At 46.7% G+C, this 440754-nt stretch overlaps 10 protein-coding genes and 2 pseudogenes across 18 annotated transcripts; 9 read left to right on the forward strand and 3 right to left on the reverse strand.

Annotated features, from left to right (window-relative positions):
• Window positions 1-1685: 1685 nt before the first annotated feature.
• On the forward strand, window positions 1686-2636 carry LOC102281237 (olfactory receptor 1A1-like). Its single transcript, XM_070388875.1, has one exon. It carries the CDS (start codon window positions 1686-1688, stop codon window positions 2613-2615), a length of 930 nt encoding a protein of 309 aa, XP_070244976.1. The 3' UTR covers window positions 2616-2636.
• A 10862-nt stretch (window positions 2637-13498) lies between these two features.
• LOC102270266 (olfactory receptor 1A1) lies at window positions 13499-14437 on the forward strand. Its single transcript, XM_005910506.2, has one exon. The coding sequence runs from the start codon at window positions 13499-13501 to the stop codon at window positions 14435-14437; it is 939 nt and encodes a 312-aa protein (XP_005910568.2).
• Window positions 14438-22459: 8022 nt separating this feature from the next.
• LOC102272252 (olfactory receptor 1A1) lies at window positions 22460-23398 on the forward strand. Its single transcript, XM_014476820.2, has one exon. The coding sequence runs from the start codon at window positions 22460-22462 to the stop codon at window positions 23396-23398; it is 939 nt and encodes a 312-aa protein (XP_014332306.2).
• A 12698-nt stretch (window positions 23399-36096) lies between these two features.
• On the forward strand, window positions 36097-37152 carry LOC102271973 (olfactory receptor 1G1). The gene has a single exon (XM_005891196.1). It carries the CDS (start codon window positions 36097-36099, stop codon window positions 37150-37152), a length of 1056 nt encoding a protein of 351 aa, XP_005891258.1.
• An 8059-nt stretch (window positions 37153-45211) lies between these two features.
• LOC138992033 (olfactory receptor 1468-like) lies at window positions 45212-79135 on the reverse strand (annotated as a pseudogene).
• LOC102270840 (olfactory receptor 1D2) lies at window positions 61367-62320 on the forward strand. The gene has a single exon (XM_014476819.2). It carries the CDS (start codon window positions 61385-61387, stop codon window positions 62318-62320), a length of 936 nt encoding a protein of 311 aa, XP_014332305.2. The 5' UTR covers window positions 61367-61384.
• On the forward strand, window positions 71965-72924 carry LOC102271684 (olfactory receptor 1D5). Its single transcript, XM_005891195.2, has one exon. It carries the CDS (start codon window positions 71965-71967, stop codon window positions 72922-72924), a length of 960 nt encoding a protein of 319 aa, XP_005891257.2.
• Window positions 79136-84723: 5588 nt separating the features above from the next.
• Window positions 84724-301220, reverse strand: RAP1GAP2 (RAP1 GTPase activating protein 2). 4 transcript variants are annotated; one of them, XM_070390220.1, is made up of 26 exons: window positions 301088-301220; window positions 292049-292165; window positions 265497-265532; window positions 190382-190466; window positions 147007-147042; window positions 141764-141808; window positions 141014-141046; window positions 140389-140601; window positions 139074-139177; window positions 131173-131251; window positions 130345-130398; window positions 127319-127402; window positions 122388-122488; window positions 119615-119744; window positions 116285-116440; window positions 110852-110923; window positions 110253-110339; window positions 108755-108889; window positions 99851-99988; window positions 98007-98125; window positions 94935-95048; window positions 94534-94651; window positions 93912-94038; window positions 90325-90401; window positions 89877-89915; window positions 84724-89028 (listed from the first exon to the last, which is right to left on the reverse strand). In XM_070390220.1, exons 1-25 carry the CDS (start codon window positions 301135-301137, stop codon window positions 89907-89909), a joined length of 2319 nt encoding a protein of 772 aa, XP_070246321.1. In that variant the 5' UTR covers window positions 301138-301220; the 3' UTR covers window positions 84724-89028; window positions 89877-89906. The 4 variants fall into 4 exon arrangements, with proteins under 4 accessions (XP_070246321.1, XP_070246319.1, XP_070246320.1 ...); XM_070390218.1 differs by lacking the exon at window positions 89877-89915; XM_070390219.1 differs by lacking the exons at window positions 89877-89915; window positions 141764-141808.
• Window positions 301221-312228: 11008 nt separating this feature from the next.
• On the forward strand, window positions 312229-335811 carry CCDC92B (coiled-coil domain containing 92B). Its single transcript, XM_070390222.1, has 4 exons — window positions 312229-312433; window positions 324176-324328; window positions 328942-328989; window positions 331962-335811. The coding sequence occupies exons 2-4, from the start codon at window positions 324199-324201 to the stop codon at window positions 332555-332557; spliced, it is 774 nt and encodes a 257-aa protein (XP_070246323.1). The 5' UTR covers window positions 312229-312433; window positions 324176-324198; the 3' UTR covers window positions 332558-335811.
• Window positions 335812-345132: 9321 nt separating this feature from the next.
• CLUH (clustered mitochondria homolog) lies at window positions 345133-366306 on the forward strand. 4 transcript variants are annotated; one of them, XM_070390226.1, is made up of 26 exons: window positions 345133-345354; window positions 352696-352898; window positions 353854-354025; window positions 354992-355135; window positions 355341-355465; window positions 355547-355701; window positions 355785-355910; window positions 356177-356324; window positions 356488-356580; window positions 357696-358390; window positions 359067-359290; window positions 359390-359491; window positions 359628-359728; window positions 360505-360657; window positions 360763-360825; window positions 360904-361148; window positions 361278-361362; window positions 361482-361635; window positions 361738-361877; window positions 362684-362764; window positions 362843-362968; window positions 363051-363172; window positions 363455-363548; window positions 363629-363763; window positions 363840-363913; window positions 364812-366306. In XM_070390226.1, exons 1-26 carry the CDS (start codon window positions 345255-345257, stop codon window positions 364996-364998), a joined length of 4047 nt encoding a protein of 1348 aa, XP_070246327.1. In that variant the 5' UTR covers window positions 345133-345254; the 3' UTR covers window positions 364999-366306. The 4 variants fall into 4 exon arrangements, with proteins under 4 accessions (XP_070246327.1, XP_070246326.1, XP_070246325.1 ...); XM_070390225.1 differs by having other exon boundaries at window positions 345134-345354; window positions 359387-359491; XM_070390224.1 differs by lacking the exon at window positions 345133-345354 and adding an exon at window positions 348904-349470.
• Window positions 366307-371759: 5453 nt separating this feature from the next.
• PAFAH1B1 (platelet activating factor acetylhydrolase 1b regulatory subunit 1) lies at window positions 371760-440170 on the reverse strand. 3 transcript variants are annotated; one of them, XR_011468024.1, is made up of 12 exons: window positions 439796-440170; window positions 408774-408994; window positions 389710-389794; window positions 389353-389427; window positions 388268-388474; window positions 383307-383475; window positions 381295-381397; window positions 380355-380583; window positions 379073-379174; window positions 376595-376751; window positions 372275-375693; window positions 371760-372107 (listed from the first exon to the last, which is right to left on the reverse strand). XR_011468024.1 is itself a non-coding variant. In XM_070390229.1 (12 exons), the coding sequence occupies exons 3-12, from the start codon at window positions 408803-408805 to the stop codon at window positions 375620-375622; spliced, it is 1233 nt and encodes a 410-aa protein (XP_070246330.1). In that variant the 5' UTR covers window positions 408806-408994; window positions 438968-439241; window positions 439796-440170; the 3' UTR covers window positions 371760-375619. The 3 variants fall into 3 exon arrangements, 2 of the variants coding, with proteins under 2 accessions (XP_070246330.1, XP_070246329.1); XM_070390229.1 differs by adding an exon at window positions 438968-439241 and having other exon boundaries at window positions 371760-375693; XM_070390228.1 differs by having other exon boundaries at window positions 371760-375693.
• Window positions 430041-431147, forward strand: LOC138992129 (protein transport protein Sec61 subunit beta pseudogene; annotated as a pseudogene).
• Window positions 440171-440754: the final 584 nt, after the last annotated feature.

Raw genomic sequence — 440754 nt, forward strand, 5'->3', positions numbered from 1 at the left:
GTGATCTGTTTCTAACTCTCTAACATATTACATAGATCTGTTTGTCTATTTCTATGCCAGTTCCACTCCACTGTCTGAATTACCACAGTAAATCATTTTGATAACTGACAGGTCAGTTTCTTTCTTATTCTCATGCCTCAAACTCTTTTAGTTCCCTTGGCTCTTTATTCTCAGACTACATGAATTTTTGGATCAGTTTAGTAAATATCATCTTTTAAAGAAACCTATGGTATTTTGACTGGGACTGTGACGAACTCATAAATTAATTAGAGGTAAACTGACATTTCAATAATACAACACTGACACTTCTGTTAATATTTATCTCCCTATTTTTTTTTATTATTTGTTTCTTCTTGTTTGGAAAAGTTTTGTAGCTTTTCACAGCCAGTCTGGACCTCCTCTTTTTTAAAGAATTATTTCTCTATTTCTTAAAATTTCTCTTGTACCATGAATGGGAATAATTTTTAAAAATTATAATTTTGAATGTATAAGACAAATGGCTTGGGAAGTGCTGCTTAGGGGAATAGACTTAGCAGTCCCTGGGTCTGGAAGGTCCCCTGGAGAAGGAAATGGCAACCCACTCCAGTATTCTTGCCTGGAGAATTCCATGGATGGAGGAGCCTGGCAGGCTACAGTCCACAGGATCGCAAAGGATGGGACATGACTGAATAACAACAGAAACATAAGACAATATCAGTATTTTAATATTGATTATTATTAACTACCTTGCCTAAATCTTTTAGTATATCTAGAGTTTCTCTTGAATTTTCCTTGAAAACAACTCTGAATTCTATCTACTTTGTTCTTTCTATCCATTTCTACTAAGTAGTAGTTGAAAGTCACCATGAAATTGGATGAGTCACCAAAGGAGATAACAATAAAAAAAAAAAAGATAAGGAAGGTCAAAGAGAAAAACATGATGATCACATATATTTAAGAGTTTGGAATATAGAAGAAACATATCAAATGTGAATGTTTACTTTAAAAATGAGATGCCCAAGAAGTAAATTCGCTGATTTCACTTTGCTGTGACCTAACCCAGATGGTCTTTATGCTCTGCAATGTTCTGCTGGCAGTGTAGGCAGCTGTGATGTTCTAGACTCTGGGGCTCATTCTCAGTTTAGTCATTGGACCACTTTCCAATTGTTCAGGGTTCTTCTTGTACTAGCCATCCTTGCACTGGAATGCTTTCTCAAAGACTCCAAAATATTATCCTTTGCTTTTCATCTGTGATAAGATTAGCGTAGGGTTCTGGCTTCTCCATTAAGTTCTAAAGTCCTTGAAGCAGACTTGCCATATATGAATAAAAGTGGATAAGTTGTGCTTTTCCCATATTTATGCTTTTGCCTCAAGAACTAACAAAGTTTCTAGCACATCAAATATGAACTTAATTGTCTGTTAAATAATTAAACCCTAGGTGTTTGGATATGGTGCTGGGACTGGGGAGGATGGGCACTTCATAGATGACTTACTTCTTAGAATGAGTGTCCAGGGCTAATTGTCAGCTAGCCCCACAGACCAACAGGGATGTTTTCCCTGCAATGCACTACCTATCTCTGGATTTGGTAAACCCAGGTATTGACACAGCAACTACAGGAGTCAAAAGTAGTGGTTTAAAAAGAACATTATACATAGAATTTCACTATTAATTCTGGATTCCTCTCCCCTTTCCTGTTGAAGGATCCATGAGAGAAGACAACCAGTCCTCTACCCTCGATTTCATCCTCCTGGGAGTTAGCGGTCAGCAAGAAGAGGAAGATGTCTTCTTCATCCTCTTTCTGTTCATTTACCCCATCACACTGATTGGAAACCTGCTCATCATCTTGGCCATTCGCTTCGATGTTCGCCTCCACAACCCCATGTATTTTCTCCTTGCCAGCCTCTCCTTCGTTGACATCTTCTTCTCCTCTGTGACTATCCCTAAGGCATTGGCCAACCATCTCCTGGGCACCAAAGCCATCTCCTTTGGAGGATGCCTAACACAGATGTGTTTCATGTTAGCTCTGGGTAACACAGATAGTTATATCCTGGCTGCTATGGCCTATGATCGAGCTGTGGCCATCACTCGCCCACTTCATTACACAACAATTATGAGCCCACGGACTTGTGTCCTGCTAGTCATTGGGTCTTGGGTGATTGGAAATGTCAATGCCTTCCCCCACACTCTGCTCACAGCTAGCCTGTCCTTCTGTGGAAACCAGGAAGTGGCCAACTTCTACTGTGACATTGCCTCTTTGCTCAAGCTGTCCTGTTCTGACATCCACTTTAATGTGAAGATGATGTACCTGGGGGCTGCTGTTTTCTCTGTGCCATTACTATGCATCATCATCTCTTATGTTCGGGTCTTTTCCACAGTCTTACGGGTTCCATCCACCAAAGGTGTGCTCAAAGCCTTCTCTACCTGTGGCTCCCACCTCACCATTGTTTCTCTGTATTATGGGACAGTCATGGGCATGTACTTCCGCCCTCTGACTAGTTACAGCCTAAAGGACGCTGTGATAACTGTGATGTACATCGCAGTGACTCCAATGCTAAATCCTTTCATCTACAGTCTGAGGAATCAGGACATGAAGGCTGCCCTGGGGAAACTCTTCAGCAGGAGAATCTTCTCATAACCAATGTGAGATAATGTTAGAGACTGCACTAAACCAATTAAAATTATACTTGAAAAGTCAGACTTAAGAGTCTCCGCCTCCAAGAAGCCACCTTATTCTGTACAGACCTTAAATTTCTTTTCTCAGAAATCTGGTAACGGTCTGATGAGACATCCTGTTATCCATTTATACATGTCATTGCTCCTTTTGGCAGAGTGGCAGGAAGGTTATTAGATCCTGTTCCAATGAGGCTACTGACTGGCAGAGTAAAGTTGAGAATGTCTGTTGTTGTTGTTTTAATTGCTAAGTCCTGTCTAACTCTTTTGGGACCCCATGGACCACAGCCCTCCAGGCTCCTCTGTCCATGGGATTTCCCAGGCAAGCGTACGGGAGTGAGTTGCCATTTCCTTCTCTAGGGGATCTTCCTGACCCAGAAATTGAACCTGCATCTCTTGCATGGCAGGTGGATTCCTTACCACTGAGCCACCTAGGAAGCCTTGAGAATGTCTCAATCATGGCTTAAGGTGTACATAATATAAATAGAAAAAGTCTGCCTTGTCTCTGTCTTAGGAGGTAAGTATCACAGTATTTCGGAGAAGGCAATGGCACCCCACTCCAGTACTTTTGCCTGGAAAATCCCATGGACGGAGGAGCCTGGTGGGCTGCAGTCCGTGGGATCGATAAGAGTCGGAAACGACTGAGCGACTTCACTTTCACTTTTCACTTTCCTGCATTGGAGAAGGAAATGGCAACCCACTCCAGTGTTCTTGCCTGGAGAATCCCAGGGACGAGGGAGCCTGGTGGGCTGCTGTCTACGGGGTCGCACAGAGTCGGACACGACTGAAGCGACTTAGCAGCAGCAGCAGCATCGCAGTATTTCATGCTTTGGAGTCTACAAGTTATTATTTAAACATCAGTTTGGAGAATTATTAGGTTATATCACCCCTACTTTGCTTGAAAACCTTGAGGACAAGAGTTGTCTCAACACTTTGCTCTATTTCTACAAATGTTGGTCATTGCAATCAATAATTATTTGTGAAGGTAGAATGGATGAATGTAAGTGAATAAATGTAATCTGATAATGATTAGACATGAACAGATTTGACATTATTTACCATCTATCCTATACTGGACATGTTATAAATTAATTTTGGAACCATTCAGGAAGCAGAAATTATAAAGACTTAACACAAGGAATTAGATACATAGATGCATTCTGAAAGTGACTAAAACAAGATAAAAGATGAATACTGATATAATCCAAAAGTTACTAACTGCAAAAAGAAGCTGTTTTCACTAGAACTGTGGGAAAGGAAAGGGATAGGTGGTGTTACCAGAATCTAGGAGTTCAGTAGAGGGATGACCACATGCCTGAAGCTCACATCTCTGAAAGGAGCTGCCAAGCTGCTTTTTCTTGGTCCTCACCTGCGGAGGTGACGCAAATGTTCATTCCTGGGGCTCTGAATCCTCATGAGTGTGTGCTAAGTCGTTTCAGTCGTGTCCAGCTCTTTGCGATCCCATGGATTGTAGACACCAGGCTCCTCTGTCCGTGGAGCTCTCCAGGCAAGAATACTGGAGTGAGTTGCCATGTCCTCCTCCAGGGGATCTTCCTGACCCAATGTGTCTCCTCAATTGCAGGCAGATTCTTTACCACTGAGTCACCTGGGAAGCCCCTAGAAAATGATGCTTTTATTGAAAATAATGAATAAGAGAATAATTTTAAGAAAACCAGTTTTATTTTGGGCAGACTTTAAAGGTTCCTGAGGAACACACTCAGGGAAATGTTCAATAAATCATACAATGAAGATATGAAGCTTTGCAGCAAAATTAACAGAGCATGAATCAGAGTGGCACTGATAAGTAAAGTTTGGGAACAGATAAAATTATCTAAGAGCCTCTGTAGAATGACTAAATTTCAAGAAAAGGGGGGCATAATGGAGAATGAGGATTCTGGTTGGAGGAAAAAGAAATTTGTACAAGTTTGACTTGATGTTCCTATGAGTCAAGCTATGTGTCTCTCAATTTTCTATTCATCAAACCACACCTCACAGTGTATTTTTATTGTGTTGTCATAATAACATTGAGTGGGCCTGCAAATGCTTGTTTTAGAAAAAAGATGAAACAATAGCCAACACAAGGAAAACAGTGATAAGTGCAACAAAAGAAGCTCCAAATGCGCCATATAGTTTCAGAAAAAGTAGATCTTTCTTTAAAGATCAAATATATTGGGTTGGCAAAAAAATCAGCTGACACACATACATTATTCATACTAACATAGGTAACTAATGAGAACATAGTGTATAGCGCAGGGAACTCTGCTTAACTCACGGTGGTGACCTGAAAGGGAAGAAAGCCCAAAAGGAAGGGGATGTAGGTATATGTATGGCTGATTCACTTTGCTTTACCATGGAAACTCACACAACATTGTGAACAACCCTACTCCTATAAAAATTACTTTTTAAGAGTTCTTGATTAAGATCTTATAGAAAAACCTGAATGAAATTTTTGGCCAACCCAATACATGTGTGTGTGTAAGTTGTCTTACTATATCACATACATTATTGTCTCTTTACATTTTCAAAAAGCCCTGCAGCACAAAATTGTAGCCCTCTTATACAGACAGGAACACCAAACCTCCAAAAGGTGAAATGACTTCATTAATGTGTTTCAAGAGGAGGGTGGCTCAATGGTAAAGAATCTGCCTGCAATGCAGGAAACCTAGGTTCCATACGTGGGTCAGGAAGATTCCTCAGGGGAGAAAATGACAACCCACTCCAGTATTCTTGCCTGAGAAATCCCCTGGACAGAGGAGCCTGGTGGGCTACAGTCTACAGACTCGCAAAGAGTCACGACTTAGCAACCAAACAACAAACAACAGGCAGATGAGGATTCAAATTCAGTTTTCCTCATGACCAGCACATTCCCCTGGCTAAGCTGACCCACAGAGGAGACATAAAATAATAAGGATAGATATATAAGCAAGTCAGAATGTGTGCACTGGCAGAAGACGGCTAGAATTTTTACAATTAGAGAGGGCACTGCGGACACAGCGCTAGTGGAACGATAGGACAGAACTGGGAAATATGGGCGCTCATAGAAGTTACCAGCTTTAAAGCAGTGAAGTGATCCTTCTAGTCTCAGTGTCTATCCTTACACCATCGTTCAGTCCATCTAAATATATCTGGTGTCACAAAGAGGATGCCAAGGAAATCCACAAGGAGAGAATGCTAGTAACGTGAACCACAGCTGTCACATTCATTTACATCTCTGGTTTCCCAGGAAGTCGTGTAAATTGTTCAGGGGTGTGACACTGGGCCATGGGCTGGGGTAAAAAAATAAAAGCAGAGGAATTATTTTTTCTCTAAAATCACGGGTTTTTGTTTTTAATTTTTTTTAATTTAATTTTATTTTTTAACTTTACAATATTGTATTGGTTTTGCCATATATCGAAATGCATCCACCACAAGTATACATGTGTTCCCCATCCTGAACCCTCCTCCCTCCTCCCTCCCCATACCATCCCTCTGGGTCATCCCATTGCACCAGCCCCAAGCATCCAGTATCGTGCATCGAACGTGGACTGGCAACTCGTTTCATATATGATATTATACATATTTCAATGCCATTCTCCCAAATCATCCCACCCTCTCCCTCTCCCACAGAGCCCAAAAGACTGTTCTATACATCAGTGTCTCTTTTGCTGTCTCGTATACAGGGTTATTGTTACCATCTTTCTAAATTCCATATATATGCGTTAGTATAAGAGAAGGGGACCAAGATGGCATCACGCACAGACACACCAAATCTATACCTATTAACACAAACACAGCAATTCCTTCCAAAGAGCTGAGGGTTGACTGAGTGGCTTTTACACACAGACGGACCACCCAGCAATGGGTAGGAAAGGGGCTTCCCTGGCAGTCCAGTAGTTAGGACTTCACCTTCCAATGCAGGGAGTTTGGGTTCCACCCCTGCTCAGGGAGCTAAATCCCACATGGCTCAAAACCAAAAAAAAAAAAAAAAAGGCATAGAACAGAAGAAATACTATAGGAAATTCAACAGAGACTTTTTAAATGGTCCATTTCAAAAAACAATCTTAAAAAATAAAGAAATGGGGAGCTTCCCTGGTGGTCCAGTGGTTAAGAATCTGCCTGCCAATGCAGGGGACAAGGGTTCCATCTCTGGCCCAGGAAGATTCCACATGCCATGGGACAACTGAGCCCATGTGTCACAGCCACTGAGCACACACTCTAGAGCCTGAGAGCCACAAGTACTGAGCCCACGTGTCACAACTACTGAAGCCCATGCACCCTAGAGCCTGTGCTCTGCAACAAGAGAAGCCACTGCAATGAGAAGCCTGCGCACTGCAACAAAGAGTAACCCCTGCACGCCACAACTAGTGAACACCCGTGAGCAGCAATGAAGATGCAGCACAGCCAAAAAATGAATAAAGAAATCTTTTAAAAAGAAAGAAATGGGTAGGAAAGATGGAGACGTGGTACCCACAGGAACCCCAACCCCTATGCAACAACCTACAGGAGGGAGGGATGTTACTGAGGAGCCTGAGCACAGACTCACCTGTCCCAGGACACAGTGAAAAAGCAGCCATTTAAAGCATGTCTAGACTACCTTGGGGGCTTCCTTGATGGCTCAGTTGGTAAAGAATCCATCTGCAATGCAGGAGACCCAGGTTTGATCCCTGGATGGGGAAGATCTCCTGGAGAAGGAAATGGCACCCCATTCCAGTATGCTTGCCTGGAAAATCCCATGGACAGAGGAGCCTGGTGGGCTATAGTCCATGGGGTCGCAAAGAGTCAGACATGACTTAGTGACTAAACCACCACCACCAGTCTACATGGGAAGAAGGTTTTTTGAAAATATAAATTTCTACTCTTTCCTCAGATAGAGTTCTAGATAAAGATGAAATAGAACTATATTATGTTTCACACTTAACACCAGAAAGATTTCTGTGTAGGCTGGAAGTAAGACAGGAGCTTAATTGTACCATAATCTTTACAGCTCCCAAGGGCTGGTTCCATTTTGTCCTGAAGCAGAGAATAGGGGCCCACTTTCCAACAAAGAGGCCAGAATAGGTCAACCCAGGGCTTTGACCCTGGAGACATACTCTGGGAAGATGTTGCCCATCCTTTTTTTCTAGGGAGGAACTCTGAGATCAATTACTCCTGAGAACCACTGTGTCCCATTAGGGCACAGCTGTAGGAGCACGCAAGGAGTCTCCACAATTACTCTGACTGGTTGGAATGAAGGTCTGAGTGAATCATGTTTCAGGAGACTTTAAAACCTGATGCATAATTCCAAATGTTCTCCTTGCTGTGAACACCTTGCTTCCTTACAGAGGAAGCTAGAATCTTCATCACCAGTCTCCATCCAGGACATCTCTTCCCACCCCTTCTGCTCCACAATTAGGAAACTTGGGGTCCTTCTCTCCAAACCACCCTGGGCCTATCTCCTTTCCCACAGGAAGAGATGACCATCTCTGCCAAGCTACTATCAGTACTTTCTCCAGCACACTTACTCCCCAGGAGGAATCTGCTAGAACAGGTGGCTGTAAAATTCCCTTCTGTGGAAGAGGCCAGAAGGCCACAAGACCAGGACCCTTTTTGAACATTATCTGAGCTGACTTCCCAGGCAGGGGCTTTGGATATTGAACCGACTCTCTATCACAGTGACAGCATGAGATAGATAACCTGCAACTGCACTACATGTATTATCTCCTTTGAGTCTCATAAAACCCTCAAGAGGTAAGTAGAATTATTAGATGAAAAAACAATTAACTGAATCACCTAAAGTCAAATAGAGATGGTAGCAAAACTAGGACTCAAGAACCAAAGTTCTCAAGATTTGATGGGTGTGTGTGTGAGAAAGAGAGAGACAGACAGACAGGGAGAACATGCTTCTCTTCTGATAAAACTTCTCCTTGGGCTTTCTCTAAAAAAAAAAACAGGATGAGATGGAGTAGCTCTGACTTGGCTGTCTCAGTCTTGAACTGTCCACTTTCTAAAGTAATACTGTTTGTGAGTGCACATACTAGCGGTCACACAAGTGCATTATTTTAGAAAAGAGCTGAGGAAGGCAGTCCTTTCACCCCCACATTCAATGGTGCATGCTAAGAAGCTCCTCCAGGAAATTATGTTATTTCATTGTCAAAGCACTGATGCGCCGGCCTATCGGGGAGTCTCAGAGCACTCAGAGGATGCCTTCTGGTATGTTTCCTGCATCATACAACAAGGGGAAGCATTTGGCTTCTTCTCAGCATCACCACACTCATGCCACGGATATCACAGAGTCTAAACATCTTCCATGAAAGCAGATTTTAGCAGGCAGCATTTCCTGGGACTCTGGCTTAATTCCAGGGAACTCGAGGCTCTTACTCAGCCTGTAGCTTCATGCTGATCCCTGCCTGCCCCCTTTCTCCCATCCCTGGCTCCTCTCTGTGGGGGCATATGCTTTTTTACCTCTTTCTCTAGGGTTTCTGTGGAGAAGGCAATGGCACCCCACTCCAGTACTCTGGCCTGGAAAATCCCATGGACGGAGAAGCCTGGTGGGCTGCAGTCCATGGGGTCACTAAGAGTCAGACATGACTGAGCGACTTCACTTTCACTTTTCACTTTCATGCATTGGAGAAGGAAATGGCAACCCACTCCAGTGTTCTTGCCTGGAGAATCCCAGGGACGGGGGAAACTGGTGGGCTGCCATCTATGGGGTCGCACAGAGTCGAACACGACTGAAGCAACTTAGCAGTAGCAGCAGCTAGGGTTTCTGCAGAAATCATTTCTCCCCATGATGACACTGACATCCACCACTGAGGATCTCTATCATCAATCCCTGTGCTCAGAAATCTCTCTGCTCTCGTCCCCTGTTTCTTTGGTTCCTGTGTTGATTATACCAACTGCTTCTTTTCTGGCACAGCCTTACATTCTTTCATTATTTATCTTTTTATTTCCTTGTGGTTGTTCTTGCACAAGATAAGCATTCAAAACATTGCCTTATGAATCAGTCATTTAATATATATGTCCAAATTTCTGTTTACGTTAAATAAAAGGTTGCATATCTGTATTATCAGAAAAGGTTAATTGTACTCACATCCACTATATTATCTTTGTACCTAATGAATAAAGTACAAATTACCTGTGTTGGTCAAAACTCCTCACAATATAACCCCAAATTTCTTTTCCTGATTGAATTCTTCTTATTCCCGTACCTGAAGCCTCAGCTTCTGATAAAGATATACATGTGGTTCTGCCTGAAGGTACCCTTCACTGTCTAAACAATTGGTCCTTGAGATTTTTTCCGTAAGAAACTTGGACTTCATCTCTTAGGTGATATGTAGAAAATGAGTGGTTTTAAAGAGATAGACAGAATCCCATTTGTATTTTATAATATAATTGTGAGTTCAATAAGCAGCCATCTCTGTAAGTAAGCCTAGATGAGCATTGTATTTGGCCCCTGGGTCCCCATTCCCAGTCTAAATAACTTCCATTTATTTTTAACCTCTTCACAAGGAACATTTTGTCTCCTACATTGACTGAAAAATAGAATAGAACCATCCAGCTTCATGACTACACTCTAGACCCAGTTATCATCCAACCTGTGAAATGTATATTTTAAGTTAAATTTACTTATTATAAAATTATTAAAACATCATAATGACAAAGAGTATAACATTTAAAAAACTTATTATCTAGATTTAACAAATATAAGATTTGGTCAAATTTACTCCAGTTTTTTTTTTTTGGAATATGGTTGATTTACAGTGTTGAGTTAGTTTCAGGTATTCAGCAAAGTGATTCAGTTTGCTCCAAATTTTTTAAAGAAATAAATATTAGATACATTCAAAACTCCATTTATTCCCATCCCAAATCTCAATTTTTTTCTTTTCATTCCAGCAATAACTGTAATTCTAGAGTTGATAATATACTCCCATTCAGAATCTAGACTTATAAATTATAATGTATCAGATAGAAAATTATGGTTGTCAAAACTAAAGCACTGAGTCTCTACTTCTGCTTTGTCAATAAGTTCATCTGTACCATTTTTCTAGATTTCACATATAAGCGATACTACACTATATAAAAACAAACTATGGATACCAATGGGGGCAGGGGAGATGGGATAAACTGGGAGACTAGGATTGACATCCACACACTACTATGTATAAAATAGATAATAATTAATGAGAACCTACTATATAGCACAGGGAAATCTACTCAATGTTCCTTGGCAACCTAAATGGGAAGGAAATCTAAAAAAAGAGGGGATATATGTATGTATAACTGATTGACTTTGATGTACAGAAGAACCTAACACCACATTGCAAAGCAATTATACCCCAATTAAAAATTAATTTTAAAGTACAGAGACAATAAATAGAAAGGTTAGGTTATAGACCAATTATTTGAAATTAAATCAACAAGATCAGATGAAGAGGTGAGGGAAAACTGGATGAGCGTGCCCAGGAGTATGCCACATGTGGGGAGCCCATATAATAAACCTGGGTATAATTCAAGAAATACTGAGTGTAAACTTATTGGTACACAAAATGAACACCATTTAACAAGAATCTCTCTGGAAGAGATAAAAATAAAGAAGGTTTTCCTTTTCAAAAAACCTTGCCAACTATTTAGGTTGCATATGCAGTGTATAGGGATTCGTAGACATGTTACAGGACAACAAATGTGGCAATAAAGGGAAGAGAGATCAAGTGTACAGATGTAGATCAGTCTACTAAGCACCAGCTGAAGCCACAATGGGGTTGAATGAGTCACCAAAAGAAATAACATAGCAAAGCGAGGGAAAACAGAAAGCGTTGAGCTTATATATAATTAAGGGTGTGGAAAAGAGGTAAAACCTACCAAGAGCTAGTAGAAAATAAATACTTTGAAAATGGGACATCTGAGGAGGAATTTTACTAGGCTTGCTTTGCTAGGACCTATTCCCAGTTGTCTTTCTGATCCGCGTACACGTGTGCTCAGTCACTCAGTTGTGTCTGACTGTTTGCCACCCCATGGACTGTAGTCCACCAGGCTCCTCTGTCCATGGAATTTTCCAGGCAAGAATATTGGAATGGGTTGCCATTTCCTACTCCAGGAGATCTTCCCCACCCAGGGACTGAAACTTCATCTCCTGCATCTCCTGCATTGGCAGGTGAATTCTTTACCACTGAGTCACCTGGGAAGCCCGTCTTTTGATTTACAATCTTCTAACACCAGAGAGTTCCAGAAAAACATCTATTTCGCTTTATTGACTATGCCAAAGCCTTTGGCTGTGGGGATCACAATCAACTGTGGAAAATTCTGAAAGAGATGGAAATACCACACCACCTGACCTGCCTCTTGAGAAACCTGTATGCAGGTCAGGAAGCAACAGTTAGAACTGGACATGGAACAACAGACTGGTTCTAAATAGGAAAAGGAATACGTCAAGGTTGTATATTGTCACCCTGCTTATTTAATTTATATGCAGAGTATGTCATGAGAAACGCTGGGCTGGAGGAAGCACAAGCTGGAATCAAGATTGCCGGGAGAAATATCAATAACCTCAGAAATGCAGATGACACCACCTTTATGGCAGAAAGTGAAGAAGAACTAAAAAGCCTCTTGATGAAAGTGAAAGAGGAGAGTGAAAAACTTGGCTTTAAAGCTCAACATTCAGAAAAGATTACGGCATCTGGTCCCGTCACTTCATGGCAAATAGATGGGGAAACAGTGGCTGATTTTATTTTGGGGGTCTCCAAAATCACTGCAGATGGTGATCGCAGCCATGAAATTAAAAGACGCTTACTCCTTAGAAGGAAAGTTATGACCAACCTAGACAGCACATTAAAAAGCAGAGACATTACTTTGTCAACAAAGGTCCATCTCATAAAGGTTATGGTTTTTCCAGCAGTCATGTATGGATGTGAGAGTTGGACTATAAAGAAAGCTGAGTGCAGAAGAATTGATGCTTTTGAACTGTGGTGTTGGAGAAGACTCTTGAGCGTTCCTTGGACTGCAAGGAGATCCAACCAGTCCCTCCTAAAGGAGATCAGTCCTGGGTGTTCTTTGGAAAGACTAATGTTGAAGCTGAAACTCCAATACTCTGGCCACCTGATGCAAAGAGCTGACTCATTTGAAAAGACCCTGGTGCTGGCAAAGATTGAGGGCAGGAGGAGAAGGGGGTGACAGAGGATGAGATAGTTGGATGGCATCACCAACTGAACGGACATGAGTTTGGGTAAACTCCGTGAGTTGGTGCTGGACAGGGAGGCCTGGCGTGCTGCTGTTCATGGGGTTGCAAAGAGTTGGATACAACTAAGCAACTGAACTGAACTGACTGAACACCAGTGCAGACACCTGATACCACCTGGGCTCTGGGATCAGTCAATAGAACAGTTTCTAATTATCCAGGATGCTCCATGTACGACACATTCTTTGTACTGAAGTTTTTCCTTCAAATACTCTAGAATGCTGTCCTTTTCCTATCCTGTACAATAAAATTCCTGTGACAAATAGGATTCCCCATGAAGTTATAAGGTTCCTAAGAGCAGAGACTATGTCATATATGTCAAATAAATAGACAACCATATTTTCAACATGCTCATGGTTTTTCCACAAGGCCTTACAAAGTATCTAGCACACACAAATTGAAATTTAATTGCTGAATGATTAAATCAAAGGTTTTTATTCAGGAGAACGGGCATCACTGATCTTCTTAGAATTTGTCAAAGGCTCTCTGACAATTAGATTGATGAAAAGGGATCATTTTCCCAAAATATTAATCATCTCTGAATTTAGCATACCCAAGTATAAATACAGGTAATCCAATGTGGTGAATAAAGAATATACTAGACACAGTACTTCACTAAAAATTCTGGTTTCTTCTCTTCCCTTGCTAACAAAGGAGCTATGAGAGATGAAAACCAATCCTCTGTCCTGGATTTCTTCCTCCTAGGAGTTAGTAGTCATCAGAAACAAGAAGACTTCTTCTTCATCCTTTTCTTATTCATTTACCCCATCACATTGATTGGAAACCTGCTCATCATCTTGGCCATTTACTCTGACATTCGCCTCCACAACCCCATGTATTTTCTTCTTGCCAACCTCTCCTTCGTTGACATCTTCTTCTCCTCTGTAACCATCCCTAAGGCGCTGGCCAACCACCTCCTGGGCACCAAAGCCATCTCCTTTGGAGGATGCCTAACACAGATGTATTTCATGATTGCCTTGGCTAACACAGATAGTTACATCCTGGCTGCTATGGCCTTTGATCGCACTGTGGCCATCACCCGCCCACTTCACTACACAACAATCATGAGCCCACGGACTTGCGTCCTGCTAGTCATTGGGTCTTGGGTGATTGGAAATGGCAATGCCCTCCCCCACACTCTGCTCACAGCTAGCCTGTCCTTCTGTGGAAACCAGGAAGTGGCCAACTTCTACTGTGACATTGCCTCTTTGCTCAAGCTGTCCTGTTCTGACATCCACTTTAATGTGAAGATGATGTACCTGGGGGTTGGTGTTTTCTCCGTGCCATTACTATGCATCATCGTCTCTTATGTTCACGTCTTTTCCACAGTCTTACGTGTTCCATCCACCAAAGGTGTGCTCAAAGCCTTCTCCACCTGTGGCTCCCACCTCACTGTTGTTTCTCTGTATTATGGGACAGTCATGGGCATGTACTTCCGCCCTCTGACTAGTTACAGCCTAAAGGATGCAGTGATAACCGTGATGTACATCGCAGTGACTCCAATGCTAAATCCTTTCATCTATACTCTGAGAAATAGGGTCATGAAAGATGCCCTGGAAAAACTCTTCAGCAAGAGAACGTCCTCACATCCAAAATGAGCTCATACACTGAAGACTGCAGTCACCAATTAGGGTATACCTGCAGACCCATCCCCAACGTCATCCCCTCCAAAAAGCTGCCTATATCTTTCCTTCTGGAAATTCCTCCTCTCAGAAATCTTATAACAGTTATGAACCACATTACTCAAATCACCACTTTGTACGTTTTGTTTTGCTTTGGCAGGACTATTGGGTTCATGTCCCAGTTAAACAATTGACTGTGAGAGGACAAGTGAGAAAGACTGAGGTTCAGCCTCTACATCCACATGTAAAGAATAATAATACCTGCCCAGCCACTGTCATAAGGTACAAGGATCACTATGGCTCAGACTACGAAGGCTGTAAATCACTATTCAAGTGTCATTAGATTTTTTGATGATTATGCTAATTATTAGATTACTACATTTAATCACCTCTACTGTTTGCAAGCCTCTTAAGGCAGAAGCTGTCTTAACATATCACCATACCTTTCACAGTCTTGGTCATATAAATTGCATCCAATGAATGCTGGAGGAAAGCAAAATATATGACGCTGTTAGTCTCTAAACGTAATATAATCATGATTATATGTAATCATAGTGGATATTGCATCCATTATGTACCTCGAATGTCAAAAAGGATTCACTCTGGGAACAGAAATCATAACAGGTATGTTTAAATAAGAAGATTTACCTCGCACAAAATGGTTGATATCACTTCAATGTGGAATCTAAAAAAAATCATCCAAATGAACTTATTTACAAAACAGAACTAGAGTCACGGATGTAGAAAACAAACACGGTTAACAGAGGATAAGGAACGAGGGATAAACTGGGAGATTGGGACTGGCATACACATACTACTACATATACAATAGATAACCAGGGGCTTCCCTGGTGGTTCAGTGGTAAAGAATCCACTTGCCAATGCAGGAGATATGGGTTCAATCCCTGATCCAGGAAGATCTCACATGCTGCGGAACAGCTAAACCAGTGTGCCCTAACTATTGAGCCTGTGCTCTAGAGCTCGGAAGCCACAACTATTGAGCCCACATACCACAACTCCTGAAGACTGAGTGCTCTAAGCTCTGCAACAAGAGAAGCCCCTGCAATGAGAAGCCCACACACCGAAACTGGAGCGTGACATGCGCTGCAAGCAGAACAAAGCCCACACAGAAACAAAAGACCCAGCACGATCAAAGAAATCATTTTTTTTTAAAAACAGCTAACTATTAAGAACCTATTGTATAGCACAGTGAACTCTAGTCAGTACTCTATAATGGCCTATATGGAAAAAGAATCTTAAAAACAAAAAAAGTATGTATATGTAAAACTGATTCGTTTTGCTGAAACTAATACAACATTGTAAATCAACAATACTCCAATAGGTTCAGGATGGGGAACACATGTATACCTGTGGCGGATTCATTTCGATATATGGCAAAACCAATACAATATTGTAAAGTTAAAAAATAAAATAAAATTTAAAAAAAAAGAAAGAAATTTAAGAAGCACAATTGAGAAAGCTTTTCAGAAGAAATCATAAGACACTAATTCTAGGGAAAATATCAAACAGCGCAGATGGTGGATTATTATTATGAAAAGAGGCACAGTGAAATGCTTCCACTTGCCAGGCAAGTAGATTCAAGATTTTTCTTGTTCTCATTATTTACTTCAGTGTCTACCTTGCATGTCTAAAACTTTAATTTCTTTTTAAGTTAGATATGACAGTCTTTTCCTTCTCTACATGACCTCTAGTTGTCTGGCATTACTAGATTGAAATAATTTTGAACTTCACTTATAAAACTTTAAATGTATAATGAACATTTTTAACACTGCAAATTCAACTGCTTTGCTTCCACTTCTGACAATTTTTAAGCCTATAATTTCTGACCTCCAGGGGGACGTTTTACTTCTTTTTCTATAATATCTATTTCCTTTCTCCCTTCTTTCCTTTCTCCTTCCCTTCTTCTCTTTCCACTGTCTCCTTCCTCTTCCTCCTCTTTCATCTCTCTGATGGCTACTATTGGCAGACTTTATTTCAGAATATCCTTGATTAGAAACTATTTTTCAGACTGTTTCCTAAGTCTGTGCTTTTCAATCACTCTGAGATAAAAGCCAGACATTTATGTCCAAACCTCACTTGTTCCTTGGGTAGCTTGCTCAAATTTTCCTTTAAATTAATCTTACATTTCACATGTCCTAAAGCTGGGTAAAGCGTCTGCCTACAATGCAGTGAGACCCAGGTTCAATCCCTGGGTTGGGAAGATCCCTTGGAGAAGGAAATGGCAACCCACTCCAGTAGTCTTGCCTGGAAAATCCTATGAATGGAGAAGCGTGGTAGGCTACAGTCCATGGGGTTGCAAAGAGTCAGACACGACTGAGCCACTTCAAAGCTGAGTCCATTAGCACACTGATAAACAAATACTTCTCATACATTTCTTTTTTTTTTTTTGTTTTTTTATTTTTTATTTTTTTTACTTTACAATATTGTATTGGTTTTGCCATACATTTATTTTTTCATCTGTGTTTCAAAACAAACTTGATTAAATATAACTTGTGAGTATTAAGCTGACAAATGTTTTTCTCTTGAATCCTTCATTTGATTTATGGCTTTATCAACCATGCAGTCTTCCAAGCTGGAAAACTTTCTCATCTCTGTCCACTACATTGCTTGAATTGAGATTGTAATTGTGTCCTTTATCTCTATCTTATGGACCATAATGAAACCTTTACTATTGTTTGCTTGAATGCTATTCTTGAGTAATTGCTTGTCACTCATCTTGTATGTAAAAGTTAATTTATTCACTGCTTTATTATATTCCTCATAAAGCAAAATTGATATATTACTTTCTTATAATTTCTCTTGGCTCAGTAATAGTTAACTCTTAAATGTGCAATAAATATCTTCACTACTGGGCTCCTAACATTCACTCTAAATTAATATCCTCCTACTGTTCCCATTATACACCATTTTTGCCTCTCAAATGTCTCAAAAGTGAGAAATCATTATATCAAGAGCAAAGTTGTCTCAAATCATTTTTATGGCATCTCATTTATTTCTTTGTAATAGCATTTATTAAGTTTCATTATAATTTGTATGTTTTTATATCTCTCTATGATACTGGCCTGGAGGTTCTTAGAAATTTGGGAGCTATGTTTCTTGTATTTCTATTCTCAATGCCCAGAATATCCCTTGAAACATAGTCAACACTTATTAGATATGTATTAACTCAATTATTTGTTAATCGTATTAATTAAAATAATAAATTCTGATTATTAAAAAAAAAACAGCTAACTATTAAGAACCTATTGTATAGCACAGTGAACTCTAGTCAGTACTCTATAATGGCCTATATGGAAAAAGAATCTTAAAAAAGGAAAAGTATGTATATGTAAAACTGATTCGTTTTGCTGAAACTAATACAACATTGTAAATCAACTATACTCCAATAAAAAGTTAAATAAAAAATCAATAGCAAGTTTAAAAAAAGAAGATTTAATACAGGGAATTAGATTGTTGTTGTTTCGTTGCTAAGTCATGTCTGACTCTTTGCAACCCCATGAACTGCAGCACACCAGTCCTCCCTGTCCCTCATTATCTCCTGGAGATTGCCCAAGTTCATTTTCATTTAGTCAATGATCCTATCCAACTATCTCATCCTCCGCTGCCCTCTTCTCCTTTTGCCCTCAATCTTTCCTAGCATTAAAGTCTTTTCCCATGAGTCGGCTGTTTGCATCAGGTGACCAAAATATTGGAGCTTCTGCTTCAGCATTAGTCCTCCCAATGAGTATTCAGGGTTGATTTCCTTTAGGATTCACTGGTTTGATCTCCTTGCAGTCCAAGGGACTCTCAAGAGTCTTCTCCAAGGCCACAGTTTGAAAGCATCAATTCTTTGGTGCTCAGCCTTCTTTATGGTCCAACTATCACATCCGTACATGATACTGCAATTAGATATATAGTATTAATATATTAATATATCCTAAAAGAGACTAAAGATGAAAAAAGAAAATGCTGAGCTAACCAGAGTGAAAAATGCTGAGTAACCCAGAGTAAAAACTGCAAGAAGTTACAATATCTCAAGGGAGCAAAAGGCAAAAGGTGGTGTTACCAGAACACTGGCACTCAGAAGAAGGAAGACCACATATCTAATGCTCATATCTCCAAGAAGAGCTGTCAAATAATCCTCCTGGACAGATGAAGACAATTTCTGGATTGTCCTGAATACTGCTCATTTATTTTCTGAAATGTTGTCAATTCTGCCTAAAATGCCAAGTACAATCATGTAGTGTTCCTCATTCACTTCTGTTTGCTATTTCTATGTCAATTTCATTTTCATCTAAATTTATTTGTCTCATACTCTCTTATTTTAAAGGTCTTAAAATATTTTAAAATTAAAAAAAAATTTTTTTGTTCCCTTCTTTAGAGAACTTTCTAATACAATTTTTCATCCAAGTACTTAAGGTGTTTTTCCTCTTCTGTTATTCTGCAAATATATTGTATAGGTCATTTTTTAGTATCTTTAGAAGAGATTTAACAAAGTTTGGGATTTTATAACAGACAGTAAATTTTAGCCTCTGTGACAATCCACAGGATTTTCTCTTTAGCACATGGGAGGTAAGAGATTCCTTTTATAAGCTAAGGAAAGTTGTAGACACTTTACATAGAAACAGTTGTAATGTTTGAGGTTAAAACATGGTTTTCTTCATAGTTCTCTCTGATGCCATTACACAATTCCTTGCCCCTAGTGAGCCCTCAGAAAATAAAAAGTGGAATTAGTAAGATATTTTTAAAAGGACATAAAGAGAAAAAAATTACTAGGATGAAAATATTTATCATGAGATGTTATATTATCCACGTCTGTGAAGCCCAAGTCCTAGACAGTGGGCTGTGATCTGAGTAACAGTAACAACAGAGCAAATACGATGGCGTAACCTGAGACAACTCCAAGGGAAAATGTGATTCAGCAAATGTTTCAAGATCGGTAGAAGCTGAAGAAGATTTTGGAGAGTCATCCAACAGCTACGTGGCTAGTAGTAAAAGAGGTTGTTGATAGGAAGTATTATAGGAGGAAAAAAGTAGCACAGAGATAATAAAATAACAGCTAAAATTTGCTAAGTGCTAACCATATACCAGGCTCTGGTTTAAGGCCTTTTCAGATATCAGTTCATGTGATCCTCATAACAAATTTCTGAGAATGTTGCTGCTGCTGCTACTTTGTTATTTCAATTATACAGATGAGTGCATGCATGCTAAGTCGCTTCAATTGCGTCCAACTCTTTGCGACCCCATGGACTGTAGCCCTCCAGGTTCCTCTGTCCATGGGATTCTCTAGGCAAGAATACTGGAGTGGGGTGCCATGCCCTTCTCCAGATCTTCCCAACCCAGGGATTGAACCCATGTCTCTTATGTCTCCTGTATTGTCAGTCAGATTCTTAACCACAGCACCACCTGGGAAGCCCCACAGAAATGAGCAAGTACATTTAATAACTATGCAAAGTTACTTACAGCTCGAAAGAGGCAGAGCCTGGACTGAAACCCAGTCAGAGCTCAGAGCCTTCACCATGGTCCTCTACAGACTGCTACTACAGAAGGGGCTAAGATATAGCATCAGATCAGATCAGATCAGATCAGTCGCTCAGTCATGTCCAACTCTTTGCGACCCCATGAATCGCAGCACGCCAGGCCTCCCTGTCCATCACCAACTCCCGGAGTTCACTCAGACTCACGTCCATCGAGTCAGTGATGCCATCCAGCCATCTCATCTTCTGTCGTTCCCTTCTCCTCCTGCCCCCAATCCCTCCCAGCATCAGAGTCTTTTCCAATGAGTCAACTCTTCACATGACCACTAATCAGGGCTGTTACAAAGGTGATACATACATGAGGTGGACTAGATAACATCTAGAACCTTTTCTTCTCTAAGAATCGAAAAAATTCAGAGACTTACTATCAAAGCACAAGAAAAAGGAAAGTTTAATTTCCCTCATAGCCTCCCCTAAGACAAATCACAGATAAAAGATGAAATATAATTACTCTTCTTTGCACATTTAACATCAGAAAGGCTTCAGTGTAGCCTAGAATAAAGCCCAGGAGTTCAATTTTACCATACTCCTTGTATCCCAAGGGATGGTTCCAGTTTGTGCTAAAGCAGAGGACAAGGGTCCACATTTCAACAGAGAGGCCAGAATAGGTGAGCCCAAAGCCTGGACCCTGGAGACACTTTGGGAGACTGTTGCCCATCATTGCTTCTAGAAAAGAACTCTGACAAAATTACTCATGAGAATGACTGTATCCCCTCAAGGCACAGCATGTAATGAGTCTCAACAATTACTCTGACTTTGGCCCGAATTAAGACACGGGAGAGTCATGTTTCAAGAGACTTTATAACCTAGTGAACCACTCACCGTTTTCTCTATCATATAACCCATCATGCTTCCTTGAGGAGGAAACTAGAGTCCTCATCTTTAGCCCCCATCCAGGCCAACTCCTTCTGGCTCTTCTGCTCCACAGTGGAAAAACTCAGGGCTCCTCTTTTCAAATCATTCCAGTCCTGTGTCTTCTGCCTCAGAAACACAGGACCAGAGACCCTCCTCTAGGACATACTACTAACACATTCTCCAGCATGCCTGCCTCCAGAAAGGAAAGCTAACGGGTACTAACTGGACCCGCTGCCTGTAAACTCTCCATTCATGGAAGAGGAGTGAAGGCCACAGGACTAAGTCCCTTTTGGAAGCGTCTGAGCTGACTCCCCAGGTAGAAGCTGTGGATGTTGGAGAAGAAACTTTTTACGACAGTAATACCAGGGGATTAAATAGCCAGTAACTACACTACACACATAATCTCCTTTGACCCTCACAATCCCAGGAGAGGTAAGCAGAATTATTGCCATTTTACCAGATGAAAAAAATGGTGTTTTGAATTGTCTTCACAGATGTAGAGGCAGAACAGGGACCCAAACCTTGGCCTGAATTCAGAACCCAAGGTCTCCTGATTGGATGAAGAGAAAAAGGGGAAGGGAGGAGAGAGGAGAGAGGGGAGACAGAGAGGAGAGAGGGAGAGAGACATTCCCCTTCTGACAATGGTTATTCCTGGGCCCTTATCCATGAAAACAGGGTGAGGAAGGGGTAGTTTTGATTTGGTTATGCCATTCCTCAGCTACTTCCTGAGATAATACTCTGTGTGTGTACATATGCATGCATGCAGACGAACCCACAAAAGCCTTTTGCCTCTGGGAATAGCTACAAACCTTGCACTCCCATATTCAACAGTGCATGTTAACAGACCCCTTAAGAAAAATAAGTTATTTCTCTGACAAAGCAACAATAGGTCAAAGCACTTAAGAGGGCATTTCTTTCACCTGAACCCCTAATACCACAGGGAAGAATTTGGCTTCTTCTGAAAAACTGTCTTCAGCATCTTCACACTCATGGGACAAGTATCTTAGAACATAAACACTCTCCAGGAAAATGGATTTCAGCAGCCCAGCATTTCCTGAAACTCTGACTCATGGTCTCTGTTCATAGCATTCATGCTGATGAACCTCCTGGCTCCTCTCCCGGGGACATATGGTTCTTTTATTTCTCCCTTCAAGATTTCAGCAGAAATCATCTCTCTCTGTGATCTGCGATGGCACCTTAGCATCTAACTCTGTCTTCTGTATTGAATACATGAATGAAATTCTTATACTTTTCACATTTTGTACTTTTTCCAAGTCTAACAAAGTAGCACATGCAATATAAAAATTAGTATTTGTTAACTCATTAAATCCTAGAGATGTGATGGTTCTGGGGTGGAGGAGGATGAGCACCTCTGATTCACAGATTGCTCAGTTTTTATTCATGAGTGTCCAGGGGTAATTCTTGATTAGTCCTACCAATCAATAAAGATATTTCCCCCCAAATATAGGTTATCTCCAGATTTAGTTAGCTCAGTTATAGAGACGGTTGGTCATGTGACTCAAAAACGGTGGGTAAGAAAGATCAATACACACAATAACCACACTAATAATTCTGGATTCCTCCCTCCTTTCCTGCTAAAGGATCCATGAGAGAAGACAACCAATCTTCTACCTTCAATTTCATCCTCCTGGGAGTTACTGGCCAGCAAAAACAGGAAGACTTCTTCTTCTTACTTTTCCTGTTCATTTACCCCACCACATTGATTGGAAACCTGCTCATCATCTTGGCCATTTGCTCTGACATTCGCCTCCACAACCCCATGTATTTTCTCCTTGCCAACCTCTCCTTTGTTGACATCTTCTTCTCCTCTGTAACTATCCCTAAGACGCTGGCCAACCACCTCCTGGGCAGCAAAGCCATCTCCTTTGGAGGATGCCTAACACAAATGTATTTTATGATTGCCTTGGGTAACACAGATAGTTACATCCTGGCTGCTATGGCCTATGATCGAGCTGTGGCCATCACCCGCCCACTTCACTACACAACAATCATGAGCCCACGGACTTGTGTCCTGCTAGTCATTGGGTCTTGGGTGGTTGGAAATGGCAATGCCCTCCCCCACACTCTGCTCACAGCTAGCCTGTCCTTCTGTGGAAACCAGGAAGTGGCCAACTTCTACTGTGACATTACCCCTTTGCTCAAGCTGTCCTGTTCTGACATCCACTTTAATGTGAAGATGATGTACCTGGGGGTTGGTGTTTTCTCCGTGCCATTACTATGCATCATCATCTCTTATGTTCGGGTCTTTTCCACAGTCTTACGGGTTCCATCCACCAAAGGTGTGCTCAAAGCCTTCTCCACCTGTGGCTCCCACCTCACCGTTGTTTCTCTGTATTATGGGACAGTCATGGGCATGTACTTCCGCCCTCTGACTAGTTATAACCTAAAGGATGCAGTGATAACTGTGATGTACATAGCGGTGACCCCAATGTTAAATCCTTTCATCTATAGTCTGAGGAATCGGGACATGAAGGCTGCCCTGGGGAAACTCTTCAGCAGGAGAATTTTTTCACAACCAATGTGAGGTCATCCTGCATTGGAGACTGCCCTCAGAATTTAGGATGCACTTGGAAATCCATCCCCAATGTCATTCCTCTCCAAGAAGCTGTCTTTGATCTTTCCAGCTAGAAAGTCCTCTTTCAGAAATCTTATAACAATTTATGATAGATCACTTTGTACTCATCATTGTCCATTTAGCAGAGTGGAAGCCCAGGAATATTTGATTCTTATCCTAGCAAAGATACTGATTATCAGAGCAAATCTGAGAAGGTTTGAAGCTCAGCTTCTACATCTACATATTAGGAATAATAGAATCTGCCCCACCACTGTCACAGGTGTGAGGATCACAGAAGTCCATGGTTTGAAGGATATAAATCAGTATCTGAATGTCAGTTTTAATTGCACTATGATGTTAATCAGCCCTACTATGCTTTCAAATCTCTGAGGCAGGAGCTGATATATCACTGTACCTTTTACAACCTCGGTTATATAAAGTGTATCCAATAATTCTCGGTAAAAAGTAGGATGAACAAATGAAAATATCAGTCTCAGAATCATAATCTAATAATGATAGACATGGGGCTTCCCAGATGGCACTTGTGGTAAAGAACCTGCCTGCCAATGCAAGAGACATAAGAAATGCCAGTTCAATCCTTGGGTTGGGAAGACCCTCTGGAGGAGGGAATGACAACGCTCTCCAGTATTCTTGCCTGGAGTATCCCACAGACAGAGAAGCCTGGTGAACTACAGTCTATAGGGTAGGGTCACAAAGAGTCAGACATGACTGAAGAGACTTAGCACGTATGCACACAATGATAGACATAATCAGACTAGATACTATTTGTTGATGTTTAGTTGCTCAGTCGTGTCTGAACCTTTTGCAGCCCAGAGACTGTAGCCTGCCAGGCTCCTCTGTCTGTGGGATTTTCCAGGCAAGAATACTGGAGAGGGTTGCCATTTCCCTCTCCAGGGGATCTTCCCAACCTAGGGATTGAACCCACATCTCCTGCACTGGCAGCAGATTCTTTACCACTGAGCCACCAGAGACACTATTTATCCAACCTTTGAAATCTTTAAAGGAAATTATTTGAGTGGATATTTTTGTTCTTTCTGTATTGTTAATTAAACTAGACTGTTCCAAAAGAGTATAAGATTCTCTCTAAAATCTTACTAAAATGACACTCATCAATAGAGTCATTGCATCTAAAGGTAATAAATATTCTGGTTTAATTAATATAATAAAGTGCTGACTTAATTATAGCATGAAATAAAGTTACAGTGGCAAGAAAATTGAGTGCCAAATAATAAATGGAAAAAAAAAAAGAGAGAGCAGTATTGAAAATGATGTGACCATGTCTTTCCAGCATGACTTGGGAAGGATGAGGCTTCCATTCTGGATGACCAGCTCTCATCATGTAAGTAATATTCCTCAAAAACAGACAGTTAATTCAGCAGGTCAGCAAGTACCACTAAGGAACTCTACTCTCTATGATTTGATTCTGTTCATGATATAATTATAAAACTTTAAAAAATATTAATAACATACAAATGATTGTCCTCAAATATAGTATGTCCACACAGGATAATGTTTTAAATAGTTAGATTGAGTATCTCTTGGAACAATGTGCAAGTTGTTTTGTATCTACTATATTAACTGCCAGTAAACATATAAAATTATCATCTTCTGTAGATCATTCAGATCACCAAGAATTTGACCATGGGCATTGGATAATGACGTTATTCACCTTTCAATGCTTTCTGGGTCTCTAAAACACCAAGGATGAGATTTACCCCAATTATCTTCTTTTTAATCAAAAAAGATTTGATTACAAATACATATGAATCTGTGTGAATGAATGACTAAATCATGGAAGGAATGAAGGTATTTAATGTAGAGAATTTTCAAGATTGGTCAGTAAAAATATTACATAATCTTTTTACCTGTTATTCCCACACTAATGCGAAGATTTGTATCTTCAACACTTAGGGCAGACATCCAGTAACTGCTTAATAAATTTATATTAAATGAATAAATGATTACTGCAATATTATGTTTAAATAAAGAATGCAACAATTTTGATGACTGCATAATTTTGCTGTTATGGGTAAGTGGATGTAGACTCTTAGGAGAATCCCATACCACTTAATTGCCTCATCTTTCTCATGTTATTCTTCTGTTTGAATTAGACAAGGCAAGTTGATCTCCTCTACTAAATTCTCTACAACAATCATAAGAATCTATATGTATGTTTATAACTTTAAATGCAACTAAAAAACATTGCATCAACATGTCTAGTCACTGTCCTACCCAACTCCCTTTGATTTTGTTCAACATGCTTTGCTGGGGTAATGTTAACATTGCAATTTAAATTACTTCAAGTTCCAATGTCTTGAGATTGATTGTCCGGAAAAGACTGCATAGTAGATATGGCAATTCAGGCAAATTAGGGTCCATTCAGAAAACAAAAGTCACACTAGGTATTTTTGAACCAAGAAGATTTAAAATAAGGAATTAAATACACAGGTATATCTTGAAAGAGACTAAAGGAGAAAAAAGATGGATGCCAAGGTAACCCAAAAATTATTAACTCAGGAATTTAACTCTTGTATGGCTAGGGGAACAGAGGGGAAGGTAATGCTCTCAGAACCTAGGAGCACACAAGATGGAATGACCACATATCTGATGCTCAGATATCTGAGCGGAGGTACTGAACAGCTGCCACTTGGTCCTCCCCTGATGAGGTGACCAGAACTTTGGTTCCTAAGGGGTCTGAGTCCTCAATAGAACTGCTCTTTGCTTTTTTGGTTGACACAGCTGCTAGTAGTCTCTGCTACTGGGTATGTAAATACAAAAGGCATTCCAGACAGAGTTCTAGACAAATTGTGGCAGCAACACAATGTCCTTGGTAATTGGATTAGTCACTCCAACCGGTAGAGAAATCTCTTATTTTCTAGATGACCCACACAGACGTGCTACAATTTGGCTAGATCTTAGTAATATTTGCACCACACTGGTGGCTTAGACGGTAAAGTGGCAATCCACTCCAGCACTCTTGCCTGAAAAATCCCATGGATAGAGGAGCCTGATGGGCTACAGTCTATGCTGTCGCAGAGTCGGACACGACTGAGCGACTTCACTTTCACTTTAATAATATTTAAAAATATATATCCGCAAAGATTACTATCAATATCCTTCTATAAGATTATAAACAGTTAAAGAAATCAAATAATAAACTTTCTGGGAATAGACATATATGCGATAAAACTGTATTAAAAACAAAAGCAAGGCAAAGATAAGCATAGGATTCAAGATGGGAGGAAATTCAAGAGGGGAGAGTCAGGAGAATGCAACTGGGGGTACCACACAGTTAGATGGAAAGTGAAGTCGCTCAGTCGTGTCCGACTCTTTGTGACCCCATGGTCTGTAGCCCGCCAGTCTCCTCAGTCCATGGGATTTTCCAGGCAAGAGTAGTGGAGTGGGTTGCCATTTCCTTCTCCAGGGGATCTTCCCGACCCAGAGATCGAACCCGGGTCTCCCGCATTGCGGGCAGACGCTTTACCGTCTGAGCCACCAGAGAAGCCCTGGTTAGATGGAAGTTACTACTAAAATCCAAACTCTTCAGTTGCCAGGTGGTCCTAGGAAGATTTACAATGCTAGATAGATGGAAAACACAATCTGCATGAAGCAATGGTGAATGTTTTATTTAATTAAGATTGAATGGATAACAGTAAGAAAGCAGGGAGGAGTGGTGAGACTGAAGTTTAATTAGGCAGCTCCTAGAGCAACCTCGGAGAAGGTGATGGCACCCCACTCCAGTATTCTTGCCTGGAAAATCCCATGGACAGAGGTGGGCTGCGGTCCATGGGGTTGCTACAAGTCGGGCATGACTGAGCGATTTCACTTTCACTTTTCACTTTCCTGCATTGGAGAAGGAAATGGCAACCCACTCCAGTGTTCTTGCCTGGAGAATCCCAGGGACGGGGGAGCCTGATGGGCTGCCGTCTATGGGGTCACACAGAGTCGGACACGACTGAAGCGACTTAGCAGCAGCAGCAGAGCAACCTAAGGGCTTCTCTGGTGGCTCAGCGGGAGAGGGAGAGGGTGGGATGATTTGGGAGAATGGCATTGAAATATGTATAATATCATATATGAAACGAGTCGCCAGTCCAGGTTCGATGCACGATACTGGATGCTTGGAGCTGGTGCACTGGGACGACCCAGAGGGATGGTATGGGGAGGGAGGAAGGAGGAGGGTTCAGGATGGGGAACACATGTATAACTGTGGCGCATTCATTTCGATATATGGCAAAACCAATACAATATTGTAAAGTTAAAAAATAAAATAAAATTTAAAATTTTTTTAAAATGTAAAAAAAAAAAAAGAAAGAATATGCCTGCAGTGCAGGAGCCGCAGGAGATATAGATTCGACACCTGAGTTAGAATGATCCCCTGGAGGAGGACATGGCAACCTACTCCAGTACTCTTGCCTGGAGAATCTTGTGGACAGAGGAGCCTGAGGCGGGCTAGAGTCCACCAGGTCACAAAAGAGTCAGACACAACTAAAGCGACTTAGCATGCACACAGAGTAATCTAGAGGAGAGACAGTAAAGCCAAAGATAAAAGGTCTAGATGTAAAGGGCATGTGGAAATAAAGACAAAATGTGTACTTTTATGAAACTAGTAAGTAAGCAGATGTCTTCAAGACTTTGAGGTTGAGCCACTAAAAGGAAAATGATGCCTTTAATGAAAATAATTAACAAGGGAGCAATTTAAGAAAAATTAGTTCCATTTTGGGTGTATTTTCAAGGGTTCCTGTGGGACTTAAAAAAAACCATGGTAAGATCTACAAAGGAAATGCAAAACGTGCCATGCATGTTTAGAGAAAGTAGATATTTTATTAAATATTGAATATGCATATGTATATGGTCATGTGTATTTACCACATTACATATAGTATTGTCTCTTAATTTTCAAAATAGCCCTGGGACATAGATGGAAATAGTCCCCCTTTACAGATAGAAAAGTTGTATGTCTGAAAGTTGAAGTGACCTATTTACTAAGTGTTATTTATTTTTGGCTGTGCTGGGTCTTTGCAGGCTGTGCAGCCTTTTCTCCAGCTGCCCCCAGTGGGGCTACTCGCTGGTTGTGGTGCATGGCCTTCTCATCGTGGCGGCTTCTCCTGTTGTGGAGCAAGGGCTCTAGGTCACCCAGGCTTCAGTCGTTGCAGTTGTCAGGCTCTAAAGCACAGGCTCAGGAGTTGTGGCACACACGCTTAGTGGCTCTGCAGCAAGTGGGATCTCCCCAGGCAAGGGATAGAACTTGTGTCTCCTGTATTGGCAGGTGAATTCTTATCCACTGGACCACCAGGAAGCCCTAAATACCTTTTAATTAGTATGATGTTGCTCTAGAATCTGACTCCAGTTTCCTCATGCCTAATGCTCTTCTTTCAGAGAAGGCAATGGCACCCCACTCCAGTACTTTTGCCTGGAAAATCCCACGGATGGAGGAGCCTGGTAGGCTGCAGTCCATGGGGTCACTAGAGTCGGACACGACTGAGCGATTTCACTTTCACTTTTCACTTTCTTGCATTGGAGAAGGAAATGGCAACCCACTCCAGTGTTCTTGCCTGGAGAATCCCAGGGACGGGGGAGCCTGGTGGGCTTCCATCTATGGGGTCGCACAGAGTCGGACACGACTGAAGCGACTTAGCAGCAGCAGCAGCAATACTCTTCTTTAGACTCTACAGCTAACCCACAGAGGAGATATAAAATACTCCTCTTAGACAGAGTAACTGATGGTTGTGATTTTTAATATCTAGAATCTTTCTAATATCAAAGGTATTACATTTATCCTGTGTAGCTCCAGAGGACAGGTTTATGATTAATTCCACTTAACTAATATATATATATTGCAGTCTATTAGGTCCTATGCTGTGCCATGGGGTTTTCATCCAGGATGTCACCAAGCCATGTAAATTAAAACAGCAACGTGTGTTTTTATTTCAAATAACTGCAATTTTCAGCTCTAGAGTTTCTTTTTTTAAATTTATTTTTAATTGGAGGCAAATTGCTTTACAATTTTCTGTTGGTTTCTGCCACACAACAACGTGAATCAGCCATCAGCAGTTGGAGAATGTCTATTTCTTTTTTGTTTTATTTTAGTTTTTCTGCTGAGATTATAATTGCATTTATTGGTTGCCTATTTTCCTTCACTTCATGGAACATAGTTATAATAGCTGGTTTAAAATCCTTATGTGCTGAGGTGGAATCAAAACGGTAAAGTAAGAAGACCCTGAGCATACCTCCCCCCCAAAAAACACATCAAAACTACAAATACATATAGAATAACTCTTACCGATAATGACCTGAAGACTAGCAGAATGGCTCTTCTGCAACCAAGGCTGTACAGAAACCCACACGGAGTCTGGCAGGAGGAGAAGGGAAGCAATCTAGTCAAGACCCACTCCCATAACGAATGAACCATAGAAGCAGGGGACATGGGCTCAGTGATCCTCCGTGGGGATGGAGGGGTTCAAGCCACATATTAAGCAACCCAGACCTAGGATCCAACACCCAGAAGACAAGCCCACATATATGGCTTAAAAAACAAGAGGGGCTTATCAGAGGGCTATGAGAAACTGACACTGCTCTTAAAGAGCTTGTGCACAAATTTGGATATTCTCAATCCCAGTGAGGAGGCAGCAGATAGGAAACCTCTTGGTGCTCTGGCCAACCTGCCAGGAAGACTCCAGCACATCCCTCAGCCCACACCAGACTCCTGCTCCAGCACCGCTCCCGACTAAAGAGGCTACCATTGCCCATGCACGTGAGCATTCACCAGGGAAGGAGCAGAGCCAGGTCAGGACCCAGCCCTGCCTCTAGCCAGACAGAGAGTGCAATTGCCAGTGCATGCTGCACCGTGGAAAAAGTGGAGATGGTTCAGCAAGGCCCTGCCGCCAGCCAGCGTGGAGACCGCAGTTGTTAGCAGGCACATGCGCATGTGCAAGAAGCAGAACCAGCCCAGGTCCTGGCCGATCCTTGAGCAAGGGTGAAAACTGCCATAACAATAATGCACATGCATGCATGCACCAGGGATGGAGCAGAGACACCTCAGTGGTGCTGCTCCAACCCCTCTGCTCAACCCCACTATATCTGAAGTACCCACACCAGGGGAGAAAGCAGAAACCAGCACAGAACCACCCACATCTCTGTCTTCCCAGCTCTGTCCACTCAGCTGTGCTAGTTGCCATTCCTGCGTGGTCAATGGAGTCTGAGCATCAAAGACCACATGTTCCAAATCATATTACATCCCTTATTAAAGGATCAGTTTACTAATTAACTTTTGCCCATGGTAGAAAAAAAAAAGCAGATTTTTCAGCATAGAATTATGTGGTTATTTTATTCAATACAATGGAATAATGTGTTTAAACCATTAAATTACTGATTTAAGGGTGTATCATGCCAGCACTTCCAGCACACACATGAACTGGTTGTCCATTTTTCTAAAGAGACTCCAGTTAAGTTAGTCGCTTGTTCATGTCTGACTTTTTGCAACCCATGGACTGTAGCCCACTAGGTTCCTCTGTCCGTGGGATTCTCCAGGCAAGAATACTGGACTGGGCTGACATTCCCTTCTCCAGGGGATCTTCCACACTCAGGGATCAAACCCGAGTTTCCTGCATTGCAGGCAGATCCTTTTACCATCTGAACCACGAGGGAAGCTCCACTTTCTAAAGAGACTCCCAGAATAACCCATATTCCCAGGTCACCCATGTTTGGTGTTGCTTTATTCTCTGTGTCCTTAATTAGGTGAACTTGGAGAAGATGGACTAGGAAGTGACCATTTCTAAAAGAAAGAAGAGATGTCACTTGCTGGGTGTCATTTCAGCTTCCATGTGCCCCATAGATCTGCTTATGCAACTTACGCATGAACAGGCTGCTGGTTACCTGCCATGATAAGGCATCCCAGCTTCTCACCCCTGGTCTCTCCAGCACAAAAGAGGGATAAATAGAACAAGTGAGTCGACACCAACTTAGCCTCACCTGGACTAGAATGATCAAGTCTAGAAGACAAGATAGTAAGGTACTCTCTGAGTCGAGAGTGGTTCAACTCATCTGGCCTTTTTCATGGTGCAGGAGGCCTCTGTCGGCACCTCCAGGAAAGGTTACAGAAAAAAATCACAACAGTAAACATACTTGGTTTCTTTGCCAGCGAAAGGAATGTTAGGATCCTGTTGGGCCCACAGAGGTGTCACAGACAGATCCCTCATGCTTTAGCACCCCCCCCTCTCTTTTTTATTCTGCCTGTACCACACAGCACATGGGGTCCCAGTTCCCCAACCAGGGATGAGATGGAACCCTTGGCCCCTGCGTTAGAAGCTTGGCGTCTTAACTCCTGGACCACCAGGGAAGTCCTGCCTCAGCCTCTCTTGAACCAGTATACAGCAGGGACACATCAGTGGGTTCTCAGTTCTCGTGGCTTCTCAGAACCACACAGAATTAATTAACTTCAGTTTAACAGATCTTGAGATCAATATAACCTACAGCTAAGAATGTGAAAGTCGCTCAGTCGTGTCCAACTCTTTGCAACCACATGGACTATACAGTCCACGGAATTCTCCAGGCCAGAATACTGGAGTGGGTAGCCTTTCCCTTCTCCAGGGGATCTTCCCAACCCAGGAATCGAACCCAGGTCTCTCGCATTTCAGGCAGATTCTTTACCAGCTGAGCCACAAGGGAAGCCCACAGACCATAATATGTTCCTGCAATTTCATCATCGTCCCTGGAGTATGAAATTGCAAGAACACATTTCTCGTGGGGCAAACATGAGCAGAAAATTCTGAAATAAATAGAAAAGGGATGCTCTGATGCTATGTGCTTCTTAGGCTCTATGTGGTATTCTGTGAATGCAGATTTCTGGGATGTCATATACTGGTATGATTATAACCTCAACCCAGAGCTATTGTCTTTCATTCTCAGAACGGACAAAAATTAAAAGTTCTCTAATACTGTGAGACCAAAGAGAAAATTTGAGCAGATGAAGCAATAGCAACAATCATTATTTAACACACCCAGAGCATGAAGCAAATTTCCTCTTCTGCCTTTAAAAGCAGTTTTTGTCGTCTTCTGATGATCCACTGTAGGAGAGATGCGTGTGAAGCAAATAGAAGCCTGCCAGTAACACCCTCAGTGATTGGCAACAACAGCCAGGTAAGGATTAGAAAAGAAAGATACACGACTCCATGTTGCTCCTTTTTTCTCCCCCTTTCTCCTCTGTCTGTCCTACCCTATGGTCATTTGGGAACTTATCTCTCACAAACAGTCCTGAAACAACAATGATATGCTGCTTTAGTGGACAAAAGGGGCAGACACCTGGGTCCTTAATCTTACAAGCTGAAAGTCATCATGCTATAAGAACAAAGCACGGGAATTAATGGCAACTTCTCTCCACAAATAATTCAAGATGATCCTGTTAACCTCCAGCCTCTGCAGGAAACACACATGTACCCACCCACACATATGCACAAACACACAAACATACACACTCATGCTCACACACCACATTAAGGCATTAAAAGGACATGGCTCCAGTAAGACAAGTTTCTCTGCTATTCATGGAATCTCCATCAAAGAGTGGCTGCATATATACTGCATTGTCTCCATTTTATAGATTTTTATGGTTTGCTTTAGGGGAAATTAATTTATTAATTGATTTATTTTTCAGTTAATTAATTTTAATTAATTAAATTTTCAGTAAGTGGTATGGTCACTGAGTGGTTCAAACCTCAAAATATGCTAAAATATACACATGAAAGGGTTTCCCTGGTGGCTCAGATGGTAAAGACTCCACCTGCAATGCAGGAGACCCAGGTTCAATTCCTGAGTCAGGAAGATCCCTGGAGAATGGAATGGCAACCCATTCTAGTATTCTTGCCTGGAGAACCCCTTGGACAGAGGAGCCTGGAGGGCTATAATCCATGGGGTCGCAAAGAGTCGGACACGACTGAGTGACTAACACACACACATGAACAGTTCCTCCCTCCCCTGTGTCTTATTCATGCAATTCCCAGACCTCCAGCAAGTACTTACTCTTATTGGTGTCTTGTTTATTCTTCTAGAGACTTTTAACAAACATACTAGTCAACCATTTACTACTGCTTATTTATTATCTATTTACATATTATTTCTAGAAGTGGGATGAAACTATTTATATTTGGAACCACAATGAGAATGAGTTTGAGGTGTGTCCTAATCACTCTAATCCTCCCCACCACCACCCAATTCTCTCAGTTTTTAACCTTATATCTTTTACTCCACTCCTCCCTGGATGCTTCTCTTTTTTTATATACTTTAAAAATTTTTTATGATTTATTTTCGACTGCTCTGAGTCTTCGTTGCTGCACATGGGCTTTCTCTAGTTGCAGTGTGGGGACTTCTCATTACAGTGGCTTCTCTTGCTAGGGAGCATGGGTTCCAGGGTGTTCGGGCTCAGTAGCTGTGGCATGTGGGCTTAGCTGCTTCCCACATTAAGGTTGGAACCCATATCCCCTGTACCAGCAAGTGATTTCTAACCACCAGCCCACCAAGGAAGTCCTCCCCGGATGTTTCTTTCCTTATCGATGGGGAACCTGGACTCTTTAAATTTCATTTTCATTCTCAAACTTGAACCTGAGTCCAGAAGGCATTCAAGTTAAATTCACCAAGAGTGCCTTTGCTTTGTTTGACATCTTTATATCTCTGTAACCATAATGTTTCCTACATATTCCTATGGCCAGTACTTTATTTAATCACAGCTAAGGATGAAACCAGTAACAGAAAGGTTCAGGCTGCTCCCTATGACTGATATTATCTCTCTACAATCTCCCTTTCCATTCTTTCTACTCTTTGGTGTTTATTTATTCACATTATGGGTACTTACTAAGTACCTATGTTGTACTAGGCTCAGGACTAATGTTAGAGTCTAAAGAGGAACAAGATAGACATCTCTGCCTACTCTCAGTGGTGCTCACAGTAGAATGAAAGACAGAGAGAGGTAAATAGATGGTCACAATCCAGAGCGACACATGCTGTGATGGGGGAGGCACCGGGCCAGGAGGGACTCGGTGAGCCTGAGTTTTTTGTGTGAGGGTAAGGAGGGAAGATTTCCTGGTGGCTGAATTGGTAAAGAATCTGCCTGTAATGCAGGAGATGCAAGCCTGATCCCTGGGTTGGGAAGAGCCCCTGGAGAAGGAAATGGCAACCCACTCCAGTATTCTTGCCTGGAAAATTCCATGGACAGAGGAGTCTGGTGGGTTACAGTCCATGGGGTCGCAAGAGTCAGACACAACTTAGCAACTAAACCACCCACCCAAGGAGGGAAAGCTTCCTAGTAGAACTAACATTTAAGCCGAGATCTGAAGTTTGGCATGTCTGATGAATGAGAGCGAGAAGACTATTCCAGCCCAAGAAAATAAGATGGGCAAAAGTCCAAAGTGAGACTGCATCTGGGTCTTTTAAAAAATTCAAAGTATAATTGGTACATAAGACGTGGAGTGCAGGAGGGAGGTTCATGATAACTGGAAACATCTATAATAAATACCAGTGGACTCAAGGGACTTCAGGCCATGTTAACAAGTTTAGAGTCTATCCTGAGAGTAAAGAGGAGCCCCTGAAGGATTTCTCAGCTGGAGCAATAAAATCAGCTATGATGTGTTGAAAGCTCATTCTTTCTGTTGTGAGAACAGATGGCTGGTGGGTTTGCCTGGAGGCAAGGAGAACAACTGCCAAAATCTAAATAACAAATGTTACTGTCCTCGATGATGGTAGTGGCAGCTGGGCCTGAGGGAAGTGCGTAAATAGAGATAAATAGGTAAATTTCAGCTATATTGAGAAAATAAAATTACCACGATTTGATGGTACCTGAATGCAGACAGGGAGGAAGGAAAATGGGTCAGTAATGATACCCAGGTTTCTGGCCAAATGAGCTGTGTGGATAGTGGTGATAATGATTTCAGTATTGTTGTTTAGTCGCTTTCAGTATTAGATGTGCTTTTTTACCAATTCCCAAACCCGTTCTCCAGCAGCTATTCTTTTTGAAGCACTGGGAAAATATGTTAAATACTTTTCTGACTCGTGAAATCCCAGGATGGATTATCATAATGTCCACACGAATACCATAAGAGTTAAGCAAACTAACATGTCCAGCCTACTCCCCCAGATATATGTACTGGATTGAAAAGTGAAAGTGTTAGTCATTCAGTCATGTCCATCTTTGCAAACCCATGGACTGTAGCCAGCCAGGCTCCTCTGTCCATGGAATTCTCCAGGCAAGAATACAGGATTGGATTGCCATGCCCTTCTCCAAGGGTCGATCTCAACCCACGGATCGAACCAGGGTCTCTGTCTGCATTGCGGGCAGATTCATTACTGTCTGAGCCACCAGGAAAGCCCATATTGGATTAACACTTATATAATAAAGTTTTTTCAAAAACCTCTTCTCCCACTGCAGACACATCTTCAGTTTTCCATGGCACCAAGCACAAGCATTTGCAAATGGTCAGCTGAACTAGATGAAACTGGTATTTCTGCAGGTGGCATCACCAATTCAATGGACATGAACTTGGACAAACTCTGGGAGACAGTGAGGGATAGGGAGGCCCGGCAGGCTACGGTCCATGGGGTAGCACAGAGTCAGGCACAACTTGGTGATTGAACAACAAGCAGTTAAATATTGGAGATTTTATATGATTCAACCCCACCCTAGAATATCAACGCTGGAATATCTCATAATTTTCAGAGCTCACAATCCAGGGCTTACCAATCTCATTCAATTAACTCTACTTTCTGCTTACAGACAAATGGAATGGGAAAACCTGACCAGTGTCTCAGAATTTTTCCTTCTGGGACTCTCCCAACAGCCAGAGCAGCAGTGGCCCCTCTTTGGTCTGTTCCTGTCCATGTACCTGGTCACAGTGACGGGGAACCTCCTCATCATTCTGGCCATCACTGTCGATGCTCAACTCCACACTCCCATGTTCTTCTTCCGGGCCAACCTCTCCCTCACTGATACCTGCTTTGTTTCTACCACAGTCCCCAAGACGCTGGCAAATATATGGGCCCAGAATCAGGTCATCTCCTACACAGGGTGTCTATCACAACTGTATCTTTTCTTGATGTTTGGGATGCTGGAGGCATCCCTCTTGGCTGTCATGGCCTATGACCGCTACGTGGCCATATGCTACCCACTCCATTACATCATGGTCATGAGCCCTGGCCTCTGTGTCTTCCTAGTGTCTGCATCCTGGGTCACGAACGCCCTCCACTCCCTCCTACACACACTCTTGATGAGCAGCCTGTCCTTCTGTGCAGACCAAGAGATTGCACACTTCTTCTGTGACATCAACCCCCTTCTGAGTCTGTCCTGCACAGACCCCTTCATCAATGAACTGGTAATCTTCACTGTAGGGCGTCTTATGGGTCTGGTTTGTGTACTTTGCCTGGTTATCTCTTATGCATACATTTTCTCGACAATCCTGAAGATCCCCTCAGCTCAGGGGAAGCGGAAAGCCTTTTCCACCTGCAGCTCTCACCTCTCTGTGGTCTCTCTATACTTTGGGAGTTCCTTTTGTGTTTACTTCAGCCCCCTCTCCAGCCACTCGGCACAGAAGGGTGCAGTTGCATCAGTGATGTACACGGTGGTAACCCCGATGCTAAATCCCTTTATCTATAGTTTGAGGAACAGAGACATCAAGTATTCCCTGAAAAAGCTAATGTGGGCTAGGAAAATTCAGTCCTTTTAGTGGGAATGACTTCACATCTGAGGGTTCCTACCCAATTACATTCACCACAATTAAGCAGGGAAGAATGAGAAAGGGAGAAAAAGTGGGGAATCTCACTTCTAAGACCTGTGATCTGAAATTGAAATATTCATGCCTAAGCTACAGGAAACATTAGAACAAACCCATTATCAGGGCAATATCATCAGCTTAAGTTCTTACGATCATAATGTTCTAGAATTATAGCCATCCAGTTGTATGATATCATAAAGGATGTGCTTGAATCTTTTGAAACCACATGAGATAGTGCACGGCCAAAATAAGGGAATATTTGGTTGTACTAGTGTATGTAGCCAAGAATAAACTCCAGGAAAATATAACTTTTTCCTGCCATCACTGGGACCTTGGTGACTTGGACCCCTACCAATAGCATTTTAACTCTGAGACTCCCCGTGTCTGTGACACCCCTAGGCTGAAAGAACAGACACTGGGACTGGGAAGGGTCTGATGGGATGGAATCTTTAGCTAGACCTACTACAACATTTTACCAGGCATCCAAATCCCCATCTCTCCTAACACCTTAAATTTCACTTGAAAACTTCATTTTTATCTTTGGGGAAAATTTTGCAAGTCAATTTCACCCTTGCATCACTTGGCATAATGCCTGGCACCATTAAGATGTGTTAAATCCCACTGGCATAGTTGCAATCATAACGTTAGGGATCAGGAAAGAATGATTTTATGACTATTTCAAATCTCTCACCTGAATGATTGAAACCCCTCCTAGATATTCTCCAGTCCCCAGTTTCTCCTCACTCCATCCATTCTGTACACCACAGTCAGATGAATCTTCATAGAATATGATTATACCATCACAACCCTATTAGAAAACTCAAATGGTTTTATGCTGCCTACAGAATAAAGTTCAAATGATTTACCCAAGCATTAGGTCTACCATCACCAGTTCATAACTTATATGACCCACAGAGGGCCCACTCTGTTCTGTATTCAACTCAAGCCAGTATCTGCATTATGCTGATTGTTATTGATGGTTACCAAAAAGCTAAGTCAGTAAACATTGGAGCAAATATACATGCAGTAAGGTGCCCCAAGACCAGTTAGATTCTATAAGAAAATGAAAAGTTACTACAGGGTGATATTTTTCATTCTCTTTAGGTACCTGGCTGTAAGCGTCCATAACATAGATCGTGATTTCTGTTGATAATATCTTTTCCAGTGGAAGTCAGTTGTTGATAGCTTGTGCGTGCATGCTAAGTCACTTCAGTCATGTCCGACTCCTTGTGACCCTATGGACTGTAGCCCACCTGGCTCCTCTGTCCATGGGATTCTCCAGGCAAGAATACTGAAATGGGTAGCCATTCCCTTCTCCAGGGGGTCTTCCTGACCCAAGGATCGAACCCGTGTCCCTTACATCTCCTGCACTGGCAGGCGGGTTCTTTACCACTAGCACTGCCTGGGAAGCCCCTGTTGATAGCTCACCTACTCCCTATTCACCTGAGAGTAAGTTCCCACACTATCTTCTGTCAATAAAATATAGTATAGCAAAGTGGTAGACAGCACTAGCTCCAGAGTTAGACAAGCAAGTTCAAAGCTTAGTTTTGCCACTTGTAAGCTGTGTGACTCTAGGAAGTTCCTTAACCTTTCAGAGCAAGTATAACTTACCTCGTTGTGTTGTCAGGAAGTTTGAATGTGGTACTGTCTGTAAAGCATGGTTTGTAATGAATTAGATATGAATGCAACCATGTACTTCCTAGAATATAGTTATATTTTCAATAAATGTTAGCTATTGTAGTAGTAGTTCTTGTTAAAATGAAAGGTGAGCAAGCATCAGATTATGTGAATTCACTCTCAAGCACTGCTGCTAAGGACTGCCTATGGCCTGCACTGTGAAACCAGAAGGCATCCTATCATTATTGTGGAGAACATCGTGGGATTTAATGCAGGATTTCTCACTTACTGGGATTCACATGCGGGGAAGATTTCTGTCTACCTTTGAAATCATGCTTGTCCTGGTAGTTCAGACGGTTAAGAATCTGCCTGCAATGCAGGACACCTAGGTTCAGTCCCTGAGTCAGGAAGAGCCCCGGGAGAAGGGAATGGCTACCCACTTGGGGTGCTTAAATTTAAGGTGAAATTTTACCTAAATACACAGGTTTGCACCGTCCCATATTCCCACCTAATTCATTGACAGTTGTGCATCTTTCACTGTTTAAATTAACATTCACTAGTATTTTTAGTGCTACCTTTTAACTTAAATTATATGTTACTCTTTCACACTGACATTTTGTATGTGAATTTTCATGTAACAACAGTTTTCATGTTTGAATTATAATTCATAATTATATCTTTTGAGGTGTGTCAACACACTCTTACACCATAGTTTTGTCAAAGATTGTATAGTTTTGTCAAAGATTTGTTTTACTGTGCTATTTGAAGATTAACTCACATCTTTGAATATGAAAAAAAGATCATTTCAACAAACATTACTTTATTGTGTGGTTTATTCTCCTAGCCTAGAGTCCTAAAAATAAATACATCCACATATACTTATTACTTGTTTTAAAGCTCATATTCTATACTGCCAAATTGCTACCAAATAAAACTGTTTCTGCAAGATCTCACCAATACTGCTTCACTATTGTTATTCATTCTACTAGCTTAATAAATATTGTTCAGTCGCTAAGTCGTAGCAGATTCTTTGCGACCCCATGCACTGCAGGGCCCCAGGCTTCCCTATCCGTCACCATGTCCCTGAGTTTGCTTAAATTCACACCCATTGAGTTGGTGATGCTATCCAACCATCTCATCCTGTTATCCCTTTCTCTTACAGCAAAATAAAATTATTGGTAGAGTTACTGAAAATGGAAAATTATTTCTGTCATCTATGATTATAGCAAATCTTCTGCATTGTCACTTCTTACCCACAAAAATATTTAATAAGGAGACATTTGTAAATGAAGCATATGGTTCCTTTTGACGTCACAAAAGTTCAGGGCCATTTTCAGAATTTATGTCCCATGGCAAAGCATGTAGCCTAGTCATGTTTGCACAGAACAATGATTACCTTACTTTTTCTCTTCTCCTATTACCTTTTCCCACTCTCCCCATGCCTCAGCTTTATCATGTAACTATCCCAAGCCTTTAGCCTTTAGGGGATACAGATTTGACATTTGTTCTTCTCACTTGGCTGCCTCATGGATAAACCGTTTCTCTGCTGCAAACCATGGAATCACAGGATTTAGCTTGCTGTAAATCAGGCAAACGAATCTGGTTCAGTAAGATGTGAAAACAACCTGTGTCTGTTGATGCATGAATGGATTAAGATATTGTGGTATAAACACACAACGGAATATTAGTTGGCTTTAAAACAGGAGCTCCTGCCATTGTGACAAAACATGGATCAACCTGAAGGATATCATGCTAGATGAAATAAGCCAGACACAGAAATAAAAATACTGCATGATCTCACTTACATACAGACTCTAAAAAAGTTAAATTCATAGAAGTAGAAAGCAGAATCATCGCTACCAGGGTTGGGAGATGCGGGTAAGAGGACATGTTTTCTTTTTTTTTTTTAATTTTATTTTTAAACTTTACAATATTGTATTAGTTTTGCCAAATATCGAAATGAATCTGCCACAGGTATACCTGTGTTCCCCATCCTGAACCCTCCTCCCTCCTCCCTCCCCGTACCCTCCCTCTGGGTCGTCCCAGTGCACCAGCCCCAAGCATCCAGTATCGTGCATTGAACCTGGACTGGCAACTCGTTTCATACATGATATTATACATGTTTCAATGCCATTCTCCCAAATCTCCCCACCCTCTCCCTCTCCCACAGAGTCCATAAGACTGATCTATACATCAGTGTCTCTTTTGCTGTCTCGTGCACAGGGTTATTGTTACCATCTTTCTAAATTCCATATATATGCGTTAGTATACTGAATTGGTGTTTTTCTTTCTGGCTTACTTCACTCTGTATAATAGGTTCCAGTTTCATCCATCTCATTAGAACTGATTCAAATGTATTCTTTTTAATGGCTGAGTAATACTCCATTGTGTATATGTACCACAGCTTTCTTATCCATTCATCTGCTGATGGTCATCTAGGTTGCTTCCATGTCCTGGCTATTATAAACAGTGCTGCAATTTATCAGAGAAATGCAAATCAAAACCACTATGAGGTACCATTTCACGCCAGTCAGAATGGCTGCGATCCAAAAGTCTACAAGCAATAAATGCTGGAGAGGGTGTGGAGAAAAGGGAACTCTCTTACACTGTTGGTGGGAATGCAAATTAGTACAGCCACTATGGAGAACAGTGTGGAGATTCCTTAAAAAACTGGAAATACAACTGCCTTATGATCCAGGACATGTTTTCAAAGAGCCCAAAGTTGTAGTTAGGTAGGATTAGTAAAGTCTAGAGATTTAATTACAGCATAGTTAATAATACTGTATTATATACTGGAACTTTGCTAAGAGAGTAGACCTCAAGTGCTCTCATCATGAAAGAAAATGCTGGAGATGGAGATGTTAATTAGCTTGATTGTAGTAATCATTTCAGTATGTACATGTATATCAAAACATCATGTTGTACACCTTAAATACATACAATTTAAATTTAATAAAAGGCAATGAATACACAAAAATAAATCTAGCAAAAGATTTGGGAGCTGTTTACTCAGAAGAATGCAAAGTGTTATTGAAATAAATAATAAAGAAGTGGAGAAATACACCATGTCTAAGACTTAGAGGACTCAATATTGCAAAGAAACCCATTCTCTTCCTAATTAATCTAGTTTCAATGCAATACAATTCAAAATCCTAGCCAGTCTTTTTTTAGAGAAATTAACCAGCCAAAATGGAAACGGAAATTGAGAGTAAAAAATAGGCAAAGAAATACTAAAGAAAACTAAAGAATTTAAACCATGTAACAATGCCATTAAAAGATACAGTAATTAATGAGTGGAGTATTGACGCAAGGATAAACAACTGAGAAATGGAACAGAATAGAGTCCAGAAACAGATTCACAGAGGTGCAGTCATCTGACTAATGGGAAATACAGCAGGAAAAAGATGGTCATTTCAACAAATGGGACTGGATTAGTTAGATATCAATATTTGTGGGGAGAACATATCTTCTTGACCTCTACCTCACCCGATATCATAACCAACACTAGATTAATAGCAGATCTAAAGGTTAAAGGGAAAGCAATAAATAGTTCAGGAGTAAAATATAGGAGACCATTATTAAAGTTTAGCGAAGGTTTCTTAGAAAAGATACAAAAAGGAATAAAGATAAAATGATAAATTAACCTATACTGACATTAAAATCTTCTCTCTCCATCATTAATTGAGTAAAAACCAGTTGTATTCTTACTACAACGTCTCATGAATTCATAGCTGCAACATATAATTACAAATCAACCTAAAAATATCCATAGAAAAATGGGCTAAAGGCCTGAAAAGAGAATTTACACCACAAAATATACATATTAAAATAGTAACCATATGAAAAGACACTTGACTTCAGTAGTCATCAAGGAAATGCAAATTTAAAACATACATACTAACACTACACACAGACTAAAACAGCTTAAATAAAAGGATGGGAAAATGTCAGATAATTAGGAACAACTGGAACTCTCATATGCTGTGAAAGGGGAGGAAAACTGGCACAAGAACTTGGGGAAACTGTCTAGAACTATCTACTAAAATTAGATATATGACAGACAAGAGTATAAACAACATACATTCATTGATATAAAGTATAAAATGGGTAAAACTAAATTATACTGCTAGGAGTGATTACTCATGCAGGAATAATGACAAGATAATATGAGGGGTATTACAGAGTATGGAAAATGTGTTTGTTATGTGAGGACTGGTTACTCATATTTTTCAGTTTGTAAAAATTCCTGCCGAAATTTTCAGATTTGGTTTCATTTCATAAGCTTTGCAAACGTCAATGTTCACTGTGTCTGATTATCATACCACCTGGAGTCCTTTTCTGTCTTTCATCTGCTGGTTCTTATCTTTGATACCTCATTTCCTTGTGTATCTGCTTCTCTTTGGTCTTGTGCTTGATATTCTGTTTGAAAAAATTCTTCAGAGAAATAATTTGAAGGCTACAGTGACTTTATTTTCCTCTAAACATGGGTTTTTTCCCATTACTTTTACTTAGTATTTGGAGTCACTAGCAATGTGGGCTTATGAGTGTGTGCTCAGTCACGTCTGACTGTGATGCTATGGACTGAAGCCCGCCAGGCTCCTCTGTCCATGGGATTTCCCAGGCAAGAATACTGGAATGGGTTGCCATGCCAGATCCAAGGGATCTTCCCAACCCAGGGATCGAATCCGGGCTTCCTGCATTGCAGGCGAATTCTTTACTATCTGAGCCACCAGGAAATATGGGCTCATTCCGATTCAAATTTCATACTTAAGACTTTCCATTCCCCTGGTGACTCAAAGCCAGGAAGGAGCACATGCTGGATGTCTTCTTTAACTCTGGTGTATTCTTAAACTTCTAGGAACCCTTTTAAGAAGGCTTCCTAAAAGGAAGACTTCCCCATATGGAACTTGTTTATTCCTTGTAAATAAAATTCATTTCCCAAGACCTTTTCTTATAGATATTAACACTGGAGCAATTATCCAGGTTCATCTCAACAAACTGTCGTGGGACTGCTTCCCCAAGGCCTCATCAAAACTGATAGTAGCATGCTCCTAGTACACTCCTTTTTCTTTGAGTGTGAGACTGAAGCATCATTTCTCAGATCATCATCCTCATCAGGGCATCCACAGCCTTCCATTCTGTCTCCTCTCTCATAGGGACAGAAGATCCAGGCACTAATACCTTCTTCCCATCTTTAGCCAGTAGGACAAGTCACTAAGCCCTATTGACAAAGCAGTGTCTTAGGGTCCTCTGTGTCCTGACTGAATTTTCATCCTATATAGGAGGAAACTGGAGGCAGCAGAACCAAGAGACTCTGAGAGCCACACGAACAGAGAGTAAGGTATGGACATCACAAGCTCATGTTGTCTCTTTTCTACTTTCCCTGTCTTCTTGTTTCTCTGTCTCAAAAACACAGTCACAAAATTGCAAGAGCATTCATACAATCCAATTCCTTAGTATTTAAAGACAATATAAAATGTCATCTAATTCTTATAGCATGCTATAAAATGCTGTCACATGCCTTGCTGCACCTGCTTCTCAAACTTGCAAGAAAGTCCTCATGGACGAGATGAAGTGGCTCTGGGAAGATGTAGAACTGCCTATCTGCGTGATTAACTGGGTCTTCCCAGGTGGCACTAGTGGGTAAAGAACCTGCCTGCCAACGTAGGAGACATAAGAGACACAGGTTCCATCCCTGGGTTTGGAAGATTCCCTGGAGGAGAGCATGGCAACCCACTCCAGTATTCTTGCCTGGAGAATCCCCATGGACAGAAGGGCCTGGCTGGCTACCGGCCATGGGGTCGCAAAGAGTCAGACACAACTGAGCGACTAAGCACAGCACAGCACAACAGTAATACGAGAATTTTGTAGCATAAGATTCTTCAACTTAGGCTTTCCAATGGCTAAGCAGGTGAAGAATCCACCTGCAATGCAGGAAACACAGGAGACACGGGTTCAATCCCGGGTCAGGAAGATTCCCTGGAAGAAGAAATGGCAACCCACTCTAGTATTCTTACCTGAAAAATCCCATGGACAGAGAGGCCTGGAAGGCTATAGTCCAAAGGGTCACAAAGAGTCGGACATGACTGAGCTACTAAGCACACAGCATGCATCCTTCAATTTACCTGACCACAGTACTACAATGCCAAGAATATTTCTTTCTGGAAAAATACAGTATTCCAACATGTTTAGTAAATAAGCAAAATGAAACTGTGTCAAAACTATTTTACTTTAAGCAAATCTTACAATGACCACTGTACAGAAAATTTTGACATGAAAAATTGAACAAGCAGAAACTAAAACTAAATGTTTAAATGGTTTATTTTTCCATATAATTATAAAATGAACAATGATATTGTGAAATTCTGTTGTATTAAATGAAATAATTGGGCATCAAATCTTTTAGAGATTTTTGAGGATCTTTAGGATTTAGCAAAAATTCTGTGCTTCAAACACAGACAAGCATTCATATGTCTGTTACCACATGAGAATACAGGCAAATAATACCACTCAATTCACCATATTTGTTTGTGTTGTTGATGAAAAGTTTGATCATTCCTCAGAAATTTTGGCTAAGACTCTCCTAACAGGTTCAATATTAAGATATTAGTTGAAAATACGTTGGGGGAAAGAAAAGCTTCATATTTTTAATGTGAGATGGTTGAAATTACTGGCTACAAATTGTATTCTGGCCATATTGGTAATAATATCAAACATTTTAAAAAATAAAATCCAAAGTGGCAATATTTTGCATGACACTGAATATGAGTTTACTTTTTGAAGTGATTTTTCAATGCTAAAAAGTAAAAAATGAAGCCCATCACAGAACAGTGATTAATATCATAAGTTGAATGTGTTCCCCAAAATTGAACTGGTCATCCAACACTCTACATAATAACTTGGATACACAAGATGGTGGCCTTGGGTACTGCATGGAGGTTAGGCATCATGGGGCCAAAAAGTCTTTGGAAATGTTTAAAGAAAATGAGTTACTCATGTGAGGCAAAAGAAAATATTTTAACTTTAATATTTGCAAAGCTTTGATTAAATACACGGCCTCGGTTTGACACTGAAAATCATGTAACCACTCTGAATATTTCTCTGCAAAGGCATCCACAAATAATTAAACAAATAAATAATTCAATTGACTGATTCCTTTTTCTTAAACTGTGTCTTTGCAAACTTAATTTGGCAAAGAATAATGCAAGCTAATTGCTAAAATGCATTTACAGAAATGAAAGTAATAACCTGTCTAGATATCTAAAATTATAGAGTTGAAGAATGAATTATTTTAAAAGATTTCTTTATTACCAATTATATGACAATAAAATAATATTATGTGTTATATGAACATTTTAGCTCACCTCTCTCAATAGGATGGTGTAAATAAAGAGCAAAAAAAAAAACATTAATGATATAGTGCAATGTAATATTGAAAAATATATAGCAACCTCAGATTATCAAAATTCTATTTATATCATCAGAAAAGCAACTCTAAATATAAAAATGCTTGTGCAAAAATTTGACCTATATTCAAAGACCTATATTCATTTGCAAACAGCTCTTATCTATTATTAAACAGGAAAAAAAAACTCTAAATATCACTCCTGGTTATTAGACCCAAGTCTGAATTTTCTACTAGGTAATTCAAGAGAAAACAAACGATGTCACACTAGTCAGAAAGAAAACTGCCAGATTTTGTTTCTAAATCAAAGGAGTAATAAGATACAATAATATATTTCATGATTAAATATTTCTATTTTCAATTAGAATTTATTCAATATGAAAGTTATATCATCTCTAGTAGCATAGATTTTTGAGTTATGGTAGAGGTATATATACTCCATGTATTCATAAAATAAAATATCTTTGACCATATCCCTGCAGTTGAGTTTTCTTAAATCTGATACACTTTACACTCATCATATTTCTTGCTTGGCTCCCAGGAATACAATTTACAACTTCTGTTCTATAATTTCTGGTTTTGTATGAAGAAAATAGCAATTCAATGCCTCAATAAGAAATATGAAGAGGACATGAAAAATCAGCTTGATTGATTGACAAGTGATTGGAACTGGACAGAATCCACTGTTACAACGGAAGGGAGTAAGATTCTATAGTCTGAAGATGCAGTATTGTATGGTCATGGAGATCTAGAGCTGTGTAGCCAAACCACCTGTGTTCAGATCTTAACTCCACCACTTACTTCTTATGTGATGTTGGACAGTAAATTAATGTTTCTATCACTTTGTCTGTAAAGAGGAAAATAATAGGAGCAACATCATAGAGGTGGTAGATTAATAGATGGGAAAAGTGCGTGACACATAAAAAAAAAACACTCAGTAAGTGTTTTCTATTTATTATCTCTCTTAAAGGAAGGTTGCTCTGATCTGGTCCCAAAAAGTAATATTAAGAATAAAATGCTGTAAGTATATGCATGGAGATAAGGTAGTAACAAATGCTTTTAATCATGGTGATAAAAGTGAAGGTGTATCAGAAATAGAGAACTCCAGGAGTCTCTGTGCTTCTGTGACCCAGAAAGCGTACATTTCATTCTTTCTTCATTTGCGAGCATCATTAAGGATTTTTGAGCAGGAAGAAAGCAATGATTTCAGTGATGCTTGAAAAGCTAATTCCTGAATTGACGTGGGTAGTAAACATTCTGCACAAAAAATATATAAATCTTATTTTCAAACATGAATCCCACCTGGGAAGAGGAAAATAAAGATGCAGAGCAGATGGTTTCCTGACCTCAATTCCACTTCAAACAAAGATTCCTGGTCATCATATTTTCATATTAGCCTTTATTGTGAGGTTTTGCTTGAATAAAAAGGTTAATGGCTTTAAAACTGAAAAAAGAAAGCTACTGATTTAGAGTAATACTCCACTGGCAACATTATCATAACCACTGAATTAAATAGTGTAAAAATCCCAATTGTTACCATTTTAGAGAGAAAGATATTTCTTTTTCCAAAAGACTCTTCCAAGGGCTCTTTTCATGTCTCTGTTCTTCAGGCTGTATACGAAGGGGTTCAGTATGGGGGTCACCACAGTGTACATCATGGCCATCACGGTCTCCTCAACAGTAGAATTATTAGTTGATGGGCACAAGTAGAGGCCAATAATTGTCCCATAGAAGAGAGACACCATGGAGATGTGGGAGCCACAGGTGGAGAAGGCCTTGTGGATACCCCTGGCAGAAGGAACTTTGAGGATGGAGGAGACAATTCGTGCATAGGACATGATGATGAATAGAAATGGGATCACGAGAATGAGTCCTCCCATGAAAAGTATCACCAACCCGTTGACTCGAGTATCAGAGCAGGACACCTTCAACAAAGTAGATGTGTCACTGAAAAAGTGAGGAATCACATTGTCAGCGCAGAAGGACAGCCGGGCCATGAGCACGGTGTGCAACATGGCATGGGCAGTGGTCAGCACCCAGGACAGCGCCAGCAGGGGGAGACACAGCCTGGGGCTCATGATGGCGGTGTTGTGCAGGGGGAAGCAGATGGCCTTGTAGTGGTCATAGGCCATGGCCACAAGCAGGAAGCTCTCAAGAACTCCAAAAAACAGTATAAATACATCTGGGCCAGACAGCCTGCTAGGGGATGGACAGGACTTGGCTCTTCACATTCTGCAACAGCTTAGGCATTGTGACAGAGGAGAAGCAGAGGTCAGAGAAAGACAGGTTACTGAGAAACAAATACATGGGTGTGTGGAGGTGGGAGTCCAGTCAAATCAGGAGCATTATGAGGAGGTTCCCCAGGATGGTGGTAACATACATGGCCAGGAACAGAGCATAGAACAGGTTTTGATGCTCTGGCTGGATAGGCAGGCCCAGAAGGAGGAACTCTGAGATGATGGTTTGGTTCCTCTTTGTCATTTGATAACTCGATTATTTATAAAAAGTCACAGACCTTAAATCCAGATATAAAAAATAAATAATGCGTATAGCATGTGGCTTATTGTCAAATGGTGGATGACTGAGAATTTAGGCACAGGCGGCCGGTGATGCTACTGAAACTCCCCCTTCAAAGTCTGCAATAACATTCATGTCTCTAAATTCAATAACATATCCCATTCAGTACTAATGATCACTTTTCCCTTTGTAGGACTCTCTCATCTCTTGGCCATGGTGATACCTCATGCTCCTGTTTTATTCTGGCTTCCATAACAACACCTTCTTCACACAGTCATTAGAGAAGTCTTTGTGCCAAGTCATCCTTTGAATATTGGGGATCCTCAGTGTATTGTCCTTCTACTCTTATTCAGCCCACAGCATTCTTCCGAGCTACAGACCTGGGTGCTCAACTCCCTGATGACCATCTTATTTGCATGTTTCACCTTCACTCCAAGACAAATCTTCCCGAGATTAGGCTTGTTGTTTCTTCAGTCCCATATGTGCTTCACTCCCAATGTTCTCTACCTCAGTGATTGACAGTACCACCTACAAGATATACAAGCCAGACCTGAGAGCCATCCTTGACTTCTCCCTCTCCTCATCTCTCCTTGTTCATTTACTATGTTTCCAGTCCCGCTTTCTGAACATTTCTCATATATGCCCTTCTTGACATCCTACAGCCACCATTAGCTCAGTTACTATTCTCACCTAAACAATGTCAACAAATTTGGACTCTCTCTACTTTCACTTCCCTATAATGCATTGACATTATCCAGAATCATTCTTTTTATAACTCAAACATTTCCATGTCACTATTCTAACTGAAGAGTTTCCCCTTTCCACTAACACAAAGACCTTATTTTATCAGGGTTGACATGGTCCACAAGACCTTTATTTCATCAGAGCAATGAGCTCATGGCCAACCCTCTCTCTACTCCAAGTAGACCAGGTATCTCTCATTTTCTCAAAGGTAGACTACTTTTGCCCATCATAGCACATCATGCTTTCATTACCTGAATGCGTGCTATCCCCATCCCACTCCATTCCTTCTCCTAGGAACTCGTCTTCCAGATCATTTAACATGGATTATTTGCTCTTTGATAGATGCTAAAGATAAAAAAAGTTCTACTTTGTTCACTGATGAACCTTAACATCTAGGACAATGAGAAGTACAAAAAGAAAACTTTCAGGCCATCCAAGAGATCACTGAATTGTTTCAACAGACACCAAAAATACGGAAGGTAGAAACATCCACTGACAGCCTTTCCAAATTACAGCTCCCTTATCTAAGTCATTTGCGTTGATTTCCAAATACTGTACTGTAGACTGTCTAGAATTTCTCTCCCCAGGTTAGAAAACCACCCCATCTCAAGCTATCTTATTATGTGGCTTAACACTAATGTACCCAAGCAAGGCTGTCATTTTTTCCTTAAAATTCAGCCCACACAATGTCAATATTGATGTGAGATTCATGTTGAAGTTTAGAGGTCATACGTGCATCCATGCTAAGTTGCTTCAGTTGTGTCTGACTCTTTGCAACCCCATGGACTATAACCTGCCAGGTTCCTCTGTCCATGGAATTCACCAGGCAAGCATACTGGAGTGGGTTGCCATGCCCTCCTCCAGGGGATCTTCTCGGCCCAGGGACTGAACTTGCGAGTCTTGCATTGCAGGCAGATTCTTTAAAGCTGAGACAAATGTCATGAAAAAGCAAATAATAATAAAAATAACTTACAATCTCTTGGACCCAGTGCCTGGTCTACTCCTGATACATTTCCCCACAGTGTGAATCAGGATTTGACCAAAAAAGAAAAGAAAAGAAAAAAACAGGAGGAGCACTTCAGATGAGGGAAACTTCTTCTAACCCCAAAGAGATATAGAATAGTACCCTCACTGCAGGATACTCACCAAGATCATAGGGTTTAAACCAGGCAAATGTATGTGTTTTCACACCTGGACAGAAGAAAGATGTTTGTTATACATTAGTGAACTAAAGGATGAATTTCTGACTCCTCATGAACTTCCATTCCTGGGAACTAGGTGGGATCCATCTATTGTATAAAATGCCTGATTACGGAGTCCAAATCACTCAGATATCATCTAAAAATGCTGCCCTTGAGGAAACCCACTCCTAATTACCTATTCCTTACACTTCTCTACATATTACCTTCTTCAGTTTTAAGATGATAATGCTGACTTGTTCCTGCCTATCTTTCAAAGCTTCTGTAAACTTGAAATCTCTTTTGAGAATCTCTTGCAAAATATAGAGGAGTCCATTATGAAATACTTAAAATTACTATATTGACAGAGAAGAGAGGTTAAATATGGTAGATGCTAATCAACACAGACTTTCTAGAATGTTGAACAGGGGTTTTTTAGACAGCCTGAAGAAAAATCCCATAGAATCGTATCATAGAATCTCAGTAGTCTGGATACTCAGGCTGAAAAATCCCTAAGGCCTGGAGGAATAAATGGCAACCCACTCCAGTGTTCTTGCCTCGAGAATCCCATGAACAGAGGAGCCTGGTGGGCTACAAGTCCATGGAGTTGCAAAAGAGTCAGACATGACTGAGTAACTGAGCAAAGGCATGGACTCTCCAGCCTAACTTACCAAGTATGTCTGAGGATGACTTCAGGGCTTTGACATGGGGGTATTCACTCTTTTACTCATTATAGGCATATGGAGATAGACTCTGCAGTCATCACCTGCTTCTACAACATCCCTTTTGTCATTCTGTCTTCCTGGGCCTGAGGGACATTGGGTCCCAACGGATACTAGGACTTGGAAAAACTCATTAATAACAAAGTAAATTTTATTGCTTCTCTGGGACAAATCCTCTAGGAGGTCTAAGGCAGATATTTCTTAATTACTAATCATCTTTGGGTAGGGGAACAGGCAACAGAGGATGCAAGCTCATGCCCTAATCCCACAGGAATACTCCTCTGGCTGTGCTAAGTCGCTTCAGTTGCATCCGACTCTTTGTGACCCTATGGACCGTAGCCCACCAGGCTTCTCTGTCCATGGGATTTTCCAGGCAAGAATACTGGAGTGGGTTGCCATTTCCTTCTCCAAGGGATCTTCCCAACCCAGGGATCGAACCCGCCTCTCTTACCCTTCCTATATTGGCAAGTGGGTTCTTTACCACTAGTGCCACCTGGGAAGCCCACTCCTCTGGCTACCATAGCCCAAAAGAGCTCTTTCTTCTCTAGGTTCTATATTATTTTCACTCCTAAAGTATTTGCCTTCCTCCTTTAGAGGAAAATATAGGAGAACATTGACAAAGACATAGCAAATGTCCTTAGACACTAATTATAAAATAAATATTGCTAAATTGGACTGTTTTGCAATTTGTTGTCGTTATTCAGTCCCTAAGTCATGTCTGACTCTTTGCAACCCCATGGACTATAGTACATCAGGCTTCTCTGACCTCCACTATCTCCGCAAGTTTTCATGTCCACTGAGTCAGTGATGTTATCTAATCATCTTATCCTCTATTGCCTCCTTCTCCTTTTGTCTCCAATCTTTCCCAGCATCGGGGTCTTTTCCAATCAGTCGACTCTTTGCATCAGGTGACCAAAGTATTAGAGCTTCAGCATCAGTCCTTCCAATGAATATTAAGGGTTGATTTCCTTTAGGATTGAGTGGTTTGATCTCCTTGCAGTCCAAAGGACTCTCAAGAGTCTTCTTCAGCACAATTCAAAATCATAAATTCTTCAGTGCTCAGCCTTCTTTACAATCAAACTCTCACATCTGTACATGACTACTGGGAAAACCATAGCTTTGACCATGCAGACCTCTGTCAACAAGTGATGCCTCTGATTTTTAATATGCTGCCCAGGTTCATCACAGCTTTCCTTCCAAGGATTAAGCACCTTTTAATTCATGACTACAGTCATATCCACAGCGATTTTTGGAGGCCAAGAAAAAAATATCTCAATACTTTCACATTTTCCCCTTCTATTTGCCATAAAGTGGTGGGACCAGATGCCATGATTTTAGTTTTTTAAATGATGCATTTCAAACCAGCTTTTTCACTTTCCTCTTTCTCTCTCATATTTCTAAATACCCACCATTAATTGAATGAAAGTCAACTACAAAGTTGAAGATTACATACATCTGACAAAGGACTTGTAACCAGAACATATAAAGATCTCCTACAAATCAAATGAAAGAGACAGATAACCCAATAGAAAAATGGGCACAAGATAATGTACAAAGAGGATATAGCTCTGGAGAATAACCATATGCAAGGGTGCTTAACTTTGTTAGTCAGCAGGGAAATAGAAATGAAAACCACAATGTGATACTACTATACACTTAACAGAAAGCTCACAGGAAAAGGATGGGAGAAATACCAAACCATGTTAAGAATGTGGAACAAGAGGATTCCATTGTTACAACGAGGGTAAGTGTGACTGGAGACTGCTCAGTTCTGTCTTCTAAACTAAACAAGCACCTGCCCTATAATCCTGGAGAAGGCAATGGCACCCCACTCCAGCACTCTTGCCTGGAAAATCCCATGGACGGAGGAGCCTGGTGGGCTGCAGTCCATGGGGTCACTAAGAGTCGGACAAGACTCAGCGATTTCACTTTCACTTTTCACTTTCATGCATTGGAGAAGGACATGGCAACCCACTCCAGTGTTCTTGCCTGGAGAATCTCAGGGGCAGAGGAGCCTGGTGGGCTGCCGTCTATGGGGTCACACAGAGTTGGACACGACTGAAGCTACTTAGCAGCAGCAGCAGCAGCCCTATAATCCAGAAATCCCACTCTTCTGTAGAGATGCCCAGGAAGAACAGGGAGCTTCAGGATTCATAACAGCCAAAAACTGTTCATCAGTGGTAGAATGGATGTTGTTAATGGCTTACTCACACAATAGAACTCTACACAGCAATGAAAATGCACAGTCTACCACTGCAGACAGCAACGTGGATGAATTTCACATACATAACACTAACTGAAAGAGGGAGACAGGAAAGAGAACAAAAGGTGTACTGCCATTCAGATAGGCCCAAAAACAGGTAAAATTAATGTATGCTGTAGATTAATTATTAATTATTAACAACTAATATTTAGATAGCTAATATATTTATTATTATTAAATTAGCTAATTTAACAGCATAACTTAAATTAATGCTATTAATTTAATAGCAAGAGAGTGACTGCCCCTGAAGGAATAGCAACTAGCAGAGACATGATAGGATTCCTGCAGGGCTAGTAAAGTTTTTGATCTGACTGCTGGTTACGCATGTTTGTTCAGTTCATAAAAAGCCCTGCCAAAATTTTCACCCTTGGTTCTGTATCCAAAAACATCCTAAGCATCATTGGTTTTGCAGTCCATGTCTGATTATTATGCTATCTAGAGTCCTCAATGACTTAGTAGATAAAGAATCTGCCTGCAATGCAGGAGACACAGGTTCAATCCCTGGGTCAGGAAGATCTCCCGGAGGAGGGCATGAAAACCAATCCATTATTTTTGTCGGGAAAATCCCATAGACAGAGGAGCCTGGCAGGCTACAGGCCATAGGGTCACAGAGAGTCAGGCGTGACTGAAGCAACTGAGCACACACACACAGACTCCCTGTAGGCCTTCAGCTGTTGGTTCCTGCTTTAGCAGTCTTATTCCCTGACGTGTTTGTTTATCTCTGGGTTTGTGCCAGATACTGGGTATTGAAAGGAAAGCACTTGAAGTCTAAGATGGTATTATTTTCCTCCAAATATTTTTTTTTCAATTGTTTTTCCTTAGTACTTGGAGTCACCAGCAATCTGGAATCATCCCAATCCAAATTTAGTTCTCGAGATTCTGTGGACCTCTGCTGACTCTAACCCAGGCTGCAGCATATGTGTGGTGTTCTCTTCAATTATGGTTTTCTCTTACACCTAGGGCACCTATAGGACTACTGCCTGGTGTGAAGTTGATTTACTCCTTGTAAACAAGACCCATTTCCCAAGACCTTTGCTTATGGATACTAACTTTGGAAGCAATTATCCAGGTTCATCTCAACAAGCTGTCTCGGGATTGCCTCCCCAAGCCGTCTCCAAAACTGATAAATAGATCTGATGTGGCTCCAGGTCAGCTCCTCTCTTCATGAACCCGGTATCCAAGGGTCAGCTCTCAGATTCCCCAAGCTCATCAGAACAACCACAGTCTCTTTCTCCTTTTGTGCAGGCACTGAAGTTCCAGGCACCGATTCCACCCTTCCTAACTTCAGTGAGTGGAGTGAATCACCAAGTTCTATTCAGAAACAGTGCCTTAGTGTCCTCCACGTCCTGACTGAATTTTCATCCATCTAGCAGGAAAGTGGAAGCGGCAGAAATAGGCAGCCCTGTGACCAACACTGAACAGGTCTGCACATTTCAGAAATATTCATATCCTCTGCCTCTCTCATCCCTTCCTTATTTTCTCTTCTCCATTTACTCTGTCTCTCTCACAAATATACTCATATACTTTGAAAATCTTCATTATCATCCAACTCCTTAGTATTTAAGGTAATTAACAATCCCTCCTATCTTGCTAGCGCTCTAGTTTTCAAAGTGCTATCACTAGCCCTGTGGCACATGATTCTCAAACATATAAGAAAGGCTTTACAGGTGAGATGAAGAGCTCAAGGAGGTTTCATGCCCTCCTCGGGGTACTTCTGCTGAAAAGCAGCACCGGAGGGACAGAAGGACAGCTTTCTAGGGCTGAGTTTGGAGCCCTCTGCAGTAACACCTCAAACTATCTCCCCTCTCCACCCGGCCACACTGCAGAGGAGTTTGTGTCTCTAAAGTCAGCTGACCACACACATGCTCCGAATCCACTGGCTCTTACAAAAAGAACAGTGTTTCCCAAAGGGTACAACCAGAACCATCAGGTGATTTCAAAAAGAACTTTGTTCACAGAAAAAGAGCCAGTATTTCAAGGAAGGAAGCCAGAAAATGGGCTTTTATTTAGTTTTAAAGCATCATGGGTGACTCTGATGGACACTAAAGTGTAGGAGACTCCTGTGTTGAGGGCTGACGCAGAGGTAGAGATTCCTTGGGTCCTCTGAGTTTTCCCAGCCCTCATTCCTGGCTCCCTCCCTCTCTCCTATCAGAAAGATGCCCCAGAGGATCCTGAATCCAAGCAACAGGTTGTGAAAGGAAATCATTTCTGATGAGGTCTAAGGAGGTGGAAGACCTCTGTCTTCATGGCAGAAACAGGTGGTGGCCAGATGTGCTTAGGGTTGGGGTCACCGGGGAGTCACCATGGTGCACCTTTCATTCTCAGGTCAATTTGGGGGGTCTTGGGATGAGCCCATCAGTTCCTCCCTTCTCACTGAAACTCTGTTTTCTGATAGACAAGCATCCTCTTCAACTTGAAGCCTCACTTACATACTGTGAGAGATAAATGAGCTCATTCACAGTATAGAACCATAGGTGAATGACATGAGTACCAAATAGCAGATGTAGGAAGCTGTACATGCAAAAAAGTCTCTAGAGAATGCCCTAAGGATTACTCCCACTTTACTCAAACACCAAAGGACCACCACAAGACTACTCTATAATTTGGAATCTTAATGGTAAAAGAGAAATGAACCATCACTCACCTCCACCAAATCTTTGAATCACCTCTGAAATGATCACTGTCATGCAGCCTGTTCAAAAGCCTTCTGTGAATTACTTTCCCTCTGCCAACCCCTTTGTAGGCAGAGCACTTAAGTCTTCTGGAATATAACCTGACGTTTCTGCCTCTTTTATGTTTTCTAGCTCCTGAACTGAACAATCCACAACCCTTTGCACGTGAAGCCACAATAATACCTTCTTTACTCTTCTCTCCTCCATGTAGATAGCACCAAGAGGACAGCCGCACATGAGTCTCCACCTTGATATTCTGGGTCATTTCCTTCAGACAAGGTGGGCTGAGGCTGTACCTAGGTGAGTGGGCACAAAAGCCATGTGCAGGATGGAGTCAAGACTGGAGCCACTGATTCTTCTTAGTTCTGAGAGCAGGGTTTCCTACTGAGCCGGGGGAGGGGGAGGGGAGGTGTTACTCAGAAATATTGAGAAATGGTAAAGAATAGGACTCCTTTTGAGCGCCACCCCCCCCCAATAACATCATCTCTCCATCCACTTAAACAGGGCTTTAAGGATGGCGGAATGTTCTGACATCCAGCGTTTCAGATCTTTTCTAAACGCACAGTGAGGTAGGCATTTTTTGTTTTGGCTGTTCTGGGCCTTCGTTGCTGCACACGGGCTTTCTCTAGTTGAGGCAAGCAGGGGTACTCTCTAGATGCAATGCGCAGGCTTGTCATTGCTGTGGCTCTTGTTGCAGAGCACAGGCTCTGGGCACACAGGCTTCAGTAGTTGCAGTATGTGAGCTCAGGAGCTGTGCCTCGAGGGCTCCAGAGTGCTGGCTCAGTAGTTGTGGCACACAGGCTTAGTAGCTCCTGCCATGTGGGATCTTCCTGGATTAGGGATCGAACCCATGTCTCCTGCACTGGCAGGCAGATTCTCAACCACTGGACCACCAGGAAAGTCTGAGATAGGCATCTTTACTCTTGTTTAATGTGTGGTAGAGTGGCTAGGCTGTGGACTCCAGAGACACAGAATGGGACTCAAATCCCAACTCTGTCACTAACTAGTAGAAGGAATCTGGGAAATTCATTAACCTTCTAAGTCTCAGACACCTCATCCACAAAATGGGTAATAAAAACAAATAGTATTGGTGTGCAGACTAAATAGAAGAGACAGATAGATAGATAGTCACAACACATTATCTGAGCAAATAGGCTAGTGGTTTGTTTGTTTGTTTTTAAAAAAAGAGTCGTATGTGTTACTTGGGGTTTAGACATAAACTTCTGACTCAACATCTCAAAATGACAGTGTACGTATGTCTATGTTACTTTCTCCATTTGTCTCATTTTTTCATTCGCCCATTTTCTCTCCTTCCCCCACTGTGTCCACAAGTCCATTCTCTAGATCTGCGTCTCCTTTCTTTTCCTGAAAATAGGTTTTAATGCCATTTTGTAGATAGCTGGTGAGAAATTACTATATAACACAGGGAGCCCAGCCCGGGGCTCTGTGATGATCTAGAGGGGTGGGAGAGGGGAGGGGAGGGAGGCTCAAGAGGGAGGTGACATATGTATAATTACGGTTGATTTGCATGGTTGTATGGCAGAAACCATCACAACATTGTAAAGCAATTTCCCTCCAATTAAAAAATAAAAAGTTTAAAAAATCTCAAAATGAAATGCTAATTATTACCCAATATGTAGGATAAGTTCCAAGAAATGCAGCAGAAAAAAATAAAATGAAGGTAGATTCTCATTAAATGATGTGACACATAATTTTTAAATTGGAAAAGACATTACAACTCAGATAAATCAACAAAGGAGAAACATCCTTCACGTTTCAAATTTTAAAAATAGCAAAATATGAATAGATGTTATCTATCTTCCCATAGTGGAATACAATGTAGTTCCTAAACAGAGTTGGTAAATTTTAACTTTAAGAATAAAGAAAAAATTATGCATGTAGAAATATAGTTTATTTAAGGAGGAAAAATACATAATAAATTACAATTTTGAATTGGAGAAAGCTTTTCGTCTCATTGTCGACTGAATAAAGATGACTAGGAAAAAAAAGTATGCTCACTAAAAACGTTGACAGTAGTTGCATGGCAGAATTTGGGATGATGTTTACTTTCTTTTGATTTAAATTTTTCTGTATTGCTTGACTCATTCACACCAGAATTTTTGTTTATAATCAATAGACTGCAATGTATTAGAAACTATTTTGGGAAAATGAATTCCATGGGACTTCTTTTAAAATTTACATCTGAAATTATTGAAGAAATTTCAACAAATTCCAGATAACAGAAATAGACAATAAGTGAATATAAGTTTAAGGTGGAGGATAACGCAAACAAATCATATCAAAAAAACCCAAATCATACAAGGATGGCATATAAAAAAATAACAGAATAATAGATAAACCTCATTTATAAATGTGACTACAATGGTCTAAATTAAACAACTAGAAATCAATTTCAGTATTTTATACCAGGATTGGAAGTGTTTCAATATTATCAGAGCTATTAATGTAACAGACACTGAAAAGTCATTTGATCAGAAATGAAAATACATAGATAACTATTAAAATAATGTTACCAAAACACAAATAAAAGCATAGTTGTGAGGGACTTCCCTGGTGGGCCATCAGTTAAGAGTCCCCACTCCCAGTGCAGGGGGCATGGGTACGGGTTCAATCCTTGGTCAGGGAACTAAGATCCCACAAGCCAAATAGTTACTAAATATATACATCTTCCTGTGCTTAAACATTTTAATGATCCTCACTGCACTTAGAATAAATTTTTAAACTCGTACTAAGGCTCTGAATGACCTGACTCCCTGCTTACCTGTACAATCCCATATCTCACCACTCTGCTCTCCAGCCAGCCCGAACTATATTTAATTCCTTAAATACAACAAAAGTACAGCTTGGGTCCTTTGCACATGGAACTCTCTTTCTGCAATGCTTGCAACATTTCATAGACTGACTTTTTTTCACCCTTCACATCTCAAATAATAAAAATATCAAATATAAACAGTTGTTATCTATCTCCCTAAAGTATAATTCAATGTATCTTATTTACAAACTCTTATTTTTTGAATTTTAAAAATTTTTATTTCTTACATATTAAGTTTTCAAAAGGAAAAAATACCCATTATGCTATTTTCATCCTCAGTATGCCTGAAAGGTATTCGGTAAGAAGCAAAACATTGATCCCATGTGTGTATGCTCACTCAGTTGTGATTGACACTTTTGCGATCCCATGAACTGTAGTGTAGCCCACCAGGATCCACTGTCCATTTCCCAGAATACTGGAGTGGTTGCCATTTCCTTCTCCAGGGCACCTTCCCAATCCAGAGATCAAACCCACATTACCTGCATCTGCTGCATTGGCAGGCAGATTCGTTACCACTGCACCACCTGGGAAGTCCATTGCTCTCACATTTCCCCCTAAACAGACAATTGTCTCAATGCCATTTACTAACTAATACAAAATGTATCTCCTGGTAAAAGTGCTCCCATAATAATCAACTAAACCCTCCATGTTATTTGGCCTGCATTTGAGTTTCTGTCCAATTCTATCAATCTGTTTATTCCACCAGTATCACACTATTTCAGAACCTTTCATATTTGGCAGAGGAAGAATCTCCTTATTATTCTCTTTTCCAGCATTTTCCTTATTCTCACACTTACTTTTAGATTAAAGTTAGATGAGAATTTTCTTTCTCAAAAAAACTGTTAGAATTTTGACTTCAAATGAGTTAAAATTTACATTAATTCAGTAGAATATGTATCTTGGGAATCTTAATATGCTTACCCATTTATTGATTTTTATCATATGCTTCTCTGGAGAATTTACAGAACTTGACTGATCCTTGTTAACATGTGGGGGGGTAGTGAAGGGTCTTCGTTCACAGGCTTTCCTCGAGTTGAGGTGAGTGGGGGCTCCTCTCTAGCTGCAGCGTACAGACTTCTCATTGCGGTGGCTTCTCTTGCTGTGGAGCACCGGCTCCAGGTGTGCGGGCTTCAGTACTTGCGGTTCTCAGGCTCCAGAGTGCTGGCTCAACAGCTGTGGTGCACGGGCTGAGCTGCTCAGTGGCATGTGAGATCCTCCCAGATCAGAGATAAACCCGTGTCTCCTGCATTGGCAGGCGGATTCTTTACCACTGAGTCACTAAGGAAGCCCTGATTCTTGTTAACATTTTTACACGTGGGTTTTTTCAGTTGTTGATGTGGATTTCACATTATATTTTAATCTTATTATTCATGAGTATTGTTATTGTCGGAGAAGGCAATGGCAACCCACTCCAGTACTCTTGCCTGGAGAATCCCAGGGACGGGGGAGCCTGGTGGGCTGCCATCTATGGGATCGCACAGAGTCGGACACGACTGAAGCGACTTAGCAGCAGCAGCAGCAGCATTGTTATTGTAAAGCAATAATAAGGAATATTTCTTGAGCATTGACTGCAGGCCAGCTATCTATGTTAAGCACTTCACTAATTTTATTCTCACTGTAACCCATTTTTCACATGAAGAAATGGGATCTTAAAGAGCGAGGTAACTTGCCTGACGTTTCAGAGTTAGAAAGTGTCAGAGCCCAGACTTAACTTCAAGTGTTTTGAAATCCCTTTTCATTTCTAGTAGCATTTCAGTTGATCGTTTTAGATTTCCTGAATATATCATCTTATCAGCAAATAATGGTAATTTTTACATTTCCTTTCTAATATTTTTACCTTTTTCCCCTTTGTCCAATTGTGTAACATCAGTTTTTTTTACTGAAGACACTTGTTTTAAATATCATTAAATCTACAGAATATCATAACATACTGATCTTTAAGCACATCAAGAGAGTTGTAACAAGATGTGGTTTAAAATAAGACATAGGCATTATTCCTATTATATTGAGTATGCCAGGCTAGAACTTGCCAGAATAACTAAATTGTATGAAGATTTTCCATGTCTTGTTTTTGTGTTTGTTACATTGTCTCTGATAGCCAAAAAAAATGTATAAAATTTGGCTTAAGATACTGTTCATGTTAGGAAAACAGTTGATTTTGCTTATTTTAATGCTTGTATTCATTTGAGGGCATATGGTAAACAGCTGTGTTGTGTTGCAGTAAGTTGGGGAAATGGATGGAAGCAACCATAGTAGAGTCTCTGAGTTCCTGCTCCTTGGGCTGTCGGAGAGTCCTGAGCATCAGCGGGTCCTGTTTTGGATGTTCCTGTTCATGTACCTGGCCACAGTGGTGGGAAATGTGCTCATCATTCTGGCCATTGGCTCTGACTCCCGCCTGCACACTCCCATGTACTTCTTCCTGGCCAACCTCTCCTTCACTGACCTCTTCTTCGTCACCAACACAATCCCTAAGATGCTGGTGAACCTTCAGTCCCAGAACAAAGCCATCTCATATGCAGGGTGTCTGACCCAGCTCTACTTCCTGGTCTCCTTGGTGGCTCTGGACAACCTCATCCTGGCCACGATGGCATATGACCGCTATGTGGCCATCTGCCGCCCGCTCCACTACACCACAGCCATGAGCCCTAGGCTCTGTATTTCACTCCTTACCCTGTGCTGGGCACTCTCTGTCCTCTACGGCCTCATTCACACCCTCCTCATGACCAGCGTGACCTTCTGTGGGTCCCGGAAGATTCACTATATCTTTTGTGAGATGTATGTCTTATTGAGACTCGCATGTTCCAACACCCAGATCAATCACACAGTGCTGATTGCCACAGGATCCTTTATCTTCCTCACCCCCTTGGGGTTCATGGTCATGTCCTATGTCTGGATTGTCAGAGCCATCTTCCAAATACCCTCAGCCTCTAGCAAGTACAAAGCCTTCTCCACCTGTGCCTCCCATTTGGCTGTGGTTTCCCTCTTCTATGGGACCCTTTGTATGGTATATCTGAAGCCTCTCGACACCTACTCCATGCAGGACTCAGTAGCCACAGTGATGTACGCTGTGGTGACCCCCATGATGAACCCTTTCATCTATAGCCTGAGGAACAAGGACATACACGGAGCTCTGGGAAGATTTTTCTTAGGAAAGTCTTTCAGAGGTTGACTTGAGGATAAATTTGGAAAGGGCATTACAGTGGAGATTAGGAATTTCCTACACCATGTCCAAGGCATTATCCTATGTGAGATATAGGATAGATTTAGCTCAATATAATCTCATATGTCTATGATGAAAAAATAGACAAAGTACAACCCAATGTCCACCAAACCTGACCAGCTTTGACAATAAATAAAGTACCACTAACGAAAAAATGCAGGTTTGATCCCTGGGAAGATTCCCCTGAAGTTGAAAATGGTAACCCACTCCAGTATTCTTGCCTGAAAACTTCCAGGGACAGAGGAGTCTGGTGGGCTACAGGCCATGAGGTTGTGAAGAGTCGGACATAACTGAGGGACTAACATGCACACACAACACTAATAGTAGAAGTTTGCAGGATCAAATCCTTCAACTTGCGCTAACCTAGGATTACAGTCCCAGCCTTATCCAGATACGCCCAGTTATGGCTCAGTGGATCTCACGTGTTCACTAACATACATTCACTCATATTCTTCTGAACTCTGAACTTCTCTAAGGAGCCTGCTGCCTTCAAGCCATTTATAGAATACACCTGATAATACAGGCACTGTAGGGCCCTGAGTGAGGCCGCCCCTTCCTGATGCTCTCTCTGCCAGACACTGCTCCCACTGCTTCAGTTCTGACCCACAGTCCCTCTGGACACAGCCCCTGGTATTCAGGCAGGAATAGAAAGAGATTTCTCTGTTTTGCTCTGGGCTGATTTTTATCCCTTGGACTCCAAAGCCATACTACATCACTTGCCTTTTTCCTGCATTTTTTTTTTTTTTCCTCTGAGAGAAATGAGACTTTGTCCTCAGGAAGCCCATCCTGCCCCTTATTTCTGCAGCTCTTCACCTTCTATCTCTTCTTCATTACCTCAAAACAAAACTCTCAAACATTTCAACACATGCTCACAAACAGGAGTGGTAGTGGAGGGAGCAGAAGGGGAGGAGGTCATTTTGAGATCCAATCTCTGTTTAGGTTCTATGATTCGGATGCCAATTCTAATGTGTGTGTGTTCTGTCCATACCACTAAGCAATTCTCTGACACCAGACAGGGGTCCTACAGTTCCTCAATGAAAACAGTATGTACCCAGAGATGTCCTCAGATGCCACAAGTTAAGGGCTCACCTCCCCATCCCCACCCCAGCACTTCAGACGACAATCTCAAGTCCAGGTTGTCACCTGTGCTTCTGACTGACCAGCTATAGACAGGAGGTTCCTAAGATCCCTTCTTTGGGCTCAATTAATTTGCTAGAGGTGCTTACAGAACTCAGATAAAACATTTCACTTACCAGACTACCAATTTATTATAAAAAGTCATAACTCAGAAACAGTCAGGTGGAAGAGACTCACAGGGCAGGGTATGTGGGAAGGGGCATGGAGTGTCTGTGCCATCCCTGGGTGCAGCACTTTACCTAAACCTCCAAGTGTCACCAACCCAGAAGCTGGCTGAACCCTGTCCTTTGCAGTATTTATACAGACTTTATTACATAGGCTGCTGCTGCTGCTGCTAAGTCACTTCAGTCATGTCCGACTCTGTGTGACCCCATAGACAGCAGCCACCAGGCTCCCCCATCCCTGGGATTCTCCAGGGAAGAACACTAGAGTGGGTTGCCATTTCCTTCTCTAATGCAGGAAAGTGAAAAGTGAAAGTGAAGTCGCTCAGTCGTGTCCAACTCTTCTCGACCCCATGGACTGCAACCTACCAGGCTTCTCCATCCATGGGATTTTCCAGGCAAGCGTACTGGAGTGGGGTGTCATTGCCTTCTCCTATTACATAGGCATGACTCATTAAATCACCAGCCAGTGGTTATTGATTCAACCTCCAGCCCCTCACTTCCAGAGATTGGGGTGAGGACAGTGAGACTGAAAGTTCCTAAAGGGGAACGAAATCCAAAAAAGAAGGGTTATACATATACACTGGAGGAGGAAATGGCAACCCACTCCAGTATTCTTGCCTAGAGAATCCCATGGACAGGGAAGCCTGGCAGGCTATACAGTCCATGGGGTTACAAAGAGTCGGACACGACTTAGCAACTACACAGATATGCATACATATAGCTGAGTCACTCTGCTATCCAGCAGAAACTAACACAACATTGTAAAGCAATTGTATTCCAATAAAAAAAACTAATTAATAAATAAAAATATTTTTTAATGTGGAACAGGAGGAATCCATTGCTATAGGAGGGTAATCATTACAAGTGTGATGGAAACCTCTTTAGCTCTATCTTCTAAACAAACACCTACAGTATCATCCACAAATCCCACTCCTCCATAGGGATGCCCAAGAGGAATATGCAGCTTCACTATTCACAACAGCCAAAACCGGAAACCACAAATCCCCATCAACAGTAGAATGGATTTTTTAATGGCTTATTCACACAATAGAACTCTATACAGCCATGAAAATGAAAAGTCTACAACCACATACCGCAAAGTGGACGAACCTCACATACATAATATTGAGTGAAAGAGGTAGACAAGAAAGTGAAAAAGGTGCACCCATTTAAATAGGTGCAAAAATGGGTAGAACTAACTCATCCTTTTAGGATCAAGGAAGTGACTGCCCCTGTAGGAACAGCGACCAGCAGAGGACATGACAGGATTCCTGCAGAGCTAGTAATGTGTGTGTGATCTGACTGCTGGTTATTCATGTTGGTTCAGTCTGTAAAAAGTCCTGCCTAGTCTTCCATTCTTGGTTCTGTATGCTTAAACATCATAAACATCATTGCTTCTCATGCTGTGTCTGACTACTATATTATCTAGAGTCTCTGTGGGCTTCCCTGGTGACTCAGACAGTAAAGAATCCACCTGCAATGCAGCAGACCCAGATTCAGTACTTGAGTCAGGAAGATTCCCTGGAAAAGGGAATGGCTACCAACTCCAGTATTCTTGTCTGGAGAATTCCATGGACATACAGAGGAGCCTCTGTATGCCTTTCAGCTGTTAGTTCTTGCTTTAGGAATCTTATTTCTTTGTGTGTCTGCTTATCTTTGGTTTTGTGCCTGATGTTATGATTGAAAGTGTGATGAAGAGAAATATTTGAGGTCTAAGGTGATGTTATTTTCCTCCAAATACAACTTTAAAAATTTTTTCTGATGCAGTACTTGGAGTCACTAGCAATCTGGGATCATCTTAATCCAAATATAGTCCTTGAGACTTTCTGAACCTCTGATGATTCAAAGCCAGGCTGCACTCTATGTGAAGTCTTCTTTATTTCTGGCTTAATCCAATCCTAGAAAACTTTTAAGATTTCTGCCCAAGGTAGAATTGGTTTACTCTTTGTAAATAAGATTCATTTCCCAAGATCTCTGCTTATAGATATTAACATTGAAGCAATTATCCAGGTTCATCTCAACAAGCTGTCTTGGGACTACCTCCCCAAGGCCTCACCAAAGCTAATAAGTCTGATGTGGTCTCAGTTCAGCCCCTTTACTTATAAACTCAGGATCCAATCATCAGTTCTTGGGTTCCCCATCCTCATCAAGGCATGAACTGCTTACCTGTTTTCTCCTTGTTTGCATGGGCTGATTATTCAGACATCAACTGCCCTGCTTCCCACCTTTAGCCAAAAGGAAGAGTCATCAAGTCCTATTCAGAAAGCAATGTCTTAGGTCCTTATATATCCATCCTGACTAAAATTGCATCCTACATAGGATGAAAATGTAGGTGACAGCACCAGGGAACTCTGAGACCAGCAGAGAGCCGTGGGTAAGACCTGGTCATTTCTGGCGTACGCTCTCTCTTTTCTCCCTTTCTTATTGTATCTCTCTTCTCCATGTTCTCTCTCACACAACATACTCACATACTTGAAAGTGTTCATATAATCTAACCACTTCATACTTAAAGGTGATGTAATCATCCCTCCGGGACTTCCCTGGTGGTCCAGTGGTTAAGGATCCGCCTGCCAATGCAGGGGACATGGGTTCGATCCCTGGTCCAGGAAGATTCTACATGCCAAGAGGCAGCTAGGCCGGTGCACTGCAACTACCGAGCCTGTGCTCTAGAATCCTCAAGCTGCAACTCCCGAGGCTGTGCGCCACAACTACCGAAGCCCAGCACCCTAGAGCCCACACACAGCAACTAGCGAGTAGCCCAACTAGAGAAAGTCCACATACAGCAATGAAGACTCATAAATTAAAAAATAAAGTGGTGTGTACATGTCAAAGAAAAATGAACATCCCTCCAATTTGGTACTTAATGCAGGAGATGTAAGAGACAGGGGTTCCATCCCTGGGTTGGGAAGATCCCCTGGAGGAGGGCATGGCAACCCAATCCAGTATTCTTGCCTGGAGAATCCCACTAACAGAAGGCCCTGGCAGACTACAGTCCACAGGGTCACAAAGAGTCGGACACAACTGAAGCGACTCAGCATGCATGCACAGGTTGCAAGGGTTTTCCTGGTGGCTCAGACGGTAAAGAATCTGCCTGTAATGCAGAAAACCCAGATTCAATCCCTGGGTCTGAACAATTGGGACGATCCCTTGGAGAAGGGAATGGCTACAGTTCATGGGATCGCAAAGAGTTGGACATGACTGAGTGACTAACACACACACACATATAGAGGTTTCAAAGTGTCATCACATGCCCTGTTGAATATAGTTCTCAAAACAGCGAAGAAGTCTTCACTGGCGCAATGAGAAGGCTCAGAGAGGTTGCATGTCCACTTCAAGATCATACAGTTGGGGAGCAAGAGAGAACAGGAGGCCAGCTTTCCAGCATCATGTGCAGAGTCCTTTTCCACACTCTCCCCATATTCTCCATTCTCCATCCAGCCACACTGCACTGAAGTGTGTGTCTGTATGACCACTTGACCACACAAGTGTTTAGAATCTGCTGACTCTTAAACAGACTCAGGTCAATGTTTCCCAAAGTGCACAGTCAGAATCATTGAAGGCTTGCTGAAAATGATTTCATTCTCAGAGCACAGTCCTAATAAACACCTTACACATACATATCTATGTTTCCATCTGATTATATTTCAAGATAAATCCATAAAACTGGGTGTCAGTGCATGCATAGTCGTGACCGACTCTTTGCACTTCCATGGATTGCAGCCCGCCAGTCTCCTCTATCCACAGAATTTTCCAGGCAAGAATACTGGAGCGGGTTGTCATTTCCTACTCCAAGGGCTCTTCCCAACCCAGGGATCGAACCCACATCTCTGGTATCTCCTGCATTGGCAAGCGGGTTCTTTACCACTACTAGGACTGCTCAAAGGGATACCCTATTTAAGAGCCTATGACATGGAATGTCAAGTTTCCTTCTAGAACATTGTTCTTAATTATTTCTTTTCATCAGATATAAAACTGCCTATTCATCCCATCTTTTGATAAGTAATGTTTGTTCATGTGTTTAATGACTTGGAATTTCTTCTTTTATGAATTCCATGTTCCAGTGGGGGAGGGGGTGTGGTAATTTTATTACTGACTTAACTAGATCTTTCTCTTTTTAGCATTTAAAGCCTCTGCATATCGCATTCATGGCAAGAATTTTTCCTTTCTGGCATTCTTGTTTGTTTGCATTTTGTTGTTATATTATGGTGTTTTGGTGAAGGAGGTCTTTTACTTTTATGAAATAAAATATGACATAATTTTTCATTGTATTTTTCTCCTTCGATGCCATCCTTTGAAGACAGTTCCCATATCAAAGCTTTTTTTTTCTAACAAAACAACGTAATAGAGAAAAATAGAAATGATATTCACTTCCCTCCTTTGCAAATATCCCACTTCAAAATAATCAAACAAATTTAAAAAGTAATTTAAAAATTGAAAACCACTCTGGCGAACAGGTGACATCATAAATCAAGAACTTAAGAGGAATCATTGCATGAGGTGGAGCAATAGGCTTGGATTGAGGGACAAGCTGTAAGGTGTAAAAAGACCCAGCAGATTTAGTACAAAGTTTTTGCCGGGAAGAAAATGGGTGGTAATTCTCATCAATGCAGTCCTAAAAAATCAATAAGTAAGGAACAGCAAGGACTGGGGATGAAGCAGTCAGTGGGACAGGAAGAAAGACACCCTAAAATATGTCAGGAACTGCCCCAGGCTCAGAGCTAAAAGGCACTGACTACAACTTCAATCTCATGGCTCCCTTTTATGAAGACAATAGGAGGCTGAGGAAAAAGATGAAAAAAGAATCTAAAAGAGAGTGGATATATGTATACATATAACCGATTCACTTTGCTGCGCACTTGAAATTAACACTGTAAATCATATAATTACTCGTATAATAAAAAATTTAATAAAATAATTAAGAAGAAAAAAGTTTAGAATGTTTCCATCACATCCAAAAGAAAGCCTGTATTCTTCAGCTGTCTGCTTCTTACCCATCACCCTTCTCTCGTGTGTAAGCAATCACTAACTTACTTCCTGTCTCTATAGATTTCCCTATTCTGGCCTTCCATATGAACGGAATAATATCATACGTGGTCTTTGGTGACTGGCTTCTTTCATGCTTTCAGGGTTCATCCATGCTGCAGCATGTACTAGTACTTCATTCCTTTTTAGGGCTGAATAATGTTCTATTGTATAGATGTGCCACATTTTGTTTATCCATGCCCAAGAAACAGACACATAGATTATTTCTATCTTTGGAGCATTATGTGTGTATTAGTTGCTCAGTCATGTCTGACTCTTTGCGACCCCATGGACTGAACCCCACCAGGCTCCTCTGTCTGTGGGATTCTCCAGGCAAGAATACTGGAGTGGGTTGCCATGACCTCCAGGGATCTTCCTGACCCAGGGATGGAACCATGGTCTCCCGCATTGCAGGCAGATTCCTTATCGTTTGAACTTGTAATGCTACGATAAACATTCATGTACAAGTTTGTATGTGGACCTATGTTTTCATTTCTCTTGGGAGATACCTAGAGTGGAACTGCTGAGTCATTTGGTAACTCTGTGATTAGCCTTTTGAGGAATTGCTAGACTGTTTCCAAAACGGCTGCACCATTTTTCATTCCCATTGGCAGTATAGAAGTGTTCTGATTTCTTTACCTCCTTGCAAAGGCTTGTTATTTTCTGAACTGTTTATTATCTGAATTGTTCCTAGAGGGTGTGAAGTGGTGGCCTTCATTTGCATTTCCCTGATGACTAATGATGTTCAGCATCTTGCTGTGTGCCTATTGGCCATTTGTATATCTTCCTTGGAGAAATGCCTTCAGAATCTTTGCCTGCTTTTAATTGGGTCATTTTTCTTTTCATTATTCAGTTATTAGAGTTCTTTATATATTCTACATGTAAATATCTTATCAGATATATAATTTACAAATATTGTCTACCACTGTGGAATTATTTGTACTTTCTTGATACTGTCATTGGGAGAACAAACATTTTTAATTTTGGTTAAATTGAATTTATTTTTTCTTCTGTTGCTTTTGGTGTCATATATAAGAATTCTTTGCCAAATCTAAGGTTTGAAGATTTGCCTATGTTTTTTTCTGAGCCTTTCAGAGGAGGCTGGTGGGGTACAGCCCATGGGGTCGCAAAGAGTCGGACATGACTGAGCAACTAATACACAGATATAATGTTAGCTCTTATATCTTTGTCATTCATCAATTTTGAGTTAAATTTTGCATAGAGTGCAAGGTAAAAGTTCACCTCTTTGGCACATGGCTATCCTGGTGGCCCAGAATGGCCCAGAACTATTTGTTGAAAACATCTTTTCCCCGCTGATCTTGACATCATTGTTGAAAATCAGTTGACAACAGACACATGAGTTTATTTCTGGAATCTCAATTCTATCCTATTGATCTATAGGTCTACCTTTATTGCTTTGTAGTAAGATTTGAAATTGGGAAGTGGAATCCTCCAAATCTGTTTTTGTTTTTCAAAATGGTTTTGGCTATTCTGGGTCTCATGCAATTTCACATGGATTTTTGAACTAATTTACATGAAGTTCTACAAAGAAGTCAATTGGGATTCTGACAGAGGCTGTATTTAGTCTATAGATCTAACTGGGGACTATGCCATCTTAACAATATTAAGTCTTCCAATCCATGAGCATGGGGTTTTTTTCTGATTATCTAGATCTTTAATTTCTTTCAACAATATTTGTAGTTTTCAGAGTATAAATTTTGAATTTTTGTTAAATTTATTCCTAAAGATCATTTTCTGTTTGGTGCAATTATGAATAAAATTATTTTCTTAATTTCATTTTCTGATTATTTATTACAAGTATAAAAATGCAATTTTTCTATATTCATCTTGCTCCTGCAACCTTTTCTGACTTCATTTATTATTGTAGTTTTTTAGTAGGAATATTTAGTAAGATTTACTATATGCAAGATCATGTCATCTTTGAAGAGAGATACTATAATTCCTCATTTCCAATCTAGATGTCTTTTAATCATTTTTCTTGACTAATCATCTTGGCTAAATTAAGTTTTCATTTTAGTTTAAATTTTTTGGTATTGCTTGAATGATTCACACTGGAATTTTTTTGGCTTTTAATCAATAAATTCCAACGGAGTGTAGAAGCTATTTTTATTTGGAAAAATAATTCCATGTAATATAGTTTTAAATTCATATCTTAAGCTGTTGAAGAAATTCCAACAAATTCTAAACACTAGAAATGGACAATAAATGAAATCAAGTTTAATTTGAAATCTAATGCACACCAAATCATACCAAAAAGATGATAAAGATGACATGTACAAAAAAGAAACTCTAGGTAAACCTCATTTATATTAGTGAATACCACTACAAAAGCCTAAATAAAACATGATAAGTAATTTAAACCAGGAGTGTTAACATATTTTTCTGTTTCTGCTTTTTGACTGTTCTAGGTCTTCACTGCAGTACATGTGCTGTTTGTGGTGTGTGGGCTTAGTTGCCCCTTGGTGGTATTTTTAAATATTAGAAAAACTATTAACATAGTGTCTCATGATAGGCACTGAAAAGTATCTGGTTAAAAATGCAACAGCTACACCTGATTTTTGAAACACTATTGGTAAAATACAAAGAAAGATGGTTGTTAATATATACATACATCGCTGCTTAAATCTGTTTATATTGGTCATTCTGCTTAAAACTCTTTACACAGTATAAAATTTTTAAAATCTTAACAAGGCTAGCATGATCTGGGTACTTCTTACTGCACAACCTCATAACCCTTTGTTTATTTTCAATGGCATTTTGGTTGACTGTCTTAGGCTTCCCAGATCATTTTATCAGTAAACAGTGATACATTTTTCTTTTCCCTTCCAACAGTTTTACTTTTACCCTCTTTGTCCAATTGTACAGTATCCATTTGCTATAATGCATATACCTGTTTCAAATATTATTTTCAAATTTATGCAATATCAAAATACAGCATACGAAATCTTTAGGCACTTCAAGGATATTGTAAGATGACAGGACTTAAAATAAGACACAGACATTATTTCCATAATATTGAATATGCCAGATCAGAAGTTGCTGGAATGATTAGGCTGCATAAAGATTTTCTACATTATGGTTTTTTTCTCTGGTATTACTTTGCTGCTTATGGGAAAAAAATTCTGAAATCCAGCCTGAAGTATTTTTATTGTTAAGAAAATAGTTGATTTTGCCTATCTGAATGTCCTTACTCAATCAAAGGCAATTAGTAAATATATGTTGGTACTGATGTTGCAGACAGCTGGGAAAATGCATGGCAGCAACCAAAGTGGGGTCTCTGACTTCCTACTCCTGGGGATCTCGGAGAGTCTTGAAGAGCAGCAGATCATGTTTTGGATGTTCCTGTCCATGTATCTGGTCACAGTAATGGGAAACTTGCTCATCATCTTGGCCATCAGCTTTGATTCCCACCTACACACTCCCATGTACTTATTCTTGGCCAACCTCTCCTTCACCGACCTCTTCTTTGTCACCAATACGATCCCCAAGACATTGGTGAACCTTCAGTCCCAGGACAAAGCCATCTCATACACAGGGTGTCTGACCCAGCTCTACTTCCTGGTCTGCTTGGTGACCCTGGACAACCTCATCCTGGCCACGATGGCATATGACCGCTATGTGGCCATCTGCCGCCCTCTCTGCTACATCACAGCCATGAGCCCTGGGCTCTGCATTTTGCTCCTCACCTTGTGTTGGGCCCTCTCTGTCCTGTACGGTCTCTTTCTCACCCTCCTCATGACCAAGGTGACCTTCTGTGGGCCCCGGAGAATCCACTACATCTTCTGTGAGATGTACGTCCTGCTGAGGCTCGCCTGTTCCAATACCCAGATGATTCATACAGTGCAGATTACCACAGGTTGCTTCATCTTCTTCACCCCCTTAGGGGTCATGGTCATGTCCTATGTCTGGATTGTCCAAGCCATCCTCCGAATACCATCAGCCTCCAGCAAATACAAAGCTTTCTCCACCTGTGGCTCCCACTTGGCTGTGGTCTCCCTCTTCTATGGGACACTTAGTATGGTATATCTGCAGCCCCTTAAAACCCACTCCATGAAGGACTCAGTAGCCACAGTGATGTATGCTGTGGTGACCCCCATGATGAACCCTTTCATCTACAGCCTGAGGAACAAGGACATGCATGGGGCACTGGGAAGACTCCTCTTAGGAAAAGCCTTCCAGAGGTTGATAGGAAGGAAACTGAGGCACTGAAGTGGAGTCTGGGGATTTCCTCCATCATGTGCAAGGCATTATCCTGTATGAGATACAGGAGTTAATTAAGACACAGATCCAGCCCAGAATGAATTTGTTGCTTTATAGTAAAGAAAAGACATGTATGTGTAACCCAATGACCCCTAGACTTCACCAGCCTTGGCAATAAATAAGGGCACACTAAGACTAACAGAAGGAGTCTGCTTTTAATCAACAGCAGAAGAAATTCAAAGAAATCGTCAAAGAAATCTTTCAACTTGTCAGACAAGACCACAGTCCAAGCCTCATCCAGATATATTCAATTATAGCCTAAGGAGGTCACTCATGCTAATATACATCCACTGAAATTTCTGAGCTCTGACCTTCTCTTAGGAGAATGGCTTGCAAGCCATTTATAGATGATGGTTTGTGTTACCCCCACTGCAGGTGTCATAGGCAAAACTGCCCCTTACCAGATACACTGCCAGGGAGGGTATATGCCAAGAATTTTTTTTTCATCATTTATCTTTATTTATTTATTTTTGTTTGTTTTTGTTTTTTTTAATTTTATTTTATTTTTAAACTTTACAATATTGTATTAGTTTTGCCAAATATCGAAATGAATCCGCCACAGGTATATCTGCGTTCCCCATCCTGAACCCTCCACCCTCCTCCCTCCGCTCCCCTCCCCTCCCTCTGGGCCGTCCCAGTGTACCAGCCCCAAGCATCCAGTACCGTGCATTGAACCTGGACTGGTGACTCGTTTCATACATGATATTATACATGATTCAATGCTATTTTCCCAAATCTCCCCACCCTCTCCCTCTCCCACAGAGTCCGTAAGACTGATCTATACATCGGTGTCTCTTTTTGCTGTCTCGTATACAGGGTTATTGTTTCCATCTTTCTAAATTCCATATATATGCATTAGTATACTGTATTGGTGTTTTTCTTTCTGGCTTACTTCACTCTGTATAATAGGTTCCAGTTTCATCCATCTCATTAGAACTGATATCAATCTGAAATAATGAGAGTGGTGAACGACGATGCCATCAAGACAGTACCACAGCCTGGGTTCTCCAGAAGTAGGCGCTGAGATGGAGTTTGGAGTACAAGGTGTTTGTTAGGAATAGACATATGTGAAAGAACAAGTGAAGAAGCTCCATCAGGCAGAGGACGAAGTCAAATTACAGGCAAGCCACAAAGTGCTGACCAACCCAGCACGGAGATCTCGAGTGAACACTGACCATCAGAGTTGTCTCACAGCAAGCCAAAACGGACAGGCTTTATAACCCCCAGGTGTGGACTACCCTGGGGAAGAAGCAGCTGCAAACAAGGAGGGTATGTGCAGCTGAAGAAAACCCTTGAGGAGCTGACAGCTAGGCTCTCTGCTGACTGCTGCATTCTCCACAGCTAGAAAGCAAGCCTGTCACTGAAGAGGGATCTGGGAAGCACAGCTCCATTTTTTCAATGCAGAGGCATTGTCTTCGAGGGCCACCTATAGCTAGTTAGAAAGTTCAGGTTTTATTCTGTATACATAAATGCCTCTTTGCATAAACTGTTGTGAAGGACATTCAGGTAACTTAGAAGTTCCCTCTGGATAGGGAAATAGGGACATCAAAGTAAGAAAGAAACTTTTCACTAATTATTCATTTCTGCAGCTTTATTTTTTATCATGTTTATGTTACTAAAAAAAAAAACACTGTCAAGAGTAAAATGAAAAATAAGTCTGCAACCTTCCTTCCATACCCCCATATCTGCTTTGATATCCAAAGAGTAACCCACAGTTAATCCTTTCCTCCATAGATTTTTCTGGCCCAACAATTTGTCTATGTCTACATAGGAACAAACTACTTAAAATTACCTAGACACAGCAATAAGACTCTGTGTTATCTTCATAGTTCAAAGTTCAGAGCAATAGAAGAGAGACCTAGACGGGTAGTGATCAACGCTGCTGGAGTGGTTTTTGCCAGGTTGCCAGTGTGGCAGTGCCCACTACAATAAGCATCTTACCTCCTGACCCAAGCCCACATGATTAGACCACTAACTCTGTGAAAGTGAAAGTCCTTCAGGGTCTGACTCTGCGACCCCATGGACTATACAGTCCATGGAATTCTCCAGGCCAGAATACTGGAGTGGGTGGCCTTTCCATTCTCCAGGGGATCTTCCCAACACAGGGATCAAACCCAGGTCTCCCGCATAGCAGGCAGATTCTTTACCAGCTGAGCCACAAGGGAAGCCCAAGAATACTGGAGTGGGTAGCCCATCCTTTATCCAGTGGATCTTCCCAATCCAGGAATCAAACCAGGGTCTCCTGCATTGCAGGCGAATTCTTTACCAACTGAGCTATCAGGGAAGCCAGAGTAACAGTGCCACACTGGCTTGTAGAGCATTTTCCATATTCAATTTTATTGTTTAGCAAGGATCCTCCCAGTTCCCATTCTAGTGTGCTCCTTCAGCCTTTTATCTACAAACGTCTATTCAGCAGCACCAAGCCCTGGGCTGCAGACAGCTGGGGAGCCAGTTTTTCTCTGAAAACCATGTGTGTGTTTGTGTGTGTGTTGGAGGAGGGTGGAACAGCATCATAATTTTTCCACTACCCACAATAGGCATCCCGCCTTGGGCCTACAAGTTTTCCAAGGACTAATAATTTATGACTGAATCCTATATATATATAATGTATTATTGACGCCAAAATACTAAAACTTCAAAGTTAAAATTACTAATTTTTTTTTCAATGTCTACAAATACAAATGTCTAAAGGGCCTTCAAAAGTATGATGCTCCCATTGGGAGATCCCAGCTGAAGGGAATACCTCCTGCCCAGCTCTGGTAGGAAAGGGTAAGGGCTATCTACAGTGATCTCCTTCCCCATTCAGGACTCTACCCCAGACTCCAGATCTCTAGCTCAAGACAAGACATCCCTTCCCCCGCTCCAGCCATTTTCTACAGGGTTGGCACTGCTGAGCCCCCCAAATCCACAGCGGTTACAGCTGTCTCTAGAAGAGAGCAATAGAAGAGAGACCTGTGTGCCGTGGGTCTGAGGCAAACAACGCTAAAGAGAAATGACAGCCACTCGGAGTGCATCGGCTCCGCCACGGAAGCCGGCTAAAGCGCCAAGGAGAACCTCGGCCACCCCAAAGCGAGAGCCGCCAGAGTAAGGAGGCAGCATCCACTGGAAAGTCTTCAGAGGAGGGGTTGAGCCTCCTGTTTGATAGACCAATGGGAGGCCCTGATTGATTGGTCCTTGTAAACCCGGACTTCTGGGTCTCTCACCCCTTTCAAACCCCCAGGAGGGGCTGACCAAAGACACCGGCCAACAGCCAATGAGGAGATCAGAAAAGCGGGACTCCCGCAGAACCAGCTAATGAAAAGCTGGGAAAAGTCGGCGCTCTATTCATTCCCAACCGCCGCAAAGCGACGCCTGCTGCTTCCGCTGGTTGCGCGCGCCCTCCAGTGGCGGCTGGGCAGAGATCTTCAGCTTCATTACTGTTGTTCAGTCACTCAGTCGTATCCGACTCTTTGCGACCCCATGGACTGCAGCACTCCCGGCTTCCCCGTCCTTCACCATCTCCCGGAGCTTGCTCAAACTCATGTTCATTGAGTCGGTGATGCCATCCAACCATCTTATCCTCTGTCGTCCCCTTCTCCTGCCTTCAATCTTTCCCAACATCAGAGACTTTTCTAGTGAGCCGTCTCTTCGCCATCAGGTGGCCAAAGTATTGGGGCTTCAGCATCAGTCCTTCCAATGAATATTCAGGGATGATTTCCTTTAGGATTGACTGGTTTGATCTCCTGGCAGTCCAAGGGACTCTCAAGTCTTCTCCAACACCACAGTTCAAAATCATCAATTCTTCAGCACTCAGCCTTATATACGGTCCAACTTTCACATCCATATATGACTACGGGAAAAACCATAGCTTTGACTATACGGACCTTTGTTAGCAAAGTAATGTCTCTATATAAATGTCATTATAGAAACTTAAATCTAGTTTCCCATCTTTGCGGTGGTGGTGGTGGTCGTGGTCATGGTGGTGTAGTCACTAAACCACGTCCGACTCTTGCATAGTGTTCAGTCAAGTCAGAGGAAAGGATGTCCCTGCCAGCCCTCCAGGTCCACTGGGGAGCAAAACAGTCCTGGATCCTTTTACCTTTCCTTAAACTAAGTAATGGGCTTCCCAAGTGGCGCTAGTGGTAAACAACCTGCCCGCCCATGCAGGAGATGGAGGAGACCCAGGTTTGCTCCTGGGTCAGGAAGATCCCCTGGAGGAGGGCATGCAACCCGTTCCAGTATTCTTGCCTGGAAAATTCTACAGACAGAGGAGCCTGGCAGGCCACAGTTCACAGGGCTGCAAACAGTCTGACACAAGTAAGACACGAACTTAGCACACATGCAAACTAATAATTCTTTCCTACCAGCACCAAGCACCTACTCCCACTGCCCTGGCTCTGTCTTTTGTCGAGGAATTTGATGCAAAGTTTCCAAATGAAATATGAGCAGACTAAGTCTAAGATTACATTTTTTAAACAACGTGTAATGACAACAATCAGATAGTTAAACAAGCAAAGGCATTTGATAAAATTTAACATCGATCACTGAGTTTAAAAACAAAATATTCTCAGCAAATTAGGAATTCAAAGAAACCTTAATTAATTATTAAAGACTTAGAAGACCACAGTGAATTACAAACTGTATGATACTCCAGAAGCATTCCTGCTAAAGTCTAAATGGATATTAATAGCCCTACTGCCATCAATTTCGTTTAACGTTTTAGAAGAGCCTGACCAAGCTATAAGACTTTAGACAGGGCAGGGCAGTCACGTGGAAAGAAAAAAGACACTATGATTAATTAGGTCAGGTAAAATGATTTATACTTGAAAAACCAGAAAAATCCACTAAAGAATTCAGTAAGGTAACTGGAAGAAAGGCATATTTGTGTATAGAATGTGTTGTGTTTGAGTATACAAGGAAAAAAGAAGGAAAGAAGTAAAAGTAAAGATTTGACCTGTTATGGCATCTGGTCCTATCACTTCATGGCAAATAGATGGGGAAATAGAGGAAACAGTTTCAGACTTTATTTTGGGGGGCTCCAAAATCACTGCAGATGGTGACTGCAGCCATGAAATTAAAAGACGCTTACTCCTTGGAAGGAAAGTTATGACCAACCTAGATAGCATATTCAAAAGCAGAGACATTATTTTGCCCACAAAGGTCCATCTAGTCAAGGCTATGGTTTTTCCAGTGGTCATGTATGAATGTGAGAGTTGGACTGTGAAGAAAGTTGAGCACCGAAGAATTGATGCTTTTGAACTGTGGTGTTGGAAAAGACTCTTGAGAGTCCCTTGGACTGCAAGGAGATCCAACCAGTCCATCCTAAAGGAGATCAGTCCTGGGTGTTCATTGGAAGGACTGATGCTGAGGCTGAAACTCCAATACTTTGGCCACCTCATGCAAAGAGTTGACTCATTGGAAAGGACCCTGAATGCTGGGAGGGGTTGGGGGCAGGAGGAGAAAGGGACGACAGAGGATGAGATGGCTGGATGGCATCACTGACTCGATGGACATGAGTTTGGGTGGACTCCGGGAGTTGATGATGGACAGGGAGGACGGGCGTGCTGCGATTCTTGGGGACACAACTGAGCAACTGAACTGAACTGACCTCTGTATACCCTTTTAAGCTTCCCTGATGGTTCAGAGGTAAAGAATATGCCAGCCAAGGCAGGAGACACAGGTTCGAATTCCTGGGTTGGGAAGATCCCCTGCAGAAGGAAATGGCTACCCACTGCCGTATTCTTGCCTGGGAAACTCCAGAGACAGAGGAGCCTGGCAGGCTACCGTCCATGGGGTCACAAGAGAGTCCAGCACAACTTAGCGACTAAAAAACAACAGAACAATACACTTTTAAGGTTCCAGCAGGTGGGTGCAGAGATCCACTTCTCTAGCAGTCACTCAAGATAACTGTCGTAAGTTTCCTTGCGTATTAAACCTGCACCTACCAGTCTGGAGCGGTCTGACTCTTCCATCTCTCCCCGGGCTCCATGTAGACAGTGCCAGTTTCACACTTCACGGGAAACTCCTGAGGTGACGAAGCAGCAGGTGTAGGAAAGGGGTGCTTCTGGGAGAAGCCAATGGGTGCTCCTGGCCGTGGCACATCGCGGGCCCAGGCACTAGAGAAACTGCGGGAAAGGCCTGGATCGGCTGCCGAGACAGCAGTCGACACTCGGGCAGCCAAACCTGGAGTCGACGCATGCGCAGCAAGTGTTTGCCCAGTGAGGGTTGAGAGCTTGTCGAGCACACGTAGGAGAACGGGAAAGGGCCAGGCTTTGGCTTCAGAAATACACAGCATACTGAGAGGAGAAATTCAGGATGGCCGCCTCACTCTTTAAAACAGAGGGACCGAGCTCTGTGATGAAACTGGCCCAATGGCCAATTCCCCACCTCACAAAGAGAGACCGCACTCAAAAGAAACACCAGATTGCCAACACTACCTCAGAAAGGGCAAAGGCTTTTCTGAGGAGAAATCTGGAATAGCTGGCCTTCTCTTTTGTTGTTGTCGTCAATTCTTTTATTTTTCTCCTGTAGTTTTTTAAAAGAAAGGGGAGAAAACAGCTTCTAGGAAAAAGGAGTGCTGCATAGTGACATAATCTGTACCATATTTATTCAAATAGCTGGCCTTCTAATTCGAAAAGGATAAAGAGATCTGTGCTGGAAAGAAAGATGTGCAGCTCTCTGATTCAGCCAGGGGGACTGCTCTCTCTGAGGTGAAATCCTGAGGCTCAGCCCTACCCCTTGAATAGACAGACATCCCATCAGAGGAGATATGCTAGTTGGTCAGTATGTTAAACAGAGAGACAGTCCTTCAGGAAGAAAAAAGCCCCATGGTCAACCTTCCAGCTGACACAGAAACACAGCTCTCTGAGGAGAAAGGCAGGAAGCTCAGAACTACGGTTCAGTCAGAGACAGCCCTCCAGAAGGTGAAGGGCTGGCCAGTAAGAGACCTGGCCAGCCCTTCAGACCTCCGTTCAGGTGGAGACAGGTCTCTATGAGATGAAATTCAGAAGAGTCAGCAGGTTTTTTCAAACAGAGAAACAGACCTCTCTGAGGAGATAATGCCCGATGACTGGTCCTCCACCTCAGACAGACCATACTCTGAGGAGAAATGCCAGATTGCCAGCACTCTGCCTCAGAAAAGGACACAGCTCTTTCCGAAGAGAAATCTCGAATTCTCAGCCTTTCTTATCAGACAGACAAACTGCTCTGAGGAGAAAAGACAGATGTCTAGCTCCTTTATTTGTACAGGGAGATAGCTGTCTCTGGGGTGAAGTGCCAGAGGCTCAGCCCTCCCCCCTCCACAGCTTGGCAGCTCTGATGGAGGAGAAATGCTTGGTGGTTGATTTTCTTTAGCAAACCACAAAAATAGGAGAAACGCTCAATAAGCAGCCTTCAGGTTCACAAGGAGAAATAGCTCTCTGAGGAGAAAGGCAGGAGCCTGAGACCTACCATCTAGTCAGAGACAGCGCCTCTAGGACGTTACATGCTGGAGAGCCAGGCTTCTTCAGACAGACACAAGGCACTCTGAAGCAATTTCCAGATGCCAGCTCCTTTTTCAAACAGACAGAGCTCTCAGAGAAGTGCCCAATTGCTGATTCTCCCCTTTGACAGGGATTCTCTGAGGAGAACAGCCAGAATTCCAGTTCTCTACTTCAAGCAGTTAACTCCTTATGAGGAGAAACCGCAAATGGCCTGGAGCTAGTGCATGTGTCTCTGCTCTAAGGGTTTTCCAAGTGAGGTCTAAGAGCTTGCCAAGCCTGCACAAGGCGATAGGAAGGACAGGGAAGACTGGCACGCTGCAATCCATGGGACCACAGAGTCCGACACAACTTAGCCACTGAACTACAACAAAACCTGCACAGGTGTACCAGAAACAAAACTCCTTTACCCTTTGCAGTGCCTCTCTTGCACCCTCTACTGACAAAGCCTAACATCATGCCAGCTGACAAAGGAAACAATTCATGACCCCAAATCCATTTCAAGGTCTAGGCAGTGAAGACAAAATGGTGCTGACACCAGCTTAGCTGGTCTTCAAAGAGAATAAACCAAACAAAAAGGCTTCACGTGTTCATAAGGAAGTGACATAACACAACAGGGAAAAAAGAAATACAGAGAAATGCAGGAAGAAGTGAGAGATAGGCATAAGGCCTGATGACCTTTGCTGTCTTACTGTTGGCCTAGTTGTAGCCCCTTCCTTTTGAATCTAGGAGAAATACTCTCTTTTTTTTCCTCATTGTTTTATGAAGTATAGTTGATTTACCATATTGCATTAATTTCAGATGTACGGCAAATTGATTCAGTTTTGTCTTTCAGATATTTTTTGTTATAGCTTATTATAAGATATTGAATATAGTTCCCTGTGCTATACATTAAGCTCTGTTCATCAATTTTTTGTATAGACCCCTATCTTCTTTTAATAAATGTCTCCATTCTTGTGCATTTAAACTAGTTTGAACTGCTTCAAGTTCTGCAACCTAGTCATCCTAGTGTTCATGGGCTAGCATTAGTCACTGAATTAAAATCTTAGATAATAATTTTATCATTGCTGAATCCTTGTAATAGATTCCAGTTGTTTATATCTGCTGGAAATGTATCCTTTATCTTTTTTGGAAACTCTCTTCCTTAATAGAAAATTCTACGGCATTCCCTGGAGGTCCAGGGGACTCAGTGCTTTCACTGCCATGGGTCTATGTTCAGTCCCTGGTCAGGGAACTAAGATTTCCTCAAGCCATGAGGCACAACACCGCCCCACCCCCCAAAATAAGAAAGAAAAAAATATCTATAATTAAACAAGTTAAAATCCTTTCCCATTACATACACTATTATACTAGGTTTCATAGATAGATTTCATCCAGACTTTGTTGTTCATTTTCCCTGAACTTTTCCTCAAATTCCTTATTAGTGATAAATTCTTGTAAACCCACCAATTGATATTTTAGAGCAAGGCTATGAAGACTTCCTTGTTAGTCTTATATATTTTTTAATGTTAATATAATGTTTTAAAGGTGATTAGTAAAATTTATCTGATCCAATACTTTGAGCACATTTTCTCCCATCTTTCTCATAAAGTGTCTGCATTTTTCTGTAACACAATCTAACTTACGTCTGTCTAATCATTTGTATGTCTTCGTGTGGGGTCATTTAGTGGCAGTTTGTTTCTGCTAGTTCTTTTATATGGGCTGTTCTGTGTTATTATTCCCCTTGATGGAGTCAATTCATCACCCACATCCTTTCATTTACCTACTGTAGTTACTAAATTACTTTGCCTCTAACATCATTAGTGACAGGGAACATGTCACCCAGGGGTGCTGTCTTCAGCCCTTTCCAGCAGCTGATATGTCCCTAGATTTCCAGTGGGTTTCCAAAGTCTCCCATCACATCTTTCATCTGATAATTCGTTTTGGTTTGGAGAAAGAGGCTCTAGCTGTATTTTAATTTTTAATTTTAATTTAATTTTTAATCCTCAGGATCTGATTTTTTTATTTCTTTTCACCAAGTTCTTTCTCTCTGCTTCAGGCATGACCTCATCTTTTCTCCCAGTCTTATTACAGGAGGCCCTGGTCATTCACACAGCCATAATGCATTTTCATCTTAAACTATTATTCCTTACAAGCTTCATGTTTTATTTATATTTCTCTATGCTCTTCTAAGTGATTTTCTTTCATTTTCCTGTAAGACCTTGTGTCTTGCTGGGACAGACATTTCTCCCATAATTGTGATAATGATAATAACAATCCCCTTAGGTGGGGGACTGGCATCTCTCAAACCCCCCACACCCTCATCCATTTCTCACTGGACCTGAGACTATTGTAATAGGAAAGGGACGTATATAGAGACTACAAACCAGATCAGTGCATCAGAATCCTTCACAAGCTTATTAAAAATGCAGATTCCTGGGACCAAATCAAATTCGAACCTCTGGAATGATGCCTGATATCTGCATTTTTAACAATCTCGCCAGGTGATTTTTATGCACTCTAAAACTAAAATGCTTGAAAAGAAGCCATCCCTGGTTGGCAGTAGTTTTCTCTTCTGAGAGTAGAGGGAGCTGGTTTGAAGTGGGGATGACCTGATGCTCCCAACAGGTATTATCTCTGCCTGAAGAAGTGGAGTCTGGTGGCCCCCTTCAGTGGAACCCTGCCTTTAGATGTCATAACTCCTTCTCAGAGTTCCTCCCTGAAACTTAACTCTGGTTCCCATAAATAGTATGTGTCATGGGAGCACAGGGGCACCATTGAATGTTGGAGGACAGAGTTTTGAATGAGCCATAGCAGTGATCTGCCAAATCTGCATTTCAAATTCAGAGAACCACTGGATCACTGGAACCAACCATGGAGCCCCACCAGGCTGGCAGAAAGGTACCATTTCATTCGAACCAGCAATAAAAGCAACACCCCTCCTCATTCTCCAGACAGTATAAGAGAGGGATGAAAGAAGGAGAGCATTTGGCTCCATGAAAGAAAGAGAGCATTTGGCTTGTCTCTGTTTAGTCCTACAAGATTGAGGGTCCTCCAAACACATCCCACAATGAGTCATGTATGATGATTGTCTTAACATTGCCGAGACCACTGGTCATGGCTAGGGTCTAGAGAAAGGAGAAGGTAGATGTAGGGAAGAGAAGGAGTGCTGGGATGTGACATACAGCAGCAGATATTGCTACCTGCAAGGGTGGTGAGGATAAGGGGACATCCTGAGAGCCGAGTGGACACCAAGGAAGTAGCCAAACTTGAAATTCTTACACTATTAAGCAAAGACTGTATGCATATAGAGTTCTCTCATAACAAGGAAATTTATAACAAATCAGCAGCATCTGAATACCTGCCAAGCACAAGGAGCCAACAGAGGGTTTATATCAGACAGAGAGGCAGAGAGAACCAAGAGAAAGGAGGCTTTAACCACCCCCTACATCAATGTGGGCCTGGTGGCTCAGTGATAAAAGAATCTGCCTGCAATGGGAGAGGGTGCACAGTCTGCAGGGAGATGGTGACAGAGGTTAGGGGACTCTGCAATAGCCTTGCTTAGAATTTTCTTAGAAATGAACTGGCATCAAAGATGCCTCCATGCCATGTTGCTTCCTCCCATCTCTTCTTCACTCACGGTCAGACCTGCATGGCAGTCGGACAATTCTTCAGCTTTCTTCGGCTCCCTCCCCATTTTCTCTCACAGGTCTTTCTTCTAACAAATGTTTTCTTCCTGTCTTGGTGACTGCTTCTCAGAGTACCACAACTAACACTGTACTCACTCGGGAGCAGTCTCAAAATGAGAGGTCTCTTCTGCCTCCCTCTTCTTCCTACTAACACTGGTGCAGATGTGCAGAGGAGGAGAGGCTGGGTTGGGGGGCAGGGGAGGACAAGTTAGCCACCTGTCAAAGAAAAACTGCCCCAGAGTTCAAAAGGCAAGGAAGACTTTATTTGAGGATTTGAGGCTATTGCAATCAGGGACAGAGACTGAACTCAACTCCAAATACAACAGGGACAAATGGGGATTTCTAGCCAATGGCAGGGTGAGGAATTGGATGGAAAATTATTAAGAGGAACTTGGTTAGGTATCAAAGGTGAGGGAAGAGCAACTTGATTGGCTATTGAGAATGAAGCTGGAGGGTGGGGGGTGGGTGCCGGTGGTCAGAGGGATGTTTCTTGATTAATACATCTACAGGCTAGATACAGCCCATGTGAATATGGATTCAGTCTCTGATGTACTGAAAGATACTCAGGACTGGGTCCTAGGCAAAGAAGTCTGAACACTGATGGACACAAAATATCTTATTTATTGTCAATTTCTGCAAAGACACATTTAAGCAACAAAATATACATTTGTCAACTTTTAGAATTCATTTTATACATTAACAAATACAATGTGCTACCATAGCAATAAATTAAATGTACACTATTTACATTACATAGGCAGTCAGGGGTGGGTGTGGGGGTCTACAAATCACCTCCTCTGAAAGAGGAAAGACAGAAAAGTCATCATCACATGGATCATCATCTCCAAGCTACATCTCCAAGCAGATTCTAGCACACAGAGGAATCTCTTCACACTTAAACGGCGTCACTCCCCAGGCTGGAGTGTGGAAGGGCAACGCCCGGGATAGGGGAGAGCTAACACACATGCTAAGGAGCGGGAAGGAGGGGATTAACCCTTCCAAGTAGAAATGTCACAAAAACAGAAACGATGGCATTTAAATTCCAGTCTTCCAGCCACACACTCTGTCCCTGGGACTGATAAGGACAGGACAGGGCCCTTGCCCCCCAGTAGTGTCTCACTAGGCAGGACTCCACTGTCCTTGGCCTTGGTGGGGGGTTTCTCCTTTCTCCCAAAGAGGCACATGGCCCTGCTGAAAGGAAGGAGCTGTGGGGTTGGGGTAGGTAAGGAACTGGCGATAAAACAGCCATCAGAGCAGAACAGAATGCCCCAGTGGGGGCCCCCAGGTGGTAGGAACAGCCCTGGCAAACTGCTGACTCTCCCTGCTCTGAGAGAGGGGTACCTGGAGGCTGGAGAGGAGCCATGGGGCCCCTGCCAGCCACCGGTAGCCATGAGATCTGTTTGAACCTCGACCGTTCCCCCACAACAGACTTGTCTCTGTTGACTAAGAATGAATGAGGGTAGTGTTTGAGTTGGCACCTTAAACAGTCAGGGTAAGAACATGAAATGGGCTATCATTCCTTGAGCTGAGGTTTTTATTGACTACCTTTGTTTAACGATCAGGGAGAGTTCAAAGAGTTTCCTTTTACCACTTTTCTCCTTAACTAAAAAAAAAAAGGAAAGTGAGGTTTGGTTAACTGCATCTTTGCCCAGGCCTACACCCTCATTACAGATAGGGACTGAAGAACTAATGTCACTGAGGAACAGTCCCTGAAATCTCTTTCCCTCCTTGTTTTCTTTGCCTGAGCTGGAGCCAAACCCCAGGGCCCTCATTGAAAAAAATCCCAAAGAACATCCCTCCTGAAAAGAACAGAGGCTGAGACTGAGCCCCACCAGCACTTGTGGCTGCTGACACCTCCCAGCCAGTGCCGAGAAACTGGCTCACTGGCTTCCTCAGATCTCAGGGCCCCGGTAAATCCAGTCTCTTGTTCCACCAACCAGATAGGTAGTGCCGAAGAAAGGGCTCTGGGTTGTGGATTCTCATCCCAGCTTTGCCACCAGCTGACTATGTGACCTCAAGCAAGCTGTTTCCCTTCACTGGAGCTGAAGGTTCTCATCTGGAAGGTGACATGGTTGGATTAGATGTTAAAAGGGGCCCGGAAGGCTTGGACATGGAGATGAAGCTCACAAGACTGAACCACAGAATGTTTTTCCCATTTCCATCCATTAGCAGCAATAGAAACTCTAGCTAAGACCTTCTCTCTCCAGCTCTCTCTGCATCTGTTTTTAAGCCTTAGCTCGGTAGAGGCATATGGATGCCCAACAGAGCTGAAAAGTATAGCTTCTTCCATGAGGTCCCAGAGCCAAAGTTACGTCCAGGAAATATGTCTCTGATGGGACGCCTCAAATGCCAGCAAGAACACCATCAGGGATGAGTCTGGTCATAAGGACCAAGGAGGTTGGAGCAACCTTTGAGCCTCAAGACTACATGGGGCAATAAAAGGAAAGACCTTCTGGAGCAATGCAAGAGGGGGATGGAGTGAGCAGCCTTCAGGAATCCAAGCTGCCAGTCCCATGGTCCAGAGGACAAAGGGAGACTGGCCCATCCTCGTTCTCCTTCTCCTCCACAGCCCTGGACCTCAGTGGGGCTGATGCGATACACTCTAGAAGCCACAAAATAAACTTCCTAGATGAAGTGAGGGAGGGACATTTCAGGTCCTGCTCAGAGCATCTCCATCAGCACACAGAAGATAGAGGCCACTTCTCAGGTCTGTTTCTTAGGGAGCCCATGTAAGCCTCTCAGTTTCTCTGGACATACTGAGCGATCAACCCGGACCCTGGCTCAGAGGCAGGGGGCAGAGCCCTCCGGGAGCTGGGGGCTGCAGGAAGAGCAGCCAGAGCAGTGGGGGAAGGTGGGTGGAAGGTTCCCAAGTAGGACAGAATGGGGACCACCTGAAAACCCCAGGGGACCCCCAGAGCACGACAAACACAGCACAGCACAACCACCAGGCGGCTGTAAATACAGCTACTCAGAGAAGCCAGCCAGAACCTGGAACAGCTTTTAAAGAAATGGAGTTTGACCTTTCAAGCTCCTTCAGAAGCCCAGCCAAGAGAACTCTGCCAGAATCCATGGGCCTCATTCCAGCCGTGGGCGCTGCTACGGGGATCTTTAATACAAGCTAAACAGACATTGTTGACCTTCTAACCAGAATAAATCTAACCGGACTAGTACTTTGAGCAAACACATTTCCCAGATAGCGTGAAGGGGAGAGGTCCACCCAACCTATAAATAGGATCCCACAGAGTTCACGTGAGTTGAGGATGAAGGACCACGATTTTGCTCTAAAAGCAAAAGCAATGGGGAAATTGTCACATCAGTCAAAAAACAAGTGTAACCTTTTTACGTCTTGCCTTGGGGATAGGCCCAGATCCTGATGCAATCACAGCATTTAGTTGGAAGTCCATGTAATCTGCTCACTGAAACAGGAGCCTAGCGGTATCATCCTGGCAGCTGTGTGTCACTGAGGCCCCATACACACTTGGAGCTGTGGCACCCCTCAAGGGTCTGCTCTTCAGACTCTGTTTAACTTGGAGGACACCTCCTCACCTTAAACCCCACCATGGCCAGTCAACAGAAATGACCTATCACTGACTCAGATGGCTGAGAAGAAAGGAGGGCCCACTTCTCAGAGAGCAAGCCAGCTCAGCCCAGCAAAGGGTGAGGGTGCAGATAACAGGTAGTGTCTGAACTATGCCCAACAGGGACCCAGGTTGCAAGAATCCCACTCACGTGACAAATGCTTACAGACTTGTGGCTGGAGAGGAGAAAAGAAGGATTTAAGATTTAGGGTGGATCAAGCCCTGATAAAACCAAAGGGCTTAGTAGCTGGAAAAAATCCCCCAGGGTGCTGGCGGAGTCCAGACATCTAAACTGCAGAAAGACACCTCCCATCCCCACACCTAAGCTAGACCAACCCATCCAATTGTCCCCCACCCCGCCTCTTGGGCTCCCCCTCTAAGTGGGGGATGGAAGTAACTCTCTTTGCCTCCTGTGAACCTCCATAACCAGCAGCGACTTGGCTCCCAGCCAGCCCTTGGCCCTGAGGTTCTCCTTGGCCAAGGCCCCTGCATGCTCCTGGCTCTCCCTGAATACCCTCCCACCGCCGCTGCCCACCCCTTTGTGGGAAAGGTATCCGCTCAAAGGGGAGAGGCTGACGACTTCCCTGGCAGCTACCGCTTTCCTGCAGGAAGTAAAGCCGTCCAAGAAGAACACGCCTCCCATGCATGCCCAGCTGCGTGTCTCAGCTTCACCTGGCCACATAGCTCGAGATCCCGGGGCAGCAGGGACAAAAGCAGTCTGGCCTGACGTCAGCAGGCGGGTAAGAAACTCCCAGCACAGAAGCAAGTAGATGTTGGGAGCTCCAGACACGAAGGAGCAGCAGAACCGGTTTCTATCAGGACGCCTTCGAGGATGTCTACAAATCTAGATTCTTAGAAAAATGCTCCCTCCGCCACCACTAAGTGTGTCTGCTTCGGGGAAGGGAGACATGCTCAGTGTGGCTGCAGCCTCCTGCCTACCACGTCCAGGGTACGGCGCTGCCCCTGCCTGGGTGTAGTGCCCTGCTGTCAGCCTCTGCTGCCCACCTCACCACTCTCTCTGCCTCTCTGGACTCTGACTGGTACCCTATCCCCCTCTTCCCTTGCCCAACTCTTTCCCCTGCAGACAAAACGAGATGACAAACGACCCAGACACACATCACATAGGGCGGTCAGGAGCACGGGGAGCCTGGAGGAATGAGGCCTTGCCCAGAGACGGGGAGGTACTGGCAGGGACGGGCAAGGCTGTGGCCAGGTCGGGACACTGGGACAGACAGCTTGTCTGGTGGCCAGGTGGCCAGTGGAAAAGCAGGCCTGTGACGGTCAGAGTAGTGGACGGCACCCCCAAACTTCTGGAATAGGAGCCTTCTGCGAGACAGAATCGGGGCTTCCCTGGAAAAAACAAGAAGGGAGAAGATGATCGAATAGTAGGTAAAGGAAGAGAAGGAGATGCTTGTGCCCACACGTGCTTAGGACGGGTGGCTGCCAGATACAAGGGTGCAGAGCTGCCACCACCTGAGAAGTTGGGCACAAACATTACTTTAGTGAATGAGGCATCTGAAGTCCATACTGGAAGTGGGAATCCAGGTTTGCATAATGAGCGCTCGGTTGCGCTCCTCCCCCTGGTTCCAAATGTGACTCAAACCCCTGGGAGCCCCATGGCAGGGAGAAGGCTGGGCAGTCAGATGGGTCTTTAGTAACTTCCTTAGCAGGAGGCCAGGCCTTGGCGGTGGAGAGCTGGACCCATGCCCTGCTCTGCTGAAAACTTCATGAGTCCCTGCCTGAGGCTGGGAGTAGGGTTCCCCTTGGGCTCACGCTGCACAATGCTTAAGAAACCAGGGCATCTCTGGACACACAGGGAAGACATGTCTCATCTCAGAGAACTGGACAAAGACACAAGGAGACAAAGGCTGCCAACACAGGAAGGCCAGGGGCCAAATGAGGAAGGAGGGCTCTGGGCTACTGCCCTCTGCATGCGGAAACAGGCTGCTCTGGGGAAGGGAGACTCAGTGAGCCTGGTCCAATCCCACCAGGCAACCCTTCCCATGGGCACCCGAGGCCGTGTGCCCTCTTCCCCATCCAGACCTGAGTCCCACCATAGAGACTCCAGGGAAGAGGCACTGGCCCTCCCCAGCAGTCAGGATCTCTCTGGCCATTCTCTGGGTATCAGACCACCAGTACGCTCAATCTTAGTGACACACCCTCCCTCGTGGCCACAGCAGGACCAACACCTGACCCACCTTTGACAAGCGAAGGACTCCTCTTTCACATTAGTGACCCTGTTTCAAGAAAAATCCATATGAGAGTTTTAAATCACTAGACCACATAATCCCCAGTGACTACAGCTTCTGTATATTCGGTGCTCATCTCTCCAGAGAGCCTGGGAAGGGACATGAGGCCCAGGAGCCAATAATTTCCAACTTGCATCTGCCTGTGTCCAAGGGTGTGGCTCTGACACAGGAGGTGTGGAAAGGTGGCTGGTGAACCCCAGGCTGATGCCTGCACCATGGGGACCAAGGGGGAACCAATGGCACCCCCAGATCAGACCAGAGCTTCCTCCCTGCCCCCATGTGAGGTGTGAGGCACCCTCTTCCTCCAACCCCAGGAAGGATGTCTGGCTTCTGGAGGAGATGGGCATGTGGGAGGTGGAAGGCTCCCCCTGCTCCCCCGACGTCCCCAGATCCTTACCGCACTGGAGCTGGCATGACTGAGCTTATCAAAGCGGAATTTCAGGTTTGACCTCGGGGAGTTTCTGCTTTTGACATCTAGGAAAAAGAAGAATGCCCTTGAGAGGAGGGTGGGGCTACAGAGGTCACTGGGGCTAGCGGGTAAGAGCTGGATAGGGAGCCCCAGAGAAGCAGGGGGTGTCCTCTCCACTAGGCACTCTAGCTGACCTGTGCCAATTCACAAGAGCCAACTCTCACATTTTTAGAAATGTCATGAGCTGGTTGTTACACAGTTATCTTTTTTTAATTCTACAAGCTTACAATTAAACAAATTATATTCATCAAAGGTAATCAATACTCAGAAGTCACCTAGTTATTTCAGTACATTTTACTATCATTTATTCTCCTAAGATTATTTACATCCATTATGTCTGATGCTTGTGTGTGCTTAGTCGCTCACACATCGCTCAGTCACATCCGACTCTTTGCGATCCTTTGGACTGTAGCCCACCAGGCTCCTCTGTCCATGGGATTCTCCAGGAAAGAATACTGGAGTGGGTTGCCATGCCCTCCTCCAGGGGATCTTCCTGATGCAGGAGTCCAATCCGTGTCTCCTGCACTGCCAGCGGATTCTTCACCACTGAGCCATCAGGGAAGCCCCCATTGTGTCAAGTAGTTCTTCCCAACTCCATGTCACATGGATGCTTGAGATCAGCCAGGAACAGTCACACCACAGAAGTCAGCACACACTACAAATCAGAGCTTAATTTAATGTTTTCTTATCTAGACATAAGAAACTCATGGAGCATATGTTAATAGAATGGATTATACTTGAAAATGTGTTTGTCTCTAGTCATTACATTGTGAATGGCACAAAAAACTGAGAAAACACTCTTTTCGTATTTGAAAACTATTATCTGATTCAGCAGAGAAGCTGCTCACATCACTGACAAAATAATATCAATCAACATTCATGTCAAAACTATACTCATTCATCATCTGGAACTTTATGTTTTCTACAGATACAACAGTTAGGCAAATATCAATAAAAGCATTTTGTGAGAATCAATTGACTCTGAGGAATTTATAGTAAAGAATGTTGTATATTTTGTTAATATCATTATTTATAAATTATGTGCTTCAGATCCTTTAGATCAGTAAAATTTACAGTAAACATATGCCTGTGTGTGTGTGTGTGTGTGTGCGTGTGCGGTGGGACAGCCAGTTGTTAAACGCTGACAGCACACCACTGGCAGGGCACTCCCTTGGCTTTCTGGTTTTCCTCTGGCTGAGATAATCTACAGCTTGGTATACTCCATCTAGAAACTGCTGACTTACTCTTGGTGCTTTATATTCAAAGCTTCCACTCGGTGCTATGACTACCTTTTGGTGAGAGCCGCTAGCACCCTCTCAGGATCCCAGGGAGCTCACGTATGAAATGACCAATGGCCACGGCATTGGAATTATGGAAGACCGATGTCAAGCCCTCCCAGCCACCTCCCTCCCCTCACCCCTGTCTCTTCCTCCAAAACAGGTTTCCAGATCTCCACAAGCCCACCCCAGTCCTACAGGTACAAAGCACAAGTCTTGTGGGGCTGGGAGTGAGAGGCGGCCCCCCCTCAGGGTTAAACACTCCATGGGAGGTGGGGTTGCAATAAGCACAGGCCGGAATCGCAGACCTATTGGAGGTCCCCTTCTGCCCCATGTGACCTTCAGCAAGTCACACCTCCTTTTACTCAAAACCTTATTTATTTTGATATTTATTTAATATCAAGTAGGATCCAGGCTTGGTTACAGATTCAATCATTCCTTCAATATTTAATTAATAAGCCTTGTTGAAAAAAAAAAATCAGGAAATTCACATTACTACCCCACTTTACAGATGAGGAAACTGAGACTCAGAGAGGTGGGCCTATCAACATTGCACCAGGATCAGAACCCAGCTCCACAGCTGCTCAGCCACAGAAGGTTGCCGCCCTAACATAATGATTGTTTACTTGGGAACCATGCCTTCTCTTTATCCCTAACATCGCATGTATTTGTCAACACTTCTTCACCATGAGAACCCCAGAAGCACCGTGGTTTAAATGACCCTGCTGGCCCCCTGGCCTTAAACGTTTCTATCATTTAGACTAAAGTTCCTGAACCCCAGCCTGACATTATGGGCAAGATAACTCTTTGTTGCGGGGCAGGGGGATGGCAGGGTGGGGGGTTGCCTCGTGCACTGTAGGGCACTTAGCAGCATTCCTGACTTCTGCCCAGGAGATGCCAGCAGCACACTCCCCTCCCACGATCATGAAAATCAAAAATCCTCCAGACACTGAAAAGCATGCCCTAGGAAGCAACATCTCCCCCGGTTGAGAACCACTTATTACACTATTGTTTTCTTCCTGTTATTCAATAAATACTTAGGCTAACAGTTCTGCATCTCTTATAACCGTAAGCTTACTTGCTCATCACACAACCAACCACATGAGGTAGGAAATATTCCCTTCCCTCCATTTTTCGTTTGGGGAAATGGAGGCACAGAAAAGACTCAGTAACCTGCCCATTGGCACATCACTAGTAAGTGGAAGACCCAGGATTTGGAGCCAAGCTCCAGAGTCCTCCACTACATAACACTGCCCTCCTCGGGGCAGGACCAACACTCTGATTTCCAGGCACGCCCAGTGCCTAGTGGTGCCAACCACACATGTCTGCTTGGACACCCCTTGGGCTCCAACCCCTTATTCGCTCCCCAGAGCTGGCTCCTCCTTCTCTGCCTGACTGCAGGGATCACAGAAACCTGAAAAGCCCACACTCTTTGCCTTCCCTGAGCCCTCACTACTGAACCTGGGCACGCCTTGAATCCACATCCTTCTCCCATCACCCCAGACACCATCCATGGCCCTGTGACCCCTCACCACTCACAGTGACCCCTCACTGCTCTCCCTCCCTGCATCCACTCCCCACCAACCCTGTCTATTCAGCCAGCTGCAGTCACCAAAACGGTCTCTCCCCTCCTTCTAGTTAAGGACCTTTAAAGACTGAAGGCCCTCCAATGTCTCCCACTGGGGGCAGGATGAAGCAAAATCCTCACCAGGGTCCCCATGGTGCTCCTACTGTCTAACCGCTGTCTGCCCTCTGACACGTCCCCTTGTGCACTCCAGCAGTACTGAGCCACACGTGGGTCCCGTACACGGCCTCTGGGCTCCCCCCAGGCCTCCCCACTGCGGTTCCGTCCACCTGCACCATGCTTCCTGCTCCTTATCTCTGTATTATCAAGATGGTCTCTGTGGCAGAAAGGCCCTGGGTCGGTGATGGGCTAATGGAGAAGTCAGGGGAAAGAGCCTCAGCTTTCCAATCACACTGTCTCAACGCCTCTGGCAAATCAGTGAACTCTCTGAGCCTCAGTTTCCCCATGAGTATGGAGGGGATGAGAACACAGCCTCTGGAGGGTGATGAACAGATGCAGTAAGCCGGCAGAGCTGGAGGCCCTAACACTTTGGGGTTGAAATGGAAACAGGGCAATTCAGTGTGCCTGGGGCTCGAACCCCACCAACAGCGGCCAGGCCACAGCCCCACCCCTGCCAGCCGCATGGTCCACACCGCCCACGAGACACCACCAACCTGTCGGACTCCGGCTCATGATGATGGGGGTGGCGGCTGCCCCCAGGCTGGGGCTCTCGCTGCTTGGGGACGGGCTGTAGACAAACACCTCCTGCTTGAAGGGAGAGGTTGTGGACGGCTGGCTGCTCTGGGGAGAGAGGCTGGGTGAGCCGGGCAGTCCCACCCTCGGCAGGCCTGAGACAGGCTCCTACTACCCCACTTGGACCTGCTCTGTCCCTTTGTTGCCTCCAGCCTCGATTCCAACCTCTCCCCTGCCCCCCAGGAATTGCCTCTGACCCAGCCCCATGGAGAGAGATGAGCCCTCCTTCAGCTGGGAAGCCCACCACAGGGGCACCATTCAGTCTGACCTCTGACCCCTGCTGCTGATACTCCTGAGGGAGTATCACTCTGAGGAGTGAGGGAGTGTCACTCTGGGGGAGGACCCCCCACCCCACCCTGAACCACTGCTCCCAGAGGGTGGACATGGCTGACTGGGCCCTCTCCTGTTTCCTCACTTCCCCTTTTATCCACCGAGCCTGTGTAAGGCTCTGCCCACAGGAGCTATTTTAATGCACAGAGCGGTATCCGCCTGGGCCCAGGGTGCCCCTCGCTGCTCTCCAGGGCTGGACGGGGCCGCACCTACCCCACTGTCACACTCCTCCATGGCCTCGCCCTCCCCAGCCGTGCTGCTGAAGCTGCTGGTGCTGGAGGAGGAGCGGGAGATGTTGGCTCGGCCGTTCTCCTTCAATTTGATGAAGGGCCTGCAGGGAACGGGAAAGCAGGCAGGCCCTGGTCACACGCCGAGACGCCCCCCACAGGCCCTCCCTGAGACTGAGGGTAAGGCAGGCCCGGCAGACCTGAGCTTGCCCACCAGCAGCCCCCCAGCACCCCCCCCTCCAGCAGGCCCCTGCTTTGGTGTTGGCTTTTGTGTTCCAGAAAGTTCCCAAGGCAAGAGAAGCTGGTTGTCTTCCGGCGGGAGTGGAGCACATATTCTGGGGTCCCGGGTGGCTAAAGCCCCCACCCTACCCCACCTCACTTTCTTACTTCTCCTTGTTGGGGCAGATTTCCGGAGAACTGGGGTTGGATGAGGTCTCAGACTTTATCTCCTGAGAAGAGTGTCCGCCCTCCGGGGTCTTGGGGTTGCTGGATGCACTGTCACTGAGGAAAGGAGGATGAAGAGGAGTGAGGCCAGGGGGCCAGTCCACAACCCCCCCACCAGCACTCAGCACCATGGGGACCTGTGGGGTCATAGTGCCCCCCTGACAGCATGGCCACCAGGACCCCCACTCCCATCCAGACCTCCTCAGACACTGCGGCAGACCCCCGAATCCTCTGCTCCATCAGAGGCTACTCCAGGTTCCCGGGTGAGAGTCAAGAGTCATCAAGCAAGAGTTCTAGGCTGGTGCCCCCAAGCACAAGTCCACCATCCCCTACCCCTGGCTGGCCATCTCACGCGGCAGAGCTCTAGGTCAAGAGCAGGCCACAAAGGGAATGGAGGGGGTCTGGGACAACCACACCTCAATGGGAAAAAAAACCCAAGGCACATGGACTCCCCAGGGTGCTATCCAGGCTACCACTGCTCAACTCCAGAGGCTACACTTCACACAGACTGTAAAATGAGCTCCCTGGGTCCAGGTGATGAAGTGGCCCTTGTGCTGGGAAGTGGGTCACTTTCAGTCTGGAGCTCCAGGGTTTCTTCCTCTTCTAGCTTAACAAAGACCAAGTCCTGACACCCATTGCCCTGCTCACTTTTGAAGACATGATGGCCCTGTCTTCAATGCACTTTTATTTGTATAATAGCTTTATTGAGATATAATCCTTATACAATTCACCCATTTAAAGTGTGCAATTCAATGGTTTTCAGTCTATTCACAGAGTTGTACAACTATCACCACAATCTAATTTCAGAATATTTCAGCCTCCCTGAAAGAAACTCTGGATGCACTTACAGTCGCTGCCCATTCTCTCCTCCCCCAACAGCCACTGGTCGACTGTCTCAATGGATTGGCCTATTCAGGATATTCCGTATAAATGGAATCATGCGACGTAGTGCGGTCTTTCTGTGACTGGCTTCTTTCACTTAGCATAGCATTTTCAAAGTTCATCTATGCCGTAGTAGGTACTATGGTATTTCACCACTTTTTACTGCAAGCAATATTCCATGCTAATTTCATTATTTTTTATTGCAAAGTAATATTCCACGTTATGCATATACCACATTTCAGTTATCCATTTTTTGAGGGATGAACATTTGGACTATTTTCACTTTAGGCTATTATGAAGGACGCTGTTATGAATATCTGCACGCTACTTTTTATATAGACATATATATTCTTTCTCCTGGGTACATACCTAGGAGTGGAACTGCTGGGTCATTCAGTAACTCTCTGTTTAACCCTCTGGAGAACTGCCAGACTGTTTTTACAAGCAGTTGCATTATTTTACACTCCCACCAGCTATGCAAGGGAGTTCCAGTTTCTCCATATCCTCACCAACATGTGTTATTATTTGTCTTTTTGTTATTATTATTAGAGCCATCCCAGAGGCAAGAAGTGCCTCAATGTACTTTTAATGAGGTGCTAACGACCTCCTAGGGCTTCCCTGGTGGCTCAGACAGTTAAGAATGTGCGTGCAATGTGGCAGACCCAGGTTCAATCCCTGGGTCTGGAGGATCCCCTGGAGAAGTAAATGGCTACCCATTTCAATATTCTTGCCTGGAGAATTCCATGGACAGAGGCTACAGTCTCATGGGGTCTCAAAGAGTCAGACACAATTGAGCAACTAACACTTTCACAATGATCTCCTGGTTGTCAACCCAAGCGGGGTTTGAGTCTTTGAGTTGGACTTCTCTGTGTACTTGGCAGAGCTGACTCTCCCTCCAGGAATGTCTCTTCTCCTGGCCTCTGAGATCCATCCCCTACCCCTGTATCTCCAGGCTCTCTCTTCTTTCATCTTCTTCCAAATCTTCCTTACTGGCTTTCCTCTCTCCACTTGCCCCTAAATGCAGGTCTTCTCCAGGCATTCTATACACCCTATGGTGTGGCCATATTCTTTGGTCCCTCTTTAAACATCACTTCCACCCCAGGAGCTCCCAGGAGCTCTCCAGTCAAGAGCTCTCTCCTAAGCTCAAGACCTGCAGTCTGATCACTCCCAACTCTGCCCTTCTCTCCTGGGGGCCCACAAGGACTTACTCACATTTACAGGTTTCAAATAGAGCTTTTTCAGCCCCTTCTGTAAACATGCCCCTGGTCCTGCATGCTCAAGCCCAGCGGATGGTGCACCATCCAGGGCTGCAGACAGACACCCTGGAGGCCTGGACACCAAGGCCTCCCTTCCCTTCACAAGATGGTAAGCTTCCACAGGCAAGTTTTCATCTTCTGTAGCTCCTGACAGAGCACGGAGTGCAGCACAGGGCAGGCACTCAATGATGCTGCTTACTGAATTAAATGATAAGTGGGCTCAGTGATTAAATGATCATAATGGCCATTAGCAGGAACAGGTGAAGTATGATGCAATATGAGAGTTATTTTAAAACAAAAAAGAGAGAGAGAGAGCATTCTAGAAACCCAGAGGAGGTCTGATGAACTTTGCCTGTTAGAATCAGGCAAAGGTTTCCATAAGAGCTGATATCTGAGTAAGCACTGAAGAAGGGGGCAAAGAAAGAAAAGAATTGTAGTGACGTTTCTGCATGCGTGCACACTAAGTTGCTTCAGTCATGACCAATTCTTTGCAACCCTATGGACTGTAGCCCACCAGGCTCCTCTGTCCATGGGATTCTCCAGGCAAGAGAGTAGGTTGCCATGCCCTCCTCTAGGGGATCTTCCTGACTTGTATGTCTCCTGCATTGGCAGGCGGGCTCTTTACCACTAGTGCCACCTGGGAAGCCCAGTGGTGTTTCTAGTCTGGGGTCAAAATGCAAATTGTAAAGCTTTGGAAAGTCCTGTGCAGAGATTGCCCAAACCTGCCTTGGTGGATAAAGAGGTGAATGAGTGACGGGGGTGTGCAGGTGTCTGAAGTGGGGACCAGGTTCAACAGGAAGCCATCTTCCGATCTATGCCAAGCCCTCCCCAAGGTGCGCCTCTGACAGCTGCAGCAGTGGTGAGAACTGACAGTTACCATCGTGTCCGGCTGTCCCCTTGGCCTTCAGAGCCCGTGTGCAGACGGGGGAAGAGCCCCGACCTCCGCTTTATGGGGCTCCGTGACTGGTTCTTCGCCGTTGCCACCGCCACAGGAGGCTGCCAATGAAACTGCCAGAGTGAGTGCTGACCCCCCAAACTCAGCCCTCCTTCTCCTCCTCCACCTTTCCCACCTACAAATAGGCCCTGGTCTGGAGGAGATCCCAGCAAGCAGCAAGCCAGCCAGGAAGGTGAGATCTAATAATGGGGGAATGGGAGCTGGGACCCTGAGACTCAAGCCACCTGCAGCCTGTTTTCCTGTGTTCTTAAGCCAAACCTGTTACCCAGCTAACAATCTACCAAAGACCAGAATTCCTGGAGGTCAGGGTCACCCTAAGGAGAGTCCCACATATTTAGAAGGACAGGATGACTCAGACTGAGAACCACAGAGCTGAGAGTCCTGAGAGAGACCTGGACCAGTCTCTGGCCTTCACCAGTGAGGATGCTAAGGAGCCCAGGAATGAGGAGATTTGGCCTAGGTCATATGGCAAACCCCCAACAGACAAGCACACGTGCCTGGGCTCCTGACTCTACCAAGAAATGGGTCCAAGCTGGTGTCACAGATTGGACCCAATAATAAGACTGAGAGCAGCAGAGTCGGGTGCACACACAGCTCCAGGCAAGGGGAGCCCAAGACTGTGGCTCTGCTTCAGCCACATGCAAGGGGACCATGGAGAGCTGGGAGACCGTGGAGGAGGAGATGAGAGCCTATGGCCAACATTTAGAGCCCATCAGGCTCCTAACCCAGGTCCCAGCTTCTGCCCTCCACCTCAGGCAAGTGACAAAACCCTCTGGGCTTCAGTCTCTTCATCCACAGAATAAAGATAAAACGGCCCTACCCTGCTCATTCACGGACCTTGTGGGAGGAACCAGATAATAATGAAAACATTTGGTAAGTTAAATGAATTATGTGAGGGACTCCCCCAGCAGTCCTGCAGTTAAGACCACTTTTCAATGCAGGAAGCATGGAATTAAGGTTGGGGAACTAAGGTTTCACGTGCCATGGAGTATGGCCAAAAAATAAATAAATAAATTGTGGGACATTATTTATAATACTAATGATTAGTATCGTGGTAGACATGTTCTGCAATGAAAAGAAAAAAGTCTAATCCATGCAAATGCAAAGTCACTTTGCTTTTTTAAAGAATTGACTGGCTCCTTGGCTGGCCAGCTTCTGGTGTGAGCTGACCAGACTAAAACCCACAGACCTGCCAGGTTCCTTCCTTGGGAACTGTCTACACAGTGACTAAGAACTCAGACTTTGAATCGGCGAGACCTGCATTCAAATCCCAGCTCTTCAGCTTAGCTGGGTGACTTGTAGCAAGTCACTTAAACCCTCTGGGCCTCCTTTTCCTCCAGGAACTGTCACTGGAATGGATCAGATAATGTTCACGAATGATATAGCTCAGTGCCTAGTGCTCAGCAAAGCCCAAAGCGGGTGGGGGCGGGGTGGGAGACAGCTACTGTTATCATTAATAAGAACAAAGCAAGGACACGCCTCTCACAGTCAGGGGTCCCAAGCCCCGAAGCAAAGAGACTCACTTCAGGCCCATTTTGCAGGGTTGGCTCTGAGGTTGACTCAGTGGTCGAGCAAACTCGGGGAACAGGATGACAAAAGGGCCTCTAGGCCGGGCCAACCCCAGGGAGGCAGGCTCCATTTCAGAGGCCTGGGCTCACTCTCCAAACAGCCTCAGTTTCCCTCTGTCATCCCTGCTCTAAGTTGCCTGGCCCCAGCCTCCCCCACTGGGGCCGGGAGGATGCCACCCCCGGGCAGGCAGCTCTCACCGAGAAGGTCGTCTTGGTGACCTCCACGCTGTTATGGGTGATGCCCCCGCTGAGGCTGCCGGGGATGCCCCCGCCATGCTGCTTCTTCTGGCTGCTCACCATGGTCTCCATGGAGTGGCTGCGCACGCGGATGGCCCTCTGCGGGGAGAGCAGATGACAGAGGCCTAAGGGCTGGAGTCTGGTCCCTTTCGATGACCGTGTCCACTTGATCGGGTCTGCAGACGCAGCCCTCAGCATGTACACACATGATCACACACTCACACTCACTACTGTTTGCAATTTTAATATACTCCATGCTCTGGGCATGGGTGGCTGTTTGCAGGCAGAGGTCAGAGAGGACACCAGCCAGAAGAAGTCTAGGGACCAATGTCCCAGCTCCTGGCAAGGTGGACAAAGGCTGTTATCTTCATTTTACAGGTGAGGAAAGAGAGATTTGGACAGCCAAGTAAACCCGGGTGACCCTCGTCTGGCTACCACCTCTCCAAGCTACAGCTTCCTCGTCTGTAAAACAAGAATGATGCACTCCATGCAGGATCACGTGGGGACTAAATATGGTCATGTGCCTGACCCCAATATGACTTTTTCTTGCACAAATTAAATGTATTTCTATATTTATGCACCAGCTAGTCCTTCTGCCATCATCCCAAAGTGTGCTGTGTGCAATGTGGAATACATTCACCTTGCTGAACCATAAGGAGCTCTTACTAATCCACGCACTGAGCCTTCCCTCACACTTGCAGGGGCTTAAGAGATTATGAAGGCAAGCCTCCAAACTGACACAGCTGCTGGAAGAAGAGATGCATGCTCAGACCGGGCAGAGGCGTGGGTTCTTGCTGGGGGCATGGAACTGCTCAGGCCCATGTAGGATCACCAAAGCCCAAAGGGCACGTGGGCAAACAGTGACGTGTCCAGGAGGGGACAACCAGGATGGCCAGGGGCTTGTCACAGAGCAGGCAGGGATGAGAAGAGCTCAAATCAAGGCTGCTGAGCCCTCAGCAGGGATGGGCCGAGGAGGTGATGACCACGCCCTTAGGCGGCTCTGCAGACCAAAGTGGTTCTGCAACCAGATTCATGGGCAGTAGTCCTCCAGAGGCAGTGCTCAGCTTGACCCAGGGGAGGATTTCCTGACCAGGGAAGGCTCACAGGATCCCACCTACCACGTGGATGCTACTCCCTGGTTCTGGACGCCTTCAAAGATGACTTGAATGTTTAGGAAGGGAAGTTCTCTCCCATCACCTCCCTTTCATCACTCATTCGGTGACTCAATAATACAGCCAGGAGGCAATGCAGCTTAGAGATCACCAGCATGGAGTGCCAGGGTCCTACTGCCAGGACTATATCTGGACTCTCTGCTCCACCACCTATCAGCTGGTGTCCCTGGTAGGTTCCTCGGCTTTTCTGAGACTTACCTGTGAAGTGGGATGGAGGAGATCTACACCGCAGGGCTCTGGTGAGCTTGCACACAGAGGGCCCAGCGCATCATAAATAACCCACGTATGTGGCTACTCTATTGTTAGTGATAAGATCTGTTGTGTGACTCCCGTGTGCCCAGCACTGTGCCAGAAATAAGGAGATTTAAGGGAAGGGAGTCAAAAGAGTTGAAGACTCAGCCCCTACCTCCAAGAAGCATACGCGTCAGCTGGGGGAACAGGACACGTTCCTTAAAAATAGGGTGACGCCAAAGACCCAGGGCCAGTGGGGGGCGCCCTCTGCGTTCAGTAGCTGTCCAGGGCCCCGGGGCCTCAGGTCCACATACAAACGTACATGCACGCACTGCCTTAGTTGCTCACACGTAGGTGCCTTTCCCCTCCACTGCCACGTCGCTTGTTGGTAGCAGAGCCACCATTGTCCAATGTCCCCTCTTCCTCCTTGAGACAAAGGACTAAATCATAACCCCCTCATCCCCCTGCCAGTAGAACATGAGGGAATGCCTTCTGGGGGCTTTGGGGAAAGGTTTCCTCAATGACCCCCAAAAGAAATGTGACATGTCTGCTTCTAAAACCACAGCAGCCACCTGGGGGCCAAGAGGCATCAAGCCTGAGGGACGAAGCTGACGAGCTGAGGATGCCAGAGGGGAAAGGAGAAGAAACCTGGATGACCATGAGCCACCTCAAGCCCTGTTTGAAGTGAGCTAATGGACTTTCCTTATTGTGTGAGCCAGTAGAACCTCAGCTTCAGAAAATTGACGTGGAAGGATGAACATATAGACACAGCTCCCATCCTCACGGGGTTCATTCCCACACTCGCACACGCATGTGTCAGCTTACACACTCCACGAGCCAACCTCCAGGTGGTCTCATGTGGGAGAGCTAACCTCCTTCCCTCCCTTAAAGTATTGAGAGAAGAGCTTGGTCTGCAGCACGGTGGTCCCAAGAAATCAGCAGGAATGGTGCCCCCAACCCACACAGCAGACCCCCTGGGGGTGTCTCCTCAAGGTCAGGCTCTGCTGAGAACCACAACCTGCCTGCCTTTCCGTCCTGACAAGAGAAGCTGGTTCAGGAAGGAGCACTGTTTGCAAATAAGCATGAAACCTACCAACCTCCCATTCCTCATGCCACCTAGCCTCTCCCGTCTGAGCGAAAGACACCCCTTAAGGGATCTCATCTCTCTCCTCCTCTCTCCCTGTCTAGGCTCTAGAGTCACTGAGCAACAGTTTACTGCAACATGGTTAAAACAGCCACCACATTCTGTTCATTTCATCATGCGAAGATCATTAAGTTACGGACCTTATGGAGAACTGAAGGCAGGGAAAGCAGGGTACCATGCTAGGGAGTCCCCAGATAAATATCAACGATCCTTAAATGAATCAAGTGCTCCATCAATCTCAACATCACTTCATTCCATGGGTGCCCTCAGGTGCCACCAACACTGGCCATCAGCAACGCCGTGTCAACTAGTCATTTATGTTCTGATGTGTTCCCTGCGGTCTCTTTCCAGAGAACATCTGACATGGGTAATAAGCCCTGTGTGATGGTATCTGGTCTACTGAGCTCCACATACATGATCTTATGGAATCCTGCCATTCCCAGATGCAGAGAGGACAGCACCAATAGAAAAGGTCCCTAGAGGTAAATGATGACCCAGGTCACACTGCAGGTAAGAGATGGAGCCAGGACCCAAACTCAGAACCTGGTCTCTAAACAGAAGGGCTCCAGGATCCCAAAAGTGGTTCAGATTCAACATATAATTCAACTGGTTGATGGACTGAAGGTGATCAGGAACCATGAAGCTTTAGCACCTCCCCTCCACCACCACCACACACACACACACAAAATCTCCAACAGTGATGTCAGGGAAGAAACTTCTTGAATGCCCCTGATGCCGCTGTTTGAGTCAACAAGACAAGAAAGATAGATAATGGACTGACAGGGAATTCCAGGGATGTGCAGGGCAGCCATCTGCTGCTCAAAGCAAACAGGAGGGGGTTTGCATCCTGGTTCTTCCCAGTACAGCATGTGAACCTCCCGGAGACAGTCCTCTGGCCCATAAACATGAGGATGACATGGGTGTGCTGGACACCTCGTGTGATACCTGCATGCTCGGGGTCAGCTCGGGGTCAGCCCTCCTCCTCCACCCTTAGGGACCAAAGGAGAGCAAGACAATGGCTCCCTCCAAACCCTAAAATAATGCTTGATTCGGACAAAATCACCCAGTGACATGGTCTAAAGTATTCCATCAGTTTCAACCTGCTATAGAGCTGGAAGCACCAGGCTTCTCAAGTTGGGCAGAAGGTAAAGGATGAAGATAAGAGCAGAGGGCAGTGCTGTAGAAAGAAGAAGGCAAGGGTGCAAAGGCGCATGAAACCTTTGCAGGAGCATCAGCCCTGCAGGGACCAACTCGACCTGTTCCCACTCACCCCAGTACATCCAGTGCACTGCCCCTCTGCTTCCCACAGACAAGCTCCTGCTTCCAAGGCTGCCTGTGCCAGCAGCGGACAGCATGACCTTTGGAAAGGTCTTCTGCACACTGATCTGAAATCTTAACATTTCCAGCCCTTGGAATCTCTGACTCGTCTATTCCCAATTCACACAACTATCCCTACCTGTCCTCACAGTCTGCTCTCCTACCAGCCAACCACCTCCGGTTGCATCGCCATCCCCAGTCACTAGGGTTTCCCAGGCCTCAGTTCACCTCCTGGCTTACCTTCAAATGAGTTCTCCTCTGGGAGAGTCAGAAAAGAGAGAGGGAGTCACTTTCTGGGTACCTGCTCATGTCACTTCATTTCAGCTGGGGAAGGGAGCTGAGTACCAGTTAGCATCATGGAGGAAGCACATCTCCTCCAGGTCAACCACAAACCTATCATGCTTACAGATGGGTTTTGTGGTGTTCCAGTTTAACAAACTCAAGACACAGTGCCCAGACATGAGCACTAATGGGGACATGCCTACTGATACCAGGCAAGCACCAGAGGTAGGGAAGGGCATTGGAGAGAAAGGTGCTAATTGCTGGCCTGCTGGGATGGCTCCTAGTCAGGAAGTACTAAGGTCCATAATGGGTCTTTGGTCCCTCTAGCAGCCCAGTGGGATAAGGAAATATCCCTCTGCATCTCCACCTCGACAGACCAGAGCTCCAAGCCACAAGCTACAGGGCTGCCCTGCCTGTAGGGATTTCTACAGGGATTTCTGCAGCTCGGTGCTCCTCTCCTGCCACTAGGGGTCAGAGAAGACCAGTGCATCACCTACCACATACCCTCAGAGGTTGGGAAGTCACCTGACCACTCCCTGGTTGCTGTGGTCCCAGTTCCCCTGACACTGCGTGACCATCCCCTCCATGGTCCTTCATCCCCCTTCTTCATGATGAGGTCAGCGGAGGGTTAGCTAGCTAGCGGGCTAGCTCTGTGTTTCTTGCTTGGGGTATTAATTCCCTGATAGCTCAATTGGTAGGGGTATTAATTCCCTGATAGTTCAGTTGGTAAAGAATCTGCCTGCAATGCAGGAGACCCTAGTTTGATTCCTGGGTCAGGAAGATCCAGTAGGGAAGGGAAAGGCTACCCACTCCAGTATTCTGGCCTAGAGAATTCAGTCCATGGGGCTGCAAAGAGTCAGACACGACTGGGCGACTTTCACTTTCTTTCACATAGCATGTGGATACATCAAGTATCATCACTCTTCTCCTTTTATTGCGTGCATGCTTCGTCGCTCAGTCATCTCCGACTCTTTGCACCCCTTTGGGCTGTAGCCCGCCAGAACAAATAAAAACTTCATCAATAGGTGGCAGTGGTTCAGAATGGCATTCGAGAACAATAGTCGAGAGGTCACTGTTTTTCAGTAATGTACACTCCTTTTAAAGAAGTCTTCTTGCAAGCCTCCAAAAATATGTTCACGGACCTCCAACAACAGTGGTCCCTGGACTGTATCTGCAATATACCTACCTAGTCCATAGAAATATCTTTTAATGGTGAGTTTCAAGGTAAAAGTTTAGCCTCTATAATTAGAAATATGCACGTACAGATAGATGGATACTTATGCCTATATGCGTGCTAAGTCACTTCAGTCGTGTCTGACTCTTTGCGACCCCATGGAATGTAGCCCACCCGGTTCCTCTGTCCATGGGATTCTCCAGACAAGGCTAGTGGAGTGGGTTGCCATGCCCTCCTCCAGGGGATCTTCCCGACCCAGGGACTGAACCCACGTCTCTTATGTCTCTTGCATTGGCAGACGGGTTCTTTACTACCAGCGCCACCTGCGAAGCAGGTGAGATAGATACTCATCTAAAGCAAAAGTGCAAAATTTCAAAGGGTTTGTAAACAGGCAGATTCCTCAGAATATCTCTAAGCATCTCAGTTTGAAAAGCATGCCTTGATGCTCACAAACGAATGGTTCTGTTTCTCATGAGAGAAAAGCTTAAATGAGAGCCAAAGGGATTGAAGTAACAGGTGAAGAGCTATTCTAAGTAGTGTGCCGGGCAGCACAACCCAGGGCAGTGATGGGTCTGCCCTGGAGGTAGAAGAAGAACAATCACAGAGGCCAGAGGAGAGAGGGCTGAGATGGCTTTCAGTCCTGGGAATTCTCAGTTCTGTTTCCACGTGCCTATGAGATGAGAAATTTGACAGGAGAGAGATGAAACACGCAACTTTTCTTCCTGAGGTCATTTCCTGCACCGTTCCTATGAAAGATTCCACGGAGGTCTGAGTGAGGAGTTCCAAGGGAATGCCAGTGATTCTGACACCCAACACCACACAAGTGGCCCCTAAAGAAATACCAAAACTAGAGACGGTTTCCTGAGCTGGGTCAGACCCAAGGCAAGGTCACAGGCACGGCCCAAACATCAGAACCCTCCCATCTACTGGGCTTCATGCCACTACACCTGGCCTGCCCCCAGCTTGGGAGGCATGCAGGCAACGATGGAAGGGACAGGGAGAAAGAACTTGAGTTCCCAGCAAGGTTTGCAAAAAAGAAGCTGATCATAACTGGCAGAGCTCTGAAGGCTTACTCGGTGTGACTGACCATGTGACTGACCATGACGGTGACCGTGACATGACTGTCCCCTTACCCGACAGTGCTACCTCAAAGACAGACAGGGAAGCAGAAAGCAGAAGCGAGTCTATCTTCAGCCTACAGTTGGAAGGATTTAGGGTTGAAAAGATGGATTCCCTGGATTACAGGATCAAAGACGAGCAATGATAAAGTCTTGAAGCATCTCTCTTGGAAAAGCCCTTTAATTGGACCCCCTGGAGTCAAAGATACTACTGCTTCCCCAGCTGGAGGCAAGAGCCTGAACAAATGGCCTCAGGCCACTCTCCCTTAGACCCACAACCTGTCTGTAGCTGCTGGGGCCATTTTATCCACTGTCCACAGCCTACACGCTTTTTCAGGTTATAGAAACATTTGAAATCTAAAAAACTAAGTATTAACTCCTCGATACAGAAAAAAACCTGCAAAACCAAAAGCAACAAAGGTTTCATTACATGTCTGCAATATACAGCATGATGTTAGCTAGCCAACTGCAGCTCGAGTCTTACATGAATTACATTGACTGTAGGACTCAGGAACAGCTTGATGTGCTTGCTGTGATGGGGGGTGGGGGGAGCCTACAAAGGTTTTCCCAATTACCTGGTATGGTCACCCCTCTCTTGGCTGGGCTAGCCAACCTGGCTTCCTCCTTCCTCCCCTTTCATCTCGTCTCTTATCCCTCATCCCCCTTTCTGCTTGATCTCCCAATTTCTATTTCACCCTGCCTGGCTCTGACCATCAGGACTGAAACAGATGCCCCAGGAATCTCCCGCCAGCCTCAGCAAGCAGCTTGGCTCCTACCCCCACCCCTGTGAGGAATCTCAGCAGCTGGCCCCAACTAGATCAGCAGAGCCCTGCCCTGCTCTCTGCAGTCCAGCCTGGCAGCCAGGGATGGACCCCAGGCTTGTCCAGGCCAGGCTAGCAGGGGTGGAGTCCTAACAGAGTCGGGAACCAGGAGGCAGGGTCATGTAGCTGTTAAGAACAAGAGCCTTTGGAATTTGGCAGACCCAGATTTAACTCCCGTGTCTGCTGGGTGACGGGACAAACTGCTTTGTCTCTTTGAGTCTTAGCTTCCTCACATGTAAAATCACACCCATCATTATTAAAACTGAGTGTGAATTATCAAACCAAGATTATCATGCCCATAATAACAGCCTTCCTCACAGGGCACAGAGGGCAGTCGGGAGGCTTTTGATGGGATCATGTGCATTAAGCTTTCACTTTCCATGAAAACAGTAATACCAGCTAACACTTCCACTGAGCACTTCTTGTATTCCAGGCCACATGCACTTTTCCAGGCATCATTTCAATGAGTTTTCCCACTGACTCCACGACAGAGGTCCTATTGATCATCCCTGTATTGTCGGTAAGGAATCCGCAGCTCAGAGACTTTAAAGACCATGCCCAGGATCACATAGGGCTGGGATTCTAATATGGGCAGGTCCAACCCAACCTCACACATACTGCCACCAAAATGGCAGCTTTATAAATCATTCTGCAATGGGCAATCCAGCAGAACACAGACCTAAAAACCAGAAAACCTGGGTTTGAAACAAGGCTCCACCTCTCCTGTAGGGGTAACATTTCGAGCAGCCCTTTGGCCTCACTCAGTCTATCCCCTGGTGTGTGAGTGAAAAATATTGATTTGGTCAAAAAATTCGTTCGGGTTTTCCCATAAGATGTTATGGAAAAATCCAAATGACCTTTTTGATCAATCCGATAATAAGACCCAAGTTCTGCCAACTGCACAAGCTGACAGCCAAGCTCAAATTGGAGGATGGGTGTAAACACTGGGTAGACCAACCAGCACTTGGCAAGCATGTGATGATTAACCTTTTATCCCAAGTGTCTGTCAAAGCCCGACTTGAACACTTCCAGAGACAGGAGGTTCACTACTTATTTTAGTAGCACTCTCCGGTTAGAAAAGTCTCCATTTTGCAAAGTCCACAAGGACTTGCCTGTAACTCCATCCCACCGGCCCTGGCCAGGTTCTCCACTGCCCTGCCAGTTGCGAACAACCCTTGCAGTCTCCCACACTGGCTGCCAGAGACCCCTAGGGCTTGTGTCCTTGCCTCTGCTATCCTGCCCTGGCGTCCCCGACCACAGAAAGAGGCAGATGGAAGCAGTAATGTTCTTATTTTGCACAGGCTCCTCTCCTGCTGCTAATGCTTCCCCTGTCTCTGCCTACCAGACCAGGCCAGGAGGAGATGATACAGATCAAAGAAAAGAGGTAGAAGATGGCCAGAGACACTGTTGGTGCTCTGACTGCTCACATTCCCCGATGCCCCTGCCCTCTGCAAACACCTGTGATGCCCCTGCTGCCCGCCCCCCTCTGGCTGGCACTTGGGCTCTGGGGTCAGGATCACGAGGACTTTGTCCTGCTGTCTTCCAGGGGTCCACCCTACACACACCTCGTTGTCCTAGCAATAGCCAGCCACTCTTGTGTCTGTACCTTAAAAGACTCCAGGAATCCCCCATGGCCCCCATTCTCAAACTTGTCCTCTTCGGGGCCCAGTCCCAGCATGGCCTGAGTGTGGGCATGGAGTTCATCATGAAGGTTGTCCAGGAGGGCGGCCCTCGTCCGGTCCTGGAAGGGAAAAGGGGCGTTGTGAAGCTGGCACTGGTGGCAGAGGCCTGCCCTCTCCCTGGGGGGATCCAGACACCTGGCCCAAGGGCTGCTATTCTGATCAATTGCATCCGGGCGACGGTGTGGACCTACCTCCTGTCTGGGCTCCACACTCACAAATGCTGCAGCTAACTCAGGCCTTCTGCCCTCTACCCTCTGCCCCTTTTCCCTGGACCATCCTGCCCTCCCACGGCTCTGCCCTGATGACTCCCCACCCAGATCTCTTTCCCAGGTGCCACCTCCATGTACCCAACTACCCAGAGCTCTTCTCCATCCAAATGTTTATCCAGGGCCATGTATATAGCCTTCATTGTCAGGGGCAGGGCGGGGGGCGGCAGTGGAGGGAGGGCATTCACACAGATCAGAACAGACTCTTCCAGCAACCTAGCCTTTGTGAGCACCTCCAAATAGCAGGTCTAGATAGAACCCATCTCCAGTGGTGCCCATGTTAGCAAAGAGCCCGAGCCAAAGGCTCAAGAGCCACCTCACAAACCCACTTCCCCATACCCTTATAAACATCATGTCTTTCTGATTCTAACCATGTCCTAGGCCCAGTATAAGCAGCTGTCACTATGTCTTTTGGACTCCCATAATAGCTTCTAACTGGCCACCCTTCCTGCCCTCTTCCCTTTCAATCTCCCCTCTCTCCCACACCCTCCTGTATTTTATTAGGGCCCCATCACCTCTAGCTGGAAGTCTTTCTTGATCTGACCCCCTAGCATTGCCAAAGGGGCCTCCCACCATTCCAGACTCCACATGAATGCTTAGGCCACATTCAATCCTCTAGAGTCATGCTCACAAAGTCATGCTCTGAATCTGCTTGGCCTTTGCTCATGCTCTCTGTTTCTCACGCCTGGCATAACCATTCTCATTCTTTCTTCCCGGCAAAAGATTTATCAGATACCCAGATTCAGCAGCTCAAGGGCCACTTCCTCCAAGAAGCCTTCCCTGAACACACCCTCCGTTCCCCAGATGCAGAAGCGGCCTCAGTACCGGCCTCCTTCACAGTCTAGTGCACTGTATCCTATCTGTGTCCCACCAGCCTACAAGCTCTTTAAGGGCAGAAACTCTGTCTCCAGGACCCCAGGACCCCAGGGAACAGAACAGAGTCCAACACACAGTAGGTGCTGATCAGAGAATGGCTGACTAGACCTAAAGTTTGGATGGAGTTCCCACAAGAAGAAAGAGCTCCATACCAGCACAAGGCTGAAGGCTTTGAGGGGCAAAGATGGTGCTTCCCCATCTTAAACAGCCCCCAAGAACAGACCCCCCAAGAAAAGGCTATCCGGGAGGGCAGGAGGAAGATCAGAAACCACGCTCTCACCTCCAGCTTCGCAAACTTGTCCGACTTGCAGCAAGCGTTCTCCGCGTTGGTGAGCTTGGTGAGCAGAAACTCCCTAAACTCCGGGCCCTGGAACAGACAAGACATCCCACCCTTATAGCTGTTGTTGCTCAAGGGGCTTCAGCCACAGGAAGTGGTAGGCGGAATAGAGGGTCTGGGAAGAGCCCCTCAAAGGTCTGACACTTCATCGTCTCTAGCCCAGCCCAAGCCCACCTGCTAAGATACCAGCGCAGAAACCAGCTTCCCCAGGGCTGGGAAACCAACCCTCACACCCCACAGTGGCATTTCCATGATGGCAAGCCATCTGTGCCCAGGGCTCCTGGGACTGGATCATGGCATAAAACCCTTCTTTTGGCAGAAAGGTAACCCCAGCGTCAAACAGCCTGACAAAAGACCCTGTGCGGGTCAGGCTGGCAGCACAAGGAGAGGTGGGGCGAGACCCCACACGAGGAGATTCCCCTGACCCTGCTGCAGGTGCTCCTGAAAGTTCCAGCCCAATTCGGCCCCCTGCACTCCCTGCCACTCAGGTGTGGAAACCTAGAGTCTCAGATATGAGAGGGGCAGAAAGGAGAATTTCTTACCTTCTGGAAAACAGGGGGGCTGGGCAGGGGTGGGCCGAAGGCAGGCACGTCTTCCCGGGCGGTGACTGAGACCTGAAACACAGAGGGGCGTGGTGTGGGCCAGGAGGGAGGAAACGCAGCTGAGGATGATGCGTGTTCAGAGCCCCGATCCAGGGGATCTACTTCCCTTCTCCCTCCGCCCCTTCCGAGAACACAGTAAGATGCCTCCTGAGCCATCGCCGGCACACCGGAGTCACTGTTCCTAGAAGCGGGGCTGGACGGCATAGAGCCATCCACACGCATTCCTCTGCCTTCCTCTGCAACCTGAGGCTGGACGCCAGACACCTGGACAGGGTTGAGGAGCAGCCTGGAACCCTAATTCTAAGGCAGTAACAAGGGCCCAGGAGATGCTATCTCATTACCTCATTCGACTGGGATGCTAACCCTACAGAGAGGACACAGGGAGGATTATCAGCCCTGGATCCCTGATGAGGAACCAGGTGCCCAGAGCTGTGGAGCCAACCCTGCAAAGGCTCCAGAGATGAACAGAGAATCCAAAGCTTCCCAATCCTGCTCTGGGGCTCTCTCCCACAACACTGACTCCCAAACCTAGCCAGACTTCAAAATCCCTTCAAGTGTTTAAAAATAAACACCAATGGCATGGGCTCCACCCTGAGCCTACTGAATCAGCAGCTCTGGGGTGAAGCCAGGAGTCTGTAACTATTCGAACGCACCTAAGAGTTTCTGTGCTGTCGGTGGACTGGTGTTCAGGAGCCCTGGTCTCAGATACAAAGCATCGGTGAGACTAGGTGAGGCTTGAACTAACAGAGCACCAGAGCCCAGGCTGGGAGTCCTAATTCTAAGGCAGTAACAAGCGCCCAGGAGATGCTATCTCATTACCTCATTCGACTGGGATGCTACTCTACAGAGAGGACACAGAGAGGCTGGGAATGAGGGGTCGGGGGACACCAAGGTGCTCTGCATGGGGGTGCCCCAGGCTCTGGGTAGGGTGTGCACCTCCGGCCCGCCTGCTGAGCAGGAACTTGGTGAGAGGGGGCACCGAGGTGTTCTGGGGTCTCCCAGGCCTGGGACAGGCCCCACGCCTGCACCTCTCCTCCACCTCTGCACGGAGGTGCCCTGGTTTCACCTCCAGAGAGGCTGCAGGCCTCTCTGGCGACTCTGCCCTCTCCCATCCCCTGGCGGCTGCTAACGTGAGCCCAGTGCTGGTCCGCCGCCAGCCTCCCAGGCCTGTGAAGTAGGGCAGATGCAGAGAGTCTGCCAGGCGGGGTGAGCAGGCAGCTCGGAGCCCGGCCAAGCAAAGGTCCTGCCAGGGTCTGGAGGGGCGGGAGCCAGAGAGGGCCGGTCGATATGACTTTCTCTCCCCAAGCGCAGGGCTGTCCTCGCAGCTGCCGCCACTCCCACCCCCAGCCCCTGCAGTGCCCCGAGTCAGGAAATGGTGTGTGTTTGACTGACGTGATTTCTGGCTGGTTCCAGCTGCCGAACTGTTCCCCCTCCACCACCCACCGTGCAGCCATGGCACAAGTCAAGAATTCCACCCGTGGAGCCAAAACTGGGGGGAGGGGAGGGGAAGGCCACTGAGGGGCTACTGATGCAGATGAGGCCAGAGGCCAGGCTCTGCTCTCCCTTCTTCCCATCCCGTGCCCGCTCCTTCTCAGGCGTGCGTTAGAGCAGTCTGTGCTGACTGGGGAAGACACACTCTTAAATCCACCCCAGTCGCCCAGCCAGACAAGCCCACGGAAAGGAGAGAGGAGCCTTCCTTTGACGGCCATTCTCGACCCCACATGCTCCATCTCCTGACCCTTTTCCAGCCAAACGTCCGAGCCTCTGTTGTTCCCTCTTCCTGGGGACGGTTGAGTTGAAAGCAGAAGCTGCCTAAACACAACCTCACCTTCCTGTTTTCTAAATCCAGCCAAGGCCTCCCTGCAGGGGTGGGGGCAGGGCTCAGGAGGAGAGAGGCAGCAGGTGACTCTGGGGAGAGACTCTTCAGGACTAGAAAGCGGAAGGACGCGTGGGCCTGTGGGTAACGAGGATGCGCCAGGGAGGCGGGGAGCCTCCAGGGACTTCAGGCTTACTAAGATCCTGTCTGTCCAAGCGTGGCCTGGAAGCCTTAGGGGACCACAAGGTTGCCCAAGCAACAGACCAGTAGTGAAGGGAAGCAGGTACACAGATAGCAGCCCACCCCTGTGGTCTGCTTCACACAAGATTCCTGATGCTTTTGCCGAACTTGAAGAGTCTGGAAGGGGAGGGACTCCTAATGATGGTTCAGCTGGAGTTTCAAGTTAGCAGGTTAAGGATGAAATTCACATGTGAAACACACTCCAATGTGATGTTTCATGTTTCTGGGACTCACACCCCAGGTCGTGAGTCCACGTTCCCACGTGCCCTGACAGCTCTGGGATGAAGACCACAGTCAGACAGGAACAGGACTCCAGCTCCACTGTCTCCACGCTTGGTGGCTTCAGGCTTTATGAGACACAAGCTCTCAGCTTCAATCTGCCTGCCTGTGAAACAGGGCTAATGGAAGCCTTCCTGGCTTGGGAGAACTCAAGAAGACTGCTTTCGGGGGCCGAGCACAGTGTCCGGCAAGATCAGATGCCCAGGAAGGGGTAACCATTTTCACTCGAAGCTTTTAATATTTTCCATGCTGTCTAATAAAGGACACCTAAAATACTACAGAGTTCCCCCAAACCACTTCTTAATCCACACACACGCCCGTCTTTCTCAACTCCCCCTACTTCCCCTGCTCAGCGTATCAGAACTACTCCAACTTCTTCATTTCACACAGAAGGCAACAGAGACCCAGAGAGGGAAGGAACGACCCCAGGTCACACAGCAGTCAGAGGCAGGGCCAGGACCAAACCCCGGATTTCAGAGCTTCTCAGTGTGGGGACCTTTCCTGCCTATTTCCACCTCTGTCCTTCACCCCTTCCTCTTGCCGGTTGTTTGTTCTCCCCAGGGGGGCCCTGGGGCACTGCTCAGCCCCCAGGGAAATCTCAGCCTCCTTTACCATAGCCCCTAGGCCCGCAGGGGTGACACTTGGACCCCCTGAAGGATCTAACCATGTCCTCAGTTTGCCCATCACTGGAGTGCTGCTGGGGGTGTGGATAGACAAAGCTTTGGGGAACACAGTGGAAGGCTAATCCTCCTGCCTGCCCCGCCCCCTCCCCGGACCCAGCCCCCAGCTCACAGGTCTTGCCTTCTGGCTTCAGTTCTGTCTGGCAGGTGGAGCCTGAGGTCCCACATTCCATGTGCAGCCCCCCTGTCCTTATGAGCTCTGGTTCTCACCCTCTCCCTGAGGACAGTGCATTTCCTGGGACCAGAGACTGTGGCTGGGGAGACTTGGTTTATAAAGACTTCCAGCATCACCACTGGAGGTGGGGTGGTACTTCCCTGGATCTCTGATTTTTTTTCTGTCTTCTATTTTCCCATTCTGCTAAAGCTCTTGGAAACTGAAGAGCCAGTTAGCTGAACCCCATTTCCTATCAGGAACTATAAGCAGATACAAAACATCTACAAGAGGCTTCATTTGGCCAGTAGACGAGCCATATGTATATATAATGACTGATTGGCAGGGCCTGGGAGCCCTCCTCTTCCACATCTCTGAGGCGCCTTCTCGGCCTCCACTGGCTATTAGAGGACCCAGGTGGCTGTCTGAGCATCCCGATGGTTGAACTGCACTCACGGCCTCTTCTGTCCCTTCCCTGAAACTATTTTTTATGTCACTTCCAAGTGACAGGGCAGGCACTGAATGAGAACACTTACTTCCACTGAGAAATTAATCAAGCCACTGTTTGAAGTGACTGCCCATGTCAGTCAAAGCCCTCAAGGAAACACCCAAACCATGGCTTCTCCAACTTTTCAGCTAAAACTGCTCAACACCAGAAGAGGATTGAACGTGGGCATGTAAAGGAATCAGCTCTTCTCAACAAGAGAGAGTTAGGGGGGCTGGGCTTTGTTTTATTCTGAAGCCTCCGATTTGGCTTTAAAGCTGATGTGAATTTTGTACTTAATACACTTGGGTTTGTACTAGTATAAAAATTATATAACATGATTATATAACAGCATTTTTCTTTCCCAAAATATTCAGGCAAAATTGATACTGTGTAAAGATGGCTAGGAGGTGCTATGGCCTCAGGAACCCCAGAGACCAGCACTGGCCTCAGCTACTATAGAGAAAACAGAGACCTCCCTGGTGGCACAGTGGATAAGAATCCACCTGCCAAGCAGGGGAGACGGGTGCGATCCTCGGTCTGGGAAGATTCCACATGTTGCGGAACAACCAAGCCCATGCACCACGACTTTTGAGCCTGTGCTGTGGAGTCCACAGGCCACAGCTACTGAGCCTGTGTGCCACGGCTGCTGAAGCCCTCCCGCCCTACAGGCCGCGCTCCACAGCAAGAGAAGCCACTGCAGTGAGAAGCCCGAACATCGCAGCGGAGAGTCGCCCCTGCTCGCCGCAACTAGAGAAAGCAGGAGGTCATCAGCAAAGACCCGGTGCAACCAAAAATAAATATAAACACATGCACAGGAAACATTTCAGGCCTACGGTTTCCTTTTCCCAGGCTCCTTTTCCCTCTCCCTTACAGTAAGGGAAAGCATGGAGCTCTCTGAGAATTTGAGTTGTGGCCCCTCTCCCCAGAAAACACAAAGAAGCATGTGAACTCGACATTTTGTCCTTATTTACAAGGAGTTCAAAGACTGTCAAACATCCACGTTTTAACTCTGCCCCAGTCTATCTCCCTAGGATCCCAGGCATCCCAACACCACTGTGATATAGAGAAACTGTTACCCAGGGAGTTGGACTCATTCCGCACAGAGAAGCGAAGGGGAGGGTTAGCGACACAGCCATCAGGAGAGGGTAAGGTGAGGGCAGCTGAGGCTCAGCTACATCCCCAAGGATTCTGAGCCAATGCGTCAGAAGGCTTAGACCCAGATGCTCACAACCAGCTGTGAGTCTTCAACTTGAGATCATTTGCCCAGAATGGCTAAATCAGAGGACCCACCCAGGGGCCAGGGTCTACCAGGCCCCCTGCTCTCCACCCTTCTCACCATGAACATCTCTCCTTTTTCTTTCTTCCCTTCATTTGTTACCACCCTCCTTCCGCTCCCCTTTCCTGACAGTCCTCTCCCCTTTTTCTCTTTCACTCTTCTCTGGCTGTTCCCCGCTCTAGGAAACGGCACTACCAGATTCCAGGTAGGGACACAGGAGCTCTTCAACCCCTGAGTTAGAGGTTGGGAAGCCCAGGGGCAGCAAGATGGATGCGATGACTTCAGGAGGCGCTCTCCAAGAGTCTCACTCCCAAATCCCAGAAACCCGAGAATTTATGGGAAATCTATCACATTTTTGGAGAATGGTCTGAGGAGCCACGAAGCCCTGGTGTTCCTCGATATTACTGATTCTACGTCCTTCCTCCAACGGGACTTTCTCCTTACCTTGTAGGATGGGGGCTCTGTGCCCGGGTTCTCGGCCTGCACGACAATGTAGGCATGTAAGAAGTTGGAGGCAATCATGTCTGGGACAAACGGTGTGTTTTCTTCTTGGAAGATGATGGCCACAATGTCGTTCCCGATGTGTCTCTTTCTCTGGAGCTAAACAAAAAGGTTTCCATTATTCTAAGCCAGTAAGAACATCCTGAAAACAGAACTGGTCTATATAGGAAATTCCCATTATTCTATCTTTATACATAAACCCTGGAACACGGAGACCTCTCTCTCCAGGGACCTTTTTCTTTCAATCTTTAGAAGCCACTAAAAAGGAAAAAAATGAGAAAAATGCCTAAGTTGTCAGGACCAAGCTCTACAGCATGTAGAGTTAGCCCTGACTCAGGACTCAGGGAAAATGGTTAAAAAGTGAGGCTGGGTTTTGCCCTCAGAGAGCTCACAATTGACCTGAGAGGAACACAGACACTGGTGGAGCTGCCTGAGAACACTAACAAAGGCACTAACAAAGCGATTTAGGGGCAGGAGGAGAAGGGGACGGCAGAGGATGAGATGGCTGGATGGCATCACCGACTCGACGGACATGTGTTTGAGTAAACTCCAGGAGTTGGCGACAGGGGGGCCTGGCGTGCTGTGATTCGTGGGGTTGTAAAGAGTTGGACACGACTGAGCAACCGAACTGAACTGAACTGAAATCAGTCACCACCCACAAAGTGCCTGATACTATGGGGGCAGAGAAGGGGGCAAAGTCAGAGGCCTAATGGTAATCCGAGAAGACTTCCTGGAAGAGGAGATTGGGAGAGAAGGGAGCACTTGACGGAAATGTGGATGCACGGGAAGGAGGGGCCAGAGGGAGAAGAACCAGGCTTAGAGAAATATGGACAACCTGGCTTGATGGCAGTCATGGGGGAGAGAAAAATCTGACCCCGATTTAGGATCCCAGGTTCTGCCAGGTGCTGTCACAGGAGCTCTCAATCACCAAGCACCTACTGTGTGCCAGGAACCATGCTGGGCTGTTCACACGCATGATTTCAAATGTTGAGGCCCTCCTGTATACCAAATCCTGGCTCGATACTTATCTAGCTTTGTTCCTTTATTAAGCACCTCCTGCATGCAAACTATGTTTCCCATTGAGTTTCCCACTTACTGAGCACCTGCTGTATACTGAGCCCCGCATGGGGCACTTTTACAAATCGTCTCACTTATTCCACACACAGCATCCTATTTCTTCAGATGAAAAATTAATATCCATTCAGTCCTTGCTGAGAGTCAAGCTCTGTGCACGTCCCACTCAACAGAGGAGACACCGAGAGCAAGACAGGCAGAGAACAGCCCTCAGTCTTAGGCTGGGGCGAGGGGTGAGGGGGCTGTGATGGAACAGAGCTGAAGGTAAAACACAGCAAAAACCTAGCTTGGAATCAAAAGGAGTCCTACTCCTGTTTGCTTCTGGAACATTCAGTAGTTATTTTAGAGCCAAATCACAGTCTCCTTTGCCAATTTCCTTTTTTCCTAAGAAGCCAGGCACTTTGTTTATAATATCACATCTGTGCTCCCTCCTGGGTTCCCTGCTCAGAAACAACAGAGTCCGAAGCTGGTGAAAGGCCCAAGTTCCTTCCTTATCTGCCTAGAGACTAAAATGGTACAAAGGGTGGGACAGGGCAAACAGGGCCACCGCAGACACCAGCTACTGGTTTCAGGGCTCAGGGAGGAAGAAAGGTAGGTCGGACATTCCCTGGCGGTCCAGTGGTTAGGACTCTGGGCTCTCCCTGCCGAGGGCCCGGGTGCCATCCCCGGTCAGGGAACTAAGATCCTGCATGCCACAGAGCATGGCCAAAATAAGTAAATAAATAAACAAAATGACTATTTCTCTATTTTACCATCAAAACAACTCCTCTTAAAAAAAAATTAAAAAAAAAAAAGAAAAACACGGTTTGCAGGGCAGGAATAGAGATGCAGGTGTAGAAAGTGGACTTGTGGACCGAGCATGGGAAGGAGAGGGTGGGCCAAATTGGGAGAGTAGCATTGACATACACATGCTACCTCACATATAAACTCGATAACTAGCAGGAAGCTTCTGTATAGCACAGGGAGCTCAGCTCGGTGCTCTGTGCTGACCTAGACGGGTGGCACGGAGAGGGGAAGGTGGGAGGGAGGCCCTGAGAGAGGGGTCACGTGTATACGTATGGCTGATTCATGTTGTTGTACAGCAGAAACACTGTAAAGCAACTATCCTCCGATTAAAAATAACTTTTTTAAAAAACTGGGAGGATATCTTTATGACTTGAGAAAAGGCAAATATTTCTTAGCCAAGATACCAAAAATGCATTAAAATTTTAAAGCAGTAAATTCAAAGCTACACATCATTAAATTTTAAAATGTTGCTTGTCAAAGAACTTTAAAAAAAAAATCAATAAGTCACAACCTGGAAAAAAACATAATAAAAAATAAATAAAGTAACAAAACTAAAAAAAGGCCAGGTCCTCCCTGAGGACATGCAACTGTCTGTGCAGCAAATGAGAGGGGAAGAGGGGACACACGTGAAGCGCAGTCTCATCCAGGGGTTTCCAGTCAAGCCAAAGGCTGGATTCCTGCCCACGGCAGGTGCACTGAGAGGTGAGGCTGTGGGATTAGAAAAGCTGTAGTGGGGTGAGGGCGTGTCTCGTGCAGTAACCAGCGTTACATCTCTGAGCCAGAAGAGTGGGCAGTGAACAGCTGCGAGGTAGGAAGTCTGCCACAAGCCAGGCACTGTACTGAGCCCTACAATCGGAACCCTACGTGATCTCCACCACTACTTTCTGACATTCGTGGTATAACCCCCATCTTACAGATGAGATGAATGAGACCATGAGGTTACCAGCTTGCCCAGGTCACAAAGCCCTAAGGTGGCAGAGCTGGCTCCAAGCTGCCATGTGCAGACCCCATCATGTACTCTTTCATCACCACTCTCCACGATCAGGGCACCTGGGCTTTGCTCCCAACTCTGCCCCTATCACCTGGGAAATAGTCTTAACTGCTTCCCCATCAGTCACAGAGGGGTATCCAAGAACTCGGTCCCGCCTCCCACGCAGGCTGCTGACCTGCGGCCTCGCTGTGACCGAGGGGTATCCAAGAACTCGGTCCCACCTCCCACGCAGGCTGCTGACCTGCGGCCTTGGTGTGACCGTGCAGTAGGACAGGCTTTGATAAGAGAAACAAAGTTGAACAGACAGGCCTCTGGATTATGAAAATGGAGAGAGGGGCCTCGGGCCCTGGGGGACACCAGCCTGAATCCAGGTTTTCACCTCGCACGCCCCAGGCTCCCAAAGCCATTCTGAACACAGTTACCTGCTGGGTGTCTCCCTCGGTAAACGGCAGCTTTGTGGAGACATGGAACATGATCTCCCTGTCCCGGAATATTGTGTACACTGATTCCACACCCGTCTGTCCGTGGGTCACGTCCAGGCCTCCTCGGAAACTGTCAGGGAAACAGGCAGGTGGCGGCAGGGAGAGAGAGAGAAAAGGGAAGTGGGCGAGTTGGCACGACCTTCCCTAAGGACATAGGGGCAGGAGAATGAATGGGAAGATATGGAAGAGCTGAGGGCAGAGAGATTACCATGTGGGGAAAGCAGATAACCCTCATCTGAGCAGATGAGCCCTGGTGTTCCAACCATAAATGATTATTTAGAAGACAAAGGCAGACCCTCCATTCCTAGCTTCGGCTGTGTCCCTTCCACACCATGGGAAGATGGAGGTCCAGCCACAGTTTCAGACAAATGCTGTCCCAGCTGCTAGGGGCCCCCAAGCCTGGACATAAGCCCTTCTCTCTGCCAGGGCAGGTCCACAGCCCTGAGCAAGGGCAGTCAGCTGTCCTGATGGTGGTGAGCCCCGCCTAGAGTATCCAGAGTCAGCAAGAAGAGGGGACAGACGCCTGACTTCTACCCAGTCAGTCCCAGAAGTGGAGGCCCCTCTCCCCCGCCATGGCAACACCCAGCTGGGAGATATCCAAGGGGCTTCCTTCTCTGGCTACCTCCTCACAGGCAGGAAAGAAAAGTACTAAGGAACTGGGTGGGCTTCTAGGAGTTGCACCTTCTTCCTTTATAGAAACATGGCTGCTGGTTGTGATCATATTCTTCAGCAAGGGGAGTGAGATACAGGTTCCTTTAAGAAAATGAAATAAAATAGACCCTGGACATTAAGTCCTCCCCAACCCCCATACATTGCAATTCAAGCCAGAAATGTGCTCAGCCCCACATGGAGGAACGCACAGGAGGCTGGGAGCTAGGAGCTCCACAGGTTCTAGACCAGCTTCTGCCACAAAGTCAGCACACACCCTTGGGCACATCACTTAATTTCTCCAGGCCTCAGAAAATAAAGGGATAGGGTTATATGATCACCAGCGTCCTTTGTGATTTTAATATACTTTATCTCATCAACTGTAAGATGTTAATACTTTTTGACATTTTAACATCTCTGAAATCAGATATATCTTATACTTTATTTTTGATGTTTTATTTATTCTGGGGGCCACTCTGTGCAGCCTCTGTGAAGCACAAGGGCTTCCCCTGTGGTTCAGCTGGTAAAGAATGCACCTGCAATGCGGGAGACCTGGGTTCGATCTCTGGGTTGGGAAGATCCCGTGGAGAAAGGAAAGGCTACCCACTCCAGTATTCTGGCCTGGAGAATTCCATTGACTGTACAGTCCATGGGGTCGCAAAGAGTTGGACACAACTGAGTGACTTTCACTTTCCCTGAAGCATACAGGATGTTAGTTCCCCAACCCTTGCCCCCTGGAGTGAAAGCTCAGAATCTTAACCACTGGACCAGCAGGGTAGTCCCAGGATATATCTTGTAAGGATGGCATCTTAGAACCAATGGAAAGTGGTATAATAAGAACAATAATAATGACATCCAGTGCTTACTCTGTGCATGAAACTGGCTTAAGTGCTTCCTGGGCATTATCTATGTTAATTCTTCAACAAGCCTGTAGGGTCAGTGCTATCTTTATCTCCCTTTTTATAGACAAGGAAACTGAGGTTTGCAGAGATTAAGTCCTCTTAACCTCTTGTTCAAAGTCACAGAGCTAATAAGTGGCAGAGATGAGATTTTGACCCATGTGTGACTGACTCTAGACAGCAGTGATGACCTTGAAGGGAGAGGAAGAGGGGAAAAGGGAAAAGGAGAAAGAAGAAGAGGAGAGAAGGGAGCAGAGGAAGGAAGTGATTACTGAACACCTATGCCATGCCAGGCACGGAGCTAGGTGCATTCACACGTTAGGAAATCCTGTTAAGGTGGCTGTTGAGGTGGAGAAATCTGAGGGTTTAGTCATGCTCCAGCCACAAAGCAAAGAATAGGTTGGCCAGGTCTGAAGGCCCTCCCCAAGTGTTGCCTTTGTCAAAGGAAATAAAGGGCTGAGCTTTCAAAGCAATCGCCCCAATATTCTCTCTGTCCACTTACAGAACCACAGGCTATTGCATAGATTCCTGCCAGAGGATTATGGTATTTGCACCAACTCTATTATCCAATTTTTTTGTGTTTTATCTAAAATGGTCACTTCCCACCCCCCACCCCCACCCCCATCCCCCCCCCCATAAACTACACAGGACTCTCTTTCCAGAATGCCTAGCAGGTGAATGACCTGCTCCTCTGGAACGGAAGGTGGATTCATTTAACTCTCAGTTTGAGCCAACTGTAATTAGGAAGGCAAGTCTCAAGTGGAATGATTTCATCATGCATCCCAAGGGCAAAAGTCAATGCCTTGATTCAGGTCATCTGCCGTTCGGGATTCTCCCCTGTACCACATGAAGAAGGAAATGGCAACCCACTCCAGTATTCTTGCTTGGAGAATCCCAAGGACAGAGGAGCCTGGTGCACTACAGTCCATGGGGTCGCAAGAGTTGGACATGACTTAGCAACTAAACCACCACCACCACCTGTCCCACAAATTCCTTAGAAATGCAATCAATGAATGTTGAGCACTTACTGAAAAGTAATCCCATGTTCCTTGTGTGTGTTGTTAACTCTCACATGCCCCCTCCCTGCTGAAACTCAGCTGTTAGCTCTCACCCCTCCTCTAGGGCTTCATCAATGTGGCCAGAACCATCACTTGGCTAAAACTCACCCTTTAAAGTCCTGCAGCGTGATTGTGTCCCCTAATAGTTCCAAGAACTCCTTGAAAGCTGGGCTCTCTTCATTGTTCCCAAACAGCTCCTCCTCCAGGGTCTGAAAGAGAAACAGGATCAGGGACAAGAGTTAAGGAAAAAAGAAAAAGGCTTACTGGTGCCACCAAGGGAGGGAATGTGGTTGTCCGGATACCTGGTCCCTTTCTCCCTTTCCCCATTCTGCACAGTCACACTCAGTGGCTCTGTCATCCTCAGGAGGAAGGACTAATGGGACTCACTCAGCAGAGCTGGATTTGGGGGGTGATTAAGGAAGATTTCTATTTGAACAAGAGCTACTGCTCACTGATCACTTTAAAAAGAAAAAGGCATGACCAGTATTCAGATACCTTGATTTTTTAAAAGCTTCCAAAGTTTAATGGATAATACATTTTCCCAAGCCTATGGATACATAACTTCCAATCTAGCTAGCCATAATTTCATTGCACACTATATGATAATATTAATACGTGACTTTTTAAAGTACTTGAGAGTTTCCAAAATAATTTCATCATTGTATCTTTACAACAACACTGTGTTGTAGGTACAGAAAATAAATTGAGTCTCAAAGGAAAAAATAAAAGGACAAAGCTGAAGGAAAGCGTTCTTAGACTTGATACCATAAACCAATCCAAAACTGAAAAATTCATAATAGGACTTCTGACAAAGGATTTGTATCGGAAATATACAAAGAACTCTCAAAACTCAATAGTAACCAAAACCACAGTGAGACAGCACTTCACACTATAATCAAAAAGAAAGACAACAAGAAGTGTTGGTGAGGATATGGAAAAATCAAAACCCTCATACATCGCTGGTGGGAATGTAAAATGTACCATTTCTTTGGAAAATAGTCTGGCAGTTACTTAAAAAGCTAAACATGGAGTTACCATATGACCAGAAATTCCACTCCTAAGAATACACCCAAGAGACACAAAAACAACAGTTCATACAAACAAAAAAACAACTTGTATACAAATGTTAATAATATTATTATTCATAATAGTCCCAGAGTGGAGACAACCCCAATGCCCGTCAACTGATAAACAGATAAACAAAATGTGGTGAAAGTGATAGTCACTCGGCTGTGTCTGATTCTTTTCGACCCCATGGACTGCGGCCTTCCAGGCTCCCCTGGCCATGGGATTCTTCAGGCAAGAAAACTGGAGTAGGTAGGCATTTCCTTCTCCAGGGGGATCTTCCCAACCCAGGGATCAAATCCGTGTCTCTCTGCATTGCAGAGTCTTAACCATCTGAGCCACCAGGGAAGCTAAAATGTGGTATATCCATACAATGGGATATAATTCAGCCATGAAAAAAGAATAAAGTACTGATTCATTGCACAACATGAATGAACCTTGAAAGCATTATGCTAAGTAAAAGAACTGACATCAAAAGCCACATATTATGATTCCATTTATGTGAAATATCCAGCAAATCCACAGAGATAGTAGAAATAGATACGTGGCTGACAGGAGCTACAGAGAATGGGGATGATGGGAGTGACTATTAGGTATGGAGTTTCTTTTAGGCGTGATGAAACTTTTCTGTAGTTAGTGGTAATAACTGCACAATTCTGTGAATATACTACAAACCACTGAACTGTGCACTGTATTGAGATATAAGTCACATGCTGTTGTGAATTGTATGGTATGTCAGTTATACCTCAATAAAGCTGTTATTTAAAAATTTTAAACTCAACAGTAAAAAAAAAATCCAATTAGGAAATGGTCAAAGGACATGAACAGTCATTTCACTCAAGAGGATACACAGATGGCACATATGATGTTCAAATGAGAAAGGATGTTCACTGTTATTAGCCATTGTGCTTGTGAATGTGCTTAGTCACTCAGTGTGTCCAGCGCTTTGTGACCCCACAGACTGTAGCTCGCCAGGCTCCTCTGTCTACGGGACTTCCCAGGCAAGAATACTGGAGTCAGTCGCCATTTCCTCCTCCAGGGGATCTTCCCGACCCAGAGATCAAACCCGTGTCTCCAGCACTGCAGGAAGATTCCTTACCCACTAAGCCAACAGGGAAGCCCCATCATTAGCCATTAGAGAGGTGCAAATTAAAAGCATCATGAGATCTCACCACACATCTACTGGAATGGCTAAAACGCGAAATAGTAGCAGCACCAAATGCTGGCAAGGAGGTAGAGAAAATGGATCACTCACACATTGCTGGTAGGAATGTAAAACAGAACAACCATGCTAGAAAACAGCTTGGTAGTTTCTTATAAAACTAAACATATAATCACCACACACCCAGGCAATTGTCTTCCTAAATATTTATCCCAGAGAAATGAAAACTTCTGCTCACATAAAAAACTGTATATAAATGTTTGCAGTGGCTTTATTCATAATAGCCCCAGACTGAAAACAGCCCAGGTGTCTGCCCCTCAGTGGGTGAATGGTTACACAGACTGTGGTTGTTGTTGAGTTGCTAAGTCACGTCCAGCTCTTTTGTGAACCCATGGACTATAGCCCGCCAGGCTCCTCTGTGCATGGGATTCCAAAGGCAAGAATATTGGAGTGGGTTGCCATTTCCTTCTCCAGGGGATCTTCCCGACCCAGGGATTGAACCCACGTCTCCTGCACTGGTAGGAGAATTCTTTACCACTGAGCCACCTGGGAAGTACGGTATAGGTGCAATTAAAAAAACAGAAGATGTGATCTTGGATATGCTTTGTAAATGTCTAAAGTTTGAGAAACAATGCTCTCTAGCAGGGGCCAGCAGACTATGTCCCGAGGTGCCAAGTCTGGCCTGCTGCCTGTTTTATAAATAAAGTTTTACTGGAACACGGCCAGGCCAATTAATTTAATATTGTCTGTGGCTCCTTCTGTACTACAGAGGTAGGGTTGAATAGTTGCAACACAAACAGTATCGCCCGAGAAGTCTAAAATATTTACTGTCTGGCCCTTTACAGAAAATGTTTCCCAATGCCTGATCTATCACAACTCGAGCCCAATATGCTGTCTGCCTCAGGTCAGGAAGCTAGGGTTCAGTAGAATAACCACTTCCAGGCAATGTACATCTTCTCCTGAAAAAAAAACAATCTAGCTTATGCTCTGGGGTGTGTACCTCTCTCCAGGATTCAACTCTGTCTGGGATTACTGTCTTTATTTTTGTATTGGCCTTGAGCTTGATCATGCACTCCAGGGAGGGGTTCCTAATCATTGCTGTATCCGCCACAGTGCTTAGCAAAGTGCCTGACAAACAGAGAGTCAGACGGGGCTTATTTATATCCTAGGGCCAGCATAGGGCTTTCACACAACAAATGTTCATATTAATCCCTCCTAATGTAAAAACAACAATCCCTGTTTTTTAAGAAGAGACTTTTATCTGCCCTTGCGCCCACTCCTTGCCTCAGTCGTCAGGTACACGAACAACATGCAGACTCCCTCAGATTCCTTCTCTGAGGTGGATGGTTAATGTTCAGTAATTATAATTCTGCTGGAACATTGGACTGTAATCACCTTATGAGATCTGCTTTGGTAAATTTCACAAGCAAAGAACTTTAATTAGTGGGACTGTATTATCAGAGCTGTACAAAATAAAAATGCAATATGTGAAAATAATTAGAGCAGCTACTTGAATAATTCCCTTACATTATAAGATTCATCTGTGTGGGTCTTTCAGCTCCTCAAGCCTTCATTAATTAGAGTGTTTTTAAGCAAACGCATGCCTCTTGTGGTCTAATATCTTCAGACAAGGAAGTCAGCTATCATCCAGCTGAGAAAGATGTTGTCATGCAAAAGAGATGACAGAGGTAATACTGAAAAATACTATTGACCTATCATAAGGAGGGCCAAACCTTTATTCATTCATTCATTCAGATAACAAAGAATTGAATGTATTTCTATAAAGTCACCGTGCTAGGCTTTTGGATGATACAAAGACGAAATGGATGTGGAACCTTCTCCCATCCAACACAGATGAGGAAATAGTGGTATTAACATCCTGACCACTTCTCAGCATGTTAATAAATGTTCATGGTAGTAAAGATGGGAAGTTTGTGGTCAAATGAGTATGGGAAATACTGAGTTCAACAAAGTTATAACTCTCAGAACCTTTAAAGTGTTCCCACACAACTGATCACTCCCCTTGGAACTCATTTGTTCATAGAGTACCTCACCAGACTAGCGTCTCATGGAACATACTTTGAGAAACACCATTCTGGTCAACTAAGGTCTAACGGATCACATTTTGAGAAATACCATTCTGCTCAACGAGGGTCCCATGGAACACACTTTGAGAAACACATTTCTGGTCAACTAACTCCAAAGCAGCACATGAAGCACCCCAAGAGACAGAGAAGGATGAGCAGTGTGTACTGGTAAAAATTTTTAACAACTTGCTCTTTAAAGAGAGAAAAAACAGAAGCTCTGGTGTTTGCCCATTTCCATGTTGTGAATACTTTCATCGTGGCTTATTGGAAGCCACCAACATGACACCAATGAACAAAGACCTGGGCAGAGAGCACACACTCAATGCCAGGACACTACTCACATCTGGGGAGCAAAAGCAAATTCCCAGCAGCGAGAGTGGTGGGCAGAAAGAAAGCAGCCTTCACTAATCCATTCCCCTCCACCCTGTCTGATTTTTCTTGTGACCAACAGCCCATTGTTAAACACAAGCAGAAGTAAGCCAGGAAAAACTAGAATTCATAAATGAAAAACTATATCGCTGTTTCAAGGATGCGCAAGCCTTTTTGAGAGCACCAGCCTACCTTGAAGACTCTGCCACCTCCAGTCTAATTCTTATGTGGACAGGATGGTTGTACTCACAATGTTTAAGAACATAATCCAGGAGCTCTTGTGTGTGGGGAATGGGAAAACAAGCATCCCCAGGGAGAAAACACAGGCTCGAGGGATATGGATTCATGATGCTTACCTGCCTGGCTTTCTGGTAAATGACCCCAAATTTGAATGTGTTGTTGACGTCATGCTCGTCGTAGGACACAATCATTTGGGAGGCCTGGAATACAAGGGAATAGAAGAAATCAGATTACCAACCTGGAGGCAGAGTGAGGAGTCAGGTGGAAGGGGAAGTACCCATTTCAGTGGAGGACGGGCCCCGGTTGATATGAGATGTTCACACGTGGAGGAAGAGAAGAGATGAAGTCAAGTACACAGTCAGGATACAGCTCCGAAGGTCTCAGCTAGCTTCCAGCCCCTGGGCTTCCCCCAGTGACGAAACCTCTGGGTCACCCATTCCATTTCCATCTAGATCTATCAGCCAATGCCTGTGCACAGAGAGAGTCCTGCAGAACACAGGGAACTGACTTGACCCCAGTGTTTTTATCTGGGGAGTAAAAGTGAAGCTGGAACCCCAAAACCATAGTCATCAAGGATGATGCTAGCTCTAATTTCACCTCTAATCAGCAAATTTTTTTTATTTGGCTGTGCTGGATCTTCACAGCTGTGCACGGGCATTCTCTAGTTGAGGCAAGCGGGGCTACTCTTAACTGCAGTGCATGGGCTTCTCATTGCAGCAGCTTCTCTTATTGCGGAGCATGGGCTCCAGAGCATACAGTCTTTAGTAGCTGTGGCACACAAGCTTAGCTGCTCTACAGCACATGGGATCTTCCTGCATCAGGGATCGAACCCATGTCTCCTGCACTGGCAGGCAGATTCTTCATCACTGGACCACCAGGGAAGTCCAGCAGAGAGATTTTCAGCAAGGCGCTGCTCCCGTCCAGACTTCAATCCCCCTTACCCATAAAATGAGAGATCTCTAAGGAGGAACATACCCTAATTCAATATGCAAAGAAAAAACAAACAAAAAACCCTGACCATTGGTTCCATCTAATTGTCTCTTGTGTTTCAAAGAGTCGGTCAGAAACACTAATCTCTAATTTTCAGGCCACTGCTTTACCTGTGCAGCTTTGATTAAACCACTTAACTTCCTTGGGCTTCAGTTTCCTCATCTGTTCAATGAAGACATGTGGCTGTGAAGATTCAGGGAAACGGGGCACACGAAGTGCAGAGCACTCAGCGGCTATTATCATCAACATCTAGGTAAACCCTCTAGAAAGATCAGAGCTGGACCAGATTGTTAGGAAAGAGAAGACTTAGTGGCTATTCTCTGCAATAAAAAGGAAGGATTCGACCACATGAGATGCTATGGGAAGAACAACTTGTTGGCCTGAGTACGTGACCCGTGTCAGCTGTCACACCTGACATCTCTCTCTGTGGCTCTCAGCTGCCTGATGAAATGGACACGTCTCAGCTTCACCTGGAAGATCAGCACTGCCTGGCCCCAGACGGCGCCCCCCGACTCCCGCCTGGGATGAGTCAAAGGCTCGGAGCAGTTGCCCTGCCCGGGAAGAGGCACTGAGCCATGGATAGCCTCCAAGGAACATTCTAAACTCTGTGAACTGTAAAAACATGCACACATCTCGGCCAGATGAACATCCCAGCCGGACGAAGCAATCCTTCCAATCCAGAAAACGTGAAAATACAGCTGCTCTCCCGTTATTCCCAGAGCCGGAGGCTTTACAAGCTACAGAGAGGACACTACGAAAATGAGAGTCATCCGTGGCTATGATGTGACAACGAAAATTGCCAAATTTGTAGTTAAGTTAGGGTTTTATGGTGGCGTTTTGATGTTTGGTTAAACCTCAGTAATTCAGCTTTAATTACAAAAGGGAGGGCAGTCTGAGTGATAGAAAATGTTTGATGGAGCGCAGCATATTACTGGGAAGTGCCTTGGATGCTCGGATGGGGTGAAAGAGCTGTCTTAGAGGAGAAGGACTCTGGCACATTCTCCACATGGGAGAAGATTCTGCCATTAACTCTGCCACCGCGTGGGGACAAATAGAGTGTCAAGCACAATCGTGAAAATCTGAGGGGTTGATTCTAGGGGTTTGGGGTGTCCCAGACAGGACAGGGTCCCTCTTCACACACACCCCCACCAGACGTTTCACCTCCTGGTTCCTGGTTGTCAAAACCGGGACTCAGGAAATGGACTGACCAGCCACAGCCAGCCTCAGCTGGCCCACAGTGGACACTCAGGAGCACCAACCACTTTGCACGATCTCTGCCTACACCCTGCGGGCGCCCAAAGCAGTGGCCAATGCCCTGGGTCTCTTCCTATGGCCAACTATTTTTTCATTTAAAACAAAAATTGTATTTTTATTTTTTGGCAGCGCTGTGCGGCATGAGCGATCCTAGTTCCCTAACCACAGATCAAACCTATGCCCCCTGCATTGGGAACTTGAAGTCTTAACCACCGGGACCACCAAGGAAACCCCTCAATGACCGATTTAAAGTGATTCACTGTCCATGCGTGATTTAGATCCTTTCACGCCGAGTTGTTCTTGAATGGGCTTATGAGTTCATTTTGTGAGTACTGTTTTTCTCCTCACCCACACCCCCACATCAGAACTGGGGTCAAGATCAGGCCAATCCTAAAGAAGCTGTTAACAGAGGACCAGCCGAGTCGATTAACTAGAGCCGGCGGAAGAGGCCTAGCTTGTGAGGCCTCAGAACTGCAGTAATGTCGGCAACGGGGAGCCGAGGTCTGGCCTTGTGTTTCTTAGTGGGGTTCTGCCTTCTGCTTGCTCCCCGACTCCATGCTCATGGCTGACCAGGTCTGCAGCAGCCCCCCACCTCGAGGCAGAATCACTCCCCAGCTCAGCACCAGCCTTGGGGAGGTTCAATCAGGGTGAGATGGAGAAACTGCTACCCGTCTGCTGTCCCCATTCATGGGGGCCAGAGACCCAGGCGTGAATGAGGATGGGTTTCCAGCAGATCAGTTTGTGAAGGGGTGGGCAGGGAGAGGGGAAGACATGGAGATTTGTCATGGAGACCCCACAAAAACCCCCAAGATGCATAGAACTTCTCACAGAGCCACAGGCATGCAAATCCAAGCCAAGCGGCAGCGGCCTGAGTCAGGGGGAAGGAAAAGGTCCTCACCTTGGGGTACAGGACAGGGTTGAATTTCAGCCCCACTGCGTCGTCACAGAAAGCCTGAGCGGGGAGAGAGAAACACACAGCTCAGGGGCCATGTCCACGGAGCACACCTGGGCTGCCCTGCCCACCAAGGGAAAGAGCATGAGGCCAAGACCTGCAGGGCCCAGGGGTCTGGGGTCAGATGCTGGGCACTGCTGGTCACTCGCATGTGGTCAGGAAAGTCAAGAGACCTTCCTGGTGTTTCCCACTGAAGTGAGGCCACCAAAGGTATCCAGCACAGCTCTGCCTGGCCTTCCCGCTCCCGGAGTGTGGGTCCAACCCAACGCAGCTGATCATCCTTCTTGCCCCACGTTTCTGACTCAGTTCCCAGCATCCCAGAGAAGGGACCCGGGCCCCTCCATCCGCTGATGGCTCCTTACCTGAAGGGCTTCTCCGTCTGGATCAACAGCCTGACCATCCCTCAACCCCAACCATCCTCTGCTGTAAGGCTCCCAGCTGCCCCCTCCCCTCCATCCTCCTCTGAAGCCCCACCATACTCTCCATATCCAGGCCTGTCTCTCCATTTCTCTGGTCTCCTGAACTAGCTGTGAACTTGGTGTAAGAACCTGGGATAAGAGCAGCCTGTTCCCTGAGCAGCCTCAGCAGCGAGAATGAGGTGGAGTAGGGATTTGGGGGTATCCACCAACAGCTCCCCCACCCCATGCATACAGTCAAGGCTCCAAGAGGACAGTGGCTCCTCCTTCCCAAGGGCAGAGCCTACCCAGGACAAGCCTGTACCCCCAAGACCCGGCCTAAAAGAGGAAGCCACCTCCTCTTGGTGCCAGCTTTTACCTTTGCGATCTGAGGGACACTGGGCAACTTGCTCAGTCCGGCCAAGGGAATCCGCTCGTGCACCGTCTTCACTTTGGACCTACACACGTTCAAAAGATGAGAAGAGGTGAAGATCACCTTTCACGACATGGATGAGGATGAGAAAGGGGAGTCCACAGAAATGGAGTCAATGAGGAAGGCGGCTGAGGTCAGAACAAGCCACAAAGCAGGTACCTGATTCATATCACCCCTGGGTCAGACCTGCCTCATGCCACCCGACCCAGGCATTGGGTGCCCCCGACTAAAATGGGAAAACAGAATCCTACTTAGGGACCCCACAGGAAATGGATACTCAAAGAACCTGCTGGGTACAGCTGACTGCAACTGAAACCCAGGAAATGCAAATAGTCACCTTCAAATTCAACATTATGTTTTTGCTTCTTGCTGGGTTTTTTGTGTTCTCCAGAAGAAGTGGGCAGAGCTTCTGGATATATTCGGGTCTGACATGCAATTAAACCTTAAGAAAAGAAAACCTAATATTTGAAAATCTGGACTTACTCAAAATATAAATGGGATGCGAGTTGCTTTATAAAGAGATTCACCATAAGATTCTAAATTTAGCCCATTCCCCTGATTCATTCAGCACATTATGAAAGTGTTGAATTCCACCGAATGCTTTTCTGCATCTGCTCAGATCATCATATGGTTTTTAATCTGTTAACCTGGTGGATTACATTTCTGTTGAGCTATCTTTTCATTTCCTGGGTAAAACTCCACTTGCTTATGCTGTATTATTTTTTTTCATATCCTCCTGAATTTAACTTGTTGATATTTCATTTAGAGTTTCATACCTATATTCAGTAGCAACACTGGCCTATTTTATTTTCTTTTGCTTCCCTTGTCAAGTTTTAATATCAAACCTCAAAAAATAGGAAGCATCTCATCCTTTGAAATAGTTTGTATACCATAGGAATTTTCTGTCCTGTAAAGATTTGCTAAAATCTGTCTGTGAAATCTCTGGGCCTGCTCTTTTTCATTTGGAGGATACTGTTGGCTACCAGTTAGGTTCTTTAACGGTGAATGTTAAGGTTGTCTACTCTTCACCGAGTCAATTTTGGTAATCTATGTTTTATTCTATAAAATTATCCATCAAATGCATTAATATAAAGTTGTTTTTGGTGTTCTCTTAAGACTTCATTTCTATTTGCAGTTGTATCCCTTCCTTCATTGCAGAAATAGTTTCTGCTGGTATCTTTTCTGTTTTCATTATCAGCCCTTGCTGGGGTTTAGTTTATTAATCTTTTCAAAGAGATAGCTTTTAATTTGTTTACTATCTCTATTCTTTTTTTTTTTTTTTGCTTTCTACTTCACTAGCTTATGCTTGCCTTTTTTCTTTCCTTCTATTTTCTTTGGTTTCTGCTTTGCCTAAAGCTATGACAAACCTAGATAGTGTATTAAAAAGCAGAGACAACACTTTGCTGACAAAGGCCCGTAGAGTCAAAGCTATGGTGGTTTTTTCCAGTAGTCATGTATGGATGTGAGAGTTGGACCATAAAGAAGGCTGAGCACCAAATAACTGTTGCTTTCAAATTGTGGTGCTGGAGATGACTCTTGAGAGTTGCTTGGACTGCATGGAGATCAAACCAGTCAATCCTAAAGGAAGTCAACTCTGAATTTTCATTAGAGGGACTGATGCTGAAGCTAAGGCTCCAATATTTTGGGCACCTGATGCCAAGAGCTGACTCACTGGAAAAGACCCTGATGCTGGGAAAGATTGAAGGCAAAAGGAGAAAGGGGAGGCAGAGGATGAAATAGATAGCATTACCGACTCTATAGATAGCGGAGGATAGGGGAGCCTGGCATGCTGCAGTCGATGGGATCGCAAAGAGTGGGATACAACTTAGCAACTGAACAACAACATTCTTTTTCTAACATCCCAACCTGCATGCTTACACACTGAACCTTTCTTCTTTTTTACAAATGCATTTAAAACTATGCATCTCTCCCTAAGTACCACTTTAGCTGCATCCCACACATTGATAGGTGGTATTTTCACTGTCACTTAGTTCTAAATATTTTGTCAGTTCTTTTGTGATTTCCCCTTCAGCACATGAGTTATTTAAAAGGGTTTTCTTTGTTTTTTATTTTTTTTACCATTCCAAATGTACAAGTTTTATCTTTCAGTATTTTAATTGCTGACTTCTAATTTAATTTTTGTATATTCTGGGCATATAACCTATTACATTAATTAGAAAGTCACTCGGTTGTGTCCAACTCTTTGCAACCTCATGGTCTATACAGTCTATGGAATTCTCTAGGCCAGAGTGCTGGAGTGCGTAGCCATTCCCTTCTCTCTGGATTGGTGATATTCCCAATCCAGGGATCGAACCCACGTCTCCCGCATCACAAGCGGATTCTTTACCAGCTGAGCCACAAGAGAAGCCCCCAGATATGATATTTATTATTTGAAATTTGCTAACTTGATTCATGGACTGTTTTTTCATGTCCAAGTGAGCTTGAAAAGAATGTGTCTTTTTTTTTCTTTTGTTGAGTTCAAGAATGTATCAGGAATGTATGTTAGAAGATCAAATTTGTTAACTGTGTTGTTCAAATCTATATCCTCATAATTTTTGTGTCTGCTTGGTCCATTGATATCTAAGAGGTGTTCCTGAAATCTCCAACTGTAGCTGAGGATTTGTCTACCCACATTCCTATCATTTGCCTCTTTAAACTCAAGACTATGTTACTAAGTACAAGTTCATGACTGTTAGACTTTCCAGGTGGACTGTTCTTTTGATTATCATGTAGGCTGAGGCCTCTGAGGGGTCCAGTAAAGAGCATCTTTCCTGGCCCAAGTTATGAACAAAATCAGAAAAAAAAAAAAAAAAGAAATTAAAAGTAAGGCAGCTGGGGACTTTGCTGGTAGTTCAGTGGTTAAGACTCCGCACTCCCGTTGCAAAGGGCTCAGGTTAGAGATCTAAGATCCCACACGCCACACAGCATAGCCAAAAAAAAAGCAAGGCAGTTGGAAATGAAAATGACTCCTTTGGTACTGATAAAGGTGAAGAGGAAGCACAGTAGCTTAGCGTGAAGCTGAAATGGATGTTTAAACTAAACCCCAGAGTTATCCACCAGTCACAGACAGTGCGGGGCAGGCATAAACCCCCTCTCCTGGGGTCTGCTCAGGTGGGGCTACAATACAGGGAGCAGAGGGATTGCCCCAAGGGCAGACAGCTTCAAGAGGAAAAGCGAAAAGGATACAGCTACCTACATCAAGTTCTTACTGCACATTTACCTACCAAGAGGGTGGAGAGAGCCAGGAGTGCTACCCAGACGTGTTCCCTTCACAAAGCAAGGAAATCAGGAGCAGGGAAGGATTCCCAAGTTACCAGAGTGCTCCTTTTATCTCTACTGATGCATTGTCCTTGAAATTCTATTTTTTCCGACAGTACTATTCCGACGCCAGATTTCTTAGCTAGTATTTTTCCAGAATATCTTTTTCTATTTCTTCATTTTAAATCTTCCCATGTCATTCTTCTTTAGACATGACTCTTACAAGTAGAATACAGCTGCATTTTAGTTCAATCCCACAGCCCGAGATTTTCATAGACTATTTGTACTTGTTCTTACTCATATACTTGGAATTGTTTTTATCACTTTGTGTTGTTAATAACCCTGTGTTTTTTCTTTTTTCTCCTTCCCTGCCTTCAGTTTGGTAAACTTTTTAAAATTCTTTTTATCCCTCTGCTAGTTTAAGAGCTATATATTGTATTTCTATAACTTCCAATACACCTATTTATATTTTTCCAACAAACTCTAAACTTACTTGCTATTTCTCTCCTGAGGAAGGAAGAAGACACAAAAGCTACTGAACTCTTTCCTTCCCACTGTCTTTTGTATAACTGTTTATAAATTTAATTCAAGAATTTTTTCTAGGAAAAAAAAAGAATTTTTTCTTTAAAAAAATTCTTTTTTCCAGTCGTAATTAAATTTATCAACATAGTATATCTATTTCTTCTTACTTTTTAGTTGCATCTTTTCTTTTGGTTTTTATTTTCTTCTAGCTGAAGTATATCCTTTAGTGATTCTTTCAGTTAGATTCTGTGAATAATGTACTCCCTTCATTTTTTTTAAATGTATGAACAGCTTTCTTCCACCATTTTAAAGCTACTGTCCCACTGTCCCATGGCTGATAAGAAACTTGCTCTCAGCCTGGTTGTCATTCATAGATAATCTATTTTTAGGTAGCTTTAAAAATTCCTATTTATCTTTGAAGTTCTAAATGAAATCTGTTCTTTACAAGTTTCAAATAACTACCTGCAAACCATCTAGATCTAGAAACTTCTGGAGAGAGAATTCTTTGAGAACTTTTCAATTTATTCCACTACTGTTATTGATCTGGTCAGGTTTTTCACCTCGTGTTAAATCTAGTCACGTATGCCCTCCTAGAAAAGCATCTGCTTCAAATGAAATTTCGGATATAATAGCATGGGTTGAACACAATGGGCTTCTCTGGTGGCTCAGTGGTTAAGAATCTGCCTGCCAATGCAAGAGATGCAAGAGATGTGGGTTCGATCCCCAGGTCTTAACCACTGGACTGCCAGGGATGTCCCTAACCTTTTGTTTTTAAAACAGTTTATTTTTTCTAGAGGTTTGCTAAAAATACAAAGTTAATGGATATCAGAATTTAACTTGGCTTGCTATAATAAATCCTTTCCAAAGCTTGGATATTTTCCTATCCTCTAAACACTGCTGCTGCTGCTGCTGCTAAGTCGCTTCAGTCGTGTCCGACTCTGTGCGACCCCATAGATGGCAGCCCACTAGGCTCCTCTGTCCCTGGGATTCTCCAGGCAAGAATACCGGAGTGGGTCACCATTTCCTTCTCCAATGCATGAAAGTGAAAAGGGAAAGTGAAGTCGCTCAGTCGTGTCTGACTCTTAGCGACCCCATGGACTGCAGCCTACCAGGCCCCTCCGTCCATGGGATTTTCCAGGCGAGAGTACTGGAGTGGGGTGCCATCGCCTTCTCCACTCTAAACGCTAAGTTATGCTTTTTTAGATGCAGGATCTTTTCTTTCACCAAACTATTAGGGTTTGGGTTTTTTTTTTTTCCCTCTCCTTCTCTTTATATCCAAACTTAAGAAAGGTGGAGCTTCCCAGGTTGCACAGTGGTAACGAATCCACCTGCCAATGCTGGAGACATGAGAGACACGGGTTCAATCCCTGGGTCAGGAAGATCCCCTGGAGTAGAAAATGGCAACCCACTCCAGTATTCTTGCCTGGAAAATTCCATAGACAGAGGACTCTAGTGGGCAGTCCATGGGGTTACAAAAGAGTTGGACATGACTTAGCGACTCACCAAGCACACACATTGAAAAAGGTGACCTCTACTCAGGCTTGTTGCTGCTGCTGCTAAGTCGCTTCAGTCATGTCCAATTCTGTGCGACTCCATAGATGGCAGCCCACCAGGCTCCCCTGTCCCTGGGATTCTCCAGGCAATAACACTGGAGTGGGTTGCCATTTCCTTCTCCAATGCATGAAAGTGAAAAGTGAAGTCGCTCAGTCATGTCCAACTCTTAGCTACCCCATGGACTGTAGCCCACCAGGCTCCTCCGTCCATGGGATTTTCCAGGCAAGAGTACTGGAGTGGGTCGCCAGTGCCTTCTCCGCTCGGGCTTGTTACTTGTCTCCAAATTGTAAGGAGATTCTCCTTGGCAACTCTCACAGCACACACATGTTGTTAGAATCCTCAGATTTTAGCTGGAGAGCTGGTTGCTCTAAGACATCAGTTAAATAATCCAGAAGCTGACAGGGAATGAGGAAGAAGCTGGGATAGAGTCACTGCCAGCAGGGGAATTTCATCTCTGCATAATTTCTTCTTTGTGCCTGGTGAAGTTACTAGGCCGTGGGGCCAATTTTTTTTACATCTGGCTTTCGGTATACCATGTGGCTACCCAACTTCCTAGCTGGTGAATGGCTTTTCTCTGCCACCCTGCTCACTGGATTTCTACTGGGAAAGCCACATTTGAGCTTAACTCCCCAGGGCCTTTTTTTAAAAAAAGAATCCTATGCATTTCTTTTTAGTATTTATTTATTTGGCTGTGCCTGGTCTTAGTTGTAGCACGAGGGATCTTTGATCTTCCTTGTCGTATGTGAGATTTTTTTAGTTACAGCATGCGAAATCTTCATTGCAGCATGTGGGATCTAGTTCCCTGACCAGGGATCAAACCCGGGCCCCCTGCACTGGGAGGGTGGGGTCTTAGCCACTGGACCACCAAGGAAGTCTCTCCCCTAGGCATTGATTTCAAATGCTGTTGACCCAAAACAACAAACGTGGTTCCATGTGGAAAGACCCCTGAATATTCCAGGGCTCACCCTTACTTCTAAACAGCACAGAATTATCTCCAACATGCGGGAAACCTGGGTTAGATCTTCCCTGGGTTGGGAAGATCCCCTGGAGAAGGCAAAGGCTACCCACTCCAGTATTCTGGCCTGAAGAGTTCCATGGACAGTATAGTCCCTGAGATGGCAGAGTCAGACACGACTGAGCAATTTCCATTTCATCTGTTCCCTCATTACACTGCTTTCTAAGGAAGAGGCACTGAGGTCAGTTCTCAATATCACCCCATAGATTACCAAAGAATATAAAAATCATCAAAATATGCTGTGTGCCAAGCATCTTTCTCTCTCTTTAAGTCCAGGTGTGGCATTTCAGATAGGATACGGTATTAGAAAAAGAGGGTTAGATCCTTGTGTTCAATTATCTTCTTACTCAGAAATGCTACCCCATCTGGGTCTGAGTTTTATTAAGAAAGGAAGTAATTTTCTTCACAGAGGTTCACCAACTTGAAATCCTATTAGGATATGGGGATCCAGGTATTACTCTCTCAGAATATTAGTGCTAGTGATTTAATGGACTCTTCCTTGCCTTGCAAACATCATTTCTAGCCAGGTGAACCTCAGCAAAGAAAATTGATTCCTTTCTTAAGAAAGAGCAAATCAAAATTGGGTAAGTGCTGACAACTTCCTTGTACCAGCTCCCCCCTCCTCCTATCCTTCCCGTTGCAAGGCTAGTTGTCACTCTCCATCCCATTTTTATCTCAAAACTTGGGCAGAGAAAAAATGCTATTGCTCTTTTCCAAATACCATCAAGGACTTCTAATTAGATTCACAAATATGGACTGGGAGCTTGACAGGTTCCCAGCACACTGCTAAGCACCATTGCTGATTTTCCCCGCTTCTCCACCAGCCCAATGGGGACAGAGATATTTAAGATTGACTCTCTGTGTTCCTACAGCATCCTGTGCAAATCAATAAAATCATACTGTGCCATGCATTAAAATCCTCTGTGTTTCTCACCACTAGGCCTGAGGAGAACATGGACCATCCCACTGTCATCATTGCAAAAGATGTTCTTAAAAAACACGTAAGCCCAACAGAAACCAATTCCAGTTCCTGCCCTTGAGAAGGTCATAATCTGGAGAGAGGTCCCCAGCCTGGCTGTGAATCAGTGCTCTGGTTGTTACCACCATTCCTTTTTGGGGAACCCAGGGTACACAGAGATGCTTTGGGACCTATTTTCCGCGGCCGGATGCACGCTGGAGGCAGTGTTCTGGTAAACCTTCTCCCAGGACAGTCTGGAGCTGCATCTCAGCAGGATGAACCACCTTCCTCTGAGTCCCAGTCCCCACAAGAGAAGCCCGTGGGGGTATGGTCTAGGTGACCTTGAGACCAGACACCACGCTGACTCCTGCAGTCAGCCAGCTGGCACAGACACCTCGTCTCCCCGCCTGGCAACTCACACAGATCCCCAAGACTCCAGCCAGGTTTATTTCCCCAGCACACCCAGACCAGACCTGTCAGACCGGTATTTCTGGGTACCGGCCACTAGAGGCGTGGCCTCCAACAGCGCCAAAGCCCCACCTGAGAATGATCCGAAGGTACTCAACACCCTCAGCCTCCTCACACTTGACGGACAGGAGCAAGTTTCCCAGGCTGCTGCCGGTACAGTAGAAGTTTAGATGATCCTAGAGACAGAAATCAGACATTAGCGGGGATGGGGAGGACCCTCCAGACATGTTCCCCCAAATCACCTGCTTCACCAGGAGTCAGAAGCCCCAGAGCAACAAGGAAGAGACAAAAGGGAATCTTGTGGTTCTGCTGGTGATGGTAGGGGGAGGGGTAGATGAGGGGAAGGAGGAGAAGGGCCACAGTAACAGGTTCCAACTGCCCGGAGTCCCAGGACCTGCCAGGCACTGGGCTAAAAGCCCAATATCCCTTTACTCCTTTAATCCTGACTCTTTACTTTATGCAGAAGAAAACATCATCGTGCCCATTTCACAGACGGGTAAACCACATTCAGAGTCGTTAACCATCCAAGGTCACATCACTAATAAGTGAAAGATCCAGGGTTCCACATCTGTCTTGACCAAAGCACAAGTTCTTCACCACAAGATACCTAGTCTGCTGCCTAGCTCCCAGGGGCAATCCTCCCCACTTCAGACTATTTGCAGGAATAAAGCTGGGAGGGTGGAACCAGTTGGTGCTCTAGACAGTGGGTCTCTCCCTGGCTCAGGTAGCCCATCTAGTTAGGACCAGTTATCTCAGGGTGGGGCCCTGGAATCTTCATTTTAACACATTCCCCAGGAGGTGCTGATACACAACTCCTAAGACTGCAAAACTGCCTTAGGCTGGAGATTTCGGGAATCTGCCCTCGGGACTTCCGGAACCTGGCAAGTCTGGTGGGCAGAATATATTTAAGGAAATGTAAAGTCGTCACTTTTAAGCCATCAGAGGCTCACAGCACATCATCTGGTACAAGTACCAAGGGGGACCTGCTAGAATGAGGACACAAGAGACTTGTACTATTTTGATAGAAACAGACTTCCTAAGTGTGAGAACATTTTTTTTTTCCTTCCACTCTCCTTCACCTCCAAACACTACCCATTCCATCACCTTCTAAAATATGTGTCGGGGGTGTTCCCAACCTGGACCCATCACGCACGAGCCTTCCTGGCTCTGCAGATGCTCCGTCTGCCCCACCCTCACCCCTACCCCGCCCAAGGGGCAGAGCCAGTCGAGACACTGGTAGGCAGCAAGGACAGGGGCAGGACTCGGAAGAGGAGACAGAGAGAAAGGGGGCCTGGAGAGGAACGCCAGGCTCCTGCCCCCACCCCCTGCCCACCGCCCCCACCTCCAGCAGCTATTTATTTCCCTGCCCTGGGTCCCCGGGCCTTACCTTCCCCAGGAAGTGCCTGCGATAGGCCCTGGCTTCACCCTTGCACTCGAGCTTGTAGCCAAACGTGCTAGGACTGAGGCTGTCCTCCTCCTCATCCTCACAGATGCTGCTGCCCAGGGAGGTCGGTGTGCTCACGTTCTCGGGGTCCTCAATCCAGTAGCCCCCAAACTGGGGCAGGACGATCAGGGGGTATGGGCCTCCCTTCTCCACAACCTGGAGGCAGAGGGAGGGTCTGGCACTGCAGCCTGTCCCGGGTCTACAGAAGGAGGGGAGGGGTGCCGGTGGGGTGTCCCTCAACCTTCCAACCGCTCCAAGGAGGGGATCCCATCTTTGAGGCCAAAAGCAGTAAAATGAACCCCTTTCCTCTAAGCCCTGCAACATCTCCAGTTTCACCGACCCTGGAGCACCAGAGGTGCAAAGCTTTGGCAGATACCTCTAATTTACACATGGAAAAGCTGAGGTCACAAAAGGGATAATGGGAAGAGACCTCAGGCCCTCAAGTTCCAGGGCCAGCGTTCTCTCCCACGTGGGGCTGGACAGGGACCATCAACATCATCACCATCAGCTCCCCCAGCTGCGCCCCAGAGACAGGACCCAGAGCTGAAGGCAGCCAGGGGGCTCCTACCTCGTCGATGCTGGGGTACGGAATGTAGTCATCCTGCAAGACAAACCAGACAATGTCACCATCCATCCCCGCAACACCCATCAGGTTTGACCACTGTTTCCATTCCCCTCTCCCAGATGGGGGAGGTAGTGGGCTGGGGGCCTGGCAGACTGCAGCAGGGCCTTGGGAGGATCAACGGGCAGAACACCGGACAGAAAAACAGCCTAGAGGCAGCTCTGGAACCTGGCTTGAGTTCTTCCCCAGAGTGACAGAACCTGAGTGCAAACCCTGCCAGCTGAAGACGCAGTATGCAAAGCGCCGACGCCCACACTTCTGGTGACCCAGTTGCTCACCCTAGGAGGCTGTGACAGGAAGGTAACCTCTGATCCCATCCAGCCCCCTCCAGGTAAGAGGCCTGACCTCCAAGTGATGAGCTGCACCCCTGGGCCTGGGCAATGGAAGTTGAAGCTGAGAGTTGATGCCTCTGGAACCTGGAGCAGAGCCCGATACCCCTACACACGGCATGTGGTCCATTCACAGGAGTGGGTGCAGAGAAGCCAGGCTGAACCTCAAGCCTTGTCTCCACCCCAGTCCACCCAGAAGCTGTCCCAAAGGCATCAAGCCAGGGCCCCCCTTGCTGCCCACTATGCCCCAGTCAACATGGTGTGGTCACTTAAGTGGCTCATGGTGAAAATCTGAGGTAGACAGCGTAAGATAGCAGAACCCAGCAAGCCCGCTGTGTCCCCTGTCTCTGTCACCCGCCCAGCCCACCTTGTTCTTCTGGGGTCCCGGCTTCTGCTCTTCAAGCTTGATCCCCTGCAGAAACAAGGAAAAGAGGATCCATGGAAAAGCAAAGGTTACAGAAGACGAGCCAAACAGAGGAGTTTATCAGGAGCAGCTGCTTTAGCTGGCAGTTAGTGACAGCAGCAGCGGCAGCTGGCGTGGCCCTTACACACTCAGGCCTCACAGAAGCCTCGGGCAAGGCAGCAGGTTAACAGCATGGGCTCAAGCCAGATCACAGGGGTTCCAAGCCAGATCACAGGGGTTCAAGTCCCAACACTGCCACTTATGACCTGATGACCTTGGGCAAGTCACAAAACCTCTGTGTAACTCAGTGTTCCCATCTGTAAAATGGGAATGAAAACGGCACCTACTCTGGTAGTGAAGATTCAATGTTGAGAATGTGTTGAGCCCTTGGAAGAGTGGTCAGAATATGGTAAAAGCTATAGGTAAGCAGCTTTTCCATGCTGGTGCTTTTTTTTTTTTTTTTTTTGGCTGCGCTGGGTCTTCGTTGCTTTGCACAGGCTTTCTCCCTAGTTGCAGCAAGCAGGGGTTGGTTACACAGACTTAGTTGCCCCATGGCACATGGGATCTTCCCAGACCAGGGATCAAACCCATGTCCCCTACATTGCAAAGCGGCTTCTTATCCACTGTACCACCAGGCAAGACCCATTCCAGTGCTTAAACATCTCCACCAGGCTCTCTCAAAGCCAACAGGTGAGGGGTGAGGGATGGAAACCTGCATCTTGGGGTGTCGGCACCCGCAGGCTGGACCTCATGCCACACCAGCTCCACCCCTCCCTGGTGGGAGGCCCCACGGCTGACAGGCAGGTGGCCTGGTCCTCACTCTGCTGTTGTCTTACTGCCAGTGACCCTTGACGAAGCTGAGCCTCTTGCAGCTTCCACAGCTTCAATTGCGAAATGAGGATTCTAACATCCACCCATCCCTCTCACAGAGGTGTCATCGCAAGGGTCAGGCACCTTCACTGGGCCTGGATTAAAGGGCGTCATCTGCAGGCGTCTGGGAGGTGCTCTTCTGGGGAGCAGGGCCCGGTCCAACGGTGCCACGTTCTGACTTAAGTGGGTTTTGAGGGGCTGGGGTACGTGGTGTCCCCAAAACTGTTTGAATAAATTCCGACAAGGGTGTGAGATGCTGGGACACACTGGGACACGCAGGTCCCTCTGGAGAGAAGAGTGTCCTGCAGCAGCCCCTGCCTGATCATAATACTACAGAGCAGGAGCTTGACCTTGCACAGCGCTCCCTCCTTCAGTCTCCTCTGAAAACCCTCAGCACCTATTTACCAACACGGAAGCGGGGGCCCTGGGAGCAGGTTCCTGGAGCTAGTGGCTGTCAGCACCTGGAGGTGAAGCCGGGCTGTGTGTCTACAGTGCGGAGGCCTGTCCCGCAGCCCTCAGAGCCCAGGACTCCTGCTCACTCACTGGGTGGATTTAGACTCGGGCTTCTCCAGACTTGGTGGGACTGAGTCACCTGCAGCGCCGTCCAGGAGGGCGTGGGGAGGGCCCCTCCCACTCGACAGGCCCTCCTTTCCCCACATGGGGCGAAAACCACCTGAGTGGACAGCAGTCCCTGACCAGGGAAGCAAACTGGGAGGGTGAAGAGAGGGGTGATGTCAGGAGTTGGTCTGTTTGTCCTTCGTTAGTCATCCCTCCCTGGAAACAGCCCTGGGCAGGTGAGCAAACCTCCTCCAGTGCCCTCCCCCCGACAGAGCTGCCGCCCAGCACTGGGGCCTCTCCATGTGTCAGCCTTTGCTATTGTTGTTCAGTTGCTAAGTCAGTTGCTAAGTCGTATCCGACTCCTTGCGACCCCATGGACTACAGCACACCTCGGTCCCCTGTCCTTCACTATCTCCCGGAGCTTGCTCAAACTCATGTCCATTGAGTCAATGATGCCATCCAACCATCTCATCTTCTGTCACCCCCTTCTCCTCCTGCCTTCAATCTTTCCCAGCATCAGGGTCTTTTCCAATGAGTTGGCTCTTCACATCAGGTGGCCAAAGTATTGGAACTTCAGTGTCCGCATCAGTCCTTCCAATGAATATTCAGGGTTGATTTCCTTTAGGATTGACTGGTTTGATCTCCTTGCTATAGGTGTCATGATTATGGCCCCCTCCCTCATCCCTGGCCATGTGGACACTGAGGTTCAGAGAGGTAGAATGACTTGACCAAGGATGTTCAGCTAGAGAGTATCAGATAGAACTTGAACCCAGGACCGAAGGGATCCAAAGCTTGTGCACTTCTGTTGCTTCAAAGGATTTTGCTCTTCTTCAAATCCCTTGACTCTCGGTCAGGGAGGTCAGGAGTCCTGGATCTTACTCTCAGCTCTTCACAACTCTCAGAGAGCCCTGGATGCTACAATACTCGAGGCTCTGTCTCCACGCCCACAGCATGAAAGAGGGCGCCCACACTCAAGGACAGACTCCGGCCACACTTCACACCAGCTACTTCCCCACATGACTTTCAGACACATGGAACAGCTGGAAGCTGCAGCCCCTTGGAGGCTGGGGCCCAGTGGGCACTAGGCAGAGGCCCAAGCATTGGGAAGCCTGGTCTCAGCCCCAGGTAGTCTCAACTGAGATGAAACTGACCACCCACCCACAGGGGTCAGCCACCTGCCGTGGAGACAGAAAGGAAGCATAAAAACCAGACCCTTGGAAATTCTCTGGTGGTCCCGTGGTTAAGACTCTGAAGCTTCACTGCAGAGGGCGTGGTTGCATCTCTGGTTAGAGAACTAAGATCCTGCAAGCCTCGTAGTATGGCCAGAAAAAAATAAAACAGACCCCCTGCCCTTGACAGGCTCCCAATCTAGCTGAGAAGACAACTCAGCAGCCTTGAAACAAGAGAATGATGAGGTCAGTTGAGTCAGGGCTAGGGGGAGGGAAGTGGGTAAAGAGATAGGGGTGAGTGGATTGCAGGAGCAACCAGAGAGAAGGCAGGGCAAGCTGCAAATTCCCCACCAGCTTGGCAGAGTGCAGAGCGGGACTCCAGGGATTGAGGTAGAAATCCTGGCTTTACTTAATTATGTGCTGCCTCCCACCACTCACTGTCAAGGCCAAGGCCCTCCCTGTTTCCGAACTTGACTGTAGGTTCCCTAAATACATATAAATTAGCTTGTAGTCTACACACTGCTGGGCACAGAAGGGGATTTTAATAACTTGCTTGTGATAATAACACAACCACTAATAATAGTTTTCCCTTCAACCATCCCTACCTCTCCCCACCCTTAGGGCGGCGACCTGGCTTTTCCATGAGGACCATGCTTGATTGCTGGTGGCAGTCACCCTCTCAGCAGCTCCACCTGCATCTCAGGCTGACTGTGGGCACTTCATTTGCCTCCCTTCTAGAGCTTCCAAACCATCACTACAGAATCTTCCTTCCTGGAGCCTGGAGCGTCTACTTAGCCACCATAACATAGTAGCTAAGCCTTCTGGCTCCAAAGCTACCATAACAACCTATCAGCCCTTGAGTGCTTTACTTAATAGCTCTGTGCCTTGGTTTTCTCATCTGTGAAATGGGGATAACAATATACCTACTTCCTGTGGGACTTCTCAGGAAGAAATGAGGTGACACCTATCAATCTCTGAGCCCAGAGAAGTGTCTGAAATGTGTAGGCTATCATCAGCATCTTCTTCCCATCTGTAACTGTTATTTCTCATTTCATCCGGACAACCATGTAAGTGGGTATTTGCATTCTCATTTGTAGAACCTGTGCTATCATGATTTATGAGAAATATTAATATATATTTGGTATAGCAGCCAGGTCCCAGGGGCTCCCACTGGCCAAATCTAAGATAACTTGAGCATTAAAATAAAGATTTTATTATATAGACTATAAACTATAGTATAATCAGAATCCATGAGTCCATACCAATGAGTGAATGGATGAATGGATGGATGGATAGATGGACAAATGAATAAATGAACGGAGAAAAGGGAAAGCTCTTTCTAATTGTAGAAAGCCAACTATAAACGTAGGAAAAACCTAAAACCCTTGGCATTTCCTAGGTGTTAAGAGCAATGGAGCATCTCTTTTTACAGCATTTGAACCTTTGTCCTTCATTTCTGAAACAGCTCCAGAACCAGAAAGGTGAAAGGGGTGTCTTGTTATTCATAAGCTTATGTTAATGAGGTAACTTCTGGGAAGCCCCTAAGGATGGGAGCTTGTTGCTAGGGGAACCAACCCTGATTAGAAGGTTGGAACTTTCAGCCCCACCCTCAACCTCCAGAGACAGAGGAGAGGCTGGAGAGTCAATCAATCACCAATGGCCAATGATTTAATCAATCATCCTGTTTAAAGAAGCCTCCACAAAAACCCACAAGGATGGGGATTTTCTAGCTGGTGAACACACACTGTTCCTGAAGAAGGCATGGGAGCTTGCATCCCTTCCCACATACCTTGCCCCCGGCCATTCTTCCATCTGGCTGTTCCTGAGTTATCTCTTTTTATAATAAGCTGTTAACCTAGTAAGTCAGTGGGTTTCCTGAGTTCTGTGAGTCGCTCTAGTGAATTAATGGAACCAAGGAGTGATCATGGGAACCTCTGATTTATAGCCAGTGAGTCAAAACACGAGTGATAATCTGGATTTGGGATTGGGGTTGAAGTCAGAGGAGGGTGGTCTTGTGGGACTGAGCCCTTCACCTGTGAGATCTCCAGGGAGACTGTGTCAGAACTGGGTGAAATTGTAGGGCACCCAGCTGGTGTTGCTGAATTGTTTAGTGTGGGAAAACGGCCACGCGTTTGGCATCAGAGTGAAGCGAGAACAGTGAGTAGACAGAAAACAGGAACCAGAGGCTCAGAAAAGGGTAGGAGCTAGTGCTAGCGAGTGTTAGAAGCAGGATTTGAACTCAGGTCTGTCTCCTACTTGGCTGCTCTGCCTCCCAGACGTGAGATGACTCCTCTAAGAAGGGGCTTTCTTTCTGACCCATTCCAGGAATGACGGACCCTCTCAAACCCTCCCCACATCCGTCTGCCCTGCTGGCAGGTTCTGTTTATCTTCTCTCCATCCTTCAGGCAGGAACCATTCCAGAATCCTGAGTGCTGTTCACATGGAAATGGCCCAGGCCCTCAGAACTGTGAGTGCTCTCCCCTCTGCCCTCCCTCCAAGGACCTGAGTTTTGCCCGTGGGTTTCTCCTGGTGTTGTGTCCTGAGGTCACGGCGGCACTCCCACCCGGGCCTTGCCCCACCCCACCCCACCCCCACATTGAGGATGCTTACCTGCATTTTCTCCAGCATCTCGAAGAACTCCGCCGACTGAAAGACACAAACAGGGCAGAGAGACAAAGACAGGGCGTCAGCCAGGAGGTAGAGAGAAAAAGCCTCCCTGCTGACTGTCTGGAAGCTCAACCCCGGCTTCCCCAGGGATGAAATTCATTTGGATCAAGAGAGAAGATAATTTGATTTCGCCTTTGCAGGGCTGGAAGGGCCAGAACACCCCATAGAACAAGACGGGGAACAAAGCGCGCCCAGGCTGGCACATGGCCCTGGAGAGAACAGTTACTCAGTCTCTGTCAAGAGGGAGGGGCCCCTGGGAAAAGCCGAGGTTTCCCCAGCGCCTGGAGATTCACCCCCCGGCAGCATTTGTGCTTGGGATGCTTTCAACCCAACAGTGGGGCCAAGATGTCCCACACAAATAGACTTCCAAGTTTTGTGGCAACACACAGCCCCTTCTGTCTCCTCACAAAAGTCTCACTTAGAATTCCAGCATACAAAACCAGTTAAAGCATGCCGCCCTGGCCAAAACAGCTGTGGAAGCTTGAGCCCTGGTGGGTCACCTCTGCCTGTCCCTGTCCGCTGTCCCCAAGGGACATTTTGGGAACCCGAGAACTTGAGAGCAAAGCCTGAAAACTGCAGCCTCCAGGAGCCTGGATGGGTTATTTTTAAAATCATAAACTATGTAAAAATTTTAACCTACTTTGGTGCCAACTTTGTAAACTCCAGATAAGACCAAAAAGAGAAAAAGAAGGTGGAATGGAAGGGTGAGGGGCTGAAAGCTGTATCCTAACAAAACACAGGCAGAGGTTCCACCAGAAGTGTCCTCACTTCCCATTCTGTGAAAAGAGCTCTACTTTCTTCTGGGCATTGGCAAGCCCTGAGTTAATCAGCACACAGAATGGACTGTCCCCAGATGAATAGGGAAAAAAGAAAGCAGTGAAAAGAAAATATGTCCTTGTCGCTTCTCCACATAGAGGTAGGGCATCCATCCTGCCTTCCTCTGCAGGCACCCACAGGCCAGAACTGCCTGATGTCCCCGTCAGCCTCCACATTCTCAGAAGAGAACCACCATGGAAGGACCCTTATGGAGTCACGGGCAGAAACCAGGCCCTGCTTCAGACTCCAAGTGACCTCTCCCAAGCTAAAACTGGCCCATCAGAGGCAAAGAGTTTCCGACCTCTGCGAAGTTCAGGTTCCAGAGTCTGGAAACCCCACATGTGAATGTTCAGGGTCGAGGACAAGCTTCCGGCACCCACATCAAGCACCTTTGACCAGAAGCTGCCATCAAACATCCAGCTCTCAAATCTATCCTTCCCATTTGCTCTGTGGATTCTAACCAACTCCAATCTCCAGGATACCAAGAATAATAATGAACTTACACAGGGACTTCCCTGGTGGTCAAGGGGCTACGAATCCACCTCCCAGTGCAGGCAAGGCAGTTGGATCCCTGGCTGGTGAACTAAGATCCCACATGCTGCAAAGCAACTAAGCCCGTGCAGCACAATCACTGAGCCTGCACAGCACAGCTAGAAAGGAGCCCTCAAGCCGCAACAGAGGGCCCGCATGACACACCTAAGACCTGACACAGCCAAATAAACAGATAGCTTTTTAAAAAAAGAACTTATACAAATTAGTAAGGATAGAAAGATGAGAAGAAAGAGGATAAGAAGATAGAAACAAACAATCAACATTTTTAAATACACAAACCGCTGACCCAACAATTCCTCTTCTAGAACATATACTATAAACACACTGACACATGAACACAGAGAGAGACACAATAAAATGGTCACTGAAGCATTGTTTGTAACAGCAAAAAAAAAAAAAAAAAAAAAAAAAGGAAACAACTTAAATATCAATCTATAGGAAACTGATCAGAATAAGCTACACAGAATAAAATACAAATACTATGGGAAGCCATGTGTCAATAATTTAGATAACTTAGATGAAATGGGGACTTCCATGGTGGCTCAGACAGTAAAGAATCTGCCTGCAATACGGGGGACCCAGGTTCAATCCCTGGGTTGAGAAGATCCTCTGGAGAAGGGAATAGCAACCCATTTCAGTATTCTTGCCTGGAGAATTCATGGACAGAGGAGCCTGCTGGGCTACAGTCCATGGGGCCACAAAGGGTGGGGCACAGCTAAGCGACTAATACATACGCAGATGAAATGGACAATTCCCAGCCATCACAGACTACCAAAACTGACTCGGGAAGAAACAGATCTAAAAAGACCTAGAATAAATAATAGAGGTTGGATTAGTAATCAAAAAACTACCCACAAAGAAAAGCCCAGGTCCAGATGGCCTTTAGTTGTAAATTCTAGCCCTTAAAGAAAAAGTAATACTAATTCCTCCCAAACTCCTCCAGGAATAGAAGAGGGAACACTTCCCAACTTATTTCATGAGGCTAGTACTACACTGACACCAAAATTAACATCACAAGAAAAGAAAACTACAGGCCAATACAGCTTATGAAAATAAATGCAAAAATTCTCAACAAAATTCCAGCAAACTGAACCCAGCAACATAAAAAGAACTAGCATTTCAGTAATTCCACTCCCAGGTATATACCCCCAAGACAAGTGAAAACACACGTCCACTCAAGAACTTGTACACGCATGTTCACAGCAGCAGTATTCATAATACCCCCCAAAGTGGAAACAACCCAGATGCCCATCAACTTCTGAATAAACAGATTATAGGATATCCAGACACTAGAATAGTATTCAACCATTGAAAAAAAGAATGAAGTATTGGCACATGCTACAACATGGATAAATCTTGAAAACACTGTGCTAAGTGAATGGACACAGACATAAAAGGCTGCATATTATGTGATTCCATTAATATAAAATGCCCAGAATAGGCAAATCTATAGAGACAGAATGTAAATTTGTGGTTGCTTAGGGCTCAGAGAAATGGAGGATTTGGAAGCTACAGGATATAAGGTTTCTATTGGAGCTGATGAAAAATGTTCTAAAACTGATTGTGGTAATGGTTACACAATTCTGTAAATAAACTAAAAACCATTAAACTGTACACTTTAAATAAAACTGCTCAATTATTCGGAAAGAAATCTGAGGACTTCCCTGGTTGTCCCATGCTTAAGAATTCGCTTTCCAATGCAGGGGACTCAGGTTCGATTCCTGGTTGGGGAACTAAGATCCCGCATGCCTCAGGGCAACTAAGCCCACACACCACAACTACAGAGCCCACGCCTCAACTAGAGAGAAGCCTGCCTGCCACAGCGAAAGATCCTGAATGCTGCAACTAAGATCGGATGCAGCCAAAATAAATATGTTTCGAAAAGAAAGCAGTAGTTCCATATTGCTGACATAAGATGCTCTCCAAGATCTATTGAATATAGGGGGGCGGGGGTGCAATTCAGAACATCACAGAGAACGTGACCCCATTTTAGTAAAAACAAAACCTAAAATTATTTATAGGTATGTATATAAATGAACAGAAAATAATACAGAAGAATATACCTCACACTGTCAAAAAGTTATTATAACAAGAAGAGGGAGAAAGTAGGGAAGGGAGTTCTGCTTTATATATGGGATGCTTCACAAGCATGTAGACCTACATTACTTGCATAGTTCAGTTTCAAAGAAATAAGTTTTGTAAAGGAAACAAAAATATGCGAAGGACTCAATTTGCTCAAGGAGAAATATAAAATGACCAGTGAAACATGCCCAGCCTCCCTAGTTATTAAAGTAGTTAAGATAATAAGAAGATAACATCTTTCACCTATCAGATTGGCCAAGATTAAAAAGAAAAGTCAGTGCTGGCAAGGACTACAGATAAGCGTGTGCCTGGTACTTTCTGAAGGACAATTTGGTACAATGTGTCCAAAGCCTGAAAAATGTTCAGGTATTTTGGTCCATAAACCTACTGTAAGGAATTTACACTAAAGCACTATTTGAGCAACTACACAAAAATATTGTATACAAGGATATTTGTAGAAACATTGTTTATGGGTTGAAAACAGTGGAAATAGTTGAAGTACATATCAATAAGGGAAAAATAAATAATACACGGAAGTATGCCCATACAATAAAATAACTCTAAAAGGAGATCTGTATTGGTTATGTTGGTATGAAGACTCATGTCATATCGCTCAGTGAGAAAAGTAAGGATCAGAACAATATGGTCCCTTTTTAATTATTATTTACTTATTTATTTTTGGCCATACTGGGGCTTCATTGCTGAGTGCAGGCTTTCTCTCCTTGCAGCGAGTGGGGCCTATTCCCTAGCCGTGGTGCTCGGGCTTCTCACTGCAGTGGATTCTCTGGTTAAGGAGCACAGGCTCTAGGGCGCACAGGCTCAGCAGATGCAGCTCATGGGCTCTAGAGGGTGGGCTCAGCAGTTGTGGCACATGGGCTTAATTGCTCTGAGGTACGTGGAATCTTTCCAGACCAAGGATTAAACCCGTGTCCCCTGCATTAGCAGGCGGATTGTTAACCACTGGACCACCCAGGGAAGTCCTGATGCTTTTTTTTTTCCAACATATATATCTTCCTGTGGATGTACACATCACTCTTGAAGGATATTTGCCAAGCTGAGTTATAGGTTAAGGATAATTTTTTGCTTTTCAGTATTTTTTCAATTTTCTATAATAATTATAAATCATTTCTGTAATTAATCAACTGCAAAGACTTCAACACATAATCAGAGGCTCTAACATGCCTCTCTTCCCTTCCCCAACTCCTGCTACAGTATGCCCCAACCAGCACTTTCATAAGATAGCACTCCCAGGAACACAAGTTTTACAGCCTTCTGTGCCCACAGAAAGCCCCTGAATTCAGGCCAATTAATTTCCAGGTCTAATCATGACCCTGTGTGTTATAGATAAAGAAATTCTCTTGAATCACCCCCACATCCAACTTACCCATTAGTATCTATATCTGGCAACCAAAAAAACCTTAGGTGTGTTCTTACACAATGCTCTTGTGCTAGTTAATCAATTAACCCCACATGATTAAACACTGGTCACTGGAAGTACTGGGGAAGGGCCCCCTTCCAGGTGGCTCAGTGGTAAAGAACCTGCCTGCCATGCAGGAGACTCCGGTTCAATCTCTGGGTCGGGAAGATCCCCTGGAGGAGGAAATGGCAACCCATTCCGGTATTCTTGCCTGGGAAATCCCATGGACAGAGGAGCCTGGCAGTCTACACTCCATGGAGTCTCAAAAGAGTCGGACGTGACTTTGCAACCACACAACAACAACAGATCTTAAAAATTATGAGACAAAATTAGTGATGCTGCAGGTGACCAGTGGTTCAGAGCAGGCAGGCAGCACTCCTTGCTGGGAGGTAAGAATATTAGTTCACTACTGCTACGTAACAAATTACGCCCAAAACTTAGCAACTCACAACAATGTCCATGGGTCAGGAATTCAACTGCTTCATTGGGCAGTTCTGGCTCAAGGTTTCTCAGGCAGTTGCATTCAGGATGTCAGCAGAGGCTGAAGGCTTGATTGTGGCCAGGGCATCTGCTTCTAAGATGGTTTAGTCACAAAGCTGTCAGCAGGAAGGCCCAGTTCCCATCACACGGACCTCTCCTTTGGCTGCTTGAGTGTCCTTACAGCATGGCGGCTGACCCTCCCCCACCCCAACCCACCCAGAGCAAGGCAGCCAAGAGAGAAAGCACAAAAGAAGCTATAGTACCTTTACACCTATTCCTTATTCTAGTCCTTACTTTTATCTTATTTTATCCTTATTCTTTATCCTACTCCTTATTCTTTATGGGTTTTTTTAATATTTTTTTTTTATTTGGATGCTTTGGGTCTTAGTTGCAGCATGCAGGAACTTTCTCGCAGCATGTGGGATCTTTTGTTGCAGCACTTAGACTTCACTCTAGCTGTGGTGAACAGGCTCCAGAGCACACAGGCTTGGAAGCTGCAGCCTGTGGCCTCAGTTGCCCGTGGCAGGTAGGATCTTAGTTTCCTGACCAGGGATTGAACCCATGTCCCCTGCATTCAAAGGCGGATTCTTAACCAATGAACCACCAGGGAAGTCCCTGTCCTATTCTTCAGAAGCAAGTGTCCATGACCAGCCTGCACTCGAACGGATAGGAATGAGGTTCCACCTCTACAGGAGAGAAGTGTCAAAGAATTCGAGGTCATGTTTTAAAATAACCGCATCAAGGAAGGCTTCTTGTAAGGCTTCTGGTTGTAAATGCAACCAGACCTTAAAAGATAAACAGGAATCACTTGATAGAGAAGGAGTGTGTGTTAGTTGCTCAGGCTTGTCTGACTCTTTGCGACCCCATGGACTGTAGCCCACCAGGCTCCTCTTGTCCATGGGGATTCTCCAGGCAAGAATACTGGAGTGGGTTGCCGTTTCCTTCTCTGGTAGGGGGAATCTTTCCAACCCAGGGATTGGACCCAGATCTCCTGCATTGCAGGTGGATGCTTTACCATCTGAGCTACTAGGGAAGCCCAATAGCAAGGGTGCGGAGGGCGTTACAGGCAGTGGTATAACAGCGAGGGCAAAGGTGAAGGAGCATGGTGTGTACTCAATGAACGGTGAGTGGATCAACTCGGCTGCCCGAGGCCTCTGGGTCAACATCCTGAAGTTCAGACTGAAAAGGAGGGTGCAGGCCTGAGAGACTCTGAATGTCAGGAATTTGGGCTTAATCTGGAAGGTCCTGGAAAGCTACTGAGGTTTGCGTATGGTAGAAAGACTGTCCTCCCTTAATATCTGTGGGGGATTGGTTCCAGCATCCCTGAGGATACTGAAATCCAAGGATGCTCCAGGCCCTTAAAGACAATGGCACAGGGACTTCCCTGGTGGTCGACTAGTTAAGAAGTTGCCTTCCAATGCAAGAGACACAGGTTCAATCCCTAGTCCGGGAAGAATCCACATGCACTGGTGTGATTAAGCCTGTGTACCACAACTTCTGAGCCCATACCCCCCGCCCCCAACAGCCCACGCTCCAAAAAGATAAAAGAAGCCAGTGCAATGAAAAGCCCGTGCACCATAACTGGAGAGTACCCCCTGCTCACCACAACTAGAGAAAGCCCATGAAACACTGAAGACCCAGTGCAGCCAAAACTAAATAAATGAATAAAGAAAATTTTTTAAGAAAAGAAAATGATGGCGCACAAGTGCCCCCTTTTCCCACAGGTTCCACCAGCTGGGGATCAAAATCAAAATCTTTGGTTAAATCTGTGGATGCAAAACCCATGGATACAGAGGGTCAGTTCAACAGGAGCCATAGAATCCAGTGGTCAAATCCAGGTCTGGAGAGTGACTGACACCCTACTGACCGGTTTGTGTGGCACAAGGCCTGTGATTCAATCTCTCTTACTTCCCTCACCTGAAAGCAGAATCAGCCCCTGCCTTTCAGGGCTCACGTGAAGATGAAGTAAGAATATAAACAAGAAGTGCCAGAGCCTGGTCCATGGCTTTTGTTATTGTTCAATCGCTAAGTCGTGTCTTACTCTTTATGACCCCATGGACTGCAGCACACCAGGCTCCCCTGTCCTTCACTATCTCCTGGGGTTTTCTCACATTCATGTCCATTGAGTCGGTGATGCTATCTAACCTTTTCATCCTCTGCTGCCTGCTTCTCCTCCTGCCTTCAATCTTTCCCAGATCAGGGTCTTTTCCAATGAATGGGCTCTTCATAACAGGTGGCCAAGTGTTGGAGCTTCAGCATCAGTCCTTCCAATGAATATTCAGGGTTGATTTCCTTCAGGATTGACTGGTTTGATCTCCTTGCTGTCCAAGGGACTCTCAGGAGTCTTCTCCAACACCATAGTTCGAAAGCACCAATTCTTCAGTGCTCAACCTTCTTTACAGTCCAACTCTCACATCCATACATGACTACTGGAAAAACAGCAACTTCTATAAGGAATTCTGAGAAACTTCACTCTGGAAATAAACTCTGTCCTGCTGGGAGATGATCTAGTACCTTTAGGTAGTTAGCTTTTCCTTTTATTTTTATGAAAATTTTTATTTATTTAATTTTTGGCCCCGCTGTGCAGCATGCCAGATCTTAGGCCCCAACCAAGGATCAAACCCGTGCCCCCTGCAATGGAAGCAAACAGTCTTAACAACTGGATCACCAGGGAAGTCCCAGCTTCTCCTGATTAAGCTTTTCTTGACTTCGTCCATCTTCCCAGAGGCAGTGTGTTTCGATTACTGTTAAAAATGGGTCTACTTCCTGAATGAAGATGCTCCATGGCCTCGGGGCTGGCACAGATGATGAGATGAAAGGGCTGTGACTCAGCCTCAGTCCTGAGTAACGCACAGGGTGGACAACTGCGGCGTGGACAGTGTCCAGGAGCAGAAATTGGCCAGTGGCAACTCGGCCTGGGCTGACCTGGCCCCACTTCGTGGTGACTTGTTGAACTTTCCAGTGGGATGGTGCCAGCCTTGGCAAAGAGCAAGCCTCCTTTTCCACCCAGAAGCAAGGTGACTCAGGCCAGCCTGGGACCGCAGTTCCAGGCCCACCCTTGTCCACACCCCCTGAGACTGCCTCACGCAGCCAAGGGCGCGCAGCAGGCATGCAATAAATGCTCACTGACTCACGGGCATCATCCCACAGGCCCTTCAGGACAGAATGAGGCCCTGCCGGAAGCATCCTTCAGAAGGGCACCCCCTCCATCAGTTAGCAAGAAATGTAGTTCGGCTTCCTCACCAGTAGCAGCGGCCCAGCTGTCTAACTTATTATTAGCAATAGCCATCACCACCCAAATCTGAGCAGAGGCCAGCTTTCCCCCTGGGCTCTGCTTTAACAGCCTGTCAAGTAGTCCATGAAATAATCACCAAGAGCCAGCGCCCAGCTAAGGAATCCACAGGCTGGGCCCCGAGGGTCTGTCCAGGTTCAAGCCGTGTCCTCCCACCTCCCCGTACAGAAACTACCCAAACTTCTTTAGAAGGACAAAGCAAGTCCTTTCGGGGAGAGGGTCAGAGGAGGTCCGAGGTAACAGAGGCAGGAGAGAACAGGAACTGCAAGGCCAGTCTTGAGGAATCTTCCCGGCACCCCTCCTTGTTCACTCTGGTGCCAGCCCCCTGCCCAGGTGGTGAAGAAGCAGAAACAATGGAAGAAATTCAGTACAGGAGGGCCACCGCCCCATCTCAGCACCCTGGCCCCTTCCTGGGGACAGGAGCGGCCTGGCCTACCTCTCTCTGGTCCACAGCAGCTCTACACGTGGATGCAGCCTTTCCCAGCAGATGGGCGGCCACCTGTTCTTTCCTTCTTACAGCATCGCAGCTTGGAGGCCCCCACCAGCACATTCCCCCCCTCTTTCCTTCTCCTCTCTGAACCTCGCTGGAGATGTAACACCCACCGCCATCCATCTGCTGCCCACCGGATCCCTGCTGGGGGTCCTGCCCTAGCTTTGGGCTCCTCTGCTCCCCTCTTGCAGGCAGGCTGTGTTTGTGTGTGAGCAGCCTTCTTACTCTCTTGCCCAGGAGGTACCACCCACCCACTGCTCACACACAGGACAAGGTTGTGTGAGCACCTGAGCCTTGCAACGGGGCTCAGAACCGCACCGACTCACAGGGCTGTGGTCGGATAACGTGAGCCTGTCTGCAGAGCCGGGGACGGCACCCAACGCAGGACTCACTCCATGCACGGCAGCAGCGACTGTCTCCTGATCCAGCCTCAACGCAGGACGTGCATGAAGAGGCCAACTCATATTAACAGCGACCAGAAGGGCTAAAACCAAACAAGGATGGAAGACAAGGTGTCTTCCAGCCCACAGGGGTCCCACGAAAACAGGATGGAGATGAGTTTGGGGTGGGGGAGAAAACAGGGGTCTGAGCAGGTTTCTCATCCCACAGGGAAGGAAGACATCACTAAAGAAAAGGATTCCTGCAGAATTTCATAGAGATTTTTGGAAACTTGGGGAGCTGGGAGCCCAGAGCACACACCCCGTTGGGAACCAGATCAGATGTGTCCCAGGGCTGCCCAACCATACCACACACTGAGCTATCCCGGCTCAGCTGCTGGCTCAGAGGCCCCTATCTGCAGGATAGCAGGATGAGGGCCAGCTGGATGCCAGCCTGGCTGCTGAAACCTGTAGAGGAAGGCAAAGGATGGTCCATGAGAACGGAAAGCCCTTGAGGGCAGGGCTCTGATTATTTTCTTCACTGCTATATCCCTGGGTTTACAGCTGCCTGGCACAGAGGAGATGCTCAGGAAACATTTCCTGAGTGAATGACTCAAAACCCTGCCCTGCAAGATGAGAATGAAATGGGCAGGGGAGACTGACTGTAAGTGACTGGAGCTATCTCCTCGGGATGGCTACAGTCAGGGCAGGCCAGGCCAATGCATGTGCTCCTAAGCGCTGTCTCTTCTCTGACCACAGACTGCACCCCTCACCCTGGACAGCCAACAGGAGTCCCCAGTAAGTTCCATCCAGACACAGGTCCTATTCCAATCAATTCTCCCCTATGCACACTTCATGCTTCTCCTTCCCTGCTCTGGTCTCCCTTCCCACCGTCTCACACTGAACATAGCTCCTTGGCTGCTGGAGTCCTGCAGAGGCACAGCTTCAACTATGTCACCTTGGGTCAGGAGCCTGCAAGACTCTTTATTACCTATGGCAATGGTGATACAATGGAACCACGTGAAGGAGCTGTTAAAACCCAGGTTCCTGCCATCACCACCACACTGCCGCCAAGAGAATCTGCATTTCTAACACACTCCCAGGTAATACTGATACTCCTGACCAGAGACCACACTGTGAGAACCACTGACCTATGGAATTATCATGTTTAATGCAGAGGGGGTGTGAAAGGGACCAAACTGGCCAGAGCAGAGATAGGACAGGGAAAAGAGTGGGAGGATGGCTGGTTTTTATAAGACATCTTCAAAATTAGGCAGATTCATTTTTAAATCTATGAAAGAGGATTTGAAAATGCAAATGACTACAAGTACCAGGCAAGTAACGTTTAAAAATGAAGAGATAACAAGAGATTGGATCTGTAATCCAAAACCTCCCAACAGAGAAAAGTCCAGGGTCAGACGGCTTCATGGTAAATTCCAACAAACATTTAAAGAAGAATTAGCACCAATCCTTCATAAACTCTTCCAGAGGAAGCAAAGAGGAAGGAACACTACTTAACTCATTCTATAGGCCAGCATTACCAAAACCACACAAAGAAACCACAAGGAAATAAAACTACAGACCAATATCCCTGATGGACACAGATGTAAAAATTCTCAACAAAATACTAGCTCATCAAACCCAACAGCATGTTACGCACTGTGTCCAGGTGGGATTTATCCCAGGAATGCAAGGTTGGTTCAACATAAGGAAGGAAATCAATCATCACATTAATGGAATTAAGGGGAAAAAAAAAACACAAATCATCTCGATACAGAAAGAGCATCTGACAAAATCTAATGCCCTTTCTTGATAAAAAAACACTCAGAAAACTAGGAATAGAAGGAACTTCCTCAACATGATGAGGGCTTTTTTTTTAAACCTATAGCTAACATCATGCTCAATGATACTGAAAGCATACTGCAAGCTTTCCCCCTGAGATCAGGAACCAAGAATGCCCACTTTCTCCACTACTATTGTGTGTACTGAAAGTTCTATCCTGAACAATTGGACAAGAGAAAGAAATGAAAAAGGAAAAATAAAACTATATTTGCAGGTGACATGATCCAATATGGGAAACCCAAAGAATCCACAAAAACACTACTAGAGCTAATAAAGAAAATCAGAAAAATTGCAGAGTGCAAGATCAGCACACAAAAGTCATTTGTACTTCTATACACCAGCAATGAACAATCTGAAGAGAAAATTAAGAAAACAACTCCATTTACAAGAATATCAAAAAAATAAAATAAAATCCCTAGAATAATTTAACCAAGGAGGTAAAGGATTCAAGTACTGAAAACTAAAAGACATTGATGAAAGAAATTAAAGAAGACTTAAATAAATGGTATGGCATTCCTTGTTCATGGGTTGGAAGAATCAGTATTGTGAAGACGGCAATAACCACCCAAAGTGATCAACAGATTCAATCCAATCCCTATCAAAATTCAAGTTGGATTTCTTTGCAGAAGTTGACAAGCTGTTCCTAAAATTGATGTGGAAACTCAAGGAACTCAGAATAGCCAAAACATTCTTGGGAAAAAACTCACAATTTCCAATTTCAAAACTTACTACAAGGCTACAGTGATCAAAACAGTGTATTACTGGCATAAGGATAAACAATGGAATAAAATTTAGAGCCCAGAGATAAATCCATGCATTTCTGGCCAATTGACTCTTGACAAGGTCAAGACCAAAAGAACAGTCTTTTCAACAAATGGTGCTAGAAAATCTAGATACCCACGTGCAAAGTACACAAAGTTGGACACCTGTACACCAAAGCACATGCAGAAAGCGAAAACTTAAACCTAAGAGCTAAAACTGTAAAACTCTTGGAAGAAAACACAAGGTTAAATGTTCATGGTCTTAGATTTGGTAACGTATTCTTAGACACGACACCAACAAAAAAGGAAACATAAATTATTGAACATAAAAATTCAAAACTTTTGTGCCTTAATGGACATTATCAAGAAAGTAAAAAAACAACCAACAGAATGGGAGAAAATATTTGGAAGGCACACATCTGTATCCAGAACACATGGGCTTTCCTGGTAGCTCAGCAGTAAAGAACCGCCTGCAATGCAGGAGATACAGGAGACGCTGGTTTGATCCCTGGGTCAGGAAGACCCCCTGGAGGAGGGCATGACAACTCAGTCCAGTATTCTTGCCTGGAGAACCCCACAGGCAGAGGAGCCTCGTGGCCTACAGTTCATGGGGTTGCAGAGAGTCAAACACGACTGAAGCCACTGAGTAGCACATAAGCGTGCACATCCAGAATATATAAAGAACTCTGATAACTTAAGACAAACAACCCTCTTTTAAAATAGGAAAAGGACTTGAACAGACATTTCTCCAAAGAAGATATACAAACGGACAATAGGAAAATGAGAAAAACACTCTACATCATTAAGTGGTGTGCATGGGTGTGCTAAGTCCCTTCAGTCAAGTTGTGGGGAAATGCAAATCAAAACCACAATGAGATACCATTCTCACACCCACTGGGATGGCTATAGTCAAAAAATAGAAAATAACAGGTGCTGGCGAGCATGTGGAAAAACTGGAACCCTCACACATTGCTGGTGGGAATGTAAAATGGCACAGCTGCTGTGGAAAACAGTTTGGCAGGCCCTCAATAAGTTAAACATAGAGTTGCCATATGACCCAGCAATTCCACTCCTAGGTAGATACCCGAAGAACCGAAAACAAGTACTCACACAAATACTCACATTTACACAAATGTTGTTCATTCATGCACTGAAGAGTTGCACCATTTACACTTGCCAAAAGGTAGAAACAGCCCAAATGTCCATCACAACCGGACAGATTAACAAATTGTGGTGCATCCACACAACAGAATATCATTCAGCCAGGAAAAGAAACCAAGTGCTCATACGAGCTACAAGGTGAATAAGCCTCAGAAAAGCATCCCAAGTGAAAGATGCCAGACACAAAAGGTCCCATACTGTATGACTCCATTTCTACAAAATATCCGGAATAGGCAAATCAATCCATAGAGAGAGAAAGCAGATGAGCGAATGCCAGGGGCTGGAGCTGGGCGGGGGGTGCGGGGGGCGATGGAGAGCAAGAGCTAAATGGGATTTGATTTGGAGGTGACAGAAATAGTTTAGAACTAGACAGAGATGATGGTTGCAAAATACTGTAAATATACTAAATGCCGATGAATCGTTCACTTCAAATGATTGATTTTATGTTGTGTACATTTTCCCTCAATGAAAAAAAGAGCTGGGAGAGTGAACCAATGGTAATGGAAGACTGCACATCCCTTACAAAAGGGGCAACTGCTGCTCCTTTCTGCCAGGCTGCAAGCAGGAATGCCAGCTTGATGTTACCAGCGTTTTCAACATTTCAAGGTAAGCCAGAAATCCCAATTTGTATGTAAACTCCCAACTTCTAGACATTGATAACCAAATGTTCTCTACATGGACCAAACAAAATGTGTCTATGAGCCAAGTCAGTCCACAAGCCGCTGTATAACAAAGAGCCATCGCATGTTTCTAAGCTGGAAAATGAGAAGATATAAGAAAAATTTAGGGAGTCCCAGGATATTCTCTGTTGGGTACCCGTGATATGCCAGGCACTGGAGCACTGGAGCAGGCACATTACAAATGCTAGCCTGTCAGTCCACGGAAGGAGGGTTAGAGGGGTGGAAGGCATTGAGTGACTAAGCAACTTGCCCAAACTGAACATATTCAGTAAAGGCAGAAGCCAGATTCAGGTTCAGATCTATCTGGGTTTGAGAACTCCACATCTCACTGTGTGCCTGACAGACATCTTAGACTGAACTAGGCCCAACAGAACACTCAGAAACTCTTTTTTTTTTTTTTTTTAATCATTAACTCTTCCCCTCAAAAGCTTTCCTCCACCCTAGCCAGTCTTCCCCATTGTCCACCCACCCTGACAAAATCCCCAGGATCATCACTGATTTCTTTTTCCTCATTCTCCATACCTAGTAGGCCTGCAGAGTGAAAGTGTTGCTCAGTCGTGTCCAACTCTTTGCGACACCATGGACTATAGCCTGCCAGGCTTCTCTGTCCATGGAATTCTCCAGACAAGAATACTGGAGTGGGGTCCCTTCTCCAGGGGATCATCCTGACCCAGGGATCAAACCCCGGTCTCCTGCATTGCAGGCAGATACTTCACTTTATAAGCCACCAGGGAAGCCCCGATAGGCCTGCAAGTCCAATGTCAAAATATCTCCCAAGTCTGAGCACTTGTCAACAGCATCCCTACTCCCATCATCTCTCACTGCCCCTCATCAGGACCACGCAGCAGCCTCCTCGGCAGTCCCCAGCTTCCACACCAGTGACCCCCTATCCAGCCCAGCCCCCTCGGACATCAGCCACACAGTCTTTCTGGAAGATAAATCAGATGGCACCCATCTCCCTCCAGTGCACCACTCCACACCCTGCCAAGGTCAAGGGGTGTCAGGACATTTCGGTTTGTAACAAGGTCACCAGGCTTACACCCTGCCCCCTGCTCTGGAGCTACTGGTGGCTCAGCCTGAGATTGGGGGACTTCTCGATCAACCCTCAAACAAGTATCCTATCACGCCCCATACTCCCTAAACAGTCACAGTCCAGGAAGGGAAAGAAAGGAAAGAACTCAGCCCAGCCACCCCCTCCCCCGACCTCCCGCCTGCCACAGATAGGTGTGAACGAGAAGACAGCAGTCCTGACCCCAGTTCAGCAGGAGGGGCACAAGGTCTGGCAGAGCTGAAAGAGGAGGGTGCCCACAGAGCCTCCAGGGACAATCTGACTTGGCAGGAAGGGACCTTGACTCCCAGGCCAGGGGGAAACGTCACACACACCATTCCCAAGTGTCACCCTAACAGCCCCAGGGCCCTGTGACAGGACACGGGCCCCTGCCAGGGCCTTCCCGGGCACACAGCACAGAGCAGGGAGGGCTGCAGCCACAGGGCTGGCCTGCCAGCTCCGAGTGTCTGGAGCCAGGCAGAAGGAAGGCAGCTGCAGTGTCCCTCCCTCTCCTGCCCCTGGCACCCCACCTGGCACAGCCTGCAGGTGGGTGAGAGTCCCCTCAGGCCCTCACCCGGCATCAGGAAGCCTCGACAGAGGAGCACAGACGTGAGCCCTGCCCGGTCTCACACCAGGGCCCCCACCTCACCCCTCCAGGTCAAGGGGGAAAGGCTCTGGCCCCTGACTCCACCCCACACCCCCTCTTCAGCCCTAATCCCCTCTGTCCCGGGTCTCTCCTTCCCCAAGTGACAGTGGCCTCCGCACCCCACCAGGGCTCCCTGCCAGGTGACACCGGGAGTGGTCATCTGGCTCCTGCCTTGACCGGGCCACTCTGGGCAGCCGGTGTGGACAGGCATAGCCCCCTAACCCGGGCACACTCACCAAAATGTTCTTTAAGAAATCCATCATCTTCCACCAGTGCCTTCCCCTGCGAGTTGAGGGGGGCCCTGACTGTCTGCCTGAGCAACACCGTTGTGGTGGCTGCTAGCACCCCAGCTGCTGCTGCTGCTGCTGACGTTGAACAACTTCCTTAAGATCAAACAAGGAACTGCAGGACTTGGGTGTCCGCCCGGAGCTGTCATTCCACATTGACTGGATCTGACCTTTGACCCCTCTGTCACCGCCACTGTTTTTCTGGGGAACCCAGAGCTGGTGGAGCCACCGCATAGCGTATGTAGTAAGAGCGAGAGGTTCTCCCCCCAGGTGAGAGGCGCTGTAGGTTGTCAGGGGAGACTCGTTTGGGGTGTTGGAAGCATTACTGTCTCTCCAGCCTTAATCTTTTTGTTTAATTTCATTTATTTATTTATTTGTTTAATTAGGCTGTGCTGGGTCTTCATTGCTGCACAGATTTTTCTCTAGTTGCAGTGCCTGGGCTTCTCACTGCAGGGGCTTCTCTTGTTAGGGAGCATGGACCCTAGGGCGTGAGGGCTTCAGTAGTTGTGGCACACGGGCTCTAGAGTGCAGGCTCAGCAGCTATAGAGCGCAGGCTCTAGGTTACACAGGCGTCACTAGTTACAGCTCCGGGCTCTAGAGCAGAGGCTCAATAGCTGTGGTGCACGGGCTTACTTGCTTCATGGCACGTGGGATCTCCCCCGACCTGGGACTGAACCTGTGTCTCCTGCACAGGTAGGCTGATTCTTTATCACTGAGCCACCAGGGAAGCCCCCTTCCATCCTCATCTGGAGTGATTTCTCAATGCTGCTGGCCTGTGATGTATGACAGGAGACAGGACTGGGGCACAGCATGCTGTGGGACTCAGGGCAGGCCCCACTGGCTTGGGACCTCAATTTTCCCATCTGCAAATTGAGAAGCCCTATGTATAAGAAGAATAAAAATGAAGTAGAAAGAAAGCAGGTGCCAGCATCTTATAGGCATTCACGTCGTCCCCATAGAGCCCAAAATCTCCTACTCAAAGATTTGAAGAAACAGCTAAAGACTGTTTCTTTAGGAAAAAAACCCACCTGCTAAAGACTTTGCAAGTGGGTCTAGTAGGAGGGAGGGCATCTGTGGTGGCTCAGTCAGTAAAGAATCTGCCTGCCGATGCTAGAGACTCAGGTTCGATCCCTGAGTTGGGAAGTCGGACATGACTTAGCAACTAAACCCTCCCTACCTGGTAGGAGGGAACAGAGGCATGGTGAACGGCTTTCTTTCACCAAACACTCTGCTGCTGCTGCTGCTAAGTCGCTTCAGTCATGTCCAATTCTGTGGGACCCCTGAGACGACAGCCCACCAGGCTCCGCCGTGCCTGGGATTCTCCAGGCAAGAACACTGGAGTGGGTTGCCATTTCCTTCTCCAATGCACAAAAGTGAAAAGTGAAAGTGAAGTCGCTCAGTCGTGCCCGACTCTTAGTGACCCCATGGACTGCAGCCTACCAGGCTTCTCCGTCCATGGGATTTTCCAGGCAAAAGTACTGGAGTGGGGTGCCATTGCCTTCTCCGACCAAACACTCTCGGTTTTGTTTTTCCAATCATTGTAAGGTATTACTTTGGTTTAAATTTTTTTTTTAATGTGCCTTAAAAAAGAGAGCAGTCCTCACGTCTTGCAGCTATCCCACAAGAAAAATAAAAAATAAGTAAAGTAAATGGCTTGAGAAGACTTGTACTGCATCTATAGTCCAAGGCCCAGAGGCACCAAGTGCTGTGCTGTTAACAAAGAAACCAGGCCCCAGAGCTCAGCCCAGGGCTCACCTGGGTCTCGGAGTCTCTTCCAACACTAATAAACACATCACATTTCACATCCATCCATAGGCCTTGGTCCCATTCCAGCTCTGGAAGAAAAGTAATGTCCCAGCTCAAAAGGAAGGGAATGAATTTTTAAATCCCTCAAAAAAAAAGCAGCATGGTGTGGAAGAAATAGCCCCTAGACTTTGTGCATAGCTGACAAGGCTTTAACCTGAAGTTCTGCTTCTTACAAGCTGTGCAGGCTGGTTGCTCAGCCTCTGAGCCTCAGTTTCCACATCTATAAAATGGACAAAATCTGACCCGCTTTGCACAGTGGCTGTAGAGTAGGGTGTGATATATATACTACGCCCAGGGAGAATGAGGCACAAACACCCTCAGTATGTGGCCACTATGATGATCGTCATTCCTTCCCCCAGTGCTCACTCCTCATGCCCTGGCCCCCAGCGACAGTGTGAAAAGTACCCCCACCACCTGCTCAGCCCCACTCAGAAGCTGATCATTTTTATTTTTTGGTGTGCCATGTAGCATGTGGCATGTTAGTTTCCTGACCAGGGATCAAACCTGTGCCCACTGCATCAGAAGCACAGTCTTAACCAATGGACCACGAGGGAAGTCCCTAGGAAGCCTATCCTATCTCTGCTTCCCCTCCTGGAGCCCAGCCTGCCGCCAAACACACAGCCCACACGCTCTGTCCAGTGCAGTCCCATCCTACGCTGGCTCGAGCCCAGAAACCCCAACAGCATCCACGGGAGATCAGAGAGGCCAGGATATGTCCCCAGGGACTGGGAGAGGACACAGCTCAATCGAGGTCAGAGAAGGTCTTGGCATGAGTCCATCCCTGGGGGCATCAAGTGACAATGAAGGTCAGGGAAGTGGGGGAGGGGGCAGAGTTCTAGGAGGTGAACTGGGCCATCTCACACATCTGGAGGCGTCATGTGCCAGAGGAAACCCTGGCCGCGGAGAAGGCTGGCAGTGTCCCTTCCAACTCTTACAAACCTGATAGAGAAGTCCATGTCAGGAGAAAGGAGTAGTCAAGCTCACCACCCTCCCTGTCCCTAAAGGGGCCCCAGTGGGCTGTGCCTAATGAGTCCTTCTCTCCTGCCCCTGGAGAAGAACCCTGGATGAGGCTCCTGTGTCCTCAACATCCTCCCACACCTGCTTCTGGCTCATCTGCATTCCTGCTCTGGGCCCATGAGTCAATACCAGGGCCCCACTCCTACCCCACCCTGCAGCCAGGCTGTCCAGGACATGCCACATCCAGAATACTTCTGCCACCCGCTTGGCCACAGCATACCAGGACCCAGTACAGGAGGCCTTGTATTCCCAAGCCTCTGCCTCCGTGCAGAAATGCATTCAGAGGCAGCAAGGAAGGAAAGAGGCTTGCTGATCCCCCCTGGGCCTGGCACTGACTCAGGGTTGTGGACCCTGGGAAGATCAGCCTCAGTTCCTCTCCTTCTTTCTACCCACTCCCCTTGACATGGTTGACTCGTACTTGTCCTTCAGGCCTTAGCTTGGAGATCACTTCCTCCAGGAAGCCTTCCGAGCATCCACCCCTCCCCCAAGTAGTACTTCCATAAGCATCCAGCATGTGCCCTATTGGGTCACTTATCTCTGCATTCTAATTTTTCATTTAATTATCTGTTTCCCCCTCTTCATCTGTTAACCTCAGCTCTCGGCACATAGGTGCTCAATAAATATTTGATGAATGAAGGACTGAATAAAAGAACTGACTTCCATCTAGTGACTAAGATAATCACAGGAGTAAATAATTAGAACCCAATAAAAGAGGACCAGTCATGATGGTGAGCCGATGCCTGCACAGACCCACAGAGGAGTGGACAATGTCTGCTGCAAAGGAGTTGTGGTTGTTGTTTAGCTGCTAAGTTGTGTCTGACTCTTTGTGACGCCATGGACTGTAGCCTGCAAGGCTCCTCTGTCCATGTGATTCTCCAGGTAAGAATACTGGAGTGACTTGCCATTTCCTTCTCCAGGGGATCTTCCTAACCCAGGGATCGAACATGTGTCTCCTACATTGGCAGGTAGATTCTTTACAACTGAAACACCAGGGAAGCCACACTGCAAAGGAGGGACCTTCCCAAAGGAGCTACTTTCTTTATCTTGCAGATAGAGTCATGGCGGTACAAGAAAACCAAGCCCTGCATTTAAGGACACACAGCAGTAGAGCATGAGTCAATATCCAGGCCCAGGGTTCATTCCCACTACCTCCCACCTGCCCCCTAGGTTAACGCAGGTTGGGAGCAGCTGAGAAATGAAGCTCAGAGACAGCAACTGACCTGCTTAAGGTCACATGGCCTGTTAGCAGCAGAGCCAGGCATTGTGGGTGAAAGACAGGATGTGGTGGAGAAAACAGAGGGGCAGAGGGGGTCAGGGAGGGACCGAAGGTAAGTGTGTCTGAGCTAAACTCAAGGGGCAGGAAGGAGACTCCAGATGAGCAGGCCCTCAGCCTCCCCTGGCAGGGTCATGAGCAGTGGTGTGGCAGTATGACCTCAGGCTGGCAGCCTCTCCAGGGTGAGTGAGGGGTGGGGGAACCCGTACACCACAAGAGTGAGTCCAAGGACAGGCAAGCACAGAGGAAGGAATGAGGACCAGAGAGACCAACAGCCATCCAGGTGGGGCACAAGTGCCCGCTGACCGCTGGGAGCCGGGAAGGGGAGGTTAAGGTCTGAGCGCACTTCCCGTCTGTCAGATTAGCCCCCACATCTCTGAATGAGGGCTCTCTTCCTTCAGAAAAGCCAGAAAAGCCACTACTGAGAGCACCCAACAGTCATCTGATTATAAAAACCCTGCCTGCAGCAAGGCCACTGGGATCAGCAGGGTTTCCTCCCCCGCAGGTAATTTTTCACCGGCAGCTCTAGTCCAGTAGAAAGAGTACGGGACTGGGAATCAGACAGACCAGGATCCAAATTCCAGCCCAGCCTCTGGCCAGCTGTAACCTCGGACCACATGCTCTTCATTTGTAAAGCTGGAATGATACCCATCTTCCCGGTGACGATGAAATGAGATGACAAATGTCATCAAATACGGGAACGGTCATTGATCAACACACGTCGGCTGGTCCTGAATCTATCGGATTTATAGGATTAATTTTGTGACAGGAGCAGTTGACGTTTACTGAGCTCTCACTACGGGTTTCAGGTCCCTGACAAAGTGCCTCCTCTTAGCTGATCCCCTTGACCACCCAAGAGGCAGTCACTGTTACCATCCCCACTCTCAGATGTGGAAACTGAGGCTGAGGGTTAAGTAACTAGGCAACAGGCTGCATCATCGATACAAACAGAGAGAGCCTGCAGCATCCAAGCTTTGAACCACCACACTAACAGGGCTCAGGGACATGGCTGGTCCATAAGAAGCAGGATACTCAAATCCCTGCCAACCTCTCTCAAATCTTTCTGAAACCTCTCAGCCAGAATTCCCAGGGCACGCATATCATATTCTGTTTTGTTTTTTGTTTGTTTGGGTTTGGGCCTGCACCACATGGCTTGTGGGATCTTAGTTCCCTGACCAGGAATTGAACCTGGGCATCCCCCACCCGCACCCACTGCCCTGCTTCAGTTAAAGCACCAAGTCCTAGCCACTGAACCACCAGGAAATTCCTCTAATATTCTGCTTTATCTGAATGGCTCCTAGGAGTGTCTGATCTTTCCCCTAAACTTAGAACTCCTGGCCAGCAGAAGTCACATCTACACACACTACACACGCCACATTTCATTAAATCTTGAAGGACATCCATCATAAGAGATACTTTACTTTGTATACCACAAACAAAGCAAAAACACCACCAATTGCAAACTATTGCTAGGGGAGTGCAGCCTGAGTCCAGAGATGTTAAATGAGAGAGAGGGGAAACGTGTCTTTGAAACGATGAAATACAGTAGTAGATACGCAGCAATTATCTGTACTCAGTAATTATTTCTCGGAGTAGGAGAAAGAGTGCTAAGTCGGAATTTTGTCTGCCTCAAGTTTGTGTCTCACCAGCAGGCTAAGGGGAATGCCACCTTTCTCTAAGACTCAATTTTCTCATCTCTAAAGTGGGCAAAATAGTTCTTCTCTTCCAGGGTGTCTATGAGAACCAGGCAAGTTTGAGAACGCGCTTTGTAAGCTGGAAAGCACTGCACCAACCTACAGGGTAAACAGGATGAAAAGGAGACGACGAGGGGCACCAGCAGCGGTTATGAGCGACATCAGCAGACCCTGTGGGCGTTTGCAAGGGGCTCTGTAAGCGTGTGGCTGCCTTGGAGCAATCCAGCCCCATTTTCTAGGAAATCGTTGGCACCGCCGCTTCCAAGCTGTCCCTCCCTTGCAACCACAAGATTCACAGCCTGGCGCTGGTGAAGGAAATCACGGTGTCCACACCGCTGGAGGCTCTCCAAGTCAGGCTTTGGGGTGCCAGTCCACAGACCTTCTGCTTCTGATCCAGCCAGTGGCCTGAAACTTCTAGTCTTCCCAATAAAGCTGGGGTCAGCTTCAGTTCTGAGCCTCACCATCGGGGCACTGGAAAAACAGCCTATGAACCTTATCAGATGATCTGAGATAAGCCTTGATGGGTCTGCCACAGGATGAACTGGAGGGTTAAGTACCCCCGGGGAGACAACAGCCTCAACAAAGGCTTCATGGCAGGAGAGTGAGGAGGGGGTTAGTCTGGCTTTGATCTCACCAGTGACCATACTTGTGGTCCAGGCAAGAGGCCCAGGTCCCCCTGCCCATGTCTGTCCAGAGGAATAGGAAATAAAGCAACATTGAAGCTGAGAAGGTAGGACCAAAAAACAGTGTTGTCCTCCTAGAAAAATGTCTGCTTCCCTCCCAACCCCTTGTCCCTGAAATGCAGTGGCTGACACTTCGCAGCTATTGTGTCTCCTAACTGGCTTGGGTGGGTGGGTGGGTGTCTGGCTGAGTGTCAGAAGCATGGCTCTCTCCTCACTCCTGGGTGGCCCTTGTTCCCCAGGCAAGGTTCCTGCATAGCCAGCATCCTTCCAGCTTACCCTCTCCTTCTTCCCTGCCCTCCAGATCGTGCCTATTTTCCTGCTGGCTCTATGGGAGTGGAAACTGCAGCCTTGCTACCAACATACCAGGACTCTGAGGCTTGCAGCAAGAGCAGCAGAAGCCCTGCCACCACCTCTCCATCTCTCCCTGCCATCAAATGAGTTTTAAGAACCAAAGAATATTAATACATAATGTGGTGGCTCGGACGGTGAAGAATCTGCCTGCAATGCAAGAGACCCAGGTTCAATCCTTGGGTCAGGAAGATTCCCTGGAGTAGGGAATGGCAACCCACTCCAGTATTCTTGCCTGGAAAATCCCATGGACAGAGGAGCCTGGAGGACTATAGTCCATGGGGTCAAAAAGAATCACACACGACTGAGTGACTAACGACATATTAATATATATGTGTAGGTATGAATCACTTTGCTGTATACCTGAAGCTAACACAACATTGCAAATCAACTATACTTCAATTAAAAAAATAAAAGAACCAAGCACTAAGGACTGTGGGATCAGTTAGCCTCCTCTCTCAATCCCGGCCCTGACATGTACCTGGAAGAGAAAAGAGGCTACAGGAGCTCCTGGGTTTCTGACTCACAGAGAACACGTCACAGAGCAAACGGGGAACCTGCGGCCTCCCCAGAAAACCCCGCTCTCCTTCCTTGATCCCAGAAGCTGTCCCCTGCCCAAGGCTCCCCTTCCAGCTCCCCCACCCATCCACGAGAGTGTCCCCGTCCTCCTGGCAGAGTCTAGCATCATCTCAAGGACCCACGAACATAACCACCTACCACTGGGGAGGCGTCCGCCAGCAGCCAGTCACGTGACTGTGATCGGCCCTCGGTTCGCTCATCAGCAAAATAAACATTCATCCTACTCTCACTACCCAGCTCATGCCCAGGGCGGTTCAGGCAAGACTGAGTGAGTGCCAGGGAGCAACCTCACCTCTTTCTAAAGTAGGAGGCGCCATATACCAAGATATACACCACACACCAACCTTCTCAGTGAGTCTCTTCCATCTCTGTGCCTCCTCTGTTTCCACGCTCATTATGGGATATGCAGGTGGCTGCTCTCCCTTCCCCTCCATCGGGGCTAATCTGTCGCCCCAGAGGGACCAGCAAGCTATTTGCCTCCCCAGCACCTTCCTGCCTACAAAATGTCCCAACTGACCCACGTCTACTATGAAACAAAGCTCCCCATACCCCCTGCCCACATTAGCACTGTTAGTAAGTGGCAAAAACAAGGTTTAGAGATTATCTGAGTCCGAACTCATCTGGGCCCTTCCTGTTAGCACTCGCCTCCACCCAGGACAATAGGTTACTAGGATTTTGCTGGAGCCAGTACTTGCCTAACACACAACCAATTCTCATCAGATGTTCAGGGCTGAGAACCGAATACATCAATACATGCTTTGTGCTGGGCTGAGCAAAGGGCAATATCAGGAAAGAAATCATGGGAAACTGGCAACTTTGGGGGATCCTACTCCCAGATGTTCCCCAGGAGATGCCATCCGAGGCACCCCCATCTCAACCCTGTGCATGCTGCATGCGTGCCAAGTCGCTTCAGTCATGTCTGACTCTGCAATTCTATGGACTATAACCCACCAGGCTCCTATTGTCCATGGGGATTCTCCAGGCAAGAATACTGGAGGGGGGTTGCCATTTCCTCCTCCAGGAGACCTCCCCGACCCAGGGATCAATCAGCCTCTCTTTGCCTCCTGCATTGGCTGGCGGGTTCTTCATCACTAGCACCACCTGGAAACTAGTCTCAACCCTGGGCAGCCCCTAAAAGACTCTGACCTGGCCCTCTCCTGAAGGCAGGAGACGGCAGGAGGAAGGTTGCTGGGAGTTTCATTTCAGACTAACCTGCAGGAAGGGCATGTTTGCAAATTGCATGTTCTCTTCCTTCCCCATCTTCTCGTTAATGATCACCTAAATAAACGCTTCGGTCCCGAGTGATCTTACAATCAGTCCTCTGAGCTCCAAGAGCCTAATTATATGTATACAATGCGGGGGACTGTGACACTAAGCAGCTCTCTTCCCTCTAAACCATATGTCAAATAACACGATTGCCCTGCCCCCTTGTGCCAGCTGGGACGAATAAAACGGGGCGCTGGGGAAAACACAGGCCTTCACAAGGCAAAAGATATTCCCTCCAATGCAGAATCCCCCAGCACCCACCCACCCCCATACAGCACCCTGAAACATAACAGTACAACAAAGACCTACCCAAACGTTCACATTCACCCCACACACCATAAACACTCATTCATGCAAACACACACACCCAGTCCTTGGGAGGTTTATGAGCCCCCAAGGCCAGGACCATTAGCCAGCTGCACACACCCTCCTGCTATAGACAGTTATCTGTTGCCGTTTGCAATCTGCCTGCCCAGTGGTCCCCTCCTCAAAAGCAGACCGGCAACAAAGGAGGCACGCTGAGTGAAGGAGGCGCGAAGTTAGAGACCTCAGCCTGCTTCTCACAGTCCACTCCTTTCCCACCAGAAGAGATCCGTCCGTGCATTCAGTGGATGTTTTGGAAGTGGTGCCAGCGCCTGGCTCCGAGGGCTGATGTCACCTTCCAGACCTTCTCTGAAGCCAGCAGGGCGGGACCGAAACAGCAGAGGAGCCTGTGATGCTGCGAACATGGAGCTCATCCTGACCGAGGCCTGGTCTCCCCCAAGGAGGTCTCCAGGGACACCCAAGCAGCAAGGATGGCAGTGGACACAGTGGTGGGCCCAGCTCCTGGCAGCCTGACCCAGATGGCTTAGCAGGCAGCTGGTGGATTTGTCACTGTTCCCCAGTCCCCCTCCCTCAGCCTGCTGTTGATGATAGGGGCCACAAGGGGGCCAGGTGAGCAGAATGGATGGTCCAACTGGAGAACCAAGTCAACTCCCGGCTCCTCAGATGGATGCAGCTGAGACAGCCCCAGACACATTTCCAGGCCCCTCTCAGCCCCCCAGAGGGCAGGTGATGTTCTCTGGTCCCAAGACACAGCCCCGTTTACACTGAATTGGGAATTCCTCTGGCCACACGGCTATCCAGAGGAGAGAGTGAACTGGAGCCCTGGGAGTGACCAGTCCCAAAGGGCCGCCAGGAGGTGAAATCATGACCCTGCTCTCCCAGGCCTAATGGACAGGCCTAAAGGACGCAGAAGGAAGGTGCGTTCAGGATTTTGGCTGAATGTGTACAGCTCAGGCTGGTCTCTCACAACCATGACCATCCCCTCCTGGAATCACCAAACAGCCTGGATATGTCCTGCCCTGGGAAACCATGTGCCGAGCTGTGAAGAGAGCCTGGTGCCTTGGTGGGGCAAGGTGGTCACGGGGTCCTAGCTACCAGGAGGATTGTGTGCCTGGCTGTGCACACAGAAGACCCCAGCTCCAGCTGGAGCAGACAGAAACACCGTCTTTCTACACATGGCCACTCTGGTCAGCCCTGCAGAATTCTGTACCTCTTCGTGACTATCTTCCTGCCTCCATCCGTCAATCAACCTGGCCCCACAGCTCCCCTGAAACTGCTCTGGTCAAGGTCATCACTGACCTCCATGTTGCCAAAGCCCAGAAGAACTTCTGCCCTCATCTTCATCCTCAGTACTACTTCCTCCTCCTTTGAGGGTACCAGGGTCTTCTTCAGCTCTCCTCGCAGGCTCCTCCTCTTCTTCTTGGAGACCCTCAAGGCTCAGGCTGGGATCTCCCCTCATCTCTGTCTCTCCTGCCATCCCAAGGTACTTAACCATCTGTCTGGAATTTAATTCCAGCTGTACACTGCTACCCCCACCTGAATGTCTCTAACCTTGACCTCTCCTTGGATCTCCAAATTAGCAAATCTGCGGTCTCATGGGTATCTCAAACTCAGCATGTCCAATATAGAGCTCCTGATCTGCTCTTCTGAACCTGTCTCTCCGCGGGCTTCTCCTTCTCATTAAGATGGGACCCAAACCTACCCATCGCTCCAGCCCCACCTGGGATGACGAGACATCAAGATCCCTCCCTTCCATCAACTCCCAGGTCCAATCCACCAGCACCTCCCATGTTCCTGACTTGCTCACCATAACCCTAATCCCTTCCTATCTCTCCCATCTCCACTACCAACAGCCACCCGCCCCACCCCCACTCTGCCTCAGGTTCAAGTCTCCTTCATTTTTTGCCTGGACTAGAGCAACAGCCTCCGATCTGGTCTCCCTCCTTCCACTGTTGCTGATTTACAGCCACGAAGCAGTCAGAGATGAATCACAGCGCCCCACTGATCAGGTTCCAAACCCTTCTTAAGACCCACAGGACTGGCACACTCTGCCTCTCTGCAGCCTCCCCTTGCTCACCCTATTCCAGCCACACAGGCCTCCTCTGTGTTCCTCAAAAGTTCAGACAGAAGAACAGCAAGGTCCTACTGTAGAGCACAGGGAACCATAGTCAATATCTTGTAATAACCTTTAATGGAAAAGAATCTGAAAAAGAACATATATATGCATACATTTTATATACCCATATCTATGTTACATATGTATAAAATGTATCCATATATACATATATATACATTTTAAATAAATATGCATATATATTTATTTATAACTGAATCACTTTGTTGTATACCTGAAACTAACACAACATTGTAAATCAACTATATTTCAAGAAAAAGGAGAAAGAAAAAGAAAAAGCATGCACCCAGGCCTTCCCTGGGGGTCCAGTGGTTAAGATTCCACGCTGCCAATGCAGGGGATACAGGTTTGATCTCTTACTGGAGAACTAAGATCCTACATGCTGTGCGGCACAGCAAAAGATTAAAAAGGAAACAAAAGGCGAAGCACCAACTCTTCCTTGTCTCAGTGCCTTTGCACTTCTTATTTCCAGCATCCAGACAACCCCATCTCTTCACATGGGCATTCCTTCTCATCTTCAGTTGTTGTTCAGCCACTCGGTCATGTCCGACTCTTTGCGACCCCATGGACTGCAGCACACCAGGCTTTCCTATCTTTCACCATCTCGCAGAGTTTGCTCAAATCAGTGATGCCATCCAACCGTCTTATCCTCTGTCGTTCCCTTCTCCACTTGCCCTCAATCTATCCCAACATCAGGGTCTTCAGTGCTCAGCTTAAATGTTACCTCCTACAGGTCTTCCTTGCTGCTGCTGCTGCTGCTGCTGCTAAGTCGCTTCAGTCGTGTCCGACTCTTAGCGACCCCATGGACTGCAGCCTAGCAGGCTCCTCCATCCATGGGATTTTCCAGGCAAGAGTACTGGAGTGGGTTACCATTGCCTTCTCCGGGTCTTCCTTGAGCCCCAGGGAAAACCACTTCTCCCTCCCACAGACACTGTATTCTCAAAGAGCACCCTGAAAATGATGCCCAACCCACAAACACCAAGTTTGTGCCTCTCTTCAGAGCACTGATCAGAAGTTGCTGTTGTCTGATAACTTTCTTATCTACTATCCATCTCCCTCACTGGACAGCAAGCTCTGTGAGGGCAGCAATCATGCCTGCCAGGCTCACTGCTGGTTCCCTGGGCCCTAAAGCAGTCCCCAATCCATGGCTGGTGATCAATAAATATTTGCCAAGTGAATGAAAGGATTTCGCTGGCACTTCCACCTGTTAGGTGCTCCCATGCAGGAGAGCAAGCAATACAAACTCCTACTAGGGGCTTTCAGGGAAGGCTTCATGGAAGAGGTGAGGCCCAAGCTGCACCTTTGATTGAGGAGATTTAGAAAGAAGGAGGAAGGTTGTGGGGTGGGCGGGCAAGGAAGAATCCCAAGCAACAGAAGAGGAGAAAGCACAAAATGCATGCAGGGAAAATAATCAGCCTCATTGGCTGTAGACCACCCATTACCATCTAATGAGGGCGGCCAGGAATGACCTCAGTAGGGCCCCACCCCAGGGTCTCCCCCACTAAGTGCTGGGAGATGCCGCAAGCAGGCATTTTTGTACCTGCATCTAAGCGGATGCTAGCCCACTTTCCCACCCCACACAGAGGGAGTAAGTCTGCCGCTCCTCCTCAGGAGGCAAGTGAGGTGCCTAGGAACAGGCCATGTGATGCTCAGCATCCCGCAGGAGGTCTTGAGGACTCAACCAGCACAATGAGTTTCCCTTTAGCAAGACCAAAGCTCACCTACAAAGTGCCTTTGTGTGAATTAAAACAGGGCGCCCCTCTGGCTGGACCAGTTGGAAAAAGGCATCCTTCCTTCTGGTCAGACAGTCCCTCACAAGACACCCAGTTGGCCAGCAGATTATCAATTTCAACCCCCCTCTTCTACAATATTGGGTGGCCCACGTGCTGCATGCCTTCCACAGGGATCCAGCCCACCATAGCGATCTCTCTGCAGTCCAGAGTCTGGGCCAGCTGCCCCCAGATCCCCGGTTCAATGGTTCCATTCCACGAGGAGTCCAGGCTATCCCCAGGGGTTCCCAGGAGTCTCGCCCGGGTGACCAGGGTGACAGTCCTCATGGGGCTGAGGCTGTAACTCTCTGACCCCTGCCGATCCCTCACAACAGCTGATAGCCAATTCCCAGAAGAGACCATCTGGGTCTCTGTGCAGTGCCGCCCCACCCCCACCCCAACACACACACACACACACACACACACACACACACACTCTCTCTCTCTCTTTCTCTTTCTCTCTCTCTCTCTCTCTCTCTCTCTCACAAAGCGAGGAGAATTAGAGATTATCGGTGGGTTGGAAGGCCCTGATCGGGTGTTTACCCTCCCAGGGATATTGAATTTTAAACACGTGTGCCTGTTTACTCTCCCTGCCAGAACCTCGCTGGCTGCCCCGTAGCCAAGCAACACTATCTGACCTGAGGGACCAGGAGGGGGACTTTCCGTGCCAGGCAGGTCACCTGGGGAGGGTTATCTAAGTACGGCCAGTCTCGGCACAGTGATGGGCCTCCCGCGCCACCCCCTGCCCCGCTCACCCCTCCCCACCCTCACCTCCAGGTGACCCCACATCCGCAACAGACAGGCCACTCTAACAGCAAGCACAAGAACATGGTCCTGGGACAGACATGGTGACACCTTAGAATGCAATCTGTTAAAAACAGATCACCAGGATTCGATGCATTATCGACCTGATGACCCGCTTGGCTGTCTCCCTACCAGCCAAGCTGAGAGCCAGCAGGCTGAGATCACAGCAAGAAAGATTCAGGTTAGACAGGGGGAAGATAACCACCTGTGACTAGAGACAGGCAATGGCACCTCCTTTCAAAGAAAGACTGGACAGCTCAAATCAGGGCTGGAAGCTCGCGTGTGTCATTTTTTTTCCTCCACGAGGGGTTAGTTTTCTGCCTGGATGGGGGATCAGCAAGTTGCTGATTGAAGGTAACAAAATCAAGGTCACATCTCAGCTCTATATTGACAATATGAGTGCTGAGTGGGCTTCTTTTCTCCATGGAAGTCAAACCCCATGGCCTACACATGGTCAGGGGTGTGTGTGTGTGTGTGTGTGTGTGTGTGTGTGTTAGTCGCTCAGTTGTGTCCGACTCTTCGCGACCCCTTGCACTGAGCTTGCCAGGCTCCTCTTTCCATGGAATTCTCCAGGCAACACTACTGGAGTGGGTTGCCATTCCTTTCTCCAATGGTCAGGGGAGGACATTTGAAATCATATAATCAGTCATGATCTCACAAAGTCATGAAATCACGCAAGCCAAAGATCAGTTACAGGGCCACAGAATCCCATAGAAGGAAGACCTACTGTGTGCTAGGCCTCAAGGATTTCCGCTAGGAAGTGGGGTAAAAAAATCTCCCACACTTTACAGATGAGGAACCTAACTCTAACAGGACCTAGCCTCTCCTACTGAACCCTGAGCTTGTCATAGCGGAACAATGCCCACCTACAAAAGATGCTCTTGTCCTTAATCCTCACGACCTGTGAGTATGTGAGGTTAATGGCGACAATGGGGATTCAGGTGCAGGTGGAATTAAGATTGTAATCGGCCAACCCTAAGGTGAGAGGAGGATCCTGGATTTTCCAGGAATATAATCAAAAGTGTCCTTATAATAGAAGGAGACAGAAGAGAGAGGATGGGAGAGATGGCAGTGTGGGAGGGGCCTGGCCCGATCAGTGTTGCTCCCTTTGAAGATAGAGCAATGGGGCAGGAGCCGAGGAATGCAGGTGGCTTTCTAGAAGCTGGAAAAGGCAACGAAATAAATTCTCTCCTACAGTCTCCAGAAGGAATGTGGTCCCGTGGACACCTCGATTTTAGTCCCATGCAACCCATTTCAGACCTCTGACCTCCAGAACTCGAAGATGAGAAATCCATTTGTCTTAAGCCACTACACTTGTGGTCATCTGTTTCAGCAGCTATAAGAAACTAACACAAACCTTCTGACAGATCCACGGGAAGGAAGGAACTCTGACTGTCTAGCATCATGTCTCGACCCTGCAAAACTGAAATGTTCTGTGACACATAACCTCTGCAGCCTGCCGCCAAATCAAATCAGCTCAGCCGTGTCATTTGCTAGCAAACCCAATTCTCTCCCACAAGGGGTTCTGCTTGATTTCCATGTGGAACTGAGCCGGGGCTCTTGAAAGGCTCCCCCCACCTCTCCACACACCTGGAGATGCAGATCCTTTCTGCCCGGGCTGCTATTAAGGGCCCAGCAGTTCCCGTCAAAAGGAGTGAATGAGCCAGGCTGTTCTCAGAGAGCACCAGCTCACCTCCAAAGCCACCTGATTCTCACATTTCAAAGCAGGGAGCCAAACAGTATGTATAAAGTGGGAATAATTTATTTTAAAAAAATTAATGGGGGCATCCTGTAGTGGTCCAGTTGTTAAGAATCCGCTTTGCAATGCAGGGGACACCAGTTCAATCTCTGGTCCGGCAAGATTCCACATGCCACGGGGCAACTATTGAGCCTGGGCTCTAGAGCCCGGGAACTGCAATTACTGAAGCCTAGAGCTCATGCTCTGCAACAAGGAAAGCCACTGCACAAGCAGCCCGCATATCACAGCAAAGAATAGCCACCACTCCCCGCAACTAGAGAAAGCCCCCTGCTCACAGCCAGGAAGACCCAGCACAGACAGAAAGAAACAAGTAAGTATTTTTTAAAAATTAATGTCTCTACCCTCAAAGATTTGTCTGTTTTCAATAAAAGAATTTAATAAAACAATTTAGCTCATCTTCAGAGGACTCTTACAGGGGTTACTATCTCTTCTAGAGTAAAAACATTTATCTAAACTTCAGTGACTCCTTCTGAGTGGCCTGGCTTTCTCTTCACTGGTTGAATGCAAGTAAAATCGAATTTAACTCCTTTTATTATAAATGGGCACCAACAACACGATCCCATTTATTTATGCCTCTAAATGTGCGCATGATGCCGAGATGTCTGCAGATTTAGCAAATAGTAATGATGAATATGTCTGGATGGTGGGATTATTACTAGGGTTTCGTTTTAAATTCTTTTTTTTTTTTACTTTCTTTATAATTTACTATTGCTTACATTTTTAATAAGAAGCATATATCATCTTAGTTAAAACAGGGTGTGCTGTTTACTTGCAGAAAAAATCTAATAAAAACTCCAAGAAAATACTGGGCTTTTTTGTTCAATGCCACATTCTCAAGGCTGGATCAGTCCATGAGAATTCATAAATCACCTATTATGCATATGTATTGCTTCCCTGGTGGCTCAGTGAGTAAAGAATCTGCCAGCAATGCAGGAGACCCAGGTTCAATTCCTGGGTTGAAAAGATTCCCTGGAGAAGGAAATAGCAACCCACTCCAGTATTCTTCCCTGGGAAATTCCAGGGGCAGAGAAGCCTGGCGGGCTACAGTCCATGGGTTCGCAAGAGTCAGACATGACCGAGGAACTAAAGTACCACCATGAGTATGAATTAAGAACCAACCACCAAGGGTTGATGAAGCACTTACTCTGGGCTCCTTATGTACCGAGCTCTGTGACAGCAAGAACAGGAGAGCACGTCCTGCCCTTCAGGACATGGAGCTGTGGCTGCTCTGGGCCAGTTCCTTCCAGCCCTGTGCCAGCAACGCCCCACCCCATCACACACACATACATACAAACACACCCCTGTGGTCACACCTGAGTGACTTCTAACTACACAAGGGCGAGCAGCTGCTGGCAGAGCTTCGGAGCCTCACCAGGCTCCCATCACAGCTCTTATAGAGGGTTAAATGGTGGCCTCCTCAAAAGATATGTCTACCCAAGATTCTATGAATGTGACTTATTTTCAGGTATAATCAAGTATCTTGAGATAAGATCCAGGTAGAAGCCAGGTGGGCCTTAAATCTTCATAAAAGACCCACAGACTCAGGGAGAAGAGAAGGTCCCGTGAAGACGGAGGCAGATTGGAAACATGTAGCCCCAAACCAAAGGCATGCCTGCAGTCACCAGCAGCTGGAAGAAACCAACAAGGATTCTCCTTCTCTAGGGCCTTTGGAGGGAGCTCTGCCCTTCTCATACCTTGATATCAGACTTCTAGCCTCCAGAGCTGTGGGAGAATCCATTTCTGTCGTCTTAAGCCACCAAGTTTGCAGGACTTTGTTACGGCAGCCCCAGGAAATGAATACACACCCTAAGGCCTGAAACTCCATCTCCATACTCAGCCAAGAGAAGGGGGTCTACTAAGGGGGTACACACAGGGAGTACCTAAGGGGCTCAGAAGTGCAGGGGTGACGCCCCCAGGAACAAACACAGGACCCACTGTGCACTGTCCCCCAAAAGTGCCAGGCACACTGGACCTGAGTGTCAAGTCAATGACACGCCCCTCCAGGCGCACAGGCGGGTTGGGACGAGAGGTGGGGCATGGAATCTGGCAGGACCCCACTCCTGAGCCGGTCTCAGTGCTGTAGTGCGTATGGCAGCCCGAAGAGAAGAAGAGTAGGATAATCAATGAAACCACCCCACAAGCATTTAGCTCGCTGCCCACGGTAACAACCACAAGTATCAGTCATATAACAACATAATACTATGTGGGTGCCTGGTGTTTCCTGAAGCCCTTGCCCACCTGCTTCCTCCTATAACCCTCACAGCAACCCTGCAGGGTGGGCTCAGTCTCACCAGTGGAGGAACTGACGTTCCTAGGAGATGACTGAACTGCACAACATCACACAAGAGAAGCATCCCCAAGGAGACGCCCTGGACTTCCTCGGTGGCCCAGCAGTTACGAATCCGCCCACCAATGCGGGGGACATGGGTTTGATCCCTGGTCCCGGAAGATTTCACGTGCCATGGAGCAATTAAGCCCATGCACCACAACTGCTGGAGCCCGTGTGCCTAGAGCCCGTGCTCCACAACCAGAGATGCCAGTGGAATAAGAAGCTCGAGCACCACAACTAGAGAGTAACTGCAACCACAGAAAGCCCACCGTGCAACAAGGAAGATCCAGCACAGCCAAATACATTGTTTTTAAAAAAAGCAGACGCCCCAAACGCCAAGGGCTCTATCAAAGCACAAAGTCAGTGTCTGTCTAGAAATATAGACTCCTTTCAATATAGCTTCAGGCAAAAGGAATCAGGAAGGAACCTTCTGATGGGGATAAACAGATTATAAAATGCATTCCAAGGCCAACCCTGGGACTCTCCATGGCCTTGAATTATCAGGTCTCCACTCAGTCCAATCCCCAAATCCTTCATGAGGACTCCAGCTCTGCAGGCTGTCCCTGTCACCCTGGGGACCACCTGGCCTGTGAACCCTGACTGGCCCAGGGCAGCCTGACTTCAAGGGTCGGGAACAAGATCCAGAAGGATGCTCCTTCCCTAAAGACCCCTCCCCCAGGTCCTTCTGTCTTTGCTGGACAGGATCTTGGGTTTTGGCCTTTTTCCAATACCCTCAGGATCATCCACAGTTACCAGGCAGGGTTTTGGGTCTGATACACAGGGCTCAGGTGGGGCCAATCACATATGATGCAATTTCAATTTTTGTTCATTGGATACGGACAGGCACTCAATCCTGGGTACCAGGCAGGGCAGGAAATCAAGAAGAATTGAGGAGGTATTATATTAACAACAGAAAAATCAGGGTACTTCCCTTCTGACTTTACCTCCGAGCATTGTTCTCTGGAGGAATAATGACTAACATTTCTGTAGCACATCATCTCAGTTAATCCCCATTACAAACACACGTGGCAGGTACTCTCATATTCCTCCTCTACAAATGAGGGAAATAAGGCCGAGACGGCTAGGAAATGGCAAAGCCTTAAAGGCAGGTGGGCTCCAGAAACTATGTCCTTAACTGCTACTCCATACTGTGTCATCTTTTTGAGGAAGAGCCTCAAAGGGATACGGGTCCAGGAACTGGATGAGCCTCCCCAATGGAGGAGATCATATGGTCCATCAGAAGGAAAGGGAGATGGACTAGAGAATCAAAGGAGAGGGGGAAAGGACTCCCAGGGAGATCGTTCTAGAAGCCCAGATGGCCTATTTCCCTGAAACAAAGGAGAGAAAGAAATAAGGTCCAAGACGCCTAGGCCAAGACCTGAAGTTTGAGCTCCATTAGCAATTTCTAGGAAGCAGGGCTTCCCCCGCCCCAATGCCTCCAGCTCAGAAGTCTCCATGGGAGCAGGCAAGGGACTCTCATGAGCTGGTGGTTCCCAGTTCCCTAGAGAAAAGTCCTCTTTATGTGTCTCAGGGCAAGAACTATATAACCATCATCACCATTGTCATCACCATCATCGTTATCACAACCATTTACTGAGCCCCCATTATGTGGTAAGCACTCCGCTAGTTGCTTCATGATGTACCTCGTTACTCTTCATACCTGCTCCTCTAGGTGGTCACTGTCCCCACTCTACAGGGGAAGAAACTGGAGGACAGGGAGATTAAGTAACAAGCTCACACGACTCACAGTCTGGAGCGTGGTGAAGACAGCACAGGCTTCCGAGCCACACAGACAGACCTGAATCCAAATCCTGGCTCTGCTCTCACCAGCTGTGGGACCTTGAGCAAACAACTTAACCTCTTCCGCCAAGTTCAGTCAGAGATGCCACGAACAATTCATCTCAAATGTCAGCTCCCAATGACTGGCAGTGGCTGCCTGCAGGGCTTCGCTGGAGAGGATCCTGAGACCACGTCTAAACTCATGAGCAAGGATGCTGTGATCATTACTGACGTCTGCCATCAGGGCAGAAGGCTGGAGTGATGGCACAAGGGTCATTCATTTACCATCCCTGATCCAGAGAAACACCAGGGCTTACAGAGAAACCACACACAGGCAAGGGTGCCTGGATACAGTCAGCGGATTTTGGACTAAGGTCTCAAAGCAACGCAGTCTTTTCAATGACTGGACATCCATACGAGAATAAATGGACCTCGACACCAGTATGATGGCTATTCTTCTGCTCCCTGTACATCCCCCTGCTTGACCAGTCCCGGCCTCACCTACACCCTCCACACCCAACAGACTTTCCCTCTTAGTCACAGAGCACAATCAGTGAATGCCTACATACTTGCCCCCCGACCCAGCTAGTGATTGTTCTAATCTTCAGATCAGAACATGCTCACCATGATACCTTAGCAAAGGGGCAAAGAGGCAGTGAAGGAGTGTTCCTCTGCTGGTTTCCCTGGTAACCGATGAGTCAACCCGATGTCAATTCCACCTATAACTTAACCTCCTTCTCCCCTCCCGGAGCAAAGCCTGCTGCCTGTCCTGCCCTGCGTCTGCCACACACAGTGGAGTGTCACTCCAGGGCCTTGTCTCAGACATGAGATCCTCTGTCCATTAAGCCACGGAGGTCTCTCTCACTGACTCCTGGTTCCTTCTTCAATCTCAAGGCTGGGCAAGTACAGGGCTTGCTGCCCAACGATGCCTATTCAGTGGTCCCCAACCTTTTTGGCACCAGAGGCTAGTTTCATGGAGGACAATTTTTTCCACAGACTCGGGGGTGGGAGACGGTCTCAGGATGATTCAACCACATCACATTTCTTGTGCACTTTAATCTCTGTTATGATTGCATCAGCTCCACCTCACATCATCAGCCATTAGATCCCAGAGGTTGGGGGCCCCTGGATCATGGCACACAGTTAAGTTGAGATCGATCTTAGATCCATAGCTCAAACCAGAAATCTTCCAGAAGAAAAAAATGGAAGAAAATCTTTGTGATACAGAGTAAGCAAAGAATTCTTAGGATGCAGAAAGCTATAGACACAAAACAAGAAATAACCCACATCATTTTGAACATTATCATCAACTTTGATGAACATCAATTTTGAACATCATCAAAATTTTAAAACTTCTGTTCATCAATGACGCTATTAAGACAGGAGTGAGCTTGTATCTAGAATATGTAAAGAATGCCTACAGGAAGACAAACAACCCCATTTTAAAGGGGTAGGAGGGACAGAGGAACCGTAAGAATGGTCCACAAGCATGTGAGAAAGTGTTCAATGTCATTAGTCATCGGACAAATGCAAATCAAAGCCACAATGAAATACCCTCTCCCTACACTCCCACCCAAGCGGCTAAAATTAAACAGACTAACAATGGCAAATGTTGACAAGGATGTGAAGCAGTCAGAGCTCTCATAATGCTGCTGGTGGGGACATAAAATGGTACAACCACCTGGCCAAAAGTTTGGTGACTTCCTATAAAGTTAAACATTCACCTCCCCTTTGACCCAGCCGTTTCCCACTAGATATTTACCTAAGAGAAATGAAAACACGTGTCCAGAACAAAACGTATACCAGAATAGTCAAAGCATCTGGCTATTCATTACAGCTCAAAGCTGGAAACAACCCAAAGGTCCCTCAACAGAATAAACCAAGTGTGCTATATTCATACAGTGGGGCTAAAAGGAACAAACTGCGGATACGCTCTACAGCGTGGGCGGATCTCACAGATACTATGCTGAGCTGGACGCAAGCACGTGCAGGCTACATGTGATCTCTTTTAAATTCAGTTCTAGAGCAGGTGAAAACTAATTTACATTGGGGAAAAAAAAATCCCAGAACACTGGTTGCTTCCCAAGGGCGGGTGGTTGGGATCGACTAAAGAAGGGACATGATAGAATGTTCTGGGGGACCAAAAAGAGCCTACATCTGAGTCAGAGTATGGGTCCTATGGGTGTACTCATTAATAACAGTGCACAGTTAAGACTCATGCATTTCAATGTATGTAAACTTTTTAAAAATCTGGTTACACCTAAAGTCATTTGCAAGAAGGAAACCCAAAAGAGATGGGATATGTGTATATGTGTAACTGGTTCACTTTGCTGTACAGGAGAAAATAACACAATATTGTAAAGCAATTATACTCCATCAAGAGGGAGGGGACATATGTATACCCATGGCTGATTCATGTTGATGTATGACAGAAACCAACTCAATATTATAAACCAATTATCCTCTAATTAAAATAAATAAATTTTTAAAAAACTAAAAAAAGAAAAAGACAACTATACTCCAATAAAAATTTTAAAAATAAAGAAAAAATTTTAAAACAGAATGTCTTTGAGAAGGGAAAAAAGAAATGTAGGCTAGCTGGCCTTAAAACAATGAACAAAATCAGGTCCAATACACACACGTGCACACGTGATGGTGGGTTCATGCAGGTGGCGTGCACACACATCCCCCAGCTCGCTAAGCCTCCAAGGCGCACCCCCGACAGGTGCAGAGCCAGGAAGCCCCCTGTCACATGTGCACTGCCCTCGGGCTCCCCTGCCCACTGCACGAAATCAGAGGCCTCCTGGGAAGTGGTTCCTGAGAGGATGGCATCTGGACCAGCAACATAAACAGGGTCCGTGTGGAGACCAGGGACAGCCCTCCCAGGAGGGACAGCCCTCCCAGGAGCGCCAGCGAGAAAGCCAGCTGAACTCCTGGGAGGCGGTCGCAGCTGGGATGGGGAATGCAAGTCCCGACTATCATGCCCCCCACCCCACCCAGGGCTTTCTTAAGGAGGGGGAACCAAATCCCTGCCGCTGTTCTTGAGCCCTTCCTGCCCCACCCCAGAGGGGTCCCAACCCTTCCCACAAAGGCCCCCTCACCTCGCCACACAAACGTGGCGGATCTGATGGGACCTGACACCCCTCACTCAATCCTGACAGAGAGGTGTGGTCTCTTTTCAGAGTGAGAACAGAAGACAAGGGGCAGGAACCAGGGGCAAAGAAAGAGCTGACATCGGGCCTGGGGCTGGGCTCCAAGCTGGAAAAGAAACCCCAGCACCCACACCCCCACCACCCAGGAGAGAGGGTGGCTAGTGGGCAGTTCGTGAGGGCGGGAGGCAGAGACCCAACACAGCCCTGCCCACAGGAAACGCAGGAAGTGCAAAGAAGGCTCCTCTGACGTCCACTTTCTTCCCCACCTCTGGGGACTTCACGCCTGCCTGACACACCGCTGGGGTTTTGAGGGATGCAAAACAAAGAGCCAGGGGACAAAGCAGGAGCGTGACTTTCTGCTCCCCCAACAGCGGGCACTCAGGCCTCCTTGTTGTCTTCGGGAAAGGGGAAGGTTTTGGGGTGGAGGAGGCTGCCCTCAGACTAGCAAAGAGAGGGACAGAGGAGGCTAAGCGAGGGTCACCTCCCAGACTAGGCCTGGTGGGGCTCCAGAGACGAGTGCGACAATTCGGATCAAGGTCACACCAAGGCCCCGGCATCACCACCCTCAACAGAACGCCCGTGCACTTACTGCGAGCTAGAAAAGAATCAGGAGGGTCAACCCCACCCTCTTCAAGCCCAAAAGGTTGTTCTACGGTCATTCCTGGGGCGGGGGGTCGACCAACCCCCGTGCTAGACATTAGGGTCCCTTCCAAACTCCCCCACCGGCCTCCCTGCGAAGCCATCCTCACTCCTCTCCCCCACTGAGAAGCCACTGGACTCACTGCAGCGTGCCACATGCTGAGCCATATGGCTTCTTCTGCTCAGTTAAGGCCTCCCAAAGACAGCAGGTTCTTTGAGGGACAAGGACGGTGGCCTTGGTTTGACCCCATGGGGTCTGGCACAGCGCAGGAGATACACATGGCTCTCCTGAGTGCCGGGTGATCCATTTGGGTATGAAAACTGGATCATAAAAAACGTGAGCCTGGAAACGATGCACTGCATTCCCAGGAAGACAGCCCCCAGCCCTTCTCCCAGCCCACCCTACACCATCCACAGTTTGAATTCTGGCTGGGAACTGGGCTCACATTCTGCCCATCTGCTCAGCATTTCTTTGGTGGCTTTTTCTCAGTTTCATATTAGCAAGGGAAAAAAAAAAAACAACCTTGAAAACCACAACACAAAGAGGTAGGGGAGGGGCAGAGAGGACCCCTTGGAGCAGGCATGCCAGTTGGGGGAAGGGATCTGCAGGGTGCTTCTCAGGCTGGAGGCCAGCTTCTGCTCCATCAGGCCCTTTCCAGTCGGGGGAGCAACTAGAGGAGGGTTGTCCCTGGTGTGTGGGGTGGGATGAGAGCATTGTATCAAAAATGGTTTGTGTCTTAGAACTGAACTGACTCTATGGCCATAGAAGGAAGACAGCTATCTTCAGTGGGACCTTGGGGAAGTCATTTCCCACCTCCTGGCCTCCAACTTACCTGGAAAGGAAATGGATCACCACCCCTGAGATTTTGTGACTCCCAAGCTAATCAACACCAAAGGGGTTTCCCTGCCACCCCTGCCCCAAGCCTGCAGTGCCAGGAAACCAAGTCAGACCCTCCTCCCCTGTCCAGATGCTGGCAGGGCTGGGGGCTGATGGAACTCCAGAGCCAGTGACCCCCTGGAGAGAGTCCAGCCTCCACCCCGTGGTGTCCCAGACCTCAGTGTCTGGGCTCAATCCCACCCTGCAGAGGACATCGCAGGTGGGAGCCCAGGTCCTCACAGCTGACTCCACGTGGAACTGATGGGGAGGGAGGAGGCTTCAGTCCATATATCAAAGAACACATATATCCGGGCTTAATTTAGAAAAGTGCCTGATGGTAGAGGAGACTCAAGCAAAACCAGAGGCGTGGAAGGTAAGTGCCTGCTCCTCCAACCAGGATCCCAGTATCATCAACACATCATAAACATCTACCAGATGGACTTTCCTGGTGGTGCAGTGGATAAGAATCCGCCTGCCAATGCAGGAGACACAGGTTCGATGCCTGGGCCAGGAAGATCCCACAGGCCGCAGAGCAACTAAGCCTGTGAGCCACAACTACTAAGCCGTGCTCCGAAGCCTCAAGCCGCAGCTACTGAGCCAGTGAGCTGCAACTCCTGAAGCCCATGCTCCGCAACAAGAGAAGCCATGGCAATGAGAAGCCTGCTCACAAAGAGCAGCAACAAAGAGCAGCCCCACTCGCTGCAACTAGAGAAAGTCCACAAAAAGCAACAAACACCCAGTGCAGCACAAAGTAAAAACAAATAAAATTATTTTTTTAAAAAAACCATCCACCAGAATCAGGGACCCACAGAACGGGATGCAACTGCTGCCCTGAACTCAATGCTGGGATGCATCGGGCCAGCAGCATGGCTTGGTAAGGGCAGTCCCCAGATGGCTGCTCCCCCTGCGCTGAGAAGACGAGACATAAGTGAGCATTGTAGTTCTGAGTAGCCGCCAGACCACTAACCCAGATCTGCCTGTCCCTCCCACCATGTCTCCAGCCTCCTCCGCACCAGCCTTCAACTTGGGGAGGCCACCCCAGGAATCTCTCATCGGCTGGCTCCATTCTCTCCCTGGAGAGTTCACCCACCCGTCCACCCCCAGCTTCAATTCCCCTGTCAGCAAAAATAACTCCGCGTTTTTACCTCCAGTCACACCCTTCTTCTGAGCCTGGCCCGCAAATACCCAGCTGCTCACTGACACCCTCATTGATGTCTCAGGCTTGTCCAACTCAGCACGTGGAACTTAAGCCCTCATTCTCTCTCCCGGGGCACTCCCTCTCAGAGAATGGCTGTAACATTTATGCAGTTGCTCCAAACCTGGGGCCTTCCTTGCCCCCTACCTCACCCCCAAATTCTCACATCTCACCACATAGGAAATGTGAGATCTGACCACTTCTGAACAACCTCACGGGCCCCTCAGAGTCAGGCCGCCATCCTCTCCCCACTGGACTCCTGCAGTGGCCTCCCAGCCCACCCCACTTCCACTCTGCTCCCTCCCACACAAGCCAGGGTGACTCTTCAAAAGCCATCATACTCCTCAGACTAAAATCTTCAATGACTTCAGCGCCTCTAGTTAGGATAAAGCCCCAATTGTTTTTTCCTTTATTTAAAATATTTATTTATTTGGCCGCTCCAAGTCTTAGTTGTGATGTATGGGATCCAGGAACCGCCTGCCAATGCAGGAGATGTAAGAGATGCGGGTTTGATCCCTGGGTTGGGAAGATCCCCTGGAGGAGGACATGGGAACCCACTCCAGTATCCTTGCCTGGAGAATCCCCATGGACAGAGGAGCCTGGCGGGCGGGCTACAGTCCATGGGGTCTCAAGGAGTCAGACATGACTGACTAAGCACAGACCAGTATGTGAGCACAGAGATGAGCATCCCACACCCAGTTCTGCAGAGCAAGGGGTTGAAACTGAGAATGGTGACCCGTTTCAGTATTGCCCTGTGCAAACAAGCCACCCCGACACCTGGTTCAGATGCCAGCACTGTGACTAGGCAGATGAAGATGGTCTGGATTTCAGTGCCCCTGGATACCCCCACCAGGAGGAGAGGAGAGCTGTCCTAGGTGGGCCCTGCACCCCACCCACTCCTGAATTCCTAATTCCACCAGGACGCAGGCTCTGACTGTCATTCCAGGATAGCTCTGTGCATGGTGGGCATTCAAAGTGGGATGGTAATGGGAAGATGGCTTTTATCTACTTCCTTTGAAGGTATCACTTTGCAACAGATTGGGTCAGGGAAGATGGGGTACAACAGGGACTCACAGGAAAGAGATACCTAATTATTTCCCTGTGAGTCACTGCCTAGCAGAGCCTCAGGAGTGGGGCAGTGGCTGGCCTAGATGTCCCCTCAGCTGCCTCAGGAGGCAGGTGACTTCTTCAGAGCTGGTCATCACCTGGCAAAGGGTGAGGGAAGGAGGGAGGCGCAGTGCTGCCTAGAGAGCAATACTGGATGAGCCAAAGTTCCCCCTGAGGGCCAGCCCAGGCACATGTGGCCACCTGGCCAGGAAGACTGGCTGACAGAAGGGTGGGGGAGCTCAGTGTGGGGAGGATGAGGCCCCTCGGGGTCCTGGGACGCAATTTCCCACGAAAGAAACTTGCGAATGAAGTGCTAACAGGAGAATTACAGGTTCCCCAGAACCGCCAGGGCAATCCTCCCATAGAGACTGGGGTGACAGAGCTACCTAGGAGGGCCAGTCAGAGGCAGGTTGACCAGCATACAAGAGTCATCCAAGTCCCAGGAGGGTCCCAGCCCACAGGACCCCTCCTTCCCCACCCCCAGGCAGCCCTTCTGAGAAGGTGACCCCATAAGGCACCCGGCCACATTCTGAGTGTCCCCGTGTAAGTGCCCCGCCTGGGCCCCTTGCTCCAGAATCTACAGCTCCACAAGGCCCCTCCCTAATCACCAGGCATCCTGCCCACCGCAGTCAACCAGTCTAGTTCCTCACCGCCCCCTGACACCCCTGTATCTCACAGTCACACCTTCCTCCCGCACTGGTTATCTCAAGTGGACACTGCATCCAGAGGTGCGGGGAGGCTCCATGGCCCCCACGGAGGGGACAGAAGCAGCTGGGCCTGGGGCCAAAGTAAGAGGGCTCCCCCCTGCCCCCCTCAACGTCCCCTCCCCACTTACCAGCCCGAAGCCTCTTACCTTCATGGTGGGAGGCGCCGTGAGAGGAGGGGACAATGGCCGGTCTGGGAGGGTCACATCCGAGCTGTTGGCCAGCTCTTGCTTCCTGTGAGGAGACCACAGAACACGTAAGAGGTCAGAAGTGAGCAGGGGCCTGTCTGCACCTCCTCCCTCTCCTCTATCAGCAGCTAGGCTTAAGGACACAGGCTGAGATGTGCAGAAAATAGAGTCAGTGTGCTTCTTGGCTGGGATGCACTCAAATCTAAGGCAGAGCTTACTCCCAGAGAGATCCCCTGCACCCACAGCATCAGTGTCACTTGTTAGAAAGACACATTCTCAGATGCACACCACACTCTCCAATGGCGGGGCCCAGGAATCTGTTTTAACAAGCTCTCCAGGTGACTGTGATGCTGAGGTCTGAGTGCCATGAGGCTAAAGAGACATGGGACTGGGAAGGAAAAAAAGAAGAGGGGGTAAACATTTTCAATTCATCCTCCCTGGGGGGCCCACTGTCCCTAAACACACACACATCCTGGTCAGACAGCTGACTTTGAAAAGACAGGGCTGCCTGCTGTGTAAGCTGCAGGTAAGACTTATTTTAGTCCATGTGGGCTAGGACCATGGAGAGGCAGCTAAACAGAGTTGTGTCTCCATGACAACACAATTGCGACAAGTCCGCTGCTCTCACACGCTCCCCACTTTCCATCTGGCCCTTGCTGGTGACCAGGGAGTGCTGGTTGACAGTCCAATCAGCAGGGAGAGTGTGTGCCATGGATAAGCCTTAGGAGCGACGGTTACACAACAGGGCCAGCTGGGCAGAACTGGGGGCCTCCCCGGACAAGGGACTCTGCTGTCCAGGACATACCCCGGCTATCTCCTAGGACGGTACTAAGAGCCGAAGGAGACTGGACTGAGCCACAAAGCCCCCAGTTCTGCAACTGTTTCCTTCTCTAGAGCCCCACCCTGACACAGCCAGGAGTCAGACCCTAACCTGGTCTCACTTAAATGACCAAAGGACGCCCACCGCCACCTGGAGAAAACGCTTCTGAACTTTGTTCCAGTCCATGTCCTGCCAAAGGGGTGACAGCTCCAACCCCGAGTCCCCTTCATGAGAGCAGCCACATTCCCTACAGAGCCCCGCCCTCCATCTTTCCAGAGGAAACCCTGGCCCCGGGGCTCAGACACCAGCCCAGGCCGGCCCTCTCAGCCAGGCAAGCCCAGGTCCCCTGGCACATCCCCCACCCATCCCCGAAGCCCGTCCTCCAGGATGCCAGGTAAGCAGGCTGAGTGAACAGCTGGCTTCGCAGAGGATCCTTGTGACCCTGTTAACCTCATCCCTGCCAATCTCCCTTTCTGCTCCTCCATCTGCCTTCCTTCCTCCTTTCTTCCTGGACCTGGGGCTCACGCTGATAATTGGAGAGCGGGGTCCCCTCCCTCCTGATCCAGACTGTAACTAGGGCAAGAACCAAAGGGCCAACATTCAACACCCGTGTCTGTGCACGCACACGCTCACACACAATGGAACGGACGCAGCTCCTTCTGCTGCTCAGAGCCACCAGCCTCCCCTTCCTTTTAAGGCCTTAGGTGTTACCATTGTGGACAGTGCCCTCCTGCTCTGGCCCTCGCCTGCCTGTGGATCCAACAGAGCTGGGTTGGGAACAAGCTCGCTTCCTCCAGCCACTCTACCCTCTCCAAGCAGCCCCTGCTCCCCCTCAATGGGCCTGAGCCCCAAGAGGGAAAGGAAAGAAGAGGAAGGATGCTCAGGGAAGACGAGCATCACCCTCAGATCCCCTGAGATGGAGATGGACAGGGCAGCTCCTTGGTGGGACAGGCAGCCTGGAAAGGAGAACCATGCAAGGAAGGGAGGGGAGTCAAGCTGCCAGTCCGAGTCTACAGGATTGTGTGAGGTCAGCTGAGGACCCCTGGCTCACTCTGCTGGAGATGGTTTGTGGGCACACTTGACCAACTGCCACCCTGGTTCTCCAGAAACAAACCCTAGAGCAGAGCCATGCAAGCAGGTTTTTAATATCAGTGGTCAGGGGACCCTTTATACACAGTCACACTATGCAGTTCTCTCCGTACGTTGGGAACCAGAGCAGATAAGATTATCACCTGGGTCTCTGAACTCCAGGCAAAGGGCTCCATACCCAACCCTGGTGGGCTGAGTCCCTTTCCCATGTGTTAGGTGCTCAGTCACGTCCAACTCTTCATGACCCCTCAGACTATAACCCGCCAGGCTTCTCCGTCCATGGAATTCTCCAGGCAAGGATACTGGAGTGGGTTGTCATTTCCTTCTCCAGGGGATCTTCCCAACCCAGAGATTGAACCCGGGTCTCCTGCATTGCAGGTGGATTCTTTACCACCTGAGCCGCCAGGGAAGCCTTCCTCTCCCCTGAGCCAGCCTGTTCTCCCTGGACAAGTCTCCAGGGAGTGGTGAGGACTATTAGGTGGGGAGCACAGGGCATCTGCCAGTGTGATTTCCCAAATGATGCCTAGAGCTGGAAGCTGCTGGAGCAGGAAGGAGCATCCGTGGCTATCAGCCTCTTGTGAGCTCCAGGGCGCCATTCCAGACTCCAGAAGGAACACCTGGCTGGGCAGAAGGCATGACCACTGCCCTCAAAAAGATCAGAACCCAGAGCACATCGGCGCCGATGGCTACAAATTAGAATCTACCCGCCTTGGTACCTAGATGGCTTGGAGTGGCTCTTATGGGAGGGGACGGGCCACATTGCACCAACCCTACTCTCCACTCCAGCTCTCCCTCTAGGAGCCAAAGTATGTATTTAAGAGCTAACTGCCTGTTACATAGTGAAGTAAGTCAGAAAGAGAAAAACAAATATATATTAACGCAAATATGTGGAATCTAGAAAAATGGTACCAATGAGTCTATTTACAGGACAGGAATAGAGACACAGACATAGAGAGCAGACTTGTGGACACAGTGTGGGAAGGAGAGGGTGAGACGAACTGAGAGCGCAGCACTGACACATATACACTCAGTTCCATTCAGTCGCTCAGTCGTGTCTGACTCTGCGACCCCATGAATCGCAGCACGCCAGGCTTCCCTGTCCATCACCAACTCCTGGAGTTCACCCAAACCCACGTCCACTGAGTCAGTGATGCCATCCAGCCATCTCATCCTCTGTCGTCCCCCTCTCCTCCTGCCCCCAATCCATTACCATACATAAAACAGATAGCTAGTGGGAAGCTGATGGATAACACGGGGACCTCGATTCAGTGCTCTGTGAAGACCTAGAGGGGCGAGATGCGGTGGGCATGGGAGGGAGGTTCCAGAGGGAGGGGACATGTGTACACTTACGGCTGATTCACACTGTTGTAAGGCAGAAACCAACACAACACTGCAAAGCAACTATCCTCCAAAAACAGGGACAAATAACAAGTGCTAGTGAGGGGCTGAACTGTGAACTCAAAGATATTTTCAAGTCTTAACCCACAAGTGAACGTGACTTTGTTTCGAAATAGGGTCTTTGCCCACTCCAGTACTCTTGCTTCAAAAATCCCATGGACAGAGGAGCCTGGTGGGCTGCGGTCCATGGGGTCGCTAAGAGTCACGACCAAGCGACTTCACTTTCACTTTTCGCTTTCATGCACTGGAGAAGGAAATGGCAACCCATTCCAGTGTTCTTGCCTGGAGAATCCCAGGGACGGGGGAGCCTGGTGGGCTGCCATCTATGGGGTCGCACAGGGTCAGACATGACTGAAGCAACTTAGCAGCAGCGGCAGCAGGGTCTTTGCAGATGTAGTGAAGTTAAGCTGAGGTCATTAGCCTGACTCCTTAATTCAATATGACCAGTATACTTAGAAGAGGAGAAGGTGGCCACAAGAAGACACAGACATACGGGGAGATGCCATGTGACAACAGGGACAGAGGCTGAAGTGAAGCAGCTGGAACTCCAAGAGTTGCCAAGGACTGCAGACCACCATGAGAAGCTAGAAGAGCCAAGGAAGGATTCTTCCCCGGAGGCTTCAGGAGGCGCATGGCCCCACTGACACCTTGATTTCGGATTTCTAATCTCTGGAACTGAAATGAATATCTGTTGTTTTAAACTGCCTGGCCTGTAGTACTCGGTTAGAGCAGCCCCCAGAAACAAATACACTGCCCAAGCTCCACGTCCTAGCCTTGGCTTTGTAACCGGAGGACCAAAAACAAAGAGCGTGAAATCCCTGCTTCAGCCTCAGTCCCCTTGCTATGGTCAGCTGGGCTCAACCTGGTCCTGCCCCAGCCTTCACCACCAATGGCATCTGTGTGTGAGCCACCCTTCCAAGGACAGCCAGGCCCAGCCTCACCACCAGCTGGTGCTAAGATAAGGCAGAGTAAGAACACGGTGCTCAGTGCAATTCCAGCCCTTTCTCAGGCAAACATATCACACAGACCAGGTGGTGAAAGTGACATGATTATATCAAGCGATAACCTTGAATTTGTTCTAATGTACAATAAGCCAAAGGTAAACTATTAGCAGAAGTGGTATCCTCACTATTCTTTGTAATGACTTTCTTGTAACCCACAGTGATCTTGACACGTGTCATGGCAGTGAGGTTGAAAACTGCCTCTCCAGCCAAGCCAGCTCACAGGCAGCCCTAAGGTGGTAGGGTCCCAGACCCACAAAGGGACCCACAAGAGGCGGGGTTGGTGATGGAGGCAGAGGAGGGAAGGAGGGACATTTCATGCGCAGCTAAAAGAGAAGGGTGGTGAGAGCAGGTGTGAACGGGCGGGTCAGGAGAACCTCTAGGGGTCCTGGAGATGTTGCCCACTTAGCATCCCCCTGCCCAGAGCTGCCTGGTCCTCTACTTTGGGATTCTTTTCCCAGCTGGGAAGGCTCAGGGAGACCCAGGGAAGGGGGGGGTCCTAGCTGGCTTTGTGCTGTGCTTTGTCACTTAGTCGTGTCCAACTCTTTGCAATCCCATGGACGGTAGCCCACCAGGTTCCTCTGTCCATGGGGATTCTCCAGGCAAGAATATTGGAGTGGGTTGCCATGCCCTCCTCCAGGGGATCTTCCCAACCCAGGTCTCCCACATGGCAAGGGGATTCTTTACTGACTGAGCCACCAGGGAGGCCCTAGCTGGCTTCACTCAAATGTAAGTCTCAGGAGGAAATGCTCAAAGAGCCAGGAGAGGAAGAGGAGAAACCACAGGGATGATTCACCCAGATAGGGCTGGTCACGGGGAACTGGGCAGAGCCCCCCAGGCCAAGGGCCCCCAGGTCCTCGCCTCTGGCCTCCAGTGGCCCTGCCCCTGACCATCTGTAGCCACTGCAGTTCGCCTCTCCCACATTTCTATGAAAAGCGACCTACACTAAAAATCAAGAGATTCCCAGGCTCAAGTTTGTCTCTACCTGCTACCCCACTGTGTGACCTTGGTGAAGTTACCTCATCTCTCTGTGCCCCACTTCCTTCCTCTGCAAAGATGAGGTGAGAATGTTCTGACGCATTAAACACACATGCGTGTGCATGCTAAGTCGCTTCAGTCGTGTCTGACCATGCGACCCTGTGGACTGTAGCCCACCAGGCTCCTTTGTCCATGGGATTCTCCAGGCAAGAATACTGGAGTGGGTTGCCATAATGGCTGCGAAATAAAATAGGGAGTCCTATACAAATGGAGACCATTATTACTATAATTCATACAATGGTGATCAGGTTACTAAGTGAAAAGACAGAAGCAAGGGTCCAGGGCTATTTACACATCTTTGAAAACATCTCTGGCATCTCAAATAAGCACCAGTTCTAGCCCCGGGGATCTACCACCAGGGTCATAACCATCGGTTAATAATCAACAACAGGGAAAAAAAAAACCCTGTAGCGGCAGGTAGCTCTGAGGCCAGGTTTAAGCCCTCCCCCTGGCACAGGGCTTCTCCCAAACCAACATACTTCCTTGTCGGCATCAACCACTACTCCAGCTCCACAGCCCCCCTCCCAGGTTCCATCCTGGTTTCTCTTGCTTTCCAAATAGCCAACCTAGAGAGATGCAGACAGCTGGCTGCTATGCGGAGCTTCCCAGGAAAATCAAACCAAAGGCAATGATACACTTTATCACAAAATAGATGAAAATAACTCAAGCACCATTAGCGGAAGAATGAACAACCAAAACACGGTCCTTCCGCACTGTGGAATATTACTCAGCCATAAAAAGGAGTGAAGCACTGATCCATACTATGACATGGACGGACCTCAAAGGCACGCTAACTAACAGGAACCAGAAACAAAAAGCCACCCGTTGCACAATTCCATTTATAGGAAATGTCTAAAATAGGCAAATCCAGAGACAGAAAGCAGATGAGTAGTTGCAAGGGTCGGGGCAAAAGGAGAAGGGATGGGGAGGCTCTGCTCATGGGTACAGGGTTTCTTCTTTGAGGTGATAAAAATGTCCAGGAACTATGCAGTGGGGATGGTTGCAGAGCTTTGTGAAAATACTAAAAATCACTGAATCGCACACTTTAAAAGGATGAATTTCATGGAATATAAATTATATTTCAATTTTTTTAGAAAGAAATAAGAGTGAAGAGGCTGAATGGGCTCCATTTCGGTCACTTCTCCTGCTTAATTTTCTTCTCTGGCTGCCTTTTGATGGCCCCGGGGCCCCAGACGGTATGCAGATTCTAGCTTTCTGGCCATGCTAAAGACGCTGAGTATGGTTTCCTGACCAGTCCCACCTACTGAAAGCAATGCTTCTCTCCCCATTCCCAGCATCCTTCAGTACTGATTCTTGCAACACAGTGCTTAACACCTTAGGAGAGAGTTTTAGAGTTCCAACTTTTCACACTCCCACATCTTGCATAACCAACTAGACCATAAACAATAGGAAATAACATAACACAAACTTTTTCAAAAACTTCCAGAGAAATCATCGTAAGAAGAAGACACAATGGAAAGAAAAGGGAATTAGAAGCCAGGACTGGCTCCCACCAGCTCTAACCCTGACAAACTGGAAACCTCAGTCTTGGTATCTATTTTCCTCTCTACAGAACAAGCAGGCTAACTCCAACTCCTGTTCGCTCCACAGGACTCGGAAAATTGCACTCAACTCCTCAGTATGACTAGAGTCTTAGTCTTTCGTACTGGCAGAAAACCGCGTGGTCACTGGACAAGCCAGGCCGAGTGGGGAGACGAACAGAGACCAGGCTAGGTGTGGGCTGGGGGTCCCTGCCCAGAGGAATCCACTTTGCTGTCTGCAGAGACCCAAGGTCAGTGGCACAATCATGTAGCCCTCATTCCAGTGACCAGCAGTGCTGGGGAGTCCCCGTGGTTGGGAAACATGTCTGAGAACTTCTGTCCATCATGGCAGGATAGCCTGGCAGATACTGGAGTAGAGGGTCAGGCTCCAACCTCAAGGGAGGCAGGGAGGCCGTGTGCACAGTGAACCTACATGGGGGGCATTCTAGCCCAATAGACCTGGATCTGCATTCCAGCACCACCCCTGGCATGCTGTGTGGGTTTGACCAGGTTACTTCGCCTGACCCCACCTCAGCTTCCTCATCTGTAAAATGGTATAATATTTGCCCCCTTGGATGGTTTGAATAAGGCCTGGAAAGCACTTAGCTCAGCACGTGGTCCATGGCAAAAACATAATTCCTGGCCACCAATGTCGTTGCCAAAGCTGCCCTCAGTTGAGTCAGAGGAATGGCCTTGGGTGGGCGGAGCACCAAGGCAGAGAGTCAATTAGAGGGCAGAGAGGGGGCAGGCGGGCCTGCTTCAAACCTGGGGGAACCTGGAGGCGCGTCCAGCCACGGTGTGTGCACCTCCAGGTCAAGCACAAGGCTTGATTCCAAGGCCCTGGGGCACAGGCTGGAGGTGAGGATGTTACTGTTTGCGCTGTGCTGAGGCTGATGTAGAAGGGGACAAGGACGCCAGCCCAGCAGAACAGGCCGGGGGCAGAGGGAGGGAAGCAGGTACAGGATTCAGGAATGAGAGGCTCCAACTGGTGGAGAGGCTGAGTCCCCATCCCCCTCTGAGAGCCCCTTGGGAAAGAGCAGGTGTTGCTCACCTGTCAGCACCTGGCAGGCTGGCTTTAGTGACACATCCCATCCCTGGGCATACTCTGAGAAGAGCCAGGAGAGTCAAGCACACCTCTGGACTTTTGAAGATGTAAAACTCCCCCAGGGAGTACAACACTCACTTCATCCCACGGTGCCCATCCAACCCCAGGGTCCATGCAGAGACCAGCAACCCAGGGAGAAACTAAGAGAAGCTACCCTACCACTTAATCATGGTGACAAGGACTCTGAGGCCCAAAGAGGCAGAAGGAGATGCCCAAGTCCCATGGCCAGCCTCTCTCTTCTTCTGGGAAGAGGCACGGCTCCCCAGTCCCCTTAGCACGAGTGTGGGAGGTGAGCAGGTCACATCTCAGGAAGAACCCGAGGAACCAAACATTGTTGGTTCCTGGACAAACATTTGTAAAGGACGAGTGCCAGGGCCCTGTGCGAGGTGAGGGGCTGAGCAGGGGCCCCGGAGATGCTGGTGTGCGGGTGTGCAGGAGGTGTGCCCGGTGTGACTCAACCACAGGCCCGCCACGTGGGACCAGGGGAAGCCTGGGCAAAGCTCCCTGCGTGCAGCTGCAGGGAACATGCTGGCTTCTCTCTGGGCATGTAGGGAGAGGATGGCACTGCTCTTTCCAGGAGGCCTGTGAATCCCTGCATTGAGCCAGTGGTAGGAGAAAGGGCAGGCGCCAAGACGAACACACGACAGGGCAAACCAGCCATGAGGATCGGCCATGGCTCCCGGCCGGCGGGGGTGGGTGACGCAGCCTCCCTCCACCCCGGCATGACAGCTCAGCGCTGATGGACCAACCCGCCCACACGGGCAAACCTCCACACTCCTGGGAAAACATGCCTTTACTGAACAGACAAGCTTTAGACCCGACTGGTGCCGGCGGGTTCACGCATGAGTAAGCAGAGACTCAGAGGGGTTCTGTGTGGGCCTGAGGCTCACGGAGCCAGAAAATTGGAGAGTTGGGCCTCCACCCCAAGATCTCCGACTCCATTTCCATGGCTCCTCCCGGTCACAAAGGGAAAGCCAGCTCTGCCCAGCCCAAGATCTATAATCTGAAAGGAGAACACGGGCCAGCACCTTCCATGGCCTTTAAGCTTGAGCTCCTGTGAACCAAAGGTGGGTTGTGTGTCAGTGCGGGTGGTGAGGTCAGGATTATTTACAAGCATCTGAGAAGACAATCCAGGCGGGAGAAGTGAAAATGCAGAAGCCATCCTGAAGGCCCAGCGCACCCACGTGAAAGACCCTTCTGCCAAATGTGCGCTGTAGGTTACAGGTTAAAACAGACATAGAACAAAGTGCTGTGGGGACACTGGGAAGAGGGGGCCAGGTCTCCTTGGGAGATCAGCTAAGGTAACGGAGGAGGTGACAGCCGAGCCAGACCTGGAGGGAAGAGCCAGCATCTGCCTGGGAAAGAAAGAGAAAGGAGAAAGGCCCTGAACAGAGGCACAGAGGAGGGGAAGCCAAGAGACTATGGAGCCTCAGAAGAAACACACCGCTGGCGCTTAGCATAAGTGCATAAGGCCCCCATAAAGGAAGAGTGAAAACCAGCAAGCAGTCCTTGGGGCTTATCATCTACGGGGTACTGTTGAAAATGACCCACATATCCTTTCTCACTTCATACTAACAAAACCCTCTGCAGCAAATATCATTAACCCCACTTCACAGATGGAGAAACTGAGACTCTGAGAGGTTAAATTACTCGCCCAGGGTCCCAGAGCAGGGAAGCAGCAAAGCTTAGACCCACGCAGTCTGGATCCACAGTCCACGATGTATACCACTGTGCCAACCAGACTGCCTGCAAAAGCGGCAGCCCACTCATGAAGAACATTCTCAGTACACTTGCTCAGAGTTGGGGGCACGCCTCCCTGCGGGCACCCAAGGTGATCTGGGGCACTCTTTATTGCAACTGTCCCTTATTGACCTTTTACACTGACCTTCTACTTGTGGCAGGCCACCCTAATCTTCCTTTTATGGTAGTGACATAACGTTGCCTTCTAAAACGAGTTCATTCAAGATTTTAAAACTAAGCCAGTCAAGGCAACTAGTGAGTAACAGATACAGGTGTCACACTGACATGCAGAAGCAGTGAAGGTGGTTTGGGAAACAGGCACTGAGCAATCTGAACTCTGCCTCATGGGTAGAGGGGAGCGTGGAGGTGGAAGGCAGGCGGCTGCCCTGCAGGGCTTTGCTGGAGGGCTCCAGGGAGCAGAGGAGGACGCAGTGACCGGAAGGGGAGGGGCGCAGGGAGGACCAGAGTGGGAGGGGCTCCACTCTGCTTACAGTCACAAAAAAGAAATGAAAGGGTCGTATACATCAGGATTTCAGAAGCAAAGTGAAGAGCACCTGGTGACTGAGAAAAGAAGGAAGAGACAGCCGAAAATGTGCAAAGACTTGGGTAGCAGAGAACTGAATGAGTGATGCTTCACGACACAGATGGAGGAGGAGAGCTGGGTTTGCAGAGGCGGAAGATAAAGCATCCATTCTGTAGCTCAGGAGCCCCTGGGAGCCCCAGGTTAGATCAGAAAAGAAGTGCAGCCTAAACAGAGAGACAGGTGTAAGGAGAACAGAGGCAGAGGCCACAGGAGGAGAGGAGGCCCCCAGGGAGGACAAGCAGGGCTGAAAAGGCAAAAAGAACAGAAGCCCTCAGCAGGACAGCAAAGGAGAGGTGAGAGGGAGGACCATGCCCAGATGGAGTTTGAAAGCCAAGGGAAGGGCAAGTGCCAAGGAGGCAATGGTGGGCAAGTCACCCCGTCATCCAAGAGGCTCTATTTCCAAAGCACGGAGGAGATAATCTACCTGCCGTGTCATCCCGCCCCTCACACACTGCATCACTTGAAAACTGCTGAGTGAGCAGCTGCCCTCACGTGGTCAGCGGTTCTGCTTGGCGCTGCCTGGTCTCAACTGAGGGAGCTACATCATGGTCACAGCAAAGGCAGCCAGCTCACAAGGTCATGGCCCCAGACAGCTTCAGAATCAAAATCATAAAGCCATGGAGTCACAAAGGCACAGAATATCAGCATTTCCCAAGCAGTGAGTATTTCTTGACCCAGATAAGCAAGTTCATGGGTGCTTATTTCATGACTCAGTTTGGACACAGGACAGTATCACAGTAAAAAATAATTTTTAAGCAGTTCTCTCTCACTTCTTTTAGGACAGATGGACAGAAATATGGATATAGATGTAGAGATGGAGGCAGATATACTCTTTTTTAACTCTTTATTTTGTATTGGGTATAGCTGATCAACAATGCTGTGATCGTTTCAGGTGAAGAGCAAAGGGACTCACCACACATATACATGTATCCATTCTCCCCTGAACTCCCTTCCCATCCAGGCTGCCACATAACATTAAGTAGAGTTCCATGCATTATACAAGAGGTCCTTGTTGGTTATCCATTTTAAATATAGCACAGTGTACACGTCCATCCCAAACTCAGTAACTATCCCTTCGCCCTCATCCTTTCCCCTGGTAACCATAAGTTCATTCTCTAAGTCTGTTGAATCTCTTCCTGTTTAATAAATTCATTTGTATCATTTCTTTTTAGATTCCACATATATGGGTTATCACATGATATTTCTCCTTCCTGAGACAGATATACTCTTAAGCCTGCTGAGACTTTATGATGAACATATCAGACTGACCACATGCATTTATTTAGCTTCCCCTTAAAAAATGTGAAATGACAAAAGCAAATGCAACAGAAGAGGAAAATCCAGCCCAGAAGAGATTACAAGTTCCTGGAAGAAGGATGGGGGATGGATGACCTGGGCTAATGTCTGAAACTTGAAACACAAAGTCTTTGGACCCCAACCTTTCACTTCCTCACCAACCACATGACCTCATCAGCTGCCACCACCATGAGAAACTGAACCATCCCTGAGAAAAGACAACATCTGAGTTCCCCCAGTGGAAAGGGCAGCTTGCTACCCAGTTATCACCCTGCATGGAAGCCCCCAGGTGGCATGCCAGCCCAAATACACAGGGCTTCTAACCCACTTTCAGTACCTCACTTTGACGACCGAGGTACAGATCAGGATGGCTAGACTTTTGAGGAAGTCCCCCAACACAAGCAAGAGACATCCAAATAAACAAGTGGAACCTGAAAAAAACAAGGCAAGGAACCAATGGAAACTTCCAAATACGCTGTAAAGCAGTAGTCTCAGCCATCAGACGAGAGTTCATGTGCACAACACAAGGAAAGAATGCTATAAAGATGGAATGATCAGGAAAGAAAGAAATCTTAGAAAAGAGAAATATGATTGGAAGGCTAAGTTGAGGAAGCCTTCCAAAAAGTAGGACAAAAAGATAAAAATATAGAAAGTAAAAGAGAAAGTGTAAAAACATCAGAGGATCCGATACCTTCCCAAAAGGAAGAGGAAAATAGAAGAGCGGAGTTGTGGCAGCTAGTCTCCAAAGGTGGCCTCCTGATGAGTGTATCTCTTGGTATTAATGCACTTGGACCCTCCCCGCTGCCGCCTCAAATCTGGGCTGGCCCTGTGACTCAGTTTGGACCGAAGGACTGAGAAAGAAGTAATATTACTTAACTTCCAAGGCTGAGTCATAGGAACCCTTGAAGGTTCCATCGCAATCTCCAGGAACATTTGCTCTAGGGAAAGCAAGGCAGCATGTAAGAAGCCTGACTCTCCTGAGATTGCCCAGCTATGGTTAACAGATGGAGAGGTTGCATGGAGAGACACCCAGCCCACGCTCAGATGTCCCAGACATCTCAGTCCATACAAGTGAAGAAACCATCTTGGACATTTCAGCCCCAGCAGATGCCATGAAAAGTACCAAGGAATCAAACCAGAACCAAGGTTCAAGACATATGGCCCCAGCTGAGCATCCCAATCACCTCCATCTATCTGAGCCACCCACACATGAGGTATCAAACTCTGTGGAGCAGAGATAAGCCATCCATCACCAATGTGCCCTACCTGAAACCCTAACCCATAGAATTGGAGCACAATAAAATGGTTGTTGCTTAGAGAACAAACATATGGTTGCTGGGGGGAAGGGTGGGGGAAAGGGATAGTTAGGGAGTTTGGGATGGACAGGTACGCACTGCTATATTTAAAATGGATAACTCTGCTCAAGGCTATGTGGCAGCCTGGGGGAGAACGGATATGTGTAGATGTATGGCTGAGTCCCTTTTTTGTCCACCTGAAACTATCACAACATTGTTAATCGGCCATACTCCAACACAAAATTAAAAATCTAAAAACAATAAGATAAATAAATTTTTAAATGGTTATTGTTTCATCTTAAAAGGAGAAATTTATCAGAGAATCAGTACATGCACACTTCCCAGAACTGAAGGAAGGACTTGAATCTCTGGGTCCACTAAACGGCCAGCACAGCAAATGACAAAGGATCCACCCCAAATATTGTCAGGACATTTCAGAAGGCCTGGGTAAATGAAAAATCCTCAACAACTCCAGAAAGAAAATGTAAAAACACACCACATACAAAGGAATGTAAATCAGTACATCATCAGACTTTTCAACAGAAGTTCAGAATCTGGTATAAACAATGATACAATACCTTCAAAACTCTGGAGGAATATTATTTTCAACCTACTATTTTATACCCAGGCAAACTATCAAGCAACTTTGAGAGTAGAACAAAGATATTCTGAAATATGAAAAAGCCCCCCAAAATTACCACCTTGAACCATTTCCTGTTAGATAGAACTGCCAGGATGTCCAATGGGTATAAGCTTTTGGTGGGGGAAAAATGCTATTAAAGGAATTATGTAGAAAAAATAAAAATAGAAAATGGAAAAAGGTACATAGAAAATTACACAAATGGGGGAAAGATGAGTTAATCATTAACCCTAGGAAAAATACAAGGTTATACAAGAAGGGACACACATTTATAGCACCCTCTTTGGCTCAACAATAAATAATATTTACACAATTATAATAAGTAAACATGGACTATTGAATCAAACAACAACAACAAAAAATGGTGATAGTGGACGGATACATTGCTTACTAAGGGACCACAGGTCTCTACTGAATTCCTGGTAAGACGTGGGAAAGAAGAGGCATCCCCACCAACCCAACCACCTCCAGAGTTCCCAGCACAGGGGTGCGTTAAACTACCCAACTGTCTGTCAGCACTGGAAGTCACCCGATCACAGAGCATACCAGCCTCCCAGCTAATCCATCATTCCAAGACTCTGCCTCTTTATTTTTTAAACAATTAAAAAATTTTTATTTATTTATTATTTTTGGCTGCACTGGGTCTTCATTGCTGTGCACAGGTTTTCTCTAGCTGTGGCGAGCAGGAGCTACTTCCTGATTGCAGTTTGCTTCTCACTGTGGTGGCTTCTCTTGTTGCAGAGTGCAGGTTCTGGGCATGCAGACTTGAGTAGCTGCAGTGCACGGGCTTAGCTGACCCAAGGCATGTGGACTCTTCCCAGGAGAGGGGTCAAACCAGTGTCCCCTGCATTGGCAGGTGGATTCTTAACCACTGGACCACCTGGGAAGACTCTGCCTCTTAATTAAGCAGAGTCTGAAGAAGACTCTGCCTCTTAATTCTTAACTCTTCTGAAGAAGTTATTACTTGGTTAGGATTAGGATTAAGAATTAGATTAAGGATTCTCATCACTGGTTCAAACTAAATGATAGTCTCAAGGGGGAGAGATCATAGTATTTCAGAGTATGTATATCTTCAATTAATAATGTTATTCCCTATCTGAAAGTTTCGCTCATTAGAAAAAACAAACGCTCGGAGCTATTTTCCAGGACTGAGACAAGGCACATGGCCCTCCCTCATTCCTGCATCACTGGGAGATGAATGTTCAGGGCAAGGAGGATCCACCTGGGGCCGAGTAATCACCCATAGCTGACTCAGCCCACAGGAGCAAGGGCTACAATCTCATTTTACCAACAACGTGCTCTAACCTAGCCTACAGAGCCCAGGCCGATGAACCAAACCCAGGGATATCAAACCTTCTGGCCTTCTCCCAGCACTGACTTCTTTCCTGTGGGCACTAGGGAAGGAAGGATAATTATGAGAGCCTCCAGGGTAATCCTGGAATCTGGGTGTGATCCTTGCAAGTATTCTATGACTGGAAGGTTCAAAAAAAGAGCTTGGCAGCCTGGAGCACCCTGGATAACCAAGAACCCCAAGTGATGAGCAGGAACCCACTTCCCAGGTCAGGCCCCTCTTCTGAATTAGTGAGAACAGAAGGCCATGATGAGCCACCCCTGTGTGGCCCCTTCACAGGTCTCTAACATGTACCCTGCCTACCAGCCCACCTCAAGCATAGCAGCTGGCACTAAATGAACTCAAGAATGAATAAGAGGCACTTCCTGGTGGTGGTCTAGTGGTTAAGATTCTGCACTTCCAATGCAGGGGGCACAGGTTCAATCCCTGGTTGGGGACCTAAGATCCCGCATGTCACGTGGCATGGCCAAGTAAATAAGAATAAGAAAACAAGGGAACTCACACACCTTCAGAGTAGAGAGTTAAGTTGGAGCCGCATGGGGTAGGAGGCTACTGTCTCCACTGTAATCCGGTTTGTTCAATATTGCGGCTTCGACTGACCTCAATGCCCTGCTCAAGAGTCTGAGACACAACTGACCCATTTCCCACCAGTTTGATGTGTTACTCAGCTCATGTCATTCCCTGGTGACTGATTCTGTTTCTGACCTTGGATTCCTTCTCTGGACAGGGACAGTGGACATCAAAGAAGCATCCTTCATCAGTATCCTCATCCTCATGCCACCAGCTAAGATGTACTTGGTTCTATGCAAAGATTCTTAGACGCATTATTTCATTTCACCTATTCCTAAGGGATAGATACAGGTTTATTCTGTCATTTTACAGAGGAAGAACTGAGACTCAGAGAGGTTAAGTGACTTGCAAAAAGCCCAACAGCAAGTAAGTGGCAAAGCTGGGATTCTAAGGGACCCTGGACGGCAAGTTCTGGATGGCTCCCCTCTGTCTCACTCCTGCTTTGGAGGTCCTCAGCATTGATGACGCTCCTCACCCCTGCAGCCCCACAGCCCTGGCCTCTGAGAGCTGGCCGCCAGGGCACTGGGATCATTCATTAAACGTTCTGCTGGGCAAAAGGTAGTTTAAGAGCCCTGAGGTTCTCTCCTACAACAACCTGGGGTTCAGACACAATGCTGCTCAGGAAAGGGGCCTAAGATGAGTATCTTCTTAAGAGAAAGTTACTTTTCATTTGCTAAATGTCTACCAAAATATCCCTCTAAATATACATAATCTATTATAGATTGTTTCAAAGGACTCCGCCAGTGAGAGGCGATCATTCTGAGTTTCACATTTTGTCGTCAATATTAATAGAAACTCACTGGGAACAAATTCAGAGGATCCAGAGGCATCTCATGAAGTGGACTGGGGGCGGGGAGGGGCCCTCCCACCTCAGCTCTCTGCTCTTCTGATGCAACCCATCAAACCAGAGCATGCAAGGCCCCGGGGATCAGACCCAGCATCTGCCGCAGGGAATCAGGGCTGAGAAAAGGCTGTTCTTTCAGCCTTCCTGCTGAATCACTGCCAGCTGCCCTGGTCACTTAAGTGACAGGATGATACATCAACGTCAATAACGCAGGGAGGGTCTGCCCACGGACAGGGCATTATTCTCCCCAGGAGGCATGAAGTTAGCCTCGACAGGCAGCTGAGGCCCCTGAGAAGTAAGGGCCCCTGCCCAGGACCCCCTGTCCCTTCCCAGATCTCCTCCTGGTCCCAGGTGGCCAGACCTAAGAGTGACAGGAAGAGGCCACTCCTGGGCCAGCCAGAAAATCATCCAAGAAACAGGCGCTGTTGGAACTTAGTGTGTGTGATGGGATGGGAAGAACAACATGCAGAGGACTTTCTGCCATGGGTCTTTCTGCCAGAGGAGCCGGGCACAGCTTCAAGACTCAGTGGGGCACCAGGGCCCTGTGCCAGCCTCCAATCGGGCCCTGCACATCCATTGGCTCCTCCAGGCACTCGCTAACTATCTGCTCAATGAATTGAAGAGCCTGGGGGCTATGATGGGTCAGTGCCCCTGAGGAAGCATGATGAAAACCTTCCAGGCATTTCCTCCAAGAAATGAGTCTACTTGCAGATGAGGTTGGAAGGGCTTTGAGGACAAGGACGGTCTTGGTGACCTCCATAGAGCCCACGGGGCCCAGGGCAATGCTGGAGCACCGCAAGCCCTCAAAACTGTTTGATAATACTAAAACCTCACATTCATATAACAATTTGCACTGGGGACGTTTATCATCACTTTCTCTGCCAAGCACGGTTTGGTGAAGATCTTCAGGACAAGGAGTGATGTTCTATATCTTATATTATAGATGAGTCAGCAGAGGTCTGGAGAAGGTGGAAGGATTTCCTAAAAGATTCACAGCGAGTTAGTGGGGAGACTAGCATTCACACTCAAGAATGACTCCAGATCTGTGGGCTGAGCTCTCCTGTTTATGTGTAGACCGAAGGAAGGAATGAAGGAAAGGGGGACTTCCCAGGTGGTCCAGTGGCTAAGACTTCACACTCCCAATGCAAGGGGCGCAGGTTCAATCCCTGGTTGGGGAACTAGGTCCCACACACCACAACTAAAAAGATCCCGCATGTTGCAACTAAGACCCAGTGCAGCCAGATAAATCAATTTTTCAAAAGTAAATGAAGGAAAGGACAACTAACCTCTCCCACCTCTGCCGTATCACAGCAAAGCATGGAAATCAGTGCACCTGTTTTCCCCTGCTCTTTCGGGTCCCGCCAAGTGAGGACCGTTCTCACTTGCGGTGCACACTCCAGGCAGGTTTCCAAGGACCACACCCTGATCTCCTTATAGCCACCCCCGACCCTCCGCACCTCCAACAGTGCTGAACAATAAATTCCTGTCTGGCTGAGCAGAGGACATGGCTGTGTCCTGGTTGGAGCAGCACGTGGGCTGTCAGCTTAGGCCAGGAACACAAGCTATCGGTTGGAGGTGTCCTCCCACCGCCACAAATCACCCCTGCTGTCCCTTAGGAGAGGACAGCAGGCAGGAGGTTGAGTCTGTCAAGGGGCCTAGGGTCCACACAGACCAGCAGTCACTGCAGTAGCCCATCCTGGCTCTGCTATCGCTCAAAGGCTTACTGAGGCCTCCAATCCCCTGCCTGTCCTGTCTGGGTCCCTCTCCAGACCAGTAAGTGAGCAGGGAGTGGAGAGAAAGAACCACCCACCTGCCTATCTGGGTCAGAGTCTCTGAGGCAGGGCCGATGGGGCCCCAGGCTACGTGGCAGGGCCCTGGGACTCTCTGCCAATCACCCCAGTAACAGAGCTGACTGATGCCAACCCGAAAAGGCCAACTCCCAAGGGAGGCAGCAGCTTTATCCTGCTCTGAGCTGCAGGTGGAATAGGTAAGTGAGATTTTTTTTTAATGGGTTTATTTTACCAATTTAGGGGGTGGTGGGGGTAGGCCAGAGGATGAAAAAAGAGGGAGGGGGGGAGAAAAGGGTGGATAGACAGGGAAGAGAGAAAATGGAAGCTTTTGGAAGCTTTTAGATGGAAGACACGTCCCTCTCCATTGTGGCCAAAATCCATCAGTTAAAAGGCCACAGAGCTGAAGAAGCCCCAGGGGCTGGTGGGGAGCAGCACCCAAAGTCGAGGCCTTAGGCGGGAACATCAATACAACCACACAAAGTGCTGGAGTAGGTCCTTCCGGTCCTCCCAGAACCCTGGAAGAAATGGCAAGAGTGAAGGTAACCATCTGGCGCCCTGAGCGCACCCCCTCGAGTGGCAGGGCTTGCCGGAACATCCCAGCCACCTGCAGACGGGAAGTGCTTCCCCTCCTCCCTAAGCCCGGTGAGATCAGAACAGGTTTCACTCTCCTCAGAGCTGCCAGTTCAGCCCTCGATGGCTCCCATCAAGTCAGACCCTCACTGAAAGGCCATTGTCCCCAGCTCCTCAGCTCCACCCACCTGACCATGAGCCCCATAAGGGCAGCCATCAGGCCAGCCTTGTCCCTGCGGGATCCTCAGTCCCTCAAGGACTGATGTGTGATGGGGAACATGGATGGACAGACAGGCAATTATGCTGCCCCCAGGGAGCTGTTTTCTTTGTGGGGTATTGAACCAGCAAGGTCAAGGCAGTAATGAACAAGCTTAGTGAAGAAAACACCTGTCCCACATCTGGTGTCAGTTGGGTGTTTTAACCAAGGCCCTTCCCTTGACAATGGATCTTCCAGGGAGCGAGAGAGCTCCCCGCAGCCCTGCCTACCCTCAGCACACCCTCTCCCCACTCAGCCAGAAGCAAGCCAGGACTGTGATTGCCATCCCTACAATGACCCCATTTTCTGCCTCCAACCCAGGCCTCTCATCTGAGCCTCAGACCCCACTGCCAGCTGGACATCTCCCCTGGGATCTCTGAGCACCTCAAACTCAGGCTCCCCCATCCCTGGGATTCTCCAGGCAAGAACACTGGAGTGGGTTGCCATTTCCCATGCATTTCTCCAATGCATGAAAGTGAAAAGTGAAAGGGAAGTCGTTCAGTCGTGTCTGACTCTTAGCGACCCCATGGGCTGCAGCCCACCAGGCTCCTCCGTCCATGGGATTTTCCAGGCGAGAGTACTGGAGTGGGGTGCCATTGCTTTCCCCTTCCCGCTAGCTGGCAACATTCATTCTTCTGCTTCCAACTCCACCACCTGGGGCCACAGGTGAGGACAAAGTAAAAATTTAACTCTGCCCAGGAAAAAGAAAAGATCTCATTTTCCCTAGTCAGGGTCCTATAAATTTTTCTGAAATTCCAACCATTCCTCCCTTTGAGTCTGAATGTTTTTATTCTTCAAGAGTCTCCATTAAAATGCAAATGTCCCAACTAGCCAGAAGGAGGGCAGCCCTAACAATCCTCACCTTTCTGGATCCTTAACCCACAAGGAGGCCTATGATTCCCCAGTTAAATCCTTTACCTCTCACCCAGTTCTCAGGATACAGTCTTTTATAATCCACTCTTTCAGTTCAGTTCAGTCACTCAGTCGTGTCTCTTTGGGACCCCATGGACTGTAGCATGCCAGTCTACTCTGTCCATCACCAACTCCCGGAGCTTGCTCAAACTCATGTCCATCGAGTCAGTGATGCCATTCAACAATCTCATCCTCTATTGTCCCCTTCTCCTCCCGCCTTCAATCTTTCCCAGCATTGGGGTCTTTTCCAATAAGTCAGTTCTTGGCATCAGGTGACCAAAGTATTGGAGTTTCAGCATCAGTTCTTCAAATGAATAATCAGGACTGATTTTCTTTAGGATGGACTGGTTGGATCTCCTTGCAGTCCAAGGGACTCTCAAGAGTCTTCTCCAATACCACAGTTTAAAAGCATCAATTCTTCGGCGCTCAGCTTTCTTTATAGTCCAACTCTCACATCCATACATGACTACTGGAAAAACCATAGCTTTGACTAGACGGAGCTTTGTTGGCAAGTGACTAAATTGATTCTCCAAAAAGTTAAGTAATGTATCTATCCAATCATAAAACCAAGAAGTAGCAAAGTCAGGATTTAAACCCAGGCAGTCTGACCCCAGACACTCATGCTGTGCTTTTTCCGTTTCTTCTATTTTTGCCTTTTGGTCTGTTGACTTTTTCACTTTTTTTTCCAGTTGTGATAAAACACATAACACAAAATTCCATAATGACCATTTTAAAGTATACAATTCGGTGGCTTTAGGGATATTCACAACAGTGTCCAACCATCACCACCACAAAGGTTCTATTTCCAGAACTTTTTCATCACCCCAAAGGAAACTGACCTGGTGATTTTTGAATGAGTAATACATCGATGTAGTCCAAAAGCTGACAACTATTAGAAGATATACAGGGACTTCCCTGGTGGTCCATGGCTAAGACTCCATGCTGCCAGTGCAGGGGGCCTGGGTTCAATCCCTGGTCAGGGAACTAGATCCCACATGCCACAACTAAAGATTCCACATGCTGCAACTAAGAATTTGCATGTTATATAACTAAAAGAAAGCCTGAATGCCACAACTAAGACCTGACATAGCCATATAAATAAAAATTTTTTTAAAAAAAGAAGATATACAGTGAAAAGCCTCATCTTAGCTTTGTCTCAATCTGTCCAGTTCCCACTTGGCCCATGAAAAGATTTTTACACATCCTTCTGTAGCATCTTTATGCAAATATAAAACAATACAAAGACAGCATCCTATTTTCCCCTTTTTTTTACACAAAAGTTAAATATATTATACTTCCATTCTGCACCTTGCTTTCTTTACTCAAAATATCTTGGGAGAACTTCCTATAGCTACATAGAAAGCTTCGCCATTCTTTATTGAGTAACATAGTAGCCCAGAGCATGAATGTGAAATTTAGGTGACCAGTTCTCTATTGGTAGGCAATTGGTTGTTTCCAACGTTTTGCTATTTCAGATAATATCATGGTGAATCGATCTTGTACTGCACCATTCCACGTGTGGAAATATACAAGGGGAAATATCCCCTTGGTCAAAGGGGATATGCACGCATAATGATGACAAGTGCTGCCAAACTGTGCTGCTTATAGGACGGTACCACCTGATCTGTTAAAATCCTACAAGAAAAAGGGCCCTGGAACTTCCCTGGTGGTCCAATGGCTAAAACTCTGTGCCTCCAATGCAGGGGATGCGAGTTCAAACCCTGGCCTGGGAACTAAGATCCCACATGCTGTGTGGCTCGGCCAAAAGAAAAGAAAGAAGGCCCACATGCTCACCCAACACACTGTGCTAGCTCTTGTGTCTGGAACCAGGACCAAAGCAGCTTGTGTGTGGTTTCACCTGCCCAACTCACTCTTATCCCTTCCTCTAGTAATAAAACTCCACACCCCTACTTCAGGGATCTGATCCTCTCCCACTGAAAAGGACTCTTACAGTCACTGTACCAACACCCGCCACATGGATGAGCCCCTGACTCAGGCTGGGCTGTCGTCGCCCCCACCCTCACCCCCATACAGGGACTGATGCAGAGTTCAGTGCATGATCCAAGCCAACCAGAATTCCTCCTTGGGATTTATCTAACTGGAGTTGGTGAAAAGGAGATTTTTTTTTTTTTTTCCCTCTCAGGAGGAAAAGGGATTGAAATGTAAACCCACAGTGGTCTGCCACCATGGTTTCAATATCATGGGAAGAGATGTCCCAAGAGAATGAAGCCAACACAGGGAGAGACACAGACACAAGAGACAGAGAGGAAGACAGACAGCTCATGGTCCTGGATCCAGCTGTTCCTGAAGCCGTTTCTGAAAATGAGTTATGCCCACCAATATATTCTCTGATCTTATTTGGCTAATTCAACCTGGGCTTCTGTCGCCTGCCCTCAAGAGTCCTGACTAATACACTGTGTATAAAATATAATCCCAATTGTGTTATAATACAGAGAAACAGGTGTAGATGCAGATGTAAATATACTGTGTGGGAGGATATGTGTTTGAATAGGAAAAAAGACCAGAGAAAATGTATTAAATGTTAATAGTGGTTATCTCTGCAAATCCCCCATCTGGGATTGCAGATGATTTTTATTTTAGTCTTTGTACTTTTCTGTGTTTTCCAATTTTTCTGCAAGGAACATGGATTTTAAAAATATAATAAATGTTTCTTTAAAAAAAAATCCAACTGGCGAGAAGCAGCCCAGAAAACACTCAGAGGAAGGTTCTGAGCACGTGCCGTGGTCAGGAGCAGCAGAGATGCCCTCTCTGCGTGGTCCACGCACCCTCGGGTGGTTGCTGCCTGTCTCAGGGCCGGCTGGCAGGTCCCTGAGGGTGGCCACTTCATGTGCACAGACCCCAGCCTTCCATCGTGTGGCCGCACAGGCTCTGGTCTATGCCTCAAGGTCAGCACAGGGTCAAGGCTCTTCTCTTCATACTGAGACCATGCTGAGCCCCTCCCATAGTTCCCGCCTACCCCTAGTCCCCTCAGCCTCTGAGGAGAGCCCAGTGTGTGTGTGTGTGTGCATGCATGTGTGTGTGTGTGTGTGTTAGTCACTCAGTTATGTCCAACTCTTTGCAACCCCCATGAACTGTAGCCTCCCAGGCTCCTCTGAACATGGGATTCTCCAGATGAGAATACTGGATTGGGTGGCCATGCCCTTCTCCAGGGGATCATCCCAACCCAGGGATCAAACCTGCATCTCCAGCATTGGCAGGCAGATTCTTTATCGTCTGAGCCACCAGGGAAGCCCTGAGGAGAGCCCCTTAACGCACTGGCAAATGCCTGTCCATGAGCACTTGATCATAGGAAAGAAAACGTGGGTTACAAGGAGAGCTCACAGGAGGGGACCCCATCCCTCCGGCACCTGCTCCCTGGACTGACCTTCCCCACCAACACATGACCATCAGTGGGGAGTGAAGCTTGGGCAGGACAGAAGCTTGGGGGACCCCCAACTTCAGCACGTGGACTGCACTATCAGGGAAGGAAGGACTGTCGCTTCCCTGGAGTCCCCACGGCACTCTGGGTCCAAACGCATCTCCATTTTCACAGAAATGAGACTAGAGCCGCCCCCATCTGCCCACCCCATCTCCACCCAGGGAAACACTCTTTTATCTGCTTTACGTTTTAGGATCCTGAATAAGTTTTTTTTTTTTTTTTTTAACCACTGTAGCCATTTTTAAGCGCGATTCAGTATCATGCAGCCATCACCACAATCCGGTTCCAGAACTTTTTTCAGAACCCTTAACAGAAGCTTTGTATACATTAAACGATAATTCTCCCTAACCTACCCCCTTAGCCCCTGGTAACCTCTATTCTAGGGCTTCCCTGGTGGCTCAGATGGTAAAGAATCAGCCTGCAATGCAGTAGACTGGGGTTTGATCCCTGGGTAGGGAAGATTCTCTGGAGAAGGAAATAGCAACCCACTTCAGTATTCTTGCCTGGAGAATCCCATGGACAGAGGAGCCTGGCCGGCTACAGTCCACGGGGTCACAAAGAGCGACATGACTGAGTGATTAACACACACACAAGCTCTACTCTACTTTGAATTTTTGTGTCTCTTTGAATTTATCTATTCCAAGTACCTCACACAAGTGGAATCATCCAATCTCTGTCGTATTGTGTCTGGCTTAGCTCATTCAGCACAATATTTTCTTTTTTTGGCCACAACTCATGGTTTGCCAGATCTAGTTCCCCAACCAGGGAGTGAACCCACATCCTCTGCAGTGAAAGCACAGAGTCCCAAACACTAGACCACCAGGGAATTCCCAGAACAGTGTTTCAAAGTTCATCCACGTGGTAGCAGCATTCCATTGTATGGGCTTCCAAGGTGGCGCTAGTGGTAATCCGCCTGCCAATGCAGGAGATGTAAGAAATGCAATGCATGTGTGCGTGTTAAGTCACTTCATCTCTGTCCGACTCTTTGCAACCCTACGGACCACAGCCTGCCAGGCCCCTCTGTCCATGGGATTCTCCAGACAATACTGGAGTGGGTTGCCATTTCCTTCTCCAGGGGATCTTCCTGACCCAGGGATCAAACCCACATCTCTCTAAACCAGCAGAGCCAGGAGAATGGACAGCAGTTGGTCTTGTCCTGCCCCACTTCCATCCCCTGATCTTCTGATAGCAACATACCCAATTTCCTCAGATGACCCACCCCTCCTATTGTCTCAGCCCAGGTGACTCCACCTCTGGGATCCAGAGTGGGCACAAGACCCAGACTTGGCTAATCGGTGTACCCTATCCTGGTTAGGGAGTTTGGCATGGACAGGGACATACTGTTGTATTTAAAATGGATAGCCAGGAATTTCCCTGGGGGTCCAGTGGCTCAGATCGCACCCCCAGTGCAGGAGGCCTGGGTTTGATCCCTGGTCAGGGAACTAGATCCCACATGCTGCAAATAAGAGCTGGTACAGTCAAATAAATAAATATATTTTTTAATAAGTAAATAAAATGGATAACCAACAAGGACCTACTGTATAGCACAGGGAACTCTGCTCAATGTTATGTGCCAGTCTGGATGGAAGGGGAGTTTGGGGGAGCCTAGATACATGTATCTGTATGGCTGAGTCCCTTCACTGTCTACCTGAGACCATCACAACATTGTTAATCGGTTATACTCCAATACAAAATAAAAAGTTTAAAAAATTACTCTATGAGGATGGAAATTAAACATCATTCTAAGAAAACTCCACTTCCTCTTGAACAGAAATTTCCTCTAAAAAAAATTAAAATGTATACTATCCCTCTAGCCAAAGTCAAGGATGGGGGCACAAACCACTGTATCCAGGGTGAGTCACCCTTGGGACTCTGGCTGATACTACTGGTCTTCCTATTGGTGTTGCTAAACTGGCAGTATGTAAGCCTGAAGCAGCCATCATCCAACTTTGTGGACAGCCTATCTGAGGATGAAGCCAACCCAAAAGAAAGCATAGCCTAGAGACTGAGAAAGAAAACCGGTGTCCAGGGACACCAATGAAGCCCTGGATCCAGCCATCCCTGAATTGTGCCCTCTGAACTTTCTAATTGACCTAACCCAACACACTTCTTTTCTTCCTTTAAGTTAATTTGAATGGGGGTCTGTCACTTGAGAATCCCAGGGACGGGGGAGCCTGGTGGGCTGCAGTCTATGGGGTCACACAGAGTCGGACATGACTGAAGCAACTTAGCAGCAGCAGCAGCAGCTGTCACTTACAACCAAAAGATTCCTGACTAATTCAGCTCAATTTCTAATCAAGGAGTCATTTGGGGGACTTTCCTGGTGATCCAGTGGTTAAGACTCTGTGTTTCCACTGCAGGCGGCATGGGTTCAAGCCCTGATCAAAGAACTAAAATCCTATGTGCTATAAATTGAAAATTTTTAATTAAAAAAATTTTTGTTTTTAAAGAGAGTCATTTTGGAGGTACCACCCTCCAACACAAAGACCCTCTAACCTGAAACCCCTGATTAAATAGATGGCATTAAAGCAAATGTTAGACCATTGTTCTTCAAAACACAAAGATCATTTTGAAGTTTATGTCTCCTTACAATCTTTCTATAAAACATGACAAATTATCTTTTCTTGCTGTTCAGACAAGGAAACTGAGTCACAAACTGATTTATTCACTATTAAATAAAAAGCTTTGGTCTCTTGGAAAAAAATTAAAAAACAAATGTTAGAGAACTCTATTTCAACTGTAACGTTGACTGATTCTTTGTTTATATGCTAACTGGGGTTCCACACTACCACATAGGTTTGGGGTTGGGGGTCACAGAGCAGTGAAGCCCCCCGTTGCCTAATCTGCTTCTCTCCCTGCCATTCAGCACCAACCACAAAATAGACCCAGATGACCTTGACAGCCTCATTTCCCGCTATTCCTCACCATGAAATCCACATCACAGTCCAACTGGGTTCTGAACGTGTCCCCTGCTCTTCCCACCTGCATTCCTTTGCTTACACATGCTATTTAACTAGAATGTAGTTCCCCACTTCACCATTCCCTTCTGAAATCTTCAGGCTCCATACCGTGTATCATGTGTACTCAGTCATGTTCGACTCTTTGTGATCCATGGACTGTAGCCCGCCAGGCTCCTCTGTCCGTGGAATTCTCCAGGCAAGAATACTGGAGTGGGTTGCCATTTCCTCCTCCAGAAGATCTTCCTGACCCAGGAATCAAACCCACATCTCCTGTACCTCCTGCATTGCAGGCCGATTCTCTACCACTGAGTCATCGAGGAAGTCCATGGCCCACCTCCAACACCACCAATTCCAAGAAGCCTTCCTCGGGTGGCCTCCAGGGTGCCAGGCACCTCTTCTCCAGCACCCCCACCTCTGGTCTCGGGTTCACACTACACGTCTGATCCCTCCTTCCAGGGCACAGACTGCCTGAGGCAGGAAGAGTATCTCATTCTCCTCCTGAACCCCATCGTCCGGGGCCTGGTACATACCCCGTGCTCCACGGATGGGGAGGGCCGTGAACTGAAGCAGCACAGGTGAACGTCTGAAACCCAACTCGTTCATGGAGGAGAAAGAGAGGGCAAATGCTGCAGAGGGGGTGGCAGCACCTTCCAGCAGCAGGGAAAGGGCAGAGGACCCGTGACGTGGAACCAGGTGGCCTTGTTCCCATCACTTGTATCACAGCCTGTGTCCTGCTCCGCGTGGCTGTGCCCTTGGGGGACCTTGTCGGCTCTCAGCAACTGGCCTTGGTTGACGTCGCGCTCAAAAGCCCTTTCTGGCTTATTTGCAGATAGAATTTTCAGATAGCCTGCTTCGGTTACCCCTTAATTTACACACTCTTCCTGCCTTTGCATCTCGGATTAAGTATCTTATTAAAATAAACGTTCTATTAAAATACAGATGGCATGGGGAACCCAGGCTGCAGCCCAGACCTTCCCATTATCATAAAGGAGCAGGAATTTCTATTCTAATTAGTGACGACAACAGCCAAGAGACCTTTCAGCTTATCTGACGCCTGACAGGACAGAACCCTCCCCCACCTAAGGCTCCATGGATCGCGCCCTCCCCCACCCATCAGCTAAGGCCTGGGGTTCCAAAGAAGCCCAGGTGCCCAAGAGACCTACCCAGTCCCTTCCTTACAAAATAACAAAAGTGTGCTAAAGTGTCATGGTTCACTATAATCTGAAGCCTTTTCATACACTTGGTAGGTGTCTCATACACCTGAAATACAGTACAGTCCGCTTCGTAGAAGGTGAAAGTCAAGGGCAGAGAGTTCAAGGAACTTGGCCAGGGTCACCATGTAATAGGCGAAAGGACAAAAGCCTAGGATTTGGCATCAGGCTGGGTTTGAATCTCAGCTCTCCTATAGAAGCTGAGTGACACTGGCTGTGTCACTCCTGAACCTCCGCTTTCTCCTCCATGAAAAATGGAAATCACGACGAGCAGTCTTGCAGAGAATGAAACGAGTGAGGTTCAAGTGCCAGCCCAGTGCCATGCCCAGAGGGGAGCTCAATACTAGTTCTCATCCCTGTCCCTTCTCTTGGGAATTCGTGAGTCTGTGCTCTATGGAACCCAGCCTTCCATCTTTCTTTTATTTTTGTTTGGAGGGTAATTAGGGAGGATAAGACAAGAGGAACATCTACAGGCAAATGAACAGTGGCCATTCTCCAGCCCAGCTCCTGCAGGGCACCCAGCCACACTGCCAGGACCCCTCATTTCCGGTCACAATGGACTTGCCCCAAACCAAGGAGACCCAAGGGCATGCCTGGCTAAGACCCAACCCCCAGCCTGCATATTTCATTAATTACACATAGAGCTCCCCAACCCTGAGCCTCCTGCTTCCCACACTCTATACCCAATCCCTCACAACAGGGGTAGGTGACACAGGGGCAGCCAGGTATGGGTGCTGGGGTGAGCAGGAGGGCACCAGCCCCACAGGGAGCCGGCAACTGGCAGTGGAAGTGCCAAGCGGGAAGGCAGGCCCGGCCAGCATTGCCAGAACTTCTGATTTCTCCATAGAAGGCTGAAATACACATTAGTAACACGGAATCTTCCAATTCAAAAATACTGACTTAAAAGTGAAAAACATATGTGGGTCTAACAAGTCCCTGGAGAACAGGCAAGGCTTTGCGCTGTTCCCTGCTGCATCCGCAGTGCCTCCAACAGAGTCTGGCACAGAGAGGAGGCTTCTCGAAGACCTAAGGAGTCTGCAGGGGCCAGCTTCTGACTTCTGCCTCCGACTCTAAATGCCCAGGTGCCAGCTCTCCCCACTCTCTGCAGACAGGACAGTCTGGTTATGAAGCACATGACAGTGAAAAATGAGCAGGGCAGGGGTCCTCCACCCTTCTGAGGGTCTGTCCTGTAAGCCCAGTGAGAGCTGCACCTTGCTCGGGGGCTATTTTTGAGCCTTGAGAGTAAGCGCTTATTTTGGAGGGGGGGTGTTATTATTATTTTTTAAACGTGTAACCTTGTATTGGAGTAAAGCTGATGAACAATGTTGTGATAGTTTCGGGTAGACAGTGAAGGGACTCAGCCATACATACACATGTATCCATTCCCCAGTGGCTCAGCAGTAAAGAATCAGCCTGCAATGCAGGAGACGCAAGACATGGGTTCAATCCCTGGGTCAGGAAGATTACCCTGGAGGAGGAAATGACAGCCCACTCCAGTATTCTTGCTCTTCCTCCTACGGACAGAGGAGCCTGGTGGGCTACAGCCCATGGGGTCGCAAAGAGTTGGACATGACTGAGCACCCCAGCACATTCTCCCCCAAACTCCCCTCCATCCACATAATATCGCCACATAATGTTGAGCAAAGTTCCACGTGCTGTACAGTAAGTCCTTGTTGGTTATCCATTTAAAATTAGCAGTGTGTACATGTCCATCCCAAACTCCCTAACAATCCCTTACCTCCATCCTCCCCCCAGTAACCACAAGTCTGTGCTTTGAGAGTAAGCATTTATGACAACAAGTATTAGCACAGCACCCTGACTGTACGACACACATTCAGTGTGGTTGGTAAAGATCTTTACAACGAAGACACAGAAAAGTGGGAAGGAAGGGAAGGATGGGGAGGGGGCGGCTCTGACCAACAACCAGCTCCCACCCCACCACCCCCCTTCAGAGAAGTGGCCCCGCAGGGTCAGTCCACCCCCAAAGGGCTCCGGGAAGCAGCTGGCCAGGGCTCCAGCCTTCATGAAACAGAGTGTTCATAACTGATAAGCTTAAAAGCAAGTGACAATTTTTCAACCCAGCCTTGCTCCAAGGGCAGTGAATAAACAGAGCACGAGCTCCAGGTCCACAGTGAACATGTCTGGAAGGAGAGGGGAAGGTGAAACCAGGCTTATTTGTCCCTAGAAACCAGTGCAGAGTCTGGCACCATCCACCATGGCCGAACTGGGGCTCCCCACTCAGAAATTCTAACTCATGACATGAGTTCCCTTTACCATGGTCAAGGCTACCCCAGGTACCACCCAGATGTAAGGCAATGGGCCGACTCCATAGTAATTATAACTGGACTGTGGAGGAGCCTGAGGGAGCCTGCTGGGGTGCTGGAAAATGCTATATCTGACCCGGGTGGTGTCTACACAGGCAGATAAATATGTGGCAAGTCACTGAGCGGTATCTTTAAGACTTGTACGCTCACTGTATGGATGTTACACCTCAGTACATTCATAATAATAGCAGCGGCACGGAATAAGCACTTCTCAGAAGCCAGGCACTGCCTAAGTGCTTATGGGTTCCAGATAACATAATAGTTAAGATCACAGCCTTTGGACTGCAGCAGAAGCAGGTTAAAATCCCCGTTCCTCCACCTCTGATTCTGTCCCCAGCATGATCCTCGACCTCTGAGCCTCTGTCTCTCAGCTAGAAAACAAAGATAATAACTGGTAAAATTGATAGGCACGCACACGAGCCCTCAGCCCAGAGCCTCGCAAACAGTAAGTCTCAAAAGGTGCTGGCTTGTGACAACCATTCAGTCCTCAACGACCCAGATGCTGCAGCATCCATTCTAACATACGAGAAACAGGCTCCCTTCCTCCCTGAGCCACAGGCATGTCAGCACCACCTTCCCCATCTTCCCCTAATCCGCGTACCACCTATTACTTCTCTTAACACTTCTCTTTAAATTAATTCGCAATTTTTTACTTAAACAAACTTACTTTTTTAAAGCATTATGTAAGTGCCATACACAGAAAACCAGCATCACTTGCCAGAATTTTTTTTTTTTTAATAGCTATTAAAACAAGAAATGCTTGTCCACCTGAAATCATCTTGCCTACCTCCTTTATTTTTTATGGATTCCGGAGGCAAATAAACTCCATTTGTCGGGCAGGTGTGGGGTGGGGTGGGGACCAGGCTGAGGGTGAGGGGGTGCCTCATCTGCTTAAAATGACTGAGAAACTTCCTGAGCCCTTCAGCAGCCCCCGAGCGCACAGAAGTGATTCTCGCTGGTTTAACCAAGCGAGCCTGGCAAGCCCTCTATTTGGCAACATCCTGGTAACCAGCCATCTGTGCACTACACGGGCTCCCAAGAGATAAAGCTACATTTCAAAAAATATATATATTTGCTAACGGAGACTGATTGCTAATTCAGGCGCCCACTGGCCCCTCTTTGGCATGAATGAAGGGACCCCGCTTCTGCCTGTCGGGTAGCAGCTCCAGGACCCGAAATCTAGGAACCCAGAGTCAGGACAGTCCTGGTGTCCCAGTTGCAGCTTCAGGATGGGCTGGACTCAGCCGGGACCCTCCCATCTATGGGTCCCTGAACCACGCAGAGGCAGGAAGGAGTCAGAGGAATAACGTGAAAAATACCCACGTGCAAGTGATCTGGTTCATTTCTCCCCAGAATCTCTTGTGGAAGGAAAGGAACAAGAGGCAAGGGGGGAAATCGCAGACAAGAAAGGAGCTAGCTCCCTGGTGGCCCAGTGGTTGAGACTCCATGCTTCCACTGCAGAGGGCACAGGTTCCATCCCCGGTCAGGGAAGTTCTGCAGGCTACATGGTATGGCCAAAAAAAGAGACAGAAAGAAAAGGGACATCTTGAAACCCATCTCAGAGAGCACTACAGTATTAAGAGGACTTCAAGGTAAGAAGCAGTGAGCACATTTCACCTGAGGGGTCAGTGAGTCTCATGAGCACCCACTCATTCATTCAGTAAATATTTACCGAGCGCTCCTGTTCTCAGCAATGATGTGAAAAAGGCAAAGTCCTTGCTCTCAGACAACTCGCCTTCTAGGGGAGGAGATAGTCAATGAATTGTTTATTACCCATGCTAAATGATATCAGTTAACGGTAAGTGCCACGGAGGAAATATATCAAGGTAAAGTTGTAACGGCTGGAATGAGTTGCTTAGGTTGGATGGTCAGAGGAGTCCCTTTGGAGGAGATGATATCTGAGTTGAGAGCCAGGTGATGAGGAAGCATGGTTAGTGCTGCTGCTGCCAAGTCGCTTCAGTCATGTCCGACTCTGTGCGACCCCATAGATGGCAGCCCACCAGGCTCCCTGGTCCCTGGGATTCTCCAGGCAAGAACACTGGAATGGGTTGCCATTTCCTTCTCCAATGCATGAAAGTGAAAAGTGAAAGTGAAGTTGCTCAGTCGTGCCCAACTCTTAGCGACCCCATGGACTGCAGCCTACCAGGCTCCTCCATCCATGGGATTTTCCAGGCAAGAGTACTGGAGTGGGGTGCCATTGCCTTCTCCGCATGGTTAGTGAAGTCACGGTAAATAACATGTGTAAAAGGCCTGGGGTAGAAGCAACCTTGGCATGTTCCAGAAACAGAGAGAAGGCCTTTGCCACTGAAGTACAATGATCACAGTGGGGAGGGGGAACAAGGTCAGAGGTAAGTTCATAGAACCAGGGAGGGGACGTGGACCCAGCTTCAGATTTTAGATTTCATTTCACGTGTAATGGAGGCACTTCCCTGTGGTCCAGTGGTTAAGACTCCATGCTTCTAACAGAAGGGATGCAGGTTCAATCCCTGATCGAGAAACAAAGATCCCACATGCTGCACAGCTCCAAAAATAAATAAAGCCATTAAAAAAAAAACTTTAAAAAATAAAATTTTAAAAATAAAGTATAATGGAAAGCCCATGGAGAGCTTCTTGCAGTAGACAGACTTGATCGTATTTGAATTTTTTTGTATTGTTTTATATTTGAATTTTTAAAACTCCACTGTGGCAACTGTCAGGAGAAGAGGTAAGGGGGACAAGAAGTGAGGAGACCAATTAGAAGATTAAAATAATGGTTCAAAAGGAATCTAATACACTCATTTACACCTCAAATTCTGTTCCTTAACTCCTCAGACTTGCAATGAGGTTAAAAATGGGAAGCTGGTTAAAGGGAGAGGTTTGTTCTTTAAAGCAACGATAGCAACTGGCTCAAGCATGAGACAAGAAAGGGTGAAGACCAGGCCCTTCCGCAGAGGGCAGGCCCTTCCGCAGAGGGCAGGACCAAGTCACCTCCTAAGATGAGAACAAGCGGCCATCTGTTCCGGGGCCTGGGAGCAGACCAGCTCCTGCCTTGCACCCTTTCCAGCCCCGGGACTCTGGGGCTCAAAGGCCAGTACTCTTGGACACTCCTCAGGCTCAGACTCCACGCAGCTCTAAGGGCTGGCACCAGCTCTCCCATGTGAGAACCCAGGTATCATCCATGACACCAGCCTTCAAACCCTAAGGACAAAGCAATCAGTGACTGCTGATATCACAAAAGCAGACAACTGGACAACTTCACTAGTGTATATGCGTGCTCAGTCACTCAGTCATGTCTGACTCTTTGAGACCCCATGGACTGTAGCCCTCCAGGCTCCTCTGTCCATGGGATTTCCCAGGCAAGAATACTGGAGTGGGTTGCCATTTCCTCCTCCAGGGCATCTTCCCGACCCAGGGATCGAACCTGGTGTCCTACATCTTCTGCACTGGCATGCTGCTTTACCACTGCGCCGCCTGGGAGTCCTTCCACTAGCATAGTGTTAGTCGCTCAGTCATGTCTGACTCTTTGTGACCCCATGGACTGTAGCCCACCGAGTTTCTCTGTCCATGGAATCCTCCAGGCAAGAATACTGGAGTGGGTTGCCATTTCCTTCTCCAGGGGATCTTCCCAACCCAGACATCGAACCCTGGTCTCCTGCACTGCAGGCATATTTTTTACCATCTGAGCCTCCAGGGAAGCCCAACTTCCACTAGCATAGTCTCACCAAAAAAAAAAAAAAAATCATACCCAAATCTACTGTAGCCTCTAAAACTAAATACCACTGACACTTACATAGAGGAAAGGAGAACAAGTTAAATGACACCCAGAGACTCCATCCACAAAATCCTGATTGTGGGAAACTCCCCAAGACAAGCAACCCACTTTCTTGATAAAAGAAATTATAAGGAGGAAAGAAAAAAAAAAGAGTTGTAGGAGAAAACTTATAATGAGACGTATCACCAATCACACTGGATTTTGTGAATCTTAACCCCAAAACACTTTAGAAAAACTTTTATGAGGTAAAAAAAAGAAATAATCATCTTTGACTGGGGGGATATGAGACAGTAAATGAACCATAAAATCTAAATAAAAAATAAAACTTTTAAGAGGCAATAAGGGAAATCTGAACACTGACTGAATGTGATATTAAGAAATTATTGTTAACTTAGGGGGTATGATCATTGCTAGTTTTTCAGAAGAATTCTTATCTTTAAGATGCATGAAATATTTAAGAATGAAATGATATAAAGTCTGGGATTTACTTCAAAATAATCTTGCGGGGGAGTGAATTAGTAAATAAATGAAATAAGATTGGCCATGAGTTGATAAAAGCTGAAACTGGGTATTGTATTAGACCATTCTCTCCAATTTTGTGCATGCTTTAAAAGTTTCACAATAAAAAGCTGGGTTTTTTTTAAGCCAAGGATGAGATTTTTCTAATAACCTACACAGGATTAACCCTCTGTACATTACGTCCCACCATGGAGGGATCAGGTTCGTTAGAGTCACTGTTCTGTCCCACAGAGCCTGCCATGAGTGACTTGCTGAATGATGAGTGAATTTATATTTTCCTCCTTGTAAACCCCATGGTGAGAGTTGTCCCAAAATAACTACCCCCTGTAAGATGTGGATTTTTCTTTCATTTATGCTAAATGACCTCTCTTCAGTTCAGAATGTCACACCTGCAGCCACACGGACTTTATCCACACATTTCAGAAGGTAAATATTTTGATTATGTTCCCCTGTTTCGAACCAACTGCCAAAGATGCCCGTTGCCCCTGAGTCAATTCTTAGGCAGGTTGATAAGAAGTCCAGAGTCCCCAAGGAGGAGGAGAAAGGGGTCTGAGGCTCTCAAGGAGGAGAAAAGGGCAAATATTTTTTTCTACATTGCCTTGTCTTAGTCAATATAACAATGTATCTTGCTCAAGGATATGTTTCTCCTTAACAAGAACCCTCTGACTAATCTTGTTATCTTAAAACTTGTATACTGTGGGAGTGGGTCTGGTAAGACCTTTCTATTGTTAGTTCTAATCTTGTTAATTTAAGATATATGTTGTGGGAGTGGGTCTGATGAAAGTATATAAACCCTCCTGGTGGCTCAAACAGTAAAGCATCTGCCTGCAATGTGGGAGACCCAGGTTCGATCCCTGGGTTGGGAAGATCTCCTGGAGAAGGAAATGGCAACCCACTCCAGTACTCTTGCCTGGAAAATCCCATGGATGGAGGAGCCTGGTAGGCTACAGTCCATGGGGTCACAAAGAGTCGGACACGACTGAGCAACTTCACTTCACTTCACAAGACTAGCAAGGGGGACACTCTCCGTCCCCCTTCTGATGTCTATGTCAGAAGCTTTCTCTGCCCCTTTCCATACTTTGATACTGCTACACAAAAACTCTTGAGTGATCGAGCCTGGTCCCTGGTCCCAAAGCTGCATCTTCTTCTTCGGAGATCACAAAACTGACACTGTACACCATAAGCTATCACCCCTTCAGAGGGCACCACCCGCCTCATCACCCACTTCTATGATTACTGAAGCCATTCTCTGGATCTTACCCCGCTCTGCCACATCTATATGCTTTGAAAATCAGAGCACTCTAAAGCAGCTCTCCAGGGACTTCCCTGGTGATCCGGTGGCTAAGACTCTGTGTTCCCAATGCAAGGGGTCCAGGTTTGATCCCCGGTCAGGGAACGAGATCCCATATGGAGCAACTAAAAGATCTTGAATGCTGAAACTAAGACCCAGAGCAGCCAAGTAAAGAAAGAAAGAAAAGAAAAAAAAAAAAGGTGCTCTCCACTACAGGGGCTTCCAAATTGCCATCACCAAGGAAGGCTTTGTTCAGGTGCCTCCTTGGAACCACATTCAAATTCAATCCCCTCTCAAATACAACATTGTTTCCATAAGATCACAGGTGCTAGAATTCCTGGAAGATGGTAGGAAAGAAGCAGGACCTCCAGGTTGTCCCAAATCTCCCACGGAGCCATCAGATCAAGGCTGGTGAGCCCCACTCCCATTTCTCCAGGAGGCAATCTGAGGCTGGCGCTTCTGGTATAGTTCTCAGGACCTACCAAGAGTGCCTGGAAGTCTCCTGCTTCTGCGCCCGTATGGATTACCAATGTTGTAACCACTCTGCCTGGCATACCTCCCTCCCCCTCCCAAACAATATTTCCAAGTGGCCTGGGGAGGGCAGGAAGATGAAGGACCACTGGGCCATTACTACAAGACACACAGTACCTTCCATCCCTCATGGCCAACAGCCAGGAGTATTATCTGCACAGGCCTGTCAATTAGAGGTGCTGGGAAGATCGATGGGTGAATCAAGCCTTCTGGGATGGATGACAAGGGGACCTGAATCTGACCTGACCCTGTGATGAGATGGGGGAGGAAGGAGGAACTCGGCAAATTTCACACTCAGCATGGAGCTTAGGAAGTGCTTAAGAGAGGCTGGCAGCTGCAGCCTGCTCCAGGGCCCCCATGGCCAGTGCCTGCAGAGTAAGGGTCAATCGTGTGCACTGATTTCAGACACTCAGAGACAAAGAAACTCCAGATAACAAACAGCAAGGGAAGTAAAGGTCGTTCAGCACAAGCATGAAAGCAAGCCCTCTCTCTCCTTGGCAGGTTAAATCCATGGCCAGAGCCATCAGCATAGCAGGAGCAACAGAAAAACAGGACAAAGGCAGAGGCTGAGAGGGTCACCACTGTCTGCCTGCATTGCAGGGAAAAGCACAGAACAGCCAGGAGGAAACACAAGTACCAGGAGCCTGGGGCATCCTCACCTGGGCCAAGCCCTTCCTGTTCCCTGTCCAAGTCCTGCCCTGTGCCTCACTGCAGCCCCCCAAGCCCACACTCTCTCTGCTCAGGCCCACACCCACCTGGCTGCCTTCTCAGTCCACACACAGCTGGTCTGGACCACTGGTGGGGCTGTCACCACCTGCCATCTTACCGTGGTTTCCAGGACATGGGCGCAGAGAGAGGAGAATGGGAGCGATCTGCTGAAATCCCTCCATCCTCATGCAGTACTTCCTACCTATCAGATGCATCATGACCCACATCATCTCCCTTGAGCCTTGCATGCCTTTTGTGGGGATGCAGAAACTGAGGCTCAGAGAGATGAACTCCATCATGTCATGGTCAAGAGAGGAGGGGGGACTAGAGCTTCTGGGCCTCTGCCACACATCCACGTTCAACACTCAGAGACAGGAGCGATTCTCAACTAGCTGCCTTTCCATGGAGCATGCCTCCCTTCTCATCCCTCAAAACAGGTCCAGGTTGTCTTGGAGCAGCCACCCCGTATCTTTCTGACTGTAAAGGGCTGGCTTGCTCATCTGTACATATAAAATGCCAAAGAGCAGGGAATGGATGAGAATCAAAGTCTAGGGGAGAATGGGGACCAGACCTGGAGCCCTGAGGTCCTGAGTCCCTCTGGCAGCTCTTTCTGCTAGACAAGTGCGTCCTGAGCATCATTCATTCCTAGATCACCTGCAGAATTTGTGCTATGTTCTACACCATCTGTACCATTTCTACTAAATAGACTCATTCTTGTGACTTGATTCGGCTAATTTAAAGTGATGCTTCATATCACCACTGCAAGAGAGAACATCAGTACCACTGGCCATAGCCAGGACAGAATCCTAAAAATAAACCCTACAAAAACAACCTAAGTTGCAGGCAGGCACTGTTCCCCCACTTAAAGGCCCTGAGCCAGAGGTCTGCTCTCTCTTTGTTATAAGTGGGAGATTAGCAAGTGTTTAAAAGGTGTTAAAGTCAGACTAGCACCAACCTGAAACTTGCCCCTTGAAGAAATCACAAGGATTAGCAGAGAACTGAAAAGGGAAGAACTTTCTCACTAGGTGACTCAATGCTATTTCATGCTTAACCACCTTCAGTTACTTCACTGGAGATTCATCCCAGGCTGTGGGAAACACTGAATTACATTATAGGAAGGGGGACGAGAGGGACAGAAGACAGCCGGACTGTAGGGGGCAACCCATGCCGGTTGTTCCAAGTGCTCCACTTCACTGCCCACCACCTCCCCCAGGCACACCCAACTTCTGGGTGAGCCCAGGGGCCACCAGTCACCACCCAGGTATTCTCTGGCTCCATTGTCCTTGTCTGAGCCCTTGATCAACGTAGAATGCAGCATTAACTCTGAACGTCTCTGGAAATTAGAATACAGCAGGGCCACCAGTCTGCCCCACACCCCCACCACATGTCTGTGGACAGTCAACTCTAATGACCCCCAGTTGCTGGCAGACTTTGGGCTCATGTACCCTATAGAGGACAGAGGCTCTGCCAGCCTGTATGGCCAGCTCCCTGGGGTTTTGTGGGTCCAGGAAGGTGCCTCCAAAGCTCCTTTGCCCATCCCAAACCCCACATCTCTCACCCCCACAGGCCCTCCAGCCTATCTCTGAAACAGCCTGGGAGAACGATTTTCAACATTCAGGAGCAAACACGAGAGTAAACCCAAGAATGGTGCAAGACAGAGAAACCCAAAGACAGAGAGACACGGAGGCGGGGGTGGAGGTGATAGACAACCTCCAAACTTGCTCCTGGCCTGAGGGCATCGTGCACGAAGCTAGCAGATCCCAACCTGGCCGGCCCCTCGCGGGCTCAGCCAAGTTGCAGAGAAGCAAATGGCATCTCCAGCGCATTGGGCCACTCGGGTCGGGGCCTGAGCCAGGGACAGTCGCCCGGGTCGATTCAATGGTACCCGCGCTGCAGGCTTTGGGAAGGACGCCGCGCTAGGCAAATTCGAGGAGTGGGGGTGAAGCATCTGGTGCCCCTCTGTGCGGGATGGAGTCCGAATGATCCTCCCGGCCGCGCTCACCCACCGTTCCCCCCATCCCCGATTCAGCCAATGCCCTGCCTGGGCTTTTTCCCATAACAGCCAGTGTCCGGGGCTAAGCTCCGAACTCGCTCGCCCGACGGCGCCCAGAGTGGAGGCTTTCTCCCATCCAGCTCGGAGCCAAATGCTCTCTTGGAAAAGTCCACCCCAAAGAAAACGGGGATTGAGCCCGAAAGCGGCGGGAAGAGGGAGGTGGCGCCGCCAGGCGTTACCTTTTCTCTTTACTCTGCTTTCGGGATTTGTGCAGGAGTCCGATGAGCACCACGGCGGCGCGGATCCCAGCCTTTCGGCAATGCATCCTGCCCGCCGGCTGGGACATGGCGAGGCCGCCGGCAGTGCCCGGCCGCGCCCTCGCCCGCCCGCCGCGCGCCCCCGCCGGCCCGGCTCCGCGCGCTCCGCGACGCCCGCTCCCGGCCCCTGCGCCGGCGCCCGGGTCCCCGGCCGCTCGCCTCGCATGGGCCCCGCCCCGCCTAGGTGCACCCCGGGGGTCAGGTGACCGGGCGCTCACTTCCCGGCGACCTTCAGCGTCTCCTCGGGCCCCGCCGGGCGGCCGGTGCCCGCTCCCCCAGCGTGGGCATTTCCAAGGCTCGCTCGGGGCGCGGCCCGGACGGGCGGCTCCGGGACTCCGGCTCTGACGCGCCGCCCGCGCCCCGGACGCCGCCCCGACCCCGCCTCTCTGGCCCCGGCCCGGGGCGCCCCGGGTGCGGGCGGTCCGCAGGGAGGCGACCGGCTCGCGCTCAGCGCTCGCGGGGCTCGTCGCCGGGGTTCGCTCTCTGCCCCGCGCCCTGGCCCCTTCCCGTCCTGCCGGGCGGCCGGGCCCCAGGGCTCCCTCGCCTCTCCTCGGTCCCCTCCTCTGCGCTCCGCGTCGCCCGCCCCCGCTGGCCCGGCCCCGGGCTCCCTCCCCAGGCAAAGGCGGCTGACGCTCTCTCCCAGCCCGGCCCGCCGGGATACTTCTCCGATGCTGTCACTGTCTTTAAAACAGAGGGAGAAAAACATGCACCGAGAGGAAACCGCGCGTCCTCAGTCCAAGCGAAACTGCCTCCGCGCGCGGGCACCGCCGCGGGCCTCCCCCACCCGATTCAGGCTGCCTGGCGGTGAGAAGCGCATCCCGCGCCCAGCGCGCGGCGCCCGACCTCCCGGGCCGGGGCTCCCTGGCGCTTTGACTCGACTGGATGCTAACTCTCACCTTTCCCCAAATCTGGGAAGGGCTTGTCGTGCTGGGGCTGAGGGATCTACTACAGAGTCAGCGTCTATGTGGGCTGGGCTCAGTCCCCTCGGTTAACATTTGTTCTCCCGACCCTGGGAGTTTGACACAACATAGGGTCCAAGATCGATTTCCCGGCTGTTACACCCGCACCTCGCGTCTCAGGTTGCCAGGGAGATGCAAGTTGAGGGAGGGGGCACCCTATTCCACCAGCAGCCGGGGCCCCAGCACCAGCCGCATGCACCCTGCCTGCATTCTTCCCACATCGCGTCCATGCTTCATCTTCCCTTCAGAATGCAAAAGGAAGGTCATGCCAGGCCGTGGGAAAAGGGCTCTGGCCGGGTCCCTACTGTGGGGAGCAAGGTGCTCCTAAGCCCCACTCATTCTCTTCCATTTGCTGCCAGGAAGCCTCACCTCCTCTCAGCACCCCAACTCCCCCCACCCTCTGCCTAACTACTGGCTTGGCTTTTCCTTCCACCACCCCCAGGGAAGGGAATGGGTAGAGAGCTGGAGGGAATTAAAACAAGGCAATTAGTCCATCTTGGGGAAACAGCCCTTTTGGGGCCAAAGAGGTCCCACAGGCAATTTGCCTTGGTTTTTTTTGTTTGTTTGTTTTGTTTTGTTTTTAAATACAGTCTGCTGTTCAAGCAAGCAGAGAAAAGCCAGACAGGAAAGGGACTTTGCTGGAGAGGGGACCGGGCTGGTGAATGGTTCAAGGGCCTGTGGCCTCAACCCCACCTCTCCAGTGGGCACAGCTTCTTGCTGGCATTGGAATGGGGGCAGGGCAGGGAGCACCAGAGGGATGCCAAATTGTGCCTGTGTTATTTATGAAGCGTCCATTAGCCATGGCCTCAGCCCCCTGAGCCTGGCTGGGTGGTGGGAGATCACAGATATAGCCATGGCCATCTATTTATAGCCAGAAAACAGTGCCCCAGGCCCCACCCCTGGGACTGCAGCTAGCCGGGCTGCAAGGACTACACAAGTTAAGTGACCTGAGAATCAGTCTGGAAGAAGGATGGGGAAATGAGTACGTCCTCAGTGGGCAAGGGGGCAGAGCCCCAGCACTAGAGCCCAGGGCTTCTCCAGCCTTTGCCATTCACAGAACTTCTCCATAGTCAGGAGGGTGCTGGGGGCACTGGCCGTAGGTCCAGGCCAGCATAGGATGTATTTTATCCACACACAGGGGCAGAGTACATCTCAGTGCAAAACCTGACCCCCTTCCAGGTGGGTGACTATGAATGGCTCCCACCTGCACCCCACTTCCTGGGAGGTATTTTAGGTCAAGTGCATCAGTGGGAAACAGGACACTGGGATGAAAGTGAAAAATCTTTCCACTGAGGAGGTAACTTTATTCATTGCCATTCTGGGGTTCCAGGCCCTCTCAACTCATCTATAACTTCAATGTTTCCAGCCCCAGTGTGGCTGAAAATATAAGGTTGTCCCCAAAAGACCTGATCTGATTCCTAGTGCCCTAAGATGTAGACGTTTCCTGGGGATGGAGAGTCTTACCTTTTGCCCACGCCCCACACAGGAAACACGGAAACATTTGAAAACACCAAATCCATCAAAAGCAGAGAAGGTAATGGCCATTTGCTAGATGGGCCCATCCCACCAGCAATTAGGAAATAACTAGGGTGCATCCAGCTTTGTGCAGGAGACTCGGGTAAGAGAACGTTAAGACCACCCTTGCTAAAACAAACAGGGCTAGCACACATGAAACCACAAAACCATCCCATTCCCAGCTGGCTTATCCACTGTGACCCAGCCACTGTTCCCCCAAATCAGGCCATTCGCATGCCACCTTCACAATTTTTTGTCTTAATACCATACTACTCAGTTATTTACTTATTATTTTGCTTTAAGTCCACTCATTTCTTAACTCACTTGCCATTCACCCCATAAAAACAAATACAAATTTGTTAAATCCAAGCTCAATACCATTGGCTGGTGAAGGTTTGGCACCTGAAGTACCTTCGTTAAAAGACAAGCGTTAGATGTTAGCTACATGCTTGTGCGAAATGAAGACCCTGTCCTTGAAGAAATCACAAAGTTTGAAAGAGAATTAAAAGAGAACAATTTTTCAGATGGGTAACTCAAAGGCCCTCTAGGGCCACATCCATGGGGCACTTTGGGGTGGACAGAGAAGGCTGGACACTTCCAGACTACAGGGAATGAGGTCAGTGAGGACAGAAGTGGTCAGACAAGGGGTCTCCTCCCAGATCCCAAGTCATTTAGCAGCAGTTTATCGGTAGAGGTGTCCCAGCTCACAGGACCTCCAAGGTCTGTTCCAGCCCCCCACCTGTTTCCAGTCCACAGTCCCTGAGAACAAAGTGCCAGGAGGCTGCCAGTTTGAGTCTCTGCCCCTAATCCAGGGAAACCCAAATGCTGCGGGGGCGCCTGGATGGGAGCTGGAGATGAGGAGGGGATGGGGGAGTTAATCATGAACAGAGGGCAGACAGCTGCACAGCCCCATTCCTAAGGGGCCAGTGGGGTGAGGCAGACAGACACGCATGCTTGGTCCTGAAGAAAAGAGCCTTCTGTGCCTAGGAAGCCGCTCCAGGAGACACATCCGTGTGAAACCGGGACTCAGCCCCGCTGCCAGCGTCTAGGTCTGAGAGAGCCCAAAGCAAGCGCTCCCTCCCCGCCCCACCCTACCTCCACTACTCTCCAGAAGGATCGCAGCCCTTCTTGGCTAGGATCGTGGGTAGATGTGGGGCAACCGGGGCTGCGGAGCCACACGGGGTGGGGCCTTTTACGAAAACCAGCTTTTTTTAGATGTCTTGCTTGTCCCCTTCTGCAGGGGACAGTGTGCCCAACCATCACACCAACTTTGGAGCAATTCAAGAGTTAAAACCATACAATATTAGATCTGCTCAGGACGGGTCAGAACCCCTCACGCTCTTATGCCTTTGAGGGTACACTCACACACACACCAGCTCCAGCTCAGAGAAATCACTCAGAAGCCCCCCAACCCCAACCACATGTCTCCTTTCGGCAGCGCACTCACACCTGGGCTTGCAAAGAACCAGACTGACATTCATTCGTGGCAGGTACGTCAGCGCCCCCTGCTGGACCACATTACTATTGCGTCTCTGGGACATCACCAAATGAGCAGAAGAGGAGGAGCGGGGAGGAGGGGCGGAGAGGAAGGGGAGAGGGAAAAGGGAGGGAAGGGAAAGACTGGGAAGGTCATTTGAGGTGGGGAAGCAGTTTCTATTTTGAAAAGAGAGAGAGAGATGCAAGAGAGATCTTCGCCAACACGTTGACTCTCCTCCCAGCTCCTAACCTCCCCTCTCTCAGAACTCACAACCAGCCCCCCAAAGGGGTCCATCCCACAACAGGGTCCTCCGGTAACAGCAACAGGCCATGCCCATGCTGGGCACAGGAGCCAAGTCTGGGAACCGCAGCGCAGCCTACCTCCCCGGAGCCACACACATCCCACCGAACAGGGGATCTGCCGAGAAACTGGCTCAGATTCTGGAAACGGATCTCAGTGACTTGTGTGGCATTTCCGAGCTCTAGGCAGAGGAAACCAAGCCCGAGGAAACCCACAGATCCCACTCAGCGGCAGGCATCCAACCCTTGGGCCACACATCATTTGGTATCCAGAGCCTGCAATGGACAACGTCCATCAGAACTCTGCTGATTTCCTCTTCAGGAATTACAAAAGGGGGGTGGGGCGGTAGGCGGAAGAAGAAAGGAGTTTTTCATCTTTTTTTGGGTTTCTGAAGGTATTTAAAATATTTATTTTTGGTTTATTTACAGAAGTTTTTTAAGAGGGATCCTGGAACCCAGTTTGTTTATTTATGTGGTTGTGTTAGGTCTTAGTCACTCTGCGTGGGCTCTGTTGTTGTGGCGGGGGTTCAGTAGTTGCCCTGTGGCATGTGAGATCTTAGCTCCCTGGCCAGGGGTTGAACCTGTGTCCGCAGCACTGGGAGGTGGGCTCTCAACCACTGGACCACCAGGGACGCCCCTATTTATGGCATTTTGAATCAATGAATCTAAGCATGTCTACGCTGCTGCTGCTAAGTCGCGTCAGTCGTGTCCGACTCTGTGCGACCCCATAGATGGCAGCCCACCAGGCTCCCCCGTCCCTGGGATTCTCCAGGCAAGAACACTGGAGTGGGTTGCCATTTCCTTCTCCAGTGCATGAAAGTGAAAAGTGAAAGTGAAGTCGCTCAGTCGTGTCTGACTCTTCGCGACCCCATGGACGGTAGCCCACCAGGCTCCTCCGTCCATGGGATTTTCCAGGCAAGAAAGCATGTCTATAGCATGACTATAATTTTTCCCACAGTAGAAACATTCGAAAGGATTCTTCCATGTGTGAAGTTCCTGATGAACAGAAAGACGTAGATTTTGCATGGAGGCTGCCCGGGGTCACTTCGGAGAACTGGGAGCAGATGAGAGTGGGTGGCCTGCAGCACAGTCATCTTACACCCAGGGTCCCCGGGCAGTCCCCACCTCACTGCTTAGCAAATCCTGCCAACTTACTGCTACCACTGGAGCCACTTCCAAATGCTAGGCTTTCTGGGCTGAGTGGAAAAGTGAGGAAAGCTGTCTTTCCATAATATTAGCAACATTGCTTAGCAACAACTTTCAAAGCAAGAACCGGCAGACTCTCCAAAAACCTATTCTGTTTGGCTCTACAAAGAACACACTGGTTTCTTATACATGCGTTATTTATATACCGTTCTGTATAGTCAGTAATGCCTTCTGTGTCTGGCTTCCTCAGGAGAGGACGTACTACACCTAAGTGAGAATTCCAGACAACAGAGCTTTGAGTAGCAAAACTTTCCTTTGCTTGCTGGCTTGCTTTTACTGTAGTGACCTTGGCTAGAAATTTCTGTAAGACATCTTACATATTTTTGCCCACTTCAAATACAGGTTTAACAGAATCTTTTCTGGGTGACTCGGAGCCATCATTATCAATATCACCCACTGTACTTGAGCTAAAACTGTTATGAACAACAGGTCATTGAGATGAGGACCCATTTGTTTCTAGACTTAATAACTTTAATCAGCTGTGATGGAAAGATACCACAGTGAGGGAATAAAACTAAAAGATCCTGCAGTTAGACAAACCAGAGCTCAAATCCTGATTTCAGCTTTTACTGTCTTTGTGGCTGTGGGCTAGAAATTTAACCTGAGCCTCAGTTTGATCATCTGTAAAATGGGAATAACAACAGTGTGTTGCTCCTAGGGTTCTTCCAAGGATTCACTGAACATGTGTGGTCCACATAAAGACTTGTATGAAAATGTTCGTGGTGGTTTTATTCAAAATAGACAGTCCAAGGACCTTCCTGGTGGTCCAGTGGTTCGGCCATGCTCTCACTGCCGAGGGCCAGGTTCTATCCCTGGCAGAGGAATTAAGATCCCACAAGCCACAAGGCATGTTCCAAAAAAAGAAAAAGTTCTTAGTAGGGGGAAAAGGTTAATAGTGTTTATCTCTAGAATTATGATGATTTTTATTGTTGTCTTTGCATTTCTTCTATTTATAATTAAATGATCAGTTTTTATTACTACATGAACTGCATGTTCAGGTTAATAGGATTTATCTCTAGAATTATGATGACTTTTATTATTGTCTTTGCATTTTCTTCTATTTATAACTACGTTAGTTTTAATAAGTTAACGGATGTTATAATCAGTTAAAGGAGAATGCATGAAAAGCACTTCACAGGTACTCTTCAAGTGGCCTTTATCACTGTGCTATTTTGAGTGATGGCTCATTGTGACTGCTCCCTGGGAAACCAAATACAGATGTTGTTTAGTCACTCAGCTGTGTCCAACTCTTTTGCGACCCCTTGGACTATGGCCCGCCAGGCTGCTCTGTCCATGGGATTTCCCAGGCAAGAATATTGGAGGGGGTTGCCATTTCCTTCTCCAGAGGATCTTCCCAACCCAGGGATCGAACCAGCATCTCCTGCTTGGCAGGCGGATTCTTTTACCACTGAGTCACCTGGGGAGCCCTAAATACAGGCATACCTGGAAGACACGGCAGGTTCAGCTCCAGACCAGTGCAAGAAAGCAAGTAGCACAAGGAAATGATCTGTACCAATTTTTTTGTTTTCTCTAGTGCATATCAAATTTTTTACACCATACTGTAGTCTAAGTGTGCAGTAGCATTGTGTCTAAAAACAAGTGCACATACTTTAATTAAAAATCACTTTATTGCTAAAAAAAGCTATCATCTGATAATGCAAGGTTGCCACAAACTTTCAATTTTTTTTTTTAAATAAAATGCAATATCTAAGAAACGCAAGAAAGCAAAGTGCAGTAAAATGAGGTTGGCTTGTAACTTAGCTTGTCAAAAATGAGGGCAAGCATCGTGGGTACCAGCAAGCAGGTGAGTATTCACTTAACAGACACACAGATCTTACACATCCTGAACAGAATACAATGAGGCCCCCAAGATGGCTGTTCTTGTGCTCTCTGTACATCCCCTGCTCAACCAGCCCCTGCTTCACCTACAGCCCACTCATATGACTGACCTTCCTAACAGTAAATGCCTATATACCCGTCCTTGGCCCCAGCTAATGATTGTACAATAGCTTATCAAAGGGGGTGATGGGTGTGCTCCTCTGCCGGTTTCCCTGGTAACTGATGAGCCAACCAGACATCACTTCCCCCTCTTACTGCCATCCTGTCCTACACTCATCTGCTTCACACAGGGAGGTGTCACTCCAGGACCTTGATCCAAACATGTAGGATCCCCTTGTCTATTAAACTATTTATGTCTGTCCTGCTGACTCTGGGCTCCTTCTTCCATCTCAAAGCTGGGCAAGTACAAGGCTTGTAGGCCTGTGGGGTACAGCCCAACAGTGTGTGTGTGTGTGTGTGTGTGTGTACCAAGCAGAACACGAAGATCACATTGTGTAGACTGCAGATCACACATAAGCCTGGTCAACCAGAAAATTCATAGGTTGTGGCCCCACTGACCCATTTCCTTATAGATTCTATTTTTCTTCCCTGTTGTCTGAACTCATCTCCTGCTTCTGTGGGTCCCGGAAGCACCCTGGGTTGGATACTCCTTTCTAGAGGGAAACTGCCCCTATCGGCTGTAATCAAACAGTTTCTACCTAACCCCAACTGGAGTTTGCTTCACAATGGCCTCTGGACACTAAAGCATTAATGTGTTAACTGCTGTTTCCCTCTGTGACTTTAAGTCCCGTTAGCCTTAAAGACAGACACAAAGCTTATCTTCCATGTAGACAGATTCCCTGAGCCTCGCGCAGCTGGGGACTAAGCCTTGAGCCTCCCGGTGAGCGGCTATGAGTCTGCAATTTGCACATTTTTCTGCTTTCTGGGGCCTTTCTGCTCTTTCCGTCAGGAAAGTTCTTCCAGCTGTCTAGCCTGCATCACTCCTGCTGTACTAAGCTCTTCTGGCGAACAACTGCCTCCATCCTGAGGGAACACCCCAATTAGTGCCCACTATCTTACCCCTCCTCCAAGTCCCAAAGCACTGCACAAACTGCACCAGCCATTTCCCTTTCTCCCCAAGGCTCCAAATTTCCATCCATTTCCCCCCCTGCCCTGCCCCCCTCACTCAGTCATGAGGCTGCGTGGGTCACAGCTAATAACTAAAGGACCAAAGTTTCTTCCTTATTTTCTTCTTCTTAATGCATGAGAGCAGGTTCAAGGTTACGGGGAGCTGGGCTCAGTGGCCAGCTGTATGTGAACACCATCCATCAAACCTGTCATGCAAAGGACATGTACGAGGATGCTGTAAGGCCGTCTCCAGGCAAGACAGGCAGTGACCTTCAGGAGGGTCCCTTCTTGGAGAACCTGGAGCAGAAACAATCAACCCATCCAGTCTGTGAGGCAGTGGGATGTGTGGGAAATAGGGTAGGAGGAGCAACTGGCAGTGTAATCCCCAATGATCCAATGTGGAAATTAACCTCATCAGCTATTGATTTGTCCCACATGTCCCCTCCCCAGTGGCCAAGGCCATCCTTGACCACTCACCTGGAGTACAGCCCTTAGCTACTCTGCACCTAGCCCTCGGTTTGTTTCCTTTGCGGTAATTATTCTAACTTAACGAAGGGTTTTGAGGAGGTTTTACTGACTTGTCTGTTGGCTGGTTTTTTGGTCTCTTTGCCCCAGTGGACTGTAAACTCCATAAGGGCAGACACCATACCTATCTTAGAGGTCATCACCTCCTCCTCTATATCCTGCACCCAGAATACCATCTAATATACTCTAACCCTCAATAAATATTGTTGGAAGTGAGGAAGGAGAGGAGGAGGACAGAAAGAGAGGGGCAACTCCCACTAGGAGGACCATGTTCCTGGAGTCAAGCTGGACTGGCCGGAGGGGAGGGCAGAGCATTGCTGTCCCAGAGATGAAGACCCACTCTCTGCCTTCTCATAGGTGCAAAAATTTAGGTAATGTGGCTAAAAGGATAAAAGGATGGGGGTTCCCAGGTGGTGCAGTGGTAAAGAACCCATCTCCCAATGCAAGAGACACGGGTTCAATCCCTGGGTCAGGAAGATCCCCTGGAGTAGGAAATGTCGACCCACTCCAGTATTCTTGCTGGGAAATCCCATGGGCAGAGGAATCTAGCGGGCTACAGTCCATAGGGGTCACAAAGAGTCAGACACAACTGAGCAACTAAATGCCAACAACTCTTACACTGAAAGCCCTGCTCCAGGTTGGCACAACTCGTGAGCCTGGCAAGGAGAAACCTCAAAGCAGCGGGTCCAACTCCAAGGTCTCTAAGTCCCCTCGCCTGTGACACAGCTGTACAGAGGAGGGTGTCAGTATCCTTCTAATGTTTATAGATGAGCAGAAGAACGTGTCTAGGGCCAACCCTGGACAGACTCAGTCTGACTCCGGGGCCCACACTTGAGCGACGGGTAGGGGTCTGGCCACCCACCCTTGGGCATGAAGAAAGAAGTACATTCCTTTATTCTTCTAGAAATACTTTTGAAAAATTCTTCCAGGATTGGCAGGAAATGCTAGATTTTTGGAGCCCTCTCCTCCAGCCCATCTACTTCCACCATCTCCCATTCCGCATCAAAAAATGACCAAAAGGCTCAGACGGTTCCCCTGTGGGACAGGGCCGTGCCCCCCTGCTACAGTCACCAGTGTAGAATAACCCACCCATCCCGAGGTTCCACTGCCCTGTGTAGGTCACCATCCCAAGGGTCTGAGGAGTGGTTCCACGGGCAGGACTTGCTCCCCTTGAAGCACAAGAATCACCTCGGAGGGTGATAAACACCTCCCCCCAATGCAGCATTTGACAGGTGCAAGCACATCCACAGCTTTTATTCCACTGGGTGCTCACAGCTCTGTATGGAAGGAACATTAATATCATCCCCACTTGCTAGGTGAGTTAACTGAGACCCAGAGAGGTTAACTCTTCTGTCGAGAATCACACAGCTCCTAAGAAGCAGTGCCGAGACCCAGACACAAGTGGTCTCCATAGTTACTGACTCCCACAAAACCCAAATGAAAAGGATGTGACCCAAGGGGATTAGGAAATGATGCAGTCAATCAGAGGCTCACCACGCTTGTTGCCAGACTAAGGGAGGCCGACTTTTCTGCCTGTTTAGCACCTAGGCCCCTTGTTTTGGTCGACAGGCCCTGATTTTTCCCTCGGGCAGTGCCCTGACACCAGGGCTGGCTTCTGTGGTTCAGACGGGGCTGTCCCTTTGCAAGTTCTAGAGTGGGCATGTGGTCCAGGCATGGCCAATCTATGTATTCTATTCATCAGGTCAAGGTGACTGCTTCAGGGATGGGCATATAAACCGAGCCGGTGCAAATGTGTGAAAACCCAAAGTTTTGTCGGCACCATAGAAAGCAGCTTACCACTCCTCAGGATGTCCAAAGTCAGTGGCTGTCTTATGGAAGGAGAACTGCCTGTGAGTGACGTGAATGCAAAAGAAAGCAGAGCCAAGAGAGAGGGACAGAGTGATGGTGTTGTCTGACCCACCTGGATCCAGCCGCTCCTGAAGCTGTTTTCTTAGATCGGTTATTCCTTCAAGTGTCTTTTTTTTTTCCTCTCTCTTCTTAAACTAGTATGAGTTAGAGTTCTGTCACTAGTAAACTAGTTAAAATTAACATATGAGCTCTCTACCCAATGGGGGAGAAAACCCATGAAGGAGCAAAACAATAGCTTTAGACAAGTAAAAAAAGCACATAAGTCCTTCATCCAAGGGGACCATCCCCCAAAACGGGCCACAGGAAAGTCTTTCCAGGAGGAGCCCCTGGGAACACCAAAGAGACCTGGCCGCACCAGCACAGCCCATGAATGACAGGCTTGGGGACGATCATCCCAACCCTACTCAAGGGGAAGGCAGGAGGGCTTAAATCTGAAGCTGAAGATAAAACAGGAATTTCTCCCTTCCTCCTCACTGTCAGCATGTGGGTCACTCATGTTGTCTTTCTTCAGTAAAATCAAAGCTTATTCAAAGAAAACACTGGAAAAAAAAAATTCAGACAAATCTAAAAAAAGTGGGACAGGGCTGGGATGGGGGAGGGAGGCTCACACATACATACATATATATATATATATATATATATATATATATATATATATGTCATGTATGTACATATATGTATAATTATGGCTGATTTCCTTTGTTGTATGGCAGAAACCAACACAATGTTGTAAAGCGATTGTCCTCCGATTAAAAATAAACTTAAAAAAAATAAAAAGTGAGATATTCTACAAGACAACTTTGCTAGGTCTGTTGTTCCACATTTAAAAAGACTAATGCAATAACCAAGTGCAAAGAGTGACCATTAATAATAAAGTGAAAATGTTAGTCACATTTCATGTCCGACTCTTTCGTGACCCCATGGACTGTAGCCCACCAAGCTCCTCTGTCCATGGAATTCTCCAAGCAAGAATACCGGAGTGGGTTGCTGTTCCCTTCTCCAGGGGCTCTTCCCAACCCAGGGATCTAACCCAGGTATCCTGCATTGCAGGCAGACTCTTTACCGTCTGAGCCACCAGGGAAGCCCATTAATAATAAGTCAATAACATAATCTAATATACAATCCACATTTCAACTTGGGGAACATTTGGAAATGGACTGTATATTAAGTTATGCTGGTAAATTAACATTCATTTTCTTACATGTGATCATAGCGTTGTGGTTACATCAGAAAATGATGTTATTTGGGAGAGACACCTGCTGAAGAATTTACATATGAAGTATTACGATGTTGGCCACTTACTTTCTGCTTTACTCTCATTCTACGGAGAAAGCAAGAACAGCTGTGCAAATATTAATAAGTGGTGAATCTGGGTGAGTACAGCTGCTCAATGCACAGTCCTTCTCATTTTTGCACAGGTTGATAATTTTCAAAACAAAAAGCTGAAAACAGGGACTTCCCTGGTGGGCCAGTGGCTGAGTCTCTGTGCTTCCAATGCAGGAGGCCTGGGTTCGATCCCTCATCAGGGAACTAGATCCCACAAGCTACATACAACTAAAGATCCTTCATGCCACAACAAAGATTAAAGATCCCATATTAGATCAGGCACAGCCAAATAAATAAATTAAAATATTTTAAGAAAGAAAAAAGTGGTAAAAAACCATATCACCCTTGCCAATACTTGTCCTTAAATTTGCACACATATCTGTATGAGTGCAGGGAGCATGCCTGTACATATGTGCACGCATTCTGTGACCCAAGAGACGGGTGTGCAAAGAGCAATGGGCCTGAGTCAGCAGACCCAACTGCTGCGCAGATCTGTTCACTCAGGACCCATGCCTCCTTATATCCTACGTTCTCAGCTGTAAAGTGAGGGCTGGAAATTCCATATACACGCACAGGATGCAGTATGAGCATTCAGGTGGATGGAGTAGTACATGAAGTGGTTAAGAACTAACGACAGAGACCTCGATAAGATGGTCTTTTCCATCTCAAGGTTCCTTTCTAGGGAAGTGGGTGTAGGTGACAGAAATTGCATCCATGGTCACTCCCTTCCCACTCAATTGCCCAGTTCTAGGCCTCTCAAGAAACTTAGAATTTGACCTTGGGGTCTGAGATCAACTGATAACACCCCAGTCCAGCCCAGTGAGAACTGGCCTCTGGGTTCAATCGGCAGAGGAACTGCATTTGGGCTCCAAGCTGTGCCCAAGGGACCCTCAGAGCAGAACCCGTTCAAGGATGAACCAATGAAAAGCCAAGGTTCAAGGATGAACCAATGAAAAGCCAAGGCCAACCCCTCTGAACCTGGCCAGGGAAGTCAGCGCTTTCAGTCTCACAGACAACATGCCAGCCACCCCTCTGGTTAATAAAGTTCCCTGGAGCCTCAGGCTTCTAAAAAAGAAGTAAGTGAAGTGAAATCGCTCAGTCATGTCCAACTCTTTGTGACCCCATGGACTACACAATCCATGGAATTCTCCAGGCCAGAATACTGAAGTGGGTAGCCGTTCCCTTCTCCAGGGGATCTTCCCAACCCCAGGAATCAAACCAGGGTCTTCCACATGGCAGGCAGATTCTTTACCAGCTGAGCTACCAGGGAAGCCCCTGAAAAAGGAGAGGCTGCAGATACTCTCAGCAAAAGACCATCCTAGAATGATTCCAGGTGGCTGCAGGAACCTCAGAGGGCAACAATTCACTGACTTAGGGAGGATGGTGCAGGAAGGGGCAGAGGGTGTGACAGGCAACACAGCTGGAGAAATTCAGGGGTGAGCAGTCAGAAAAATGCAGCCACAACAAAGAGGATGTGTCACCCAAATTGCACATGCCTACTGGTGGGAACAGAAACCAGGGAGAAATTGAGCAGTATGACTAAAATAAAAAGTCACCCACCCCATCACCCAGCAAGGTCACCGCTAGATTTACTCAAATCTAGACAAACACTCGTATGTGTGTATAGAGATGAGTGCTGGGCTGTTCCGGCACTTTCTGTAGAGTAAATAATATCAGAAGCAACCATTTAGAACAGAGACTGCTAAGCACATGTGATATACTCAAAGCTAGATACTATACAACGTTTGGAAGGAATGAACTAAATACATATATATGGACATCAACCATTACTCAAGACACATGCAAAAATATTTAGAAAGTATGTATCAAACTCTGAATAGTGGCTACTGTGAGGGGAAGAAGCAACTGGCATTGTGGCCACAGGAGACTGCATCTTTATTTGTAACATATTTTTAATTGAAGTATAGTTAATTTACAATTTCTGTTAGTTTCAACTGTACAGCAAAGTGATTCGGTTATATATACATATATATTCTTTTATAAGATACTGAGTATAGTTCCCTGTGCTATGCAGTAGGTCCTGTTGTTTATCTATTTTATATATAATAACGTGCTAATGTGTGTAGTCGGAAAAGGCAATGGCACCCCACTCCAGTACTCTCGCCTGGAAAATCCCATGGACGGAGGGGCCTGGTGGGCTGCAGTCCATGGGGTCGCTAGGAGTTGGACACGACTGAGTGACTTCCCTTTCACTTTTCACTTTCATGCATTGGAGAAGGAAATGGCAACCCACTCCAGTGTTCTTGCCTGGAGAATCCCAGGGACGGGGGAGCCTGGTGGGCTGCCGTCTATGGGGTCGCCCAGAGTCGGACACGACTGAAGCGACTTAGCAGCAGCAGCAGTGTGTGTAGTATATGTTATAGTGTGTATATGTTAATCCCAAACTCCTAATTTATCTCTCCCCTTGCCTGGAAATTGTATCACTGATGTTCTGATTTCGTTTTTTTTAAAAAAAAATGTATTCTTATGTTACTTGTGTGATGTAAAATTAAATTTCTTAAAAGAATCATCAATTTCTAAAAGGAAATCTACAGAGTGAAATGCTACAGAGTTATAAAAGAAAGGAGGTGGAGGAAGAAGCTTTCAGCAGACGGATATAGAAAGAACTGTAAGATGTATTCTCCAGTGATAAAAGGAAGATGTGAGACCATATTGTGTGGGATATTACTTCCCATGTCAGGAATGAGATAAGAAGAATAAATGTTCATATAATATAGGAATACAGAAGCACTGGAAAAACCTGGTAAGTGGATTTAAGAAGGAGGTGTCAGGGTGGGTTGGAGCGAGAGCAAATATTCTCACCATATATCATTTTTAATCACTTTGGTTTCTGAACCAAATACACATAAACACATCTACTATTCAAAATAAATTATAAAGAAATAGACTAGTCAGATAACCACAACACATTAGATCGTATTGTGGAAACAATTAGCAATAGTCATAAAAACAGAAGTTCAGGCCTAAAGGGTCGGTTATTCCATTCTGAGGACTCTTCCTAAGGAAATACATCTCGCAAGTGCAAGAAACTTTTCCTGATGGCTCAGTGGCAAAGAATCCACCTGCCAATGCAGGAGACGTGGGCTTGATCCCTGTTCCAGGAAGATCCCACATACCGTGGAGCAACTAAGCCCAGGAGCCACCACTGCTGAGCCCCAGCCCTATGTATCACACTAATAACACATTACTATTCCACTGCTGTTATTATATTACTATCAATTAATAATATGCTGCAAGTAAAATACAGACTTAATTAAAGTGATGTAGCTATGAGAGCAAGTAATTTCACTGCATTTATCATGTGTGTGGCAGCACTTTACACATGTTGACTCAATCCTCATGACAACCTACATGGTGTTACTATTATTGTTCCCATTTTCAGATGAAGCAGCCAACAGACAGAAAGATTAAGTCAACGGACAGATTAAGCATTTGGCTGGAGGGTCCATGGTAAGGTACAGAGCCGGACTTCCCACCCAACAGGAAGCTTTAAGACACTAAGCTCTTAACTACTGAGCTCACCCAACAGCCTTCACCCTGACAATGACAACCAGGAGGTCAACTCCAGGCTGCGACCAGCTCAGTCTCCACTGAGAAATAATTCAGAAAGCATGTTCCAATGGGGGTAAGAGAGATGCTTTACCTTTGCAACTAAAATGACCCATCATAAAAATCCCTGTGGGGACTGCTCTTTTGCTGTCTTATGCTTTGCTGTCCAGATCTTCGGTTGCAACTCAAGCCCTGGTTCCCACTGTCAGCAATGGTGTGAGGCCAGGGCTGCCTGCTGGAGGTAAGCTGGGCCTGGCACTGGAAGGTGGAATCCCTTTGATGAGGTTCATCACCCAAGTCCTGGCCTGCCCTGGAGAACTGAAGCCCCGGGAAGGAGGGGCAGGCAGGGAGATGAGGAACATTCTCCTCCTGACTCCTCCTCACACGCCCTTCACCAGAGCTACCATCAGGAAAGCGAGTAATTAATCTTTGAGACAGGAACCAGCTGCACCAGGGAGCGACGGGAGAGAGGAGGAGCAGAGGCTGGGAGAGCAAGACAGAGAAACAAAGGGACAAGGAAATGAGGCAGATACCCAGAGGACAGCAGAGAGACGAGCAAACAAACATTGAAAATGATACAGCCAATGGAGCAGAACAGTCAGGAAATCACCACCTGGTGATTCTGGCCACCTGGTCTTCTGGTCCTGGCCAGGCACCCACATGCATCCACCTCAGTCTCCCCAGAGGGCAGGGGTGCACGTTCCTAAATTATTGTACAAACCTGAAGTCAAAGCACCTGCCCGACTCACCACACCCAAGAGCTGGCAGGGCTGGGCTAACAGCGCCACCTGCTGGTGCTGGGGAGAACTGTCTGTGTCCCCATCTGGGAGGGGACAAACTCCCCATCCCTTTCCCTGACCCCCTTGCTTCCTCATTTCACATTTGCCAAGCCTGTTCCCCTTCCAGGCCTCTTTACCTGCTCTTCCCACCACCTGGCGGAGAAGGCAATAGCACCCCACTCTTGCCTAGTAAATCCCATGGACGGAGGAGCCTGGTAGGCTGCAGTCCATGGGGTCGCACAGTCGGCCGTGACTGAAGCGACTTAGCAGCAGCAGCAGCCCACCACCTGGAATGCCTCTCCCCCAGATATCTTACAGCTGGCTCCTTCTCTTTCTTCAGGTCTCTGCTGAAACGTCACTTCTACGGAGAGGCTGCTCCTGACCCCCACCTAAAGTAGCCCCCTGTGCCCCTCCCCCACCACCTCACTCTTGTTTCCTTTACAAGTCTGGGCATTATCTGAGGCCACCTGGATTTTCCATTCGGCTCCTGTCTGCCTCCCCCATTAGAGAGGCTCCATCAGGTCTGAATGGTCCACTTTGTATGATTTGCACTCAGAACTGACCTTGGCAGCAAAAACTCCAGATGTCCCTTCCAGAAGAGCCACTGCTGTCTCTACCTACCCCTTCTTCTCAAGTCAAGCCTCCTTACTCCTGCTCAGGCAATAGAATGTTCGGCCAATACATTATTTCATATTCAATTTCGTTGTTTCCCTACTCTGTTTAACCAATAAATGCTCTCTGTTGTTTCGCATTCTTCCCAGTTGCCTTTTTCTTGGCCATGCCACATGGCACACGGGATCTTAGTTCCTTAGTCCCCCAACCAGAGACGGAAGCCAGGGCCGCGGCAGTGAAAGCGCCAAGTCTTAGCCTCTGGACCGCCAGGGAATTCCCAGTTTCCTCCATTTAAAAATGGGAAAAACAGCAGGAGCCGCTTCACGGGACAGTTGCAGGATCCAGACCCAGTTTGTGGCCACCTCCTTGGCGCCACCTAGTGGCCAAGGTTTAGGCAGCTCAGACATCTTCTGGCCTGAAAGTCTGGGAATATTTCCGCAGCATGTGAGCTAGCTCAGACTGGGTAGAATCTCTGGGTTTGTCTGGCCCTTGGACGACCTCCAGGGGAGTCTGTCCAGTGCTGTTCAACAGAACTATCTGTGATGATAGAGATGTTCTGTATATGTGCATCTCCGTCAACAGATGACTACTGAGTACTGGAAACGGGGCTATATTGTGACTGGGGAACTGAATTTTTAATTGTACTTCATTTTCATTAATTTAAATTGCAACATGTAACTATATTAGTCAGCACTGATGTGGAGGATTGTTTGAGGCCTGGGATCCAGCTATGTTTCAGGTCAGATTGATTGACTCCCTGGTCCTTTCAGTTATAAAAACCAAGACATTCCCTTTTCATGTAAGCTGGTTAGACCTGGGTTCTGGCCACATCCACCAAGAGTCATGACCAACTGGGTCCTCTTCTAGGGCCTATGAATACAAGACACACTTAGGGAAGGCAGGAAGAAGGCATGAATGCCTGCAACTGCAAGACAGAGGGCCCAGGCCCCTGGAGCTACTGGTGGGTACCAGGCAGGGCTCCACGCTTCCAGAATGCTGCACACCCCGGTACTGGAAGAGCCGGACCCCACACGACTGAAGAGCTCCCCAGGACCTTTTTTGCCTTTTGACTGCAGGCTCAAGCAAGGGTTTGGAGACAGATGAACCTGGCCCAGGTCCCAGGCTGCCAGTTGTACGACCTGAAACAAGTTTTCTTGCTTCAGAGGCTACTTTTCTCCATCTGTGCAATAGAAATCAGAGCACACATCTTATAGGGATTGGGAGAGGGTCAAGACAATGCATATAAGAGTGCTTCACACCAAAGTTGTTGTTGTTTAGTCAGTCATGTCCGACTCTGTGCGACCCCATGGACTGTAGCCCACCAGGCTCCTCTGTCCATGGGAGTCTCCAGGCAAGAAGACTGGAGTGGGTTGCCATTTCCTTCTCCAGGGGATCTTCCTGACCCAGGGATGGAGCTCATGTCCCCTGCATTGCAGGTGGATTCTTTACCACTGAGCCACTTGGGAAGCCCCTTTCATATAGTACAGATACAGAGAATAAACTCAGTATTTGCTAAAATGACTGTTAGTCCTACATAGCTTTATATCAAACCACCATCATGTAAGTTTTTACAGCTTGAAAGAAACAAAACATGATTAACGAACAATGATCTGGTTCATCCCATTGCCACACTAGGCCACGGTCCTTGGCTCCCTCATTTCCCCCCAACCCAAGTCCAGCCAGCCTCCACATTTTGCAGATTCCATCTTGGAGCATCTTGCTAGCATCTTGATTCCACATCATACCTGAAGCCACCTTCATCTCTCTCCTGAGCAGTTGCTGGTCCATGTCTGTCTGCTTCCAGGATCCTGTTGGGTCTGCCCAAGCAGCCACAGTAACCCTCCAGACCTCGACTCAAAACCTCCAGCTATCTACCTCTCCGCAGCTCAATAAACTGAATACACACTCTGAAGTCTGACCTCCCAGGCCCACCAGCATGACCAGGCCCCCACCTTTTGGAGATGAATCCTCACCCTCCTGAGACTCCAGCCATACCAACTCCCTGAGCAAACCTTGCTCTCTTTCACGTCTGGACCTGTACAAGATTCAAGAGACAGGTCAATGGAATCAAAAAGAAACCCAGGGACTTCCCCGGTAGTCCAGTGGCTAAGACTCCGCCTACCAGTGCAGGAGACATGGGTTCCATCCCTGGTGCAGGAAGAGTCCACACGCTGAGGAGCAACTGAGACGATGCACCACAACAAGAGAAGCCACCACAATGAGAAGCCCACACACCAGAACTGGAGAAGAGGCCCCGCTCACCACAACTGGAGAAGAGGCCCCGCTCGCCTCAACTGGAGAAGAGGCCCCACTCGCCTCAACTGGAGAAGAGGCCCCGCTCGCCACAACTGGAGAACAGGCCCCGCTCGCCTCAACTGGAGAAGAGGCCCCGCTCGCCTCAACTGGAGAAGAGGCCCCGCTCGCCTCAACTGGAGAAGAGGCCCTGCTCGCCACAACTAGGGAAAGCCTGTGCACCACAACGAAGACCTAGTGCAACCAAAATATAAAAGTAATTTTTTTTTTAAGTTAAAAAATAGAATTACCCCATGATCCAGCAATTCAGCTTCTGGGTTTTACCCAAAAGAACTGAAAGCAGGGACTCAGATATTTGTCCACCCATGTTCACAGCTGCAGTATTCACAACACTCAAAACGTGGAAGCAGCCCAAGTGTCTTAGCAACTGATGACTGGATGAACAAAATGTGACACTGACAAACAATAAAATAACAGTCCACCTTAAAAAGGAAGGAAATTCCGACACATGCTACAACATGAATGAACCTTGGGTGTGTTATGGGAAGAAAAATAAGCCAGTCACCAAAGGGCAAATATTGCATAATTTCACTTACACAAGGTCCCTGGCATAGTCAAGTCCATAGAGACAGAAAGCAGAAAGGTGACTGCCGGGGGCTGGCAGCAGGCAGGGAATGGAGAGTTAGTGTTTAATGGGGACAGAGTTTCAACTGGAGATCATGACAAAGTTCCAGAAATGGATCGTGGTGATAGTTGGGCAACATTACAAAATGTACTCAACGCCCCTGTATATATTTTACCACAATTTGTTTTAAAAAGGTTTGATGAAAATGCAACAAAATGTTAACAGTGTCGATTCTGGGTCGTGAGTACTCAGAGGTTTGCCATGCCTTTATTCTAAAAATAAACTAACAAAACAGGACACTTGGTGTGGCCCAGGATGTGGAGACCAAGCCCACAGCAGGCAGGGTGCCCCTCACAGCTGGCTCAGCCCTCTTCCATTTCTTCTCTCGTCCTATTTTTACTGCATTGTGGTTGCTATGGAAACAAGGGGCACCTTGAGAGCCCAGAGCTCGGCCCAGGTGCTGCTAACTCCAGGAATAATGTCAGAGTGTGAATGAAATAAAATCCTGGATTACCTGGGCCCCGTGTACACATCCGTCCCTCCTGGTATGGTTAGCAAGGTGTGTTTGTGCGTGAGCCTGCAGTGACCTCCACCTGCAAGTGTCTGTCTTTAGCAGGCTTGGGTCTGGGTGTGTCATCCAGTCCAGCCCTGGTCTGCTCACCACACATAGTCCAATTAACTGAGAGACGAGGTGCTGAGGCAAGGAATATGACTTTACTTGGAAAGCCAGCTGACCAAGAAGATGGAAGACTACTGTCTCAAAATAACCATCTTACCAGGACTCTGAGTGCCAGGTTCTTTTCTAGGACAGAGATGGGGAGGAGTTGAGGAAGTAAAGACCATTATCTTGTAAATATCTCCTGGAATGGCCAAGCTTGGGGAGGGGATGTGTTAATCAGAGGGGCAGGGTACCCCAAGGCTTTTTATTACAGGGGTTTTTATTTCGGGGCTTCTGCAATGGCTCAGCAGTAAAAGAATCTGCCTGCAGTGCAGGAGACACAGGAGATGCAGGTTCCATCCCTGGGCCGCGAAGATCCCCTGAAGGAGGAAATGGCAACCCGCTCCAGTATTCTTGCCTGAAAAAATCCCAAGGTCGGGGAGCCTGGCGGGATACCCGTCCAGAGCAAATGAGCACAGCACATGTATGGTTATAATAATGTAAGCAATGAAAAGCAAAGGTTGAAGTCAAAGAAACAGATCCATTCATGGGGTCCGAATTGGCTCTGCCTTGCAGCAGGTTGCACATCGCTCTGGTTTGCCCATGGTGATCTGCTTGCTTACATGCACGTGGGCATGTCACATGGATACGTGTCATCCACACAGCCCAGGACCATTATCACCAATATCAGAAATGTTAAGGCAGGTAGCACTTACCAGGCACTAACTAGGCAGCAGGCACTGTGCTCCATGCTTCACTTGGATTATCTCCTTTTAACCTCACAACAGTATGCCATATAGGTACTATTATTATCCCCAGATAAAGAAATCGAGGCACAGAGAGGCTATGGAACTTGCCCAAGATCACTCAGAACACATGAACCTAACCACTAAATCTGTACTGTGAGGAAGGAGTGATTTAAATGTCACTAGTTCCCAAACAGCTGCAGACCCAGCTGCATCAGAAGCGCCACCTCTGGGCCTGATAACACAGGTTTCCTGGGCCCCACCCAGGCCTCAGGAAGCACAGTCCCCAGGGTGGGTCTGCACTGCAGCCAGGGTGGATGACCACTGGTCCTCTAGGCAGAGCCGACCCACAGGACTGACAGGGCATGGCAGGGGAACGGGCCAGGGAAAGTCTGACGTTCAAAGCTGCTCAATTCCAGATGGCATCTGCTAGTGGCACGGTGACGAGAAAGAGGTAGTGGCTGCTGTCTCACACGCACACACACACACACCACAGGGCAGGGCTCCAAAATTCAGTTATGTGGCTTTGTGGCCTGCCAGGCACGGATTTCCGCCCACTCCACCCTCTCAGAATGCGCTCGGCCCTGGGGTGGAGGATGACAGCGTGGTAACCCGCCGGTTCACAGCTCAGGGAGGGGTCAGCCACCTCACCTGGACAACAAACAGCCAGGGCGGGGCACCCTAGAGGCTCCTACAGGCTCAGCCCTCAAGGGGACAAGGACACAGACAGAAAGAAACCAGACGGGGGAGGAGCTTAAACATGACCCTGAGGCTCCAGCTGCTCTGGGAGCCTGAGGAAGGGAGTGCTTTGTTCTCAAAGGGAAGGAGTCATAGAGGAAGCAGCATCTAAACTGGTCCTGGTGGGATGGGCGAGATGACACCGATGGGGGAGGAGACGGGAAGGCCTCTCACACCCAGGGAACAGCATAAGCAGACATCAAGGCAGAAACCCCAGGAAGTGGCCAATCTCATCATCTGGCAGGAGCTAAAGGCCAAGAGAAGAAAACAAAAACAAAAACAGAAAAACAAAACTAGACATGTACTGAGGCACAAGTTAAAGAACTTGCCCAAGGTCACCCAGCTGGTGGGATCAGGATTTAAACATAAGCTGCCTGGTTCCAAAGCCCCTGGATTAACCACTAAGATGAGGTTCACTGGCTGGTAGCTTTGTCTTCTGCACATAGTTTAGGATGCTGCAGGGATTTCCCTGGTGGCCCAGTGGATTAAGAATCCGCCTGCCAATGCAAGGGACACGCGTTCAATCCCTGGTCCGGGAAGATTCCACAGGCCCGCGGAGCAACTAGGCTGTGCCCCACAACTACTGAGCCCATGCTCTAAAGCCTGCAAGTGGTAACTATCAAAGCAAGTGTGCCTAGAGCCTGTGCTCTGCAATAAGAGAAGCCACTGCAAAGAGAAGCCTGTGCACCTCAACGAAGAGTAGCCCCTGCTCTCCACAACTAGAGAACACCCTCATGTAGCAACAGTGCAACCAAAAACAAATAGATAAATAAAATTATAGAATGGGCAGAAGTGGATCTGGCTGGACCAGGAGCAATGTTTCTCAGTGGGTTGGGGGAGCTCTTACACCCCTGCCCTGGAAACTCAGCAATGCCTGGAGACATTTTTGATTGTCACTACTAAGAGGCAGGCTGCTAGCATCTCAAGGGCAGAGATTAGAGATGCTGCTCAACATCCTACAGGGCACAGGAGAGCCCCCAAGACAGAATCCTCCAGCCCCAGATGTCAACAGAAACCCTGGGCTAGAGAGACTCACCCACCTGCAGCCCATATTCACAACGACAGTCAGTGCACTTGTTTATCCCTTCGGACAGGGGTTCCCAAATTTGGCTGCACGTTGGAATCACTTGGGAATCTTTAAAAAGTACTTTGGCACGGGACTTCCCTGGTGGTCCAGTGGCTAAGACTTCAAGCTTCCAGTGCAGGGGCCCCAGGTTTGATCCCTGGTAGGGAACTAGATCCTGCATGTCGCAACGAAGACCAGGTGCTTCCCTGGTGGTCTAATGGTTAAGAATCCATCCACCAATGCAGGGGACATGGGTTCAACCTCTGCTCCGGGAAGAGTCCCACATGCCGAGGAGGAACTAAGCCTGTGCGCTGCAACTTCTGAGCCCATGCTCTAGAGCCTGTGCTCCACAAGAGAAGCCTGAGCACTGCAATGAAGAGTAGCCCCCGCTCGCCGCAACCAGAGAAAGCCCAAATGCAGCAATGAAGACCCAGCACAGCCAAAAATAAAAACTTTTCTAATTAAAAAATTTTTTTGAAAAAAGATTGAGCTAAATAAATAAAGTGCTGGCACTGAGTCCTAATCTGGAATTGATTTCCAAATTTGGGCATCCTGGGCACTGATTTCCAAATCTGGAATTGAGTGCAATCTGGACATGAGAATTTTTCTTACGCCTAAGTTTAATTTTTATTTTTCTTAAGCTTCCCAGAAAAGCTTGGGAACCACTACTTTGGTTGGGGGCCATGGAGGATCCAACTATTTGCTGTGAACCACAAACAGTGAGTGGACACTAACGCCAGGAAGAGAAGTCACTGAGGAGTAAGCACGACCAGAGACTGCTCAGTCCCCAGCCCAGGCCCCAGGGACAAGTCCGAGTGGAACGGCACTAACAAGGTCGGGATGCAGATCCAGGCCTCCTTGGAGCAGTTAGAAACGGCTGTGAGGATGATGAATTAGTCAGAGCTGGCTGAGGCCCGAGGAGGAGGTAATTAGGCTTTGTCCCTGTCTGGGCAGGAGATAATGGGCCTGAGCCGGGAGGAGGGCGGGAGAGGACCAAGCCCCGTGACTCAGGGGCTTCACAATCCAGTGACAGGGAAAGAACTGGATTTGGAAGACAGAAAAGGTTAATTGAGAGTGTGTCCAGTCTGGGGCCAGAGCAGGAAATGACTAGCCAACAGCTGAAGGCAGGAGGTGAGAGCACCAGCTAGGGGGGACTTGGGGAGAAGGGATCACAGAATCGACCCCAGGGAGAAGGGAGCTGAGACGCACAGGGCTGACCCCCTGCAGCAGAAGGGGCACACAGGTAGGGTGAATCTGGCCTACAGGATGGGTCACATGTGGCCTCGTGTTTTTAATTCTTGAGCTACTTGTCAAGTTGTTGCCGAAAATTCCAGATTTCCAGCTTCTCCTGTAATGTGGAAGGTCTGGGGAGACAAGCGGCATTTTGGCAGAGCACCAATGTGTGCCTGCTGTTCCCCCCAGGCCCCTCCCAGCCCTGCCAGATCCCAGCAGCCATCAGGTCTGTCTTCAGAAAGACAAGACCAGGTCCTAAATCAGCAAGTGGCGAAGATGGAGGAGTGGATGGGGAAGCAGAAAAGGAGTCAGGCACTGCACAGACGCACACAGCCAACCTCTCATGTCCTGACCCTGCATCCACCACCTCTGTGCTGGGCCGTCTCAGGTTGGGGCATCCCCACTTGGGGCTTCCGTGTACTCGTCCGTAAATAAGGAGGTTGAAGCCAATGACTTTTCATTGTCCATCATCAGGTCCATCATGCTCCTGCAAGCTGCCTAGGCCAATTCCTCTGTCCAGGCTTTGAAATGAAGCCTAGAAAACCTGAACACTTCGGTGAGAAGTCCCAAACAGAGCCAAGGAGGCCAGGGATGACCCAGAAGAGAAAACTCAGGGAACAGGAGCCACCTTCTGAAGTCCAGGGGGCTCTCAAGTGAAAGGATTATTAGCCTTGTTTAGGGACAGGAGATGAAGGATCAAGCAGTGGCAGTTACAGAGATTCCAGCTGAATATAATGGTCAGCTTTGACCGATCAGAGCCATATTGGAATAGAACAGGCATATTTATGAGGTAATGAGCTCCCTGTCACTGGAGGTAATCAAGTTCAAGCTGGGTGACTGGTTTTAGGGGCACAAGGGATTCACATAGTGGCTAATTTGACCTTTTTATCTCAAGCCCTAAGATTCAAGGACTCCAGAGAGCTGGGGATCTCTCTTGAAGGCTCCCTGTCTTCCTTTTCCAAGGCTCCCAAGGAAAGGTGTTGGGGATTAGGCTTGGACTTGGCCTTCAAGGCCAAGATGGTCAGGAAAAAGCATAGAATGTCTTAATTCCTTGCTCCCGTTGCCCTTCACCAGGACCACAGCCCCCCAGTGAGACCCAGCAACCCCTGCCACATGGCCCCCATCCCCAGCACAGGGACCCAGGGACCCCTCAGAGGCAGGAGGAGCAGCAGCTCCTGAAGGGGCCTCCTAGCACAAGCCAAGGGGGTCATCTACCTCCCCTCCTGACACCCCCATCCCCACTCCCTGCTCCCAGCCCCAGAGGAACCAGCAGGAGGAAGGCGAGAGAAGCAGGCAGCCACCCTATCCAGATACCCCTGAGTGCCTCCCGGGCACCCATCCATCAGCAGCCTCTCCAAGGGGATGCAGGGGGTCCTGACCAACCCCAAGGTCCACAGTATTCGGACAGGAAGCACAGGACACGCAGGGTGGGTATCAGAGCTCTCATCAAAGCCCAGTGGGAGCAATTCTCCCCCAGCCTTGGCCAGGTCCAGCTCCTGGTGACCCAGGCAGAGTCCCCCAGGCTCCTCCCCTCGGGACTCTGAGCCTTCCCATTCAGGACAGGCCAGCAGGCCTCTGAGGAAGCTCAAGGGCATGGCCAGAGCCCTGGGGTTCCACAAGGACTTTCAGGGAGCTGAATAGGGTGAGGGGAAGCCCCCAGGATGGTTGGAGCTGGGCTGGCAGGTCTCAGGCTGCCCCATCTGCATCCTGCTCCCCCATATCCCTGCCCCTGTCCCCGTTAGCCCTGTCCCATGGGATCAACAAGCACCATTCAGCTCACCAGCCACACAGAAAACACCCCCAACGGGGCCCAGGGAATAAGCAGAGCCCCTCCTGCCTGCCTTCCCACACCCATCTCAGAAGAGCCCCAGTGTCCAGTATCCACTGGCCAGAGCTGCCAGCTGGCTCTCTGCTGCCCATCATCAGATAGCCCACCAGACCTGGTCAAGATCCAGGGAGCTGTTTGCCCGTCAAGAAATCAGAACAGGGACTCACCAGGGTTTCCTGGGCATGGTGGGGACCTGCCCGGAGGAGGGCCAGGAGCACACAAATCACCCCGGGGTTTGCAGACCTTGCTGCCTGGCAAACGGCACCTCCAGGTGCTTCCCTCGTGCCTGGCAATGAAATCAGGCCACAGCCCAAATGCCGGCTAAGCACCCGCCCGCCTGGTTCTCCTTGTAGCCACTCACGCCCCACGACTCCAGATCCCAAAACAGGCATGTTCGTGGTTACCATAGGAACTCGCTAAAGCCAAAAAAGGCACCACACAGTCTCCCACACGGGCCCTCAAAGCTCATGTCCACCTGCATGGGCAAGCATGCACACATGCCCACACACACCTACACACGCCAGCATTGTTCTCAGTCCCGGGGACTATCCTAAAGAATCAACAGACCAGAGCTGATGCTTGAGACAGAAATGGGGATGCTCCTCTCCGTGCCACCTGGAACATGTCTGCAAGCAGCTTCCCTGCATGCCCCGTGTGGCCAGCTGTCGGTGACAAGTGCAGTGGAACCAACCAGCGCTCACTGGTGCTCACCTGCCAGAGGCACACCTGGTGCGCAGGGGCTGGGCAGAGAGGAGTCCAGGACCACCACCAGCTCTGCCTGCGAGGCCAGGGAGAGGGCATTGCCCAGCCCGCTTCCCTGGCCACCCACCAGCTCCAGCACCCCTCAAATGCTGCTTCTCTCCTCCACGCCCTTCTCTGGGTGGGGGAAGGGGGGTTGGCTTGAAGGTCGGGACTTAATCCGCCGCGTGGGAGGGGAGAAGGTAAAGGAGAAACAGAGACTGTATGTGCAGAGCCATACTCTCTGGTGGTCCAGTGGTTAAGAATCCTCGAGGCAGGGCAGGATGGATACTCGGGTTCCACCCCTGGCCAGGTAAGATCCCACGTGCCGCAGAGCAACGAAGCCCACGAGCCACAACTACTGAGGCCCGCACACCTAGGGCCTGTGCTCCGCAAGAAGAGAGCCCACTGCGATGAGAAGCCCGCGCGCCACAACTGGAAAAAGCCAGCGAGTAGCGATGAAGACCCGGGGCAGCCAGAAATAATTAACGTTTTTTAAAAAAGCCTTACTCTCTCCCTCCATCCCTAGCTGCCCAAATTCACCCATCCCCATACACGGGACCAACATCCACTCAAGGGCTCGCTGAGAAACGTGAGTCTTCACCTCGACGGCTCCCCTGGCCCTCACTTCCCATGTCCAAAGCAGCTCCAGGGTGGGAAGTCCACCTCCTTGGGAGCTCTCCAATCTGTCCCCCACCTCCAACCCCACTGGCCCAGCTCCAGCCTCCAATCTCTCCAATGGGTCAGCAGATGGCAGCCAGCAGGGCCTTCAGACTCAAATGTGGCCACGTGACTCCCGTGCCCGAAAGTCTTTCCATGGCTCCTGGCCACACCTAGAGGCAAGCCCGGCCAGCCACACAGCCCTCCCACACTCCTGGACTTGGCCCAGTCTGTCCCCGAACCGGTGCCCGGTGATCCATCTGGTGCAATAACAGCACTCAGGTCCCTCCCAGCCCACGCCATTCACACCTCACTGCCCGCAGGCTGGTGCTGCTGCCTGGGGAGCTGACCTCACTCACCGTCGGAGATGGCTGAGGCACCACCAAGCTCCAGAAAGCCCCCTCCATCCTCCAAGGAATCTCTGCTAGCACTTGTCATATCCCATCGCAACTGTCTGTCTGTCTCCCTATGAGACTATACGTTTTCATGAGCAGAGACTGTCATTCTTTTTTTTTTGGCGGGGGGCGGGGCCCTTGCTGCACAGCATGTGAGATCTTAGTTCTCTGACCAGGGATCGAACCCTAGTTCCCTGCAGTGGAAGGGAGGAGTCTTTTTCATCTTTACTTCCCCACCAGCCCCAGGGCCCAGCACTGGGCTTTGATTATAGGTGCCCAGTAAATGTGAGCTGAACTGATTTAGCTTTCTAACCCCCAAAACATCAACCCCCCGCCCCATCCTTGGCAACCCCAGCAAACTCAGCAGATGCTCTGGGTGCTTGGGAGAAGGGCTGATAGAGATGGGGCAGCCTCAGAAGCTTCTAGAACATCTTTGTGGTGCCTCAAGGATTCTTATAATCCACAGTAAACAGAGACCTAGTGGTCAAAGATGGGAGAAATGAACCAGTGACCACGGCCCTCAACCGATGCATGAAAAAGGCATTACGCTGGAATCAAGGGGTGGGCTGGGCAGGGACAGGCCTTCTGGAAGGAAGGCTGGAAAGCTGGAAGCAGAGACTTGATGCACAGGTGCCTGGACCCTGGCCTCACTCTTCCCGCCACCCCAGAGAATGTACGCTAACCACAGCAAGAGAACCTGGAGAGGCGAAGGTCTGTAAGGGAATCGCCAGGTTCTGTAAGGAATCCTCACAGGATGGGGACAGAAGCCATGGGTTTGAAAGGGCTGTGACACAGCAAGAGATTGAGCTTTCTGGATGTGGCAAGCCCCCCCTCCTGCAGGGACAGTGGCTCCAGCCACTTCATCAGGGATCCCAGGGGCCAAGGGAAGGTATGCTGAGACACAGCATCTGCTGCTGGTCTACGTGATCCCCTCCCTACTAATAGGATTTTGAATTCTTAGCTGGTGAAATCTGAAGCCTCGAGTAGGGATGGCTGTGTGAGGTCTTCTGACCAAACCACAGGATGGCCTAAATGCTGCCCCAGCCAGGCTGCTGGGAACACAGCTCCTCCAGGTCCTCTTCTCCCTTCTCCTGAAGAAGAAATAAGACAGCACCGTGACCTCTGGGTCCTTTTATGAGCTTTCTCTCGATTTAGAGATGCCCACGTGTAGTGACCAAGAATGGGGAAACGAAGTGAAAGTCGCTCAGTCATGTCTGATTCTTTGCGACCCCGTGGACTATACAGTTCATGGAATTCTCCAGGCCAGCACACTGGAGTGGGTAGCCTTTCCCTTCTCCAGGGGATCTTCCCCACCCGGGGATTGAACCCGGGTCTCTCGCATTGCAGGCAGATTCTTTACCATCTGAGTCACCCAAGAAGCCTGAGAATGGGGACCATCAATTTAAAAGGTGGATTCTTTTCCCTACAGGGGAATGGGTTCTAACTGCCCCGTCAGCAGGAGTGTGCGTGACACTGTGTTCAGCAACAGCGACAAGCTGCCCTGAACCCCCTCCATGCTCAGCCAGCCCCACGCTGGCCAGTGACGGTGCCACGGTCATCTCAAATGGCTGGAGCGTGGCTTGGCCAGCCCACGCAGCAGGCACACACACACACACACACACACACCTCTTTCCATCTCTTCTTTTTTTTTCTTTTCCCAGTCACACCACTGGACTTATGGGATCTTCATTCCCCAACCAGGGATTGAACCCGAGTCCTATTCAGTGAAAGCACAGTCCTAAGCATTGGACCACCAGGGAATTCCTCACATCTCTTTCTTTAGCAAAGAAGCAGCGGTCTCCGAAAGGGAGGGCAAGAGGCAGCAGAAAAAGAATGGGGGAAAGAGTCTGAAGCGCTCTGCTCAGGTCCTCCCCTTTGGATGCTGCTTCAGGGACCTCCACAAGCAAACACTGGCCCTGCCAACCTGAGCTCTGCTCTGTGGGAATCCACTCAGATGGTGGCTCAACCACTAACACAGACCACATCCCAAGCAGGCTTGGGAGCAGCTGGAGAAGGGCTGTGCCCCACCTCCTGACCCAGCCTTTCTCTCCAGCCTCCACCTCATGTGATGGGCTAATCACCATGATCACCCATCACGGATTCATCCAGCAAATACAGAATGAGAACCTGCTACATGCCAGGCAAGGTGTTGGGCTCCGGGGAGCCAGAGATGAAGGACGCAGAGCCTCTGCTCTCAAAGGCATTCATTCATTCATGCCTGTATTCACTTATTCAACAGCGAGCATCCACCGTCATCAAGGTCCTGGGAGAAGAGTAAAAGGACAAACGGCATGAAAGCAAACTCCCAGAAAATCAAAACTTGAAGAGAGCAAACTGGACGCCAGTCCAAACCTCCCATTTTACAGATGGGAAAACCGAGCCTGGAGAGGTGACAATTCGTCAGTCTCCGCCTCCCAATTTTTTCTTCTGCATGTGCTGCCACCACTGCCCTCTCCGCTGGTCCTCTGTGGCTCCAGGACACCTGGCGCCTCTTGCTTCTGGGGGTCTTTATCATTCAGATACCCCAGGGCTTCCAGCAGGGGGCTAGGCCCTTCTACCCACAGCGCTGTGGAGGCAGAGGTGCATTCTGTCTACACTGGGGAAAGAGCGGGCAAATAGGGCGGGGTGAGGGGGTGCTGAGGAGGATCCTGTTCCAGCCTGGACTGAACCAGGGATGAAGCACAGACCTGGATTCAAATTCTGGCTGCACGACCTACTCACTGATGACTGGGCCAAATTCCCTAGCCTCCCTTTCTCTTCTGTAAAGTGCAGACAGTAGTGGTAGCTGCTTCACCAGGTGACTGTGAAACTTCAGGTAAACTGTGTGATGAAAAGTGAGAACCTGGGTGATATGGCAGCTAAGACTCCAAGTTCCCAATGCAGGGGGCGCAGGGTTCGATTCCCGGTCAGGGAACTGGATCCCGCCTGCTGCAACTAAAGATCCACATGCCACACAGAAGATCCTGCGTGCTGCAACTCTGACCAGTGCGACCAAATAAGCGACAGAAATAAAGTGAGCATACAGTAAGTGCTCAATAATAGTGGTGCCAGAACCCCCTGTCTTCAGAGCTGCATAGCTCAGGGACACTTTCAGGAGTTACATGGCTGACTGTCTTCACGTCAAGGACACCAGGTCCCTGGCGGAGGAGCTGAGGAAATTGGGAGCATCGGCTGCAGCCCAGGGGTACCTGGTGCTCACTGGAGAAGCCAATGGGCTGCACTGGCAGAGAAAGATGTCTCACCCAGCAGAGGCAGAAGGAAGGTAGCACCTGGGTACCTGACAGAGTCCAAGCACACGCCCTTGGCAGCCTAAGGACCTGCCAGTAAACAGAGCCATGTCCTGGGCATCCAGGCAGAATTTCATCTTAGGTATTAGTGGGGAGGAGGATTAGGGAGTGGGTACCAATCTTCCTTTTGGTCCTAAGGGTAATTGGGGTGGCTGGATAAAACCTACCATGGTGCCTATCCAGCCCACAGTTCACCCTTCTTCTCTGAGAACTAACCCTTCCCACAGGGAGAGGTGGCTGCAGCAGCCATGTTTTATCCATAAACCCATCTCTCCAGCTAAACTGATTGGACCAAGCTGGGCCAATCGGATTCCCTCTTTTATTTTTTTAACAGTTTTATTGAGATGTACTTTATTTCCTATATGTAGTTATTTACTATATTCACCATTTCTGGGCTTCCCTGGTGGCTCAGCTGGTAAAGAATCAGCCTGCAATGCAGGAGACCTGGGTTCAATCCCTGGGTTGGGAAGATCCCCTGGAGAAGGGAAAGGCTACCCACTCCAGTATTCTGGCCTGGAGAATTCCATGGACTGTATAGTCCATGGGGTTGCAAAGAGTCAGACACGACTGAGCAACGTTCACTTTTACCATTTCTAAATGTACAATTCAAGGGTTTTTAGTATATTCGCAAGTTTGTGCAACCAAGAACCAAGAGTCTGTACCAAGAACTAGTTCCAGAACACTTTCATCACCCAAAAAGAAGCCTGTATTTGTACATCCACTCCCCTTATTTTCCCAACAACCTCCTCAGCCCTAGGAAACCACTAATCTATTTTCTGTCTCTTTGGAGAAGGAAATAGCAATCCACTCCAGTACTCTTGCCTGAAGAATGGACAGAGGAGCCTGGTGGGCTATAGTCCATGAGGTCGCAAAGAGTCGGACATAACCGAAGCAACTTAGCACATGTGGATTTGCTTATAGAGACATTTCACATAAATAGAATTCTATAATATGTGGTTTCCCAAGGACCTATTGTATAGCACAGGGAACTCTGCTCAATGTTACTCGGCAGCCTGGATGGGAGGGGAGTTTGGGGGGCAATGGATACATGAGTGTGTGTGGCTGAGTCCCTTCGCCATCCACCTTAAACTATCACAAGTGTTAATCAGCTATACTCCAGTACAAAATAAAAAGTTTACTAATAAAATATGTGGATTTCCTATGACTAACTTTCACATGTAATGTTTTCAAGGTTCATCTATGCTGTAGCATGAATCACTACTTCATTCCCCTTTATGACTAAATAATACACCACTGCATGGTGACACTATATTTTGTTTATCCGTCCATCTGTTGATGAACATTTGGATTATATCCACTTTGGGCTATTATTAATAATGCTGCTATGAACATTCATGTACAAGTTTCTGTATGGACATATGTTTTCATTTCTCTTGGATGTATGTTTAAGAACGGAATTGATGGTCACATGGTAATTCTATGTTTACCCTTTTAAGAAACCGCCACATTCTTTTTGACATGCACACACTGCTGTATTTATTTGTTTTTGGCTGTGCTGGGTCTTCCTTGCTGCGCACAGGTTTTCTCTAGTTGTGGAGAGCAGGGGTTACTCTCCAGAAGCGGCACACGGGCCTCTCACAGCAGTGGCCTCCCTTGTCGCGGAGCGCAGGCTCTAGGTCTCACGGGCTTCAGGAGCTGCAGCATGTGGTTGCGGTTCATGGGCTCAGTGCGTCCGTGGCATGTGGAATCTTCCCAGACCAGGGATCAAACCCATGTCCCCTGCTTTGGCAGGCGGATTCTTAATCCACTGCGTCACTACGAAGTTTGAATTTGCCAAACTGTTTTTCAAAGCAGTTGTGACATTTTACATTTCCACCGTCAGTATATAAGGCTTTGATTTCTCTACATGCTCACAAAACACTTGTTATTATCTGTCTTTTTTTATTATAGTCATTCTAGTGAGGGTGAATTAGTATCTCACTGTGGTTTTGACTGCATTTCCCTGATGGCTAATGACATTGAACATCTTTTCATCTGCTTATTGGCCATTTATATATTTCCTTTGGAAAAATGTCTATTCAGAGTCTTTGCCCATGTTTTTAATTTTTTTCTGACCACGCCATGAAGCTTGCAGGATCTCAGTTCCCCACCAGGGACTGCACCCAGGCTACAGCAGTGAAAGCCCAGAATCCTAACCACTAGGCCACCAGGGAACTCTCCAGTATTTGCCCATTTTTAAATTGTTTTTGCCTTTGTATTATTGAGTTGCTAGAGTTCTTTATACGTTTTAGATATAGGTCCCTTATTACATACGTGATTTGAAAACATTTCCTCTCATCCTGTGCACTATCTTTTTACTTTCCTGATGGTGTTCTTTGTGATGCAAAAGTTTTTTTATTTTGATGAAGCTAAATCAATCAGTTTGCTGTTCTTGTTGGTTTTGTTGCTTCTGCTTTTAGTGTCATACCTTAAAAACCATTGCCTTATCCAAGGTCACAAAGACTTCCATCTATGTTTTCTTTGATAGTTTGGGCTCTTACATTTATGTCTCTGATCCATTTTGAGTTAATTTTTGTATATGGTGTGAGAGGAGGATTCAGTTCCATCCTTTTGCATGTAGATATCAATCATCCAACACCATTTGTTGAAAGACTATTTTTCTCTATTGAACTGTCATGACATACTTGTTGAAAATCAACTGATGGGGACTTCCCTGCTGGTGCAGAGGCAGGGACTCCGTGCTCCCATTGCAGGGGGCCTGGGTTCAATCCCTGGTCAGGGAACTAGATCCCACATGCCACAGCTAAGACCCAGCACAGCCAAGTAAATTCAAAAAAAAAAAAATCAGCTGACAGACTTCTCTGGTGGTACAATGGATAAGAATCCACCAGCCAATGCAGGGCACATGGGTTCTATCCCTGGTCTGGGAAAATTCCACATGCCAGGGGCAACTAAGCGCATGTGTCAGAAGTCCTGAGCCTGTGCTCTAGAGCCTGCGAGCCACCACTACGGAAGCCCGCACGCCTCGAGCCCATGCTCTGCAACAAGAGAAGTCACCGCAGTGAGAAGCCCGTGCACCAAAACCAAGAGTAGCCCCCACTCACAGCCACTAGAAAAAGCCTGCACGCAGCAGCGAAGACCCAGCATAGCCAAAAATAAATAAATCAGGATTTTTTAAAAAAGAAAACCAACTGACCACAAATGTGAGGGTTTATTTCTGGACTCTGAATTCTATTCCATCGATCAATATGTCTATCTTTATGCTAGTTCTGAACTCTCTTGATTACTTTCACTTGGTAGTAAGTTTGAAATGAGGAAGTATAATTCTCCAACTTTGTTCTTCTTTTTCAAGATTATCCTTGAACCACAACTAAGACCTGATGCAGTCAAAAATAAATAAATAAATTTTAATTTAAAATTAATTAAAAAATAAAAGACTATCCTTGAATTTTCTATGTGAATTTTAGGATCCGTTTATCAATTTTCACAGGGAAGTTAGCTCGGATTTTGAGGGATGGATTTCCAGTTCCTATTCAGTCTTGCTGAGCTCTAGCTCCACACCTCAGTGTTCCCTGAGGCACCCTGGGATTTTTTTCCGTGAATTTCATCTTTTGCTTAACCAGATTACACTGGATTTTTGCTTCTTGCAATCAAAAGATTCTTAACCAAGCATAAGAAGGAACATGGTCCTACAGGCTATCCCCAACAATCCTCTCAACACCACCTCCCAAAGGCCTAAGCCCTCAGACCCCAGGTACCCAGAGACCCCACTGAGGTCCCAATTTCAGCACTGGTCCTTGCCCCCAGCGCTTCACTCTGCCTTGTACTGGTTCCCTTCTGGGTTACATGTATCATCTTTACTAGTTAAAACAACCAGGCCCTCAATAAACGCTTGTGAAATTGAATTAGATATCCCAAGACAGCATTGAAAAAAAGCCCATTCCTACTACTCTACACCCCTTATTAACTCAGCTTCTTACCTAGCATCTCATGCAAGATGGTGCAGTGGTAAAGAATCCGCCTGCCCATGCAGGAGACACAAGGACACGGGTTCAATCCCTGGGTTGGGAAGATCCCTTGTAGGAGGAAATGGCAACCCACTCCAGTATTCTTGCCTGGAAAAGTCCATGCACAGAGGAGCTTCGCAGGCTAGAGTCCATGGGGTTGCAAAGAGTCGGATGTGACTGAGCGACTGGGCATGCAAGGGGGAAAGAGGATCCAGAAGCAGATAAAATGTTTGGCCATAAACACGGAGGGAAAAGGAGCCAAGGTGATGAGAGAGGATCAGTCAGGTGTTCTAGGACAAAGGGGTGCTTTCTCAGAGCTCCCCAGCAGATGGTTAGGCACATGGTAAACCGAGGCAGATGATTCCCAGACCCTGAATCTGGTGCTGGAATTCTCAGACAGCCCCCGAGGCCAGGCTGTTCAGGATGACAGATGTCTGGTAACAGATGACTCAATGACCAACTGACCACACACACACACACACACACACACACACTGGGGTGTTTTTTCAGGTCCTAGAACTGTGTGGCACAATTTTCCAAGTAGGTGGGAATTTCGGTAGACAGCCCCATGGGACTAGGACTCCATATAAAAACTAAAGAGATTGAAAATACAATTATCTCTCTTACACCCTTGAGCTGTGGCCTGAAAGTTTCACTGCTTTTCACATTTCACATTTTCCCCATGCTGGTCCCCCTGCTCTCTTCCCAGCATCTGTCTTTTCCCATATATTTCAGGAATCAAAAACCCAGTCCAGCCTCCTCCCAGTCCATGAGCCCCTGGACTGAGATGGAGAATCTGACATCCAACAGCCCTGCTCAGAAAGAGTTTCCACAACCAGGAGGGAAATGAAGGCCCCAGCACCACTCTGTCTGCCGTTACCTCTGACCTTTACATAACAGGAAGTGGCTACTTACTTGACCTTCAGGCTCGCCAGCATGGTCTTGTCGATCCTGCCAAGAGAAAAGCAAGGGCTTCCGTCAGTGTGGGGGCTGAGGGTTCTCACCTAGCACCTGCAGACCACAGGCCCCACAGGGCCCTGCAGGGGGCAACGCTGAAGTTCTCCTCCAGCCTGGGGAAGGGAGGACTGGGAGCTCTGGGAGGGCTGAAGCCACTCATAACCCAGTGAGATGGGTCCTGTTATTCTCCCTATCTTAGAGATGAGGAAACTGGCTCAAAATCACTGGTCCAGCCTGGATCCCAGTACCTGATTCCAGATCCTAACCACTTTGAATGTCATCTCCCTTTGTAACCCACACTCCACTAGAGGACTCTGCAACCCAGCCTCGGGGGGTGGGGGATGGGTCACAGCAGCTAGACAATCGATGCATGGATATTTCTGCTTTAGAAAGATGCCACAACCTCCAGCGCCAGGGACCCTCCTCCTCAGGGAGCTACCACTACCCCACAAGGAGGCACAAGCCACTCCCGGGACAGAACCTGACAGCAAGCTGCAGGGCGCGTGGCGGGTGGGATCTGTCAGGCACAGGAGCTCAGAGCAGATCACGTTTGCGGCAGACGGTCCCCGCAGCCAGCAACTCCGCCCAGCCTGCGCCCACCCTTGCTGGAAGACAAGGCAGGGCTTTGAGGCTTCTATTTTTACCCTCTGCATATGCCAGCCCTTATGGCTGGTAAAAGAGGCCCCTTCCTCTCTCCAGAGACAGAAAGGGAGGTGAGATTCCCACCGTCTGTGTCTCCTCTTGTTTAGGGGTCACAAACACCAGTGTCACATCACCATCAGCGTCACCACTGCCCCATGTTATCATCACCATGGTTATTCTTCCGGCGTTCAGTCACTATGCCCGACTCTTTGCAACCCCAAGGACTGCACCGAGCTAGGCTTCCCTGTCCTTCACCACCTCCTGGAGTTTGCTCAAACTCATATCCATTGAGTCAGTGATGCCATCCAACCATCACCAATCATCACTATTAGTGCCACCAAGCTAGAGACCCTGGAAAGTTCTTACAGCCACCCCTGTCCAGCAGCTCAGCTCTGCCACAAGCTTCCCATCTACACAATGATTGGGGTCAGCAGGGGGAGGGGACAGGTGTCAGGGGCCACATGGTGGGGACGCAGAGCTGCCCCAGAAATCTCAAGTCAGCACCAAGCCCTGGAGCTGGGGGCGGGGTCCTTTCACTCTGAGTAAACTCCCAGCACCTTCGGGTCTCAGTTCCCGACAGCAAAACAAGCCACACCCGAGGTTCCTAGCCCAGGTCCCTCCTCCCAGCTTCTTCTGCACATGCCTCCTGGGCCCCTTCCTCGGGGCTTCCACGGGGTCCCCAAGGGTCTCATTCCCACCTCTGGAATGCAGACCCTCCTCCTCTCCCATCCCACCCACCAAATAGGAGTAAGGTGGACCCAGGAAGCAGATCCTTGCATTCTGCTGGAATATCTGTCATCCACAGCGACCCAACTGCAACCCCGACCCGTAAGCCCTTAGATTTTACATTTCCTCAAGGAATCTCTTTTCCTCCTTTACAACATCCTTGTGTTGTGGGTAAGGCAGAAACTCCCCACTTATACAGGGGGGAAACGGAGATCCGGAGAGCGGAAGTGTCCCATCTGGGTTCCTCAAAGAGCAAAAGTGCAGCAGCACCTTAACCCTGGGCTCCTAGCATGGCGCCCTCTCACTCCCCTCAACCGCCAACACTCTGGGTCACACTCTGGGCCACAGCAGCTCGGTCCCTGCACCCACATCCACACCTACTCGGGCAATAGAGTTCCCACGCTGGGGTGTGGCCTCCAAGGGCGGGGCCGATGGTCTGGCAGGGTTGAGATGGGGAGATAGGGCAGCCGTGACAACTGAGCTTTTCCCTTTCAGGAAACCAAGGCCCCCAGATTCCTCCACCGCCCCACTGCCATTCATTCACATCACCTGGTCCACCCCAGAGCTAGTGGACACTCACCCCAGCATCCAACAGAGCTCTGAAAATACGACCCCCGAGATTCTCTATACTGTCTGGGGTGGACCAGGGTTCCAGGAATCTGTAATTTAGCCCTCAACCAACTGCAGCATCTCCTCCCTGCTAGCAGCCATCCCGGCGCAATGTCCACTCTAACCCCCCAGCCCCACCTGGAGGCCCTGCCGTTCCATGTCTGGGAGCCCCTGTGCTTCCTCCCACTCTCCCTCACCGCTCATGCCCCCAACCACGGGCCACCCAGCTTCCACACCAGGACAGCCCTGGCCACCCTCCTCCCACCCCAGCACTGGGAACCTCTTTTCTGACAGCGCTCCCAGCCTAGAAGCTGAAAGGAAACCGATAATGAAAACCACTAGACCCGGCTCCCCAGCGGAGGAGAAGCTGCCAGCAGCTGGTGGCCAGAGACAAGTCTTTGACCTCAGTTTCCCCCACTTTCTGGCCCTACAGAGAGGAAAAGAGCCTCTCCCGGGTCTCAGACAGAAACTTCAGGGGCAAAAGGTGGGCACAGAGGGTGAGGGGAGAGGTCAGAGCACAGAACCAGCTGCTGAGGCTCGGACAGAGCTAGGATTGGCTGCAGGGGAGGGAGGGGGCGGGCCCTTGGAGGCAAGCCTGCTGCAGGCTCTGGGCTCACCGCTCACCCCTGCCCAGAGGAGGCCGCCCAAAGGCCTGCACTCTCCCTGCAGCGAAGTCACAAAGATGACCCAGACGGGAACATAACACACGTGCACAGACAAGAACACGAGCAGGTCCAGAAGCTCAGAGGTGCACCCAGAAACAAAGGGCACATAGGGTCACACACGCAGGCATACCCACCCGGCCAGGCACACACCTCACACCCAGTCAGACATGCTCACCTACACACATAGTCTCAGATACACACACATGTTCGCAGTCATCACAGGTGATGAGATGCATGACACAGACACACATGTTCATGAGCCACAGAGTCACACTCCAGCTCCGACCTCTGAATTCCCTCGAAGATTGTACCCAAGGGACAGTGAGGAAAAGCCTGGTGTCTGATGCCCCCCATCCCCCCAGGATCTTCCATCTCCATCTGGCCCAGGCAATCTGAAAGTACCCCCTCCCCACCCTCGCAGTACCGACCAGGTCCCAGCCACAGGCTCAACCAGGCTTCACGGCCAAGTTCCCTTCCACTCCTTCCCCAGCCCTCCCATCTGTTACCCACCATCCGAAGCCCCCAAAGGAGACACTGCGCTTCCTGCCAAACATGGTTGTGGCCGAGGGGCGCCTGGTCCAGCGATGTCCCCGGAGCTGTTGGCAGGACTGCCGCAGCCTGGGAGCAGCGGGGTCCACTGCCTCCCACGAGGGGCGGGGCACCCACTGTGGCACCTCCCCCATCGCCTGCCCCCCAACCCGGCTTCCTGTGGGTGAGGCCGTGGGGTGGGAGGTGTGTCCTGGCCCCCAGGACGCACCAAGACAGGCAGGGGAGGTCGCAGAGGGCAGCTTCCCCTCACCCGGAGGAACCCACAGCTCCGGAAGGGGCTCGGCTGGCAGATTGCACCACAGCCCAAGTTGGCAGCTCTGCCCCACACCTCCCAGGCTTCCTGGAACCCACAGAGGCTGAGGATTCCCATGATTGTGCCTGGGTGGGTGGGGGTGGGGGGACAGAGACCCAGCTGGGAGCCCTGCAGATGGGGGGCATCCCCTGACTCCCGGGGGCTGCCAGAGGTGGGACCTTGGCCTTTCCACTTCACCCTACCAGATAAACCAGCCCCACACCTGTGATCACACTTGCACACATGTGGACACAGTATACGTACACCCACGTGGGCCCAGGGCACACACACACATGAGCACATAGGTACATACAGGACCCACAGGTACACACTGGCACACACATGCTCACATACGTCAACAGACATCCACATACATGTGCACACGGGTACTGCACACTCATATGCAGGTGCATGCAGACAAAAACACCCGTGTGTACACCTCAGGCACACACAACTCCCCGTACAAACACACCCAGGCACACACTCAGATCACACACACACTCCTACCAGCACCCTCACTTACACAGGCACAGGTCTGTGCTGCTCAGACGCCGCCCTGGAGCATCGAGACAGAGGCCAGCAGTGCCGAGCTCCTGCGGACAGTGGCGGAGGTGGCGGGTGGCGCCCTGTCTCTGCTTTTCCCTCTGGAACCACAAGCGAGTGAGTCCTCATCTCCGTCTGCACCAGGGCTGACCCTGCCTGGTGCACGGCAGGCGCTCACTCATGAGAGCCCCGTAGAAGGGCGTGGCACACACACTGCAGCAGCCTAGGGTGCACGCTCAGTCACTCAGTCGTGTCCGACTCTCTGCGACCCTATGGACTACAGCCCACCAGGCTCCTCTGTCCATGGGATTCTCCAGGCAAGAATACTAGAGTGGGTGGCCATGCCCTCCTCCAGGGGATCTTCCCAACTCAGGGATCGAACCTGCATCTCCTAGGTCTCCAGCATTGACAGACAGGTTCTTTACCACTAGCTCCACCTTGGAAGGGTAGAGGGTCACAGACGGGCTGCCAGGCCCCCTCCACCAAGCAATGGCCTCTCCCATTGGCCCCCCTTCCCCAGAGCTGGGAGTCTGTGCTATGGGGCCAGAGGGCTATGCCCAGGTCGTAGACAGAGGGCACAGGCATTTTTATTTTCTTGACTCCTCGTCTGCAGGCAAGGCAAGAAGGGGCCTCAGACCTTTGGGGACAGCAGAGGGGCCAGCCCAGTCCAGGGCTGGGAGTGCCCAGTGTGGGGTCCTCTGCTCCGAGGCAGTGGGCTGCTCAGCAGGAGCCTGGTGGGCCTTGGTTCAGGCTGCACCCTCTACCCCCACCTTCACCAGGAAAGGAAGAATCATGTGGTTCACCTTCTAGGGTTGCACAGACCACTGGCTTCCCATTGGACATCCACTCCACACCCGGATCTGTCATCCCTACCGCACCCACCCAGACTCAGGAGACACTCAGCAGGTACTAAGGACACCTTGGGTCCTGCCTGTCTTGCATCCAGTAGGTGTCTCTCTGAGCAAGACAGCTCTGTGCTCCATCAGCTTCTAGGGGGAACACCGGTCCAGGCCAGGCCAACCACGGCTTCATCCTCCTGGTTCAGGAGTGGACAGGAGACCTAAGCAAACCCACCCTGACTCGCTCCCAGAATGCTTCCCTGCTCTCCTCCCTAGGGTTGCTGAACCACAGGATGGAGCCCCAGATGCAACTCACAGCCTTGGCCCAGGAGTCATGTGGGGTGACTAATAATAATAACAAAATTCCTTTTGCAAAGTACTTACTTTAGCAGTTAGAGGGAGTTCCTGGCAAGCCTATCATTGGAGCCCAGCATCTGATGTGTTTTCGCGTGAGAGAGAGAGAGCTAGGGCTGCCGTCACAGCAAGTGTGGACACTTCCGCCCCCATCTTATCTACCCTTATCAGTATGCATATGTGCCATGTGTGCTGTGTGTCAATGTATTCTAGGGAAGACACGGCTGAGAGATGCTCTCATTCAGGCCCCTACAGTCTGCAGACACCCAGGTTATCACCCAGGTAGGAGACCACTTGGGCCAAGTATTCACAGACCCAGAAGGGACACAGGCCTAGGTCCAAGCATTTGAAGATCAGAAGGGCAGCCCAAGGACCAGGCAGAGAGGAGCATTTCAAGACCAGGTTGGATTCTCCCATCTTGCACGGCAATCACAAAAGACCTGGAATCGTGGGTTTCAGACACCTAGCGAAGGAGCAGCAATGGCCAGGCTGCATCAGCAAGAAGGGGCGCAGAACTCACAGTCTGGACTTGAACTTGAGAGTCCAGAAGGACCTGTGCCCTCCTCGCCCCCCAGGGCCCAGACAGAGGGAAGCAAAGTTCCCAGATAGCTTTTAATTTTACCCCATAAGCTCGGGAGGGAGGTGAGAGCCATTCTAGAGCCTCATCCACTCTCCTCTCCTCAGCGCTCAGGTTCCCAAGCTTTGGAGCTGTGTGACCTCCAGCAACTTACCTAACCTCTCTAGGCCTCAGTTTCCTCCTCCCTAATAGGAGATAAGTGCCAAAGAATTGATGCCTTCAAACTGTGGTGCTGGAGAAGAGTCTCTTGGACTGCAAGGAGATCAAACCAGTCAATTTGAAAAGAAATCAACCCTGAATATTCATTGGAAGGACTAACGCTAAAGCTGAAGCTCCAATACTTTGGCCACCTGATGTGAAGAGCCGACTCATTGGAAAAGACCCTGATGCTGGGAAAGATGGAGGGCAAAAGGAGAAGAGGGCAGCAGAGGATGAGATGGTTGGATGGCACCAACGACTCAATGGACATGAATATGAGAAAACACCAGGAGATAGTGGAGGACAGGGAAGGCTGGCGTGCTGCGTCCATGGGGTCGCCAGGAGTCAGACATAACTTAGCAACTGAACAATAGGGGATGGCTGCCACCAACCTCACAAGATTATAAACATTAACACAGCCCAGGGCTCCCACACCATTCCCGGAGCTGTTACATGTATTATTAGGATTCCACCTTCTCCTTTGGTCTCTCTCAGCCTCCTGCTGCCCCTGCTCTGACCCCTCGGTTTTTCTTCTGGGTGGAGGTGGGCAATAAGGGGCCCACGGCTCCCTGAGAAGGACTGTGAGTCGAGAGAAAAGAGAAGCACTCCGCGTGCCAGGCCCAACCCTCCTGCCTCACCGAGCACAACCCAGCTTCCTCCCAAACCACTGCTGACTCAGCATGTGGGCAGTCAGGAGGGTAGATGAAGACAAGTGACCGGGAAAGGGGCGCTGGGGCAGTGCTGGGTCTGAACTGACTGTAGGCCAGCACTGACCTTTCCATCTCACCACTGCTTCTGAGATGACACCACTTTCTCCCCATTTTACAGTAGGGGACACGGAGGCACAGAGAGGTTAAGGAACCAGCGCGATGGTAACAGAGCTGGGTCTGACTCCAGAGCCCAAGTTCTCAGCCGCTGTCCTGCACAATGATCTGCATCAGCAAATCAAACCTGCCCCCATGACTCTGGGAACTTATAGAAATACCCAGTTCGTGCAGAGCCCATTTTACAGATGGGAACTTATAGAAATACCCAGTTCGTGCAGAGCCCATTTTACAGATGGGGAAACTAAGGCCCTGAAAGCAAGACTCATCTCAACAGCTGGGAAGAAACAACAATGAAGCAGGAAGGAACACACACCCAAGTCCTTCTCTCCTGAGGTTGCTTCCTCACCCTTCCACAGAGGAAGGGCCCACTTTGGATCACCAAGACCCAAGGCCCTGGCTTCCCTGGTGGGAGCCTGTGGGTGTTTCCAGTCCAGCTGAGGAGGCAAGTCCCAGCCAGAGTCCCAGCCCTGGGACAGGGCTCCAGGGAATCCACCCAGTTCTCTGGGCTTTAGAGAAACTCGGAGCTGAGAAAACTGGCCCGGATTAGAGGAGGAAAGGCAGCCCCAGGCCCTGCCAACAGCCCCTCCATCCTGTCTGCAGGTCCTCAGGCAGGAGGGAAGGGTGAGACAGTGTGGTTTCCTCCACTTGTCCTCTCAGCCACCAGCGGGAGCTGAAAGATGAAGCAGCTCCTTTCCCAGGCGTGGGGATGAGGCAGTTACAGGAAGCCAAGGAAACAGATGCTCCTAGAGAAGCAGGCACTAGATCATTCGGCCTGGATCCTCCCCTACTCCAGACAGCGTAAGCTGGCATCAGTACTGAGCCCGCAGTGCTCAGCTCTCCTCCTGGCTCGACCACTGAATCACCTCGAGCAAGTCGCATGCTCTTAGAAGGCTTCAGTTCACCTGGTGAGCCTTTGCTTTCTTTATAAGCCACAGGTAAGGACAAAGCACAACGACAGAAGGACACTCTGGTCCCCAGGAGAACAGGGCGCCATGGCATTTGGAGCCAGCAGACCCACACTGGGTTGGGCATGTACGCCTTGGGATGAAGATTAAACCTCTCACATCCGCTTGGTGATTTACAGTGCCCTGGTCACCTCCCCCTCACCCTGTCTCAAGGGTTAGACTGAATTTCCCATTGCACAAGTTCTGAAAAGCAAGACGATGACCAAAAGAATTACAAGAGGAGTGGTTGTGAAAGCTGGGTTCCAAGGGCGGGACCCTGACATGCGACGACTGTGCAATTTACTCTGATTTGTTCTGTAATCCAGTCTATCAAGAGAACTCCCAGCAACATGACTGGGGACTGGAGAAGCTGAAACATGTGCCATTATTTCAAATTATTTTTAAATAATAATAAGGTATCAGCCTGCAATGTGGGAGACCCAGGTTTGATCCTTGGGTTGGGAAGATCCCCTGGAAAATGGAATGGCAACCCACTCCAGAATTCTTGCTTGGAGAATTCCATTGACAGAGGAACCTGACAGGCTATAATCCATGGGGTCGCAAAGAGTCAGATGTGACTGAGGAACTAACACACTTACCCATCAGATAAGAAAGGTTAAAAAAATTAATAATGATAGTGTGAGGATATAAAGAAACAGGCACCCCATCATTAGTGTGTAGATATTTGGCAAGACTTATCTTTTTTTTTTTTTTAATTTGGCTGCATGAAGTCTTAGTTGTGGCACGCAGAATCTTTGATCTTAGTTGTAGCAATGTGGGATCTAGTTTCCTGATCAGGGATTGAACCCAGGCCCCCTGCATTGGGAGCACAGAGTCTTAGCCAGTGGGCCACCATGAAAAAGCCAAGATCTATCAAAATTTTAAGTGCACACACTGTTCATGCCAATTATTTTGTTTTTAGAGATTTATCTCACTGGTAAACTCATATAAGTTGACAAGAACTATGCACACAGATGTTAACTGTATCATTGTTTATAACAGCAAATAGAATTAGTAACATAAATAACCATTATTTCACTATATTGTGGAACAAGCACACCATGGAACACTATGCAGCCATGAAGAGGGAGGTAGGATTTATATATTATTACATAAAGATATCCTAAAAACTAAACAAACAAAAAGATACCCAACAGCTCATGTAACAGGATCCCCTTAGTTTAAACAGATATGTAAATGCTTGCATATGCCTAGACAACTTCTGGTCCAGGACTGGTTGAATGCAACTGGAATTGGAAATCTGGGGGGAAGGAACTTTTCACTTTATGTCCTTCTGTGCTGTTTGATTTTTTTTTTTTATCAAGAACATGTAATAATTTAAAGGAAAAGTGTTAAACAGATGGTTTGCTAAGAAGAAAGAAGATGAAGAAGAGGAGGAGGAGGGGAGGGGTGGAAGCTACAAAAGCTGATTTCTTTAAAACCTTCTTAAGCTATTTAGAGCTCAAACTGACCGCTGATCCCAGACCTGAGATTGCCTCTTCTACCCTGAACATAAGTCTGTTACCCTGATGATAAGCCTGTCTTACCCCAGAGAGGGGGAACCCAGGTCTCTCAGAGTCTGACTCCACATGGTTCTTCCACCCACTCTGGGTTGTTGTTTTTTATTTGATTGCTTTGTTTTTGGCTGTGCCATTCAGCCTGTGGGATCTTAGTTCATCAACCACAAACCGGGGCCCTCAGCAGTAAGAGCACAGAGTCCTAACCACTGGACCACCAAGGAATTTCCCATCCACTCTGCTTTTAAGCAAAGCGTTTGTGTCTCCATCTCAAGTAAGAAAACTCCAACAAGACCAATATACCACTTTTCTGGGGGAAATTTGACAGCACACATCGGAGTCCTTACGTACATGCCAAGAAGCTTCCAAAATGCAGATCAGGGTCAGTTTGGGCATCTGCATATTTATATGCGCACTACTCTCTAGGTATATTATGCTTCAATAAGTAGCTTTAAAAAAATGCATGCCTTTTGACCTAGAAATACCAAAGAGGGGAAAAAATCAGAGCTGTGTGCCAAGTTGTACTTTTGAGGGTCTCAAGCTAATTGCTACCATAACTACGAAACGCTGGGGGTGATCTAAATTTCCAACAGTAGGAACAGGTGAGAGAAAGACAACACCACTCAGCAATACAGCTCAACTCAGCCAATAAAAATTAGATGGGAAAAATGTGGGAAAAAACGTTTCCATAAAATGCCAAAAAGCAAAACTTGAATTTGCCATGTTGTTGGCCACCATTTACATAGCATTTACATTGTAGTGTGGGCTTGTGCTTAGTCGCTCAGTCGTGTCCATCTCTTTGCGACCCTGTGGACTGTAGCCCACCAGGCCTCCCTGTCCATGGGACTCTCCAGGCAAGAATACTGGAGTGGGTTGTCACGCCCTCCTCCACAGGATCTTCCCGACCCAGGGATTGAACCCAGGGCTCCCGCATCACAGGCAGATTCTTTACTGTCTAAACCACCAGGGAAGCCCTTACATTGTATTAGGTAGTATAAGTAATCTAGAGATGATCTAAAGTATATGAGAGACCTAAATGACCATCAACAGAAGAATGGATAAAGAAGAAGTGGTGTACTACTCAGACATAAAAAACAATGAAATGTTGCCATTTGCTGCAACTTGGGTAGACCTGGAAGGTATTACACTTAGTGAAACAAGTCAGACAGAGACAGACTGTTACCATTTATACTCCAAATCTAAAAACAAAACAAAGGAATGAATATAACAAAACAGAAACAGACTCGGAGATGTAGAGAACAAACCAGTAGATACCAGAGGGCAGAGGGAAGGTGGTAGGGGGCAAGGCAGGAGGAGGGGATTAAGAGGTACAAACTATATAATAAATTTAAATGGAGTACAATCTTTAAGTTTTTAATTTAAAAAAATAAACTATACGGGAGAATGACAGAAGCTATATGCAAATACTACACCATTTTATATAAGAGACTTAGCATCGCAGGGTTTTGGTACCCTATGGGGTGGGAGATTTATCTCACTGGTAAATTCATATAAGTTGACAAGACCTATGCACACAGATGTTAACCGTATCATCGTTTATAATAGCAAATAGAATTAATAATGTAAATACCATTATTTCACTATATTGTGGAACAAGCACACGATAGAACACTATGCAGCCATGAAGAGGGAGGTAGGATTTACATGTTACTACATAAAGATATCCTAAAAACTAAACAAACAAAAAGATACCAAACAGCTCATATAACAGGATCCCCTTAGTTTAAATAAATATGTAAATGCTTGCATATGCCTAGACAACTTCTGGTCCAGGACTGGTTGAAGAGACCAGTCTATCCATAGAGTCCACAGAGTCTATCCACCTCTCTATGGAGATGGGTGGGGAGTCCTGGAAGCAATCCCCCAAAGACACTGGGGTATAGCTGCCCATGTGATACCAGGCGAGCAAGTTGCAGTAAGTCTCTGAAGAGGATAAAACAGGCTAACACGCTCAGAATCATGGTTTTCAAGTTGGTGCTGTTGTTTAGTTGATAAGATGTGTCTGACTCTTTGCGACCCCATGGACTGTAGCCTGCCAGGCTCCTCTGTCCATGGGATTCTCCAGGCAAGAATACTGGAGTGGGATGCCATTTCCTTCTCCAGGGGATGTTCCCCACCCAGGGATCAAACCAGAGTCTCTTGCATTGGCAGGTGGATCCTTTACTGCTGAGCCACTAGGGAAGCTGTTGTTCAGGAGGTGAGATTAAAAAATCATGATTTTTTTCCCCTTCTTTGTGCTTTCCTAAACTTGCTAAGTTTTCTTAAATAAGCAGGTTTTGCTTTATAGTGAGAAAAACACAATAAATGTTATTTAAAATAATGACATATAAAAGGTAGCAAAAGGAAACAAGAAAGCGGACGGGCCCTGTGTTCTATTAATAAAATAGTGGTTCTCCCATGCTACGGGTGTGAGAACCGCCTGGGGCTTGAATAGCATAGGGTCAAACCCCAGCCCTGAGGCTTGCAAGCAGTGTGAACTTGGGCAAGTTTCTCAACCTCACTGTGCCTCAGAGCAGACTCCCCATCTATAAAATGGGGATATTAATGGTACCTACCTCATCAGGCTCTTGGGAGAGGTATATGAGTTAATGCGTGGTAAGCCTTCAAATCAGTGCCTGGCACAGATCTGTAGACCTGTTAGCCAGTACAATGGCTAAAATTCGGATCCCATCGTTCTGGGATGGGAACATCGTTCTGGAATCTGCATCTTTAACAAACTCCCCCAAATGATTCTAATCCGGTGAGAAACACTGGAATGAAACCCAGTAAGATACTCCCTTTATCTTTGGTGGCCCTTGGAGTTATCTACAGGAAAGCTTGGGCACTAGGAGCTGTCTGAGGGGCATTATCCCTAAAGGAGATGGCAAAGGCAGCTCTTGGCTCTCCCCTATTCTGCTGGGTCACTTCCCACCCTCCCCCTTCTACTGCAGAGCCTCACCTGGCTGCTTCCCTTCCAAAATGGGTGAGAAGGTGGGCGTCAGCACCCTCTACAGGCAAGTCTGGGTAGTGCAAGGAGCAAAAGTGGGCATCCTGCTTCTTGCTTCTAGGATGGCAGCCATATCGCCTCAGGCAAAAGGGATGGAGGGATGGAGGAATTCTCTGTATCGCAGGAGACAAGCAGCAACCACCTGCTGTCAGAACACATGGGTCCCAGCCCGGATTCTGACTGTAAATGTAGCTGTGGGGAAATCACGCAGACTCCTGTCGCCTCACTTTGTCCACCTATAAAGAATAACTGCCAACATTTCTTGAGAATCTCCCGTGAACAAGTTATGCCATACCTTTTTATTTCATTTACTCCTTACCACAATCATGTCCTCCATCCTGGAGCCTCAGAAAGATTAAGATTGGACTCCCCTAGTAGTCCAGTGGCTAAGACTCCATGCTCCCAATGCAGGGAGCCCTGGTTTGATCCCTGGTCAGGCAGTGAGATCCCACGCGCTGCAGGTAAGAGTCTGAATGCCACAAGTAAAAATCCAGACTGCCGCAACTAAGACCTGGCACAGTCAAATAAGTAAAAATATTTTTTAAATAATAATAATAAAAAAAATATTGGTGGCTCAGTGGTAAAGAATCCGCTTGCCAATGCAGGAGACACAGGTTCAGTCCCCGATCTAGGAAGATCCTACATGCCACAGGGCAACTAAGCCTGTGTGCCACAACTATTGAGCCTGTAAGCCTATAGAGCCCAGGAACCACAACTACTGAACCCCATGCACCCAGAGCCTTTGCTCCACAATAAGAGAAGTCACCGCAATGAGAAGCCTGCCCACCACAAATGGAGAGTAGCCCCAGCTCTCCGCAAATAGAGAAAAGCCCGCACAGCAACAAACACCCAGAACAATAAATAAATAAATTTCTATAAAATAATTTTTTAAAGGTTAAGGGACATGCCCAAGGTCACAGGACCCATAAGCGGCTGTAGCAGAATTCAAACCCAGAGCCCCTGCTTTTAACAATTCTGCCATTTCCACCGAAAGTGAGGGCAGTGCTTGATGCGAGATACAGCCAGGCTGAGCACCAGCAAAGCCCGAGACTCTCCCTGGCCCCCTGCCAATGCCCAGCTGAGGAGCAGCCCCAGCTCGGGCCAGGATGAGCAAACCCTGAGATCCCCAGGGTTGGCAAGCTGGGTGGGAGTCCCTCTTCAGACAGATGAACAGTGACTCAGGCAGAGGCAGCCAGGTGGAGGACAGGCAAGAGGAGTGAGCTCTCTCTGATACTTTAAAAAAATGACCTGCAGCTCAAAGCCAGCATGTGCATTTATCCTGACTTCCCAGATAAAGAAGGGGTTCCTTGTGGGATCTGTGCCTCCAAGCCCAGGGGAAACCCTACTGGAGCCCCGGCTTCATGGCACCTCCACCAACCCTGTCCCTTGCCCCTTTGAAGGGAGCAGGGCTGACTTAGACTCACATAATAAACAGAGACAGAAAAGGCCTACTCCTCTCAGGGTCCCCTCTTCTTTCCCCACCACTGGCCCTGCCCTCAGAAGGACACTTCACAGGTAGGTGCCTCCTGTATTACATGAGAGTTGGGGGTGGGATTGGGGCTGGATCGTGCAGCTCAGTGAAAACCTGGACCAATGTCTCATCTGAGGCCAAGGGGATCTGTGGCTGGAAGTGCACGTGCCTGCACGCTCCACTGTGTCCAACTGTGTGCGACCCCATGGACTGTAGCCTGCCAGGCCCCTCTGTCCATGGAATCTTCCAGGCAAGAATACTGGAGTGGGTTGCCACTTCCTCCTCCAGGGGATCTTCCCGAGTAGAGTCACCGCCAAAGAAATAGCCCAGTGAGTATGAAATAGCCCAATACATACTGATGGTGTCCCCATTTTAAAGATGAAGAAATGGACACAGAGAGACTGAGTAATGTGCTCAAGATTACACTCCAAAGAAGCGACTGTGGCAGACTGTCCATCCCATAATATACCCCCCATCCCACATGCTCTTCTTACCCGTGACGGTAACACTCCTCCACTAAGTGATGGTGTATATGTTCCCCCTCCTCTAGCATCCATGTGGATCTGCGACTCTGGCAGAAGTGATGTTGCATCATTTCCAAGGCCAGATGACAAAAGGTGAAAAGGCATGTGAGATCCTCCCAGACGAGGGATCAAACCTGTCTCCTCCATTGGCAGGCAGATTCTTTACCTCTGAGCCACCAGGGAAGCCCCGGATCTGTTCTTGACACTTGCTGCTGTCCTTTCCTGGGCTTCCCTGGTGTCTCAGACAGTACAGAATCCGCCTGCAATGTGGGAGACCCAGGTTCGATCCCTGGATTGGGAAGATTCCCTGGAGAAGGGCATGGAAATCCACTGCAGTATTCTTGTCTGGAGAATTCCCATGGACAGAGGTACCTGGCGGGCTACAGTCCATAGGGTTGCAAAGAGTCAGACATGAGTGAGCAAGTAAGCACAGAGGCTCTTTCTTGCCCCTTAATTCAGCCACCACACTGTGAGGAAGCTCAGTCTAGCACACAGAGAAACCTGTGTAGCGAGGAACCAAGACCTCAGGCCAACAGCCAGGATCAAAGGCCAGACATGTGAGTCACTGAGCCTTCAGACAATTCCAGCCCCAGAAGATGATGGCAGAGCAGATACAGGTCTCCCTTCAATCCCTGCCCAAACTGCAGATTCATGAGCACAATAAGCATCGCTGTTGTTTCAGGTCATAAGCTTCTGGATGGTTTATTAAGCAGCACCAGATAACCAGAACAGGGAACCAAGCGAGCTGGCTCCAGGGCTGTGCACCCGGCCACCCTGCAGTGAGAGACAGCATAGAGAAGGGGTACAGAGCTTAGGTCTGGAGTCAGACATACGGTCATGTTCATTCATTCACCCATTCATCCCATGTTTACTACATCCCCACTGTGTTCCAGACTCTCCACTAGTGTGGAGGGTATTCCAGTGAACAAGACAGACAAATCCCTGCCCTGGGAGGGCAGGGGAGTGGAGTACCAGAGAGGGATAACGTTACACAGGTATTTATATAGGATGATGCGATCCAAAGGGGACTGGGTGGGTGGAGAGCCCTGTTTAGAGGGGATGATCTGAGTTGACCTCTCTGAAGGGGAGACTGTAAGGATGAGATGGACATAGCTTTGTGAAGAGCGGAGGGGACAGCAGCAAGTGTCAAGAACAGACCCGGGGCTTCCTTGATGGCTCAGTGGTAAAGAATCCGCCTGCCAATGCAGGAGACACGGGTTTGATCCCTGGTCTGGGAGGATCCCACATGCCTTGGAGCAGCTAAGCCCATGTGCCACGACTGTTGAGCCTGTGCTCTAGATCCTGGGAACCACAACTACAGAAGCCTGCATGCTCAAGTCTGTGCACTCTAGAGCCTATGCTCCTCAACAAGAGAAGCCACCTCAGTGAGAAGCCTGTGCATCACAACTAGAGAGTGGCCCCTGCTGGCCTCAACCAGAGAAAAGCCCGCACAGCAGAGCAAGACCCAGTACAGCCAATAAATAAATAAAGAAATTAAAAAAAAAAAAAGAACAGTCCTGGCTACACTATTTCCTAGCTGTGTGACCTCGCAGAAGTGATCCAGCGTCTCTGAGCCACCACTTCCTCATAAGATGGGGATGCTTTCAGAACCCACCTCATAGGATTGTGCTGAGGAGCCAGTGAGCTAAAACATGGATCATGACGTATGACCAGGGCCTGGCACAGGAAGAGGAGCTCCATAAATTTCAGTGATTATGCTAAGGCCAAGGCTACTGGTGGGCTGCCTGGAGCCCCAGAGACCATTCTGCTCCCCATCCGACACTGCCAGGCATGGCTCCAAGGGAAGACAATATGAGCAGGGGAGGTGGACGGACCCTCCCACTGCTGCACTGGTGGCCAAGCCACTGAGGATGGGTCAAGTAGACGCAGGGTGCACACCCCTGCCTGAAGATGCTGACACCCAGCCTAGCTTCCCCCCACCCGCTGCAGCCAGCCTGACTCATCTCCTCCACCCAGGGCTCACCCAGCCATCATCCTCAACTCAGAGCTTAAAGGATGGGGCTGGAAATTGGACCGGCTGTCTCATGACAAGCCCCGCCTGAACAGCAGTGGGCAGCCACATGGCCAGTGGGGGAGAAGCAACCTCCTCAAGGCAGAGGGAGGGAGACCGGGACAGGAATGCCGGAGAGCTGGGCAGGGCAGAAGACGCAGGGACCTCAGGGGACCGGGAAGTCCTGCTGGGTAAAACACCACTTGCCATCAGACAGGCACAGCCCCAAGGACCTGGAGAGCACTGGGTGGGTGGCCAGCTCACATCCCCAGAGAAAGAACACGAATAAGTCAGAGCACACAGCAGTGCACACAGACACAAGCTCAGAGGAGCACTGCTTAATCACAGAGATGTGCAGACATGGCAATCCAGCAACATGCCCTCCAGGGACCCACATGCACAGACGTGCACATACATACAGGTGGACCTCACCGTGCCTGAATGCCTGTCACTCCCCTCTAGGTCTTGCTCACCACCAGTCATCTAATTGGCAGGGTCCCCCGGGTGCCCAGATCCGATGCCATCTGCTGAGCCAGGCCTGGCAGGGCCCAGCTCACACACCCAGCATGATCCGGGAAGGAGGCGGACAGCCCTGGATCTGAATTAGGGAAAGAGGTGGAACCCCCGCTGGCCCAGAGAGCAAGTTGCAAACTCAGAACCCAGGCCTGGTCTCAGGCCAGGTTCCCCAGAGTTCAGTCCTTGCCTTGGTGTCCCACCTGCCTTGGGAGCCCCAACAGCTGGTTTGCACTCTTGAGCAGGTGGAGTGGAACCTACTCAAGGATGGTGGCAAACAGAGCAAAAAACAAACAAAAAAGTGTAGCGTGGCAGACTTGATGCAAAACTTTCCTCTAGAGAAGCACCAAAGCATTGAAAAGGGGTGGGCAAGAAGAGAGTGTCATCTGGCTCTTTAAAAGGGGAGGACATGGGACCTCCCTGCTGGTCCAGTGGCTAGGACTCTGCACTCCCAATGCAGGGGGGCCCTGGTCCAGGAACTAGATCCAGCATGCTGCAACGTAGATCCCACACGCCGTGCAGCCAAATAAATAAATAAACATATTTTAATGGGGGGGGGCAGAAATGGATAGGCTGGCATTACTGACTTTGTTTTTAAACTAAACTTGTTAAAAATAAGAGGAACCCCAAACTGTAGAGGAGTCTTAAATGATTGTAAGTGAAGACAGTGGCTGTTGCAACCGCCCACCCTAGGCTGGGTGTGACCTTGCCTGAAGGCAGAAGGATGGGCACCATGACCGTCGTGTGGCCAGCCTGAGCGGCCCCTGCGCAAGTCAGAGGCCGCCGGACACCTTCCCTACTGTACGACCTCCCCCTGGGGAGGGCCACGTTGCTCAGAGATGGGAGAGGACCGGGAGACAAGGGTCACCATGGTACCATGGCAACAGGCCTTGGCAGAGGCACATCCTTGCCTTCTCCAATCACGGCTCACAACGGGACCCAAGTGTTTGCAGACAGCGCCTCACCTGCCAACGTGGGTGGTGGCCCAGGAAGCAGAGGCAGATGCACTGGAGCAAGGAGGAGGAGGGGGCTTATAGGTGCTGTTCCCTGAAATATGATACCTGCCCTGGCTTATGCCAGGGGGCCCCCAACTAATCCTCAACCAGTGCCATAGCACCCCACTGCTCTCCCGCCAGCCCAGCCTGTCCCTGCCACTCCACACACCCCCAATCCCTGGGCACCAAGGTTGCCCAACTTGCCCCACAGCCCTGGTTCCTCCATCTCTCTGGGTTGCCCTCTGCCAATTCGTTTCTCCCCGCCCTTCCCGTTTTCCATTTTCTCTCACCCTCCCCCACCCCTGTGCCCTCTCCTCCCCACTGACTGTAGCCCAGACCAGTGCCCACGACCATCTGCCAACTCCAAACGCCAGCATCCACCCGCCTGCCACCCCTCCTTCAACCACCTGCTTCTGAGATGCTTGTTCCCCTCGCCCCCTCTGCCCACCCTCGGGGCTCCCATGTGCTAGACTGGACAGAGCACTGGGAAAGGCACGTCTGAGCAACCGGCATATTGCCTCCAACTCACAGAATGCAGAGCAGAACCATGCAGGGGTCTGGGAGACTGCGCCACATTCCAGGAAGAACTGACCAGGTCAGGGGCCAGACCCCTGAGTCCCAGATTCTCTGACCAGGATGGGGGTCTTTAGAGGTCACCTAATCCAACCTCCTTCACCACTTTAAGTGACGACTATGTGAACCATCTAGAACATACTGTCTTCCCAAATACACAGAAATATTCCATCATGGAGCCCTCGCTACGGACCCATTGCCATGTTCAAAAATTTAGTAAATACCTACAACCCCAGAGAAGAAAACTGAGGCGGAGAGAAGATTGGAAATTTGCCCAGAGTCACACAGTGTCTGACACCTCAAAGAGTACTTCAAACCATCTCGGTCCCATGTCTTACTCCAGTCACTTCTGCAATGACCGGTTCCTGCAGGCTTCGAGCAACAGCCTACGGCGCCACGTGGCAAGGCTTCCTCAAGGACTCTGGGATCTTCTCTGAAGCCACAGTGTGGGATGCCCACACGAACCTGCTGGGGCTTCACATGTGCAGCCTGGAAGCATGCGGGACTTAACGTCCATGGTCGGGACAGAGCTGATGGATGAACACTTTCCTGTTTCTCTCCCCAACAGGGCAGTTCTGAAATGCATGGTCCTGGGGAGACCTCCCAGGAGAGAGCAGTGGGAAAATTAAAAGCATGCATCCTCCAGTTCTGCTTTGGGAAAACACAGGTGGAGACACAGAGAGAGAGTTGAGAGGTGGAGCTGGGATTCAACCCAGGTCTGAGTCACAACACAGCCTTGTCTGCTGCTGCCACCACCATCCATGCCAACGTCCCCGTCCCTTAAGGTTCAAGTCATTCTGAACCACAGTGACTCAGCCACACTTGATCCAGACCTGGCCATGGGAAGGGGTGGGGGGTGGCAAGGGTGCCTGTGGCAGGAGGGTCTTCTTCTCTGGAACTGAGGCCGTGCATATGTGTACTAGGTCGCTTAAGTCGTGTCTGACTGTTTGGGACCCCATGGACTGTAGCGCACCAGGCTCCTCTGTCAATGGGATTCTCCAGGCAAGAACACTGGAGTGGGTTGCCATTTCCTATTCCAGGGGATCTTCCAGACCCAGGGATCGAACCCATATCTCTGACATCTGCATTGAGAGGCGGGTTCTTTACCACTAGCGCCATCTGGGAAGCCCGGAACTGAGGCCACCTCCCAACAAATCACCCAACACCCTGGGCTAAGCGGGCTGAGTGGAAATCCCAGCCAGATGTGCCCACGCCTACTCAACTTTAGCATCTGCCTCTGCCCAGAAATTCGGTGACTCCAAGCCCCCATCCCATCCAATCCCTCCACAATTCTCAACATCTTAGAAAGGAGAAGGAACCTGAGGTAGCTTTTGGAAGCCTGAGCAGCTGGATCTATAAGACACCCACCCTGCCCCATTCCAGAACTCAGAATATCCAACACACTTGCTTGGAGATGAGGGAAGAACACCCCCCCAACTGCTGTCCACCTCTCAAAGATGTGGGGGGACTTTCCTGGGGGAAATCACTGATGGAGACCTCACATGTCCTGAGTCACTCTTTGCCTCCTGACTCCTCCGCAGCTGGGCGAGCTCTCTGTTTACTCCTTACTCTGCAGCAGGAAGACCAGGGGAGGGGGGAACGGGTGCCTTCTCCCTTCTCCGTGGGAAACTGAGGCCCGTGGGGCTTAAGGGACCGCCCCAGGGTCATCAAGCATGAAAAGAATCAGAGAGCCCTGGAGCCCAGCCCAGGACAACCCTATTATTCTCCACGGAGGCTGCTCCATTGGGGGCCACTCAACAGAGACAGATCCCAGCATTCAGACCCCAAACCCCACTTGCATATAAATGCCCTTTGGTCTGTTAAGTAGGGTGTAGAGGAGCCACACAGACGGAGAGAAAGAAGGGTGTCTTCCTCAACCAGCTCCCAGGTCAGGACTCATAGTGTGCCCCGGACCCCCACCCAGGGCAGGCACCCCCACACTCATCACTCAGGGCCTCCAAAGGTGAGCATTACGCTGGAGCCCAGCCCTGCTCCAAAGGTCCACAGAGGCCTCTCAGACAGCGCCCCCACCGTCCTGGCTCCCCTCCCTGCAACAGGCACAGGTTGGAGTGAGGCCGGGGTGGGGTTTATGTCCTTTAGGAGGAAAAAAAAAAAAACAACAACAAACCAACTCAGCCTAGCTCCAGGGTCCTTCCTGGAGGTCCTGGCTTTTTCCTTTCACCACCACCACCTGTAAACACCCCAGCTCTGACCTCCACCTTGGTCATTCTCCAGCCAGAGACTTTGACAGAGCCTGGGCTGACGTCTCCCTCACCGCAGAGACACCCCAGACGTGTGTGCGCCATGCCCCACCGGTAGGGTGTCTGAGGACAGTCACCCCACTTCCCAAACAACCCATTACGCTGAACTGCTCCGTGGAATCGCAGCACAGAGCTCACTCACGTCCACACGAGCTGAGTTCTCTGCAGACACACGCATTTGCCCTCACCACATACACCCCAATTCCACCCTGGGTCCAGTCCCACCCAAGACCCGCGTTCTGATCCCCGCTAACTACGGGGTCGCCACCCAGCCCCAGCCCCTCTGACCTGCGACGCCGGCGCCCGCGGGCTCACTGCTCGACGTGGACGGAACGGCAGCAGTCTGTCGCGGCGGCGTCCCCCGTCTCCATCCGGCCGCCAGCCCCCTCCTCCTCGGCGGCGGGCTCCCCCGGCCGCCCGCCCCGCCGCGCGCACCGTCACCGCGGCGCGCGCGCGCGCACCCCGGCCGCGGCACAAAGCGGCTCCCGCGACCCGCCGCCGCCGCCGCCGCCGCCGCCCGCACACCTGGCGGGCGCGCCCCACCGCCGGAGCCGCGCACTCGCCGCCCGCAAGCCCGCGCCTGGCCCAGGCGGGGCCCTCCTGCTGCCCTCCGCGACGCCGCCGCCGGGGTCCGCGCCCAGTTCCCGGCGATGCCCACTCAGTTCGCCCGGCGCCGCAGCCGCGTAGCTGCGGGAGAATGGGAGGGAGATGGAGGGGCGGGCACGCTGGGCCGGAGAGGGCACGGGGGCGGTGGGGGTGGGTACGGCGAGTCCCGGGTGCGGCGCCGGGGATGCTCGCGTCGCTGCCGCCAGGGGACTGCCCGAGGCGGCTCCTCGGAACAAAGGCGCCGGGCGGGGCAGGCGCGCCCAAGGGACCCAGGGGAGCGGAGGAGGGGACAGCCCACCTGCCCGCAGAAGTTCCTGGGGGATGGGGCCCCGGGCGGGTGGGGAATGGAAATGGGGAAAGATCTGCGGGAAGACACTGGGGTTCTCCCCAGCTCTGCGTGCGGCGGGACTGGGGAGGGGGTGCAGTGCTCTCTGGATTTGGAAGTGGGAGGTTTCAAGGACTGCCGGAGTCCTTAAAACTGCCTCTGCCTTGGACCTGGCAGCCTGGAGCTTTCATTCATTCGCTGCACAGACATCCTCCCAGCTTCGGCCAAACCAACGATGCTCCTGAACTTGAAGGGGCTGACGGCAGGAAGGATGCCCTGTGGGGCCCCTGAAATGCTTGAGTCTTGCTCCCTAACCTCCACTAGGGGTGGCCTCTGACTATGACTTGCACATCTCAGTGATGGGAAGCTCACCCCCTCAAGACGCAGCCCACGCTGTACTCAGGCAGCTCTGGACGTTAGAAAGCCCTTCCTTTAATTGCACGGACATCTGCATCGCGTCCATTTGTTGGCCAAGGCCTCACTCTGCTCTGGCCACAAAATCTAGAACGTAGTTAGGGCCTTGTCACTGAGATTCTCCTTCCCATGTTCTTTCCCCTCCCCAGCATTTATTTAACACCTTTTGCCAGCAGCTTCTCCCTGTGGCTGCCCTCTTGTGTCCTTCAGGCAGGACTCTCAGCTCAAATGTTTCCTTCCCAGTGGGCCCTTCCCTCTCGTCCAGAGTTCCCACCCACCCGTTGGTCCATCTTTATCTGATGCCCTGTTTGAGTTTGTTCAGCACTCTGATCATCTCAGGAAATTCTCTTATCTGTGTGTCTACAGACTGTCTCTCCCACTAGAATGTGTGTCCCTTAGAGTCAGGACTCTTGTCTTCCTTAAGACAAGGCATCAAAACCCCAGGGCCTGACCTGGAGCAGGGTGGAAAGACAAAAGGAAAGCGAGTTGCCAACTCACCCTCTGAGACCTTTCAGCAGCCTGACCCGTCACCCCAAAACACAACTTGCTCAGCCATTCGAGGGTAATATCCAATATGGAATTAGCTGAGAAATGTGCTCAATCTCTGTCCACAAAATAAATGAGGAAATGATAGAGCATTCCGTGGTATATTAGTGTTAGTTGCTCAGTCATGTCTGACTCTTTGCAACCCCATGGACTGTAGCTCTCCAGGCTCTCTGTCCATGGAATTCTCCAGGCAAGACTACTGGAGTGGGTAGCCATGGCCTCCTCCAGGGGATCTTCTCAACCCAAGGATCAACCATCTGAGACAAAAGACCAGGACTTTCCCTCTGCAGCTCTGGACTCTGTCCTGAGCTCTTGAAGCCCCAAGGTGCGAGCATTTTCTTAAATCATACCCAAGCTTCAACTGGAAGCCCTCAGGTAGCTGATCTGCTCAGCCTGCTATCCAGGTGCAGACAAAATTGGAGGCTTAAAATAGACTTCTCCTTTAATGTCTGTTAAACTGTACCTTTTAGACTTGGACTTGGACTCCGGCCTCCAGGACACTTCGAGTCCAGTTCTGCCATCTTGTCCATTGGGATGGTGCCCAGGTTCCTGCCATCAGCAACATCACCAGCATGCTGTCTACAGCCTTTGTCACCAAGTCCCTCATGAACGCACTGAGCAGTCTTGGCAAGCGCAGCCCACTCATCAACCTTCCCAGCCGTGCCCGCCCCCAGCCCACACTCCTCTGTGTCACCTGTAAGGCTTTGAAGGGAAGACAAGAACAATTTCTTGCTGAAACGCAGAACCACTGTCTCCTGCTTTACCACCCCCAACCTAACTTCTAGTCTGGAAAACTAACTGGAAAAGCAAATAACGCTTTCCCCAGCAGGATGGGTTCCCAGGGAATTCACTTGCTGCCAGTGGTCCCCTATCTCTTTCCTTGCTAAGTGCCCCCAAACCATCTCTTTAATAATAGACTCTGAAACCTGATTAGGACTGATGCTAAGCTCATTTATTTATGGTTTGTGAACTTATTTCCTCTCTGTAAAGATACAAATTACTTTCATCATCTCCCACTTTGGGGCATATGTCCTATTCTCTGAGAGGGAGTGTGCATACTGGTTGTGAGCACTGCCACTGACTCTGTGCCTCAGTTTTGTCATCTGAAAAATGGGGAGAACAACAGTACCAGATCATAGCATTGTTATGAAGGGTAGATCAATGTATGCCTGCAAAGCATTTATAACATGACATGCAATAAATACACATAATAAGTTAGTACCACTTTCATTATATAAGAGTAATAGTTTTTTGAGTGCTTAGTCTCAGCGCTATGGCAGCCTCTTCTTCAAGTCCCTTGGGAGGTAGCCCTCTCAGATATGAAAGCTAAAGTTATTTCAAATGGCTCCATCCTATGATTGCTTCCCTCCTCCATGGACTCAGCTAGGCTCCTGTGACTCTGAAAAGCATTCTTCTTCTTTGGCTCAAAAAAGGTTTTGCCTAAAGTCACCCACATGGGCAGGCGGTCTCAGCCTCCTCTTCTTCCCTTGTATCTTGGGTGGGTGTAGCTGACCCATCCTGGTCTTGGAACTCGCCTCCCTTCCAGCCTTCCTACCTGTGAGCCTACATTATGTTCATTTGTCCTTCACCTGGTGCCTGTTTAATGAGCTCCTTCTCTGGGCTGCTGCTGCTGCTGCTAAGTCGCTTCAGTCGTGTCTGACTCTGTGCGACCCCATAGACGGCAGCCCACCAGGCTCCCCCATCCCTGGGATTCTCCAGGCAAGACCTCAGAATACAGATGAGGACAAGAGGGAAAAGGGCCTGCCCTCATGGAGCTCATATTCCAGGGGAGCCACGGGCAATGAACAGATAGGCGAATAAAATAATGTCAGGTAGCACGGGAGTTTTGATGAAAGGAAAGGACGTGAGGGAGAAACTGCTTTCCGTCAATCAGATGGTGCTCAGCCTGCAATAGGGCTTTGCAGGTTGCCTGAAACTGCAATCTGCCCTTCACGTCTGTGTCTCACCAGCGTGCTTGCAAGGCAGCCTTCTTCTCTGTCTCTGAACGCATTCACGACCTACGCTCAGGATCACATTGCCCTCCTCATACTCCTGCCTCAGGCTCGAGGGGCTTTTCAGTCTCTTCTCTGCGCTGTGTACAGTCTGCCCTTCGGAGTTTAGAGCATTTGTCTAACCTCCTGTTTCCTGAATACCAAGAGTTCCGGGTGGCCTGAGTTGCCTTTCCCAGGGTTCCTATCACTTCTCTGTGCACACGTGCTAAGTCGCTTCAGTCGTGTCCAACTCTGTGCCACTCTTTGGACTGTAGCCCACCAGGCTCCTCTGTCCGTGGGATTCTCCAGGCAAGATTACTGGAGTGGATTGCCATGCCCTCCTTCAGGAGATCTTCCCAACCCAGGGATCAAACCCACATCTCTTATGCCTCTGCATTGGCAGTCGGGTTCTTTACCACTAGTGCCACCTGGGAAACCCTATCATTTCTATATCATCGTTCAGTTAATTATTCCTCCTTGAGCAGAACTGGATCCAGAGTTCCTGTTCCCCTCACTGCTTCCGGTACCTTCTGAAATCGTCACTGAGACAAGAGAGAGCAGACTCGCTGCTCTTAGCTAAGTAGGATTCCCAGCAGATGTCTGGGGAGGTGAGGTCTACTAGCATCACGGAACCTTATTCCTGGGGCCAGTTTGGGGAGATGCAATAAGAGCATGGTCTCTGTTTACTTACTGGCCAGACCAGGGTGTTCCCCCAAATGACATTACTTCCTTTCTTCTTTTATTCAGCCAACCCTGGGAGGAAAGACCTGTTCATTCTTGGCTTCAAAAGTGACAGTGTTAGTCGCTCAGCTGTGTCTGACTCTTTGCGACCCCATGGACTATAGCCCACTAGGCTCCTCTGTTCCTGGGATTTTTCCAAGCAAGAATACTGGAGTGGGTTGCCATTCCCTTCTCCAGGGGATCTTCCCAACCCAGGGATCGAACTCAGGTCTTCTGCATTGCAGGCAGATTCTTTACCATCTGAGCCACCACAGAAGCCCCTTGGCTTCAAAGGTCCTGCTACTTTAGAAGCTGATGCAAAGAGGTTTAGATGGGGCAAGTGGGAAGAAAGCTCCAGGGTCAGGTCTAGCAGAAGCCTTGGGAAGGGGTGTGGCAGCAGCCAGGCTTCCCAGCATGTCTCCATCAAGACCGCTAACAGTTGTCCTGCCTGTCCACTGTGTGGAAGAAGGAGCCAGGGGGCCGGGGAGCAGGAATCTGGGTGCCCCTCCCCCAGACTCAGGATCCCAGCTGACTTGACAGAGGAGGGAGACAAGGCAGGGCTGGCTCTTACCCAGGTCAAAGCAGGGACTGCCCAGCAAACTTGCCAGATGCTCTTCCTCTTAAAAAGGAACCAGCCAGGCTTCCCTGGTGGTCCAGCGGTTAAGAATCCGCCTTGCCAATGCAGGGGGCACAAGTTCGATCCCTGACCCAGGAAGATTCCACATGCTGCAGAGCAACTAAGCCTGTGCGCCACAAGTACTGAGCCCACGTGGTGCAACTCCTGAAGCCTGTGTGTCTACAGCCTGTGCTCTGCAACAAGAGGAACCACTGCGATGAAAAGCCCGCATATTGCAACTAGGGAGTAGCCCCCACTCGACACAGCTAGAGAAAGCAGCAAGGAAGACCTAGCACGGCCATGAATAAATAAATAATTTTAAAAAGAAAAAACGGAACCAGCTCATCTCTAGGCACCATTTCACTTGAGATTCACGATCTTCCCAACAGAAGGCAGGGAAAACATGATCATACCCATTTTACAGAGGAGAAAGCAGAGGCAGTGACTTGCCTCAAATCACTCAGAATATTCTAGGCTGGATCAGCACCACAGCTGATAAACTTTCAAGGACCCTAGAAGGCCTCTCCACCACAGAAGGCAATGGTTCCCACTGGGAGTTTATGGACCAGTGTAGGGCTGGCTGTCTAACAAGGACCACCTGGAGGGGCCTGGACCCTGGCCGAAGAATGAGAGGAAGGGCAGTGGGTGCTCTTACCTGGAGGGAGACTCCAAGTCAGCGCGGCTGAGGATGCGATGCTGCTGGGGGCTGTAGAGCCACTGGAAGGCTGTCAGCGTCCTCTCCTCAATCCGGAACCGTCCCTCCTGCACGTACCTGCGGGTGAGGCGGGAGAGAGTGAGGCGGTGGGCAGCCAGGGCCCTGCAGAGGTCCTCTGGGAGTTGGCCCTCCGTGCCACAAAGTGACAGATGAGGGATACCTGTCCCCAGATACCCCTGCTCATCAGCCATAAAGTCTTATCTCCAAAGAGCCATGATTTAAATTCCCTGAAGAAGAGGCAGCTATACGGAGCAACTCAATAGATGGAAAAGCTTTCTAAGTGTTAGTTGTCTAAAGTTGAAAGGAGTCAGTCGAAAGGGTAAGTCTCCTGTCACCAGAGGCATATAAGCAGAGGCTGGGCAGAGAACACAAGCATCAGACAAGGATCCATTCTCCAAACCCTTATAAGACTGACACATTGGACTTCTTGAGCTCATAGCAGGAGAAAGCATGCTCTGGAGTGGGGGTCATGAGTCAGATGTCAGGATTAGATCTTCCAGAACATCAAGGGTCTCTCCCAGAGTTCCAGTCACCCTGGGGATCGACACTCAGCCCAGAAGAAGGATCAGGGAAGCTGGACCAGGCAAGGTGAACATAAAGCAATCTCATTCACTTCGGCCACCAACTCCTGATAGACTCATAAATCCGTCCATTAATCCAGTATTTACTGAGCGTCTATGAGCAAAAGAGTCATAATCCCTGACATCCTGGAGCCTACAGTTTTGTGGAAAGAGAAGCCATCAATAATCACATGAACTAATATATCATTATAAACCGGCCCCCTCACACACAGTGGGACTGTCAATTGGTTACAAGCCCTCTGCTGGACAGCCTGACAACGTCTGTCTAAATTACAGTTGCAGTTCCTCTGTAATCCAGCGATCCCCCTTCAGAGAATTTATCTGCGGATTCTAGCACATGCACAAGGTTATCCGTGGCACTGTTTCTAATAACAAAAGACAAGGAATGGACCAAGCACCCATCAGTAGAGGGCTGGTTAGATAAATAACGGTGCATCCATATAGTAAAACAGTGTGCAGCCATACAGAATGTTTTTATTGAGGGCACTCCCTGTGTGCTATCATGCAAAGATCTCCAGGATACATTGTTTTATCTCTTTTTTTTGAGTTTTTGTTTTTCTTTTTGATACATTGTTTTAAAAGGGGGGAAAATAAAGTAAGAATTTTTATTTGTTTATCTTTACATGTAGAAATTCTGGAGACACCAAGCTAATAAAAAGTAGTTACCTAGGTGGGGGTAAGGACAAGCTGGGGGAATGTGGGGAGGGAGTAACTTTTTAACAATGTGTCTTTTTATACAGGAGAGGTATTATCTATGATTACAAATCTTTAATTATGTGTGTGCATATGAAATTACAAACTGCATAAAGTGCTATGATAAAAAACAAATTGTGCAGCCACTCTGATACTGCCTGATCAGGCACTGGCTTTGTTGAAGGAGGAGATTTCCCAAAACGAGGGTTGCTGGAGGGAGAGCGCTTCCGTTGGTTGCTCCTATGGTCTCCCAAACCAGGGCATCTGGTCCCCACCTGTCTCCCTTCACTCTCTTCAATATGATCTGATGGGCATTTCAGGAAGATCGTCCTGGAGGAAAAGGGCAAGGCAGCCAGGTTAGATGTTCTCGCAGGGGGTTCCAATGGGACAATGTTAGTTTGCCCAGGGGACAGTGCTGGAATGCAGAGACATGGCAGGACTCAAGTGAGAGAAGGAAGAAGTATCATCTGGACCTGGGGTGGGTCAGACATGGTGAACGGGAGACAGGCAACAAAGTTTTTCCTGAGTCTGTGGTTTGTGTGGGCATCTGGCTGCAGTGTCATTCTCGCTGGACAAGAACAAGTTTAGGAGGGAAGATCACGATTTTATGACTTTCCTTTGTGGAACATGACCTTCCTCTGCTTCCTGCCTCAAGATGGCTCCTGTCCTATAAAACCTGGCTCAAAACATGACTCCTTAAAAAAAATAATAACTTGGCTCCTCCAGGAAGCCTTCCCTGATTAATCCCATCCTATTGTGATGAGTGTCTATGCCTTTCCCCATTCTCGGGCTCCTCCAAATGTGCTCCTCCTCCTTGCTCCAGCCACCCCTCCTCTCCTCTCCCCAAGGCAGGGCACAAGGGACTGTCGTCCAGTCGTTGCAGGCACCTCGGCATGGATTCCACTTCCCTTCTTCAGGTGAGAGATTTTCCACTGTAAGTCCCAGATCCCTCATCTGTAAAATTGGAGTAATAACACCACCCACTTCGAAAGGTTGTTAAGAGGATTAAATGAGATAATTCGAGGAAAGCTCCTGCCACATGGTCATCCTTATCACCTCCCCTCTACCCCCCACCTCCCACCCCATCCTCATCTGTCCTCACCGGTCATCGGCTTTACCTGCTTCACTCATGACAGATAAACCCTCTCCCTACACGCTCTCCTCCAAGCTTCACATGAAATCTCTCAGAACTGGCTGATCCCATTTCAGAGACGAGGAAGAAGAGACATGGGGGATGGAAGTGAACTCGTCCAAGGTCACATACACACAGGAAGCAGCAGCCTTCTCTGGACCTTCATCCCCTGGCATCCAGTCCTCTCTCCATACACAGACACACATCCTCTCCCTCCTCCGTACCAGCCCCCACTTCCCAGCACAGATCTTGTCACCCCCTCCCCTGGCCAAAAAGGTTAGGGGCTTCCCACCACATATCAAATGTCCTCCAAACTGCTCACCTGAGAGGTCTAATTCTTCCCCACTTTGCTCCCCTCCAGTCTTTCCCGCCATAACATGCCTTCCCCCAACAACTCCCACCCCTACATTCTCAATCTTTTTGTCCTTCTCTAAAGATGCCCTGCCTTTTCTAACCTCGGAGCTTTAGCTCAGGCGGTGCCCAGATCTCAGCTGCCCTCCCTCCATCTGTGTCTTGCTCCACCCTGCCCAACTGCTCAAACCACACAGCCTCTAAAAATCTGTCCCCAGCCTCCCAGAGAGCCTCCAAAGTGGTTCCAAGTTTCCGGGGATGCTTTGCTTAACCTTGATCACAACGCTGCTCTCTGCCGGCTCGTACGTGAGTTATTTATGTGCCTGTCTCCCTGCTAGAGTACAAAGATTGTATCTGATCATCTCTGAAGTCCCTGTAACACTCTTACCCAGCTCCCCAGTCAACTGAGCCAGTTTGCTCTAAAAAAATCACGACAGTCACAGTCATCAACTCACTATGTTCTTGAGAAGATTCTTCCAGAGACTGCTTTGACATAGATGATCTCCATTAATGAATCCAATTTACTAACTTAGGAGGGGGATTGGCTGCACTGACTTCATCGACTACAGGAAAACAGAACATCATCCATCCCCAGATGTCTTGCCTATAAACCTGTCTCATACCTGAAACTCTACTGAACAGTACCCAGGAGATTAAGCACTGCAGAGGGTCAACCTTGGAAGTCACTAACAGCCATTCCCACTTTAGCAGGAACCAGCTTCTCAGATTATCGCTGGGAAAGTAGGAGGCATGATCAGGGACATTGAAAGGAACAAGAAGAGAAGGAGCAGAAACCACTCACATAAGAGGCCTCCAGTGTGGAGGATGCAATCCATCACCAAAAGAGAGAAGGGTCAGGCACTTTAGAGGTTACACCTATGTTTTCAGTTGAACACTGGGGTAGGTCAGGCGGGCACTGAAACCTGAACCTTGAAATCATTTTGCTGAGTGAAAGAAGCTAGTCACAAGGGACCACGTGCTGTATGACTCCATTTATATGAAATGATGTCCAGAATAGACAGATCCATAAAGAGAGAAAGATTAGTGGTTGCTTAAGACTGGGGGTGGCGGGGAGGGGAACTGCTGAAGGTTATGGGATTTCTTTGGGGGATGATGAAAATGTTCTAAAATTGACTATGGTGATAGTTGCACAGTCCTGTGAATATATAGTCCCACTGAATTTTACACTTTGGGTAAATTGTGTGACACATGAATCCTATTTCAATAAGGCTGCTGTTAAAATGAGTGAATATCTAATAGTGCATACTGATATAAATTAATGATTGAACAATTAAATAAATGGAGAGGAAAGAGACAAACCTCACGTGCAGAAGAATTCCAAACAATATATGTAAACACTCTACCCCCAGGAAGGTGGACCACAGCTCTGCTCTGCTTAGATACGGGCTTCACAGAGTAACTTCCTTCAAAGAGTACACTACGGAGAGGGGGAGGGCAGTAACACCCACAAGCACTACTTCAGCCAGGTGGTCAAAGTCAACATCAACAAGCTTTTTTTTTTGGCCACACCCCAGCGGCACGGAAGATCTTAGGTTCCCCCTCCTCCAGGCATTGAACCTGTGCCTCCGTGGAAGCACGGAGCTCTAACCACTGGACTGTCAGGGAATTCCCTTGATAAGCTATGTTGACGTAGGGATCCTTGATACAATGTATGAAAATGACACTCTATCGTTGTGATCTTCTTCTCCCAAATTCATAATTCCAATCTAATAATGAGAAAAACATCAGATACGTCCCAGTCGAGGGACACCATCCTACAAAACAGGACCACAACTCCTCAAAACTGTCAAAGTCATCAAAAACAAGAAAAGTCCAAGAAACTGTCACAGCATAGAGGAGTAATTACATTAATTACTAAATGCCATGTGGTATCTAGATGGGACCCTATAACAGAAAAAGGACATAAGAAATCTGAATAATTTATGGGGCTTAGTCAATAATAACATATCAATATTGGTTCATTTTTGCAAGAGATGTATCATACTAGTGTAAGAAGCTAATAATACGGAAAACTGGGTGTGGGATATATGGGAACACTGTACCATCTTCTCAAAGTTTTGGAAATCTAAAGCTGTTTTAAGGGCTTCCCTGATGGCTCAGCAGGTAAAGAATCCACCTGCAATACAGGAGACACAGGAGACTTGGGTTCAATCCCTGAGTCGGGACGATGCCCTGGAGGAGAGCATGAAAACCATTCCAGCGTTCTTCCCTGGAGAATCCCAAGGACTGAGGAGACTGGCGGGCCACAGTCCAAAGGGTCACAAACAGTTGGATGCGACTAAGCAACTACATATGCACACATGCAAAGCTGTGATAAAATACAAAATTTACCAAAAAAAAAAAATATTAATCTCCACGATGAAGTGCTTTTGCAGATCATTGTGAAAAATATATATAATAAGCAAATCAACAAGGGGGAAAAGGACAAAGGAAATTAAATGAGTAGTTTACAAAAGTAGAAACACAAATGACCAATAAATATTAAAAAATCAACTTCTATAAGAAACGAAAATTAAAACAACGAAAAACTATTTTTCACCAGCAACATGAGCCAAGGTTTAAGTTTGTGATTAATAATTCCCAGTATGAGCAAAATTGTGGGGAATGTGCAACTCACATATCACTGGAGATAATATGTGTGTGTGTGTTAGTCACTCCGTCATACCCAACTCTCTGCAACCCCACAGATTGTACCCCACCAGGCTCCCCTGTCCATGGAATTCTCCAGGCAAGAATACTGGAGTTGGGTTGCCATTTTCTTTTCCAGCAGATCTTCCCAACCAAGGGATCAAACCCTGGTCTCCTGCATTACAGGCAGATTCTTTACCAACTGAGCCACAGGGAAGCCCATAAAATGGTGCAGTTTCTTTGGTGATCAATTTGGCATGGCACAACATACGCTTCCTTTTACTCTGTGATTTCACTTTGGAGAATACATCCAACCATTATCTTTCCACATGTTTGCATGGGTATACGTTCCCTGCAGCGAGGTTTGCAATATCAAAATATTCAGAATTCCTTGAAAGGCCATCCATAGAGGCTACACAAAGAAATTATGGTTCAACTGTGAATGGAATACTTTACAGTCAGTCAAAAGTATGTTGCCAGAGCATTCTGCACTGTTTTTCAAGTACTCACACAACCCTAGCCTGTAGCCTCTGTCAGGTTCTTCCCCCAGATCCAAAGCCCCACCATCAGAAACTGGGCAACAGGCCCTCAGACAGTAAGAGGAATGCCAAAAAGTCTTACATATTTAATAACTTGATCTGATGAACCCAACCAAATCCTAATTTAGTTTTTGGTACTTTATGGAGAATTTGGAGGAGGAACCTTCAAAGCAAGAGCTGTTCTAAAAGAGTAAGTAAACGTCAGACATATTTGTTGCCCAAAGAATATTCCCCACCCTCCTTCCCACTCAAAATTTTGTGGTTTGGGTGGAACTAACTCCAGCCCCCAGATTCCAGGGTGAGCACATGACCCAGCCTGGCCAATCTAAGCAGTCCATCCCCCAGTCCACAGTGATTGGCTGAAGGATGGCCATGTGACCCAAACTATGTCAATGAAATGACATTCTGAAACTTTCGCTAGAACCACTGAGAAAAAGAAGCTCTTTTTCCAGGTGGGTTTTGCTCATCTGGAGGGTTGCCTGCAACTCCTGAGAGCCACCTTATTTCCACAAAGGAATAAAGAGGGGACAGAAGAAAGAGAAAGGACAGAGAGAGTAGAATGTTATTTGGTGACATTACTTGAGCACTTGAATCCAGTTTTGTCTGAAACATGGAAAGTTCTTGTGTTTTCATATCTGTAAGCCAATATTCTTAAAAGGGAGCCAATACTCGCTTTTACTCTTAAGCCAATTTTAGTTGAGAAAACTGACTCAGTCTGAAATTCAGGAAGCAGAAGCCAAGGCTGATCATGTTGGGATCATGCCATGGAGTTCAGAAGGTGTCTTGTCCTCAAGAGTGCTCCCTGCCAGACAGTCTGACCACTCAAGTCATGTCTTCAGGACCTTCTCAATGCCATGGGCTTTTTTACCCAGGAGTGAAAGGTGATCCAAAACTTAATTAGGGTACTAATAATGATCTGTGCTTCATCAGGTGAACCTGATGATCACTTTGGTTGGACCCAAGATCCAACCCAGCCACACATCAGGGCAGAGAGAGTCAGAGCAGGAATCCAAGCTCTGCCCCCTTTAAGACTCTTCCTGTTTCCTCCTCCATGGAGGGGGAGGAAAGGAATCAAACTGCACAAACTGACCTGGAAGGCCCTGGGGTCCTAGGGTGGCACCTCCTATCCAGAGAGAGGGCACTAACTCTACTTTTATCTGATTTATGTATCGGGGTTTCATCTGAAGAGTAACTCCACTGCTAAAGGGCAATTTTGATTATTTGGACCTTGATTCTTGGAACTCTTGAAGTGCAGGACGGACTGAGCAGGCTGGAAACCCACTGACCCCTCTTGCTCTGACATGCTGAGATTTTTTTGACAATGTGAACTTGCAATAGCGGCCAGGCCCAACATTCAGGAATTAAGAAGCAAAAAGGAGGAGGAGGGACTTCTCTGGTGGTCCAATGGTTAAGAATCTGCCTTGCAATGCAGGGACATGGGTTCCATGCCTGGGTGGGGAACAAAGATCCCACATGCTAAGAGTCAACTTAGCCAGTGAGCAACTACTGAGTCCTTGCACTGCAACTAGAGGGTCCACGTGCCACAATGAAAAGATCTCGCCTGTTGCAACTAAGACACAGACAAATAAGTAAATTTAAAAAAAAAAGAAAGAAAGAGGAGGAGTTAAGCCCCTGGGGAAATCCTGAGTTCAAACCCTGACTCTGTAACTTGCTTGCTGAGTGACCTTAATTAACTACCTTCCTTCTCTGAGCCCCAGTTTCCTCATCTGTAAGGGGTGGGGGGTGGGGGGTGCCAATACCCTTCTAAAGGAAATCAACCCTGAATATTCATTGGAAGAACTGATGCTGAAGCTGAAGCTCCAATGCTTTGGCCACCTGATGCGACTCATTGGGAAAGCCCCTGATGGTGGGAAAGATTGAAGGCGGGAGGAGAAGAGGGTGGCAGAGGATGAGATGGTTAGATAGCATCACTGACTCAATGGACATGAATCTGAGCAAACTCCGGGAGATAGTGAAGGACAGAAGAGCCTGGCGTCCTGCAGTCCATGGGGTCATAAAGAGTCAAACACGACTTAGAGTCTGAACAACAACAATACCTTCCTCTGCGTATGGCTGTAAAGAGTAACTGAATCAATGCCTGATTATGGCAGAGCCAGCAGGAAGGACTCTGGAAGCCAGGTTGCAATTATTAAGGATACTATTGTTATTCTTTGTATTCAGGCTACAGAATGTACCTGGCAAGCAGTGTCCTGGAATTCTTTTTAAAGATGCCCCTGGCCCTGGTGTGGATGGAGGATTTGAGATGGGGAGGGGTCCCAGTCAGACATTCTTAAAATCCTTCCAGGACAGGGATGGGCTGAACAGGCTGCCCTGCATTCTAAGTCCCGCCAAGCAGAGGTCAGATCCCTGACTGAAACAGCCCTGAACATTCGGACAACCGGGACTTGGGCCCAACCCAGGTGACTCCTCGGTGATGCGTCTGAAACCTTCTTGGCCCGCAGTCTGGCAACCTGACACCGCAGGCTCTGATTTCCCAGCCCAGACAGGACTGCGGTGGGGGTAGGGGCAACGACCCAGCTACCCGGGGACCTTTTCCCTCACTTCCTAGGCTCCCCTTTCTCAAACACCCCATCTCCAAGGTGCCCACCGCCGCGAGTCCTCATGTAGGTGAAGTGAGACATTTCCTTGAACAGGCGAGATGAGAATTGTAGGTTGGACCCCCTAGGGGTCCAGTCTGTGGCCCGACCCAGAGCAGCAGAAGGTTTGAGGGTAGGAAGGGGAGTCCCTCTGCACAAAGAGAGCTAACGAAGACCGAAGTCCTCCCAAAGCCTAACGTCGGGGACAGGGGCCGGGGTCCGGGCGACGATCGCTCTGGAGAACCGAGAAGACCAGGCTCGGGTCGCGGGACTGAGATGACCAGGCAGCCCGGCGCCTCTAGTTCAACCCGGCCCCGCCGCCTTCGCTCGAGAAGAAACTTCGAGCCAGCGCCCCCGCTCCTCCCCGCGCTCCGCCCGGCCTCAGCACGCGGGTTCGCGCCCTCACCAGGCCCCGCACCCCCCGGCTGCCCACTCACCAGCGCACCAGCTGCCAGCGCTTCTCCCCGGGCGCCCGGCGACCCGCCATGCTTCCCGGCCGCCGCCCGCTCCCCACCCGCCACCGGCCGCACCGTGGAAGCAGCTCCGGCTGCCGCAGGCCACTGCCGAGGGCGCGCTCCGCAGCGCGGGTCCGGCGGGCGGGGCGGGAGCGAGGCGATTCGGCCGGAGCCCGGGCGGTGCGTCCGGCCGCGCGCATCTCCCCCCGGACAGCCGCCGGCCCCGCCCTTGGAGTCGGTCCGGGCTGGGTCACCGCGCTCCTCGCCGCGGTCGCGAGACCGCAGCCGGTCCCCTCACTGCCTTCACCCACGCCCAGCCTGCCCAGAGGCGCAGCGGAGCCGACTCGCTTTGGAGCACTGGGCGAGGAGTCAGGTTCTCCAAATTCTACCTGACTTGCTGAGTGACTCTAGTGAATTCACTTAATCCCACTGTTTCACTTCCTTACGACACCTGTTCCACCTACCCAGAAAGTTATGCCCCAAAATAAACTACTATAAATGGCTTAAATAAAAACTGATGCGCCTTACTCCCCACCGATTATTATTATTGAACTATTATTGATTATTATTATTGAACTATTGAACTATTGAATTTTTATAATTCAATTGATTATTGAACTATTTTATTGAACTATTATTGAACTATTTTAAGACGACAGTCATCGGCTTCCCAGGTGGTTCAGAGGTAAAGAATCTGCCTGCCAAGAAAAAAGAGGCAGGACACTTCAGTTTCATCCCTGGGTCTGGAAGATCCCTTGGAGGAGGAAATGGCAATCCACTCCAGTATTCTTGCCTGGAAAATTTCATGGACAGAGGAGCCTGGCGGGTTATAGTTCCATGGGATCACAAAGAGTTGGATAGGACTGAAACGTCTGAGCACAGTACTCACAATAAAATATTATGGCGTTGGCGCAGAACGTTGCCAAACCCTAGGATCATCTCCACCCAGGCCTTCAAACTACTTCCACCCCAGAACTGTTAATTTGAGTTGAGCAGAGACCAGCCTGGCCCACAGCATCATGGGAGCCTGGTTTGAAGGAGCTGAGTGTTAGACATGTTTATAGAGACTGCACGCAGCAGAGTGCCATCCACCTGCCTCTCATGTCAGGACAGTCCACATCCTTTGAAGGAGGGAAACTTATGCAGAGAGGAGAATATCTGGCTCTGGATGTAGAGCTCTGGAAGCTTATCTTCTCATTAGGGACTGGGGGCCCCTACTCAGGAGCTTGGCACAAGTTTCCAGGGGAATCCAAATGCTACTGACATCTGTGACCATATCCATAGGCATCCTCCCCAAAAATCAAGATCACATAAATCCTGAGGATCCTTATCTGAGCTTTCCAGTAGGTCTCAACTAAAGAACTGACAGGAAGTAACAAGGCATTGAAAACCTAAACAACATGTAAAAGGAAACAGGGAAGGAGTAACAAGCAAGACTGGCAGCTCGCCTTTGACCTTAAGTATAGTGTCTAGCAGGAGGCTAGCAATTGCCTTTGAATATCCTATCTTTAAGCTTCCCCAACATAATTAACAAGAAACCAAGGAAATAGAAAGTCTAAAAACATCCCCAGATGTGTAATATGTGTATTTCAAATTAGTGAAAGATACCGTGATGTGACAATTAACCATTTACAGGGAGAAAAAAAGGCTTCTATTTCACATCACAAAGTATATTTCAGATGAATTATAAATGTAAATGTATAAATATATAAAAAGGACTCAAAAAATACATAGGTAAGTGTTGTCATATTAAAATAAGGATGGACTTTTTAAAGCTTGGCATCAATGTCAGAAGTCTTATGGAAAGAGAGTAATGGATTTGACTAAAATAAAAATATTTAACCTTAGCACATCACAAAAGTATAGTAAGCAAAGTTAAAAGGCAAATATCAAACAGATTTAAAAATATATATGCCTGTATTTGAATATCTATATTCACAGATTATTCACAATGACAAATGAGTGGAAGCAACCCAAGTATTCATGAGTGTATTAATGAATAAGCAAAATGTGGTCTTCACATAAGATGAAATATTATTCAGCCTTAAAAAGGAAGGAAATTCTGACACATGCTACAACATGGGTGACCTTTGAAGATATTATGCTAAGTGAAATAAACAAGTCACAGAGAACAATATTGTATGAGTTCACTTCCATGAAGTACCTAGAGTACTTACATTTATAAAGACCGAAAGTAGAATGATAGTTGGCAAGGTCTGGGGTTGGAAAGGGAAGAATGGGGAGTTAGTTTTAATGGGCACAGCTTTTCAACTCTACAAGATGAAAAGAATTCTAAAAATGGTCAGTGGTGATGCTGCACAGCAATGCGAATGTATTTAATGCCATTGAATTGTACCCTTTAAAATAGTTACGAGGACGTCTCTAGTGGCTCAGTGGTAAGGCATTGGCTCACCAATGCAGGAGACACAGCTTCCATCCATGATCGGGGAAGATTTCACATATGGCAGAACAACTAAGCCCATGTATCACAACTACTGAGCCTGTGCTCTAGAGCCTGGGAGCAACGACTGTTGAACCCATGTGTGCAACTCTGGAAGCCCAGGTATCCTAGAGCCAAGCTCTGCAACAAGAGAAGCCACCACAATGAGAAGCCTGTGCATGGCAACTAGAGAAAAGTCCACGAACAACAAAGACCCAGCAAGGCCATAAATAAACAAATAAAATTATTTGTTTTAAATAGTTACAGTAGCAAATTCTATGTTGTATATGTTTTACTATACAGTAAAAAATTTAAATGTTGAAAGCTTTTAGTATAAAGAAATAAGAAATGATAAATGTTCTAATAGAAAAAGGGGCAAAGGACATGAACAAACAATTCACAAAAGAAATATAAATAGATAGGAGACACATTTTTAAAACTTAGTATTACTGGAAATTAAGCACTTGAAAATTTAAGTGTGACAGTACTTTTTTTACTTGTCAAATTTGGAACAGTTGGTTGTTGCTGAATTGTTGTTAATTATCCCTTGCAGGGCTTGTGTGGAGAAGGGAAGTGGACTCTCCCAGTTATGACTGAGACTGATATACAAATTGGTCCAACTATTGTTCATGGCAATTTGACAGTATGATCAAAAGTCAACAAATGTGTATATCCCTTGACTTAGTAATTTTCTCTTTTTGAAATTGATCCTAAGGAGATAATTAGAAATGTAAAGAAGGGACTTCCCTGGTGGTCCAGTGGTTAAGTCTCTGCTTTCCAATGCATGGGTTCAATCCCTGGTCAGGAAACTAAGATCCCACATACTGCAAGGTGTGGCCAAAATTTTAAAAGGTAAATAAAAAATAAAATTAAAAAAAATTAAATAGATAACCTAATAAGGACCTACTGTTGACTGTGTGGATCACAATAAACTGTGGAAAATTCTTCAAGAGATGGGAATAGCAGACCACCTGACCTGCCTCTTGAGAAACCTATATGTAGGTCAGGAGGCAACAGTTAGAACTGAACATGGAACAACAGACTGGTTCCAAATAGGGAAAGGAGTACGTCAAGCCTGTATATTGTCACCCTGCTTATTCAACTTCTTTTTTTTTTTTTGCTTATTCAACTTCTATGCAGAGTACATCATGAGAAACGCTGGGCTAGAAGAAGCACAAGCTGGAATCAAGATTGCCAGGAGAAATGTCAATAACCTCAGATATGCAGATGATACCACCCTTAATGGCGGAAAGTGAAGAGGAACTAAAAAGCCTCTTGATGAAAGTGAAAGAGGAGAGTGAAAAAGTTGGCTTAAAGCTCAACATTCAGAAAATGAAGATTATGGCATCTGGTCCCATCACTTCATGGGAAATAGATGGGGAAACTGTGGAAACAGTGTCAGACTTCATTTTTTGGGGCTCCAAAATCACTGCAGATGGTGATTGCACCCATGAAATTAAAAGACACTTACTCCTTGGAAGGAAAGTTATGACCAACCTAGATAGCATATTCAAAAGCAGAGACATTATTTTGCCAATAAAGATCCATCTAGTCAAGGCTATGGTTTTTCCAGTGGTCATGTATGGACGTGAGAGTTGGACTGTGAAGAAAGCTGAGCACTGAAGAACTGATGCTTTTGAACTGTGGTGTTGGAGAAGATTCTTGAGAGTCCCTTGGACTGCAAGGAGATCCAACCAGTTCATTCTAAAGGAGATCAGTCCTGGGTGTCCTTTGGAAGGAATGATGCTAAAGCTGAAACTCTAGTACTTTGGCCACCTCATGTGAAGAGTTGACTCATTGGAAAAGATCCTGATGCTGGGAGGGATTGGGGGCAGGAGGAGAAGGGGACGACAGAGGATGAGATGGCTGGATGGCATCACGGACTCAATGGACGTGAGTTTGAGTGAACTCCGGCAGTTGGTGATGGACAGGGAGGCCTGGCGTGCTGCGATTCATGGGGTCGCAAAGAGTCGGACATGACTAAGCGACTGAACTGAACTGAACTGAACTGTCCAGCATAAGGAACTCTACTCAATACTCTGTAATGACCTACATGGGTAAAGAATCTAGAAAAGAGTAGATATATGTATATGAAGAATGGATCACGTTGCATACCCTGAAACTAGCACAACATTGTAAATCAACTACACACCAATAAAAATTTAAAAAAAAAGAAAAGTGGGGGGAAAAAACTGAAGGCAACGCAAAAGTCCAATAGGAGATTAAATAAGTGAAGAAGCACGCCTGTGTGATGGAACATTATACAGCTACTAAGAAAGATTTACTGGCATGAAAAAAAAATCAAGATATATTTTGAAATGAAAAAAATTGTTACCAAGTAGAATGAGTATATTAATATACTTGTAGAAAATCTGGAAGAACTACACACTTAAAAAGTGATTTTATCTCTGGGTGTGTGAAGTTACAGTGGTTTTTATCTTACTGTTTTTCTTACCCATATATCCTAACTTTTCTAAGTAAACATTTTGTGCAACAAGAAAAAATACAGTAAGTCACTTTTCATATGATTAAGCTACCAAGATACTCACAACATTACTGCTTATAACATTAAAAAATAGAAACAATCTAATTATCAGACAATAAAAACATGGATAGACACAGTACACGGTACTTTATCAATACAATGAAAAACACTGTAGCAGGAGAAAAATGTTCACGCTATATTGCTAAGCCAAAAAGCAGATGACAAATTGAGATGATAAAATTATATATAAATAAGATTTTATATAGTTAGAGCTTTTTTAATACCAAATGTTACAATTTGTTAAGCCTAGAAGGTAAAAGTGGGCAATTTTTATGTCTTTGCTTATTGAGAGTTCTAAAGTTTTCTACAATGAATAATAAGGAAAAAAATTTTTTAATTTTAATACACAGGCATTGATGAGTGAATGAAAACATGTAAATGCTTCTGTAATAAAACACAATATTTAAAAGAACTGCCAAGACTTCCCTGGTGGTCCAGTGGCTAAGACTCCACACTTCCAATGCAGGGGGCCTGGGTTTCATCTCTGGGCAGGAAATTAGATGCCACATGCCACAAGTAAGAACCAGTGCACACAAATTAATGAATAAATATGTTTTTAAAACCTGGCTGAAGGAAGTGGTACGTTTAGGCAAAATGTGGAGCATTACATGTGGTAAAACTAATACAAAATTAGGGGAAAATGAAGGAAAAGAGGGGTCACAATTATACCAGATCACCAAAGAATTGGGGAACTCATTGCCCAAGATCATGGAGAGCAATCTGGAATGGAAAAATTTCAGGCACAGGCAGTGGCACCTCTCAGATCCCTTCAATGAAGCCCGCCAGCTGAGTGTCTGAGCTCTGTGCCCTAGAGGGATAGGATGTGAGCAAGGTTGAGGCAGAGGTGGTAAGTCTGAACCTGAATTGCATCCTAGTGTACACACACACTCACAAACACACACACACTCAGAACTCATTCTTGTTGCCATTCTCATGGTTTAGGAACGGTCTGAAACTCCAAAAGCCTGCTGACATGTTAGGGACCATTTTCTCCAAATGAACAGAGGAGCCTGCACAGCAGTCCATGAGGTCACAAAGGAGTCAGAGACGCCTTAGCGACTAAACAACGACAACGATTGATCCAAATCGGCCATCTGAGGAGAGTGCAGCCTTGCCCCAGTTTGATCTTTCATTCGTTAGGTAAGCTGACTAAGAAGCTTACCCACAGTAACCTCTGGTTGGGTCTCTGGTCTCAGAGCTCCCAATCCTTCTGGCCACCACATCCCAAGGGCCCCAGATTAGGTAGTCTTTGGGAGTCAGGACAGATGGCCAGAGTCTTTGAAGAAAAGAGGGTATCCCTGTAACACTGCCACCTGACCCCCTGTTTGGAGCACCTTGGTGCCCATCACCACTGGAGTACTCAGCGGGCAGCAGCCTGGCGGAGAACAGCAATTGGGACCCAAGTTGAACAACATTGTACCAGATAGCTCTTCCCTCCAGAAACTTTCCACACCTTAGTCTACTCTGCTTGTGTCCTGGGAAATCTACCTGTACAGGCAGTGTCAATGGACTACCTTAACTGCTGACTTCTGATTGGGATTGCCTGCAGAAGGCACCAGAAGGAGACTGGAAGCAAGAGGACAGTGAGGTTGCATATTGATTCCTCAGCTCCCTCCAAGGTCCCTGTGGGTAACACATTTCCTTTTAAAAAAAAATATGTATTTGGGCTTTCCTGATGGCTCAGATGTTAAAGAATCTGCCTGCAATGCAGGAGAGCTGGGTTCGATCCCCGGGTATTCCGTGGAAAAGGGAATGGCAACTCACTCCAGTATTCTTGCCTGGAGAATTCCATGGACAGAGGAGCCTGGTGGGCTACAGTCCACGGGGTCGCAAAGAGTCAGACGCAACTGGGCAACTAACACCTTTCCCTAACACCAACACTTTCGGTCTTAGCTGTGCCATGTGGGATCTTTGTCACATCATGCAAGCCCTTTTTCATTATGGTACACAGACTCTCTAGTTGTGGCATGCAGGCTCCAGAGCAGCTTCAATAGTTGCAACACACTGGCTCAGTTGCTTTGAGGTATGTGGGATCTTAGTCCCCCAACCCCCAACTAGGGATCGAAGCCTTGTCCCCTGTATTGCAAAGCAGATGTTTAACCACTGGACCACCAGGGAAGTCCCCAGATACTTTCTTTTAAGGGAAGCCACAGCTCTTGCCAGGTAGCCCTTTCCCCAAACACATCCTTTCTGAAATCTCATCACTGCCTTCTCTTGTCCCTCTAAGCCTAAGGATGGTAATAGCTCTTTGTATCCTTCTTTCCTAAACTTTGTCCATAGCCTTGTAGACAGTCTCTTAACTCTCTTCAAATGCTTCATTTTAAATGTGCTTTCTGGGACTTCCCTAGCAGTCCAGTTGTTAAGACTCTAAGCTTCCAATGCAAGGGGCACAGTCTCAGTCCCTGGTCAGGGAACTAAGATCCTGCATGCTGCCTGGCACAGCAAAAAAAAAAAAAAAAGGATTAAATGTGTTGTCTGTTACTTTCCAGGACACCAACCAATACCACTGTTACCCAAACAGAACTCAGAAAGTCACTATTCCACACTGTCATGAAGAGATACAGGGAACCTCCAAGCCTTCTTTGCCACATAGACCTCATTCTCCCCACTGGTGTTCAAGGCTTTTACCTTCCACCAAAGCCCATGGCAACTGTGGGCGCCTTCTGCTACAGCTGGAGTACCTCCTCACTGAGGCGCTTGATGAAGCCCACCTCTGATCTTCATCAGGCTGGAGTTTGAATCCTGACTCTGCTGCTTACAAGCTGGATGGTGTCAAATATAACCTCTCTTGAGCTTTATTTTCTCCACCTACAAATGGGAATAAACCTTTCCTATAGGATTTCCCTGAAGTTTCTTATTTCTTAATTTTTTACATTAATTTTTTTTGTTTTTGGTTGCACTGGGTCTTCATTGCTGGGTGCAGGCTTTCTCTAGTTGCAGCGAGCAGAAGCTACTCTCCATTGCGGTGCACAGGCTTCTCATTGCAGTGGCTTCTCTTGTTGCAGAGCACAGGATCTAGCCAGGTGGGCTTCAGTAGTTGCATCTTTCAGGCTCCAGAGCTTGGGCTCAGTAGTTGTGGCACTCAGGCTTAGTTACTCCTTCGCATATGGAATCTTCCTGGACCAGGGATCAAACCCGTGTCCCCTGCGTTGGCAGGTGTATTCTTATCCACTGTACTACCAGGGAAGTCTTCTCTGAGAGAGATTATGTGGGTAAAGTGCTCAACTCAAAACTTCTGAGGCCAGAGATTCAGTTTTTATACACTTTAGTTTTCTTTGACTTGGTTACGAGTTTAATTTTGAAAATAGAAATAAGATTTTTTTTAAGTATTTAGTAGATGACTTAACATATAGAACATGCTTAGTAAATATTGTTATTATCAACAATGTCGTTTGCAACATCATCATCTCCATATGTCATCATATATCTCTAAGTGTCCCCATTACATCAGATATAGGGCCATGCAGTTCGCTTTGCTCAATATTACTTTATGTGCTGACTGACTGATTGCTAACCTCCTCCCAGGAGGAACCCCTAAGTCTCCTTGCTGGCAAGTCCAAGCCCTAACTCTGCTGGTTCATCATCTTCAGTTATTCCTTGGATGCTTTTGTGCACATGTTTTGTTGTCTCACACGTGGATCTTTTTCCAGCCAAAGATGTTGCAAGTGTCCTATGGACAGCCCTAGAGGCCCAGCTGGGAGCTTGGCCCAGGGCAGGACTCTGCCAGAAGCACTTACTATGGCAAAGCACTTACTATGGGAGGCCCCCAACCCATGACCAGGCAGGGCCACCCCTCAGACAGGCATCTGGAGCTGTTTCCTCCAGCTGCCAGAGTCCCAGGATCCATCTTTATACTGATCAAGGAGAAAACCATTTGGTGCCAGTTATAACAATTCCATCTGCACACACATTAACATTACAAAACCCTTTCACTCTCACCTCATAACACCCACCATGATCCTGTTGGCAAAGTAGATGTTGCTTTTCCTTTTTTAATATTTGAAAGAGGAACTAGAGCTTAGAGAGGTTAAGACTTGCCCAGAATTACCCAACTAATAAGCAACAGAGCTCAGATCAGAGCCCAAGTTTTCGGGATACAAAACACACCTTTCATCCTTTTTAGCAATATCTCAATTAGTTCATCAGAACTGACAAATCAATGGGTTAGCAGACCCATAGACCTGCTGGAGACACACATACACACACACACACACACACACACACACACACACAATACATGGCACAGGAATGCTGCCCTAGGAAGGACATCAAGAGATGAAGAAGCAGGATTGGGCTGGCCTTTCTGCTCCTCTCCTAAGGGTTTCCTCAGAGGAGAAGGGTTGAAGAGGGGCTACCCACAGCTCAGCTGGAGGCTAGAGTTCCCACAGTGGGATTTGAAATGCCTTTGAACACTCAGACGGTAAAGCGTCTGCCTACAATGTGGGAGACCTGGGTTCAATCCCTGGTTCAGGAAGGTCTCCTGGAGAAGGAAATGGCAACCCACTCCAGTATCCTTGCCTGGAAAATCCCATCGATGGAGGAGCCTGGTAGGCTACAGTCCATGGGGTCGCAAAGAGTTAGATACGACTGAGTGACTTCACTTTCTTTCTTTCTTTCTTTCTTTCTTTGAACACCACTGCCTGTCAAGCCAACTAAGAGGGTGATTTCTTCAATTTGGGGGGCCAAGAGCAGCTAAAACTTTCATCCACTGACACTCAAGTCCAGTTAAGTTTAAAAGTTGACTAGGGAGGGGGGACTTTGAGGGAGGATGAATAGATACATATGTATGGCTGAGTCCCTTTGCTATTCACTTGACGCTATCATACCATTGTTAGTTGGCTTTACCCCAATACAAAATAAAAAGTTTAGAAAATAATTTTTTGAAAAGTAAAGTTTTAATGTGAAAAAAAAAAAGTTGACCAGGAAGGAGACGGAGCAAAGAGATCCACAGAGAAAACACAGGATGATCTTGAGGCCGATGATTTGTTGGAGCCTGCCTCGAGGCCCTCATGCAAAGGTCCCGCAATTCCAGAGACAAAGGCAGAAGATTTCTCTGGACATTTGGCCCAGGAGGGTAGGGAGGAATGTTCTTGGCTGGCAACAGAGTGGGAAAAGCCAGATCAGCCCTTTAGTCTGAAGCCCCTCAGTCCCTTCCTCCAGTCCCTTAAGGCTGGGATGGAAATGACTTACCCAGAGACAGTTCTGAACCACCTGCTGCTCACTCAGTGCCACCTCGTCCCTTGCCATCATGAGCACGAATGCATAAGGAGCACTCAGCGCTGTTTCAGGCACTTAACCTGTATTAACTTATTTAATCCTCAGGACAACCCAAAGATCTTATCAGCTGCATAGACCATCATCATCCCATATTACAGATGAGGAGACTGGGGCCCTGGAAGGAGGAAGGTATTGGTAGACCCAGAAATAGAAGCCAAGCAGTCCAGAAGCCTCCCAAGCTTGGATCAACTCCAATCTTCTGGACTCTAGGGTTTCAAAAGGATCCTCTCTCTTGGCTCTTGGGACCCGCAAATAGAGGGAAAGAGGATGTCTCATCAACTGAGGCCCTGAGAAGTGATGTGACTCACCCAAGGTCACACAGCTAGTAAGAGATCTGAGACACAGGGTAGATGTTCTGACACTTGGTCAGTTCGCACCCCCCAATCCCAACCTTGCCCTGGACTAGGTGCGGGGGGTGGGGTGGGGTGGGGAACCGGCTCAGGTTTCTACGCCAGCGGGTGGGCAGAGGGGCGGAGCGGATCGCGGCCTGCCGGCCTGGGCGCTGTCCACGGTGCTGATACGCCCGCCGCGCCCTTGCTCTCCAAGTGGCGGCGGGTTCCCCGGGTTTCCCTCCCAGCTTCAGTCAAAGGCGGCTCCGAGAGTTCGGCAGCCCGCCGGGGTCCTCAGGCCTGGCTCCCGGGGCTCCCGGGGCTCCCGGGGCTCCCAGGATTCCCCCTCCCCCGGCCGCGCTCAGCCTGCCTCCCCTCCCCCCGCCCCGCCCACGGCCCCTCCCCGCCAGTCCCAGGTCCCTCCCCTCCCCCCTTATCTCTCCCGCCCCCCGCCTTCCCCCCTACTGCTCGTTCGCCAGTTCCGGTCACGTTGCTGGGTGTTTACGCCTGGAGCCCGCCCCGGACCCCCCCGCCGCCCCGCGCACTCGGCGCCCGGGAGCCCCCCGGAGCCCGGGCCCGATCGCCCGGCAGCCTCGCAGTAGCTGATGGCGCCACAGCTCCGGCGGGCGCTGCGGAAACCCGGGCGCAGCTAGCGCGGGGAAGAAGAGCGCCTCCCCCGACACAGCCTGGCCCGGACTCGGGGCCCCGCTGGCCCGTCGCTCCCTCAGGTCCCGAAGGTGAGGAGGCCGGGGGGCGTAGGGGGTGGGCGCCCGGGTGGGGAACCGCACGACCCGGGCTCCTGCTCCCCCGGGAGGGCGGGCGCTGGGCTGCGCACCGCAGCGCAGGAGGCGGACAGGACCCGCGGGCTGCTGGCAGAAGTTGTCCTCCGCCGCCCAGACTCCGACCCTTCCTGGCCCTGGCGAAGAGTCCACAGCGGCCCGAGGTGGAGCCACAGCCACCTCCTGCCCTCCGCCACGGCACACATCTCTCTTTCCGCCTGCCTTTCCCTGTCCTCCCTGGGTACCTCTCTTCCCCGTCCTCCTTAGTCTCCACATCCCCCCACTGCCTTCGCTGGGAGTCATATGCGAGGTATAAGCAGGGCAGAACATTAAGACTGAGGGGGTGGGGGCTCCAGTTTCCCCAGGCATCCCACTCCCCGTGTCCCTGGATCTTCAGCTCCACCGAGGTTGGGGCTCCAGGGATCTTCAGTGGAGAGAGGAGCCATAGCCTAGAGGTTTGCGGGGAGGAAGGGCCCCGGACTGGGGAAGACCACAGGACCTCCACCCCGGAACTGTGGCTCCACAACTGGCCAAGTGACCCCCACCCTGCAGAGAGTCCCAGACATTTGTCAAGGGCTGACTTTTTGTTCCCAAGGCAAGTCCCCAGGAGAGCCAAGGACTTGGGGGGAGGGGGAGTAATTATTTTTTAATACGTGTACTGCCTTGGCTTGGTGAAGCCCTGCCCTCAGGAAGCTTATGGCTTAGAGCAGAAGCCAGGTTTGCACATGCACAGGAGCACACACACACACACACACAGTAAAGTGTGATACAAGGCAAAATACCTGGGAACATAAGGAAGGAGAGCCAGCCTGGTGTGGTGGGCCAGGGAAGGCTCCATGGGAAAGGTAGCACTTGAGCAGGGCCCTGAAGGATGGGTCAGGTTTCAGGAGGCAGCAACAGGGTGGGCGATAGTGAGGGGATGTCCATGGCTAGCAGTAAGAGGTAGAATCTGAAAGAAGAGTTCAGACTGCAAATGTGGACTGTGTTTATAGATTGTGAAGGGTCTTAAATGCCAGAGTGAACCCCCAGTGGGGTGCTTCCAGTTACCAGGCACTGTAGTTGTATATTTTGAGCAAACTGCTTAACTTCTCTGAGCCTCAGCTTCCTCATCTATGGAGGGGATATACTAATAGAACCTTCAGTGCAGGGTTGCTGTAAAGATCAGTGAGTTATTACGGAGTTCGGGTTAGGACTTAGTCCTGTCACTGCTGAGGGCCTCGGTTCAATCCCTGTTCCGGGAACTAAGATTCTGCAAGCTGGCTGGTACAGCCAAAAGAAAAAAAAAAAAAGATAAATAAGTTAATATTCATAAAATAAAATAAGAGCAGTGTCACCCATTTTTTGTTATTATATAGGTATTATTACCTATGCACTGATTTTTTTTTTTTTCAACTTAGCCACATGGCTTGCATGGTTCCTTGACTGGAGAGCAAACCCAGGCCCTTTCCAGTGGAAACTCAGAGTCCTAAACGGTGGACACCAGGGAATTCCCCTGATGATTATTATAATAAATATTGTTATCTGTGTATCCATGTCTGAGAAAGATTTCTTGAGTTCCTGCTCTCCTTCCTACTCCAAACCTAAGAGTTAGGTAGTGAAGAGGAATGATAGCCAAGAAAAATAAAGAACATACTAATTCATTTATTTATCCATATATTACCGTGGCTATCTTATCTAATATACCTGCCTGGACTATAAGAATGATAAACATAGTTTAACATTCTCCTCAGTTGGAAAGATCCCTTGGAGAAGGGAATGGCAACCCACTTCAGTATGCTTGCCTAGAGAATTCTATGGACAGAGGAGCCTGGTGGGCTACAATCCATGGGTTTGCAGAGAGTTGCACATGACTGAGCAACTAACACGAAACAAGAATGCATACTTAAAGAATCTGAACAAAATACAGGTATTTGAGTGTTCAGAACAAGTACAAGGATATGTGTTGACTCAATAAATATTTTCAGTCCCAAAGAGAAAAGAAACCCCAAGTATGAAATTGAAACTGGGTCAAGAGAAACAGTCAGGGGCTGCAGCGTGGCAGACAACACAAACTCCATGTAAGCAGAAAGCAAGAGGCTTCAATTCTGGTTCATCTCCCAGCCATGGTGTCTGCCTGAGAGAGAGATGGGGGCAGCAGAGACCAAGGGAAGCAGGTCTAAGGAAAGGAGGAAGTCAGCTGCTCAAGGAAGAATTGAGCTGTATAAGTGGTCTTCAAACTTTTGGTTAGTGGAGGCCCTTTCTCCAATGAATTTGTATGCACAAGCCCATCATATAGAGAGGAATAAATACAGCAAAGCTTCCAGTCCTGTCTTCTGCCCTCAAACCTCTTGGCAACATCTGAGATCCCTTTACAGAACTCAGGTTCTATGGAGCAAATTGAAAAACACTGTTTGAGATGATTCTTTGAGCCCTGAGTGCTATGATTCTGTACTTTCTGTGGTTCTTTCAACTCAACAAGCTCTAAGAACTGGAGAGGAGAGAGAACTACAGTTTCTTCCTTGTCCAGTCTGTGGTAGGCAGATAGCTGAAGAAGGAAGGGATACCCATAAGCTCCACAAAGGTAAGCAGGAAATGAACTCATTTTCAGAGATCAGGAGCCCTGGCCTTAGAAAGTTAGAATTGTGCCAAGGTCACAGAGTTCCTGGGCCTCAGACTTTGTTGATGGTTGGGGACCTGAGAGATTTCTCCCACCAACTTCACCAAGAGGGAAAAATATTTGTAACTTTCAAACAGAGAAGCATGTCAAAAATACTTGGAATCTGGTGGCTCAGATGGTAAAGAATCTGCCTGCAATGTAGGAGACCTTGGGTTCAATTCCTGGGTTGTGAAGATCTTCTGGAGAAGGGAATGGCAATCCACTCCAGATTCTTGCCTGGAGAATTCCATGGACAGAGGAGCCTGGCGGGCTACAGTCCATAGGGTTGCAAAGAGTCGGACACAACTGAGCAACTAACACTTTCACTTTTTTGGCAGCCCAGTGGTTAAGACTCCATGCTTCCAGTGCAGGGGATACGGGTTCAATCCCTGGTCAGGGAACTAAGATCCTGCATCCTACATGATGTGGCCAAAAAAACAGTTTTTCTTAATATAGTACTTGGAGTTAACTCTATAAATTATGAATCTTGTATTACAGATTCGTTTTTATTCTTGATGACAATTCTTAAAAATGAACTTTTTTTTTAATCAAACTAGAAAATTCAAAGAAAACTAGGTGCACTAGGAGAAGGTGGGCAGAAGAAACAATGCAGGCCCTGAGGTGGTCAGGATGGTGGGCAGACGCCAGGGACCCTTCTCACCAAGCACTTTAATCTGGGAGTTTGAGCATCTCAGGCTGGGTGTGGGGAGAAGATGGCACTGAGAACTCTAACCCGTCATCTGCCACCACTAGCCTGGACCAAGTCCTCAGGCAAGAGCATCTTCTGAAACCTGGAGCTTCCAGCACTGCGTATCTTTGCAAAAACCTGACATTTTCCTGGCTTGGGCCTTCTGAAGTGCCTGTGATTCCCCAGCAACATAGCAATCTGTGTCGTCCCTGGTTCCTCCTTCCTCACCCTATCCTCCGCCCTCCCCCAAACAAACTAAACAATCACGTCTAAGAAAGAATATTTGCCAAGATCGTTTGTGACCCAAATATCTGCCCTGAGAAGAACAGCCTACCTGGTTGGAAGCAAACACTCAAGTCCTTCTGGGAAGGTGCAGAAACAGCTGGCTGGTTCAGTCTCTCACCGTGGCCAGGGTCTGCTCTCCAGGGCTGTGTGGAGAGGGCTTTACCCTCCAGAAATATTTGCATTTCAGCATCAGGGAACAGACATTTTTCTCTCTTCATCCTAAGCATAGGTCCCCACACCTTCATCTTCCAGGTGCATGACAGTAGAGAGACAGATGCAAGAAAAGCAGGAACCCCCCCGCAAAACACACACACACACGCACACACATACGCACTCCTAGAGGCATGCACGCAGGTTCAGGTATATGTACAGACACAGAGGCACACACATCACAGCATAGATATACAATAGCACAAACATAGTTCACCTGTTTCTCACCAGTTATGCACCAGATTACTGACTGTCTGTTTGACATCTATTTGTCCTTGTTTGAGGTCTCCTGAGCATGTCAAATCTAACATGTCTCGGGCTGGAACCTACCTTTTCTGTAAATCTGCTTCTCTATCAGTCTGTCCCAGCCCCACAAATTCACTCACTCATGGATTCTATGTATACTTACTGCTACTGCTACTACTGCTAAGTCACTTCAGTTGTGTCCGACTCTGTGCGACCCCATAGATGGCAGACCACCAGGCTCCCCCGTCCCTGGGATTCTCCAGGCAAGAACACTGGAGTGGGTTGCCATTTCCTTCTCCAATGCGTGAAAGTGAAGTTGCTCAGTCGTGTCCGACCCTCAGCGAGCCCATGGACTGCAGCCTTCCAGGCTCCTCCGTCCATGAGATTTTCCAGGCAGGAGTACTGGAGTGGGGTGCCATTGCCTTCTCCGTAGCTCCTATTTGCCAGAGTCTATGCCAGGTATTAGGGAACAGGAAGAAACAAAACAGTCCTTCATCTTATATTGCCAACAATCTGGCCGGGGAAACAGATAATAAGCAAAAATGTGATATATTCATGTGATGGTAAGTTCATGAGAAAAAAAAAATAGGGAATGGAGAATGACAGCGGATTCTGTTTGCTTGTTTGTTTGGGCCGCAACACACAGCTTGTGGGATCTTAGTTCCCCCATCAGGGCTCAAACTTGGACCCTAGCAGTGCAAGTGTGGAGTCCTAACCACTGGACCGCCAGGGAATTCCCAATGGTTCTATTATATATATAAACGCTATATCATTTTATTTTCCTTTTTTTTTTTTTTTTGACTGTGCCACTCCCTATGGGAGATCCTAGTTCCCTAATCAACAATCGAACCCACACCCACTGCAGTGGAAGCTGAGTCTTAACCACTGAACCACAAAGGAAAGAAGTCCCTCAGTCGTGTCCGACTCTTTGCGACCCCGTGGACTGTAGCCCACCAGGCTCCTCCGTCCATGGGATTCTCCAGGCAAGAATACTGGAGTGGGTTGCCATTTCCTTCTCCAGGGGATCTTCCCAACCCAGGGATCAAACCTAGGTCTCCCGCATTGCAGGCAGACGCTTTAACCTCTGAGCTACCAGGGAAGCCCAAGGCTTCCCTGACCGGAAACGAACCCGGGCCACGGCGGTGAGAGCGCCGAATCCTAAACACTAGACCACCAGGGAGCAACAGTTCTGTCTTAAATCAGGTAATCAGAGATGTGGTTCAGCAGTAAAGAATCCACCAGCCAATGCAGGAGACCAGAGTTCAATCCCTGGGTCGGGAAGATCTTCTGGAGAAGGAAATAGCAACCCATTCCAGTATTCTTGCCTGGGAAATCCCATGGACAGAGGAGCCTGGCAGACTACAGCCCATGGGGTCACAAAGAGTCCAACATAACTGAAGAACGAAACAACCACAAATCGGAAAAGGGCCCTGAACTAGAGTCCTGAATGCAGAGAAGGAATGTGCCCTACGGATATCCTGGAGAAGCACCTTTCTGGAAGAGGGGACAGCACTGACAAAGTCCCTAAGGCTAGAGTGTGGTGGGCAAGTTGGATAAAAAGGAAGGAAGCTAAAAGTGACTGGGGTAGAGCCAGCAACTGAACAGTGCGAGATGAGGGCAAACAGAGCCAGAGGTGACTGGGTTTCAGACGAACTTTGGGTTTGGTTTTAAGTGAGATGGGAGGGTTTTGGTTGAGGGCAGAGAGATGTCATCAGATTCGCTGAAGGAGGCCATTGCAGGGGTATACCAGAGGGATGGTGGGATTCTCTGGTAGCTCAGCTGGTAAAGAATCTGCCTGCAATGCAGGAGACCCCGGTTCAATTCCTGAGTCAGAAAGATTCCCTGGAGAAGGGATAGGCTACGCACTCCAGTATTCTTGGGCTTCCCTGGTGCCTCAGCTGGTAGAGAATCTGCCTGCAGCGCAGGAGACCTGGGTTTGATCCCTGGGTTGGGAAGATCCCCTGGAGGAGGGAAGAGCTACCCACTCCAGTATTCTGGCCTGGACAATTACATAGACTGTATAGTCCATGGGGTCACAAAGAGTCGGACACGACTGAGCAGCTTTCACCAGAGGGATGGCAGGGATGGAGACAGTGAGACTTGACTGGATTTAGGATTTTTTTAAATATGTGTATAGGTATTTATTTGTATGTATGGAGTGTGTGTGTGTGTGTTAGTCACTCAGTCATGTCCAACTCTCGGTGGCCCCATGGACTGTAGCCCACCAGACTCCTCTGTCCGTGGCATTCTCTAGGCAAGAGTACTGGAGTGCGTTGTCAATTCCCTTCTCCAGGGGATCTTCCTGACTCAGGGATCAAACCTGGGTTTCCTGCATTGCAGGTGATTCTTTACCATCTGAGCCTCCAGGGAAGCCCATATGTGTGTATGTATGGAAAAGACTTTGATGCTGGGAAAGACTGAAGGCAAAAGGAGAAGAGGGCAGCAAAGGATGAGATGGTTAGATAGCACCACCCACTCAATGGACATGAATCTGAGCAAACTTCAGGAAATAGTGAAGGACAGGGGAGCCTGACGTGCTGCAGTCCATGGGGTCACAAGAGTCGGATACAACTTAGGGACTGAACAACAGTGCCCAGTCGCTTCAATCATGTCCAACTCTTTGTGACCCCATGGACTGTAGCCTGCCAGGCTGCTCTGTTCATGGGATTCTCTAGGCAAGAATACTAGAGTGGGTTGCCATGCCCTTCTCCAGGGAATCTTCTCAACCCAGGGATTGAACCCGCATCTCTTGTGTCTCTTGCATTGCAGGCAGATTATTTACCCACTGAGCCACCTGGGAAGCCTCAAACAACAACAAATGTATTTATTTATTGATTTGACTGCCCCAGGTCTTAGTTTCAGCTTGCAAACTTTTGGTTGGGGCATATGGGATCTAGTTCCCTGACCAGGGATCGAACCTGGACCCCCTGCATTGGGAGCATGGAGGCTTAGCCACTGGACCACAAGGGAAGTCCTTAGGATTTTTTTTTTTTTTTTAAGGTAGAGATAACAGGATTTGCAAACAAGTTGGCTGTAAAATATAAGAAAGGAATCAAAGATGACTCCTAGGTTTTTGGCCTGACCAACTGAGTTCCCTCTATCAAGATGGCAATCACCTGGTCAGAGCAGACTTGGAGGGGGAATCCTAAGAGTTCAGTATTGAGACTTGAGGAATGGTCTTGAGAGTATTGAGAGTTAAGTCTGAGGGACCTATTAGACACCTAAGTGGTGGTGTTAAGAAGTTAATGGTGGTGTTAATTTGGGGGTCAGCATATAAATATTGGGTTGGCCATAATATTTCATTCTTTTTTTTCACTCAGTTCATTTGGATTCTTAGTAAGATGCTATGGAAAAACCTGAACAACCTTTTTGGCCAATCCAATAGCATTTACAGCCATGGGATTGAATGAGGTCATGGAGGGAGTGATTATAGAAGAGGTCCAGTGGGAAAGATGAAGAAATAGGAAGGATCCAGTAAATGTGCCTTCATACTTGAGTTTCCCAGACTGGAAAGCTGGGAGACATCCTAGACGACGTCCCTTTCCCCATGAGCATGATCTAATACAGCCTATTCCGTCTTCCTGCCAGTTCTACCCCCAGACTACACCTGGACCTTCTCTCCACCTCTGCCTCCATCATTAGGTCCAGGCCTGCATCATCTCTCACCTTGGTAACTGCTCCATTTCCCAGTCTGTTCGTTCTGCCCCCTCTAATCTGCCCTCCAATGATCTTTTTTTTTTTTCCAATAATCTTTTAAAAACACAAATCATATCATGTTCATTTCTTGCTTAAAGTCCTTTAATAGATTCCCAATTCATTTAGCATTAATCCACAACTCTTAACATAGTTTACAAGTCCTTGGGAGATCTTTCACTTGCGAAACCTCACTTCCTGCGACTCTCCCCTAATACTTTACACTTCAAATTTCACCACCAGTGGCCATGTCTCCATTGCTCAAGACCACATAAAACACTTAAACACAAAGCTTGGGGACTTCTCCAGTGTGGTCCAGTGGCTAAGACTCCTTATTCCCAATGCAGGGGGACTGGGTTCAATCCCTGGTCAAGGAACTAGATCCCACATGTTGCAACTAAGTTTTCATGCCTCAACTAAAGATCCCGCATGCCACGACTGACCAAGCACAGCCAAATAAATAAATCAACTTAAAAAAAAAAAGCTTGGCATATAATAGGCACTCAATAAATGTAAGCTATCATGATTATTCTACCTCTGGGCTTTACAGATGCTGTTCCCTGTTTGAGATGCTCTTTCCTTTACCCTTCTAACTCCTCCTCCTCCTTCAAGTCTGTATTAGTGTTCTATTGCTGCATCAATTTATTATCTCACAGTTTCCAGTGATGGGAAGCCTGGCACATTCTACTTGTGTTCCATTCAGGGTCTCCCAAGCCTGAAATCAAGGTGGGCCTGCATCCTTCTCTGAAGACTCATCTAACAAAAGATCTGCTTCCAAGATCCTATTGGTTGTTGGCAGAATTTGCTTCTTTGTAGCTGTAGGACTGGAGTCTCCATTTTCTTGCTAACTGTCAATCAGGGACCGTCCTCAGCAACTAGAAGCCTTGCTCAGGTCCTGCTGTGGCTTCCTCCACAGGCTCTCTCACAGCTGGGCAGTTTTTCCCTTCTAGTGTGCATGCCTGCTCAGTCACTCACTTGTGTCCGACTCTTTGTGACCCCATGGACTCCGCTGTCCATGGAATTTTTCAGGCAAGCATACTGGAGTGGGTTGCCACTTCCTAATCCAGATCTTCCCCACCCAGGGATTGAACCTGTGTCTCTTGCATCTCCTGCATTGGCAGTAGGATTCTTTACCTCTGAGCCACCTGGGAAGCCTTTCCTGCTTCTAGGCCAGCAGCCAAATATCCTTCAGGCTTCAGATCTCTTCCTACAGCAAGAGCCCTTTGAACCTGCCTCACCCAGAATAATCTGATTTTTTTTTAACTCAAAGTCAACTGATTGGAGATCTCTGTAAAATTACATCTGTAAAATCCTTCACCTTTGCCATATAACCTAATCACGAGAGTGAAACCCGTCATAGTCCCAATCCCACCCACACCCAAGGAATGGGGATAAGATAGGAGATTGTGTCTTCCAGGGGCTGGGAATCTTGGGGACCATCTTGGAATCCTTCTTGCCACAAAGTCTCAGCCTAAAATTATTTCTACAAGGAGACCTTCCCTGACTCCTAATTTAAACTAGGTCCCACTTTATATTCTTACACATTACTCTGCAGATTTCTTTCATGGCTCTTATAGGTTGTCATTTTTAACTTATTTGTATTGTTTGTTTAATATTTATTTATTGGGCTGCATTGGGTCTTAGTTGTAGCAGGCAGGAACTTCAGTGCATCATACGGGATCTTTCACTGCAGTGCACAGACTCTGTGGGCTTAGTTGGTCCTTGGCATGTGGGATCTTAAGTTCCCCGACCAGGGATCAAAGCTGCATCCTTGCCATTGCAAGGCAGATTCTTAGCCACTGGACCACCAGGGAAGTCCTTATTGTTTGTTGAATGCACCTATTTATTTGTTTGATTCTCTCCTCTTCACCCTGTGAGCTCCATGAGAATAGAAAGCAGGAATATTGCTTTGTTCATCACTGTGTCCCTGTACCCAGCACAGTGGTTGGTAATGTTAGATCACTGAATGAACGCATGATGAGCAAATGGCAAATGTGGGCAGGGATTAACCTCCTCACACATTAGACAGAGAGGAAAAGGGATGAAGCGTTGATTGAGCCGGGTCCTCTGCTACATGCTCTATAATTTCTTTTTTCATTTAACCCTCACAATCATCCCAGGACTGTTACTATGAGTAGCCTCATCTTATAGAAAGGGAAAGCAAGGTTCAGAGAGGTTAACTTTCTTGCCCAAAGATACACAGCAGGGAACCGAAAGATCTAGGATTCAAACCCAGGACTGTTTTTGGTGTAAATACTGGGAAACTGCTTTGGATTCAAAAGACTTGGCTGGAGAACTGAATCTGCTGTCCCTCACTGGCCGTGCGAACTGGCACAAGTCGCTTCCCTTCTGAGCCTGCATCTTTGTGAAACGGAGGTGGTGGTGCCCACTGAAGAGCGGTTGGCAGAAGTAAATTCATGTGCATGATGCTCCCTAAACATAGCAGAGCGGACAGTAAATGTAACCAGTGATTCCCACAAACCAAAGAACGCCCCCACCCAGCTTTCATGAAAGCTCACTTGGTTGGATTGGGAATGCCTTGGAGGTACAAGGACAGGGGGCCCCAAGAGAGGAACCTGTGAATGTGAGGTTCCCATTTTCAGTCCTCCTGGCTGTGCTTCTACCAAGGACAAGCTGGATTTGCAGAGGCTTACCAGCAATTCTGTATGAAGGAACCATTGCTGAACAGAACAGTCCATCAGCTGGTTTTCTTCTCCCCTGGCCAGGCATTCCTAGGGCAGGTGGAGGAAAGGCCGCCACAAGCTTTGGGAGTCCCTGGCAGAGGAGGCATGAGCTCTGAGACCTGGACATCAGAGGTCTGAGCTTCCGCTGCCCTCTGCCTCCTGTTTTTGCCCTCTGCCTATGCTTTCCCAAGACGCTGATCATCCCAGAAGAGACTCATGGGGAAATGGGGCAGGGTCAGAAGAGGGAGCGCTGGAGAGCCAGGCCATCATTAGGATTCGGGGACGTAAGTCTTCCTCTCCCATCAGAGTGTCAGAGCTTCCACCATGGATCTACGCCTTGGGTCTCCTATCACCCTCCGCCACTCCCCTTGGGTAAAGGGCTTCTACTACCTGCCTTCAGCCTGCAGAATTAGTGCTAGTGAAACATTCATCAGACCTTCCTCCTCTGTGACGTAGAAGAGCCCAGAGCCCTGGGTTGAGGTTAAGTCAAAGAAATGGAATTGAATTGGAGGAGGAGGGTTGTGCTGTAACCATCAAGTGCGTACTCAGTCGCTCAGTCGTGTCCAACTCTTGGCAACCCCATGGACTGTAGTCCACCAGGCTCCTCTGTCCATGGGATTTTCCAGGCAAAATACTAGAGTGGGTTGCCGTTTCCTCCTCCAGGGGATTGTCCTGACCCAGGGATTGAACCCGCATCTCCTTCATTAGTAGATGGGTTCTTTACCACTGAGTCACCTGGTAAGCCCTCTAACCATCAGTCCTGCCAACTGATGGTTGCCCTTGAACAACCATCAAGGGCAGAGCTGGAGAGGGTTCAGGAATCACCCTCTCTACAATCCCCTAATTTTACCCAAGAGAAAACCAAGAGCCTAGAGAAGGGGAGGGCTTGCCCGAAGTCACACAGCTGGTTAAGAAGCAGACTAGAACCCAATCTCTGTCTCTCTTTACTGACTTTGCTGCTCCGTTCCTTTTCCTTGCTGAGATATAGAAGAGGCTAAAGTTTCATGGGGGCAAGGAACTAAAGTCGTTCCCTCTGAGCCTCTGGTTCTTCATCTGTTGAATGGGAATAATGATACTTCCTGCCAACACACCCACTTGCTTCAGATGTTTCAGTGGGTAAATACAGGGGACATGACTTCAGGGCCAGAATCCTCTACCTGGTACAGCAGGACCCCAGACTGAAGATCACTGAAAGGATCTGAAGGTGGACAGGGTGGATGGGCCCGGAAAATGTGGGTTCACCTTGTTATCCTCCCCAGGTGGGGCCCAGGCCTGGGTTGCCATGGATACCGTGTCCCTGGAGCATCAGATCCAGAGCGTGCAACGCCACATCAGCTTCCTGAAAAAAGAGCAGATGGCCCTGCTGCGAGACCTGCACCTGGAGATCCTGAGGCTGCAGAAACGCTGCTCGGGTGAGGCCTGGAGGGATGCTGGGGGGCGACTGTCAGCAGCAGCACTGTCTCTGATGGGGTGTCCGCCCTCAGCCTCCCTAAGCCAGGCAGGTGTTCATCACCCCTTTCTCTTGGTGAAGAAACTGAGTCTTGGGGAAGTGAGACACATGGAACGTTCAAGCACCTCCCAGCCCTAAAAAGCCCTCAGTCTTGGACTTCCCTGGTGGTTCCGTGGTTAAGACTTCATGCTTCCATCACAAGGGCCGCGGGTTCGATCCCTAGTCGGGGAACTAAGATCCCACGTGTTGTGTGTCATGATCAATAAATAAATTTATTAAAAGAGATACACAAAAAATAAAGAGAGCTGACAGTTCATAGGCAGGTCCATGCTCAGCTTGAGGCATAAGTGATGAGGCCAAGTATCCCACACTGTCCCGAGGAGTAAGCACTTCCTCTCCCTGAGGGCTGAGTAAGATTTAGACATGCTGAGATATTATGGGGCAGTGAGAATGGAGAAAACTTTGCAAAGGAAGAGCATGGCAACATCCAGAAGGTAGTAAGTCAAAAGTTCATGAAAAGTTCTATTTGACCGGATTACCCTCTACTTAAAGCCGATGGGAAATATGGCTGGAGCCAGAACATGGAAGACCTCGACCAATATCAGGATGGCTAAGAAGTTTGGCCTGTCCTCCTGGGTAGTAGGGAGCCACTGAAGGTTCTTGAGCAACCTCACGCTACATTAAGAAACTCAATCCAGCAGTTGTATGGCAGATGAATTGGTGGGAGAGGGAGGCAGGGGGACTAGTGACAGGTCCAGGGGAGAGATAAAGGGGGATGGAAAGGGGAGGACCAGTGGGACACAGAGGGACCTGGCAATCAATCAGATTTGTAAGCAGGACAGAGGGAGGCAACAGGGATGATGTAAACCTCGTGCCTGACTTCAAGTCTCAGCTGCATGGCCGTCTCAGAGGCTTGGCTCTGGCCCAAATGCTCACCCTGCATCTTCAAGTGCAGGCCTTAGAGCCAGTGATTCAGTATCTCAGCTGGAACAGCACAATCTCAACATTGTACAAATATGTAAACTGAGGCCCAGAGACAGAGAGTGAGCATCACAATGCATCAGAGTCAGGATTAGAACCTAGGGCTCCACATGCCCAGTCATGAAGCGTCTGTGGCTTTTTTTTTTCTGGACACACCACGCAGCTTATGGGATCTTAGTTCTCTGATCAGGAATCAAACCCTCGCCCCCTGCAGTGGAAAAACCGAGTCTTAACCACTGGACCACCAGGGAAGTCCCCTCTGCTGCTTTCCACTCATCCTCTCCCCAGCATACTCAGATTTCCACTTCCCTTCCCTCCCTTACTCATGGGAGTCTCCCCCTTCCCCAGAAAGAAACTGAGGCTCAAAGGGTTTTAGTGACCCGGCTGGCTTCTCACTCTATGGCACGAGAAGCCACCAGTCCTGACTTTCAGCTACCACAGTCCCCTCTAGCTCCATATATGAGTTCAGTTCCCACCTGCCAAGACCAGACTTCTTGTCATCTCCCCCAAAGCCTGATAGGCAGCAGAGGCCAGCCCTTGGGGGCATGGATGCCCTACAGTGTCTCATTCCTGCCTGATGCCACTTTTTTACTGTAGTAATGACATTAAAGGGATATTGACATGAGTGAACCCTAAGACCCTGTAGCTGTTTCTCTAATTTCTTTTTGCTTCATAATAATTCTGAAGACCTGGGTCCTTCCACTCAGGATGCAGGCCAGGATCCCAAGAAAATAGGTTGCTGTTGTTCAGTCACCAAGTCATATCCAGCTCTTCACAACCCCATGGACAGCAACATGCCAGGCTTCCCTGTCCCTCACTATCTCCCGGAGTTTGCCCAAGTTCATGTCCATTGCATCAGTGATGCCATTCAACCATCTCATCCTTTGTAAGAAAGTGTAACAGGCAGGAACAGAGCGCTCTCAGCCCCCACCCTCCTTCTCAGACAAGTATGGGCCTGCAGCCTCTTGGTTATTGATTAAGGAGATAAAAATAACTCTGGGCTGGCCTGGAGCAGCCACTCATGGGGCTGAAATGACCGAATAAGGCCCTTCCTCCAAGGGATGGAGGAGAGAGGGGGAGAGGAGAGAGGACAAAGGAGATGTTTTTAAAAAGAGATTAAAGAGGGATCCAGAGAGTGCAAAAGGATAAGAGTGAGAAGGGGCTGGTATAGGAACCAGGAGGGCAGGGCTTAGGGAAGAACCTGCCCAAGAAGGGGTGATAATTCTAAATTAAAGGGGCTTGAGAGGTAGGTGGGTGTGTTCTGGTTGGGAAGGTAGCTTGGATGATAATAAGAGCTGACTCAGCTAGACTGAGCCCTGTATTTCTTTTCTCTTAGTAAAGAATCTGCCCGCAACGCCAGAGACCCAGATTCGATCCCTGGGTCAGGAAGATCCCCTGGAGGAGGAAATGGCAACCCACTCCAGTATTCTTGCCTGGAGAATCCCATGGACAAAGGAGCCTGGCGGGCTACAGTCCATAGGGTCACAAAGAGTCAGACACCACTGAGCGACGAACACTTTCATAGGTGAGAAGACTGAGGCACAGAGAGGTGTTGTCACTGGCCCGAGGTCCCACAGTGTGTCTGACCTCACAGTGTGTGTGCCTGCTAAGTCGCTTCAGTGGTGTCCGACTCTTTGTGACCTCATGGACTATAGCCCACCAGGCTCCTCTGTCCATGGGATTCTCCAGGCAAGAATACTGGAGTGGGTTGCCACGTCCTCCTCCAGGGATCTTCCAGACCTAGGGATCGAACCCGCGTCTCTTGCATCACCTACATTAGCAGGCGAGTTCTTTACCACTAGCGCTGCCTGGAAAGCCAGTGCCCTCATGCATACTCATCTAAATCACCGGGACTCTGGTTGGAAGGGGAGCAGGGAGATTTGATGGATGAGGGAGTGGAGCCCAGCTACGATTCTGTCTCCCCTCCCCCAACTCTGGTGGTTAAAGGCTAAGGAGAAACAAGCCCACAGGCAGTTAGTGACAGAGCCAGAGTCCCTCGGGCTACTCTCCAAACCTAGTCCAGGGCCCCCCTGGGTTTACATCCCAGGGCCTTGGAGGAGGGGCCAGGTTGGCCCCAGGAAGCCCTGGGGGAGGTTCAGGCTCTGGTCACAGCAAAAGGCCCAGGCACTCCAGGCTCTCTGTCTCCTGGAAACAGTTGGCCTCCCCAGGGAAGGCACCTCCGGTAATGCCCCTGGTATCTAGAAGAGCCTGGTGAGGGCAGCGAGGAGGGGCAGGCGGAGGGCCCACAAGGTGAGTCTCTCTCTGTTGGTACTGCCAGACAGTGGACCCGGGGATCCGCTACTTCCCCCCACCCCCGCCTTCACATCTTCTCCCTTTGGGCACAGACTGCGTCCCTGCAGGTACACGCAGGTGCGCCCGAGAGGTGCCCTCCGTCACAGGCAGCTGCCCCTCCTGGGCTCCCTCCTGCTCCTCTCCCAGCCCTTGAGCCCTGATGGAGTTGGGATGCAGTGGGGTGGGGAGTGGGCTGGAAAAACAATCAGACTCAGCTGGCTGAGGGGCGGGGCATGCTGGGCTCAAAGGGATGGGAACTGGGGACAGGCGGAGGAGGAGACTGCTCCTGCACTAGTGCCCTTGAGGGGCCCCTTGGCTGCTCCCCACCCCCCTCCCCCACCCCACCCGTATGCCCTCAGCACCAGGCTGAGAGCCACTCAGGCTTTGCTTCACTAGGTGTCTCTGTCCTTGAAGCTTCTCTCCCTCCTCCATGGAACGTGGCAAAACCGGGGCTTAGAAAGGGCAGGGCTTGGGTTTAGAAAAGAACCTGGGCACAGCAGTACTGGCTGTGAAACCAGTGAAATACACATGTGCTTTTGGTAAATAGCCACCACCCTGAATCCCCTTTTAGTGTCCCCAGGCAGCCCACCCAGGACTAACTCCAGCCTTCCCAGACTAACCAAACCACCAAAATAGTGGGAGGTAAGAAATGTCTGTTTGTTTTGTTTGAATTGGTGGGTCTGACTCTTTGCAACCCTGTGGACTGTAGCCCGCCAGGCTTCTCTGTCCATGGGATTTCCCATGCAAGAATACTGGAGTAGGTTGCTATTTCCTTCTCCAGGGAATCGTCCTGACCCAGGGATCGAACTAAAGTCTTCCTGCATTGCAGGAAGATTCTTTACCAACTGTGCCAAGTCGGACCCTACCCGGACCCACCAATAGACACTGAAAGGTCTGTGCCCTGGACAGCAGGGGTCCTCCAGACTGGCTCTGATTGTTTGGCATGTTAAATATTTGTACACCACCTCTGGAAAGGGGCAAATACTTCCCCCACCACCAGCCCCAAAAGCAAGCCTCCGTCCCACAAGGGTTGAACTAATCTGCAAATTCAAGACATAGAACTTATATTGGAAAGATCTCTGGACTTAGAATCAGGCAGATCAGGTTCTGGTTGTGCCTCTGACGCCTCTCTTTCATCTCTTTCCCTCTGGGCTGCATTAAAATAGGTATAGGGGGTGGTTTAGATGATTTCTGAGCATCCTTATTGCCAGTTTTACTGGGTTGTGAGTCTTAATCTCACACACATACTCTTTCTCTGTTTCTAACATACACACAACTGCCTTTTCTTATCTCCGCCCCCAGAACTGACCCATGACCTGGAGATGAGAGAGGCCCAATCGCACCAGCAAGGTAAGAGAATAATTGGTCACCATTTCCCCACCACTTAGGACCCAAGCCTTCTTCGTGCCCAGTCGAGACTTGGGGATAGCCTCACATGCCCACTCAGCTGGGTGACCTTGTGCAGTGAGCAACCGGCAGCACTGCACACGCCTGGCATCCCTGTCTCCATCCAAACTGGGAAAATGAAAGCAGGAAGGAGATGGTTTCCAGGAAGTCCATGTGCCTGACTTCATTCCTTTGTGACCCACCTCCCCAATCTTCCCATCCTTGTGCAAGTGATTCTCATGGTCAGTGTTCACACTCGCCAAGATGCTAAATGTCAAGATTCGACATGATGGCAATAGGAGGTCTTTGACTTCAAGGAACTTAGTCCAGAGGAGGAGAAAAGAGACAAGTGCACATTAGCAAATTCTTCATTTTACAGAAACAGGACTTCTTGTGAGTGTAGCAGTTCCACTAAGGTGTTTGTTTATAGATTATCCCTTCATCCGTAAAATGGGGAGCGGTGTGGGGAGATAGCATTCAGTGAGTGTAGAGTTTCAGTTTTGCAAGAAGAAAAAATTCTAGAGATCTGTTGCACAACAATATGAGTATATTAATAGTACTTTAGAGCTAAAAATGGAAAAAGAAATGGCAACCCACCCCAGTATTCTTGCCTGAAAAATCCCATGGACAGAGTAGCCTGACGGGCTACAGTCCGTGGGGTCCCAAAGAATTCGGACATGACTGACCGACCAAGCAGACACATCCTTAACCATTTTTAACACACAGTTAAAAATGGTTAAGATGGTAAACTTAGCTATTTAGTTTTTTGCCACAATTAATTTTTTCAAATGGGAGGGGTTGCATTGTTCAGATCTTAATCCCCAGGTTATATGATCTCTGAAAACTAGGTCTGGGTGTTCCCCATTGCCTTCCAGTATAAGCACATTACCTGACATGGAGAGGGACTCGGTAAATGCTTGATTTAAAATGAACCACAAAAGTAGTATTTCTTTGGCCAGAAGGGTTTTAAGAATGGACTTTTTGCCATATGGATGTGCTCCTTATAGATCAACAGCTACATGACCAAGAGTTAGGCACAGGAAAGGCTAGAAGGTTAAAGTAGAATGTTAGAAGCCCTACAAATTACCTGCATGTTCATGCATAAAGATCTAAATACTTATGAACTTGAACTAATTCTGCCGATTATAAGTGGCAGTTGTGGGCAACCTCTTGGTGCCTAGCGCTTGGAGTAAGGGGAGGCACGTCTCCAGATATCAGGAAAGAACAGTTGTGTGACAGCAGTAGCTTTGGGGGCTCCCAGGTGGCTCACGGTAAAGAATCTGCCTGCCAGTTCAGGAGATGCAAGAGACACAGGTTTGATCCTTGTGTTGGGAAGATCCCCTGGAGAAGGAAATGACAACCCACTCCATTATTCTTGCCTGGAAAATCCCATGGACAGAGAAGCCTGGCAACTACGGTCCATGGGGTTGCAAGGAGTTGGACACGACTGAGCACGCATGCACAGTAGTAGCTTTTACTCTACCTACTGTTCTTCCTCTGAAATGGCTTTTGGGATCATCTGGACCCCTGTGCCTCGGGCTGTTGCTTTTTTTTTTTTTTTTAATAAATATTATTTATTTGGCAGCACCGGTGTTAGTTGCATGCAAGACTTTTTTTTTTTTTTTTTAAAGTTGCAGCATGCAGGATCTAGTTCTGTGAACAGGGATTGAACCCAGGCCCCCTGTATTAGGAGCAAAAGAGTCTTACCCACTGGACCACCAGGGAAGAGTCCCCAGTGTCCTGGTTTTTATTCTCTCTCTCACTGGGCCTAAGAACTATTTTTCTTTGTTCTCAGTTTCTATGAAAATCACTTGGGGATTTTCCTATCCCCTTTAGAGTCACCTTTTACCTTCCCTTGGTCACCTTTCGGCTACTGATATCCCCATACCCACTCAAGTGCGCCAGTCCTGGGATACGGTCCTGGCTGAGATGGAGCTTATGATTCAGGAGGCAGGAGTCCTCAACCCTGGGGGTGTATTAGAATCACCAGGAAAGATTTAAGAAGCGCCAGTGTGCTGGTCCAACCCGGGGAGAGTCTGATTCAGTCCAAATTTGTTAGGGCCCAGGAAACTGTTTTTTAAAACTCTCTAGGGAATTCCCAGGTGGTACAGTGGTTAGGACTCTGTGCTCTCCCTACCAAGAGCCCAGGTTGGATCCCTGGTCAGGGAACTAAAATCTCACAAGCTACAGCTTCAAAGATCAAAATAAATAAAGCTTTCTGGATGTTTCCAGTGTACATCCAGGTTTGAAACCGAGTGCCGTGGGCAAAGACAACAAACATGTAAACGCGTAATAAATGCTGTTTATGAAGGAAGCACAGCACACTGATTCCCCTTTCTGCTGACACTCCCAGCTCTTTCAGCCCCTTGTTCCTATGTGTCTCTCCTTCCCCAGGGCTTTTACACAAGCCCTTCCTTCCGTAGGAAGCACCCTTCTCTTCTCTGTTCACTACTTAATTCCCATTCATCTGTCAGATCCTAGCCTCGTCATTTCTCTGCTTAGAAGCCTTCTCCGATTAGGTCACAGTCTCCTGCGACAGTCGTGGTGTTGGCAGGTGTCACACACGCACCTACACATTCTTTTGTGATTATGTACCGTACATCCCCCACTGTGCTTACTGAGAGCTTCGTGAGGAATTATTCACCACCCTATCCGCAATCCCCAACACGACGCACAGAGTCAGGGCTCAACAAATTGTCGTGGAGTGAATAATTGGTCTGGGAAGGGGTTGCTCTTAAGGGCTGCGCGGAAGAGTTAGAGGCTCGGCCAAGCAGGAGGCAAGAGCTAGGAGGAGGAAAAAGGCAGGCGAAGGACTGAGCCCGAGCGCTGCGGGACCTGCAAACGGGGAGGTGCGGGGCTTCGCTCCGACGACTGGTGAGCGGCGCAGGTCCGGCCAGGCGAGGACTCTCACTCTCCCCTCCCTCTCCCCTGCCCAGAGCTGGCGTCCCGGGAGCTGGAGAGCAAGTGCCGCGCGCTGGAGTCGCAGCTGGCGGAGCGAGCAGCGGCCAACGCGGAGCTGCGGAGGGAGGTGGCGCAGCGCGAGGCGCTGGTGTCGGCGCTGCGCTGCAGCCTGCGCACCGAGGAGCGCCGCTTCCTGGAGGAGCTGCGTCGCCGCAGCCACCGAGCCACCGTGCTGAGCACGGAGCTGCAGAAGCACACCGAGGCGGCCGCCTACCTCTCCTGCCAGCTGCATGCGGCGCGCCAGAAACTGCAGACTCCGCGCCCGGGGCCCGGCGCCGCCGCCGCCACCACCGAGCCCCGGATCCGCCGGCGCGCACAGCGGGCCCGCCGCCCGCCCGCCGCCGAGGCCGCCGCGAAGGGCCCCGGCCGGGACTGGGCCGCCTGGGAGCGTGCGGCCGGCGTCCCGGACGACCTCGATGCCATGCCCGACCCCGCGCTCTTCCTCTACGCCCGGAGGCCCCAGCGGCCCGGCGGCCGCAGCCCGCGCCAGCCGCCTCCCCAGGAACCCCCGGACCAAGCCGGCTCGCCAGCCGCGCCCCGTCCGCCCAGTGCGCCCGCGGACCCGGAGTAGGCGCGGGGTGGGCGGGTGGGGAGCCGGGAAAGGCTGGCCCGGGTTTCGACTCAGCTCGGGCCGGGGCGGATAGGGTAGGGGCGGGTCCCTGGGGCCGAGAGAGCCAGTCCCTCCCCCAGGGAGCGGGCGGAGGCGGCCCCTGCTCCCCCGCGCGTTCCAGCCGCCCCCGCCTTTTGTATTTCCCGAAGCTTTGAGCTGTCGCTGCAGCTTTGAGCTCTCCTCTCCCGCCGGGGAGCTCCTCCGCCGGGCCCAGCGAAGGCACTTTTTTTTCCTTGAAGAGGACTCAGTACCGATCCTTATCTGGTCCCCACCCTGCCACTGGGAGGGGACGGGGCTGGAGTCACGCCCTGACCCAGGAAAGTGACAATCGTTTGGCCGTAGCGGGGAGGCCGGGCTGGCCTACGGAAAGGAACCAGAGTGGCCCTTAGGATCCTTAGGCCTTCCAGCTCCCCGCTGCGGCCTCCCCCAGACCTGCACGGCCGCCCTTCCCTCCCAGCCTGCCTCCGAGGGGCGGTTCGGGCTGGGGGCTACAGGCTGGACCTTCTCCCCCACATCCCTACCCCCAACTGCTGATAGATCCCTACAGGTGAGCACGGAACACTTTAGAAGACGCCTCCCCCACAGCCTCTGGTGGGGGGAGTGTGGACTTATGGAAGTTTGAACTTCTGGAAATTAGCACGCATAGACCCTTAGAGAAGATTACATAATGGGTTTGGTGGCAGATAACTGTCTCCAATTCTCAGTTCTTCCCGGGTATGTAGACTCCAAGGACACGCCAGAGTCGGGCTGATGGAAGGTTAAAAACTGTTTTCAGGAGGTAGCTGGGAACCTGAAGGCTGCCCTGGGAGTTTCCCTAGTCCTGTTTATTGGTGCTAATTTTGCCCAGCTTCCTAATTAGCTGGTTGCACCCAGAGGCAGGAAGAGGGGCCCTGCTTCTTGGAAGTGGCAGCTGTTGATATAAGTTTGAGTGTGCTGGGGGCGGTGGGCTGGGGGATGGTGGGAACGCAGGTTAGGCCCCGGCCTCGCCCTCGCCAGGACTGCCCGCATCCTATCAGACCTGAGAGCGGCGGGGTGTTCAGTGCCCTTTGTCTAGGTTGGGGAGTGGCAGACGAGAAGACTACTGCCCCACCTCCTAACGCGTTTCTCCCCAGCTCCCCCTCACGACCGAAGGCGGGAAGTGCAGCTCCAGTCCGGTTCGTTGCTCGCACCCGAGTCCAGCCTGGAAAGAAATCCCTAGAACCCTGTCGTCTCGTGCAATCCCTCTTTTGTTGGTCGTGCATCAAGTCCGAAGTGCCTGTGAGGTCTTCCAGGGGCCACCAAGGGAGGATATGGGGCAGCAAGAGGCCTTGACCTCACCCACGATGCCCCATCCCAGCAGGTCCTGATCCTCTGCCTGGGGCTGAGACTTCTGCTTGTTGCCCAGAGGTCTGGGAGGTCTCCAGCGGGTGATGAACCCTTTTCCCATCACGGCCCCATGAAGAAAAGGGGGAAAGATTCCCAATTACACCCCCTTTCACTGTATACATTAGAGGGAGCAGGACACCGGTGAGCATACAAACGTGCAGCCCCCTCCTAGCTCAGGACTGCTGAGACCACTGAGCAATAAGCAGGCCTGGTCTGTGTCCGCCACTGGGGCGCCCTGGGGACGGACAGTGCTGTCCAGTCTAAAGGGCCGCGGGAGTGGCCTAGGGTCCTTGCTCTGCCTGCTCCCACCTCTCCACTCCCCAGTCTCTGTGGTTGGACCTCTGCCCTCTATCTCCCCTCAGGTGTGGGTGACTCACGACCCCTTGACCCTTGGCCCACTGCCTTCCTTTTCAGAACATGTCTGAGGAGGCCTCTCTCTCTGCTCGGGGCTGTGCTCACTTGAAGGGGCCTAGGACCCTGGGAAGGAGGAGGGAAAGGGGGTCTTTCTGGAGGCGCCCACCCAAACCCTCATCTTCCACAACCATACTTTCAGGGTGAACTGGGTGACTTTGTGATGTCAGTTCTCCTACAAAGATGATGAAGTACTCTATCCACCCACCCACCCGCTAAAAGCCATAGCTCCACCCAGCTGGCCTCCCCCAGCTCTATAGCAATAGGCCTCTTCCTCCTTCCTTCCTCTGTACCCGAGGAGCCCGGCTGGGGGCCACCACAACACCCCTGCCCCACCATCCTCCCTGGTGGCCTGCCTGCCTCTCCCCAAGTAATGCATCAGCACCTCCCCTGCTGTGGCTCTTCCAACAATCAGAGGTGACTCTTGTTCCTGAGCTACTTGGAGATTCCTGCCCCCCGCCCCCCATGAAAGGTCCGGAGTGCTGGGGTGGCTGACTCACTGACTCAGCTGAGGTGTGGGGGTGCCTGGGAAAGGAAATAACGCAACCATCCCTCCCCCCTCCACTCAGCAAGCTGGGGGAAGGTCCAAAGCAAAACCAGGGTTCCAATTTTAACAGAAATGCCCCCTCCCCATCCCTCGCCTGGAAATAATAGATGAGAAGCTTTCCTCCTCCAGAACCCTCGGGGCGCCAAATGAAATGAATAAGACTGGGAGTCGGTGGTCTGCCCTTGGCCTCAGTGGCGGGAACTCCCCAGCCTTGCCCTCGGCTTCTGGCCCTCCCACTCTCCCAGCCTGAGGGACCCACCCTGCCAAAGGAGAGACCCCCCCTCCTCGAGCCCCTGACAAGTTTGGGTGACTAGAAAGGACATTGCCTTCCCTCTCCCTGTCCCCCCTCCCACCTCTCCCCTCTTTGCTGCACGAATTCCACTGGGGGAGGGGTGTGTTGACACGGACACTCAGGGGCCCTAGCTGCAGCCAGGAGCTGCAGGTGGGGACCCCTCCCCATTCTGGAAGCCAGCCTGGGACCTGTGGGCAATACAGCCTGAGGCTTTGTGCCCCTGTCCCCGCTCACAATGGCCTGCAGTTTGGGGCACCAGTCGGGCTGAAATGGGGTGGCCCTTCCCCAAAACAAGCAGCAGACTAGAGGTCCCCCTGATGGAGCAGAAGGAGGCCAAGAGGGTGTGGAGCAGCACCTCCTCTTTGTGTGGAGCCAGGATTCTCTAAGCAGTCTCGCTGAGCGGCCGGCCTTGAGTAGGGGACCTTCAAGGCTTCAGAAACACCTGGCAGGAGCCCCGCAGGCACGGCAGAGGGATCCTGCTCCAAGTTCTCTGTTGGCTGCGCTTTTTAATCCAATGCTTTTCAGAGTGTATTCACTCACCTACAGAAATAGAGCCCTGTGCTTTAGGGGTGACTATCATATGCCTTATTCTTAATAAAATACCTGAAAAACACAGAAGTCAAATTTTTTTCTATGGGCACTTCACCCCACCCCCCACCACCTTATTGGACAGGTCTGTGGAAAGGACGTGGAGGAGACAGAATGGTTTGGGAGTTAGCCAGTGGGGTGGGGGGGTGGTGGTGAGACTGGGAGCTGAGACTCCCAAGTCCCTTCTATGGATAACCCTCACATAAGGCACGAGGCTCTCAGCTGAGATGTCCTGAAGCTCAGGCTAGCCCGGTCTCTCTCCATACCACCCCAACCCAAGGGAACAAGCAAGACCTTAGATCAGAGGCTCCTGGCTAGGGTTGGCAGGGATAGATCAGAAGGGTATTATGCCTGGAATTGCCCATTGTTCTGGCCCAGAAGCAATCCTGGGCTTCTGGACACCTTCGGCAATGCTGGTTCTCCTTCCCTGACACCCATCTCCATCTGATGCAGCTGCGAGAAGCCCAGCGTCCCAGAGAAGAGCCCTGATCTTATCCTCCGCTCCTGAGAGCTGTCCTGGGACTGCCGTTGGGAGCTCAGCACACTCAGCACCTCAGGCCTGCACATCTTCAGTGTGGGTCTGTGTTGTTAATGGCTCCTGGAGCAAAAGTACCAGCTCTGCGGTCTGAGGATGCAGAGGACGTATGGGTTTTGCCTGCAACCTTTCTTCTGATAACAGTACCATGTTAGTCCATGGGCTTCCTAGGTGGTTCTAGTGGTGGAGAACTTGCCTGCCAGTGCAGGAGAGACAGAGAGAGGGTCGGATCTCTGGGTTGGGAAGTTCCCCTGGAGAAGAAAATGGCAACCCACTCCAGTATTCTTGCCTGAAGAATCCCTAGGACAGAGGAGCCTGGAGGGGCTACAATCCTTGGAGTGACAAAGAGTCAGACACGTCTGTAGCAACTTAGCATGCAGGCATGTTAATGCATGTGTTGGGGGCGGGGACTATCCCCACCCATGTGACCCAGGTCACACTAATTGGGTTAGAGGTGGGCATGCAACTCTAAGCGATGAGAACCCATACTGTTACCTTTCATTTAACACCCAAGTTAGGTGTTAGGGATACAGCAGGGAAACAAACAGGACTACTGCAGGACAAATTCTTAGGTGGCTGAAATGGCAGAACATCATCCTGGAAGACTGGCCATTTGCCCCAGGGATGGAGCTACCCGAGTATGAGGAGGCTCCACAAAAAAGTGAAACCAAGAGAGACGGAGACAGGGACTTTTCCGGCAGTCCAATGTTTAAGACTCAGCACTTACAATGCAGGGGGATGTGGGTCTGATCTCTGGCAGAAGGAATTAAGATCCCGCATGCCATTCCACATGTCAAGCAGCCAAAAATTAAAAAGAGAGAACTGCTTTTTTTTTTTTTTTTTTTTGTCACGAGTGTTTAATTCTACCTTTTAAAAAAATTTTATTGAAATACATTTGATTTACAATGTTGTATTGATTTCTGCTATACCGCAAATTGATTGAAATATATGTGTGTATGTGTGTGTATATACATATATATATAACCTTGCCTCTTCTTTTCCATTATGGTTTATCACATAATATTGAAGGTAGTTTCCTCTGCTATACAGTAGGAACCTTGTTGTTGGACAATTCCTGATAATTAAGTTGCCTGGACCCAGCTGTGCCTGCAGCCCATATACTAGTGGCCTTTTCAACTATACAGACCAATAAGCTCCTCTCCCACTTTCATTTTTAAATGATCAGCATTAATTTGTGGGTTTTTATACTTTTTATTTTAACCTAATTTTAGACATAGAGAAAAGTTGCAATAATGATACAGATTTCCTGTATGTCTTTCACCCAGCTTCTCCTAATGTTAACATCTTATTTTATCAGAGTGCAATTATCCAAACCAAGAAATTAACATTGGTACATGGCATTATGTGAACCATGAAATTCCAGATGTTCAAGCTGCTTTTAGAAAAGGCAGAGGAACCAGAGATCAAATTGCCAACATCCGCTGGATCATTGAAAAAGCAAGAGAGTTCCAGAAAAACATCTATTTCTGCTTTATTGACTATGCCAAAGCCTTTGACTGTGTGGATCACAAGAAACTGAAAAATTCTGAAAGAGATGGGAATACCAGACCACCTGACCTGCCTTTGGAGAAACCTATATGCAGGTCAGGAAGCAACAGTTAGAACTGGACATGGAACAACAGACTAGTTTCAAATAGGGAAAGGAGTATGTCAAGGCTGTGTATTATCACCCTGCTTATTTAACTTATATGCAGAGTACATCACGAGAAACGCTGGGCTGGAAGAAGCACAGCTGGAATCAAGATTGCTGGGAGAAGTATCAATAACTTTAGATATGCAGATGACACCACCCTATGGCAGAAAGCAAAGAGGAATTAAAGAGCCTCTTGATGAAAAGTGAAAGAAGAGAGTAAAAAAGTTGGCTTAAAGCTCAACAATCAGAAAACTAAGATCATGGCATCTGGTCCCATTACTTCATGGCAAATAGATGGGGAAACAGTGGAAACAGTGACTGACTTTATTCTGGGGGGCTCCAAAATCACTGCAGATGGTGACTGCAAGCCATGAAATTAAAAGACACTTACTCCTTGGAAGAAAAGTTATGACCAACCTAGACAGCATATTCAAAAGCAGAGACATTACTTTGCCAACAAAGGTGCGTCTAATCAAGGCTATGGTTTTTCCAGTGGTCATGTATGGATGTGAGAGTTGGACTATAAAGAAAGCTGAGCGCCGAAGAATTGATGCTTTTGAATTGTGATGTTGGAGAAGACTCTTGAGAGTCCCTTGGAAATCCAACCAGTCCATCCTAAAGGAGATTAGTCCTGAGTGTTCATTGGAAGGACTGATGTTGAAGCTGAAACTCCAATACTTTGGCCACCTGATGCAATGACCTGACTCATTTGAAAAGACCCTGATGATGGTAAAGATTGAGGGTAGGAGGAGAAGGGGATGACAGAGGATGAGATGGTTGTATGGCATCACCCACTCAATGGCCATGAGTTTGGGTAAGCTCCAGGAGTTGGTGATGGACAGGGAGGCCTGGTATACTGTGGTCCATGGGGTTGCAAAGAGTCGGACATGACTGAGCAACTGAACTGAACTGACATGGCTATTAACTAAACCATAAACTTTATTTGAATTTCATCAGGTTTTCCCCTAGGGTCTTTTTTCTGTTCCAGAATCCCATCTGGGGTCTCACTGCATTTAGTTATTTTTTTCTTAGCCTCCTCCAATTCGGAGCACACTTTTAAAAGCCATTTTGAGTTGGATTTTAGTGCTTTGTGAACTCCATGAGTGGGTTTCCCAGGTGCCTCAGTGGTAAAGAATTCACCTGCCAATGCAAGAGACACGGGTTCGATCCCCAGGTTGAGAAGATCCCCTGGAGAAGGGAATGGCAACGTACTCCAGTATTCTTGCCTGGAGAATCCCATGGACAGAGGAGCCTGGTGGGCTACAGTCCATAGAGTCACAAAAGAGTTGGATGTGACTTAGCAAATAAACAACAACAACAAATCCCATAAATCCTGACAATATCCAAGAGCAATCACTGGCGGAGAAACAAGTGGACCCCAACTAATAAAGTACACTGAACGAAATATTTGCAGAACTCTGGGGCGGGGGGTGAGGGGGAGTGACTGCTTCCAGCTATCAGGACTGAAAAGTAGTTTAACAGACTCAATGGTATCTGAGCTTGATTTCACAAACCTGGGACTTTCGCCTCTTTTCCCATGATGCTTCTCCCACAGAAGTTGGCATTGAGAAAAGGTGAGTAACTTATTCAAGGTCACATAGTGAAAGAGTCAGGAATGGAGACAGACCAAGTCACATATAGTCATACACAGGGGATTGGTTCCAGGACACTCCCCCAGACTCCATCCCCACCCCCTCACCACCTCCTCTGCAGATACCAAATCTGAGGTTACTCAAGTCCCTGATATAAAATGACATAGTATTGGGAATTTCCTAGTGGTCCAGTGGTTGAAAGTGAAAGTGAAGTCACTCAGTCATGTCCGACTCTTTGCAACCCCATGGACTGTAGCCTACCAGGCTTCTCAGTCCATGGGGTTGCCATTTCCTTCTCCAGGGGATCTTCCTGACTCAGGGATTGAACCCAGGTCTCCCACATTGTAGGCAGAGGCTTTACCCTCTGAGCCACCACTCTGCAATTCCACTGCTGGGAGCCCAGGTTTGATCCCTGATTGAGAAACTAATCCCTCAAGCCCTGTGGTGAGACTAAAACAAAAAAAGCCATAGTATTTGCACATTGTGGATTTATACTGTGGGCTTCCCTGGTGGCTCAGACAGTAAAGAATCTGCCTGCAATACAGGAGACTCAGGTTTGATCCCTGGGTTGGGAAGATCCCCTGGAGAAGGGAATGGCCACTCACGCCAGTATTCTTGCCTGGAGAATCCCGTGGAGAGAAGCCTGGCGGGCTAAGAGTCATGGGGTCGCTAAGAGTCATGGGGTCGCAAAGAGTCAGACACGACTGAGCAACTTTTGCTTTTTCACTTTCCCTTATGCTGGATTTATCTATTTATTCTTGGCTACACCGATGTAGGAGATAGATGGGCTCCAGGTTAGACATTTACAACTAACCTCTTGTTTGCCTTCCCTGAGACAAGAGATAGGTGGGCTCCAGTTAAGGCATTTACAATCAGCCTCCTGTTTGTCCTCCAAAATTGAAGTAACAACAGAAACAGGGTAAATAGCCAGTGTTTGTCGCTAGTAAACACCTTAAGGTAATAGTCATGGTAAGGACACAAGAGAGGCAGAGCACTATTTGAGTAAAGGATTAAGGCATGTCCACTTCCTCCTCTTTGGGGACAAGGGAGACACTACACATGCACAAAAAGGCTCCTTGTGGGTCAAAAGTCAAGGGATAACGCCAGGCCATCTTGAGTCTTGCTCCTCCTAGAAGCCTTCACTTCAAGACCCAACTTGGCTGAGGGGTGCATGCGCACCCGAGGGGAGGGTCCCAGGGTAGGTCAGGTGTGGGAAAAGAAACCAGATAATTGGCCTGAAGGAAGACATAGACTCAGAAGAACTGATCTCTCTAAATGTGACCTCACTGCCTCTTTACTTTGCTGTTCCTCCTCACTGCGGGGAATACCCACACACTTCCTCTCCCTCTGTCCATCTCTGCCTTGCTCCTACCTCAACTGAACAAACCGTTTCTCCGTGTGCTCTCCCACTTATTGTTGTGCTACGTTTTCAGTTGTTTTGTGCTATGTTTTTAATAATAAATAATAAATTTTAATAATAAACCTGAATTTACAGTTTCCGCCTCCATGATAAATGTGTTTTTCATTGGGGGCAAGGATCCAGGGAAAATTAGCTTCTAGCTCCTAGCCCTTGCTGGTCTGGTGGCTAAGATTCCTGGTTTTCATCTGGACTACCCAGATTTAATACCTGGGTAGGGAATTAGATCTTACTTCACACCACAGCTCACTGTTGCCTCACCGAGATCAGCACCATTCAGCTGGGTGGAGCTTAGTTCCCCGAACTGGGATCTAACTCAGGCCCCTGGCAGTGAGAGCTCGGAGTCCTAACCACTGGACTGCTGGGAATACTCAGTCCTGCCCTATACTTTAAATCATCTCTAGATTACTAATAATTCCTAGTACAATGTGAATGCTACGGAAAGAGTTATAGATACAAAGTAAGTGTTGTGAAAATAATTGCAAATACAAAGTAAATGTTGTGTAAATAATTATAAATACAATGTAAATACTGTGTAAGTAATTGCCAGTGCAGCAAATTAAAGTTATGCTTTTTGGAAGTTTCTGGAATATTTTAAATATATATATATATTGAAGAGTTCTCTGGAATTCCCTGGTGGTCTGGACTTCCCTGGTGGCTCAGACGGTGAAGAATCTGCAATACAGGAGACCAGGGTTTGATCCCTGGGTCAGGAAGATCCCCTGGAGAAGGAAATGGCTACCCACTCCAGTAATCTTGCCTGGGAAATCCAATGAACAGAGGAACCTGGCAGGCTACTGCCCATGACCACAACATGAGTGACTTTCGCTGGTGGTCTAGTGGTTAGTGTTTGTAGTTTCATAGCTGTGGTTCAGTCCCTGCTCTGGGAATTCCCTCAAGCCTTGTGGTACCTCCAAAAAATTTATTTATTTTTGATCCACAGTTGGTTGAACCTGCCAGTTCAACCAACCCACAGATGTGGAAGGGCCTACCTGCATATTGATTCCTACCCAGTATATCCTGTTCAGGGAGACAGCCAGCCCTGGCCACCCCATCTCAGTTCCTAGCTCCAGCCTCTGGGGATCAGATTTGAGCCCAGGATGAGCTAAGATCAGACCTGGAATAAGTCCAGGAAGTATGGTCCAAGCCTCTGTTTGTCCCTGGCCTTTTATCTCCCCAGGCAGCTGGGGAAGGTACGGCTCCCCACTGTGTAAACATCTACCCAGGACTCAGGGATCCCCTGGAGAAAACAATGGCACCCCACTCCAGTACTCTTGCCTGGTAAATCCCATGGACGGAGGAGCCTGGTAGGCTGCAGTCCATGGGGTCACTAAGAGTCAGACATGACTGAGTGACTTCACTTTCACTTTTCACTTTAATGCATTGGAGAAGGAAATGGCAACCCACTCCAGTGTTCTTGCCTGGAGAATCCCAGGGACGGGGGAGCCTGGTGGGCTGCCATCTCTGGGGTCGCACAGAGTCGGACACGACTGAAGCGACTTAGCAGCAGCAGCAGCAGGGATCCCCATGTTCAAGTAGAGAAAAAGGAGAGAGGAAGAGGAAGGCAGAGAGGAATTGGCCTTAGGGTCCTCCCAGACTCCTCTGGGGCTGCTGGGCTGAGCCCAGAGTCACACCGCAGAGCAGAGACATGCAGTGTCAGCACCAGATAAGTCCCATATCATTTTTTCAATCCTTTCATTTCATAGATCTGGAGACTGTCACCCCTTTCCTCCAGGCAGCTCTGCCTGCACAGGCTGGGGTTAAGGGAAGTGGAGCATTTCCTCTCTTATGGGCTCCTAGAATCAGGCCTTTGATCTAGGGGACCTCTTCCTGCAATCCGGTGGGGTTGGGTTCCAGCTCACCTCTCCAGCCCCTTGGGAACTCTGAAAATGATGGGGGGAAGTAGCTATGCCCAGCTGAATGGGCCCATCCATTTTAACAATAATTAGGGAGGTGGGAAGCTTCAAACAGATTAATTATATAGGCTAGATTTCAACCTTGATAAACCTCCCTTTGTATTTACTTAGCATCTTTACCCAGGGGCCATAAAGACAGAGACAGGGAGTGCCACCCGGGCAGGCAGCCTTGAGGATGGAGAGGGAGTTAACAGGAGCCTGCCAGGGAAACGGGAAGAGGATTCATTAGAGCCAAGTTGCAGGTTCTCAGGCTGCTGGGACTGCTTAGTCACTAGGCCCCTGGACTGAATTAGCGCTCTCACTGACAGCAGGCATTCACAGACCTTGAGCATAAGGAGGACACAGGAGTAAGGCTAGGGCGAGGTAGAGGCTGGTGCTCTGCCTGGTGGGTCTCAGCTAGGCATCATAGAAACAGTTTGAAGCTCTGGATACAAAGGTCAAAACATAAAAGGAATATCTGCACGGAAAGCCCAGATGTTATACATAATGATGGGGTCGAAGGTGAAACCCCATGGAGGCCTCTAAAGGATGGCTTGACTCTGCCTATACCCAGGTCCTCCATTTAACCAACTCCTGTGGATTAAACACTTACTATGTAGCAAGCTCTGGGGAGATGCTGGGGATACCCAGATAAATAAAGGACAGTCCTTGACTTCAAGAAGTCCCCTGGTCTGGTTCATCTCTGATCTTCCTGTAGCACTGAGCTCTTGAAAGCTTCGCTTAAAAGATAGAGTGAATCACCAAGTATTTTACACTATCTAAAGTGCTTTGATGACCATTATCTCCTCCCAACAACTAGGTGAGAGGCTAAACAAATGGATGTTTTTATTTGACAGAGGAAGCTCCTGCCATTCAGAGGAGTGAAAGTCAAGTGACCTGCTCAAGTTTTCTAGAAGAGACAAGGCAGAGGTTGCAGGATGCAGACCACCAATCCAGCTCTGTGTCAGGTTCATGTACCACCTGACTGCGCACCTTCCATGTGGGGGGCTGTAGTCAGGTCTTGCTTTTATTTCCAGCCTTCTTGTGTAATAGTCCAAACTCATCTCCCTCCTGTCTAGCTCAGTGCCCCTTATCCCTCCTCACACTGCAACCTTCTCTTGCTTAAACGCTTAATGCCTCTCACTGGTTCCCCTTCCCATCACCGGTACTCCAGGACAAAGTCCACTTTCCTTTGCAATTTTTATGAGGCCCTAAGCCTGCCCCCACTCCAGTACTCTTGCCTGGAAAATCTCATGGGCAAAGGAGCCTGGTAGGCTGCAGTCCATGGGGTCGCTAAGAGTCGGACACGACTGAGCGACTTCACTTTCACTTTTCACTTCCACGCATTGGAGAAGGAAATGGCAACCCACTCCAGTGTTCTTGCCTGGAGAATCCCAGGGACCGGGGAGCCTGGTGGGCTGCCATCTCTGGGGTCGCACAGAGTCGGACACGACTGAAGCAACTTAGCAGCAGCAGCAGCAGGCCTGCCCCAGCCCACCTCTGCAGCTGCAGCTTCCCAATTCCCAGTAGTTCTGGAATATGTCTTAAGGGCTTCCCCCATGGCTTCCTGGCCCTCTGCAAGGAAGACACTTCCACTCTCTACTTGAAGAACTTCAACTCACTGGCTTCTCAAAACTGGGGATAAGTACCAGCCCAGACGTGAGGACTCGTCTGGTGGAGGGAGCGGGGGCGTCCTGGCTCCTGAGCCTGTTGTGGCTCAGCACAAAGTTTCGTGGGCCCTGACACTTCAGTTAACCACCTAACACTTTGCCTCTTGTCACCATGCCCTAGGCTACCTTCCACGCCCTCCTAAAGAAACCTTGGGCACCCCAGCCCCACCGCTTCGAGGGACTACGGGAGGCTCGGTGAGGGGTCGCTGAGGGTCAGGTTACCACTGCAGATTACAGACCGCGTGGTCTTTTGGCAGACTTGCTACAGGAAACCACTGGGGGAGGAGACAATATGTAATAGCAGTCCTAGACTAGTCTCCACCCAAGGTCAAGGCGCCCGCTCGACGGGCGGCGAACCGCAAGGACGCCTCTCCGTAGCCCCGCCCCTCGAGGGAGCCCGAAGCCTACTTCTCTCCAAAGACAGGGCGCGTTCCCTTTAAGGCGTTCCAGAAAGTCACCGCGTTGGTACCCAGAGAACGAGGCGTGGCATATTTTGTCCCTCGCGGGCCTTCGTGGGCCGGGCCGGGCGCGAGGGCGGGGCAGAGAAGCGCCGGTGGGGTCAAAGGCTACAGCGCGCACCACGTGGGCCGGTGACTCCGTCCTTCCCGCAGCGGCAGCGGCGCGCAGGGCACTTGGGTTAGTGGCGCGGCGGGCGGCGCGGATAGCCGAGGCGGACGCCGGCTTCCGCCGCCATGGTCATCAAAACGGACGAGTTGCCGGCAGCAGCCCCGGCGGACAGCGCTCGGGAGCCCAGCCCGCAGGCCGGTGGCAAGGGGCGGCCAGGCGCGGCGGGTGAGTGGGGCCGGGGCCAGGGGGCAGCCGGGCGGGAGGCTAGACTGGGCCGAGTGCGCGGGGGGGGGGTTGGGGTGGTGCGGGGACCGCTGCCTTTTCTCCGCGCCTGACCGGGTCGCATCTCGCCGAGCCCTCCACCGGGCGCCCCCGCCCTGAAGGTCACCTTCACTGTCGCCCCCGGCTGCGGCCCGGACTTGACACACGTGGGATCCCGGGGAGGGCAGCGGCGGCGAACACACGCGTGCCAGATCGTGGGGACACGTGCGCGCACACGCGGTTTCGGGGTGCGCCGGCTGCGCAGATCGGTGGACTCGGCGGCCCCACCCCCTACGCGCCCGGGCTTGGGGAACTCCCCCAACTGGGGTCACTTGACACTTGCTCCGTCTAGCACCCCCTTGCCGTCAGGATCCCTAGCGTTCCCTGTGCACCCGGCTGCAGCCTTGCGAGTTCGGCTCAGCTTGGGACTTCTCAGGCTTAGTCTATGAGAAGACCGCAAGTTGAGGGTTTGTATTTTGAGAGGGGGTTTCTGTGGTTCATTCCCAGAGGCAAGGCTTTAACCCCTGTTATGCAGACTCTGATCTCCGCCCTGTTAGATGTTGGCCTAGTGGGCAGATTTGGAGTGGAGGGTGTCTACCTATGTATGGGGACAAAGCCAAACTCCTTGGCAGGAGGTAGTGTTTGTGCCAGAACTTGATCATTAACCCGCCTTATTGCGAAAAGTGGGTCAGCCCAGAGTTGCTGTTTTTAAGGCAAAGGTCGTCAGCATGGAGTTGATCTCCCAGCTCTTCCCTGTGGAGACTGTGTGGCATTGACTTTGGGAGTGGCTGCAGTTTTTCTCCGGTGGGGACTGCCTCTGTCCCGGGCTTCCTCTGTTCCTTCCATCACATCTTTGACTCCAGCCGTGAGGCCCGGAAGCCCCTTCCCAGCCCCTGGGCTGTCTGCTCCAAATCTTTCTCAGAGCCTCAGAGCTGGGATATGTTCCTCTCTGTCCTGGGTGGCCGTGGGAGTGCGGAACTAACCCTGCCTTCCACTCCCACAACTCTCCTCAAAAGACACTTGTCATCTTCATCTCCCTGTCCAGCTTCAGTGAGTCAGTATCAGAGCAGGGCTAGATGGGCTCTCTGGCCCTGTAACGGGCCACAGCCAGGTTTCCTGGTGGTGGGGCATAGGTACTGTGGCAGCCTTGCTGATTGCCTGAAGAAGGCCAAGGTTTGGGCAGAGTGACAAATGCTGATGACTCCAACCTGCCAGGCTTCACCCCACTGAGGCTCTGTCTGAATCAGTGGAGCAGGCTAGATAAGAGCAGGCTGATTTCCTCTCCAGCAGAGAGACTTCAAGAGATGAAGCGACTTGCCCAAGGTCACACAGCCATTTAGTATTTGGATTTCCAGCTCCTGGCCAGATTGCCAAGGCTACCTTAGCCTGTGCCAGAGGAGGCTGGGAGAGGCATGTGGGCTGGGCTGGGATGCTGAGAACTCAGGGCTCAGGAGAGAGGAGAGTTGGAGAATTTCTCTGAGGGAACTCTGGCGCAACCTGGGTCAGGGGCGCATCCAGCCAGCTGTTCATTTAGGGGAAACTGGAAGCCTACTAGCAGGTGGAACATGGGCTCTCGAACCCTCTGGGAAGCTTGTATAGAGCCAGGACTTGAATTTCAGCCAGCCTGAATTTATTCAAAGGAGGATGGGGCTTTTATGGAGACTCTTCCCAACAGACCCTCACCCAGGTTTCTGACCTCAGAACCCAGCTCTGGAAGACTCTTAGCCCCCTTGAGGAAGTGATCAAGGCCTTTTGTGGAGGGAGGTGGGGGGACCAAGGGTCAGTTGCCTTCTTAGGAATAAAGCTGCTTTTAGGGGTTAAGAGAACAGGCAGGTTTTTCAAGTTCATGGTGGTGTGTCGAGTTCCTTCTTCCTAGGGGAGGATTGCTTGGAGTCTATGCCGGGAGCGGAGGGACAGGGGGCTGGCAGACTGGAGAGGAGCTTGGGGGCTTGTGGGAGCTACTGGATGGTACCCCCCCAGAGCTCTTCTTTTGGGTGGGCCTGAGCAGAGCAACTCAGGGAACACTAGATCCTTCCCAGGCCCCACAGACCTGATTCTGACCTGGGTGGGGATGGGAAGGAGGCAAGCAGATGCCTACTTCCTTGGGGCCCTCCTTAGGCTGCCTGCCCCGACCCTTTTCTCTTGAAGCCCCAGGTTCCTGGGATGGGATGATCCTTTATGAGGCCTTACTTCCTACCCGGAGCCTCACCTGCAGAGGTTTTGGCTGGGGCGGGGCCTGGCCCTGGCACAGTCTACTGAGTGAGGCCATGCCAGGCTAGAGAATGCACACAGGAGCCACTTGGGATGGCTTACATTTCTTTTCTAACTCCTCTCTGCTGCCCATTGGATTCGTTTTCTTCCAGGCCAGGGCAGGGCTGTGCTTTATCTCTTCATTCTGGTCTGGCCGGTGAAGACTTGGGGTGGGGGGTGTGCCATGCTGTTTGGGCAACCCCTTCCCCTTCTGCAGAGGATCACTCATCTCCTTCCCTACAGCCTAGATCCTGAGGGGTTTCCCCCTGGGGTAAGAAGGCATGGTGTGGAGGCTTGGGTATGGATAGAGGAAAGGGTTCCTGTTTACCCGGTGGGGGCTACAGCCTAGGGGGTGGTACTCAGGCCTGGGCTTGGACCTCTGACAGACCTGGTCTTTTCTTGACCTGGCTTGGCTGCCTGTTGCCTCTGCAACCTTGGGCAGCCTGCTTGCTCTTAACATTTTGGAGTCTTAGTTTCCTCAAGTGAGATGGGCTAGTCAAGCTGATGGAGGGACCTGCCGTGAATCGGGCCTAGAGTGAGTCTTGGCTCTGTGGTAACCAGGATGGGGATGGTGGAAGCAGCTCCTCGGGGGTCATTGCCAGGCTGCCCCGCCCCGCCCTCCTCTCCAGAGGGTTAGGGCTTGTTTGGGGAGGGTAGTGGGAGCAGAGGGGCCCTGCCTGGTCCTCTGTACCTTCCACTCAGGGTGTGCGAGCCAGAAACCCTTGGTGGGGGCTGCAGGGAACCAAGGGCCTGCTGCATGCCAGCCCTTCAGGGCTGTCTGGACAGGACTGGAGCTGAGGGAAGGGGGCCAAAGAGAACCCCGCCCCCACCCTGGTTAGTATGGATGCCGGAGCAGCCCTGCCTGGGCCCTGGCAACAAGTCAGAGGCCCTAGGAAGGCGCCCTGGCGAGGCTGGGCATGTTCCTTCTCTACCACCGCACGGCCTTGGGTCTCTTGCTGCCAGCTCTGTTTTCCCCAGGGGAGAGACTTGGTTTTCTCCCGGCAGCGCAGGGGCTGCTGGGAAGGGAAGTCGGAGCCTGCCAGCTCCTTGGTGGAGCTGGAGGCCGGGGCACTGGGTGCAGTTGTCCTCTGGGAGTCTGGGGGCCCCTCCCCCCTCCCACCAGAACGGGTGTCTCCCAGGAAGGGGAGAGCTGCCAGGTCACCTGCAGGGGGCAGCATAAGCCAGAGGCCCCCGCCGGCCACTTGATCCAGGAGGAGGCAGGCAGGGCACTCAGCGGCCGCCAGTGGACAGGGAGCGGCCACCTCATGGCCTGGGCCCGGGTCTGCGCCAGCTGTTGCCGGCAGCTGGCGGAAGCGGTCCTGCCCACCCCCACTGGAGTTGGGGCAGAGGAGAGGACCCCCTTGCTGGGCCCTACCCCTGCCAGCCAGTCACCGGGGCCCTCGATCTGGAGGGTCCCAGGTAGCCCAGACGCCGGGTTCTCCTGCCCCACTAACTGCTTCATCAGCAGTGACCCCCTTTGGGGGGGATCTGGGGAGGCGGGCCTGAGCCCTGGTGGCAGCTTTACCCGGGGTCCCGAAGCCACCAGGGCTTCCTGGCCCACAGCCGTCCTGGCCGACCTTGAGCAGGATGCAAGGCAGGGGGAGTGTGCCCTTCCCAGGGCTGCCATGGCAGGCCTGGCCCCACTGAAACCCGAAGCCAACCAGAGCTCCAGCCCGGGGCCGACCAGCTGCATGGGGGCCAAGGTGGAGGCGCAGCCCAGAACAAGGGACATGGGCAGTGCCGGGCCTGAGCCGCAGAGCGGGGGGCTTCGCTGCCACGGAGGTCCCGTGAGTCCAGAACCCAGGAAGGGGCGACGGCCGACCACACCAGGTGGGCTGTGGGGGCAGTGAGCTAGCCTCTTGTGGGGAGGTCACTGGGCCTTGATCCGGCGGTAGGGAGACCCTCAGGGTCCTTTGGAGGAAAGAGGAAGGGCAGGGCAGGCTGTCCTTAGGGGAGTGGAGGCCCCTGGAAACCAGCCACATCCCTTTGAAATCTGGTAGGGCACTGCGTGCCCCCTGGGGGGGAACCTGGTGTATAGTACCTGCCTCTTGGGCAGGGTCCCTGGCCAGGGAGGGGGAACGGAAGCTATGACCGCCCTGGCCCTCCTCTGTCCTCTCAACCCGGACTCAGGGAGCACAGGACACCTGTCTAGGTCCAGGTCTCTGCCTTCCTGCTTTTGGGGTCTCAGACCTCAAAGCGGCTGTGCCGTACTGGGCGGGGGCCCCCTAGTCCCAAAGACTTGTCACAGCACAGCCTTTCTCAAGGACTCAGTTGGGGAGGCCGTCACGTCTATCACGTCTCCTGCTGCATTTTGAAAACTGACCAACTACCACCCACCTCCCACCGCCCTGTTCTGTCTTCATTGTCACAGAGGCGGCCAGGTTCTCCCTTCGGTCTGGCTGCTCACTTTCCAGGGGCTGGGGGTTCACTCAAAGGAGAGGTCCCTGTGGTTCTTTGGGGGAGGAGGATGGGACTGTATCTGAGTGCCTGGCAGTTCTGTTTATCACTAAGTTGAGGGGACGTGGTAAGAGGGAGTGGCTTTTCTCCACGTCAAACACCGCCCCCCCCCCACCTCGCCGTGTGCCCTTATGTGCCAGGCTTATCTGGACTTTTCTGTGTGGGTAGAGCCCACACAGCTCTGTGGAGGTGTGCCCCATCCCCGCTCCTCACAGCAGGGTAGGGACGAGGAGGTGGAGTCCAGAGGGGATCGCTGGGGTCCGGAGCAGACCTGGAGAGCTGGTCTATCTGGAGCTCACAGATAAGCACGGGGCCAGTCTGGCTGCGAGGTGGACCCAGAAGGGAAGGGCCGGCGGGCTTCCAGGCAGGCCTCTGTTGTGCTGCAGGGCTTCTGTGAGTTCCTCCTCTGCGCCCCAGGGTTGGGGTGGGGGGTCTCCTCTGTTCCCCCTAGTTCCTGGGGGAGAAATGGAAGGTGTTGTCACCTGCTCCTCCTCTCCCCACATGTGAGTCCATTGCTATTCACAGATGTTAGGCTTTTACAGTAATTAATTCATTCGTTCAGAGCCTTTCTGTTGAGTGGGCAGGACAGAAGGAGGGAGACAGCTGCTAGTGTGAACAGCCACCCCAAGTGCTGTCAGGAGTCATTGGTCAGGCTTCCAGGAAGGTTTATTTCACCTAGGCCTTGACGGATGAGTAGGAGCCTGCCAGATGGAGTGGTGTATAAGGGGCAGCACACCAAAGCACAGGTAGGAGGCAAGGTGTGTGGCCTGTTCTGAGATTCCTGAGTAGTCTGGAGCAGCTGCACCTTGATGGAGAGAACGCGGGAGCTGAGAGGGACGTTAGGCCCAAGACGTTTGGATCCTGTAAACAGTGGAGAGTGTTAGAACATTCTAAGTGGTACCTTTTTATTGTTTTTGGAAGAGGCAAAATGGCTGTGTTTATTTGATTTGATTTGGGTTTTCATTTACTCATATTAACCGTTAATTATGCAGGTTTACCATTAATTGAAGCATTTTATGTTTTTACTATGGTCACATTTAACATCAACTTAAGAAGCACTTTATTTCAAAAAGCGATTATCTCTAGTGACCAGAATTTCATTCGTGGAAGCACAAGTGTTGTCTTTGGATCACATTTAAGCTACTCATCTTAAGGATATGGTCATACTGTGAAAATGAAGATTACTTGTCAATTTCAAATATAAAATATGAACAGTTCACAAAGTTGCTCAGAGAATTTGCTCCCTATAGTTTCAGGGTCCTAGTTTTCTCAAAAAACACTCATACATTGTTTTTTCTAAATCATACCCTAAAATAAACGCTAGTTAAACAATTGTGTCCTACAGTAAGGAAAGTACAGACTTATAAGGAAAAGGTTTAATCACTCTTAATCCTATTCAAGGAAAGCCACTGAATTCTGGTCTTTTAGTCTTTCTACTGGCAAAGATGTAAATGTGCATATACACACTTAGTTAGGACTAGTACATATACAAGGTGTTTTTGTTTTTGTTTTAAATACAGTTGACTTACAGTGTTGAGGGTTTTTTTTTTTTTTTAATTGCACTGGGTCTTCATTGCTGCTCGCAGGCTTTATCTGGCGTAATATGTAGCAGACGTTATCTTAGGGGCAGGGGCTACTGGTCATTGTGTTGCTCTCCACTGTGTAACACGGGCTGCTCACTGTGTTCGCTTCTCTTGTTATCGGAGCGCAGGCTCTAGGCGCAGGCTCTAGACGCAGGCTTCAGTTGTTTGTTTGAGTAGTAGCAGCTCATGGGCTCAGTGTTGTGGCACACAGGCTTAGCTGTTCCGCAGCATGTGGAATCTTCCCAGACCAGGGACCGAACCCGTGTTCCCTGCATTGGCAGGCGGATTCTTATCCACTGCACGACCAGGGAAGTCCCTGCAATGTTATATTAATTTCAGGTGTACAGCAAGTGGTATTCTTGAAATAGGGAAAATGGCCTGCAGTCGTCCTGCAATTAGGTCAGGGTGTGGTGAGGGGCATTTGAAGAGCAGGGGCTGGTTTGTGGAAGATGGTAAATTCCACTCTGACAAGATGAGTCTGGCAAGGCCTTGGGGATGGCCACATGTTGAAAACCTGGATCGAAGCCTGGATGGGTCACATGAGCTGTGAGGTGGAAGGGCATTTAGAATCACAGATAAGGGTAAGATGGAAATGAGGAGTGGCTGGGACCCGGAACACCCACAGCTGGACTGCGGGAGAAGTCGAGCTGGAAAGGAAGGGACCAGAGTGTCCATCAGGGAAGAGGGGGAAGTGAATGTGGGGAGTGTTGTTGAAGCCACTTGCATTGGCGACTCTGGGAGAGTTGTCTGGGGGGCCTAATCACATGGATGCCAGACGGGGGTCCTGAGGAGAGATGGGAAACAAGTTCCTGGGGTATGGAGGGTGCAGGCAGGAGCCTGCAGGTGGCCAGAGTGGGGGTGCCGAAGGAGTTGTGTGCTTGGGGTAGGTGGGCCTGGCACAGGGCCAGGTCTGGGGAGGACAGGCAGACACCATTCTGTAGGGCGCTGCCCACCCTGGCTGGAGGCAGACCTCACCAGTAAGGCCCATCTGACTCAGCCCCCTTGTCCCCTGCAGAGCTGCCTTCAGTCATGCTGTTGAATGGGGACTGCCCAGAGAGCCTGAAGAAGGAAGAAGGGCCTGCTGAACCACCCCGGGAAAACGGGCTCGACGAGACCGAGCCGGGAGAGGAGACCACCGGACAGGAAGTCATCGTCATTCAGGACACAGGCTTTTCAGTGAAGATCCTGGCTCCTGGGATTGAGCCCTTCTCCCTCCAGGTAAGATAGCGGAGGGGTGCTGGGGGCCAGGGCCTGTGAGGCGGGATGAGGATGGGGTCGCAGGCAGGAAACAGGGTCCTCTGCCTTCCAAGGTCACTCACGTAGTGGACGTGGGAGTCCAGGTTCAAACTGTTGCCACATTGCTAGGGGCCAGATCCCAGCTGGGACTGCCAGCCCTGTCTAGGGAGGAGGAGTACAGTAGTGGCTGGCTAGTACTGGGGTCCCAGGCTCCCCAGCCTCGGCTATGTCAACTCTCTGGCTGGAGTTTGACTGTCTGCTTGAGAGAAGAGGGGTTTCCCTGGTGGTTCAGGGTTAAGTCTGCCTGCAATCCAAGAGACCCTGGTTTGATCCCCTGGAGAAGAGAATGGCTATCCACTCCAGTATTCTTGCCTGGAGAATTCCATGGACGGAGGAGCCTGGTGGGCTGCAGTCCATGGGGTTGCAAAGAGTCAGACACAACTGAGCAACGAACACTTTTATTTTGGGAGGAGAGAGGTATTGGTTGTCTCCAAGAGCAGAGCCTCCCCAGAGGTCTTGGGAACGGACTCATTGGGGAACCAGATGAGGCTTCTTGCATCTTCTGGACCCACAGGCTTGAGCCCCAGGCCACACCTTCCTGAAAGGGGAAGTCATAGGGAGGAGGCAAGATGGCCGTTTTCTTTTCCTTGTTCTTACACCTCTGCTCTGTTCAGAGTCTGCAGGAATAGTTGAAGCCTGTGGGTTAGGAGGCCAGGCTCTGTCTTGCACATGTATACACACCCTGCACACACATGCACGCACGCACACACACACAGGTGCAGGTGGGCACAGTACTTATGGGCAGGGCCTGGACTTTAAAATACAAGCCACAAAGGGGGAAACGGTATTTGAAGCATTGATTTTAGGGACCCAGGTGTTTGGGGCTGGGGAAACCGGTATGTTTTCACCAGGGTGGCGGTGGCCTTCTCCCTGGCAGGTCTCCCCCCAGGAGATGGTGCAGGAGATCCACCAGGTGCTCATGGACCGTGAAGACACCTGTCACCGCACCTGCTTCTCGTTGCACCTGGATGGCAACATGCTGGACCACTTCTCAGAGCTGCGCAGTGTGGAGGGGCTGCAGGAAGGCTCAGTGCTACGCGTGGTGGAAGGTTTGTCTGGAAGTCGAGCAGCTCCCCAAGGTGGGGGCGGGACACGAGGAGGCGGGGCCAGGTGGCACTCTCCCCACCCCGCCCCTCCCGCTGGCATCTTGGTACGTCTGTGTCACGGATGAGCATGTAGAGGCTTGGGGCGGTGTTGGACTTGTGGCAACAGGACAGCAGCACAGGTCTGCTTCTCTGGTCCTCTCTGGCACACCCTCCAACTTCAGGGTTAAATATCAGAGTCATGATTTTAAAAAAACAGTAGCAAGCAAGTGCTTGAAATCAGCCTATACAAATTTTATAGCGATAAAAGTTCAGCCTCTTAAGAAAACTGAAGTTTCATGGCTCGTGAAAGTCAGGCCCCTTGTGAAGCAATCAGCTGGCATGATGAGGCTGGTCTATTTGTTAAAAAAGAAAAGATCCTGTAAACTTGGGTCACCTGGGGAGAGTGGCACAGAGGTTCCAGGCATGTCACCCAAAGAACGAATGTGGGGGAAAAGTAACTCGGCTGTGCCCAGACTTATCCAATTACGGGTCCTCCCACCTGCCTCTGAAGAGCCCTCATTAGGATTTCCTGAAACGTGAGTTGGGGAGCAAGGTTGAGTCCTGTAAATCCTCTGGCTGCCCTGGGGGAGGGCTGACCCGGGAGAACTGGACTGAGCATGTGGGGACAACCTAGCCACTGTGACACTTGTGGACAGAGAATTAGGGGGCTTCTGTGGGCTGCCACAGCCTGTGTGCATTTCCTGAGGTACTTCTTGTGCCCTTTGGCAGAAGGTTCTTTGCAAACAGGGATCCCTGCTGATAGGCAGATATGTGTGTGGAAAGCAGATTTCCAGCCTAGGTGTTCATAAGGGAATCTGCAAGTAAAAGCCTAAAATTGAAAATCAATGCTACCCCTGCTTGTGCTCAGGCTGACTCTCTCCTGGGGAGGCTGTTGCCCTGGTAACGTCCTGCCCCTCCCCCTTCCGACAGAACCATACACAGTGCGAGAGGCCCGCATCCACGTGCGCCACGTTCGAGACCTGCTCAAGAGCCTAGACCCCTCCGATGCCTTCAATGGGGTTGACTGCAACTCCTTGTCCTTCCTGAGCGTCTTTACCGATGGCGACCTGGGAGGTGCGGGAGGCGCTGGGGCTGGCGGTTGGGCAGAGGGGCTGGGAGCAAGTTGAACTGGGGCTGGTGAAGGGGGCTGGGCCTTCCCTCAGCCTTCCCACTGGAGGGAAGCGGGGCCGGAGGCACCCAGGCCAGGGCCACTTGAGCTGGGGAGTGCGTTGGACCCCCTGGGGCGTCGTGTGCTGACCACCAGCCTCGGGTCCCTCAGACAGCGGGAAGCGGAAGAAGGGCTTGGAGATGGACCCCATCGACTGCACACCGCCCGAGTATATTCTTCCTGGGAGCCGGGAGCGGCCGTTGTGTCCTCTGCAGCCCCAGAACCGGGACTGGAAGGTGGGAGCTGGTCTCTGGGGATGGGGGCAGGGGACCACCCACCAGGAAGCATGGCATGCTCACGCTCAGCCCTTGCCACAGCCCCTGCAGTGCCTGAAGGTGCTCACCATGAGCGGCTGGAACCCGCCACCCGGGAACCGCAGGATGCACGGGGACCTCATGTACCTGTTCGTGATCACAGCTGAGGACCGGCAAGTCAGCATCACGGCCTCCACCCGCGGATTTTACCTGAACCAGTGAGTCCCTGTACAAGCCTGTGGGGAGCCCTCGCGCAGCCGCCTGGGGGGCACCCGGCACAGTGATCACCCTCTCTCTGCAGGTCCACAGCGTACCACTTCAACCCCAAGCCTGCCAGCCCCCGCTTCCTCAGCCATTCCCTGGTGGAGCTGCTCAACCAGATCAGCCCAACCTTCAAAAAAAACTTTGCCGCCCTGCAGAAGAAAAGGTAGCGCCTCAGCCTGTTGGCCCCTCATCTCCCGGGGTGGGTGACCTGGACGGCCTGGAATCTAGCACTTCTGCCCTAAGAAGCTGGACACGCAGCACCCAGAGCCTCCCGCCCGAGGCAGCAGACCTGGGACAGGTGGCTGTGGGCCCTTGCTGGACTCTCCAGGGACAGAGCCTTAGTGGGGAGACAGTGGGGCCTTGAAGAAGGGGCCCAGGGCAGAGCTCTGAGCTCATTGGGCCATCCCATCTCCCCTCTGCTCGATGCAGGGTCCAGCGCCACCCCTTCGAGAGGATCGCCACCCCATTCCAGGTGTACAGCTGGACAGCCCCCCAGGCGGAGCACGCCATGGACTGCGTGCGGGCGGAGGATGCCTATACCTCCCGGCTGGGCTACGAGGAGCACATTCCTGGACAGGTGCCTGTGGCCATCCCCGGCTCCTCTCTCCCTTCCCCTGCGGGGCCCAGGCTGCGTTCTCGGTGCCTGTAGGGCTGCACAGGGTGGCAGGGGGGTGGGACTGCCCCGAGCAGGTGGTGGGGGCTCAGGCTGAGCTGGCCTATCCCTCCTGGTCTCTGTGTAGACCCGGGACTGGAATGAGGAGCTGCAGACTACACGGGAGCTGCCTCGGAAGAACCTGCCTGAGCGACTGCTTCGAGAAAGAGCCATATTCAAGGTGCCCGTGGCCCCTTAGGCCTGACCAGCAGCCTCAGGCCTGCCAGCCACTTCCCTACTGGTTTTCTGTGGATAAGAGGGAAGCTGGACAAGGGCTTCTGTGGATAAGGGCCTTTGGGGACCTTCCAGGCCATTCTGCCACTTTCTGCCTCCCAGCAGACAACCCCAGCCCCTTTTTCTGGCCTTTCTGAGATTTAGAGTCTGGGGGTGGGGGTTGGGGGCAGGGAGCCACCTCCAGGATGGGCTGAGTGATGCCCACGCCCATTTCCCTCCCAACGCAGCCATATGGGGACCTGGGCACACGTGTCCTCCTGTGATGTCCTCAGTGCTTTTGCTGACAGAGATGAGGAAAAAGCAGTGCTTTCAGTGGAAAAAAAGCTTTAAAATCTCCCATAATTTTACTAGAGATGATAATGGTAAAGAAATATAAATGTCCTGGGTGCTCACTTTGCCAGGAGCTGGACCAGGTGCCGTGTAGACTTGTAATCTCCCGGGCACCTTATAAAGGGCGATGGCGTTTTTTTTGGCTGCACTGCTAGGCATATGGGATCTGAGTTCTCCGAGCAGGAATGGAACCCATGCCCCCTGCAGTGGAAGCGTGGACTCTTCAGGGAAGGCCCCTGAAGGTCGATACTTTTATGTCATCTATAGACATGAAGACAGATCTGAGAGGTGATCCAGCAGAGATCACCTGGCATATAGTTGGTGGATCCCAGACCCACCCAAGTCCTCCTGCCCCCTGTAATCACTGAGTTCTGCTGTCTATCTGAGTATTTGATAAAAGTGAAAGTCGCTCAGTCATGCCCAGCTCTTTGTGACCCCATGGACTATACAGCCCATGAAATTCTCCAGGCCAGGATACTGGAGTGGGTAGCTGTTTCCTTCTCCAGGGGATCTTCCCAACCGAGGGATCGAACCCAGGTCTCCTGCATTGCAGGTGGATTCTTTACCAGCTGAGCCACCAGGGAAGCCCATAAGTGTTACATTTTTTCTGAACTGGGGTTTCTCGTGCTTTTCCAAGTGTGTGAAACCTTCGTCCTGCTCACCTCCGCCAGCCGCAGGTGAGCTTGGCCAGGTGAGATGTAGCTCCCTCACCCTCTGACCTCCGGCCCCCAGGTGCACAGTGACTTCACTGCAGCAGCCACGCGGGGCGCCATGGCGGTCATCGACGGCAACGTGATGGCCATCAACCCCAGCGAGGAGACCAAGATGCAGATGTTCATCTGGAACAACATCTTCTTCAGCCTGGGCTTCGACGTTCGCGACCACTACAAGGACTTCGGCGGGGACGTGGCAGCCTATGTGGCACCCACCAACGACCTGAACGGCGTGCGCACGTACAATGCGGTGGACGTGGAGGGGCTGTACACGTTGGGCACAGTGGTGGTGGATTACCGAGGCTACCGTGTCACGGCCCAGTCCATCATCCCCGGCATCCTGGAGCGGGACCAGGAGCAGAGCGTCATCTACGGCTCCATTGACTTCGGCAAGACGGTGGTGTCGCACCCGCGGTACCTGGAGCTGCTGGAGCGCACGAGCCGGCCCCTCAAGATCCTGAGGCACCGGGTGCTCAATGACCGGGACGAGGAGGTGGAGCTCTGCTCCTCCGTGGAGTGCAAGGGCATCATCGGCAATGATGGGCGCCACTACATCCTGGACCTGCTGCGCACCTTCCCCCCTGACCTCAACTTCCTGCCCGTGCCCGGCGAGACGCTGCCCGAGGAGTGCACCCGTGCTGGCTTCCCCCGCGCACACCGCCACAAGCTGTGCTGTCTGCGCCAGGAGCTGGTGGACGCCTTCGTGGAGCACAGGTGGGGCTCAGGCCTGCGGCTGCAGCCTCGGGCAGGGAGGGCGGTGCTGGCGTCTGACCCCAGACGGGGGATGCTTTGGGAAGTGAAGAGGAACGAGCTCTGGGCCCATCACTGTGGCATCCAGCTCCCCCACACAGGCAGACGCCCAAGAGCTTCATGTAGATGAGAAAAAGCGAGACCGGTGGCTTTCTACTGAAGTGATGCTGTTTCCTCAAGAAGCGTGTGGACATCTGCTTAGGCATTTTTGAACCTCCCAGTGCCATGGCCCTTGGGTGGGGGGATACAGGTGGGGTCCCTGCTGCTGGCGGTCAGTGCTTAGGAGTCAGCCCATCAAATGTCCCGTGCCAGGAATAATTCTCCCTCTCAAAACGCCAGAGGGGTCCCTGGTGCTCTCAGGAGCCCTGACACCCAGCTGTCTTCCTGTCTAGGAAGATCCCCATTTTTGCTGTGACCTGCCACCACCTGGTAGAATGGCTGGGCTGGCACATGTACACACGCATGGACATTGCTCCCTGGACAGGACAGGACATCCTGGGCCCCAACATCCTTAAGCCCAGCAGGGCAGGAGCTGGGGCCTGGCTCAGGTCCCCCCACGGCCAGCAGGAAGCTGCCGGACCGGTGACCTCCTAGACGCTCCTCTCCCATCCCCTGCTCCACCCCACCCACTGTGCCCCAGGTACCTGCTCTTCATGAAGCTGGCTGCCCTACAGCTGATGCAGCAGAAGGCCAGCAAGATGGAGAGCCCCACGTCCCTGGAGAACGGCGACGGCCTGTCCTTGGAGTCCAAGCCTGACGCTCCCCCAGCGCCCGAGGCGGGAGGCGAGGAGGAGGGCAGCAGTGCTAGCGGCCTGGCCACGGTGAAGGAGCTGGCAGAGACCGTTGCCTCGGACGACGGGACAGGTGGGGCTGCTGGGGGAGCCCCCGCCAGGGGAGGCTCGGGCTGGCACCCAACCCGTGGGGAGGTGGGGCAGCTCCTGACAGGCCGTGTATTCACAGCAGACCCTCGGGGTCGGGAGGTGATCCGTAACGCGTGCAAGGCAGTGGGTTCCATCAGCAGCACAGCCTTCGACGTCCGCTTCAACCCTGACATCTTCTCGCCAGGTGAGTGGTCCTCGGGGGCCCCAGTGCTGGGGGCCTGCTTGCCTACCTAAGTGCTGCTGTCTGTCTGTCTGTGTGTCTGTCTGGTGCCTGCCTCTTTTGCCAGCTCACACCTCCTTGCTCTCCCTCCTGCCCGCAGGAGTGCGCTTCCCCGAGTCCTGCCAGGAGGAGGTTCGGGACCAGAAGCAGCTGCTGAAAGATGCCGCTGCCTTCCTGCTCTCCTGCCAGATACCTGGCTTGGTGAGGGCGGGATGGGGCAGGGGGTGGCACGAAGGAGGGGCAGCAGGGGTTACAGGCTCTGTGGCCTCATTCGCCTCTGGGAACTCGTGGAGCCTTTGCAGGAGTGACCTAAGCCTCCTGACCTGCGAGGCAGATGGGGAGTTCTCGTTCCCAGAATAGTGCCACTGACACAAAGGGGCCAAGGCAGGCATCAGTTGTGCCCTGGGTGCCCTCCCTTGGGGGCTGGCAGCGGGGTTATGGTCCTCCAAAGCCCCTGTATGAGGGGATGGCAGACAGAGGGCGTGGGGGCATCTTTACCCACCCCCACCGTCCAAGAAGCTTTGTATGGAGTCCCCGTGTGTGTACAGAGGGCCTGCTCCCTGCTGAGGCGGCCCTGAGCTCCGGTGTTGTGCTTGTTCCCCAATCTTTGAGGTGAGCCTGCCATGCCCGCTGCTCCAGGGCCCGCGAGGCAAGGCTCAGTCTCAGAGTGAAGCCGTGGCTCTGCTCCTTCCTGTGCCATCACAGGGGAGCCTTGCTGCCCTCCATTGCTGTTTCCCTGCCAGTGGGCCCAGCAGTCCCAGGGTGACGGTGGGCTGTGCAGAAGGCCGGGGATGAGAGCTCACATCCTTACTGCTCACATCCTTTCTCTCCTTTCCTCTTCCTGACTGGGAGCAAGGGGTCTTAGTCCCTTCCTTCCTCAGGGCCCCAGAATAGTGGGAGCCCCCATTGGCAAGACCTGGGGCAGGAGGAGGCAGAGGGCCTGGGCTGGGGGGGGCCTGACCTTCTGCAGCCCGCAGGTGAAGGACTTCACAGACCATGCGGTGCTGCCCATGGACGGGGCTACACTGGCCGAGGTGATGCGCCAGCGTGGCATCAACATGCGCTACCTGGGCAAGGTGCTGGACCTGGTGATGCGGAGCCCGGCCCGTGACCAGCTGGACCACATCTACGTGAGTGGTGCCCGGGGTGGCTGAGAGATGGAGGGGGGGTGAGGGGCTGGGCTGGAGGCCTGGAGCCCAACCCAGACACCCCCCTTTTTCTCTGAACCCATGCAGAAAATTGGCATTGGAGAGCTCATCACCCGCTCTGCCAAGCACATCTTCAAGACGTACCTACAGGTACTGCCGCTCCCTTCAGCCTGGCTCAGGGAGGTGTTGGGGGAGCCCGAGTGGTGACCGGTCGCACCTCCCTTGCAGGGGGTCGAGCTCTCCGGGCTCTCGGCTGCCATCAGCCACTTCCTGAACTGCTTCCTGAGCTCCTACCCCAACCCCGTGGCCCACCTGCCCGCTGACGAGCTCATCTCCAAGAAGAGGAACAGGAGGAGGCGAAACCGGCCCCCAGGGGCAGCAGATAACACAGCCTGGGCCGTCATGACCCCCCAGGAACTTTGGAAGAACATCTGCCAGGAGGCCAAGAACTACTTTGACTTCAGCCTCGAGTGGTGCGTGAGCGGCTGTGGGAGACCACTTGCTTGGGGAAGTGGGAGTGGGGGCCCCCATGCCTAGGGGCTTGGGTGGAGGGGGGCGGATGGGTGCTGGGCTGCTCGGGCCCACCCTCCGCTCCTCCCCAGTGAGACGGTGGACCAGGCCGTGGAGACCTATGGGCTGCAGAAGATCACGCTGCTGCGGGAGATCTCCTTGAAAACCGGCATCCAGGTGGGCCGGGTTCGGAGCGTCCTGAAGGGTCCCCGGGGCCTCGGGTGAAGCTGGTGGGGTGGTGCTGGCCACGTGAGCCTGGGCTGAGGCTCCCTGTGGGTGTCGGGCGGGGCCCCCAGATCCTGCTGAAGGAGTACAGCTTTGACAGCCGCCACAAACCTGCCTTCACGGAGGAGGACGTGCTCAACATCTTCCCCGTGGTCAAGCACGTCAACCCCAAGGCCTCGGACGCCTTCCACTTCTTTCAGAGCGGGCAGGCCAAAGTACAGCAGGGTGCGTGCCAGGTGCGGCCGGCGGGGGGGTGGGGGCGGTGGAGAGGGACCCCCAGCCCAAACCCAGGCCAGCCCTGACCTTCTGCCCACCGGTGCCCTGCAGGCTTCCTAAAGGAGGGCTGTGAGCTCATCAACGAGGCCCTGAACCTGTTTAACAACGTGTACGGGGCCATGCACGTGGAGATCTGTGCCTGCCTGCGCCTGCTTGCCCGCCTCCACTACATCATGGGCGACTACGCCGAGGTGGGCTTGTGCACCTTCTGGGGGTGGTCAGTGGGGCCCTGGGTTGTGTTCTCACCCCACTGGCCCAGCAGGATGGGGGGGTCCAGGCAGGCAGAACTGGAGCCCTGTCATCCCAGAGAGATTGCTTACCTCCAGGCCTCCCCAGGAGGAGCAGGTGGAAACCCTGGGATGTGCTTGCTCTGCCTATACATCCCTCCCCCGCCCCCCGTTTCCCTCTGCCCCAACAGCTGTGTCCTGGGGAGAGCTGCGGTGCCCGTGGACACAGTGGGAGTGATGCCAGGGCCTTCCTTCCCTTCACAGGGACAAGCGAGGGGCACGTTCTCAGTCAGTACCTTGTAAGCGCTCTGGAAGCTGCTCAGGGACTGTGCTGTTGGCTGTACTGTCCTGGGGCCTAGTGGTGTTCACCTGCCGCGTTAGCCCCCGGGTTTGAGGCTGCCTCCGATGCGGGCACACTGCAGGTGCTCCACTTGGCTCCAGCCATAGGACTCCTTTTTTTTTCACCTGTATATGCCTCCTTGTCGTAGTATGAATATTTTATTTTTAGTACAACTTTAGATTTGTGCATATGTTTGCATAGACTAAGACAGTCTTTTAAAATGTGAAGTAGCCTCGGGGTGGGGTGTAGACTTCCCTGGTCACAGCAGCTGGATTTTGACCACTTCTTTCCTCCTTGGTGCAAAGTAAAAATAGAAATTGCAGCCAGAGATGAAGAGGCCTGAGCTGCCTGGAGGCTCATGGGCGAGACAGACAGACAGACGGGGTGTGGGGCGGTGCCACCTGGGGATGACAGCCCCCACCTCTCCCAGGCCCTCAGTAACCAGCAGAAGGCCGTGCTAATGAGCGAGCGAGTGATGGGCATCGAGCACCCCAACACCATCCAGGAATACGTGAGTAGCCGCCGGGGCGGGGCTGGCGCGGGGGCGGAGCCGGCGGCCGACCTGACCTGCCCTGCCCTGCCCCTGCAGATGCACCTGGCGCTGTACTGCTTTGCCAGTAGCCAGCTGTCCACCGCCCTGAGCCTGCTGTACCGCGCCCGCTACCTCACATTGCTCGTGTTCGGGGAGGACCACCCTGAGATGGCGCTGCTGGACGTGAGTGCTGGGGAGGGGCAGTGGGACTAGCCTCCATCCCAGGGGAGTGGGAGCTGACCAGGGCCCTCCCGACTGCCCCCAGAACAACATCGGGCTGGTGCTGCACGGAGTGATGGAGTATGACCTATCGCTGCGCTTCCTGGAGAATGCGCTGGCCGTCAGCACCAAGTACCACGGGCCCAAGTCCCTCAAGGTGGCCCTCAGGTGAGGCTGTGCTGGGTCAGGGGGCAGGGAGACCCCGGGCCACAGGGTCCCAGGAAGCACTTGAATCGAGGGCGGGCGCGGGATCCAGCACTCTGCCCTCCATCTGACTCCTGAGGAAATTTCTCTCACCTTCCATGTCTTCTCTGAGTCCTGGATTTGGCGTCTTACCCCTGGAGAGATCCCGGAGTGGGATCTAGAGTAGCCCGCACACACCCCCATTAGTGCCCACCGGCCCGTTCACGCCCTCCCTCGCCCCCCACCCCGCGCCCTGCCTCCCTACAGCCACCACCTGGTCGCCCGGGTCTATGAGAGCAAAGCCGAGTTCCGCTCCGCCCTGCAGCACGAGAAGGAAGGCTACACCATCTACAAGACGCAGGTGGGCCAGGGCAGGGCGCAGGGCGGGGTCAAGGGCGGGGCTGAGGGCGGCCCTCATCTCTCCCCGCCTGCCCCCTGCAGCTCGGCGAGGACCACGAGAAGACCAAGGAGAGCTCCGAGTACCTCAAGTGCCTGACCCAGCAAGCCGTGGCCCTGCAGCGCACCATGAACGAGATCTACCGCAACGGCTCCAGCGCCAACATCCCGCCCCTCAAGGTGGGTCTCCGAGCGGGGCTGGGTGGGCATCCCCCCCTCCCCGGCCTCGGCCGCTCATGCTCCCCGCGCCCCTCAGTTCACAGCTCCCAGCATGGCCAGCGTCTTGGAGCAGCTGAACGTCATCAATGGCATCCTCTTCATTCCTCTCAGGTGAGGCCCCACTTGGACGTTGGCCTTTACTTTCTTGGTTTATTAACTACGGGATTGAGGTGGCTCGGACTGAGAAGTACAGCCCTTAGTGACTCCTTCCAGAAATACTTTGCATTATGGCACAAACACAGATCTGTCATCTTTTTTCCCCCTTAAGGCACAAAATTGTACCAAACCAGGCACGTATTTTTCTCCTGCGTTTAATCGATCTTGGCGATCATTTCATGTCAGTATGTAAAGAGCTAATGGTAAAGAACCCACCTGCCAATGCAGGAGACTTTAAAGAAATGCTGGTTCAATCCCTGGGTTGGGAAGATCTCCTGGAGAAGGGCATGGAAACCCACTCCAGTATTCTTACCTGGAGAATCCCATGGACAGAGGAACCTGGGTGGCTACAGTCCATAGGTTTGCAGAGTTGGCCACAACTGAAGCTACCTAGCAGGCATGTAAAGAGCAGCTTCATTCTTTCTCTGAGCTCCTGCTCTGTCAGTGTAGGGACGTGCCTTAGCGCTGGGCCCTGGGGGTCTCTCTGAGCTCTTAGACGAGCAACAACAACCCTGCCCTCGAAAGCCCCTTATCCCGTGTCCCTCTCGCCTGTGTGGGGCCCGGGTTTGGTCTGGTCAGCCTTAGGGCATTTACAGCGGACCTGCTCCACATTGCACCTGCGTTCTGGGTGCGATTGGCGATAGGAGCGGCCAGAGTGCACAGGGTTTAGGCTGGGTGTGAAGGCTGGATGGGAACCAGGCCTTCACTGGAGGCTGGCAGGTATGTGGAGTTCTTACTTGCACTGCAGAAAGTGCAGAGCCTGATCTTGTCCCAAGTTGAAGCAAAGCCAGGAAGGTGACGGAGGGCCCAGGCCCACCCTGATGCCCACTCTCCGCCCCATCCTTCTACTCAGCCAAAAAGACTTGGAGAATCTGAAAGCTGAGGTGGCACGGCGGCAGCAGCTCCAGGAGGCCAGCAGGAACAGGGATAAGGCTGAGGAGCCCATGGCCACTGAGCCGGAGCCCGTGGGGGCCTCAGAGGATGCGGCCACCCAGCCCCCGGCTGCCAAGGACCCTTCCTCCCCGAGCTTGCAGGGGTAGAAGGGGAGAGACAGACGGACAGTCGGTCAGCTGCCCCCGGTGATCCAGACTCCAGGAGAAGGTGGCACGCCCTGCACATCAGGAGAGGAATCAAGTCCCTCTTCCTCCACGTTTCCAACCCCATCCCCACCCCCAGCATCCTCCTGGGACCCGGGCCTGCCTGAACCCCGAGATGTTCTTGCACTGGTTCAATGAATACACGCTGCAGAGGCCTCATGGAAGACATGCGAATGGAGTGTGTGGGCATCCCCCAGTTCCCGGCTGGGGGACAGGTGCCTCTGTGGGTCCCCATCCTCGAGCAGGTGTGTGCGAGTACGTCCGTGCCTGCGAGTGCCCTGATCCGTCCTTCCTGACTTGTACATAGCCCCGAGCCGGTCCCCAGTGAGTGACGCGCGGATGGGATTTCTCAGGTCATTTGTATGTGTGACATTACGGCTGCTGCTTCTGCTGCCACTGCCCCTGGGTCCGACGTGGCTGAAAGTCCAGTTCTGAAGCCAAAAAGAGTGGCACTTTCCTGTGTCCTGGGATTGAGCGGGCGGCCTGAGCTCTGCGGCAGGGCTGGAGGACTGGGGAGCACTTTCGCTTCGTGGCAGGGTGAGGGCCGCAGCAGCTTTACTGATCATGGTTGGAGCCTGGCCTGGCTGTGCTGGGGGTGGGGAAAGGGGTGGCCAGGGGCAGTTCCCCAGACACCCGTGTGCCCAGCCCCGCTTGTCGGCCCTCGGGCCCAGCAGGAGATGCTGCCTCCCGCTCCCTGCACCCCAGCTGGGGCTAACCTTGGGGTCTAGTCTGAATGTATCCTCCTTGTTGAACCTCAGCTGCCTAACGCACAGGGGGGGGTGGGGTGGGGGGCTAGGGGAACTAGGGCTGAATCATGGATCCTGGGGGAAGAGATACAAATACAGGAGTGATTACTTGGTGGTGGAGCCTAGCTCCCTACCTGACCTCGGCCACACTGGCACCTTCGACAGAGAGGAGCCCTGGGGGTGGCAGGGAGGGGCCTGCAGAAGGCTGTGGCCCCCACAGGTCCCAGCTCCCCCTCTGCTGCTGGCCTCTGCTGCTTCTCGGTGGGTGGGGAGAGACGGCCGTCCTTCTGAACTGAAGGGAGCTGTCCCCGTGTTGGGGCCTCTGCCTGGTGGCTTGGCGGGGAGCTGCTTATGGGTATGGTCTGTCCGAACACCTTGTTTCAAAGGGAGTGGGTGGGAGCTAGCAAGCGAGGCATCCCCACGGCTGATCAAGAACTTTTTCTTGTTTTTAAACCATCACGTCTTCATTTCACATTGGAATAAAGTGAGTTTTTGAAACCTGCTGTCCCAGCCTCTCCTGTGTGTTCTGTACAGTCTTATTCGATGGTGAGGATTGTTGCCAGAAGCAGTACCTAGTAAAAAGAGTTGAAAGCTCTTTAGGTCAAATTCAGGGTTATCCTTATAACGTCACTTCAGTGGGAGGAAGGGGGTGGACAGAGCCGCAGGTGCCCAGCTGGGGTTTACCAGTCTGCTGGTGACTAGACCTATGGCAAGGGCACACGGATGAACATCAGAAAGGAAACAGAGACTGTCTCCTCTAAAGAACTCTGTGTGGTGCTGGCTGGGGTGAGGGGTGTTTCCAGGTGAGGACCCAGGCCCGGATAGGCTGTTGCACATGTAACTGGGCATCACCCTTGTCCCTGTGCTTGTCAGGAGGACTGGGTGCCAACCCCACCCCCCTGCCCCAGAGGATGGAGTAGAGGGATGTCTAAAGTTTGCCATCCTATGTAGGCCCTTGAGCTCTAATGTCCTGGGGGAAGCAGAGCCCACCTAGGTGGGCTTGAGGGGCAGGACCTGTGAAGAGGTGGGAAGGGTTGTGGGGAGAACTGAGAAGTGTCTACAGCCGTAGTTCTGAGCAGACAGGCGCGCAGCCTCGTGCGGAACTTGAATGCCTCTTTGAATACTTGGAGAGTGCTTTGTGTGTGACATTATGGAAACAAAAATTCCAGTCCTGATGTCTGTTAGTTTTCTTGAGCCAACTAGAAGAAACGTCCCTGACATCCATCTGATTTCCTCCTAAGCACTGCGTAGCGATGCTCCCTCCCGCCCGCTTCCCACCCCTTTACAGTCTCCGGGTTGTGTTCTGAACATGCACCCATTCTTGTAGCCTTTATCCTGTGAACACTAGTCACATGTCTCACAGCAGGTGAACGTGGGGGCATCACCTTGTAAAAGCTGAGAAAGGATCAGGTTTAATTACCGTTGTCCAGTCACCTGAGACCCGTTTTTCATGGTTGATCCCTTAAGCTTATTAGCGATGGCCAGTGCCTTTTGACAACCTGAATGACAAGGGGCTGTTTTATAAAAGACAGAGAGGTGTGAAATCTACGCTTTCTCCTATTGGTCGATAGAGTTCGATGTTTTACACAAGGGTGAACAGTGGCATCCAGGAAGGGTTAGAACTGGCATGCAGGTCCGTTCATGGAGGTGAGGTTGAAGGTGTGTGAGCCACGCCCACCTGCGCCTCCTCGTGGCCCCCAGGCTGGCCTTGCACTTTCTGCTCTCCTTTCCTTCCCTGGTTGCATTTCTTTTAACATGGTGTTAACTTTTGCAACTTAAAAAATAGTTTTAAAAGAATTGTTATTAAGTTCTATCATCTGCCTCTACTCACTCCTGCCCTCCAAACTCAGTTATTTTTGGCCACACCCAGGCTACATGAAGAACTCCCGCAGGGATCAAACCCGTGCTTCCTACAGAGGACGTATGGAGTCTTAACCACTAGATCACCAGGAAGTCCTGTTTGTTTTTTTTCAATTGAAGTAGTTGACTTATTAATACAATGTTGTCTATCTGGTGTACAACAAAGTGACTTATGCATAAATAAATCTATGTATTATTTTTTCATATTCTTTTCCCTTATGGTTTATTAAGGATATCAAATATATAGTTCCCTGTGCTACACAATGGGGGCTTCCCTGGTGGCTCTGAATATGCTGGCAATGCAGGATACCTGGGTTCCATTGCTGGGTCGAGAAGATGCCAATAGGACCTTGTTGTTTATGTATTTTATTTATGGTAGTTTGTATCTGCTGATCCCAAGCTCTTGGTTTATTCCTCTCCCACCCCCCTTTCCCTTTGGCAACCTTTGTTTTCTGTGTCTGAGTCAGTTTCTGTTTTGTAGATAAGTTCATTTGTGTTGTATTTTAGATTCCACACGAAAGAGATACATGGTATTTGCTGGATTATGTGGCAACTGTTTTACCTTTTTAAGGAACCACCCTGCTGTTTTCCATGCTAGCTGCACCAATTTACATTCCCACCAATAGTATGGGGGTTTTTCCTTTTCTCCACACCCTCTCCAACATTTATTATTTTAATTTTTTAAATTTACTTGGCTGCATCAGGTCTTAGTTGCAGTGCACAGGATCTTCACTGTGTCACATGGGATCTTTCATTGTGGCACACAGACCTTCTAGTTGTGGCTTAGTAGCCCCACGGTATGTGGGATATTAGTTCCCCTTCTAGGGATCGAACCAGCCTCCCCTGTGTTGCAAGGCGGATTCTTAACCATTGTACCACCACTAAGTCCCGGTAATCTTTTTAATGATAGCCTTTTGACGGGTGTGAAGTGATTATAGTTTTGATTTGCATTTCTAGTAGCTTTGTTGAGTATCTTTTCATATGCTTGTTGGCTATCTGTATGTGGGAAGATGTCTGTTTAGTTCTTATGCCCCTGTTTTGATTGGGTTGTTTGGTTTTTATGTGAGTTGTATGAACTGTTTGTAAATTTTGGAAACTAAGCCCGTCAGTGGCATCATATTCATTTTAAATATGAATATTGTGAGAACTGGTAGACTTAGTTGAGTAATTCCTACATATCCTAAAGGTGAGAATAAGGTATCCTGATGTGGCCTGAGTATTTTCTGGTCCCTACTTCCAGTGTCAACACTAGCAATCAAGGCATGCATGACCAGGATACCTTATAGAGGACCAGGGGCCTCCTCAAATGGAAACAACTGCATTAAACAGGCAAATCCATTGATTAAAGAACTCACTAAGATGCAGGCCATTCAGGGCGCAATTACCCCAATAATAGTCCTTTTGGATAGAATGACTGAGGAGCGAGCCTTTCTGTGTTGCCAGCGTGGGCGAGTTCTTACCCATTCCCAGCCTCTACCTACCCCATTCCTAATGGTCACTCCACAGTGGGGTTGGCTGTATGGTGACAGAGGGCCTCAGGGGTGGGTGGGATGAGGGTCTTTCCTATATTACTAAAAGGTTAAAGAATGTTTGTTTGAAAGATGTCAGAAGGCCCTCCTTACACTTAATTAGATGCTTATGCTTAATATAAGCAGAACCGGTTAAGGGAAAAGAGCTAGTGCATTTGGGTTCAAGTCCTAGTTCACTCTCTAATTAGCTCCATACCCTTGGCACGTGTATGGCCTCACCGTAAGTCATCCTGTTTTCTTGTAGGTAAAAATGTGCTAATATCCACCAGCAGGGGGTCTATGTGAGGAAGAGGGTGTGTTGAGACATGTTGACACCTGACAGGCATTCAAATTTTGGGTATCGTCACTTCAGAGGACTGGTGACCAAGTGGGGATGATGACAAAGTGTTTTGAGAAAGTGACGGTTTTTATTTTTAGTTAAGAGTGATCTCAAAACATTCCTATGAGTTGTCTGCATGATGTGTCTAAACAGTTTCAGGAAAATGCAGTCTTTAAATGTGAGTATGGCTAAGTGTTGAACTTATTCAGTCAAAAATTCACTTTTAGTTATGTTTCTGATATGGTGAGGAAAAAATGAAGTGTTTCCATTCAGCCCCTTCATTTACTGGATTTATGTATAAAAGATCTTGGAAAGGCAGTTCTTTACTTTGGTGTAAGAGAAAATCCTTGCCCTTTTTCCTTGAATGTTAACTATCCCATGTGTTTACATAAGAAATAATAAACTGGAGACGGGAATGGGAAGAAAAAAAATACAAAGGAACAAACCCATGTGTCAAACTGTCAGTGAAAAAGAGGTCTGAGTTCAAACCCCAGCTGGAGGGCCCATGGACCAGTGACTTTGTCTAAATGTTTTCTTCAATGAAAACTTAGTTCAGCCATTTAGATCAGTGGTTCTCAAACTTAGCAGAATCAGAATCATCTGGATGGTTTGTTACAATAGATTTGCTGGATCTCACCTGTCCATCGGCTTCCCAGGTGGCACAGTGTAAAGAATCTGCCTGCCAATGCAGGAGATACAAGAGACACGAGTTCAATCCCTGGATTGGGAAGATCCCCTGGAGAAGGATATGGCAGCCCACTCCATTATTCTTGCTTGGAAAATCCCATGGACAGAGGACCCTGGCAGGCTATACAGTCCATGGGGTTGCAAAGAGTTGGACACAACTGAGCACACACACACCCCCCCACCACACCTGTCTAGAGGGTCACAGTCACACGACTGAAGCGATGAAGCATGTACCCATGCACTGTGTCGGATATAGTAGGTCTAAGCTGGTGCCTGAGAACTTGCATTTTTGATGAGGCCCCAGGTGACACTGGAATGGGGAGCGCAGAGTCACTTTCCTCAGCAGTGGAGAACTGCCCGTCTACTAGCGAGACAAGGTTCACCAGACTAAGAGGGACAGAGCTGCCACACCCGGGATACAGCACCAGCTCTCCAGCAAGTCTTCCTGACCTCATCCTACCTCAGGAACACACGCCACCATCAGTCTTGTTAAGCTTGGGGGGTGTGGGTTTTGAACAGCTAAGTGTGCTTCAGCATAGTGACACTCAAGCTGGAACTCCAGCCTGAGGGAATGTGGTGAGGCTCATCATCTGAATCTCAGACTAGGGGAAAAGAGCCCTGTGAGGAAATGGAAAAGCTGCAAAACCCAGCAAACTCTTATCTTCAAGCAAAGTTCTTGGTGCTCTTGGCCCAGCCTCTCATTTGGAGGGGCAGGGGTAGAGAGGCCACTTTCCTAACAGGCAGGATGACAGCTGGGCTGTAAGCTGTCACCAACTTGTCCTTTGCTGAGACCTCACAGGGGCCTGAAAGACGCTATGGATGCTAGCTGGGCAGCAGCACAGGGATGAAAAGACAGCACAAAGAAAGCCATGGGGCATCTGGGGAAAAGGGTTGGGATTCTTGGTACATTTTGACCAAACTTAAAACAGTATTAGAATAGACCCTCATGCTGGGAAAGATTGAGGGCAGAAGGGGGTGACAGAGGATGAAATGGCTGGATGGCATCACCCACTCAACGGACAGGAGTTTGAACAAACTCCAGGAGATGGTGAAGGACAGGGAAGCCTGGTGTGCTTCAGTCCACGGGGTCACAAAGAGCATTTAACTATCTCCAAGAATCCAAGACCACTGGGCAGAATAAAAAGGCTCACTCATTAGCAAGACAAAAGGCAGTAGAGTCACTTCTCCCCGGGGGCCCTGACCGCCACTCCAGGACCAAATCCTTGCAAGGGGGTTTTAAAGTGTCCTTCCTGGCCTCAGCTGTAGCCACTATCAGAGATAGCTGCTGGAGGGAAGGGCAGAACCTCAGAAAACTGCTCGACCCAGTGGGTTGTGCGAGCCGCTGCAGCTGTACTCCTAGCTCCCTCCCACAAATCAGGTGAAGGAAGCAGACAGCAAAGGCAGTGCTGGCTCTGTCCTTAAAGTAAGGCCCTGCTGCCCTGCCAGCAACTTGCTTCTTACTCTCCCTATGACTGGTGCTGAACACAACCCTGCTTCCTATTAGGACTCAATTTAAAAGGTTTTTAATCTGTGCACAAAAAGACCGGAAAAATAAAAATCACATCTAGTTTTATAGGCATTTAATAGTTTACCAATTGGTACAATAAGATTTTTTTAATATGCAGAAAACATGAATAAATCCTGTTTTACACAGTCTGAGAGCAACAAATCTTACTGTAAAACACAAGAGCAATATTATATACATTCCTTTACTGATTTTTTTTTTTTAATTGTGTCAATATCTTCAGTTAACTCTTACAATCTGGGGAACGGTTTTCTCCAATCACCACCTCTGTAACTGTTCGTTCGCATGAAATCAACGTTCGCCTTCATGTCAGTGTCAGGATCAACTTCTAAACTCGAAGATTGTGTGTTTGTTTCTACCATCTTCAGAGTGAGCTTTAGGGACGCCTGGAGGATAGGCAGGACAAGAAAGCAGCTACTTACATGATAGAGTGGAAAGATTAAAAGGCCAGTTCAGTCCAGTAGTGACTTGTAAATCCAGCTTGCCCTCCCCCCACCCCACTGGAAAAAACTGAAACCTTTTTCACCGATTTTGTACATGTTGCTTCTCTTACCAGGTGATTCTTCTTTGCATCATCTAGATTAGTTAACACACTGGACTTATATACAGCTGGACAGAGAATAAACTATCTTTTCAGTGCCGTTTCCTTCGACAATTTTATTTTCAGTTGCTTAAGGATTATCAAGCCACCACTGTCAACAAAACGAAATATTCTTCTAAATAGTTTTTCTTTAAATAAATTAAAAAAAAAAACTATTTAACGAGTGATATTATCTGGAAGTTCACATAGAAACAGAAAGAGGCAAACAGGAGAGCAGGGCACTGACAGTAAGGAGACTGGGCTTGGTGACCTAGAGCTGAAGCTTCCGGAGACTACAGCGAGTGCCCACCGCCCGGACGACGTGCTAACACTAGTGAGTTCTACGGCAGTGCTCTGGGCACACAACAGGTCACACCACAATGGACAAAACAGGACAGTCTCAGTCTCCTACTAAAGTGCAAGATGCCATGTCAAAAAGCAACTATTCCCCAAGCCATGTCTAAAACCAGCTTCTGTGGCTCGCACGGTCAGGGGTGCGGCCAGCACGTCTTGGGCACGTTATGTCAGGGTGGCACTGGAATGTCTGTTTTTCACACACACAAAAGGTCAATCATCATTGGAGGATGCAGTTCTACCAGCTTTTTATTTCTTAAATAAGTGGCCAATTTGATTGAGAAAGTGACAAAGCAGCAGTGAACCTCTAAACCAATTAATAAATTCCTCTACTTACAATCCAAACCAGTAACCTCATCATTGTACTTATCCCAGGCAAGGCACAGGGTTAGACAGCAGACAGAGAAAACACAGGAAACAGGAAGAAAGGGCATCAACAGGGCAGTGTCAAACAACAGTGCAGGAAACCTCTGCAAATCTGCTTCCGGATTGTGGATGGATCACTCTCCCCCTCCCTCATTATTCAAACAGGGCTCGTTACACTTGGATCCAGTTGAGGACCATCCCTGAGATTCGACGTTCGCTGCTTCGGAAGTGGAGGATGTCTGGTAACTCAACTAAGCAGCAGGCTGTGGCGCTCTCCCAACAAGGATGACTTGGTTTACAGTGACAGCTTCTCCTCGTGTGTCGGAAGTCACTGCAGGCTGCACAGAAAACCCAGCGACAGCGGCTTTGTTTCCTCCTAAATCGGTACCATTTTTTTTTCCTTTATTGTTCGTATCTAGGAGTGATTTTTAGATGTTGTGGCTTACCCTTGAACAATTCGTGTTGCTACATGCTAAAAACGAATTAAAATACAAGACATTTATACATGTACAAACAAATGTTAAAGATGCACCATTTCTATGTATTTATATTTCTTAAAGTAGGACAGGAAATAGCAGCAAACGAGAACAAAGATAATCTTCCATAGCTTCTGTAGAAAAATCCAGTCAGAACAGCTAAGGGGAAACGAAAAAAAGACTTCTCAATGTGAGCAGGGTTGTGAGGCAATATTGTCCTGAAAGTTATCCTACTGTATTTAAGAAATTAGCTTAAGTTGTCATTTTTGTCCTCAAAAATAGTCATTAGTTTTCAAAACACTTTTCCTTCCAGAGACATCTCTCAGGAATTATTAAAAACAAACAAGCCAACAAACAAAAAGACACAAGCTAGACATAAAGCTGCTTCTAGTAAATATATGGCCTATTCTCTGTGTGTGTATCTACAGCACATTAACTCTAACCCTTTGTCTTTTTCAGGAACAAAATTTCCACTGAATACTAAAAAGAATATAAAAAAAAATCATGTATTACACAAATGGATAAATGCAATCCAAGATAAATTTCTTTGTTAAACTTTGTTATTTCATTGTTCTATTAATTTTTCAAATGACCTTCTTAAAAAAAAATGTTGGTTAGCTAAGCAGTGGGATTATTTATTAATTTGCAATGGAATATTGTTTCCAAAGTCACAGATAAAAATTCTCTTAAACCTACTTGTAGTAACTTTGGATCACAATATACAACATATCAGGGATGTGTAAAATGCTCAACAGCCAAATTGGGGGTGGGGGTGATAACGGAAGTGATTTTCTTTAGCTGGGAAAAATTCCCAGAGTCAGACCTAGTTTTCAGAAGCGTTAGGATCAAAAAGGATTTGTTCTAAAGCATGGTATTTCCACAGCAAGATTTATTCTATTTATGTTTTAGCACTTCTTCAAAAACCCAGGACCCAAGGACATGGAGGTTGTATGTGTGTGTGATATATATACATATACAGACTTATCCACTTATAGATAGGCCTGTATACTCATAAACATTTATATATAAACAAAAGGTGAAAACACAGTACATTTTTATGCACGCTCCATTAAACCCTGTCTTTTTTAATAAACTTGTAAAACACAGTTCAAATCGATATCAGATTCATGTTGAAGAACAAACTGCTGTTATTTCTCCCACTCCCTTAAAATGGGCAAACATAACCTTTTCAAAATTTCTTTGTCATTATGTTATGCACATTGCACATCCCTAAAAAACATCAAAAACAAATAGTGATTTGTACCATGACACACTCAATGGGAAGATTAAAATCTACTTGGGAATCACATCACTATACAGTCTAATAGTATGGAGAATACAACTAGAAGTGTGTCTAGTGTGGAAAAGAGAAGCTTAGAGTATTACAGTGTTTTTTAACCTGTTTACAAAGCAGTAAGACCCAAATGAAATAAATGATTTGTTATTAGTTGCTGAGATTTTTCTTATTTCAGATTTACAGTCATTTTCTTACATAAAGATACCACTAGCCTTTGCTTGATAGGCTGCCAAAACAAATGTATCCCATTGATTTGGCAAATGTGTCATGACAAAAATTCCAATATGTAATCCCCATTAATTACATAGATGGTTCAGAAGATTTTGAATTGTAGCCTTATTATCTAACATCCTTAAAGAAGATTTATTAAGCACACTTAAGTGATGTTACATAGATACACATTTCAGAAAAAGCCCTAATAACCACCACTTTCCCCCAAATGAGGCCATCAAGTCAGGCACCAACAGACAGCAGAAAGAAAAACAGGAATCAATAATCCAACATAAAATGACACTGTCAACTATTCAGTTTAGTGCCCTAGTTCAATTTATTCAACTTCTGCCTTCTTAGGCCTGGTGTGACCAATGCCAGCCCAGGTTTTTAAACCCTATGGTACTTCTAGACAACGTATGTAAATTTACAGTATACAATTTGGATTCACCATGCATGAATACTTTGTGTGTAACATTTAATAAGCTCAATCTACATCCAGAATAATTTACATGAAAGGACAATATTTATTTAAACAGAGCTCGATGGGGTAACCATGGTATCATCAGAGTGCATCCAGAGGAAAAAAGGGAGGAGGGGCCAAATGAGACTCAATCAACGACACTCCCACACCTTTACTGTTTGATCTACACTGCCAGTAACCACATATGGGGCCGTCTTATGGAAATCTGAAAAAAAAAAAAGAAAAGGCTCACTTTAAAATCAGACTGAGCCACAAACAATGTTTAATAAGGCACAAAATAACACGTTCAAATGAGAGGAATACCCATTTTTTCCTCTATTCAGCCACACATCCACCCCAAGCAGATGTATCACAAGCTTACCAACTAGGTAAGGGAAACTGAAACAATGAAATCTTATATTAAATCTCTAAAAAAAAAAATACCCCCCCTCCACTATCCTCTTTCCAACTGAGGTTGAAAAAACACTGAATTCTAACAGCAGGGACAGCCTCAACGCAGCCATTTACTGAACGCTTACTATGCTCAAGGCTTAGTACTAATGCTTTATATTCATGTTTAATCCTCCCAACAATTCTGTAAGGTTTAAACATTAGCCCTATTCTACTGCTCCATCGTCATTATTAGATCCATAATACTCTAATATATTATATTTACTATCTTAAATTCTAAATTCAGGTCCAGATGATATTGAGGATGTTTATTAAGTGTAAATACAATTCTCTGAGTTCCCGGTACATGGTAGTACATACGTGCCAGAGGAAAAAGGTTAACGTTTCCTTTGAGAAACTTACAAACTAGTAGGGAAGAAAAATTACCCATCAGAGTGGTCAATAAGCATCCTCTTCATAATTCTAGTTTCCAAAACCAGTGTTGTGCAATGGAGAAAGTAACTGTTTTATTATAAGGCTGATGATGGAGAGAGTTAAGGAAAGGAGAATTTCAAACAAACAGTAGAACTCCATATGGTTTTTTAACCTGTCTTCTCTACTCTGCCCTGAAAGCCCATCTTCGTTTCTTACCTGGAAACATCCATAGGGTCAGATTCAACTGTTAGGTCTGCCACTCCAAAACCTAACTGCTCAGAAACCACGTAACTCGTACATACCCAAGGAGGTAACAAAGTGTTCATGCGCATTGAGGGTCTTCATGCATCGCTTGTTCTTGTAATCCCACACGCGCAGGGTCTTGTCATCAGCGCAACTCAAAATAAACTTCCCCCCAGAATGGAACAGAACTCCACGTACCCAGTTATCATGACCCACCTTAAAAACAAAAAGGTGTACGACTTAATAAAGAGATAAATAGTTTAAACAGCATCTATGAAAATAGGTTAAGGCATTACTCAAAGTGGATTGAAACTACATGCACTAGCAACGTCAATGCCAAAAGGCAAAAGGAGAAAAAAGTCTAGAGAATCCTTCTAGATTAAAGTAACCTGGAAACTAACAAGATATGACCAGTAAATGCAACACATATAATACTTAACTAGCTCCTGGAGAGTGGCTGAAATAGTTATAAAGGACACTACTAGGGTAACTAGAGAAAATTTAAATATATAATGTATTAAATTTCTTTAGTGTGACAACTTTATTAAGGTTTTATAAAATACCCTTTAGGAAATGCACATTAAAATATTTGGGGTCAAGTGTCATGGTGTCTTTCAAACTATACAGCAAAATCTACATGGTAACTTTCAAACTATACAGCAAAATCTACAATACACACGTGGAGAAAAGAAAATGTTGACAACGGGCAACTCTAGATGAAGAATATGTAGGTATTTACTGCATATCTTTATTCATCCATTCATCTACCTATATCCCCTGTCCAGCAAGCAGTTCCATTTCTTACAATTTATCCTAAGAAATAATTAAGAATGTGTAAGGTGACTAATTAGTTAACAAAAATGTTCAACAAAGCACTGTATGCACTGAGTATATCTAACGACATGAGCAAATGCCACATACCTTCTAAGTTAAAAGTCTACTGCAAAGCAGTATGTATAGTATACCATGTTCACATGTTTTTAAAAAACTACCACATGCATCCTCATAGTAATTTAAGAAAAGAGTTTAGAATAGTCCAGTCCAACAGGATAGCCATTAACCGTGTATGGCTATTTCAACATAAACTAGCATTAAATTAAACAATTCAGTTTTTCAGTCTCACTAGCCACATTTCAAATGCTCAATAACTGTTAGCAGCTAGTTGCTACCATGCTGGACAGTGGAGACGCAGAACACCAACACACACAGCTCTAATGGACAGCTCTACTCTAATATAGTTGGTAGTTATTAGCAGGTATGGTAAAGTGATCTGAGGGTGATTTTCTTCTTTTTTCTTTCCTTTTTCTGTTTATTTCTCAAATTTTCTACAATGTAAATAAACTATACTGCTTTTGTAAAAGAACCCCCCAAAAGAGCTAAGTTAAAAAAAAAAAAGATGACCAAGGTGATACATCTTTGGCCTTGGTTTACTTTTCCTTCTTTGCTCTTATTTAAAACACTTTGTTATATTAGAGTGATCTCTAATAGCCACCCACCAATCACTAGAGTTGCAGAAGATTCAATACAAGTCAAACCACGTTTCTTGGAGCCACACCAAAATAAAGCAGAAAAAAAGAATCCTCTTTCAGTTGAAAAACAGGAGGCAGAAACCTCCAGGGAAATTAATGGTGACCTGTGTTGTTCCAGAAGAAGAGAGCACATGCTTTCTGATTTTTAAATGTAGATCATGTTTTCAAACAGCAAGATAGTATATTTGAACTCAGCTCAGAATACTAAGAGGAAAGTTTAATTTTTAAATCAGTTCTTCTTCTTCTTTTTAAAATATACTACGTATCTATTTTTTTTATTAGAAATCTAGCATTCTAAGAATGCCAGTCAGTTCCTGATAATACTTCCATACGTGTCTACCATATCCCACAGACAGACAGTCGCTTCAAGATATGATTAACACTTGAAGAACCTCTAAACAAACATGCATGCCAAATTATAAAAGCTGCCACTGGATTAATGTCCATGGGCCCCCTTAGAACTCCTGAAGGCAAACAAGAAAGTCCATAGTATCTTCTTATAATTTATATATCTTCATATTAAAATCTAGATGAAATAGGCTCCTAAATGAAATACAGATTTCCAAGTCATAGAGCTAATACTGTTTATTTCTGAATGCTTAAAATAACCAAATAAAACTGGAACATGAGGATAGATAGTAAGTTAAAAGGATTCATTAAAAGTAAATATAATGAGATCAAGAAGCACAGTTTCAAAAAATATAAAATGAGTCTGTAAATTTGTTTTCCACGTATTTCATAGGAGATAGTACATAATTTTAGAGATACAATGGCTAGAATCTCCCTCCTAGCACTGACTGGCTTTGTAGATCCACTGTATAATGTAATAGTCTATAGAAATAACCTCCATATCACTGTAACCATGCTCTTAACCAAAAAGTATCTTTATAAAGAAGTTATTTTAGAACTTCAAATAATTCAGATTTACTAGGAAATCACAAGGCATCTGACCCTAAAAGATATTCAGAGTAAAAATGCGAAAGCAACAGTGAAATTATGCCAACTCACCAGGGTCATAAGGCACATGCCAGTACTGACATCCCACATCTTGATAGTCTTGTCCCTGGATCCGGACAGTAAGAATGGCCCAGGTTTGCCACTTTTTTTAGTCTACAGAAAACATACAAAAATGAAATTTCCTGGGCAAGAAGTTAGTGACTTAAATGACAACTACACAACAATGATCTGTATTTCTAATTTTGTAAAAACGCTCATTTTTTGACAAATAAAAACGATATGTATTTTAGGCATACCACTTATGTTCTGAGCTATGATACAAATGATTACTACAATTAAGCTAATTAACACAATCATCACCTCACATTACCACATTTGTGTGTGTTATGTACCCTCCCTCTCAGCAAATTTCAAGTATACAATAAGGTACTGTTAACTACAGTCACCATGCTGTACATTAGATATCCAGGACTTACTCATCCAAGGTCACAAAGAGTTGGATACGACTGTTCCTACCCCAGCCGCGATGAATCTATGACGTGGTAAGTAACCACCACCAGGTGGCAGTAAAAAAAAACAACAACAAACCTGAAAACTTAACTAGCCAGCCAACTAGGAAGAGATTACCAAAAAAGCTTCATTTTGAAAAATAACTGGTGTGGGTAGGTGAGGGTGAGAGAGTTTTCATTTATTTAAAAAAAAAAAAAACACCCCACAATAGGAACATTGCTATGAAAAAGAATTTTGGCTCATAGAACAGTATATTACAGAAATAATTATTCTGTAATTTTAAAAGTATTAATTACAAAGAATGAAATCATGAGGAGCACAAATGATCAAGAGTATCAGAGACCTCCATATGAAATATTCTTCATTTAAAACAAATGCTATTCTTTTTATTTTTTGGCCATGCCACATGGCATGTGGGATCTCAGTTCCCTGATGAGGAAACTGCGTCTTTTAACCACTGGACCACCACCGAAGTCCTGAGAAAAGCTATTCTCCTAGAAGATGACTTCTCCCATAAGTTTTGTTTTGTATTGGTATACTCTTAAAACAGGGACAATTATAATTAATTTCTGATTAATTTAAATGACCACTTCACTTACCCTAACCCTAGCACACATCACAGGTCAACTGACAGCAACAATAACCACTGGTTAAAAAATATAAACACATCTATCTGCAAGTTGGAAAGAATTTCAAGACTCAGAATTCTGGATGCAGATTTTATAACGCATTAATGGCATGAAACAGATTTCGGGGAAGGTCATTTAAGGTTCTCAAATAATAACAGCCACAAAATCATGAAATAACACAAATCATATAGTACCTCAGATCCTGTTGCTTCAGAGATGGAAGAATATGAGCTTTCAGGAGCCCAGGAAATGCATTCTACCACATGCTCATGTTCTCGAAGCTCAGCCTTGCATTCCTTTGTTGCTACGACCCATACACGCACAGTCTGGTCATTGGAACAGCTGGCTATCAGAGTGCCGTCTTGATTTGGCCGCACCATACGTACCCATTCTCTGTGTCCTGTGAATGTCTTCACACAGTAGCTGTAAAAATACATAATAATTTACACTGTGAAGGGCAATCATTGGGGCCCTTCCCAGAAGCAATACAAAACTAGCTATGCACTGGAACGAAGAGAACTGGCATCATATGCAAGTCAACAGAATACACATACATTCCTGGTTAATAAAAGAGGGAGACAGGCTGGAAAGTCAAACATCAGTTAAAATAAGCTGATGGAAATATCATTAAAGAGCTATCAAAATCTAGAAGGAAAAAAATAGAGAGAAATATAATCTTTTAACTAAGCACACACAGTAAACCTAACAAAAATATTTCTAGCCATGTTGGGGAAAAGGCATGCTCTTTACTAATCTGGACAAAACCAGTAGGTTAAGGTTTTATTATAACAGTCATGTAATTCTAAGCACAACCAAATTAAGCCTAATGGGGCATACCTGCACAAATGTTATTTACATTTTAATTCAACTCAGAGAGATCACCTAAAAGAAGACCACAGAGAAAATAAGCCATTACATAGAAAATGGCTCTCAAGGATATAGAGTTTCTTCTGTAATTTCTCTGTTCCTTTTGGGTAGACATTTAAAGATTAAAACTTAAGTTTTAAAATGTAACTGTCATGGTAATCATTCTGGGTTACAGCCAAATTTAGGAGAACAGTCAGAACATAGTTTTGGATTTTTTGTTGAATATTATTTCTTTAAACTGATGCCTTTTCAACTGAATCTACTTACCCAGTTTGCACTTCCCACATTTTTATAGTTTTATCCCTTGAGGCAGACACTATATGATCTCCATTGGGCATGATGGCTACTGAAGAAACATTGTGGTCATGGCCTAAAACACAAAACACAGTTAATATATTAAACAATATATCACCAAGAGCAATTAAACCTTAATTTACCATGAGATTTCATCACGGGATTTCAAGTATCACAGCTACTTTAAATACAATGGAGTTCATATAAATTTGATAAGAAACTTGGATTTACACAAAAATGTAATGGACTGTTAAGGAATTAGTAACTAATAAAACAATTCACAATGAAATAAGTAGCCAGCTCAATTTACATTTCAACCTGCACAACTGTTTTAACCTTTTTTTGTTTGTTTGTTTTAACATATTATTAACTGGAGACCTATTAACACCATACGGTGTTCATTTCTGCAAATACCCCCCAGCCAATAATGTGTTAAAATCATAGGTAATCGGTACCATCAGCATTTGAATATATTAATACACCGGATGTTTTTGAGCACTAAAAAGCAAAACAAAAAAAAAATTTCCATGGTTGCTATTCTAAGATATAAAATAGAAATAAGATTTACAGAGATGAACAGAATGGATAAGAAAAATGGGCATTAGGCTCTATGTAGAAACTAGCTGTTGAAAGCTTTTTGTGTTGATGTGCACAGGAGCAAAAAATAAAATAAAATACATCATTCAAAATGCTAGTCAGCTATCCTATGGCAAAAAAAAAGCCCCAGAATATTCTCTTAAGTATCACATCATTTAAAGGAATATACAACGATTGGAAAGAACTCTTTAAGTCAGAGCAATAAGACACAGGCTACCTCACAAAACAAATAGATTTTACAAAAGGATTCAATAAAACTCCTTTAACTGGTAAACTTCCCTAATGCACTTAAATTGGGGAGGGGGGGCATACTATTCAAATTACACCATCTAGGTGATTGCATAGCTTTCTCATGTGCTAACATCACTGGATAATGTATTTAAAAATAGTTTATTATTAACACAGTTAATATAAAATCCTTATATAAAATCCAAACATCCATATTTCATCATGTTTTAAAAAACAAAAATCCTTATTTAGTGACCACCTCCTATGTACCAGGTACCAAACCAGATGATTCAAGCATACAACCTCATTTTATCCTCACAAGCCTTATGGCTTCAATTTTTAATACTTAAGTTTTATTAACCTTACAGATTAAAGAGGTTAAAATTTCCTAATGCCGTAAGTAAACAAGTAGGACTCGGAATCCAGGTATCTGATTTCAAAGCCCATGCTCTTTCCAGAAAGCCAAACTGCTTCAGAAAAAAGTCTCTAGGACAAGGAAAAGATAACAATGAGACTACAGTGTATGTGGGATATTAAAAAGTGAGCAAGGGAACCTGGGTTCCAGCTTTTACTGTATCTACTCTCTAACTTCAGTTTCCCAAATGAGAAAAATGAAAAACAGAAAGAAAAAAACCTCAGTAACTTCATTTTCTCTTTTTCTGAAGAACGGATAGATGCCCTAGCAGTTTTTCTCATCCAAAAATATTTGTGAAAATAAGTATTTTATAACCACTAAGAGACACTTCCCAAGTGGCTCAGTGGTAAAGAATCCACCTGCCATGCAGAAGACACAAGAGACGCAGATTCAAACCCTGGGTCGGGAAGAGCCCCTAGAGAAGGAAATGGCAACCTATTCCAGTATTTTTGCCTGGAGAATCCCATGGACAGAGAAGCCTGGTGGGTTCCAGTCCACAGGGTTGCAAAGACTCGGATACAACTAAAGCGACTGAGCACGCAAGCACAAAGAGATACTTAAAACCTCGAAACAGAGACAACTCTCAATGACCATGACTATCCATGGATTATCTATATCATATGCTCCTCCACTGACACAGTAAGGACTGAATGAAGGGAACCTGCACACTGTTAGAAAACATTATCCTTCTCCCCTCTGCAATACTGTTAGAAACCAATATCAAATGCTATCCTCTACCGCTTACCATGCATGGTTCTGATGCATTCAAAGCCCTGAAAATCCCATAGCTTAATGGTCATATCTGCAGAACATGAAGCCAGAAGCTTGCCACTGTGGTCGAATGAAATATCCTGTACAGAGTCTGTATGCCCCTTAAGAGTTCGTTCAAAATCTCCAGTCTCATAATCCCACACCTGTCAAGTGAACAGAAAATTGGTTAGCATCACATCATTCCTTTCTCAGTTCACATTTGCACTTGGCAGGTCAGTCTGGCGCTATACTGACTAACCGAGCAAGTAACAAAGGATAACTGTCTTAGAATCATCACATCTTCAAGCATAAATTGATCTTTTCTCTATAGAGAAAAACGATTATTAAATAAACCTCTAAAACCACATTTATTAAGTATCCACCATATATCTAATCGTGGTAGTGACTGCCACAGATCAGAGTCCCGTCTCAGCCTGAGAGCAGGCAACAGACAAGTTAAAAAGTAAATATAAGTACCAAAAATAGAAAAAAAAATTCAGGAGCCTGACATGAATTTATATGTAGAGTATTAAGGGAATGATGAAGGAATACCCAATTCTACTCGACAAGCAGAGCTCAGACATCTAAGCAGCCAAGGAAAGACTTCCCAAGATGTAACTGTCTTTAAACAGCAGATTAACAGAAGCATATGGTCATTTTCACGTAAAAGCACTGAGCCACAGTCACATTTTTAAAGAATTTTTCTAAGATGATAAAAATAATGATCAAGAATAATTATTATTATAAACACATCTCAAGAACACACTGAACCTCTATTCTGGTGGTCAAATGCTAGTCTTAAGTCTGTAATTAACACTAATTACGTACGTGCTCTAAAATCAAACAGCTGATTCCATTCTTACCATAATAAAATATATCTGCGATAGGGTGTATTTCAACCAATTTAAAGAAACTTAGAAAATGCATTTTGAAATCTAGAAACAATTTAAACATCCAATATTAGGGAGACTGCCACACAGATATAAGGAATCTATGGCATGTATACAATAATGTTACATTAAAAAAACCCCACAAAATTATACAACTATGCAAAAAAATGCACACAAAAAATCCTCTAAAAACATTTCTTTTATAGAAAATTTATGTATGCCCCCCAAAATAAACACATAAAAATCTTACCATTTACATGTTCAACTACTTCCACACTGAAGTGATTACTGTATGTTTAGCTTTTTTCACAGTTTGTTAATGTATTTTTTTTTCTTTGCTGCTATTGCTAAGTCGCTTCAGTCGTGTCCGACTCTGTGTGACCCCATAGACGGCAGCCCACCAGGCTCCCCTGTCCCTGGGATTCTCCAGGCAAGAACACTGGAGTGGGTTGCCATTTCCTTCTCTTCTTTTTTCTTTAATGTATTCTTAACTATACTGGAGGGGTTTTTGATGTTATCATGGTATTTTAGAATTTCAATTTTCAATTATTCTAGTTTATAGAAATACTTTTTATATATTGACCTTATATCTTGGCATTCTGTTTAAATTCAGTCATAGTTCTAGCAAATTTCTGAAGAATCCTTGGGATTTTCTACACAGAAAATCATGTTATCTGCAAGTAACATTTGCAGGTAATATTTCTTCCTTTCCAATCTGTATTCCTTTTATTTCTTCTCTACTGCATTGGCTAGCCACTCTAATACAAACATGGATTTAAGTAGTCATTGATCCCTGAACTCAAGGGGGAAGAACTGCTTTCCACCATTAAGTATTAATATTTTGTCCACTGTGGGTTTACCAAATACCTTTACCTTTTATCAGTGTATGGAAGCTCCCTCCCTAGCTTGTTGAGTTTTTATCATGCTTTTCCTGAACCTATTATGCTTTTTTAACTGATATGATATATCACACCAATTAATTTTTAAATATCGAACCAATCTTGCATTTTGGGATAAAACCTACCTGGTTATGACATACTAATTACCCCTTTTATGAACTGCTGGATTCAATTTGCTTATAATTTGTTAAGGATTTTGCATTTATGTTCATGAATGTTACTGTATCAGTCGACAGGTGTTTTTTTTTTTAATATTATCTTTACCCATTTTGATATCTAATTGTTTCAACACCAAGAGTTCAGGTGAATACATTCTGACGATAGGTGTGACCTTGAAGTTCACTTCCATTTCAGTTAACTTTGTTTCCTGCATTCATTAAAGAACACTGAAGCATCTTCCTCTAAAATATTAATAAATATACCCAGAACCATGTCTCTTCATAAATGGTAAGCAAACATGGTAATATAATGTTTATAAATGTCAGGAATTAAAGATAATCAATTTTTTCTCTACTGGATATTTACCTTTTGTACGATTATAAAATAAATGCTCATGATAAAAAAATCTATAATGTACTGATATAAAGGCAATAAAAATATCCACTATCCTACCAATGGCATGATTTTTCCATTTTTTCTATGCTCTTTTTTAAAAAAGTACAGTGCCTGTGTATACGTCATTAAACTGTTTTTCCCTTTGTGTCTTATCATAAGAATTTTTCCATGCCATTAAAAACTTAATAGCAAACGTTCTTTTAGAAGTAATTCCTATTATTTTCTAAACAAAAGGCAATTTTTTTCATTACTATAGAAAACGTTATAGTGAAAACCTTTGAATGTTGAAAAATATCCATCCTCATTCTGCAATACTTAGGTAAGACAGTGATGGTTGAAAAAGAATTTTGAGTCAAAAACTACGTTTTTTAGCCCTTCATATATTCTGCTAAAACTGTTCTCCTGTAAGACTGTATCAAATGTAATGACAACGCCTGCTTCATCAAATTCTTACCACAACTGGGAATTCTCATTTAAAAAGTAAAATATTGGGGGCCTCCCTGGTGGCTCAGTTGTCAAGAATCCACCTGCCAATTCAAGAGACACAGGTTTGATCCCTGATCCAGGAAGATTCCACAGCCTGTGGCGCCAACTAAGTCCATGCGCCACGACTAGCCTGTGCTCTAGAGCCTGGGAGCTGCGACCACTGAGCACACATGCCGCAACTGCTGCAGCCTGCACCCCACGGCAAGAGAAGCCGGCAGTGAGGAGCCCGCACCACGCCTGCAACTGGCAAGCACCTCCTGTCTGCCACCACTGAAGAAAAGCCAGCACAGCAATGACCACCCAGCACAGACAAAATAAAAAATAAGTAAAAAATAAAAAGTAAAACAGCTTGCTAGATTTGACATCTATTTTAATTTACATTTCTTCTACTCTTAGTAATGAGGCCAAAGCTCTATTGTTGGTTCTGCTGAGAAATCCACGGACAGAGGCGCCTGGAGGGCTACAATCCATGAGGTCGCAAAGAGTTGGACATCACTGAGTGACTAATATTTTCTACTATTGGTAATGAGGCCAAAGCTCTACTGTTGGTTATTTTTCCTTACTCTATGAATTACCTGTTTGTGTCCTATTGTCCATTTTTTCTATTGAGATGTAAACTGTTTATCATACGTGTTTGAACTCTAAATCAATCCATCCTCTGCTTTACTAATTGAAGGTATTTTTTCAGTTTTGTTTGCTGTTTATTTTTCTTAATATTTAAGAACTAATTCTAAGTGACAACCAGAAATAGTTTCAGATATTTAAACGACGCAATTAAAATACTGTCATTAAAAATGACAAAAAATGATGATTTCATCAGAAAAAAAGAAAAGTATTTCTAAAATAAGTTTAATCAAAAAAGGTAATAAATACAAATGCTTGTCATTAACAAAACAGCCATGTGTACACATTAAATAAAGACTAAATGGAAGAGAGAATTTTAGTAGTTGTTGAGATATGTGTTATGGTTATATATCAATCTTCTAAAACTTCCATTTGTAATGTTTTAAAGTTAACCCAATAGATGGCACCTTAGCAGTTTTGTTTATGTTCTTATACCACTGCTGCAAAATGAAAGGTTAAGACTGAGCTTTCCATCTATTTGACAAGTCGATCTTAACCCCATGCTTCATGACAGGAGTGCGGTTTTTAGTAGACAAGACTATCATGAAGTTAATAAATTAAATACATGTCAACATAATCTGAAAGATAGCAACATATTAGTGCATTGGAGAGGTAGTCATTTCAGCCTACAGAAACATGTAATGCAAATATGTATATAAGACTCTCTTCAAATCACTTGGCAGCATGCCCCATCGATCACCAGCCCACAGGAAGAAGGAAGCCACTGATTTTTAGAGACTAAAGAAACCACAAAAGGAAAACATACAACCTGTTTAATTTGAAGAACAGGTTAAGTACATATATTTAAGTCATGCCTGCATTATATGCTGACTGTTGCTATACGATGAAAACAATCTTGGCAATCTACTCACATTTTCTTAGCTATACCTCTACAAATCAAAGTTAAAATCTAGAACTTAATCTGAAATAATCTTTAGATAGAGAAACCTACTTAAAATTTTAAAACCATGTTTTACTTATCTTTCTGTATGTGGTTATACAACTGTCACTGTATCGTGTCTGAATCAAAGGAAACTATAGAAACAACTTTTTTCCTGATAAAAAAGTCCTCTATTGAATTCTTTTGCATAATATATTATCCCCTGAATTACTAGTTTTATAATCCTATATTTGCATCTATCACTTCTGCTTATCAGTTCAGTTCAGTCGCTCAGTCGTGTCCAACTCTTTGTGACCCCATGAACCACAGCACACCAGGCCTCCCTGTCCATCACGAACTCCTGGAATCCACCAAAACCCATGTCCATTGAGTCGGTGATGCCATCCAACCATCTCGTCCTCTGTCATCCCCTTCTCCTCCTGCTTATAAATAAGGCAAATACTTACACTTCCAGTCTTCAAGAAGACAAGTTATCCAAGCACTAGGTGACATATTATTGTCCAATGTTAAATTGATGACATCCAATTTTCTCAAATTAACATTAAAGTTGCTTTTAACAATTATCCTATTGTACATCTTTCAATTTTGAAAGAAAAACTACCTTAATTGTAGCATCCTCTGAAGCAGAGACCATAACACTGAACACAGGATGGAAAATGACTCGAGTGACTGGACTCCTATGACCACTCAATGCATATTTTTCTGGTGGACGGGGAATCCATTCTTTTGGGTCTCTTTTCTGACCAAGAGGTCCACCCGACGTAAATTCTTCTTTTGCTTCATTTAACTTTGATTCTAATTCCATAACCTTAAGAAGGAACACACAGCAGTTATACACAGATAGATTCTGATAAAAATTGTATATTGGGTATTTTTTAAAACTGCCTTTATTTTGCATCCATATAAGCAGAATAAAATTTTAGCAATTTACAAAGCATTTGTTAGATTTAACTGAAAATTATCTATATTACATAACACTAAAATCTTAGTGGGGTGACAAAACTGCACATTGAGAAAAACTCAATACAATTGTGTCTGAACCCCTTAACCTGAAGAATCTGGAAGGTGCTCCATACAACTCGAGGAAGAGTAGGAAACCTATCTTGATCCCTTCCAACTCTGCCACCCTTAGTTAATTCTTTCCAAACTTCGTTTACATTGTACCTGTTAATCAGAATATTCATAATAAAAGCTAACACTACTGACATCTATGTGCCAGGCACTTTCCTACTAAGGGCTTTTTATGGATTAAATCATGTTATAACAACATTATTAATTCTAACTTTGCCTACTCAAAGTACAAATTTTAGGACCAGAATATTACTTATTGCCCTCACTTAATAGATCAAAGCTCAGAGAAGAAATTGAAATGTCTAAGAGCACTTTTTAGTGCTCTTTTCCTAGCATCATATTGGTTCCATGTGTTCTTCCCATCTATAGGTTCTTCAGTACCAATTCCTTGAAGTCAGGGCTATGTTACATTCAACCCAGCCAGTACTCCTGTTTGCCTAAGTTAGCAATGTATCAGCAATGGTCTGTATATGTCATAATGCATAGAAATGTATTTTTATTTACCCTTTTAAGGTTAAACATAACTGCTAATGCAGAAAAAAATTTATTATGTTGATACTTTCAAAGTTTATATTTAATACTCTGAATACAACTAAAAGAAAAAGATTTCGTTACCTTCTTTTGTAATCTAATAACAGATGTCCATTTTTTTTCCAAAAGACCAGCATATTTCTTATCTAATTCTTCATTCTAGAGAGAAAAAAAAAGTAGATTTAAAAAAAAAGAAAGAAAAAAGGGCTCAAATACAAAAGCTCAAGCCATACACACCATTCACTCTCTAAGCCCAAACATTACTAAAATGATCTGATTATACAAAGAAGGTGTGTGTTGGTGGGTGAATTTCAGGTTTAGTGCCAAGTAAAACCATAATAAATGACAAGATTTTAAATAACTGAGGTGACTGCTAACTACTAATACTTCAATAAAATCTACTCATCAACTACATGAGTAACTGTAAAAAGTCAAACATACCATATCTAATTCAGCTTCCTTTTTAAAAACTGAATATGCTTCTTCGTAGCCATTTGAACGAAGATAATCTGCTATAGCTCGATTTCTGAAAGACAATAAATTCAAATGACTTTTAATAAATTCTCATTTCTATGTTGAAGAAAGTATTTTTTTTTAAATCTCATAAACCTTAAGACACTCTTTTTTTTTTTTTAAAGAGGATTACCCTTCCAATTATACAAGCATTTCATAAGAAAATGAACCACCAACCCCACAAAAGCCTCTAAAATAGTTAACCCTTCATAGCATATCCGTAAGATTGTTAATACTATTCTTGAACTTTTAGTTATATTTCTAATGCGTTGTTTACCTTACAAGTTGTATCAAGACCTGGCTTATATAACTAGTTATCACTCTGTGACAATCAATTTTGTTCATGTTTACACTTAGCCCTCCCTTACTATTTAATACTTGTCATTCTTACAGAAACTCAAGGACTAGCAAATGAAATTTAGTTTTGTAAGGAGAATTGTTCTGGTAAAATTATAATTAGCATTTTAATATTAGAGACAACTTTAAACCATGAGAGTGGGTGGAAAAAAGGCACAAGCTACAAACAGTACAGTATCATAGAATGAGAAATTAATTTAGAATTACAAGGTTAGAACATCACATTTGTGGGCCGTGGGATTGAAGAAAGTATAGTATTATTATTGTGAGTCTGTATGTGCTTCTTACAAGCCTGTACCTTCTGGCCTGTTTTATTAATGGATAATTTGATTCATTCAGAAATAAATTCTTTACCTGAAACTGTAAATAGTACTACTTTGTAATTTCCAAGCAGTTCTACTTGGGCCTTCTGAAGTAATACAAATAGGAAGGCAATGGCTCTCCAAAATAATTTCATCAAATACTCTGCTGTCAAAGCCTATATTACAAACAAACTAACCTTCAACAAATAAATGACCCTTTGTAAGAATATCCCAAATGGTAAGGAAAACAAAGACACTAAAAGACATCTATCTATCACTTAGCTTTATTTCCTTCTCCAGGCAACAAAGGGAAAAACGTCAAGGGTTTACAAAATCTTAGGTAGTATTTGTAAATATTCACTGTTCCTACGCAGCTCTACTCCTTCCTCAGAGTCAAGCCTGAGTGCTGGAACTTTGCCTGAACACACTACACACAGCTTACAATTCTGAAGCTCATATAACAGACAATATGTACACGTAACATGTGCAAATTATAGCAATTATTATCTTAATGGTAAAGGAAAGAGAGATAAATGATGATACTTCTCTAGGTAAGAATATTAAAAGGAGAAGAAACTATATCCTTTTCCTTACTAAAAAAAAATCCCAATATTTTGAGATTAATACTAACATAGGTCAGCACAGGTCACTCATATCATGCTCTTTGCCTATATATTCACATCACCATGTATGCTTTAATCAAGTCACATAGCTGTTCATTTCATTCAATACACTGAAAACCTGTCAGTGTTTCAACATTTAAAATAATGTTACAGTAAGTATTCATATAGCCAAAGCTTTTCAAACATCTTTACCTTTAAGTCAAAAGATGCTACAGACTGATTACCTGTATACCCCACAAATTCTTATGTTGAAACCTAACCCCCCAAGTAATGGTGTTTGGAAGACAGGCCTATGTGAGAACGTATAACTTGTATAAAAACTTTTTATAAAGTTTTAAATCTAAAAAACAGCATTCACTGCCTCTTTTGATCCTAAAACCATGCTGTTAAGTTAGGTAGAAAAGTGTATAACCCCTATATTACATAATTGAGAGATTGATACATTCAAGGTCATAAAACGGGTAGTGAAGCAATTTAGGATAATAATCCCAATCAATCTTTACTGAGCAGGTGGGGAAGAACCTGGCCAAGTGGGTAGGACACTACACTTCCCTCCTTTAACTGGAGCTGTTCCATTTTCATATACTTCCATTTACTAAATTTCTTCATAAATGCTTTTAAAGTGAATCTATACTGCAATTTAAAAAGTCCAACACACAAACTTTTAAAAATTCAAATACAGCTGATTTATAATGTTGTACCAATCTCTGCTGTACGGCATACTGACTGAGTAATACATACACACACACACCTCTTTTTTAAAATATTCTTTCCCACTATGTTTTATCCCAGGAGACTGGATACAGTTCCCAGTGCTATACACTAGACCTTGTCATATATCCATTCTAAATGAAACAGTCTACATTTACCAACCTCCAAGTTGCAGTTCATCTCTTTGCCTCCCCTTCTCGCTCTTGGCAACCACGAATCTGATCTGTGAGTCTGCTTCTGTTTTGTGTATAGGTTCATCTGTACCATAATTTTAGATTCCATATATAAGTGATATAATGTTTTTCTCTTTTTGACTTATTTCACTTAGTATTATAATCTCTAGTTGCATCCATGTTTCTGCAAATGGCATTATTTTGTTCTCTTTTATCACGGAGTAGTAATACATTGTATATATGTATCACATCTTCTTTATTCACTCATCTACTGATGAATGGACAGGGTATTTCCATGTTTTGGCTTTTGTGAATAGTGCTGCTACGAACAAAGGGGTACTCTCTTTTTGAATTATGGCTTTGTCCAGGTGTATGACCAGAAGTAGGACTGCTGGATTATACAGTAATTCTATTTTTAATTACTGTTAAGGGAAACTCCATACTGTTTTCCATAGTGGCTGCACCAACTTACATTCCCACCAACAGTGTAGGAGGGTTCAATTTCTCCACACTCTTTCCAGCATTTGTTATTTGTAGACTTTTTAATGATGGGTATTCTGACCAGCCTACACAAAGTGGGACATGGGAGAAAACAGTTGATTCACAAGTTTTTGGTACATGGTAATAACATTTACTTGGACAGAAGAGGAGAAGAAGAGGGGGGCAAAAAAAGGGGGAGGCAGGAATATAATTAGTTCAGTTTTAAATCTTTTGACCTGAAGTGGCTATAAGACATTTAAGTAAAGATATATGATAAAGAAGGTAATTGAATGCAAAGATCAGAAGCTTAAGAGCTGGATTTGATGTAAGGAAAGAATTTGGGAAAACTGGTAAATAGGTAGCAGTGTTTCAAACCGTAAGTGGTGAAAGGCACTTCAGAAGAAGGTATATAATGGGAAGATCAAAGGAATGTAGAAAGTAAATGACAGAACCTTGACAGATATCAAACTTTTTCAGAAGCCATCAGAAAGTGAAGAATCCTGTTATAGTACAAGAATTAAGAGATGTCAGCAAGCCAATGGAGAAGGACGTTTCAAAGAAATGGAAATCACTACCAGTGACAAAGATCTGAGAGAGGTAAAACATAGTTTAAAAAGTGTTCAAGCAATCCGGCTATTCAGAGGTCCCTGTTGACTTTAGCAAGTACAGCTTCAGAACTTAAGGTAGCCTAAGTATCCCACTCTACAGTTAGGCTTAAAATGAAGACTGTAAAATACTGGAGTTGTGGAGGAGCAGTGAGACTTGAGAATATCAGGCATGTGTTCTCTATCCAATCAAAGTTAAATAGTAACCATATTTACACTTAACAGTTTAGAAAAAGAGAGCTATTACACGGCATTCAGGAGAATCCCAGGGATGAGGCAGTCTGGTGGCTGCTGTCTATGGGGTCGCACAGAGTCGGACACGACTGAAAAGACTTAGCAGCAGCAGCAGCAGTTCAGTTCAGTCGCTCAGTCGTGTTCGACGCTTTACAACCCCACAGATAGCAGCACACCAGGCCTCCCTGTCCATCACAGACTCCCAGAGTTTACACAAACTCATCTCCATTGAGTTGGTGATGCCATCCAGCCATCTCATCCTCTGTCGTCCCCTTCTCCTCTTGCCTTCAATCTTTCCCAGCACCAGGGTCTTTTCAAATGAGTCAGCTCTTCGTGGTCAAAGTATTGGAGTTTCAGCTTCAGCATCAGTCCTTCCAATGAATATTCAGGATTGATCTCCTTTAGGATGGACTGGTTGGATCTCCTTGCAGTCCAAGGGATTCTCAAGAGTCTTCTCCACCACAGTTCAAAAGCATCAATTCTTTGATGCTCAGCTTTCCTTATAGTCCAACTCTCACATCCAAACATGACCACTGGAAAAACCACAGCCTTGACTAGATGCACCTTTGTTGGCAAAGTAATGTCTCTGCCTTTTAATATGCTGTCTAGGTTGGTCATAACTTTCCTTCCAAGGAGTAAGTGTCTTTTAATTTCATGGCTTGCAGTCACCATCTGCAGTGATTTTGGAGCCCAGAAAGATAAAGTCAGCCACTGTTTCCACTGGTTCCCCATCTATTTGCCATGAAGTGATGGGACCGGATGCCATGATCTTACTTTTCTGAATGTTGAGCTTTAAGCCAACTTTTTCACTCTCCTCTCTCACTTTCATCAAGAGGCTCTTCAGTTCCTCTTCACTTTCTGCCTTAAGTTTGGTGACATCTGCACATCTGAGGTTACTGATATGTCTCCCAGCAATCTTGATTCCAGCTTGTGCTTCTTCCAGCCCAGCATTTCTCATGATGTGCTCTGTATATAAGTTAAATAAGCAGGGTGACAATATACAGCCCTGAGGTATTCCTTTTCCTATTTGCAACCAGTCTGTTGTTCAATATCCCGTTCTAACCGTTGCTTCCTGACCTGCATACAGATTTCTCAAGAGGCAGGTTAGGTGGTCTGGTTACTCCCATCTTTTCCAGAATTTTCCAGTTTGTGGTGATTGACACAGTCAAAGGCTTTGGTATAGTCAATAAAGCAGAAGTAGATGTTTTCCTGCAACTCTCTTGCTTTTTCGATGATCCAGAGGATGTTGGCAATTTGATTTCTGGTTCCTCTGCCTTTTCTAAAACCAGCTTGAACATCTGGAAGTTCATGGTTCACGTATTGCTGAAGCCTGGCTTGGAGAATTTTGAGCATTACTTTACTAGCGTGTGAGATGAGTCCAACTGTGCGGTAGTTTGAGCATTCTTAGGCATTGCCTTTCTTAGGGATTGGAATGAAAACTGACCTTTTCCAGTCCTGTGGCCACTGCTGAGTTTTCCAAATTTGCTGGCATATTGAGTGCAGCACTTTCACAGCATCATCTTTTAGGATTTGAAATAGCTCCACTGGAATTCCATCACCTCCACTAGCTTTGTTCATAGTGATGCTTCCTAAAGCCCACTTGACTTCACATTCCAGGATGTCTGGCTATAGGTGAGTGATCTCACCATCGTGATTATCTGGGTCGTGAAGATTTTTTTTGTACAGTTCTATGTATTCTTGCAATCTCTTCTTAATATTTTCTGCTTCTGTTAGGTCCATACCATTTCTGTTCTTTATTGTGCCCATCTTTGCATGAAATGTTCCCTTGGTATCTCTAACTTTCTTAAAGAGATCTCTAGTCTTTCTCATTCCATTGTTTTCCTCTACTTCTTTGCCCTGATCACTGAGGAAGGCGTTCTTATCTCTCCTTGCTATTCTTTGGAACTCTGCATTCAAATAGGTATATCTTTCCTTTTCTCCTTTGCTTTTCAATTCTCTTCTTTTCACAGCTATTTGTAAGACCTCCTCAGACAGCCATTTTGCTTTTTTGCACTTCTTTTTCTTGGGGGTGGTCCAAAATATCATAATACTGAATTATCAAAGAAAAAGGGAATATAAACAAAACTACAGTAAATAAAGCTGAAGTTTAAATGTGTATGATATCATTGGGGGAAGTACAACATACTGATGATGTACAAAGTCTACAACCCCGCCCCAGAACAGTCTAGTCAATTCTATTTCCACATCAAGTACCAGGTTCCCATGGCCAAGTAACTCTAGCACCGCCGCCCCTGTCACCTCGCCACTCAACATCTAAGCCAACTAAACTGATACTGAGAACACGGAACCTCTAACGCAGGCAAGGCATACCACCATCACATAAAGAAAGAATAAATAAGACTGAAGAATCTGCTACTTCTTACAAAAGCCTAAAGGGTGCTTCTGAAGTTTGCTACTAATTTCAGTTGTTGACTCAAGAGTTGATCTTCATCACTTTATTAATGATGGAAGATGCATACCCTTGAAAACAGGAGGGCATCAAAGCACAAGTTTATAATAATCTCTCAAAGAAACTTCATATACGAGTTAAGTAAATCTACTAAGCCTTCGGAGATGAAGAAAAATAAGAATCACTAGAATCAAGGAAAAATTCACACAGAAGTGCAACAGGTCACTCTGAGTAGAACCAAAATCAATAAAGCCGTGTAGAATCACAGAAAATGGCTAAAATCAAAAGAACAAACTGAGATGATGGACTTTCTGAATTTACGCTGATATATGGAACAGCACTACACTGGACACAGTCTGCTGCTCTCCGGTGAAACTGCTACAACAGCAAATGAGATTTTGTTTTTCTCAACTATTCTTAAGTTTATTAAAAATGCAAGGATTGTATTTTAGGCACTTTAGTTGACTTCCTACATGCTCTTCATTCTTATAGCCCCAAGATAATTTTTGTAGCAGTAGTATCAGTAGTATCAGTCATACAAAACATCCCACCACTACCAACCCATATACAACCTCACATTCTTATAGAGATAAGAGTATCAAAATGCTATGAACTGCTAGTTAAACAAAAACGACTCTAAAAAGATTGGATAACACCATAATAAAAGCAGAATACTTCAGGGTCCCCAGCACTTCTTACCAACAAAACTGAAGCAGAGACAATTACAGAGCATGCACTACAGGGGACCGAAGTGGATGTTGTTTTTCAAAGGTAAAGACACCAAGGCTCATAGAGCTTAAATAGATTTTTTTTTTTTTTTGGCTAATAAATGGTGAAGCTGAGAATCAAAATTCAGGTCTTCTGAAACCAAAATGACAATAACAGTGTTTCTTCAAACTCTGTACTCCAGTACTCTAAGGCTGAATAAAAATGTTTTAGGAATTCTATAAATAGTCAAACTTTATTGTTTATATGAGGAAAAACAAGGTTGAGTTAGAAACTGACAAATAGATGTCTTCTCACCAGGTCCATTACAAAGGACACACTGATCTCACCTATTCAGGAATGAGGAAAGCAGTGGGGTTAATGTGCACTGCTCTAATAGGCTGCCGTGGCCCTATGAATGTGGGATCCCTACCGGGTTAGGAGGGCACACCACCAGGATAATAGGAAGACAAGACCCAGCAGGATCAAGCATGCAAGTTCATGCCACCAGGAGCACATCATCGTCTTTAGTGCCCTGCTACAGAAGACAACCCTCACAATGACCCAGGCAATGCCATTTGAGACAAACGCCAAGATGAATTACACAGTCCTGGTGAAGATGTGAATAAAGTTCAGTGCACGTGCAGAGACACTACTGCGGGTCATTCCACAAACTGCTGCCGTACATTAGCCAACTCTCAGACAGGCAGGTAACATGGTTTCTTAAGTATGCTACCAGCACCCACTGAGACTTTGGGGAAAGGGCAGTACTGATAAGGTAAGTTCTTGGCCATAGGTCTTATACCTCTCCAACCTCCTGTGCCTTGACAAAGGATTGTAATAATCATCCTTCATCATCACACTTGAATATATTTCAAAAGGGTAGGCCAGGATTCAACTACTACCAGTCCTGGGACAAGTAAAGCACAGCAAGAGGTTACAATGAGACCTAATTCTGGCAGTGGTGAAGTAATGGAAAATAAAATTTAGGTAAATCACGGTAAGTGGACTCTTATCTTCATCATTAAGTAAAAGAACAGGTACCTGGTATACTGAGGGGAACTGGGAATGAGAATATGATGAAGATCTCAATATCTGTATGATCAAATGCTTCAACATTCTTGATTTTAGAACATTCTTTAACAACAGAAAGGTCTTCATTAATATTAAAAAAGATATCTTATTAATATTTTAAAAAGAAATCCATCAAACCTTCAACCAATAAATAACTGTTAACGGTAAAACACTAGAAATATCTGCATTAATGCCAAGAACAAGAAAAGAATACCTATAATCACCATTACTTAAAATTGTTCCAAAAGTGATCCACATAAATAATAGATATAAATACTGGAAATGAGATTAAGTTATGACAGAAATGGCTGAAAGATAGGACAGAAACATTATGAAGGACATGCAAGGCAAGAAAAAGCAGTTTAAGTGACATTTTAAAAAGACTTACTTATCAGAAGCATATAGGAAGATTAGATGGGATACCAACTAAATAAACAAAGAGCATCATAAATAAGCCCTAAAGCATAAAAGTAAAGATCATTTAAAATCAGATATTTACAACAGACATCCCTAGAATTACCTGGCTAAAAAAACTTGTAAGGGTCAAGTCATAATACATGGTTGTTATTCCAGTGCTGCCTGATGAATCATTCACTTGTCCCTAGTCTCTTTTCTGTACTCTCAAACATCTAACTGTATCCCACCTTTCAGCTGACCGTCAGCTTCACACACACACACACACAAAAAACAGGAGCCACTCAGCATACAACTTTCTCAACTTCCTTAATTGTATTTGGGGCACTGCCCTCCTCTCTTTTCAGTATGACTTCTCTTTTAATACAATCTTCTAAAATACAATCAAATAGTTCAGTGAAACTTAAAATGTCATGACACAATAAAAGTTCTGCAGCTCTGTATGAGTTCGACAGAAAACCAACAATTTTGACATTGATGACCACATCTTTATTACCTTTAGAGATGCCTACATCTCACTCAATAAATGCTGAAATGTATATCTTGAAACATTAAGCAATTTTATAATCTTGGTTCAATTTCACAAATGAAATATGCTTTATTTACTATTACTGTTTTGACAAGTCTAACATTAACAACAGAAAATACCAGCACCTCCTACAGTATGTGTGCTTAGTCTCTAGGTCGTGTCTGACTCTCTGCGACCCCATGGGCTGTACATCATTATCTGTTATTTTGGAATGATCAGAATATGATGCGTTCTATTGAATGAAATATTTCAATTAAAAGCTTTCAAAGAATAAAAAGATTAAATATAACACAAACTGAGAATGACTTTAATCTTCCTTTGACGACTCAGAAGGGCTCATACTCTATCACCCCAAGGAAATATAAAGCCAGCAGAACCTCAAAACAAGCTAGATGAAAGCAACATATTAAGAAGTGTATGTCTAAATATATACTTATATTTATAGTCAATGAAAATATAGTTTAACATAAAAAATTTGAAATTGAAAGGGTATGAACTACAGTTAGAGTCTCATTTCAGTCCCAGCACTCAATTCATGTATTTTGCCTTTGTTGCCAAGTATTAAGAGATTCTAATTCACACAGGTAGCAGTGTACTGGAGAAGGCAATGGCACCCCACTCCAGTACTCTTGCCTAGAAAATCCCATGGACGGAGGAGCCTGGTAGGCTGCAGTCCATGGGGTCGCTGCCAGTCGGACACGACTGGGCGATTTCACTTTCACTTTTCCCTTTCATGCATTGGAGAAGGAAATGGCAACCCACTCCACTATTCTTGCCTGGAGAATCCCAGGGACGGGGGAGCCTGGTGGGCTGCCATCTCTGGGGCTGCACAGAGTCAGACACGACTGAAGCAACTTAGCAGCAGCAGCAGCAGCAGTGTACTCCTATGCACAGATCTAATTTTAGTTTGTAGCAAAGTACAGATGTTTACTTTCTTTTTTAAAGGCCAGGACAGAGTCACTTTCTAATAGACACTAAATATATACAATGTTAAAATACATACACAGGAAAAACTTGAATCCCTCAAATAACTGAAGAGGTTTAGTTTTCTAAAGCAAAAGTGAAAGTGAAGTCATTCAGTCGCTCAGTTATGTCCAACTCTTTGTGACCACATGGACTGTAGCCTACCAGGTTCCACTGTCCATGAGATTTTCCAGGCAAGAATATTGGAGTGGGTTGCCATTTCCTTTTCCAGGAGATCTTCCCGACCCAGGGATTGAACCCTGGTCTCCTGCATTATAGGCAGACGCTTTACCATCTGAGCCACAAGGGAAGTCTTTTCCAAAGCAAAACACAGCTTAAAAATATAGTAACAAAAAGACATGAAGGAACCTCAAAATAAATACCAAAAAAAGTAATTCTGAAAAGCCTCATACCATGTGATTTCAACTTTCCAGAAATGGCAAAACTAGAGTAAAAAGATCAGTGGTTTTCAGGAGCTTTGGAGAGAGCAACAGACAAGCAATCACGGGGGAGTCTTAGGGCAGTGACACTGTCTACAGGTAAAGGGGGATTTAAGAGAAGGGTTAAGGGAATTAGCTTTACACGTGCCAGCCAGAATTAGCCAACGAAGACAAACAAAAAATTATCCGAAAAAGGCCTGAGATGACTTGAGGAAGATTTAGCTCACCCAAGAAGGACCTGGAAAACTAAGAGGTAAAATGCCCCAAGAGCAAAGGACTATACTAATTAGGTAGAAAGGTGTACTAAGACAGCACACTCAATTTCAAGCTATTTCAGCTTCATCACTCTTTCCACAAAACAGAACTATACTCAAAAATGCCACATAGGACCCATGCAAATTTTCTTAAGAGAAGAGGAAAAGTAGCAAAGCAAGTAAACTAGAGGAAAGCATGCTATAGAGAGAAAAAATAACCTCTGGAAGCAGCAGAAAATTATAGATGAACACTCTATACTTTCAAAAAAAAACCTAAGGTAACATAAAACTAAAAATAAAAGGAATCCAAAAGACACAATACAATATAACCAAATATACCAAGAGAAAAACATAAAGAACATCCAGGGACTTCACTAGCAGTCCAGCAGTTAGGACTCCCATGCTTCCACTGCAAGGGGATAGGAATTCAATCCATAATCAGGGGAACTAGGATCCTTCATGCCACACAGCCAAAAAAACACAAAACAAAACAAAACCTAGCTTGGGGAACATGAACAAGTGTATAGATACTATGGGTACCTAGGCAGAAAAGCAAAAAGAAATAGGCTGACCTAACACTTCTTCATTGCAACCTATAATGTCGGAGAATAATCATCATCTATAGTTATTTTGTTTAGAAGAAAACATATTAAATTTTTACTTTTTATTTACACAATAAATAAATATATTTTGTCTTCTAAAATACTGAAACAATACTGGCACACATCTTCATTCTACATTTATCCAATTTCATTCTTCTCTTCAGAAGTAACCATGCTTAACACTTCAGGCCTTTATCTGTGCATCTACACAGATACAGGCACAAAAGAAATGCACAGCTGTGTGGGGGGGTATTTAACAGAAATGTATTATACCATCTTATTTAGCAACCAGATTATTTGACTTATCAAGAGATCTTACAGACATCTTTATGTGTAGAGACACACATAAATATATCATATTTTTAAGCTACTGTTGACTCTGTTGGATCTCCTATGCAGATGCTATCACCTACAAATACACTTGGTCTCCTTCCTTTCCTATAGTTCTAATACTTTTTGTTGCCTCCCTGCACTGGCTAGAATCTCAAATACAAATTTAAATGGTAGCAGGAGCATAGGAACTCTGAACTTGTTCTAGACTTTAATGGAAATGCACTTGATATTTCTAATGTCTGCTGTATTCTGGCAACAAGCCTTAACCAAATTAAGTAAATATTCGATTTCTTATTTTCTAAGGAATTTCTAACAATAAGGATTGGGTATTAAGAATACAACTTTTATATTCTCTGGACTAACCACATTTTTTTCTTCTGTTTATTAATACAGTAATTATACTAACAGGTTTCTAAACACTGAAAAACCTTTACATTCTTGCAATAAATCATACTTGGCCATAATTAATTTTTTTCATATACTACCGGCTTCAGTTGTTATATTTCTTTATATCTGAGTTCATATAAGAATTAGCATGTAGTGTTCTTTATTATTTTCCTCTTGGCCTGCTGTTGCTGTCAGGGTTACTCCACCCTACTAAAATGAATTCCTAAGTTTTCCACCTTTTCCTATGTTCTGGAAGAGACTTCATAATCTGGGAAGTTACTGGTCCTTAAAGACTTGACAGGAAGTCTAGGCTTGAAAATCACCTGAACTTGGTCTGTACCTATTTTTACCATTTCCTCTATAGTCAAGGTTCTATTCAAGTTTTCTAACTTCTCCTAAACAAATCTGATCACGTATATTTTCCTAGAGAATCACTCAGGTCATTCAGATTTTCAAACTTAAGAGAACATTCTCATAATTTTGAAAATCACCTGACTTCATTTTATGTTGCCTTTTCCATTACTGTTCATTTGTGTCTTTTCACTTTCATTTTAGTCTATTTTTAAAGCTAGTTTTTAATTTTACCTGTCAAATTACCAAGCTATATCTTCTATTTCATTAATTTCTGCTTTTATTTATGAATTCCTTCTCTCTGCTTCCTTTAGGCTTATTTTTCTTTTTCCTGAAAGTTCATTTCTTTTTTAAAGATTCATTAAAGACTATCTAATTTTCTGTAGTGGGCTATATATCCTAGGGGTTTTTGATGTGAGTACCGTATTATTGATTTCTTCACTTCCTAAGGTTCATTTTGTTCTCTTTATTCCAGCTATTTAGAAGTATATATTTTAAATGCTCAGATGGACAGATTGCATTTTTATAGCATTATGATCAGCAAATGAGGCCTATGTGATTTGTGCTTTTTTGGAATTTGAGATTTTTTTTGCCATCTAAAACATGGCAAAATTAATACTTATAATTGAGTGGGAAAAATGTATAATCTAAAAATTCTTCACTTTTTACTTATTCACTTTGAGAGCAAAAAAAAGTATTCTCTGGCATGCAATGACCCACAGAGGTCCATCTGTAAGTCCATCTTGAAAAGGTACATAATGACAAAATCTACCCAACAACTCTTCATGAAAGTTAAAGAGGAGAGTGAAAAAGTTGGCTTAAAGCTCAACATTCAGAAAAGTAAGATCATGGCATCTGGTCCCATCACTTCATGGCAAATAGATGGGGAACCAGTGGAAACAGTGGCTGACTTTATCTTTCTGGGCTCCAAAATCACTGTAGATGGTGACTGCAGCCATGAAATTAAAAGACACTTTACTCCTTGAAAGGAAAGTTATGACCAACCTAGACAGCATATTGAAAAACAGAGACATTACTTTGTCAACAAAGGTCTGTCTAGTCAAGGCTATGGTTTTTTCAGTGGTCATGTATGGATGTGAGAGTTGGACTATAAAGAAAGCTGAGCGCAGAAGAATTGATGCTTTTGAACTGTGGTGTTGGAGGAGACTCTTGAGAGTCCCCTGGACTGCAAGGAGATCCAACCAGTCCATCCTAAAGGAGATCAGTCCTGGGTGTTCATTGGAAGGACTGATGTTGAAGCTGAAACTCCAATACTTTGGCCATCTGATGCGAAGAGCTGACTCATCTGAAAAGACTCTGATGCTGGGAAAGATCGAGGGCAGATCGAGGGCAGATCGAGGGCAGGAGGAGAAGGGGACGACAGAGGATGAGATGGTTGGATGGCATCACCGACTCAATGGACATGGGTTTGGGTGGACTCTGGGAGTTGGTGATGGATAGGGAGGCCTGGCGTACTGCAGTTCACAGGGTCGCAAAGAGTTGGCCACGACTGAGCAACTGAACTGAACTCAACCCAACAATACAGTAATCAAAATAAGAATATAAGAATGGTCCAAACTCATCAAATTGTACATATTAAATGTGTATAGTTATTTATATATCAACTATACTTCAATATAAGTGTTAAAAAAATACAATAGGAAAGTTGTTGCACGAAAGAATTAGGGAGTGAACATCAGATCAAACAGTACAAATATCATCAACCAGGACAACATAAAAATAACAGACTCCCTTCATCTTCCATTGGGGAGAATCAATGCATAAAATTTGATAAAGAAATAGAGGTATAAGAAGTACAAAAGTTGCTATTAGATGAACCAGCAACAGATAGCAAACATTTCCAAACTCATAGGAAGGGTGACAGAAAATATTAAAAACAGGTTGTAAAGTATAATTCTATCTTATAAATCTTAAGGAGAAAAAAGATGTTCATGGAATTTTTGTAACATATGAAAATATCTTAAAAAAAATTATATAGGGGTAATGGTGGCCACTTCTCGAAAGTGGGACTGAGAAAGTGGGGGGTTAGGTTTACATTTTGACATACATTTCTTTTGGTAATGGAATTTTGTTTAATGAATAGTGAACTTAAAATCAGAAAACTACCTCTGTTACTAGCTGTAAAATTGGATCATTTTAATTTCTCCCACCCTTGATTTATCTAAAAGATGGTTGTCATATCCACATAAAGGGTTTCATGTTATTACTCATGTTTATATGCCCCAGAGTAGTAAGAACACAGAAGGCAGGCAATACACATTTGCTAGGTTGAATCACAAATTATGTTTCAAGTTTGTAAAAAAATTAATTTCATTTCTATTCCAAAAAAATCTAAAATAGTTTTATAGTTTAAACTGCTAGCCAACCTTTAGAAATGCTAAAATGTTACAAAGGCCAACCGAGGTGCCAAAATTTATCTTACTTGTAAGAGGCACATAAACATTTATTTCTTGCTATCATAGTAAATATGTGTTCAGATCGTTTTCAAAAACAGGAAAAAAAGCAAAACCCTTCATTTTATTTCCTTCCTAAAAACTGGAGGACACTAAATCCATATCCTAAATGTATATTTAGATCTGTGGGACAAATCTACTTTGCTTGATGAACACTTTTAAGTCAATTCTTATCTCAAATTCTATAAAAACTTAGCCACCTGAAATTAGGTTCTTCCCTTCTCAACTGATTTTTAGACAAATTAAAACCTCTATTCTTGGCCATAATTTAAATATTCATCCTGATTATGAGGGTGATGAACAAGACTTGGAGTCAGCTCTCACAAGTTATTTAGAGGAAAAGAATCTTCCACCTAAAGAAAAAAAATCTATCTAAAGAAAAGAGAAACAAGAATGATTAAAAACCAGATATGCCCTCTATAAGATAAAAGTACATATGCAAGGTCACTCATTACAATATTCTTCACAATTACAAAATAGTGGAAACTATCTGTATGTTCAAACACAGAAGAATGGTTGAAAAACTGGTGTATAAACAGTGGAGTACTATCCAGCTATCGGAGGGGTGGGGAAAGAAGAGGATTTCTGTGAATTGACATGAGTGAGTTCCAGGAGACACTGTTAAGTGAAAAAAAGTAAAATGCAAAAGAGAACATAGAGTACACTGCCTTTTAACTGTGAAAGAAGGGAGAAATAAGGAAACATACATAATAAAGACGGGGAGTAGGTGCAACGTAAAACACAGAAACTGGAAAAACCATTAGCAGAACGGATGTGCCCATCTGTATTTCAAATGAGTGATGTAACTACACGAAGAGGGAGAGAAAACAAAATGCATCTACGTAACTTACACACTCAGTATATCAGTATACACTCTCAGTCTTCAGTAGAACGGATGGGGAAAGAACTGCATTCAAACTCTGGACCCTTTCCAAGAGATTTTTCACTGGTATGAACATAATAATAATTCTGAAACTATTTTAGAAGTATTCCAGTCCTCCCAGAGGACAGTAGCAACGTCTGGAAATATTTTTGGTTGTGGCATATAGTGGGCAAAAGCTAGGGATGTTGCTAAATAACCAAGCATGTACAGGACAGCCCCCACAGCAAAGAATTACTCAGCCCCAAATGTCAAGTGTGCAAAGACTGAGAAACCTTAGCACAAATATGAGCTAGGGAGTCTGTATATGTGTTAATACATATATGTATTTCCTAGTTCTGTCTACTTAAAGGGCTCTGAAGCAAAGACATCCCTAGTAATGAGTACACTTAATGCCCATATCTTGGTCTCAAATACCACTCAGCTGGTAAAGAATCTGCCTGCAATGCAGGAGACCTGGGTTCGATCCCTGGATTGGGAAGATCCCCTGGAGAAGGAAAAGGCTACCCACTCCAATATTCTGGCCTGCAGAATTCCATGGACTGTATAGTACATGGGGATGCAAAGAGTTGGACACAACTGAATTACTTTCACTTTCACTAAGAAGAACCAGGGCTTCTTGGAGAAATGGCTGATTCTAGGGTTAAGGCAAATCCTTGTTAAGGTAAACAAATTGTTGAGGTAAACAAATTGTTAAAGTAAACAATAAGCTTGGGACATCCTATTATCCTAGAAAGTAAGGAATTGCTTACAAAAAATGATAGGGGTACATAAAAGAGCAAACTGAAGAGGCTCCTATGGGAAATCTATGATAATTCAAGCACCCAAACAGTACAATAGTAATGAATGATAAACAACTGGAAATTTAAGAACGTGTGAATTAATACCAATAATGAAAAGACACATACATAAAAGAAAGAGAAAGAAGGTGCACTGATCACAGTAAAATGCTGAGTGCTGACTAATAAGTACAGAATGAGTAGCGGTGTTAGAAAATCATCACTTTACAATCACTGTAGTAAAGAATCATTCAGGCAAGAATCATCAATGGATGTTAAATCTAGGGGAGAAATATCAATAGGAAAAAGAATGTCTGCATCATCTTAAAGTGTCTCCCCACTTATCTGCTGAAGAGGAAATAACAGTAACTATATAATGGAGACAATAGGCACTGAGACTGAGGGGTCAAAATTAAAATCGTCATTGAAGGATGCGCCTAGCTATGATATTCTGACAAGAATTCAATATTATTTATGTAGTATTCTGTCCAAGAATGCATTGACTGGCTCTAATTATGAGGAAAAAAACATAAAATGAGAAACACTCTATTTTGAAAAAAAAAACAGACTTCCCTGTTGGTCCAATGGTTAAGACTCCATGCTCCCGACACAGGGGGCATGGGTCGATCCGTAGTCAGGGAACTAAGATGCCACATGGCCACAGGATGCAACCAAAAAAAAATAAATAAATAAAAGACTCACAAATAATAAATGCTGGCAAGGTTATGGAGAAAAGGGAACCCTCAAACACTGTTGACGGGAATGTAAATTGGTACAGCCAATGTGGAAAATAGTATGGAGGTTTCTCAAAAAACTAAAAATAGAACTATCACATGACCCAGCAATTCCACTCCAAAAACACTACCTCAAAAAGATATATGCACTCCAATGTTCACAGTAGCATTACTGACAACTGCCAAGGTATGGAAGCAACCTGTCCACCAACAGATGAATGGGTAAAGATGATGTGGTGTATATACAGTGGAATAATACTCAGTCCAAAAAAGGGAAACCTTGCCATTTGCAGCAACATGGCCAGACTTGGAGGGCACTACGCAGTCAAGACAAATACTGTATGATATCACTTATATATGGAATCTGAAAAAATATAACTAGTGAATGAAACAAACAAAAATAAAGGAAGCAGACTCACACAGAGAATAAGCCAGTGGCTGGTCATCAGTGGGGAGAGGCAAAAGGGGTTATCATGGAAGTATATGAAATAGTATGCGTGAAACATCTCAAAACTGTAAAGCACTACAGAATTTAAAGAATCTCTCATTCAACAAGAAAAAATTTTAAAGACTACTCAAAAATATTAATGCCATAAAAGACAAAGAAAGGTTGAAGAAATGTTCCAGATTAAATGAGATTAAAGAGACATGACAACTAAATAAACCCAATCCTGGACTTCACGGTGTATCAGAGAGGGGGGAAAATGCTACGAAGGATATTATTGGCCCAAGCAACAAAACTGAAGTACGTTAAATAAAAAGTAACAGTGTTAAATTTTACTGAAGTTGCTGTTTTATAGAAGAATAGTTATTCTTAGGAACTGCACAATGAAGTATCTGGGGGCAAAGGTCCTTCATGCATGCAAATAACTCTCAAATGGTTTTTAAAAAACTACACATGGCTAGGGTGCAAATGATAGAGCAAATGGTAAAAAAAAAACACAACAGGTGAATTTGGATGAAACATATAGTAAGTACGTAGACAGCATATTGAAAAGCAGAGACATTACTTTGCCAACAAAGGTCTGTCTAGTCAAGGCTATGGTTTTTCCTGTGGTCATGTATGGATGTGAGAGTTGGACTGTGAAGAAAGCTGAGCGCCGAAGAATTGATGCTTTTGAACTGTGGTGTTGGAGAAGACTCTTGAGAGTCCCTTGGACTGCAAGGAGATCCAACCAGTCCATTCTGAAGGAGATCAGCCCTGGATGTTCTTTGGAAGGAATGATGCTAAAGCTGAAACTCCAGTACTTTGGGCCACCTCATGAGAAAAGTTGACTCATTGGAAAAGACTCTGATGCTAGGAGGGATTGGGGGCAGGAGAAGAAGGGGACGACAGAGGATGAGATGGCCGGATGGCATCACTGACTCGATGGACGTGAGTCTGAGTGAACTCCAGGAGTTGGTGATGGACAGGGAGGCCTGGCATGCTGCGATTCACAGGGTCGCAAAGAGCTGGACACAACTGAGTGACTGAACTGAACTGAAGTATTCTTTGTACTAATGCTACAATTTTTCTATAAATCTGAAATTATTTCCAAATGAAGTTTTTTAAAACCCACAGGAAAATCCTAAGAAAACCCAGAATATGAAGTTAAAATGTTCCCCCAATACTCATCTATAAAAACAGAATACTATAAAATATGGGATGCTTTAAGACAATATAAAATAGTAGTAGTCACATAACTTCATGCTGTTTTCACTAATGCTCTTGCATTAACTGTATTAGCCACTTCATAAAGTTCATATACAATAGCCATTGGATGATAAAAGATGAAAAACATAGTAAAACAAAAAGGAAAGGCATTAGCAGTGACAATAACATAAAAGATTTCATTTTTCTAATACATGGATTCCAGACAAAAAAAAAAAATGAAGTGCTTTGAAGCACCTACCTTCCTATTGAACATAAGATAGTTAAGACAAGCTTAGAATAAAACTTATCCCAAATAACTTACTTGTTTTTTCTACTTCAAAAGTACACATGATAATGTCAAAAGGGTAAATAACGCTATGGCAAAATAAGACCCAGTTCTAATATTCAGACCAAATAGCCCAAACCAATATTTGAACTCTCATAACAGTATTAATTTAGAATACATCTCTCAAAGCTGTATTTTAATCTACTACTTTGTCTTTTATGAGAGGATTAAAAAAAAAACACAAAACAGAGAAACTTACAGTTCATCTCGTTGTCTCTGGGACAGCACCATTTTGGCTGTAATATCAAGCTTATTCGATATAGTGGTTATGTCCCTCCTCTGGAAAATCAAAAAGCTTTGCAACCCCTGGATTTATAATTAATAAGCCACTAAGTGGCTTTCACGCAGGGGAAAATGATTCTTTCACAAGTGAATCCAACGTGTAACCAGGAGATATTCAACAAGTAAGGTTCATTCCACCTAAGGAGAGAAAAAGAAAGATTATTTCTTTCACTTAGAATTTAAATTATTTTTAAATTATTACTTGTAGTATACACTTTCTTTTTTCTTTTTTTGCAGTATACACTTTCAAAGGTGAGGTTTACTATGATGGTAATATGAATACCTGAAAATCAATGCCAAAACAGTCATTTTATGTATTTTAAATAATCTTTAACAGTTACCTGAGCCAAAACAACACTACTCAATTTTATTGAATTTCAAATATTAACATATAACTTCTAGAGAAGAAAAGTTTTTCCTTAATGACAAAAACAAATTTTCTAATTTACAAAAAGTATTACCTGAAAAAAGTAACAAATATAAGTATTTCACAAACTGTCCACAAGTCAAAGGTTCTAATCATAAATAAATTCAAGATTGAATGGTAGCAACTAGTAATCTTACAACAGCTGATATCATTTATAATGTAAATAAACTATTTAGCTAATCTAATGCCCTCTTAACCAATACATTTAATCAAGAAATAATTTAGCACTGTTCAATGCTTAAGAAGTATGTATTTAAACTGAATGCAGTACATACTTCTTTGTACTCAAACAACCCAATTCTCTAATCTTCTTAATATTTCAGAGCCCTTTGTACCTGCAACACATGATCGGTTCAATGAGAATAAATGTAGGTAAAAGAAAAATCAAGAATTATTTCTTAAAGAATTATTCTTCAAATTTCCTCTATTTTGTAAAAGTTTAAGTACCGTTTGTCTTATCACACTTTATAAATATAGCTAGACAAAACAATTTTCCTTCAATTAAAAATACGTAAGTCTGGAAAAAAATTAAACATGGAAAGATCTCAGTATCACACCAACTATTTACTATCAGTCTTACTATAATAAAACATTAGAACAAGCATATGAAAACAAAAGTATGTGATATCCTGAAAAAAAAATAGCTAGACAGAATTTCCACTGTAATTGGGAAATACAGTTGACACTTGAACAAGACTGATTTGAACTGCATGGGTCAACACAGGTTTGAACACTTAAAATTTTAGCCTCACTTTTCTAAGTCTTAATTGTCACACCAAGCCAAACCACGTAGGAACTCATATACTCTAACAAGAAGGTTCAACAGGATTATCTTATGTTGGTGACTATGTGAACTGTCTACAGATTTCTATTATTAGGACAATAGTAACCCACTGACAGAGCATTAATCATATAAATCAGAGTAAAAAAGAAGCAGCAAAAATGAAAAACTCCACAATATTATGTACACTACAAGGTTCAGTTTAACTGTGGAGAGACTACCTCTAGACAAAAAAAGCAAATTAATGTACAAGAATTACAACAGAATACTAGCATGACCTAATCAGGATAAAACTAAGATATAAAGAAATCATTGACTATAACAGTGTACTGCGCCAATTTATCCATTCAACATACACTAAACACAATGAACCAGGCATCATGTTTAATGAGGGAAAAGAAAAGACTTCTTGGTCTTTACACAGAAGAAGTTACAGTCTTCTGGAAGAGTCAGTCGAGCAGTTAAAACTGTGTGAAATGTGTGACAAGTATTTCCAAATAGCAAATGATGATGATTCAACATAAAGCTGAAGAGATAATAAGGACAGGCTAGGCCAGAAAACAAGCTCTGGTCTTTACAATTTATCCTAGGAATAATGGGGAGCCCCCCCTTTTTTTAAAGAAAAATCACCTTCATTTTTATAGTGAAAAAAGGATCATAAAGACGGGAAAGGAAGAAACCAGGTAAGATGTTTGCAGCAATGAAGACGGAGAGCTACACTAGAATAGCGGCTGTAAAGAGAACTAGGAGGGTGAGAGTAAAAGGTCAGTCAAGGAGCCAACTCAAAAAACTTCTAGATTAGAAACAAGCTCAACTAAGTAGAACCATACATGAAGGGATGAAAGTGTGACTCATTCCATCTTTAGATATGTCAGCTCTAAAAAGAACCAACCTAAGGGCGAAAAAAGATTTGTTACCTGCTTAGAGATGGTATAATTAGACTAGAGCCAGGCAGAGCGACACCAATACTTAAAGAGTCTACAACAGAGGCTGAGAGGAAGCAATTAAAGAAATAGAAGTAAAAAGGAGAGGGAATATGTCACAAGTCAATATGGGAATATTTCAAGGAGAGACAATCAACAGTACCCAAAGTTACCCAACTGTCAAGCAAAATAAGGTATGAAATGGGTCTGTTTCATTCATTATAGAGTTCACTGATAACCCTGATGAGAATGATTTCAATAAAATGGTATAAGACCATGGTTCAGCATTCAGTTTAGTTCAGTTCAGTCCCTCAGTTGTGTCCGACTCTTTGCGACCCCACGATGGGCTAATGAGTGCACAAAGATGAAGTAAAGATGGTTACCATAAATATCTTAGAAACAGATGGAAATATTGAAAAGCAGTTTTTATGGATTGTTGTTTTTCTCAACCTAGCAAGATGCTTAAATGTTAATGGTGGAAGGAAAAAAAGACACAGGAGAAATAAAGGAATGAATAATTTTAGTATCACCATTTTCACCACCTAATTAACCAAAGGCAAACAAAGAAACAACCAGACATGATGTATCCCCTGACAGAATAACACCACACACCTATAAGGTATTGTCACAAAATCAAATCTGAATCTGTTCAAGTCTCCAGCTCCAACTATCAATTACCAAGAAGCATAAAGGGCAGAAGAATATGTGAAAAACACCACGGGGATATAACCAGTAAAATCCAGATTGTGAAAAACCCTATAAAATAAATGACCCAGTTTCTTCAAATAAATTCCAAGGAAACTGAGAGAGAGACAGAGAGAGAACTGGAAAGGGAAACCTATAGATAAGGAGATAATTGATATAACCACTGGAATACACTGACCTTACTTAGATCTAAATTTTTTTTTAAGTATAAATATTTTTTGTAAAACCAATTAAACATTTGGGGATATGTGAACACTGACTGAATGTCATTGAAGAATAACTTTGAGTGTTTCAAGGGATAACAGTATTGTGATTATTTTTAAGTCATTTAAAAATATACAATGAAAATTTTATCAGTAGAATGATGTCTGGGATTTGCTTCTAAAATTTTTGGAAAAGTGGATATATGTGAAAAAATATTAGCTTTGAGTTGATAACTGTTGAAGCTGGGTAATGGGTACATGAATGGTTAATTTTCTCTACTTTCATTTATGGGTCTGAAGTTTTCCATATGTAAAAAAAAAATCAGAATAGAGAAATACTCAATGGGAGGAGGAGGAAGAAAACGGAATGAGAGATCTAGATACAAAGATAACTTACCTCTTCTACTGTATTATGAAGGAGAAAGACGTGAAATCTTTTTATTTCAGGAAAATAGGAAATGAGGTCACTTGCTGGGTAGGGGGAGTAAGGAAGAAGGCATTAAGAGGCTTGAAATAGCTGCTATGAAGAAAGAGGGCAAAAAAACATAACAGGAAGTACAGGATGGACATTTTTAAGATTGGAGACCATGAACTTTTGGTGATGACAATCTTACAAACATGTGACTTTCCTTTGGCAGTTGTCTGGCTACAGCAACAGAAAAGTCACACATTTAGAGATCTAGGATTGGGTTGAAGGTTTACAGGGTATGTGTGATGAATGCATAATGAGGAGATTGGAAACAACGGATCAAAGAGCCCAAGCACCATTGTGCAGAAAGTGAAAACTGAAAAGGCAAACAGAGAGTAGATGGAGCAAGAAAGCTGAGTTTTCTACTTTCCAGGAGACCACTTGAAAGTTGGTATGCCAGAGAGTAGGATGATTAAATTTGAAACCTCTCGATTTGCTAATAATATGTTGTTATTTACTACTATAGGTTAATAATGTTTTCATTACAACAATTTATGATCAATCTATATTTATAACCAACAGTACAAATAAACTAGGCAGCATTTTCATACCACCTGGGGAGGAGTCCTAAATCTTTTGGGGAGTCACTAAATTCGTTTGACAATGTGATGAAGAGGCAAGACCTCTTCCCTCAAAAAAGCACATAAGATAAAATATTATTAATACACACATGCATTTTAAGGGGGTTCACAAATCCTTCCAAAGTCAACATGAGTGAAAAGACTTATCATTTTTGAAATATATTTTGGCAGTACTCCAACAATCCCCTCTAAGCTACTTGTATATATCACAAACATATTTCAAAGAAGAGTTTGGTTTATCCATTAGCATGCATGTCAATATCCAGACATTCTTAGAGATCAGATCTGTGTTGCCTGAGCACTAGACACAGAGGTGTCTTCAGTATGTTTTTTGGAACGCAGAATTCTTAAGCACTCTACATTCTAACACAATATACAGTTTTCTGCTACACCAAAGCAACTCTCCTAGACAACATCGTTTATTATGGCTTAGGTAAGTACCTCACCACAGAAAGAGAAAGGGGAAAAGTAAAAATAGAAAACAGGAAACTTTAATAGAGTATTAAAAAAAAATAATCTTAGTGAGTGAATTACTAATTTAAGTTCCTCTCATTTTGTTTCAGTGTGTTAATAACATAGGGTTCACACTTATCAAAACTTTTATAAAATATCAATAATCTATTTTGTACACTGTTTCTTGCTAACTAGGAGTTTATGAAACAGGGGAAAACAATATAGAATATATAAAGGATGTACATGAGGGAAAACATAAACTGGCAATTATATGTTAACAGTAGGGGTGTACTGACATAAAGAATGCTAATTGTCAGGTTTACTTATTATTAATATTAGATGTAGAAGAGTTTAAGAAACTCACCTAAGACTCTTACACTAACGGATTACCAATGGTTCCTGGTCTCATGAAACTGTCACTCAACAATGCAGATTATTTACCTTCTTTGAACAGCAGGTTACAGTTCCTAACCCTAATACAAATGATACAGTCCAGATACAGCAACGAGGAAAGGCAGAAGCTACTGTCAAGGATTACTGAGTACCTTTTCATATTAGCTTTCTAGAGTTAAACAAAAATCTTCTGTTTGCCAATAAACTATGTGCTTCATGAGAAATGAAAACTGCATCAACCAAAACAAGGTCCTGGCTCCTTGGATAAAAATTTTGTTTCACTTGTTCTGTCTTCTCCTCCCCTCACCATCCCCAAATTGTGTGCAGCATCAAAATCATCCTGATCTCTGTATAATAAACCCAACAGAACATACACATATATGTTCTGACTTGCACAGTCCTCACTGAACAGAAGTAAAAAGGAGGACCATCACTCATCCATTTAAATAGTGGTGGACATATTGGGTGTGCCAGCAAATTCTTCATCACTTCACCAAGTAATGCTCGGTATCATGGCACCAAACATGAGGTTACTGGTTTCTCTAAGTTCTCAATATTTGACTTTGACTATTATTCTACGTAAAAAGTTTTAAACTATTATCACTAATGCTATACTGCAATGCAGTCAAATAAAAAAAAAAAGTATACTTACCTAAGAAATTAATGCATTGCCTATTCTGAAAAACACCGCAGTCAAATTTAAATTTTTAAATTTACAGTTTAATTCTGTAAGACTGCATCAGACAACAAAGTACCCTCAAGAGCAACTTCATTTCCTTACATCAATATTTGTGATTTCCTCACTTCTCCACTTACAGAGATAAGCTTCTACAGTTTTGAGGTTGTTTTCAAATAAAACAAAGATGTCAAAAGTAATTAAAACATTAATGGTCCCTGCAGTATCCTGTGCTGCATGATTAATTAATATGAAGAAGTTAGATTTTCCCGACCCCCACAATTTGAAAACACTAGATCACTGAAAGTTCTTCATCAAACACCTAGGCTTTAGTGTCCGCCTGTTCTTATTCTCCTTAAGCTTGGAGGCCCACAATTCACCTGGACCAGCTGCTGGCAAGCAATAACAAAAGCTAAAGCAAAAAAGGACCAGGTTGGGTCATCAATGAGGGATGGACTAAGTGAAGGCACAGTTCACTTTCTGTAAAAGTAAAATTCTTCCAATAGCTACACCATTTTCTCACTTCCTATTAGTTACAGCTGACTACTATATCTCATTTTGCAAGATTTAAGTCACTCATCCAAAATTTATATTCAAAATATTTTGTATTTTTTCAATTAGCTTTGGGCCAATGATTAAGATACCACCTTTTCCACTGAGAATTACTCGTACCAATATCAAGTCTAGTAACTCTTAGTATTAAAGGCAAGTGTTGTAAATAGATGCTCCACTGCTTTAGATTATAAATCTGAAGAAAGTAGAAATAGTACTTTTGTTTTCTCTCTCTCTTTTAAAAACTCTCATGTATGGATGTGAGAGTTGGACTGTGAAGAAGGCTGAGCACCAAAGAATTGATGCTTCTGAACTGTGGTGTTGGAGAAGACTCTTGAGAGTCCCTTGGACTGCAAGGAGATCCAACCAGTCCATTCTGAAGGAGATCAGCCCTGGGATTTCTTTGGAAGGAATGATGCTAAAGCTGAAACTCCAGTACTTTGGCCACCTCATGGGAAGAGCTGACTCATTGGAAAAGACTCTGATGCTGGGAGGAATTGGGGGCAGGAGGAGAAGGGGACGACAGAGGATGAGATGGCTGGATGGCATCACGGACTCGATGGACGTGAGTCTGAGTGAACTCCGGGAGTTGGTGATGGACAGGGAGGCCTGGTGTGCTGCGATTCATGGGGTCGCAAAGAGTCGGACACGACTGAGCGACTGATCTGATCTGATCTAATCTAGCTGTAGCCTATGGGATCCAGTTCCCTGACCAAGGATCAAACCTGGGCCCCCTGCATTGGGAGCGCAGACCCTTAGCCAGTGGACCACCAGGGAAATCAACATTTAAATCATTGGACTCTGAGTAGAGCAGATTACCCTCCATAATGTGGCTGGGCCTCATCCAGTCTGTTGAAGGCCTGAAAAGAAAGATGTACAAGGCCAGCAGACTGCCTCTGGACTTGGGAGCTGCAACATCAACCCTTCCCTAGGTCACCAGCCAGTTACATTTTGGACCTGCCAACCTTCACAACCACACAAGCCGATTCCTTAAACTCTCTCCCTCCGTTCTCTCCCTCTCCGAGAGATCGACTGTACTCACTTTTTCTTTTTGATATATACATAAATCCTACTGGGTGTCTGGCTGGAGAACCCTAATAATATGCCCCCAAGCCCTCGGTTCTGTTATAATAATATAGCAGACATTAACATTATAGCCTTAGCCTATCACTAAACTCTACTGGAATGAATACTCTTCACCCCTCATACTGCTTAAAGTCTACTCCCTGGATACTCACCAGGTAAATCAATGCCCTTAAGGATTATCAAATGTAAAAAACTAAGTCCTACTTAAAACAGACAAGAGAAACGTCCTGAACAAAAGGCTTGTTGTTCAGTCACTCAGCATGTCTGAATCTTTGCAACCTCATGGACTGTAGCGTACCAGGCTTTCCTGTCTCACTATCTCCCAGAATTTGCTCAAACTTAGGTCCATTGAGTCGATGATGCCATCCATCCAACCATCTCATCCTGTTGCCCCCTTCTCCTCCTGCCCTCAATCTTTCGCAGCATCAGGGTCTTTTCCAATGAGTTGGCTCTTCGCATCAGGTGGCCAAAGTACTGGAGCTTCAGCTTCAGCATCAAACAAAAGGCTACTGAGGCGCAAAACGGATAACTGAGAACTCTCCTCTCCTCTGTTTCATTGTCACTCTCTCCACTGCAAGTGGAGTCTCTGATATTCACTGCCACTGCAACTTATAAGCACCATCTCACTACTGCTGACTTTTCAGCTCTTCTCTTTCCTATCCTTGTTTCTTTTTTCTTGACCTGTCTACTTCATCATTCTTGGCTTTCCCTTTATGGACATTAATCAGGATGCCTTCTCATTCTTACAACACACCCACCAAATACATGCAAGATATAATCTTTGTCCCCACAGTGATCATCTGTTGACCAATGCTCAAAGACTGCTTCTTTGTTGACTAAAATCTTTCTCTTCTTTGACTTAAGGCATGAAGCTATTTTGAACACCTGAGGGTTCCAAGTGGAATTCTGACCCGGTTAGATTTGACTGTATGTATATCCCTTCCTACTGCTTTTTATCTCAAAGTAGTTTTCTGTGTGACACAACTGTTTGTGTCTATAAACAGTGAAACAAACATGAAAAAAGACAACTATCTGCTGTTTTAATATGCTTTTAGAAATTGCAGGTCACTTTTTTCCTTTTAAATTCACTCTAATGTCAAAATATACTTAAATGAAAATGAGGAAAAGATCTATTTAAAAGGTTGTTTTACAGATATATAGCCTGACAGAACCACTGACAAAACAGTCCTGGAATATAAACTATTCCTCCTAAAAAGATTAAGTCTCCTATAAATTGTGTTCTACTTCACTGAATCCATTATTTCTAGGTTCACTGGGATTTTATGATGCCAAATATGTCTCTCATAAAAACAAACAATACTGAATTATACTACCGCTCTCTAACAAAAATTTCAACTTGCATTCTATTATTATACTGAATGACATCAAAATAAAAAACGAATTCACCAAACTGATGCTGATGAGTTTACATAAATTTAGGCAATGACTCTTTAGGCTGAGAAACACCTCTGGGACACAAAACAATGAATGCCACATTTGTATTTTTTTCAAATTAGATTTACTAAAAGTAGTTGAAGGAGAAGTGGGGTTAACTATGGATTTTTACCATGAGTCTACATTTGAACCACCTGAGAAAATTCCTGAAAATAATCATGCTAGGCCTTATCCTAGCAATTCTGAGGTGCCATCGAGATCTTAAAATTTTCTCCAGATGATTCTGATACACATCCTCAGTAGAGAACCATATATGCAACATTACAGACTGTAACCAGTCCTAAAGGGTCAAAGGCAAAATTAAGAAGGGGAAATCAAGGAATCTTCAGTGTCAGAACTCAGAGGAGTTCCAGGGGAGAAAATCAAATCAGGAGGCCAAGGTACTCAGGTCTCAAAGGTAACTGCAACAACTGTCACCCAAATTCAAATAAATATTTACAAACCCCTTCAGATATATCTTGAGGAGACATCTTATACTAACAGGAAAAAAGGGTCAATACACTTTGAAGTAACTAAGCATTTTTCATTATAGTTAAGCTGTTATTAATCCTTCAAGAAGAAAATACTGCTGGCTTTTTCATTACACAACTCTATCTAGTCCTAGTCTTCCTGGAATGTTCTAATAAAGATACATTCTTTTGTAATTATATTACTTTGTTGCTTTTGTCTCATCCTATCTCTTCTCCTCTGTATCTAGACCAGGGGTAGGCAAACTTTTTATAAATGGATAGACAGTATTGATAAATATTTTAAGTTTTGCTGACCTTATGGTTTCTGCAGCAAGAAAGCAACAATAAACAATATGTGGAATATCTGTGTCTCCGTATCAATAAAACTTTATAGACACTGAAATTTCACTTTCATGTAACTTAAATTATTAATTTATAAAATTAAAATCAGAAATTATTTTAGAAGCGGAATTGTATAAAAATGTTTACAAAACAAATTTTTACAAAAGATTACTTTGCGTCTTTCCAACCTGCAGGGAGGATCCAGCTTGTCAGACATAGTTTGCAAGCCCCCTTATCTAGACAAATGAAGTTACCTGGTACAAGCTACTTTAAATGTTAGTAACAGTAGAATCTCTTTCATAGGGTTGTCAGGTAGATTAAATGATTTGACATATGTAAAGAAAGTGCTTAGAACAGTGCCTGGTACACAGTAAGTGCTATATGATTTTACACACACATACACAGGAAGAGATAAAGAAACTAAAATAAATATTTCCATATCTCCTCTACTTTAATACCCTTTCATTTGCTATCACACTGAAATGTTTTACCTAAAATTTGACTGTTATAAAAATAAGAAAAATCACTGTTGAGGCAGAAAAAGTATCCAATTATGAGTTTATCAGCTTTTCCTAGAAACTAATTTTCTAAGTTTTTTTTTCCCTCAAAAGTCCAAATACATCCACCTGAATTTATTCACAGCAGTAATCTCATTAATATGAATCTCAAGCAAAAAAACAAAAACAAAAACCCTCACCTACCTACTGAAGTAAATATTTACAAAGATCTACATTAAGACCTCAAAGGAGGACACAGGATTCTAATTTTCAATACACTAATGCAATTGCTTCCCTGGTGGGTTTCCCTGGTAGGCCAGACAGTAAAGAATCTGCCTGTAATGCAGGAGACCTGGATTCGATCTCTGGGTTGGGAAAATCCCCTGGAGGAGGGCATGGCAACCCACTTCAGTATTCTTGCCTGGAGAATCCCTGTGGACAGAGGACCCTGGTGGGCTACAGTCCATGGGGTCACAAAGAGTCAGACATGACTGATGACCTAAGCACAGCACACAATGCAATTGCAGTTAGGAAGAACTTGTCTATAAATGCATGATTACATTATAACCAAGACATGGCTTTCAAATTCAGGTTTAGCATACTTTTTCCTTTACTTAAGCAGCCAATTTAATTAACCAAGGAAAGTCAGCGACTCTCACCCTGGCTTAAGCCTGCCTAAGTGTGAATCAAAGAATGTAAGGAAAAGTCAGGCAGAATTCAGGTGAGGCCATTTATCTCCAGAAAGGTATAAAGAGGCAGCATTCCTCATGCCCAGGTCTTCATTATAGAAATATTTCATTTTGGGTATCTGCCCCTTCACCCATATGTCTTGCAATTTTCCATTTCCCTTTAAGATTCACCCCAAAGGCAACCTATCACCACCTCTGTGACTCCTTTGGCTAGACTGTTCTCATTGGAGCAGCCTACTGACTAGTCTTTAACCTCCCTGTGCCATATACATATAATCCTAACAGCTACCATTTACAGAATGACTTTATAGGCTAGGCTCTTTTCCTGAAATATTTAATTCTTACAACTCTCAGCAAAAAAAAAAAAAAAACAAACTTATACACTTTATTTAACAGACGAGGAAACAAGTTCACTAAGGTTAGCGCATGTATTCAAGGTCAAAATGTTAAACAGTGGCCCGGCCAGAATTCAAATCCAGTTTGCTTTTTTTACTTCCACACAAAAGGTTTCAAACAGTACGAATGAGGACAGAGCGGAGGCCTAGAGGGCAGGATTCTGTTTTTTAATCTCTTCACGTATTGGATTTCTGCACACAAGTTTTTTTGGAGAAGTTTCCACTGTTAAGATAAATTTGAAAAATCACTGATTTTACCCTGGGCTGCCTCCCACATTCTTTATAACTATATACAAGCAGTCTCTAGTACCAGACTGATCTCCTCAGGAGCAAACACTGAACTGAATCTGCCTCTCTAGTGTTTGAACCGAGTCAAGCCTTGAAAGCAAAATTTTCCAAATCAAGTAAGTACATTTCCACAGTTATAAGCAATTATACAATAACTTATAAGTCCAAAGCAATTTAGCCAATAAAATTCTTTCATATATGATTTTAAAAAAAGAAACCAAGTGAGCTTTAAAATGTTTTCCAAAAATAGCACATTTCTTCAGTATTCTTCAACATTCAAAAGCTTTATTTTAATAAAATATCAATTATATAGCCACTGTCAAGTAGTATTAGCAAAAGGTATTAACTATGTTTTTTTAATTGCCATACATATTAGAATTAAACCATATAAAACTGTCGATAACGGCAATTCCACAAATTCAATCTAACGCTTATCAATGGTATTTAAACACCACTAGCAAAGCTCTCAGCAACTAGCTGAATGACTTAGTTTCGACAAAAAAAAAAAATTAACCAGAGTAACTCCCTCCTCTGAGATTTCATAGTTCTTTGTACATACACATATTTAACATTTCTCACAGCACACAGTAATTATCTGCCTTGATGTTGTCTCAACAACACTCCTCCAAAGCTGCAAATCTGACATATTTCTCATTTTGTCTCCACCAAATATTATGGTAATCCACACACAGTAGGGATCGAGTAAGCATTTCTGTGTCTGCTACAGGAATCACAGTAAAATTGAGATTAAAAATTTACCATGTCCTCAGAAATAAAAGATGTACTCTACCACTTTATTCCCATCATTCTTTTTCAAATTCTGAAATATGGGCAATAAAATACATTTAAATCCAGCTGCTTAGACTGGATTTGATGTAATTTTTTTCTTTTAAAAGATTTAACACTAATGTCATAAAAGTAAACCAATTTAAAAATCCTGTAGAAAATCAATGGCCTGTCTCAACTTTATAATAAAACTTTAAAAATTAAAGACCATTTAATCTTCTAATGTGCACATTAATTACTCTTCTGGTTTTTGTTTAAAAATGCAAAGGACAAGTGACAATTAGATAAACCAAAGTCACACACACAAATCCATCACCTTAAAACTCAGAGGAAAAAGTTTACTAATACTTCTAAGCATACAAACAATAACAGAAAACATTGTTCTGTTGCTTTTTTTAAAAAAAGTACAAGTTACAGTGAATACTGATGCAGACAGCCCAAAGAAATTATAAGAATACAGGAATCACTGCAATTCTTAAGAACAGAGCAATGTTCTAAAATTGATGTTCCATGATGACTGTTTTGGAGATAACGTACAGGAGATAAAAGAGAAAGGGCAGGCTATAAGTAGAAGCTAAGAAAGGCCTGGACTAGGATGGAAGCAGTTAACAATGACTTGGGGGAAAAAAGAGCTTTATAGTCAATAGGGAATTATGCAAAAGTGCGATTTTTCTTTTTGACCTGGTCTACTACTTGCTCCTGGTTTTAAAGATGGATTTCTCAAGGATATGGTCTTGGTCCTAAAGGTGGATCCCCTTTAGAGGGTCTTTACCACCAAAGACAACTGCCCACAATCCAACGGGAAAACTTTCATTATATCTCAACTGAACTGATTTCTAGTGTACTACTATCCACATTCAATGCTCTCCTCCACTGCAACACTGAGAAGTAACTATATTTAGTGTCAATTATTCAGGTTTTTTTTTTACTGAGGATCTACCAGGTACCAAGCATACAAATCAAACAACATATCTATGTCCCATGTAACCCATGTCTCATCTATGAAAAGCTGCATGTGACTTAGATAGTCCCTGTCTTAAGAAACTTACAATATAGTTGAAGATGTGAGCTACATATACATAGCCTTTCAATCATTCATTAACTATTCTGCTGAACTCTGTTATATGAAGTTTTACTATAAATAAAGGTGAATAAAATGTAATCCATCCCTAGGAGAATGTACAATCTAGTTAGAGTAAGATGGGAGACTGGGGACAGGGAAGGAGATGATAGAGTACAACGTGAGCCAAGGACTGACCAAGTCAGCTTTGTGAACTGAAAGGCTAAAGATGGAAATGACTGGCAGTTTTCTGAGGCAGGTTTTAGAAGAAAGGAAAATAATATGTTGACTATAATATGAAAAAAATAACCAAGTGTAAAATTATTTTAAGCAATTGAAATATACAGTACTGTTAAAAAGCTGAGGCCATATCTATTACCTGACATAAATAAAAACACCTCCTCCTCGTATTTACCAGGAGTCCACTGTTATAGGAACGGTCTGCTGAAGCAAATGGTTTTCAGCAGCATAAAGTAGAGCTGTGTACTGACCCCCCTTTTTCTTTAACTCTATTTCTTAATGACTTTACCAGTTTGGGATATTATGGAAGAATGCTGCTCCTTACACCTTCAAACAAGGCAGGAATGTAGCAGATAGGAATCTACAAGCACTCCCACAAAGTTTATTTGGGTAAAACTAAGTTTTCACAAAACTACTTAAATCCTACATATAAATGGTTTGCACCTGATGTATGGAACACCCGCACTTGCCAAGAAGCTTAATCTCAATATGTATCAAAACTGGATTGAGGAAAACTATATCCATGGGTCAAACAATCTACCCACTCATTCAGACTTGACTCTCATATGACGTGGTATTCCCATATTGAGTGTTGTTAAATACTAGACATGTATCTACCTTAGAGATGTTGATGATGGAAATGATGATTACACATAATCTTCTTTATGAGGACCCCTATGAGAAATTACAGTCTGAGAGTACCAAATGTTAGTGACCTTTCTGAACTAATTGGTTCACTTTTATCCTAAGGACATTGTGAAAAATAACCTAACTGGTATTTTTTTCCTCCTGCCACCACATAGAAAGTTCAGTCAAATCTGTGCTCTCTGCCTGCAGGAAGACCACTGTGATAGACCTTTTTGGCCTAGATTCTGATTCTGTTTTATCCTTACCCTTTGTTTCTTTTTTCTCTTTGTTTTTAATTTGTGGTATTTTGTGGTTTCATCTTTATAAACTGCTTTAAATAGATTACAAATCAAATACAGAGACTAACTAGGCAGGTAAAAGTGTGAATCAGCTAGAAATAAAGCAACAGTGGTAGAACTGTTTGTTTGTTTTTAAGTAAATCTAATTAAAAACAAAAATCTGAGCAGACAAAACATATTTCTAATCTGAATCCTGGATTATCCATTTGCAGCCTCTGAGTAAGGCACTTTTTCTTGACGACTGCAGTTCTCTAGTTATACCTTTCTCCCATTGTTTATAAAGACATCAATAGGAAAGTATTTCTTCACTATAAACAGTACAAGGGCAATAATAAACAATAATGGAGTGGTAGGAACTTGTTTCAATGGAAAGTTTATGCCCATCTAAAGGAGAGCAGCTGTGACTCAGCTTAGGCCAACTGCTGCCACAGGAAAATGTGGGCCCCGCTGTTGTCAAAGCTTCTAATTTTTCAGGATAATCCAAAAAACCGAATTCTAAGATAATGACTCAAAAAAATAAACATTAACTATCCAAAGACAAGAGAAATGCATTTACACTTAGTTCATCATAAAGGCCACCAGTGTGCAACCCCTGGCCCAATACTGAATTAAATATAGGTTTTCTGAACAGACTGAGGAAAATGCAACAAAATTTAGGAATTTATGGTCTAAAATCAATGTCAACAATATTATTCATTCTATTTATTCAATTCAAAGCATAAAATTTACTAAAGAACAAATACTTAATCAACCTTAAGATAAAACTTTGTGGAACAAAAACAAAATTTATCATCTGCAGACACCTTTTTCATGTTCACTGCAACACCGTATGTAACAGTGAAAATCTGAAAACAATTTAAAGGCCTATTTCTGTACTATAGGTATAACAAACTAGAGATGATTATATATTAAGAAATTATTTAGCACAATAAACTAGATCTACATATATCAATACATCTTTTTTTTTTTAGGTGAAAAAACCAAGTTGCAGAATATACAGTGTAACATTCATGTAAACTCTAAAGATGATTATACATTGTTTATGGATACACTTGGTGGCTTCCCTGGTGGCTCAGATGGTAAAGCGTCTGCCTGCAATGTGGGGGACCCAGGTTTGATTCCTGGGTAAGAAGATCCCCTGGAGAAGGAAATGGCAATCCACTCCAGCACTCCTGCCTAGAAAATCCCAGGGACGGAGGAGCCTGATAGGCTACAGTCGGGTCGCAAAGAGTCGACACGACTGAGCGACTTCACTTTCACATGGATACATTTATGTACAGAAAAAGTATAAAAACAGAATAAAAGAATATATACAAACTTTAGGAAGAACTTTATCATTAGAAAGAGGGAGGGTGAGTAGGACTGGAAAGTGGGTGTCAACTCTTAACTGTAATAAAGCCGTATTTCTTAAAAATAAACTTTAAAGCAAAATGTTAACCTCTGTTAATTCAGGTAGTAGTTATGCGGAAATTTTGTTATATCATCACAGGTATTTCTCCTGCATATTTGACATATTCCATAATAAAAATAAACTGTAAATATGTAAAATAAAACTCAAAAGAAATGACGTCTAGATCCCATGATGGGCCCTCTTAAAACAAGCTGAATATATAAATGGTATGAAAGCCCTGAAGGAATCAATCCTACACTTTTGAGGTCCTACTGTGTACAATTTTGAAGTCAAATAGTAGAGGTTCAAATATCAACTACAAACTGACCTTAGGCAAATTTTCAAAATTCCTAAGCCTGTTTGTCCACATAAATCAAACAACTGTGGTGAAGCTTAAGGAGTTAATCAGTGTTAAGGGCTTCTCTCCATAGAGTTCTAGAATAGTGAAGACATACAAAGAGGAAATTATAATTTCACTTTGAAGATGACATGGCGTAGTACCTTTTACATTCTTACATACATCATCAATGTAACAAGAGATACTGCTTTTCTAGTGTCAAGGACAGAACACAAATCAGTTTTGCCACCACAAGAAGGCAGAAAGTAGACAGCCCTATTGCTATTATGTCAACTGGTCTTAATCATCTTCACATCACCAAATATCAAGCACCACTTACTGAGAACTATGTGCAAGGTACTGTTCTAGGCTCTTTAGTTAAGTATTCACTTGGTATGTCAGGTAAAAATTTATATAAGCTACAACAAAACTAGGAAAGGAGTATGTCAAGGCTGTATATTGTCACCCTGCTTATTTAACTCATACACAGACTACACCATGTGAGATGCCAGGCTGGACGACTCACAAGCTGGAATCAAGACTGCAGAGAAATATCAACAACCTCAGATATGCAGATGATACCACTTTAATGGCAGAAAGCGAAGAGGAACTAAAGAGCTTCTCGGTGAAAGTGAAAGAGGAGAGTGAAAAAGTTGCCTTTAAAACTCAGCATTCAAAAAACTTGGATCACGGCATCCAGTCCCATCACCTCAAGGTAAATGGGGGAAACGTGGAAACAGTGACAGAGTTTTATTTTCTTGGGCTCCAGAACCACTGTGGACGGTGACTTGCAGCCATGAAATTAAAAGACACTTGCTCCTTGGAAGAAAAGCTATGACCAACCTAGACAGCATATTAAAAAGCAGAGACGTCACTTTGCCAACAAAGGTCTGTATAGTCAAAGCTATGGCTTTTCCAGTAGTCATGTACTGCTGTTGAACCATAAAGAAGGCTGAGTGTCAAAGAATTCATGCTTTCAAACTATGATGTCGGAGAAGACTCTTGAGAGTCCCTTTGACACCGAGATCAAACCAGTCAATCCTCAAGGAAATCAACCTTGAATATTCATTGGAAGGACTGATGCTGAAGCTGAAGCTTCAATACTTTGGCATTGGATACAAAAAGCCAACTCTTTGGAAAAGATCCTGATGCTGGGGAAAACTGAAGGTAAAAACAGAAAGGGGTGACAAAGGATGAGATGGTTGGAGAGCATCACTGACTCAATGGACATGAGTGAGCAAACTGTGGGAGTTAGTGAGGGACAGGGAAGCCTGACATGCTGCAGATCATGGGGTCACAAAGAGATACAACTTAGTGACTGCACAACAATAACAAGAAAAAATACTTGTAGATACCTTAGAATTATGAATTCAAAGAAAATTTCTTTCAGGTGAAAAAAAAAAATTAGAGAAGGTTACCTGAAAAGAAGAACCTGGTATGCAGATTTGAAGGATATATATGTCAGAAGATACACAGAAAAAAAGAGAATGGTGGAGTGGTAAAGAGTGAAAATGCCATATCCTTAAGATATTGTTATCCTTAAGATAACAAAGTATCTTAAGGCTGAATCACCAGATACAAGGCAGGCAATAAGAAACAAGTGAAGCTGCTGAAATGTGAGATAGAACACAAAAGAAAAGTCCCTGAGTGTCCATTTAGGATTAAAAAAATACATTTTTAGCAAGGTACCCTTTGCATTTTCATATACAAAGCTGACTAAATAAATACAGTAAAAAGCTGGCAATGGGTTTTTCGCAAGAAAGCAATTTGAGAACTATGGTTCAGGAAAATTAATCTGGCGCTTTATGTACTATTTCACATAATTCCTCCTTTTTTTCTCTGCTATGGATGGCTAATGACACTCAGCTTCTCAATTTCACCCAAACACCCAAGCCACAAATCTCAGCTGTCTTCTGATACCTGCCACTCCTCATCGCACACTGTGTGTGTTCTCAGATGCTCAGTTGTGTCCAACTCTAAACCCCATGGACTGCAGCCCTCCAGGCTCCTCCGTCCACAGAATTCTCCGAGCAAGAAACCAGAGTGGGCTGCCATTTCCTCCTCCAGGTGACCTGCCCCACCCAGGGACTAAGCCCGCATCTCTCTCTTTTTTTTTAAAGTTCTACCAGTTTATTGCTACATGCTCAGTCATATAAGCCCATGGACTGCAGCCCGCCGGGCTCCTCTGTCCATGGACTTTTCCAGGCAAGAATACTGGAGTGGGCTGCCATTTCCTTCCAGCCCGCGTCTCTGGCGTCTCCTGCGCTGGCAGGTGATTTCTTTCCCACTGCGGCACATTACACACTCCCCATTCACAATTCTACCTCCTAAACCTTTCTCCAGTCAACAACCTTCATTGTCACTATTTCAAGCACTAATCATTCTTTCCTGAAAAAACCTCTTAAGAGCCCCTCCAACTCCAATCTATATTGTTCACTGCCACCTAAACTACCTAACTCTACATCTGATTATAATGTTCACCTTGCTTGAAACGATGCCTTCCAAATTGCCTAGAATTCAGAACAACCCAGAATTTATAAATTCTATCTATCTGGCTCATATGTACCTTTTCAGTCTCATACTCACATGTACTCTACAATTCCCTCTGCAAATTACTTACCAGCATTCACATAATAGTTTTTCATGCTTCTGTACCTGTATATGTTGCTCTTTCCTTTACCTAAAATGACCTTCTTCCATGTCCACTCCAATTACTCATTCAAGATCTGGTTTAAATATCGTTCTCAACCATCTTTAGTAGGGAGATTTAATGAGCCCTGAAACAGCGTGACACATATCATGATATTCATGACTTTAACCCAGGACCCAGATTTAAAAGACTACAGAAGGATACTGAATTTCCTACCCATTTAATTATTTCATTAAGACTCTGGAGAACACTCTAATTTCAATCAAGTTTTCCTATTTTTGTAAAACTGAATGGCACAAAAAAATATTCTTAGAATTTGACAAATCTAAAAGTAGGGAAGAGAGAAGTAAAATTTATCAAAGGAATGAATACGTGATGAAATATTGTATCGATCCAAGTTTATTTACCATATATGAATAAGCAATGAAAAATTATAGCTATAATAGAATTAACAAATTTTAACTTCTTTAATGATTCAGCAGCCACTTTAAATTTTTACAGCATTACTATGGTGCTATCTTTTTATAATCACAAATTTTAATATAAAGTTATAACATAAAAACAACATAATAAATCATTATTTAAGCTTTCTGGCTCTTTGGACTTGGGTTAAATGAGAGTTTTACACATAGTAGTGGATCTTTAAAGAGAAATTTCCCTCCATCTACTGAGAAAAACAGCAAAGGCCTATACCTTTAGAGAAATTAAAAACTGTACCAGGTCATTAGTTCTCGTTTTTATGGAAGCATCATAATATACACCAAAGCTTCAAATATCACTAGCGTAGAGGATATCTAAGACCCAAAGTACTTTAATGAATAATGGGGGGGGGGTCAGCCTTGATTTTTTCTATATTCAATTACCTGTATCTGCCAAGTTTAACACTTCAATGTTTGTTCAATTTTTCTGTCTGTCCTAAATAGTACCACCACAGTTCACACCATCAGCTCTCACCTGGACTGGACTAATTTACTTATTTATTTTAGAATATTTGCTTGTTTGGCTGCACTGGGTCTTAGTTGCAGCATACAGGATCTTTGATTAATAGTTGCACAACTCTTACTTGTGGGATGTGGGATCTAGTTCCCTTATCAGGATCAAACCCAGACCCCCTGCACTGGGAGTGCAGAGTCTTAGCCACTGGATCACCAGGGAAGTCCTTGGACTGGCCTAATTTAATTCCAACAGGTCTTTCTAAATCTAGTCTTGACCTATTAACATTTATCTTATACTCAGCCCTAGAATTATCTATTTAAAATACAATCTGACCATATCACTTAACTTAAAAACAATTGTTCATTGGCACACTAGTTTTTAATTAACATTTATTTAAATACCACTTACTGTATGCTAGTCACTGATTTAAGTGTTTCAGAAGTGTTCATTTACTCCTCATAACTACCTATGAAGATTTAAATAAGGAGATTTTATACTGTGTGTATGTGTGTGTGTAGTGCAACAGAGCTATGTAAGTAGCAGAGCTGAACACATGCATCTGATCTCCAAAGTCAGGGCCTCTAATCACTGCATTATGCTGCACCTATTTCCCAAAGTCCACATGCTTAACAGTGTATAAGGTCTTTGATTAGTATCTGGTCCCTTTCCACATTTCAAGTCTTACTTCTAATCAAGCCCCACATTGCTCAAACTCTAGTTAACACTGAGTACCTTGTAATGCACGCCTTCCCTCTCCTCACTTTGACACCTTTATTATTTTACTACTGCTTGTCCCCTGTCTGGAGTACTTTCCAGCACCTCAGCACAGTTCTCATAAGAGTGCACTGAATACATTCTGATGAAAGAATGAATTTTATGAAATGAAATGAATTAATTATAAAATAAAAGAATGAATTAATACCTCATAAGGTTAGTAAGCAAAAATTTAAAAAAATCTACTATTAATTATACTGATAGATATAAAACAACAACAAAAAAATATTTTAGAATTTAAGTCTCCAATACACCTAATGGTTATCCTGTTAAAACATACACAAACAACAACAACCAAAAAAACTTCCCCCAACCTTGGTTCTCCTTCAACTCTTTCTCATTGCTTCCAAACACTCATATTTGCTCAACAGCGCAAACCAAAACAAACAAATCTCAATTCTTCACCTTCTTCATTCCTTGTTTGTCTCACTTCCCATATCAAATCGGTTAATAATTTATACATACTCAATCTCTCTCGAATCCATTCTTTAAACCTTCACTGTCTCTTAAATAGTTATCACAGGCCTATCTGCCTCCATCCACTCCATAGCTGCATTTCCCACAATGCTGACAGCTGTCTTTTTAAAAGGGAAATCTAATGATGTCACTTATCACAAATTAAAATCACCCTCTGCCACCTCAAGGACAAAAAGAGTTCTTCTCAAAAACAATCAACTTGGAAGCTTACTGAAAATGCAGATAGCCCCTGATGCCCCCTCAACCATGGAATTTGCATTGCGTGAGTCTAAGACGAGCCTACAAATGAAAATGGTCCACGTGCCACCCAGCTTTAGAGGTCAGATCAGGGCAGTGTTCTCTATACTCATCATCACTCCAGCCATACTGAACTACAACTACATGTAACTTCCTCACCAACTAAGGGGTACTTCTGAGACTAGGTACAAATTAATTCTCCAAACAACATGACACGATTTCTTCAAAAATGTTTAACCAACATCTTTGTGAAGATCTCCTTGAAAACATCTTGCCAAGTATATATTGTGATTTTAGCATTATTGTTCTACCTTTGCACGTTAAATATGTGTTTATAAGTTCTAAGATCATTGAGGGCAAGTGCTGACAATCATGTTTGCATCACCAATGCTTAGAATATATCTAAATAAATGTTTGCTGGACAGAAAAATTGATGAAAATTTAGAAGAGAAACAAAAATAAGTAATGGTATTGGACAAGGGTTTTAAAAGTTGAAACCTAATGATATTCCTTGTACAAGTAATACAGTAGAAGGGCAAGATTTAAAAACAACTGCCAAAAAAAACAACTGCCAAGTGGGATGGGGTGGGAGGTGGGAGGGAGGCAGAAGAGGGAAGGGACATATGTGTACCTATGACTGACCCATGTTGACATGTGACAGAAACCAACACAATATTGTTATTATCCTTCAATTAAAAATAAATTTTAGCTCTGGCTTCGAGGCTCTATCGCTCCTCTGCAGTTCACTTCGGCTCCCTGCCACCCTCCTGTCTTCAACATGCCTGGCCCGGCCCCCAGTGGCACTAACATGGGCTCCTCAGGGCGCTCTCCCAGCAAAGCAGTGGCGGCCCGGTCAGCGGGATCCACCATCCAGCAGAGGAAGAATGCCAGCTGTGGAACAAGGAGCGCAGGCCTTACGACCTCAGCGGGCACTTGGGGGATGTGACGATTCAACACAGAGGATTCACCAGGGCTCAAAGTGGGCCCTGTTCCAGTAGTGGTTATGAGTCTTCTGTTCATCGCTTCTGTATTTATGTTGCACATTTGGGGCAAGTACACTCGTTCATAGATTCGGCTACATCCATCTGTCTGTCATCTGAAGAAAGGAAAAAATCCCAACATATTTTGGACCAAAACCATAGTGATTTTCTGTTCATGAGGAACAAATTTTCTGCAAGTTTACTGTTTTACAGGGAACTTAATAAGAATTAAAGAATCGATTTTTTTTCTATGGCTAATAAACTTTTTAATTCATTTTAAAAAATAAATAAATAAATTTTAGGGACTTCCCTGGTGGCCCAATGATTAAGATTCTGAGCTCCCAATGCAGGGGGTCTGAGTTCGACCCCTGGTCAGGGAACTAGATCCCACATGCTGCAACCAAGAGTTCGCATGCCACAAGGACCTGGCACAGCCAAATAAATAAATATTTAAAAAATAAAGTAAAAATAAATTTTAAAAAAACTGCCAAGAACTGTAATAACTGCGATGCTCAAGACTTATCTTGCACTCAAATTATAAATTCTCCTTAATATAAAGTAAATCTCCTTCAGGACATAGATCTTAGTTCTGTTTTTAAAGAGTCCAGTCAGTCAAAAATATTTTGTTTCCCGCTTCAGTATTTACAAGTTTTCTGAGGGAAAGGGAAGAACAAGGTGGATTCAAATAGTAGCACAGCACAGATGAATAAGATGCCTTATTTGCTTTGCTTCTCAGATCACAGCAGTCTCCCTCCAAACAAGTCCCAAAATGTGGAGCTCTTCTCTAAAATCCCAACACTGAACTTTACTCTCAGAATAATTTCTACAGGGATATATAATTCACTTAAATGTAGCTCCTTCAAAGACTTTCTCTGATCTTTATTCTTCAAACCACTGTTAAAATGTTTTAAACAATACGTGAATAAAACGAGGATTACTTAAATTAATATTTAAAATCCTAAACAAAATTTTCTTGATGGATGTAAATTGTTTTAATAAAAGGGGAAGAGGAGGTAAATCTGCCTTACTGAAGAATTCCAAATGACACGTGTAAACTGATACTCCCCTCACCAGGGCATGTAACTGGACACATTTCCAAAAGGTAAAGGAAAAATAATAACTTTAAAAGACAACTGACAAACACTACATTAACCAAGTGATGAAGGTTAGCATCACCAGTGATGTTTTGTGGGCATCACGCAGCCTCTGACATGATGTGATGAGAAGTGTACTTCACCTCTGCGGTATTTTTTTCTGAAAATCCACAACCCTTGTAATAATGAAAAAGCATCAGACAAACCCAGTTTGGGAGACATTTTACAGAATACCTGACCAGGACCTCAAGACTGCAAAGGTCATGGAAAACAAGGGAAGACTGAGAAACTGTCACAGACCAGAGGAGACTGGGGATACAAGACAACCAATTGCAAGGTGGTACCCTGGATTAAACCTAGAACAGAACGAGGCCATTAAAGGAAAACCAGCGAAATTCAAATCAAGTCTGGAGTTTAGCTAATAGGAAATACCAAGACTGACAAATGTACCACAGAAATATAAGATGTTAACAGTGGAGGAAATTAGGGGCAGGGTATATATAAGAACTCTCTGCACTATCTTTACAACCTGTCTACACATCTAAAATTATCCCAAAATAAAAAGGTATTCTAAAAAAGAAGGAAAAATGTGGAGTTATTTAATATTTAACAGTACAAATAAGGGACTTCCCTGATGGTCCAGTGCTAAAAAATTCACCTTCCAATGCAGGAGACACGAGTTCAATCCCTGGTTGGGGAGCTACGATTGCACATGCGTCAGGCAACTAAGCCAACAAAGCCCCAGTACAGGCCAAATACAATAAGCACATTACTTTAAAAAAAAAGAAGTACCAATAAAAGCTTTGTTAAAATAAAGATACAAATACACTCTGCAGTTTAAATAAAATGCTTGCAAGCAATATAATTTTATATTAAAAAACAGAGTTAGTCCATTTGGCATTGATTTACACAGCACTTCTTGCCTATTAAGAAATTTTGAAAATTCTTAAGAAATATACTTAAAACTATAAGAGCTATATTATTGCTTACTTTTATGAGTAAACAGTATGCTAATTCTCTTAAAGTCTCTAACAATAAAAAATATCTACTAAAGGATTTAGAGGCCTTTTATCCAATAATAGCAACCACCCTATGAATTAGATACTGTCAACATTATCCACTTACTGGTAAAAAATAGGCTTATTGCTCAAGGCTCACAGAGACTTCCCTAGTGGTTCAGACAGTAAAGCCTGTACTGCAGGAGACCTGGGTTCAATCCCTGGGTCAGGAAGATCCCCTGGAAAAGGGAATGGCAACCCACTCCAGCATTCTTGCCTGGGAAATCCCAATGAACAGAGGAGCCTGGCAGGCTACAGTCCACGGGGGTCACAAAGAGTCAGACATGACTAAGCGACTAACACACTTCCATAGCTGACAAAAATGATGCAGCAGGATCAGAATCTAAAATACTCATTTCGGTTTTAGTCAACAGCTTTGTCTCATTTTTTCTGCTAGTGCTTTTACCCTTTAAAAATAAAATAACAAAAATAATAGTAAATAATAATCAATATAATTAACTTTTTTTTCCTTTGGCCACAACGCACAGCTTGTGGGCTCCCCAACCCAGGCCCTCAGTAGTGAAAGCCCAGAAGCCTAACCACTGGACCATCAGGAAGTTCCCAATACAACTGACTCTTAATCTTCACCTTCCTTTCTTCTGCAGTCAGTATATTTTTCATAAAATAAACAAACATGGAAGGAAAGATGAAGAGATAAAATAGATGCCTTACACACACAAAATACTAGTATCATAAAACATATCCTTGTATCTTTGTCACAGATTAAAAATGAATTAAATCTACAACATGCAAATCCTTAAAAACATAAGCTTTCAACTAAATTCCTTAAAAATTTCCCAGATTCTTAATTTCACAGTTATCAAAAGAGTCTCTCAGAAAATTCGTATCTGCCTCAGTTAACTGTCAGTAATTCTGGTGAGCACATAAGAGCTCAACGAACAGATAATTGAAATGCAATGAGCAGAAATGCAAATGAAATTTGTCTAGTTGGGTAAGTTCACTTCTTACAGGTGAGTGTTCTGTGGCCCTGAAACAACTATTTCGGAAGTGCTACCTTGTTCCTGGGACAACATAAAATCTCTGTACAGGAAATATGAACACTTTTCCTTTATTCACCTTAATTCCAGAGAGATCCCTGGAAGTTAGCCACTACAAAGAACTACAGGATAGCACATTTCCTTACACAGAACCCCATACTCAATCAAACTTAAAAAGTGTTTATTTACTTATTAATACCCCTAGAGGAACTAAAAAGCCTCTTGATGAAAGTGAAAGAGGAGAGTGAAAAAGTTGGCTTAAAGCTCAACATTCAGAAAAGTAAGATCATGGCATCTGGTCCCATCACTTCATGGCAAATAGACGGGGAAACAGTGGAAACAGTGTCAGACTTCATTTTTGGGGGGCTCCAAAATCACTGCAGATGGTGACTGCAGCCATGAAACTAAAAGACGCTTATTCCTTGGGAGGAAAGTTATGACCAACCTAGATAGCATATTCAAAAGCAGAGACATTACTTTGCCAACAAAGGTCCGTCTAGTCAAGGCTTTGGTTTTTCCAGTGGTCATGTATGGATATCAGAGTTGGACTGTGAAGAAAGCTGAGCGCCGAAGAATTGATGCTTTTGAACTGTGGTGTTGGAGAAGACTCTTAAGAGTCCCTTGGACTGCAAGGAGATCCAACTAGTCCATTCTAAAGGAGATCAGCCCTGGGTGTTCTTTGGAAGGAATGATGCTAAAGCTGAAACGCCAGTACTTTGGCCACCTCATGTGAAGAGTTGACTCACTGGAAAAGACCCTGATGCTGGGAGGGATTGGGGGCAGGAGGAAAAGGGTATGACAGAGGATGAGATGGCTGGATGGCATCACCAACTCGATGGACGTGAGATTGAGTGAACTCCGGGAGTTGATGATGGACAGGGAGGCCTGATGTGCTGCGATTCATGGGGTTGCAAAGAGTCGGACACGACTGAGCGACTGAACTGAACTGAACCCCTTAAATAAATATACTTAAATATTTAAATGTACTTAAATATTGATTTAATATTAACTTATTAATATTACTTGTATGTATGCAGCATTACTATAAATATACTATGATAAAGCTGTATTAGGCATTTTCTGGAAGTTCCCATTCAAATGCCTTATACAAGCAAAACAGCAATATACGATCATGTGAATAAATGCCAATTTAAATGATACAGGCAATAAATGCTACCAGTTCTCACCATTTTAGAAAAGAAATTAGCAAACATAAAAAGTTATGAAAAGAGTCCACTTTGTCAAAAGAAAAAAGAATGTTGATTATGCAAGGCAATACCCAAGTAGTCCACTGACTACAGTATTTACCTCATTCTAGCTACTAACCCAACACGTGACCTTGAGAAAAGAAATTCTCTACATTTTAGTTCTCTTATCCATAAAAATACCAGTCTTTCACAAAAAGTACCTGACAGAACAAATGAAATGCCACGTTCAGACGAGATGGGGCGCGTTCAGGGTGGTATGGCCGTAGACAAAATGCCACGTTCAATACGTTTACAAACTTCTAGGAAAATGTTCAAAATGTTAGATGACAGTACCTTCAAAGGATAGTTTTCCAGCTTACACAAAAGCACAGATCAATCTAACTAGGTAAGTTTCAACTAAAAGCCACCATCTTTTAAAGAGAAAACAACAGATCAAAATAGCAAGTCCTTATAGTATCTGCATCCAAAGACTATAAAGCATTTCACAAGTAACAATTAAAATGTTTAACTGCCATGACAAGATTAAAAATTATACACACAGCAGAAATTAAACTAAGGTTCCACTTAAATGACTAGCCAAAGTGCCGTGTCAAACCAGCAACAAAGCTGAAACAACTCAAAAAGCCTTCACTGCACTAACCTAGTAATAGGCTTATATAATACAGCATCTTTCTTCATGAAATACACATTTCTCAAAACAATTGGCCTTCAGCAACTAAGAGTCACTCTACAGCTAAGCACTAGGAGAACAGGTTTGCTTTTTCTTTTCAGAAGTCATATATCATCAGTTTCTTGTTTTTGTATAGTTTTATTTTTAATAGAGCAACTTTTTAAGTTATATAAAAAAAAAGTTGTACAGTAAAAGTGGCAAAGAATTTCTACTTTAAACTATCTCTTTTTCCAAAGTGTATGAAAACTGATTACCAGTCATAAAGAAATATTTTCACAACAGAAAGTTACAGGCAAATAAAGAAATCTCTTTTAGGACCACAGCAGACATGACAGGCGTGGTTAAACCAACAGAGCCTCAAGTCCCTTTGGCAGAAGAGTGCATGACTCACTGCTTTAGAACTCAATGGGAAGAATTGGAAAATTCATTTCGATTGTCCTAAGGTTTTACTTTGTGTTTGTCTTTTAAGGTATCTGCATCCTAATGATGATAACTCCCATAGTTTCTATGGCTTACTAATTAAGAGGACAAATTGTGAATAATACGAATCACAGGTAAACAAAAAGATCCTCTTTTTTCTTGGACACTGAAAATATGAGCTGTAAGATAAAGTCACATATACAGTATCATTTATTGCCTAAGAGGGAGAAACATTTACACTGAAAATATATATATAAACAATGAAACATGGATGTTCTAGCTGGAAAACCAAAAATTATTATACTGATTTCTCCCTTCTAGAAACATCTCTAAATTTTTTATATACCAGAGTAACTGTATTTGGAAAAAAAGATACCAAGTAATTCTACTAAAAAATTAATCCATCCCAATCTCATTAAAAGTTTCATAAGTATAGGATTATTAAGAATTTTAAAAATTGATCTCCAAATTAAGCAAAAGATTCTGCCACATGTATTAGAAACATATCCAGATACACATTTGGAAGTAAAAGCTCTCATACTTAAATCAAATTATTTTAAACTCCTAATCAACTAGTAATCTACTGAAAAATCTTGGCTCTTAGTACACTCTTATAGCTACAAACACTAAGGGTTAGGATATGTTAGACACATAACACTAACCTCATTCCTTGCCACATGAACCCTTCTACTTTTTAATCACGTTAAAAATAACAAAAATATAAAAATGTATCATACACTGACAAACAGTCCTAAGGCCCATCAAAACCACATTTACAACATCAATTTGACATCCTTCTGAGAACATATATTCACATGAATGCTTGATACATGACATTATAATGACCTACCCTCTCTTAGGGCAGTACCTTACTACAAGATCTCTTCCAAAGGACAACACAAGAGAAAGGGTCTATATAAAGAGCATTTAACACAAATTACCTTATTCTCTCTTACTCACTTTGATGTTCATTATTTAAAAATCACAGATTTTACTGTTTTAATGCAAACTAAAGTTAAAGAAAACATCTATAATGTCTTCATTAGATTTTTGCAATATTTCTACTATTTTTTGCCAAATATTTCTGGCATTTGTTAATTTACATTTACTTAACTAAAACAATAAAAAATATTAAGAAGTGTGTATATATGTATATGTATGTGTATATATACATACAGGTAATATACAGACAATAAGTATTTGCTTTAGAGCAGGGACACTGCTTTTTACTCCACCTTGCAAAAAAAAAGGTAGAAACTAAAAACATGAGATTTTAAGATTTACTACATAGAAATGCCTTTGTTGTAGCACCAATTAGCATCAAATAACCTTACAAAACATAAGCAAGAGAAAAATGCTATGAAAGGGCAATCTAGCATTTCACAGCTTCTGCTCTCTTACTCCACCCAGTCTCCTCAGCTCAATGGCTGTTCACAGCATCCACAAATATTAGCCCATTTTTTAAAAAAAAGAGGTGGGAGAGGCACTGAAATAGAGCTAGCTCCATCAAAATCAAGATAAACAGAAATATTTTGTGAAAAATTAGGTTCCATTCTGATTTATAAAAATAACAGCTTTGTTTTAGGAGATAGATCCTCCCCTTGTGAACAATCCAAACAATGATCATTTATAATAGAACATGAAAGAATAAATCACCCTAAACAGAGACCACGCTTATGCTTTAATAAAAACTGCAATTTGCAACTGCCAATTATTTTGCAAAACTGTGTCCTGAAAGATACCCACGAGAGATTAAAAGGTAGCTAATGCCTCAGACCCAAATCAGAATTCTTTAAGTAAAAGCTTTTAATATATTCAACATTATATCACTAACGACCTACCCAACCAGGACATTTTTCCTGATTAAAAGACTGAACCCCGCAGCAATCAAACTCTGCTGCAGCAAAAAAGGAATTAAAAAAAAAAAAAATTCGAGCAAATACTACCGTGGCAAAAGGGGAGAGATGACATTACTGGTATGAAAGGCCCAAGCACGGTTTCCTCCGCCCTAGGCTCAGAATGAAATTCACACAAAACAACCCACCCCCCAACAAAAATAGAATTACCAAAAACGGCACAATTGTTTTGTTTAGCCTTTAAAACCTTATAAATCTCAAGGATTGTGTGTTAAAGTAGAGGTCGGAATAACAGTAACATCTTTCTTCTCTCCCGATTGCCTCTTAAGGAAAGGGGGAGGGGGGGACCTTGGCATGACATCGCCCATTGAGAACGGAGACCACAAATCTGGTTCTTCGCTTCCAAAGCAAAATTTCTTAACCAAAAGACTGATATAGATTGGACCCAAAAGGCAACCCAAAAAGAAAATCTCCCGTCTTCCTTCCAAGGAGTTTCTTGCTAAGTCACGGAAGAAAGGCAGAACAACAAATAAAGCCAAGCCACCTTCCGCTCTTGTCTCAGATACTGAAAAACCTCCTCCTCCTCTCCACTCTTCTGTTTAGAGACGTACTGTTAAAATTTGCCCACCATCTCAAAGGCATTTTCTCACCTGGGAGGTTAAGGCAGGCACTGCGTTTCCTATACGAGTGGGGAGATTCGAAGGAGAATGGCTGAGGGCCTCGAAGCTCAGTGTTACAACGTCAAAAGGCAGCTCCCGTTGAAGGAGCCGACGGCAGAAAAGAAAATCCTGCCGGATTTGGTGGGTGGATGCTGCGGATGGTTCGGTGGGGTCAGGCCGCTCCTCCTCAGTGGGTGCAGGGGCTGAACCACCGCATAGGGGGGCCAGGGAAAGGCTGGACCATCCTTCTCAGGTCAACTCCATCCTAAGGACAGGTGGGGGACGGAACGCCTGCAGGCCGGTGGACAGTGCCGAGAAGGCTTGAGCCCGGTCCCTGAGCGCCAGCCGCGGGGCGGGGTGGGGACTGCGGAGCTTCTCTCCCGCGGACAGGGAGAGGAGAGCCGAACCCTCTCCCCAAGATCTGAGAGCGACCTGCTCCCCACGCCCTTCCTACCCAAGAATACTTTTCTTGCTAAGTCACCAAGGGAGGAAGGCGATCCCTTCCCGGGGAAGGCCGCGGGTGGAGCCGCGGCGGCCCTGGCACCCCCAGAACCCGGGCCAGGGAGGAGGGGAGCGAGGGCAGCGCCCTACCCGGCCTGTCCCCCCCTCCTCCCGTGTCTCTCACTCAACGGCCGTCGCGGCCGCCATTTTGAGAGCGAGGAGAGAAGAAGAAGGAGGAGGAGGCGGCGGCAGGGGGAGGGGAGAATGGGAGGGAGGGGACCGGCGCAGCCACATCGTCAGGCCGCCGGGCCCGGCCCGCAGCCGCCCGAGCGCGGTGGAGGAGACATAAGGGAGGGCGCAGACCCTCGCCCGTCTTACCGGAGCGCTGCACCGCCGCCTCCGCAGGGCCTCTTCCGTCCTTCACTCCCATCCACCGGCGGGGGAGGGGGAGAGGGAGAGGGAAGGGAGGAAGGAGGGAGGGAGGGGAGGAGGGAGGGGGAGGATGGCGCGCTGGGCCCGGTCCCGGGGAGGGGGAGGGGAGGGGAGCGGGCGGGCTCCTCAGCCGTTCCGGGGCTCGAGCCCAAGCCCGGCGCTCGCGGTGGCTCTAAGCTCGCGCCCGAGCGCTCCCCTCCTTCTTCTTCTCGTTCCCTGGACCCCGGGGTCGCTGCTCGTCCGCTCGCTCACTCGCTATCTCGGCCGCTGGACTCCGCCGCCGCCCCGCCGCTCCAGCTCCGTCTGTCACAGGAGCTGCCCCAACGCCCTGACGTCACCGCGCCGCCGCCGCCGCCGCCGCTGCCGCCGCCGCCCCAGACCCGCGGGGAAGAGGGAGGGGAGGGGGGCCGGGAGCGGAGGAGGGACTGCGGCGCATGCGCGGGCCAGGGCCCGGCCCTGAGCCGCGCTGCCTTCCGCTTAGCAGGCTGGCGGGCTGATGCGGCTCGGCGGTGTAGAGAGGTGGGGTGGGGGACAAGTGTGCGCGAGAGGTGCTCATTTTCGCTCAGCACGCCTCTGCAATCTGTGCAAAGGCTCTCAGTAACATTTTCCTAGACCCTCGTCTGATTGCTGCGGCCCCTGGTGAACTCCGGCTGTCTTCACCTCCACGCCCTGCTCTTGCTCGCGAACGGAGAGCTCTCCGTTTCCCCCGGCCAACAGCAGGGACCATCTGGCACCGTGGATTCCGGGCCCCGATGGGCTTCAGAAAGCGGAGCCCGGGCCAGGATGTCGCCCCTTCTACCTTCGGCCTTCGGGTTTATTTCTCACGGACCGGGGAGAGGGAGGGGGAGTAGATTGGGTTAGTCTGGGGAGAAGACCTGCTGGGATGCCTGGTTGTTAGAGATTTT

Source organism: Bos mutus, chromosome 19, assembly GCF_027580195.1.
Source record: "Bos mutus isolate GX-2022 chromosome 19, NWIPB_WYAK_1.1, whole genome shotgun sequence".
In the NCBI taxonomy this organism is placed as follows: domain Eukaryota; kingdom Metazoa; phylum Chordata; class Mammalia; order Artiodactyla; family Bovidae; genus Bos; species Bos mutus.

Bases quoted from the DNA above. Each gene is read 5' to 3' on its own strand.
- LOC102281237 (XM_070388875.1), top strand. From the start codon at position 1,686: ATGAGAGAAGACAACCAGTCCTCTACCCTCGATTTCATCCTCCTGGGA.
- LOC102270266 (XM_005910506.2), top strand. From the start codon at position 13,499: ATGAGAGATGAAAACCAATCCTCTGTCCTGGATTTCTTCCTCCTAGGA.
- LOC102272252 (XM_014476820.2), top strand. From the start codon at position 22,460: ATGAGAGAAGACAACCAATCTTCTACCTTCAATTTCATCCTCCTGGGA.
- LOC102271973 (XM_005891196.1), top strand. From the start codon at position 36,097: ATGATTCAACCCCACCCTAGAATATCAACGCTGGAATATCTCATAATT.
- LOC102270840 (XM_014476819.2), top strand. From the start codon at position 61,385: ATGGATGGAAGCAACCATAGTAGAGTCTCTGAGTTCCTGCTCCTTGGG.
- LOC102271684 (XM_005891195.2), top strand. From the start codon at position 71,965: ATGCATGGCAGCAACCAAAGTGGGGTCTCTGACTTCCTACTCCTGGGG.
- RAP1GAP2 (XM_070390218.1), bottom strand. From the start codon at position 301,137: ATGGCGGGTCGCCGGGCGCCCGGGGAGAAGCGCTGGCAGCTGGTGCGC. The intron at 127,403-130,344 runs GTGAGGACCTTT...CTTGTATTCCAG, and splicing joins ACCCTGTCCTGTACCCCAAG to GCCTCCCAAATGATTGTGTC. The intron at 108,890-110,252 runs GTGAGAGCGTGG...TTTCCCTTCCAG, and splicing joins ACAAGTTTGCGAAGCTGGAG to GACCGGACGAGGGCCGCCCT.
- CCDC92B (XM_070390222.1), top strand. From the start codon at position 324,199: ATGGATACCGTGTCCCTGGAGCATCAGATCCAGAGCGTGCAACGCCAC. The intron at 324,329-328,941 runs GTGAGGCCTGGA...CTCCGCCCCCAG, and splicing joins GCTGCAGAAACGCTGCTCGG to AACTGACCCATGACCTGGAG. The intron at 328,990-331,961 runs GTAAGAGAATAA...TCCCCTGCCCAG, and splicing joins GGCCCAATCGCACCAGCAAG to AGCTGGCGTCCCGGGAGCTG.
- CLUH (XM_070390223.1), top strand. From the start codon at position 348,906: ATGGCCTGGGCCCGGGTCTGCGCCAGCTGTTGCCGGCAGCTGGCGGAA. The intron at 355,136-355,340 runs GTGCGGGAGGCG...CGGGTCCCTCAG, and splicing joins TACCGATGGCGACCTGGGAG to ACAGCGGGAAGCGGAAGAAG. The intron at 363,764-363,839 runs GTGGGTCTCCGA...CGCGCCCCTCAG, and splicing joins CCAACATCCCGCCCCTCAAG to TTCACAGCTCCCAGCATGGC.
- PAFAH1B1 (XM_070390228.1), bottom strand. From the start codon at position 408,805: ATGGTGCTGTCCCAGAGACAACGAGATGAACT. The intron at 383,476-388,267 runs GTAGTTTTTCTT...TTCACTTGACAG, and splicing joins CAGAGGATGCTACAATTAAG to GTGTGGGATTATGAGACTGG. The intron at 380,584-381,294 runs GTAAGTAGATTC...GTATTTTTACAG, and splicing joins ATGTGGGAAGTGCAAACTGG to CTACTGTGTGAAGACATTCA.